This window comes from Triturus cristatus, chromosome 8 (genome assembly GCF_964204655.1).
Source record: "Triturus cristatus chromosome 8, aTriCri1.1, whole genome shotgun sequence".
In the NCBI taxonomy this organism is placed as follows: domain Eukaryota; kingdom Metazoa; phylum Chordata; class Amphibia; order Caudata; family Salamandridae; genus Triturus; species Triturus cristatus.
In genome coordinates, this window is record NC_140591.1 from 331,368,946 (window position 1) to 331,856,532 (window position 487,587).

At 46.9% G+C, this 487,587-nt stretch overlaps 2 protein-coding genes and 1 long non-coding RNA gene across 5 annotated transcripts; 1 reads left to right on the top strand and 2 right to left on the bottom strand.

The window, feature by feature from the left end:
* Positions 1–180,652: 180,652 nt before the first annotated feature.
* CDX2 (caudal type homeobox 2) lies at positions 180,653–369,572 on the bottom strand. Of its 2 annotated transcripts, XM_085621637.1 has the most exons (5): positions 369,431–369,572; positions 327,894–327,941; positions 242,980–243,031; positions 184,777–184,922; positions 180,653–182,032 (listed from the first exon to the last, which is right to left on the bottom strand). In XM_085621637.1, exons 2-5 carry the CDS (start codon positions 327,915–327,917, stop codon positions 181,820–181,822), a joined length of 435 nt encoding a protein of 144 aa, XP_085477763.1. In that variant the 5' UTR covers positions 327,918–327,941; positions 369,431–369,572; the 3' UTR covers positions 180,653–181,819. The 2 variants fall into 2 exon arrangements, with proteins under 2 accessions (XP_085477763.1, XP_085477762.1); XM_085621636.1 differs by lacking the exons at positions 242,980–243,031; positions 327,894–327,941; positions 369,431–369,572 and adding an exon at positions 196,930–197,644.
* LOC146802076 (uncharacterized) lies at positions 367,578–412,613 on the top strand. 2 transcript variants are annotated; one of them, XR_014967694.1, is made up of 7 exons: positions 367,578–369,712; positions 370,907–371,008; positions 380,960–381,245; positions 392,422–392,513; positions 395,849–396,022; positions 412,153–412,234; positions 412,521–412,613. It is a non-coding gene; the product is annotated as an uncharacterized LOC146802076 (long non-coding RNA). The 2 variants fall into 2 exon arrangements; XR_014967693.1 differs by lacking the exon at positions 380,960–381,245.
* Positions 369,925–486,795, bottom strand: URAD (ureidoimidazoline (2-oxo-4-hydroxy-4-carboxy-5-) decarboxylase). Its single transcript, XM_085621638.1, has 2 exons — positions 486,573–486,795; positions 369,925–371,260 (listed from the first exon to the last, which is right to left on the bottom strand). Exons 1-2 carry the CDS (start codon positions 486,745–486,747, stop codon positions 370,911–370,913), a joined length of 525 nt encoding a protein of 174 aa, XP_085477764.1. The 5' UTR covers positions 486,748–486,795; the 3' UTR covers positions 369,925–370,910.
* Positions 486,796–487,587: the final 792 nt, after the last annotated feature.

Below are 487,587 nucleotides of genomic sequence, written 5' to 3' on the forward strand. Positions count from 1 at the left end.
CAGCATGGGCATCCCCAGGGCCCAGTCACCAGGGACGCCAGAACACTTTACTTTAACATCAACACCCTTTCCCAGAGTTCAGGGTCACAGGAAGTGCCAGCTGCTTAAGGGTGATAGTGGAACCCTTCCCCTGTATTTACTCACTGATTTACAAATATTGCAAGCCCTCTGCGACATCATGCAGGGGGCTGGAGTAGCAGGTGCCAGGCGTGCCCTGCTTTCTTTGAGTCGGGCCTCCTCGCAGTCTGAGCGAACACCTCCCTCCTCCACCCAGTCGTACTATCAGTATCAAGAGCGTCACTTCCGATCCCATCTCTGCAGTCTCTCTGCAGTCTCTCCTCTTCATATAGCTCGAGAGATAACTCCTTCATCTGGGGCTCCCTCTTAATGGTTGAAATCTTCAGCTATGACCCATGCTCTATTCTTGCAGGGTCCAAACACTCCCTCTTCTTCCAACTTTTAGGGAAAATAGTTTTCTCTGAATTTTTTGTACTAATTCATCTAAATTTGAATCCAGCACATATCTCACCCGAATTTCAATCACATTAGGATAGAACAACATTCCTTCTCATGCTCTGTGTCATTTAAGGATACTGGGGCTCCGGCCAAGACGTATTTGGTGAACCCCAATTCGGAACAACTGTGAATATTATTACCCATTCTGTGCTAATTCAAGTCCGCAAGTCCACATGCTGCCAGCTAAACAAACTTTTAGAAACGGAGCCACACAAAAACAGCTGAAATATATCTTTCTGGGGGCTCTTAAATCCTTAAAATTACACTGGGCAAAGAGATACAGAGTCAGAGGTGGAGGTAGGCGGATAGAAGGAGAAAGGTTGAAAATAAAAATAGAGGTGAGACAGAGAGAACATTCTATTCGGGGGGGGGGAGGGGGGAGGGCTAAGGATATGCGGGCCTTGGGTACTTGCCCACTTTGCCCATGCCTTAAATGTCTCTGCTCATACTGACGTAGGGGTGGGCATAACAGACAAATATGCAAGCATAAGACAAAGAAGCGCCACCGCTGACGCAGTTATCACCAATGCCATGTTGCCTCTATCTCCCGAGGTATGACGTTTCCCCCTTTTGAACTGTGCGTTTTTAGGGGCATATTATCAAGGACGGCGTTAAAATGATCGCCGGTTTAGCCGGCTTGATAATATGCCGCAGAGAATTCCAATAGAAGCCCATGTTGACACCAGAACATGGGCTTCTTTGAGAATTCTCTGCGGCATATTATCAAGCCCATTATCGCCGCTTTAGCGGCAGTTTTCTGCCGCTAAAGCGGCGATAATTTTAACGCCGTGCTTGATAATATGCCCCATAGTGACTGATGTTTCTGCGTATGGGAGCGGTTGTGGTAACGCGGTGGGGTAATGTGCGTGTGCCGGAGCACAGCAGAATGTGGTAGTAAAGACCCCTCTGTATGCACTAGAACCAGACGCGCAACTACTGTTGGGCTGAGAGGGCTTTAGCCCCTTCCCCTCCCCCCCTCCGTCAGGTTCCCTGGGCTATACTGGCTGGGCTGGGCCTGCGGGCCTGACCTTCAGCCACATGAACAAGGTATTCCTCCGAGGGCAGATGCAACCCTGACAGCCCTGTGTGTGTCTTTATTGTTTTGGCAATCAAAATACAATTCCATATTGGCATTCTATAACGATGGTTTCTTTCCATAATAAAGATTTGTGATTTGTCATTTAAAGTGGACGGGTGAAATGTGTCAAAGCTGCAATTATCGCATCCCACACCCACCAACCAATCACAGCCGGGTACCTGACAACACTTTCACCCTAACCAGAGATCTTGAAAAGGTATCCACCAAATAGCAGTTAAAAGATGGACAATTTTTTCCCAGAAGAATTTTGCCTCCCATAAAAATCTATAAAGTTAGCCTTGTATATTAAAGTATAACCTACATTTTATTAGCTTCTTGCCTCATGTTTTCTTGGTGCTGTGAAGACATCAATATTGCGCAACATTAATTAAGCATAAAGTGACATTAAAGTGCACAAAGGATATATTGCTTATTGACATCAAGAAACAATAATGCTCCATTATGTTTTATGCACATTATAGGAAACTGCACACAGGTAGTAATTTGTACCATTATTGTGCGATCTACGGATATCTACACACAACCTGCAGAAATGTTGAATTCCAGTACGGATGTCTCAAACTTTCATCTTTCTGGGATTGATAACATGACCATGACTTTGTTAAGATCAGCACACGTCATTTGCTGCGAAGCAAAATTGGAGCAGGACCAGGCCCGGCTCCAGGAATTTTTAGTTGGGTGGGCCAAGGGTGCATTTAAGTGGGCCACTGCGGGCCCAATTTGTCGCTTCTTGTGGTAGCCTACAAGCCCTAGATAACATTATATTTACTTGCAAGCAGTCACCATGATACAACGGATCAATTCTGTGTGTATACCGAGCATGTGGAGAGTTATTTGAAAGTAAGAGCAATGTCTGGACTTAAGTGCAAGCACTCAAATTCCAACAAGCCAAGTTTCAACACAAGTACTCTCAGGCCCGATAATCCACTTTTCTACCATCCATTTCCTGTGCACCTTATCTCACAGCTGACCTTGCACCACAGCCCTATATCAGCCACCATCCAGCTCAACTTTTATTATTCCTGTAAAAAACATTAGTAAAATCACCTTCAAACTTAAAACCTTAAATATAGCAGTGAATATAATTAGCACACACTTTAAAATATGTTCCACAGTAGCCCTTGTTAGAAGGGCTAGCCCCAGGGGAGGACAGAATATGTACTTGGCCACCCTGCGCCCACCCTTCCGGGAGAAATAGCCGAGCACCGGTCGGAGACCCCTTCAGGACTGGGGCTCACACCTAGGATCGTACACGCTGATTCAGCACCAGGCAACACAGAGACACCACACCGTAGATTCTGGAATACATACGCTTTATCTAGCAATATCAGGATCTTTATGATCCGCAGGAGTATGTACAAGTAGAGCAAGGGCTCACAAAGTCTCGGTTGGGTAGGGGGAGCGGGACAGTCTTAGGATCGGGGTCCACGCGGGAGCGTATCCGGCGCACAGCTCTCAATCCTCGAGCCGGGGGATACGAGATGATCTTTGGGGTCCAGCCGGACCGGAATGTCTCTTGAGCGAATGTCCACTCTGCAGGACTCGAGTCCGGGTGTCGGAGGTCGGACAATCTTCCAGGAGCCGCGAGTCACTCAGCAGGGCTCAGAGTTCTCTAGGGTGCAAGGTGACCCGCGACCACGTCAGCAGGGCTTGGATGTCGTTAGGCAGAAGTCCGTCTCTGCCAGGTAGAGCCGCGACGCTGTCTGCAGGGCTCACCAAGGTTCCAAGAGTTCCGTCGGATGTTGTGGGGATGATCTTCAGCCGCGACCACGTCAGCAGGGCTCGTTCGTTCCAGGATTCAACTGCCGAGGGTCCCAGGGCACCCCTTGTTATAGGTCGACTCCTCTTTGATGTCCGGAGTCCTCACGGGCAGGGGTCTTAGCGCCTGGTGGTCGTTTTTTGGGGGTTCCTGCCACGCGGCCCTTTGATCCTTTCAAAGCGGGGTCGGGAGGGATCCCAGACACACAGCAGGCATGGAGCCAGCCTTCAGGGTGGCCGGAGGGCCGATCGAAACCATCTCTTGGGAGGAGGCCAGGTGTGAATGAAAACTACTCCTCCCTCTCCTGCTCACCAGGAGCTCTCTCTCCCCCCAGCCGGCATGGCGCGACTAGGCCGGGGTTGTGCTTGGGTCGAGGCGGCCATTGGGGGTGCTGGGCCGGGTACTGGAGGCCGCGAGGCTGATGGAATGGGAAGGGTGCCTGGTGTCGGAAAGATGAAGGGGGGGACAGGGGTAACCCCGGGTTCTGGGTCGGGGAGGCTACGCTAGTCAGTGTAGTGTGGGGTGTAGGGGGTAGCCTGGTGTCGCTACGGGTCTGAATGGGCCACGCCACGAGGCCGGGTCCAACACCCTTTTGACCCGACTGCTAATTAAATAAAAACAGAAAGGCCATGACAGGGCCGGTTTTAGCGCTAGTGCGAAAGTCTTTTTTGGCACCTCACCAATGACCTCTTTTTCCACAGATACCATTACTACCACCCTCCAACAGTGCCCTTCATCTCTCTGTAGCCACCTCTCATATGCATTTCATTTGTTATACAGCGCTACTCATATCAATGTAGGGTGTCACAGTACTTTACATCACACACACATTATACAGACACAATGAATCATACAAGTATGTAAATCAGTCTATAGGGAAAGTCACATGAGCTAATGAGGATTACAAGGTGTCGGAATCACATGTCATCCATACTGGTGGGCAATATATTTTAAGAGGGTTTGTGCTGGGGAAGCACAAACTGAGGATTTAAAGCATACCCCAGTGGTTGGGGGTTGGCTTTACTAATAAAATGTATATCGACAACATTAAAATAATGAAAGACTGGGGAATTTCTAACTATATAGTAAGACAAAAAAAGTGAAGTTCTAACTATACCATTCATGTTTGAGTGCAGCTATTTGATGACAGTTCATAGGTCACTGCTCTGTGTTAGAATTGTAACCTCTGAACTGCAAGTAACACAAGAATCTCAAAGGCAGTAACCCACTGAGCTATCTAAATAAAATACAGTTTATCTGCATTTCAAAACTACCAACAGGCAAAGGACTGCTCTCCAGCAGGATCATTAATCACCAGTTCTCTGGACATTTATTGTTGTCTTGCATCCATGGCCATGATAATGATAAAAACAATTTAAATGAAGCATACACAAAGTATTTGCCTCGCTGGGCCTGTGCAGATTTTAAAAATAAAAACAAATATTAACACATTCTCTGACCTACTCCTTGTGTCACAGTCTGATCTGATAAGCAGCTGCAGGAGTCAGGAAAGGTGAATCGGAATAAACAAACTTCTTTTCTCCAATGCCGAACAGAAATGGAAATATGCAATGCAGCACAGGACGGTAGTAACCTAAATACAGAATGTGTTCCCTTCACCATGCCCCTATTGTACTTGCACAACACAGTCCACCATTCCAAACGAAATTGGGTGATTGGAGATGACTGTGAGACAGAGCCCAGGGCCAATCACGCATCTCCCAGAATAGGAAGAAAAACGACGTTCGGAGGAACGCTTTAAATTAAAGTGATTTCTATTGGCCTTCCTGTCCTCACTGCGAGGGCCAAGGCTGAAGTTTGGGTGGGCCTGGCCCATCCGGCCCACCCTCTAGAACCGGGCCTCAGCAGGACCAGGGCTGATTTGCATATCACTGGTTTCAGTCTGAGGTCACATGGTGGGTAAAAAGCAATTGGCTTGAACGACTCTAAGTAATCAGCAGCGGCTGAGATTCATTCAAGCATTGCATCCACACTGTTTTGCTTTCTTCGGTGTGACATCTTAAGACGATGGGTGTGCCCAGACATGGGCCCTATGTTCTATGTGCTATAGCACTCAAGCTGTACCCTACTGCCGAGGCCCGAATAGGTTGAAGCGTTTTAGGGTTGCTTGTGTTCACATTCATAGTGTTCCTGGCCTGGTAGCTTTGCCGATGCTATTCCTATTTCAGCAGGACCAAGGCTGATATGCATCCTTCTTGTTCTTGTCTGAGATGACATGGTGGACAAAAAAGAAAACCAATGGACTGGAACATGGTCCCAAGTAATTACAAATGACTGATATTATTCAAGCTTCTGCACATCACCTTTTTGTTCTCTGCAAAATCTGCTGTAACCAGCAAGCTTATTATATTTGCGCAATGAAAAAATGGGTCTATGGATGTCTCTGGAGTTTGCACCCTGGCCTGGCTGGTGGTTTTGGAAATGCTGTTTTCACATGTTTGGAGTGTGATATAGGATAAGGTTCCAAAGAATAAATGTTTGTTCTCCTATTTTTAATTTTAGTCCAATCAAGTACCCTACATTTCAAATGTGAAACATCTAATCACATAAGAAATCAGTGTTCATTGTTAAACATTTTATCAGGTTACATCATGCAATGGTGGAGAGCACCAAAATATTTTAAACTATTTAAGATAAGAAGGAGGAACATATCTGAGGTAGAGCTGAAGGAGGAAGTGCGAGTAGGCCAATTGCTAAGGGGAGAAAAAGTGCTAAGTGATTGTAGGATGAGGAGGAGAGGAGGGACTCAGAGGGATGCATTAGGGCTTGCTGCTCTGGGACAAGAGAATGTTGCAATTTGTGGCAGAGAATTTGGGACTGTTTGGTGGAGGATGATAGAGAAAAGGGCAGCGGAGAATGCATATTGATGTTCAAAGTCTCCTGAATCACTCTTGTTTTCTACACTGTCACTATGCACATGCCAGCATCGAGTAGTTAAGAGAGATCTAGGGAAGGAGGCACTGAAAGAAAGTTTGAGAAAAAGAAAGAGAGTGATTGAAAGAAGCCTAAAAACAGAGACCCAGAGAAAGTGACAAAACAAGGGACATTTTAAGTTGATGAGCGAGATACTCAGAGAGACACAAAGAGGAAGGGAGTGAAACATACCAGTGGTTCAAAGTAAATAAACTGTTAACTTATGCTTTTAAAACAGAGGGACTTCAGTTGTCTCTGTCTTAAGATGTTACATTGCTTATTTGTATAGCTTTTTAAGCTGTGAAAATATCATCTAAAAGCACAAAGTGGGAGACAAAAAACATGGGCAAGGCAGAGACAAAAAGGAAGGATACTTGTGAGGGAAGCAAGTATTGCTCAAGACATTGGTATCTCACTGAATAGGCAACGGTGATTTATAGGTAACCAACTTTAGGCATTTTACAGCAGGTAGGGAGTGAAGAAAAGAAGATGCGGTGGGTGACAGGAGGGATGATGGGATGGAAGTAGGTTTTTGGGCTGACAGAGAGAAGAATCAGCTAAGGGCAGTGCTTTGTAAATCATGGTACACTATTAGTGATGCTAAGGTAGGTCAGAAGTGTCCTGTTGAGAGGCAGGAAACTGCTCAGCTGCTTTGCAGAATCTAAAGACTGACCTCTCATGTGCGTCCTCCAAATAGTCACATTTCAGTGTGTGCCGGCTGCTGAAGATGGAGTAAGGTTTTGAGGAATAACTCAGGTCCTAGATGGGCAGGGGTGATATCAAGGTTAGGTCTTAGGTCTTTTTACAATTGTTTAAGGGGTTTGAGCAAATGAGTTAGATTAATTGATGGAGCAGTGATCATTAGTCATGTTTAACCAAAATTGGTAGAAGCCAGACTACCATTGTTCTATGCATCTGTATGCTTCTACTGAACATCCTATTCATGATCCTTCCGCCCCCCCACAAAAGGGTTCCAATCAAATATATATACCATGCTATGTGTAAAACATGAAGATAAAATCCACAGACATAAGATTTTAATTTGAAGCATTTATGTCTCCATGCACTGTTGCTGCATATTTCTAGAAAGTATTATTATTCAAACCTCTCCTGATAATAATATTCACGTGTGTGATACATGCTTGGGTATTGCGTCTGCGCTGCTCTGGCCTTCAAATCACTAAAATACCAAAGTGGAAGAGACATTGAACACATTCACCACAAACAGCTGTCACGGTTGAGGCCTTCACCCACATTGAGTTCCTCACCGGACTCTCATTGACTCCTGTAGTTGGAAGAAAAGAAGTGTGTACCAAAGAACATTTGAACTGGGTTAATTTCCTGTCTTGCCATTGTAATGATGAACCCCAAAACCACAGCTAGCAGGACAGTGCCACATTAGCAAATATCCTAACAAGGTTTGTCGATTGATATGCTAGTTAAGTCTAATTTGTGAGGTTAGAGGCACCATTGATATGTATGCTCAGTTTCTGCACTCCATGTGCTGTAAACGCCAAATTCTTTCCAAATGATAGATGCATTTTAGACAATGGCATTAGCCAAGTGTATCAAAACAATGAATACTTGATGAGAGATGAACTCAAGATTACCAAGCACTACCACTGAATATAGGTTCATTACCTTGTAAGTTAAAAATGTCTGGGCATGCGGCATCCTTCTGAGGGACAGCAAGACAGTTGTTGATTCTAAAAGGGCTTGTATTCTACCATAAACCTATTGTGTGCTGAGAAATGCACTACGAACAGAGCAACGACAAAACAAATGCGTTTAAACTGCACCATTTGCTAAACTTTTGAAAAATCTCCTTTGTGGAAGTACGCCTAAATATCTTGTATTTTTTTTTAAAGTTCCAATAGGTTAAAACAAATTTAAATGACCCAATTTATTTTGTAATGCACTATTTAGAGTTTATTGTTCCTGAAATTGCACATCCTACTTGGTCTACAGGCCAAATGTGCATTTAAATGTCGCTCTCACCGTTCTTTGTGCTGACATGTGTTGATGGAGAGCCCTTAAACCCCACTAAAGGATATTAAATTGAGACCAATATTATTGGCCAAGTATGGTTTAAAATGAAATGCACCAATGCTGTATACTGTCCAGAAAAATACTCCCCCATATTATTCAGCATACAGCAACAGGGAGGAGAGCCCCTACAGGACATTTTGACCCAGACTCCGAATATGGCCCCCTGCCCCATTTTTCAAAGTTGATGTTTGTATGACATACAGCACAACAAGCACATGCCATACTAATGTCACACCCAACGCCAATGCTTGCTTCTACGGCAAAACGAGGAATCGCGGACAGCGAAAAGTATTGGAAAAATGGATTCTACAGAGATAGAGTTACAATAATTTCTGCTACATTCATTTTTCAGGTGCTTTGGCATCTCTCACTCCCCAGTGCTCGCAAGCCTCTCTCAGAATTCTTATAAAAAAAGGTGTCCATCTTGGAACAGTAAAACAATAACAGACTATGGATTACCGTTCTAAAACTGCTCAAAACTCATGCCTTCCAGTGGGAGAAACACACAAACAACCAACAGAAAACCAGTGATAGTGAAATACTCGGATGGGCTGATTCAAGTTGTGATTGGCAACATCTCGTACCAGTGGCTAAAGGTTCAGGAGAGAAATAATCCAATGGCTGCTGGAGGCTTACCAGGAGCCCATTAGTTAGTATAGAATAAAATATGCTCACCATGAATGGGGAAAGCATCATGCACCTCAAACGTGAAAAGAAATGGACGGAGGATTATTTTGCCATAAAAATGTCTCTCCATTTCTCTCCCGCCAGCAAATGCTGGGTACGCACAGCGCTGTTGCACACATATACTGTTTAGATGGACGCCTTCTCATGACAAGGACATGGGTACAGGAATTTTAAACATTTGCTGTTAGCAAGCTGCTGGCAGTGTCACAATTCGTCAGTCATTGGGCATATCATTATATTAACATATTTTTGGACAGATAATAACATATTGGCACCCGGGGGCGCCGTTATCCTCCTCACACTCCTTCGTCTCCTCTGCACACCCACTCTGTCCCACATGGGTGCTATGTTTATTGGTGTTTAAAAGGGGCTTGAACACTAAACATATTTTTCATGTTGCTTCCATTCTTCTTTACAGGGTGGCTTTTAACAGCAAGCTATAGGTATTCACCATGATACCCCACAACCGAATGTGGCTTGGAATATATTGTGTTCATTAATGGATTCTTTTCCTAGTTTGGGGATGGCGGTCCCTTATTGTTGACTAAGGGGCTGATTACGACTATAGTGGTCCTATGGAACGCCGTAGCCGTGGTGGTGGTGTGGGCAGGGCCGCACCGGCGGTCAGACCATTCTATTACAAGTTTGGCAGTCAGACCACCAAAGTACCGCTGCAACCACCAGGGATCCCAGATCCCCGGTGGGGCGCAGCATTTTGAGGCCCGCAATCTGCTTGGCCATGAAGCATATGAATAGTTTCCTCACTGCCCCAGTTTTCATGGTGGTAAGCTCACCATGAAAAGTGTGGCAGTGAGGAAACAAAGGGGGCCCACAGAACCCCCTGTTGCTTCAGGGCTAGAGGATGCTTGCATGGTGTGCCCCCCCTGTATTCATGCACCCCCACTTCTTGCACAGGATGGACTTAAAGGTCTATGCCATGCAGGAACTTACTTTGGCATTCCCCTTGAGGTGCCTTTCTATGGCTCACCGCCTGGGACCACCAAAGCACCACCTGAAAGTCCAAGAGAAAACTCCTAATCTGGTGGGTGGTAGATGAACAAATTTGGCGGTGTGGGAGAGAGGCACTGGCGTGGCGGCCCACTCCCAGGACTTGTATTATAAGAAGAGTATGCTGTTCCCCAAGGATGGACAACAAGCGGGGAGGCCAAAGGAGGGAGGTCCTCCTTTTACAGAACTAGAGTCCTCACACACCCAGCAAGGTAGGTGTCATGCTTCATCATATGGACTCGCTCCTCGTCGGGTCGGCGGTGCAATACCCGACGGGCACCCATAAAGGGGCTCTTTAGCGGAGATATTCTGTTCCTTGCCGTATGGTGCCGTGGGTGTGAGGGCCATAGGGGACTGTGTAGATGTGACGAGAGTAAGTGATGTTTAAAAAAGGTTGGATAATCCCAAAAACATATTTATTGGGGTGGTTATCCAAAATGACTAGAAATAGTGGTCTAGCAAATGAATATTGTCATCCTCACAGCCCCACACAAGTGTCCATCAGGTCAGTGCATTGGGAGTGTGTAATGCACCCATTAGTAAAAAACAAAGCTTAAAAGAGAGAATGACTGAATGAAAACGACATTAAAAAGGGAGAGAATCATTGTATCCATAGTGGTTTCGCTCACCTATCTAGATGATAGCGCTTGCTTCATAAGGTTTTCTCCGCTCCGGACACCTAAATTGGTGGTGTCCTGCAGAGTGGGAGATAAAGCAAAGCGTAGTGACTGTCGTCACCAGAAGACCAGCTATGGTGGAGTAAGGCTAAAACAGGTCCCAAACGGGTAATCAGGCATCCGATAGATTACCCATACTCTAGCGCAACAAACACGTGTGCCTACTGGCCCCTGTGGAGCGACACGTGGCCCATGGTCAAGATGGTGGGCGCACCCCCAGCAGCAACGCTGTAGGGGTGGCCCATCCAGAACCAGCCATTGGTGCTGCCTCCCCACATAGTCATGCAGAGCACGACACTAAATGCGCCAGGAGCCCGGGAAAGTACAGGGCGTGAAAAACCAAGGACTCCCATCATCATTTTCTTGATCATATCATTTACATAGTGCTAACATCCCTTGATTGTATCCAGTCAGTGGTTAAGCCAGCTGGGGAAGATATCAGAATAGGCAAGGTTTTAATGTTTCCCAAAGCAACAGAAACTATCTTTGTTCCAGATGCAAGATTATTCCACAGTCTGGTCTTATCAGCTGGTAAAGATCTGTCTCCCACATGTGCTTGCATTCATTTCAGAATTATGAGGTGATTTTTTTTCCTTTTGATCCTAAAGCATGCACTGCTGTGTAAAGCTTGGCGGCAAATGAACCAGAGCATTACTATGAAATGACTATGGACCACTGTAAGACTTTTGGAATTGTTTTTTGTCCTTAAAGTAGAGCTTTCTCAGCACCAGGGAACCCTGGGGCATATATACAAAAGCGAAGTTGTGGAGTGATGCGTTAGCCTTCCTGGCTTAACGCCTCACTCCGCCACTTCAGAAACGCCGGGCTGCAACATATTTACAAGAATATGGTGCAACCCTGCGTTTTCTCCTGCACTGGCGCTAAACTTAGCAGCCTAGTGTCAATGTAGGCACCCTTGCTATGGTGCAAGGGTATCTGCTTTCAGGGGAAGATTGTTTATGCACAGGAAGGTCCCCCTTCCTGCCCATAAACAATCTTTAAATGCTATTTTGTAACTTCTATGTGTGCTGCTTAATGCAGCACACATAGAAGTTGCAAAACGGCATTTAAAAAAAAATATATTGTTTATGTGCAGGAAGGGAGACGTTCCTATACAGAAACAATCATTGGCCTTTTGCTGTTTTCATGTGTGCTGCACAATGCAGCACACATGAAAACAGCAAAAACGAGGAGAAATTACACATTTCTTGGTGTTGCACCAGGGTAAGATCAGGTTTTTCCTGGTCGTAAGTTTTGCGCTGCCTCTTGTTTACACCACCCTTGTATATAGGTAGGCAGTGTTAAAATCAATGGGTGTTGCGGTGGGACACCAACCGCAACACCCATTGCCCTCCCCTTCTACGCTAAGCCTAGCGTGAAAGGGTGGCTTAATTACAAGGCAGCGTTAAGCCACGTTAAGTGGCTTAATGCTCCCTTGTAAATAAGGCGAGGCCCCTTTTGCCATCACAACGTCACTGAAAGTGACATTGTTGTGGCTATAGGGGCATGACAATATGCCCCCCTGTTTCCTCACTGGTTAGAGGCAGCAGACCCGGAAGCAGAGGACGGCCCGGGACCAGGGTTCAATTCCTGACGCGGCAGGGTCGTGGACCAGGACCAGCGGACTCGATAATTCTCGCCTCGGTGCCTACTCTAACCAGGGATCACACTCGGCAACTCTGGGCATTAGCTTGCCTCATCTCCACAACGGCCCCCCACATTCGCCGGGGATGCCTGGTTTCACCTTGGAGATACCCAGGAGGGACCATCTCACAGGGATAGCCAGGACGGGTTCCCCAGCGGTCTACAGCGCCACAATGCCTCAGGGCAGCAGTGCGCTTTACAAGACTCATACATTTACAGTTACATTTACATTATTTCCTGAACGGTAAAATCTATTGTGACTGGCAGCCCATAGAGACGTCTGTGCAATTCATAGGCAAAGATTTATGATAGTCAGTCTCCGTGTTTATGGTAGCTCTAGATTTACAGGTCTAATATTTCGCCATAACTAATGGATGGATGTGCTGGAGTAATCTATAAGAGTAGTTTGAAGTAGTAAAAATAAGAGTTATATACAATGAGAGACAAAGTGGAATAGAGAACTCATCCAGGCCTTGTAGCTTCTGTTTGTTGAGGGATGAAGCTGCACTCAAATTTAACTCAGGCATTTCATACTAGGATTCTATGGAATATATTTAGGGACAACTAGAAGAAGTTTTAATTTACCATAATTGATGCTCTACCAGTTTCCCACCATGGCAGGTGGGGCATTTGAGTACTAAATGCTCTGCCCTGGACTTTCTACAAATGTCTTCCAAGCAGATTTCACTGAAGGGCACAGGTTGTTATTAATGGCAGTGAACTGATCAGGTGTCGGAGAGCAAAGAAACAATGTATAAGGATGATGAGAATTAACTTATGATGGTTCTGAAACATCCGCCTTCCGCTTTAGATATTATGTCCTGATGACCTGGAGATAACAATAAGGTTCTGAACCCATGCCCTGCACTTTTGCATTCAGCTCCTTGATTATGGTTCTTAGATCACAGTGCTATATTAGACAATTAGCAATTTATGAACTGAAAGTATCAAAAGGATCTCTGAGGCAAGCAGTATCCTACTTACCTATTTACATATAATAAAAATCTGTCAACTGCATGTTACACTATGGGCCTTATTTCGATGTATGTCAGAAAACCTCTGACCTCGGAGGCTTTCCGATTGACATGGAAGATTTAGATTTCAACCGCAGAAATACAGTGTCGGCAATCGGATTGAAAACCAGCCGGGGAAATCAAATCAGTTCCAATGGGCTCAAGCAGCCTGTTGGCCAGTTGGAAATCAATCACAATCCCATAAGGATGGCGTTTCTGCCGTCGGGATTATGATGTCAGTTTCAGAAAGCCTTTCCATGTCAGTCTTTCCGACATGAAAAGGTTTATGGAAAACAACTTTGGGGGCACTCATCAGCGACCCCTTCTCTCCTGGCCCTACAGTTTTGGATCCCATTCACCAAGAGGTGCCTGCCACACGGTGCAGGGATGTGCAAACATTTCCATTGTACAATGGGAGCTTGTGCTGTGGGCGGTTTCGGACTGCTGCACAACCTCCCATTGTAAAATGGAAGTTTGCTTAATTGCAGTGTCGGGACCGCTGACCGGAGGTTGGTCGGTTCGGCATCCTCAGCGATGTTGGTCGGAGGCAACTCCAACTGACATCGTAATGAAGCCCTATGTGCTTAGCAGGAGACACATTCAACCTCTTTGACAGTAGTTCTTAACCTGAGGTCTAGGGACCCCTGGAGCCTGCGAAGCCTACTCAGGGGGTCCTTTACTGCCTAAAAAATCAAATAATATTAACAGATTAATACAATGTATACAATTAAATAAGCAAAATTGAAAACTGAAAATGTTAAACCGTTCTGTAAATATAAAGCAATTTAAAATTGGAGGTTAAAATTAAGTCGATATACTCAGATTGATTCATGGAAGAATTGTAAGTGCATCAAACAGAGTATAGTATGGACGATAAGTGGCATCATTTGAATATAAAAAACCCCATCCTTCCCATTAAAAGTAACATTTAGATTTTTTTTATATTTGTTTCTGAATTATATAAAATATTTCATTGTTTGGCTTTGTTTGAATGCTTTCTTCTGTATTTGTTTGTATTGTTTTGTGGTTTAAATCATCCAAAATGCTCAGGGCGCAGCCCACAGTTTGAATAATGACTCAGAGGGGCCTCCTGGATTCCAATAATGATTCAGTGGGTGGCCCCCAGTTCCAAGAATGATTAAGTGGAGGTGCACAGAAGTCAAAATGTTAAGAACCACTGCTCTATGATATTTTATGAGGCAAACCTGTAACTAGACAAAACAGCTCTAACTAGCAAGCATATTAACCACCAGAGTTGTCTTAACATTATTCCCTGGGCACAAACAGATTTCTGAAGCATGAGCCTTAAGCCCAAAAGATATTTTAAAATGCAGCCTTTACCACCAAATAGCCCAGAACATATTTATTGTTTCTCCTTGTTGCAAATTTCTTTGTGGCATAGTTTAAAAAAGAAATGTGCAAGTTTACTGTCAGACTCAGCTTTTCAAGATTCTGCCCCTTGTGGCTTTACCCCCTTTCAGTTGGCATACCTTGACTCCTAATTTATGGATTCCCAGAGTATTTTATTTCCAATTCCAGCACTGTGCATGAATGATAAAAGTTCCACTTTGCTGCTCTTGTTAATGTCAATGACTGTTTGTCATGGATGTAGTCCTTGCTAAATATTAGCCATATAATCAATCCTGCAGAGTCCCCCCCCCCGTGCGCTACCATCTGCTGTCAGCAAGCTTCCAAGAAAGATAGAGCCACAGCAGAGGCAGGCAGAACCTTATGCATCCCTGTAGGTGAAAGATGTCGCAGTGCTGTGGCAGCGTTGGCATGACAATGGGCATGGAGCAGATAAAGTGACACTGGCGGGCACTGGCACAGCAAGACGTGAGTTTTGGACACCACCTCAGTCATTGAATGGCAGTTTGGTATTTGGACAAAATATCAAGTTTTAAATATCAGGAGACAGAAATATTGAGAAAAAAATATTGTGATACAAAAATATCATGTCATTGTCAAGAAAATCTTTTTTTTAGGCCAGTAATATCCCTGTTAAAAAATCTTTCTTTTTCATATTGTTGTCAAATATATATTTCTATAAAATATCGTTTTTTGATTATTTTAAAGTGTTTTAGTACATATATTAATTTTATGTGTTATAGTTTGTATACTTGTTATTAATTTTTTTAAATATTTGTAATTTCAAGTGATTTAGATTTTTTTCATTTAATTTCTAATAGTAATTCACAGTGTCATAGTGGATTGGTTGGCTTGTATGGGAATAGGGTGTGATGATAATTAATTAATAATTAATTTTGTACATTATGTCATATTGGTTTATTTTAGTTATATTTTAGGTGTGGATTTCTAGGTTTGATGGGGTACAGGGTGGGAAGTTAATCAAGTAATAATGAAATATAACTAGTTAAAAATTGTTTATCAATATTTTAATTGATTACTAATTTTGTATATTGTGTAATAATTATATATGTTTGTTATATTTTAGGTATGGGCTGCTGGGTTTGTAGGGGAATATGGTGTGAAGATTATTAAGTAATATTTAACAATTGATTGTTAATTAATTATTGAATTGTTTTTTCTTTAATTCGGGAATAGTTCGTCTGTAGAATAAATACATACAATAAATAAATAATAAATAAATGCTCCAACATATTAATGCCTATTGCACAATACCGATCGACTAATAAATATAGAAATTCTAAGCCATGATCATCATACTTGTACCCCAAGTCCAACACAAATACTCAGAGTAGGAGAAAAATAATACATAGCCCCTATTTTATACATTCATAATTTAAAACCCAGTAAGAAATGGCACAATAAAAACACCTATTTAATCGAGCAATTCCCATAATGGGGATTGATTCACACAATGGCTATTGCACAATTCCAATCGACTAATAAATATAGAATTTCTAAGCCATGATCATCATACTTGTACCCCAAGTCGAACACAAATACTCAGAGTATGAGAAAAATAATACATAGCCCCCAATTTTAAACATTCACAATTTAACACCCAGGAAGAAATGACACAATAAAAACACCTATTAATCGAGCAATTCCCATAATGGGAATTGATTATTAATAATGTAAATTATGTTATACTTATTTGTTTTAGTTATATTTTAGGTGTGGGATGCTAGGTTTGTAGGATTATAGGGTGGGAAGTTAATTAGGTAATAATGAAATAATCGTTTTTTAATTGATCACTAATTATTAAATGGTTTGTTAATTATGTAAATTGTTGAATTGGTTTTTATTTTTAATCTATATATATTTATGTAAATTAATATTTAGGGGAGAGGATGGGGCCTAATCGCTACAACGGTCAACCTGGAAGCTGGTGAACCAGGTTCGAGTCTCGGCAGAGATGCTCAACATCCTGTGATTCTGGGCAAATCACTTAATCTCCTGGTGCTTAACAAATATTAATGTGCGTGTCTGTAATCTATGGTGCTCATGTAAAGCGCTCTGATACCTTTGGGTCGAGTTTGCGTGATATCAAACTCTGAAAAAAAAATATTATTTATATTAAGAATTTGATATATTTTTAAGATTTATTATTAGGGTTATTCAAATATGTAGTGTGTTTGACGTGAAGTACGTTCCCTACTGTTGCACAGACTGGAAGGGGAATAGTAAATGTAACACTTCCGAAGTCCAACACTTCCCTACTAAGCACGGACAGGAGTGGGAATACAAAATGTTACCCCTCCGAAGTCCCACATTTTCCCTACTGTTGCATAGTCTACGGTGGGAATAGGGAATATCCCCCCCCCCCCCCCCTCCACAGTCCAACACTTTCCCTACTGTTGCACAGACTGGAGAGGGAACAGTAAATCTTTCCTTCGTGTAGTCCAACGCTTTTCCTACTGTTGCATAGACTGGAGTGTGAATAGTAAATTTAACCCTTCCGAAGTCACTTTCCCTACTATTGCACAGACTGGAGTGACAATAGTAAATTTGACCCTTTCTAAGTCCATCACTTTCCCTACTGTAACACAGAATCGAGTGGGAATAGTCAATCTTACTCCTCTGAAGGCCAAAACTTTCCCTACAGTTGCAAAGACTGGCGTGAGAATAGTAAATTTAATCCCTCCAAAGTCCAAAGCTTTCCCTACTCTTTATAGTATTTTAGGAAATGTTTTTTTTTTTAATTTGCAATGTTTAATTTATTGTAGAAATTAATATTTTTTATTATTGAATTGTTTATATTTTTTATGGCTTTATTGTGTATGTATAATATATATATATCTATATATAGATATATCTACATATCTATATATATAGCTATATATTTATATATGTCCACAAATTGCTTTCACATTCATTTATATATGTATGTATATATATATATATATATTCACTGAAAAAACTATAGGTTTCAGGGGCATTATAGTTAGCTGGACATTTCACTTGTACAAAACCATTGAAATTCCCCCGTTAAAGTTAGTTCAGCTAACTATAACTCGCGCACCCACAATGCACTGCTGATGACGTCATATATTACATCACTCATGACATGGTCAGTGACATCACTCATGACATCACTCATGACCCCCAAATTTAAAGACTAAGGGGCAGATTTACTACTTCTGGCGCATCTCTGCTAATCAGCAGGGATGCGCCAGAAGAGTTGCGACGCATCTGCCCACCCGTGCGCCACCACTGATGCTCCGCATTTACAATGCGGCGCACTGTGGCGCACAGATGGGCAGATGCGACGCAGCTCCAGCAAGGCTCGGGGTGCCCCTATCCCTAACATGCTGCGTCAATCCTTACGCCTGATTGAAGCAGGCGCATGGTTTTGACGCAGCATGGCCGTAAAAGTAACTGAGTGAAATCTTGTAGATTTCACTCAGCCATTTTTCAGAGGCATTCCTGTGCCGGAACGCCACCCCCTGTGCAGGAACGCCCACATTTGGCGCAGGGCTTTACAACGTGACACATCTCCCTAGATGCGCCACGTTGTAAATAGCCCACAGCATTGTGCTGGCTTTGCGCCACCGCTGCATCGCAAAATCTGGCGTAAGGGGCTTGTAAATTTGCCCCTTAGTGCCCCGGGGAGGTGGCGGTCCCCGGGGCATGTGGGGGGCTCAAGCCCCTCCCCGAACAGGTTTATTTATAAAAACGAGCACAGGGGGTGGTGGTCCCCTGGGCTTGGATGCCCCCCCACGTTAACATTTAAAGCCCCGGGGGATGGTGGTCCCCGGGGCTGTGGGGGGGGCCGTGAGCCCCCCGCAAATATTTTCTTAAAGCCCCAGGGACTGGCGGTCCCCAGGGCTTCGGGGGGCCTTTGAGCCCCCCCACCCATGTCTTTTTTGTAGCTCTGGGGGGTGGCCGTCCCCGGGGCTGGGGGGGGGGGGTCTGTGAGCCCCCCACATAATTTTTAAAAGCCCCGAGGGTGGCGGTCCCCGGGGCTGTGGGGCCCCTCTGGGCCCCCCAATACATAACAATATTGCCCCCGGGACTTGGCCCCCCCGGGGGCTAAATAGCAATGAAGCGCGGGAGCCCACGCTTCGTTTTTTGAAATATATTATCTATTGGCGGTCGCCAGTAGATAGTTATAGTTAGGACCTATTATCCATAGAAAATCCGCAACATTCTATTTACAATTTGGCGCCGGTTGACGAATTTTTGCAAAATGTTCAAAACTCGTGGGGCGCTCCGGTCCGCTCCTATCCTGAAAGTTTTGGGGTGATTCGTCAAGCGGGGGCCGAGAAAACAGGGGGGGTCCAAAAACGTGTTTTACCCATGCAATTTTTCATAGGAAACTTTAGCCGCGGCTACAGCCCAAACTGCTGAACGGAATTACACCAAATTTGGCAAAGAGGTAGCCCTTGGTTCAGAAAGGTACCTTTTTGCTAAATGGTGCAAATCCGTTCAGTAGTTGCTGAGAAAATCAAAAGTAAAATCACATATACATCTATGGCCGCACAGGATCCGCTCACCCTCCTGTTCACGAGCTGTATGCTAATTGGCTGTCAACACTCCAAATCAGGAAGTGTTGGCAGCCATCTTGTGCCTCGGTAGAACCGAGGCACAAGAAAGCAGAGAAAAAAACGCGGAAAAAAAGGGGGAAGGGTAGAAACACCCTGACACCCTAGGCCTGCTTAGGGGGTCCCACAAGGGTGGACCGCAGGGACCCTCAGGATTGAGGAGGAATTAATTCTCCAACTTAAAACGCGCCACAGGGCGAGTTTGCAGATATGTCACCTCAGGGCATGCGCCCTTCTTTCACCATTGTGCAAAAGCGCCCCGTGCCGAGTTGTAAGTTGGGGAATTAATTCTCTTTCAATACTGAGGGTCTATGAGGGCCAACTAGACCAACAGGTATCTCCAGTATGCACCAGGAAGCTGCGTTGGAGACAGATGTTCAGAGGTCATGCCCCTTTTTACACCTCTCTGCAACGCTGCTCTGTGGCGCTTACTGGAGGAACCTAGTGGGCTAGTTTGACCCTAGGGACCCTTAGGATTCAAGGGCAATTAATCTCTCAACTTAGAACGGCCACAGGGCGCGTTTACACAGTGGTGAAGGGAGAGTGAATTCCCCTTCAATCCAGAGGGACCCTGGGGGCTAACTAGCCCACCAGGTGCTTCCAGTAAGCGCCACTGTGCTGCGTTGCAGAGAGGTGGTGCTGGCCGTGCCCCTCTTTAAACCTATCTGCAATGGCGCTTACTGGAGGTACCTAGAAGGCTAATTTGACCCTATGGACCCTCAGGATTCAAGGGGACTTAATCTCCCAACTTAAAATGGCCACAGGGCGTGTTTACACAGTGGGGAAGGGAGGGGACGGGGCCTGAGGTGACGTGTGCAAACACGCCCTGTGGTGCATTTTAAGTTGGGGAAATAATACCCCTTCAATTTTGAGGGCCCCTGGGGGCCAACTAACCCACCAGGTGCTTCCAGTAAGCACTACTGCGCTGCGTTCCTTCCTGTAGGTGATACTGGGTCTGCCCTTATCTAAGTGTCCGATAACAGGGTCGCTGGTCAAAATATCCCAGTTCTTGGTAAGGATACGTTTGATTTCTTTGGCATTTGTGAGGTAAATAAGAATGATTATGGTTTTGCTGCCCTGCTCCTCTTTTTCTTCTTGGGTAAACAGGGTGTCTTTCCTCTATACCAGTTCTACTTTCCTGATGGCTTCATTGAGTACCCACTGAGGGTACCCTCTTTCTCTGAATCTTGTGGTCATGGTTTCCATTACTTCCTTGAACGCTGGGTCTGTGCTACAGACGCATTTTGCCCTCAACAGTTCCCCATAAGGAATACTCCACTTTAGGGGATCAGGGTGACTACTGAGGGCATGAAGCAAGGTGGTGCCAGCTGGGGCTTTGCGGTACAGTTTGATGGGAATGGTGTCCACACTGACCTTAATCCTAACATCTAGAAAATCTACAGTGCTCTTGCTCACTGTCCGTGTCAGGACAATGTTACGGGTATTATTGTTCAATTGTCAATAAACAAATTGACCTCCTCCTCAAGGCCTTTCCATACAATGAAAATATCATCAATATAGCGGAGCCATAATATGACCCGTTCAATTTCTGGAAAATATGGATTGTCCATAAAGATTTCTTCTTCCCATTGGCCCAAGAATAGGTTAGCAAAGTTTGGGGCAAAGCACGTCCCCATCGCGGTCCCCAAGATCTGCTGATATAGGGTACCATGTAAGAGGAAAATATTGTTGGTTAAACAGTATTCTATCATTTCTAGGATCATGGTTGTGTGTGCTTTGAATCGTATGTGCCTTGTTTGTAGAAAATGTAGACATGCTTGGATACCTTGGTCATGATCCATAATGGTGTAGAGAGAGTTCACATCAAGGGTTACCAAGAGGAACTCTTTTTTCCCAGTGTGTCCCCTCCAATTTGCCCAGGAAGTCTTTGGTGTCCTTTACATGAGAAGGAAGATTAATGACATAATCCCATAAGAAATGGGCGACGTGTTTAGAAATGTTTTTTGTGACACTGCCTCTGGACGCTCATGAAAGGTACACATAGAGAGAAGGGGAGCAAATTAGTTTTGGACATTGTAAAGAAAAAATCATGGTTTTTGCATTTTTAGAGGCATTTTAATATCGTAATAAGTTTCAAATTACAGAGTCATACCGTGTGTATTTATTTATTGACACCTCTTGAACAAAAGTGTATGTATATTTTTCATGTGATTTTAACATGTAGTGTTAGGCGACTTGGGCACAATCTTACGATGTAGACTGTGGATGCTATAGAATATATTGATGAACAGTCTTCAGTATAAATATAAATCGAATATTAACACAACCCTTTGGTAGACAGTGAAGGTGAAATTGTGCCTTAGAGGAGTTATATAAAGGGCAGAGGATGTACTTTGCATTTGGAGCAAAAGGACATATGTTCTGAATGACATTTTGCACTATGCACTTTAGTTTTTGAATTATAATATGCAGATACGTTTTGAAATTAAATTAATTAGCCTCTACATCTGAGAATATAATTTTATGAGGAATGGTTTATGAAATTTTATGTGATAATGTTTATGGACTTTTATGATAATTCTTCATGAAATCATTATAAGATAAAATGTTTTAAACCAGGTATTTATTGATGTATTTATCGAAGTTAAGTAATGCACTTTATTTTGAAGTTGTTTGTACCACTTGAGCAGCGAAGTAAGTTTCTCTTTAATGTCTATGCTTAATGTTGAACACGTAGAACATATTTATGGGTCTTCAAAATGGCGTTATATGTCGTAAACGATGTAATATGTGAGGTCATAAGCAGTGCATTTCAGGGGCGTAAGTTATAGTTAGCTCAGCTATATATATATATATATATATATATATATATATATATATATATATATATATATATATATATATATATATATATATATATATATATATATATATGTATGTATATATATATATATATATATATATATATATATATATATATATATATATATATATATATATATATATATATATCATAAGCATTCCTCCGCCAACTGGAAAAACGGTTCTCCTGAGAGATGGACACGGACCCAAGAAGTAAGTGCAAAAGATCTTTTATTTCTCTGTCGTCGCCATTACGCGTTTCGGCTCGCCTGAGCCTTGATCACATGACAGCGGCTAATGAGAAAAGTGCTGTATTTAAAGTGACAGTGCTGATGCATTTTGTACCACGTGATATAAATGACCTAGTAACTTTGAATAGATATAGACAACATTTTTTGGAATACATACGTAATTTCTGTGTCTACATTAATTACATAAATAAAGTTTCTCAGTGCCATACAATTGCAGACATATTCTGAACACATTGTTGTTTAAAAGACAGTGAATGAAATAACTCGATATTTACAACTCGATAGGGACGCTGACCGCCATTGTTCGTATCGAAATATAAGAGTAAAATTTCCCTTGTAGTTTTTAATTCCCTTGTAAATGAAAGAATTAAATATCGGTAAAATACCACTTGACCTGTTCTATCTCTGGATCAATCCACATTCTCCTGTCCAAAAATTCTCTTTTAAAAAAATCCATGCTTAAAAACAATTTGCCATTGGTATTACTGTCAAAAGTGCAATGTGCAGTGTGCAAATAATGCTTGGTGCAAAATGTATACAAAAATTTGTTTGGATGTGTGAGAGCCTAGTGTATTTGTGAAACAATCCTTGATGACTTTATTTTATCTTATTCTTTTTTAAGATTTTTTTAAATCCCATTATTCATTTCCTTATATTTTTATCGACCTGATTGTCTGGTGGACTTCCGAGTCCACAACGATTTCTTGGTTTGAGGTCCTACAGTTATCATAGCCATATATTTTACGCTTTCAGTGCCACCAATTATATATTTTATAGATGTTGTTACGTTTTTATATTTTTGCAAGAAGGTGTTTAACCATTTAAGACTCATTTGCTCCAAACCCATGAACCACTTGTCCCCTTCCTGTTTGGTGGGTCCCGCGACAAGATCCCTGGTTACCCACCAATTGGATAAATTTGAATGTTTGCTACTTTAAAGCAAATGTCTGTTGGTACAAATGCAATGTGCAAACGTGTGCAATAAAACAGATAAAAGGTAATATGCCCTATAAGTATCTGCCCATCCAATAAATATAGAATATATAAAATATGGATGGGTGCACAAAATCAATTTTCAAATTTAAATACAGTAAAAGTAGTTTTCTGTCTTAAAAACTCATTGTAAAATCACAATAAATATCAGAAATAAATATTATGTTTTTTGAAAAGAGAAGGGTTCATTGATACAAAACATTTCCGTCATAAACAATTCAACACCGTTGAACCTAATTAGAAGAAGAAAATTAGGAGTTGTCATCCCACAGTTAATATATAGTTGAATATTAGATCAGACATGTATATAAATCCTCCGTGGCATTTAGTCCTGTAGGTTGTTTGGAATCCAATTGTAGGATGTAACGAGTTTCTAACTTTCTTAATTTACTTTCTCGGTCACCCCCTCTCCTGCTCGGTGGGACTGTGTCTATTACAAAATATTTCAGGTTGTGATTGTCAGATTTATGATGTTCCCTGAAATGTCTGGCCACTGGATAGGTGTTATCCTGATGGGTAATAGCTCTTAAATGTTGGAGGATGCGTTTGTAGACAGGCAATTTCGTACTGCCTATGTAGCGTAAGCCACAAGGGCATGACAGTACATATACTGCATATTCTGTCTTACATGTCAAAAGCTTAGATATTTTATAGCTTCGATTACTGAATGGCGTTTTGTATGTATTGGTATTTATACCATGAATACAAGCCTTACATGTTTTGCATCTGTAAAATCCTTTACTAGTTTGGATCCAGCTGCTGTTGTCTATGACCTCTGGGCTTGTTTTAACCAGTATGTCCCTCATAGAGGGAGCTTTACTGTAGGTGATGGACACCCTCTGCGGTAGCAGGGGTCCAATCACCGGGTCACTACGTGCTAGAGGCCAATTTTGCTGGATGATTTTATTTAATGCCTTATGTTGTTTGCTGTACTTAATTATTAGACGGAATTCATTGTTGTTTGGGTCTGATTTTTCATTGTTAGCAATGATGTTGTTCCGGTTAATGTATTTTGGATTTTTATCCTTTATAGCTTCCTCCCTACTCCAGGCCATAGATTTCTGAATGGCACTGTCAATCACCTCTGATTGGTAGCCGCGCTGTTTAAATTGCGTTTTGCTTTCGCTTTGTGCTACCTTCAGATCTTCATTATTGCTACAGATGCGCCTGAGATGCAGCATTTCCCCATAGGGTATGCTGTTAATGAGGTGTTTTGGGTGCGAACTCGTCGCATGGAGTGTGGAGTTGCCCGCTGTCTTTTTTCTGAATAAGCGGGTTTCGATTTTATTGTTAAGGATATATACCTGGGTATCCAAAAATTCAACCTTTGATTGACTAATCGTTGCCGTGAAATGTAAATTGATGTTGTTTATGTTAATGTTGTCAAAGAATTCATTTGCTTTTTCTAATGTCCCCTGCCACACCACAAACAAATCATCAATATATCTTAGCCATAAATTGACATTGTTGTTGATATATTCGCCATATTCTTCCATGAGGACCAGCTCCTCCCATCTGCCCATATGTAGACAGACGTAACTCAGAGAGAAGCTGGCCCCCATGGCTACACCTCTGGTTTGTTGATACAGCTGACTGTTAAACATAAAAATGTTATTACATAAACAGAATCTGATCATTTCAATCAACATCATATTGTGGTCCTGGTGTTGTGTTGATCTTTGCAACAGATAATGTTGGATTGCTGTGAGACCGTCGGTGTGCTCAATGCTGGTGTATAAGGCAGTGACATCTAATGCCATTAAGTAAAACCCATCTTGCCATGTGAAATCCGAAATCTTTCTTAGGAAGTCACTGGTATCTTTCACGTATGATGCAGTTTTTGTACAAAACCCTGTAGGTAGTAATCGATGTATTTTGTTGTATGTTCAACTAAACTGTTCCTGGCACTGATTATTGGTCTACCCGGGGGATCAGTGGAGTTTTTGTGTATTTTTGGGATGAAATACATGCTAGGAGTTATTGGATTGTCATTTTTTAGGAATTCGTATTCATCACTGCTGATTAGTTGTGCATTTTTCCATCTGGCAAGTTTGATATAGAATTCTTTGTATGTAGTTTTCAAAATGGCCATAGTAGTTCGTGTGTAGCAAGTTCGGTCGTTTAATTGATTATAAGCTTCCTTGTTGTATAAGCTTGTTGGCCAGATCACTATATTGCCACCCATATCACTATTGCGGATCACAATTTCTTTATTGTTTTGCAGTTTTGATGTTAACATTCTATATTGTTGATTTACTTTTTTAGATTTCATAATCTTTGACTCTGTCGTTTTGTGTAAATCCTTGATTTGCGTGGTTACCGCCTCATGGAAAATGTCAATAGAATCTCTCATCATGATTGAATTAAATGAGGATTTGGTTTTGAAGGGGCTTGGTTTCGGAGTGTCACTTGCTTGTGGTTTTATACCAACTGTGCTGGTTGAATTTAAACTTTGATTGGTCGCAATATTGTTTTCTGCACATAGTTCTTGCATGATCTGTAACAGGGGTGCATCCGATTGGGTTAAAAGTATTCCATCCCTATTTAACTCAGATACTGCAGTTCCATCATTGGCTGATGTATGTGATGGATTGATCAAAAAGTGCTTTTTCAATTTTAGTTTGCGCACTCCTTTATACAGGTCCAGTCTTGTTGCAGCGTAGTCGAAGTTGGTTTGCGGTGCGTACGAGAGACCAAGCCCTAAGATGTTTTCTTCTTGTTTCGTCAACTTGATATTGGATAGATTGATAATAGTATTTTTTGCTTGATCTTCAATTACTGTTTGTTCTTCCAATATCCCCGTCCTCTTCTTCTGGTTTGTTTTTGTTCGTTTGGTATTTGCTTTGCGTCTCTGCCGCAGCTTGTAGTTGGAAGTGCTAGATTTTTTGGAGGCCTTGGACGTAATGTCTGCCTGCGTTCCTGGCATAAAAAATTAAGCTCCTCCCCTGGTGATGGCTTAGATTTGGATCCCATCATTGTTACATTTCGCATTTCCGATTCAGATTCGCTCCCTCCACCTGAACTTGCTTCTGAATGGGAGGTGTTAGCCATGCGATTGTGTGGGCCTTCAGCTGTGGTGGATGAAATTGATACTCCTTCCACACTGCGAAATTTGGATTTCCTCAATGCGTCATAGCGCTTGGCAAAAGTAAATATTTGACCCAATTCGTAATCAGTTCTATCTCTTTGGAATTTAAACGCCTTTCTTGCTTTAATTTTTTCTTCTTCTTTTTGAAGGCGAGTCATCATTTAATTCCTCAGCTTGTTTTGTTCATCTTTTTGTTCCTGTTTTTCTAATGACTCATTGATTTCATCTATTTCACCCAGTAATTTGGCTCTATCAATATCTGCATATTTAATGAGAATGAGTGTTAATCTCCTTGATGACTCTAGATTGCATTTCGCCCATTCCTTCATGAGCTCCGGGTTAGGTTCCTCATAACTTGGTGCCGTTAGTATGCGTAAACCTCTGGGAATTCTGTTTACTTCAATGTAACCTTGTAGTGACTTGGACTCCCACCATTTATGCATCTCAGATCTCATTTTCTTTTCTAATTTCCTAAACAAGTCTCTCACCGAATTGTTTACATTTGGATTTTCTGATATGGGCTCTGTAATTTTACTAGTAGAAGGGAGGGTATATATATATGTATATATTCAGCTCAAAGGTTGTCCACCAGTCGAGCAACACTCGGGTAACAGCAGCAAGACAACAGCCTTTAACTGGTACGGACGGATTACTCCTGCAGTACTTGAAACAGCCGTTCCGTATAGGACTGTCTGACGCGTTTCGAAGTTCCTCAACTTCTCCTCAGAGGCTTTAACGGAACAGATGTGTGCATATGCCAATCCCATTTGAATATTACACGCCCTCGCATGGGCCGCTCTTATGAGACTGTGCATGATGGGGATTGTAGTTTTCGACAATGTTCATGAATGGATGCACACACATAGGTGCCGATTACGATCCGTTAAAAACCGCGTACGAACCGTCGGTCGGAGCGAATTCCCCGTCCGACTCGTACCCGGTTGTAAAACTTTACAAACATGGAATTACGATTCGCACGGAAACACCATTTCCGTACGAATCGTAAAGAACACCGACCGACGAAAATATACATACGAATGTGATCCGGGAATGCTGCGACGTGACGTCGGGACGCTTTCAGGCAGCGTTTCACGAACCAGGAATTACGATTCGAACCGACAGCAGTCCGGACGGCAATATTTTCACGGCACCCAAAAAGTGCCGCAAAAGCGAAGTACGGCGCGAATCGACCAGAGTAGGTGGCCCGGTACGCGCCGACCCCCCCCCAGCCCCCGTAGGTACGCGCCGACCCCCCCCCAGCCCCCGTAGGTACGCGCCGACCCCCCCCCAGCCCCCGTAGGTACGCGCCGACCCCCCCCCAGCCCCCGTAGGTACGCGCCGACCCCCCCCCCAGCCCCCGTAGGTACGCGCCGACCCCCCCCCCCAGCCCCCGTAGGTACGCGCCGACCCCCCCCCCAGCCCCCGTAGGTACGCGCCGACCCCCCCGTGTGTACACCCGTGTACGGTGCGTACCCCCGTGTACGCTCGAGTCGAACCCCCCGTGTACGCTCGAGTCGAACCCCCCCGTGTACGCTCGAGTCGGACCCCCCCGTGTACGCTCGAGTCGAACCCCCCCGTGTACGCTCGAGTCGGACCCCCCCGTGTACGCTCGAGTCGAACCCCCCGTGTACGCTCGAGTCGGACCCCCCCGTGTACGCTCGAGTCGGACCCCCCCGTGTACGCTCGAGTCGGACCCCCCCGTGTACGCTCGAGTCGGACCCCCCCGTGTACGCTCGAGTCGGACCCCCCCGTGTACGCTCGAGTCGGACCCCCCCGTGTACGCTCGAGTCGGACCCCCCCGTGTACGCTCGAGTCGAACCCCCCGTGTACGCTCGAGGGGGTACGCACCGTACATACACGGGTGGGGGTACGACTCGAGCGTACACGGGGGGGTTCGACTCGAGCGTACACGGGGGGGTCTGACTCGAGCGTACACGGGGGGGTTCGACTCGAGCGTACACGGGGGGGTCCGACTCGAGCGTACACGGGGGGGTTCGACTCGAGCGTACACGGGGGGGTCCGACTCGAGCGTACACGGGGGGGTTCGACTCGAGCGTACACGGGGGGGTCCGACTCGAGCGTACACGGGGGGGTCCGACTCGAGCGTACACGGGGGGGTCCGACTCGAACGTACACGGGGGGTACGCACCGTACACGGGTGTACACACAGGGGGGGTCGGCGCGTACCTACGGGGGCTGGGGGGGGGTCGGCCCGTACCTACGGGGGCTGGGGGGGGGGTCGGCGCGTACCTACGGGGGCTGGGGGGGGTCGGCCCGTACCTACGGGGGCTGGGGGGGGTACGGCACGTACCGGGCACCTGTTTGGACGTCTCCATGGTTGTTATGGGAGTTCGGTGCGGACGGTCTTTTCACCATACGGTTGTACATTCGGACGCCCGGGATGGATCGTGATTCCCCGGTCGGAGTTCACCTTTCACGTTCGTACGGTGAATCGTACGAGGACGTGTCGGACACATTTTCCGACCCGAGGACGTGTGGGGAAATATTCCCAGTGCGGTTCGTATGGACTTTTTACCATGCGAATCGTGATTGCCAGTTCGTACGGCACTTGTACGATTCGTACGGTAAAAAGACCCGATACGAGTCGTACGGGGACATTTTTTACCGGATCGTGATCGGCACCATAATATCCTGTTGGATTAAGTCCTCAATGGACCCCACAGATGGGTCCGTCCTAAATCCTCTATTGTTGCCCCACATTTGCGATTCGGTCAATACCAAATCGCGTGGCCCTCTTGAAACGCGGAGTGGTGCTAGCTCCGCGGCCGGACGGCCGCGTTAAAGATTCAGCTCCAAGGTTGTCCACCATTAGAGCTTCCCATTGGTGGGTGTGCAATATGAAAATGGAGAAGTGGGTTCAGCGTTTGCACACACCGTCTCTGTTTAAGCCTCTGAAGAGAAGCATATGGAGCTTCGAAACGCGTCAGGTAATTCCATTACGGAGCGGCTTCTACAAGCAGATCCTCGTAACTGCCTATCATAAATACAGCTGCTGATCGAGTGCTACTCACCAGGTGGACATCCTTTGGAGCGAAATGTAATACGCGGCCGTCCTGCAGCGGAGTGTGCACCACCCCGTAATGTTATTGGGGCCACCTGACATGGTAACTATCATGTCGGTAATGTGGGCCAGCAGCGGCAAACAGGATTGAGGACGAGTCCACTTGCAGGGTCCATACAGGACAAGATTTGTGTGCTATCCGGACCACATTTCCCACAATGCACAGTCTCATTCGAGCTTCCCATTGGGGGGTGTGCAATATGAAAATGGCAAAATGGGTTCAGCGTTTGCACACACCGTCTCCGTTTAAGCCTCTGAAGAGAAGCATATGGAGCTTCGAAACGCGTCAGGCTATTCCATTACAGAGCGGCTTCTACAAGCGGATCCTCGTCCCTGCCTATCATAAATACAGCTGCTGATCGAGTGCTACTCACCAGGTGGACAACCTTTGGAGCAAAGTATATATATATATATATACACACTCAAATATTTTCTGGCACAGATGCGCAAAGTGGGTACTAAGTTATGTTTATTTATCAAATTGAGATAGAAATTTGATATTGAGTAGCATTAAAGCTTGACATGAAATTTAGCTTTTATCACTGCTGCCAAATTCATAGCTGAATGAGCTTAAATGTTTTCCCCTGGGAAGGCATATGCAGGTGCTGTTACTATGTAGTGAATGAATTTCACCATTTAATTAGCTGAAAATCATAAAACTCCGTAGAGATGTCTACACTAGACAATTGTTAAACAAATGAAATTGATATTTGTTATGATTATGTTTTTTTATATTTTCCTTTCTAGGATGCAATTTGGTATGATAGTTTGTTGGTCTGTGTGAAAATTTACTGATGTATAATTTGTGTATCTTCTAAACAGCCCTGAAAAAGTGCAATGTTTGCAAAACACATGTTGGCTGTAAATTACATTTGTTGTACACAACAAGAGACCCAATAAAGAAGAGAAAAAAAGAAATTCTACGAAATGTGTATTGTGTGAATTTTGATAAATCTCAGTATTGTTTTTTTGTATTATTTATCTCTATACTGGTGGGAACCAGTACACTGAGATCCTTGTCGATATTCCTACTACCCAAACATTATATGTATAGATAGATAGTTTGGGGGGTTACCCTTAAAAACAAGATATGTGTTTACACATGCACACACTCATATATGTGTATGTGTGTGATCACACACACTTTAAGGGCGTTGCACAAGGAGGCCTGCATGTATACATAAATACTGCGACAAAGCCTAAGGAATTGGAGTAATGGCTAATACCATTCGTAATCTAAGCATTCAGTTCCATTCATCACTGGGATCACAATCACGTCAGTTTTGTGTACAAGAAAGTGCTCTCCACCAGGGGGGATCAAAGTTTTGTGCATACATTATAAAGAATGTCATTGTATTAGCGTTTCCTGGTACTTTTTCACCTTTCAGTGTTCCCAGAATATACCACTGATCTTATACTGAATTCGGAGTTGCAGAGTGTCATTAAACTTTTACTGTTTTCAGCCCAGAGAAGAGCTTGTTTGGAAAACCATGATTACTTGGCAGGCGTTAGAAATGAGATCTCTAGTTGACTGTGGTTTGCACCCTGTCTAAGTAGGGACCCTCACTCTAGTCAGGGAAAGTAAGTTACACACCAAGAATTACCCTTGCTCACCCCCTTGGTATCTTGGCAAGAGCAGACAGGCCTATCCACAGAGGCAATATGTAAAGTATTTGTAGACACACACACATGCACAATAACACAGTAAAAACATCACAAAAGTACTCCACATCAGTTTAGAAAAATAGGCAATATTTATCTGAGTGAAACAAGACCAAAACAAAACTCCAAAATACACAAGTCAAGATATGAATTTTCAAAGATTAAATAAATTATAGTTCTTTAGAAAACAATGGCTCCAACTGGGCTATCTGGTCGCACTTGACATTGAGGACTCCACAAAGTCAGTTTGACCTTGATGGAGCATGGGCCAGCATTGGGAGTAACACAGACCCCGGTTCAGTGCCTTGTGAGCGTCAGAAATCAAAGACGATGCAGGGGAGGTGAGGGGTCGGGGAGGAAAGTGCCTTGCCTGTGCCTTACTGCTATGCAGGTCATTGGCACATCAGCACTCAAAGACAGTGCATTGCATGCAGAAGGTGAGGCGTCACTGAAGCAAGTGAGACGTTGGTTCCTAGCAGCGGTGCAGAGTCGTGGAGTCGGCTGTGCGGTGTCCATGATGAAGTCAGCGGTCAAGTCACGAGGATTCAGTTTCAAGGGTCGAGGTTGAACCACTGGGCCAAAGCTGTGGTATCGGAGTTGGAGCGGTGCATCATGGATGTAGGAAATTAGGATTTTCTTCTTATGGTAACCCCCACTTTTTGCTTGATGTGATGCTGTTTTTGACCAGTCTGACTGGGATCCTGCTAATCAGGACCCCAGCCTATCTGCTTTCTCCTAAACCTGTTGTGTTATGTACTTAGGTACACTTCAGATTGGATACTGGGATACCCTTGTCAGTCCCTAGCTTATGGTACCCATGTACCCAGGGCATAGGTACCCCAGAGGTCTCCCATGGGCTGCAGCATGTATTATGAAACCCATGAGAGACCATTCAAAATGGAACTACAGGCCTGCCATTGCAGCCTGTGTAAGTTGGTACATCCACCACTTACTAAAGATATAAGTTTACTATATCTAAGGGTCACTGCACTTAAAACCTACAAGTCAAGCCAAAAGCAGGCCTTTACAATCCTGAGGGCAGGGTGCTTGGTTCTAAGTGAGAGGGTGCCTCTGCATGGGCAGGACACCCCTGCAGCCTACGGAGTCCATTCTCCCGGGTTGTCAGGGAAGCAGCCATATACTATATAGAGGAGCACCGCAGAATCGCGCGATGACCATCTCGAAAATGGCTGCAACAAATCCTATCATGTTTGGTATCAAACATGTTGGAATCATACACCCACACCGTAAATGATGTGGGAGGTATGATTCCAAGCACTGGAAGAGCTCTCCGTTAGGCTCTCAGGGTTCCCAGTACCAGTCTTCTACTCCCAGACAGCACAAAATGGTTGCTGCTAACCAGAGACATATTTCTGCCCACCTGCTGCTGAGCCAAGCTTGAGCAGGGGAAGGCAGAACAATAGGCATTCTGTCACAGGGAGGTGTGACCACCTCCTAGACAGGGTTTAGTGTATTAGGGCTGGGTGGGTGCGCTTGCCAGCACCTGAAAGTCTGAACGAGGGGCACATTTTGTGTCCATGTGTACAGTTCAGTTCAAACCAGTCCTAGGAGCCATTGGCTCCTGCTTTGGCGCGAAACTGGACAAGGGAAATGGGTGAAACCTCACCCCTTTCCAGACCCTCCACTGGGAGGGTCCCCTGAATCTTCCCAACCCTCTCCTTAGAGTACTTAAAGGCTTACTTGAGTGTAGGTCCCTAGATTCATGGTGGGATAATATTCAGAACTGAAACCACTATACTTCTACCGTCTGGGCACTCTGGACTTTGCTGGACTTTGTTTGGTTCTGACTTTGTCTCCCTTCCAGTCTGCTGCATTGTCTGTGCCTGTGCATCATACAGTAACCCTTATAGGCCTGTGAAGCATCAAGGACAACCTAAGTAATCTCCCTTGGAGTAAAGGAGTCACTCCCCTGCATTCGCAGGCACAGCAACTAAGTCGACTAGTCTACAGATCCTGATGTCTTCCAGACTCCATGGGCTCTGCAACACAGGTGGTGGTTTTCCTCAGCTCCCAAGGCCTGCTCTACCCTCTTACTAAGTTTGAGGCCAGTAGTTCTTGAGGGGGTTGCAATAACATGAACCCCTGGGTATTGCATTCCCTTTGCAGTTGCAAAGGCTTTTTGACATCTTTGCAAGAAGATCTTTGGGCTCTACCTAGCCCCAATCTCTAGCACCTAGAGTGACCAGAATCTTTGGCCACACCGCATCGTGTGCATCGTGGCCTGCCTCTTTTGTTGAGCTGCTTGAGGTCCTCTTGCGATTCCTGTGCCTCTGGCCTTTGGGTCCATTTGAGGGTCACATTTGCTTTCTTTGGGCTCCCCTGATTGCTTGAGCCTGCCCTGACTCCTCTGCTGGTGGTGAGTCTCCTGGACCTTGCTGGTCTTCTTGACTTCCTGCGTGGGTTGCATTTCCCAAGGCTTGTTGGTGCTCCTGCCAGACACTGACCCCTCAGCACTCGACATCCTTTGCCGGACAGCTCATATATTCAGGTCCTGGTCATCCTCAGCATCGCCTGGTCCTTGCAGCTGCAGAGTCAAAGTCACAATCATCTTACCTGAAGCACTCAACATCGGAGGGCATCCTTCTTCCAAGTTTCCTGGTCACCCCTGAGTGACATAGACACTGCCCCCTCTGCTTTCAGGTACTCTTCTTCAAGAATCCACATTTGTATTCATCCGGACACTTTCTCCTCTTCCAGCAGCGGCACTTTCCTAAAGTCCTCCATTGGGTTTTGCCGGTGGTTTCCTAGGCCACTTCACACCTATGCACTCGGCCTCCCTGGGATAGGTAACTTGGGTACCAGGGTCTCAACGGGTGGGGTGGCTCACCAAACTTCTGTCTTCCACAGGGTTTCCTTGCGGTCCACTGGGAAGGGTCCATAATACTCAAAAATCCAACTGCGACTTACAAATAGACTTGTACGGAGCACGTTGTTGTGTTCTCACACTGCACACGCTCTCCGTGGGGTCCCTATCTACTTAACTTGGGTGGTTCTCTGGGTCCCCAGCAATTCTAAGTCCCCACTGTCTTAGTATACGGTTTGGTCCCCCCCAGGGGCCCACTGTGTATTAGTGCTATTTACTGTGATTTCTTTGCTAAAGTATTGTGTGCTTTGTGTCTATCTCCGTGTGGGAGATACGGTAACGTACTAACCAGTGTTATATAATAAATACATATTTTTATAAATACTTTGTGTGGTTCTTTTTCATTTAATCTTTACGATAAGATTACATTCTGGCAAAACAAGCTGCTTTGCATTCATTCAAGACTATGCCTGAAGGCTGCTCTCCATAGCTACCACTTGGATAGCTTTCTAAGGTTGTCTGAGACCTATTAAATCACCATAAGGGTTGTCTGGACTGGTGCAAGGTGCCCACTTACATTAGTGGACATCATATACCAGGCCAGCTTCTCACAATGGACACTGGTGGCGTGATGCTCAGGTGTCCCACAGTGGCAGTTATTATTCAGAGGCGGTGCAGCATCATCATGGCCTGCATTGCAAGTCGTGGTCATTGCGTCGATCGGGGACCATTTTTTTAGGTGCAGGCAGTGTCACGGCCTCAAAGTTGCAGACAGTTTCTTCTTGTAGTTCTGAAACTCACTTCCAAGGGCCCAAGACCTGGATTTCAGCAGAGGAGCCCATGTGCTACAGGTGAAGTCTTTGATGGCCCTGAGACTTCCAACAGGAGGCAAGCTCAACTCAAGCCATTGGAGAAACTTTAAAAAGCAGGACGTAGAGAGAGCAACGTCCAGTCCTCTCACTCCTAGGACAGAAGCAGCAGGCCAACACAGCAAAGCAAACAGCAAAGTGGCAGTCCCTCCTGTCAGCACAACAGCTCTTCTTCCTGGCAGAATTTCCTCAGTTTTGAAGTGTTCTGAGTATGTGGTGTCAGAGGTCCAGTATTTAAACCCATTTTGGCCTTTGAAGTAAGGAGACTTCAAAGAAAGGTCTTTGAAGTGTACAGAAAGATACACTAATAAGATGTTACAAGGCAGCTCTAATGCCAACCTATGGGAGGGATAGGCCTTGCTGTTGTGAAAAAATAATTTAGCAGTTTTTCACTACCGGGACATGTAAAACACAAAACTACAAGTCCTACATTTTAAATACACTGTACGCAGGGGCGTGGCCGAGCCGTCAACCAAGATGGCCTCACGACATTGAAGCTCAGGCGCCCGGTGCCCCTATTTCATCAAAAACTACATGATCCTGCTGCTCCCATCGTTGGAAATGTCACTCCACGGTCACGCGATGCTGCGGCGTCTCCGCTGAAGGCAACGAAATCAAGCTCAGCTCCCCCAAGCTGCCGCTGAACCCAGCTGTGGCGAGTGGTGACGTATGGAGGTCCAGTCAGCCTCGGAGGCCCTGTGGCGATAAGGGTCGCGGGCGAGCCTGAGGCCGGAGCTGCGGTGCTCTGCTGGGCCCCCTGCCCACCCTGACCGCGCCAGTTGGAGGCGCAGAGAACACCTCGCCGGTGACACTACGGGGAGAAGCCAAAACCACCTGCATCTGGGACCCGGGTGAGTGAACCAGGCCAAGCTGTGGTGTGCGCGGCCAGGCACGAAGGCCTGTGTGGGCCTGATTCCAACCCGCCTTCCTCCCTGGGTCCAGCAACACCCTTCAGGATCCCGCGCTAGCCTCGCCGCCCTGTCGCGGTGCCACACACGCACTCTCTCATCGTGGTGCAGGAAACGTGGGCTCCATGGGCTTTTGGAGAAGAGACCTCAGTACTGGCTGTGGGCACCGGCGGCTAGCACCGGGAGGGAACTCAACATGGCCCGAGCAGCTTGACCGCCCCGTGGGATCCTTTTGTCTGCGGAGGCGCCGTTTGCGGGCTGCCACTCCCCTATGCTCATTGTGCTGGGACAAGCGCGATGTCATTGATCTGGGGGCCCAGAGAGAAGGGCAAATACTTCCTAGGCCGGACATTTGGACCCCACTGGTCCTCACCCCTTTTGCACCTACACAATTTGCTCTTACCGTCTGCTCTCCCCTCATTTATTGCGTGCTTCCCTGCGGGCTTCTCTGGACCAAAGGAGCAACATCTGCAGATTACCCGCCCCCCCCCCCTTTCCCTGCATCAGAGATTGAGTGAGTCGCTGCTGACTGTGGGTAACGAGAGACTTGGGGCCTGGTTAGACTCTATCCCTTTTGTTGTTTTTTCATTTATTTTTTCTTTCTCTTTTGACTCCTACATATCCATCTGCCCAAGCTGAGCCCACATTTGCAAGAAAGTACCAGCTGAGCTCCATAGTCTGCTCCCCTCTGCCTACTAATCACCTGAGCCTAGCTCCTTGGCACCTGGAGTGAGGGCACCTTGACATCCTTCTTCTCCTCTGGGATTCCCCCTCTTCTGGGGGTTCATAGGATTGGCTACTCCCGGCTGTAGAGATCCCCCCTCTTCCCTGCCTTCACGCACCATGGTGATCCCACCACATCTCCCATATTTTGCCTGGCTGCCTCCCTCTCGTTTAAATTAAAAAAATGGGTCGAGGAGATCCTAAACAGAGTAGGCTGACCTTTGACAAACTAGGCACATCGGAGCGCCCTGACCAGAGCCTTGGTGCGGAGGGTAAGTCGGAACAGGACACACAACCTCCTACCCTGGAGAGCACCGTGGCTATAATGGTGGTGCTCTGTACTGGGTTTCGTGCTATTGACTCAAGGTTTGATTACCTCATCTCCCGGCTGGACAGAATGGGAGAACGCCTTGATGGGAACAACATCCGGGTGGATGAAGCTGAGCCAGGTACCTCTGCCCACGAAGATCAGGCCAAAGACACAACGCGCTGGTTGGGGAAGATAGAATGGCTGTTTAAGACCGTAACAATAAAGAATAAAGATTTAGTGTCCCAGTCACGGAGCAATAATATTTGTATCTTGTGGAATCTACAAACACTGGGCGCCCGAGCAATTTGTCGAATCATTGCTCCCCGATCTATTCGGAGCGGATAAATTCTCCAAGACCCTCCCCATGGAGAGGGCGCACAGATCTCTGGGCCCCGCCCTCCCCCGGGTGCCCCTCCGCGGCCTATAATCGTGCGCCTGCTCAACTACAGGGACCGCGACACAGCCCTTTGCCTGGCCGTAGAAAATGCACTGATACAGTATCAAGGCTCCATGCTCTCCTTCTACCTGGACCATAGAGCCGCAGTCCAAGAAGCCCGTTGCAAATTTACGGATGCTAAACTGCAGTTTTGCACGCTTGGTCTAAAATATGCCATGTTGTACCCTGCACGATTGTGGGTGCTAGTGGGCGAAAAACCTCACTTTTTTGACACCCCAGCTGATGTCCTGACCTTTTGCAAACAACAAAAAGACAACAACCGAACTTGCTCCTCTGGACATTCCTCCCTGGATCGACAACTGGCTGCAAGTGGTAAACTCTCCCCTCTTTACTGGCCTTCTCTCATCCTATTGGTGGCCATCCAATTGGTACTGAATGACGGTTATGACGTTTCCAAATACTATAAATGTTTTTGTATTCCTCTTTTGCAAGTTAAGTAGCTTAAAGAATTGGCATCAGGCATCCAAGGCGTTGTCCGCCCCCTAAGGATGACTCTGTGTTGGACAGGCCACACGAAGGGCTTGCTCCCTCCCCGCACGACAGGGCCCGAGCTCCGGCCCACCAGGCATAACCCACGAAAAGCACCTGTACCCCGTCTCCCGACGGGTCTTCTGCCCTCGGACCTCTACTCATCACGGGGCCCAGCCCCACCGGCCCCCGGTCGGTTCAAGCCGCCATCTTGGGCCCTGCACCACGAGGCCGCGTGGCCTCGCCCCGACCCTAACCCCGGGCCTGGCCGGCCCCGACATCCCGGCACCACCATCCACCCAGGAGGTGAGCGGACCACTTGGCAGGTCAATGGGAGGACGAAGTGTCAAGAGCTCTTCCCCCGCCAGGTGCCGATCGCCTCCAGCTCCCCCAGGCGCTGGCTCCACCCCCTGCTGGGTGTCTGGACACCTTCATCCCGGGCCCTCCGACCTCCAAGTGCGAGGGTCCGGACATCAAAGGGCGCCTGCCCTATAACTGGGGCAACTCCGGAGCAGGAAGGCAGTTGTATCCTGGAGTCGAGAGACACCGAGAGAACTCAGCCTTGACGGACTACTGGCGCTGCCGTAGCCCGCTCTTGTGAACCATCGTCCTGCCTGCTGGCGCTGCCGCGGCCTTCTGCAACATCCATCCTCGTCGGGACCTGCTGGCGCTGCCGCGGCCCGTTGTAACGACCATCCTCACCGGGACCTGCTGGCGCTGCCGCGGACCGTACATCGACCATCTTTTCCGGGACCTGCTGGCGCTGCCGCGGACCGTGTCCCGACCATCTCGACCGGGACCTGCTGGCGCTGCCGCGGCCCGTACCAACTAAACCACCAAGCTCGAGGATTGTGAGCTAGTCATCATCTCATCCGAACTACCTGACTGGTAAACAGACTGTCCCGCTCCCCCTTACCCTGCATTGAGAGACTTGAATCGAGGGGACCCCTGAGTCCAGACCTCCTTGTACCATTCAACCGTACCTTAAGAAGTGCTTATAAAGAACACTGAACCTTATCCGTGTGTGGTATCTGTCTGTGGGGGGGAAGTTACTTGTCTGTACGTTCGCTGGAGACGGCTCTCCCCGGAGACCTCTCCTCCCGACCTCGGCCGACCCTCCCGGTCCGTCTACCCTTTCTAACATTGGTGGCCAGCGGCGCGATCCGAATCAACGCATAATCGTACAGAGAGTAGCTCACCCCACGACAAAAACACGATGTCAGCCAAAGATAGCAGCTCCACCGAGAAATTCCAAATGGATAAGTTAGAAGAATACAACCACCGCGAACTGAGACAATTCTGCATAGAACTTGGCATTGCTACCACCGGCCTGAGTACCAAGGATGATCTAAAGCACGCCCTAGAGTCGTGGACAGAAACTAGGGTCGCCGGACCCTCCGACCAAAGCAGCATCACACCAGAGGGGAACGCCACGACTCCCGAGGAGCGGGGAACGGGCCTCTCGCAGGAGGAGATCCGAGAAAGAGAAAGAACCAGATTGCACGAGTTGGAAATGGCACGACTCAAGATGGATGGGGAACTCAAGTTAGCTGAACAGAAACTCAACCTCGAGCATATGCGGCTCCGAGAAGAACGAGAAGAGAAGCAGAGACAGAGAGAGCTGGAGGAGAAAAAAATAACGCTCGAGCACGAGCGACAACTAGCGGAGATAGAACTTTGGAAACAGAATAAAGAACTGGGGGTGCCTGAGCGACCACCCACCCCGGGGCCAATCGAGAAAAAAGTCCACATCCCCAAGGATGTTGTCCGCGAGTATGTCCGAGAAGACGACATACAACAGTGGTTTAAAGCCTACGAGATCGCCATGACCTCCCACCGGATCGACCGGAGTGATTGGGGAGCCGGACTTTGGGGGAGGTTTGTCAACGAGGGTCGCGATGCCCTACTGCAGCTCCCAGATCACCAAATGTCGTCCTACGACCACATGAAGGCTGCCCTCCTCACCCGCTACGGCCTCACACCCGAGATGTACCGCCAGAGGTTCAGAGATTGCACCCGGATCCCAGGTACAACTTGGGTAGAATACGTGAACTATTTCAGCCGTGCCTTCGAGGGTTGGATCAAGGGGAGCCATGTCACCACCTACGAACAACTCTTTAACCTTATGGTATGGGAGCACCTGTCGAACAACTGTTTCGTCGAGCTCAGGCAGCACCTCCTCGACAGTAAGCTGACTGACCCCCGGCAGCTCGCCGCCGAAGCTGACCGATGGGAAAGCACCCGAGTGGGCCGGAGGGGGCCACACGAACAGAACAGAAGCAACCAAGGCCAGCACCGTCCTCGGGGAGGAGGAGGGGGCCAGGGGCGAGGAAGAGACGCCTTGCCAGCAACACCCGTGGCCAGCACCCCGCCTCCGGCCGGCCGGGGCAACCCCCCGTGGCGTCCTGGGTTCCGAGCCAACGTCACGTGCCACCGATGCCAGCGAGTCGGCCACTACGCCAATGACCCGAGCTGCCCGCAGAACCAAACACCCAAGCCCCGCCAGGTAGCTGCCGCCGCCCTGGGGGAAGAGCGATTATCGGAGGAACCAGAAGAGTATGAGCCGGCCCAGCAAGAGTGGGAACCGGCCGCCATGGTCCTGGCGTGCTTAGGGGGAAGAGACATGGTCCCACGGGCTCCCCTACCCGCTAACACCAGGAAATACGGTCAGTGGGTGACCATTAATGGACAGCGAGCCGAGGCCTTGCGTGACACAGGCGCCAGTGTGACGGCCGTCCGCTGTCACCTGGTGAAGCCCGAGCAGATCCTGCCGAACATTCTCTGCCCCGTCCGCTCGGCAGACAACTCTGAGAGTATGTGTCAAATGGCCTGCGTCCCATTCGAATGGGGAGGGGTCTCCGGCCTGTTGAAGGTGACGGTCCGGGACGATGCCCCCGTGGACTGCCTCCTGGGGAATGACCTCGAGAGTTCCCCGTGGGCCACCGTTGAAAGAAGAGAGCACCTGGGGATGCTGGGCCTCCCGGACTGGGCCTGCATAACCACCCGGTCCATGGCCGCCCGTGCCGTCCCCCGATCAGAAGAACCGGAATGGCCAGCACCTCCGCCCCCGGTCGCCCCAGTAGAAGACAACGACGAGGCCAGCCTCCCAGACCCGACGACCGAAGGGGACGCGCAACCCCAGGACCTTCCTGACCTGGCTCAGTGGCGTCAAGAAGGGGGGCCCACCCAAGAGCAGTTCCGCCAGGAACAAAAGACCTGTCCCTCCCTCGAGGGACTCCGCCAACAAGCCAGCGCCCAGAACGCAGGGGACTCCACCGGAACTCACTGGGTCTACTGGGATAACGACCTGCTATACAGCGAGCAAAGAATCGCCGAGCTGGGAGCCGGTCGAGTACTGGTGGTACCTCTCCGCTTCAGAGACTTTCTGCTCAACCTGGCCCACGAGGTCCCCCTGGCTGGACACCTGGGCCAGGACAAAACGTACAGCCGCCTAGTGACCCACTTTTTCTGGCCGAAAATGAGGAACGACGTCCTGAACCACTGCCGATCTTGCCCCACATGCCAAGCCAGCGGGAAGAGTGGTCGGGAGCTGAAAGCCCCTCTGCAACCCTTCCCTGTGGTCACCACCCCGTTCGAGAGGGTGGGGATAGACATTGTGGGGCCTCTGGACCCCCGCACGGCACAAGGACACAGGTTCATCTTAGTACTGGTGGACCATGCCACCCGCTACCCCGAGGCGGTGCCCCTACGGACCGTGACAGCTCCGGTGGTTGGCCGGGCCCTAATGGGGATCTTCTCCCGGGTAGGCTTCCCCCGAGAAGTCGTCAGCGACCGAGGCACGAACTTTATATCCAAATACATGAAGTCCCTCTGGCAACAATGCGGGGTCACCTACAGATTCACGACCCCCTATCACCCCCAAGGGAACGGACTAGTGGAGCGGTTTAACCGCACTCTCAAGGGGATGATTGGGGGATTGGAAGAGCCCCTCCGTCGCCAGTGGGATGTGCTACTCCCGTGCCTCCTCTTCGCCTACCGAGAAGTTCCCCAGAAGTCCCTCGGTTTTAGCCCTTTCGAACTCCTGTACGGGCACCCTGTGCGAGGGCCCCTCAGCCTAGCAAAAGAAGGTTGGGAGATGGCCCCCCTAAAGACCCCTCCAGACGTCTTCAAATACCTCCTGGCCCTACGCAATCAGACCCGGCGCTTCAGAGAGATGGCCAAGGCGAACCTCGAGGCCAGCCAGGAGGACATGAAGAGGTGGTATGATCACAATGCCTCCTCCGTTGAGTTCGAGCCTGGACAACAAGTATGGGTGATGTCCCCCACCGAACCATGTGCCTTGCAAGATAAGTGGACGGGGCCCTTGAAAGTGGTCGAGCGCAAAAGCCCCGTCACTTACCTCATCGACCTGGGGACCTCCCGGAACCCCCTTCGGGTCCTCCACACCAACCGACTCAAACCACACTTTGTGCGCTCAGAACTCAGCCTCCTGATGGCTACGGACAATGGGGCAGAGGAAGACTCCGAACCCCTCCCGGATCTTCTGAAGACTCAGGAGAATGACGGCTCCGTGGACGGGGTCCGGCTCTCTGACGCCCTCACTTCGGAGCAATGCCAGGGCTGCTGGAACCTCCTGCTGCAGTTCGCTACCCTGTTCTCCCTCACCCCCAGGGTCACCCCTTGGTGTTTGCACGACGTGGACACCGGGGACAGTCCCCCTGTCCGCCACCGGGCCTACCGCGTACCAGATCGGGTACGGGCCTGCATACAGGAGGAAGTGGCCAAGATGCTCACAATCGGGGTCATCGAGCCCTCGGACAGTCCCTGGGCCAGTCCGGTTGTATTGGTTCCCAAAGCCGCTGCCCCCGGCACTGCACCTGAACTGAGATTCTGCGTCGACTACCGGGGCTTGAACGCTGTCACCCGGACCGACGCTCATCCGATCCCCCGAGCAGACGAGCTGATCGACCGGCTGGGGGCCGCCCGCTACCTCAGTATCTTTGACCTAACAGCGGGCTACTGGCAGATCGGCCTCACACCCAGGGCTCAGGAACGGTCAGCCTTCTCTACCCCCGATGGCCACTACCAATTCAAGGTCATGCCCTTCGGCATGAAGAATGCCCCCGCCACGTTTCAACGCCTCGTGAACCAGGTCTTGGCGGGGCTCGAAGAGTTCAGCGCTGCCTACCTGGACGATATCGCTGTATACAGCCGCCACTGGCCCGACCACCTCCGTCACCTCCAAGAGGTCCTACAGGCCCTCCAGCGGGCCGGCCTCACAATTAAGGCCGGCAAGTGCCAAATTGGCCAAGGGTCTGTGACCTACCTTGGGCACCAAGTGGGAAGCGGGCTGGTGGCCCCGCTACAACTTAAGATTGCTGCCATCCAGTCCTGGCAGCCCCCCGTCATCCAGACCGAGGTCCGAGCCTTCTTGGGGCTCACCGGCTACTACCGGCGGTTCGTGAAGGACTACGGCAGCATCGTGGGGCCCCTCACGGGTCTCACGTCCAAGAACCAACCGAAGCGGATTAACTGGACCCCCGATTGTCAAGCGGCCTTCGAGAAGCTGAAGGCCGCCCTGTGCACCGCCCCTGTGCTCCAGGCCCCCGATTACAGTCGGGAATTCGTGGTACAGACCGACGCCTCCGACCACGGCATCGGAGCCGTCCTTTCTCAGTTAAGCCCCGAAGGTCATGACCAGCCGGTGGCCTTCATCAGTCGACGTCTCCTGGCCCGAGAACAGCGCTGGAGCACCATCGAGAGGGAGGCCTTCGCAGTGGTGTGGGCCCTCAAAAAGCTCCGGCCCTATCTCTTCGGTACCCACTTCCGGGTACAAACCGACCATCGACCCCTGCAGTGGCTGATGCAGATGCGGGGGGAGAACCCAAAACTCTTGCGCTGGTCCATTTCCCTGCAGGGAATCGACTTCACTGTGGAGCACCGACCAGGCCAAGACCACGCCAACGCGGATGGCCTGTCCCGCTTTTTCCGCCTCGGCGAAGAGAGTCCCCAAGGAGATGGGTGACTCTCCCCGCCTTCAGCTGGGGGGGACGCATGTTGGACAGGCCACACGAAGGGCTTGCTCCCTCCCCGCACGACAGGGCCCGAGCTCCGGCCCACCAGGCATAACCCACGAAAAGCACCTGTACCCCGTCTCCCGACGGGTCTTCTGCCCTCGGACCTCTACTCATCACGGGGCCCAGCCCCACCGGCCCCCGGTCGGTTCAAGCCGCCATCTTGGGCCCTGCACCACGAGGCCGCGTGGCCTCGCCCCGACCCTAACCCCGGGCCTGGCCGGCCCCGACATCCCGGCACCACCATCCACCCAGGAGGTGAGCGGACCACTTGGCAGGTCAATGGGAGGACGAAGTGTCAAGAGCTCTTCCCCCGCCAGGTGCCGATCGCCTCCAGCTCCCCCAGGTGCTGGCTCCACCCCCTGCTGGGTGTCTGGACACCTTCATCCCGGGCCCTCCGACCTCCAAGTGCGAGGGTCCGGACATCAAAGGGCGCCTGCCCTATAACTGGGGCAACTCCGGAGCAGGAAGGCAGTTGTATCCTGGAGTCGAGAGACACCGAGAGAACTCAGCCTTGACGGACTACTGGCGCTGCCGTAGCCCGCTCTTGTGAACCATCGTCCTGCCTGCTGGCGCTGCCGCGGCCTTCTGCAACATCCATCCTCGTCGGGACCTGCTGGCGCTGCCGCGGCCCGTTGTAACGACCATCCTCACCGGGACCTGCTGGCGCTGCCGCGGACCGTACATCGACCATCTTTTCCGGGACCTGCTGGCGCTGCCGCGGACCGTGTCCCGACCATCTCGACCGGGACCTGCTGGCGCTGCCGCGGCCCGTACCAACTAAACCACCAAGCTCGAGGATTGTGAGCTAGTCATCATCTCATCCGAACTACCTGACTGGTAAACAGACTGTCCCGCTCCCCCTTACCCTGCATTGAGAGACTTGAATCGAGGGGACCCCTGAGTCCAGACCTCCTTGTACCATTCAACCGTACCTTAAGAAGTGCTTATAAAGAACACTGAACCTTATCCGTGTGTGGTATCTGTCTGTGGGGGGGAAGTTACTTGTCTGTACGATCGCTGGAGACGGCTCTCCCCGGAGACCTCTCCTCCCGACCTCGGCCGACCCTCCCGGTCCGTCTACCCTTTCTAACACTCTGAATGGTTTGTTTCTGGGACACTTTTTTCTCTTGTAGGGGTATTGGGTACTCACCAGGCCCTTGAGCCCTGGTGTGGGTGTGGGGTGGGGTTTTTTTCTCCTGGTTTTTTCTTCTACATATCCTTCTTTCTAGCTCTCCTTGCTCTTCTTACTCCCTTCCCTTCATGTTTCCCCCCCTCCCTGTACACTCTATACGTAGCACCAGATGTGCCCACACATACACCCTTCCCTATGGCACTGATCTCTGGCACTAGTGTTGAGGCTAAGTTGCTTACCTGGAACGTGCAGGGACTCATCAATCCCAGGTAGTGTAAACTCGTACTAGTCTACGGTGCAGCAGCCAGGGCAGCTGACTTCGGAGCACTGGGTTCACGGTTCGATCCCCAGCGGCAACTCAGCTCAGCACCATGGAACTCTGGTGGGCAATAACACACTTAATTTCCACGACGGCCCCCAGCGCCTTGAGACCTGTAAGGGTGAGTAGTTCGCGTTTTACAAATACGGATTTACATTTTTTTTTATAGGCACAACATCAAGATAGCTTTTCTGCAGGAAACCCACCTTCCCCCACAAATCTTCCCCCATTCACTCCCTTATGGGGCCCCCACAGATATTTCGCATGCTACAGCCCTTATTCCCATAGAATACGTACCCTTATTCACCGCACCCTCCCTTTCACTCACCAGCTCACAGTTGCCGACGCACACGGGCGGTATCTTTTGGTAGCGGGAACGCTGCTGGGTAAGGTAGTCATGTTTCTTAACGTCTACGCTTCCAACACAGACAACCCCACTTTTTTCTCCGATCTCCATACTCTGCTTGACCGATATGAATACGACACAGTGCTCCTTGGCGGGGATCTGAATCTATGGCTTGACTCCTCCAGCCCCGTGCAGAATACAAAACCACAAGCCCACCATACATTCCGGGATCTTTTTCATTCCATTGCCCTGCGCCACATATAGCGCTCATATTACCCAGATACACCAGGGCATACATTCCATTCGGGACCACACTTGACCTGGACACAAATAAATTATTGGCTCACCGACGCACTTGTCTGCCAATGGACCAGTGACATAGAAACGTTACCGCGTACTTTGTCGGACCATGCTCCGGGTTCCTTCATCTAAAAATTCCATACACTACCGGGTGGGAACACAGATGGTCCTTCCCGGCCATGGCTCTATTGGATGTGCTTTTCAAAGCTGAACTACATGACGCGATTTGCGAATATTTCACTCTAAACAACAGCTTGGTGATGAAATATGCAACTTTATGGGATGCCTTTAAGCCTATATCCGTGGTGTTTGCATATCCAAACAGGCCGGGGTCTTACGCTCAATACATGGTAGCCTTACCCACTTGAAGCTGAACTGCCGTATCTGGACAGCTCACCCACCATGCCAGCACTCTCATACTTGAATTTAATGAACATGCTGACAGCGAGACCACCTTATTGGGCAAGTATCACGCGGCATGTAGATACGGAGAGGGGGAGCACCCTGGCAGGACTCTTGCACAACTGGTGCATCCCCCCCCAAGGAAATGGACATATCGCCTCGCTGCAACGGACGGTCTGATGACTCTGTTGATACTGACAATGCCGATATAATGGCAGAGCTAGTCTCATACTATCGGTCCCTATATGCAACCAAACTCCCCACTGATTTACCCAGCATATCGCCTACTTGGAAGAGATCGCAATGGTACGCTAACCACAGGGCAGGCACAATTCCTAAGTGAGACCTTCACTGTCGGGGAGATTGTCCAGACAATAGATGCTCTTGACGGATCGAGGGCCCCCAGCCTTGACAGTCTGTCCAGGATCTTTTACAAAACGTTCAAACAAACACTAGCACTGCACCTTCTCGAAGTGTATGCTAAGGCACTCGAAAATGGCACCCTCCCCCCTTCAATGAGGGAAGCAGCAATATCCTTCCTGTTGAAGCCTGGTAAAGATCCCACCACTTGCACTTCTTATCACCCCCTCTCCTTAATAAACTTTGACAACAAAATACTTGACAAGATGTTATCCAACAGGCTATCACTGCTGTTGGACCAAATTCTTTCTCCGGTACAATCTGGCTTCATAGCTGCATAGATCCACTGCCCTGAATATCCGGATTGTATTCTCAGTAATAAATAGGATATCGACGTCCATCCCAGCAGCAGTGGTTCTTCTCGACGCAGAGAAGGCCTTCGACTCTCTAGAATGGCCGTTTCTCTTTGCCACACTACGTAAGCTTGGTATACCAGTGAGCTTTATTACATTGACTGCTCTTTTGTACTATTCTCCCATGGCCAGGCTTCGAGTGAACGGTTCTCTCTTACCCCTTTGCAAGTCTCCACCGGCACACGCTAGGGCTGCCCTCTTTCCCCACTGCTCTTTATAGTAGCAATGGATCCATTAGTTAGGCACCTACAAGAAAGACATATGCACCATGAGCTCCAATTCCATACAGGACCCTTACTATTATCCATGTACGCAGACGATATCCTGCTCTTCATCAGAGACCCCAGTACAAATTTGCAACCTCTCATAGCCGAGAACTGTCGCTCTGGAGACATTTCCAGTCTGCATATTAATTGGGAGAAATTAGAGCTTTTTCCCGATCACGGACTCGATCAACCGACAGGTGACAAACTTCCCCTCCAATGGGCGGTAGACACTAACAAATACTTAGGTATCACCCTACATAGAAGCAAAGAACAAGGTATCCACCTTAACTATGGACCAGCCATGGAACTGCTTACTTTACAGATTGAGCGATGGATTCAGCTACCGTTATCTATGGCCGGCCACATTGCCCTCATAAAAAATGAATGTCCTTCCTGATTTCTATACCTATTTGTCAGTATACCAATCCCACTAACTAAGGCCTTCTTCACGCAGCTCCGTGGCTTACTTATTCACCTGGTTTGGGCTGTGCGGAGACCGCGGATAGCCTGGGACACTCTAACGCTCCCCTATAAGCTGGAAGGATTTGCGGTTCCTGATCTGCATCTATACTACCTGGTCGTACAGGCCGAATTTGCTCATTACTGGTTTCATCCCGATGCCTGCATACTATATCCCAAACCTGAGCGGGATCTGTCCACTCCTACTCCCCCAGGAGCAATATTCCCCCTGGGCATACGAATTGACCCAAACGATATACAGCCTCTATCCACTACTGGGCTCTGGCGCTCTATATTCGCCTAACTTCCCATTACCGCAGAATCCATTTCTTCCGCTCACTTTCAAGAAAGTGGTTCAGCGTACCCTCAACAAGCTACAATTTCACACCATTGGTCACCTATTCCCTGATGGCCACGTGGTTACAATGGCTGACCTGGCTAAGTGGACCGAGATGTCCTACATGGATACATTTATAGTGACTAGATTACTCGGTGCTCTCCGCTCGGCCATTTTTTCCTTTTCCCTTCTCCCTGAGGAGTTCACACCTCTCACGCTGCTAATAGCCGACCAGGATGGTGCTCATCTGGTCACCCAGCTATATCGAGCATGTATGGTGCTCAAACCAGTGCAGGATAGGGGGGTGCAAAACCACTGGAAGGAGGATTTGGGCCATCCCCTGTCTGACAAAGAGTGGACCTGTAGCCATGAACAAATTAAGAGGGTGTCCCTTAATCACAGACATAAATTGCTTCATTTTAAGTTCATCCAATGAATCTACATCACACCGATACAGCTAGCCAAATACGACCCCACCAAATCACCAAACTGCCCCAAATGCCAAGCCCCCAGTGCTGATTTTGCACACATGACTTGGAATTGTCCACACATATCCACATGTTGGACTGAAGTTTTTCAAGTGCTCTCCGACATAATCTCCATACCGCCCCCCACCCCCCCAAGTTAGTTTTGCTGGGAATAGTCAGTGGTATATCACTCTGCGACCGCAGGTTTATAGCTATAGCACTACTATTAGCAAAAAGGGAAATGGCATCACACTGGGGCACTAGATAATGTCCCAAGAAGGTGACATGGCTCCGCAGTATGACTCACTGCGATATGCAGATGGAAATGTACTCCTCACTTAAACCCCCCACCTCACGACCCAAAGATAGCCGGCATATATATCGCCACTCTCTATGCCAGTCGCACCAGGTCTCTCCTTCACATTTACCTGATCAGGATGGGCCTTTATCCACGAGTCCCCCACGTCCGCATTCGGAATCGACCCCAATCGTTTTTCATGCCTGCATTACACCTGCCGCTTTCCCAACTGCCCACATTATTCCCCTCTTATCAACATCCCCCTTAAAACAGTTTGTCATGATTCTTTCATGGCCTTTATCTCTGCCTATGTAGAGTGCGCATGTGGATCCCCCCATCTTCTTCTTCCTCTCCTTTAACTTCTCTTTTAATATTGACCCACGTCAAGTTCTCAACCTTTTATGTACTTTTTTCTTGGTGAAGACTGTCAATCACCGAGCTACACTAGATTCCCCCTCCTGCTCATTGCACTGGGATTTGTTATGCCTGACTCATTAATGTACATACTTTCCATGTTTTTCTCTTAGTTTTTTTTATCATAAGCGATGTATATGCTGACTCCCATACAGATGCCTCATCCCTCATTTTCTCCTCTTGAGAACAAACAAAGTAATGCTAATGTTTCCTTTTTTCTCCTTTTTTCTCTTTTCACATTTTCTAATTTGTTTGATATCCTCTGTTTGTATGTTTGTGTAATCAAACAATAAAATCAATTTTTAAAAAAACACTGTACCCTGCCCATGGGGCTGCCTTGGGACAACCTTAGAGGTGACGTATATGTAATCAAAGGGAAGGGGTGGGTCTGGCAAGTGAGTGCACTTACCAGGTCGAAACTGCACACACAAACTCTGCAGTGGCAGGCCTGAGACTGCAGGGGTACTCATGTGAGTGGCACAATCAGTGCTGTAGGTCCATTAGTAGCATTTGAATTGCAGGCCCTCGGCACACGTGGGACACTATACTAGGGACTTACTAGTAAATCAAGTATGCCTGTCATGGAGAACCCAATTACTATCGGTTTTAGAGACAGAACACTTGTACGTAAGCACTGGTCAGCAGTGGTAAAGTGCCCAGAGTCCAAAAGCTAACAAAAAGGTCAGAAAAATACAGGAGGACAACAAATGGTTTGGGGATAATCCTGCAAAAAGGGCCAGGTCCAACAGCAGGTTATGGGAAAAATTGATGAAGAGGTTTCATTTACAACTTTGTATGCTATATTTGTGGAAAAGGTAATCTCAAGGCTCATGTCACGAAAATAAGGCTACCTTTGTCGAATTTACTTGCCTTGCAATGTTCTCTTCTACTTTCCAGCATGGTTTATTTGCATTTTTATGGGGCATGAACTTGGCCCGGGGGCATTAGACAGCTTTACATGAGCTCCAAGTTATACTACACAAGTTCAGATTCATTTTGTTTGAGGCACACAAGATTGAGTGATTTGCCCAGAATCACAGGATATTTAGCTGACCCCAGGACACAAACTTGTGTCCACAGTTTCAAAGACAGCAGCTTTGGTTGTTACAGCACATCTCCTCCATCTTTGGCATCAAACATCCTCCACTAGTAGCCAGTCAAAAAAAGAGTACTCTATAAGTCACTTTGGGGAAGATTTCTGTGTTGGCAGTTTTTATACTCCATCGCAACAGAGTATTCACATTACCAAGATGAAGGTCCACCAGCAAAATTTAGGTGGGTCGGACTTTCGGTTTGGCTATGGTGGTGACTACTCCATCACTGCCATAGCCAAACTTCTCCAATGGCCCGCTGGAGTAAGGACCTTCGGAGAAATGGCTACATGTCCGCCCACCCAAAATAAATGGGCAGACATTTTTCTACTGTCCACCAGGCAAACCCTGTTGAGGAAAGACAGTAAAATGTGAATAATGCATGGCCCGCCATGGGTGATGACTCCCATGAGAAGGGAGATTTTTTTTTTTTTTCAAAAAGAAAATCCCAATTGGGGATTTTCATTTTGAAAATAAAAAAATAAACCTGCTTGGTACAGGGTTGTGACATGCTGACACAACCCTTCACCAAACAGCAGTATGCAATGCCAGGAACCACAGTGACGGTACTTCCTCCCATTACTATATGAGTGACTGCCAGCTTGGTGGTCATTTATAAATTTGGCAGGCAGTCCCTCCACCTGGGTGATGGTGTAATCTAATCCATCCCCCCGGCGGAACAACGGCCCATCAGCTGATATATAAATCAGCTCCTTTGTCTGGTCTTTCAGGCATTTCATTGCTTTCGCCCTTAATTTCTCCATCACAAGTTTAATTGTTGGCTTTTTACCCACAAGTTGAGGTCTTCTAAAGTTCACATTCTGATGGTTCCTAAATTCTGTCATTTAAGACTGTGGGTGTGGGGGGGTGCGAGCCTTCTTGTTGACAGAGTCTAAACCTTGGAACTTGTTGCCTCTTGTTCTGTATACCTTCAACCAGTGATCACGCTTTAGAGAAGCCTTATAACCTGGCTTTTCACACATTAACTGGCGATCTGTTACCTAGCGCTAAGTAATGATTTCCCCAGTGCCAGCACATCTTTTAGGTAACAGTGATCTCTATATACGTTTATTCAGTGAGTTCAATATCTTTTTAGACCTCTTGCTTGCTCAAGAGTATGCAATGTGCCTGTTGCTGTAACTCCCAATGTGGGTGGCGGAACCACTCAAAACACACATTTTGGTGCCAATTACGATCCTGTAAAAACCGGGTACGAACCGTCGGACGGAGCATATTCTCCGTCCGACGCGTACCCGGTCGGAACAATATACAAACATGTAAGTACGATTCGCACGGAAATACTATTTCCGTACGAATCGTACAAAACCCCGACTGACGAAAATAAACATAAAAATGTGATCCGGGAAAGCGCCGACGTGACATCGGGACGCACGCAGCCTGCCATTCACGAACCAGGAAGTACGATTCGCACCCTCTTCCCTGCCTTCACGCACCATGGTGATCCCACCACATCTCCCATATTTTGCCTGGCTGCCTCCCTCTCGTTTAAATTAAAAAAATGGGTCGAGGAGATCCTAAACAGAGTAGGCTGACCTTTGACAAACTAGGCACATCGGAGCGCCCTGACCAGAGCCTTGGTGCGGAGGGTAAGTCGGAACAGGACACACAACCTCCTACCCTGGAGAGCACCGTGGCTATAATGGTGGTGCTCTGTACTGGGTTTCGTGCTATTGACTCAAGGTTTGATTCCCTCATCTCCCGGCTGGACAGAATGGGAGAACGCCTTGATGGGAACAACATCCGGGTGGATGAAGCTGAGCCAGGTACCTCTGCCCACGAAGATCAGGCCAAAGACACAACGCGCTGGTTGGGGAAGATAGAATGACTGTTTAAGACCGTAACAATAAAGAATAAAGATTTAGTGTCCCAGTCACGGAGCAATAATATTTGTATCTTGTGGAATCTACAAACACTGGGCGCCCGAGCAATTTGTCGAATCATTGCTCCCCGATCTATTCGGAGCGGATAAATTCTCCAAGACCCTCCCCATGGAGAGGGCGCACAGATCTCTGGGCCCCGCCCTCCCCCGGGTGCCCCTCCGTAGCCTATAATCGTGCGCCTGCTCAACTACAGGGACCGCGACACAGCCCTTTGCCTGGCCGTAGAAAATGCACTGATACAGTATCAAGGCTCCATGCTCTCCTTCTACCTGGACCACAGAGCCGCAGTCCAAGAAGCCCGTTGCAAATTTACGGATGCTAAACTGCAGTTTTGCACGCTTGGTCTAAAATATGCCATGTTGTACCCTGCACGATTGTGGGTGCTAGTGGGCGAAAAACCTCACTTTTTTGACACCCCAGCTGATGTCCTGACCTTTTGCAAACAACAAAAAGACAACAACCGAACTTGCTCCTCTGGACATTCCTCCCTGGATCGACAACTGGCTGCAAGTGGTAAACTCTCCCCTCTTTACTGGCCTTCTCTCATCCTATTGGTGGCCATCCAATTGGTACTGAATGACGGTTATGACGTTTCCAAATACTATAAATGTTTTTGTATTCCTCTTTTGCAAGTTAAGTAGCTTAAAGAATTGGCATCAGGCATCCAAGGCGTTGTCCGCCCCCTAAGGATGACTCTGAATGGTTTGTTTCTGGGACACTTTTTTCTCTTGTAGGGGTATTGGGTACTCACCAGGCCCTTGAGCCCTGGTGTGGGTGTGGGGTGGGGTTTTTTTCTCCTGGTTTTTTCTTCTACATATCCTTCTTTCTAGCTCTCCTTGCTCTTCTTACTCCCTTCCCTTCATGTTTCCCCCCCTCCCTGTACACTCTATACGTAGCACCAGATGTGCCCACACATACACCCTTCCCTATGGCACTGATCTCTGGCACTAGTGTTGAGGCTAAGTTGCTTACCTGGAACGTGCAGGGACTCATCAATCCCAGGTAGTGTAAACTCGTACTAGTCTACGGTGCAGCAGCCAGGGCAGCTGACTTTGGAGCACTGGGTTCACGGTTCGATCCCCAGCGGCAACTCAGCTCAGCACCATGGAACTCTGGTGGGCAATAACACACTTAATTTCCACGACGGCCCCCAGCGCCTTGAGACCCGTAAGGGTGAGTAGTTCGCGTTTTACAAATACGGATTTACATTTTTTTTTATAGGCACAACATCAAGATAGCTTTTCTGCAGGAAACCCACCTTCCCCCACAAATCTTCCCCCATTCACTCCCTTATGGGGCCCCCACAGATATTTCGCATGCTACAGCCCTTATTCCCATAGAATACGTACCCTTATTCACCGCACCCTCCCTTTCACTCACCAGCTCACAGTTGCCGACGCACACGGGCGGTATCTTTTGGTAGCGGGAACGCTGCTGGGTAAGGTAGTCATGTTTCTTAACGTCTACGCTTCCAACACAGACAACCCCACTTTTTTCTCCGATCTCCATACTCTGCTTGACCGATATGAATACGACACAGTGCTCCTTGGCGGGGATCTGAATCTATGGCTTGACTCCTCCAGCCCCGTGCAGAATACAAAACCACAAGCCCACCATACATTCCGGGATCTTTTGCATTCCATTGCCCTGCGCCACATATAGCGCTCATATTACCCAGATACACCAGGGCATACATTCCATTCGGGACCACACTTGACCTGGACACAAATAAATTATTGGCTCACCGACGCACTTGTCTGCCAATGGACCAGTGACATAGAAACGTTACCGCGTACTTTGTCGGACCATGCTCCGGTACTCCTTCATCTAAAAATTCCATACACTACTGGGTGGGAACACAGATGGTCCTTCCCGGCCATGGCTCTATTGGATGTGCTTTTCAAAGCTGAACTACATGACGCGATTTGCGAATATTTCACTCTAAACAACAGCTTGGTGATAAAATATGCAACTTTATGGGATGCCTTTAAGCCTATATCCGTGGTGTTTGCATATCCAAACAGGCCGGGGTCTTACGCTCAATGCATGGTAGCCTTACCCACTTGAAGCTGAACTGCCGTATCTGGACAACTCACCCACCATGCCAGCACTCTCATACTTGAATTTAATGAACATGCTGACAGCGAGACCACCTTATTGGGCAAGTATCACGCGGCATGTAGATACGGAGAGGGGGAGCACCCTGGCAGGACTCTTGCACAACTGGTGCATCCCCCCCCAAGGAAATGGACATATCGCCTCGCTGCAACGGACGGTCTGATGACTCTGTTGATACTGACAATGCCGATATAATGGCAGAGCTAGTCTCATACTATCGGTCCCTATATGCAACCAAACTCCCCACTGATTTACCCAGCATATCGCCTACTTGGAAGAGATCGCAATGGTATGCTAACCACAGGGCAGGCACAATTCCTAAGTGAGACCTTCACTGTCGGGGAGATTGTCCAGACAATAGATGCTCTTGACGGATCGAGGGCCCCCAGCCTTGACAGTCTGTCCAGGATCTTTTACAAAACGTTCAAACAAACACTAGCACTGCACCTTCTCGAAGTGTATGCTAAGGCACTCGAAAATGGCACCCTCCCCCCTTCAATGAGGGAAGCAGCAATATCCTTCCTGTTGAAGCCTGGTAAAGATCCCACCACTTGCACTTCTTATCACCCCCTCTCCTTAATAAACTTTGACAACAAAATACTTGACAAGATGTTATCCAACAGGCTATCACTGCTGTTGGACCAAATTCTTTCTCCGGTACAATCTGGCTTCATAGCTGCATAGATCCACTGCCCTGAATATCCGGATTGTATTCTCAGTAATAAATAGGATATCGACGTCCATCCCAGCAGCAGTGGTTCTTCTCGACGCAGAGAAGGCCTTCGACTCTCTAGAATGGCCGTTTCTCTTTGCCACACTACGTAAGCTTGGTATACCAGTGAGCTTTATTACATTGACTGCTCTTTTGTACTATTCTCCCATGGCCAGGCTTCGAGTGAACGGTTCTCTCTTACCCCTTTGCAAGTCTCCACCGGCACACGCTAGGGCTGCCCTCTTTCCCCACTGCTCTTTATAGTAGCAATGGATCCATTAGTTAGTCACCTACAAGAAAGACATATGCACCATGAGCTCCAATTCCATACAGGACCCTTACTATTATCCATGTACGCAGACGATATCCTGCTCTTCATCAGAGACCCCAGTACAAATTTGCAACCTCTCATAGCCGAGAACTGTCGCTCTGGAGACATTTCCAGTCTGCATATTAATTGGGAGAAGTTAGAGCTTTTTCCCGATCACGGACTCGATCAACCGACAGGTGACAAACTTCCCCTCCAATGGGCGGTAGACACTAACAAATACTTAGGTATCACCCTACATAGAAGCAAAGAACAAGGTATCCACCTTAACTATGGACCAGCCATGGAACTGCTTACTTTACAGATTGAGCGATGGATTCAGCTACCGTTATCTATGGCCGGCCACATTGCCCTCATAAAAAATGAATGTCCTTCCTGATTTCTATACCTATTTGTCAGTATACCAATCCCACTAACTAAGACCTTCTTCACGCAGCTCCGTGGCTTACTTATTCACCTGGTTTGGGCTGTATGGAGACCGCGGATAGCCTGGGACACTCTAACGCTCCCCTATAAGCTGGAAGGATTTGCGGTTCCTGATCTGCATCTATACTACCTGGTCGTACAGGCCGAATTTGCTCATTACTGGTTTCATCCCGATGCCTGCATACTATATCCCAAACCTGAGCGGGATCTGTCCACTCCTACTCCCCCAGGAGCAATATTCCCCCTGGGCATACGAATTGACCCAAACGATATACAGCCTCTATCCACTACTGGGCTCTGGCGCTCTATATTCGCCTAACTTCCCATTACCGCAGAATCCATTTCTTCCGCTCACTTTCAAGAAAGTGGTTCAGCGTACCCTCAACAAGCTACAATTTCACACCATTGGTCACCTATTCCCTGATGGCCACGTGGTTACAATGGCTGACCTGGCTAAGTGGACCGAGATGTCCTACATGGATACATTTATAGTGACTAGATTACTCGGTGCTCTCCGCTCGGCCATTTTTTCCTTTTCCCTTCTCCCTGAGGAGTTCACACCTCTCACGCTGCTAATAGCCGACCAGGATGGTGCTCATCTGGTCACCCAGCTATATCGAGCATGTATGGTGCTCAAACCAGTGCAGGATAGGGGGGTGCAAAACCACTGGAAGGAGGATTTGGGCCATCCCCTGTCTGACAAAGAGTGGACCTGTAGCCATGAACAAATTAAGAGGGTGTCCCTTAATCACAGACATAAATTGCTTCATTTTAAGTTCATCCAATGAATCTACATCACACCGATACAGCTAGCCAAATACGACCCCACCAAATCACCAAACTGCCCCAAATGCCAAGCCCCCAGTGCTGATTTTGCACACATGACTTGGAATTGTCCACACATATCCACATGTTAGACTGAAGTTTTTCAAGTGCTCTCCGACATAATCTCCATACCGCCCCCCACCCCCCAAGTTAGTTTTGCTGGGAATAGTCAGTGGTATATCACTCTGCGACCGCAGGTTTATAGCTATAGCACTATTATTAGCAAAAAGGGAAATGGCATCACACTGGGGCACTAGATAATGTCCCAAGAAGGTGACATGGCTCCGCAGTATGACTCACTGCGATATGCAGATGGAAATGTACTCCTCACTTAAACCCCCCACCTCACGACCCAAAGATAGCCGGCATATATATCGCCACTCTCTATGCCAGTCGCACCAGGTCTCTCCTTCACATTTACCTGATCAGGATGGGCCTTTATCCACGAGTCCCCCACGTCCGCATTCGGAATCGACCCCAATCGTTTTTCATGCCTGCATTACACCTGCCGCTTTCCCAACTGCCCACATTATTCCCCTCTTATCAACATCCCCCTTAAAACAGTTTGTCATGATTCTTTCATGGCCTTTATCTCTGCCTATGTAGAGTGCGCATGTGGATCCCCCCATCTTCTTCTTCCTCTCCTTTAACTTCTCTTTTAATATTGACCCACGTCAAGTTCTCAACCTTTTATGTACTTTTTTCTTGGTGAAGACTGTCAATCACCGAGCTACACTAGATTCCCCCTCCTGCTCATTGCACTGGGATTTGTTATGCCTGACTCATTAATGTACATACTTTCCATGTTTTTCTCTTAGTTTTTTTTATCATAAGCGATGTATATGCTGACTCCCATACAGATGCCTCATCCCTCATTTTCTCCTCTTGAGAACAAACAAAGTAATGCTAATGTTTCCTTTTTTCTCCTTTTTTCTCTTTTCACATTTTCTAATTTGTTTGATATCCTCTGTTTGTATGTTTGTGTAATCAAACAATAAAATCAATTTTTAAAAAAACACTGTACCCTGCCCATGGGGCTGCCTTGGGACAACCTTAGAGGTGACGTATATGTAATCAAAGGGAAGGGGTGGGTCTGGCAAGTGAGTGCACTTACCAGGTCGAAACTGCACACACAAACTCTGCAGTGGCAGGCCTGAGACTGCAGGGGTACTCATGTGAGTGGCACAATCAGTGCTGTAGGTCCATTAGTAGCATTTGAATTGCAGGCCCTCGGCACACGTGGGACACTATACTAGGGACTTACTAGTAAATCAAGTATGCCTGTCATGGAGAACCCAATTACTATCGGTTTTAGAGACAGAACACTTGTACGTAAGCACTGGTCAGCAGTGGTAAAGTGCCCAGAGTCCAAAAGCTAACAAAAAGGTCAGAAAAATACAGGAGGACAACAAAAGGTTTGGGGATAATCCTGCAAAAAGGGCCAGGTCCAACAGCAGGTTATGGGAAAAATTGATGAAGAGGTTTCATTTACAACTTTGTATGCTATATTTGTGGAAAAGGTAATCTCAAGGCTCATGTCACGAAAATAAGGCTACCTTTGTCGAATTTACTTGCCTTGCAATGTTCTCTTCTGCTTTCCAGCATGGTTTATTTGCATTTTTATGTGGCATGAACTTGGCCCGGGGGCATTAGACAGCTTTACATGAGCTCCAAGTTATACTACACAAGTTCAGATTCATTTTGTTTGAGGCACACAAGATTGAGTGATTTGCCCAGAATCACAGGATATTTAGCTGACCCCAGGACACAAACTTGTGTCCACAGTTTCAAAGACAGCAGCTTTGGTTGTTACAGCACATCTCCTCCATCGTTGGCATCAAACATCCTCCACTAGTAGCCAGTCAAAAAAAGAGTACTCTATAAGTCACTTTGGGGAAGATTTCTGTGTTGGCAGTTTTTATACTCCATCGCAACAGAGTATTCACATTACCAAGATGAAGGTCCACCAGCAAAATTTAGGTGGGTCGGACTTTCGGTTTGGCTATGGTGGTGACTACTCCATCACTGCCATAGCCAAACTTCTCCAATGGCCCGCTGGAGTAAGGACCTTCGGAGAAATGGCTACATGTCCGCCCACCCAAAATAAATGGGCAGACATTTTTCTACTGTCCACCAGGCAAACCCTGTTGAGGAAAGACAGTAAAATGTGAATAATGCATGGCCCGCCATGGGTGATGACTCCCATGAGAAGGGAGAATTATTTTTTTTTTTCAAAAAGAAAATCCCAATTGGGGATTTTCATTTTGAAAATAAAAAAATAAACCTGCTTGGTACAGGGTTGTGACATGCTGACACAACCCTTCACCAAACAGCAGTATGCAATGCCAGGAACCACAGTGACGGTACTTCCTCCCATTACTATATAAGTGACTGCCAGCTTGGTGGTCATTTATAAATTTGGCAGGCAGTCCCTCCACCTGGGTGATGGTGTAATCTACTCCATCCCCCCGGCGGAACAACGGCCCATCAGCTGATATATAAATCAGCTCCTTTGTCTGGTCTTTCAGGCATTTCATTGCTTTCGCCCTTAATTTCTCCATCACAAGTTTAATTGTTGGCTTTTTACCCACAAGTTGAGGTCTTCTAAATTCACATTCTGATGGTTCCTAAATTCTGTCATTTAAGACTGTGGGTGTGGGGGGGTGCGAGCCTTCTTGTTGACAGAGTCTAAACCTTGGAACTTGTTGCCTCTTGTTCTGCATACCTTCAACCAGTGATCACGCTTTAGAGAAGCCTTATAACCTGGCTTTTCACACATTAACTGGCGATCTGTTACCTAGCGCTAAGTAATGATTTCCCCAGTGCCAGCACATCTTTTAGGTAACAGTGATCTCTATATACGTTTATTCAGTGAGTTCAATATCTTTTTAGACCTCTTGCTTGCTCAAGAGTATGCAATGTGCCTGTTGCTGTAACTCCCAATGTGGGTGGCGGAACCACTCAAAACACACATTTTGGTGCCAATTACGATCCTGTAAAAACCGGGTACGAACCGTTGGACGGAGCATATTCTCCGTCCGACGCGTACCCGGTCGGAACAATATACAAACATGTAAGTACGATTCGCACGGAAATACTATTTCCGTACGAATCGTACAAAACCCCGACTGACGAAAATAAACATAAAAATGTGATCCGGGAAAGCGCCAACGTGACATCGGGACGCACGCAGCCTGCCATTCACGAACCAGGAAGTACGATTCGCACCGACGTCATCTCGCACAGAGAATATTTTCCGACTGCCAAAAACTGCCGGGAAATCAGGACGACGCGAACAAGGAGTACCTGCACGCGACAGACAGACATGGACCCGAACCTACGTGTCATCCCGGCCCTCATAGCAGTCGACCTCCTCTACAGGTTACGACGCAGACGCCGCAGAAGGTCAGAACAACAAAGGGAGGGGGGAAAGGGGGGGGGCAGGAGCAGGGGCAGGCCACAAAACCCCCACCAAAGTCACACAGCACACATGCCCTGGACATACCTGACCCCCAGGCCCTGGTCACTGCGAGGGGGTGGGGGCGTGTCCAGCAAAGCCAGCGTCCGCCACAACGGAAGTGGTTGACGACGCAAACCGGCAACACAACAATACAGGTACGTCCCGTACCCACGCCTTAAGAGCGTGGGTACGAGTCGTACCACGCCCACACCTACGTCACCCCAACAATGGCGGGACGGCTGTACCCACGTGGCAAAGGCCTGGGTACGGCCCGCACAAGCATTCCACAGCGTGGGTATGGATATGTACGGACCGTACCCCCACCCCCCGTATGCATGGAGCGTACCCCCCACCCCAACAGTGTAAGTACGACCCGTACCCTCACCCGCGTATGTATGGAGCGTGCCCCCACCCCAACCGTGTATGTACAACCCGTCCCCTCACCCGCGTACGTATGGAGCATACCCCCCATGCCAACAGTGTACGTACGGACCGTACCCCCACCCCGTATGCATGGAGCGTACCCCCACCCCAACCGTGTATATACGACCCGTACCCTCAACCACATATGCATGGAGCGTACCTCCACCCCAACCGTGTATGTACGACCCGTACCCTCACCCGCGTACGTATGGAGCGTACCCCCCACCCCAACAGTGTATGTACGACCCGTACCCCCACCCCATATGCATGGAGCGTACCCCCCACCCCAACAGTGTAAGTACGACCCGTACCCTCACCTGCGTATGTATGGAACGTACCCCCACCCCAACCATGTATGTACGACCCGTACCCTCACCCGCGTATGCATGGAGTGTACCCCCACCTCAACCGTGTATGTACGACCCGTACCCTCACCCGCGTATGCATGGAGCGTACCTCCAGCCCAACCGTGTATGTATGACCCGTACCCTCACCCGCGTATGCATGGAGCGTACCCCCACCTCAACCGTGTATGTACAACCCGTACCCTCACCCACGTATGCATGGAGCATACCTCCAGCCCAACCGTGTATGTACGACCCGTACCCTCACCCGCATATGCATGGAGCGTACCTCCAGCCCAACCGTGTATGTACAACCCGTACCTTCACCCGCGTACGTATGGAGCGTACCCCCCACCCCAACAGTGTATGTACGACCCGTACCCTCACCCGCGTATGTATGGAGCGTACCCCCCATGCCAACAGTGTACGTACGGACCGTACCCCCACCCCGTATGCATGGAGCGTACCCCCACCCCAACCGTGTATGTACGACCCGTACCCTCACCCGCGTACGTATGGAGCGTACCCCCATGCCAACAGTGTAAGTACGGACCGTACCCCTACCCCGTATGCATGGAGCGTACCCCCACCCCAATCGTGTATGTACGGACCGTACCCCCACCCCGTATGCATGGAGCGTATCCCCACCCCAATCGTGTATGTACGGACCGTACCCCCACCCCGTATGCATGGAGCGTACCCCCACCCCAATCGTGTATGTACGGACCGTACCCCCACCCGCGTATGCATGGAGCGAACCCACACCCGTGTATGTTCTAAGCGTACATATCCTGAAATAGGAGGGTTGGGTGCAGAGTCCTCCCAGCAGTGCCCAGACACAGGAGGGGTGTGTGCAGAGTCCTCCCAGCAGTGCCCAGACACAGGAGGGGTGTGTGCAGAGTCCTCCCAGCAGTGCCCAGACACAGGAGGGGTGGGTGCAGAGTCCACCCAACAGTGCCCAGACACAGGAGGGGTGTGTGCAGAGTCCTCCCAGCAGTGCCCAGACACAGGAGGGGTGGGTGCCTAACACTCCCAGCAGTGCCCAGACACAGGAAGGGTGTGTGCAGAGTCCTCCCAGCAGTGCCCAGACACAGGAGGGGTGGGTGCCTAACACTCCCAGCAGTGCCCAGACACAGGAGGGGTGTGTGCAGAGTCCTCCCAGCAGTGCCCAGACACAGGAGGGGTGGGTGCAGAGTCCACCCAGCAGTGCCCAGACACAGGAGGGGTGGGTGCAGAGTCCTCCCAGCAGTGCCCAGACACAGGAGGGGTGTGTGCAGAGGCCTCCCAGCAGTGCCCAGACACAGGAGGGGTGGGTGCAGAGTCCTCCCAGCAGTGCCCAGTCACAAGAGGGGTGTGTGCAGAGTCCTCCCAGCAGTGCCCAGACACAGGAGGGGTGTGTGCAGAGTCCTCCCAGCAGTGCCCAGTCACAAGAGGGGTGTGTGCAGAGTCCTCCCAGCAGTGCCCAGACACAGGAGGGGTGGGTGCCTAACACTCCCAGCAGTGCCCAGACACAGGAGGGGTGTGTGCAGAGTCCTCCCAGCAGTGCCCAGACACAGGAGGGGTGGGTGCAGAGTCCACCCAGCAGTGCCCAGACACAGGAGGGGTGTGCAGAGTCCTCCCAGCAGTGCCCAGACACAGGAGGGGTGTGTGCAGAGTCCTCCCAGCAGTGCCCTGAGACAGGAGGGGTGGGTGCAGAGTCCTCCCAGCAGTGCCCAGACACAGGAGGGGTGGGTGCCTATCACTCCCAGCAGTGCCCTGAGACAGGAGGGGTGGGTGCCTATCACTCCCAGCAGTGCCCTGAGACAGGAGGGGTGGGTGCAGAGTCCTCCCAGCAGTGCCCAGACGCAGGAGGGGTGTGTGCAGAGTCCTCCCAGCAGTGCCCTGAGACAGGAGGGGTCGGTGCAGAGTCCTCCCAGCAGTGCCCAGACACAGGAGGGGTGGGTGCCTAACACTCCCAGCAGTGCCCTGAGACAGGAGGGGTGGGTGCAGAGTCCTCCCAGCAGTGCCCAGACACAGGAGGGGTGGGTGCAGAGTCCACCCAGCAGTGCCCAGACACAGGAGGGGTGGGTGCAGAGTCCTCCCAGCAGTGCCCAGACACAGGAGGGGTGTGTGCAGAGGCCGCCCAGCAGTGCCCAGACACAGGAGGGGTGTGTGCAGAGTCCTCCCAGCAGTGCCCACACACAGGAGGGGTGGGTGCAGAGTCCTCCCAGCAGTGCCCAGACACAGGAGGGGTGGGTGCCTAACACTCCCAGCAGTGCCCAGACACAGGAGGGGTGTGTGCAGAGTCCTCCCTGCAGTGCCCAGACACAGGAGGGGTGGGTGCAGAGTCCACCCAGCAGTGCCCAGACACAGTAGGGGTGTGTGCAGAGTCCTCCCAGCAGTGCCAAGACACAGGAGGGGTGGGTGCAGAGTCCTCCCAGCAGTGCCCAGTCACAAGAGGGGTGTGTGCAGAGTCCTCCCAGCAGTGCCCAGACACAGGAGGGGTGTGTGCAGAGTCCTCCCAGCAGTGCCCAGTCACTAGAGGGGTGTGTGCAGAGTCCTCCCAGCAGTGCCCAGACACAGGAGGGGTGGGTGCCTAACACTCCCAGCAGTGCCCAGATACAGGAGGGGTGTCTGCAGAGTCCTCCCAGCAGTGCCCTGACACAGGAGGGGTGGGTGCAGAGTCCACCCAGCAGTGCCCAGACACAGGAGGGGTGGGTGCAGAGTCCTCCCAGCAGTGCCCAGACACAGGAGGGGTGTGTGCAGAGGCCTCCCAGTAGTGCCCAGACACAGGAGGGGTGTGTGCAGAGTCCTCCCAGTAGTGCCCAGTCACAAGAGGGGTGTTTGCAGAGTCCTCCCAGCAGTGCCCAGACACAGGAGGGGTGTGTGCAGAGTCCTCCCAGCAGTGCCCAGACACAGGAGGGGTGGGTGCAGAGTCCCCCCAGCAGTGCCCAGTCACAAGAGGGGTGTGTGCAGAGTCCTCCCAGCAGTGCCCAGACACAGGAGGGGTGTGTGCAGAGTCCTCCCAGCAGTGCCCAGTCACAAGAGGGGTGTGTGCAGAGTCCTCCCAGCAGTGCCCAGACACAGGAGGGGTGGGTGCCTAACACTCCCAGCAGTGCCCAGACACAGGAGGGGTGTGTGCAGAGTCCTCCCAGCAGTGCCCAGATACAGGAGGGGTGGGTGCAGAGTCCACCCAGCAGTGCCCAGACACAGGAGGGGTGGGTGCAGAGTCCTCCCAGCAGTGCCCAGACACAGGAGGGGTGGGTGCAGAGTCCATCCAGCAGTGCCCAGACACAGGAGGGGTGGGTGCAGAGTCCTCCCAGCAGTGCCCAGTCACAAGAGGGGTGTGTGCAGAGTCCTCCCAGCAGTGCCCAGACACAGGAGGGGTGTGTGCAGAGTCCTCCCAGCAGTGCCCAGTCACAAGAGGGGTGTGTGCAGAGTCCTCCCAGCAGTGCCCAGACACAGGAGGGGTGGGTGCAGAGTCCTCCCAGCAGTGCCCAGACGCAGGAGGGGTGTGTGCAGAGTCCTCCCAGCAGTGCCCTGAGACAGGAGGGGTGGGTGCAGAGTCCTCCCAGCAGTGCCCAGACACAGGAGGGGTGGGTGCCTAACACTCCCAGCAGTGCCCAGACACAGGAGGGGTGTGTGCAGAGTCCTCCCAGCAGTGCCCAGACACAGGAGGGGTGGGTGCAGAGTCCACCCAGCAGTGCCCAGACACAGGAGGGGTGGGTGCAGAGTCCTCCCAGCAGTGCCCAGACACAGGAGGGGTGTGTGCAGAGGCCGCCCAGCAGTGCCCAGACACAGGAGGGGTATGTGCAGAGTCCTCCCAGCAGTGCCCACACACAGGAGGGGTGGGTGCAGAGTCCTCCCAGCAGTGCCCAGTCACAAGAGGGGTGTGTGCAGAGTCCTCCCAGCAGTGCCCAGACACAGGAGGGGTGTGTGCAGAGTCCTCCCAGCAGTGCCCAGTCACAAGAGGGGTGTGTGCAGAGTCCTCCCAGCAGTGCCCAGACACAGGAGGGGTGGGTGCCTAACACTCCCAGCAGTGCCCAGACACAGGAGGGGTGTGTGCAGAGTCCTCCCTGCAGTGCCCAGACACAGGAGGGGTGGGTGCAGAGTCCACCCAGCAGTGCCCAGACACAGTACGGGTGTGTGCAGAGTCCTCCCAGCAGTGCCAAGACACAGGAGGGGTGGGTGCAGAGTCCTCCCAGCAGTGCCCAGTCACAAGAGGGGTGTGTGCAGAGTCCTCCCAGCAGTGCCCAGACACAGGAGGGGTGTGTGCAGAGTCCTCCCAGCAGTGCCCAGTCACTAGAGGGGTGTGTGCAGAGTCCTCCCAGCAGTGCCCAGACACAGGAGGGGTGGGTGCCTAACACTCCCAGCAGTGCCCAGATACAGGAGGGGTGTGTGCAGAGTCCTCCCAGCAGTGCCCTGACACAGGAGGGGTGGGTGCAGAGTCCACCCAGCAGTGCCCAGACACAGGAGGGGTGGGTGCAGAGTCCTCCCAGCAGTGCCCAGACACAGGAGGGGTGTGTGCAGAGGCCTCCCAGTAGTGCCCAGACACAGGAGGGGTGTGTGCAGAGTCCTCCCAGTAGTGCCCAGTCACAAGAGGGGTGTTTGCAGAGTCCTCCCAGCAGTGCCCAGACACAGGAGGGGTGTGTGCAGAGTCCTCCCAGCAGTGCCCAGACACAGGAGGGGTGGGTGCAGAGTCCTCCCAGCAGTGCCCAGTCACAAGAGGGGTGTGTGCAGAGTCCTCCCAGCAGTGCCCAGACACAGGAGGGGTGTGTGCAGAGTCCTCCCAGCAGTGCCCAGTCACAAGAGGGGTGTGTGCAGAGTCCTCCCAGCAGTGCCCAGACACAGGAGGGGTGGGTGCCTAACACTCCCAGCAGTGCCCAGACACAGGAGGGGTGTGTGCAGAGTCCTCCCAGCAGTGCCCAGATACAGGAGGGGTGGGTGCAGAGTCCACCCAGCAGTGCCCAGACACAGGAGGGGTGGGTGCAGAGTCCTCCCAGCAGTGCCCAGACACAGGAGGGGTGGGTGCAGAGTCCATCCAGCAGTGCCCAGACACAGGAGGGGTGGGTGCAGAGTCCTCCCAGCAGTGCCCAGTCACTACGGAGAAGAACTCTTGCTTGAAACCACCACGAGCCATGCAGACTGCGTCGCGGCTCCTTCTTGCTGAAACCTTTAAGCCCCCCGGACCATCGGGGCCCTGCTGACGCTGTCGCGGCCCAACCTCGCTGAAACCTCCCTCGGAGCCCTGCTGACGACGTCGCGGCTCGAGCTGAGTAGAAACCATCTTGAGAGCCCCGCTGACCTGGTCGCGGCTCTCCACGAACTGAACGCCAGAGCCCTGCTGACGCAGTCGCGGCTCGACCCCTCTGAGTTCCGGAGGCCCTCCAGCTTGAGGATAAGAACTGGGCCCCAGGTACCCTCGTACCAAGCTCCTGCCAAAGACTGTCCCGCTACCCATTCCCTTCTAAAGAGACACTGAGACTTTTGTGGATCCCGTGATCCCTTTTCGTGTAAATATTGATCCCGTAACCTTTAAGTGCTGATAAAGAATTCCTCGTCTTGAGACAACCTCCTTGAGTCCTGTGTGGTGGTGTTACTGTGCTAGTACATAATAGGAGAAGGATCTCCCAGGAGGCTTCTCTGCAGCGCTCGGCTACTTCGTACAGTGTGGGGGCCCCCCCCTGAGTGGTCTCGCCGACTTCTCGGGGTCCGCCTTCCAACATTTGGTGGCCAGCGACGGGATCCGAGCCGAACGCAGTACGTACAAGCCAGTAACCCACTAGCTACCCATCCAAACAACCGGAAGGCATGAGCAACCAAGAGAACAACACGACCATGGAGTTCCAGCCCGAACGGTTGGAGGAATGCACGCACAAAGAGTTGAAACAGTTCTGCAAAGACAAGGGCATTGCAACCACCGGCCTAGGTACCAAAGAAGAGATGCAGAAAGCCCTGAGGACCTGGCTAGAGGCCGGGGCAGGCCCCTCCCAGGACGAAGGTCCACTGCCCGTGACTGTGGCCACATCAACCGCACCGACTCCGGCAACCGGAGGAAGAAACAGCCTAGAAATCGGCCTCTCCGAAGAGGAGATACGAGAACGGGAGAAGGTCCGGAACCACGAACTAGAGCTCGCACGACTACGGCTGGACGGCGAACTCCAGCTAGCAGAAAAGAAACTGGCCCTAGAGCAGCTACGGCTACAAGAGGAGATAGAAGAGAAGAGACGGCACCGAGAGTTGGAGGAAAAAAGACTGACCCTTGAGCACGAGCGAAGTCTCAAAGAGCTCGAAATCAAGGCAAACAACGGGGGGACCGACACCCCCAGTAATAGAGACACCCTACCGCCTGCCGAAAACAAGGTACATATCCCTAAAGATGTCGTCAAGGAATACTACAAAAATGACGACATCCAACAATGGCTCAAAGCATACGAGGTGGCCATGACCTCCCATCGGGTGCCCCGAAAGGATTGGGGCGCCGGCCTGTGGGGTCGGTTCCTTAGTGAAGGTCGAGACACACTGCTCCAGCTGCCAAAGGAGGTGATGACCTCCTACGACCACATGAAGGAGACCCTGCTCACCCGCTACGGGCTAACCGCGGAAATGTACCGCCAGCGGTTCAGAGACTGTAAGAAGATCCCGGGCACTACCTGGGTGGAATATGTGGACTTTTTCAGCTGGGCCCTAGAAGGATGGATCAAGGGTAGCAAGGTCACCACCTACGGGCAGCTGGTCGACCTCATTGTTTGGGAACATCTCTCCAACAATTGCTTCGTGGAGCTAAGGCAACACCTCCTCGACAGCAAGATGACCGACCCACGTAAACTCGCCGTCGAGGCCGATCGATGGGTCAACACCCGCGTCCCCCGGAACTCGATGGGGGAGTACCAGAGGAACCCCACCGGACCTCCACGCCAACGCGGTGTAGGGGGAGGGCCGAACCGGAATCGGGACCCCCCCGCCGGGGCCCCCAGGAGCCCGCCTCGAGGGCCGCCGCCGCAACACCTCTCCCCGAGCCTAGCCCGAAGAGGGGCGACCTCAGCCAGAACCGGACCACGGCCCCCAGTAACCTGCTACGGCTGTCAACAAACCGAACACTATGCCAGCGATCCGGTATGCCCCCTGAACCGAAGAAGCGGGGCCGGCGGGCCCCCGCCCCGACAGCTGGTGGCCGCCGCCCTGGGGGAAGGAGAGGAAGAAGAAGAAATCCTCGACCGAGGAACCACCGAATGGGAGCCGGCGGCCATGTCCCTGGTCTGCCTGGGCAGCCGAGAAATGGTGCCCCGCACACCAATCCCAAGCAACACCCAGAAATACCGGAAGCAGGTCACCATCAATGGCCGACGGGCCGAAGCCCTTCGTGACACCGGCGCCAGTGTCACCGCTGTCCGCTGCCACCTGGTGACCCCCGAACAAATCCTACCCGATGTGCTGTGCCCCGTCCGGACGGCCGACAACAGCGAAAGCCTGTGCCAGATGGCCCTGGTCCCCTTCGAGTGGGGAGGGGTGACAGGCCTACTGAAAGTGACTGTCCGGGACGACGCACCTGTGGACTGCCTCCTGGGGAACGACCTAGAGAGTTCCCCCTGGGCTCAAGTGGAGCGACGAGAGCACCTCCGAATGCTGGGACTATCCGAATGGGCCTGCGCCATCACCCGGTCCATGGCCGCCCAGGCCCCCCGCTCATCCCAGGCCCCCGGTACCGCCCAGCCCGAGGGGCTCGCACCAACCCCCGCCTGCAGCAAGGGGGAGGCGGACACCGACACTGGACCGACTGAACCCTCCCCCGAAGAGATTGCTTCCCTAGGCGCCCTACCAGAACTTACACAATGGCGCCACGAAGGGGGCCCCTCGTGAGAACAGTTCCAGCAAGAACAGCAGTCCTGTCCCTCTCTCGAAGGGGTCCGACGACAAGCGTCCGCCCAAGCCAACGGTGACCAGACCGGCACCCACTGGGTCTACTGGGCTGAGGGCCTATTGTACAGTGAACAGAAAGTGGCAGAACTCGGGGCCAGCCGCGTGTTGGTGGTCCCTCTCCGCTTCCGAGAGTTCCTTCTCAACCTGGCACATGACGTGCCCCTCGCCGGGCACCTGGGACAAGACAAAACTTACAGCCGTCTGGTGACCCACTTCTACTGGCCCCGGATGCGAAAAGACGTGGACAACCACTGCCGGTCCTGTCAGACCTGCCAAGCCAGCGGGAAGACCGGGGGTCGGGTCAAGGCCCCCCTCCAGCCCTTTCCAGCCATCAGCACCCCGTTCGAACGAGTCGGGATCGACATTGTGGGGCCCCTGGACCCCCGGACCGCCCTGGGCCACCGCTTCATCCTGGTCCTCGTGGACCACGCCACCAGGTACCCGGAGGCTGTCTCGCTAAGAACTGTAACGGCCCCCGTGGTGGGCCGGGCCTTAATGGGAATCTTCTCCCGAGTGGGATTTCCCCGCGAAGTGGTGAGCGACCGGGGCACAAACTTCATCTCCAAATACATGCGGTCCCTGTGGCAGCAGTGCGGGGTCACGTACAAATTCACAACCCCCTATCAACCCCAGGGGAACGGGCTGGTAGAGCGCTTTAACCGAACCCTAAAGGGGATGATCCAGGGCTTGGAAGAGCCCCTCCGGTGGAGATGGGATGTCCTATTGCCATGCCTCCTGTTCGCCTACCGGGAAGTCCCGCAGAAGTCCCTGGGGTTCAGCCCGTTTGAACTATTGTATGGACATCCGGTCCACGGGCCCCTCAGCCTGGTCAAGGAGGGCTGGGAGACGAAGCTCCAGGGCGCCCCTCCTGACGTCTACCGATACCTCCTGACCCTACGTAACCAGACCCGCAAGTTCCGAGCCCTGGCCGAAGCCAACCTCGAAGCCAGCCAGGAGGACATGAAGCGGTGGTACGATCGGAACGCCTCGACAATCGAGTTCGAGCCAGGTCAGCGAGTCTGGGTCATGGCCCCTGTTGAGCCCTGCGCCCTCCAGGACAAGTGGACTGGGCCCTTCAAGGTGGTGGAAAAGAAGAGCCCCGTCACCTACCTAATTGACCTAGAGTCCCCCCGGAACCCCCTCCGGGTTCTACATGCTAACAGGCTCAAACCCTACTTCGCCCGGACTGAACTGAGCCTGCTGCTGGCGACCGACGAGGGGGGCGAGGACGACTCCGAGCCCCTACCCGACCTCTTGCAGAACGACGTCCACGACGGATCCATCAAAGGGGTCCAGCTCGCCTCCTCCCTGACCCCGGAACATCGCCTCGACTGTCAACAACTGCTGCAGGACTACGCAGCCCTCTTCTCCCTCACCCCGGGGGTGACCCACTGGTGCGTCCACGACGTCGACACCGGGGACAGCCCCCCCGTGCGATACCGAGCCTACAGGCTACCCGACCGAGTACGGGCATGCATCCAGGCCGAAGTAGCGAAGATGTTGGCCCTCGGGGTCATCGAGCCCTCTGACAGCCCGTGGGCCAGCCCTGTCGTCCTGGTACCAAAGGCCGCAGCCCCCGGCCATCCCCCGGAGCTGCGATTTTGTGTAGACTACCGGGCCCTGAATGCTGTGACCAAGACGGACGCCCATCCTATACCCCGGGCCGACGAACTCATCGATCGCTTGGGGTCCGCCCGCTACCTGAGCACGCTGGACCTCACCGCCGGGTACTGGCAGATTCAGCGAACCCCCGGCGCCCGAGAAAGATCTGCCTTTTCTACCCCTGATGGGCATTACCACTTTCGGGTGATGCCCTTCGGCATGAAGAATGCCCCGGCCACTTTTCAGAGACTCGTAAACAAGGTCCTGGCCGGGCTCGAGGCCTTCAGCGCGGCCTATTTGGATGACATTGCCGTGTACAGCAACCACTGGGCTGAGCGCCTAGTTCACCTCAAAGCCGTCCTGGCCGCCCTCCAAAGGGCTGGGCTCACAATTAAGGCCAGCAAATGCCAGGTCGGCCAAGGATCGGTGACCTACCTGGGCCATCAGGTGGGAAGCGGTCAGGTGGCCCCCCTCCAACCAAAAGTCGATGCCATCCAGGCATGGGAACCTCCCACTACCCAGACCGCTGTGCGGGCCTTCCTTGGCCTCACCGGATACTACCGGCGGTTCATCCGGGACTATGGGAGCCTTGTGGGGCCTCTCACGGAGCTCACCTCGAAGAAACAGCCCAAGAAGGTGCACTGGACTCCCCGCTGCCAATCAGCTTTCGAGACTCTCAAGGCCGCGATGTGCACTGCCCCTGTGCTCCAGGCCCCTGACTACAGTAAAGAGTTTATCGTACAGACAGACGCCTCCGAATATGGGATCGGGGCCGTCCTGTCTCAGGTTGATGAGAAGGGACTCGACCGCCCGGTGGCCTTCATCAGCCGACGGCTGCTGCCCCGGGAGCAACGATGGAGCACCATCGAGCGCGAGGCCTTCGCTGTAGTGTGGGCCCTTAAGAAGCTCCGGCCCTATCTCTTCGGTACCCACTTTCGGGTCCAGACCGACCACCGGCCTTTGCGGTGGTTAATGCAAATGAGAGGCGAGAATCCAAAGCTGCTGCGATGGTCCATTGCCCTGCAAGGGATAGACTTTTCGGTTGAGCACCGACCCGGCAATGACCACGCCAACGCTGACGGCCTGTCCCGCTTCTTCCGCCTTGACGAGGAGAATCCCCAAGAAGATGGGTGACTCTCCCTGCCTTCGGCTGGGGGGGACGCCTGTTGGACCCGGCCTCGTGGCGTGGTCCTGACTTCCCTGGGGTTGGGCCCGTTCCCCGCCCTGGCCTCCACGGGCCACCCGTTCGAGCCGCACGAGGTCGCATACACCTCGGGGCTCCACCATTTTGTTGCCTGCCAAGTGACCCTGCACACCAGTCCACCTGACCCCGCTCAACCCGGCCTCGGCCCCAGCGAGGCCCAGACATTGAGGCACCAAGAACTGGCCAGGGGGTATCACGTGAACACCTCATCGCCCTGGCGGAGGGCGGTATCGATGGGACCCCCAACCGTCCCCACACACCTCGGTGCGATCGGCCTCCATCTCTCCTGGGCCCGGCGCCTCTCCTGCTGGGCGCCTGGCTGCTCCCACCCCGGCCTCTCCGCCCCTCCGGGCGCAAGGGTCCGGACTTCAAAGGGCTCCAGGCCTATATCTGGGGCGCCCCGCAACAGACCGGCAGTTGTATCCCAGAGTCGAGAGCCCTGCTGAGTGAATCGCGGCCGACCCTACGGAGAAGAACTCTTGCTTGAAACCACCACGAGCCCTGCAGACTGCGTCGCGGCTCCTTCTTGCTGAAACCTTGAAGCCCCCCGGACCATCGGGGCCCTGCTGACGCTGTCGCGGCCCAACCTCGCTGAAACCTCCCTCGGAGCCCTGCTGACGACGTCGCGGCTCGAGCTGAGTAGAAACCATCTTGAGAGCCCCGCTGACCTGGTCGCGGCTCTCCACGAACTGAACGCCAGAGCCCTGCTGACGCCGTCGCGGCTCGACCCCTCCGAGTTCCGGAGGCCCTCCAGCTTGAGGATAAGAACTGGGCCCCAGGTACCCTCTGTTAGACCCGGCCTCGTAGCATGGCTCTTCCTGTCCTCGCACTACCTAACCTGGTACCTGGGACCCCAAGCACACGGCCCCGCCGATCCTCCCCACCAGAACACACACACGCGACCCGGGCATCCCCGTCCATGGCCTCTCTCTTTTCGGCCACCCCGGGCACGCGTGCCCACTTCATGCACCAAGATGGCCGCCCGGCCCCAGCACAACCCGGGCCTAGAGGCGCCACTCCGGCTGGAGGACATCACGCTTCCAGGGGATGAGAGAGGGAGGAGCAGTTTCTATCGCACCTCTGAACTCCCCTGGGACGATGGGTTTCGATCGGCCCTCCGGCCTCCCTGAGAGCTGGCTCCACGCCTGCTGGGTGTCTGGGACTCCTCCCGACCCGGCCCTGAAAGGATCAAAAGACAATGGCAGGAAACCTCGACAAGCGACCCCCAGGTGACAAGACCCCTGCCTGCACAGACTCCGGACATCAAAGAGGGGTCGACCTATAACAAGGGGTGCTCTGGGACTGTCCGGCAGATTCGCCTTGGAACATCTGAGCCCTGCTGAGTGACTCGCGGCTCTCCGAAGATCGTAAGACCTCCGAACTGGTACCTGAGCCTGCTGAGTGACTCGCGGCTCCCTGAAGATCGTAAGACCTCCGAACTTGTGCTTGAGCCCTGCTGAGTGACTCGCGGCTCCCTGAAGATCGTAAGACCTCCGAACTTGTGCTTGAGCCCTGCTGAGTGACTCGCGGCTCCCTGAAGATCGTAAGACCTCCGAACTTGTGCTTGAGCCTGCTGAGTGACTCGCGGCTCCCCCAGACTCTCTTTGGTCCCGCCGGACCCCACGACGACAAGCGTATCCCCCAGCTCGAGGATTGTGAGCTGTGCACCGGGTACGCTCCTGCATTTGATCCATATCCCCCCAAAGACTGTCCCGCTACCTCCTACCCCCGCCAAGACTCGGTGAGCCCACGCTCTGCTTGTAAATATCTGCCTTGCTGATCATAAAGATCCTACCACTTCGATTTGATAAAGCTTGAATCCTAAGAACCCTCGGTGTGGTGTCTCTTTGTCGTGTGGTGCCGAGTGTACGATCCTAGATACGAGATTCCTCCCCTGCGGAATCTCCCGCCAGTGCCCGGCTACGATACTTTGAGGGTGGGTCTCAGGACAGTCAGGGCCCCCTCCGGGCCCCTCTGAGGTCGCCTTCTAACATTGGTGGCAAGCGACGGGATTCGGGCCCATAACCTAGAGATCGTACCGTGAACGACTGACGCACTACCAACAAAGATGGCAGAAGGAAGCACAATGAGCCCCGCAGAAACCAACATCTAGTTGTTCCAGGTGGAACAACTAGAAGAATACACGCACAAAGAACTGAAGCAATTCTGCAAAGAACTTAAAATCGCTACCACCGGTCTCAACACCAAAGAAGATTTGCAGAAAGCACTGAAAGCTTGGGTGGATGCCGGGGCCTCCCGCCCAGAAGGCATGGGGGAGCGACACGACGAAGCAGAACCCCCCCAAGGCGAAAGCAGCAGCAATCAGGTGCGAGGCTTCGTGCCAGACGGGGGCCTTTCCCCGGAAGAACTCGCAGACAGAGAGAGAAGTCGCAATCACGAACTCGAGTTGGCCAAACTCAAAATCGAAGGCGAATTGAAATTAGCGGAAAAAAAGCTAGCAGTAGAACAAATGCGCGTACAAGGCGAATTGGAAGAGAAGAAGCTCCAACGGGAGCACGAAGGAAGGAAGCTCCAACTAGAGCACGAACGCAGCTTGAAGGAGATCGAGCTCAAACGAGGAAGGGAGGCCCCCGGGGAACCGAGAGGCGGCCTCCCCGGCGGAACAGAAGGTCCACATCCCCAAGGACGTGGTCAAAGAATATTATAAAAATGATGACATTCAACAATGGTTCAGGGCCTACGAGGTCGCCATGACCTCTCATCGGGTCCCGCAGAAGGACTGGGGGGCAGGGCTGTGGGGACGGTTTCTGAGCGAAGGAAGGGACACCCTGCTCGACCTACCCCTCTCCCTGCAGACCTCCTACAGCCACATGAAAGAGGCTCTCCTCACTAGGTACGGCCTCACCCCAGAGATGTACCGTCAGCGATTCCGGGACTGCAGGAAGATCCCGGGCACCACCTGGGTGGAGTATGTAAACTTTTTCAGTCGGGCCTTCGATGGGTGGATCAAGGGCAGCAAGGTCACCACCCTCGAGGAACTCACCGACCTCATGTTGTGGGAACACCTGGCTGCGAACTGCTTTGTGGAACTACGCCAGCATCTGCTCGACAGCAAACTCACCGATCCCCGGAAGCTGGCTGTGGAAGCAGACCGCTGGACCAACACCCGGGTCCCCCGGAGCATTGTAGGAGAATACCCCCGAGCCAGTCAGGGACCACCCCGCCAGAGAGGGGGAGGGAACCAGGGAGGGCAGAGAGAGTCCCAGTCGAGTCCCCTGAAGGCCCAACCTCCACCTTTCCCAGCGCCCCCCCCACCAGTCTCCGGACCCCCCGGGAGACGGGGGCACCGGGTAACCATCACTTGTTTCCGTTGTCAGAGGCCCGGGCACTACGCCAATGACCCGGAGTGCCCCATGGCCCCCCAGGTCCCCCCTGCTGCAAACCCTGCTAGACAGATAGCCAACGTAGCCCTATGGGAAGAAGGTTGAGGACACCGGGGAGTGGGAACCCGCAGCTATGGCCCTAGTATCCCTGGGGGATAGAGAGATGGTCCCTGGTAGCCTCCTGCCCTCCAACACGAAGAAGTACGGGCAGCTCGTCAAGATCAATGGCCACCAAATAGAAGCCCTGCGAGACACCGGGGCCAGCATCACCGGTGTCCTCAGGCACTTAGTCCCCGAGGAGCAGATCCTACCCAACGTCTTTTGCCCCGTAATTTCCGCAGACAATAGAGAGAGTATGTGTCAGGTAGCCCTGGTGCCGTTTGAGTGGGGAGGGGTGATAGGTAAACTGAGGGTTGCCGTAAGAACCTCCCAGCCGGTCGACTGCCTCTTAGGGAACGACCTGGAGAGTTCTCCCTGGAAGTACGTCGAGCGCAAGGCCCACCTAGAAATGATGGGACTCCCCGAGTGGGTGTGCGCCACCACCCGATCTATGTCCGCCCGACTCACCCCCCTGGGGGAAGTCGAGGACACCCCGACCGAGGGAGTCAGAGCAGTCCCCGCCGAGGGTCCTCCCGTCCCCCCATCGGGAGGGTCAGTCGCCAGCGACGAACCCTCACCGTCCGACACCACCCCGGTCCCCGAGTTAGGCGATCCGGCCGAATTGGCCCCGTGGCGCCACGAGGGCGGGCCCACCCGGGAGGAGTTCTGCCGGGAGCAAGCCACCTGTCCTTCCCTGGTCGGACTGCGGCACCAGGCCGAGGGCCAAGCCGCAGGAGACCAAACAGGAACGCACCGAGTTTATTGGGAGAATAACCTCTTGTACAGTGAGCAGAAGTCGGTGGAGCTAGGATCCGGCCGGGTGCTGGTGGTACCCCTACGCTTCCGAGACTTCCTCCTGGGCTTGGCCCACGACGTCCCCCTCGCCGGCCACCTGGGTCAAGACAAAATCTACAGCCGTCTCGTGACCCACTTTTACTGGCCTAGGATGAAATCAGCTGTAGAAGCCCACTGCAAGTCCTGTCCCACGTGCCAGGCTAGTGGGAAGAGTGGGGGGAAGCGCAAGGCTCCCCTCCAACCCTTCCCGGTCGTCAGTACCCCATTCGAACGAGTCGGAATCGACATCGTGGGGCCCCTGGATCCCCCCACCTCTCAAGGTCACCGTTTCATCCTGGTCCTAGTGGATCATGCCACCCGATACCCTGAGGCGATCCCCCTACGCACCGTCACGGCTCCCGTGGTGGGCCGAGCCCTGATGGGGATCTTTTCCCGGGTGGGTTTTCCCCGCGAGGTCGTGAGCGATCGCGGCACTAATTTTATCTCAAAATACATGACGTCCCTGTGGCAACAATGTGGAGTGTCCTATAAGTTCACCACCCCGTACCATCCCCAAGGGAACGGCCTAGTAGAAAGGTTTAACCGGACTCTGAAAGGGATGATCAACGGCCTAGAAGAACCCCTCCGGCGTAAGTGGGACGTCCTGCTCCCCTGCCTCCTGTTCGCTTACCGGGAAGTCCCACAGAAGTCCTTGGGGTTCAGCCCGTTTGAATTACTATATGGACACCCCGTCCGAGGTCCCCTCAGCTTGGTTAAGGAAGGGTGGGAGGCAGCACCCCAGACCACCCCACGAGATGTGTTCCAATACGTTCTGGCCCTCCGGAACCAGACCAGGAAGTTCCGAGAGCTGGCCGAGGCCAACCTGGAGGCAAGCCAAGAAGAGATGAAGCGCTGGTACGACCAGAATGCCACTCTGGTCGAGTTCCAGCCGGGCCAGCAGGTATGGGTCATGGCCCCCGTGAAGCCTGGCGCCCTCCAGGACAAGTGGACCGGGCCCTTCAAAGTGATTGAGCGGAAGAGTCCAGTCACGTACTTGGTGGACGTCCAGTCGCCCCGGGATCCCCTGCGGGTCCTACACGTGAACCGCCTCAAGCCTCACTTCGTGCGGACAGAACTGAGCCTCCTGCTGGCCACCGATGACGGGACCGAAGATGAGTCCGATCCCCTCCCGGACCTCCTGTGTGTCAAGGAGAAGGATGGCTCCGTGGAAGGAGTGAACCTCTCCCCATCCCTCACTGACCAGCAACAAGCGGACTGTCTCCAGCTCCTAGGACAATTCTCCGACCTCTTCTCCCCGATCCCCCGAGTAACCGACTGGTGTGTCCATGACGTGGACACCGGGGACAGACCGCCAGTAAGACACCGAGCCTACCGAGTCCCTGACCGGGTCCGGTCCTGCATTCAAGCTGAAGTCTCGAAGATGTTGACCCTGGGGGTGATCGAGCCATCCGATAGTCCCTGGGCCAGCCCCGTGGTCCTAGTTCCGAAGGCAGCGGCCCCCGGTGTCGCCCCCGAGCTCCGATTCTGCGTGGACTACCGGGGGCTCAATGACGTCACCCGGGCCGATGCCCACCCCATCCCCCGAGCCGACGAACTCATTGACCGACTCGGGGCGGCCCGGTTCCTCAGCACATTCGACCTCACCTGCGGATACTGGCAGATTGCGCTCACAGAGGAAGCCAAGGAGCGGTCCGCCTTCTCCACCCCAGATGGGCATTATCGCTTCCGCGTAATGCCCTTCGGAATGAAAAATGCCCCGGCCACCTTCCAGCGACTGGTGAATAGGGTCCTGGCCGGGATGGAACAGTTCAGTGCGGCCTATCTAGACGACATCGCCGTTTTCAGTTCCGGATGGGGTGAGCACCTCCAGCACCTCCGGAGAGTGCTAACCGCCCTGCACCAGGCAAGCCTCACAGTAAAAGCCAGCAAGTGCCATATTGGGCAGGGATTAGTAGTCTACCTGGGGCACCAGGTCGGGAGCGGTCAGGTCGCCCCTCTACAGCCAAAGATCGACGCCATCCTAGCCTGGGAACCCCCCACCACCCAAACGGAGGTCCGAGCCTTCCTGGGCCTCACTGGCTACTACCGAAGATTCATCCGGGGGTATGGCAGCCTGGTTGGCCCCCTCACCGAACTCACATCCAAAAAACAGCCCAAGAGGGTGCAGTGGACGACTGCCTGCCAGGAAGCGTTCGATGCCCTAAAGAAGGCCATGTGCACGGCCCCCGTCCTCCGGGCTCCCGACTACTCCAAGGAGTTTGTAGTCCAGACCGATGCCTCCGAGCATGGCATTGGAGCCGTCCTGTCCCAGGTGAATGACCAAGGCCTAGACCAGCCCATCGCCTTCCTCAGCCGGCGGCTGTTGCCCAGAGAACAGAGGTGGAGCACCATTGAGCGCGAAGCATTTGCCGTAGTCTGGGCCCTCAAGAAGCTGCGCCCTTACCTGTTTGGCACCCATTTCAAAGTCCAAACCGACCATCGGCCCTTGCGATGGCTCATGCAGATGCGAGGAGAAAACCCCAAGCTACTGCGGTTGTCAATCTCCCTCCAGGGGATGGATTTCACCGTAGAACATCGCCCTGGTACGGACCACGCCAACGCTGACGGCCTCTCCCGGTTCTTCCGCCTCAGCGAAGAGAACCCCCCAAGATGATGGGTAGTTCTCTCCGGCTTTCAGCTGGGGGGGACGCGTGTTAGACCCGGCCTCGTAGCATGGCTCTTCCTGTCCTCGCACTACCTAACCTGGTACCTGGGACCCCAAGCACACGGCCCCGCCGATCCTCCCCACCAGAACACACACACGCGACCCGGGCATCCCCGTCCATGGCCTCTCTCCTTTCGGCCACCCCGGGCACGCGTGCCCACTTCATGCACCAAGATGGCCGCCCGGCCCCAGCACAACCCGGGCCTAGAGGCGCCACTCCGGCTGGAGGACATCACGCTTCCAGGGGATGAGAGAGGGAGGAGCAGTTTCTATTGCACCTCTGAACTCCCCTGGGACGATGGGTTTCGATCGGCCCTCCGGCCTCCCTGAGAGCTGGCTCCACGCCTGCTGGGTGTCTGGGACTCCTCCCGACCCGGCCCTGAAAGGATCAAAAGACAATGGCAGGAAACCTCGACAAGCGACCCCCAGGTGACAAGACCCCTGCCTGCACAGACTCCGGACATCAAAGAGGGGTCGACCTATAACAAGGGGTGCTCTGGGACTGTCCAGCAGATTCGCCTTGGAACATCTGAGCCCTGCTGAGTGACTCGCGGCTCCCCGAAGATCGTAAGACCTCCGAACTGGTACCTGAGCCTGCTGAGTGACTCGCGGCTCCCTGAAGATCGTAAGACCTCCGAACTTGTGCTTGAGCCCTGCTGAGTGACTCGCGGTTCCCTGAAGATCGTAAGACCTCCGAACTTGTGCTTGAGCCCTGCTGAGTGACTCGCGGCTCCCTGAAGATCGTAAGACCTCCAAACTTGTGCTTGAGCCTGCTGAGTGACTCGCGGCTCCCCCAGACTCTCTTTGGTCCCGCCGGACCCCACGACGACAAGCGTATCCCCCAGCTCGAGGATTGTGAGCTGTGCGCCGGGTACACTCCTGCATTTGATCCATATCCCCCCAAAGACTGTCCCGCTACCTCCTACCTCCGCCAAGACTCGGTGAGCCCACGCTCTGCTTGTAAATATCTGCCTTGCTGATCATAAAGATCCTACCACTTCGATTTGATAAAGCTTGAATCCTAAGAACCCTCGGTGTGGTGTCTCTTTGTCGTGTGGTGCCGAGTGTACGATCCTAGATACGAGATTCCTCCCCTGCGGAATCTCCCGCCAGTGCCCGGCTACGATACTTTGAGGGTGGGTCTCAGGACAGTCAGGGCCCCCTCCGGGCCCCTCTGAGGTCGCCTTCTAACACCCTCGTACCAAGCTCCTGCCAAAGACTGTCCCGCTACCCCTTCCCTTCTAAAGAGACACTGAGACTTTTGTGGATCCCTTGATCCCTTTTCGTGTAAATATTGATCCCGTAACCTTTAAGTGCTGATAAAGAATTGCTCGTCTTGAGACAACCTCCTTGAGTCCTGTGTGGTGGTGTTACTCTGCTAGTACATAATAGGAGAAGGATCTCCCAGGAGGCTTCTCTGCAGCGCTCGGCTACTTCGTACAGTGTGGGGCCCCCCCCCTGAGTGGTCTCGCCGACTTCTCGGGGTCCGCCTTCCAACAGTACCCATAGTGATACGGACCGTACACGCGTGCGTACGCTCACTATCACTATGGGTACGCATACGGCAGCACAGTGGTGACAGGCAGCACACAGGAAGGAATAGAGCTGACATATTTGTCCATGGATGAACATCAAGGCATTGTCTGGGCAGTACTACATGTGTGGGGCACAGGTGTGAATGGCTGTGATGTGGCACATTACTCCTGAGTCGAGAAGGCAACAGATGTATGATGAGATGTGTGCAGATGTTATGTGTGATGGTGCAATGTGTGCCAGGCATGCCCTTAACTCCTTTGACATGTGTGCATGTCGTACTGCACACTTGGGATGAGCGTCACTGGCATGGCACAGTCAACAACACACGCAAGTGTCCCCTGATGCCCGCTACAGGGGTTACCACACCAGACATGTGACTACCCACGGTGCACGATGTGTCTATGTCATGTATGTGTGGTGTGTTCCCATTAGCTTGATGTTGGTGCTCCCTCAAAAGCATCAGCTGTTGCAGCAACCAACATGTGTCTGTGTGTAGATGGACATGGCACACTGTTACGCACACCAGGCCACATGTGGTATCGGATGTGAGGTGCGTATGTATGCATGGGACACGGAGTAGCGTAACAAGGACATGTCTGCATCCTCTCAATGTATGTGTGGTGAGTCAATACATGTACACCTTATTGGCAAGGTGGGTGGGCTGTCCTAGTGTAATGTCATGTGACCTGTGGCTCTAGTGTTCCGCTACCTGTCTCTGAAATCGACATCCTACTTCTGCTGATGTGTTGATGTATGTCACTCCTGTGTTGCGTCTGGCTGTTCACTTACACTGGGACACAGTTTATCCCATGCCATGGCATGTGGAGGTTCACAATCTCCGTGTGTAGCTGGGTCTTGGTAGGAGTGTCACCTGGCAGCCATACGTGTCCAGGGCATGTGGCACATACCTGACTCCGTATGTAGCATATGTGTATTGACAGATTAACATGTGCTCAGTACAAATCAATTGTTGTTGTAGTGCACTCACTCTTCCTTGTCACTTCCAAATTACTGCAGAGCGCCGCCTCTTCCCCGACCAATTCCGGACTTGGCTGACATGCGGGAGAATGACTGTATACGGTGCTACCGCTTCCCCCAACCGTTGATTGAGGAGTTGACGGCAAGGCTGGCACCACACCTGCAACCGCTGCACAGGTATCCTACGGCACTGACACCCAAGCTGAAGGTAATGGCAGCCCTACATTTTCTTGCCACGGGTACCTTTCAATATACCATAGCTCATGTTGGTGGCATGTCCCAGAGCATGTTCAGCCGTGTGCTGCATGATTTCTTAGAGGCCATGTTGCTTCACCTGGATGAGTTCATCCATTTCCCAACTCCTGAACTGTTGACTGGGGTCAAGCGTGGATTCTATGCCTTGGGAGGGATGCCCGATGTCATTGGGTCCATAGATGGGACACATGTGGCTTTGGTACCACCACAGGCACAGGAGGTAGCGTACAGGAATCGCAAACACTACCACTCCATCAATGCCCTTGTGGTGTGTCTGTCCAACATGGTGATTTCACATGTCTGTGCTCGTTTTCCAGGATCAGCACACGATGCCTACATCATGAGGCGTAGCAGGGTGCCTGAAATCATGACGCAGCTACGCAACGAACGAGCATGTGTTGTTGGTGGGTACACTCTGTCTGTCCTGTATTTTGCGTAGACTTCCAGCACGACCGCTTCTCCTGTCCTACTTATGTCCATGTGGTTTCAATGTAGGGGACGCTGGCTATCCCAACATGCCATGGCTGATCACACCTCTCCGCAACCCCATCACGCCGGCCCAGCTCCGCTACAACACCGCCCAGGGCCGGACATGGCGAGTGATAGAGAGGACATTTGGCCTCCTGAACAGCCAATTCAGATGCCTCCACAAGACCGGCGGCGCCCTCCCATATGCCCCGGTGAAGGTCTGCAAAATCTTCATGGTCTGCTGCATGCTGCACAACATGGCAGTTGAGAAAGCTGTGCCACTCATCCTGGATCAAGATGATCAGGACCATCCACCCGTGGAGGACGAAGGGCTTGGCAATGGGGCTAGTGATGTGGAGGATGTGGTTCCGCAAGAGGAAATCCGGAGTCGGCTCATACGCGACTTCTTTGCTTAGTGGTGAGTACCAGTGTCTGTGTGTGCACGCATTGGTCCCCGTGTGGCATGTGTTGCGATGTGTGTGTCCATCTGCATGTATGCCACGTGAGTCAGAGGTGTGTGTGGATGTGTCACTGGAGTGATGGTGCCAGTGATGAGTGTATTTCCCCAGTCATAATTGTGACCTAGCATGTTGTCATCCTTACATGTTTCGAGTACATGCACATGCAAATGCCTGTGCTTTTTGTGGCTGACTTCTTGTGTGTCTCTCATCCCCAGGTACTTGCGCATGCCGTCTGCTGGGTGCATTGTTGTGGCACTGCTATTCCTCATGGACACGTCATCGTGTGCTGACTCAGCGTTACACGCACGGACAAGTTTGGAAGTCTCCTTAGGGTAAGGGATGCATCAGGGGTGTATTGGGTGTGGCTGTTGTTTACGATGTGTGCACACTGCCCCTGTCGATGTTTGGTTCCTTTGCAGACATGTCGCATCATCATGGGACACATGACATGTAGCTGGGTACACCTGAATAGATGGTCAGACTTGTTGACAGTCATCTGTGATGGGATAGTGGATTGTGATGATGGCATCAATGTGTGTAACACTGCCCTCGGACACATACGGTTTGCATTGGCTTGACATGGTGTGGGACTTCCACATCAGAGGATCAATGGTGTTTAGCTGTTAGCCGACACTTGTGTGCCAGTTCCATGGCTATCACGCATTTGTGCTGCAGAAGGGGGGTTCCAGTGTTGGACCCACATGTTACTCCACATGACCTGTTTATGTGTACTCCGAGTTGCCTCTGCATTCCCGAATATATGACTAATAAAGGTGTCCCTATGCCTCCAAGGTGCCTATTCTCAGTCAATGCTGGTGTGTTGCCACGGTGCATACGGCATGTCTGGCATGGTTTTCCGTGATAGTGGCTATGTGTCTATGTGTCGAGTAGCAAGATGCAAGCAGTTTGTGTGGGATTAGACTGTGTATTGTGCATGATGTCCATGACTGTGTGGGTATTGTGACATGTGCCATCCCCATGCATCCAACGTTGGCCAGGCCACCATTCTCTGCATCCACCTGACTCAAGCTTGCAGGACATGGTTCTGCCACCTGTCCACACATACCTGGGTGCCCCCCAGGACACTCCACATGATCCCTGACCTCTGCGCATGGCTGTCGCTGTACTCAATATGTCTGTCGGCACGGTTGTGCGGCCACCCCCTCAGCTGGTTGGGCCCATCACGGGTGTGTATGGTGCTCCATGTCTGTCTTGCCTAATACATTGTGACCCATGTGTGTCCTGTGCCAGACTCAGGCCCCAGGGTGTGGATGGTTGAATTCATATGAGAACTCAGGCATGGTTAGACTTAACAAGACACATGTAAGGTAATGATGCAAAATGTAATCATCATCTCTTTATCGTGTTACTTTTTATTTTTGTTGGGGTACGTGGGGGGGGATGACATGAGGGGCTTTCCGGGTGTGTGGAATCCAAAGTTCACTATGGGAGTTGGTGTCCTTGCCATTGGAAATCCTCAGAGTCCATTCCACAGTCTTTGTCAACATTGGTCAGACAGTGACCAGCAAGTCCATGTGGCAGAGAATGTCTTTTGCTGATGTGCTGCTGTTGGTCCAGTGGGCCAGGTGCCAGGCCAGGTGTCCTGGGAGATGGTGCTGTTGCGCCGACCCTCACGGTCTTTTCCGTGGACGACCCGCCCTCCTGCGGGAACCCTCAGAAGCAGGCCGTGATGATGTTTGGGATGCTCCGTCGGATGTCTCCTCCTCCTCCTGATCCCTCCCTGTGGGTGGTGATGCTCTACGCCTGATGGCACAGGGAGGGTTGCCCATGTTGTCGGCTATCCGACGGAGTGTACTGTGAATTCCCGTGAACACCGTCAGGAGCTCAGCCTGCCTGTCCTCCATCCGCCCTTGGTGTCACAGTAGACAGGCATGTTGCTCCGCATGTTGCTGGGCCTGCTGGGTCTTGATCTCCTCGAGGATGGACACGACCTTAGCCATGCCCGTGGTGTCCTGCCGGTATGTGTCCAGGATGTTTCTGACATGGGAATATACCGGTTCCGCAGCCAACTGGTCAGGCTCGCGCCTCCGCCGTCCTCCACTCCCACCACCCCAGCCCACTTGCACCTGGCCTGCCCTTGTGGGCACATCGGGTCTCCGGGACCCCTGAGGGGTGGCATTAGCGTTGTCACCTGCCTCCTCCTGGGTGCCCGGTACACCGTGTCCCTCCTGGTGAGCCTGGCTGCATTGTGGTGGTGGGGCAGGGATCCTGGGATGTGGCAGGAGTGGGGATGGTGGTTGGCCCAGTTGTACCTGACGCAGGTGCTGCAAGTGGTTGGACACCAGAGGGGCCAGGTTGGTCGGGGTCGTCCACAGAGTGGTGAGAGTCGTCGATGCCGGTGGGATCGGTATCCCGCAGAGCCGGGTCCTGTGAGTCTTCCCCCCCAGTGTTGGGGGGTGATCCACGACGTTGACCTGTGTGTGAGAGAGACAATGTTATTTATGTTCCATGCAACATCCATGTTTCATTCGTTTCAAAGTTGGCACATTTCCTCTGGGAATTTGGATATGTCTTGCATTCCACTCACAGTGCACTTGTGCATGGGTATGTCCCTTGGCCACAGCTTTTGAGACTTTACCTATGTGTGGCACAGTCTTACTTGCTGCGTCAATTGTGACTGCAGTCAGCAGTGGAGTGAGCAGGTGTGGCGAGCCATGCATTGGCGCCTTCCGTGTTGCACTGTACGTGGGCACATGGAGTTGTTCCACACACTTATATAATGCAGGTAGCTGGCGTTGTGCTCGTGCACAGGTTGAGACATGGCCCTGTGTTTTGCCATGGAGAAGAGAGGGGGATTCAGGCACTGGCCACCCTTGTCTACATGCACGCAGTCCACCTGCTGACGAGCAGACATTCCCACACCCCACAAGGCTGAATTGGTCTCCCTGTGTGTCCCTTTCTCACTCCCTCTCTGTCCCCCTGTCCCTCCCTCCCTGTGTCAGCCTCCTCCCTCTGTCCGTCTCCCTGTGTCTCCCTCCCTCTCCCTCCCCCTCTCCCTCCCTCTGTGTGTCACCCTCTGTCACCTCAGCCCAGCTTCCTAGGCACACACTTTTAGCAGATCTTTGAATGGCCCTTTGCTTGTTGATGTGAGTTTGTTTCTGATCTCCAGGCACCCATTGGGTGTAGTGTCTGTGTCTGCGCTGCTGCTGTGGTGGTGTGTGCTGCCACTCTTTCACAGTGTTGGCTGTTCATTAGCTGCTGTCATGTGCAAAAAGTGCCTTCACCCCCATGTCTTAATGCAAGGCGTCCGCCATTTGCTGGCAAGTCTTTCCTGTGTGGGGACACACTGTTTGTCTGACTGTGACCTAGGCCATATGGGCAGAGGGCATTGTTGTCTGCTTCTGAGTTGCACTATGTGATTTTTGGGGCCCACACTCCCGCCATCCGGCTTACCGTGTCTTGTGTTGGTGTTTTCTGTGGCCTGTGACTTGGCATTGTCCAGCTGGGTGCATGGGGCATGGTGGCGCTAGTGGCATGTGCGTGTTCATGGAGTGTGGTTGAGTCATGCGATGGCTTGGGGTGATTGCGTGACTGATTGTGAGTTTGGTTGTGGATGACGTTCCCTCCATGTGAGGTGAGTTGTTTGTGTACTCACCCGGGTCTCGGAGTCCTTCTAATCCGTCCACTGCCACCACCGGCAGTATGGCCATCACCCTCTCCTCCCAGGGATGGTATTGTACGGGTCTGCGGGGCGGCCCTCCTCCAGTGATGTTGGCCTGGTTGTGGTCGTCGGTCATTTTGGCTCGGACCCTCCTCCGCAGATCGTACCACCTGGCTTGGCATTCATGCCTGGTCCTTCTGATGGACGCAACAGCATTCACGACAATCCTCTGCCACATGGCTGTTTTTTCGGAAATGCTGGTCTGTCTGACCAATGTTCCAAAGAGGTGTGGCTCGACTCTGAGGATTTCGTCGACAAGGACCTCCAACTCTTGGCTAGTGAACTTTGGATTCTTGTTAGTGGGCATGGTGAAGGGTGTGGGTGTGGATGGTTGTGGGGGGTGTGGGTGTGGATGGTTGTGGGTGTGTGGGTGTGGTTGTGCAGGTGTGTGTGTGAATGTGATGAGGGGGTGTTTGTGAAGGTGTGCAAGTGTAAGGTGTAGTAAAGGTTCAAGTATGGTGTTGTAGGTTGTCTGTCGGGTCTGGCAGCAGTGAGTCTGTTGCAAAGGCTCATGGTTTGTGTGTGTGGGCCCTTTTTATTGGTCCATTGGTGGGTGTGGCTGTGTTTGAACTTTGGGTGGGTGTGTTATAAGGAGTAGTTGTGTTTTGGGCCTCTGTTTGGGATTTTGGCAGTTGCAGGTCAGTGAATGTGTTGTATTTGTGCTTGTTGGACATGTTTTGTGGCTTTGTGCCATTCGAATAGTGTATTGTTGTGTTGTTGTGCTTTGTCCTGGTTGTGTACGTGCGTTTTTAGCGTGTGTACGGTGTGTACTTCGGCAATTTTGTTGTACAGTGCTGTCCTTGTGTCTGGCTTGGCACGACTTGTACATGCGCGATGTTGGGTGAAGGTGCTGGTGTTGGGGCCTGGGGTGCGCTCCGTACTTAGAATGTTGGGGTGGGGGTACGCTCCATACGTACGCGGGTGAGGGTACTTGTCGTACATACACGGTTGGGGTGGGGGTACGGGTCGTACATACATGGTTGGGGTGGGGGTACGCTCCATACATACGCGGGTGAGGGTACGGGCCGTACATACATGGTTGGGGTGGGGGTACGGGTCGTACATACACGGTTGGGGTGGGGGTATGGGTCGTACATACACGGTTGGGGTGGGGGTACGCTCCATACATACGCGGGTGAGGGTACGGGTCGTACATACATGGTTGGGGTGGGGGTACGCTCCATACATACGCGGGTGAGAGTACGGGTCGTACATACACGGTTGGGGTGGGGGTACGCTCCATACGTACGTGGGTGTGGGTATGCTCCATGCATACACGGGTGGGGGTACAGTCCGTACATACACGGGTGGGGGTACGGTCCGTACATACACTGTTGGGGTGGGGGTACGCTCCATGCGTACACGGGTGTGGGTATGCTCCATGCATACACGGGTGGAGGTACGGTCCATACATACACGGTTGGGGTGGGGGTACGCCCCATACATACGCGGGTGAGGGTACTGGCCGTACATACACGGTTGGGGTGGGGGTACGGGTCGTACATACACTGTTGAGGTGGGGGTATGGGTCGTACATACACGGTTGGGGTGGGGGTACGGTCCGTACATACACGGTTGGGGTGGGGGTACGCTCCATACATACGCGGGTGAGGGTACGGGTCGTACATACATGGTTGGGGTGGGGGTACGCTCCATACATACGCGGGTGGGGGTACGGTCCGTACATACACTGTTGGGGTGGGGGTACGCTCCATGCATACGCGGGTGTGGGTACGCTCCATGCATGCATGGGTGGGGGTACGGTCCGTACATACACGGTTGGGGTGGGGGTACGCTCCATACATACGCGGGTGAGGGTACGGGCCGTACATACACGGTTGGGGTGGGGGTACGGGTCGTACATACACGGTTGGGGTGGGGGTACGCTCCATACATACGCGGGTGAGGGTACGGGTCGTACATACACGGTTGGGGTGGGGGTACGGGTCGTACATACACGGTTGGGGTGGGGGTACGGTCCGTACATACACGGTTGGGTGGGGGTACGTCTCGTACATACACAGGTGTACATACACGGGTGGGGATTCGACTCGTACATCGGAGGGCTGGGGGGAGTGTTGGGCGCATATGCGGGCACATGTCTCCATGGTTGCTATGGGAGTTTGGCGCGGACAGTGCTTTTTCCATCCGGTTGTAACATCGGACGCACGGGATGTATCGTACTAGCGCGGTCGGACTTCACTTTTCACATTTGTACGGTAAATCGTCCGAGGAAGTGTCGGACACATTTTCCGACCCGAGGACGTGTGGGGAATAATTCCCAATGCGATTCGTATGGACTTTTTCCCATGCGAATCGTACTTGGCAGTTTGTACGGCACTTGTACGATTCGTACGGTAAAAAGACCGGATACGAGTCGTACGGGGAAATTTTTTACAGGATCGTAATCGGCACCATATGTCTTGGATGGATGACCACTAGCCTGATTAATGATGTGTGTCTCTGGGTAAGCTCTCGGGTGCATCTCTTTCTTTCCTGGGGGGAGTTCTAGGCATAAGATTATCTTACAATGCAACTGTTCCTAAGGTGACATATTCGCCTGCCAAGATTATTCTTATTTGTCTCACACTAAGAGGTCACAGAGCCAGCGGGTTAGCAAGCAAAAGTAAATAGAGAATCACAGACCCTTGTAAACTTCACACACCCAAAAGCAAATCCTGGCAGCTCTCCATCCAGTGTTTGGCTCATGTAAATTATCCTTCAGCTAATAGCAATTCAGTACTATATGATGAGCAAGAATCTGAGGCTTGAGCTGCCAGAACCCTTGGCACATGGAGTGGCACCACTGAATAAATATGGCAAATATGTGATGCCCTCCAAGCATCTTGCACTTCCTCTGGAGCACTCCTATAGTTTCATGGCACCTTCAACTCTGAAAATCAGTTACCATCTCCTTTGTGGTGTCAGTAACTTATCAATGGTTTGTCACCGAAACTGCAGTCACAAACCAGTGATATACACTACTACAAATTTCGATTGGAAGGGGACGCATCTTTCATCCCTCTTTCTATTGAAATTTCAAATAGTTTACAAAACCTATTTTGCAAGTTAGGAAGGCTTTTGACTTGCAAAATGGGCTTAGCAAAAAGATAAAGCCATTTTGTGCTTGCAAACTCTGCAATTTTACGGATTTGCAATCACAAAATGGCTTTGAACATTCAACCCTCTGTTATTGACCGCAAAATTGTGTTTTATATTGAGACCAAAAGTCATGTTCAGCACTGGATAGTGTTGGCATTTCAAACAACCATTGTCAAAGCCAAACTGTTTTCCCGCTAAGACCTGTTGGCGTTGCCAATGTTTTTTAGCCAGGTTGTACAGTATTACAGCTATTGTGCAACATGTCTAAAAAAAATTGAAGACTTGGCCACCACATCAATCTGTAGGCACATGCATGTGTTCAACACATATGTACTCGCCCACAAAAGGGCACTTTTTAAAAATGTACTGATCTGAGATGGATTGGTGCATTTAAAATGTAGAATGAAAACACTTTTTAAAACCTCAGTATGAAATCGTTTTTATTTCTTATTTTTACTAAATGGGTGAGTGAGTTGTGAGAGCAGGTTGAGAAGGGGTAGAAGAAGCAACACTGTGGGCAGAGGGAAGCTTTTCGAGGGAGACAAGAAAGAAGAAAAAGAGCAACATTGAGTGAGGGAGGAGAAACATACTGGCTACAGACAGCAACGCAAAAGTAGGTGGGTAGAGGAGCACATGAACAAGAGAGAGAAACGTAGAGGGAAGCACACAGGGGATATAGATGTAAAGCACAACCACTCTCATGGAGTGCTTAAAGAAAAGGAAAACAAAAGAGGGGAATATTATCAAGCACAGAGTTCAAATTATCGCCGCTTTAGCTGCAGTTTGGGCTTGATAATATGCCCTTTAGAATTCCAATAGAAGCCCATGTTGACACCAGAACATGGGCTTCTATTGGAATTCTCAAGGCATATTATCAAGCTCATTATCGCCACTTTAGCGGCAGTTTTCTGCCGCTAAAGCGGCGATAATTTTAACGCCGTTTCTTGATAATATGCCCCATAGTTCCTTAAAAATCTGCAGACGAAGCATAGATGCCAGCCAATCAAAGATATGTTAAAGAGACTTTGCTCCATGGGAGGAATACACACAGGATGGGCAGGCAAAAGCAAGGAAACCCACCCAACAGAAAGCAAGCAAAATAACGTGACAGTGCAGCCAACCAGCCAAAATCAATGGGCTGCAGGCCCCTATATGTTCTTGGTAAGCCCACAATATGTCTTTTGCAACCAAACAGCTTGTGCTGTCTGTGAGGCTAGGCCTAAAACAGTTTGATTAAGAGATGATTAAATATGTCACACATAGCCAAATAAAGGCATGAATCAAAAGATAGCCTAACATTTCTAAAGTGCAGTATGTGAATGTAGTCACCTCTAATCACATGATCTGGTCATACAAAGTTGGATGAGTAAATAAGTGTTTGACCAATTGAGACAACTACTAGTGGTGTAATTCATTGCTATCTTGATGATCAAAGTGGATTACGTTTCACAGTGTTCCTTCCAAAGTAGAATGGTAGTGTTTTGAGCACACTGGTATGAAAACTAATTTGGAAATCTGTGCCTTGTTGTATCAGACCTCTTCTGTTCTGAAATGAAGAGCTGCCACCGAGCCTCATTCCCAGTTATACCTTAGCTAAATAGGTACACAAATACTGCTTTTTGCATCTCAGCAGACAGGTATAGGCTTATAACAGGGAGCAGGGTTAATGGACAAAGCTGTGCCTTCACTGTTTTTCTTGGTTTTGGCATGTCAGAGAAAAGCTACCGTTGTATATTACCACATACCAGGAAGTACCATAAGAAAATCACCACCTACAAAAATGTATGATCTCTGCATCCTACAATGTGGCTCAACAGTGACTTTGCACGCAAACCCCACCACAGAACAAACACATAAATAATAACTACAACAAAATCTCATCTTCTCCTATAAAAACACCCTGAGCAATGCATCGTCATCATACTTCAGCCCCCACCAACACTCAGTTCCTCCCTTAATCAACACACACATTTTGAAATATTACTTTCAAACAAAGCACATCTGCTGCACTTAACCCAACACAATGTACTTTCTCTGCTGCCTTCCACAGATTTTAAACTGCTATTTTAACATATGCACATATTAGCACAACCACGTTAGATGACCAAACGACACGAGATGACACCACCCACTTCCTTCCTTTTCCTCACACAATACAGTGCCTTCCCACTGCACAAATTCAAACTTAGCACACTCACACCGTGTGCTAACTACCCGAAACCCTACAGGCCAACCCTACAGGCCATCTCCTTCTATCCCCTCCACATGTCTCCGAACTCTGCTCGCTCTTTCCACGCTACCTGCACAGGCCTCTCCTTCCACTCCTGTGTTAAAACTCAGTGTTAACTATCAAGGCCAGTTATAGGATTGTTATAAACCTGGGCAGAAACATGGGAGGGGCCTCTAATTTGCATATGACGTGGCATTATATGTAGCAACATGACTTGACTGCTAATCATTAACGGCATTGTTGAAGTGACTTTGCATGACACAGTCCTAATCTAATAGGAAGGGTAGCTGGTTTGTGGACCATTACTGTATCATGATGTAGTAAAGTTCAAAGTGGGTTTGGGGCAGTCCTGATGGATTCAGGGATATTGTTCCAGATGCTAGGGGCACAGATTGGGAAGGATTGTTTTTACTCTTCTTCATCTCCATTCTGAGGGTATCGTGACTGTTGTTCTGGAGATGGTGAGCTTGTCATCCAAGGAGTCATGAATGTCGCAAGTGATGGCTGTGTAGATGATGCAACTGGTTTTAAAGATGGTGGGGGCTGACAAGGGGAGCTGGTGGAGTTCCTTCAGGATGAGAGTCTTCCTTCAAGCCTCTTCGGAGGTGTGCTAGCATGTAGCACCCTTAAGGAGTAGCAATGTGGATTACAATTCCAAGATGGTTTCTCAGAAACCCAGTGCAAGCCAAGGTATGCAGCATAGAAGATCGTTGAGCCAGAATGACATGAAAACAAATAAAACAGTAACAAATACCTTGACTTCGATAATAGGCATCATTCAAGTCACTGTAAAATGAAACAATGGTATCAAGTGAGATTAACTTGAAGTTTACCTTTTATATTTCACCATACCAAATGTAGTCAATTGATCACACTCTTCCTTGCCTACACAAGAACATGGAATAGTCAAACTCTCTCTCGCTCTATCTCTCTCTTGCTTTCACTCACTCACTGTCTACATCCATTCCCATCCGCTCTCAAAGGTGTTTGGCGGTTTCTTGTTGTATGTGGAGAGGAAGTAGAGGAAATGAGAACTAAGGCAAATGATCACACCTGAACACAACACCATTTCATCCTTTACAGTTTCACACCTCACACCATGCACCCAACACTTAACCTATTTACAGCCTACAAATCTGTCTGCCAAAGAGAGCCCACTCAAATCACTCACACATAACAAACATCACTCGCAGCCCTGCACTAAACCACAAATGTACACTTTGTTACACACACTACATATCTCATTCACCGAAAGTGAACACCTTGATATGCCACAGAACAAGACATAAAGACAGCTCATAATTACAGGTGTCCAGCCCAACACCATCTCTTTTACACCTACATTCCATCCACCTGTCCACCATGCATTTTGGCACAACCAAAACCCAGATAAAACCCACTCATACTACCTTCACACTCGTCACTACTCAACAGTTGTGCAACATAATTTCACACAACACACCGCACCACATCTCTAGCTAAAGACATGAAAGAGAACCCCGACCCCACCAGATTACCCAAAGTAACTGAGGCATGGTCTTCGCAGCCTCAGCTGGAGCATCCACAGACCAGGACTGTGCAACAGAACAATGTAGAGAACTGCATTAAAGCAGTATTAAAGAAACATTGGGGTATATGTACAAGCTCCTATCACCACCATAACGTCACTTTCAGTGACGTTGTGATTGCGATAGGGGCCTTGCCTTATTTACAAGGCAGCATTAAGCCATGTAACGTGGATTAACGCTTCCTTGTAACTAAGGCCCCCTTTCACGCTATGCTTAGCCTGAAAGGGGGGGCAATGGGTGTTGCTGTGGGCGTAACACCCATTGATTCTGACTCCTCCTCCTATTTACAAGGGAGGCATAAATAGGAGGCAGCACCAGAATTAGGACCAGGGAAAACCTGGTCTTACACGTCGCGCAATGAGGTGAAATGTTTCATTTCTCCTCGTTTCTGCTGTTTTCATGTGTGCAGCACACATGAAAATAGCAAAACACCATGGATTGTTTATGTACAGGAAGGTCCCCCTTCCTGCACACAATCAATCATTTAAAAAAATGCTGTTTTGCAACTTCAATGTGTGCTGTGTTCAGCAGCACTGATAGAAGTTACAAAACAGCATTTTAAGATTGTTTATGTGCAGGAAGGTACCCCTTCCTGCACGCAGACACCCTTGCCACTTCCCTCGTACATATGCCCCTGTGTTACTTAGAGAGCCTGCTCATGCAACCAAGGACAGGCCACTGCCCACCCTCTCCAAACATTCCTGAGCCTCACACAATATTGCCCATTTTGCCTGAATGTGGAATAGAAAATCGCAACTTTGATAACTAATGACAATGCAACAAAATTAGTAAGAATTCATGGAGCCAAAGCTAGAGGGCAAGTTGAAAAAGCTCAGTGAGTTAGCCCTCACCGCTGATGTGTATAATCTGCTTGTCAGAAGTTGAATGCAGGCAGAGCTGACCCAAAATTCATCCTTCTCGGGTTGATAATACTTGTACTTTAGTTGGGGTAACTGGTATGTACCATAACATAACTAAAACTGCAGTAACAAGCGCTACATCCCTACAAGTTATAACTAATGCTTCCATATAGGCAGGGCCATTAGAATTATGCAAATTTGAGGGTCTGTCACTTACTGCATAAATATGAATTTGCCACATTTGACACATATATAATTACCTGATGTATAATCTATAGATTGTAACAAAAAAAATTATATTTTAAACGGTTCAATTATTGCTAAAAAGCGGCAAAAATGTTACCACGCAGAGGTAGTCCCTTGACAAAGGTTGATTGGTCACCTGCTTTCTGTTGCTTATTGCTGTATTTGGGTGTTAACCTGGTACTAATGAGGTGAAACCTTTTATCAAGTTAGGATGTGTAAACATAACAAAATAACGAAGTAATACTATCATAAAATATGCTGCCTGTTTGTCATTCCTTGCAACATAATTTTGTGAACTCAGCCGCATAATTTGATCCTCCCCTGCCGCATAATGTCAGTGGCCATGTGTATAGATGAAGGAGTAAGTGGATGCAGAGAGTTACAGTGAAGGATCAGCCTGCACCCTCTGGAGGCCCTTCCTTGAGATGTGGGTGTCTGTGAATTAGCAAAGCCGGTCAATGTTCAAGGCCAAAGGTAGTATTTGGTGTCCTCACCTTATCTCTTGCTTTCCTGGCCTTGCGCTGCCTCTGAAAGGGGAATGTTTGAGTTTTGTCTTTCATTAATTATAGTTCTGTCTATTCTTCCCTAAGTGATGTGAAGTCATGTTCTAAACCTGCAGGGAAGCCAAATGTGTGCTCGAATATAATCGATAGATACAGAAAACATGGTTTAAATGTCTGGTACCGCTCTCTGAACATCCACTTACAACCCTCACAAGTTGTTCCCACCATCTTGCACGATGTTGCTGTGCTATTTACTCAGGCACACTGTTTACCTGTAAGATAGAACACGACCTATGAATTCATCGTTAACATTTAACAAAAGGACCCATCAGGTGGTTCAATCCTGGGGCATTTTGCAGACTAACAGCTGCATGAAGTTAATCACCTACAACTCATGAAGTAGTAAAAATATGAAAACAGAATATCCTTCAGTCTGTGGCCAACCAAACAAATACTCAGCAAAAGGGAAGTCCCAAACTTTTTGAAAAGCAGTATTATTGACATCTCCCTCAACCGTCCCTAAGACTTTTCTTTTAATAAACATACCCTAAATATTGGGCGGGGAGGGGGCAGGAACTGGCCAAGAGGAACTTCATATTGAAAACAGTTATGTGTTTTAAAAATATAGTGTCTCTCTGAAGAGGCCCCTCATAACGTCATTTTTCACTCATGACCTGGCTAGGAGTAGCTGTAAACGGGTGAGTGAGGCGCCAAGGGGCATATTAACAAGGGCCGGCGATAAATATCGCAAAGCGTGCTTAGCTCTTGCATATTTATCGCCGGCTATCTCCGGTTAGCGCGTTATCAACAACGCGCATTGCCGAGGCGATATAAATTCCAGAGATAGTGTGGATATCGCCGTTTTCCATGGTGGAAAACGGCGATATCCTAGATGATAGGGCCTGTGGTCTTAGCCACAGAATCCACCCCCCATGTTAAGTATGCCTTAGTCAGGAATTTAACAGATGTTAAATTCCTGCATTAAGGCATACTTAACGCGATTTAAAAAATCGCTACCCTTCCTTGCTAATATCGCGAAGCTGCCTTCGCGATATTTTCCCTGGTTTCTTTCACAGCCACGCCTACTTTGCATCTCATTAGCGATGCAAAGTTAGGCGTCCTGGAAACGGGCGCTAAGTCAGCAAGACACGCTATAGCGTGTCTTTGCTGATAAGGCGAAAACGGACGCAAAAGCGGCGATAATTTCAAATCGCCGCCTTGTTAATATGCCCCCAAATACCTTGAAAGTGTCTATCCTCCACTTCTGGTGAAGGATCGCTCTGTGGACACTTTTACACTTTAGGGAGGCCGGGCTGCTCGTGGCAGGTGGACAGTCATGCATTTTTAAAAGGGAGGAATGAACATAACTGCAATGTTTGAACTATTAAATATGTTTGCAGCTGCCAATTTTACACACTAATTGTGCAACAGTATGTTTGCCATTCTGGGGGCTGGGGGGTATTTAACTTTTTTAATATGAGGGTGACAGTGGCATTTAAAAGTCTGAAGACTGCTAACCTGATGCATAAGTATTTACAGGGCGCAGTGTACGCTACACACTTTCCTACTCCATTGTAAACAGGGCCACAGATCCCACTAGACAAGACATGGCAGAATAGTTGCGATCCCGAGAAGAACCGCAGGACTCCGGTTCGGATATGCAGGTAAGCCGATTGAGTAAAGAAAAAACTGAGCCAGGGAGCCGCCCTGCTCCCACTGCCCATCAGGGCACAGCTGCAACTGACTCAATCTGAACATCAACATTCCAGCATTCTACAGAGAGGAAGCTCTGTCCCTCAACATTCCAGATATCCCCAACACCCCAATACACCACAAAACATTATCTGAGGGAGTGAGCCGGAAAACACTGATATATGTAGCAATCGGTGCAGTAAACACTTATTCCATGTGCAATTCCTAATTTCCACACGGAAATCATGTAAAAGGAGAGAAATACTGAACCTGCTAAATACCCCACCCCAGGGTATTGGTGTTTAATTTCCGGGTACAATAACCACTTCCCTCTATTCCAAGCAGCTGGGATTGAAGCCTCCGGCCTGATTCACAAAAGAAAGGTTTCGAAAGTTCTTCTGTATGATTGCTCCTAAATTAGGCACAGATTTCCGGGTTTTATGGTATTCTTAACGAATCACAGCAAACTTCTTGGACAGCTGAGATACTTGAAATAGGCTGCACAGTGCAGTGCATTAAATGGACAGGCACTGTCCGGTATTGAGTACCTGCACTTCATTATTTTGAAAGGGAGAGTACATGCACTTCTCAGCACTGCTGCAATACATTTAATGGGAAAGTACCGGCACTACTATGGAGCAAACAGGTGCTCTAATTAGTGAGTACCTGCACTTCTATATTTCCATTTAAATGGTAAAATGTATACATGTGGATAACCAACAAGAGAAAAGAAAATATAGAAATCTAAATCAAATATCCATTTGTACATTTAACGGGTTTTTTGGTTGCTCTATGGTGGAACATGGAAGAACCCATTCTCTACCACACCCATTAAACATGAGGCTCTTCCCTCCCTAGTCTCATCCTCAAAACTAACTGACGCCTGCCCTTGGCAGCCATATATAGGCTTCAGGTAGCAGTGTTGAATACTGCAACAGGTTTGTTGATATTCACCTACATGTAGGTGGGATAACAATTAAACACTCACAAATCTGTCCAAACCCTAATTTTGCTCTGTGAAAGTCTGAAAATCATATTTATGAACGGGTTCACTACCCCTATACAGTCCTAAAATGTGGGTGTCTCAATGATCAGTTTACACTATCAGTTCCTTTAACTGTATGGTTCGCTGTGTGACGTGAGCTGCTTGATCTCCTCAGTCATTACCCACCCTGTGCAGAGAAAACGGAGCTCCTAAAATTGAACCATGAGACATCTTGTTAAAGCTGTTAATTTTAATTTTCAGACCGATGGCTAATCTGCAGGTGTATGCTTTGTTATATCAATGCAGTACTTGTACAGGTATGCTGCAGCACATCCGATTTATTGGTCATATTTCGGCTTGGGCGTGTGAAGGTTTGGCACCTAAAATAGCCATTATTAATATTACTTTGATCAATGTAAAATACTATAATCTCTACAAATTACCAATTTTACCAATGACAGAATGGCCTGATTTGCTGCACAGTTTAATTGATAAAAATGTCTTATCTGCGGAAATATTGACTACATTTGACAATTCTCCTGTGATTTCAGCATTCAGTAGCGATAACATCACAATCCATCTATGATGCCCAATACGGTAGCAAGGAAGCCATGTCCCCTGTTGCAAAAAAGGAAAGTTGCCCCTTTGACTGTTGGGTTAGTAAATGCAACAATTATCAGGCTGTAATGGCTCTTGGCCCTGGTGCCACTGCACATGCTGCTCCATTGATAGCCATGACCCTGATGATATAACTGAAAAAAAGGCTCTGATCCTAAGGGTACACCTTCTATACATTTAGGATCTTGGAGGGCAAAGTATTCTTTTTGGAAGTTTATCTTAGTGTTTTAATGCTCTTCTTTTTCTTAATGTGAGTTTTTATATATTATTCTTACAATAGATTTTTTGCCTTCCTATATTCTGTTTTATGAGCTCTTTACAATTAAAGGAAACCTTCCTGCACAAAAACAATCTGAGAGGCATGTTCCTCTAGCTACGTATGCTGCAGAATGTAGTACACATAGAGAGAGAAAGTAACAAGGAGAAATAAAGATATTTCTTCTCCTGACACCTCTCCTAGGGAGGTGTATCTTTTGGGCATATTCCCATTTTTACAAGGTCTTGTAAATTTGTGAATGTATCAAAAACCATGAGAGCTGTGTGGGAACACCCATGCAATGCCCATGGAATGCTTTCCAAGTGCAGAGTAATGCAACGCAGCGATTTGCGCTGTGTTGCATTACTCCAGATTTTTGGAGCCACACAAAGCCATGCAAAGTGGCTTTGCATGGCTTCAAACATCTGACTTGGAGGTTTGTATCACGCATGTACCACGTTGCGTGGTGCAAACGTGATGCAACCCTCTCATAAATATGCCCCTTAGTGTCTGAGTGCATCCAATAAATATACTGAAAACCTATATGTCTAGGATATAAATTGAGTTGTATTGTTACTTATAAAATTCAACAAAATTCCTAAGGAATATTGGTGTTGAACTAAAAACATCATAAAAGAGAAGAAAATATTAAATAAAGTAGATGGATTTTAACAGCCTTCTTCAACATACAATTGGCCTCTATTTTTTGCAGGCCATGATGGAGTGCATTCTAAATATATAACAGCAATAGAGAAAAACATCCATACCTACCCCCCACCCTGCACCCGCCCCTGCAATTGAGTCTTTCTAAATCCAGGGACTGCTAGAAGGAGGGAAGAACCCAAATCTCTGTGTTGCGTGACTCTGCAATCGTTATTTCTCTTGATATAAGGAAGTGACAAATAAATATCTTGATACTTGCCCATATCTTCAGGTGCAATTACATTGTGGAGATAGATACCTTTGAGGGCTTCTGAGTCTGGAGTTCTGCTAACAAATGGGTTATAAAGAGAGGTTGTAAGAGGGTGAAGACAAAGGAAGTGAGGACAATGGACACTGAAATATATATTTTTTTGTGTTTAATGACCCTACACCCGACCTAAGGTAGAGCCTGAAACCACATAATTTCACTTCTGGTGTGGTGAAGGACACTATCCTACCTTCTAAATAGAACACACCTACCACAAGATACTCACAGTCCTCTTTCTTCTTTTGAGCTTCCTGGGGGGCGACCGCCTGACGATATGGGAGCTGAAAAACAAAAGAAGGAAAGCCTGAAGACCCACTACGTTGAGAACAACCAGTGAAGGACTTATAAATCTAGCCTGGGAATAAAACGTGGAAGGAGCCGTGTTCCACATTCTAGACTTACTCTGGAAGCCCTGGCCAATGGTTCTTTTTGTCTGCTTGCAAGTGTGGAGGGCAGAAAATTATCGTTAGCCAATTACACATTACAAATCCAAAGACCCATGACTCCAAAGAATCACAGACTCCCAAATAAGTTTATACGCCAATAGGAAGGTGCACCAGATATAGAGTCAATATTGCCAGTGTCAGTTCATCATCTTCTTTTATTGAAAATTATTGATCATAAAAATCAGCCATCAGCCAACGCGTTTTGTTCCTTTTCACAGTAGGAACTTCGTCAGGGCTCCAAATAATAAATAGTATGATCACGCTTGTAGATAAGAGTCGAGTGGCAGTATCAGGATGATCAACCCAGGGTCAGTGTGTAAGATAAATTCCTGTCCTGGCTCATAATCTGAGTTTGCAAACCTCATCGTGGGTGATCCTGCCTACGCCGTTAATCCCATGGACTCAGATTATGGCTATTGGCTTTGTCAATGGTTGTTAGTTGCATGAGATAAATAAGCATATTTATCAGAAACAAGGGAACCCAGAAAGGTAATTGAGGACCTTGGGTAATCGTTAAGTACAAACAACAGTGATCCTCAAATAGTTGGGATAGTGATTAGATAAATATAGTTCTGAATCGATACTATATTCTGGAAGTCCAGCCGGACAACCGATTTAATTATTCCAATTTTTAGATTTTCATACATATAACAAATTACATGTGGGACACAGTCCTGTGTCCAAATAGAACAATGACATTAACAAAACAAAACAGGGCATTTCAGGCAAGACAAAATTTGAAGCTTTTTCGATTAAAAAGCTTCAAATTTTGTCTTGCCTGAAATGCCCTGTTTTGTTTTGTTAATGTCATTGTTCTATTTGGACACAGGACTGTGTCCCACATGTAATTTGTTATATGTATGAAAATCTAAAAATTGGAATAATTAAATCGGTTGTCCGGCTGGACTTCCAGAATATAGTATCGATTCAGAACTATATTTATCTAATCACTATCCCAACTATTTGAGGATCACTGTTGTTTGAGATAAATAAGCAGCAACTATGGCTTGTATATATTATTGAAAAAGCTCCCACTTAAAGCCCTGGTGACACCACAACAATGTTGCTGCCCCTGAGTTTCAAAGAGAAGGGAAATCCAGAGAGAAAATGACTCTCTTTAAAGGATTTCCCTTCCCCCTACAAAGCTCACCTGGCATGACGTCATGCCGTAACTTCTCCACTAGTGAGAAGTGAGCAGTGTGAGCACGCGTACATTGATGTGCCTGCTGTCACTGCAGGCTGGAAAAAAATGGACCGCCTGTACCAGGTCACAAAACAGAGCCCGATAGAGACCTGTTTCGAGGCCGCCTTAAAAAACTGCTGGTGCTCAGACCCGGTGAGACCTGGCCCACTTAAAGCCCTGAGTAGCACTATTTTATTTCTTTTATAGCACTATGTCATGACGTCATGAGGTCATTTGTATATTGTGTTACTTGGTCAGTTCCCTCACTTCTTTTTATAGGACTTGTGCCATGGAGTAACCTGGCTTTAAACTGTAACTCACGCCCTTTGTCTCCATAGAGAAACTCATAAAGACCACTGTAAGAGGATACTATGTAGTGTGGGCGACCCAATGGACAAGAGATCAGTAAAATAAGGGAGGGGTCGAGGAATGGAGAGGAGAATGGAAAGAAGAATGGATGAATGGATAAAAAATGAAGGGCGAGAAAAGAAAAATAAGGATTGGGAGAAGGGAGGATGGGTGGATATGTGGATGGATCAAAGACAAAAATAAGAAAGGAGCCATGGATGGATGGTTGGGTGGATGATGGATGTATGGTGCAAAAATACAGACAACAGGATGGATGAATGGATGGATAGAAGAAAGCATGAGGGAAAGAAAAAAGTAATGCTGAAAGAAGATTGAAGAGAGGTAAGTAAAGATTGAAAAGACAGGAAGACGAATGAGACAACGAAATAAAGATGAAAAGAGAAAGAAAGTAAAGAAAGAGTAAGAGAAGGATGAAAAGCAGGACACGAAAAATATTGAAGAGAAAGAACAAAGGATGAAACAAAGAAGGAAATAAAGAAGGAATGAATAAAGTAGGAAGGCAAGAGGGAAAGAAATGAAAGATGGAAAGAGTAAAATGTAGATTGGAGGACCCCCGCCCCTCTTAGCATTCCTTAGCAAGTCTTAAAGTTCACATGAGTGGCGCATCACAAATCCCTGTCAAACCTAACGTTTTTTTTTACCAATGAACTTGAAGATAGTCCTGTAAAATGCGCCCCATGGCCACATATTTTCAGAATTTTCTTTGGAAGGAGTGAATTTCTTGAGGAAAATCAGTCACAGTTGACAGCCATTGATGAATTTTCGGCCTAATTATTTCAGGATTGAAGTGTAATATCCACCATTTGGCCACAATGGTTTTAGAATGCCCTCGGGAGGGGCTACTTCCTATTGCGAACAAGTGCCAGGCTTCCTAACCTCTCTTGCTCGCTTACTGCCATTAGGAATATAGGTTAAAGTTGGAGGATATCTCATTTTTCTGGGTGCTCCCTTATTGTACTACCTTGCCTTTGGAGGCACAGGTTGTCTTTTAAAAAAAAAAAAAAAAAAAAAAACATACCTTTGTAAGATAAATCATTTCCCTTTGCTGGCGCATTTGGTTTAGATGTTGGTTTTCTGGAGCAGAGCGCTCAACCACAAGTACAAATATTCTAATGCTCCAGCTGCTATGTTTGGAAAAAGTAACCCACCCTGAGCTGGGTCTTTTCAGGTTATACCTGCAACATTTTTAATACCTTGCAGCTCCAACTGCATTGAGAGGCAAATATATTTTAACAGTGTTTAAACACTGTTATTTAATGAGTCTCACAGATATTGTATCTGAACACGTGGATTTTTTTCCCCTTCAGTATGTAAGCAGGAAATTGTAATTTTTCTAATGAAGGTCAACGGGTGTGATTGTAATTGTGTAAATCAAATCATGAAGCTGGTGGGTGCTTTGTAATGTATAATGCACAATGTGTTTTTTGCTGATTTGATGACTCAAACAATTAATCACTAGATTTGTAGAGCGCTTCCTGTCACCCGTGAGGGTATCCAGGCTCTCTGGGGCATTGTGTGCAGTCATCTAAACTATAATATCTTATGATTATCAACATTGCTAGAATCAGCAAAAAACGATGACGACATATTTGAAGTACAGTGGTCTCAGGCTGTGTGTCTGGTGGAGGTGGATGTGGTAGAGGAGACCAGGGCTGGAAATGTGTTGATGGGGCGACTGTCTGGGCAAGAAGCAGACTACAGACCAGTTCTAGAAGTTGCATCTTGCAGTATTCATGAGAAAGCAAGATGGTCTGCCCCGGCTAATTACTGTCATACCACTTACTTCCTTGTCAATGTTTAATGACGCCGTCTGTTTTGAGGGAGGTAATGGACTTCTCATGCAAGTTTTTTGTGTCTGGCATGCTTTCAGAAACAGGTATTTACACCGAGGCAAGTAAACATGGCGATGTGTAATGCCAGAGCAAGGAATGGGTTGCTATGGTTTGTTATCGCCCTTGTGACTCCACCTCTATGACAAGATGGCGGCAGTGGTGCACTACAATGGGTGATGGGCCATGCTTTCCATTTTGTTGTTTATTTAATGTTTTTCTTATCCGCTACTGTGCTTTTGAGGCATCAGTGCGCTTTATATGGAGCAAAATCACATGAACATTTGGTACTTCCACAAAAGGCTGCTGACAAGGAACAAAAGCAAATAATGACAATATGAGCATGTATGACTGCGAGTGGCATTGTGGTTAACAACATATCTATACAGAGGGGGTGTTACAGAACTGAAGTGAGGGGTCTGTCGGACAGACCAACAGAGACAGACACTGCTGCAGCTCGTGAAGGGTAGGACCTTAGTGCATAGAAGGACATGGACCCCGTGGCCGGTGTTTGAACGGTAAAATACCACAATAATCAAGGCTCAGGGTGCCACTGCACCTGCTGCACCAATAGAAGCCACGCCCATGAGTCAGGATGCAAATAGAGGTCATACGTGCTTTAGAATATGATAATCGCTAAAAAACCTTCCCATATCATTGGGGAAGGGGCGATTTTCAGCAAGTACTAGTTTTTCACCCAACAGCACTAAGCATGTTGTAACTTACAGGTACATATCTATAATTTGGAAAGTGACGCTGTTTAAGTTCCAGCATGCTTAATGATGTTGCTATAGTTCATTGGTTGGAGCTCAAGAAACTCACATAATTTACCATAAACACCTCGAGTTGGCATCAGTCTAAGGCAGTGTTTCCCAATCTAGGGTCTCAACCCAGTGGTGGGTTATGAGCCGATTTCTGGTGAGTCATAAGATTCAAAGCAATACATGAAGATGACTTTAAATTCTGTTTTTATCTTGTCACATTTGCTGCACCTCAAAGACAAGTCAAAAGTCAGCCTAAGTCTTCTCCTACTTATGTTTTTTAACATGATGAATGTGTTTACAAACTCCTCTCACTCTGCAGTCAACGAAAGAAAAATAAAGTGAATTATGTGGCAATCTTCCTTGGGTACATGAAAACTGAAAGGAAAGGCTGTAGGGTGTTATTTGTTCCTAAGATACAACAAAATGTAGATACCTGTAATTGAACTATACGCTTTCAGTAGTTAAGAAAGTAAAAATGAAGCACATTTTTTTGTTATTCTGAAATGCGAAGAAAACAAAAGATTTTAATAGGATCAGAATAAATCAAGACACTTTACTTGGTGATGCAAAAATAATAAATATTCACTGAAACCATTTCTTCTCATATTATCATTAATGTTTAATATAGTCTTATCAGTAAAAATGTATGTCTGTGCAAATTTAGTTAGCATTTCAAAGGAAAACGTGATGGCTATAAATGACAGTGCGTTACCAAACGATGCTTTAGTTACATTAAAAGAATTACACGCCTCGTGTCCATTAAAGCGTGGTATTAAAAAGTGGTTTGCGGCTCTAAAAAGTTTGGGAAGCACTGGTCTAAAGTGTGTTATTCATTTAAGCGGTGTTCATTCAGTTGCATTTTATTTCTTTGAATTCTGTAGCATCTAGAGTTTTTTTCTAGATCATCAAAAAGGAAAGATGTACGTTCAAGCTACTCACCCACACCTACAAGGCTCTCCACAACAGCGGTCCAGCTTACTTCAACCATGCCTCAACTTCTACCACCCACTAGACACCTTCGATCTGATTCTCAGGCAAGAGCACGCTTCCTTCGCATCAAGAAGACCAGAAGTAGAGTATGCTCCTTCTCATACCTCGCAGCCAAGACCTAGAGCGAACCCCTGAAACACCTCAGAACCTCCCCTCCCTCATGGACTTCCAAAGGAACCTCAAGACATGGCTCTTCCAGACGAAACAGATATGATGTCACACTTGCCCTCCTCAGCACCTGGATATCCTCACAAGTGATTAGCCGCGCTCTACAAATTCACATAACATAACAAATTCACATAACATACATGCAGCAATACAATTATCAAAAGGTAAAGAAAAAAAGAGTGGAAGGGTTACTCATATCTGGCATGTGACAACCTAGGCCCTCTGCTTCTTGTGACTAAAAAAGATTCTTGCATGAGACATGTAGCTATTTTAAATTCCTGTCAGGAATCACACTCCTGTATTATATCCCTTGCACATTTGCTTAAATAAATGTTAGACTTAAGTGACAGCAGAATGTACTTTCTTGTTGCTTTCACAGAAGTCCTCAAAATAGTAAGGTGCTTGAAATAGTGACATTGTCAACGTGCCATGGACACTAGTGCAAACAAGGAACATAGATAGGCCCTTACCCCAGACCTATAGCTGAGTAGTGAAACAGCCCCATTATTGGAAGGCAGTGCACATCTTTGGGCCCCAAGAACACAGCATTTTTACACTAGTGACACCTACATTCTTGTGACACCCCTAATCCTAGGTAAGTAGCTAAAGACCAACATATGTTGGGTGCAGTGGATCCCTCACTTCCCTGGCCCTGGACCCAGATGCCACTGTACCTGCTTCACCACTGTTAATCATGCCAAAGACTTCAAATACCAAGCCCTAATAACACACTTATGACATTTAAAGTTGTGACCTGGTCTTAGTCACATTAGTGCAGCTCATGAAAACTCATGAAAACCAGGAAAGCAAATTAACTCAAATGGTGTATCACACACCTCTCACAAACCCCACAAACCCCACAAAGCCACAACATACTTACTTATGTATTATACCGCACTATACAACTTGACACTGGAACGCACTATGACACATAACCAAACCATATCGATTCAGAAAGCCCTTTCTCCATTTATCTCCATATCAAGCATTATACCGGCCTATATCATGCAACATCACAACACTTCCAAATAATGCACCAGTCAATCACTCCACTATATCATAGGACACATCTTCTGATCCCTTACATACCCATCTCGTATCACACTATACTAGGGACACTGCTTCACAACACACCTTTCAAACCACACACCATATCACACTTCCCATTGGGGAAACAGCCTTTACAACAAGGTTTTTACCACATTGTGCCTTTACTTCGCATTTTTTACCATGCATGTTTCTACAAAGTGCATGCCTTTACAACACATGCCTTTACTACTTTAGGGATTGAGGGGTCTCCCCCACAAATACATTGTTTTTATATTTGTGTTCTAAAAAATGAAGGGTAGAAAATGCGATGTAAAGGTATGCAAAGTATTTCCTTGCATTGTTACGCCATACAACCCTCCCATTGTCAAATCATGGGATCACTATAAAAATACTATCTTCCTATGACAGACTTCATAATATACCAAATCTAGAGTCACATACCTTTAATCTTTAAAAAGGAGACTACATAAACTGGGATAGGGAGGTCAACAAGGCACTGCAACATAAAATTCCCACATTACAAGACATCCTTCACAGATGTGGTATGACTGAGCACCCTATGTGGTGATGCTGAATGTTTAGTTTTGCCTAATGAGCCTATTGAGGTGCTTTATGCTTGGTTTCTCTGTTAATGCTAATATCCTTAATATGGTTTCCTCCCACGTTTTTGCCTCCAGACCCCCTGTTTTTGCTGACTTCTTTTTTGTGGTCCTTAGTGCTCTGCACACTGTACCACTGCTAACCAGTGCTAAAGTGCTTGTGTTCTCTTCTTAAAACATGCTAGATTGGCTTATGCCCATTTGGCATATTTAATTTACTTGTATGTGCCAGTAAAGTGGCTCTACCTGTACTATTCGCCTGTAATATATGTTACTTATGGACCTGCAGCACTGATTGTGCCACCGACTTAAGTAGCACTTCAAACATCTCTCAGGCCTGTCATTGTAGATCCTATGTGTGCAGTTGTAAGCTGCCACGTCGACCTCGCAAAGTAAACTCTTTGCCAGGCCCAAACCTCCCTTTTTAATACATATATGTCACCCATAGGGTAGGCCCTGTGCAGACCAGAGAGCAGGGTGCTGTACATTTAAAAAGTTGGACATATACTTTTAAGTTTTACATGTCCTGGTAGCGAAAAACTTTTATATTCGTTCTTCACTACTGCAAGGCCTACCTCTCCCATAGGATAACATCGGAGTTATCTTATTACAGTTTATACATTTTATTTCCAAATAGGACCAGGTAACTATTTTATGTTTGGTTTTCTGGAATTTGAATTTAAAATCCTAACTTGTAGTGAAGTCGGATTTTAAATTACAATTTTGAAAATGCCACCTTTAGAAAGTTAACACAAAGAGATGATGGACAGAGCGCTAAAACTTTTCAGATGATCAACCCGAGTCACAGATCTGGGTTGAATCCATCATCGTTCTTTAGCTCACTTTGCCACCCCAGTTCAGACCCAGCTAAATGCCAACATAGGGTTAACAAACAAACTCATGTCTGGGTCTAAACTGGGGTGACGAAGTGAGCTAAAGAACGATGATGGAGTATACCCAGATCTGTAACTGGGGGTGAGTGTCTGAAAAGTTTCAGCGCACCGTCCATCATCTCCTTGTGTTTGCTTTGTCCGCACTTAGTTTGCACCGTATGCCCAGACATGGGTCTCATGCTCACTTTGCCACTGGATTCAAGCTAGCCTGGGTGATGAGGGGTGAAACCCCAAAACCAGTCCCACGATGTTGGTTTCCGGTCCAGGGAAGACTTGGCCTGGCAGTTCAGGCTGGACTGTTCCCATGAGGAACAGGGTCAAGACTTATTTGCATATGGCTGGGTCTGAACTGGGGTGACAAGTGAGCTAAAGAACAATGATGGATTAAACCCAGATCTGTGACTGGGGGTGAGTGTCTGAAAAGTTTCAGCGCTCCATCCATCATCTCCTTGTGTTTACTTTTGAAAAGTTGGCATTTTCTTGCCTTACTGCTACACAGAAAAGTTTAGGTTGAGGGTCCTAGGGAAAAGTTTAAAGACCTGCACAGGATTACATCCCCAATTCTTTACTGCGTGAGTTTTACGCGATGTCATGCATTCGGGACTGCATTTCGCGACGATACTGGGTGTAATCATACACCTCTTTCCACTTTCATTGTTCAAGATGCCGTATTTAAGGAATTGCCTGGCCCCTCACACTCACCTCCGGTTGCAGCTTCAACCAGGTCTGGGGTATCGATGGAGAGGTGAGTGTTAGGGGAGCAGTAGCGACTCTCTGGGTGTGTAGTAAGGACTGCCTATACATCTAATAACTAGGCTTCACCCCTTCTTTAAAGCTATCACACTGTGCTCAGTTGACAGGTTGGCCTGGGCTCACTGATAATAATAGTAGTGAGGAGAGGGGTTGGTCACCACAGTGTCTGCATGGCCTTTAGTCTGACGATAAATGTGGATGGATTTTTAGTACTGACCAGGGTTCACTTGCTCTGTCTTGTACCGTCTTAAATGGAGATTTTTAAAGTTAGCAGTTTGATTTTAAATACTCTCGGGAGACATGAGGAGTGCTCATACCTAGGGTGTTGTTTTCATGTAACACCACCTTATGTGTTATGTTCATGTAAACATCTATGTTACAAGTGGAACAAGTATGACTTATTCTCTCAGGTATACTGTTTTTTATGATTAGTGTGTGGTAGACTCTCTTGCTACATAGTGTGAAATAAACACTTGCACCTTCCATATTTTTTTATTAGAGTGGTGCCCCCCTTCGTGGAGCCGTTGCCAGATAGAGGGCAGGTAATCTACCCAGAGGTAACGGGTAAGCCAAGTTTGACCTTCCTAATACACTCATTAGGTGTTTATTGAGTGTGGGGAGCCCTTGGGTCCCATATGCATCGTTTGTAAGTAGTTCCATTGTTCAAAGTCACTGACATTGTCATATTTGCTTTTGTATCTGTTCCTATTAGGTACAGTCACTGTTCTTTGAACTGGAACCGGATGCACCAGTGGTTCCGTTTTATTTTTATTCACCAATCACTTGTCTAATAGCAGCAGCATCTTTTAGGTCCTGACGAAAGCCCCGACACCTTGCGGGTCATCATGGCTAAAACAAGTTGACTTCACATTTCGTCTGACACATGCAGTTTAGATCCATACTGCAGGTGCACTGTTTTTAATCCTGACAGCGAGAACACACAAATAAAGCACATTATTGTTCTCTCTAGTTAGTTCTAAATCACTCCCTACACGTTTAGAAAAATCTTTTTGTTGCACTGCACCCTCACCAAAACCCATTCTCTCTCATCTGGTGGATTTAAGAATATCCTTTCAGAGTAGATACCAAAACATCCCTGAGCTCCTCCCTCTCAGAGAGGGTTGTAGCCCTTGGTGGAACTAGGTTTTTCCACTAAAAGGAGAATCCCAGATGATGACGCATGCCACCTTTGGTGGGTGAGGGATTACGTCCTGAAAGGGATTATCCCACAGTTAGGTCTGTGTGATTTTGTCTGTGTCTTTGTTCGTCTGTTTTTTCACGATAGACGCAAGGATTTTCTATGGTGCATTTTCTTGCCTTAGCCATTTGGTGACTGCAGCCTGTCTCTGAGTCACATGGTTGGGTGCAGTTGGCTGTTGGGCTTTATGCATTCACCCTAGACAGCCACACAGAATGGGTAGGTTAGGTGTGACTGTATGGCCCATCACTGGCAGGATGGGAGGGTGGAGCTAGGCCCAGCCCCACATACACTTGAATAGGCTGTGTCCTGTCTCCACACAAAGGGCTGCCTACCCCCTGTAGTTAGTATGGAGCCAGGGCCAGGAAGACAGGGCATCTGTGCACTTCAAAGAAAGGCCTCTAGAAGCTTTCCCCAATTCAAAAGCACAACTGCGTATAAATATTGGTCCTCAGACACCAACTCCTCAGAACACTTCTGGATCTGTGGATACCAGGAAGAAGGACTGCTGTGCTGCTGAAAGGACTGCCACTCTGCTGGACTGCTACTCTGAAAGAACTGCTGCCCGGCAATAGTGACCTGCTGTCTGCTGCTCTCTTGAATGGGAAGGAAGAACCTGACCTGCAACCTCATCTTGAACCCAGGACTCCAAGGGCTAGTCTGTTGGTATCTTGATCTGCGCATCAGGGACATAAAAGGCTACCCATCATCCTGCATGAACCCTTGGACCACGCTGCAGCAAGTTCCTGACACCCAAGTGGTGCCCCTCAGGTCCTCGACCCTTGGTGTGGCTCATGGGAGCTAAATCCCAGCTTATGGGCTCTTTGCAACAGTTCGCATGGAGACCTCACCGCTTGCACTGTAATTCAGCACAAAGCTCCATCCACCAACTCTCTGCACTCTAGCATCAACTGCCGCCATGACCTCCAACGTGAAGCTCCAGCAACGCCTGCCCGCGATGCTTGGCCTGTTCTTTTTGCAGCGCCCTCAGTCAACTGCAACTGTCTCCCTGATCCTTGAGGTCCCTTCAGCAAAAGAGCAACCCTTGGCATGGAGTTTGAGAAGGTAAACTTCCATGGGCCTAACCTGGTGACTGTAGCCAACCTGTGCTCCATCATAGTCGGCCTAAAAGTGTCACTTTGACTAGGTCCAGTTTCACCCCATATGCCTGCTTTTTGGCACTATTTTACACTTTAATCTTTCAAAATTCATAATGGTGTTACTGTTTGAAGTGTTACACAAATACTTTACACATTGCCTCTGAGTTAAGCCTGACTTCTCTGTGCCAACCTGCCAGCACAGGTTAATTTAGGGTTGGCTTGTGCCTCACCCTGACAAGGATTGTGGTTGCTGCTTGACCGGGCTCATAGCCCTATTAACCAGCAACTAAATTTCTCACAACCTCTAAATGTGTAGGATTCTACATTGTGTATCAGGAGGGTGTGCAGTTCCTAGCGGGAGGGGCGGGGAGAGGTAGGTCTTTCTTCGTGATGCCCTCACACACCCTGAAGGATGTCATACTTCATCATTGGGCCAACCTCCTCATCGGGCCGGCGCTGCAATGCTCGACTGGCTCCCGTGAACAGGGCTCTTTGGCTGAGATCTTTTGAAGAAGCCGTAAGGTGTATGCGGGTGAGCGGGCTGGGTGGTGCACAGGGTGGTGGCTTAAATAAGTCTAGAGCATTCCTACTCTTATGTATTTTATTATTGTGTTAGCTCAGGCTTAATTAAAATATGTGTATGCCCTAAATGGATGTAATTTTCCTACAGGGCTGTTGTAGTGTAATGGGTCAACATGTTTCGTGCCTACTTTGCCCCTAACGGGTCAGATGGCACTTCATCAGGACCGAGAAAAGAGTGGTGCACTACCGCCGGTCTGGTTCTCGTAATTTAGTCTGATGGCCAGGCGCAGTAGGATGTACCCTAGTAGACTTATACTGGGGTAAGGAGACCTGGTGGGAAAAAGAGGGAGGGGAGAAAAACAACAAAAAAAACGACCAATGGAGAGTTAAGAAAGGCGAGAATTCTCGACGCAGTGCTCTTATGGCAATTACAGTCAAACAGCTAGATGTGACAGTGCATATGTGATCTTGTCATTACGGTGCCCAGACTACTCTGTTGGGTTCATTGTGTTGAAGGAATTAGTAGCATGAGTGCACTAGTGTGCGCAAAGTGTGCCTGTAATGGCAGATAAGCAAGCAAATAATAGACATTAGGTGGTCAACATTGTTATATCAAGCTTGTAACATATGCTAAAGCAGCAATCAAACACGTATGCGGGTAGGTGCACGTACATGTATGCACGGAATTGCACACACTTTCACTATGCTCATATTTGTGACACAAAAAGATAAATATGTTGCCGTTTGTTAGCCGTTACTTAGCCCAAGTCGCGGCGGAACTGATGCCAACTGTCGCCGTGTGCTGGCGAGGCTTTTGGCAATGGACACACTCTGAGTAATCCCACGCTTGCATCGTGTGCTAAAGCAGCAGTCATACACGAATGTACGGAAGTGCATGTGCACGTTTGTGGTGAAGTGCACATTCTTTCACTATGTTGGTGTTTGTGACACTAAAGGTAAATTTGTAGCCGTTAAATGAGCCCAAGCCGCGGCGTAACTGGTGCCGGATGTCGCCGTGTAATGAGGCCGCAAGCCGAGCAATAGGGCAAAAAACACATGCAAAGTAGTGGTTGTACGTTGGTGACTCTAAAGGTATAATTTGTAGCCTTTAATTAAGCCCAAGTCGCGGTGTAACTGATGCCAAAAGTCGCCGTGAGCTTCGGCGGCAAGTCGAGCGTTAGAGCAAAAAGCACATGCAGAGTACTGGCTGTATGTTGGTGATCAGAGTAAAAGTGAGTGCGTGAAGTCAGGTGATGTGCACTTAACTTAAATTAAATTAAAACGATGCTTGAATAATCATGCATCGTGTTATAACTCACCCCTGGTATAGAAGCCTACAGCTGACGGGGGAGGCAGAGCACGTCGTTGCTCTGTAGCTGTTGAAAAAGTAAGGAGGTCACCAAACAAGCAGTGAAGAGTGGCTTACCGGTGTCCAGGCGGCGTAGGAGTATACTCACAAAGGGTGGCAGCCGACTTTCGTCTATACTACCCTTGCTCTGGGCCCCGTGCCGGCTACTTCCGGGTTTCTATGTTCAGTGATCCTTGTTTTTCCTGGGCAGGTTGTCATGCCTATATACTGAAGATGGCAGGGGCAAGTGATTAAATAGACACAGTTTCGTGTGTTGCAGTTGGTATGTTTGTTTTGCCTCCATGTCCAAGTATTAGTGAGTAAGACGGTTTTGATGGCTTTGGTTAGGGGACAGACTACACATTGTCCGCATGGGTAGTGCCCTGTGACTGGTGGCAGATTCCATAATGTGTTAGGAGGCGATGGTGCACTCCTTTTTGGTCTGGTGTTGATGAGTAAGTCTTTGATGTCTGAAGTCAGTTTAAAAGCAAATCTGGGCTTACTGAAAGACTGTTCTCCTACATGGAGAATTCTTCAGTGTTTCTTGATGACCCTTTTTAGGTCTCGCCTGAGCCAGCGCTCTAGCGCTGCTCTGGCGAGAGTTTTAGTAAGCGGGATTTAGAAGTGCAATCTCTTTCGCGGCCGCTTTGATGTTCTCAGTGAGCCGCGCGGCCACTGAGAACATCAAAGCGGCCGCGAAAGTGCTCACCATTTGCCAGCCTGCGTGCCTCTCTCCCCTTAGTGCGCGCGACATGTATGCACGGAATTGCACACACTTTCACTATGCTCATATTTGTGACACGAAAAGATAAATATGTTGCCGTTTGTTAGCCGTTACTTAGCCCAAGTCGCGGCGGAACTGATGCCAACTGTCGCCGTGTGCTGGCGAGGCTTTTGGTAATGGACACACTCTGAGTAATCCCACGCTTGCATCGTGTGCTAAAGCAGCAGTCATACACGAATGTACGGAAGTGCATGTGCACGTTTGTGGTGAAGTGCACATTCTTTCACTATGTTGGTGTTTGTGACACTAAAGGTAAATTTGTAGCCGTTAAATGAGCCCAAGCCGCGGAGTAACTGGTGCCGGATGTCGCCGTGTAATGAGGCCGCAAGCCGAGCAATAGGGCAAAAAACACATGCAAAGTAGTGGTTGTACGTTGGTGACTCTAAAGGTATAATTTGTAGCCTTTAATTAAGCCCAAGTCACGGTGTAACTGATGCCAAAAGTCGCCGTGAGCTTCGGCGGCAAGTCGAGCGTTAGAGCAAAAAGCACATGCAGAGTACTGGCTGTATGTTGGTGATCAGAGTAAAAGTGAGTGCGTGAAGTCAGGTGATGTGCACTTAAATTAAATTAAATTAAAACGATGCTTGAATAATCATGCATCGTGTTATAACTCACCCCTGGTATAGAAGCCTACAGCTGACGGGGGAGGCAGAGCACGTCGTTGCTCTGTAGCTGTTGAAAAAGTAAGGAGGCCACCAAACAAGCAGTGAAGAGTGGCTTACCGGTGTCCAGGCGGCGTAGGAGTATACTCACAAAGGGTGGCAGCCGACTTTCGTCTATACTACCCTTGCTCTGAGCCCCGTGCCGGCTACTTCCGGGTTTCTATGTTCAGTGATCCTTGTTTTTCCTGGGCAGGTTGTCATGCCTATATACTGAAGATGGCAGGGGCAAGTGATTAAATAGACACAGTTTCGTGTGTTGCAGTTGGTATGTTTGTTTTGCCTCCATGTCCAAGTATTAGTGAGTAAGACGGTTTTGATGGCTTTGGTTAGGGGACAGACTACACATTGTACGCATGGGTAGTGCCCTGTGACTGGTGGCAGATTCCATAATGTGTTAGGAGGCGATGGTGCACTCCTTTTTGGTCTGGTGTTGATGAGTAAGTCTTTGATGTCTGAAGTCAGTTTAAAAGCAAATCTGGGCTTACTGAAAGACTGTTCTCCTACATGGAGAATTCTTCAGTGTTTCTTGATGACCCTTTTTAGGTCTCGCCTGAGCCAGCGCTCTAGCGCTGCTCTGGCGAGAGTTTTAGTAAGCGGGATTTAGAAGTGCAATCTCTTTCGCGGCCGCTTTGATGTTCTCAGTGAGCCGCGCGGCCACTGAGAACATCAAAGCGGCCGCGAAAGTGCTCACCATTTGCCAGCCTGCGTGCCTCTCTCCCCTTAGTGCGCGCGACATGTATGCACGGAATTGCACACACTTTCACTATGCTCATATTTGTGACACGAAAAGATAAATATGTTGCCGTTTGTTAGCCGTTACTTAGCCCAAGTCGTGGCGGAACTGATGCCAACTGTCGCCGTGTGCTGGCGAGGCTTTTGGTAATGGACACACTCTGAGTAATCCCACGCTTGCATCGTGTGCTAAAGCAGCAGTCATACACGAATGTACGGAAGTGCATGTGCACGTTTGTGGTGAAGTGCACATTCTTTCACTATGTTGGTGTTTGTGACACTAAAGGTAAATTTGTAGCCGTTAAATGAGCCCAAGCCGCGGAGTAACTGGTGCCGGATGTCGCCGTGTAATGAGGCCGCAAGCCGAGCAATAGGGCAAAAAACACATGCAAAGTAGTGGTTGTACGTTGGTGACTCTAAAGGTATAATTTGTAGCCTTTAATTAAGCCCAAGTCGCGGTGTAACTGATGCCAAAAGTCGCCGTGAGCTTCGGCGGCAAGTCGAGCGTTAGAGCAAAAAGCACATGCAGAGTACTGGCTGTATGTTGGTGATCAGAGTAAAAGTGAGTGCGTGAAGTCAGGTGATGTGCACTTAAAATTAAATTAAATTAAAACGATGCTTGAATAATCATGCATCGTGTTATAACTCACCCCTGGTATAGAAGCCTACAGCTGACGGGGGAGGCAGAGCACGTCGTTGCTCTGTAGCTGTTGAAAAAGTAAGGAGGCCACCAAACAAGCAGTGAAGAGTGGCTTACCGGTGTCCAGGTGGCGTAGGAGTATACTCACAAAGGGTGGCAGCCGACTTTCGTCTATACTACCCTTGCTCTGAGCCCCGTGCCGGCTACTTCCGGGTTTCTATGTTCAGTGATCCTTGTTTTTCCTGGGCAGGTTGTCATGCCTATATACTGAAGATGGCAGGGGCAAGTGATTAAATAGACACAGTTTCGTGTGTTGCAGTTGGTATGTTTGTTTTGCCTCCATGTCCAAGTATTAGTGAGTAAGACGGTTTTGATGGCTTTGGTTAGGGGACAGACTACACATTGTACGCATGGGTAGTGCCCTGTGACTGGTGGCAGATTCCATAATGTGTTAGGAGGCGATGGTGCACTCCTTTTTGGTCTGGTGTTGATGAGTAAGTCCTTGATGTCTGAAGTCAGTTTAAAAGCAAATCTGGGCTTACTGAAAGACTGTTCTCCTACATGGAGAATTCTCCAGTGTTTCTTGATGACCCTTTTTAGGTCTCGCCTGAGCCAGCGCTCTAGCGCTGCTCTGGCGAGAGTTTTAGTAAGCGGGATTTAGAAGTGCAATCTCTTTCGCGGCCGCTTTGATGTTCTCAGTGAGCCGCGCGGCCACTGAGAACATCAAAGCGGCCGCGAAAGTGCTCACCATTTGCCAGCCTGCGTGCCTCTCTCCCCTTAGTGCGCGCGACGTGCCCTACCCCCTCCCTTATCCCACTTCCTGCTTGTTAAGACGAGGAGTCAAAAGAGTGGTAGGTTTTGTGACCATAAACCAGGCATTCTACCAAAACATTATTTCATCCATTGAGGAAGCGAAACTCCCACCCAGAGATCAGCATTACAAGCCAATGGGGGCACGTGTTAACCACTGAGGCAGGTTCACAGCATAAGGTTACATGACCATCTTTCCCCCAGTATCAAATAAATTGTTCCACCTGGACCCGGTTGCTAAGTCCAAGTAAGGGGCCTTCTCAAGTCACGAGCTGGAAGTGCTTGCTCTCCTCAACAGACATTGCTGCGCTGTCCATCATCTATATTTGTTCAGCTGTATTTGACACTGGCAATACGAATGTCTGCGGTTTGAGCCTATAAGATAAGGTTAACATCCACTCTCTGAACCTGCAAGGTCTCTGCAAATGTTAACTCTGATGTCCTGTCCGTCTCCGTGGTCTTAGGCTACGCGTGTGCGTCAATTACTTTTCAGTCTGCGGGAAGTGGATGCAAAGCTGCATTTTTCACTGATCCCCTTTCACTAGCCACATATGAAATACAATTGCATGAGCAGGTCTGCAGTGATTCTGATTGCTGTGAGCTGACAATCAGGTTGATGGACATTCAGATTGCTTAGCTTTCAACCAATCAAAAGGGGAACCCGTTTCTGTTTTAGGACCATTCATGTTGGATGCTGTCAACAAATCAGATCACCTTTGTTAGCCATCCTTTTCGATGACTGTTTTTATTCCTCAGGAAGCACATTGGTGTTTTTTTGTGTTTGACAGCAAAATGTAACATTTTCTTTAGTTTGCCTAGAAAGCAGATTTTGAAAGTTGTGCTGAACGAATTTCTCGTGAGGGCAGGCAGACAAAACAGTTCACGTTTCACCAATTTTTTGTGTTTAATGAAATATTTCAATGAACATCATTTGCGAGATCTGTATATCATTCAGATTTTCTGCACTTCCAAGTACTTTCTCAGCGATAAAATATGACTGATAATAGCAGGATGGGAAGAAGAAAGGAAGTGAAAGATAGAAGTTAAGAAAATGGCACATACATTTTGAAATTTGATTGGCCACGCCAATTTGCAAGCTCAGATTTATTTCAACTGCCTGTAAACCTTCTGTCTTTTTTTTTTTTAGCAAATGTTTAGCTAAATAATGTAAAACAATTGCTCCACCTATTTGCTACCATTTGTCAATCTTTTATTCTGAAGAGTAAATTCTCAACACCTGTGGGGAGGGCTGGGCATTGTTACAGTGTTCTACCAACATACTGGGAGCCTTATTTACAAGCCCCTTGCGCCACTGGTGCGTCACTTTTTGTGACACACCAGCGGCGCAACCTGCGGCTTAATCTCCCAGCGCCTACCAATCACTATAAAAAAAAGCATTGGCATAGCCATTAGGTATCGCTTTTGGGACCTTATAAGTATTTATTTATGCACCACAAAGTCCTTGGTGCAACAACATTAACTGTTGCATGGTTAAACACTTATAAGGTCCCAAAGGCGAGGCCTATTGGCCATGCCAATGCTTGTTATCATGTTGGATTGTGATGAGTAGGTCGTGACACGTGATAAGGTCAGACTCGGGTTTGGAGTGTGTCTCAAGAAGAGCCAATCTGTTGGTGTTTCGGGTTCTTTTCGGGGCATTTTTTATTTTGCTGATTGGATATTGTCTGTGGACTAGGTGTGTACTCAGTTCAGAAGCTTGTCTTTTGAAATCTTCCACATTACTGCAGTTTCTACGTATACATAAAAACTGTCCGTAAGGAAGGTTCTCCCTTAGAGCTTTAGGATGGAAGCTATGGTAGAGTAATGGACAGTGGCTGTCGGTAGTTTTTTTTTTAAGTGATGGTGTCTAGTCTGTCATGTTTTTTGATGATCAGGAGGTCGAGGAAGGGTAGTTCTTGCTCAGAACTATTGGCTGTGAGTTTGAGATAGGGGTTTAGACTATTGATCCAAGTGAGGAAGGCGGGATGTTGTTAGCGTCCCCCTTCCAGAACACCAGGATGTCGTCTATATAGCTTCGTCCCACTTGGACATTGTCCAAGAAGGGGTTGGAGTCAATGAGCACGTGCTTACCCTCAAAGTCTGTCATGTAAAGACACGCCAGACTTGGGGCAAAGGTGCTGCCCATAGACGTCCCCTGGATCTGGTGGAAGAGACGGTCCTCAAATTGAAAGAACTTTTCTGTTAATGCAATGTGTGCGCATTCCATGATGAAACTTATGGGGGTGGGAGAGGTGCATAAGTTGTTTTGAAGGATTTCCTCTACTACCTCAAGCATGATCTGTTGAGGAATGTTGGTGTAGAGGGCCTCTACGTCTAAAGTTAAAAGGACGTCAGGTTGGGGTTGCTCTAGGTTGGTTGCCTCTATCAACTTAAGGACGTCTCTGGTGTATTGGAGAAATGTGGGTGTGGTTAGGACCAACGGTTGGAAGAAGTTGTCACAGAACTTAGAAAGAGGTTTCAAGACTGACCATATTCCTGAGACAATGGGTCTCCTGGGAGGGTGTTGCCCCCTTGTGGATTTTGGGCAGAGTGTAGAAATAGGGCAGTCTTGGGTTGCGGTTTGTCAGGAAATGTGCCTAGTTTTTGGTGATCCATCCCTGGTTGAGGGCTGACGAGACCAATGAGTTTATGCGGGTTGAGAGGTGCGGTGTGGGGTCCTCTGTAAGGGGGGTGTAGTAGCGGACATCCTGAAGCTGGCGCAGACATTCGGTCCTATAATCAGTTGTGGACATAATCACAATTGCTCTACCATTGTCAGCCTCTTTGATTGTGATGGCAGGGTCGTTTGCCAAAGTCTTGATAGCCTCTGCTTCTAGTTTCGATGTGTTAGAGACACCTGCACTGGTGTGTTTTTCCGCTATTTCTTTCAGGACAGCTCTTTCGAAGGTGAGGACCACAACGGGGGAACCATGCTGGAGTTAGGAGTAAAGATGGATGGTTTTCGTAAGCCCGTGTCGACCGGTTGGGATTCAGGTTGGTTACCAAAATAAGCTTTCAGGCGTATTTTCCTGAACAGATTTTGTAATTCGCAATTGGTGTGAAAGTTGTCAATTTTTGGGGTTGGGACAAATCCCAAACCTCGTTTGAGTACGGTGGTTTCCATGGCCGTAAGTGGTATTTCGGAGAGATTCATGATTAATTTTTGTTCTCCAAGGGGCTTCTCAACTCCATGTGCATTTGTTGCGCTTGGTCCTGCCATTGTACCTGCTTCGGCTGGTTCTGGCTCCCTCTTCTTTTTCTGCCTCGCCCTCTGCCCCAGCCTCTGCCTAAAAAAGGTTGTGGTTGGAAGGGGGCAAACAGTGGTTGGGGCCCATGCTGAAAGTTAGGATATTGCCACATCTGCGGGCCCTGGTAAGGGGGTGGCGGTGGACCCTGGTAGGATGGTGGTCCATATCCATACATCATATTCAAGGGTGTTCTTTGTTGCTGATGAGTTTGGTGGCCACCTCGGCTGTCGGTGCTGGAGTTGCTACTTGAGGAGTAGGTTCTTCTGCGTTGGTTAGAGCTGTTGTCAGAGGAATTGTCTTCTCCTGAAGGGATATAGTCATCTTTGAGGTCAGGTTATATTTTTCCTTGCTGAACCTTCTTATGTCCTTTTGAAGTTTGGCAATTAATTTCTCTGGTGATTTTGGACAGTTTAGCCTTGATAGCTGTGCTGGCAATGGTGGCTTTTAATGCCCCTTCAGCTATGGTGATCTTCATTAGAAGTTCATCCACCAAGCGTTTAGCTGTTTTGATGATCAGAACCAGGAGGTCCCTGGTACATTTCCAGGCCACCAGGGACCATTCTTCCTTGAACTGCTTGTCCTCAAGAAATATTCTTGGTGTGTTGGTGACTATTAGACCATTTGGGGCTATGTTGGTGCGTAGATATTCCGTCATGATGGCCCAATGCATGATGATCTTCATTAGTTGGCGTTTTATATTGGCGATTGTAGTCCTGTCACTGCTAGAGCTGCTCGCAGCTGCTCCTCCATCCTGGTCTAGTATCAATGGTGTTCTCAATATTTCAGAGACCAGGTCATCGCCAAAAGAGAGTCCTTGGTTGTTCTCCATTGTGTTTTAAGAATGTGTGCCACTTCAAAGTTGAGGGCAAAGGAAGGTCCCACGGCTAAACCGCTGTGCTAAATATATCAAAAATAAGGGGGGACCTGGAGCTGTGTTTAAACAGGTCCTGCACACTAGCTACAAAATAAACTGTGTATCAAGAGGGTGTGCAGTTCCTAGCGGGAGGGGCGGGGAAAGGGAGGTCTTTCTTCGTGATGCCCTCACACACCCCGAAGAATGTCATGCTTCATCATTGGGCCAAGCTCCTTGTCGGGCCGGCTCTGCAATGCCCGACAGGCTCCCGTGAACGGGGCTCTTTGGCGAAGATCTTTTGAAGAAGCCGAGCTGAGCTACCACAATGATAAAATACATAAGAGTAGGAATGCTCTAGACTTATTTTAACCCACCACTCTGTGCACTACCCAGCCCTCTCACCCGCACGCACCTTACGGCTTCTTCAAAAGATCACAGACCGCCAAACTCATAATAAGCTGAGTCAAGTTCTATACATTTCAATGTGTCTGTTACATGAATGTATTTTTATATAGCACAGCGCACCCTCTTGATGTTTTCATGCTCAACAGTCAATGTAGGTTTATCTCAAAGAAGTGTGCACTAGTGAGGATCCTGTATGGCATCAAAGCTATGATAGCATATCCAACACTCTATGTGATTTTGTAGTGAGGGCTTCAATTTATATACGTACATTGCAAAGTTAGCATAACCGCGTTAGATGTTAGAAAGCCATCTTGCCACTTTTGCTGCTTTTGCACACGACACGGCAGTTACATGTTATTATTTGAGAAATGCTTGCTCGCCTTTTCTTCACATGAGAACTGATTGCGTGGGATGCTGTTAAATTTCAAATTCATGGAGCCACTGAAGTAATCAATGTGCCAAATGTATTTCGTGTTTCTATGGGTGATGTAGTTAAGCAAAGCATCCACTCAGATGATTGGGATGTTCAAGCCATAGAAGCACTGTTTTCTGATTTGAAATATTATGCTGCGTTTGATGCTGAAGATTTGTATTTAGATACTGCTTATTATGATGAGCAGTTTTTCTATCAACATTATGGCAATCTTTTCCTTCATAAAACCAATACGTTTAGAAATTTTGTAAATTACACGCAATGGGAACACTGTCCAGCGCCTAGGCTGGGCAGCTCCACCACGTTAGTGAACAAATTCACATGTTTTTCTGATTTCAGCGTTACAAATCCAGCCTCCTTTTACTTTAAAGTGGCAGCTGAGACTGCCTCGAAAGTTAGGCTGACACACACGAAATAGTTATATTCCAAATCCTTTATGGATGATTTGGCAATCAGAGGTTATGATCTGTGGAAAGCAACTATTGATCTTAAATCGGTTTGGGGTTCTAAACCGTGGCAGGTACAAGGAAAAGAAGCTTTGCATCGTGCCTGCCTCATCCCGAACCACATGTTGTTTTTGAATTCGTCAATTTTTCTGACCACCTCCTTTGGATTGGCTACTTCTAAAAAATTAAATTCTCCCTAATTGGGATAATCATACAGAACTGTCCCTCGATGCGTTGCAGTCATACCTTTCTAACACATCCTTCAATATTTCCAAATTAAATCCGGAAGGATGGTTAATATGGCAAACGAGCTCAGATTCCTTTCAACATCGTTTTCTGGATTTAAATCTGGGGTATACGCAGGTTCGTGTGGACCCCCGTTTTGAATGATCTCATACTGTAACTACCTACTCTGTAGGGAAGTTATGCCAATCTTGGCTGCAACATTCCACCTTAGCATCTGTTAAACTTCATTTATCACAATTACATGACAAAATAGATTTTAATGATTTTGTTAAGGGTCCTGCGGGTGGCAGGTCCAAAAGATGGGTATATGCTGTTTATAACGAAGTTTGGAAGCTATCACAAATTGAAGCTGCATCTAGATTACGGGCTATTGATCAAGCCAATATGGAGACAGTATTGGCTGTTATAGATAATAGCATTAACACCCTTTCTTCCAGAATTTACACGTTAGATAATATCGTTTCATCTGTTGTTGACATTGTGCAGGATGATATGTCTGTTTTATATCATGGTCAAAATCAATTGCGTTCTATAATGCAATTTGCATGGACATTGCAAACGTTAAAGGCTGGGAAAGTCCCTTGGGACTACATGAATCTTTGTTCTTTCCTTTTAATTTAACTGCAAAACAACAGTTCATGTCCATGAAAGATGCAACATACTCATTGCTGCACATTGAAAAGTTAGAACCTTTGCCTTTCTCTGTAGCCGAATTAAACTCCGCTGTGTGGCCTATCCACGGGTTAATCACATTACCATTTCCCCTGTTTAAGTTCAGTTCTTGCATGAAACATTATGCGCTAGGCAGATATGAACAACTAGGTACTGTCTTCCTGCATGAAGTTTGGTCACTCCCATTCACATACAGGTGTGTGAGAGACGGTAAAAAGGTCTACTTAAAAGGTGAAGAATGCACTTCCACTCCGGATCACTCTGTGGTGTGTCGGCACATTCAATTGCATGGTGCATGCAATGTGCACGCTCCTAATTTAGCGTGCATCCTGAAAGGGATTCCAGTGCCAGCCATTACACCGTCATTTACGCTGCTGGCTAATGGTAGTTATTTGCTCTTAAATAATGATGCTTGCTGTGGGATGTTAGTGGGAATTCCCTACATAGTGACCGTGTCACAGAGAGTAGTCTGCTGTAACAACGTCCTTTTCCCACCCCCGCATGGGCGGCTCGATGTATCCATCTGGCCTTCCATTCCAACCTTGAAAGCAGAGTTCAACAAGATGAGCAGAATAAGGGCTCTATTGTCTCAAAAAGAAGTTGCGTTGACTTCGTCCCGGGAAACATTTGTCCTTCACGTAGCAAACACGCGCACCGAGGTGCAAGCGCTTTTGAATACTGATCTCCCACTTCATTTTGGTGCCCTGATTCAGACTATCTTTAATGCCTCGTCAACAAGTGGCCTGGCACATTTTTTCAAAATTGTGGGCTCCGGCCTCGTGACCTCCTTCCAAACTATTTTTGGTGTGATCCCGGCATTTTTTCATTCTATTTTTTCCAGCGTCTTTGGAGGTCTACCGTTGATTCTCGCCCTCGTGGCTGGGGTGCTGTTGTTGGTCTGCTTACTACGCAATGGCTGCACAGTTTGTGTCACATGAGAGCCTGTCCCGGCTGCTCCATCTTCGTAACCGGATGCTTGAATACTATGCAACACTACCACTGGCAACCTTGAGCTTAGCCTATGGATTGTCCTTCCGGTTTTCCTCCTTTACATGCGTACAACCTGTCTTTCATTGCCTAGAATGTCCGTTCCAGTGGGCTCTGGATTTGTGCTTGTCAAACTCGGTGTCTCCCGCCCCGGATTATGATCGACTAATGAGTCCCTTAGTGGCTCATGAGTTGGACTGTTCTGGTGTCAGGATTATGGCCTGTGGAGCGGCACATGGAGTCCTAGGGAATTGGGACATCGGTACGGCTGCAGATGACTTCCCGGCAAGAATTTATCTTGAAGAACATGCCAGTTGTCCTCTGATGGTACTAGAGGCTCCAGTTGTCGAAGAACATGTGTTCTTTCCCCTTACTGAACTGGATGGCAGACAATTTTGCAGGACGTTCCAATGATTTCCTCCTGGAAGCCGTTGCTACTTACTGTGCTTATACGTTGATGGATTAACTTGGATGTCATCCAACATTCCTTTGCACAAACTTTTACCTTTTTATTCGTCATCCTTTGATAAGTTTTTTTTTTCTCTCTCTTCGAACCTTCACTGCCTTTATATGGATTTACAATTTGTGCTCTTGGTTCCGTTCTATCGAACTTGAACTCTGCGTTCCTAAAATTGTACCCCTATTAGTTAGTTGTCCGATCAAGGGGGGATGTGGTGAGGGCTGCAATTTATATACGTACATTGCTAAGTTAGCATAATCGCGTTCGATGTTAGAAAGCCATCTTGCCACTTTTGCTGCTTTTGCACACGACACTGCAGTTACATGTTATTATTTGAGAAATGCTTGCTCGCCTTTTCTTCACATGAGAACTGTCTGTTGTTCACATCCCTAGCCGCGAGCAGCGACCTTGGTCTGAACATTGTGTAAAGAAACAGTCTGGGTCGCTAGACGGTGCATGTTTTTGGGTTCAGGTTGATCGGCCCACTATTTAGCCATAACACGCACACAGCTGCAAATACCTGAGAGTCGAGCGCTTTTAATATTGCAGGCTGCATGCTTGACACATTCATTCGGAAGAAGAGCTTTCCCAGGAGCAGAGTACACCTGATCCTGTGATGTGATTCCACTAAGCTGATCTTTACGGTATGGGATTCCCCATTCAAGCCTAGAGACCTTCTATTAGTCTAATAATATTAGTTTACTAGCGAAAGGAAGGTGGCTGTATTCCTCTGTCATTATATTATGATTTCTCCTTTCATTTTCTATGGTATTGTAACTATGCTGATGGTTTTGATTTTAATCATTTGTCTGCTTATGTTAGCCAAAGTACTGCATCTTAGGACACAAGGTTTATAAAATAAACTCTTTAAACTTTACCGTGTCTCTGTTTACTCTTGTTGTGGACTGATATGAGAATAAAAATGAACAGGTATTTCTGATTCCCACCATTCCTGAGAATACACTAAGTCGCTTGTTCTGGGTTGTCTATACATTGGGACCGCCGATATAAATACGGATAACGAATGGGACACTGATGCTGGTCGGATAGGGGTTCTGGATACTGAGGTGAGTTTTTGGTACACTACAATTCACTGAGGTCCTGGTTTCCTGTGCATAGTTCTGTGCATGAGCAGAATCCCTGCAACATGGTGCACCTAACGTTTGATCTATTGATTTGAAGCGCCTTAGTAGTGCTTATATTAGTCCACGACTCCCTCACTCTTGTTTCCGGATAACGGGAGTGACGGATTTTGACCTACCTGTTACTCACCTGATAGGTTCTTTCAAGCTTGATCATTAAAAAGGTTTCTTCTATTTCTGAACCCTTGTGCTGCTGATTAAACTCGTTGTTGATCTTTTGTGTGTCCTTATGGCGGTCGAAATTGCTGCACATAGCCGTACACCTCTGCAACGTCATTTGACGACGTATGGGGTGCCGGACGATGGAATGGCCGTTTTTTTTGTGGTGAGTGCTGATGGAACCCATCCTTATGAGTTGTTCTACTCTTGGGTGACACTGCCAGCAGTGAATGCGGATGATAAAACGTTTCACTTGTATACTCACACGCGGGTCCCAGCCAATTATACGCCATATCGGACACTAGAGATCCCCCTTTCAGCCTGGCAGCACAGCATTTGGTTTAATTGCGCCCTTCCCCATACGGTTGCACCGGGTAGAATGGGCCCTTTGTCAATTCCAGGGGCCACATGGCCGGTGCTTGCCGGATTTACGCCTCACCCCCGCTATTTGACTATTGCGGTGGATGAGCTGCCTACGCTCCATACAACCCTTATTTCAGTATATAGGGCTTTGGTGCAATAAGTTTCACGTAATGTGCAAGTGGGTCCTGCTGTTGCGGGACTACTGGCTAGTCACCCGGCGGTTGTTATTAGTGCCGTCATAGTTAATTCGGTAATGGGCAAGCGCCCCCAAAATAAGGATGATTTTCCTTATTGGCTTGCCGAGAAATTTGACCAGCTGGAAGCAGTGTTTCCACACTCTACGGAGGTGGAGAAACACAGAATTCTCACCATTAGTTTGCCGAAAGACATTATCCCTGATGTGTCAGATTGTGACAACTGGGGAAAGATCTTTGCCGCGGTCTACTCGAAGTGCTTCGGCACTCTGCCTATGGCCGTGCTGCCCTCCGTCATTAAACGTGTTCAAGATCAGCACGGACCGGAGGCGGCTGTAGAGTTGGGAATGAGGCTTGTCGGAGTATTCGACGTCGTTGCCCCCCTCGTCCTTGGTAATCTCAAGGGAGATGCGGTACAATTCCAAGTGGCAAATGGCTTAGCCCGCGTCGCTGAACACCGATAAGCCCAAAGAGTTACCTAAACTTATTGCGGAAGCTTATAAAACTATTGGCCGCAGTAGTTTGGGAGTTAAACCAACTGTAATCATTCCTGACTTGATACAACAAACTAAGGTGAGTTCGTCTAGTAAAGACGATCGTCCAGCTTTTCCAAAACAGAGTTGGAGCGCAAAGAAACAGGGAAAGCAGCAACAGAAACAGGGGTCTCATCCTGCGTCTCCCGTGCAGCAGACTAGCGAACGCACTTATGATTTGCGCGATCGTACTAGTATTAAGTCGCCTGATAGATTTCAGGTTACTGAACAACGCTCTCCTCCTTCTTCACAGGAAACATCGGCCTCACAGTCCGGTGGCGGAGACCGTGGCAAAGGTCGGGGTGCACAACAAGCTCGTGAACAACCCCGTCAGGCTGACGGTAAAGGCAAGTAAGACGAGTTTACGCGTCAACGTCCCCCGTTTCAGAAGAAGAAAGTTGCTGCACTGACAGCGAGGTATGCCACAGATAGTGAGAACGCAGCTTCGGAACCTGACATGGGCCCTAACGCTGCTCGACAGCGCGGCGGAGGTTACAGTAGTGCGGCAAGCACTGCGTCCATATCTGGAGGCGACAGCAACTGATACGTTCATTACCGTAGAAACTGCTGACACTAGAGTGGCTCCCCCTGACAGACTATATAACATAGTCCTCCTAGTTGAAGGTGACATACAACGTACAATTCAAGGGATTTTTTGGGATAATCTGACCTCTTCTTATGACATTCTCCTAGCGGAGGCAGACTGGCCCCCGGCTTTCATTTTAGATGCTCCTAGAGGGGAGGAGGTAATCCTCCCGTCCTTTGCGCACACAGTGCCAAAGGACCAAGCTAAAAGGTTCGCTGAGGAGTGGGCTCTGGTGCTAGCACCGGCTTTGTATCGTACTCAGGTGAGCTGGGATAAATTGTCCCTCAGCCATGAGATTCCATTGCGGTCTATGCCCCAGCCACAACCCCAATATCCCATGCGTCACGAAGCCAGACCTCACATTGCGGCAATCCTTGAACAATTGGAATATCAAGGTGTTATTGAAACATGCGTGTCACCAATGAATAATCCTTTATTCACTGTAACGAAGCCTGATGGGTCATACCGCCTGGTTTTGGATTACCGGCATTTAAACTCTCATTGCCAGACGTGCGCGGTAAAAAATACTCACAGTTCGGCTCTCGTCGATAGTCTCGTGCAAAAAAGGTTTAAAACCACACTTGACATTTCCAATGGCTTTTACAGCCATAACCTGTCCTCTATTAGCAGTCAGTGGACAGCGTTTACTTCAGGCGGCAAACAAAAACAGTTTACAAGACTAGCCATGGGCTATAAAAACAGCCCTGGCGTCTTTGCCGCACGTGTAGTCTCTCTTTTAGAGAGCATAGATCCAGATGCGTACTCGTATGTCGATGATATTTATCTCACAGACGACGAGCTGTGGCCGCATCTGAGTCGTGTTGATCGCATTATAGTTATGTTCGCAGACTTCGGTTACAAATTCAAGTTTGCGAAGTCTCACATTGCAGAGTATACAGTGTTGTTCTTGGGCTATGAACTCAACAATGAAGGTCGAGGATTGGCTCCGCACTTCCTGGAGAAGTGCGCATGCCTGCGTGCTCCTACAACACTGAAAATATTACAGTCTTTGCTGGGATTTCTGAATTTCGGTCGTACGTACATTCCTGATTATGCCCAGCGTATCAAGCCGCTTTATGCCTTGGTACAACCTACTTTTTCCAAATCATGCTGGCTGCCGGAGCAGTCAGCTATTTTGCAATTACTGCAAGCTGATCTTCTTGCTTCAAAATACTTACTGACACGTGACAACCGCACTAACCTGGTAATAGGAATTGTGCCGGGCGCAGTTTGTTTCACGTACTTAACGTTCAATGAGGGCGACACCATCCCCATTGCCTACAAATCACACCTGTACACTTCGGCTGAAATGCGTTTTTCCTTTGTCGAAAAAGTTCTTACGGCAGTACAGATGGCGATTCTCAAAGAACGAGCGCTGTCACAAGGAAAACGCATGTTGGTTGTCACACCATATCCTGCCCTTGAGGCAGTGACCAAAGCGAGTGTACCAAATTCTAAAGCTTTGCATCCTCGGTGGATACAATGGGCCACTTCCTTGACATCGCCCGATGTCACCTATATCTTTGACGCCTCATTACAGACTCAGGAGTACTTACAGTATGAATTTGTTCATCTGGCTCCTCTGTCTTTGCGCCCACTCGAAGATTACCATTGTGTCATTTACACTGACGGTTCTGCGCAACCGGCGACTGGATCGAAGCATGCCTATTCAGCGGCCTGCGCAATTGTGGTGGGTACTTTCGTGAATGGTGAATTCCAATCTGATGTCGTGCATACGCAGTCATTGGGTGATTGTACCGCACAGTTGGCAGAGCTCCGTGCTCTGGTGCTTGCACTGGAGTTTGCTGATCCTCGGGTCACTACTCTTATAGTAAGTGACTCGTTTTATTATGTTCAATCTTACAACGACAATCTATATTTTTGGTCTCAAAATGAATACCGTGATTCCAAAGGTAGCACAATTAAGCATAAAATGCTTTGGGTTCAAGTGGCAGAACTTAAAGAACACCTGCCTCTTGTGAATGTTATTCACACTCTCGGTCACCAACGAGTTGGTGTCCACGCTGTCGGCAACAGCTAAGCTGACGAAGCAGCAAAAACAGCAGTGGCGACATATCTAGTAGCAGCAGTTACAAGATCCAAAAGTAAGATTGATTTTGGCAGCTATTGCTGCTACAGAAACGGGAAGTAATTACCCGAGAGGTTTCCCTTCTCGTTACCATTATCACTTAAGTCCTGATAAAGTCCCATTGGTGAGGATTAACGACGTTGGTGACAGATTGATTCCCAACGCGGACTGCAGACCATCCTTGATAACAGCAGCTCACGAAGGCCTGGCCTCGGCCCACGCCGGCGTCGCAGCTACTGTTTCTCTGTTACAACAAAGTTACTGGTGGTATGGTTTATATAAACAAGCTTGCGCTTATGTTCTTGATTGTGACATTTGCCAGCAGATTAAACCTTCAACTGCTGCGCACCCACCACAAACTCAGTTGTACATATCTAATAAACCACTAGGGTGTGTTTATCTAGATCACTACGGTCCTTTCACCTCTGATACTGCGTACAAGTACATCTTGGTTGCAGTGGATTCGTGCACACGTTTTCTGTGGGTATGGCCACAAAGGAGTGCTGATGCCCGTACTGTCATCACGGATTTGCGTGTCTTTGTGGGAAGTTTTGCGTGTGGTACCTTTCATTCTGATCAGGGCCCTGCATTCGCCTCTAAGGCGTACGAAGAAGCCATGAGAAATTTGGGGGTCCAAGTCAAATTTTCGTCTCCCTACCAACCTGAGGGTAATAGTGTGGTGGAGCGAATGAACCGTGACTTAAAGCAATCTTTGACAGCTGGGGTTTTAGGCACTGGCCGGAACTGGCTAGCCCATCTGTATAACGTCCAACGTGCACTCAATAATCTCCCTAGAAGATCTCTGGGTGGGCGGACCCCATACATGATGCTCTTTGGCATACGAATGTTTGTCCCGGACCTTGATGGTCTAGACATGGCGGCGTCATACGCACCCTTTGACGTAGATGACCACTGTGCTGTATTGCAGACTCTACAAGAAGCCAGAGACAGTCTCGCGAAGGAACACGTGCCCTCCACATCTGATGCTGCGCTTCAGATTCCGGTAGTCGGCTGGCTACCTCGAGTTGGTGATCTGGTCCGTGAGAAGGTGGAGAACAAGGAGTTCGGCCCCTCTTATCATGCACCGGTTCCAGTGCTTGGCGTGCAGGGTACACGAACAGTCATTTTACCTCCACTTCCTGGTCGCAAGGATAACAGGTACATCTCTATTGACAATGTCAAGCTGCAGCGAGTGGCCGATTCTTCTCAGTATGACTCCAGTGGTTTCTTGCCCTGCGATGCTGAGAAACTCTGTTTTGACTCCAGCTTCTACCACCTTGTCTGATGTTGCCATCGAGATGCATACAGTTACTGGTCCTTTATTGCTACCACCGGCTGGTGGTCTACCTGAAGATACTGAGTATGCTTATCCTGCATGTAGGACCTGGGGTCTCCAGGCCCTATGGGGCGGTAACGTGACACGAGCGGTCGGGCAACCGAAGGTCTGTGTGTAAAGCAACCATACAACACGTACTGCACATGCGACGGGAAACACACACAATAAGTGACGCCACACTGTAAGAGTTATGTAAATTCTCAAGTTTATCCAAGTAGATCACGTTAGATGCAGTTCATGAGGTAGCAGTACATTTCATAAGCTGATAGTACAATAGCTAGCGATGTACAATTGCCTGTTTTACAATCCACCGCAGTTAACCGGTCACGCTTCTCCTTTGACACTAACTCAATGACTTCCAATGCCCCATCAAAAGTTTCAATTTTTGCTGTCTGGTTTAAAAGACATTTTTTAATTCCCCCTTGGACTTACATTTGGCTGGTGCTCATATCTATTTTTTTGTTCATTTCCATTGGATTTGTGGTGGTATTTTTTCGTCTTGTGAATGGACACTACCTAAAAGAAAGATTTACAATTAGACTAATTGATGGAACTTTGGCCCCCCCACTGCTCATCACATATCATGAAAAGGGACCAGACTTTTGTGAATATTACTGCCGGGCCTGTGTTGGATGGGATTGCGTGGGATGCTGTTAAATTTCAAATTCATGGAGCCACTGAAGTAATCAATGTGCCAAATGTATTTCGTGTTTCTATGGGTGATGTAGTTAAGCAAAGCATCCACTCAGATGATTGGGATGTTCAAGCCATAGAAGCACTGTTTTCTGATTTGAAATATTATGCTGCGTTTGATGCTGAAGATTTGTATTTAGATACTGCTTATTATGATGAGCAGTTTTTCTATCAACATTATGGCAATCTTTTCCTTCATAAAACCAATACGTTTAGAAATTTTGTAAATTACACGCAATGGGAACACTGTCCAGCGCCTAGGCTGGGCAGCTCCACCACGTTAGTGAACAAATTCACATGTTTTTCTGATTTCAGCGTTACAAATCCAGCCTCCTTTTACTTTAAAGTGGCAGCTGAGACTGCCTCGAAAGTTAGGCTGACACACACGAAATAGTTATATTCCAAATCCTTTATGGATGATTTGGCAATCAGAGGTTATGATCTGTGGAAAGCAACTATTGATCTTAAATCGGTTTGGGGTTCTAAACCGTGGCAGGTACAAGGAAAAGAAGCTTTGCATCGTGCCTGCCTCATCCCGAACCACATGTTGTTTTTGAATTCGTCAATTTTTCTGACCACCTCCTTTGGATTGGCTACTTCTAAAAAATTAAATTCTCCCTCTACTCCGGATCTGGGTGCTTATCCTAATTGGGATAATCATACAGAACTGTCCCTCGATGCGTTGCAGTCATACCTTTCTAACACATCCTTCAATATTTCCAAATTAAATCCGGAAGGATGGTTAATATGGCAAACGAGCTCAGATTCCTTTCAACATCGTTTTCTGGATTTAAATCTGGGGTATACGCAGGTTCGTGTGGACCCCCGTTTTGAATGATCTCATACTGTAACTACCTACTCTGTAGGGAAGTTATGCCAATCTTGGCTGCAACATTCCACCTTAGCATCTGTTAAACTTCATTTATCACAATTACATGACAAAATAGATTTTAATGATTTTGTTAAGGGTCCTGCGGGTGGCAGGTCCAAAAGATGGGTATATGCTGTTTATAACGAAGTTTGGAAGCTATCACAAATTGAAGCTGCATCTAGATTACGGGCTATTGATCAAGCCAATATGGAAACAGTATTGGCTGTTATAGATAATAGCATTAACACCCTTTCTTCCAGAATTTACACGTTAGATAATATCGTTTCATCTGTTGTTGACATTGTGCAGGATGATATGTCTGTTTTATATCATGGTCAAAATCAATTGCGTTCTATAATGCAATTTGCATGGACATTGCAAACGTTAAAGGCTGGGAAAGTCCCTTGGGACTACATGAATCTTTGTTCTTTCCTTTTAATTTAACTGCAAAACAACAGTTCATGTCCATGAAAGATGCAACATACTCATTGCTGCACATTGAAAAGTTAGAACCTTTGCCTTTCTCTGTAGCCGAATTAAACTCCGCTGTGTGGCCTATCCACGGGTTAATCACATTACCATTTCCCCTGTTTAAGTTCAGTTCTTGCATGAAACATTATGCGCTAGGCAGATATGAACAACTAGGTACTGTCTTCCTGCATGAAGTTTGGTCACTCCCATTCACATACAGGTGTGTGAGAGACGGTAAAAAGGTCTACTTAAAAGGTGAAGAATGCACTTCCACTCCGGATCACTCTGTGGTGTGTCGGCACATTCAATTGCATGGTGCATGCAATGTGCACGCTCCTAATTTAGCGTGCATCCTGAAAGGGATTCCAGTGCCAGCCATTACACCGTCATTTACGCTGCTGGCTAATGGTAGTTATTTGCTCTTAAATAATGATGCTTGCTGTGGGATGTTAGTGGGAATTCCCTACATAGTGACCGTGTCACAGAGAGTAGTCTGCTGTAACAACGTCCTTTTCCCACCCCCGCATGGGCGGCTCGATGTATCCATCTGGCCTTCCATTCCAACCTTGAAAGCAGAGTTCAACAAGATGAGCAGAATAAGGGCTCTATTGTCTCAAAAAGAAGTCGCGTTGACTTCGTCCCGGGAAACATTTGTCCTTCACGTAGCAAACACGCGCACCGAGGTGCAAGCGCTTTTGAATACTGATCTCCCACTTCATTTTGGTGCCCTGATTCAGACTATCTTTAATGCCTCGTCAACAAGTGGCCTGGCACATTTTTTCAAAATTGTGGGCTCCGGCCTCGTGACCTCCTTCCAAACTATTTTTGGTGTGATCCCGGCATTTTTTCATTCGATTTTTTCCAGCGTCTTTGGAGGTCTACCGTTGATTCTCGCCCTCGTGGCTGGGGTGCTGTTGTTGGTCTGCTTACTACGCAATGGTTGCACAGTTTGTGTCACATGAGAGCCTGTCCCGGCTGCTCCATCTTCGTAACCGGATGCTTGAATACTATGCAACACTACCACTGGCAACCTTGAGCTTAGCCTATGGATTGTCCTTCCGGTTTTCCTCCTTTACATGCGTACAACCTGTCTTTCATTGCCTAGAATGTCCGTTCCAGTGGGCTCTGGATTTGTGCTTGTCAAACTCGGTGTCTCCCGCCCCGGATTATGATCGACTAATGAGTCCCTTAGTGGCTCATGAGTTGGACTGTTCTGGTGTCAGGATTATGGCCTGTGGAGCGGCACATGGAGTCCTAGGGAATTGGGACATCGGTACGGCTGCAGATGACTTCCCGGCAAGAATTTATCTTGAAGAACATGCCAGTTGTCCTCTGATGGTACTAGAGGCTCCAGTTGTCGAAGAACATGTGTTCTTTCCCCTTACTGAACTGGATGGCAGACAATTTTGCAGGACGTTCCAATGATTTCCTCCTGGAAGCCGTTGCTACTTACTGTGCTTATACGTTGATGGATTAACTTGGATGTCATCCAACATTCCTTTGCACAAACTTTTACCTTTTTATTCGTCATCCTTTGATAAGTTTTTTTTTTCTCTCTCTTCGAACCTTCACTGCCTTTATATGGATTTACAATTTGTGCTCTTGGTTCCGTTCTATCGAACTTGAACTCTGCGTTCCTAAAATTGTACCCCTATTAGTTAGTTGTCCGATCAAGGGGGGATGTGGTGAGGGCTGCAATTTATATACGTACATTGCTAAGTTAGCATAATCGCGTTCGATGTTAGAAAGCCATCTTGCCACTTTTGCTGCTTTTGCACACGACACTGCAGTTACATGTTATTATTTGAGAAATGCTTGCTCGCCTTTTCTTCACATGAGAACTGTCTGTTGTTCACATCCCTAGCCGCGAGCAGCGACCTTGGTCTGAACATTGTGTAAAGAAACAGTCTGGGTCGCTAGACGGTGCATGTTTTTGGGTTCAGGTTGATCGGCCCACTATTTAGCCATAACACGCACACAGCTGCAAATACCTGAGAGTCGAGCGCTTTTAATATTGCAGGCTGCATGCTTGACACATTCATTCGGAAGAAGAGCTTTCCCAGGAGCAGAGTACACCTGATCCTGTGATGTGATTCCACTAAGCTGATCTTTACGGTATGGGATTCCCCATTCAAGCCTAGAGACCTTCTATTAGTCTAATAATATTAGTTTACTAGCGAAAGGAAGGTGGCTGTATTCCTCTGTCATTATATTATGATTTCTCCTTTCATTTTCTATGGTATTGTAACCATGCTGATGGTTTTGATTTTAATCATTTGTCTGCTTATGTTAGCCAAAGTACTGCATTTTAGGACACGAGGTTTATAAAATAAACTCTTTAAACTTTACCGTGTCTCTGTTTACTCTTGTTGTGGACTCATATGAGAATAAAAACGAACAGGTATTTCTGATTCCCGCCATTCCTGAGAATACACTAAGTCGCTTGTTCTGGGTTGGGACCGCCGAGATACATACAGATAACAAATGGGACACTGATGCTGGTCGGATAGGGGTTCTGGGTACTGAGGTGAGTTTTTGGTACACTGCAATTCACTGAGGTCCTGGTTTCCTGTGCATAGTTCTGTGCATGAGCAGAATCCCTGCAACAATTTATAGTGGCTGCAAAATTCTATCCTCACTGTATGTGAACTTCCCATAAGCATTATCTACAGATGTTTGGTTTTCCCAGTTGATGTCTCCGCAGGGAGTAGATGTGTTTGGACCTTGCAGCCTTCCACTCAACAGTGTGGATGGGATCAGTGGTTCTTGTATGTGTTTATTATGGTAAGAGTGTCAGTGTCATCTATTTCTGTGAGTGAATACAATGGTTTCTCTTTTCTCATATGTCGATATTTTTCAGGCCATTCTGAAAGGTTTGATCAATCAGTGGTAGAGAGAGGTTATATAAGTGAAGGTCAAAGAGGGTTGAAGGAAGGATGACTGGTGAGTGGGTGATGAGGGGGGAGAGGAGATAAATGACAAAGTGGCTAGCTAGCGAATGGGTAGGGAGAGAGATAGGCTTGTGGTGAGTTCTGGTCTGGAAGCAGGAGATGGCAAAAGTGTTGACTTGTCGTTTCATGGTTAGTTGGCCATCAAAGATGATGCATGTTGCGTGCATGGTCAGCTGGAGTGGGTGTTTGTCTGAGTTCCGCTGGACACCAACTGTAGTCCCGTGCAGAGTAGTCCTTCCTGAAGATCAGTACCTATGTTTTGTTGAGTTGAGTTTGAGGCAGTTGCCTCTCATCCATTTGACTACATCGGTCATGGCGCTGTGTAAGTTGGTTTTGTACCGCTTTGTTTGCCATAAGTTGGCAGGGTATGCTCAGACGTGAGTCCCTTGCTCACTTTGCCACTGGATTCAAGCAAGCCTGGCTGAAGACGGCTGAAATGCCAGAAACCGGTCCTAGGTAGCTTGTTTTCGGTCCAGGGAAGGCATGGCTTGGCAGTTCGGGCTGGACTGTTCCCATGAGGCACAGGGTCAGACTGATTTGCATATGGCCATGTCTGAACTGGGGTGGCAGAGTGGGCTAAAGAACGGTGATGGATCAAACCCAGATCTGTTGACTGGGTGTGAGTGTTTGATTGGTTCTGATGCTCCGTCCATCACCACCCCCTTTTGTACCGCTTTGTTTGCCATAAGTTGGCAGGGTATGCTCAGACGTGAGTCCCTTGCTCACTTTGCCACTGGATTCAAGCAAGCCTGGCTGAAGACGGCTGAAATGCCAGAAACCGGTCCTAGGAAGCTTGTTTTCGGTCCAGGGAAGGCATGGCTTGGCAGTTCGGGCTGGACTGTTCCCATGAGGCACAGGGTCATACTGATTTGCATATGGCCATGTCTGAACTAGGGTGGCAGAGTGGGCTAAAGAACGTGATGGATCAAACCCAGATCTGTTGACTGGGTGTGAGTGTTTGATTGGTTCTGATGCTCCGTCCATCACCACCCCCTTTTGAACCGCTTTGTAAGTTGGTTTGGGTGTTGGCGGAGGTCCTCAATGAGCGAGAGGATGAGTTGAGTACCATCCGCGTAGGAAATTATGTCACCAGACACTCCACGATGGATACTAAAGTCAAACAAATTCTCAATAGTAATTGGCACATTCTTAACAGAAATCCAGATAGTTGTAAATTGACCAAACCTTTATTTTCACATCGGCAAAACAGAAATATCAAAGATTTCATTGTTCGCTCACGGTTCACCAATAAGACCAATAGACCTATGTTCATTCAAAAATCCATTAATAGTAATTTACCCATTAAAGGTACTATGAAATGTTCCTCTTGTAAATCTTGTCCATTATTGAAGGTGAAATTCTGGTCCACAATGGGGTTTGAAGCCACCAAGATGTGGAACTGTAAAACAAACAATACTGTATATTTCATTTGCTGTCCCTGTAACCTGGGCTATGTAGGTGAGACTTCAAGAGCAATTCAAACTCGCATTACTGAACACCGCTCTGCAGTCAGAACAGCCAAAATGACAGCGCCCTTAGTTAAACATTTCATTGACATGAACCATAAACCAGAAGACATCCATTGGAGAATCTTGGAAAGAATCAGGACCCCCGACAATAAAGGGTGTGTCAAAATACATAAAAAACGAGATGTTATTTGGATTTTTACTCTTAACACTTTTAGGAATGACCTGAATAGTGAAATACCCTGGGAGAATGCCATAACCTGAGTGGGGATCGCATCTTATAATAGGATGTTGGATATACTGAATCTAATTCAAGGTGTTTAGGCCACTGCGTTTTTAATCAATATCAACATTTATGGAAATACCAGTCAAATCTGATAGGTTGATACCTTCAAAACATCGTTCGACATTTGATATTATTTTTTCATCTAACTTTCGTTTAGCTGTGTTGATTTTACAACTCGGACCAAGTTTTGGTTACTATCTTCATAATTCTCAATTTATCATATATCACTCATTGTTACATAATATTTATCAGGCCAGTAGGTTTTTGAAATAATACAAGGTTATTATAGTAATTGATATCTACAATACCAAACAGTTTGATATATCTTTGAAATTTTGTCAGACAGAACAATAAAGTTTCCATGGTTTTCAATATAGTCTGTTTTTTCTGACCATCTTCACTCCAGTCTGTCTTCTCTGACCACCACCAACTCGGTCACATGACACTTTTTAGAATCTCATGATTATCATGTGACTAGCCATAGAGTATATAATGTGTAGAATGGCACCAACACATTTGATACTCTTTTTCGAAGGCGTCACCGGCAGCCATCCTTAGTCTGGTCCTACCTGAAGCCGCCTTTTATCAGGTACTTACTAGTTTGTAGCTATAGGGACTGATTTACTCTGAAGCTGTAGTTTTACACGCTCATAGATATATATTGTTACATTCCTTCTTAGATAAGTCCTTTACTGTGTATGCTTATTGAGCTACATATTTGGAACACTATCACATATCCAGTGCTTGTTCCAGTTTCTTCATTGAATTTCTTCTATTGCAAGGTAATTACGGGGTTCATTGTTACTCCGATTTATAATGTATCCTTTTTTCTTTTATAAGGTCTCGTTTTTGACAATAGACTGTGTATTGTTTTTTCAGAGGCTTTCCAGAATATAATTTTACTGATTTTAACATTTAGTAGGACCAGGCCGCTTTTCCAATATACCCATACGAAGCTTGTTCGACAACCAGGTATTGACCTTTAAAATTCTCTTTAGATCAAAAGATAATAGAAACCTACAGTTATTTAATGTTAAGGATATCTCTATCTCTTTGTAATCTAATTACTATTAAAAAATAGTAGTTTTTTATTCTTCTTTCGTAGACATCAGACCTTTTCGTGAAACCGTTGATTTTAATATTAATAAGACACCGTTGCACATCCGATGCATTACATTTTAATAAGGTAATCCCTTTCGTCATTGTGGTTTATCTGTTCTTAATGAACATGCGTAATATCAGTGAATTAACACCAATTGTGATAGATTAATGCTAGATACTTTGATTTTCATAACCAATCTCAGTTTTCCGGTTTGCTAATATCAGTCCGAATTTTGGAGCATGATGATTGCTCACACTGTTACCGAATAGAGTACAGTCCTTATTTATTTGTGATCTTATTGAATTATTAACATTGATTTATTAGTTTTAACAATGAATTATTAACATTGATTTATTAGTTTTAATTGCATATTTTACAAGCATAAATCTGGTTAAATTTCTTTTCCAAAATGAAATCATATAGATAGCGTATACAAACAGCAGCTGCCATGTACATTAATGATGATTAGACCCTATCATACAGGTCTATAATAATGGTGATACATACATTTTTTTCAGCCATTTATTAGAATTAAAGACATCTACCAACTATGGAGTTGCAGGTTTTAATTACTAGAAACTCATCCCATTGAAACAGGATCTGTGAGTGATTGGCTACTTATTTTCTATCTTATTGTTTCTGGATTATATAATGTTATAGGCTTTTACTATTTAATGGACCTCTTTCATTAGACTTAATTTTTGAGCACTCAGATATAGCACCGTAAATAAATACAAAATCACAATGTGTGATATATAGGAAGACCGTCAGATTATGTATATAGATTGTTGCTCTTGATACATATTGTGCTTTTTATTATATATTTTAAAAAAAGATATGTATTGTTTAAATAGATGTTTTTCATGAGAATATATAACAAGATATGGCCAACCACTGATGAAATCTGAGTATATTTTTTCTTTTTTAGATAATTGTGTGGCTTTCCTGAAGAAGGCGTTGTATACGCTGAAACGCGCGTCGAGTTAATAAAGATATTGCCACTTTTTAACCTTTTATTTATACATATTGATTAAATGTAATGTGTTAAATATTGTGTTTCATTTTTTAAATGTTTTGTATAAATATCATTTGTTTAAATAATATGAGTAGAAATTATTTAAATAGTAACAACTTTGAACATGTTTTTTCCGTCTTCCTTGGTCTTCTTATTTTCATAGATATTGTGTAATTTGTTTACTTTATTGACATTGCCTAGGAGTTTTTGTCATTACTATTCAAGTCCCTGTCCTAGGAATTGAACTATCCATTGTTCAGGGGGTCCTTGTTTTTTTTCTCATTTGGAAATTATGTTGAATCCATGGGATCTAATGAAGCATGTGGGGGGGGGGTCATGTAGTTGTTGAACAGAGTGGGGCGAGGGACAATTCTTGGGGTACGCCGCAGATGATGTCTTTGGGTGCAAAAGGGTAAGGAGATAGTTGGGTGCTCTGTATGCGTCCTGTCAAGAAAGAGGCGAAGCACTTGAGGGTGTTTTGTTGCATGCCGACATTGGAGAGTCTGTTGATGAGTGTGTGGTTGGAGACTGTTGAATGCAGCAGAGAGGTCGAGGAGGATCAAGCCCATGGCATCTCTGCAGTCAAGGAGGGTTCTGGTGTCGTCTGTGCTAGCAGTCAGCGAGATCTCCATGCTGTGATCAGCCTGGAATCCTGATTGTGAGGTGCAGAGTAGATGATTTTCTTCCAGGTATTTGGGGGCATATCAACAACAACCGGCGATAATTATCTCTAAGCGCACTTAGCGCTAGGATAATTATCGCCGGCTAGCGTGAATTTTTATCGCTGAGATAGCGTGCTATTAGCAACGCTTATCTCAATAGCGATAAAAATCCTCACGCTAACAGGCTAACGTGAGATTATCGCTGGAAACCCAGCGATAATCTCACGTTAGCTTGTTGATAGAGACAGACAAACTTAGCCATGATATCCTCCTTCCATAGGATATCATGGCTAAGTCTGAAAAATACCAGACGTAAAAATGCAGCGTTAACCGCGGTTAGCGCTGCTTTTTTTGTCTCTAACAGGGTTAGCGACATTCTTGATAATAGGAGAAATGTCGCTTAGCGACATTTCTCCTATTATTTTACTCTAGAACGCCCCCTTTGCATCTCATTAGAGATGCAAGGGGAAGCGTAACGTAAAAGGGTGCTAACATGCAAATTTGCATGTTAGCACCCTGTTGTTGATAGGGCGCTAGTTTTATCTCTCCTTTTTTGGCTTTTAAAGCCAAAAAAGCAGAGATAAAGCCCTTGTTGATATGCCCCTTGGTGAGTTGTTGGTTGATGGCTTTCTCAAGTACTTTGGCTGGGTTGAGGAGCAGGGAGATCAGTTTGTAATTTTTGAGGTCGCTGGGGTCGACTAAGTGTTTCTTTGTGAGAGTCTGCCCTCTGCGTGCTTCCATTTGTCCAGAAAGGTTGCTGTGGTGATGGAGGTGTTGAGGATGCTGCTGAGCTCCATACTGATAGTGTTGTTTCTGAGATTGAAGAGGTGGTGGGGCAGGGGTCGGTGGGTACCCTGGAGTGGATGGATGACATGATGACTGTGGTGGTCTGGGTGAGAGGGGACCAGGTGGTGATCGTTCAGCTGGTGTTTGTATTTGTAGTTTTCATTTGTATTTGTAGAGTTTTATATAGCGCTGTCTATACCTGGAGGTATCAGAGCGCTTTACATAGATGCAGTAGATAAATAGTTGCATTAGTTACACCAGGTAAACAAAAAAACATAAAATACATGAAAACGGTGATCATGGACGCCCAAAGGTATAAATTAAAAGGAAGCATGACCGCTTGGGGTCTTGGCCCGTAATGTATTACTAGTGCGAGTGGGTCCCATTATTGCTGCTCTGCAACTGCGGCCTACCTTCATATTCACTGCGCCCGCACCCCCCGTGCCGATCACCACATTGGCGACGAGGCGGGTCCCACCCACACCTCTGTCAACCTACCGAAGACCTGCCATCCAGCTTGCCACGGCCCGGTGTGGCGCTGGTGAGGATGCAGCACCCCTGTAGCCGTGCCCTGGTCCTGCGGCGCTGAGGATTGATTGATCAAGACTGCGGGTGCCCATCCCACGGGCCCGGAGGCCAACGGAACCTTCCACGCGACGGGACCGAATTTCAGTGTGGCGCGAAGCTCCAGCAGATGGCCTGCGCCCCCGCTTGTGGCCAGATCTGGTGCACGGTCTCAGGGCAGGCTGCTAAGATGCTAGGACGCACGGTGGAAGGCCGCTCCCCTCCCTTCGCCCTGAGGCGCTCGCATGTGCCTGCATCTCCCGGCACTGCCAGAGATTGAACCTCATAGCCCAGCCAGACTGTCCAGTCATCGACTGCGGGAAGCCCAGCCTCCCCTGCAGTGGCAACAAGCATTGGCCACAGCAAGAACTTTAGTGCAAGTGAGGCGGAGAAGCTCAGCCTCCCCTCCAGTGGCAACAAGCATTGGCCACAGCAAGACCTTTGGTGCTAGTGAGGAGGAGGAGTTAGTCTCTACACCTAGGCAGTTGGAAAGGTGCCGGAGGTGACAGGCCCCACACAGTCCATATCAGCGGAGCAGCCACAAGTCATCCATTCCACAAGCCCCTGCGCACGCAATTGTTCTTAGAGGAATGAGACAACAAAATCAGGATGGGCAGGAGCCCCTGCACCGGTGCCACAGCCCCCACTACCTGCTCAGCAAAACGTCCAGCAGCTGCCTGGCCATGCAACAGCAGCCCCTCTGCCTCCCTTCAGCGAGTTGACGGATCCAGCCACGTCCATATCGCGGTGGAAGTCGTGGATTGGCCGGCTAGACCACTACTTCATTGGGATGCGTGAGACGGACGGAAGAGTGAAGAGATCCCTACTCATGTGTTACGGGTGGAGGCGTACTATATGACCTGTTCGAAACTTTACCTAACACTGGGGCTGACGACAACTATGATGCAGTGTTGGTGGCCCAGAACAGGCACTTTGATGCTCAGATCAACCCTGATTTTGAGAGGTTCAAACTCCACCAGGAGAAGCAAAGCGAGATGGAGTCGATTGACGTCTTTTACGTGCGCTTGAAGAAGCTGGTGAGCTCCTGTACCATCCCTGACCAGAGAGAAGAGATAAGAGCAGAGATCATCCAGGGCTGCAAATCGGTGACGCTGCGCCGCCTGATATTCAGGCAACCCGAAATCACGCTGGGCGAGATCCTGGTGCTCGCAAGATCACACGAGCTGTCGAACGCTCGAACAGATGAGATGGAAGCAGCGCTCAACCGCCACCCAAGCACCAGTGGGCCACCGCAGCCGCATGCGATAAAAGAGGAGAGAGTCGACGTCATTCAGAGATGCCCGGCAGCACTCATGGGGCCCGGGAGGCCGCCACGTAGTGGCACGTGTGGTAACTATGGCCTTGAACACACGCCAGCGGGATGTGGAAAGCTAAACCACTTCGCAAAAGTGTGTCGCAGCGGAAGAAACAGACCCAACACCCCTGTTGGGGATGTGGAAAGCTAAACCACTTCGCAAAAGTGTGTCGCAGCGGAAGAAACAGACCCAACACCCCTGCTGCCCTGCAAGGATTTGGATTTGGCGCTGATGATGATGACGTCTTTGTAGTGTCGTTCGTGAGCCACGATGGCCCACGTCACCGACCCCCGCCCATGTGCTCCTTCGAGGTGGCTGGGTCCACAGTCCGAGAGCTTATAGACACCGGAGCCTTAGTAAACGTCATGGACAGTGACCAGTATGAATGATTGTCCCTGCAGCCACTGCTAACACCTTCAAAGGCTAAAATCTACATGTATGGCAGTACCGAACCGCTTCCCCTAAGGGGGGTCATAGAAGTTGTTGGACTTGGCCCTTTTTGCAGGGTCATCACTGAACTTTTTGCCTTCCTCCTAGCCTTTTTTCTGACATGGTGTTGGTGGTTTTAGGACTCTGGGCACTTTAGCACTGCTGTTCATTGTAAAGTGCGTGTGTTCTCTGTGGTAAACATGGTAAGATTGGTCTACACCTGTTTGGCATATTTAATTTACCTGTCAGTCCCTTGTAAAGTAGTATCTCATATACCCGGGGCTGGTAAATTAAATGTTACTGGTGGCCTTCCAGCGCTGATTGCGCCACCCACCAAAGTAGCCTTTCAAACCTATCCCAGGCCTCTGCCATTGCAGGGCCTGTGCGTGCAGTGTTACTGCCACTGTGACGTGGCATCTAAAGTGTGTGCCATGTCTGTGATCCTCCCCCTTTTACTACATGTCAGTCACCCCTAAGGTATGCCCTAGCTAGCCCTATGGGCAGGGTGCATTGTAGGTAGAAGGTAGGACATGTATCTTAAGTGTGTGACATGCCCTGGTAGTGACAAACAGCTATTTTGGTTTCTCACTGCTGTGTGGATTCCTTGATAAGTGTTTCAGTGGTAATTCTTGATATGAGAGGAGCAGCGTGGTCAAGTTTGGTATGGTTGGAAAAGTAATAATAAATGCTGCGCAATGGTGTGCGCAGATTTGTCATCACTATTTTAGAAATGCCACTTTTAGAAGTTGGCATTTCTGTGTGCTATGTGTCTGCCTGCCTGATGTGGATTCCATGTCTGGCTTTGGAGTGACCGGGGCTGGTGAGATGTGTATGGCTCCAGGAATGGCAGGGTGAGTCAGCTCTAGGCTGAATAGGGGATCTGCATTTGGAGTAGTGGGAGGAGTAGTCCCCTAACCCTGAATAGGTCTGTGCCTGCCTGGGTGAATGCTGGCTCTGCCCCCTTGTGATGTGTCTGATCACCGAGCCCCCACCTGACAAAGGGGAAGAGGAGCCTTGTCAACAGTGATCCAAACCCCCTGGGAACCAGTTCAAGCTGGTTCCCCCAAGCCCTGTGCCAGGGCAGACAAAGCGAATGGTGTATAAATATTGGGGCAGTGACCCCATGAAAAGTGTGCTTGTGCTTACTTAGACTTGCTGGGCCCCAGGAGGAACCGCCACGAGGGACTGCCTCCCTGCTGGAGGGCCCTGTGTGCTGACCTGCCTGGGCCCAGCTCTTGACCCTCTGAATTTCCCGGACTCCAGTCCTGTGGAGAGAAGAGGAGCACGTGGGCTCTGCAGGGCTGGGCTGCATCGTGTCCTGAGGGAATCCCGACGTGGGGATTCCCCCGCATTACCAAGAAGACAGCGGGAGCCTACCCTGCATTTTTGTGCCCATCCTGCACTGCCTCTGCTTAGAAAAGTGGGAGCCTACCCCGCACTGGTGGGTGTTTAGAGGCGGGAGCCCACCCCGCCTTTATGCCCAGAGGAATGGAGCCGCCGAGAACGGCGAACCGGAAGTCAGGTGGGCCGCCAACCAAGGGCGGAGCCAGCCCCCAGGAAGCCCTGTGGAGGGTTACCGAGCTCGGCATGAAGGAGGAAGCCGGAGGTCAGGCATCTTGCCTGGTTGTAGGTGGGGATGCCTCCCGTGAAGAGAGCCGCCGGAGACTTCCCTCCATGTCCCGCCCTTCCAGAAGTCGACGTAGCCAGCGAGGGACGCAGCATCCATATGCGGTTCAACGTCACTGAGGGAAAAAGGTGGACACTCCTTAGCTGCCACACAGAGGAGGACCTGGAGTTGGTCTTCTTTGCAACCAAGTACAGGATCTACATGCAAATGACATCCTCAAGGGCTTCCCCATGCTATTCAAGGGTCTGGGATGCCTCAAAGGGAAGCTATTCAAGTTGCACATCAACCCCGCAGGCAAACCAAATGCGCTCCGAAACCGGAGAGTGCCATTTCATCTCCGCCCTCAAGTGGAGGAAGAGCTGCGGAAGCTCGAGCAGCTAGGTGTAATTGAGAAAGTCTCAGGCCCAACCTCGTGGGTGCCGCCTTTGGTGGTAGCTCCCAAACCAAAGCAGCCCGAGGCGATCCTTCTGTGTGTGGACATGAGGCTCCCAACCTGGCAGTAAAGCATGAGCGGCACCTCACGCCTACCATGGATGACACAGTGGCAGAGCTCAATGGGGCCAAGTGGTTCACAAAATTAGACCTCAATGCCGGCTACCATCAATTGGAACTACACCCAGAGAGCAGGAACATCACGATGTTCTCTACGCATGTGGGGCTGCGAAGGTACCGAAGGCTGAGTTTTGGGGTGTCGTCGGCCGCTGGGGTGTTTCAAAACACCATCCGAGAGACACTCTCAGGGCTGCAGGGGGTTATCAACTTGAGTGATGACATCTTGGTGTTCTTGAAGACTCTGGAAGATCACCACGTCCACTTGAGAAACACGCCCCAGCGGCTCACAGACAATGGGCTGCCCCTGCATCGAGCCAAGTGCTCCTTCTACCAGGAGTCTGTGGAATTCCTCGGCTACATCTTCTCAAGGAACGGGCTCCAAATCGACCCCAAGAAAGCTACAGCCATACGCTCCGCTCCCCGGCCGACATTACCCACCGAGGTTTGCTGTTTCTTGGGTATGGCCATGTACTGTGGGCACTTCATTCCCAATTTGGCGTCGCTCTCAGAACCCCTCAGAAGGTTGATGAAGACTGGCACTCTGTGGGAGTGGACCAGAAATAAAGACTCGGCATTCCATGCCATCAAAGAAGCCCTCATGGACAAGGCGATCATGGCGTACTTACAGTCCAGCAGACGCACCGAAGTAATAGTGGAAGCCAGTCCAGTGGGACTAGGAGCTGTCCTTCTCCAAGAGACATCTGCCATAGAGTGGGTCCCAGTAGCCTATGCCAGCAGAGCCTTGACTGACACCGAGACGCTGTATGCCCAAATCGAAAGGGAGGCTCTGGCGATCAAGTGGGCATGCCATCATTTTTATCTGTACCTCTTCGGGCAGAAATTTTGTGTGGTGACAGATCACAAACCGTTGATTCCTCTCTTCGCAGGTACCGCCCAGCTGGCGCCTCCTCAAATCCAGAGATGGGCAGTCCAGTTGCAAGCCTTTCAGTTCGAGGTAGATTTCCGTCCAGGTGTCAACAACCCCGCAGACTTTTTGTCACACCACCCTGTACGGTCTGCACCGGCTGGGCAGTCCGCCGATGAGGAACACCGAGAGGAGTTTGTTCGGCTGGTGTCACAAGAAACGTGCCCGATAGCGCTCACATTGGAGGAGGTCGGAAGAGCCACCATGGATGATGAAATCCTGGCCAAGGTGAAGGAGACGCTGCTTGACCGCAGCTGGCAACATTTCCTGGATGAATCCAGTGGTTTGAGGGATGATGAGAAAATGACGCACCAACACCTATGGAGGGTTTGAAGCGAGTTGAGTGAAGGGTCACACGAAGTGGTTCTGCGAGGGTCCTCGATAGTGGTTCCTCAAAGCTTGCAGAAGAGGGTCGTTGACCTTGCGCACGCAGGGCATCAGGGAATTGCTAAAACAAAGGCTCATCTCAGAAGCAAGGTGTGGTTTCCTGACATGGACACCCTGATAGAAGACACCATTCATACCTGCCACTCATGCAACATCACCAGAAATGACCCAGCCCCTCACCCCATCATCACAGAGGACCCGTGCCACGACCCGTGGGCCCAAGTCAGCATTAACTTTGGATCGTTCCCGGATGGGCGGAGCACACTTGTCCTCACTAATTCACACTCTAAGTTCCCAGTCATGGAAGTAATGGGATCCACCACTTTTCCCCAGGTCAAGAGCACCCTGGACAAGATATTTGCGATGATGGGACTTACGTTGGAAATCAGATTGGACAATGGGCCCCCCTTCCAGGGCAGAGAATTTCAAGAATACCTGATGTCTCAGGGCATCAAGCACAGCAAGATCACGCCGCAGTGGCCCCAGGCCAATGGCGAGGTAAAAAGGTTTATGCGGACTCTGAACCGGGCGCTGCGAATTGGAGTGGAGAGAGGTAAGAATGTGGAACAGTACCTGCATCAGTTCCTGAGCACGTATCGACCAGTGGTCGAAGTGGGCGGGATCGGAAGGGCACGGCGTGCCCCCACTTCTTCAATTCTAAGGATTCCGTTTCCCTACTTTTTTATTTTGAAAATGCGTTCCAGGACGCAAGAAATCACCATTGCCTGTAAATAAAGCTCGGCGTTTCCTGGCGTTCGTTGGAGGATGGGCGGCAGAGAATTAACAGGACTCTGTCTTTTCCTTCTTGCTCAGAGAAGAAAAATACAGTGTCCACTTCTGCTCTGCCACTTCAGCTGCCCCCCCCACTCTTTCATTCTTCCCTCTCTTTCTGTCTAGCAGTTCTTCTCTTACTGAAAACCGTGACTTCAAGATGGGGTTCTCACTCTCTTTCCTCTCCTTTCTTTTATTTGCTCCCCTGTGAAATGTATCCAAAAAAGAAAATCATTTTTGCCAGAAATGTCGTAATTTAATTCCAAAGTGCAGCATCTGGAATAAAAGGTTAAAAATATGAAAAATAACTAAAGTAAGACAGAGTGGTAGCAAACTGGCCAGATTGATTTTATTCACACCTAAACACATTAGCGCTATTTTTGTTTTCTTGTCTTTGTTTTCCCTAGGCTTGCAACTAGTGCACCAATCCTGGAGGTACTGCAAAGTGTGGATTGGAAAAATAAATGTGTACTGCGGCTCTGCGTCCAGGGATGTGGTCTTTTTACCATACTGCTAACGTTTTGTAAGGATATCAGCAATGGGCATTGAAATGGGTCCATTCAAGGCCCTGTAGTCATGTCCTTAACTTTTCAGGCAAAAGCACTCACTGATTTCTGAATAGTGAGTGTAAAAGCATTAAGGTAACCATGTTGTTCCTGCTTACATTTCACATGGTTTGCTAAATTTTGCATTCCCTATGAGTGTTTGCTTTTCCAAGATGTTGTTACTTTTTTTTGTAGGCCGCATATTGCGTTTGTCTATTGCGTCATTTAAATTGAGCCTCATCCAGGTGTTTATAGCCGGCAGCAATTGGTTTGTAGTTGAAGGCAGTGTGAGTTTTTCTCAAGTGGGGCAGTATGGTGTTCAGTGGGGGAGAGGATGTGGCACTATAACCAGAGCTGCTGAATTTGGAACTGGGGAACCAGGTTCAGCCTTAATAACCAGTCTACCAGATGACTCTCCTGAGAGAGCACAATCCCATGCTAGACCTTAGAAGGCTTCACAAGAGCTTAGAAGCCCTGGTGTCTTAGCACCAGCAGGTGGACCCTAGCAGTGGCAAGTGTGGGTTAACCTTCAAGGTTTGTCCACCACAATCTATACTGAAGTTCACCTCCAGTCTTGCGGGCAGGCCTATGAAGCAGCACAGCCAAGAACAACAGTGACAGTCACTGAGGTCACAGGACCCTTGAGAAGGGCCAGCTCTAGGGCAGTGCAACCGGTGTGACCCGGCGCTGACTGGGTGGAGGCATTATGTTTGCAAGTATATTAAGGTTTTAAAAGCGCTTGCTGCCTCCTTCCTGGCCTCTAGCAATTTTCGGCAACAATAAAAATGTCATGATGACTCTGGTGTTTAATGTTCTTCCTAGAGAGAGATCGGAGCTTTGTCTAGTGGAAGTTTTGACTCATGGAAAGGTAGCACAGAGGTTTAATGTGCCTGCTGCAAAGAACATGTACCATGCAGATCACAAAGTGCACATAATGTAAATAGGTCAGTGGGCTACTGCTTTTGTCAGAGAAATCCTTTTGTTGCTTGCAGTTTATAAGTGAAAATCGTAACATAGAACAGTGCGCTATTAACTGTCATCTAAGAGCTGCATCCAAACTGCAAGATATAAATTAGAGCATTGTGTTTTTCCCCCCAGTCTTTGGTTATCCTAATGTTGTAAAAAGTGTTCTTTCGGACAGAAATCAATTCTGATTATTAAAGAGAACCCCCAACCATGGTATTACGTTTTAAATTCTGAGTTTGTGTTTCTCCAGACCAATCACTATTAACCTATATGGCCTACTAGTATGGTTGTCATGTGACTCCTACACCTTGTAGTCCTTAGTCTTATGTAACATTTTCTATACAGTGATTTACACACATATTGATTGTCTCTGAGTAATGTGTGGGATGTAAAGTGCTCTGACACCCTACACTGGTATGAGCGGCGCTGTAAATCAAATTAAATGCATCAGAGAGAGCGTGGTTATGGAGACTTGAGGGGCACTGTTAAAGGGTGGTAGTGAGGGAATCCATGGCAGAGGTGGTCATTGGGAGGCAATAACAAACATTAATGCACAGGGCACCACCAGTACTACGGCCGGACCTGCCCTTGAGGCCAGTCTGCCTCACCCATAGTTAGCTCCATTGGCCTTGTTTCAGAGGTAGTAGCTGCAACTCACCAGTGATTGGCAATGCAGAATTTGCACGCACACCAAATTAAGTTCGCAAACTTCTCAGTCTCTCTGCTTCATTCACAAGCACTTTTAACATGTGCTGCTTGCTGTGGGACCACTGGAATTAATTATGCAACAAGCAAAGGGGGACAACATTATGCTGCAGTGTTGACTAAATTATGCATTAAAAAAAGGCTGCAGAGTAATGCAGTATATTTTCTGATAATTTATTATTTTGACATGTGTACACATGCTAACAGTCTCTAGAAATATTTTGCCTTATTAGTACCAGTGTAACATACAAATGCAACAGTGAGAAAGGTGATCAGTCAACCTTTGCAATAAGCCATCTACTCCGCAGCAAAACAAGTCACATTTTTTATTAACTTTTGATACGTTTGAGCAAAAAACAATTTATTAGTTTAAATGGTCAGATCATGCAGCAGATCTTGCATTATGAGGCAAATATGGCAGAGCCATAATTATATAGAAAACATTTGCAAACTAGGATATTTCGCCATTAATGTTTGAACTGCTGTTGTGGAAAAAGGGAGAAGTGCTGATGACAAACTCCATGGCTCGGCGACAAATAACTTGTGCTTACACATTTTCTCATATTTGGGACGTTCTGTGATTAGAAGCATATCCCACTTTGTGAATGTGTTTTAATGTCAATAACTCATTATAACCTTAAATAATCATGTGTATCCATTGGTTGTTTAAACTGGGCAGTGAAATGCCAAACAAATACTAAAAATTGGGATGTTTGCACATTCTGGCCACACCTCCGGCTCCGCCCACTGATCAAATCCTTGGGTTATTCCCGCCCTCTGATTCTCCGCCCACAGTTCCCCTACTTTTTTTCCCCCACTTCGACCACTGGTATCGACAGACGCCTCACTGCACGACGCGGTGTGGTCCGTCACACCTGCTGTTCCGGAGAGCTCCCAGGGATTCCATTCCCGCCGATCCATCCTGGCGTCCAAAAGAACTTGATTCAGCTGCTGCTCAGGCCCGGAGGGCGATCTCTAATCAGAAGGCGAGTCAGGTGCGAAGAGCACAAGTGGTGGACTTACGAGTTGGGGATACTGTCTTAATGAAGGATCGACATCCTGAGTGGAAATATCGCACTCCATACGAGCTGGAGGTGTGGGAAGTCACAGAGGTGCGGGGAACCATAGTTTCTGCTCGATGTGGGTATTGCACTATTGCAAGATAAGTCTCCTGGTTCAAGAAAGTGGAGAACTAGACTGTGGGCAGAAGTGGAGAAGAAGCAGAAGGAGAAGTGGCATCACCAAGTGCTCCAGAAAGAAATGACAAAGACACCCAAAGGCATTGACTGCAGAAGGCACTGCTGGAACGGGGAACACCAACAACTCCCGGAGCCAGAGGTATGGTCTCCGGCCCAACCCACTCCCAGCCAGAGACTCCGAGACTTTGTGTGTTATGTGCCCGAATAGGTCAAGGAGGACGCTATGCAACATTCAGTCTATACGAAAGGACTGAGCCACCCGACCCGCACTATACATTGTGGCTAGTACAGCCACCCGGAGGGCGGGCACGCCCAAAGGTATAAAATAAAAAGGCACATGACCGCTTGGGGTCTTGGCCCATAATGTATTACTAGTGTGCATGTGTCCCTTTATTGCTGCTCTGCAACTGCGGCCTACCTTCATATTCACTGCGCCGGCACACCCCGTGCCGATCACCACACCGCACTCCTCCGTTGCTTACTCGCCGGTCCTGTTTTTTTTTTGTTTTAGTTTTTACATTTTTTAGGAGGTCTCAACAGATGCAATTTGCTACCGGGCTGCACCTTTCTAAAAACGTGTTCTCACTCCTTTTATTTATTTGTTTTAACGCCTTCAATGGTGTCCACCACCTTGGAATGCTAATTATAAAAAAAATGTAACAGTGTTAGGAATAGGCAGGTGTGGAGAGGCTTTTTCTCAAGGAGAGGAGATGAAGTTCTGCGTGATATGGGGAGGGGAGCAGCAGGGCATTGCTGACTTTTGAACCCTTAAGTAATATACAAACACGCCCCGAGCTCTGCACCACCCGCAACCTGTTTATTGGAGGCTGTTTCGCAGCAACCCATAGCAACCCCTGGTCCGGGATCAATGTGCGAGGCTCCGGGGGAGGCCGGGGGTGAGAAACAGCAATACAGCCCGAGACTCAGGGGCGGAGCCAGGCCTTAGAGAGTCCAACCCCCTGCAGCTAGGCCGAGCGCGCGCTCGAGTCCAGCGCGATGTCATCTCGTCTAGCCACCCTAGACCTCTGTAATAGATGAACTGACCTCTCACGTGTTTCTCTACCTCTCTCAAACCATCACCAGCCATCTTTGCCCGCCTCCGCACACCAGCTCAGGACGCCCCACCCTTACCTTCATGGGGCCCTTTACACTCCCCCCCCCACCCCCTCCGCCTCCCCCTGTGCATGGATGAAGTGTGACGTTTGTGGCACCCAGAGAGATCCTTAGCCCGCTTCCTGTACCGCATCGCGTCATTCATACAGCACGCGGCGGCCTTTAAGCCCACCTCCACCCTATGTCTAAATTATTACTAGAGCTCCTATTGCTTCCGCTCAACTCCCATCTTGGTTGTCTTTAGGCAAACAACATTTATCAAACAGGGCCCCTGCGAGCCCCTCTCCCTCCTTCCTACACAGTATGAACCGGACTTACACCGGAGTTATTGCAGCTCTTAGAAACGGTAGAAGTGTGTGTTTAGGGCTGAATAAAACAGATTAGTTTTAGTTTGGGGGAAAAAGAGGACTCTTTCAGCATAATTTCTCTGATTGTATGCATCTTGTTGTCTTTGTCTTGTGTTTATTTCATTGGCCAAGGAATGACGAAAGACTGAGTCACTGTTTCTGACATGTCTGCTTTGGGTGCTTGGGTAGGCACCCAGCTCTTTTGACCTATCTCACCAAGGTTTATTATTAAATGTCCATCATACAATTAGTGATGTGCAAGCAACCTTCAGGAAGTCCCTCACGCCCGGCGATTAAATGGTAATAGTTGTTTTTACAATTCTTCATTGCAATCTTTTTTTCTCAGTTTCTCGAACATACTTTACTCTTGTTGCATTTTTTAAAAATGTTGGTGTCTTTTTTTATGAATTCCACACATTCTTATGGTTTATAAATGGTAGCGACTGTAGAGCTCAAAATAAGTGATTGGTTTACTACCCAGTCTTGTTTAAACATATCCATTACATTTGCATTATTCCCCAAAATGTTCAAACCAGCAGCAATCTGTCAATAGGGGGGATATAATCAATATGTGATAAAGATCTCTTAGAACTATGCAGATGACAGGCAAATCATTTTAAAAAATGGATAGTCCCAAAAACCTCTACATCTCTACAATTCACAGTTGGAAGGCTGCCTTCGTGCCATAAACACATGGACGATGAATGACCACCTAAAGCTCCATACCACAAAGACAGAGATTATCATATGCAGACAATGGAAAAACTCCCAGCATACTGCGAAATGGCCTAAGGAACTTGAGGCACGACCCGACAACATGAAGACAAGTTAGAAATCTAGGAGTATCCATGGATTCAGACCTATCCTTTATAGCGCGTCATAAAAATGTCACAAATAGTACCTTCTACACAATGAAAACTCTATGCCAGATCTTCCCATGACTTGCATACCATCATAAACTGCAAGCCCTCCTCACACTTGCAATCTCATGCATGGCCATGCCAGAAGCCCATACTTTGCTGCACCTACATTCATTATACACAAAATACAACTGATCCAAAATGCTTCTTCTCCGCCTTCACTCAAGAGAACGCATGACTTCAGTCCTGCAAATAATCCTCTGGTTACCTATAGCTGGAAGGACAATGTTCAAGGCACTCTGCATTGTACACAGAACCTCCCAAGGAAAAGGACCACTATACCTGCAAGCTAAATTCACGCAGAACACTGCGCTCCAAGATTACACCACCTATCATCATCCCACCTTACCATAAGAAATCCATTTGGAGACATTGTTTTATTTATTTATTTAGAAGGTTTTATATAGCGCAAACAAGACCTTTGCGGGTATCAGAGTGCTTTACACATTTTAAAGAACAGAGGCATAATATCAATAATATAATAGTCGAGAAAGAGTACAAGATATGGCAGATCCCCGATGAGGGTGGATCACCTCAATTATAAGACAGATAGATCAAGAACAGTAGTATAACAAGAGACCAGTAATCGTGAGTGAAGTTGACGAATCCTGATAAGCTCAGAGCGAAGCGTTCGAGGATCTAGGGCAGAAATTTGGTCATGATTAGTAGTTTAATTTCTTTCTTGAAGGATGCCATTGAGGGATTCCGTCTGGTGTCAGGGGGGGGTTCCAAATTCTCGGGTTGATGCCAGAGAAGGCCCTATTGTAGATTCTATTTTTAGCAAATCTCTGTGGTTTCAGCAGTAAAGTGCTAGAGCCTCTAGAAAAACTGGAGCCACCAGAAAGTTCAAGCTTCTGAGCAAGGTTATCTGGGGTATTGAAGTGTAGGGCTTTGTGGGTCATGCATGCAATTTTCAGTTCAATTCTTGCTTTGAATGGAACCCAGTTGAGGACTTTTAAATCCAGGGTGATGTAGTTGTTTCTTTTCAATCTGGTGATGAGTCTTACAGTGGAGTTCAGGGAGGCCCTCAAGGGGCCATTTTGGATTTGGGCAAGCCGTCTAGGGTTGCGCTTCCATAGTCCAACCTAGGAATCACTATGGCTTGGACTGCAGAGTTGTAGTCCTTGTGGTAGGAATGGTTGTAATTTTCTTAAGATGTTCATTTGAAGGTTCGCTCCTTTGGTGGCAGCACTAATGTGCTTCTGCATGTTAAGCTTCTTGTCGAGAGTTATTCCCAATGATCCCGCTGAGCCAATGACCTGAGATAGGCAGTTGAAGGCTGTTAGTTGCTTCATCTATTCATTAAGGACAAGTGACTGTTTGGGTGGAGCGATTAGGAGGACTTCAGTTTTGAGAGTGTTTAGTTTGAGGTGGTTGCATGTCAGCCAATTTTGGGGTTTTTGTAGGGTTAAGTTAAGGGCTTAGATGTCTTCAGAGGAGGAGACATTCAGGTATAATTGGGTGTCATCAGCAGACATGTGATAGTGGATGTTGGATGAGCTCAGAATTACCATTGGCGACTCCATGAACAGGTTAAAGAGAGTGGGTGAGAGGGAGAAACCCTCTGGGACCCCTAAGATGCCAGGCGCTGACTTAGACAGAGAATGATTAACCTTGATTTTTTGAGTTCTGTTTTGGAGAAGCTAGGTGAACCAGTTTAGGACGGTCCCTGAGAGTCCCATCCTATATTCCAGTAGGTCTAGTAGGTAGTCATGCTTAACCGTATCGAATGCTGAAGGTAGGTCAAGGAGGATAAGGAGGCATGATTAGCTTTGATCCCACAATTTCAGCATGTCGTCCACTGTATGTGTAAGTACCGAGTCAGTGCTGTGCCCCGGGTGGAAACGCTGGATTGGAATTGGTCAATAAGACAGAATTGATCAATGTGGTTACAGAGTTGGTCGTGTACACATTTTTCAAGAGCTGTGCCAGAGTTGGAATGTTGGAGATGGGGCAGAAGTTATTTAGATCCATATGATCAGCCATTGGATTTTTAAGGATAAGGGTGACCTGCCCAGACTGGAGACAATCAGAGATTGTGCCTTGAAGTAGAAAGGCATTAAAGGGGAGAGAATGTGGCCAAATGGCTAGGGTGGTCGACCTTGGAGCTGGGGAATCGGGTTCGAGTCTTGGCAGGGGCGCTCAACATTCTGTGATTCTGGGCAAATCACATACTCTACCTGGGCCTGCAGGAAGTTGGGCTGGCCTGGTAACCTGCTGGGTAACTGAGTGTTAATCCCAAGAAGAAATTATTTTTGCTTCGCAGCTCCTGATGCACCAGTGGTGGTGCATGGTGCAGGCAATATCAAGCAGATGCTCATGTTAGGAAGAGCAGAAGTTCATAGGAGACAACAGGAATGAAACAGTTCCATGAAGCATTGTTTTTGAGGATGTGCTCCAGTAGACATGAGGGTACAGCAAACCAGGAAGGGAAAGGTCTAGAGTGAGGTGAGAGAGGACAGTGCTGCAATGCCATCTGCAACTGAGATCTAATAGTTTTCATCTTCTCAAGGAGGAAGAAGGCAAATTCTTCACAGTTAGGTAGCGGACTGGCTCCAGCTGGGGAAGGATAGGGTAGGCCAGTTGATTGAAGTTTAAAAAGCTCAAATAGTATTTTTGGTCGGTTTCAAGCTTGATGTAGTTGGTTTTTGAAGAAATTTGCTTTCTAGTTTCTAATGCTTTTATAATATGAGTTCCTCAGTGATCTCAAATGCTTGAGTTGTTCAAGGGAAGGTGAGGATCTCCACTTTTGTTCCGATTGTCGCAGGTTACGTCTTTCAGTATTAAGGCTTCCATGGTACCCTGGTTTAGTGTTTTTAGCCATAAGGGTGCGACAGAGCTTAGAATGTTCTTCATGGAGCTGGTGTGGGGGTTTATGAGATCCTGGACATCTGACATGTGACCAGGGGGCAGAAGGATGTTATTACTGAGGGATGTCAGTTCATTAAGGTCAATGTCATGCATGCTCCTTTTCCATAGTTTGGGTTTTGTTAATTAAGCGGTATTTGTTCTTGCGTATAATGAAATGAAGAATGTGATGTGGTAGTGGTCAGACCAGTCACAGGGGAGGATAGATTACAGTTGTATGAAGTTATCTTTTGCAATGAAAAGATCTATGGTCGCTCCCTTGTGTGTGGGGCTGTCACAGAATATTGTCAGGTTGAGGTCAGCAAGAAAGGACCTAAGGCTGTTAACTATAGGGCCCTTCAAGTAATTTCAGTGGAGGTTAAAGTCTCGTAGGAAAGGTTGGGTGCCATGTTGGCCCACGTTTGTTACGATGATTTCCATGATTTCATCTGTGAAAGAAAGGTTATCCCCAGGCGGGTGGTAGATTGTGTGTAAATTGCATAGTGGTCTGTCATTGCATACAATATCAATGCATAGGTATTCGCATGAGGATATAACAGGGGATTGAGAGTGTTTGACTCAGAGGCTGTTGCCGTGAATGCAGGCAATACCTCCACCTGGTCTACTGGGTCTATAAGATCTGGTGATGTCATTGCTAGGAGGGACTAGTATGTCACGGATAGGTGCAGAGGAAGCATTTAGCCATGTTTTGGTCAAGAAACGGATGTTGAGGTCCTGTACGAGGATAAGGTCAGCAATATGCGCAGCATGTCTTGCAGTCGATCTGCAATTGAGTAGCATACATTTCAGATGGGAATTGGTGCTGGTTGGGGTGGTCTCAGTAAGGGTAACCAGCTTAAGGTTGTATTTGTTTACCACTCTGTGGTTAGGATTTGATTCTCTGTGTGGGTTCGCAGGAATGGGTTGGGTTTGGCCCTGAGTCTCTATGTTATCAAAGTGTGATGACTTGATAGATATGAGGAGGGAGTGGACATCCTTGTCAAATAGTGGATCAAATAGCCTAAAGGGTCGAGTGGAGGCATTAAGGTATGGTAGGGTTCTCCATCTCAAATGTGGGAACTTCGAAGAAGATAAGATCATGTTGGTAGGAAGGTGTGTTGGAGTCATGGAGCGGTGGTTGGTGAGATAGCCATTAATATGGCTATTAGTTCTTGAATTCCTAATTGGCCACAGAGTATTAGTAGAATGTATGGCAACGTGGATAAGGTTTTGAAAGTTTGCATTGAGTTGTTGTAGGTTTTGTGTAATCTCATCCAGTCTGATGCTAGTGAGATGTGGGAACAGGTTTTCGTGTCTTTGGGCAGGAGGAGAGGAGGCAGGAGTGTTTATGCCTGTGGTAGTGGGGTATTGTTAGCCAGGGGGAACCAGCAGAGAAGTTGAGTTGGCAGGGGAAGGAGGCTCGAAGATGTGTAGTGGCGAACTCAAAAGCAGGGTAAGAGGGGGTTCTAGGGACATGTTGCTGAGTGGGATAGAGGGTGTGGACACCGGTGATGTCGTGGGTTGAGTATGGAGGGGGTCAGAGGTCTTGTTGGGGAGATGTAATGGTTTCCATGGCTAGGTAGCTCTGGAGTAACTACTCTGAGTGTGGGATGTGGATGCAGTTCGATGTAGCGATTGATAGAGGGGGGCTGAGACCAACCTGGTGATGTAGATGAGTTAGTGTAGCTGGTGAGTTAGGAAGGAGTTGAGAGGGGGTGGGTACAGACCAGGCTGCAGTATTTTTGAAGAGAGGGAAAATGTCATCAAATTAATCAAGGTTACGATCAGATGACTGGATGAAGATAATCCCTTTGTTGTAACTGGAGATGGTTGCTTCTGCTCGGTAGGCTGATGAGGGGGCTACCAAGAGTTTAAGACCATGGGGAGTTTTTCTGAATGTAGAGATTGAGAGCAATGAGAACAAGGCTTTCCTCAACGGCACTCGTCTTTTCATAAAAAGGATAAGGTCACTTATAACAACTCCTTTATTTACATAGAAGTAGGGCTCCGAAACAAGAGTTTCTGGATGAGTATTGAGGAGTCTGTGGTTTAAGTTTTTGGAATCCTTTTTTGTTAGATTCGGGGGGGGGGGGGTACTTAATTTTGAAAAGCGTAGCGTCCTGATGGCTCCAGCATGGTGTGGAAATGTGGATTTTCCTGATCAGTTATGTCCCCTATCTTGGACCCCAACGGTTCTATATACATGTTACAAGTACATGTATGTTCCCTCCAGTTCCAGTTTCTAAGACGCAAACATATGTGTGTCTACCGTCAACATGTTCTCTGTCAGATCCGCCATCAATGGGCTGGATATTCGATTCCTAGGTATGACAGGCCACCGACTTTATATGGCTAAGTTACTCCATTTTTACAGTTCAGGCGAGTAGGCCCGATTCTGTCCTCAAAGCCTTTCCCTGCTCTCTGTCTCTGACAGCTTCAGCTTGAGCTCGCATCTGTATCCATGAACTTTGTCCTACTCCCTGTGCAGCTAACGGTGCCTGCCTCGGCCAGTTTTCGCCTGTCTGCCAAGAAGCTGTATTTCACCTTCGAATTATCTATTTTGCTCTCCAGCCGATGCATTCCTGTCCAGTGATTTAGGTAAACATTTCCTTTAGCTCACAAGCAAGGGACTCAGCCTTTCCGTCCTCCTGCAAGTGATTCATAGCCCTGTTGCCATGGAAAGTTTTCTATCCCTCGCATCTCATATAGACACTTAGACGCTTGTACACGTACACAGTCAGTATAGAATAGATTCTGTCCGAGAGTCTCTTCCTTGTGGATAACATAGTTCTTTAAACATAGGATGTTAGATATGATTTGGGATTAGGTTGACTTGACCCCCAGACTTCTCGTCTCCACATGTAGAGCTAAATGTCAAGTCCCCTTCACCCCCTAGTTGCACGTCAATTACACGTCATGCTGCCGCGCGCGCATCTATGCCAAGTATTATCTTATAGATCCACCTATGTCTGATAATTCTAACCAATCATGTTTCTTTTATTCCTTATTACGCCTGGTTTCGATTATGTCACTGTTTTGTCACTTTTCTTATCAAATGTTACGCCTTCTACATTCGTTTCATTGTAATGTACTTATTATAAAAATACATGTCTGTTAATAAATTATTGTACTTCACTTCCTGAACCCTCGTGGTGACGGAACCTGAAGGCCGCGACTCGAGTCGGCCATTTTGAATGGAATAAAGCCCATTAGAAAACCTCTTATACCACGGATTCTGCCTCTTGTTATTTTGAGCTATTTACTTTATTTTAAGATTCCGTATGAAATTCAGTCCGGTATTTTTATTTACCACATAATGGCGCCCGAATAGGGACACTTTCTCATCTCACGCGCCGGCGGTGCGTTGCAGGCCCGGTCTCCTGCCACAGCTGGACGGACCATAAACGCGTACCAGCAGGATTTCCTGTAAGCTCCCTCCGGTCAAGCGGGGGCGACTGAGGCTGCGATCAACCCAGACGAGGCGGTGAGAAGTGCGAAGTATCCCGACCAGAGCCTAGCTGAGAGAGCAAGATCCGAGGTATACAGAGGCCCACCAGGTTTTCCGAAATCCCGACGTCCAGAGGGTCCGATGTCCGCAGTTATCGAGTCCTGTCCATTCTCTGAGGCCTTCCGTTTCAAGGAGCTACTCGGTGAGTACCATCGCCGGGGAGGCGTGTTGACGCGCACATAGGTTGTGCCGGTCAAGACGGATTTGGGTACACAAATCCGGTCTGCACTGTTTAGCAGTGTATATGTACTGTTTAGCAGTATATCAAGTATTCCGAAGTATTCAGTTATTGTCAAGAATTCAGCGTGGTGATTAGTTAGGCAGACTGTCATCATTGTCGATCATTGTTATAATGTTTAATGTTTAATGTTTAAAGTATTCAGAAATGTCTTGCATATTGTGGTATGAATGACTGTTCATTGTTCACTGTTCATTTATGGTGTTTTTCGTATTAAGAAAATTCAAGAGTAAGTATCAGATCAGTTGTCAATATGCCGCTCTTCTCGAAGTTAAGACAGATTACTACCAGAAAAGGGGTGCTTGAAGAAGCAGTTCCTATTCCTCCTAGGGACACCCCAGGGCATTTTATGTACCATAAACATGGCTTAGATGCCATATTGTTTCTTGATCTATGGGTAGATTATACCAAAGGATTACCGGAAAGTCAAAGGTGGCCCATAGCGGGAACCTGGGATGCAGAGTGCATCATGAAAGTGGAGGAAGAGTTATGGAAAAGAAAGGTCAGACAGTCACAGAAAGACGCTGTTGAGTTATGGCGTAAAGAATCTCATAGACGAACAGAAAAAGCACGTAGACAAGAAGAGAGGAGTAAAGAAAGTTCAAATAAAGTTCAAGAAAATCTATTAATTGAGGAAGGTATCCGAGTGAAATCAGAACAAGTGAATAGACAAAGAAATGCTCTTATGAATGGTATGTATCCCCTTCTAGCCGAAGGACTACCTAAGGCTGTTACAGAGATGCCAAAAGACTTGCCACCCCCATTATTTCCAATTAAGGTACATCCAAAGGGGCATCCCAGAACCGCAGAAGATGTTTTTCTTTCCTCATATCTAGACGATGCAGCTCCCGAGTATGCTAACGCCACACCACATAGACCGTCTGGCGGAGGGGTTCAACGTCAGGATCAGGTATCTGTCCCCGTGCAACAGCAAGTCCCGATACAAGCTTCGGCAAGCACATCTGTTTCCGCATCTGTCTCCGCAGTCGATCCTATAGGGGTATCGACACCCGTAGTTGCTGTGTCACGTTCAACGAATCCATTCACACCCGACGCCCCAGATGGGGCCACGGGAGGTGCTAGCAGTACCTTTACACCACCCAGAATAAATAAACTTGTTTTTCAAGAGTCAGCGCATTCACGTACACCTAAATTCGTAAGTGAACGTACGCTTAAGGAACTCCTTGTAAATTGTAGATATGACCCAGTGGTTGGTAAAGAGGACGAAATGGTCCTGGCATCATTACGTATCAGGCGAGCCGCAGAGTATTTAGCAAGGTTACCAGGGATGACTACGCATCTAGATAACATATATCATTTTGTTCAAACAGGACGAGATCCAGGATGTATTAACAGAGCTATGGAATTCCAGAAAGTAGAGATACAGGGGGAACTGTTACGTTTCCTCATAAACTGTGTAATCAGAAATCAAGATCGTCCGGGGGTAGACCCGAATGCAATGCTTATTCTTACAAGATGGAGTCAGAATATATCAGAAGGGAGACACGATAAGCAAAATTGTATAATAGCCATGTGCCGAAAAATACGTAAAGAAATAGAGCGTATTCATGAAGAGAGATTGGGAACAGACGAGTTTGAGCAAGATGAAGTGTCCGAATCAGGGAATTCCGCAAGACAGTCAGAGACCATAGCCTATGTAGGCAAAGGAAGATACTGTGAAAATACTAGATGTTTTTCTGATCCCATACACTCTGTATGTCCAAATAATAGCAGAACGTATCCGACGCCTGTAATAAATCTGAAATCTCCTGAACATTCGTTTCAAGCCGCAGATAAAATACTACGAGAACGAAGAGGTTACCACCTCCTCGATTCCATGGATGAGCAAGAATTAGCCAGATCAGCCGTTCACTGGATTGACAGTCCTGAAAAATACGGTGATGAGACCGTAGCACACACGTTTTTTAACCTCAGTACAGATGAACAACGTTTAGCTGGAATATATATGATTCAGCAACTCCTCATATTATATAAGAGCCAACATGCTGACCCTGGTCCTTTACCTGATATATTAACGGAACTACTCACGAACAGATGGAGAGGTTCTAGTAACAAGCTAATTAAAGAGATATTAGTGTCACGTAAGCAGTATGTCCTTTTTGTAAGTCCGGATTCTCTCTCGCTGCCCCACAGAGAAAGAGCGCCGTACTATATGGATAGACAAAATCCCCTACGAGAAGTGCACCCAATAAAAGGCGAAGACAATGAGTTTCACCGTGTATTTGTTTACACACCCATATCAAAAATGGAATTATTAGAAATGAAAAAAGTAGTACCTAGTCATGACAAAGACCCAGCGGGTTTCCACCGAGAAATTAAAGACATGTTACTGATGGGAGAGTACACCTTTCCTGATATTATGACGATATTAAAGGTGCTTTTGCCTGCTGGCATTTATGAAAAACTGAAAGAAAAAGAGTGGGAAGTGGGAGACCAAAAGATAGACTGGACAGCATTAGCAGAGGAAGAAAGGGGCCGAGCTGCAGGTTCAGGGCTCGGGGATAAAGTTAAACTATTACCAGGTTTACTAGTACAGGTACTGCCACGTTTATTAACTACAAAAAAGGAAGATTGGGGTGCAATCACAGCCTGTAAACAAAAGCAAGATGAAGACACAAGCGATTATTATGCTCGATTTGAAAAATGTTTTGGTATAAATAGTGGTATAAAAGCAAGTAGTGACTCATATCCACATTTATTTGTGACAAAATTAGTGGAAAATGCATTGCCTCCAGTGAAGAATAGAATATTGAAATTCGAGAGTACCTGGCAAAGTAACACTCCGTCGCAAATGCTACAAATGTTACAGTATCATCACAATAGAATTAGGGATGAACAAGAACACGAGCATAGACGCATGAAGGATACAAAAATGAAAATGCTAGTTTCTCAGACAGTACCAGCAGATGGTCACAAAAAGGGTGTGACACATTCTGGTGATTCTGCAGTTCCTGTAAAAGGAACCTGCAATTACTGTAAACAACTAGGCCATTATGTACATGATTGTCCAGTCCTGAAACGTAATATAGCTACAGGTATTGCAAAGGAGAGACCACGATTAGTTAGACAAGATCAGAATGAACAAGGAGCTATGCAGCATGGACAGTCCATGCCAGTTCAGCAACAGTCCATGCCAGCCTCACAGCAACCCATACAGTTTGTGCCAGCTGCACCACCGTTGCCTGCTACTGCCACACAAACCACAACACGACAAATGTATCAGACTGCACAGTATGAATACCCTGAGTATCAGCGTTACGCATGAACCAGCCTAGAGAGGGAAGTTGACTTACCGCTTATCGAGATTCCTGTAGATCAAGAAGGACCTTATGTACATAGTGAATTATTAGGTCAAGATAGAAAATTCTTACTCGATACAGGGGCAAGTCGAACAACAATAAAACGTAGTGAAGTTCCAGGGGCACCCCTCTCAGGCTCTCAAAATGTTTCCCTTGGTTTTTCAGGAAAACATATTGTTAATGAAGTATCACAGCCTCTACCACTTACGATAGGACCTTTGACACGAACTACAGATTTATTGCTTACTAAATCATGCCCAGAAAATCTGTTAGGAATTAAGACTCTGAAAGCACTAGGAGCCATAATATGTTGTTCTCCGGAAGGAGTAAGGTTGTTTTTACGTGATTTTAAAGGTCACTATGTGTCCAGAGACATGGATCCCCGACTACAGACTTTACCAGTACATCTATGGGCACAAGGCCCTACGGATGTTGGCTGCATGAACATTACACCCTATCGAGTTACATTGAAAGCAGGAGTGGTACTACCACGAATGCGACAATACAAGTTACCGCATGATGCTGTAGTGGCTTTGATGAAAATGATTGATGAGCTAATTGCCCAGGGAGTAGTTGTAGAAACAGACTCCAATGTATGTAATTCACCGATAATTCCGATTCTTAAACGAACTGATCCTACTGCTCCGCCAGTATACCGATTGGTTATTGATTTGCGTGAACTAAACAAGTGTATTGTACCACAATTCCCTGTGGTCCCTGATATATCATCATTGTTGACAGCAATTGATTCCGAAGCAACATTTTTTACTGTAATTGATCTCAAGAATGCCTTTTTCAGCGTCCCAATAGATCCGGAAAGCCAATACTTGTTCGGATTCAGTTTAAATGGGCGCAGTTTTAAATTCTCACGCGCCCCCCAAGGATTCACAGAAAGCCCCAGCATCTACAGCCAAGCATTGAAACGAGAACTTGACAGTATCCACATGCCAGTCAATACTGCACTGCTTCAATATGTCGATGATCTGCTGATCACCGCGAGAAGCGAGTCAGAATGTGAAAAAGCTTCTCTGACAGTTTTACATTTCCTAGCCGACAAGGGGCACAAGGTGTCCCCTTCTAAGCTGCAATTCTGTGTTCAGCGAGTTATTTATCTTGGTCACTCGCTGTCCAAGGAGGGAAGGCAGCTTACACCAGATCGCATCCAGTTAATTGCTAACATGTCAATACCCCGGACACAAAAGGAGGTGCGAGCTTTCATAGGCCTCACTTCATATTGTAGGCAGTGGATCCCTCAGTACGCATTTCTAGCAAAACCACTCATTCAGTTAACCACACAGGAGGCAGCCACATCGACTGTTCTCCCTTGGACTCAGGAACATACACAAGCTTTTGAAAGCCTAAAGGAAGCTTTATGTCAAGCACCTGTTTTAGCAACACCATGTTACAGCAAACCTTTTACACTCTTTGTTACAGAACGCGAAGGTACTGCCTTGTCAGTACTCACTCAGGATCAAGCAGGATCACGCAAGCCATGTGCTTATTTTTCCAGTACATTAGATCCCGTAGCTCAGGCTTTGCCTGCATGCCTGAAATCAGTGGCAGCGACAGCTTTAGCAATCAGACAAAGCGATGCCATAGTATTAGGACACCCATTGATAGTTCAAGTACCACATGCAGTAGAGGTTCTTGTGAACCGAACACAAACACAACACTTGACCATAGCAAGACTTACCGGTTATGAACTGACATTGTTTCAACCACACATAGAGATCCGACGGTGTAATACATTGAATCCTGCTACACTATTACCTGTAATTGGAACAGACCCACTAGCTCATGATTGTGTTGAAATCATTGAAATAAAGACGAAACCTAGACAAGACTTGACAGACGTTCCATTGTTAGATCCAGACCTGACGTTGTATGTAGACGGATCATGCATGAGAGCAAGTACAGGAGATTTAGTGGCCGCGTATGCAGTCACAACAGACACTGAAGTTATTGAGACACATTGTATAGATACTCTGTCAGCCCAAGCAGCAGAACTTATTGCTCTAACGCAAGCCTGTATTCAAGCCACAAATAAGAAAGTTAATGTATACACTGACTCACGTTATGCATTCGGAGTTGTACACGACTTCGGCGTGCTGTGGCGAGAGAGAGGTTATCTAACGTCCCATGGTGCCCACATTCAGCACGGGCCCCTCATTCATGCTTTGTTAGACGCAATACATCTACCCACTGCTATATCGATTATGAAATGTAAAGCACACACGAAGGTTACTGATACCATTTCTCAAGGCAATGATTTAGCTGACAGAACAGCTAAACAGACTGCTCAGAATCGCACATTAGACATGACAAAGCCAATAGTTCAGACACCAACACAGTGTATGACAATTAAGGATCCCACACTTGACGTAATTGACATACAGACACATGCCACAGCAGAAGAAATAAAGAAGTGGACTGAACTAGGAGGGATCCAGACAGATCAAGGATGGATGACGAAGGAGAAATCTGTATGGTTTCTCCCTGATTCCATGGTTCAAGCCATTATAGCTACAGTTCACAGTCCAGCACATTTAGGAGAGAAGGCTATGCTAGACAGCATTCAGCACATTTGGTTCAACAAACATTTACGAGCAGCAGCTAAACAAAAAGTTCGTACCTGTATGATATGTTGTCAGTTTAATCCAGGAAAGAGTGTTCCCGTAGAGCAGGGTGGATTTCAGCCTCCTGACCATCCTTTTGAAATCCTCCAGATGGATTATATTCAGATGGAACGTTGTCGAGGATTCAAATATGTCCTCGTAGTTGTCTGCGCTCTCTCCCGTTGGACAGAGGCGTATCCCGTATCAGATTACACTGCCCCGACTACTGCCAAGCAGCTAGTTCGAGAATTCTTCCCACGGTACGGTTTACCACGTGTTGTATATTCAGATAACGGTCAGCCTTTCTCATCCGAATTAATGAAACATGTCTCACTCTTGTTGGGATATCAGTGGAAATTCCACTGTGTCCGACACCCCGAGGCAGCAGGTCTCGTAGAAAGACATAACCAGACACTGAAAATCAGACTGTCCAAAATATGTAGAGAGAAAGGTGTCGACTGGATAGTAGCATTACCAGTTGCACTCTTTTACATGAGAATGGTAGCACACTCTAGAACAGGGCTATCCCCGTATGAGGTGATCTTTGGTAGACCACCGAATATGTGGGGGACGCCTATACCACGCAAAATAACTGACATTGACTGTAACATGCTGACAGATTACTTGGCTTCCTTGATGTCTGCACTACAATCTTCTCGTTCACAGGTAGCTGCAGCCTTTCCCGACAACACTGAGGCGAAACCCCATGACGTTGTTCCGGGTAATCTTGTCTTTGTGAGAAATTTCGACAGGAAAAGTCAACTGGAGCCCAGGTGGAAAGCACCCAAGTTGGTCCTGTTGACCACAAGAACAGCCGTGAAGATCGAGGGACGCAAAGGGTGGATTCATTCAAGTCACGTCAAAAAATTTCATGGACTACCTTCAGATATAGACACTGTGCCCTGCACTCCCTCACAGACTGATTCAAAACTTCCTTTTGTTGAACAGAATGACTCTCAGTGCTATAAATTAAAGCTTAGGCCCAAACAGTCGAGCAATTTGATTGTTTAAGTCCTCTCCAAGGTGAAGCGGTTGAATTGTCTCCGACATGTATCCCTTGGACCTGAGTAGAGAAAATACCCGAGAAATGTTGAAACGACAGGCGTATTGTAAATCACTGCGTAGCTACTGTATGAGGACATTATTAATTTTGTTTTTATTGAGTATTTTAGTAATTATTACGAGTGTGATTTTGCACATATATCATCCTATCTCTAGACATGTTTATAATGTTGCTGCAGAACATTCTTTTAGTGACCTACCGCCACATGAATTATCTTATAGACTTGCGCTGCGCAATAACACCTTCATTAGTATGTTACATCATTCCCATCAGACTAGTAATGCCACCAATTGTTGGGTGTGTGGCCGACTTCCTCCCTATCAGAATAACAAAGGAGTTCTGCCTTTCTTTCCACATCCGTTCACACACAATGGCTCCTGTGGAGCATGGTTTAGTTTATTAAATTCCATAGACCCAGACACAGCAGTTTATCAACAACATTGGATATGGGGAAATCTGAATCTAGTTTTATTCAAAGTCTGTCACCCTAATAAGGAGGGTCACCCCAGTAGAACAGGAACTGATTTAGAAAATGAAGTGTATAAATTAGGTAATTTTACGCCTAATCTTATGATTTTGAATGTCAAATCCGAAGTTGAACTAATTCTGCCCACTATGTCAGTATTCCCAGTAAAGGGTGAATTATGTGTAAGAAAAGTTGGTTCCATACACATGGGCCATAGCCAATGCGTTACTACAGTAGAATATAGTGATCAAGGTAAATCTTCATTTAGAGCTTCTCGCCATTCTTACTTCATATGTGGTCAGACGGCATATATGCGTCTGCCTCTAGATTGGGATGGCACCTGTTACATAGCATTCCTTTTGCCACCTGTTTTCCTAGCTCCCCCTGATTATTATCGAAATGTTCATTTAGTACACAATAGAGAGCAAAGAGATCTCCCAGTTGTCGATTATACTGAGACAGCATGGGACAAGTATGTAGATTTCAATAAAGGTATCTTTCCCTATATAGGTACAATATCAAATAGTAAGCTGATACGCAGACTCACCAAGACTCTTGAAGCTGTAGTAAACGAGACTATAGCCGCCCTAGGCAATCTGACAGAGGAACAATCAGTGATGAGAATTGTTGTTCTCCAGAATCGTCTTGTCCTTGACGTCATCCTGGCCGATAGGGGCGGAGCTTGCAGGGTCATCGGATCCAGCTGCTGCATATTCATACCAGAAAATTCGCCATCTGTATATAAAGCTATAACACGCCTTCATAAGATTGTAAGCCAGATACACGAGAATCCAGGCACTTGGACGTGGTCCGGGTGGTTTTGGAGTGTGATATCAGCCTGGGGATGGAGAGTTCTATCCTTCCTAGGTATTGGCCTTCTTATGCTCTTCAGTTGTTGTTTATGCCTACAATGTGGACCAGCGATTTGTGGTCTGTGTGCCACATCATGCATTCCATATCACAGTTCTCGTTCAAAATACCGGAAGAAGAAGGAAGAAGAAATGATGCTCCATGAGCAAATCGATGGAATGATGAAGATTGATATCTCTTGAAGGGCAAGTAGGGGACAAGGAGGGAATGTGGAAATGTGGATTTTCCTGATCAGTTATGTCCCCTATCTTGGACCCCAACGGTTCTATATACATGTTACAAGTACATGTATGTTCCCTCCAGTTCCAGTTTCTAAGACGCAAACATATGTGTGTCTACCGTCAACATGTTCTCTGTCAGATCCGCCATCAATGGGCTGGATATTCGATTCCTAGGTATGACAGGCCACCGACTTTATATGGCTAAGTTACTCCATTTTTACAGTTCAGGCGAGTAGGCCCGATTCTGTCCTCAAAGCCTTTCCCTGCTCTCTGTCTCTGACAGCTTCAGCTTGAGCTCGCATCTGTATCCATGAACTTTGTCCTACTCCCTGTGCAGCTAACGGTGCCTGCCTCGGCCAGTTTTCGCCTGTCTGCCAAGAAGCTGTATTTCACCTTCGAATTATCTATTTTGCTCTCCAGCCGATGCATTCCTGTCCAGTGATTTAGGTAAACATTTCCTTTAGCTCACAAGCAAGGGACTCAGCCTTTCCGTCCTCCTGCAAGTGATTCATAGCCCTGTTGCCATGGAAAGTTTTCTATCCCTCGCATCTCATATAGACACTTAGACGCTTGTACACGTACACAGTCAGTATAGAATAGATTCTGTCCGAGAGTCTCTTCCTTGTGGATAACATAGTTCTTTAAACATAGGATGTTAGATATGATTTGGGATTAGGTTGACTTGACCCCCAGACTTCTCGTCTCCACATGTAGAGCTAAATGTCAAGTCCCCTTCACCCCCTAGTTGCACGTCAATTACACGTCATGCTGCCGCGCGCGCATCTATGCCAAGTATTATCTTATAGATCCACCTATGTCTGATAATTCTAACCAATCATGTTTCTTTTATTCCTTATTACGCCTGGTTTCGATTATGTCACTGTTTTGTCACTTTTCTTATCAAATGTTACGCCTTCTACATTCGTTTCATTGTAATGTACTTATTATAAAAATACATGTCTGTTAATAAATTATTGTACTTCACTTCCTGAACCCTCGTGGTGACGGAACCTGAAGGCCGCGACTCGAGTCGGCCATTTTGAATGGAATAAAGCCCATTAGAAAACCTCTTATACCACGGATTCTGCCTCTTGTTATTTTGAGCTATTTACTTTATTTTAAGATTCCGTATGAAATTCAGTCCGGTATTTTTATTTACCACAATGGTATCAATTATTTTTTGGGGTGGATCCATGTCCGAAACGAGCTGGAAGTGGGCCAGATGGAGAGTGGGGAAAATAAATGGAGTTACAAAACTTGAAAAATGATAGGAGTATGTTGCAGGGTGCAGGAAGTTGGGCTGCGCTGGTAACCTGCTGGTTTACTGAATGATAATCCAAAGAGGAAATACGTTTTGCTTAGTAGTTCCTGGTGCACAGGCGGTGGTTCGTGGCCAAGCAGATGTTCATATCAATTCGGCTGCAAACCTAGTTTCCAAATACTAGTAAAAAACCTGAAAAATTATAGGTGTACATTGCAGGGTGCAGGAAGTTGGGCTGGCCTGGTAACCTGCTGGGTAACTGAGTGTTAATCCCAAGAAGAAATTATTTTTGCTTCGCAGCTCCTGATGCACCAGTGGTGGTGCATGGTACAGGCAATATCAAGCAGATGCTCATGTTAGGAAGAGCCGAAGTTCATAGGAGACAACAGGAATGAAAACCACTACAAGATGGCTGCTGTTGGATGTGCTGGGGTGAAGGGTTCTTCTTCCCTGACCATAAAGCTATTGAGGCTCAGTACTATTTCTCAGTACAAGCCACCAAGCTCTGAAACTCACTGCCAGCCAGCATTGGAAGCACCCAGGAGCATATGCACTACCAAAGACAGTTGCACCCTCAAGCACAATCCCTAGCTTACAAGCCACAAATTGCATACAACTCAACCAACAAACTGATTTCATTATCCAGGTAAGCAAAAAGGGCAGACCTGTGGTCTGCAGTGGAATTATATAGTTATGTACTTCCATATACAACAGTGATGCCCCACAATAATACTAAAACTATAATATGCAGTGGTCAGCAATAATTTGTACCTTATACCTCTTAAATTCACATAAGAGATTTCTGCTATGAGAGTTGTCCATCACCAGCACCATACAGCCAACAAACAAACATCACAAAGTGAACAAGCATGGAATAACTGAAGAGATCTGTCACACATTACTGGACAATTTGAACGACGTTCATATAGCCCAATGCAGGTCCCAAATATCTATTGAATCTGACTGCTTCTTTACATCTCACAAAGACACTCAGATATGGGATGATAGTAAAAATATCCATCCTAACAGATCCCTGCACCTCTCTCTCCATCCAACCATGCCAGCTCAGGACCACATCTATACAGAAAACCTCAGATTGGACAAACCAGTGCAGCAACCAGATTATATCATATGAAATACCTTAAAGGGACCAGCAGAGCTGTCCAAAGCTACCAGCATACTGAAAACCATAAAACTCTGATTTTGTCTCTTACAGTTCATCATCCAACACACTGGTACATGCCTAGCCCCATAACACAATAACCACACCTCGGTGATTATTATGCATTACATGGAAACACTTCCCATGTAGGATTAAAACAAAAACAACATCCTTCCAACCACATACCCTATACAGGGTAGCATGCTACTCATGTAAGCAAGCACTTCAGCACCCCACATAGGGGTAATAATTGCTATATAAATACTGCAATACAATAAAATACAATAAAAGTGCCTTAGTCCCAATGGAATGGTTTCTGCCGGGTGCTCCATTATCCCATGTATGTGATCCACTCAGGTTGGCTTTGTGGTGCTCGTGTTTTCGAGATCTTTGTCCATAAGTAGCACATAAGTTCAAAGGTTTTTTTCTTTGCAAAAGAGTAATAGATTTTGAGAAATAAACAATGATTAAAAAATTAGAAATGCATAGTAAAATACTTTTCTCACAGTGCACATGTTATTTTTTTGTGATACAAGTTCCAAATCAAACTGCACCTCTACAACTCACAGACATATCTAGTTCCTCTTAGCTAATCTTCTCCCAGTTAGTGGTTTTAAGTCTTTGTAAATGGTCAAACAAAGACATTATGGGCTTGTGAATGGTCGGTGTCTGGAACAGCAAAAATGAAATAGTGGACTGGAAAGTGGCCTCAAGCTAATATCAGTGGTTGAGATTAGTTCAAGGAATCCACCCATCACTTTTGTGTTCTTTTAAGTGAGATGCTCTAAGTACAAAGTGTATGCACAAGTTTGTGTTCTTTGCTCACCGCATTCTTAAGGGTAAAGCTGCACCACACTGACAAGGTGCAAAACGGTTGAAACTGGTCTGGCATTGTTTGTTCTGATTAAGCGGTCCCTGGCCTGCCAATTTGAGGTGGGCTCTGACTATTGAGGAAGACCCAGACTGATTTGTATTTGCCTGGGCAGTGTCTGGAGAGCCTAGTGGGCACAAAAACAATGGACTGGAATGCAGCCCAAGTAAATACCAGTGTCTGAGATGATTTCAAGCATTCCATCTAACACTTTTGTGTTTGTAGATGATTTCTTTGTCTTTGAAATATGAGTGAACCTTGACTAAAAAAAGTATCCATAAAAGCTACAGGTGTGCACACAAGCTAGGCTCAAGCCTGGCTCAGCAAAACAACCAGGCTCTGGTATGGCTCCTGTCACATGCTGACTGGCAAGCTAACATAGAGCCAGCATTGTGCCATGTCATGCACTCATGGTAAACCAAAACAGAGTCAGGTCAAGCACCACAGCCTTTTACCCTCTCCAATCTAGTTCTGTTTAGTAACTATTACTTTCAATAAAAGGGACTTAATGCACAATATAATCCAATGGATTATACTGAATCACCTGCACATGTAGAACATATATATATCCTTATGCTATTTTTAGGTCTCGCCTGACCCAGCGCATGCGCTGGTCTGGCGAGACTTTTTGAGAGGGCTCCAAAAAGTGCTACCAGGCCAGCCTAGAGCTACAGTGCATGTGCGCGGGCACGCGCGCCGCGCTTGACCGCGATTACTTTCACTTTCACGGCCGCTTTGATGTTTGATCGCGATTGCGATCACTTTCACTGCCAATAGGTTTCGCTTTTGGGACCTTATAGGTATTTAGTTATGCAACTGTTGCATGGCTAAACACTTATAAGGTCCCAGAGGCGAGACCTATTGGCTATGCCAATGCTTGTTATATTTGTTGTGTGATTTGCCTGCCAAATCTTTTGATGTCTCAGGTTGTACCATGGTTTTATGTCATCATGTGTTCATAAAACTCCCTCCTAAAACTGAGCAGCTTCTATACTCAGCCATGCAGAGTGCCTCTGCAACATGGTAAGCTGGAGCTGTCCTGACCTTTCACTAAAGTGAGGGATGGAAAAGCTAAAAGGTTAAATCAGTCAGAAAAACTGGTAATTGTTCTGGGTACATAACATTCTACAGTTTTTAGCGTATCTGTGCCGTCACAGACAGGGACCAATATTAGGCATATCCAGCTTGACTGTGTCCCAAGGGACTGTCCGAACTACTTGGCTATGTCTTCCATAAATCAGACCTCTTGAAATGCACTTCACAAGGCCAGAACATGTCCTAGGCAGCCTATGAGATGAATGTCTTTGGTGCATTGGGCTCTGTGCACAACAGGAGGCTGGCATAATGACTGTGTTTTGTGAGAGAAACACTTTTAGCTTGAGAAAATATGCAATTTCAGTCATATATACAATTTAGAACATGTAGTTTACCACAGCTCTGGCATTGACCTTCTTCACTAAACTGGCTTATGTTATGTTATACATATTGATATAGAGCCCCATTCACAAAGGTAAACTGAGACGAAAGTCTAACTTTACGAATTTTGTATTTATAAAGGGCATTTACGAGTAGTAAAGTTAGACTTTTGTCTAAGTTTTGGTCTCAGTGAAACTTCAGACCAAAACTTAAGTTTCACTGAGACAAAACTCTAACTTTACTATCCGCAAATGGCCTTTGTGAATACCGAGAGACAAAGTTAGACTTTCGTCTCTGTTTACCTTTGTGAATCGGGCCCATAGTGCCTATCTTGTCACCAGTACCACTTCGTTTTGTCAGTGGTGTCAGGTACCTTCCTGCCCTGGTTTCAAGGACCCAATTGCAGACAAGAGTCTGCTTTTCTCTGTGTGTCTTACTATCCCGCCAGCAATGTGAATATAGTTTTCGTTTTGATACTGATATTTTGATGTCTTGCAAGCTTGACAGGCGTGGCTAAAGGAATTGACCAAATAGTTCCCTGCTATTATGGTCATTTGGCTTGTGCTTTAACTGGCAGGCTTGTATGTGTATATACTCACTGCAGACAGTTTTTGTTGTTATTTAATCCTGATAGCATTCTTTTGTCTTTTGTGGGTCATACTGAATGGATGTTGTGAGATTTGTTTTCTGTTGGAACAAATAATCTCTGCTCATCCTTCTCATTCTGATGTTTCGAACTTTGGTTAATGCAACACGACATTCATGAGGCTTGCTTGCAACAGTCCAACAACTCCATAACACAACATACAAATGGGTTAATAAAAGCCAAGTAGACATACAAAATCAGGTACAATTGCCCTGCGTCAATATAGGGTCATCAATAATGGTAAGTTTGCATGTGTAGATCTACTCACTTTTACATCGACTCCTACACCTTAGTGTAACTTTCCACTTTTCTCTTATTGACCATTTGAGTGGAGACAGACACTTCAGTGTAGACCAAGATTCCCAAACTGTGGGTCCCCGGCTGATTTTTACTGGATCGTTAAAGTTCATCAAACAATGAAAAAGCCTTTAAATTCTGTGGGGCAGATTTACAAGTCCCTTGCGCCACTTTTGCGTCACTTTTAACATGGGAAAAGTGACTCAAAAGTGGCGCAAGGGGCTTGTAAATCTGCCCCTGTTTTTATCTGGTCATATTTGCTGCGCTTCAAAGACAGAAGTAAAATGTCAGGGTATGTCTTTTGACAAATTGTAGCTTAGTTTTTAGGTCTCGCATGAGCCAGCGCATGCGCTGCTCTGGCGAGACATTTAGTGAGTGGGCTTTTAAAAGTCCGACCACAGCTTTGTGTGGCATACAGTGTGCGGTTACACGCACAGGCACAAGCAGAGGCGCCATCTGGCTTTCCTCTCGCTCGGCCAAGCTCGCGCGCCTCAGTTCAATGCCCCTCCCCCACCACAGAGCGCGTCTCGCAACTTGTTTATTTCGTTTTAGCGCGCACGTGCGCACACAGCTCCCGGGCTTGTCTATGCTTTCAGCGTGTTCATTATTGCAGTCGCACCACCCGCTCCGTTGCTTGCTGCCCTCTCCCCTCCTCGTCCCTCAACCCTCCCTCCACGTTACTTTAGCACTGCCTCGGACAGTCGCATGCACGTGATTTTACTTTCTGCGTGTTCATTGCTGTGGCCACACCACTACTCCTTGTGGCAGAAGAACTACTTGCTCGGTATTTCCCTTTCCGGCTACATCAACAATTTGGATAAGAACAACCCAGACCGGCCTCTACGCATCATCAAGGTACTGGCATTGATTTGTAGACTTGAAATATTTGTAACTTTTCATATTAAATGGCCATGTATGAACATTCTGATCTTATAAACAAACCCTCTGTCTCCCTGTGGTTCCTTTCTTATAGGTTGGGTGTTTCACTGCCTAGTTCCTGTGAGCCCTCTGTCGCTCCTCGAAATGTTCTTCATTCTCTTTTTGCCTCTGTTTTCTTTAATCACTGTGCCTCGCTCCCTGTGCCTGTTTCCCTCTCTGTAACCCCCCCTAGGCGAGTCTCTGCAGGCCCCGGGTCTCTCCTTGTACAGAGCCTGTATCTGTCCCTCTTCACGGCCTCTCTAGTACCTCTGTCCACCTTTCCCCCCTCCAGCTTCCCTACATCTCCCTCTCCAGCCACGGATCTTTGGTCCCGCTGTTTCTCCAAGTGTGGTCCCTTTCTTTCTCTGCTAGCTCCTCTGCCTCTCTCTAGCCTCCAACGCCCTTGCAATGCAGACCCCCTCTGTCTCATCCTGTAGTCCCTCGGTCTTTCTCTTTGTTGTGTCTGTGAAACCTCGGCCTTGTCCCTCTCTGCATTGCTCCCAGCTTGAATATCTTGGCGTTCAAGCTTTGATTTTGATTGTAGACTTGAAGTATTTTAACTTTCATATTAAATGGACATGTACGAACATTCTGATCTTGTAAACAAACCATCTGTCTCCCTGTGGTTCCTTTCTTATGGGTCCCCTACGTTCCTCACCCTGTACCCTCTCTACTCCATGCACACCCCCGCTCCACTAGAGTCCCCTCACCTGTGCCATACGCCCCCTCACCAGCACATCTTGTCTACTACACCCGTTTTTCTGCTCCACCCGAACAACCCCCACCACCCGTACCATCCCACTCTTCAACCTGTGCCCTAGCCTCTACTCTGTCTCTCCTCCTAATTCACCTGTTCCCGCCCACTGGCACTCTCCTCTACTCCTGCACACTCCATCCCTCCCACCGCACAGCACAGCTCTCTACCGGTGCACATCCGTACCCCCTCTCTTTATCTACATCACTCCGCCCCACGTACACACACCCTCTCCTGTGCTCTACCTCCGGTCCCATTTTCTTCACGTCATGACCTTTCTCCCCGGCGAGGACACTCCCCCCCACACACGCATATCTCCCTGCCTCTCTGTCACCGCCCCCTGTCACAGTCTCCACATCGCTGGCTCCCTATCGCTTTACTTTCATTTATCTCGCCCTTTGTCCTGCCGTCTGTCCATACTTCCACCCAACCAACCATACGGATACAGCTATCCATCCATCCGTCCATCTGCCTGCCCGTCCGTCTGACAAGCTTTTCTGAATGGGAAAATGTAACTCTTGTGTTTTAATTCCTATCATTAGGATAAGAATTTAATTTAATGACAGTAGGGCTTTCACTTGGACGGGTTCTGTAGGAGCTGAGAACCGGCAGTTCTTAAAACCAGGTGCTGAGACGTGTCCGGATGGGCCCCCCATTTTTACTCTCATCCTCAGTATGAACAAGCATTGGCATAGCCAATAGGTGTCGCCTTTGGGACCTTATGAGTGTTTAGCCATGCAACAGTTGATGCTGTTGCACCAAGGATATTGTGCTACATAACTAAATACTTATACGGTCCCAAAAGCGAGAATTATTGGCTATGCCAATGCTTGTTTAACATGGGGATTGGTGCTTACAAACTCCTCTCACTTTAAAGTCACGGAAAGAAAAGCAAAGTGAATTAAATGACAATTTTGCTGGGATCCAGAGTGCGAAAGGAAGTTATTTTTTGTAACACATAACAAAATGTAAACACCTGCAACTGAACTGTACACATTCAGTACTTAGGAAAGCAAAAATTAAGCATATTTTTGGCAATTTTGAAGTGTGAGGGAAGCAAAGACGTTAATAGGATCAAAACAAATCAAAACACTTAATTTGGTGATGCACAAATGATAAATATTCACTGGACTCAGATTTACACACATCATCATTTGTCTGCAATATAGTAATATCAGCAAAACGGTTTGTTTGTGCCAACTTAGTGGCCATTTAGTTGGAAAATGTGCGGTCTGTAAATTACAGTACACTGCCACAAGATGCTTTAATTACATTTAAAAGAAATTGCCCACTGTGTTCATTAAAGCTAGGTGGGTTGCGAATGTTTCTCATTCTAAAAAGTAGGTCACAGTTCTAAATAGCTTGGGAAGCACTGGTGTAGACTTTGAGGACCCGATTCACGAATTACCTCCACAGTAGTGACTCTGCAATGAGAAACTGCAGTATGGAGATTCCACCCCAAAGTGCAGAGCACCAGTCTCCAACCCTGATTGGAGGAGATTGAGCCACCTACATTTGAATTTATGACTATTAAGTTACTCCAAGTAATTGTACATCCATATTTTACATTCTGCTAATTTGGTGGAGAAGTCCACTAGCAGTGCCACCGAGGAGGACTGCTCCAAATGAAAGGAAATAGGCAAAAACTATACATATGACCAAAAGAGCACCCAGTTAATATCTATTCACCTAAAAATACATAAATACAGCTCATACCCTAGACTGACCTCTTCCATGACCTTGCAGCCAAAAGGACCCATAATCTGCAGACCACAACACTCATGAGGAAGAGATGTTACACTGAAAAGACAGTCCTTTTAGTGAACTTTGTGATCAGACACTCCAAGCACCTACATAGTCTGCCTCCATGCAACATTTATGCAGCTGAGAAGGGAACCTAGTGGCAGGAGATCACCGTCCATGTAAATGCACGGGGGAGGTGGTGCATGGTATAAGGTACATTAAAAAGAAATGGCAAGATGAGAGGAGTCAGTTGAAGGAAAAGTTCTCAAGAATTCAGGTGGCAAAGGCTGGGTGGTATAGGTGATTAGTATAATACTCCACCAGGGGGTGATGTCTATATGTAAGTTTCATCTCTTGGCAATGTTGTGCAACATGCAATAGGCTTCTACTATTACTTCTAACTTGAGCACAACTTCTGGGGGAATACAGCAATACCTCTCCCTTCCCACATATATGGTCTGGGCATCTAAAGCATGATCTAAGGGTACCAGATGTGAATTTACTGATGGCTTGTGTACATGTGTGCCCTATTGTTCCTCTCTTGAGGCTGTGTGGTTAGACATTAAGGGTGTGAGGTGATATGGAGAGTGACCACAGCCAGTGTGACCTGCAACAAAGACTTGTGCGGCTTCTTAAAACGTTGTTCTATTCTAAATGTATTATATCATCTATACATTCATGCAGCGACTATTAGGATAATGTGTGTCCATTGTGCTGTTACGAGTATTGAGTGAGTATGTTTGGGATGCCATCTCCCAGACACAAATGCAGCCCCAGTATGAGATGTTATAACGTACTTATCAGTCACATGTCACTAGAACTCCAGCAAACAACTGACACACAAGGCAACTAACAAAATATATAACTGTCGTATGTGCTTCTAGGAAAGGCAGCAAATATATCAGTGAAGCAGCCCCTGGCAGTGCAAACAGCTTGCAGGTTGATAGAGTGTCAGAAGGGTTTGTTGCGTAAAAGGTATTCTCTGTGGTGAAGTAGCTTAAGTGCCACATTGGTGGATAAATGGCACATAATACACAAGGGAAGTAGAGAAAGAAATAGAATTCCATGCCACCTTTGGGCTTTCTGCCACTGACTGTGGCATGGCAATAAACTGGTGTGGTCTGCTAGTGATGCATCTCAATACCCGGACCGGAGCAAGCATCAAGACTGACCTGCTGCGAAAGGCCTAGATTGTTAGAACTGACCCTCTGGAAAAACCCAGTGATAGTGCAGCCAGTGTTTTGATGTGAGTGAGCTTAACGTTAATACCCCACATAGTTGCTTCGTTGGTTTCATGATCTGTATGGTTGGTGTATCTATACATTTAAAAAATGATGGGCAGGGTCTTTTGTCCCAGAGCGTAATTACACGGCTGAAAATGGAATGCACACGCCAATACTTAGTGATAATCACTCAGTACAATCAATATTCCTTAGAAATAACATTCCCTTCCATAGTTTTTAGATCTAATCATTATTAGAACACAATCATGATCACAATGAAGAACGAACAACAAAGTAATTGCCCTTAACCTATGGAATGAATTATAATTGCTAAGGAATATTATTATTATTTGTGATTTGAGTGATTATCAGCATTATTTAAATATTGGTATTTGCATTCCATTTTCTGCAGCATGTTTACATGGGCAGGGGTAGCCTGGGAGAGGGCTGTGGTGAATCAAGCACTTGCTTCCAATCTGCAACCAATCAATTTAGGTGCGAAGCAGTATCTGGCAATGAATGCCTCCTTGGACATGCCAAAGATGTTGATCATTTGCCTGTAATCCCTCTCTCTCCTCCTCAAATAATTGTTCCTAATAATGAGGTGCAAAGCTATAAAGGCATTCACCAACATAGTAAAACTGAAAAAGTGTGGTGTGTGGCTTAATTTCTGATGTGGTCAGCCTGCATGTGATTGGTTGGTGTTGTAAAGAGTATCACCTGTAGATGGGTGGAGGAGTCCTGGGTCATCACGCCCTGCCCCTTTGAATCAGCAGGTGTGTTCTATTTGTTGTGAGCCTTCTTGTAATGTATATTAGGAAATATAAAAATATTTTAAGGGTTTTTTTCAGATTAGACATATATGTAACAAAATGTATTTCCATATTTCTCTGGTGTTGTTTGATGCCTCCACTGATTTATAGAAGGTGTTTTTCAGTACCAGTACTTGGCCATGGGTGATGCTTGACTTACTCCCAGGCTTATCTGAAGTAAGGGCCTAATTTAGATCTTGGAGGTATTACCGTCATCCCGCCGTGACCGCAGGTCCAAATACTCCGTCGAGGTGACGGCGGTCTGCTCACTGTATTTAGATATTGTAGCAACAGTCAGTGTCCCACAGTGGGCTTCTCTGTTGGCTAACAGTTCTCCGAAGCCATCAGACTTACTTCAAGCCGATTTAGATGTTCCTGTTGTGCTGGTACCAGAGTCCTGATGGAGTAAGACCATGGCAGCGTGGAAACAGGTAAGTTCTACTTATTTTCATCTCAATACATTTATATGTAATGAATCTGTCAATATGTATGTGTAGGTAATGTCTACTCCCTATATTTTTACATTATGGCATTGAACACCAACAACATACACACACTATTGAATGTACACCCACACCCACCACAAAAGTCTACCTAAGATCCCGGTGACAACGGAGTAACTGAGCGTCGTGGTCTAGTAGCAGCAGCACAGGAAGGACCCAGACAGTGGCGTTTAAGACAGGATAGGTCGTGGGACCCAAACAAAAGGTGAGTTTTCACCTCTTTTTCTTCCATTCCGCCAACTCCGGCTTGGAGGTTTACCCACCACAGTTGCCTTGACCAGGGCCGGACTGGGAACCCGAACTGGCCCTCTCAAAGTGCTTGGCCGCCCCCCCCCACCGGGGGATTGGGGGTGCGGCCGAGCTCTTTGCCAGGGCCGGTTTTCGGCCGATTTTGTTACAGAGCCGATTTTGCAGCTATGCTGCAAAAACGACCCTGTAACAAAAACGTCCCCCAGGGGCCCAAAACCGGCCCCCACCCGTGCAGCCCACCGGGGGATTGCCCGGCGCCCGCTGCGGCCAGTCCGGCCCTGGCCTTGACGGAAAGGCACATCGTAATCTGGACAGCGGGAATCTTGGCAGGACTCCCTCCAACAGCAGCTTCTGCTTCTGACGCTGTCGACGCGGGAGAATAATTCTGGCAGAGGCAGCGGGGCTGCGGTGGTCTTCCCTCTAGTGACTAGCCAACATCTAAATCGAGCATGCAAACCGCCAAGGCAGCGGGTGGGAAGACCGCGGAAAAAGATACGGCGGCACTAGTCCTGACAAGATCAAAATCAGGCTCTAAGTTTTGGCTTACTTTTTACTATTAGAGCTGCAGTAGAAACAGGAGTGTATCTTGTGAATAGCAGTTCTATGTTGCAATACCTGTGTGAGTTTGTCTGTGTGGGAAATACCCATCTAATTCAATGCAATTCAATTCCAATTCAATCCTGTGTAATTCAATGTAAAAAAATCCAAGATTTTCAACTTGAAAAAGTATTTCTTAAATAGTCCATGGAATTCAGTTCGGAAAAATACTAGTGTTATTTAATGTGAAAATGACAACATATATCAATGTGAAGGCACCCATAACAATTATGTAACTATATAAAAATGCATGTGCAATCCAATGTGTGAAAACACACGCTTTACTCATTAAGACACACATCACATGCTCACTGGAGCAATGACAACACAAGACATTGGTTAGTGCAAATGTTTTTACGAAGTTCCATGCTCCTTTCTCTGTTGAATTATTACATCTGTACATTAAGATTTACAGTGATAACTTTCTTTGGGAATTACAACATCAGTGTGTTGTTTGTATTTGGGGCAACACTCAAATATCCTTATATTAAAAGAATCTGAAAACATATTTAAACATTATATCATTAGAGTCTGCACATTTCACAAATCTATACATTTTCTCAAAATAATAACAATTTGTGTTTGTAACTATGCTTGTTAGGAGCCACATATACATCATGTATCTTTTATATATCTATACATAGCATATATATTTATAACATATGTACATATAACATATGTTCTGCATATGCATATATACATACGTGCATATGTATATGTCTGTGTACAATTACACAAATATATATGCATATATAAATTCTAAATTCAGATACACATGTGTGCCTATAAATATGGCGCTGTGACAAAGTGTCCAAGCAATATCTTTCTTTGTACTCTGGTGTTGCACAATGTAGCATAAATCTAATATACGCCAGTCAATAGTGTACTATCACATCACTTCTCAAGGAAAGCTGACACAAAAACTACAAAGTAATTGGAGTGTAAAAATATTAAGTTAACCACTGGCCCAGTTCATTACGTTTTGATACTGGTCTGAGTCTTCTTTTTAATGTGTCCACAACCTATTGTATTGCTTTAGACATGACCATTCGCGGCAGAACGTCCATTTTGTCGCCAGGCGGTACTATGTAATAGTTGGGTTTCGCCACATCTCTTTCATTTCAGTCACAGCCTCTTCAGAGCCGGGGCTGTGCCTTTTCAGTGCCTTCAACTTCCTTTTAGGAAAGCATGTCCGTCATCGGCGGCATCTGCAGCCCTATTGGTTGACCTCCTTGAGTCTGCCATCTTGTGGGGATTGGGCAGATCCACAAGAGATTTTTGTTTTTGCCCCTCAAGTGAAAGAAAAAATAAAACCTGCCGCTCTCCAGTCTGGTACAAAAGTAGTCCTCACAGTTCTGGGCGGAGAGATGGAGTGAGTCATTCAATGCGCCTGGAGCTATGACAGCTGATTGGTTATCTAGACCCAGCACCCATGAAGGTCAGGAATCCTTCCATGGGCTCCAGAAGCCTCTTATCAGAACATTGTTCATATCCAGGGCGAGAGTGTCACTGGTTGACGGACTGGCTGAGCGGCGCGGACAGGACCCCCACATGATGGCCCAGTCCCGGCCCATTTTGGACCACCCCTGTCATGACAGGCCCCAGGGAAGACACAGGACTCAAAGGGTCTGTGTCACTCTGTCCTGTCCCGAGCTGCTGAAACCTCTTCTTGTTCAGCTTTCTCTCTTTTGCTCGTCGGTTCTGGAACCAGATTTTAACCTTAAGAGGGAACAAATGACAGCATGAGACTTGGAAAACAGCACACACATCCCACAATGCAGACTCCTGCAGCACTGCTTGATTCCTCCATGCACTATTTACCATTCATGCACGACCAGGAAACTACTGTTGCATTTATCACATTACACGCTGTAGGTCTGGCGTGATTACTCAGCTCTCGGCAAGACATATTGGCACCAGGTTTTTAAGATATTCGTAGTGTGGGCTTTGACCCCACCCAGGAGTATCACCCTCTAACCTCATGTTGTTTGGTGTATCATTCCGCCTTGTAGGAAGTGATGCACTTGGAATGCGTCAGGACGTCTGCAAAGTGCACGTACCTTCACAGTGTTTGTCACCTTCAATTATTTGCCTCCTATATGCATTCTGTACAGAAAGCAACCATGTGTAACTACTTGTGTCACCAGTATTGCCAAATGTTATAAGGGGGGCTTTAATAGAGAGGTCTTTAACCTGTGGGGCGCGCCCTGCTGGGGTACATGGCCCTATATGAATGTGGTGCCCTGCGCAGTGGGAGAATACAAGACCTATGACAAAGAAACACAGAGCTTGTAGGGTCTTTTCTTATTTACTAAGGAAGATCGGGATTACGCATAACTGCCTGTGAAGCAAAGATTCAAAAGAAAATAATCCCACGCAATGACAGGAACCAATTTATTGCCACCCCTATGTGGGAAAAGCATGTTTTAGGCTTCTTATCAAAGTCAGTGGGGCTTGTTCTGGGAAAACTTCTCTCCTGCTTGGCAGATGCTATCAGGAGATGGGTCAAGCAACAGGGTTGAGGAGAGGTGGCATAAAGATGAGTTACAGGTAGGTGTCAAAATGAAAGTATAGTTGGGGCTATTGAAATTATGTGGCAGGAGAGGGCGAAATTATGCTTGAGTAAATGGGTTGAGTAAATTATGCAGCAAGATAAGGCGAATTATACGGCACAATGCGGCACATTTTGTAATAATATTTCTCCATTATCTTGTCATTTTTAAACTTGGTAGCACTCTCTGGGCGTTGGTTGCATCTCATTAGTAACAGTTTTAACACCCAAAAAGAGCAATAAGCAACTGAAAGGTGACCAGTCCAGCTTTGCAAAGGGGCTTCCACTGTGTGGCAACACACGTCATCGCATTTTTAGTAACTTTTGCACTTTTTGAGCTAGAAACAATTTTTTTTTGTTAAAATCTGCACATTATGCTGCAGGTGATGGATTATGTGGCAAACGCGGCGAATCTATAATCATGCAAAAATCGCTGCAGCTGCACAATCGCATAATTGCAGTGACCCTGAGTATAGTAAGATCATATAGTGCAGGCTCATAGTACTAAGGCGGAGTGCATACTTGACCACCTCTTCCCTCAGCACTGTTGGTCTCTCAGAGGCACCAGCTGGTGTGTGGAGATGGGGAAGGGGCAGTATTAGGAAGAAGCAGCAACAAGAATGGTAGTGGTAGAGAGAACTATGAGTGGGGCATTGGCAGATGAGAGTGGTGGTGATAGGGAGGTGGTTGGTGACAGAAGACATGGATGCGTTAGGAGAGACATAGAGTGAATGATAGAAAATGGAACCTGAAATGAGAGAGGATAAAACTGGAAATAGAGAGGTCTTGATGGGAGAGGTGATCATTGAATAGGAGAAGCTCCAGTGACAGGCGGACTTTGGCAGAAAGTGGACATTGACAAGAGACCTGGGCAGTGTAGAAGAGCATGGGCTGTTCTGGGTTCTGGGCATTGATATGAGAGGTGGCCGAGACTAAAGAGGCAGGCAGTCATGGAGGGGTGTGCAGTCACATCAACGGTGGACAGACAGGAGAAGTCGATACTGTCTGCAAAGGGGAGCAGTGACAGCAGAGAGGAGCAGTGACAGGAAAGGTGGACAGAAAGAGGTGAGATGGAGGGCAGTGTCAGGAGAGAGGTGGGCACTAATGGAGGAGGGGCCAGTGTTTGAAAGCGTAGAAAGCTATGGGAGACCTGGATAGTGATGGGAGGGGTGCACATTCATTGAAAATGTGAGCATTACATTTAAAGTGGACACTTAAGGCAGACATGAACAGTGATGAGTACCGTGTGGGATATCTGGGTTCTGATGTAGCCAGTGGCATCACAGATGTGTTATGACTCATGATGGAACTGCCAATGGAGAAAGGGTCATGAGTGCCGTGAACAAGGGAGAAAAGAGGGAATAAAAGGAGAAGGAACAGGAGAAAAGGAATGACTAAGTCTTGTGTCCATAGTGCCCAGGTACAATCCACACTCCGCCAGAGTTGTATACCTTTGTTATCACATCTCCATCTGATCCTCCATCAGCCAAAATTGGAAGGCGACAGATGCCACAACCCTCATATCAGGACATTTCAAGCTGCCCAGCACACATGATGCTTTACTGGGGCTCTTCAGGGGACATTCGGTGACTACCTGCCATATCACTGCTCACTCTTTGCTGCCAAGTGGCCCCATGTTTTGAGAGACACCTTGAGCCAGTCCTGGGTTTTGGTCCAGCATTGCGTTTCTTTCTGGGACATGTAGTTTTGCTTTGAACATTCCTACTGAAAATCCCAGCATGAAGGTCGCACTCCTAACATTGAGGTGTTTGACTACGGTGGCCGCAAGGGATGCAGGAATTCTGGATATCAAATCCATAAATGTGTTGCACCACTGCCCAAGAATGAAGCACCAAATGGGAGAGCAAGAAGGAAAGAGGTGCAAAGAGGCGTGAGGGCCCCGAGTACCCACCTGTCTCTCGGAGAGCCCCAGGGAAGCGGCCAGCTCCGCCTTCCTTCGAATGGTGATGTAGCGACTATAGTGAAACTCCTTCTCCAGCTCCAGCCTCTGGTGGTCGGTGTAAACCACACGGTATTTGTCCTTTGTCCTGGTTTTCACTGTGAGGAAACAAAATGGCAGCGTGAGCCAATATATGGGCATTTTATAGCAGGAGTAGAGCAGCTAGGAACCGGTAATAACCGTCATTTTATCATAGTCTGTAAACGCTGTATACAAATCAGTTTAATGTTTAATTAGTGCCAACATCCAACCACTGACGTGATACAGAATGATGCCCCCACTGCAGAGTATGATGATGGCCGCCTGAATCTCCCACATCTCACAACTTCTCATTGGCCTCAGGCAGAATGGGGGCCCTAGGAGGGTTGGAAGGTCCCTGAATGGTTGGTGAGCCCCCTGCGTTACCCTCATGCATCCAACAAAAGACTCTATAAATGTTTATGTAGTGCTTCATTAGTCACTTTAGATGTGTCTAGGAGCTGTAAATAACAGATGGTGTTATTATCCAATTTGATGGTACCATTTTACCGACCTCAGAAGGCTGAAAGACATGGGGCCTGGTTTAAAGTTTGGCAGAGGGGTTACTTCATCACAAATTCAATACATATGCCGCTCCCTTGATCACAAGTGCCATATATCCAGGACCCCTGGAATTATGTGATTCTGCGGCTATGGGGATTTCACATGATTATGGATTTGCCTCATTTGCCACTTAATCTATAATCTCCTAAATAATCTGCAGATTTTACATTAAAAAATGTTTTTATCTCAGTCGCATCAAAATTTACTAAAAATGGGGCCGCATATATTCCCAGGCAGTGGAAGTCCCTTCGCAAAGATTGAGCGGTCATATTTTAGTTGTTTATCATTGAGGTTCTATGTGCCCAGACAGTGTTACCACATGTACAAATTGACGAAATAATGAAGCAGTTATATCTAGGGGTGGGCGGAATTTGCGAAAGCGACTTTCGCAAATTATCGCGAAAATGTTAAAAATCTCTGCAAACAAGCGAAAATATCGCGAAGATGCGGAAGTTTTTTTCCCGCCCGTTCGCGATATTTTTTGCATGGTTGCGGGTCGCTAACTTACCCCTGCGGTCGCTCGCGGGCGCGGCCATCTTGTTTTCAGTTGTCTCGCGGTGCATGATCGCGAGAAAAAAGACGTGATCGCGCGACGCATGACGTCACTGCGGATGCGAACTGTCACGAGACAGCGCAAATGGCTAAAACAATACAACATCTCATGGAGAACGCGACCGGATAGGGAAAACTTGTCAGCGAACGCGGGGATTCAGGTAAGGCGATCGCGCGCGCGAGAATGTATTATTTTACAGCGCGAGCAAGAACCAAATTATCGCAAAGCTGCGGAATGCGGAAATTTTGACATTTCCGCGCTCTCCACGGAACACGGAAATGCCAAATTATCGCAAATTCCGCGAACGGAACGGAAATTTTGCCCAGACCTAGTTATATCCCAACATTTTCTGCATTAAGTAGCTTGATTTGCCTGTTCTTGCCACATAATTCCGCTATCCCTGCCTCATAATTTGGAAGTCACCAGCCACAGAATGTCAGTGGCTCTCATTATATTCTACGGCACTTGTAACAAGGCGATGATGAGATATTTGGCATAAAAATCAGGTGTAAATTAACTGTACCCTGCTGACATTCACATTGCTTTAGTCCAACAATACCACGAAGATCAGAAATCTGTGTAAGCGATACTGAGGCTCTGTCTACTGCAGTATGTCACACAGTTTCGGATGCGTGTCGCATGTAGACCGTCCAACATGGAGCAGACCTTCTTTTACATGTACCTCGAGCCATTAGCCATACAGGCAAGTCACTCAAACCGACGCGTAATTGTCAATGACGCAGCAGGTGCTATAGCACCGGTGCCGAGGGCGGATGAGGTGGATTTCCTGCCACTCTGATTACACCCGTCCGTATTACCCTACCAAGGGCAGATGGACCCACATTCCATGCCCGCATGAAAGCTCTCGCGCCCTGCTACACCACTGCACAACGCGCAGCCCTACAAATGGACTGCGACACCTTGACAGCGTGTTTCAGGCCCGGTCTGCGATGGTAACGCTGCAGTGGGATGTAAAGATTCCCCACACAACGGGCAGCGCTAAGAGGCCACAATTACGCGGATTGCGCACTATACACCTGGCATTAACATTACGCAAGTGCCTAATGACGTGTCTCACACAGAACGCATATATATATATATATATATATATATATATATATATATATTACTGCTCCCTTCGCACCTTAAGTCCGAGTCACTCACGGTCGGGTGCTGTAAGTGCGGCGGTGCCTGCCGCATAACATTAACGCTCCAAAATTCTCTAATAGTAAAGAATAAAGCACTCACGGGTAGCGTGTCAACGGGACTTTATTCCCAGAACAGACGCGTTTCGGCGATCTGCCTTCCTCGGTGTTCCAAGGAAGGCAGATCGCCGAAACGCGTCTGTTCTGGGAATAAAGTCCCGTTGACACGCTACCCGTGAGTGCTTTATTCTTTACTATTAGAGAATTTTGGAGCGTTAATATATATATATATATATATATATCTGCAGCGTCCACTCGTCAGCAGAAGAAGTAGATTCGGGGACTGACTGACTTCTTTCCTTCGTTTCCTTCTATCCTTTCTGGGTGCAACATTTTATTTTATGGCTGATGGGACTCATTTTGAACAGTGTGATGGCTAACAAAACAGGCAAACTAAAAGCAGCGAATGTATACAATGAATTTCAAATAGAGTTACATGTATTTTTTCGTTTTGGTGATGTATGGTTCCATTGGCGCGTTTAGTGAGTACGACGGCTAGAGCGGTCTACCTGGAAGCTGAGGAACCGGGTGTGAGTCTCGGCATGGACGCTCAACATGCTGTGATTTCGGGCAAATCACTTATCGCTCGTGCATAACAAAATAAATGTGTCCCTCTGTAACGGAACTGGTACCTTCAGGTCGAGTTCGAACTATGTAAAACTCAACAAACATAATAATAAGAGGCTCTGACTAAAATCACACTAAGATGTGACGTGCGAGCGCCAACTTGACCAGCAATAGAACGTGGTTATGTTGCCTCTCTGACATTTTCCTGCGCAGAGAGGCACGGTGTGACCTGGAATTTCAGGAGAAGCCACGAAGATGAAGTAAACGAGGCCTCAATGCGTTTCTCCCGCTGACATCTGCTGTAGGCCGCAGGTCACGAGTTCAAATCCCGGCAAGGCCAGCTCAGCCACCGGCCCTTCCGAGACCGGTCAATGGAGAACAGTTACAGTGGATAATATGGCATCTGTTAAAAGTGCAATATGAAAAATAAATAGAAAATAGCAATTGTTACCTCGTTAGTGTAATGTTTATATTTGTATAGCTAGCGTATGGATGTGGTTATCCAGCAAGTAAGTTTGAAGTATTTTGAGAATGTATAAACACGCACGAATTATATTAATATCTCTTCTCTCTGGAAGGGGCAGGAGGAGGGTGTGATCTGACAATTAAAATAGATACGGTTTGGACTTGTCAATTTAAATGTATTTCCAATGAAACATGTACAAAAGATACAAATCACACTATACTCATGGCCACTGGTGACAAGACAGCACAAAATTATGCGGCAGAGGTGACTAAATAATGCAGCAAGAAAAGGCAAATGATGTGCCATATTGGGGCTCGTTTTTGGATAGTATTACTTCGTTGTTTTGCCATTTTTATACATGGCAATACTGTCTGGGCAAATATTTCACCAGTTTAACAACCAAATGCATAAATAAGGAAATTAGAGTTGACCTTTGCGAAGGGTCTTCCGATGCATGCAAACACATAATGGCCCGGTTTTTGTCATTTTTGATCTGTTTAAACTATAAACAATTTATTTTGTTAAAATCTGCAGATTATGCAGCCGATGATGGATTATGTGGCAAACACAGCACATTTTTAAATATGCTAAAAAGCAGCAGCCACAAAATCGCATAATTCCAGTGCTCCTGACTATGCAATTAAACATTATTCAAGGTAGCAGACAAGAATCTAGCTGGGATGTTGAAAGGCACGAATTCTCTCCAACTGATGGTATTAACCGAACAGGCCCTATATTCAGCATATACATTATTGAAGTTTAAATGCTAAATTAAATCTGATCTATTCATATGTCTGACACAAAAAGACCTAGGACTGTGCAAACGTGGAGTATATCAACCGTAAAAGACTCCCCAGTAATAGTTTTCTATTTTAAAAAGATAACAGTCTTAAATCACTTAGCCAAGTTTGAAGTACTGAATGGCAAAATAGCAACCATTTTTCAACTTAGGGGCATATTTACAAGCCCCTATTGTGACTGTCACTTTTTATGAGGTTACTGTGTTGCTAGCGGCTTCGCCTTATTTACAAGGCAGCGTTAAGACACTTAAAGCAGCCTTGTAAATAAGGCACCCTTTCACGCTATACTTAGCATGAAAGGGGTGGGCAATGGGTGTTGCAGTGGGCGTTCCACCAAAACACCCATTGATTTTGACAATGCTCCCTGTTTGCAAAGGTGGCATTATCAGCAGGCAGCGCCAAAATTGAGACCAAGGAATACCTGGTCTTAATATGGTGAAACAAGGAGAAATGCTTTATTTCACCTCGGTTTTGCTGTTTCTATGTGTAATGCATTGTTCAGCACACACAGAAACAGTAAGTTGCCAAGAATGATTGTTTATGTCTAAGAAGGTATCCCTTCTAGCACATAAACAGTCATTAAGAAAATACTGATTTGCAACTTCTATGTGTGCAGTACAATGCAGCACACATAGGAGTTACAAATCGCCATTCTGGTTTGTGTATGTGCAGGAAGGGACCACTTCCTGCATATAAACAATGATTCCCTCCACGCAGGCACCCTTGAACTATGGTGCAAGGGTGCCTGTGTTGGGTTTAGGCAGCTGAATTTAGCGCCCGCGCATGGAGAAACGAAGGCGTGCACCATATTATTGCAATGATGGTGCATCCGTGTGTTTCTAAAGCCACGGATCGCGGCGTTAGCTATTTTGGAGCTAACCCGTGCTCTGCCACTTTATTGTAAATATGCCCCTTAGTGCAATAGACAGAATTAAGCACCGGCAATTACACTTGCCCATTTTAATTCAGTTTAAAAGAAAGCTTTGTTTCTTAAGGGGTGATTCCCTAGATGGAACTTCAATCACAATTCTTAATTAATAGATATGATATGTAAATTTAGTTGGAATCCATGCCGAGCCAAAATCTATACAGCACCCATTCACATTTTTATACGTACCATATATTTACACCAGCATTTCTATTCACATATGTATGTAAGAGCATGTAAAAGAGTACTTCAATAGCACTCCTTTACGTACTTAGATTGGAAGTCGAATGGGAACATTAAGGGAATATTCATATATAATTAATACAGATAGAAAGGCCTGTGTCCTCCTTGGACTTTTACTTAAAGGGAGTTGAACATTTCAGCTGATTCACAGAGTGCGTAAAAAGTGCCTCTGTAGTAGTACATACAAATTTCTGATCTAGAACCAACAAACTCTGGGGCATATTATCAAGAAACGGCGTTAAAATTATCGCCGCGTAAAGCGGCGAAAATGGGCTTGATAATATGCCCTTGAGAATTCCCATAGAAGCCCATGTTCTGGTGTCAACATGGGCTTCTATTGGAATTCTCTGCGTCATATTATCAAGCCCATTATCGCCGCATTAGCGGCAGTTTTCTGCCGCTAAAGCGGCGATAATTTTAACGCTGTGCTTGATAATATGCCCCCACATTCTTCTGGTCCAGATATGGTGAAATATCTTCACCCATCGTTATTTCTGGCCTAGTATGATCATGTTTATTTGTCGGCTTGGGCCTTCTGTACCATTCTCGATTATTTTATTGTTTGCTCTACCGTTTTCTTCTCTCCTGACCATTTGTAAAGCTCTTCGATACCCGCAAGGGTCATGTTTGTGCTATATAATATTTTATAAATAAATAAATACATACTAATAAAGCTTATTGAATCTGATCCATAACCGCAAATTAGGGCTGAATGATTTTTTTTCAGCTACAATGTTTATTAAATTATTAATTTAGGGTTGTATTAAATTTATGTGATTTCCTTTTTGCAAAATCACGCAATATTTTGGAATAAATTAGGTTAAATTACACAAACTTCACTATATTTTTGCGCAAAATGTAGCCTCTCGACCATTTGGTGCATGAAAATGAATTTCATGCTACAAAATTGAGCAAAAACCACAAGTGCTCCAAACAACAGCCAACAGCTGCTTTTGTACTATGTGTTCAATGTATTCCCATGCTCCAATGATAGATTTTTTAGCAGAACAGACTTGAAATTACAAGACGTGGCGTGATCCAGGGAAGTTCACGTAACAAGTGTAACTCAAAATCCTGAAAATTATACGAGGATACCCAGGCATAATGAAAATGGAGCCTGCCGCCTAGGCCAATTTTTATGGATTCTGAATGATAAAATGTTACCCATTCATTTTTGCCTAGCCAAGCAATACCCATGCTTATAGAACCCAAGCAGGCCTAACACCACCCACCGAGTTGAATTCAGCCTACCTGCATACTTGTGACATAATTACGAGATGGAATGTTAATGCAATTTTTTTCAGTGCAGTATTGCGTTGCAGAGAAAACAAACACCAAGAGATGTTTGTGCAGTATATCTGAACAGACAAACTTTGCAGCAATATGCAACATAAATTGCTGCGCATATCATTATTTTTACATGGATGATTGGAAGGCATAACTTCACTAACTATTCAGAGTTTTCCAGTAACCTTCACGTATGTTGCAACTTTGCACAACAATAGAGACATCCCTTCTAATTATTCAAAAATCTCATAGCATTTCAGAAGACTCTAAAACTAGGCCTTGCGCTAATCCAACCTCACAATTTGTGAACACTCTTTAGAATCCTCAAGTAGTAGGACTCTAGATAATTTATTCATCCATTCAACCCTTAAAATAAGTGTTTAAAAAGACAATTGAAGTATAATTGTCCTTGCCCTGATGAAAGCCATAGTTGCTGATTCACATGACCGAAACTCTTGTAGAAATGTACACCAGAGTAATCTCTTGGTGGTAATAATACACCCAACGAAAAAAGAACTGCATAACCACTTTGGGGCAGATTTATGTTTCCTGGCGCATCCCTGCAAATCAGCAGGGATGCGCCAGGAAAGATGTGTCACGAAAGTGTACCCTTGCGCCACGATAGATGCGCCGCATTTACAATGCAGCGCATCGTGGCGCAAGGATAAACAGATGCATCTGATGGCGGAAGGTTGGCACATTGCTGGAGTTGCGTCGCAAGTGCGACGCAGCTCCAGCAAGGCTCGGGGGTGCCCTATCGTTGCAATGCTGCATCAATCCTTACGCCTGCTTCAAGCAGGTGCAGGGTTTTGACGCAGCATGGCCGGAAAAGTGACTGAGTGAAATCTTGTAGATTTCACTCAGCCACTTTTCGGAGGCGTTCCTGCGCCGGAACGCCCCCCCCCCCCCTGTGCAGGTACGACCACACGTGGCGCAAGCTTTACAACGTGACGCATCTCCCTAGAAGCGTCACGTTGTAAATGGGGCGCAACATGGCGCAGGGTTTACGCCGCCGCTGCGTCACAAAAGTGATGCAACGGCGGCGTAAAAGTGGCGCAAGTCCGATATAAATCTGCCCCTTTATTTTTAGCTGCTGTGCCTTTATATTTCGCAGATATTCCTTTTTCACTTGCTCTGATTCTAATTTGTTTGCGCTTCCGGGATATGCATTCATGGGAAGCGCTGCTAAGGGCTGTGGTTCTCCAAAGGCTTGGCTGCTATCGGTTACTTCACTTTAGCTACCCAGATTAAGCCAAAGCAAATTTACAATGAGCATAAAATTAGGCATTTCAGGGATGTATTAATTGAGACCTCATGACCACATCACCCCTGACCGTCACCAGCTAAACCGGTTGCCAGCTGTCAAGTTTAAAGTCTTTCTTTGGTCTGGCCTAGAAGATCCCAGTTAGCTCGGGATTGGGAGCAGCCACTAATTGTGCTAGACAGGTTTGGGAAAGACTGATCAGGCTAGACCGTGGGCTTGAGAGTGTGGGTGAGTCCATCCGTTGCACTGGGCTTTGGCTCAAGCTCCCTGAAGCATACACTTGGCGCAGTTACAATAGGTGCATCATATAACATAGCATCCCCGCCAACCTGCAAAATTCCTATACATTTCTACATAAACACATGTAAATGTATATAGTTCCTATATGTGTGTGTATACGTGTGTGGAAATACATACTCATATGAAGAAAAATGTAATTGTGTGTGTGTGTGTGTGTGTATATACGTGTGTGAAAATGCATACTCTTGTAAGAAGAAAAATGTAATTTTAGGTATTCACAATTTGACGTTTTCCTCGTAGTTGGCCCAATAAAATAACAGATTCGTTCATGTAAAAAAGCACACTTTCCAAGCGGAGGAAATCCCTATAATTCTGTAGGTAAACACATTTAAAACTATGTATTTTATTTATGTGTGTGTGAAAGTGAATATATATGTATGTGTCAAAATTCATACTCTAAAATGAAGGGGGAAAAATTACGAATTTGCAATTTGACGTTTGCCTCGCAGCCCTAGGTATACGAGGTAGTTGTACAAGTGACCCAATAAGCCGAGAGAATAATAATTATTAGAACAAGATTCTAGGAGAGTTATTGTGATTTGATTATGGTGTTAATGTCCAGCAAGTGTTTGATCTAGTGAGCGTTGCTGTGAACCAAAGAGCTCGGATATTTACATTACGAGACATAAACATCCCACGGCGCGTGTTGCATTAAGAGTGTTATCCTGGGCTGAGGCTTTCTCTGGCCCCACACTAGTGGTGCAGTTTTTGTGAGATGAGTGTGCCTTGTGCCGGGCTGGCTTCCCCCTGGCTCCGGCAGGTGATGTGATCTGCCAGTGGGCGTGTAATAATGTCCAAGCAGGCTGTAAACCTTGTCCAGGTAGCTTCCCAGCAGTCTCACAATAGCAGCCCGCAGGGAGACACAGAGGATCAGAGGGGCTCCTGAATGGAGAACACAGGCGCGGACAATGCACTACAAGGGCGTCTTATCGCAGACAAAGAGCCCCCTCCGGCCAATTGTGTCAGAATTAGCACTACTGAGAAAGCGACCCTGGCGGGGCACATTTACATAAACACGTCCCCCCTGCAGAATGTGAAAGCAGGCCGCACCGGCGGCCTTTGAACTGCCCGTGTCCGGGGCCGGCTGCGTGGGAAGGCAGGGCTGGCTTCTCTGGAAAACATATTCCGTCACAGCGGCCCCTTCAGCAACGGGGTCCGAATCCACCGAGCACCGGAGCCGGAGCTCCCAGTATCCGTGAACCGGCGCCTCCCCGTCAACGCGCCCTACCCGGAAGTACAGCGAGTCCTACCTCCTGACTTCCAGGGCACATCTCCCCCTGCCCCAGCAGGGCCCTTATTGAGTGTAATGGGCAGGCGCGACAGGAAAGTTTGTGTGGAAGTTGGGCCACTCCGCCCACACATTTGCCCAGCCTTCCCTGCGACCCGGGCAGAAGGGGTGGAAGGACCGGAATTCAGTGTTTTCTGTGAAGAGCGCCTCCCTTTTCCGGCCGGCGCAGAGGGTGGTGGGGTCAACAGGTGGAAGTATGTGGAGGACAGTGACAGATGAGGGGATGTCGGACAAGAGGGCAGCCAAGGGCACATTAACATCTTAAACTGCCTGGCACCTGCTCCTTCGCGACCTAGGAGCGGGGCGGCCAAGTTCCAGGGCCCGCTACCAGCACTGCCTACTCCTCCTTTTAACACTAGGCTGGGTCAGGCCAGAAACGTCGCCTGCAGGGCCCTGGCCGTTATCCAAGAGGTCTCAGCAGGGCCCCGGTCAAACCAGAGTAGGGAATCTTGTCACGTTTTTTTCATTTTCTAGTCGGATATGTCTGTTTTTGTTTGTCGGATAACCTCATTATATTGTCTCCAAACTCCACGGGTTTCATGCATCCAGTGATCTTGTGCCGACAGAAAATCTGCCATCATCGCCGAATGCGCCACGTCCACCCTTCTCTAACTCAGTCACCGAGAGGTGTTTACTTGTCTTTTGTTGTGTGGGCGGGAGCCTCTCTCCTCTCAGACTTCTCTTTAAAGATGACATATTACCGAAAAACACACTACATTAATCATGCCGCCTATCGCAGGCACCGCAGCCCCACCTGCCCTTGTATAGGTTTTTCAAACACGTGCAATTTGTATTTAGCTGGGGATAGCTCTGTGTGCTCCTGCACCTGCTGCCGGGAGATCAAGAAGCAGGCCACGGGCAGCAAGAAATCCCGAAGGAGCCCATTCAGAATGTCACCCTTCCAAGATCGATAAAACTCAGAACTTTTGATGTGGGTTGATACTCTGAACCCTGTGCCCTGAAGCTATCTTTGGGCGCTATATGTAACCGTCTGCTGTGCGCTTTTCAATAAGCAACGAAGCTGCCAGCGCTTTACAGCCCCGCAAGGTGTGGAAAGGATTGATTGGTGCTGTCAGAACAAAGCAGGGACTGCTCCTCCTGCGCCCAACGGAAATGCGTTTCTAATGGAAATAGAGGCGCTAGATCGGATACCGAAAAGCGCTAGATCGGATACCGAAAAGCGCTAGATCGGATACCGAAAAACTCCGCTCAAATGGCGCAGACGGCGCTGCCTCGAGAGAGGCCCCTTTTACAGAGCAAGTCGAAAACGCACGGGGCACACGCTAATCCCATAACCCGAACTGTACTACGCCCTCTATACACACCTCCTCAATCAATGAAAACGTACTTAGTTGGATATGGTTGTTGAAAAGATTATGTTGAACAGTGCAGTAAAGTATTCGGTAGAATGTCGCCTTCAGTAAATTGAATGGAAACTAGTGGCGAATCTCTGTGGGTATGTACGCATTATTTTGTGCCAACGTTTTTTGTCTTCAAATAGCCGTTTTAAAAATGCGCTCATCTGCAAGATTGGGGATTTTGAAAAGCGGCTCTTTGTAATGTTTATCTAATAGTCGACAACTGCTGCTATAGGTTGACTTTGTAATATGGCTAGAATTGTGTAATTTCAATCAAATATCCAAGAAACAAATCAAGGGTTTAAAGTGAAAGTAACCGCAAGTAAAATATTGCGCCTAGAATCCTGAATGTCTAATCTATGAGCATCGAGGTCTCGGTTTGCACAGATCGGGCTGTACCCATGTGCGTTCATTCACTTGGCTTAACCTAGAATGAATATTCTTACGCGGCGCAATCGGGAATGGACTGATAGAGATCGTTGTTTTTGCCAAGTAAAGGATGTGCCGCATTTGCCACATAATCCAACATCTGCTGCATGCTTTGCAGATTTTAACAAAAAAAGAATGTGTCACTCTTGCGCTCTCCCCGTCTCCAGACCCAGGGTTGGCCCAGTGCCATGCGTGCAGTGTCGTTCCAGCCACCCCTAGGGTTGACCCAGTGCCAGTTCTGTGGTGTTTCTTCCTGCAGCCCCCAGAGAATACCCTTTCTATGAGTGGGATGTCACTCTTTCAGCCCAAAAAACGTTCCCAATACCAGTGTTTGAAGGTCCCTCTCTTCAGCTGCTATATGGAACCACTTTCCAGGCTTGCATTTCCATTCCCTGTGCCCTGGATGGGCCCAGTGTCGAGCTTGTAGCGCCCATCCCTGCAGCCCAGAGGGTGGCTCATCAGCCACGCTTTTGTGCCCCCCCCCCCCCCCAACTCACAGGGTAGGACCTGTGCTACTTGCACTGCCCTCCCTTCACCCCCAGGCTTGACCCAGTGCCCGACTTCAGCGCCCCCAGCAGTCAGGGCCTGTCACTCCCGCCCCCATCGTAGACAGTGTATTAGACCTATCGAGTCCTTCGCTCAGACCGAAACCTTGCACCCTCTGACAGACGTGCAGCGCTCCATACCCCCTCTAACTCAAGGGACGTTCCCGTGCCAGCCCTACAGCCCCCACCCACTTATCCCCAGAGTTGGACGCCTGCCAGAGTCCAGTGACCCTCTCTACGGTCCTCGCATCAGGGGTGTCAGAACATCCCGGTGCCTCAGGTTTTCTTACCCGTGCATCCCCCTGCTGCCGGCGCCGTGGGCTTCCTCATCCAGTCATAGGCTTGTTGCCCCCGCCTGTGCCCTTCTGGCGAGTCTTGCTGCTGCTGGAGGTGCCCGGGCAGCACCCCCGGACAGGGCGGTCCCGGGTGGTACTCCACTGCGGCGGGACTGTAGCCCAGGCTGCCCCCGGGGGATGGGTTCAGATAGGCCGGGTGACTCCATTCTTCCCTCGGAGGGGCGCTGTAGGGAGACATCCACGCGGAGGGGGATCCCGAGGTTGGTCCACCGGGGCTTTCCAGGTTCAGTCCGTGGTGGTACCCCCCATAGTCCGGATACTGGGGGGCGCCAGGGTAGCCCTGCAGGCCAGGGTGCGGGCGCACGGATCCTGGATACATGCCCACTTCCTTGTCCAGCAGGTAACTCACGTACATGGCGGGGGCTGGTGGGCGCCCGGGGGCATGCTGTACCAGTGCCAGGCTGCCCACAGAACCGCCCTGCCTCCCCCCGGCCGCTGTCTTCCACCTCACAGGTCTCCTCCGTCCTCACTCACGGATCCAGGTCTGCCTCCTCCCCAGATGTCAGTGCACTGCCCTCCCCTGACCCTCCGCTGGTTTAGTAAAGCCCCGGGTGACGTCAGGCCCGGCTACCCCTCAGGAAGATTTGCATGTCAACGAGATAAGGAGGGCAGCGACCTGAGCACACAGCCCAATCCAAGGCGAGCGCTTCCTCCTTCCCTGCGCGGCGCTGCTGCACTTTACCCCCATCAGAGCTTCAAAGAGTGCTGCATATCAAGACACTGGTCAGGGCTGCCACTCCCGGAACCCGGAGAGCACAGCACCGGGGGCGGGGGAGGTGGGGGCCTCCCTAGTGCCTCACAGGCACTGGCCCTTACCTCTCTTCTCCGCCAAATCCCTGCCCTTTGGGGCTCCACAGAGCCAGAATCTCCCCTTTAAGCTTCACCACTCAGCTCTCACTAGATCACTATTGTATTGAAATTGTACTTACATAGCGCTTACTGTCCCTGACGAGGCGCTGACGCGCTTTAGACATGCCTTACCCAAAGCGTCTCTCTTTAAAAAAAAAAAAAAAAAGTGCCAGGGCCATCACTAGGAGGCCCCTGCAGCTTGCACCACCCAATGCCCCTGCCAGCGCTGCCAATGACAGCACCAACACGACTACTAACCCTCACACTCCTAAAAGTGTGACACATCAAACTATTCCAATCCCCCACAGCTATAAGAATGGCTATTAATAGTATGATAGTCGTTTTTACTATATACTGAATTAATAAACTACCTTTTTTGTGCTCATCTCTAAATTGTACACCTAACATCACCATGTGCCAGACTTTCTTAAGTGCCAGTGTTGACAATTTAGTGCCGGTGCCGGGCAGCGGAAACCACCGGCACAAATTAAGTGTCACTTCTAACCTTTATCCTTCCTGCCCACAAGTGTGCATTGCCCTCATTCAGCTCTCTCCATTCACCACTCATCTGCGCCTCCGTATGCGCCTCACAAAGCCCATCCCATACCTCTACCCCTCAAGCCAGATTGCATTACAACACCCCAATCCCACACAACCGATCTCTCACAGCTTCCCCTCTACTACAGAGGCTCTGGTAAGGGCCCAGCCCTCCAATCTTATAGTAGTAAGGATCCACCAGTTCGTTACCGCCATGAGGGTCCTGACAAAGCCCGTCCTTCTACCTTTAACTACCTACCATCTACTTTACGTGTTCTTCACAAAGCCAAGCTCCCGTCCATGAACCTGTTACCAGTCACTAGCTCATTGTTAAACATGAATTCCACAAACCACAACCCTTCACCTCTTGCGCCCTACAGGACACTGCCACGCCAAGCACAGCCTAGCCAAGCCAAGCCCACTTCACTACTTACCCTCTACTGGGCATGTCCTCAAACCCAGCCCCTTCACTACTTACCCACTGCTGGACATGTCTATAAGCTCCGCCCCCTCACTACTTACCCTCTGCTGACCATGTCTTCAACCCCTCCTCTTCACTACTTACCATCAGCTGGACATGTCTTCAAGCCCCGCCTCATCACTGCTTACCCTTTGCTGGTCATGTTTTCAAGCCCCGTCCTTTCACTTACCACCTACTGAACATGTCTTAGTCAAGCCCAGGCCAGCCCCCTCATTCACCACCTTCCCTCTGCTGGACATGTCTTCAGGCCCAGCCCCTTCTTCATTTACTTTCTACTGGACATGTCCTCAAGTCCCGCCCCTTCTTCATTTACTTTCTACTGGACACTTCTTAACCAAGCTCCGCCACTTTACCACTTGCTCTCTGCTGGGCACCTCTTACCTGGCTCTGCCCCTTTACCATGAACCCTCTCCTGGACACTTCCTAACCAAGCCCCGCCCCATCACTACTTACTCTCTGCCTGACATGTCCTCACCAAGCCGGCCCCCTCTCCTTTTACCCTGTGTGGGACGTGTCTTCTTCAACAAGAACAGCCCAGACCCCATCACCACTTCACAAGTTACTGGACTTGTCTTCACAAAGACCAACCCCGTCTTTCACAACCTACCATCTTGTGGACTTGTCTTACCACTGCCAGCCCCCGCCCCTTCACCACTTATGCTCTCCATATCATGTCTGCACCAAGCCCAGGCGAGGCCTCCTTAAACCTCTCACTCGACATGTCTTCACCAAGACCACCTTCACCCTTTACCCTTTACTAGACAAGTGTTGAGACACTGCAACCTTCACCCTTTACCCTCTAATAGACATGTCCTCAAGCCCCGTCCCTTCACTGCTTCCCCTCTATTGGACATGTCCTCAAACTCCGCGTGTGGTCTTTTTGACACCTAGCCCAAACTGACCTCCTCCACCTCTTACTGGACACGTCTTCACCAAGGTCACCCTCTTTCATTGTGTACCCTTTACTGGACTAGGGTAGATATCCCCATCTTAAGTTACCCTCTACTGGACAGCTGTGGATACCCGCCCCCTTTCCAACTTACCCGTTACTGGACAGGTCTTAAAGCCCTACTCCTCCATCACTTGCCCTCTACTGGACTGCCTTTAAGCCTGCCCTCTTTTCCACTATCTCTCTCATATACATCTCACCAAATGTAACCCCCTTTCACCACTTACTCTCTATTGGACATGTCACCGAGCCCAGTACAAGCCCCAGTAGCCATTTACCCTCTACATGTTTGTATTTATTTATTTGAGAGTTTTATACAGCGCCGACTAGATGAGGGGGGGGGGGGGGTAATCAGAGTGCTTTACAAGATTTTGCATTAAAAGAAGGATTCATCATTGACGTAGTATTACAAGAGGGAAAAGAACAGTGCAGCATAATATACCCATCTCCAGGAGTCACAAACAATCCAGCGATGTCCGTCCAAGGCACAGTCCATGAATTGGGTCAGATGACCGTATTAGATGGTTGTTGATGTAACACACTCAAGGGGGCATTTGTATAGCGCCAAGAGCCTGTATGTAGCGCTTGACAAATGCACGGAAATAAATAAACAGCCGAAATCCAGCAGAGAACCGTACCATAGCGCAGGCTGGTCAAAGGGTTTGCTGGAAATGTCTTCCCCCAGCCAAGCCCCCCCCCCCCTCCGCCAACACACACCCGGTATCTCAGCCAGCCACACCTGAACAAGGGCGCGGAATACACAGGTCACCTCTTCCCCTCTCTGAAGCTTTTGTTTTCGTCCCTGGTGCCTGGGAGAGAACAAAGGTTTCTCGAGTGTTTTTGGTTATCTTACAAAAAACAACATGTCCAACGGCAGCAGGTGAGTGTGTCAGATCTCAGAGAAAAACAAACTCCATTGGACAGCGCCATTGCTGCATTTTCCACACAGACAACACCTTTAAATTAGGCCCGCCAAGCCAGTGTATTCAAATACTCTTTCACGAGCAATTTTAAAAGAGATATCATAGTAGCCGGGCATTAACCTGAACATAAAAATACCACTCCTCTAGTTGCCATTCTTTCGCGCGCATCCTCTGACGCACTACGGGGCCCTGCGCGTTGTAAACGCGCTATACAAATGCACAGAAGAACAGAAATACGCAATTTGTGGTGTTTTATTTTAGAAGTAGACTGTAGTTAGAGGAACAGAGACCAAGAAATTTCTGGATGGAGTGAAAATAGGTCGCACAAGAAAACAAGGACTAAAGAGATGCGCGTAAGGCAAACCGCTCGCCAACACAGCGCTGCAGCACCTGGAGGCGTCGTAGCTGTGATTCCATGTGAATATGTAGTTTAAAAACCGGAAAAGAAGGTGACATTTTGAATTTAAGGTAAAATGTCCTTCATTGAATTAAGGTAAAATGTCCTTCATTGAAGTCTACATTATTCTCAATTTTGAAATGCGCTTTTACATTAAAGAAGTAGAATAGTTATTAATAATATTAATAACCATGATAATAACATTACAACCAGCGTGGCACATAAAGATACAACATATATATTTATATATCACAAACTCAGGTGTCATAATGTAATTTGTGAGCAAGCTCTAAAGGTTTTTTAAAAACTTTTTTTTATTAAACTTGTAATGATAAGGTGAAAAATGCAGCTCCGACTCCCTTGTAGCTGTACAAAATAAATGGTTCCTTTATAGTGAGATATGCAACCATACGTCGCCTTGCAGAGGGCGATAAAGGGACATTTTCGTCCTGCTGAGACATTTCTCAGTTCTCGGTGCACCCGAAGGAGCTGCGGCGACCAGTTTGTTTTTGCTTTTTTGTGAATATATTTTGTGTATTACTTAATTATTCTCCGTGTAATAACAGAGGATGTAATTTCCGCCAGATTGTCACCCACTCAAACGCAGTTCATCGCGGACCGTATGTGATTCATTATAACACGGAGGGTCCGTCCAAAAGTTTCGAACTAACTTTGAAGACGAATTTTATCACCGCCGCTCCTTGATTTAAAATAGCGCTTCTTTCTTCTCTAGCTCAAGGACTCGCTGATTTAAAAGAGGGGGCGTGACAGGGACCATATATTAATTGTTCAGGCACCCTCCGTCTAGAGTATTTGTAGAACTTTTAAAACGTATTATTGGATTTCGTTCTCAAAACTAAAATGACACTCTACGATGAAGGCAACGGAAACCATTTCTAAAACAAATAAACACGCGCACATCTCATTGATCCCCACCCCACCCCCCAGTAAAGTCCACAAAGAACACTGCACACAAGGACCAGCCATTCTGAATGGGGGTTTTAAAATACTTTTCCAAACACATATTTATAGTACGAATAATTATGCTCGTGTTCATCTACGGGCTCCAATCATAAGTAAGAGCCCTCGAACCACAGCACGAACGAAAAGAGCAAACCACCCGCATTTTATTTTGAATGGTTTGTGGGACTGTAGAAACACAAGCGTCAGTTCGATGTGTGTGTAGGTGTGTCACACACACGCGCGCATTTAAGGTGTACAAAGTACGTCAAATATGAAATATATTTCACGGTTCTCTGTATAAATAAGAATTTCATCATTACAGAGCAACAACCAAAAAAATGTACCTCTGTCAGGCTGAATTGGATTATGTGGCATCAAGAATTCAAATTATGCAGCAATTTTGTCGAAATTATGTAGCATATTTTCTGAAGGTGATATGTTAACCATTTGAGCTAGAAATATGTGTTTTGTGTGAAATCTGCAAATTTTGTGACAACTGTGGTAAATCCATAGTTATGCGGTAAATCCTGGAGCAGAATCGCATAAATCCACAGGCCGTCATCATTGTCCATGGATATATCAGCGATTTGACCTAAAGAACAAAATCGGGCCCCTGATTATTAGACGTGGAGAGGCAGAAACAGGGGAAATAGAGTCTATTATTTGACAATGGTATAACTCATACTTAATTTTATAAATTGAAAATCACATTAGAGCCTTATATTTCAATAATCCCTTCAAAAACGTGGAAATTCTTTGAAAAATATTAATTTATTCCACAATATATTCCATAGTATATTTCTTTTAATATATTTTTTTATTTAGCATACATAGATGTTATAGTTCACATGTACATATATTCCAACCATATATTTTAAATAATTTCAATACTCAACAGATACAAATATTTACATGAACGACTTCTCTCACACAAATTCAAGCTAACCCCAAGCATACTAAAGTCTGAACAGACACACCATCAGATTCGAATCTTGCTACACTCATTCAAATAATATCACATGCAGTCAAGGCAAGTAAAAACGTCAAAAAAACAAAGACCAACAGCAGCTAATGTATACAAACAGACTTTTTGTTAAATAGTTATTGTACACTAGATCTATACATGAAGATATCTATCTACATATACATAGCTATGTATATATTTTTATGAGTTATACCATTGTCAAATGATAGAGTCAGCAGTTTCCTTTGTTACTAATTATATCTGCAATTTGTTCATGGAAGGTACATAAATTAAACCTAAACACTAATTCCAATCTGTGTTAATTTTTTTATTTCAGAAAATGTTATTGTATTTAGTTCACGAAATAAATAAAATCATGTACTCAGTATGAAGCCTCAAGTCTCAGGTCTGAGATATAAGGCCAGTTATACTAAGTTTGGTTAAACAGTAAAAATATCCATATTCTTTCGGTTTAATAATTATTTCAATCGAGAGAGAAAGAATGAAAGAGAGAAAAAGGCAAGACGTCAAGATAGATAATTTATTATAGAACTTTTCCATAACGTTTCATTTCCTGCACAGTCTCATTGATTGTCATACGAGAAAAGTGTGCTGATTCAACACTTTGACTTTAATGTATGATATTCGGAACCGCCTGGACTAAAAACTTACCATAAATAAATTGTGCTACTGTTGTGCATCAGAAACGCGCGAAACGCATGAGGGATGTTGCTCATTGTCATTGCACAGTGTATCTGAAGAGCTGCAGTCTGATAAATCTCACGTCGTGAAATTTAAACACTTCTATTTTACTGACTTGTGTATTTAGTGAGGCAAAGATGGATAATTTATAACAGCATTATTCCATAATGCTCCATTTCCTGCGCAGTCTTCTTGATGGTCGTATGTTTCCATTTTACAAAGACTAACAACTCCACAATAAACTGCATTCTTCCCTTATAACCAACCTCTGACAAACCTCGTGCCTCTGAAAATGTGGTGAGCGACTTCTTAGCCATTGCAACATCCACAGAGACTTTGTCATTAATGTTGCCGGCTCCATAGTACAAGCATTAGTTTCTTTCTCTACATTTGTCTGATGCCTTGTGTACTCTATGTGATAAGGCTCTACTGTTAACTACGACTCTCTGGCGTTTTCAAGAACAGATGACATCTGCCTGAGTTTACACCTTCTTAGATTGTGATTCCTGCAATTCTACAATTGTCTGAGGAGACCTTACTGCTGAACTGTTACTGATACGGTGAAGCAGTGTTGTTTGGAGTCAGGCTGCCTCTAGCTTCTGCGCGCTTCTATTACGTGCTGCAAATACCTGAGCTACAAATTTCTAAACGGAAGCATACGGTAATGCCTTCTGGTAAAGCAACCGGTAAACCCACAAAACAACCTTCATACTCTGAAGTTCTAAATCAAGGTCGTTCAATTTCAAATACTCTGGACACTCACCTCCCAGCCCAATCATCCAACCCTCTGATGTCTACTGCACCAGACCCTACAATGGAAAAAATACTTCAGGAAATCACTGCGGTTGGACGGCGTTTAGAGGGAATGGAGGCATCCATATCTACCCTTACTACTGAAACAAAATCGATGCGTGTAGCCATCGTTGGATTCCAGAGAAATCTAGATAGTCTTACTGAACTTGTAGTCACAGTCGAAACACGTATTAACATCTTTCCAGATCGAGACCAAGAACTTTTCTTCCTCAGGAGCAAGATGATCGATTTGGAAGATAGAAGTCGTTGGGGCAATGTGCGCTTCTTTGGATTTCCAGAGGGATTGGAAGGATCGGTTGCCAAATCCTTTCTTATAGCAAACCTCTCAAGATGCAAAGAGCACATCGTATTGGTCCTTTTAAAAATGGGAAAACTTGCATCTAGGTACACTTATTGTCTGCTTTCTAAGACATGAGTAGGCTCGTCAATTAATCAATGCAGCCCGAATGCATGGTCCATACCAATTTGAGGGTCATCAAATCCGAATGACAGCAGATTTCTCAAAAGAAACACATGATAAAGCCTTTCTTTATTCAAGACCACGCTTACTTCAGTTGGACCTCAAATATGGCCTATTTGAACCAGCGCGTCTACGGATCACAAAAGATGGCATCTCCAAAGACTTCTTCAACCCAGAGGATCTTCATCTTTTTCTAAATACTCTCCTGCCTCAAAGTATGGAATGCACCACACCTTTTCCTGAGCTTCAACCTTCACTTTCTTCCCTAAAATCTAAGAACTTCTCTGATGAATCTTATCACTACCGAAATGGATCTTAAAGCAGAGTAAGAGATCCAGAACGACATATTCGCTCTTCTGGAGATCGAGCTCAAGCCCTACAAGCAGTAACTGCTCTTACACAAGAAAGAGACAAGTCGCGTTCCCCCTTAAAATCTCTTCCATCATCTGAAGACGATGTTACCTGAACTGTAACCTATTATTTATTTTGATTACCATTGTACAGCAGTTAGAAGGAACTTACTTCAGTATTTGCTGAAACTACGGTCTGATGAAGCAGTCACTCACTTCGTTATCTATTGAAACTTTGATCTGATGATTCTTTTATTCCTATGTTTTTTCCTTTTCTCACTTACCATATAGTACGAATGTTATGAATTAAAGTTCATACAAGATGTTTACTAATGATGGTCTCTTCTTTTCACATTTCTTTTCTTCTACTCTCTTACTCATCGACTCTCCATTCCACTACCTATCTAATATTATCTGGATGTATTAATATTTATTTACTTATTTGTGAACAACATTTAATTGTACGCTGTCTTTGTTGCCTGTTCTTGCTAGATCTATTCATATTTGTCTATTGTCATTTTACACACACTCTCTTTCACCATCTTTGGTTATATAGTATATCTGATGGCACTATCTTTCCTAACTTCTTTTCGTCTTTGATCTTTTTTATTTGTTGTCTACTTTCTCTTCCCAAATGTCACTAATACTTTCTATTTGAACCTTTTAATTCTTCTCAGTTTTTTCTCTTCTAATTTCTTCTATACTTCTTTAATTAATTAATCAATGAATATGTTGTTAATTAATTGTTTCAATGTTTAATATTCAACTGTTCTGCTATTTACTTACGATAAGTTTTTGAATATTTATGATATGCTAGTTCCTTGATATAGTAATATTTAATTATTTTCTTTTTCAGATTCTTCATTATAGATAATAGGATTGTTGCTATATTAATATATGACTATCTTTTTGACACAAGCAAGATACCTTATTATTGATCCATCTACTTATTTACTCCACTGTTTATATATAAGATAATATTATTCTGATCTGTTTCTGACTAAATAAGTTAACCATTTTCCAGTGAAAATTCTACAATACTGTTATATTTTCTCTGGTTTACCTTACTATGTCATTCATATGTCTTATATCTAATTTTCTCCTACACTGTATTCTCATGATATTCGTTTCCTTTTCTTTCTTCATTTCAACATCTAAATTCCAAAAGAATATGTTGGGATGCAATTTATATTATTTCGTAAATGTCTCCCTTATCGTTGATAGTCCCATTGGATGGGGCTCCCCCGGCGCGAGTAGCCCACAAGTATAGACTTGCAGCTAACAGATCCACTTTGTTGACATTGTGTTAATTCTAACCAGTACAATACATCAACCTCCTTTTCTTTTTTTATATTTCTTCTCTCTTATTTCTTCTTTTTACGTTTTGTTTTTGAAGAAGAACTTTGTGTACTATTATATTGTACTTTGTATACTCTTTCTCTGTTTGTTTTCATTAGAATATTCTTCTTCATCATCTAATTAGGCAGTAGATTCTACATTGAATATTGGATATATTAAAACTCATTACATTCTTTACACTATACTACTTACCTAGATTGTTTTTCCCCATTCTTGATTGTTCCTACATACCCACACATTAATGTATTTGTGGTGAGCCAGGGTACCTCTTTTCCATTTCTCCTTTCCTCCTTATAGTCTTTCTAATTTCCTATTCTCTTAACCTAGACAGGGATACTGTGTACTGTATTTTTTTTCCTATTGACATTGCTTTAGCATGACCCGCACCCATCCTCTATGTACAATTACATGGAATGTCCATGGTCTCACCCATTACATTAAAAGGAAAAAAGTGCTTTCCTATCTCCAATCCAAACACGTAGATATGGCCTTGCTACAAAAAAACCATCTAGATTCACTAGAATCTGATAAACTACGCAGAGATTGGGTGGGGAAGGTCATTTATAGTAGTATTCAAAAGGGTGAATCCACAGACGCTGGCCCTATTCGCAAATGTGGAGTTGCAATCCTTATTCGCAAATCACTCCCAGTCACATTCTCCAAAACATGGTCGGATTCTGATGGACGAAATGCGTTTGCTAAATTGCGTATTGGAGATGCTTACATTTGTGTGGGATCAGTCTACGCCCCGACAGGGACAAAAAAATCGTTCTTCCTCCAGTTGAACCGTCTATTAACAGAAATAGATGGCTCACAATACCTCATTGGCGGGAATTGGAATCTGGCACGAGACCCACTTCTAGACAAAACAAGTCCATTGGACAAGGGGAATTCTGCAGACAGATCTCTATTTGATGACGTAATTTCAGATAACGGATTAGTTGACCACTGGCATCTTAGTCACCCAACAGACACAGAATACACCTTGTTCTCTTCCACCCATGGCACATTCTCTCGCCTGGACTATTTTCTGACATCATAAAAAGTGGTTCAATTGGTCACGGAATCTGACATCTTGGAGACACCTTTATCTGACCACGCCCCTGTCCTCTTATCCCTAGAACTAGGACTTTTTAGGCCAGGGCGTAAACCCTGGCACATGAACATTCAACGGCATTGGACTCCAAACGGTAAATCTCAATTACAATCACATCTCCAAGACTATCTTTCTACTAATCAGGATTCTGTAACTTCCGACAGGACTACTTGGGCTGCAGCTAAAGTCACTATCGGGGGTCAGTTAATGCGTGATGCAGTACTTATTAATAAACAGAATGCTGCACGAAAAATAGAAATAGAACGTGACATTCAATCTTACTCTCTCCTGTACACACTAACCCAATCTTGCAGAATAGTAAATCACTAGAGCATTCATGTATGGCATTGAAGCTTTTTACATCTAAAGCCAAATATGCTCTGCAGAGAATGAAGGGGCGACATTACGAGCAGGGGGAAAAGGCAGGGAGATTGTTAGCTGCACAATTGCGCCAAAGAGAGGCAGCTATGGCTATTCCGGCTATTCGAATAGCACAAGGTGACATGCTTACGAGACTTCAACATATTGTCAATGAATTCGCATCTTTCTACCAATCTCTCTATACCCCGGGTGCTCAGATAGATCTGGAAAGATGTCTACTTTTCTTACAAAGGTGGATCTTCCCCATCTCTCAGATGATCGTAGAGCTCTGCTTGAAGGTGAAATTACCAAAGATGAGATTTCCCAAGCCATTGCTAACCTACCTCACCACAAAGCTCCTGGGGAAGATGGATTCCCTGCTGAATTCTATCGATGGGCAGGCCACAATGTTATTGATACACTACTGGCTGCATTCCAAGAGGCGGATCATGTATCTTCATTGGGGCCCCTTTCTAACAGCACTCATCGCTGTGCTACCCAAACCTGGTAAAGCTCCCCTGCTATGCAGTAGTTATCGTTCCATCTCGTTATTAAATTGTGATATTAAAATATTGGCCAGCATCCTAGCGTCCCGCCTTCGTAAAGTATTACCTTCCCTGATACATCACACTCAAGTAGACTTTGTCCCAGGGCGCTCCTCTCGGAATCATCTTCGTACGTTAGCCCATACACTGTGGTCTGCTAAACATCTTCCAGATGGTGCATTAGCTCTTTCACTTGACGCAGAAAAAGCGTTTGATCGCATTGAATTGGACTACCTTTTTACAGTAATGGAACGATTTGGGTTGGGTGATTAATTTATATCCAAGGTACGCTTATTATGTGACCATCCATCTGCTCAAGTGAATTGTGGTGGTTTTCCATCTGACACATTTCCGATTCGGAGAGGAACGCGCCAAGGATGCCCTTTATCCCTCCTTCTTTTCTTCTTAGCTATGGAACCATTAGCTGCTACAATTCCCCAAATGGATGAAATCACAGGTATACCCCTCTCAATTGGGCACTCTAAAATTGGGCATCTCTTCTTCAAATTATCAATGACTTCTCTTCCTTTTCAGGTTATAAAATTAATTGGGATAAGAGTGAGGCATTACCCATCTCTGATGGAACTACAAAAGCAGCTATATACAGTTTCCCTTTTCATTGGCAATCTTCACGCCTTAAATATCTAGGAGTTCTAGTCAATAAAGGTTTGGAAGGCATGGTTATAGACAATTGAACTCAAATGGAAGGCTTTAGGGCTTTCTCTTTGGGGTAGAGTCCATGCAATGAAAATGGTCACCCTTCCGCATTTCCTCTACATCCTGGGCATGCTTCCCATCCTGATTCCTTTATACATTCTTTGATCAATAGACTCCAAGATTAAAACCTTTATATGGGGTTCGGCTAAGCCTAGTCTTGCCGTGACAAAATTGAAAGCTCACCAACTCTATGGAAGAATGGGCCTCCCATCGATTGAACTTTATACCCTCGCATTACACATCTCTCAAATATCTTATTTGTTACCAGGCATCAATGATGCTACACAGTGTGTTCATATAGAACGCCACCTTTTATCCACAGATTCAGGTCTTTCTCTTTTGTATGGAAGCGGCACTAGTCGTTCTGACCCCAAAAATCCGATTTTATCCGCTATGTTTAAATCCTGACAAAGGGGACATCGTTTACTAGATTCAAACCCGCGTATCCACAATAAGGCTCCCCTATGGAATAATTCAGGTATACATATTAACGGTCAAACTCTATCTTGGCCTTTGTAGCAAACAGCAGGCATTCACTCTCCAGGCCAGCTTCTTCATAATGGTGATTTCAAATCATTCTCGCAACTAAGGGAGGAATTTAATCTTCCCGCACAACATTCTTTCAATCAATCAATCAATACATTTATAAAGCGCGCTACTCACCCGTGAGGGTCTCAAGGTGCTGAGGGGAGGTGTGGGGGGGGGGGGGTGCTGCTACTGCTCGAAAAGCCAGGTCTTGAGGTGTTTCCTGAAGGTGAGATGGTCCTGGGTCATTCGTAGGTGTGCGGGGAGGGAGTTCCATGTTTTGGCTGCCAGGTAGGAGATTGATCTTCCTCCGGTGGTGGTTCTGCGAATCCGTGGGACGGTGGCGAGGGCGAGGCTGGCGGAGCGGAGCTGGTGGGTGGGAGTGTAGAACGAGAGGCGGTTGTTGAGGTCTGTGTCGTGGAGCGCTTTGTGTGCAGGGGTGAGGAGCCTGAATGTGATCCTCTTGTTGACGGGGAGCCAGTGCAGGTTTCTCAGGTGGGTGGATATGTGGCTGTGGCGAGGGATGTCGAGGACAAGTCATGCGGAGGCGTTCTGTATGCGTTGCAGTCGTTTCTGAAGTTTGGCGGTGGTTCCTGCGTAAAGGGCGTTTCCGTAGTCCAGTCGGCTGGTGACGAGGGCTTGGGTGACGGTCTTTCTGGTTTCGGTGGGGATCCACCTGAAGATTTTCCGGAGCATGCGCAGGGTGTTGAAGTAAGAAGATGAGACGGCGTTGACTTGCTTGGTCATTGTGAGGGAGGAGTCCAGGATGAAACCCAGGTTGCGTGCGTGGCCTGAGGGTGTCGGCGCGGAGCCAAGTGCTGTGGGCCACCAGGAGTCGTCCCAGGCGGATGGGGATTGTCCGAGGATGAGGACCGCCGTCTTGTCTGAGTTCAGCTTCAGGCGACTGAGTTTCATCCATTCTGCGACGTCTTTTATTCCTTCCTGGAGGTTGGTTTTGGCGGCGGCTGGGTCTTTGGTGAGGGAGAGTATCAGCTGGGTGTCGTCGGCGTAGGAGATGATGTTGATGTTGTGTTTGCGTGCAATGGCGGCGAGGGGGCTCATGTAGATATTGAAGAGGGTTGGGCTGAGCGAGGAGCCTTGGGGTACGCCGCAGTTGATCTCGGTGGCCTCTGAGCGGAAGGGAGGGAGGCGGACTCTCTGGGTTCTGTCGGAGAGGAAAGAGGAGATCTAGTCCAGGGCCTTTCCTTGGATCCCAGTGTTGAAGAGGCGGGTTATTAGGGTGCGATGGCCTACGGTATCGAAGGCTGCTGAGAGGTCCAGGAGGATGAGGGCGGCTGTTTCTCCGTTGTCCATCAGGGTCCTGATGTCGTCGGTGGCTGCGATGAGGGCAGTCTCGGTTTTGTGGTTGGCTCGAAATCCAGACTGGGAAGGGTCGAGCGAGTTGTTTGCCTCGAGGAAGGCTGTCATCTGTTTATTGACGGTTTTCTCGATGACTTTGGCCGGGAAGGGAAGAAGAGAGATGGGGCGGAAGTTCTTAAGGTCTTTGGCGTCCGCTGTGGGTTTCTTCAGAAGGGTGTTGATTTCTGCGTGCTTCCAGCTCTCGGGGAAGGCGGCTGACGCGAACGAGATGTTTATGACGTTCCGGTGATGGGGTGCGATGATGGTGTCGGCTTTGTTGAAGATATGATGGGGGCAAGGGTCGGAGGGGGAGCCGGAGTGGATGGAGTTCATGATGTTGGCCGTGTCTTCAGTGCTGATGGGGGTCCAGGCGCTGAGGGTGGTGGTGGGGGTCACTGGTTCGGTGACTGGAGGCGGAGTCTGGGGTCTGAAGCTGTCATGTATATCTGCGATCTTTCGGTGGAAGAACGTGGCAAGGGAGTTGCAGAGTTCTTGTGACGGTGTGATGTCGTTGTTGCTGGCGCTGGGGTTGGAGAGCTCTTTGACGATGTTGAAGAGTTCCTTGCTGTTGTGGGTGTTGTTGTCTAGATGCTCTTTGAATGATATCCTTTTGGTGGTCCGGATCAGCTGGTGGTGTTCGCGTATGGCGTTCTTGAGGGCTGTCATGTTAACTGTAGTTTGTTCGTGGCGCCAGGTTTTTTCGAGGGTTCGGCAGGATTTCTTGGATTCGTTGAGGGCGTCTGTGAACCATGAGGTTTTCCTGTTGCCGGTCATGCCTGAGGGGTTCTTCAGTGGTGCGAGATCATCGGCGCAGTTGGTGATCCACTGTGCGAGGTTGTGGGCTGCGTCGTTGGTGTCGGTGGTGTAGGCTGGCGGGTTCTGGCTCAGCGATGAGAGGAGCTGGTCTGTGGTGATTTTGCTCCAGCATCTGCGGGGTATTTGTTGCATGCGGTGGTGAGATGTGTTCTTTTTGAAGGTGAAGTGGATGCATCCGTGGTCGGTCCAGTGTAGTTCAGTGGAGTGGCTGAAGGAGACGTGGTTGCTGGCAGAGAAGATGGGGTCGAGCGTGTGGCCAGCGAGGTGGGTGGGGGTGTTCACCAGTTGCTTGAGTCCGAGGTTGGCGAGGTTGTCGAGCAGGGTGGTGGTGTTGTTGTCGCTGTTTTTCTCCAGGTGGAAGTTCAGGTCCCCTAGGATGATGTATTCTGGAGAAGCTAGGGCGTGCGGGCTGATGAAGTCGGCGATGGTTTCGCTGAATTGTGTGCGTGGGCCCGGGGGTCTGTAGATGAGCGTTCCTCTAAGGGTGGTTTTGGGGTCGGTGTGAATCTGGAAGTGTAGGTGTTCGGCGGCAGAGAATGTGTCTTCGCTGACGGTCGTGATGTTGATGGTGCTCCTGTAGACGATGGCGATTCCTCCTCCGGTTTGGTTGACGCGGTCCTTCCGGATGATCTTGTAGCCCTCCGGGATGACTATGGCGATGTCGGGGGCAGAGGAGGCGTTCATCCAGGTTTCCGTGAGGAAGGCGACGTCCGGTGCCGTTGTGTCGAGGAGGTCCCATAGTTCGACGGCGTGCTTGTGGATGGAGCGTGTGTTGAGGAGGATGCACTTGAGGTGGTTGTTGTTGTTGCGAGGTTCGGCGGGTGGTCTGCAGGTTCGGAGGCAGGTGTATTTGCAGGCTTGACAGGTGAAGGGTCCGTGGGTGCGCTTCGGGGTGGCTTGGTAGCAGGCGGGCGGTCGTCCGGTGTTGAGTGCGTTGACTGCGCGGCCTCCATATGAAGGGCTGTGGGAGGGAGGAGCAGCTGGGAGGCGGGAGCGGGGCGGCGAATGGGAAGAGCGGGGGGACGGGGCCACAGGGAAGAAGCGGCGGGAGTGAGAAAGGCACAAAGGTAAACGGGGGAACAGAACAGAGAGGCGAAGACGGGGCAAAAGGGCACAAAAGCAAAACGGGGGAGAGGGGGCACAGAGGCACAGCAGTGGGGGAGATCAAGTACAACGGGCAACAGGTGGATGCAGAAGTAAAAACGGGAGACTGGACACAGAGGCGAAATCGGGGCAGAGGGACACAAAAAGCAAAACGGGGGGGGCACAGAGGCACAGCAGTGGGGGAGAACAAGTACGACGGGCAGCAGGTGACACAGGAGATACAGAACCAGAGGGGCAGGACTTACGTAGTGGCACCGTAAGAAACACAGGCAGCGGGCAGCAGCAGTATCAGCGGGGCAGCGTCGCGGGAGAACCGCGTGGCGGCTGGGGGGGCCACCTGCCTGAAGACAGGGTCAAATACCTTCACCTCCAACAGTGTTTGAAGAAACATTTGGGGTCGCCCCTTGGTCGTTTCAAATCTCACCAATATTATCCTATTTAAATACATGGGGGAAACATAAAGGAGTGACTTCTGGCCTTTATAAAACCTTCACGTTTCACCTCTTTTCACAATCCCTCTCTCATAATCTTCACCTTAAATGGCAATCCCGTTTATCAAACTTTTATACAGATGATGAGTGAGAACAGCTATTGTAGAATATACAAAAAGGAACCCGTGAAGCAAGGCTTAACTTTTGTTTATTTAAAATACTCCATGATTGGCATTGGTCTCCAGTCAAATTGCATAAAGCTGGCCTACTTTCACATACTAATTGTTGGAGATGCTCCAATTCTGGCTGCGAAACAACTCACATTATCTGTGAATGCCCAAATATACAACCTTTTTGGAACTATGGGGCATATTATCAAGCCAGGCGATAAAATTATCGCCACTTTAGCGGCAGAAAACTGCTGCTAAAACGGCGATAATGGGCTTGACAATATGCTCTAAGGAATTCCAATTGAAGCCCATGTTAGACGTCCTTCACATTTAAATGGGCTTCAATTGGAATTCCATAGAGCATATTATCAAGCCCATTATCGCCGTTTTAGCGGCAGTTTTCTGCCGCTAAAGTGGCGATAATTTTATCGCCTGGCTTGATGATATGCCCCTTTGTTGGTAAAATTTTGCACTCCATAATGCCCTTACATTTACCACTTATACCAGCCAATATTCTTTTACATGATCTACGTCATTACCCAAAGTTCTCTAAACCACAACACCGTCTTTTCCACACTGCATTGGCCACAGCTAAAATATGTATTCTACGTCATTGAAATCATCCTCTCCACCCTCACAGGAAGAATGGTTAGTAGCCATGATACAAATGGCTTCACATGAACGAACGATCTATAACTTTCAGGATCAAACTAACATATTTCTCCAAACCTGGTCACCTTTCTTAACAACGAAAGTTGCTGATACTACAAATTCTCCTGTTCCTCTCACTGCATCCAACCGAGGAGACTAATTAATTGTTCTACATCTTCGTTTATTCAGTCTTTCCTATTATTAATTGCTTTTTTTTTCTCTCCCACCTCTCCATACCCTGGCTCCAACTCTCCACATTATCCTTCATATTTTATTCTTCTCTCCTTTTTTCTTACTTACACTATTTTACTATTCTCTCCCAAATCTACTTTGTCCTAAACTTTTTGCAAGGTGAGTTTTTTCCTATGATAACACCTTTCTCTGTCATTATTATGATGATCTCATATACAGTCACTGACTCATATTTATATTTGGTCTATTTATATTTAATCAATTAATAATATATGCTATTTCAATTTCTTATTTATGCCATTTGCATATGTATTAATTATTACCCTTCTTGCATTCTCCTCCCCTCCCCTTACTTTTATCTTCTCCTTCTCTGCTTATTCACAATTTATTACTGCCTCCTTACCATTATTCTCTTGATGTATTTTCATTGTAAAATTCAATAAAAAATTTCAACACAAAAAACATGGCTATAAGACATCGTCAAAGTTAATAGCTCTCACATTGGTGGGACCTATTTGCTTTGCCAATGCTTGGTTACTTAGCTAGTTTGGACTGCATCAGGCCTGGGAATATTTAACCATTCCCTGCCTGGCCTAGCGCAGTGGCTGGAGGGCAATATGGGAGTCCCTAAACACTTTTAGCACATGCCATTAGCTAGCTTTCCAGCCTGGCCAAAGGGTCATAGAAACCTTTATCCAACGGTCCTGCCCAATAATCGCCTGACCCCTGCTTTTATTTGGCAGAGGAGGACACTCATGCTACATCAAACAGATCCTTGTTACTTTACACCATTTAGGAATAGATCATCGCAAAGATCTAGAACGTTCATGGAAAACAGCAGATGTAGCCATTTGCTATATATTTGTATGAAAGTATATATTTTAATCGAGTTTCAAGTGATAACATCTAGAAAATAAAATGGATGGAACTTTGCACCATCATGGACTAACAAATTAACTATCAGTCAACATACATTTAGTCTTAGGAAGCTGTAACACTTTTTTCTTTTTATCTGTATCAACAAGGCAAAAAAAATCAATTTCTTGGCACCGGAGTGTCCCTCAATTTTAAACATTGATTCAGGGTTGAGTCCAGAACCATATTCTTCTCTATATTAACAGACAAAGTTGTATGCATGTGCACTTCTTTATTTAAAGACTCTCTAAGTCTCTGAAAAAAAGTGATAAGTGAAGAGAAGAAAATTAGCATAGTAGAAATACCTAGTCCATGGAAATTAAATTGAATGCCTTGCTGCAGATAGCTATCTCAGCCTCCAAATGTGAGAGTGAGGCTCCGAGCCTAGAAGCTATATCAGAAGATATATTTTGTTAGTGGAACTTGTTATAGTGCAATGACTCACCCTGAGGGGGTATCTCGGCGCTTCGCTGAATCGTACTAAGACAACCAATCAGAATAGCCAGATCTTCAGAATTTTTTTCAAAGATATTGAAGTCTGAGCAAGATCGAATATGAAGGGGAAGCTTGTTCCAGTGGTGAGGGGCAAGGTAGGAAAACGACCGGCTGTCATGTCTCAAAGAGCGAATACGGCGGGGGCACAGCAGCAATTTATCCTTAGAGCTAAGGCTTCTGGTAAGGCAGTTGTAAATTCGTTTCTCCGGTAGGAAAGCCGGATCCTTATCAACCAGAGATTTGTGAAAGAGACAGAGAAATTTGAACAAGGATTGTTTTCGCACTGGAAGCCAGTAAAGAGCTTTGAGTGTGGGGGCCGACGGGGAGCCTGGCGGAATCTTACTAAAGAAGTGCATAGCCGTATTTTGAACGATATTTTGAATACCTGCAATTTGAGAGGAGCCACTCATTGGCCACTACCAGCAAGGCATTCCAGTAATTAAGGCAATTCATTATAAGAGCTTGAATAAGAGTTCTCCTTGACCTTAGCGAGAGCCACTGAAATACTTTTTTAAGCAGGCGCATAGTGCCGAAACAAGCATCACAGATAGACATAACCTGTTCTCTCATAGAAAGGTTCTCATCAACCAGGACACCAAGATTTTGTAACTGCCCTCCTGGGTCAATGGGCTGAACTTAACTCAGAAGACCGCCAATCATTCCACCAGTAGGCCTGTGCCTTACCAAACGCTAAATCTCGGTCTTGTCTCCATTTAGCTGTAGACAGTTCAGATACATCCATGGGGCAATTTTCCTCATGCAGTCTATAAACCTGTTTTTGCCATTTTCTGGATTGTGCCCAAAAAAGATGATTAATTGGATGGCACATGCAACGGATAGTATTTCAAAGCTGCAGGACTCGACTACCTTGGCAAGGGGGCGCGACATAGTTGTTTAAGAGAGTGTGGCTCAAAGATGAGTCTTGGGGGACCCCCTTGTCCAGGAGCTTCGTCCAAGATTTTAAAAAGTCTAGTTTGACCATCTGGGTCCTGTTTTCCAAAAAGTCTTTAAGCCAGTCTAAGGTCTTCCCATGGATGCCTATATCATAGAGTCTATTAACCAAGATGGATAGAGAGATAGCGTCAAGTGCGGCTGACAGGTCAAGTAAGACCAGCATAGCCCAGTGGCGGCTGGTGGAATTTCAAACTGGTGAGGCGTATGCAGAACGAATCAACGTATGCGAGCGAGCGCAGTGAGCAAGCCCGACGGCAATAAGGGGGGTTCTTTAAAAAATGTACATCTTTTTGGTGCTATTTTCAGCACTATTTCTGTGATAAATTGACTAAAAATGCAGTTCTTCTAGGCATGCATAAAAGAAAACTCATACATTATTTCAGAGAATTTCTGGGTTGCCAAGCAGGTCTGACTTCTGAAGAGGGCTAGGGTACTAAGCAAGACTGCTTTGGCTCTTCCCTTTCCCATAGAAAACACTAGCTAGCGATGTGAACAAGTTCAATGGACAAACCTGGGGTCTAGGGAGAGTCCCTCTCCTGAGAAAGAAATTTAAAAAAGATTGGGATATGGTGCATTTTAAAGCAAATGAATGCAGCGATAAAGTAAGGCTTATTAAGCAGTGGGAACGTATAGTCTTGAAATATTAAACTCATTAAAAACTGCCCCTATCTTCTTGCATTAATTTGTTCAACAGTTATAACTGTAATATGTAAATTGTTCTGCATGACAACTTTAGCCCTTTAAAATGTATGCTTGCCCAGTGTCTTGCACTGCATGCAGCATTAACTTTGGAAAAATATGCTCTAAACCAGACTTCGGGAAGCACCCACAGCTGCTGGCTGTAACCAGTCATATAGAAAAACGTGCAAACAGGGCTTTAAGTGACATGAAAAAAGTGGGTGCTCCCTATAAAGGAACATGCCAAATACATTTCTGTGATTCCCATAGTGAGCCATCAGACCGGTATATTAGTTTCTCTCTGAGATGTCATTTTATCCAGAAAAATGGTACAGCAACTGACATACGCCTAAAGCCTGTCAGTATGATTGGCTTTGTCACTGGGTGTTAGCTGTTTAAGATAAATGAGTCCCAACAATGATTTCTTATAAATAATTAACATTGAAAATATTTAAATTCTGAAAGTCTGAAATAGTGAGTTTGTGAATTAAATAGCATTGAGGCCTGTGGAAGTATTTTTGGCCTTCAATTATGTGTGTTTTATGATAGATATATATCCTCTTTTTCTCTGCATATCTTGTCCATCTGCACATCTTCAACCCCCTTCTTTCCCCTTCAGCATCCTCTTTTCACTCTTCCCCGAATGCCCTTCCTCGCATCTCTGTCACTTCACCGTCCCCAACATGCACTGCACTCCCTCAAATATGAGCACTTTAATTTCTCTTACTTTTGCCTTGCAAATATTTTGACATCAGTGTACACCCTTCACACACATTTCCACAGAATTTCAGTTGCAAATGGAATACACAAATATTGTTCTGTGTGCTCTGCAGAGAGGCCAACCCACTGACAAGCACTTACTTTGGCTCTGGTCTTAGCGCCTGCGGGCTCAATCAAGGCCCCTCATAAACACCTGGCATGGCTCAAGCCTCAAAGTATGCACAGAAAACAATACAGATAAACAGCAACATTATAAAATAGCTAACTCGTGGGGAATGCAAGATCAAGTAAAAATGTAAAATAAGAGCGGAACTAAATCGCTGAAATGGATTCCCTCAACGTTTTTAACATTCATTGTTTGCAAGTCAGTCCATGTTTTTGGCATCAGTGTTAACTTAGGGGCATGTACACAGGGCCAGTTTTAATGCCATACACAGGGCCGGACTGGCCGTAGCGGACACCGGGCAATCCCCCGGTGCGCCGCACGGGTGGGGGCCGATTTTGGGCACCTGGGGTCCGTTTTTGTTACAGGGTCGTTTTTGCCCTGTAACAAAATCGGCAGAAAACCGGCCCTGGCAAAGAGCTCAGCGGCACCCCCTGCCTCCCCGGGGGGCGGGGTGGGGGGAGGCCAACGAGCACTTTGCCAGGGCCGGTTGTGGTTCCCAGTCCGGCCCTGGCCATACATCAGAGAACTGGCCACTGTAAGCACATGTTACAACATGTTACACAGTAAGCACATACCTCTCGCTTTGGACCTGACTGATATTTGGATGCATTTCACAAGGGAGCAAATGCCGCAGCTGAGGTGTGACAATGGCATGCCAGTTCAAGTACGAGTCCCTAGCTAAAGGCCCATTCTCTAACTCTTTAGCTACCAATTACAGAAGATCTTGCCTGTAAAGGTCTCGGTGGCTACTCTGGGAGCTACACAAAGATTTTACTCCTGCTGCATCAGCGGTTACATCGTTAATATTTCGGCCAGAGCTATTACATGCCCTTGTGCAATGCTTCTACTGCTCACAGAGCACGAGCCCCGTGAGCGAGGAAGAAAGAACCTGCGTCCTCTTGACTGGTATCCATTAGGTGTATAAGGCCCCATTGCTTCCCCTGCTGTGCACGTTATTGCAATACACTGGCAGAGGTACACTTTCTTTCAATAATGGGTTGCACACTTACCTCTCTGCAACGTGCTATGTCACGAAGTGCAAGAAAAGATGTCTTCATTCCACGTGAGCAGCACCCCTGAACGGTTTGGATGAAGCTGAGCCCATGCCCACAGGCCAAACAGAGATTGTATGGGTTTCTTACTGGCACTCAGGAGCAGTTCGTTTAGCCAGAGGGCACCAACATGCATGTTTTCACTTGAAGTCACCATTATAGAGAGGTAAGCTAATGTGTTGGCACATGCAATGTTGTGCAGTGGTGGGTGTTTGGGTTTTCTGCAGATGCCAGCAGTAGTGTTCAGCAGATTTCAGCTCTGGCTGGGAGACCACTGGTTCATGATCACCATAGATCATGATATGGGTAGTTAAGTGTTCCTGCTACAATACAACTATCCTCTGTAAAGCACTCTTCTACATCAAATACCAAAACAAATTCGACAACGGAAACTGTCCTCCATGTTTCAAGTTACACAAAAGGAAGTTTGGTGACTTTAGAGACTTTCTGGTATAGCACCTTCTACATTTCTTTTGATTCATTTTCTAGTTTAAATTTCTTCTAAAATCCATCTCCTCCTACAAAGCAAAAAAACTCCCCCATTGCCCTTTTTTCAACCCCTTCGGAGCATTATAATTCCACCTAATTTTTGGTTAATAAATACCTCACTAAAAAGTCGGATTGACAACGTGGCCCAGAACTTTAATGATCGCCTAAGGAATCAGAAATGTAACCTCTAAGGATCACGCGTAAGACCTGCTGCTAACTGCGGTTAGCAATATTTAAACAGTGTTCCGATTTCCTTATAAAGCTACTTTTTCTGAGTTCTGCAAGCAGTCCCAGACTTGGCATATGTGTCAAGCAGCAACTCTGGGTTTTTGTTTTCAGAGGGCTGCCACTTGCTGCATGGCTGCCTTTCAAGCATCCAACCTGTGTGGCACAGGCCTCTATCAATCACAAGATGGCAATCACAGGCTTTTTTTTCTCTTTGAAAGAAATGAAATACAGTATTTCTGACATGACTGGATGTTCTCTGGATTTCGGTCTGAAGGAAAGGTGCCAATCCTGGACCCAAATCTTTCCGACACGCACCAGCCGGGTGTGATAGTGAAATTGGATGGAAGGTGGCGCAGCGTTTTTGTTATTGATTGGAAAGATGGTGTAGCATCCAATTTATTTTACTGTCTGCTTTGGACTTTAGCAGTAATGTGCTGCTGTTAACTCTTCCCTTATCATTGTCCTGACTTGTACTGTAGGGATCGTAATTCTGACAAACAAACACAGTGCTTGACTTGAGGCGTGCGCTGTGTGTTTTTTTTAACCTTATAGCTTTGAGGGATTTGTGCATTACCTGTACTGTATGTGTGATGTGACTATCTTGCTTATCCCCATAAGTGGGTTGTAGTGATCCCTGCTCCTATGTGCTACACATCATGTGTGGGTTATGGCCATAGCTACTCCCGACACCTCCTTCCCAACCTGACTTGTGACTGGCTGTTACACAACCGTAACCTTATTGGCTCTCAAACGGTCTATCGTGTATGAAAACATGGAGAGATTTTTCGATAGGCAGATGTCCTTGACAGGCCCGCAGGGCTGGGGCAGAGTCACAATTATTATTTGTCAGGGATGTAAGAAGTTGTGAACGGTGCTCCAAAGAGATCGTGGAGTGCAAGCTTCTGTCATTGAAAACCAGTGCGGACTGTATGACCCAACAGGGAGAAGGGAGTTCAGGACCTGCCCATTCAGTTCTTGGATTCTTAGCTGTACTTGCCGTCACGATTTGGCTCAGACGGTGTTTAAATTCATTTTCTAAAGAATGAACGTCAATAACCTCTGTAATAATAGCACAGGATAATGACTGGCGCTTCCGACGTCACTGCCTGTGTCTAAGTGCATTCCCAGTTTAATTAATCGCTACTACAGGCCAGTGAGTGTTGCAGGCGATTCGGGGGGGCAGACTGCTAGTTTGCATGCTATACAGTGATGCTCCATTTATAGTGTCGCCACTGACAAAAAACATTGAAGCACCATAAGGCAGCGATGCTATAGTTAACCAGCCTGTCTCTCTGACCGCAGCCGGCCAGCTCACAGAGATCTTGGATACAGTACAGGCGCATTAATCAGCAGAGCTATCTTCCTACCATGGACTCATCTGTCACACCTGACAGGAAGAAGGCTACATACATGCCAGAATTTTAGAAGAGGGAAATAAGAGATTTAAAAAAAAACATATTCGAGGTGGAATGTATTTCCCCCTTTTATTTCTATTGAATCAGAAGTCATTTCAGGCGTGAGACAGCCAAAATAAAGCTGTTTTTTGTTTCATAAATAGGGGTTCTCCCTGCTGTGGGTCTAATGGCATGTAAGAGTCACTGGGCCTTGAGTCAGATTTGAAATGGCTCTGAAACAGAGGACGTTTCGCATGTGTTTTAACTACTTCCTAGGCTGAATGAATCCAGGTCTCAGGATCACGGGTTCATCTTGCGAGCACGTGGTAACACAACTAAAGTAGTCACACATATCTCGTGCGCCGTGATGACCAAGGGCAGGTCATGTTCTCAGGATATCTCAAGCAAAAATAGGCTGTTTACAGTGCGTGTAATTAACACGAGAACAGGGTCACTTCTCATGTACGCAGAAATCCTGGAACCTTGGCCTCCCTGTGTCTCTAGAGGGAAAGCGACAAGCATCACTGGGCTACGGTCATGTTTTCAGAGAGACCTCATCAACGTGAAATTCATTAGCGCTGTTGTGCAAACGGCAGTGCAGGTGCCCTCAGAATATCACCATACAGATGTGTAGCGGGCCACCTGGCCCTTACGCGCTCAGGCGTATGCACGCACCCCTCGTGACCGGGTGCGGTCACGGGGTATATAATAAAAGAGCGAAGGTCTCACGTGACCTTACGGCCGGACCATACATCGGAGTGGTCGTGTCTTACTTGTCCGTCCTTAGTGTAGGCCGCTACCCCGTTGCCAGAACCACCACACTGGCGACGAAGGTGTGGAGCGGATCCACGTGACAGCGCCCCTCGTCTCTGTTGCCCGGAGAAGAGCGCGCGCGCGCGCCTGCCCGACATGGCGCGTGGTGGAGGAGCGACGGAGGTCGTAGCGGTCCCGAAGCCGTAAAGGTCCCCTGCTGAGCCCGCATCCCAAGCGGGTCTGCAATAAGCCGCGTGTGCGGCGTCTGAGCCCTCGGAAGCCCGAAGACCCGGTAAGGATGCGCACGCACATGGCGCCGACATCGGCTCTCCGCGTGTGCAGCGCGGGTGTGCTGGGGGCGTGGCGCGATACGCGTGAAAAGGCCAGGACGGCCAGAGGCACCGCGCAAGGTGCAGTGAGGCCCAGCAAGAGCACTGTGACTGCCCGGGCACCAGGGGAGGTGCCCCTGCACGACTGAGAGGCCCATTGTGCACATGCCTGGTGGGGTAAAGGAGTCCTATTGCAAGAGTGGGACTGAAGAGAAAAAAAAACACACAACAATAGATAAAGTGGCCGGCCAGTACGTTCACTGAAGGAGCGGACAAAGGAAGGTGCAAGAGGGCGGAGCACCCAGGGCCAGTGTAGGAAGAGAGGAGAGTGACACCTCGAGCAGCACCAGAGTCCAGCACGCCCACGGTGCTCGGTGGGGCCAGGCAAGGGCAGAAGGTCTTACCTGTAACAGCAGAAGGTCTTACCTGCAACGCCACATCGCGGTGCCTAACAGCGCGAAGCAGAGACTCATAGTGCAGCAGCATGGCGGACGATCAAGCAACCCCACCCGTCTTCTCGCACGCCTCGGTAACGCCCCTACCTTCTTTCAGTCAGCTGGCGGACCCAGCAACCGCGGCGCCGCGGTGGAAGCGCTGGGTGGGCCGCCTCAACCACTATTTCACGGGGACACGTGAAAACGATGGAAAGGTGAAGAGGTCCCTCCTTATGCACTTTGGAGGCGATGAGCTCTACGAGCTGTTCGAGACGTTACCAAACACGGGACAGGAAGACGACTACGACACCGCGATCACAGCCCTCAACAAGCACTTTGATCCCCAAATGAACCCGGACTATGAAAGGTTCAATCTGCGACAAGCCCGCCAAGGGGAGACCGAGTCAATGGACATGTACTACGCGAGGCACCGGAAACTGGCGGCCACGTGTACAGGCATAGATGTAAATGACGAAATCAGGGCGCAGCTGATCGCCGGATGCAAGGCCGTGTCACTGAGGCGCCTTATCCTGCGGCAACCAGGGATATCACTGGATGACATCCTGATCCTAGCACGTTCGCACGAACTCTCGGACAGACGAGCAGAAGAAATGGAAACGGTGAGGCTGAGGAATACGTCGGGGGCCGTGACACCCAAGTCGGTGCGAGTCAAGGAGGAAGTGGTGGAGGCCATACAGAGGCGCCCCGGAGGCACAGCAAGTCGAGGGACTGGGCCACGATCCCAGAACAGGTGCGGGTACTGCGGTTTCGATCTCGGAGACCAGGAGAGATGCCCCGTGAGAGGACAGGCGTGTGCAAAATGCGGAAAGGCCAACCACTATGCGAACGTGTGTCGAGGGCGAGGAGGCCGAGCACGTGGCGGCGCTCCACGAGGGCGCCCAGGGAGCCTGAAGCACCTCACGCTAGAGGATAGGGAGCCACGGGCGGTACCAGACGAAGCCCCAGACACTGCGTATTACGAAGACGACGACGACGCTTTCGTCATCTCATTCACAGGATGCGGAGGCAAGAAGAGGCGCCCGCCACCTATGTGTCACATCCTCGTCAATGGCTCGCCGGTGCAGGCGCTGATAGACACAGGGTCGTCTGTGAATGTCATGGACTCCCACCAATTCGACCGGCTACAGCCGAAACCGAAGCTCTCCCCGAGCAAAACCCGAATCTTTACATACGGAGGAACGGAACCACTTCCCTTGCGGGGAATGATCGAGGTGGAAGTAGCTAGTGGCACAAACAAGTTGACGGTGACGTTCCAAGTCACGGAGGGTGGCACGGGGACGCTCGTAGGGTGCCATACGGCGGAAGACCTCGAGCTAGTGTTCTTCGCCAAACAGGTGCATGAGAGTCACGCGGAGAGCATATTGAAGGACTTTCCCCAGCTATTCAAGGGGTTAGGGAAGCTAAAGAACATGCAGGTGAAGCTACACATAGATAGAAGCATACAACCGAGGGCGCTCCGTCACAGAAGGATACCGCTACACATCCGCCCGCTGGTGGAGCAAGAACTGCAAGCATTGGAGGACTCGGGTGTCATCGAGAAGGTATTGGGGCCCACGCCGTGGGTGTCCCCTCTGGTGGTGGCGCCCAAACCAAAACAGCCCGGCGCGATCCGCCTGTGTGTGGATATGAGACTTCCCAATCTAGCCATCAAGCGGGAGCGGCATGTAACCCCGACGATGGACGACATCGTGGCCGATCTGAACGGAGCGCAATGGTTTTCGAAATTGGACCTCAACTCGGGCTACCACCAACTAGAGTTGGCTCCGGAGAGCAGGTACATTACCACCTTCTCGACGCACGTGGGGTTGAGGAGGTATACCCGGCTCTGCTTTGGAGTGTCGTCGGTGGCAGAGGTTTTTCAGAACGCAATTCAGGAAACCTTGTCAGGGCTCGTCGGAGTGATCAACTTGAGCGACGACATCCTCATCTACTCCAGGAGCCTGGAAGAACACCACGCCAGGCTTCGAGCACCGTTGCAGCGGCTGGTAGACTGTGGCCTCACGCTGCACAGGAAGAAGTGTGCGTTCTACCAGAGCTCGGTTGACTTTTTCGGGTACGTGTTCTCCAAGGAGGGGCTGAAGGTAGACCCGCGAAAAGCGGCAGCAATCCGGAATGCACCCGTGCCACAAAGTCCCACGGCCATAAGGAGATTTCTAGGCATGGCTACTTACTGTGGCCGATTCCTGCCGAACCTAGCCACGCTGGCGGAGCCCCTGATGCAGCTCACAAAGGCCGGGGCGCCATGGTCCTGGACACCACGGGAGGACGCAGCGTTCCAAGAGGTGAAGAAGGCCCTTCTGGATCAGACAACGATGGCGTACTTCCACCCAGGACGGAACACAGAGCTGGTGGTGGACGCCAGCCCGGTAGGGCTCGGCGCGGTGCTGCTACAGGAAGCAAGGCCAGGGGTGTATGCTCCCGTGTCGTACGCCAGCCGTGCGCTGTCGCCAACTGAAACGCGATATGCGCAGATTGAGCGCGAGGCTCTGGCTATTCGCTGGGCCTGCCAGCACTTTCACCTGTACTTATTCGGACACCCGTTCAAAGTCATCACGGACCATAAGCCGTTGATGCCACTCTTCAGCGGATCGAACAGGCTGGCACCTCCACGGATCGAAAGATGGGCGGTGCAGTTGCAGGCCCACTCATTCCAGCTGATCTACCGGCCGGGGGCCGACAACCCGGCTGACTTCCTGTCAAGCCACCCCCACACCCGGGGAAGAGCGAGTCCTGTCAGACGACAGCCTGCGGACAGAGGCGTTCGTGCAGATGGTGGAAGAAGACGCATGCCCGTTGGCAATCACCAAGGCGGAGATGTGCGAGGCCACGGAGCGAGACACCACACTCCTGCGGGTTAAGGACACTCTTGCCACGGGATGCTGGCACAGGTTTCTAGACGGAGTGGCAGGCCTGGTAGAAGAGGAACAGAACACAAGGAAACAGCTGTGGAAGGTGCGACATGAGCTGAGTATCGGCGAGTCGGGCCTAGAACTGAGGGGCCAGAACATTGTAGTCCCACATGATCTCCAGAGGCGTCTGGTATCCATAGCGCATCAAGGCCTCCAAGGTGCCGGGAAGACGAAGGCGAGACTACGGTCCAAAGTATGGTTCCCTGGGATGGATAAGCAAGTCGACGAGGAGGTGCGGACCTGTCTTTCGTGGGCAATAACAGGATCCGATACTGTTCCTGCCCCGGTGATCACCGAGGAGCCCTGTGACACGCCATGGACGAAAGTGAGCATAGATTTCGGGAGATTCCCGGATGGACGGCACACGATGGTCATCATGGATGCGTGCAAGAAGTTCCCGGTGGTGGAACTGGTGTCGTCTACAGGGTTCGCACAGGTGCAGCCTGCCCTGGAGAAGGTGTTTGCGACGTTCGGCCTGCCTTAAGAGATGAAGTCGGACAATGGCCCGCCGTTCCAAGGGCAGGAGTTTCAGAATTTCCTAAGACGCCGAGGGGTCAAACACCGGCGAATCACGCCCCAGTGGCCACAAGCCAATGGAGAAGTGGAGCGTTTCATGAGGACCCTCAACAGGGCAATGCGCATAGGGGTCGACCAACATCAAGATCTGGAAACATGCCTCCACCAGTTCCTATTCGCATACCGGCAGACGCCCCATGCGACTACCGGATGTGCCCCGGCAACGCTCCTCCTGAAGCGCCATCCGCAAGGTCTCATCCCAGAAGCAGGTACATGGATGCCTCCAGACCGGGATCCGGTGCGGACGCAGCAGAAGCGCCAGCAGAACAATGACAAGGCATCGGCGCAACGTGGGGCCAGAGCCCCAGACATTCGGGTAGGGTCGAAAGTGATCCTAAAAGACAGGCATCCCAGCTGGAATTCCGCACACCCTACGAACCGGAAAGCTGGGTAGTAACCCAGGTGCAGGGGACAATGATCACCGCCCAGCGGGGGCGACACACCGTCGTAAGGAATGTGGCCTGGTTTAAGGTGATACCCAGCAACACGTTGGGTGGAACAGGTGGCCCGAGCGATGGCGAAGACCTGGGAGAGGACGATCACCCGTGCAGTCCGGGAGCAAGGGTCTCCGGACCAGAGGCGCCGGCAATAGTGCAGCCAGAATAACGCGCCGAAAATCCGAGGGGCCCCTGCCAGGGAGATGGCGAGGAGGAGCCCAGCCCCGAGGGGTCCCCTAGCAGCGGGAACCCGGCAACCCAAGAGCCGGCGTGTCGGAGCCAAAGGTACCAGCTGAGGCCAAACCCGGCGCCCAGCCAAAAATTGAAGGACTATGCCTGGCGAGTGGAAGTGAGCAAGGGAAAAGCGCTTTGAAGACTACGGACACACATGCAGTCATCTCATTCTACTCTCTCTCTTTCTCTCTCTGTTTCTTTCGTTCTTCTTATCTCTCTCTCCATCTCATTTCATAATGTTTGAAGTTCAGACGGTTTGTTTGGCCGGCTAAATGTTTGGAGGGATGTAGCGGGCCACCCGGCCCTTACGCGCTCAGGTGTATGCACGCACCCCTCGCGACCGGGCGCGGTCACGGGGTATATAATAAAAGGGCGAAGGTCGCACGTGACCTTATGGCCAGACCATACATCGGAGTGGTCGTGTCTTACTAGTCCGTCCTTAGTGTAGGCCGCTATCCCGTTGCCAGAACCACCACAAGATGGGGGCATCCTACACCGAGTAGAGGCTGTGCATGGAAGAGAAAGGTAATGGGGACGAGCAAGGCAAAGCACAGCTTCAAACTGAAGTGAAAGTCGTATAACTGCTATTAAGAAAGAGGCAAATTGGTAAATGGCTGTCAGAGAGCAGCACAGGCAGTCGCTGCACTTTGAAGACATTCTGTGTGCGTAAACAACGGACATACAAACATAAAAAACACATTAACCAAAGCTCAACAGAGGTAAGCAAGGGTTGAATCCAGGGGCTATTAAATAAGGAAAAACTAAGTGGTAACCAAATTGATCAGGCGGTATTGAATTAACCAAAAAAGTAACATGTAAATTCAGATTATGACTCAGTTGAATTAAAAGGATGAACCAGTGACCATTTCTTGTCGGCGCAGATAAATCCGGCGGTGGCCGTAAACAGAATTTACTAAAGTCACGAATGAGATTGCTTTTTTGTTCGGGAGATTTTGCAGAAAGGAGCGTTTCTCAGCCTACGTCGGCCCGGGAAGGGGAAAGTTCCCATTAATAATATCAGTTTATTAAACCCGGTTCCTGTTTGCAGTAACAGCTAAATGGGGGCAATTATAGCCTAGTAATTAGCATCAATCACAGTTTTTTTTTTCAATTAAAATTGATGGGGCTTAATAATATTCCACCATTGGGTGGGAGTGAAAAAAAAGTTCAATTACTGACAGTCGTGTGTCACGCGGGGGGGGGAAGGTTGCGCGGTGGGGCAGTTTTTAATAAAAGTAAAAATCTTACCTTTACCTGACCAGGTCCGCGCCGCCTCGGGTCCATTCGTTGGCGCCTACACTCAGGAACAGCTGCATCACTGCTGGCAAGTGGCAACCCCTCTCAGCCTCGATGGACTTAGGGCACGGTTACTCTCCACCCGCCAGCCCATTAGGAGACCGAGGTTTGAGCCTTTGCTCAACCCTTGCTCTCCTAATGGGCATGCGCCAGTCTGAGCAGACACTAGTACGCATGACTGGGCACGGCGGAAAAATTTGCCGACCTCCACAAGTCATGCGCACTAGTGCTGCTGCCTGCTCCATGTCTGACAATGCCTGTCAGTCAACATGACGCCGAACCGCCCACCCCTTCAGACTCTGAAGGGGGTGTGCGGTCCGACGTCATGCTGACTGACATGATTGTCAGTTCTCCCTCGGCCTCTCTGAACTTGAGTAAACTGAGAGCTTACTTAAGTTCAGAGACGCCGAGGGAGCTGCGGGCACTGGCGGCTTGTGGGGCAACGATTTGGGAAAAAGGGGGTGGTGATGGACAGAGTTTCTGAATGATGCAGAATACTCTTACCAAGTCAAGAGATCATGGTTTTAATCCATCACCGTTTTTTAGCTCACTGCACCATCCCAGCTCAGAACCTGGCTACATGCAAATTAGTCTGTACCTGTCCCAGTGCATGATGGGAACAGGGCAAACCAAAATACCAAGCCAATTCTTATACTGGGAAGGAAACAAGCTTCCGGGGACCGGTTTCTGGCATCACAGCCTTCGTCGGCCCGGCTTGCCTGAATCCTGATGGTGCAATGAGCAAGGGACTCACGTCTGAGCATACCCTCCCACACTGAGTGTGGATGAAAACGATTTGGGAAAAAGGGGGTGGTGATGGACAGAGTTTCTGAATGATGCAGAATACTCTTACCAAGTCAAGAGATCATGGTTTTAATCCATCACCGTTTTTTAGCTCACTGCACCATCCCAGCTCAGAACCTGGCTACATGCAAATTAGTCTGTACCTGTCCCAGTGCATGATGGGAACAGAGCAAACCAAAATACCAAGCCAATTCTTATACTGGGAAGGAAACAAGCTTCCGGCGACCGGTTTCTGGCATCACAGCCTTCATCGGCCCGGCTTGCCTGAATCCTGATGGTGCAATGAGCAAGGGACTCACGTCTGAGCATACCCTCCCACACTGAGTGTGGATGAAATCGATTTGGGAAAAAGGGGGTGGTGATGGACAGAGTTTCTGAATGATGCAGAATACTCTTACCAAGTCAAGAGATCATGGTTTTAATCCATCACCGTTTTTTAGCTCACTGCACCATCCCAGCTCAGAACCTGGCTACATGCAAATTAGTCTGTACCTGTCCCAGTGCATGATGGGAACAGGGCAAACCAAAATACCAAGCCAATTCTTATACTGGGAAGGAAACAAGCTTCCGGGGACCGGTTTCTGGCATCACAGCCTTCGTCGGCCCGGCTTGCCTGAATCCTGATGGTGCAATGAGCAAGGGACTCACGTCTGAGCATACCCTCCCACACTGAGTGTGGATGAAATCGATTTGGGAAAAAGGGGGTGGTGATGGACAGAGTTTCTGAATGATGCAGAATACTCTTACCAAGTCAAGAGATCATGGTTTTAATCCATCACCGTTTTTTAGCTCACTGCACCATCCCAGCTCAGAACCTGGCTACATGCAAATTAGTCTGTACCTGTCCCAGTGCATGATGGGAACAGGGCAAACCAAAATACCAAGCCAATTCTTATACTGGGAAGGAAACAAGCTTCCAGGGACCGGTTTCTGGCATCACAGCCTTCGTCGGCCCGGCTTGCCTGAATCCTGATGGTGCAATGAGCAAGGGACTCACGTCTGAGCATACCCTCCCACACTGAGTGTGGATGAAAACGATTTGGGAAAAAGGGGGTGGTGATGGACAGAGTTTCTGAATGATGCAGAATACTCTTACCAAGTCAAGAGATCATGGTTTTAATCCATCACCGTTTTTTAGCTCACTGCACCATCCCAGCTCAGAACCTGGCTACATGCAAATTAGTCTGTACCTGTCCCAGTGCATGATGGGAACAGGGCAAACCAAAATACCAAGCCAATTCTTATACTGGGAAGGAAACAAGCTTCCGGGGACCGGTTTCTGGCATCACAGCCTTCATCGGCCCGGCTTGCCTGAATCCTGATGGTGCAATGAGCAAGGGACTCACGTCTGAGCATACCCTCCCACACTGAGTGTGGATGAAATCGATTTGGGAAAAAGGGGGTGGTGATGGACAGAGTTTCTGAATGATGCAGAATACTCTTACCAAGTCAAGAGATCATGGTTTTAATCCATCACCGTTTTTTAGCTCACTGCACCATCCCAGCTCAGAACCTGGCTACATGCAAATTTGTCTGTACCTGTCCCAGTGCATGATGGGAACAGGGCAAACCAAAATACCAAGCCAATTCTTATACTGGGAAGGAAACAAGCTTCCGGGGACCGGTTTCTGGCATCACAGCCTTCGTCGGCCCGGCTTGCCTGAATCCTGATGGTGCAATGAGCAAGGGACTCACGTCTGAGCATACCCTCCCACACTGAGTGTGGATGAAATCGATTTGGGAAAAAGGGGGTGGTGATGGACAGAGTTTCTGAATGATGCAGAATACTCTTACCAAGTCAAGAGATCATGGTTTTAATCCATCACCGTTTTTTAGCTCACTGCACCATCCCAGCTCAGAACCTGGCTACATGCAAATTAGTCTGTACCTGTCCCAGTGCATGATGGGAACAGGGCAAACCAAAATACCAAGCCAATTCTTATACTGGGAAGGAAACAAGCTTCCAGGGACTGGTTTCTGGCATCACAGCCTTCGTCGGCCCGGCTTGCCTGAATCCTGATGGTGCAATGAGCAAGGGACTCACGTCTGAGCATACCCTCCCACACTGAGTGTGGATGAAATCGATTTGGGAAAAAGGGGGTGGTGATGGACAGAGTTTCTGAATGATGCAGAATACTCTTACCAAGTCAAGAGATCATGGTTTTAATCCATCACCGTTTTTTAGCTCACTGCACCATCCCAGCTCAGAACCTGGCTACATGCAAATTGTGGGAGGGTATGCTCAGACGTGAGTCCCTTGCTCATTGCACCATCAGGATTCAGGCAAGCCGGGCCGACGAAGGCTGTGATGCCAGAAACCGGTCCCCGGAAGCTTGTTTCCTTCCCAGTATAAGAATTGGCTTGGTACTTTGGTTTGCCCTGTTCCCATCATGCACTGGGACAGGTATAGACTAATTTGCATGTAGCCTGGTTCTGAGCTGGGATGGTGCAGTGAGCTAAAAAACGGTGATGGATTAAAACCATGATCTCTTGACTTGGTAAGAGTATTCTGCATCATTCAGAAACTCTGTCCATCACCACCCCCTTTTTCCCAAATCGATTTTATCCACACTCAGTGTGGGAGGGTATGCTCAGACATGAGTCCCTTGCTCATTGCACCATCAGGATTCAGGCAAGCCGGGCCGACGAAGGCTGTGATGTCAGAAACCGGTCCCCGGAAGCTTGTTTCCTTCCCAGTATAAGAATTGGCTTGGTACTTTGGTTTGCCCTGTTCCCATCATGCACTGGGACAGGTATAGACTAATTTGCATGTAGCCTGGTTCTGAGCTGGGATGGTGCAGTGAGCTAAAAAACGGTGATGGATTAAAACCATGATCTCTTGACTTGGTAAGAGTATTCTGCATCATTCAGAAACTCTGTCCATCACCACCCCCTTTTTCCCGAATCGGCTTGTGGGGCAACGCCCCAGCGCCCTAATGGACGCACCGCCAACGGCATAGCCTGCATGCTGCAATCTAGTGATAGTCTGATGTAATCGACTACAGCCACCAGTGCAGTTTCTATGCTATGAAAAGCTCTAAAGCCAGACTGCGTGTGGTCCAGTAGATGATGTTCATCTAAACAGGAGGAAAGTTATTTATTCACAAGAGCTTCTAGAACCTTGCCTAGAGAGGGGAGGAGATAATTGGGCGCCGGTAATGATGTGATTGGGCTAGGATAACTGTCAGTTGCCTCTCTTCCCTTTAACCCAAAATAAGATATGGGTGGAAGTAGGGAGAGCTTGTTACCGACCAAGATGGTCGTACCCTGCTAGATCTCCCACCTGACACTGGTTCCCGAGCCCCCAGCATAGATAATCCGGGGGCTTTCTGGCTCCTGACCTTTTGGGAGAGGCCATGCCCTGCTGGAGATGCCCCGGGGGAGCATCAGAACCACTGGGGCTGATAGCAAACCCCATCAGTCAGCAGGCAGGGGCTACAGCTTAACAATGCTATTGTGACAGTGACACCTCAACCAGCCTGCCGTTCCTGATGATTGCGGCAGCCACCTTATTCCCTACTGGCTGCGTTGCCTAGATCTGACTGTACTCCTGATGGCTGCACCAGCTGCCTCTTTCACTCCTGTTGGCTATGGGGCTGCATCCTACTTAGCTCTTTCAAGACACTGCAGATTTGACTAGCACAGCCCAGCAGTTCATTGGCTGCTGCCTGACACAGTGACCGAAAGGGGCCCTGCTTCATCACCTGCATACCTACAGGGCTGCACCTCCTGCAGAGATGACTGGGGACCCACTCAGCCTTGTTGGAGGCTGCATACACTTTCTTGTGACCGCACCCGGAATAGGTGTGGCTGGGCCTGCACCCTCATTGCAGCTTTAACTACCTCCTTGGCCCTCTTGCCGCATTGACCACTCCTGGCCCCTCCTTTCCTCCTGCGGTAGCACCTGCAAATCTTTTCTCTGACTGGTGACCAATAGGCCTTATCAGCCTTCGTGGAGCTGGTTTGCGCTCATTGCGACCTTCGTGGAGAACTGGCTGGCAGCCCTCACCCGAGGTGTTAGGTGGTAAATGTTCATGCCCTGCATTGCATGCCACCCACACACCCAGCATCAAGGGTGGCTCCCTGCTGCCTATAGTCCCTTTCTCCATGAATACCAGCTGGGACTCCTGCTAAAGTACCGTCTTGGAGGCTCTTTGGACTCATGTTTGCCTTCTTCTGGCCCCCCTGCTAGAGTTTCGTGCAAACTAAGGCCATCTGCAGATGCAGTGTACACATGAGGGGCTGCCCCATGTGCTATTGTACAGAAGGCCCACATAGTAGATGACGGACATCTGGCTGCCACTCTGGTTTCCGAGTTCACGACCCTAGATTTTCCTGCAGGGAAACCTGGCGCCTGCCACCAGCCTGACGCTTACCCCCTCATCCAGCTGTGGTGTGGGTTTCTTAAGCACTTCTGCCACCCCTCCATGCTGTAACCTAATTCGGCGGCCCGCTGGCTACTATTCTCGGAGGCAGTAGGGCACTCTAAGTCCCATGCCGCCTGCGATTCACCATCAGAGCAACACCCACTTTCCTCAAAGAATATGGATGCCTTGATGAAATAGATCTCTGATATTAGATTCACCCTCTCCACTATGAATGACAAAATGACGGACCTTGCCATGGAGGTAAAGTCACTTCGAACAGAGGTGACTGCCTTTCATGGTCGTTTAAAGTCCTTGGATGCATGGGTAGACCAGATTGGGGCAAGGACATTTATTTTCTCCTCAACAAAGTTACAGACCTGGAAGGTAGGCCCCGAAGGGACAATATCCATATCTTTGGGGTCCCAAAGGAGATGGAGGGGGACCATATGCTGGCCTTTCTGACAGATTTCATACCCAAGTTGCTCGATGTCCACTTATATGAACCCTTGGAGTTTCAAAGGGCACATAGAGTCTTCTCCTGTGCAACAACACAGGAAAAACACCCCTCCGCCCAATTTGTTGCTTGCCTTTTACGCCACCAGCATGCATGAGCTTTCCTTCATCAGCACAGCAAGTGCCAGAACAACTAATCTATGAGAGCGGAAGCATCACCTCGACTTCGATGACTACTCTATGTACACGAGAGCCTCCCAGGATACCACGATGGACGCACAATGCTCAGAGTGTGGCAGGTCTCAGCCGCTCAGGTCAGAAACAACAGCATCTCCAGGGCTCATGGCCCAGGGAGTCGGACCGCCATGACCTCCACCAGTTGGTTGAGGCCCTCAGCAGAGGTTGGGAGTGAGATGAGTCCCATTCACCACTCCAGAAGATAATGACACAGGTCTTTCAGGGTTCACCTTCCACTTGACTGAATTTGATTTCTCCTACCCATCAGGTGAATTCCCCCCCAACTTTCTCCTTGATGTACCTCTACCCCATGTAGCGACTTTGGTGTTGCTGCATCTTTCCTAAGCCCTGAGCCTGGGACAACCATGCTGCTGATCCCCTCTCCCGAGGATGACGGACCTCTTTATGCCCCCTGGGATCTCCCAGCCCCCTGCCTCATCAAGGAGCTCCCCAACTGCTGTACTCCTGAGAGTCGATACCATGCCTTTGCTTCATAGTCACTGTGAGTGTTTGCTACTACCTGCTGTCTAGTTCCCTGCTCCCCAGTTGTGTTCCGTCTTTCCTCGCGTAGGGCACCTCCAACCCCTCTACTGCTCCTAATACACTTACAGTGGGCCCAGGGAAGCGTAGCAGGTTTAGGTTCCAGACACAAAACAGAGTTTCTTCTTCCCTTTCCTTCTCAGTTCGCATCACATCACGTTCGCATTACTGCAGAGGGCCCTGCCCATATCTCATTCATAGCAGAAATCTGAGCTCTCTACTCCTCTGCCCCTTCCATACTTTTATGAACGGATGCCGCTGTGACTCACTGTTGCCTCTCTGAATGCCAATAGCCTTTCCCACTTCATCAAATGAAAGAAAGTCCTCCATTATTTCCACTCAAAGCGAATGAACATTGACCTCCTCCAAGAAACTCACCTGAACCTCACTGAACCCCTGAAGCTTAAAGGTGATTGGGTGGGCGTCATTATTAGTAGTCGTACCCGAACGACAGATGTCCCTCCTGCCCATCTGTTCCAAGAAATGTAGGTTGTCTCCTCATTCAACAGAATCTCCCTTGTGAGGTGTTCCAGTCTTTGGACCGAGAACAAGGTCTGATGGGTTTTTACTAAATTGCGTTTTCCAGACCAGACACTGATCCTGGGCTCCATCTATGCACCCAGTGCTACTAGGACTCACTTTCTAGCTGATCTCTCCCATAGACACCTAGCCTTTGGCAGCACCCATTTACTACAGGGCAGCGACTGGAATTTAGCCACCGACTGACTTTTGGATCGGACAGGACGACCAGATGTCCGCACAGAAGTGGATAGAGCAGTCCTGTATGATCTTGCATTGGACTACGCCCTTATAGATGCATGGCGTCTCCTACATTCTTCGGGTAGGGAATACACTTTCCTCTCTTGTATGGTACACAAACCTGCATCGACTACTTCCTCCTCCGGAGTCAGCTTCTCCCTTTTGTTACTGATTGTACTATCCTTATAACTTGCTATTGATTTGATTACTACATAAATGAATATAATCACTAAATTGCTGCCATTTTGGAACAGTGATTGCAAAACCTTTCGGGGCCTCAAAATATTGACTGTGATCCATGTATATGTTGAAACAGTGCTCAAAAAAATTTAAGGGGCCAAAGAAAAACTAACTTTGGGGAAGGCTTGGCATATCGTCATAAACACGAAATATTTACCTATGGGAACCTTAGTTTATGTTCAATTAAGGTTGTGGAGCAGAACAGTTGGATGACATAGATAGACTGTCATAGTGTCTATGACAAAAAACCTAATGACTCTTGAAATTCACCCACTATCATATCAATATACCTTTTTGTATCTAATTTGCCCAAGAAGGGAATCACTCTAATGTACAATATCCAGTTTTGATCTAAGAGGGGCCCACTGTAATATATTGTTTGCCTCGCTCCCCGCGAGGCAGGGGCCTGCAGCCTTCTCTAGGCAGGCACATGCAGCCTCCTCGGAGACAAACATGTTTCTATTCAATGTGTGTTCCACGCTCCATGGCGGAATGTCAACTATGGATTTCCCAGCAACATTCAGCTGTGCCAGGGATCTACAGCTGTTGGATGTCAACGATCATGCGTTCTGTCGTTTCTCTAAAATAAAGCCTTCAAACTCACCTCTTCTGGCTCGGCATTCATTTACCACACCCACATGCACCCGCTCCTTCCCCAGTGAGGCTGAACTGAGTTTTCCACCTCAGAAAAGCCCTACATATATAAGTCCTTAAGAGATCCATCCATCATAATAACCCCGTCTCAACAGTACCAAGTGGTTGGATATGGTGAGATGGCTCTCTCTGGCATCAGGGCAGAGCAGCACAATTTCCATGTGGATGTAGACCTCTGATTTCTCCATCTTCTGATCTGGACTAGCAATAGCCCTCAATCAACTGGCTATGTCCTCTGTCCCATTTATCTATAATCTGGGGACAGCATTGGTCACTTCCCTCCCTAAGTGGATGGTCAGCATAGTCAGACAAAATAGCTGTCGTAGCAACACTCCTATGTGTCCCACAGAAGACTACCACTAGCATATGATGGAATCCAACATTTTCAGAATCACCAGCTGAGCAATGACACAAAAAATTCATTATGACAAAGAAGGTTCTAGAGGATCTGCTTCTGTAGAGCCAGGGAACTGTAAGCGAGTTGAGAATTGCCCAGCCTACTGGACTTTTACAATGCTGTCCGTTCTGTCGGTCAATGTTGAGTTAGGCTGCCTGGTGTTTGTTGCCTAACATAAAAGAGGTACTTGGAAGGGTTCTTTTGTTGATAACCTGCCTTTTATTAAGAAAAAGCCATGAACAAAGCTGGCAAGAAAGGGAACACTCATGTGTTTAGAATAAGATATACAGTGTTGAGTTGAGCATTTGACAAACCGGTTCTTGGATTTTGTGTTCAGTCTCGCGATACGATTAGAGAAGATATCTAAGTTGGGGGCCATACAATTTGGTAGTATCATTAAGCTTCATAGAGAGTTTGGGATTGATGCTTTGCTTGATTAGGAAGACAGAAAGTCAACTGAGGTCAGTGAGAGACACTCTCAGCCACATCATTCACTTCATATATGCCGATCATGGTGCGAAAGACAGAGGGCATGTTTGTCTCACAGCAGGAAGTCCACTTCTGTCCAAGTTCAAACATGCCTGTTGTTTTGTAGCCTCATGGCCCACTCTGAGTTTAAATGCAATGAGAAAGTCAAAGTGAAGGGGCAAACAATTTCGGAAGGAAATAACATTTAAATGGAGTCTCGGTAAAGAAAAGCTGGAAGGTATAACAACCCATCCCTATTTAGGGACATTTTCTCTTGTAATATCGAAAATGAGTATATACAGCTAGTCAAGAGATATCCCATGGCAGCGGGTTAAGAGCATTCTATAATGCTTTATGACAGAAACATTTTTGCAATTTAGTGCTGGTATATTGTTTGAAAGTCTCCCTGACTCTGTAATATGCCACAGAAATCATAGAAGCTGACAAATGTCATTTATGGATGTATTTGAGGGACAAATACTATGCAAAATGTTCAGTCTGAATACCCTTGCTGCCACTCAGCCTATTAGGCTTGAGCTTGGGTTGAATAGTACTTTTGTTCTGGCTTGAGCTGCAGTATTACTTTGGGGTCATTGCCAATTTAATAGCAAAATAATGCCTTATGCAAGCTAATGTTCTTAAAAATATTTAAACAAAAAAAAGAACATAGAGTTTTTTAATAGAAATTGTATTTATTCACTAAAGTTATTTAGGATCTGGCAAGATGATTTTGAAGCTATGTATATGTTGCGGTTAAATCAGTTTTTATGTACCATTAACGTTGGGCTAGATACTCATTTCTGTTCTAAAAAGAAAAAATTATCGAATTATTTCCATCTACTTTATGAAAAAAACACATCCATATTTAATATGGAACCTTGATCATATAATATGTCATTTGATTCTGCTATTGAGAATGAATATGCTACATTAAAAAGTGTAACAGGTGCTTGACAAAATATGTCTGTCAAAGAAAAGATTTGTGAATTATGTAACAATGGTGTACAAGATCTCAATCATGTAATGTTTGTATGTCCTGCATTACATTTTACACATCAATTTTCAAAGCTTCTTTTTATAAGACTTAATGCCCGGTCTGTTGAAAATCTACATCAACTGTTATTTTTACACAAAAATAAAATGATCTGTTTACATTGTTTTAGATTTTTAAAAAGGTTTTCATATTTGTATTGAAAGGTAATAAGGTTTTTGTTTTGACATATGTTTGTTGACCTCTTTGGAGATCCAAATCTTAAAATAATAATCAATCAATCAAATTGCAAGGCTCCCAGAACTGAAGATGTTCATTTAGGTGTTGGCGATTTTTTGAGCCTGCACGGAACATCTGCAGATTAGTTCGAAAGTGCCCCCTTCCCAGTTTGCATTTTACCATTGGACTATCTGTCTTTATTCTAAAATGTTTTCAGCTAAAGTATTGCTTTATGATTTAAAAGATGACTTTAGGATTCAAACTTTTTGGAGTAGTGGGAAACGCTAGGTATCTAGGGGTTAAAATTAGTGCTAATATAGATGAAATTGTCAATATTAATCTGGAGCCTCTGATACAGAAATCTAAAGTAGAGTTTAATAGGATGAATAATCTTCACCTCACACTATTAGGTAGGTGTAATGTAATAAAAATGTTGTTTTTACCTAAAGTTTTATACTTTTTTAGAGCTATTCCTGTGGAGATTAACAAATCATGGTTTTTGACGATGAATCAAATGATTACTAGATTTTTGTGGGCTGGGCAACGTCCTCGAAGAGCTTTAAAATATATGACTTTATCTAGAGATCCCGGAGGCTGGTCAGTTCCAAATTGCCAATTATATTATTGGGCTGCGGCACTACAGCAGATGTCTGATTTATTGGGAAGACACAGTGGGACAATGAGAGAAACAGCCAATGTCTCCATATATGAGTTAATATTTGGGACAGAGGCCCGCGGCTGTCTCATGCGACATATTGATTTTGCTCACTTTAAGAGAGTCAAATTTAAGGTACTGATTGGAGCATTTAGGGTGTGTACTGCAGTCCGAAAAAAATTGAATATTGGTAGAATTCATAGATATTCCCCTTTAGATAATAATGATTTGCTCCCAGTAATATTTCACGATGGTTATATGAAAATATGGGTGGATAGGGGTGTCAGATACATCGGGGATCTAATGGAAGATAAGGATGTATGTTTATTTGATACTATTAAGGACAAATTTGGGCTAGGGAACAATAATTTTTTTAAATACCTACAATTAAGGGATTTTTTAACCAAGAAGGTAGCTAACTGTAGTAAAATTCCCCTACTGGAAATGTTGCTGGTGGCTTTCCCAACCTTATCTACAATATGTAAATTACTTAATAAAGAAATTGGTGACAATACAAATAAACATATAATCCGCTGGCAGGAGACGCTTCAAGCATATATCAAGGAATGTGAGGATTCCCTTTTGTTAAGCCAGACAGCATTTATCTCGGCCAATCTTCAAGTGCAGTGTTTTAAAACATGGTTTAATTTATATATTACACCAGCACAGATTTATAGAATGGGGCGGGACGTCAGGTATACACTGCTTCCGCTGTGGATTATGAGCTGCTGATAGCGTGCACATGTTCGCCACCTGTCCTAAACTCGATCCCTTGGTAATTGAGATGGGTAATTATCTGAGAAATGTGCTGGGATTCGAGGTAGATATTACACCTCAAGTGATAGTCTTCGGGGTAAGCAAGCAGGAAATGGCAGAACCAAATCAGACTTTGCTATTTACAGCTATGACGGTGTACAGGCTATGTTTGGGTAGTGTCTTTCTTGACAAAGATCCCCCTTCAATCAGTAGCGGTCCCTGGAGGGAGTTCAGTGGGGCAGTGAGGCGGGGCGGGGGAGGGGAAATGTAAACACCGGAATATGGATGAACGGAGGTAAGTACACATTTAAATAAATAAAACGAATTCCTTTACGCGCGCTGCATCACAAAATGCGATGCAGCGCGCGCAACGAAATTTGTTTTATTTATTCAAATGTGTACTTACCTCCGTTCATCCATATTCTGTTTTTTACATTTCCCCACCCTGCCCCTCCCCCACCCCGCCTCACTGCCCCACCGAACTCCCTCCACGGACCGCTACTGCCTTCAATACATGTTTGGCTGGGGAAGCTATTAGCCATATACCGGTGGGAGAGTGCAGTATATAAGCGCAGGGGATTCAGAGCAAAAAAGAAAGGGACTGCTATATGGGCGCCAGTATTTAGATGGCTTAACGAGGACTTGGTCCCTTCGACGTTAGAATAGCTTAATTATTTTGAAATCCTTCAAGGGTAGGGGATACAGAATGTACTCTCATTTATCTTTTTCCTTTCTTTGTCTTTTTCTTCTTTTTTATTTTTAAGTAAATCAAATTTCTTTTTCCTTTCTTCTGGTATATAATATTTGTAGTATATGTGCATAAGTGTACCTCCTTAGGACCTGAGGGAGGGGGGTGGGATGTGTAAGGTGGGGGTAGGAATTGTGGGAAAAAACAAGACATCGAGAGTTTATATATTGTTTAGCATATGCTTTGTTTGTTGTTCTTCTGTTTGCTGTCGAAATAAATATTTTACAAAAAAACTTTTTGGAACAGTATGGCATTTGGTATCTAGGAACATCTCTACATTGTTCTATAATCCTTGGATTGTCAAGAAGAAGACCAATTATTATTCACACTCGGTGCTATAGAAGTCAATTCAAATGTCCTACTTTTCCCAATTTTATTTGCTACCTTTAGAAATCAACCCAAAGAAAAGAACTTGACAGTATAGGCTGATCTAACAGTTTACAGTGGATAACACCATTGACCTCAGCAACTATTTAGTGCACTAAACTGCTCCAGTAGATCGGACATTGAGAAAGCTTGAAGTTTGGGCACTGTTAGCAGAGGTTAATATTAAAACTGCTTTTCACTTTCCGCAGTGATTCCATGGGATTTTCAGTTGTTGAGGATTCAGTTGCATTCTGGTCCCACCCGTGCATGCCCATGTATTGATCTGTGCCACTTACAGCTAAATGCAGTATTACTACTTCTGGGTTCAGGAATGCCAATTTAGAACTTCCATATATGTTATAATCGGGCCCCAAATAGAAATTTAGAGTTTACCTTCTCCTCTCTGGAGCTTCATCCATAAATGGCTTGAAGACTAAGACAGATTATGCCAATGTATGATGGGTGGACATGGTAAAGGAAACATGTTTTTTATATTATGGTTCCTATTAAATGAAGCTGAGAAATGATTGTCTAACACCATTGGTGTTAAGGAACATGTTATGGAGAATAAATTAGGCCTTAAGATTGTGTGAAGACTGTTCAAATATGGGCGCTCAACACATCCAATTACATATGACACCGAAATGCAGTCATTATATGACAGTGCAGTATATTGTGATCTTTTATGTTAATTCAAGAACTGGATTCGTTTTGATGTTTTTCTTAGAAATAATGTAAGCACTGTATCAAAAGTATAACTTTAATATCTGTCTACATATCAGATTATCATCTCACTGTGTAGAGTTGTAATATGATTACATGCAAATTTTACGGACTTTTCAAAATAAATTAAATTGAACTAGACTGTGAGAGTTATGGGCATGGCCACAGGAACTATGCGATTTTGCGGCTGCGGTATTTCCTACATAACTATGGATTAGCCACATTTTCCATTCAATCCATCTTCTGCTGCGTAATCTACAGGTTTTAACAACAGAATTGTTTGTGTCTTAAACAGATCAAAAGTTACTAAAATTACAGCAAAACGTTTTGCTACATAGTGGAAGGCCCTTTGCAAAGGTTGACTGGTCATGTTTCTGTTGCTATTTGCAGTAAGTGGGTGTCAGGGTTCACAGTAGGTTTCCTCCTTCCCATCTCACTCTGGCGACTACTTCCCCCTCACAGACTAAACTGAAGACAGTTTATCCCCTTAGCTGGAGCGCAAGCTGGCACCCGCAGAAATTCTAACTTGGCTGCCATAATTCCAACACTGCTACAGCATATTGCTGTTTAGCAGTCTAGTCTATTGAAATAATGAAGGTCAGGTGAAGTGCGCTTCAACATTCCACAGCGCACTTAACTATACAAAAACTTGTGAAGAACTCTATTACAAATTCAGAAGAGAAGAAGAATTAAAGCAGCCTAATAAGAATTAAACTGATAAGATAAAAAGAGCGTCATGCACAGTGAGTAAAGTAGATAAAGGGCAGAATAAATATAACCAATTCAAAGGAAAGAATAATAAGCAAACACTTACCACAATCTTTCTTGCATAATAGCCACAAGCCAGAATCTGCGGCAGGACGTTCCTGAAATAGAAAAGGAAAATTAACAAGCTAAGAAAAAACTTCTCATCTCAACCAGACAAATAACACGAGAAGTAAAAAGAGTAGCAAGCTTCCCAAGTTTCCCTGGTAAGCTAAGTTATCTAAAATAAAAAGAGAAGTTGGTCACAAGTAAGTGTTGAGTATATGCTAAAGTTGAATTGTGTACAGGTCTGCAAGAAGTAAGAAGAAAAGAAGATCTTGCAGAACAGGCCGAGTGCTGGAAGCAGTCTCTTCTCTGTCCCCAACCCCTTTCCCATCTTAGAACTTACCTGCGATTGAATGCTGATAGGCCTAGCAGGGAAGGTTCTGAAAAGGGCATTGGAACTAACGCCGTTCTGCTCCTGTGCGGTTCAATAGAGGAAGGGCATTGCCCCTTGACAGTGGGTGTCAGTACTAGTACTAATGAGTTAAACCTTTACCCGATAGTCTTGACTTGAATAAAAATGACATAATAATGAGGCAATACTATCACAAAATATGCCGCATTATGGTGGATAATTTGTCTTTTCTTTCTACGTAATTCAGCAAACCCTGCCGCATCATTTGGTCCTTCCTTGATGCATCATTCCTATGCCGCTGGTTATGAGCATACTTTGGCAAAGTTCATGATTATGCACCTCACATAGTGGTTAAACATAGATTCATTCATTTTCTTGCCACTCCCTTACCCTAGATGACAAGGCAAGTTATTTTCACAACTCCAGGTATCTTCTGCCTTGTATGAACTTCAGATGGTGGTGAATAAGAGCTAAGGACCATAAAACCCACTTTTCGGCTAAAGCTAGGCAAGAGGTGCACTATAGGCAATTATTTGAGTGATTTCACAGTCATATAGCCTGCGGTACCAGTGGCTAAAACTGAAATTCATGTGTTTAGTGATGCCACTGGCACTGTTGGTTTTGTAGCTCTTTTGAGTGATGAATTGTGCATATAATTGTTACAGGTTTTGTTAAGAGCAACCCTTCCTTGGAAATGTCACCAATTATGGTCACAGGTTGTTGCCCAAAGTGTTATGTTTTGGTATCATAGAATGCCTTTAACAAGCAGAGAGCAGTGTGGAAGAGGGTCTTGAGTTGGGGAAGAGGATGTTCTTATTTTGCTTAAAGGCAAAGCAGGAACTTGCCTCCTCTTCAACTTTGAAGCACCTAGGATATCTCAACATTGACTGAGGCAATGCATCGTAAAAGCATTACCGAGACTTCAACTGCTTACTCCAGCTTCACAACCTCTCACAAAGCCCGTCCTCTCCAAAACATTCATGGGGCGAAATTGTGGCTTTATTCATAACAACACTCACAGCTAACTCATATCTACCTCTGATCAAGATTGATTGGTCCAGCAATTATGCTATTCCTTTCTGCTACCCTGCAGTCAAGGATGCAGTCCATGAAAGCAAGGAGCAGATCTAGACCCCTTGTTTGAGAAATGTCACTGAATTCAAAAGAGAGGGAACTCATCTAAAAAATGAGCAAGCTAGACCCAGTTAGCAACATGCACAGTTTATTTACCAGCTTCCACGAAGCTATTGAGGACTTTGTCAACATGGCAGCTTCTCTTAAATTAAACCACCCCACAACCAAATTCGGTCAACCTCTGTTCAACTGCTCACTTCTCATATTAACACGTTCCCTCTGAAATCTAGATAATGAATGGATCAGCACAAACATCCTCCCCCATGCAAATCCATACTAAAAGCTGCAAGGAAGAATTACAACCTTTCAATCCAAATATCTAAAGCAAATTACACCCAAAAGCACACCACCATTTCCCAGAGCCCCGCTTGATTGCTGTTCGAATTGACCCACAAGAACATCACCATCCCTGAATAACATATTTAATGCTATGTCTTCAAAAATGCAATTACTTCCTTACATCTTTCACCTAGAAAATCCCAACCAAGAGAGACAAAATAATTTAAATAGTTGTCACCAGTTGTAGGAAGGTGGAATCTGACTATATGGTTGCCCCCAACTTTTTTCCTAGTATTTGGATGGTTTTTGACTAGTCTGGCTGGGATCCTGCTATCCAGGACCCCAGCCTATCTGCTTCCTCCCTAAAACTGATGTGAGTACCCTAGGTACATACCAATTGGATATTGAGGACACCCTGTCAGCCCCTTGTAGATGGTACCCTAGGTACCCAGGGCATGGGTCTCTCAGAGGCCTACCAGGGGCGGCAGCACTTATTGTGCCACCCCTGGGACAGCCATACAAAATGACACCACCAGACCACTACTGTAGTCTGGGTAAGGTGGTGCTTGCACCCCTTACAGGGATATAGGTATCCTGTATCCCACTTAATACAACACATATATCCTCATAGGTCACCCCTAAGGCAGGCCTTGCTAATCCTACAAGGCAGGGTGCTGAGATATGTGTGAGGGGGAACCCCTACCTGAGTAGGGCCCCTCTGCAACCTTCGTAAAACTATTGCTGGGTTGTTTTTAGTGTAGCCATACCATATACTCTTAACCGCATTATAAGTAATCGCGATAGCGTGATAACTTGAGAATGGCTACACAGAACCATATCGTGTTTGGTGTCAAACATGTAGGAATCATACCCCCAATCCAGCCATGTGAGTGAGGGCATGATTCCCCCCTGCTAGAGGGGCGATATGGGAAAAGCGGCAGAATTTAGACACCAATTTAAAAGTGCACTCGTAGTACAAAACTGATGCTACCCACCACCCACACGACTCTGGCTGCCTGTTGCTGGGCAGAACTCCAGCCATGGCAGCTGGACAATAGGGATCTTGTTGCAGGGAGGTGCTCCCACCTCCCCAGACAGACTATGTGGATTGGAACTGGGTGGGTGCACCATAGGATGTCTTTCAGACTTGCACGTAGGCTTCTCCAGTGCCTACTTCTGCATACACCGCCTCAAACCGGTTCAGGGGCATCCTGTCCCCTGCCCAGGCGGGAAACCACACAAAGGGGAGAGGGTGTAGCCACCCTTTCCCGCCTGAACTCTCATTGGTGGGCTCTGATCTGGACACTCCCCTAATCTTTGGATAAAGGTGAATACAGGGTCCCCAGAGCCTCAGATTATTCTTGAACTTCACAGACTTGAACTTCGACTTGCTGCCGCACAGCTGAAAGAAGAAATCTCCCTTGGGGTAAAGGAGTTACCCCACTGCTTGGCAGGCACCTGAAACAGTGCAAGTGACCCAGTTGGAACCTCGCTGCTCCTACGGACATCGATGACTCTTTCCTACCTTGAGGTGGGTTTCCAAGCATCCCAGAGGCCAGTGAGTGTGCACAGCAAAGCTCAGCACCGTGGACCCTGTGGGTGCCAAGATCCCTAATACCCCAGGACACCGGCCACCTCTTGCACAGCACCCGACCCCGACAAGTGGGGAAGTTGTGCCTTGGCCCATTATTGAGCCAACCTCTCAGCATCATCTGTGCCAAAGATCGACGCCCTAGCCTGCACCGGCGACCCATGGGTGCATCTTTATGCACGCCAAATAGCTGCCTCCCGCAGTCCCTTGTCTCTCAACTGGTGGGCCCTAGCAGAGGTCAATCTTCAATTCCAAGAGTTCCTCTGGTTGCGTTAATCCTGTTCTTCAGTCTCCTTGCTGGAGATCTTGCTCAGACCTCGTGGGTCTGCACCAGTAGCAGTTTTGTGTTTCTTGCGTGGGTTGCAGTTGCCAAGGCTTAGTGGATCCAATCCGGACACTAATACTGCAGCAACCCTCATCCTGTATGGGACAGTTGCCCTCCAGAAGCTGGTCTTCCTTGACACCTCCTGGACCCCGTGGCTGACGATCCAAGCTACACCTCTTCTACCTGGAAGCACCCGACATTGAAGGGCTCCTTCTCCTGAGCCCCCTGGTCACTGTGCCGTGACCCAGACTCTGTCCCCTCTGCTTTCAGGTCCTTCCCTTCAAGATCTACATTTTCATTCTTCACGACATCGACGACGCTAGCAGCAGTTCTTCACGTTTTGCCATTGAAAATCAGCCCGCGACCCGACATCGAAAACGACCTATGCACCCGGCTTCCCTGGGGCAGGTAACAGTGGTACCTCGGTACTCTCGTGGGTGTGGGCCCTTCAAAAGCTTAACTCTAAAGTATTCAACTTGAACTCCTGCTAGAAGTGTTTTTAATCTTGTAAAATTCAACCGCGACATTCTCCATTGGCTTTAATAGAGATCCAGACAGTAGCTTTAGCCACTGCACGCGTCTCCCGTGGGTCCCCTTCCTCACTACCTTGGGTGGTTTCACAAGGGGCCAGCGGCCCTAAATGCCCTAGGCATTGTCTGTAGAATTGTCGTGGTTCTTATACCACTTTTCTGATATATGGTTTGGTCCCCCCTGGGGACCTATGATTCCAGTGCTATTCATTGTAACTATCAATGCTTGTTTGAATTGTATCTTTACCTCTAGCCTCATAAAGAGACTAGTGGGATTATTCTTAGAATAAATACATATATTTTATATATATACCTGTGTGGACTACTCTTTCATTTGGTTATTCAAGAGGTTATCTATGGTAAAACAATAAGCTTAACACTCCTTCAAGACTTAGCCTGAAGGCTGCTCTCCACAGCTACCACTAGGATAGCTTTCTTTAAAGGTTGTCTTTAACCTATCACCATAAGAGTCGAATTGGACTGGTGCAAGGTGTCCCCTATAACTAGAGGACAGCATATGCCAGGCCAACTTCTCACACCAGTTAACTACATTCCAAAAACCCAAAAAATATCAAATACTTTTCCATTAGTTACAATGGGTGATCGCCACATAAAAGTAGACCACTTTGGCCAGCCAGCTACAATAAAGACCAAAACAAATTTCAATCTACCAGAACCAGCATTGCAACTTGTGAAGTTTAATTCACTGATGCAGGGAACGTTCGCAAATCATCACAAAAACAGTTCAAATCATCTATGCTGTACGAACATTCTATCCAATTACAGGCCAGTCACCACTTGCCCTGGTATTTTATTACAACTGAGAAATATGTATCCAGCCAGGCAGACTTCTGCTAGAAAACAATTGGTACAGTTTACAAGTAGGCTTCAGCACAGAAACAGGATCACTCTCAGTGCTTGATGATATCCACCATGTTCTAAAACAAGGAGAGACATTCCTACTCACTATATTGCGTCAATTTTACAGTATTCCTCACTGTATATCAACAGAAAATGTTGATACCATACAACATTGAATGGGCTCGTGAAATCAAGTTGCAGGCTCTCCTCGTTTTTATCACACCCCGGCCAAATTGTGAACACCGGCTATCATGCATCTAATTTGGTGTTCAATGCATGTGGAGACCCTCGTGGGTCAAACTTTCCCCACCATTTTTTAACTTACATTTAGAGCCTCTGAGGACTTAAGTATCAGACACAGGAGACAATGTTCAACAATGCAGGGATGTCACACAGCTATACCTGAAGATATGCCTGTGAAAAACTGCAAATCTGGATGCCTTATAACTTTTTGATGTTGAATGTAAATATAACTGAATTCCTCCTCATCTCTCCCAGATCCAAATACAGAATCTATACTAGTCTAATCAAGGAACTAAAGGTAGAAGGCTACTCCCTGCTGTATTATATTTCATATATTATAAAATCAATGGGCCTTTACCCTGGACAATACTCTAATACTACAACACATAGAAATATACTGGCTCAATCTGAAATATGTACTTATATTCACTAAAGTAAATAAAGCAATATCTAAAAATCATCTAATAACAGCAGCACCAACCCTACTAACATCTTGTCTTGAATATGGAAATGCCCTCCTAACAAGAACCCCACTCTCCTATCAGGGTGGTCTTTCATTCCACAGCTTAATTAATCTTGGGCATGTAAAAATATGACCACACATCACCGATCCTCAAGAGCTTCTCAAGCTACCCTAGAAGATAGGGTACATTTCTAAAATGGCTGCCTGATATAGAAAGCCATTCACCTGTACAAACCTCATTATCTGGCCAGCATATGGACTATATTAAAAGAAAGACACAACTCTCCAGATGAGGCCTCCAGAAATAGACCCAACTTGCTGCTGTGGTTTGAAGAACTAAATGTAACAATACAGATGTGATGTCCAGAATGGGGCACAATATTCAGAGGTGACCTCAAGGACTGGACACAACATACCGTAGGCAGCCCCCAGCACTGAAAACATTACTCAAGATGTTTTTTCTGGACCTGAACACAGTATGTCAAATGAGGTCCAAATGAGGTTCATTGTAATTGAACACAACATTTCAGATGTCTTGATGTGGTCTCCAGAACTGAGCACAATAATCCAGATGAGGTTTCCAAAACTGAGGACAATATGGCAAAGTTGTCCTCTAGCACTCCGGAAGAAGCCATTTTAACTGGTCATCACATAGCAATGTTGGCTTAAATATCTGGAAAGACAAGGTGTAGCTCAGCTTCCAGAACTGGACAGAATACTCTACAGGAGACCTCCAAGAATAGCACACCACATTTTAGGTCTAGTGTGACATCGCAGTTGTCTGTAAGACTTATTGATACTGAATAGTAACAAGCATTTGCAATGCAGTAGGTATTGCATTACTGAAAGTTTGAGCTATTGCCGTTGCGTTATTTGTAACAATACCAATACCTCAAACTTTCAGTAATGTGAGACTGATTGCATTGCAAATGCTTGTTTCTTTGACATGGAACATATTACTTGAGTTCAGTCTGCTTCTAAGCACTCAGATAAGGAACTCAAAGGATATTAAGATAAAACACGGTTTCAGAGAATCACCTAATTTTAGTCACGCAGTGAAGCCAGGGCAGGAAGCAAACAGACGCAACCAAATACGAAACCGACCATTTAGTCACAGATTTGTCTGATCCAGGTGAAATTCGTTATATATTTTCAGCAATTTTGTGTGATATTTATTACATTTGTAACATTTATTAATACAATTTGATTTTTTTATACCAATTTTAAGGAGATTTACAGAAAAGCACCGGGCGATTAAGAATCGTTAACGTTTTCAGCCCTCAAGTTCTTGGATATGTGGGTTGTCAGAACGTGAACAGATCATGCAATTTTAACCAGGGGCTGCTGGTATTGATTAGACTGGAAGGGTTCAGTTTTTGCTAAATGTTACCATCAGGTTTGAACATTAGATTCGGTGGGAAAAAAAAGAATCTTCAGTGTTTTTTTCCTATTTATTTTTCTTTTGAAGCAATGGCAGCACCCGCTCTTTAGCTTAAAATGTTTAAAGCTAAAGCACGGGTGCCGCGATTGTAACAAATGTAAAAAAATAGAGAAAAAAAGGCGTGCAGCTGTATTTTTTTCTATTTATTAACGTCTGACGCAATCATGGCTTGCCCTGCATTAGGTTTAAACATCTTAATCTAAAGCACGGGTGCCGAGATTGCTTCAAAAGTAAATAAATAGGAAAAAAAGGCATACAGCTGCATTTTCTTCTATTTATTAACTTCTGAAGCAATCGCAGCACCCACGCTTTTGCTTAAGATGCTTAAAGCTAAAGCGGGCATGCTGCGATTGTACAAAAAGTAAAGAAATAGAAAAAAGGCATGCAGCCGAGTTCGGCGAGCCACAAATAAGAAAAGAAAGGTGCGACCACCATTATTGCAACTGAGGCATACCGCACTAAAAAAATAGAAAGACATTGGGGGGAGAGCTTGTCCTGCCTTTAACAGCAGGCAGGTGAAAAAGCTTTAACAAAATAGGGCTCACAGGCTGAAATTAAAACATGTAGAGTAACAACACATGGAAAAGGGACTGTCCTCATGGGAGGTTACAACTGGAGAAAAGGCGGTACTAAGGAGCGGCTACTAAACCTATTGACAAATCAAAAGCCACCATTTACAAAGCACAGTAACAGGAGCCAATTGAAAAGATGGGTGAAAAATGGGCAGAACTTAAAGTCCATACCTGAATACAGCATGTCTCAAAGAGACAGCGCAAGAGCTGACTAGGCGAGACCTAAAAAGGTGCATAGAGTTGGCTTTGGCTACACTCAGAAGAGTATTTCCCTCTCTTCTCCCTCTTTTCATCCCATTAGCTGTTTGATGTAACATTCTGCCTCCTCAAGAAAACTTGAATTGGAATGTTTATAGGATCAATTTGAATGTCAAAAGTACATTGAATAATATCACACATTGCATTCTTTTGCAACCCTCCTGCCTCCGTCGTGTTCCGGGGAATGTGGTGGAAAAGAGGTGACAAGAAGGGCACAACAGGGCATGCTAGGGGAGGAATATCCGCTCCCCTCCTTGTTGCCGTGGTGAAAGATGGGGGTCAGGCTGCGCCTCTATGGCCTGCAGCCCCTGGCTGGAATCCTCCACAGTTTCCTCAGGTATGGATTTTAAACTGAGAAAACCAGGTCCAGTGTTTCCAGACCAAGGTATACCGTAAATACCGGGCTACTTTTAGTGTTCAGAGCAGTATCTCCTCCATGAACACCACTCGTATGTGTGAGGGAATGTTTTACTGCTGATGCTTGAACTTCGATTGTTGCTTGTGCTTGAGAGTACCTGACACTGTGGCTGTTCATTCAGTGTTCTAATAACTAACGTTCACTATGCAGAAAACAAAGCTATACATTTTGTCAATGCCTGTTCATTTGATGCAGTACTTAATTAATTTATATTATGTTTAACTTTACTTTGCACCCAATGCAAATTTTGCTAGGATAATCTTCTCAGTGTATCAAACAATATAAAAGAGATGTTGTCCTATGGACCTGGACCCACTCACATGGCATTTCAACAGACCAGTACTGCTTGGGCAGATAACGTTTGATTGATCATAAACGTTTAGTGACGGTTGCCTCCATTAATTCTCACCATTAAATGACATTTACAACTATAATTTTTTATAAAAATGTGCAAAATAGTTGAAGATGAAAAACATGAGATTTTCTACTGCATCGTAAAAGCATGCAGAAGTGTTTTGAAAAAGTGAAAATGTAAAAGACGTAAAAAAAGAAAGAGAAAAAGTTATTTGCTTATGCAATGTAGTCACGCATTTAAGAATTCAAAAATAGTTAACCTAGAAAATGTGCTTCTGATGATTACTAAATGTGACAAATGAAACTAATGCTTACATAATGAAACACTTGAAAATGATTAAAATGTTTAGTTTAAAGATGTTTGACAATATGAAGATTCGCAGTTTTACTTTAGCAATGTGTGATACAAACGTGAATAACAAATGTGACACGTATATTAATCTGTTTTGAAACTATAAACGTAAATTTTTTTTTAGTAGTACCTAATATTGACATGTATCTTCTGAAGAAAAGAATAATGAGTGAACTAAGAAAACGGAATTATTCATATTAATGTGTGTTTTATATTAATCATAACGTAATAACGATTCAGTACGTTTTCATGTAGGCCGCAAATGCTCCTTTGTCCTCATTCAAAAGGCAGAATCTAGCTTAAGTAGTCATTTCAGACGTGGGGCGTGGCTACAGCTGCAATGGAGGCAGATGTGTTCGAGTAGAGCTCTGAAGGAGGCTCCCCTGAAAAGGCTGACAACTCCGGACATAGCTGTACATGAAGACACCACTACAGCGGAGCGTACGCGGGGTGTCTTCTTGGTGCAGCGACATCGATTTGGACTCGCCCAAGCCCCACTGTGCACCATCTGACTGGTGAGGCCGCTTGCTGCATGGCCCCGGTGAGGACGGCTTAAACTACGCAAGCCCGGGGTCTGGTTCCACCCACAAGGCCGCGAGGAATGGCGCAGTTGCCAAGAACAGCCGGCAACTGACTCTGACTACGGCTCCTGTCCTGATGCCTGCTGCTGCGTGGTGTGCTGCAGCGGGGGACCCGGCCGTGCTGCCCTCCTGCCTTTGCGGGTGCGGGCCGATACTACTTGCTGCTCGCCTTGCCGCGGGAGTGGGGCTGTGAGAGGCGGCGGGGACTGGACTTCCAGGATGGCCGTCACACTGGCTGCGGAGTAGATATGAGCAACCCCCGGCCCCCGATGTAACATTGTGGACGCTCGCCCCCCTGCTGCCCGGACCTACACTATCGGTGGAGTGCGGGGAGTGGCTGGAGCCCCGGCGGCACTATCTGCGGGATCCCGGACCTTGCCTCTGCCCGGCTAGGCGCCCGACGACTGCGGTGGCTGCAGGGGCGTGAGGTCTGCGGATCCTGTTTGGCCCGGTCGGGCTGCTGCTGTTCGTGCGGCACAACCGGGGGGAGTGCCCCACCCCTCCTCCTGTTGAAGGGCTGAGAGTGGCCGCTGCCTGGATCGGCTTTGCCGTTGCCGCCGCCGGGGCGGGGTCGCAGTGGTTGTGCTCCCCGCTGGCAGGCCGTGAGCTGTGGCGGGCTGCTGCTTCTTGAAATCCCTGCGCATCATTGACGGTGAGAGACGTATTGCGACTGAGGCCCCCGGGAAATTTTTTGGCTTACTATGAGGGTCTGTACAGCTTACTGCCTCCCAGGGAATTACACGCCACTACCCTGGAGCTCTCTTAGCCCACTGTGTTGACGGTGGAGACACCATGAGGCTGCTACCCCTACGGGGTCGTTGCCGCGCAGGAGCTGAGGCGCAGGCTTGGGGCCTGGACTACCGTCGCCTGAAGCGGCGGCGAGCTTCCTGCCATCCTCCTAACGGCCACTGCGCAGCTGAAGTGAGCACGATACCACACGGCCATACCGCACCTGTCGCATCCCGCATGCTCTGCCTGGGTGGTCTCCCGGTGAATGAGTTAGTGGTTGCAACTTGTTCAATCTGCCACCGATCCTGACCCACCTTGACTGTCGGCAGAACAGCGAATTGCTGCACCCACACCTACCAGGATCTAGGTGACTGTGTGCTGTGGTTACTGACTGAGGAGTGGGGGGAGTTCAGGAGAGCGGACAGCGGGACCTCACTGCCTGGACCGAGAACTGTCGAGTATCTGCTGACTGGGGCCTGCTGGCGCAGAAGAAGGGAACATAGTGGCGCACACATCCTGGTGACACTGCGTAGGGCTCTCCCTGGGTGCGAGAACAGTAGAGGCGAACAAAATCTGCACCCGATGTCGGTACTCGAGCACGGACCGGAACGGGTGGAACGCCAGCCATACCAACGCCGTCCAAGTCCAAATCGGACAAAATGGTGAAGCAGGGGTCGGCGGATCAGACCGCAAGCAAGCTAGATGCGGTACTTGCCTCAATGGAACGCCTGGAGGAAACCATCAATCAAACCCGCACCTTCCTGGAATCCAAAATAGATAAGGTGGCTATCGATCTTACACATCTGCACGCAGATCACCGGAAACTAGCAGACCGCACCACCGCTTTGGAATCTACGCTCGCTGACATCAAACCACAGGTGACACAGTCGGATAAACAAGTGCAAGACTTACTGAACCGTGTGGAGTTCCTGGAGGATAGAGCGGAGGATGCCGAAGGGAGGGCGCGACGCAACAATGTCCACATAGTGGGTGTGCCGGAAAAATGGGAAGGAAAAGACCCTGCCTTACACATGGAGACCTGGCGCAGAGATCTACTGCCAGAGGGGTCCCTCTCACCAAACTTTGTCATAGAGCGTGCCCACAGGGTCCCGGCGAGAACCCCCCTACGGGATCGAACCTACGGCCTCTACTTCTTTGGATTCTTAACTAACGGGATCGAGATACCATTTTGCAGGAGACCAGGAAGCTCCAGGATGTACACATAGACAACCACAAAGTAATGTTCTTTCCAGACTACACCATCCAGGTACAGCGCCAGAGATCTTCGTTCATGGTGGTGAAGAGGCGTCTGAGGCAAAATGACTTGAAATATTCCCTGTTGTTCCCTGCGTGACTGCGGGGGGTAGCCAACGATAAAACGCACCTTTCCAATACACCGGAAGAGGCAGAAGGCTGGCTGGATACATTCACTAATGCGGGGCCCGAGATAAAGCTGTAACTGCACCACTGCCTAAGCTGAAAGACCCTTTCCGCCGCCAGCGTAGGGAGCGCAGGTCTATGAGACTGGGGACACCACCCACGCCACCGATGGGCCCACACTCGGAATTGATCCTAAGCGGGCAGAGCAACGCCTTGTAAGAGGTGGCAGAGATCAGCGGGTCACCAAGGACCAAGGAGGCATCCAACGAGACTTGTCCAGTGACAATGAACGGATATATGGCCTGCAGAACTCACAAGACTCGACCGAACAACCAGATGTCACCCCACAGACGGCAGACTTGATCGCATGAATGCTGCAGGTTCCTGTCTTTGTCGGGACTACGGATCGAGGTATTGGGGTACATATGTGGAGACGAACTGCTGTTGGAAAGATAGACATTTGAGACGTGAGTCGTTATGACCCTACACTGTTCATTCATTGCTGGGATTACTGATGTGCTTCGGGAGGGGGGTAGCGGGACCCAGGTATATATTGACACTACCCTATGGGCATCTAGGCACATGACCCCCCTTGGTGTATGCTCCTGAGTCATCGTACGTAGTTTGTCACATCCATATTGCATTTTGCCTGTGAATCGGGAGCCCCTGGGATGCTAGACACGTTGATTGTATACTAACGTAGAGTAGTCCGCAGTGCACCTCCCCGGATTGATCTGACTGTTATCTCCAGTTGGAGGTTTGGACGATTGCTGGTTGCATTCTCGCCCTTTTGGTATTATAAATGATTATGTTTTTATTGGAATTTTATGTTGAGACATCATCTGTTACGAGTGGTTTTATGCAAAGCCATGGGCTGCGAGCCAGAGGGCTAGACAAGACGTATGATGCTCAGTTGTATTCAATGTATATGGCTGTGGGGCTGCTACAGACACAGGTTTGCTTGATGCATTGGGGGGATTATGTCTTTCTTTAAGATAGGTACATGGAATGTGAGGGGTATGCATTCGCCGTCGCGTAGGTATCAGATCTACTCGTACCTCAAGCGACACCATATACAAATTGCCTTGCTGCAAGAGACCCACGTGGCAAAATCAGAGATACAACACTTACACCGTCGCTGGCGTGGCCAGCTATTTGCCACAGGGTACTCAGCATTTGCACGAGGTGCACTAATCTAGGAGAGGGCAGGTGTTCCACTCACGATCACACAGTCACTTGCGGACGCGGAGGGGAGGTATGTAATAGTTAGGGGCACACTGGATGGCCGACAAATAGTGCTTGCATCAATATACGCTCCCAATACAGAACAGGCTGAATTCCTCTACAAGGTAACACACATTCTTGCACCATGGCATGACATCCACATGTTTTTAGGGGGCAACTACAATAGCCTCCTTGATGTGTCACTGGACCGCTCCTTCCCGCCCCTCCCAGGTACAAGCACACACCACGCTATGAAGGCATTGACTAATTGGGCTGTACATTGGCATTTAAAGGATGCCTGGAGGCACCGTCATCCCCAAGACAGGGTATATATTCTTATTATTCAGGAGCCCATGACCTGGACGTGCGACTAGACCGTTATATGCTCTCGGAGGAACTGCTCCCCCATGTATCGGCGGTTTACTACGGACGCACTCTGACCATAACCCGCATGTTTTGGAGGTGTCATGGGAACGCCCCTGCCCGGCGATCCCGACCTGGCGGCTGCAACCAGACCTTTTACTGGATGCGCCCTTCCGAGACCTACTGGCAGCAAATATCCCCCGGTATTTTGAGGACAATACCGGTACGGCCACGACACCTTTGGTGGAGTGGGACACGCTCAAAGTTGTGATAAGGGGCGACTGCCTTGGTGCACAGGCAGGCATGCGGCGACAGTTGGAAGCAGATCTCACGCGCCTCAAAACTGACTTGCTTCGGAGGGAGGGAGTGGCGTTGGAGGGTAACACTGGTCCTTTGGAACATTTTAGAGATGAACATTCTAGATTACTGGATCGTCTCCGAAAATTAAACTATGCAGCACATTCAGCGTGCACCCATCACATGGGAGTCAAACCTGGTAGGTTGCTGTCGTTGCTGAGACATGGCTGCTGCACCCGTGACAGCGATACAAAATACTCAAGGAGTTATAGCACACACCCAAAAAGATATACACCGCGCTTTTGAGTAACACTACTCCACAGTATATAGATCTTGCTTGACAGTACGGATGCAGACATACAGAATTTCTTGTACACACTGACGTTGCCGCAACTTACGGATTGTCAGCAGGGAGAAGTAGGTGCTCATCTGTTGCCGGAGGAAATAAGGGATAGTATATACTCGCTATCGAATAGCAAGGCACCGGGTCCAGATGGACTGCCGGCTGAATTCTACACGGCATACTCAGATGTATTGGTACCAGAGCTGTTGCGAGTATACGCGGCAGCGCTGGAATATTCAACGCTTACCCCCACACAAAATGAGGCAACACTGGTTTCTCTTTTGAAAGCAGGCAGTAACCCTGACCTCCTGGGATCTTATCGCCCATTGGCCCTGCTAAACACAGACTACAAAATTCTTGCCTCGGCCCTAGCTAAACATCTTGCCCCGTTTATGCCAACTCTGGCACATGCCAACCAGAATGAATTTGTACCCACCAGAATCACCTCCCGAAATATTCGACGATTGTTCCGGGACCAGAAATACGCCACGGAGAACTGGCCCAGATCTGGCTGTCTTGTCCTGGACCTGGACCTGGAGAAGGCTTTTGATTCGCTGGAGTGGCCCTAACTCGCAGCGGTCTTACGTAAATATGAGCTGGGGGATGATTATCTACAGCTGGTACAATTGCTGTACCAACCTGTTATTGTATATACAAGATCTTCATGCTGTGCCACCGGAGATATCAGCACTGTTCTGTAGATTTGAGGCGGTATTGGGCCTCAGGGTAAACTGGGCCAAATCAGGTGCATACTCTTTCTGTGAGGACGTAGCTGCAGCCGATATAATCATTAACGGAACTGCACTTCATTGGTATCCGACCATGTTCAGATACCTAGGAATGTATATTTACAGGTCCCAGACAGATATTCTGGAAGGTAATCTGGTTCGAGCCTTCTCCTCAGTCAGAGCACAGATGAAATTCTGGAAGTCCTTGACACTCAATGTGATGAGCCGTGTCACCTTAACCAAAATGATAGTACTACCCAGGTTATTGTATTATTTTGCGAATCTCCCGGTGTATGTCCCAGTGAAGCTGTTCAGGGAATTAGAGGGGATGCTCCGTGGCTTGATCTGGAACGTGGGGGTGACCTAGGATAGCACTGCAGAAACTATATGCACCCCCGGAAAGTGGCGGCTTAGCAGTCCCTCACCTGGAACTATATTATTTAGCGGCACAATTACAGTGGGTGGCGAAGTGGCTCAGTGGCAAGAATCTAGCGGACAGAGCAACCAGAGACACAGTCTGGACGCAGGCCCAGATCTGTGGATTGTTTCACCCACTAGGAAAAACCCCTCGCCCAACACAAATACATGTTGAGCTGGCTCACAGGTGTTTCAGGAGAAGCCTTCACCTCACAAAAGACACGCTCCCATACGCCCCGGTACTACCGCTTCTTGGGACGCCCAAGGGCAGGGACCCTATAACAGACACAACATTGACGCCCTGGGTTGCAGTGGGTGTGGAGACACTTGGAGACCTGTACGTGGATGGTGCCCTACTACCTTTTGCGACACTGACGGCAGAAAATGGATTACCAGCGGGCCAGTTTCTCTTGCTGGCAGCCATTATGCGAACATTCATACAACAGTGGGGTCACATGACCGACGAGCCGCCGACACACCAAATAATACAGTACTTGCATGTAATGGGGGAGGGCTCGCATGTGATACATTGGCTGGTGCAAGCCCTGCTTATCCATGTATTGAAACCATTGCAGAGACTCCGCACATATTGGACAGATGACAGGGGCCGTCCCTGGACGGATAATGAGTGGGAGCGTGTCATAGCTAGTGCCACACACTTACCGCAAAACTCACAATTCAAACTAATACAAACTTACATATTACATAGGGCGTACCTTTCACCAGACAAAATTAATAAATATTTTAACGTCAACACTTCCGAATGCCCGAGGTGTCGTTTCCTAGGCGCTGATCTATTACATATGTTGTGGTCCTGTCCCCTGCACCTACTCCAGTGTCGCGCGATATTGGAAAAACTAGCCAACTGCACGAGCACTGAGATACCCTCCACGTGGGAGGTTTGCCATTCTGGGGCTTTATAAGAGAACCAAGGCCAATAAGGCAGGCTCCACGTCTCGGGACCTGGGCCTCATAACAGCAAAGCACCTCATAACTAAGAGGTGGAAACACAAGGATCCACCAGAGGTATCACACTGGGTGAAATCACTTGAAGTCTAGGCCCGGGCGGAGGGTACCACCCTCCACAGGGAAGAAACGGCAGGGTTGCGAAAGTATCTCATTGCACAGACTTGGGGCGAAATGCTAAGAAATCTCACACGCCCTCAGGCCACGCCATAGATGCCTCCAGCGCACCAAGCAGGACCTGACGCCTAAAGAGCCTCCTGGTCGCCGACACCGCGCTGTCTTTACATGCCACCCTGTTAGAATCCGGGTTCTCTGGTTGGCACAGGTAGGTACTTGTGACAAGCAGGGAACCTTTCCTCTAGTCAGGATGAGGGGTTACACTACTAAAACAACCCCTTGCTCACCCTCTAGGTAGCTTGGCGCGAGCAGACAAGGCTTCTCTCAGAACGTTATAGGTTAAGCATTTGTGAACACATACAGTAACCAAGTGACAACACTACAAATGGACACCACACAGGTATTTATATTAAAAATAAGGATTCTTTATATAGGATTTATCACAAGACCATTAAACGATTAAAAATACACAATACGGTTGCTTAGTTGGTAGAAGATTGCTTAGTTTCTCTTAAGTTCTTAAATGCGACACTTTAAGTCAATGTACCTTAGATGCGACACGTAGGGCAACGAAAGTGTTGCAGCGATGCAGTTGCGTTGAGGTTCTTGGTGCAAAAGAAATAAAGACGGGATCTTCCAGTTGCGTTACGCTTCTCCGATGTTGCGAGAAGGCTCGACTCGATGCGTCAGCTACAGCGGCGTCACCCTTGACGAGATGAGACGACAGCGGCCTTGGCAGCGGCACTCTTCTCCGACGTTGCGAGACGCTTCCGCTCGATGCGATGCTGCAGCGGCGACACCCCTTCTGCGAGATGCGACGACAGCGGCTCCAACGGCAGCACGCTTCTCCGTGGATGCGAGGCGCTTTTCTGGATGCGGTGCAATGCGACAACTACGATGGCTGCGATGGCGACACGCTTCCTCCTCGATGCAAGACTCTTCTCTCAATGCGGTGCAATGCGACAGCTACGATGGCTGCGATGGCGACACGCTTCTTCGGCGTTGCGAGACACTTCCGGAATGATGCGAGATGCTTCCGCTTGATGCGATGCTGCAGCGGCGACACTCTCTGCGAGATGCGACAACAGCGGCTCCGACGGCGGCACGCTTCTCTTCCTTGCGTCGCGCTTCCAGCTCCTTGCGACACGCAGTCCCTCAGAAGGCCCAACAACAGCAGCAGGCACTTCCAAAAGACTCTGGGGAGCTGGGGGTGAAGTCCACTGGTCCTGGGACTTCGTTCAGGGGGCAAGCTCAGTTCAAGCCCTTGGAGATCTTTTCAAAGCACAAGTTGAAGCAAAGTCTTTAGCAGTCTTTCTCCTCTCCTTCAGCAGCAAGGCAACCACTGCAGGCCAATCCCCCAGGTCAGGGACAGTTACTCCTCCTACAGCTTTCCCAGTTCCTTCTCTGGCAGAGGTTCTTCTTGTTTCAGCAGGATCTAATTTCTTGGGAGCAGGGTCCCAATACTTATACCCCTAATTCCTTTGTTCCTCTGGGGTTGAGGGGCCTTTGCCCAGTCCAAACCAGTTCTTGAGCACTCTGTTGACATGACTCTGCCTTTCTATTCAGGGTGCAGGGCAGAGACATCAGCCGCTCCGCAGGAGGTGGAGCCAGCATTGTGGTAGCAGAGCACAACCCTATTTAGAGCCCAGGTGTACTCCTCCCACCCATCTGACTGCCAATCTTCCTATTCACCACCAGGCTGCCTAGCCCTGCCCCTCTGGGTTTCCCCAGCCCTGTCACTCACACAACCAGACGGGCAGATACACATCATAGCAGAGGCGGGCTGAAATGGTCAAGCAAGCAAATACCAACTTTCTAAAAGTGGTATTTGCAAACAAAGAATATTAAAATAAACTTTACTAAAAGATGTATTTTATTATTCTGAGTTCAGGCATACTAAACTCGAAATTCTACCATGTTCCCTGGGTCTGTTAGGATTATAGGATGTAACAATTCTAACAGCCCATTCTGGCCTATGGAGAACAGGTAGCTTTACAATAGTGAAAAACGAAAATGGCTGTAATTCACTATTAGGACATGCCACACACATCAGGGCTTGTCCTACCTTATGCTTACAATGCACCCGGCCCTTGGGCCTACCATAGGGGTGACTGATATGAAGTTAAGGGAAGGTTTAGGGACTGGCAAGTGTGTGCACTTGCCCAGTCAGCATGACAGTGCCAGACTGCACACAGGTTCTGCAATGGCAGACCTTAGATACATTTTACCAGGCCGCTTCTGTGGGTGGCACAACCAATGCTGCAAGCCCACCAGCAGCATTTGTATTTACAAGCCCTGGCACTCCTGGTGCACTTTACTGGGGTCTGACAGTAAACCAAATAAGCCAATCATGGAATCCAACCAACATATACATTTTACAGTAGGGAGAGCATATGCACTTTAGCACTGATCAACAGTGGTAAAGTGCCCAGAGTCATAGAATAGCCAACAACAGGTCAGAAAAAGTACAGGTGGAAGGCGAAAAGTCTAGGGACCATCCGGCCAAAAGGGCCAGGTCCAACACACCCCAATTGTAATCGCTAGACTAGGCAGGAACCTCACATTCCCCCAAAAACACCATGCGAAAGCAGCCCCTGTAGCTCATCACTTCCACAACCACGCCATCATACAGAACATTAAAGTAGCAGCCCACACACCATACTTGCACGCTGGTCCAGTCTCGGCTCCACCCGAAAGATACTCTAGACACTGGAATCATACACCCTCGGTTAACCGATGTCTCTTTTTTGTTTTACATTATTATTTACTGTTGTTGGATGCGGTTGAACTGTTGTTACAAAAAAAAGAAAAAACATAATATCTAATGCACAGACTTGCCGTTGGAACGCCCATTGATCTATTTACTTATGACACGTTATATGATACAATTCCAGAGTTGGATCTCATTGCGAAATGTACTTATCTGTATGCATTGATGTTCTTACGAATTGCCGTCGCTGCCATGGAGAGGCGTACTTAGCACATTCACCTTGGCCCTCCACTGGAGATGACAGAATGTGCGGGCTGTAGGAGCCCGAAGGGACTTGTATACGTAAATGTAACCCCCACGCCCCAGGTATAGCTGACAATGAAGTAAAATGACGGAAATGTTTTGATTTATATGCAAAGAGTTCAGGAACAAGTGATATCGTTGACATATTGATGTGTACAGCTGCTTGTGGACTAATGTACCAGAAAAGATCAAACGCAATAAAGATATTTAAAGAAGAAAAAAAAGTAGTCATTTCAGACGTAGTGAGAACTTTTCCTGAAGTTTCTTTTACGCTTGCGAACAATAGAGTATTTTCTGATTCAGCAACAGATTTGACAGAAATGTATTAATAAAATTACAAACCAAGAGAGAGGGAGTCTGGGAACTGTTATACAGTGAACAAAGTGAATTTTCTTACTTTGAGGAAAGGATGGAATTATAAAGTTGTTGAAATGTTTGAGTTTGCAAAAGGATTACTTGATGCTTGCGGAGTTCTTAGCAAGGTATTGATCACACCATGAGCAACCCACTGAGGACAACCAATAGAAACCATATCGTATGATGGAAAGGATACTTTGTGGGCGTAAACGGAGAACTTTTGAAGGTATAATTGTCCCCTTGGAGGAGGAGTCGGGGCTTGCTATCATTTTAAATTTCCCTGCCGGGCATGCTGTCGGATTGAACTCTGATTTCCTTTTCTATGCCACACCCATTTGAACTGAACTTACAGAACTGACTCTAACCTGTACTTTGCCAGCTGGTAAAGTGTGCAGTAATAGCTCTTCGGCTGAAGAGTTTACAGACTCATTCCTGTGACTCATTACGCTTGAACTTTGCATTCTTGGTTTGTATAACCCAAATGCTGAAAACTTGACTTTTCCCATGTTCTCTCTCTCTTCTTTCCCTAGGTAATCAGCAAATGTTTATTTTATTGAATCTGTATGACATTGTGTGACTAATTGTACTAAACGATTTCTATTAAATTGAATCATAAATGTAATTTATGTTCTAGACCATTCAAATTGAGGCTTAGATAAATGGTTTACATGAGCAAACGTTATCGTATTTGAGTCATTCTTGGTGTGAACCTTCTTGTTGTAAGTCTTATCATTATAGTGTCTATGGAAATGGTTGGTTGTTGTTAGCATGAATTTGGCATTTTCTTATTCTATGCCCTCATAAGGATTTGCCTCACGTTCTCTAAATATCCAAGACCCTGTTAGCTCACAGAAAAGATGAATTGGAAGACCAACGAACGTTGAGTGCTTTGTTATGGGCCCAGGGAGGAAATAGACTAAGATATGATAAATATGATGTAAGTATAAAAGAAAGATGTATGCCCAGCTTTCCGCTGCATCACATTTTAATATGTGTTGATGGATGAATGCACTGGTGATGGGTTAGGGCAGTGTAAAATTGCTACTGACTCTTGTGTAGTTGCAGTTTGGCTGAGTCAAAAGCTGATATATTCACAGAGAGCCCTTCTCTTTGTGGTCTTTACTTTGGATATGGTCTTAGGTTTATTTTATTTTATAGCTTGGACTGGGAACATTATTCCTTTCTGGGTTCTGAAAAGTATGTCACCTGACCCAGGGCTTAATTTGAGCCTGCGGTTACTTATGGGGACCACCAGCACTCATTTTTGGTGAGCTGCACTTATTTTTCACACATTTATCAAGAGCAAGAGAGGGAAAACCAAACATAATGTAAAGACGAAGGAAGAGAAAAATGAAAAAAAGTGATAAAGAGCGAAGGCAGGAAACTGCAAGACAAAGATAAAGGGTCTGGCAGTGTCGAGTAGTGGATCACAGAGGCTCGAGCTGGATTCAAGACTATGTAGCCTTTGTATTGGGAGCACTGACAGCCGTGGGCTTCTGAACAGAGCTTTGGGCACCAGCTCTCATTCTTCTACAAATTAGGCACTGAGTCATGACCAAATGTCCACACACTCCTGTGTTTACTTGCACCTCAATTTTCTTATGTTTCCCAAATGCCAATACTCATAATTCTAAATGTGTTGCAGCGTGTTTGATTCACTTTTTTTTTTCTTTGTCTTGAGGATTTTCCCTCTCATATAGTTCTGTATTCTTTTTCCTGATCACCCACCCCCACAAATATTCCTGGATGAGGTCTTTAAGTGGTTCATACTGTGATACTTGCATTGTGGGGTAGGGACTACTCAGTGTTGTTATTATCGATTATTCAGTGGTTTGTGGGATTGGGCATCGAGATGTACTGAATACTGGTTGGGGTCAGTTTGATGTGGTGAAAAATAGGTAGTCAGGCCCTTAGTAACGAAGTAAAGCAAGCATATCAGGTATACAAGCAGGCAGAGCGAAACATTAGAGGTTTAGAAAACACACTACCCAGAAAGAAGAGATCAGACTGTTTGAGGGGAGAATCAGATGCTCTGTATACCAGGCTTCACTGAAAGCTGGGCTGTCCTATTAGAAAAGCAAAACGTGTGAGAGAGTGCAGTCCCCCAAGTTGTCTTCCACCAGAAGCACACTCATGCACCTTCTCCCCAAAAAGCCCTTGCTTATTACTTCATTCTCCCATCTAGCCTCACACAGACCTTTCTCATTCTCTCTTCTCTCTTAATCCTGCCACTCAAATCTCACAGTCCTCTCTCATATTCCTTTCACTTGATAACATTTCATGAAACATCAGCGCGTCACAGATATTTCTTCGGTAACAGTCCAAGAGTTGGAGACATCTTCCCCCTTCACATCAGACATGCCCCTCCTTTCAAAGGTTCTTATCCCGCTTCAGGAACTTGCTGGCTCCTGTTTGAGGACCTCCTGAACCATGATAAAGCGATTCCTCTGTTCTTTACTGATGTATGTACCTTATTCAATTGATTCTGCTATTCCAATAGTCTACCTCTTCTGCAATGCTTCTCTGTTAAAAAAAACTATTAGGATCCTTTGTTCCACTCGTCCTATGTAGCAACTTCCACCCTCACAAGCCACAATGAGTCATCTGTTGGTTATGTTGCTGACCAACTACCCCTCCTCGGCCAATATGCTACCTGCTGCTTAGCTCTCTATCTATTTATGCATGATGATGCCAAACTCGCTTCTGGGGACTAGCACTTCATTTTTCTTATCAGACTTTGACCCAGAACAACAGAGAAAAAGGAAGAAAGGAGGTGGATACAGACAGAAAAACAGTGACAATGATGGAAGCACGATGAAAAATAACCTGCAAGAGTTAATAAAGAGATCGGGAGGGTCTGGTGGCGTATTAATGAGGCACGAGGTGGAATGAAGACTACACAGCTTTGCTATTTGAGCAACTGATCTTTGATAGCGCCGACCGTGGGCTTCTCAGCAAAACTCTGGGCACCGGGACTAATCATTTTGCAAATTTAGGACTTCCTATACATACGTGCTATGTTTTGTAGTGGTTTCGTCTATGCTCGTCTGTCAAATGATTATATTATACAAAATCTGTTCTACTATGCTATCAGCGAATAGCTGTTTGTTTTTTTGTTTTTTGCATTTTCATAGAACTCGACCCGAAGGTATCATTGCGCTTTACATGAGCACTTGTTGCGTTACAGAGGGCACTTTCATTTTTTGGGGGGGTGAGGGGGAGGGCACGGGGAGATTAAATGATTTGCCCAGAATCCCAGGATGCTTGAGCCTACCGCCAGACTCGAACCTGGTTCACCAACTTGAAATTTGGCATCTTTAGCCTTTAAGCCACATTATTCTCACAAGTCCACTGCACAGCAGTTGCTTTGAGTTTGCGCTATATGAGACAACAAATAAATACATTTACAATCGCCCTCACACACTTCACATTCATCCCTTTTCACTCAAAACCATTGCTCTTACACTCTCTCTCTCCTCTCACTCGGCTGATATTACCAGTTATTCCCCCTCCACCTGCTGTTCCCATGCATAAACTGCGTTAAATATGGCCGCTGTTTTTGTTCAAATGCACTCCATTCTCATCATTTCCAGTCCTTTCGAGGTTGTCCACAGGGACCCGACCAGGCATCACATTGTTTAATGTGGGTAGAGTGTGTCAGATATTGAAAGATCCCCCTCCCCCACCACCTCCCAGTTCACACATGGTAGCTGTTCATCTCTGCAGCTCTTTGGCTATGTGAATTTGATGGCGTTTGATGGCGCCATAAACTTAAACAGGGCCATTAAAATGACAAGCCGCTCTGCTCCAGGCATGAGCTTTACAACTAGGCCTTGTAAATGTAAACCGAAAGAGCCCCACAGAGGGAGCCGCTTCTAACTCAAAGGGTGACAAATTAGACCTCAATGGCAGAGGGGCTGATAACAGGCATTTATTGCTGCAATTGTTTCTGTTTTCCTTATTAAATCTGTTTGATTTTGTTCTCCCCTGAGCAGGTGCCCAATTCGAAAAAAGATACGTAGTTTGAAAATATACTATATAAACACAACTCATTTAGCAGTGAGTAGCTGATATCAACACAGAGGGAAAAAACACTTGTAGGAAATAGAAAAACATGTTGCAATATTTTCTTCTGTTGATGACAAAAGAAACTAGATTATTGCTGCATGTACAAGACAGTCTTCTTTAAGGTAAAAATGTATATTTGCAAAATATATTCTTGATAAGGTGTTGGTTTTTGACAAATAGTGCTGCTGTATATTTAGTACATCCGTGCTATGAACATTATTTTATTTCTACCCGATTCACCCAAAAATCTTTATTTCAAGTAACTATTCTAACTGCCATAACTAAAGAAGCGATTTTTTAAATAAAACGATTAAAAGCAATAGGATCACCTGCAAGCACACTTCCGTGGAACAAAAGTGCAGAATGCATGGGCTTTACATGCAATCTTTGGTAGCTAAGTGGTGAACATTGGCCTGTCTTGGAGAAGAATATCTGCACCATGCATGTGATGTCCAGTACTTAGGGCCTTATTATGAGTTTGGCGGTCCGACTGCCCAAACACTGCGGCCGCCAAGAGACCAATGGTATATGAGTTTACCGTGGTGTGGCTGTGGAGTTGTTGCAGCGGTGGTGATTACTTTTCCATATGGATTTATATAAGCTTTATTTCGACACAGATGTCATAAAAGTTGCGATTACAATAAAAGCACATTGCTATTCTTTGAGAGAGCAAAATACAGATTTGCAGTGTCATTGTTTTGCGTAGATGTTAATACAAGACAATCAATCAAGCTTGTGATACAATGATGCAAATGTCATGTTCAAAGAGTTGAGAAATTAAAAACTTTAAAAAATGATAAACGGTTAATATACACGCGGTTTAGTTCGAATTATCTTGTGCGTATCAACATTAAAAGCTAAGATAAAATCATGTAATACTTCATTGTTACAATGGAATATTAAAAATTCTGAAAGACATTCAATTTTCCTTGGCTAGCAGCAAAGATTTTGGTAAATACAGTGCTTGTGCATATTGGGTCCAGCAGCTTATATAATAGGGATTTGAGGTTCCCGCTAATCTGCTTTCAATTGGAACTATGTCTTTCTTGTGAGCACCTTACACCTTGTGAGCCATGCTTGTCCTAGAAACTTTGCTACACAGCATGCATAAAAAGGCCTGGGATCGGACCAGAGAATGTGTATTGCTGTATAGTAATCTTGTGTGCCCAGATGATTTGTATGCCGAGCAAGCAAACATTAAATGGGCAATGCTTTCAGTCGGGGCCTTGCAACATGGGCAGTTTTTTTCTCCTTGCTTGGCCCCCACTTTGTTGTCACAACACGGACGGGAAGGGTTCCGAGCCTAAAATGAATATAGAGAGTTCTATCGCTTGGTACTTTAATTGTGTCGAGAAAGGGCTCAAAATATCTAGTTTGCTTGTGGGAATAGAATCCTAGTGTTAGTTTGCCCACATTGGGATTAAGGTTTTCTCGCAGGTCCACCCATTCCCAGTATAGGCGTTTGAGTTCCTCTCTCCTCGGTCGTGCCTGATGTGCCCAGTAGCCCTGGAGACCCATAGCTGTCAGTGTTTTTTTAATATTGGCTATCCATCCTATTTTCCCGCCAGTGTCTAACACTAGGGGAGCAAAGGGGGATGTATTTGGGGTATGCTCAGACGTGAGTCCCGTGCTCTCCATTCCACTGGAATCAAGCTATCCTGAAGAGGGGTGAAACCCCGAAACCGGTCCTAGGATGCTTGTTTCCAGTCCAGGGAGGACCTGGCTTGGCAGTTCGGCCTGGACTGTTCCCATGAGGCACAGGGTCAAGACTGATTTGCATATGGCTGGGTTCAAACTGGAATGGCGAGCAAAAAAACGATGGATTTAGGCCCAGATCTCTGTACTGGGGTGAATGTATGACATTGTTCTGCATTCTGTCCATCAATTGTTATTTTTGCATTTGTCACCCCGAGTGGGACGGGTATGCTCAGGCGTGAGTCCCGTGCTCTCCATGCCACTGGAATCAAGCTATCCTGGCTGAAGAGGGGTGAAACCCCACAACCGGTCCTAGGATGCTTGTTTCCAGTCCAGGGTGGACCTGGCTTGGCAGTTCGGGCTGGACTGTTCCCATGAGGCACAGGGTCAAGACTGATTTGCATATGGCTGGGTTCAAACTGGAATGGCATGGTGAGCAAAAAAACGATGGATTCAGGCCCAGATCTCTGTACTGGGGTGAATGTATGACATTGTTCTGCATTCTGTCCATCAATTGTTGTTTTTGCATTTGTCAGCCCGAGTGGGACGGGTATGCTCAGATGTGAGTCCCGTGCTCTCCATACCACTGGAATCAAGCTATCCTGGCTGAAGAGGCGAAACCGGTCCTAGGATGCTTGTTTCCAGTCCAGGGAGGACCTGGCTTGGCAGTTCGGGCTGGACTGTTCCCATGAGGCACAGGGTCAAGACTGATTTGCATATGGCTGGGTTCAAACTGGAATGGCATGGTGAGTAAAAAAAACTATTGATTTAGGCCCAGATCTCTGTACTGGGGTGAATGTATGACATTGTTCTGCATTCTGTCCATCAATTGTTGTTTTTGCATTTGTCACCCCAAGTGGGATGGGTATGCGCAGCCGTGAGTCCCGTGCTCTCCATGCCATTGGAATCAAGCTATCCTGGCTGAAGAGGGGTGAAACCCCGAAACCGGTCCTAGGATGCTTGTTTCCAGTTTAGGGAGGACCTGGCTTGGCAGTTCGGGCCGGACTGTTCCCATGAGGAACAGGGTCAAGGCTGATTTGCATATGGCTGGGTTCAAACTGGAATGGCATGGTGAGCAAAGAAACAATGGATTTAGGCCCAGATCTCTGTACTGGGGTGAATGTATGACATTGTTCTGCATTCTGTCCATCAATTGTTGTTTTTGCATTTGTCACCCCGAGTGGGACGGGTATGCTCAGACATGAGTCTCGTGCTCTCCATGCCACTGGAGTCAAGCTATCCTGGCTGAAGAGGGGTGAAACCCCGAAACCGGTCCTAGGATGCTTGTTTCCAGTCCAGGGAGGACCTGGCTTGGCAGTTCGGGCTGGACTGTTCCCATGAGGCACAGGTTCAAGACTGATTTGCATATGGCTGGATTCAAACTAGAATGGCATGGTGAGCAAAAAAACAATGGATTTAGTCCCACATCTCTGTACTGGGGTGAATGTATGACATTGTTCTGCATTCTGTCCATCAATTGTTGTTTTTGGATGTATTTGGGTGCCATGACCAGGTCTCTCAGAAATTTCTATTCTGACCTGCAGAGCTCATCAAGTTTGTCGAACCCCCAGACTTCTGCTCCATAAAGGGCAGAACTGACTGCTTTTAGGTCGTAAATTTGGAGTGCTGGGGCTACGGACCTGGTGTGTCAAAGGCGATGTTCTTTCCCAATTACTCCAGTTGTTCTTTTATGTCCCAACAACATCTTTTTTTTTTAACTACAAATTTTATTGAGTTTATAACACCAAGTGGGCGAAACCCAGTAAGCAGTATATAGGCAAATGACAGAATGCATGAACATGAGATACTGGAGAGAGCCTCACCAGGAGGTCTGCGAAACATTAGATCCAACATCCAACATCCCACCCCTCCCCCCCCCAAACCCTGCACCAGACATCCCATAAGGAACAATAAATACATGCATGATAAAAAGAATAGGTCCACAGCTACAACCAATTAGCACATTAGATTGGGGAGTCATTGATGACCAGTCGTTCTATAGGGTCTAGGTTTGCTGGCTGTAAAAGAAAGGACAGGTCGATACCCCTGTGTTTAGCCCACCTGGCCCAGATCTTTCCATGTTTCTGCGGGCAACCCCGTGCCTGAAATACCGGTACTTCAGCCGACATACATTTATCTAAGGCTGTTTTCCATGCCGCCACCCAGGGGGGAGAGGAAGACTTTCAATGCTGCGCGATGTCGCGCTTGGCTAAGGTGAGGCCTAGGAACAGGAGGTGTCTCTTATATCTGTTCCCCCCGATGACTTCCGTGCTGTGAAGAAGTGTCAGTCGAGGATCCGCCGGGATGTCCCACCCCAATACTCACCCCAGACAGGACAACACACCCGACCAAAAGTGTTGTACTGCACCGCAACTCCCGACCTTGTGAAAAAACGACCCTTCATCAGAGTTACAGCGGAGACATGTAGGGGACTGAATAGCTCCCATCTTCCAAAGGCGAAGGCGAGTGTATTAAATACTGTGAAGGAATTTGAACTGTATCAACCGGTACCTAGAGGAGACAGCAGCATACCTGGGGCTGGCAAGGGCCTCTGTCCAATCATCATCTGTCACGGCCGGTAAGTCTGCCTCCCACGCCGCCCTGGTCCGACGTATGTTCGTCTTGGAGTGTGTGGTCAAAGTTTGATAACCAACAACATCTTTGCTATGTGGGGTTTCCAGGACATCTTGTCAGAAAAACTTACGCCCCGATAGTCAAAGATGTGCACCTTTTCAAAGGGGGCACCACCTAGCAAAGGGCCGCTTTTGTATGACCTGTGGCAATTAAAGGCCATAAATTTGGTTTTGGCAGAAAAGTTGAAATCTTTTAATAAGGCGCTGTAACCCTGCTGGGGTCTTGGATATCGCGGTACGAAAGGGGGTGGTGATGGACGGAGCATCAGAACCAATCAAACACTCACACCCAGTCAACAGATCCGGGTTTGATCCATCACCGTTCTTTAGCCCACTCTGCCACCCCAGTTCAGACATGGCCATATGCAAATCAGTCTGACCCTGTGCCTCATGGGAACAGTCCAGCCTGAACTGCCAAACCGTGCCTTCCCTGGACCGGAAACAAGCTTCCTAGGACCGGTTTCTGGCTTTTCAGCCGTCTTCAGCCAGGCTTGCTTGAATCCAGTGGCAAAGTGAGCAAGGGACTCACGTCTGAACATACCCTGCCAACTTATGGCGAACAAAGCTGTACAAAAGGGGGTGGTGATGGACGGAGCATCAGAACCAATCAAACACTCACACCCAGTCAACAGATCCGGGTTTGATCCATCACCGTTCTTTAGCCCACTCTGCCACCCCAGTTCAGACATGGCCATATGCAAATCAGTCTGACCCTGTGCCTCATGGGAACAGTCCAGCCCGAACTGCCAAACTGTGCCTTCCCTGGACCGGAAACAAGCTTCCTAGGACCGGTTTCTGGCATTTCAGCCGTCTTCAGCCAGGCTTGCTTGAATCCAGTGGCAAAGTGAGCAAGGGACTCACGTCTGAGCATACCCTGCCAACTTATGGCAAACAAAGCGGTACAAAAGGGGGTGGTGATGGACGGAGCATCACAACCAATCAAACACTGACACCCAGTCAACAGATCCGGGTTTGATCCATCACCGTTCTTTAGCCCACTCTGCCACCCCAGTTCAGACATGGCCATATGCAAATCAGTCTGACCCTGTGCCTCATGGGAACAGTCCAGCCCGAACTGCCAAACCGTGCCTTCCCTGGACCGGAAACAAGCTTTCTAGGACCGGTTTCTGGCATTTCAGCCGTCTTCAGCCAGGCTTGCTTGAATCCAGTGGCAAAGTGAGCAAGGGACTCACGTCTGAGCATACCCTGCCAACTTATGGCGAACAAAGCGGTACAAAAGGGGGTGGTGATGGACGGAGCATCAGAACCAATCAAACACTCACCCCCAGTCAACAGATCCGGGTTTGATCCATCACCGTTCTTTAGCCCACTCTGCCACCCCAGTTCAGACATGGCCATATGCAAATCAGTCTGACCCTGTGCCTCATGGGAACAGTCCAGCCCGAACTGCCAAACCGTGCCTTCCCTGGACCGGAAACAAGCTTCCTAGGACCGGTTTCTGGCATTTCAGCCGTCTTCAGCCAGGCTTGCTTGAATCCAGTGGCAAAGTGAGCAAGGGACTCACGTCTGAGCGTACCCTGCCAACTTATGGCGAACAAAGCGGTACAAAAGGGGGTGGTGATGGACGGAGCATCAGAACCAATCAAACACTCACACCCAGTCAACAGATCCGGGTTTGATCCATCACCGTTCTTTAGCCCACTCTGCCGCCCCAGTTCAGACATGGCCATATGCAAATCAGTCTGACCCTGTGCCTCATGGGAACAGTCCAGCCCGAACTGCCAAACTGTGCCTTCCCTGGACCGGAAACAAGCTTCCTAGGACCGGTTTCTGGCATTTCAGCCGTCTTCAGCCAGGCTTGCTTGAATCCAGTGGCAAAGTGAGCAAGGGACTCACGTCTGAGCATACCCTGCCAACTTATGGCAAACAAAGCGGTACAAAAGGGGGTGGTGATGGACGGAGCATCACAACCAATCAAACACTGACACCCAGTCAACAGATCCGGGTTTGATCCATCACCGTTCTTTAGCCCACTCTGCCACCCCAGTTCAGACATGGCCATATGCAAATCAGTCTGACCCTGTGCCTCATGGGAACAGTCCAGCCCGAACTGCCAAACCGTGCCTTCCCTGGACCGGAAACAAGCTTTCTAAGACCGGTTTCTGGCATTTCAGCCGTCTTCAGCCAGGCTTGCTTGAATCCAGTGGCAAAGTGAGCAAGGGACTCACGTCTGAGCATACCCTGCCAACTTATGGCGAACAAAGCGGTACAAAAGGGGGTGGTGATGGACGGAGCATCAGAACCAATCAAACACTCACCCCCAGTCAACAGATCCGGGTTTGATCCATCACCGTTCTTTAGCCCACTCTGCCACCCCAGTTCAGACATGGCCATATGCAAATCAGTCTGACCCTGTGCCTCATGGGAACAGTCCAGCCCGAACTGCCAAACCGTGCCTTCCCTGGACCGGAAACAAGCTTCCTAGGACCGGTTTCTGGCATTTCAGCCGTCTTCAGCCAGGCTTGCTTGAATCCAGTGGCAAAGTGAGCAAGGGACTCACGTCTGAGCGTACCCTGCCAACTTATGGCGAACAAAGCGGTACAAAAGGGGGTGGTGATGGACGGAGCATCAGAACCAATCAAACACTCACACCCAGTCAACAGATCCGGGTTTGATCCATCACCGTTCTTTAACCCACTCTGCCGCCCCAGTTCAGACATGGCCATATGCAAATCAGTCTGACCCTGTGCCTCATGGGAACAGTCCAGCCCGAACTGCCAAACCGTGCCTTCCCTGGACCGGAAACAAGCTTCCTAGGACCGGTTTCTGGCATTTCAGCCGTCTTCAGCCCGGCTTGCTTGAATCCAGTGGCAAAGTGAGCAAGGGACTCACGTCTGAGCATACCCTGCCAACTTATGGCGAACAAAGCGGTACAAAAGGGGGTGGTGATGGACGGAGCATCAGAACCAATCAAACACTCACACCCAGTCAACAGATCCGGGTTTGATCCATCACCGTTCTTTAGCCCACTCTGCCGCCCCAGTTCAGACATGGCCATATGCAAATCAGTCTGACCCTAAGCCTCATGGGAACAGTCCAGCCCGAACTGCCAAACCGTGCCTTCCCTGGACCGGAAACAAGCTTCCTAGGACCAGTTTCTGGCATTTCAGCCGTCTTCAGCCCGGCTTACTTGAATCCAGTGGCAAAGTGAGCAAGGGACTCATGTCTGAGCATACCCTGCCCACTTATGGCGAACAAAGCGGTACAAAAGGGGGTGGTGATGGACGGAGCATCAGAACCAATCAAACACTCACACCCAGTCAACAGATCCGGGTTTGATCCATCACCGTTCTTTAGCCCACTCTGCCACCCCAGTTCAGACATGGCCATATGCAAATCAGTCTGACCCTGTGCCTCATGGGAACAGTCCAGCCCGAACTGCCAAACCGTGCCTTCCCTGGACCGGAAACAAGCTTCCTAGGACCGGTTTCTGACATTTCAGCTGTCTTCAGCCAGGCTTGCTTGAATCCAGTGGCAAAGTGAGCAAGGGACTCACGTCTGAGCATACCCTGCCAACTTATGGCGAACAAAGCGGTACAAAAGGGGGTGGTGATGGACGGAGCATCAGAACCAATCAAACACTCACACCCAGTCAACAGATCCGGGTTTGATCCATCACCGTTCTTTAGCCCACTCTGCCACCCCAGTTCAGACATGGCCATATGCAAATCAGTCTGACCCTGTGCCTCATGGGAACAGTCCAGCCCGAACTGCCAAACCGTGCCTTCCCTGGACCTGAAACAAGCTTCCTAGGACCGGTTTCTGGCATTTCAGCCGTCTTCAGCCAGGCGTGCTTGAATCCAGTGGCAAAGTGAGCAAGGGACTCACGTCTCAGCATACCCTGCCAACTTATGGCGAAAAAAGCGGTACAAAAGGGGGTGGTGATGAACGGAGCATCAGAACCAATCAAACACTGACACCCAGTCAACAGATCCGGGTTTGATCCATCACCGTTCTTTAGCCCACTCTGCCACCCCAGTTCAAACATGGCCATATGCAAATCAGTCTGACCCTGTGCCTCATGGGATCAGTCCAGCCCGAACTGCCAAACCGTGTCTTCCCTGGACCGGAAACAAGCTTCCTAGGACCGGTTTCTGGCATTTCAGCCGTCTTCAGCCAGGCTTGCTTGAATCCAGTGGCAAAGTGAGCAAGGGACTCACGTCTGAGCATACCCTGCCAACTTATGGCGAACAAAGCGGTACAAAAGGGGGTGGTGATGGACGGAGCATCAGAACCAATCAAACACTCACACCCAGTCAACAGATCCGGGTTTGATCCATCACCGTTCTTTAGCCCACTCTGCTACCCCAGTTCAGGCATGGCCATATGCAAATCAGTGTGACCCTGTGCCTCATGGGAACAGTTCAGCCCGAACTGCCAAACCGTGCCTTCCCTGGACCGGAAACAAGCTTCCTAGGACCGGTTTCTGGCATTTCAGCCGTCTTCAGCCAGGCTTGCTTGAATCCAGTGGCAGAGTGAGCAAGGGACTCACGTCTGAGCATACAGTGCCAACTTATGGCGAACAAAGCGGTACAAAAGGGGGTGGTGATGTACAGAGCATCAGAACCAATCAAACACTCACACCCAGTCAACAGATCCGGGTTTGATCCATCACCGTTCTTTAGCCCACTCTGCCACCCCAGTTCAGACATGGCCATATGCAAATCAGTCTGACCCTGTGCCTCATGGGAACAGTCCAGCCCGAACTGCCAAACCGTGCCTTCCCTGGACCGGAAACAAGCTTCCTAGGACCGGTTTCTGGCATTTCAGCCGTCTTCAGCCAGGCTTGCTTGAATCCAGTGGCAAAGTGAGCAAGGGACTCACGTCTGAGCATACCCTGCCAACTTATGGCGAACAAAGCGGTACAAAAGGGGGTGGTGATGGACGGAGCATCAGAACCAATCAAACACTCACACCCAGTCAACAGATCCGGGTTTGATCCATCACCGTTCTTTAGCCCACTCTGCTACCCCAGTTCAGGCATGGCCATATGCAAATCAGTCTGACCCTGTGCCTCATGGGAACAGTTCAGCCCGAACTGCCAAACCGTGCCTTCCCTGGACCGGAAACAAGCTTCCTAGGACCGGTTTCTGGCATTTCAGCCGTCTTCAGCCAGGCTTGCTTGAATCCAGTGGCAAAGTGAGCAAGGGACTCACGTCTGAGCATACCCTGCCAACTTATGGCGAACAAAGCGGTACAAAAGGGGGTGGTGATGGACGGAGCATCAGAACCAATCAAACACTCACACCCAGTCAACAGATCCGGGTTTGATCCATCACCGTTCTTTAGCCCACTCTGCCACCCCAGTTCAGGCATGGCCATATGCAAATCAGTCTGACCCTGTGCCTCATGGGAACAGTCCAGCCCGAACTGCCAAACCGTGCCTTCCCTGGGCCGGAAACAAGCTTCCTAGGACCGGTTTCTGGCATTTCAGCTGTCTTCAGCCAGGCTTGCTTGAATCCAGTGGCAAAGTGAGCAAGGGACTCACGTCTGAGCATACCCTGCCAACTTATGGCGAACAAAGCGGTACAAAAGGGGGTGGTGATGGACGGAGCATCAGAACCAATCAAACACTCACACCCAGTCAACAGATCCGGGTTTGATCCATCACCGTTCTTTAGCCCACTCTGCCACCCCCGTTCAGACATGGCCATATGCAAATCAGTCTGACCCTGTGCCTCATGGGAACAGTCCAGCCCGAACTGCCAAACCGTGCCTTCCCTGGACCGGAAACAAGCTTCCTAGGACCGGTTTCTGGCATTTCAGCCGTCTTCAGCCAGGCTTGCTTGAATCCAGTGGCAAAGTGAGCAAGGGACTCACGTCTGAGCATACCCTGCCAACTTATGGCGAACAAAGCGGTACAAAAGGGGGTGGTGCTGGACGGAGCATCAGAACCAATCAAACACTCACACCCAGTCAACAGATCCGGGTTTGATCCATCACCGTTCTTGTAGTCCACTCTGCCACCCCAGTTCAGACATGGCCATATGCAAATCAGTCTGACCCTGTGCCTCATGGGAACAGTCCAGCCCGAACTGCCAAACCGTACCTTCCCTGGACCGGAAAAAAGCTTCCTAGGACCGGTTTCTGGCATTTCAGCCGTCTTCAGCCAGGCTTGCTTGAATCCAGTGGCAAAGTGAGCAAGGGACTCACGTCTGAGCATACCCTGCCAACTTATGGCGAACAAAGCGGTACAAAAGGGGGTGGTGATGGACGGAGCATCAGAACCAATCAAACACTCACACCCAGTCAACAGATCCGGGTTTGATCCATCACCGTTCTTTAGCCCACTCTGCCACCCCAGTTCAGACATGGCCATATGCAAATCAGTCTGACCCCGTGCCTCATGGGAACAGTCCAGCCCGAACTGCCAAACCGTGCCTTCCCTGGACCGGAAACAAGCTTCCTAGGACCGGTTTCTGGCATTTCAGCCGTCTTCAGCCAGGCTTGTTTGAATCCAGTGGCAAAGTGAGCAAGGGACTCACGTCTGAGCATACCCTGCCAACTTATGACGAACAAAGCGGTACAAAAGGGGGTGGTGATGGACGGAGCATCAGAACCAATGAAACACTCACACCCAGTCAACAGATCCGGGTTTGATCCATCACCGTTCTTTAGCCCACTCTGCCACCCCAGTTCAGACATGGCCATATGCAAATCAGTCTGACCCTGTGCCTCATGGGAACAGTCCAGCCCGAACTGCCAAACCGTGCCTTCCCTGGACCGGAAACAAGCTTCCTAGGACCGGTTTCTGGCATTTCAGCCGTCTTCAGCCAGGCTTGCTTGAATCCAGTGGCAAAGTGAGCAAGGGACTCACGTCTGAGCATACCCTGCCAACTTATGGCGAACAAAGCGGTACAAAAGGGGGTGGTGATGGACGGAGCATCAGAACCAATCAAACACTCACACCCAGTCAACAGATCCGGGTTTGATCCATCACCGTTCTTTAGCCCACTCTGCCACCCCAGTTCAGACATGGCCATATGCAAATCAGTCTGACCGTGTGCCTCATGGGAACAGTCCAGCCCGAACTGCCAAACTGTGCCTTCCCTGGACCGGAAACAAGCTTCCTAGGACCGGTTTCTGGCATTTCAGCCGTCTTCAGCCAGGCTTGCTTGAATCCAGTGGCAAAGTGAGCAAGGGACTCACGTCTGAGCATACCCTGCCAACTTATGGCAAACAAAGCGGTACAAAAGGGGGTGGTGATGGACGGAGCATCAGAACCAATCAAACACTGACACCCAGTCAACAGATCCGGGTTTGATCCATCACCGTTCTTTAGCCCACTCTGCCACCCCAGTTCAGACATGGCCATATGCAAATCAGTCTGACCCTGTGCCTCATGGGAACGGTCCAGCCCGAACTGCCAAACCGTGCCTTCCCTGGACCGGAAACAAGCTTTCTAGGACCGGTTTCTGGCATTTCAGCCGTCTTCAGCCAGGCTTGCTTGAATCCAGTGGCAAAGTGAGCAAGGGACTCACGTCTGAGCATACCCTGCCAACTTATGGCGAACAAAGCGGTACAAAAGGGGGTGGTGATGGACGGAGCATCAGAACCAATCAAACACTCACACCCAGTCAACAGATCCGGGTTTGATCCATCACCGTTCTTTAGCCCACTCTGCCACCCCAGTTCAGACATGGCCATATGCAAATCAGTCTGACCCTGTGCCTCATGGGAACAGTCCAGCCCGAACTGCCAAACCGTGCCTTCCCTGGACCTGAAACAAGCTTCCTAGGACCGGTTTCTGGCATTTCAGCCGTCTTCAGCCAGGCGTGCTTGAATCCAGTGGCAAAGTGAGCAAGGGACTCACGTCTCAGCATACCCTGCCAACTTATGGCGAAAAAAGCGGTACAAAAGGGGGTGGTGATGAACGGAGCATCAGAACCAATCAAACACTGACACCCAGTCAACAGATCCGGGTTTGATCCATCACCGTTCTTTAGCCCACTCTGCCACCCCAGTTCAAACATGGCCATATGCAAATCAGTCTGACCCTGTGCCTCATGGGAACAGTCCAGCCCGAACTGCCAAACCGTGTCTTCCCTGGACCGGAAACAAGCTTCCTAGGACCGGTTTCTGGCATTTCAGCCGTCTTCAGCCAGGCTTGCTTGAATCCAGTGGCAAAGTGAGCAAGGGACTCACGTCTGAGCATACCCTGCCAACTTATGGCGAACAAAGCGGTACAAAAGGGGGTGGTGATGGACGGAGCATCAGAACCAATCAAACACTCACACCCAGTCAACAGATCCGGGTTTGATCCATCACCGTTCTTTAGCCCACTCTGCTACCCCAGTTCAGGCATGGCCATATGCAAATCAGTGTGACCCTGTGCCTCATGGGAACAGTTCAGCCCGAACTGCCAAACCGTGCCTTCCCTGGACCGGAAACAAGCTTCCTAGGACCGGTTTCTGGCATTTCAGCCGTCTTCAGCCAGGCTTGCTTGAATCCAGTGGCAAAGTGAGCAAGGGACTCACGTCTGAGCATACAGTGCCAACTTATGGCGAACAAAGCGGTACAAAAGGGGGTGGTGCTGGACGGAGCATCAGAACCAATCAAACACTCACACCCAGTCAACAGATCCGGGTTTGATCCATCACCGTTCTTGTAGTCCACTCTGCCACCCCAGTTCAGACATGGCCATATGCAAATCAGTCTGACCGTGTGCCTCATGGGAACAGTCCAGCCCGAACTGCCAAACTGTGCCTTCCCTGGACCGGAAACAAGCTTCCTAGGACCGGTTTCTGGCATTTCAGCCGTCTTCAGCCAGGCTTGCTTGAATCCAGTGGCAAAGTGAGCAAGGGACTCACGTCTGAGCATACCCTGCCAACTTATGGCAAACAAAGCGGTACAAAAGGGGGTGGTGATGGACGGAGCATCAGAACCAATCAAACACTGACACCCAGTCAACAGATCCGGGTTTGATCCATCACCGTTCTTTAGCCCACTCTGCCACCCCAGTTCAGACATGGCCATATGCAAATCAGTCTGACCCTGTGCCTCATGGGAACGGTCCAGCCCGAACTGCCAAACCGTGCCTTCCCTGGACCGGAAACAAGCTTTCTAGGACCGGTTTCTGGCATTTCAGCCGTCTTCAGCCAGGCTTGCTTGAATCCAGTGGCAAAGTGAGCAAGGGACTCACGTCTGAGCATACCCTGCCAACTTATGGCGAACAAAGCGGTACAAAAGGGGGTGGTGATGGACGGAGCATCAGAACCAATCAAACACTCACACCCAGTCAACAGATCCGGGTTTGATCCATCACCGTTCTTTAGCCCACTCTGCCACCCCAGTTCAGACATGGCCATATGCAAATCAGTCTGACCCTGTGCCTCATGGGAACAGTCCAGCCCGAACTGCCAAACCGTGCCTTCCCTGGACCTGAAACAAGCTTCCTAGGACCGGTTTCTGGCATTTCAGCCGTCTTCAGCCAGGCGCGCTTGAATCCAGTGGCAAAGTGAGCAAGGGACTCACGTCTCAGCATACCCTGCCAACTTATGGCGAAAAAAGCGGTACAAAAGGGGGTGGTGATGAACGGAGCATCAGAACCAATCAAACACTGACACCCAGTCAACAGATCCGGGTTTGATCCATCACCGTTCTTTAGCCCACTCTGCCACCCCAGTTCAAACATGGCCATATGCAAATCAGTCTGACCCTGTGCCTCATGGGAACAGTCCAGCCCGAACTGCCAAACCGTGTCTTCCCTGGACCGGAAACAAGCTTCCTAGGACCGGTTTCTGGCATTTCAGCCGTCTTCAGCCAGGCTTGCTTGAATCCAGTGGCAAAGTGAGCAAGGGACTCACGTCTGAGCATACCCTGCCAACTTATGGCGAACAAAGCGGTACAAAAGGGGGTGGTGATGGACGGAGCATCAGAACCAATCAAACACTCACACCCAGTCAACAGATCCGGGTTTGATCCATCACCGTTCTTTAGCCCACTCTGCTACCCCAGTTCAGGCATGGCCATATGCAAATCAGTGTGACCCTGTGCCTCATGGGAACAGTTCAGCCCGAACTGCCAAACCGTGCCTTCCCTGGACCGGAAACAAGCTTCCTAGGACCGGTTTCTGGCATTTCAGCCGTCTTCAGCCAGGCTTGCTTGAATCCAGTGGCAAAGTGAGCAAGGGACTCACGTCTGAGCATACAGTGCCAACTTATGGCGAACAAAGCGGTACAAAAGGGGGTGGTGATGTACAGAGCATCAGAACCAATCAAACACTCACACCCAGTCAACAGATCCGGGTTTGATCCATCACCGTTCTTTAGCCCACTCTGCCACCCCAGTTCAGACATGGCCATATGCAAATCAGTCTGACCCTGTGCCTCATGGGAACAGTCCAGCCCGAACTGCCAAACCGTGCCTTCCCTGGACCGGAAACAAGCTTCCTAGGACCGGTTTCTGGCATTTCAGCCGTCTTCAGCCAGGCTTGCTTGAATCCAGTGGCAAAGTGAGCAAGGGACTCACGTCTGAGCATACCCTGCCAACTTATGGCGAACAAAGCGGTACAAAAGGGGGTGGTGATGGACGGAGCATCAGAACCAATCAAACACTCACACCCAGTCAACAGATCCGGGTTTGATCCATCACCGTTCTTTAGCCCACTCTGCTACCCCAGTTCAGGCATGGCCATATGCAAATCAGTCTGACCCTGTGCCTCATGGGAACAGTTCAGCCCGAACTGCCAAACCGTGCCTTCCCTGGACCGGAAACAAGCTTCCTAGGACCGGTTTCTGGCATTTCAGCCGTCTTCAGCCAGGCTTGCTTGAATCCAGTGGCAAAGTGAGCAAGGGACTCACGTCTGAGCATACCCTGCCAACTTATGGCGAACAAAGCGGTACAAAAGGGGGTGGTGATGGACGGAGCATCAGAACCAATCAAACACTCACACCCAGTCAACAGATCCGGGTTTGATCCATCACCGTTCTTTAGCCCACTCTGCCACCCCAGTTCAGGCATGGCTATATGCAAATCAGTCTGACCCTGTGCCTCATGGGAACAGTCCAGCCCGAACTGCCAAACCGTGCCTTCCCTGGGCCGGAAACAAGCTTCCTAGGACCGGTTTCTGGCATTTCGGCTGTCTTCAGCCAGGCTTGCTTGAATCCAGTGGCAAAGTGAGCAAGGGACTCACGTCTGAGCATACCCTGCCAACTTATGGCGAACAAAGCGGTACAAAAGGGGGTGGTGATGGACGGAGCATCAGAACCAATCAAACACTCACACCCAGTCAACAGATCCGGGTTTGATCCATCACCGTTCTTTAGCCCACTCTGCCACCCCCGTTCAGACATGGCCATATGCAAATCAGTCTGACCCTGTGCCTCATGGGAACAGTCCAGCCCGAACTGCCAAACCGTGCCTTACCTGGACCGGAAACAAGGTTCCTAGGACCGGTTTCTGGCATTTCAGCCGTCTTCAGCCAGGCTTGCTTGAATCCAGTGGCAAAGTGAGCAAGGGACTCACGTCTGAGCATACCCTGCCAACTTATGGCGAACAAAGCGGTACAAAAGGGGGTGGTGCTGGACGGAGCATCAGAACCAATCAAACACTCACACCCAGTCAACAGATCCGGGTTTGATCCATCACCGTTCTTGTAGTCCACTCTGCCACCCCAGTTCAGACATGGCCATATGCAAATCAGTCTGACCCTGTGCCTCATGGGAACAGTCCAGCCCGAACTGCCAAACCGTACCTTCCCTGGACCGGAAACAAGCTTCCTAGGACCGGTTTCTGGCATTTCAGCCGTCTTCAGCCAGGCTTGCTTGAATCCAGTGGCAAAGTGAGCAAGGGACTCACGTCTGAGCATACCCTGCCAACTTATGGCGAACAAAGCGGTACAAAAGGGGGTGGTGATGGACGGAGCATCAGAACCAATCAAACACTCACACCCAGTCAACAGATCCGGGTTTGATCCATCACCGTTCTTTAGCCCACTCTGCCACCCCAGTTCAGACATGGCCATATGCAAATCAGTCTGACCCCGTGCCTCATGGGAACAGTCCAGCCCGAACTGCCAAACCGTGCCTTCCCTGGACCGGAAACAAGCTTCCTAGGACCGGTTTCTGGCATTTCAGCCGTCTTCAGCCAGGCTTGCTTGAATCCAGTGGCAAAGTGAGCAAGGGACTCACGTCTGAGCATACCCTGCCAACTTATGACGAACAAAGCGGTACAAAAGGGGGTGGTGATGGACGGAGCATCAGAACCAATCAAACACTCACACCCAGTCAACAGATCCGGGTTTGATCCATCACCGTTCTTTAGCCCACTCTGCCACCCCAGTTCAGACATGGCCATATGCAAATCAGTCTGACCCTGTGCCTCATGGGAACAGTCCAGCCCGAACTGCCAAACCGTGCCTTCCCTGGACCGGAAACAAGCTTCCTAGGACCGGTTTCTGGCATTTCAGCCGTCTTCAGCCAGGCTTGCTTGAATCCAGTGGCAAAGTGAGCAAGGGACTCACGTCTGAGCATACCCTGCCAACTTATGGCGAACAAAGCGGTACAAAAGGGGGTGGTGATGGACGGAGCATCAGAACCAATCAAACACTCACACCCAGTCAACAGATCCGGGTTTGATCCATCACCGTTCTTTAGCCCACTCTGCCACCCCAGTTCAGACATGGCCATATGCAAATCAGTCTGACCGTGTGCCTCATGGGAACAGTCCAGCCCGAACTGCCAAACTGTGCCTTCCCTGGACCGGAAACAAGCTTCCTAGGACCGGTTTCTGGCATTTCAGCCGTCTTCAGCCAGGCTTGCTTGAATCCAGTGGCAAAGTGAGCAAGGGACTCACGTCTGAGCATACCCTGCCAACTTATGGCAAACAAAGCGGTACAAAAGGGGGTGGTGATGGACGGAGCATCAGAACCAATCAAACACTGACACCCAGTCAACAGATCCGGGTTTGATCCATCACCGTTCTTTAGCCCACTCTGCCACCCCAGTTCAGACATGGCCATATGCAAATCAGTCTGACCCTGTGCCTCATGGGAACGGTCCAGCCCGAACTGCCAAACCGTGCCTTCCCTGGACCGGAAACAAGCTTTCTAGGACCGGTTTCTGGCATTTCAGCCGTCTTCAGCCAGGCTTGCTTGAATCCAGTGGCAAAGTGAGCAAGGGACTCACGTCTGAGCATACCCTGCCAACTTATGGCGAACAAAGCGGTACAAAAGGGGGTGGTGATGGACGGAGCATCAGAACCAATCAAACACTCACACCCAGTCAACAGATCCGGGTTTGATCCATCACCGTTCTTTAGCCCACTCTGCCGCCCCAGTTCAGACATGGCCATATGCAAATCAGTCTGACCCTGTGCCTCATGGGAACAGTCCAGCCCGAACTGCCAAATCGTGCCTTCACTGGACCGGAAACAAGCTTCCTAGGACCGGTTTCTGGCATTTCAGCCGTCTTCAGCCCGGCTTGCTTGAATCCAGTGGCAAAGTGAGCAAGGGACTCACGTCTGAGCATACCCTGCCAACTTATGGCGAAAAAAGCGTTACAAAAGGGGGTGGTGATGAACGGAGCATCAGAACCAATCAAACACTGACACCCAGTCAACAGATCCAGGTTTGATCCATCACCGTTCTTTAGCCCACTCTGCCACCCCAGTTCAGACATGGCCATATGCAAATCAGTCTGACCCTGTGCCTTATGGGAACAGTCCAGCCCAAACTGCCAAACCGTGCCTTCCCTGGACCGGAAACAAGCTTCCTAGGACCGGTTTCTGGCATTTCAGCCGTCTTCAGCCAGGCTTGCTTGAATCCAGTGGCAAAGTGAGCAAGGGACTCACGTCTGAGCATGCCCTGCCAACTTATGGCGAACAAAGCGGTACAAAAGGGGGTGGTGATGGACGGAGCATCAGAACCAATCAAACACTCACACCCAGTCAACAGATCCGGGTTTGATCCATCACCGTTCTTTAGCCCACTCTGCTACCCCAGTTCAGGCATGGCCATATGCAAATCAGTCTGACCCTGTGCCTCATGGGAACAGTTCAGCCCGAACTGCCAAACCGTGCCTTCCCTGGACCGGAAACAAGCTTCCTAGGACCGGTTTCTGGCATTTCAGCCGTCTTCAGCCAGGCTTGCTTGAATCCAGTGGCAAAGTGAGCAAGGGACTCACGTCTGAGCATACCCTGCCAACTTATGGCGAACAAAGCGGTACAAAAGGGGGAGGTGATGGACGGAGCATCAGAACCAATCAAACACTCACACCCAGTCAACAGATCCGGGTTTGATTCATCACCGTTCTTTAGCCCACTCTGCCACCCCAGTTCAGACATGGCCATATGCAAATCAGTCTGACCCTGTGCCTCATGGGAACAGTCCAGCCCGAACTGCCAAACCGTGCCTTCCCTGGACCGGAAACAAGCTTCCTAGGACCGGTTTCTGGCATTTCAGCCGTCTTCAGCCAGGCTTGCTTGAATCCAGTGGCAAAGTGAGCAAGGGACTCACGTCTGAGCATACCCTGCCAACTTATGGCGAACAAAGCGGTACAAAAGGGGGTGGTGATGGACGGAGCATCAGAACCAATCAAACACTCACACCCAGTCAACAGATCCGGGTTTGATCCATCACCGTTCTTTAGCCCACTCTGCCACCCCAGTTCAGGCATGGCCATATGCAAATCAGTCTGACCCTGTGCCTCATGGGAACAGTCCAGCCCGAACAGCCAAACCGTGCCTTCCCTGGGCCGGAAACAAGCTTCCTAGGACCGGTTTCTGGCATTTCAGCTGTCTTCAGCCAGGCTTGCTTGAATCCAGTGGCAAAGTGAGCAAGGGACTCACGTCTGAGCATACCCTGCCAACTTATGGCGAACAAAGCGGTACAAAAGGGGGTGGTGATGGACAGAGCATCAGAACCAATCAAACACTCACACCCAGTCAACAGATCTGGGTTTGATCCATCACCGTTCTTTAGCCCACTCTGCCACCCCAGTTCAGACATGGCCATATGCAAATCAGTCTGACCCTGTGCCTCATGGGAACAGTCCAGCCCGAACTGCCAAACCGTGCCTTCCGTGGACCGGAAACAAGCTTCCTAGGACCGGTTTCTGGCATTTCAGCATTCTTCAGCCAGGCTTGCTTGAATCCAGTGGCAAAGTGAGCAAGGGACTCACGTCTGAGCATACCCTGCCAACTTATGGCGAACAAAGCGGTACAAAAGGGTGTGGTGCTGGACGGAGCATCAGAACCAATCAAACACTCACACCCAGTCAACAGATCCGGGTTTGATCCATCACCGTTCTTTTAGCCCACTCTGCCACCCCAGTTCAGACATGGCCATATGCAAATCAGTCTGACCCTGTGCCTCATGGGAACAGTCCAGCCCGAACTGCCAAACCGTACCTTCCCTGGACCGGAAACAAGCTTCCTAGGACCGGTTTCTGGCATTTCAGCCGTCTTCAGCCAGGCTTGCTTGATTCCAGTGGCAAAGTGAGCAAGGGACTCACGTCTGAGCGTACCCTGCCAACTTATGGCGAACAAAGCGGTACAAAAGGGGGTGGTGATGGACGGAGCATCAGAACCAATCAAACACTCACACCCAGTCAACAGATCCGGGTTTGATCCATCACCGTTCTTTAGCCCACTCTGCCACCCCAGTTCAGACATGGCCATATGCAAATCAGTCTGACCCCGTGCCTCATGAGAACAGTCCAGCCCGAACTGCCAAACCGTGCCTTCCCTGGACCGGAAACAAGCTTCCTAGGACCGGTTTCTGGCATTTCAGCCGTCTTCAGCCAGGCTTGCTTGAATCCAGTGGCAAAGTGAGCAAGGGACTCACGTCTGAGCATACCCTGCCAACTTATGACGAACAAAGCGGTACAAAAGGGGGTGGTGATGGACGGAGCATCAGAACCAATGAAACACTCACACCCAGTCAACAGATCCGGGTTTGATCCATCACCATTCTTTAGCCCACTCTGCCACCCCAGTTCAGACATGGCCATATGCAAATCAGTCTGACCCTGTGCCTCATGGGAACAGTCCAGCCCGAACTGCCAAACCGTGCCTTCCCTTGTCCGGCAACAAGCTTCCTAGGACCGGTTTCTGGCATTTCAGGCGTCTTCAGCCAGGCTTGCTTGAATCCAGTGGCAAAGTGAGCAAGGGACTCACGTCTGAGCATACCCTGCCAACTTATGGCGAACAAAGCGGTACAAAAGGGGTGGTGATGGACGGAGCATCAGAACCAATCAAACACTCACACCCAGTCAACAGATCCGGGTTTGATCCATCACCGTTCTTTAGCCCACTCTGCCACCCCAGTTCAGACATGGCCATATGCAAATCAGTCTGACCCTGTGCCTCATGGGAACAGTCCAGCCCGAACTGCCAAACCGTGCCTTCCCTGGACCGGAAACAAGCTTCCTAGGACCGGTTTCTGGCATTTCAGCCGTCTTCAGCCAGGCTTGCTTGAATCCAGTGGCAAAGTGAGCAAGGGACTCACGTCTGAGCATACCCTGCCAACTTATGGCGAACAAAGCGGTACAAAAGGGGGTGGTGATGGACGGAGCATCAGAACCAATCAAACACTCACACCCAGTCAACAGATCCGGGTTTGGATATCAGCAGGGTATCGTTTGCGAATAACAGGGTTGGTATCTTGTTGTCTCCCAAAGTGGGCGAGTTGGCAGGCTCCTCCATATGTATTGATGCCTGTGTGAGCATTTCGACTGCATATGTGACGAATGCACACATATGCATGATAGATGTGCAAAAATACCACCTACCCATTGCCCAAGTCTGGCCAAAATGTGGCCAGTCCAGGCAATGGGTATATGGTACATACAGGACTCACCTGTACATCAGCACAAACAGGGTTGTAATCCGCGGGGTGAAGTTTCTGCTGTGAAGGGGAGTCCTGAAGAAAGGGATCCACGTTAAACTCTGATGGGAGAACAAGTAAGGGGTGAGCATGCACCCCAAATCCTTTGCTCACAGCGTTTGGGACACGGGTATGGCAGTTCACGCACCGCAAAACTTATAATAAGGCCCCTTATTGTCACAGGCAAAGGAAAATATTGGATGTGTAAATGTGATTAGAGAAAATGCTGCCACTCACAGTGGAGTTAGTCAATGACTAAAGTGAGTTGACCCACTTCCCTATGCTGAATGCTGCAGTGAGCGTAGGAAAGATGTGAATGGCTGTTTAACAGATAGATGGATGAAGAGGGTGGACTCCGAGCGTCTCTAAATAAATAAGTATATATGTAGGTATTGTTTATTTATGCTATTTTTATTACACGTGGAAGGCGAAAACAGCGAAAGCAGAGTCGAGGCCAGGCCTAACTATCGCCAACCAGGGAAGACTCAAAATGTTCTCCTTTATTGAAACTCATATAAAAAGGAGGGGATTCGTTTTAAAGGGGAAGTAAGAGAGGTGAGGCCAGGAGTAAGCTACTGAATAAAGTGGCAGGGAAAAAATATATCATACTTGGAGCAGTTTCTGTTTCAGCACAATGGCATCAGAAAGTTATACGAAAAGGTGACAACTACAGAGAGAACATGCTTTTAGTTTCTTTTGGAGACTGAAGAAAGCAGTGAGGTAAAGGTCCAGGTATGGATGTTTGAGTTTTTTGACGGAATTAGGACAATGTTTGCTGTTTCTTGAAATCTCTCATAGTTTGCAGGGTGGGGTCAATGAGCCCTTTACTCTTTTTTAGATCTTGACTAAAGACAGCTGTTGTCAAAGACCCATTGTTAATAATAAATTTAAAAAATATATACATATAGTTGGTTATGGATCATCCCATGGCTCTTGATTTGAAGCCTTTCTTGTCTATCTCCACGCCATATTTTTCATCCGATGGCTTTCCTCCCTTTTCTTTGTTTGTCGTGCCTCTGGAACAATTCTTTTTGACAGATTTCTGATTTTCTGGTTTGATGACTTGTGCACTTCCACTGCATGTATCATTTAGGGAACTACTTTTTTCTTCTCCTTCTAACATTGCATGGGAGTGCATGTGTTTTCTTGCTCTCTACCTCATGTACTACTTATGACCTCAAATTCCTCCATGTTCTTTATGTCTACCCCAGCTATTAAAAAAACACATTAAACCAGGGAAGCTGCAAATTGCTGGTGGACCATTCCTTTGTTAATGTGCATGTTTGCCCACATTTTATTTATTTTTACTTACAACTCCAAGACAGGTGTCTGTCATTTTGGAATGGTAAATAAAAAAAATAAAGAAAATGGCAGTTACGTCATGCTGTATGCACACACATGCACATGCATGATGAAGCATGTGTACATCTATATCATCATGGTGAGCCACCGTAGCATTTTGATGCATATGTGTGCATATGTCATAATGCATGTGTATGTTCGCATATCATCGTGCTTTTTTAATTTGTTTGCCAATGTTGTCAGCATTGGCAAACAAACATTTTATTTCTTTTCGCCTACCCAAAAATGCATCACTGAAAATATATCGGGGAGGCCAATAGGTCCCCATTTATTTTAAAAAGTGATAAATATTGGTTTGTACATACTTGTTTCATAAATTAGAATGAGATATGGGATATATGTTTTATAAGTGTAATTCAGTATCGTAGATTAAAACTAGGTACTGGTAGGCTACCAATATGGATTGCTGTCTGTCTATCATCAGAAGAAAAGCAAAGGACTAGTGCTCTATCAGGAACCTTGTAAACTTGGATGGGTCAGTCATCAGATTTAACAAGTTTCCACCCAATCAGGCCAGCATCAAATTCTGGAGCATTCATCAGGACTCGGGACACCAGGCCACCTACACTCTATTGGTTAAATATCATTCTAAGGATCAGAACACTTGTGGTATAAAGCACATGTAACCTGTTTCCCACTTAAACTGGAACTCCTTGGTGGATAGCTCACATAGGAGTTCACCTTAATCCACAGATATCTGTTATCTAAATCTGGCATATTAATAAAAGCTTTAAAGAGCCAAAATACATTAGGAGGGTCAGATTTAGTGACATATTTACAAGCCTCACCGCAACCGGAGCATCACTTATTTTTATGCTCTGGAGGTGCAGCACCATTTTCCACATTTACAAGATGGAGCTAAGCCACTTTTCATGACTGAACACCACCTTGTAAATATGCCCCTTTCTGCTGCAGTCCTCTGCGGCAAAGGGACGTGCAATGGGTGTTGTTGTGGACATTCCACCACAACACCCATAGTTTTTTGACACTGCCCCAGATTTACAAGGCTGAGGCAGCGCCAAAAAGTACCTCCATGGAATAGCAGGCGTTAAAATGGCAAAACGAGGAGAAATTATTAATTTCATCTAATTTTTTCCTTTTTTCAGATATGCTGAATTCAGCAGCGCACATGGAAGGCGCAAATTGCCATTATTGATTGTTTATGTGTAGGAAGGTGTCACTTTCTGACATAAACAATCATCCCTGCAGCACAGGCACCCTTGCTACATGGTGGCAGGGTGTCTGCGATGGTGCTAGCCAGCTTTTTTTGCGCCAGTGCTAGGGGAAACACAGGGGTGCGCCATATTCTTTTGAATATGGCCCATCCCTGCATTTTTTTAAATGTCAGAGTGCGGCGCTGACAAATTTGGTGCAGCACTGCGCTCTGACATTTTATTGTAAATAATCTCCTTAATTTACTTATTTAAGATTAACAATCTGGACAGTGCTTACATAAGAATGTGAGATTAACCCTGCTAACCCAAGTTGAATAATCACTGAGGAAAAATACAAACCCCAGTCGAATGAACTCTGCTACAATTGTATACATTGGGGGGCAGAGCAGATTTAGTATTCTAACTTATATCCAAAAACCATTAGGCAAAATGCATGCATTGGGGTGCTGATTAACTATTCTAACATCAATCGAATAAACATTGGGGAAAGTGCTTGCATGGAATAGCGAACATTACTGTCTTAACTTTAGTTTAAAAATATTAGGGGAAGTGTATATATATTACATGGGGCGGTTAGATATACTATCCAAACTTTAGAACAACAAACATTGGAGAAGGGGAGTACCCTGCAAGGGGTCAAATTACAGGTTAACAAACAATGGGAAAAGTGCATATTTCGTAGGTGGGTTACATTTTCTATTGTAACACCAAGCCAACAAACTTTGAGAAAAGTTCTTAAATTCAAATTTACTATTCTAACTCCAGTCTAGCAAACATTGAGAAACGTGCACATATTTGTGAGATCACATTCACTCCACCCAAATAAAACAATAACTCATTAAAAAATAAAATCTATTCTAAAAAATACAAAGAATATAGAATATAATTTGCATAAAATGTACCTTTGTATAAAAACATTTATATTTAACTAAAACATTGTTGATGGTTTTTTAAGACAGTATCCTACAAAAGCAAACACACCCATAAATGAAATGAAGACCTTAAAAATGTTAAACATAGAATAAGTATAACATTTATAAAATATAAATGCTTAATTTTGTTTTTAAAAAACTCAAAAACTCACAATATACCTTTAAAAATACGCTTTATATTCTATATTAGGAAAGATTTTTACATTTAAATATTAATTAAAATGCAATTAATTGTCAGTCTAAAAATATGTGTAATTAATGCAATAACCAGTTAATTTAATGTTATTCATATTTTTTATTAAAAACTATTTATTTTAAACCCAAATAAACCTCACAGCTCAAATTTAAAACTAAAAACATGTTTTAAAATTGTTACATTTAAACAAATAAATAGCAATAAAAATATATATTTAAATATCAGTTAATGTTAATTAATATGTATTTGAAAAAACACTACCAACCCTATACCCCAATAAAACCAACAACCTGAAATTAAAATACTTTACATAATTTAAATGTGTATTAAATAATTAATCAAGTATTTGCTTATAAAAATATATAACATAATTAACATGTTAATGAATTAACTTTAACTAAAACGTAATTAAAAAGCACTATAATGTAATACAAATTTTTTTTTTTAAACATTTAAACAAATAAGCAACAGATAAGAGAGAAAGCAGAAATTACAAAATAGTTAACATTATATAAATTAAAACCAAATACCCCAAAAACCAACAACTCGAAAACAATAAATATTTTAATAATATTTGTAAAACAAAAATAAATGTAACAGTTGCACTTAAAAAAAATACAATACAATAAAATACCATAATAAAAACAATTTTAAATAAATGATAGTTGAAACTTTAATATTATAGTAAAACACCTAAAAATATATAATTGTTCATGCATTCACATGAACAATTCAGGAAAGTAAAACACGTGTATACTTTCTAAAATATATGTCATTTTATGATGTGTTATAATAAGTGTGTATACAAGGCTGAACATATTTATTTTGGTGTAATGTCGAAGTGGGAGCTGTAGAAAGTAGAGTAGAGAAAGTAGTGCTCATTTAATCACTGTTTATTTTCTGTTGCTGGCACTACTTTTGCCACCTGTGAGGCCAGGGGTTGCAAGAGCAGCGCTAGGGATCTCCAGCGCCAAGATACAGGTAGCAGTTGCTAGCCCTGGCGACCCCTAAATGAGGGCCATGTTTGACACTGCCTTTAAATTAGTGACCACCAAGCCATGTATTATATTACGAATATGTCATACCCAACCTGCAGAATATCGTAATACGGTGCTTTTCCATCTACAAATTCCCACATGTACCAGTCTCTGTATTTATCCAATTATCCAAACTTGCAGATGTTGGTATGGTAAGCACTAATATCTCCATGTTATTCCCCAAAAACGTATAATAAATTTTACTTATTGTACCTGGTAAATTTCGACCCACCATACAAAGTCAGATTTTATCGGATGCAAAAATATACCCCCAAACACAGTTCGCTCGTCATGAAGCCTTTCATCGATAAAGGGAGAATGAAACCCCTTTCGGCCAACAAGGGGGCATGTAATTAGTTTCCCATGACTTGCAAGAGTATGTGAAATCCAGCCGTGCAAGGATACAAATGGGGAAGGGAGGTGATTCCATGCCAGTCAGTCGAACAGACTTCACAATGAGGCCCTGTGTTCCCTTATCAAACTGGGAACTAGTTTTCTAGGTTACTATGCAGCAGTAATTCCCTAAAACATCTCCTGCACAACAAACAAACAATCTTGAGGGTAGCACTTATGTGCTGCAGTCCTTGAGGGAAATAAAAATGGAGACTGGCTCCAGGCAGACCATAACTCTTCACCTCAACAATGCTGTAAAATCTGATCACTCAATGTCTTCTTGTCCCATTCCATCAAAACTCAAATGTATCTGCTGGTGCCAACAATGATCTGCCAGTCAGGCTTGCACCTATGTCAAAAAGTCAGTACATAGGTCTTCCGCAAAGCCACTGCCTAATTACTCAGCTCTCAATTATAGGATTGCTCCAGTTATAAAAAATGTATTACTGTCTTTGGGATGGCATGTAGTTTTCAATTGCTTCTTGCTGAATCTGCCTAGGATTTTAAAATTGGGTGTTTGTTATGGAGATATATGCTCTTTGTAGGTAGTTCTGGGTCTAATGATAGAGAGTAGAGACTAGCATTCACTACCAGCCGCGGTCGGTAGTAGGAATAACTGCAGGGCAGTGACGTGGGGAGGGGGAGGGGCAGGGTGGGGGGTAGTAAACTATGGATTACTGAGTTTTACATGTAAATCAACATATAAATTAATAAAACGAATTTCGTTGCGTGCACTGCATCGCATTTGGGGATGCAGTGCACGCAACGAAATTCGTTTGATTAATTTATATGTTAACTTACCTGTAAACCTCCGTAATCCATAGTTTACTACCCCCCACCCTGCCCCTCCCCCTCCCCACGTCACCGCCCTGCAGTTACTCCTACTACCGACCGCGGCTGTTCACTACTTTATTTCCCATCTGAGTTTGGAGGAGGACCATGAGTGTGATCTACTCATTTGTTTTATCTTTGTTTTTAGTCAGCTGGAACACTTATGATATCAGACATTGCTTCACTCTAGGGGAAGCTTACAGTAGTGGCCCATGGAGGGAGTGCTGCGGGGTGGTGGGGCGGGGTGGGGGAGGGGCAGTATGGGGGGTAGTAAACACCGGAATATGGATGAACGGAGGTAAGTAAACAATTAAATAAATAAAACGAATGTTGTTGCACGCGCTGCCCCGCAGCACTCCCTCCACGGGCAGCTACTGGAAGGTTAATACATTTAGGATTAGGAGTGGCAGTGCTCAAAGCTATGTTCAGAAGCCTGTAGCTCTGTGGTACTCATAGTACGGCCCGTGGGCCGCCAACGGCCGGGCAGGACTTCCTTGGTGGCCGGCGGACCTTGCAGGTAATGTACCTATGGCCCCCCAGGGAGAGAGAGAGAGAAAGTGGAGAGAGAGAAAGTGGGGTGAGAGAGGGGGGAGAGAAAGACAGTGGAGAGAGAGAGACAGTGGAAAGTGAGAGACAGTGGAGAGAGACAGACAGTAGAGAGAGAGCGAGTGGAGACAGTAGAGATAGAGAGACTGACTGACTCAGAGACTGATTGACAGTGAGAGACTAAGAGAGAGACTGACTGAGAGAGAGAGAGACAAACAGAGAGAGTGACTGTCAGACTGACTGAGAGAGAGAGACTGACTGACAGAGAGAGACTGACTGACAGTGGGAGAGAGGCTGACTGAGAAAGAGAATATAAACAATGGGGTGACCCTGTGTCCCTCAGAACCTGGGTAGGATTATTATAAGAAAACAGTGGTTCTGTCGGGTATAGGTAAAACAATTGCTTTATCAAAAGGACGAGTCAAGGAGAAAAGGGAAATCAATCAAGTTGACCACACAATCTTAGAATGTAAATCAAAGATCAGGCTTGTTTCGAAGAATATAATGTCATTTTTTATATATAAATTACATCATTTATATAGCAGAGCACAAATGACATTAGAAATGCAGGATTACCAAGGTAATAAACTCTAAAGTGAGTCAGTGAATTTGTGACAGAGTGACATAGGTGACCAAATTGTGCATAATATATACAGTGAACAAATGCAGAACTTTGTTATATATACAGTATGTAAAGGATGGGCCAGTATCGAGGGCAAACAATGACACTGTTTCATGGATAAATCAGAAATTATATGAAAAGCAGGTCTCGCACTGGTCCTAGCATTTTCCGTCGACGTTTCAACCCAAAAAGTGCGACTTTGAATCGTCACGCAGGGTCTTCATCAGGACATTAAAATACAGATAGGTAACCTGCAAGAGCAAGTAAAGCGTGTGTCAGATATATGTTATGATTGTGTGGTTATGTGATCCCGAAAGATACGGGACACCACTCACCTAGCCAGCGGTCTAGGAGGGCCTGGTAAGGAATTGTTCAAAGGCGCAGAGCTCCTCATCAAATGTGGTCTCTGTAAGGCAAAGTACGTGTTGCTATAACTGAACAACATAAGGTCTACGCCTGTATCGTCGTGAGGCAAAGAGACATTGTATTGACCAATTAATACTTATGATATCAGACATTGCTTCACTCTAGGGGAAGCTTACAGTAGTGGCCCATGGAGGGAGTGCTGCGGGGTGGTGGGGCGGGGTGGGGGAGGGGCAGTATGGGGGGTAGTAAACACCGGATTACTTGCTCTTGCAGGTTACCTATCTGTATTTTAATGTCCTGATGAAGACCCTGCGTGACGATTCAAAGTCGCACTTTTTGGGTTGAAACGTCGACGGAAAATGCTAGGACCAGTGCGAGACCTGCTTTTCATATAATTTCTGATTTATCCATGAAACAGTGTCATTGTTTGCCCTCGATACTGGCCCATCCTTTACATACTGTATATATAACAAAGTTCTGCATTTGTTCACTGTATATATTATGCACAATTTGGTCACCTATGTCACTCTGTCACAAATTCACTGACTCACTTTAGAGTTTATTACCTTGGTAATCCTGCATTTCTAATGTCATTTGTGCTCTGCTATATAAATGATGTAATTTATATATAAAAAATGACATTATATTCTTCGAAACAAGCCTGATCTTTGATTTACATTCTAAGATTGTGTGGTCAACTTGATTGATTTCCCTTTTCTCCTTGACTGAGAAAGAGAGACTGACTGACAGTGAGAGACTGACTGACTAAGAGAGAGACTGACTGACAGAGAGAGAGAGACTGACTGACAGAGAGAGAGACTGACTGACAGAGAGAGACTGACTGACAGAGACTGACTGACTGACTGACAGAGAGAGAGACTGACTGACTGACAGAGAGAGAGAGAGAGTGACAGAGAGAGACTGACTGACAGGGAGACTGACTGACTGAGAGAGAGAGAGATGACTGACTGACAGAGAGACTGACTGACTGACCGAGAGAGAGACTGACTGATTGAGACTGACTGACTGACAGAGACTGACTGACTGACAGAGAGAGAGAGACTGACTGACTGACAGAGAGAGAGAGTGACAGAGAGAGACTGACTGAGAGTGAGACTGACTGACTGACAGAGAGAGAGACTGACTGACAGAGAGAGTGACTGACAGAGAGAGAGAAGACTGACTGACAGAGAGACTGACTGACTGAACGAGAGAGAGACTGACTGATTGAGACTGACTGACTGACAGAGACTGACTGACTGACAGAGAGAGAGAGACTGACTGACAAAGAGAGACTGAATGACAAAGAGAGAGAGACTGTGATGGAATTGGTGTCAAAGTGTGTATGAAGCTATGCAATGCCTCTTAAGATTGCTAATGTCTGCTAATAAAAATGTATTATCAAAATGTGCTTTTTGTAGTTACATCTGCTTTTGAAATACAGCATTGTCGCATTGTCTAATGTTTTGAAATGGGTTTGATTTTTTTTACTCTAGCCTCCGCCCCCTCCACTGACCCGACCCCAAATGACCCCACCCCTACCGGTGCGGCCATCGGCCACAAACCACACTGTAATTTTGGCTCCCAACAGAGAGTTTGTGAGTACCCATGCTGTAACTGGTGAAATTAAAGGTCCACGTACACAGTACAAAAGCTAATAGTCTTAGATCCACCACATGCCTCTCCCCAAAAATGTGTCAGTGGCTCCAACCAGCTCAAATTAAGCACTGCTAGTGAGTTAAATGAACTCATCAATGAGGGTTATTGTAGCACCAGCAAAATGGGATCAGGCATAGGGCCTTTGATATAAGTGGGTTTAGAGCACTGATGTTCATGTTGATTTTCTTTGAGGAAGGAGGTGAACTAAGAGACCATGTTGTCGGCACAGTCTCTCTATTGAAAAGCTAAAACCTCACAGAAGGATGTTGTTGGAAGACTGGGTTAATTGGAAGGTCATGCCCTGTTGAGTACATTTTTTATTGTTCCCCCAGGAATGATTAATGAAACCAGGGGTCTTATTACAAATATATCAGATGGAAGGGGCTGTTTATCACACCTGATAAAATCCGATACTCCAGGGATCAGACTTTATTGGTTATGGTGAGAGTTTTTGTGGAATATCATACAGATTTTGGTGCTTACCAGACAAAAATCTGCATATTTTGGAAAATACTGGGTTGCTTTCCCCTGTTAAATTCTGGCAGGTTTGACCTGTGAAAAATTAATGCAGGGTATTAAACACACCTGGTAATTACTGGGTGTTGTAAATACCACTTTTTTCGGAATTCCAACCCTGTGCAAAAAAGTGCTTGCACAGGGATCAGAAAGCACCAACCCTTCCATAATCTAGGCCTTATTCTTGCAGTGTATGAAGGAATCAACTTAATTTCAAGCATCAAATATTGAAAACTTGGGAACATGCATCTTCAAGTAATGGTGTTTTTGAAAATGAGGGCAGATCCACTATCATTTGACTGATGGACAAGTTTTGATATTGTAATGTTATACCCACTTGATAAATTACTGCGACTCATATCTGAAGATATATCTCGGTGCTCGGCCAACACAGAAACACATCCAGAGCCTAGAACAGCCAGGTCTTCAAACGTTTTTTGAACTGGGCAAATCAGAGTAGCGGCAGAGATGGAGCGAAAGTTGATTCTCTCAGTGTAGAAAACATTGAAAGAGCTTAGCCTTCTCTTTCAATTCCAAGCCATTGTGCCAGTAAAAGAAAAAGATCTGCCGCCATATCTGGCATCGCAGATACGTAGGTCAGCCAGGAGCACTTTATCGCTAGATCTTGAACTTTCACAGAACAATAGTAATGCAATCTGTACTTTAGGTACATTAGAGCTTTGCCCATCAAGGACTTGTGGGTAATGCAGGATATCTTAAAAATAGTGCATTTTCTGACCAGAAGCCAGTGAAATGCTCCGAGAATAGGCACAGAGGAGGAGGAGGAGGGCAGCCTGAGATGGTGGTAGAAGTCATATCTGCACTTGAAGTTTCCAATCATTTTGAGATAGGCTGAACTGAGAATATAGAAAAGGGGATGGCCACCTTGAAATTAATCACTTCAATAAAGAAGAAATCAATAAAGTTAAACGTAGATTTGTGACAAAATCCACTAAAAAGAGTGTTATATCAGAAAGTAAGAAATTGCTGCAAGGGAGCAGTATCGTATTCCAGCCATTAGTGGCAGGGTACATGAAATACAAGTATCCATCTATAGACCAAGTCAGATTAGGAAAAGATCACTCAAGGGGTGGAGACATCAAGGACCCGTTTGTCATGTGAGGCAGCACATCTTCCAGACACCTCCAAAAATGTATTGTATTTTATTGGAGAATTTATATAGTGTTTACTACCCCTATGTGGGGCACTGAAGCACTTGCCTACATGACTAGCATGCTACACTATTGTAGGATGTGTGGTTGGAAGAATGTTGTTTTTGATCCTATGTGGGAAGTATTTCCATGTCATGAGTGATGACCAATGAAGCATCGTGTTTTGGGATGCTTGCAATGCAGCACCTAGCAGTGTGTTTGATGATGAAGTGTGAGAGACAGATGTTCAGTTTTATGGTTTTCAGTATTCTGATCGCTTTGAACAGGTCTGCAGGTTCCTTTGTGGTATTTCAAATGATATAGTCTGCTAATCAGGGTACTGCACTTTCAGTCAGTCAGTCAAGATCATGTTTATTTAGACCTGTGGCCTTTTAAACAACACAAAACAATCGATTTATATACACATTAATATCATAAATAATTTCATTAACCAATACAATTAAAATTGGACCAGATTAATTTACATAACACTTCGCTGCACGACCTCATAATATGTATACAATATAATCACTCCACCTCTTGATACACACAATAATTAAAAGGATACATAATTTTAAAAACCCAATAAAGCAATTATCCTATTTAAAATTCCTCTGCCCAAATCGAGCTGAAGTCTTTTCCCTTCACATTATTCCTTACTTCCCCATGGTTTCTTTGTTCGTCTCATTTCACCAAGTAAAACTTTTTTACGGCGGCCATATACCCTCTGATAGCTATTTCAATATCAAGGTTACACATATCAATGAGAAGTTCTATGGCTTGGATGCGACAAATAATTCCGTATTTTCAAAAGATGGGGCGAAGATACACTTTTCGCAGTGGTAAAACATTTAAGCAATCCACTAGTGTGTGCATGATATCACATTTTGTGCCCACTTTACACGTACATTTCCCATCAGGTTGTATCAATTCCTTTTTAGGTCTCGCCTGACCCAGCGCATGCGCTGGTCTGGCGAGACTTATTGAGAGGGCTCCAAAAAGTGCTTCCAGGCCAGCCTAGAGCTGCAGTGCATGTGCGTGGGTGCGCGCGCCGCGCTTTACCGCGATTACTTTCACTTTCGCGGTCGCATGGCCGCTGTGATGTTTGATCGTGATCACTTTCGCGGCCGCTTTGCATAGCCAATAGGTCTCGCTTTTGGGACCTTTATAAGTATTTAGTTATGCAACTGTTGCATAGTTAAACACTTATAAGGTCCCAAAGGCGAGACCTATTGGCTATGCCAATGCTTGTTTATACTCTCATTTATCATCCAGGGATTAATGCCAATTCTTAGTTTTAGTATTTCTCATCTGAGTCAACAATTGGGTAATCTATCTAAATATAGGAACCAGGTTTCCTTCTGCCAGCTTCTCAACATAAATTGTACCATTTTCTTCTCTCTCAGGTACTTCTTCCTGAGAGCATTCTTTCCCTTAAATCCTTAATTAATTATTAGAAACTTCTGGTTGTAAAGTCTGCTGGCAAAGACTCACCTTCAAATTTCCACATATTGATTCCAATTTTTCCCTAACTTCTTCTTACATCACTGATAAACTTTCTAATCCTCGTCCTGACCCAGTCTTTTCAAAATCTTAATAATGCCACTTGGGCCTGTATATTCCATTAAGTCATCCCCTGCTCCATTCTTATTGCCTGTATCATGGCTGAACCTGGTCGGGACTTTAAGGTTTTTAAGCACGTCCCTTCCTCAATATCCCATGCACTTTTGCCACTTAGGCATAGCAATTCTACTCCATATTTTAATTGAGGTGGTATCATGGCACTATAGGCTTTCATCAGAGGTCTGTGGGACATCTCTTCATAAGCTTGATTAAATTTTTTCAACCCACACACCAATACGTGGGCTTTAACTTTTTGTGCCTCCATCTGGGTATGCCATTTCAGAGACCTTTCAAACCAGACCCCTCAGCATATATATTCGTTTACTACTTCAAATTTTTTGGGGCCCAGGTACCAATTAAATGTATGTACCAAAACATAAAACTTTAGTCTTATCTATGTGGCGGTTAAATGTTTTCACCTGCAGTAGTCGTTGAACGCATTCAACTTCCTTTGAAGACCCAGCTCTGTGTGGTCTAAAATTACTAAGTCGTCTGCGTACAGCAAGCAAGATATTTGTTTTCCATTCATTCTTGAACTCGCACTTCTATCCACCTCTAAAGCAGCAGGTAAATCTGCTAGAAATGTGGCAAAGAGTTGGGGGACCAGCACACATCCCTGTCTCAAGCCATTATTAATACCTATTTTCTGAGTTTTCATGTTTTATGACCCGGAAATAAACATTGAGCTCAATAGGATGAGCCGGAAATAACTATTGAGCTCAATAGGTTGACCCGGAAATAAACATTGAGCTCAATAGGTCGAATACCGGCATCATATACGCCTTATTTAATTGTGAGTGCGGAGATTTACAGCCACGCCATAGGTCGATTCAAGTTTAAGGTATGTAATTTCAATTTAGCAGAGTTACTCACGCTGTACGCATAACGCATTTTCAGATGAGAAAGTTTTGCACTCCGGCATCCTACCTTTCCGCAGAGTGACGGTTCTGAAAAACTAAAGCCCTTCTTCATCTTTTTTCATTCTAGTGAACTTACATACATTACCAAGATGTCTTGATTGGGTGCCATTGTTGGAAAGGAGTTTGTAATTTCAAGTGAGTGTGTTTTTTACATTTTACTTGTGTATGCTTCTAGAACAATAAAAATAGGATTTGGCTCTTCTTTTGTTTTTCATTGTCGTTTTCCAGAGTTTTGGCTAAGTGGTGAAGCGGTTGCAATTTTCAGAAGGCTGTAGAGAATAAGCAGTTGAGACTAATCAAGGCTAGGTAAATATAGTATGTATGGTGTATGTGAGGCATGGTGTATGTTAGTATGTGGGTGTTAGCTAATAGAAACTTTTTTCATTATTTTTTCAGCTCTATGCGTGTTTTGAGTCCTGTGGAGAACCCTGTGAGATATGAAATAGGGTTCGAAACACCTTGACTATTGTTTTCCCAAACAAGTGTGTTTTTGCAAGCATCCATCATGGAGGCTCATAATACGAATTTATATATGGTGTAACTAAGAAGCAGCATATTGAGCCCTATTAGTACACTGTTTGGATTTTGCCCTTGTTAAAGGATTACAAAAACAGGGTGTTGTAACACCAGCTACAAGGGCCGTGTTTTGCTTTAGAGTAAAAGAGAAATTACAGAACTAGGGCTAATAAGATTTCTGTACTATGTGTCTCAAATTAGTGTCAAGTCCCAAATTTTTTGTTTGTTTAATTTTCTGTTTGGTTTTGTGTTCAATGAATGTCATTTAATGTTGTAATGTAATTTGTGTCTCGATGTGATGTTATGTTCTGTTAAATTGATGTTACACTGGATGAGTAATATATTTTGATAATTTCGACCAAAAAATATATGAAATAATAATATGAAATAAATTAAAAATAAAATATGTGGTCAAATTGAGTGAACAGTGTGATCATGTTGTGAGCTATTTAATTGGTATTAGCATTGGCATGCATGTTGTTGTGAGATTATTAAGCAGGCCTAGCCTTACTGATTAAGGGCCTAACCCTTTCTAGTTGACAAAAAAAAACTATTATCTGAGTCCAACAGGCAAACTCTACAAACCAATAACCATTTGCAATTTACAGATATAGGCATCACCTTTTTCGCAATCTCTGTTGATATTAGGGTCATAATCCGCCCGTGGGACACCCATAATGTTTTTTCTTTGCGGGCATACTTAATGGCACAAATTTGTCAATTGTGGGGGTTTTGTCACACAGCCATGTTTCTTGCAAACACATTATTTCCAAACCTTTGGCTAGTATTAAGGCTTTCCAGTTTTGCATTTCTTCCCAGCCCATTTATATTTCATGAAACAATCCCAAGGCTGTGTGACGACCCATTATCCTAATCAATTTCACTTAAACAATCCCTCTCCTCCTGAACTGGCGAGGGAGGGCATAACAAATTATTTTCATAGCTCCAGTTACCCCAGTGATTGCTAGGCTCTACGTTGCCTACAGTAACTTCAACATTTACCTTTTCCTTACTCTCTAGCTTTATCATCCTAACCTGTCTTTCTCCTAGGTCCGCATGATACCTCATAAATGCTTTTCCATGATGGCTAATCTCGGCCAACACTAATTCTGACGTTAACTTGACCCCTTTCTTCAATAACTCTCTCTCTGCTTTTACAATGGCAACCTTAATCAGCCTTGAGTAAATTTTAATCTTCTTGATTTAATTCCCTACGTTGTTCAGAATAAAACCCATTTGTCTAAGGTCATTGGTTCCAAATTCCCTTAAACAGATAAAAGCTGGGACAGATTGAGGGACCGATTGAGGGGTCGGAGCTTTCTTATGTTCTTCCTACCCTTGTCTACTTTGGACGGCTCAAAATACAACCACATGTTTTCTGTATCATTTTTTACTGTATTGTGGGCATTCTCTCTTTCCTGCCCCTGCTGCTTACTGAGGGTTGAGTTAGAGTCCCTTCCTCTTACCACTTGCTCCATGTTGAAATGACGACCTCCAAAACCCTTTTCCTGTGGATTATTCCTACTTCCCTCCCTTTTACTTTTTAATTGGAATTTTAATTGATCTTTCTATCCCTTTTCTGAGACTTTATTCTCCTTTTCCACTGAGCTCCCCTCCCATATCTTCTTTAATTCCCTTAGTTCTCCCCTTCAGCTTATTCCAACAAAGTTTCTTTCCCTTCCCCCTTGCCAGGGGATCTGCCTTTGCCCTACTTTTATCCAAGGGATATTTTGCCTATACCTTACGGGCTCCCCCAGTCTCTTTATCAACATTGAGCGTCTAGAAATATACACACTCTGTGACTCTTCAGGCTGTAAAACTTCTTCAATGCTTCCCATGTTTTGTTTTTCATCAGTAGGTCTTACTAAAGATGGCATAAGACCTCTAATACTTTTTAATTCTCCCACAATGCTCTGCAGGTAATCTTTTGGGGTTTTTAAGATATCATTATTTATCATTGTTACTTCAAGTACCCCATGCAAAGTTTTTTGCAACATCAACATTATGTCTAGCATTGAGGCCGAGGGGGTTGCCGAAATATCTAATCCTAGCGTGCTATTTTGGACTGACCCTTCAGTATTTTTTATCCTACAGCCTACAAACTACCCCATACTCTTCTCATTCTCAGATCTAGCAGCTATAGCATACTCAGCCCTCTGGTCACCCCTCCCCCACCAATATCATTCTACTCCTCCTGATGTAACTCTTCTTTATCTTCTTTATCTTGAGGGGAGAAAAGGTGATGAGGACAGTCTTGGTTCTAAAATAGATTCATTTGATCATTTGGTAATTTACAATCGATATGTCTAAATCTGATACACCTTGAATGACATTCTCGACCTCTGTTTGTTGCATTCCTTCTGTATCCAACGTATTTAATGGAGTTAAATTTGTCTTGAAATGTTTGCCAACCAAAGGGCATATTATCAAGAAACGGCGTTAAAATTATCGCCGCTTTAGTGGCAGAAAACTGCCGCTAAAGCGGCGATAATGGGCTTGATAATATGCCGCAGAGAATTCCCATAGAAGCCCATGTTCTGGTGTCAACATGGGCTTCTATGTACAAGTTTACAGGTCAGAATAATTGCCACCTTTTCAGACAGAGAACATACCGGGTTTAGAACTCAAAGGTCAGGATTACTGCAGTGCGTTGTCCAATTTGAAATTTTGGGTATAGTTGTGGTCCTGAACTGGTGTGGTTAGAGTGAGAGAGGAGTGGACGGATCTGTCGGATGGGCATTCTTATTATCACTCCATATTTGACTGTCTATGTGAGGTATTTAGAAGCAATCATATTGTATAGATATTTGGGATGTGCAGTAAATGAACTGTATTAAAGTCCACCAAACTCTCCAGTAATGTGTGACAGATCTCTTCAGTTATTCCATGCCTGTGCATTTGGTGATGTTTGGTTTTTGGCTGTACAGTGCTGGTGATTGACAACTCTCATTACAGATATGTATCATGTGAATTTAATAGGTGTAAGTTACAATGTGTTGCTGAACCACTGCGTAGTATGGGTTTGGTATTATTGTGGACCATAAAAGTTAAATATGGAAGTACATAATTATATGATGTCACAGCAAACTATAGATCAGCCCTTTTTTTTGCATATCTGCGTAATGAAAGCAATTTGCTGGTTGAGTTGCAATTTGTGAGTTGTTAGCTGAAGATGGTGCTTCAGGGTGTGAGGAACTTTTGCCTGTCTTTGGTTGGTGCATTTTTCTAGGACATAGCCAGGTTTTCAACTGTCTTCTAGAGTGTATATGCTCCAGATGCTTTTAATACTGGTTGAGTTCCAGAGCTTGGCAGCTTATGCTGAGAAAGCGGTGCCTCCTGTGGATGTCTTAAGGTAACGTGGTATGATGATAAGTGGTACAAGCCTTGAGTGCATTGTTCCATTTCATTTGTATTGCTTTAATTTCACTTGTAGGTATAGTGGTCCTTTTCCTTTTTATGCTAGCCTGCTGTCCTTGACCTCTCTGCCCTACATTGATGTGAGGGGTAACTGGACTACAGTGGACTACAGTGGACTACATAATCTAGATTTCCTCATTGTGGCCCAACACTGATTGGCCTTACTCTAACAAATGATGTAGCGCTTAAAAGTTTGAAAATTGTAGGGGTGCATTATACTCACTGTTAGTCGGCACCCGCATATAATCAAATGTGTACTCAGGTATTTTGTGTGCAATGTATTACGAATTGTATAACCTATATCGATTTTAATAGAAGTGCCAGCTATGTACAAGCACATTGTAAAGGTATTAGAGAAATGTATAGAGTTTAGCCTACATGAAAAGTAATGTGGTGTTAGAAATGTGTAACTTAGACTTCGTGTCTGTGGACTGTTTAGTTTGACCACACATGAAAGAAAGACGTAAATGTCAATACTGTGATTTAAACCTGCTTGTGTAACCGAAGTAGTGGCCAGAATTCGCATATATCGTTGAGGCGAAAGGCCTGGTATTTTCTTATGTTAGCCAAGGGCAATAGGCCAAAAGGGATTTATTCCAGTAGAGGTTTTAGGCTGTAGTAAATTGCAACTTAAAAGATGTGAAGAATGTCTGCTTTGCATGATCTCACCCCAGGTGCAAGGACAGTTGCTCGTTAGTAGAGAAGCTCTTTGTTCACAAATTGACTTATGTAGTAAAAGCCAGACATGGGAGTGTATTGGAATGTGCCAATCGTAACTCCTAGTGCGGATGGCGTCTGGGACTCAAGGCCAAGCGATGGACGATGGAACTGGACAGCGCTCTGTGGAAAATTTACTGAAAGACGACCCCGCAGAAGAGGAGGCGCAAAGGGGCGTGTTCTGGGATTTGGGGTTCTGTATTAGGGACAGCGCCCCGAGGGTGGAGGCAGACCAGAGCAGCCCAGAGCAGAGGAAGGCTAGGCGAAGAGATAGAGGGGGCAACTTAGACCAAGCTCTCTAAGTGAAGTCTTCTTATGAAGTTTCACTCTGACACCTTTTATTCGATGAGGGTCTCAAGGGATTGCTAAGTAGGGATGTCATCTAGTGCAGAGTAGGGACAGAGATGGTATGGTTCAGTGTCCCTAGTATCGACATTTGCTTGGTGGTGTTCTACCTCATGCTTTTAGAGATTGTACTTTTAGTTATTTTTAGCCGTATGCGGATTCTCCGTAGAGTAGCTTTTGTGTTAGTGCCTATGTACTTGTTGTGCCTCGTATTGAGGACTTTGTATCTGCAAATCTTCATGCTGATAATAAAAACCAGAGAGCCAAGAGATTAAGTCTCGAGTCCTTGATTATGGCAAATTGCGGACAGTAATTTTGATAATTGTGTTTTTCCCTCCACGCTATTGGGCAAGTAAAAAGTTCCATCTGACCAGAGTGGGTTCCAGTAGATAATTGCGAGATACTAAAATAGGCCGGAGCAGTTGGTAGCAAACGAGGATGGTTTCTTACTGATAGCGAGGGAAGATTAGATAAGGATAAGTGACCCTTGAGGCCCAAGAGACGATAAGTGATGCTGAATCATCAGATGGCGAGCAGCAGACGGCAGCAGATGAGCATCGACGGCGAGTAGCGGTGCGGCAGAAAGCAGCAGTTCCAGGAGTGAGTATGAACATAATGCGATGTTGTAGATTGCGGTGTTGATTTGTTGTGTGATGTCTTGCGGAGTTGTTGTGTATGTCGTGTGATTGTGAGATCAGGCTGTGAGCGCGCGCAGCCCGGGAATTGTGGTGTAGAAGACACCTGAGATAGATTTTGTTGACCACCCAAAGGAGATCGTGAGGTACCATCGATCACCTGGACCGAGATAGGGGGAGCGAATGCGTGTGTGTATGGCAACTTAACGCTGGTCGTGGGTTGTGGTGTGCAGATCGGAGTGTTGGTAACCTATCAGAGGCGATTTGTCTGGCCGGACGGGGGCAGACGGGCGCCAATTGAGGTCAACAAGGTCGAGAGACTGTGGACGAACAGTCAGAGGCTGTGGACGGACAGCCAGAGAAGTAACTTAATCGGTTATTTCAGTGTATGAATGGGACGAGAGTAAGCGGGAAACGAGTTTGGGGAAGGGAACTGCTGCGAACGAAGGAAGGCGACGTCAGAGGGTGTCGCGCTGTGATAGGCCGGTTGGTGTGAGTCGCGCTGTTATTGGAGGATTGGAGAACCAGAAGTAAATAGAGCGCGAGATCGAATTTGCTCATCATGAAGTGCCTTAGGGCTTTGCGAGAGTTGTGTAGAGGCGATAAGCATGTGGTTGTTCGTGGGGGAGAAGAAGCCCCTCCCGAGGATACCCCAGCACATTACATGGCACAGAATGTGGGGTTACATACTATAGTTTGGATCGAGAATTGGCACAAGGTTACACAAGGTGAAGGGGAATTAGCTTTCCCGAGGTATGGCTCATTTAGACTAGCAGTGCTGTACCAACTGAAGACGGTGATGGGGTCCTTAAAACCCTTGCCAAGACCAGCACAGTTTGAAGCATTACATGCGTGGATTAGAGCAGCGCATGATAAGGAAAAGGGAAGAAGTCAGGAGAGGATGAGGAAGTCGATTAGGGCATTTCAGGATGCCAAGTGGGACGCAGCGGAGAAAAGATGGAGGGTGCAGACAATTGAGGAAGCGAAACTGTATCCCACGCTAATGGAGGAGACGGGGATAAGGCATAGGAAAGCACAGGAAGAGGATAGTGATTCTGATGATGGGGTATTGCAAAGATTGCTAGACGAGAGACCACCCCCTTATAATCCGGATGAAGCGGATGATAGGTGGGGTGAGAGGGGAGAAACTAGGAGGGTAACAATCCAGCCTGAGACCCGAGTGGAAGGGTTGGTCTCGTTTGAGACAGCGAGTTCACAGGGTCAGTCTGAGGCTAGTGGGAGGATTGAAAGAGAGATGAGGTTACCGGATGCCTTGAGGGTACCGGTCACCATTGGACCGATTGTGTCGATATACAGTCCGGAATCAGAGGAAAGAGAGAGGTCAGAACGAGTGGCAGAAAGAACGAGGAGAGAAAGCGGGGAAAGTGAGTTGGAAGGGGCAACGGCCCGACCTCCAAGCCCTGTACAATGGAGTACACCATTAGCAGCGGTGTCAGACTCATCTAGGGGCGAAGAGGACGAGAGACCGGGGAGGCCGAGGACTCTGATGGAGTCGAGATCAGATTCAGGGTCATGGGTACCGCCAAAGAAGCAAATGAGCTGGAATATGGGCCGAGCGGGGACAACCCCAGTTGCCTTTACGAGCCATTCTGCTCCCATAGACCTACCAGAAGAAAGGAGAGAGCAGGAGCCGGAATGCGAGTATGATGAGGGACGTGGAGCAAGTTGTCAGGTGTTGAAAGGGGCCTTGAAGGCAGGAATGATAGATGTAGTAAGACTTAAAGCAGAGGCGGATGAAATAATATATGGGAACCTACCTCTTGAGAGAGTAGTGACATATACTCCAGATGAATTGCTTTTTGTAGCAAAAGATGTGACTCGTAAAGCACGAGCGGCACATGAGAAACTGGCGGGTTTGGCTAGAGAATATGGGGTGGATCTATCCAAGACTAGAGCATTACAAGGGAACCATAGGATGCATTGTACCGAGCGGGAATTGGAAGAGAAAAGAGTTGTTGGTCTAAGGTCACATACTAAGGAACTGATTGTAGCTATGAGAATATGGTTGATGCTTGACAAATGGCAAGAGAAATGGGCTAGGAAAAAGAATTCTAGGGGAGCGAAAGGAGGGAGCTCTGAAGGAGATTTGCAGGAGGTAAAGATCCTTCCCTTGAGAGAGGTGGCGAATGGAGGATATGTGCATGTACCATGGAGCAGGGGGGATTTGGCATCATTTACGAATGATTTTCCCAGGCTCAGGGAGAAGCCTGCAGAGTGGTACAAGCAAGTTGAGCATTTTGTTAAGATTTCGAAGGTGTTGTGGATAGACCTGAACACCTTATTTGATATCGTGGTTCCGGGAGATCTGTGGAACGCATGTAAAATTGCTGTTGATTGGCCGTACTATGAGCCTGATAGGAACATGGTTACGAATGGTCCGTCGCCCGTGGTAATGAGGCTGTACGATAAGGTAATTACCTGGTTGAAATCGAAGGTTTCACCCCAAGACATCGATTGGGTGAAGATAGACAGGACAGTGCAGGAGCCAAAGGAGACAGTACATGAATTTTATGAGAGACTTTTGAAGGCTTTTAAGCAGTACAGTGGTTTAGATGAGCTGGAAACGAAGGACATGGGACAGTTCGTGTCTAAGTTCGTGCTGGGTTTGAAGCCCGAGGTCAGTCTCATGATACAGCAGCATTTGATCTGTTGGCAGAATAAGCCCGTAGATGAGATCTTGCGGTATGCCAGGTACTGCACGGATGAGATTGAGTCCAAGCACAAGAAGATGAAGGACAACCTATTGCTCATTCAGATGCAAGCTGCTCAGGGACCGCCGAATGGGGGTCCGGTGGTGCGGAGACAGGGAAACTATCAGACAGGGAATCAGAACGCGCAGGGTCAGGGAAGGCCGAGGCCCGTTGACCCTAGGACAGGCATAGATGTAGCGATCTTGAAGAAGACGACTGCTTGTCACCAGTGTCACCAGGTGGGACATTGGAGGCGCGAGTGTCCCTTGAACCCCTATAATCAACCGCAGATGGAGGGAGGAATGGGTCAGGTCCCTGGGGCAGAACAGGTACAGACGGTGACTGTACCGAGAATGATGCAAGGGGGGACCGGCGTCTCGCAGGTGCAGGTTCCCCAGCCACCCAGGATGCAGAACATACAGCAGGGAGCTCGGACTTATTTGCAGATGCCTATGTTCGAAGTGGGAGAGGAGAGGGATGCAGATTTGCTGGCGCAGCTAAGTTTAGGTCAGGATGATGATTGCATACTTAGGGCCATTCTAGAGGTAGATCAGAGAGGACCCTTTGTGGAAGCAGAACTCGATGGACACCCTACTACCTTTTTGGTAGATACGGGGGCTACCAGGTCAACTATAAGATCAGCAGTAATTCCGGGGGTAGCCCTTTCGGGGGAATGCATACAAGTGGTTGGAGTGGCGAACAAGAGGCTAGTGAGCCCCTTAACGGAACCGATTCCAGTCAGGATAGGAAACTTTAGGGATCGTCATCAGTTCGTGGTGTGCGACTCTAGTCCTGTTTGTTTGTTGGGAAGAGACTTATTGTGTAAGCTCAATTGCACAATCTACTGTACCCCGAAGGGAGTAGAGGTACAGACAAGAGATGATGACGCGACCTTTAAGGTTGCAAATCAGCGGGTGTGCGTGGAAATGTACCCGGCTTTGACAGTGGAGGAGCTTCCACAGGATTTGAGGGAGTCTGTATCGACCGATGTGTGGGATCTAAGCGGAGAGGAGATCGGCTTAGTCAGGGGAGTGGAACCAGTGAGAATACAGGTTAAACCGAATGCAGAATTCCCGAGAACACCTCAGTATAAACTGTCGCCTGAAACAATTGCAGGGATTAAACCTGTGATCGAGTCTATGATTAGGCAGGGAATTCTGGTGGAGATCATGGGTAGTCCATGTAATTCACCCATTATGGGACTGCAGAAACCAAGTGGGAAGTTCAGGATAGTGCAAGACCTGCGGAAAATAAACGACATAGTTGTTCCATGTTGTCCAGTGGTACCGAATCCATCTGTGATACTGTTCCAGATCCCATGCGAAGCTGGATGGTTCACAGTGATTGACTTGTGTCAGGCATTCTTTTCGATTCCCCTACATGAAGAGAGTAGATTTCTTTTTGCATTTAGGCTAGAGAATCGTATATTAACGTGGTGTCGTATCCCACAGGGGTATACGGAGAGCCCGTCGATTTTTAATCAGCTCCTAAAGAAGAATCTTGAAAGTCTTGTGTTGCCAAAAAACTCTGTTTTGGTGCAATACATTGACGACCTGCTTGTCGCATCAGAGACAGAAGACGCTTGCAGGGTCGATACCATTGCGTTGTTGAATTTCCTGGGAGAGAACGGTCACAAGGTGTCTCCAAACAAGCTGCAATACTGTTTACCTGAGGTACAGTATTTGGGGCACAGAATTGAGAAGGGTAAAAGGAAAGTGTCTCCAGATCGCATTGATGCGATTCTGAGGATGCCAGTTCCCTCGACACAGAGGGAAGTTAGAATGTTTTTGGGAATGGTGGGCTATTGCCGCCAGTGGATCCCAAACTTTTCCTTTGAAGCGAAGCCTTTACAGCGGCTGACGCGAAAGGATGTAAGTGATCCGGTACCATGGGACGACGACTGTTTGAAATCATTTCTGAGGCTGAGAGAAGCCTTATGTAGCGCTCCTGCGTTGGGAATGCCGGATTACAACAAGGCATTTGCATTGTTCTGCTGCGAAAGAGAAGGTTGCGCATTAGCAGTGTTAACCCAGAATCATGGAGGTGTCCGTAGACCAGTTGCTTATTTCTCAGCTACTTTAGATCCAGTAGCTTCTGCGTTGCCCGGATGTCTCAGATCCGTTGCGGCAACAGGTGTCAGCATCGAGAGATGTGAGAGCATTGTGATGGGGCATCCTCTTACTGTACATGTGCCACACTCTGTTGAATTGTTGATGACTAGGACTAAAACACAGCACCTCACGAATAATAGGCTGACTCGTTATGAGCAAGTTATCCTTGCAGCCGATAATGTGACATTGAAGAGGTGTGCTGTTTTAAATCCTGCTACCTTGTTACCTGTTCCAATTATAGATGATAATGAAGATTGTGAGGACCATGATTGTCTTGACGTTACGGAACTATGCACCAAACCGAGGCCTGACATTGTCGATGAACCACTCCCAGTGTCAGATGAGATTTTCTTTGTGGACGGTTCATGTTTAAGAGACAGTGTCGGTCGATTGAGAGCAGCGTTTGCTGTATGCACCATCACGGGTGTGGTTGAAGCCGCTTGTTTAGAAGGAGTACACTCCGCGCAGGTGGCTGAGCTCATTGCTTTGACTCGTGCCTGTTTGGCAGCCGACAAGATCCGTGTAACTATTTACACGGACAGCCAGTATGGGTTTGGTGTGGTTCATGACTTCGGACAGCTATGGTCCCAGAGAGGGTTTATGACGTCTTCAGGTTCACCCATAAGAAATGGTGAACATGTACGGAAACTGTTAAAAGCATTGCAAGGTCCTGATGAAATTGCTGTTGTTAAATGTGCTGCACACACAAAGGGGAATGATTTTGTTTCGTTGGGAAATAACTATGCTGATGAAGTAGCCCGATTTTGTGCAGAACAGGGATGCAACTTTACTGAGACCTACATGGAAGAAAATGGGGAGGAAGTGGTGTATGGTCAGATGTTAGCTATGGCAGACTCATGGGAGGAACTGAAACAGCTTCAGGAAGGGGTCTCGGAACAGGAACGTGGCAGCTGGATACGAGCTGGATGTGAGAAGGGAGATGTGGATATATGGGTTTCGAATGATGGACGAGCAGTGTTGCCGGAAAGTTTGTTGAATCCCATGGCGAGGTTGATACATGGTGCTGTACATCTGGGTAGGGATGCCATGATGAGAGTGTTTCGTCAGACTTGGTACAATCCGAAGTTTCGTGCAGTGGCTGAAACTGTGTGCCAAAGGTGTGTCACTTGTCAACAGATGAATGTGGGGAAAAGAACCGCTGTGACGTTGAGCCACATAGGGAGGTCAGGGGGACCTTTCAATAGGATGCAGTTGGATTTTGTCGAAATGCCGAAGTGTAATGGGTTGAGGTACATATTAGTGATAGTATGTGTCTTTTCCAGGTGGGTGGAGGCGTACCCTACACGCAGATGCGACACACTCACAGTAGCAAAACTATTATTGAGAGAACTCATTCCAAGGTACGGGTTCCCGACGTCCTTTGAATCGGACAGAGGAACTCATTTCCACAGCGAAGTTATGAAGTTGCTTTGTGCTGCTTTGAATATAGACCAGAAGTTACACTGTAGCTATAGACCAGAAGCTTCAGGGATAGTGGAGCAGGTGAATGGAACTCTGAAGGCTCGGATGGCGAAAGTGTGTTCGTCTACGTCTCTGAAATGGCCTGACGCATTACCTTTGGTCCTTATGAGCCTCCGAAGTGTGCCTGATAGAAGGACTGGGTTGTCTCCCCATGAAATCCTCATGGGAAGAGCGATGCGTTTGCCTGCAATACCTGCTACTGCTCTGATAAATATCACTGATGATATGATCCTGGACTATTGTAAAGGCCTTGCTGACGTGGTCCGTTCTGTGTCTCAGCAGGTGCAGACAGCAACGGTTCCAGCTGCGAGTGACCGGTGCCACGACTTGGACCCAGGCGATTGGGTCCTAGTCCGAAAGCACGTGAGGAAGAGTTGTTTGGATGCTAGGTGGCGCGGCCCTTTCCAAGTGATTCTTGTCACGAACACAGCCGTCAAGTGTGGAGGTTTACCGAACTGGGTGCATGCTTCTCATACCCGTAGAGTTCCAGCACCCTTGGAAGATACAGCCCCTCTCGAGAACAAAGATCCCAGTGAGCCGACAGAGCCTCCTGAGAGGGCCAGTCAAGCTGTAAGGGTTGCTGAAGCGGCTGATGGTGCACTGAATCGAGCTGGGGAAGAACGTGAAAGAAGTACTGACCCAGAAACCGGCGAAGGAGCAAGAGGTGCAGTGGGTAGCACAGAATCAAGTTCGGCCGAAGAAGAGGAGGTCAGTGCACAGGGTATCGAAGGGAAGACCGGAGGTGTTACCGAAGCAGAAAGGGTTTGGCCCGCAAGACAGAACCGGGTAAACCTGAGGTTGGCTCCAGACACAGACCTTGCACCAGTTTCGGAGGAACCAGAAGAAGAATCAGGAGACGAGGAGAATCCTCAAGGTGGTGTGAGAAGGTCCAAGAGAACTCGAGTGCCAAGTCGGAAGTACGCTTCACCGGAGTGGGCATATCAAGTGACTGATGCCAGGGTTACCGAGCACGGGAAGGTTGAGGTCGATGACATTGGTCAACAGTGTCCCGCTCCAGAGGGTGGAAGTGTTGCTGAAGGTTCCGGGATTGGAGATCGAAGGAATTTTGACGATTCATATTCCGAGTCCGCCATTCCTAAGTGTCATTCGAGGTATGATCTTGGACAATTTAGAGTTCCCGACGTTCACGACTGTGCCAGACCCACAAGAACTGATCATTCTTAAGCTCGAAATATTGCAGGGAGTCTTGGAGCTGTTGGGACCAGCGCTTATGTTAGATTGATTTGAGAAGGTTGCAAGCAGAGAAGAAGATAACCTAGATCCGAGCGGAAGAAGAACAAAATTAGGGATTTTTCCGTTATAGAACGAAGAAAAGTTAGGGAGGTTTGCCTAAAGTTCACGAAAGAGACACTGATGAGAAAGAGACTTACCCTTTCAGAGACTGTATTGGACACTGAGTACATTCCGAAGATGGCAGATCCTGCAAACCCACATCGTAGGGCTAAACTGATAATAGGCACATTGATAGGAGTTGTGGTAGTCACCATATTTGCGGTAGTGATAAGTTCATACATGGTGGCTCACAGGCAAGAGGGGAAGGTTCAGGGAGCACCCACACCTATTACCCCAGGGCAGAGTGGTGTCAGTATTAGAGAACAGGAAATATCGAAGTTGAGGGATGATCGCAGACTCCACAGGGATTTGTCGAAGGGTGATTTCAAGCTTAACGCGTATGCAAGGTTGCTGTATGAGTATGTTGATGCGATGGATGTGAAGGATTGCTATGTGTGCATGCAGTTGCCTGCTTCAGTGGATGAGGGTATCAAGTATCATCATCTCCCATTGACATATGGGATTTCTTGTAGTTTATTACTCAGTTTATTTTATGACAGGAGACAGTTCGAGTATTTCTTTTCAAATTTTGACACGGTACTTCCTGAAGTTCCAGCAATCAAGCATTTGAACAAATATGATTCTAGCAAGAAAGAGGACAGACTCCTAAAGTATTTTAGACCGACTATGAAGTTGGATACGGCGCATGCTCACAGGAATAACCTGACATGTGCGTTATCTGAGATAGAGAAGAAATTCATAGACCAGGTAGAGGACAGATACAGACAGTTGACCCAGACACGACACACCGGAGATAGTCCAGTAGATTGGACAGACGAGGAGAGGGCTCACAGATCCAAGGGAAGTTATGGACCAATAGCGTTAGATGAGGTGCAGAGAGGGAATTTGTGTATTGGACGGCCTCAATCCGATACGGATAAGATCGCAGTAGGACATAGCACTTGTTCTCAGACTTTCACAGTGGAAGCCTCTGCTAAGAATTTTATGCAAGGTCCAGTAGAGGTAATTCCGACAGTATATTATGTATGTGGGAAGAATGCTTATGTCAGGCTACCTGCGAATTGGTATGGCATATGCTATTTGGCTATTATATTCCCGAAGATCTATCACACCGAGGACTTGGAGTTGTTAGAGACGAAGCGACAGTCTAGGAAACGTAGGGCTACGAACGCCGGTGCAGTGATTGGGGACATATACGGAGCAATGATACCTAGTATGGGTGTGGTGTTGAATGATGTGAAGATTAGGAGGTTGGCGACTGTGGTTGATGAGTTGTCTATGAACACGGCGAGATCTTTGTTGTTGGTGGCTGGAGAGATGTTGTCGATACGGAATATGGTTATGCAGAATCGCCTTGCTTTAGATGTATTATTAGCAAAAGAAGGCGGAGTCTGCAAATTATTGAAGGTTCAGGAATGCTGCACATATATTCCAGACAACACGAAGGAGATAGGGAAGTACATAGACAACATCACGACTATTCACAAGGAGATTATGGATTTGACGGAGGAGAATGTGTGGGAGAAGATTGGATTAGGATTTGGAAGAGTGGGAACTTGGTTTGCGAATTTGGGAAGAGGATTTCTGGGATCAGTGTTGAAGCCGATTATCATTGCTGTGGTTTGTGTGATTTGTTTGTGGGGATGCGTGAAGGCATGGAAGTGGTATCAAGGAGGCAAGGTTGAAAGGGCTCTTAAGGCAAATGAGAAAAGGATGGCGAAACTCCAGGAGCAGCAATATGAGAGTCTTAAGAAACTGGAGGGAGTTCGACATGGCAAGGTTATGACTAGCGCGGTCTAAATCAGTTCTAAAGAAGAGAAATGTAATGGTGTGATGACGGATGTCATCAAAGGGGGGAACTGATGTAGCGCTTAAAAGTTTGAAAATTGTAGGGGTGCATTATACTCACTGTTAGTCGGCACCCGCATATAATCAAATGTGTACTCAGGTATTTTGTGTGCAATGTATTACGAATTGTATAACCTATATCGATTTTAATAGAAGTGCCAGCTATGTACAAGCACATTGTAAAGGTATTAGAGAAATGTATAGAGTTTAGCCTACATGAAAAGTAATGTGGTGTTAGAAATGTGTAACTTAGACTTCGTGTCTGTGGACTGTTTAGTTTGACCACACATGAAAGAAAGACGTAAATGTCAATACTGTGATTTAAACCTGCTTGTGTAACCGAAGTAGTGGCCAGAATTCGCATATATCGTTGAGGCGAAAGGCCTGGTATTTTCTTATGTTAGCCAAGGGCAATAGGCCAAAAGGGATTTATTCCAGTAGAGGTTTTAGGCTGTAGTAAATTGCAACTTAAAAGATGTGAAGAATGTCTGCTTTGCATGATCTCACCCCAGGTGCAAGGACAGTTGCTCGTTAGTAGAGAAGCTCTTTGTTCACAAATTGACTTATGTAGTAAAAGCCAGACATGGGAGTGTATTGGAATGTGCCAATCGTAACTCCTAGTGCGGATGGCGTCTGGGACTCAAGGCCAAGCGATGGACGATGGAACTGGACAGCGCTCTGTGGAAAATTTACTGAAAGACGACCCCGCAGAAGAGGAGGCGCAAAGGGGCGTGTTCTGGGATTTGGGGTTCTGTATTAGGGACAGCGCCCCGAGGGTGGAGGCAGACCAGAGCAGCCCAGAGCAGAGGAAGGCTAGGCGAAGAGATAGAGGGGGCAACTTAGACCAAGCTCTCTAAGTGAAGTCTTCTTATGAAGTTTCACTCTGACACCTTTTATTCGATGAGGGTCTCAAGGGATTGCTAAGTAGGGATGTCATCTAGTGCAGAGTAGGGACAGAGATGGTATGGTTCAGTGTCCCTAGTATCGACATTTGCTTGGTGGTGTTCTACCTCATGCTTTTAGAGATTGTACTTTTAGTTATTTTTAGCCGTATGCGGATTCTCCGTAGAGTAGCTTTTGTGTTAGTGCCTATGTACTTGTTGTGCCTCGTATTGAGGACTTTGTATCTGCAAATCTTCATGCTGATAATAAAAACCAGAGAGCCAAGAGATTAAGTCTCGAGTCCTTGATTATGGCAAATTGCGGACAGTAATTTTGATAATTGTGTTTTTCCCTCCACGCTATTGGGCAAGTAAAAAGTTCCATCTGACCAGAGTGGGTTCCAGTAGATAATTGCGAGATACTAAAATAGGCCGGAGCACAAATAACTGAAAATTAGCACCCCTAACCCTATCTATTGCCATCGTCCAGTGCCACCACCCCGCCCTATCCTTCATTTGATACTCTTTATTTTGGCCATGAGCTATAAAAGAAAAAAATACATTAAAAGACATCAGTCATAGTGACCACATAAGCTTTACAAGAGGAATATAAATGGGCCCACAAGCACCATATAAATACGTTAAAAGTAGTAAAGAAAATCAATAAAAACATTATCCATCATCATATAAATACAAAAGTAGCTTTTTACGGTTAGAACGGGAGCATTGATTTTCAGAGGTCAAGTTGTAAGTCCATCAGGTTAATAAAAGACACCAATGCTCTCAGCAAGTTAATACATTAGTAATATGATTTGTTGCGGTGTCAGCCTGGCTGTCCTTCACACATATGAGGTTCACATAATGGCCTTTCAATGACAGCATCCTTTCAAGTAGCTATTAGAAAGACATTTTTCCTCCTCATTCGCCACACAACAAATAGATTCCTAGAGATGGCAAAAACAATGTGCTTGCTAGTGTCTGATTGTAGAATTCTACAGGCTTCAAACAAAGTTCTTGCAAATTTGGATTACCCATTTGGTTCTGGCCCTACTAGACTCAAAACCAAAAAACAGGGCATGAGCCACTGTTTCTTGGCCATGGTCACAGGATGGGCATGCCGTCTCATCTGAACTCCTCCAGAGTGGTAATGACCCATGCCTAAACGGAACATACAGCGTCCTTGCCAGGTTTGGTTTGACTTCATCTAGGAACTGATCAGTTTTGTAAAAGTCATTTACCCTTAGAAAGGAGTTGGTCAGAGTGCCCAGGGCCAGGCTTGACAGGAGCATGCCATGTTTAAAGTTCCTGAAACACCTTTTGAGCTCGGATTTTTGTTAGTAAACCAGGCCCCCGGGATCTTCCCATAGGTTAACTAACCTGATGCTTATTAGTGTGTCCCTTACATATTTAATCCAGGGTAGAATACCTACCCCTGGGCTCAGGACAGTCAGAGCGCTGAAGGTCTTCCTTGTTGGCAGGTCACCCTGCCCTATCCTTTTTAGTTAGGTACACCTCGTTGCTTGTTGGGAAATCTCAGCCTCATACGGCACTAACATTATTGAGTTATCTAGACCCCAAGGCTACACTTCTGAAGAACGCAAGCAGGTGAACTACTGTCAACAATGGCGTTCTCGTGAGTGTATCAATAACTAAAATCTTCTGTCAGGGAAGATTGCTGTCATTTTTAGAACCAGGAAAGAACCCCAAGGACTGTGGTTCGTACTACACAATCACATTTTTGAATATTGATTATAAACTTTTTATGAAGATACTATTGGAGTTGGAGGTTCTAATCCCTTATCTAATGAACCCATAGCAAAATGTTTGGCATACAATACACACATATGTAATAACGAATTAATACCTCCAGCGTATCTGTAGCTTTTGGTATTGGAATTAACTTTTTGTCATAGTTCACCAGGTTGGCTTTGTCTTTATATCATAAGGTCACCTTGGAGATATTTTTTAATGGTGGATGAATGGGATCAGTGAGAATTGAGGAGGAAACTCATCAAGTTTATCATCTTTCTCATTTATAATACTTCTCCGTTCATGATCGAGGTAACATCTGTATCAGACCTTGTATACCAGGTGCTTCTAAAATTCCACTGTATGCTGATGACATAGCCTGGTTTTTGCTTCCCAGGCAGCGACTAGAGAGCAATTTTTAAAGCAGATAGATGACTTTTTGGATATTTCTAATTGTCATAGAAAGATAGAAAGACTATACGTTCAACCTACAGAGGAAACACAACCTGTCGAACTTCGAGACAGAAACCATTCATTGCAATTAGATATCTGGGTATGAGAATCACATGGAGGAGGAAAGAACTATGACAAATGTTTTTCCAAGCATAAGCAGGATTTTCTGGTGTGGGGGCACATCTCACTCCCGCTAGTTGGGTGTATTAATATTAGAAAAGCAATGAGGCTCTGTAAGAGTCTCTTCCTTTTGTATTCCATACCATGCAAAAAAATAACAAATTAGTTACAGTATTCATATTGGCTGATAGGCTCCCCTCATAACAAGGTTCAGGCAGTGTGCCAAACTAAAGGGAGGGTATTGGAACCTGCCCAATGTAACACCTACCTGGCAGAAGTGTCTAAGACTATTTGGTGACTGATGTTACAGGTGAAAATCATCAGTTTACTGTGTCAATCCTTACTGAAATGATGGGCCTTTAAGGTACAGCTTTGTTCCCATAGTTCACAGCAGGGGCTAGGTAGGCAGCTTAAATTTATTACACCCCAGATGCTGTGCCAAAACTATGACTTTTGGCTTAGGACGTTACGCCATATTGAGAAAGCTGGATCCCTCCATTGTGGAGGAACTCCAAATTCCCCAGAGCCCTCACTCAATTTGCTCTGGAATGTAAAGCCACAGGATTAGAGAGGTATCATGACAATGCTATTTAGAGGTAGTGAAACCACTTGCTGAACAGGGTTTCACTTTCAAGGGATTTTTTATAAATATATCCAGTGGCCGAATTTGGTTCTACTATGATTGATAAAGGAACACCATTGTTACTGTATGAATTCGGAATTTCAGAAGCACTCCAACAAAGGTCATATCGCTTAGGTTAATGAACAACTTAACACACCCACCAAAATTGGTCATGAGAAAATTCAAGTAGGATGAGTGTAGGCTTTTGGTATAGAATTTACTAAAACAATTTGGGTGTAAAGTTCCAAAACAATTATGTACTTGCCGTTAGCTATGACATAAGAAGGAAACTGTTTGTTTTCAATACATATCAATTATATTGCACACTGGTGCCCTTATGTACATTTTGAGCTAGGTTTGCTGACAGATGCACTCAATGTTGTATTAAGTCAGGTGACTGAAAACATATCTTATAGTCATGCCCAAAGCTGGAGAAATTTTGTAAGTCACTTTTTGTCAAGTAAGCAAACACTCAGTAATCCTTGCATAGCTTTGATGGCACACTTTCATGGTTTTACATCTTACCCTAGGGCCAGTGAAAACTTAATGTTTTCTGGGTCATCAATTGTGATGGTAGTTTTGGCTCAAGTAATGGTGGTCTGTAGAGGATGCCACATTGAAATCTCTTATGCAATGAAAGTTGATATACTACAAACAGAATGAGCAGATAACGATGTTCAAGCTTTTCGGCCTGTTAATGGAAGCTCTGGTGGTAAAGAATTGTAAGAATAAAGATAGGAACCTATATTCATGTATATGATCAGGGACTATCGGATGGATTTTAAACTGTTGTTAAACCCATTTATCGAATATGTGCTATAACACTGATGCTCACTGATATTTGTATTCCTAACTTTTATATTTTGATACATTCCTTTACATAACTGAACGTAAAACGGGCACAAAATGACTTTGTCCACTCCTCCATTCTAGAACTTATAAACATAGACCTTACACAACAGTAAGAAAATCACTCTGCTGATGTGATCAACATTAAAATCTGCTCTTAACCCATAAGGGCCTGATTTAAAAGGTAAACCTACACTTTAGTGTTTAGGACTGGCCTATCTTTTTATGTGCGAAATCTCTGCCATTAGTGTGGAGACTTCACAGTCGTAAAGTACCTCAAATAGCAAATTTGTGCACATATTACCACTTTGAATCTTAGAAATAAAGATAGTAAACTATTCAAAGCCCTTCTCAACAAGAACATCTCCAAAGATGGTAAAGCCTTCAATCTCCAAGGTCCTAACATATTGAAGTTGCAGTCCATGGAGCTTTGCCAATCTCAAATCCTGTCAATTTTATAAGACATCTCTCGAGAATTACTTGTTATAAGATAAAAATTATGGATTTTTTAGATTCACAGCAATAGACCACATTTGTAGTGTGCCTATATAAATGCAATTATCCAGTCAGTCCGTTATCATATGTGCAGTTATCCAGTCAGTCAGTTATCATATGTGCCAAAATATATGTAAATTAGTATGTAACACTTGTGAGTTTCTTTGTACAACAAGATCACTTTGGGCATGGTGTTATTGTCTCACTAAATAGCGTATCTACACTTGCTAATTCTCACATGTTAACAGGGTTTTCTTGAAAGTCTTCAACAAGCAATGCATGCATGTTTTAATGCCAACTCTATTACCTTCTATTACCCAAAAGAGTCCCTGCTTAGCCAATCTATGAATGTGTTTCAGTTTTTGTCATGCATTGAAATGTTTTTCTTCCTATGCATCATACTGACATCCCTCATGATCTGCTCCACAAAGTTCTGATGAGTAAAACAAATAGCAGACCCTAGAACACAATCCTTTTACTTATATGTCACATCACATCACGTAAAACAAAACAAAATGCAACATCTTAAACCGTATCCCTTGCATCCCATTCACCAAGTTCCATACACTTAACTATTGGACCAGTTTTCAAGCAACTGTTTTCCTATAGATTTGCACCAATGTTTGGTGTACTTTATATAATTTTGGAATTCTCAAAAAAAAACTCCAGGAGTACTCCTAGGAAGCTATCGTAGCTATCCAGGAGTATTCACAAGCATAACTGGATAAGCATGCCTATTTGTACATGGTGTACATACTTGCATGTGTAAATGCTTACCTAAAGTGCATTTGCACTTGCCTCCTTTTTTTAATTCCTCCACTGTGAAAATATTTATTTCCCATGCAGAAACCCCTGCACTTCCACAAGTTGAGGGGGTATTTTCTTCCCAGTCCTCCCCTCCACAGGGACTTACTTTTGTCCCATAGGCAAAAAAGTCTCCATGTTCAGGGTAGGAATGGATCATGCAAAAAAGACTGTAATTATCCTATTTGGAAGATAACTCCAACTTCAACTTTAGGTTGCGTCTGAAAAGTACTTATTGCAAAAAACTGCTAATCACAAGCAAAACCACAAGAGGATCCTATTATGAAGTGCAACTTAGACAAGATTCAAAAGGTAAGGCAGAACAAACATATGAGCCCCATTGCAGACGTTTCTAGTGTTGACAGGGCGTTAAGTGAGGTAGAACTGCTGCCACCGCCGGTGCGAAGCAGATATTGAAACGGGTCTCTACCAAGCCCTATATACATGTACCTTTTACTATTATAACAAAACATAACATAACACGTGGAGCATAGATTCTTTACAATCCTTTTGACTGGGTGACATATATTTCCACGGCACACATCAGTGAACCTCTCTTTTCTTTGAGCACTCCACGGGCGTGCATGTGTTTTCTTGCACTCTCCCCTATGCACTGGTTCCCCACACATGCCTGCCCCTGCGTTCTCCGTGTTATTCTTTACTCTTCCCAGCGTGTTCCAGAAGCACTGCACTGACTTTAAGCTGGATTTTACTAAAGACCAAACTTGGGGGCATATTATCAAGAAACGGCGTTAAAATTATCGACCGCTTTAGCGGCAGAAAACTGCCGCTAAAGCGGCGATAATGGGCTTGATAATATGCCCTTGAGAATTCCCAATGAAGCCCATGTTCTGGTGTCAACATGGGCTTCTATTGGAATTCTCTGCGGTATATTATCAAGCTCATTAGCGCCACTTTAGCTGCAGTTTTCTGCCGCTAAAGCAGCGATAATTTTAACGCCGTGCTTGATAATATGCCCCCTTATTGGGTTGATTTTGTTTTATCTGTTGCGTTTCACACGTTGCATGAGAGCTTCTGTACTGTCACACAAAGGCAGCATTTATGGTGTTGGGCGAAGGATGGGCGGCACCACTTACTCAGCTGACCCAAAGGAGATGTCTCTTCTCCTGGAGGCCCATAAATGTGCTGCATGGGCCGCCGCAGTGCATTAAATGGGCAATTTATTTGTTTCAGTTCTGAGTCCTGAGGAAAGTCAATTAGTCCTTAGCAATGCCTTTCCTTTACATTCTGATCCTTCAAACAGCTGCCATGGTCTCCACCATGGGGCGGAGTAATTTACTATGTCCCCTTGGTGGACCCACGGGCCGTTGCCTATATCTAAATGAGGTCCTAAGTGGCAGCTACATGACTAGATTTGTGGATGGGTGAGACCATGGCAGAGGGTGCAAATGGCACTTGACCAGTAAAACCATTAGTACAGTTTCAGCCGAGCAAGTTGAATTCTAAAACCTTCCTTGGGTGCCAAAGCGCTCGCTTCACATATTACCTCAGAGACGGCTACATCCGATAAACATAGTTACCATGAGCCAACAACATGGCGGTAACGAGCTCCCAGTCTGAAGCTTTTTACAACATAATGTGTTTAATGACCAACCACAAACTCATACGTTTTTTTTTTAAATTTCAAATCATTTTTATTGAAAAAGAAAATAAAATAAAAGACAAATACATACAATAAAGAACCAAGGAGTCCTAATAAACAAAATAAACATAATCATACATAAACAACCATCAACCTATAAGTGGCTCATACATATCACAATACAAATACAGTACAACGATACGTACAAATCATAATAGTTGAATAATTTAGATCAGATCAACAAGTCAAATTAAATAAAATAAGATCCAATAAAGCAAGACAATATGAAATCATGAAACACACGAAGCATACCATAGGATCCGAGTGTGCCATACTGAATGGGCACCATTACTGTCAGCACGATAATACATACGAGTCGCCATCGTTAAGACCTATATTGAAACCTGTAGCGCTCTTCATTAATTCCGTGTGAATACGCCCAAGCTCGGATGATCGTAGGAAATCATGGAGAGTCATGGCGGGTAATAATAAGTCATAAGTTTAACTCACAAGTTTGTGGATATTTTTCCAAATGTCTGTGATGGTTTTGCCACCTCTGGAAGTCCCACTGCCCAACTCTACTGGCAGATTTACTGCTATATATTATTATATGTGAGTAAATCAATTCACCAGTAAATATATGTGTTTGGTGAATTGCAGTTGCAAATCAACCCAGTCATTTGCACACCTAATTTAAACGTAATTGTGCAAACAAAGGTGTGAATCAGTGCACAGTACATAAATAAAAAATGACTGAACGCATTCAGTCAATGAAACTAGTCAAGGCCAGGAAGGTGGGGGGGGGGGGGGGGGGGGGGTGGGCACTGTATGCATAGCTAGCCACGTCTCAGCACAGAAAACGTAGCCAACCTATTGGGTTAACAATTTAACAATTGCAAAACGCGTGTGCACAAGCAGGAATTTAAATAGTATTCAACCCTTAACTTAGGAGTGCATTTATTCCTCAAATTCTGACCTTGCAGATGCACACAAAAATCTCTCACTCCATGTGTCAACACCAAGATGAGGAATTGCAGTTGTGAATATAGAGCTATAAAAATGTTGGTGCTATTAATGTGTCCCCATCCCCTGGTGCCTCGCCATCCTCACTTAAAAAATGAATGATGTAGCAAATGAGTGTTTTTTGGAGAGCATTAGCTGGGGTCATGAAATGTATTTGCAGGAGGCCGCAACGTACCGCATACCTCTGCAGCTAGGAGTCCAAGAGTGCAGATTGGTGGCCCACAAGACTTTAACCTGCAAATACATATAACGTAACCCACAGAGCTTCCTCATCCGCCATTTTACTTGCACAGGGCAGTAACATAATGGCTCGAATTTCGAATTACAGATTTCCTACTTTTACCTCCAGAAATATAACTGGACTTGCTGTCTTTCCCACTCCGTGTTTTCAGTATTCTTCACTTTTCATGATAAGAAAGCGTATGTTTTAGTTTTCGCTCATGTTGCTAGAGGGGGTGATGCCAGTCCTGGCTCTGTGTAGTCTGTTTGTTTGTAAATGTCGCCACGTTGATTTAATGAATGCTTGGAAGTGGCCCTAATGTGTTTACTCCCAGAAAATGGAATCCTAAATATTGTTCTGCAAATATATAGACAACACAGATCTAGTAAAGGTAAGTATCTATAGGTAGGTATAGATTTCCTCTACCTAATTCCACACACACACACTCACACGCATATATATATATATAACTGGTGAATTTCAGTGGTTTTACATGTTTCAGTCTGAAACATAACTCGTTTTTTTAACTGAGTTTTTTTCCAGTGAATTTCATTGGTTTTATAATGATTCACTTAATTTTCAACTAGGCACTGCACACAACCCACCGAGCTGACCACCCTTTCTACTGCACACAACTTTCAGTGGGCGCATGCAGTGTGTGCTTCTCAGCGGCCTGTGCCCAAGACTTGTGGCCCTTATCCTGCCTTCCAAGCAAAGCCAGGCACTAATTTTAGTATTTGGCTTTTTTTTTTTATTGTTTTTTACAGTGTATGAAACTCGCAATTTGGAAGCAGCTTGCGAGTCAGGCACAAAATGGCGATCAAATCGAGCACCTAATATTGCCTCTGTTGAACTTGCAAGTAGGCACCAAGTTGTGATTCATGCGTTAAAAATTGTATTTTTTTCTCAGGATTACCCTATATTTTCTACACATCTGTGACCACTTGACCACTGCCCTGCATTCAGCCATCTTTGGGGTTGGCCATCCATAGCTGTTGAATTTTGTGTTCACAGAGCAAAACTTGCAAGTCAGTGCTGCCTCAAGGTGGCAAAAAACGATTTCAGCCCTAGTCCAGGTAAACACATTTGAGCTGATTACGATATCGGGCAGAAAGCCTCCGTCCAACAGTCGGAATCTTCCCGAGCGCCGGAGCCCTTCCGACCGAATCGGTTAGTTTACAATCCGCCCGCCCGATTATGATGTTCGCGGTCGGAAAGTAAACCGACCGGTCATTCTGACTCGGTTCCAACCAACTCGCGGAGTATTCCTGTCAGTCCGAACCGCACCATAACCCCTATGGATGGTGTTTCCGCCGTCGGGATTACGATGTCAATTTCCAACAGCCTTTCCACACTGGCCTTTCCACATTGAAAGGATGTCGGAAAGTGACTATGGGTGCCCCTGCCGGGGTTCCCTAGCCCCCGCGGCCTACCCTACGGTTAGTGGTACCCCTCTTGTAAAACCCTGCACTGTGTAGCAGGCACCAAGGGGTGCCTGCGACAGGGTGCAGGGTACCCTGAGAAATACAAAATTGTTAGCCCTTTAAATAATCAGCAAGTTTAAAAATAATTAAACAATTCAAAATTCAGGAGAAGGGTACACACATACCTCCCCCCTCCTTAAACCTGTAAAGGCCCTTGGGACCCCATCCCTCAGGACTGACATATAATTATAGGGGATGGGCTCGCTATAAAGGGACCTCTAATGGCCCCGGGAACTGCACCTGGCTCTGCTGTGGTGCCCCGGGGAACCCACCCCCTGAGACACCATTTCTACGCCTGCAAGAGCGCGGGCAGGAAAATTTGTCTGCTCTCACTAGGCAGGAGCTTTGAAAATATGCTCTTACGGGCAGGTAAAATCAGATTGCTCCAGCATGGCAGGAGCAAGCAGAAACAGCTGCTCCCACTGGGTAGGAGCAATGCCAGCTCCCGCAGCACCCAGTGGGGGCATGGGGCTCTCCTCGCAGCCCCCAGCATAGTTTGCACTGGGGCACCCACTGTCAGGGCAACTCAGACTTCCAAAAGGAAAAGGTTTTCAGTTAATGTAATCAGCCTTAGAAACACCACGGAGGCAAGAAAGCGTCAATTTTGGAGAAGATATTGGGCGAAGTGGAAACCTAAGATGGCCGCCAAGAGACTCACTACCGAACAGCATGCTAGTTGTTATCCTGCTATTGGCAGTTTGGAATTTCCAGGTGAAGCGCCCGCATTAGCGCGCACTTCACCTGAAGAATTCGAGCAGTAGGACGTTCATGTAGTCTTCGGTGCGAAAGTTAGTCAGGAAAAACTCTCTTCGCACAAAACATTTTGACGCTTACCTCGTCGCGTCTTAGAACTCAGCCGGAGCCAGCAGTGTCATCCGAAGTGCATGTCAGTAAGCTTGAATATGTTCTTTTGGGAATCTTGAGCATGCGTGCTGAGAGACAGAGGTTTACCGTTCCCCTCAGCAGCGCATGAGCATAGGAGTAATAGAGCTTACCACACCCTGGAGAATTAGTGTTTCAAAGTTTGTGGGAGAGTCAGCACAAGTCGTTCAGCCGTTTGGGGCTCTCGTGAATTATCGTAGCTAATCGGATTCAGAAAATTCACAGAGAGTTTCTGTTGTGTGCAGCAGCTTGGGCATAAGATTCCCTCTCTTGTAAATACTACTGTTTGAGTTTAATAAGGTGAACAAGTCAGAAAAAATAAACTTTAATTCCACACAAAATATAAATCCTATAAATTAAGAGTAGAGCTATACTTACCTGAGACCAAGAAGGAATCAGCATCTGTACAGAAATAGGAGAGGACGTCTAAAAGAGGAAAAGACAAAAGAAGTGTTAGAGGAAAAAAGAGTCGATTACATAAAATAAGATAGCCGCTACTGCCGTGGATATCTCACGTCGATTTCACGGTAAATCGCGCTTGCGCGTGGTGACAGGAATGCTGTGATTGGCTGGGCTCAACCTGAACAAAAAGTTGCGGCCTCCATTTTATTGATCGGGAACAGTTCCCGGGGCTGAAAATTTCTGTGGAAGCTAACATAAGGGGTCAGCGTGGAGATACTCTGACCCCATGTTTTAGAAATGGCGGTGTTAGTGACACAAGTTATGTGTCCAAAGTTGTTTTTTTTCATCATGCGCGATATTTGCACCGACGACGTAACTGCCAGTGCAGCCCCCGTGTACCGTTGCGGGGAAGTTGCGACTATCACAGCGACACCACGAAAATTGGTGGAAATATAAAACAAAAAACATCTATATCTATATATAAGCCTTCACTGGTCACAGTCACAGACTTATGTACCTACTCACATATCCACTCTGACACTCATACACCCCCGTCACATACCCACTCAGACACTAATGCAGCCACTGACAGACTCACTCAGAGACCCATGTCTGTACTCATATAAGCATTTAGAGGCTCATGCACCCACTCACAGATGCACTCATAGACTCATGCACCCACTCACATACACAGTCAGCGACCTAGACACCCAGTCACAGACCGACTCAAAGACTCACATACCCACTCACAGACCCACTCAAGGATCGTTATAAAGAAAATTAACAATATTTCAGGTACTAGGGTGGTTTTGTGTTGATTGTGTGTATATGATAGCTACACATAAGAATGAATGCAGAGTTTAGGTAACTTAGAAACACCCTGTTGCCTTCATTTGTAAAGTAAACTTCATCACTTCTATAAACTCCATGCATGTCAAAACGCACATTGTTGTTATAGATAAAGCTCAACTTTATTGTAAGGTGTGTTAGATTAATTTTGAAGAATAACATCTTCTTGTTCAAGCATGAGAATTTCAAGCAGCTGAAGGGGACCAGCATGGGGGCCACTTGTGCCCCCAGTCTGGCCTGCCTGTATGTAGGGCAGTTCGAAGCCAAACACATCTACAATGAGGTGGCCCCTTTCTACGAGAATGTAGCGTGCTGGTACCACTACATTGATGACATCTTCTTCATCTGGGAAGGAGCCACGGAAGAATTAGAGGAATTCCTTATTTGGTTGAATTTAGGCGACCCTAATCTTAGATTTACATCACACTACAGTAAAACCTAGGTTGATTTTCTTGATATTTCGATTAAGGATGTGAATGGAGTTCTGGAAGCGGAGTTGTTTACAAAGCCTATGGCTAAAAACACTCTTCTCCACTTTTCAAGTTTTCATCCTAAATCACAGAGGGATAGTATTCCCTTTAGCTAATTTCTTCGGTTAATGAGGAATTGCTCTGATCTGCAAGATTTCTACAAACATGCTGAGGAATTGAAGTGTAAATTTAGAGACAGAGGCTACCCTAAAAAACTCCTATCACATTCCTTAAAGCGTGCCAGGTTTTATGACCGTAATGTGTTGGTTAATAAACCTGTCTGCAAGAAAGAATCACCTAACAAGGTGGTGTTTGTGAGTAAATTCTCTAATCTCAGCAATCAGATTAAAAATATAGTTAATAGGAATTGGCAAATATTGAACTATGATGAAGACGTTAAATTAGAGAGACCATTGTATGCATTCAAAAAGAATAAAAATTTAAGAGTTATGCTAGTGCATACGTATCGTGAGGATAATTTGGACACTCAGAGGACAATTGTGAACACCCCAGCAAATGGTAATGTCAGATGTGGTACATGCAACATATGTCTCCAATGCCTACAAACAAAAGAAATCACACACAATGGTTGCACTATTAGATCAAGGACTCTCAATAACTGTAGGAGCAAGAATGCCATTTATCTCTTATTGTGCCCTTGGGGTTTGGGCTATGTGGGGGAGACTGGCAGAGAGGTACACACTAGATTCCAAGAAAATAGGTCTGCTATAAAAACAAAAAGACTTACTGCACCTCTCGTGCCTCATGTTTTGGAATTTGGCCATGAGGAAAATGATTTCCTCTGGTTCATTCTGGAGAGGGTCAAGCTAGACAAGAGAGGTGGAAATATCCATTCTAAACGCAAGGCGCGTGAACAATGGTATATCTCCGACCTCAACACTGCACGAAAAGGGTTAAACTCGAGGGAGGAATGGGAACGCCTCCTAGGGGCTAGATAGCTGATAAGGTTTTTGCCCTTGTTATGTCTCTGTTATCTGTACACAGCAGTGAATGAGAATAGACTCAAGATGTTAGAGGCTGGTGGGTTCTGAGCTTTATTTGCGTGGGTGGTAGGACCCTTTTAAGGAATATATGGGGCTTAGTAGTGATACAATGTAGGCATCATGTCAGTAAACCAAGGAAAGCCATACTCATTTTCATTTATATGTTTGTAATAGTAAGTGGCATCGCCTTTAAGATCTTTACTTATTAGGAGTAGGGATAGTGTTCCTCCCTGTTTTGTCACATGCTCTCCTTTGAGCAAAGCAGTGATGCAAGAAGGGTCCGTTTTTGACCTTTGTGTACGGTGGGTAGTAGCCTGTATATTTAGCTCAGTGAGGGGTTCTTTGAATATATCTTATGGCCGCAATATATGTGCATACTATAAAAAAAAAATTTAGCATGCTTTTTGATATTCCCAATGTAGCGCATTGAACAAATGTATTTAGCATAAAATGTATATTCTCTAAATACACCAGCTGAAGGAATGAAAGTGCACCTATAGACTCATAAGTATACTCCTAAGATTACGGATAGTTTACCCCATCTGGGTTCAGCAAGAATGTCCTGCCTTCACCGGAAGTGGTTTTTAGCTTCCGGGTGATGGGCGGCGTGTCGGTGCCTATTTAAGGTTTAGCGCATTTATGATGGGGTTTGATACCGACCGGAGGAAGATACCCCGTGGGTTACCATAAGCTGGATACAGGTACGTGTGTTCGCACCGCCCCGGGGCCTGGAGAGCACCGTTACAGTTGGTTGAATATACTTATGGCAGATATAATTAAGTCGCCTTCTTTTCTGTTATTCCACAGATCTTGGTTTTTGGGACTGTTTTAAATTCTACTTTGCAGGTGTAAATCGGACCGCTTTAATAAAGTTATTTCAAAATTTAAGGTAATTTGGGACCCCCTTGCCCGGGTATATGTATTTAGGTACTGAATGGGAGGCGAGTCTAGCGACGGGTGTAGCTGAGTGGTATGTTTTGAATCCCCGGCCCATACATGCTGTTAGGTTCATAGGACTGGACCTGTTTGCATGTCCACTTCCCATGGCAGTGCTGTTTTTCACTCTTTAGAGGAAAGCTGTATCCTAGGTATTTGATGTGGGGGCGGCGTGTAACTCGAGCTACGCTTGCTTCATGCAGAGGCATGAGTTGATTGCAACACATGTTTGATTGTGAGCCTGGTTAATGTAGGCTCTAGTAAGTACTAACTCCTTTCAGATTCCATTCCATCCATTATCCTTGGAGGATCACATTTAAGTGTGTTGACGGCCCTATATATAGCAGGGATCTGCATATAATACCTGCTTAAGGTAACTACAGGCGGGTTTACAATCAAGAAACTGAGTGCATTCGTATATATGGCTATTTTGGGTAATCCACTTTTTCTCACATGCAGGCACATATTTGTTCGAGTTCAGTATTTGGGAAGACCGTACTTAAGTAGACTGACGGCCTAACGTGTAGTGATACATTGCGCATCGCACTTGTCTAAGGTAATTACAAGTGGCCAAAATTTAGGCAAGAGACTGGATGTAAACCCATAAAAGGTTTAGTGGGGTAATGTTATTTCCCTTATATGCAGGCACTCGTTGTCTCGAACACGAGGTGGCAGCTCTTGTCCGGATACATGTGTCTGTACTGGATAAACAGGTAGATGGACCAGCCCGGTCTGACTGTTATTTTAATATACAATCTAGATAGTTGCCTGTCACTGAGCTACAATAGGGAGGCTTGTTGGCCCACTTATTACTTGATGATGGGACTCTTTTAGCCCTCCATTAATTTCAAGGAATACGTGCTTTGTATGGATGTTCTTTGGTAAAAGGATATATAAGTAGAGACTAATTTCTTGATAGCCAAGACGTTTTCAACTGGCTTTTAGGTTTTTAAGCTGTGCTGTATATGATCAGTATAAGGTTTGTGTGTGTGAGCCTCATTTTTATCACCAGTGTGTTGAGCCTTGGACACTAGGATGTTGTATCAAATATGATTGGGATTTGTTGGATTTTATCAACTAGGTATGGTTTTTAAAAAAAATATTTTCCACGTGTTCATTTACTTTTTATTTTTTACAGATTGTTAACATTGTGATTGGGACTTTATGTAATTTTCCTGAAGAAGGTGATGGCTGTGTATTAGTGCCCACCAAAACGCGTCGATGCTCATTGAAGAGGAAACTGCATAAAATCTGTGATGACAATTGTTTCTGATAAAGGCACTTGGATAAATACCCATTGTGGTCACAATTGATCAAGTCTTGATTAAGTGGTTTCCTCTCTGTGTTCCCAATTTTTTAATATTTTGAATTGCACTGTGTATTAATGCACTTGGTTTTAATGTCCTGTATGTTTCTCTGATGTTTTTAAACCTTTTTGCACAGTTCCTGAGATTGTTAGCCTTTTTATGAAATTTTCTGTGTTCTGTGATTTATGTGGTACCTATGATTCATGAATAAATTTGAAAACACATTTTAGATTGTTTTTTGATCATATCATTTCTGTCCATTCTCACTCTACTGGTGTGAGCCTGCTTGTGTATAAATGGTGTGTGAAGTATGAATTTATCCAAGGGGGTTCTCTTTGTGACTAAGGTGTTATAGATAAAGGCCATGCGATGGTCTCTGAGGAATGCAGAAACAGTTTTATTAACATGTTTCCTGGCTTTGTCAATCTGTGGACATAATTGATTTGACCACTTACATTTCTGTCTTTGGCATATATCAGAGTACACTAATACAGTGTGAGGGAAAAGGTACATCAGTTCTGCAAAGATATTTTTCATTAGGATTTCCTACCCCAGTTAGTGTACCTAGGATTTTTCCACCACAGTGCACAATTATGAGGTTATGAGCTCAGCAATCCACAATGGTTTTAACCAAAGCCAGCAAAATATGAAACTTTAACCATCTCTGGTCAAACAAACCAGTCTCCACATTTGGCAAACCCAAGTGTCTGCCAATACCTCTCTTTTTTACCTCTTTAGCCAATAGACTTAGCTGTGGCCAATAATCCACACTCTAAGCATTTTGAAGTGAAGGAGCAATAGCAGTCCGGAGAAGGCTGGAGCAGAATGGGGTGGTTTTCTAAATGAAAAGCAGTCAAAATTGAGGTGTTTTCTTTAAAAACAAAAAAGTATTATATTTTATTTGATGCTGTTAGCATATAAGTGAATAAAATGAGGTAGTGTGTTGGATGCATTAGCAAGAAGTCCTATTACTGGCTGTTTAAATAAACGAGATGTAATACAGATATGGATATTCTTTTGAATCTGTGGAGTAAACCACACCTGCTGTTTCTGATTTGGAAGTAGCATGTTCCTTCTAGAATGTGTTGTGAACTTGTGGCCTACTGGTTCCACTGGGTTGCTAGATACACTGAGCTAAGTGTATTGGGGGTGAAGGGTGTTAAAAAGACAGAACTTTTTTTTAAAGTTGAGGAGTTATGGCACAATTTAAGTAATGGTAAACTTTAATTTCCAACTAAGGACTATGCAATAAACTGTTGTGCAGTATTTAAATTTAAAAAAACTGAAGCTAAATATAGGTTTGGACTCCTATTTTTTTCTGCGATGTCGCTGCGATGATTGCAAAAACATCGGTAAAACACATAGACAGGGACCTCTTTTTGAAAGAGAGGGAAAGGGTTAACAGATGCTAACCATTCACAAGTGGATATACAGTAGGTTAAATTGAAAGACATGATTTCATTTGCTGCCTTTCTCATAATCATAGAGTGAAACGTTGAAGAGGTTGCCGTTTTATAGTTGCTTTGTATGAGTGGGGTACTATTCTTGTGTTTAGTTTTTACAAATCCTAACAGTGTCAAAATTACCCAGAAAGAGCTAAAACAACAATAAAATCTACAAACTCAATTCACTGGTTTGTATATAACTTTTTAATTATTTAAAATATTTACATTAGAAATGAAGATGTATATGGGAGTTTGATTAAAAAAGAGTATCACGGTGATATGAAAAAATATATCAGATGAACTGTATCTGGCAGAGGGTGTGTGTTGAAAATTACAATGGGCAATGCCTTTAAAAATGACAATGTTTTAAACGTATAAGCAACATATACAGTACAGACAGATCCATGTTATTTGCAATCTGGGAATTGTAGTACTTTTATCACATTATTAAAGGAGTATTGAAGTCACGAATAAAAGATAAGAAAATGTGCTGCACCTGTATATGAATTATAAAGTAGTAATACGTATGTATCAGGAAGTGTTTCTCAAGGTGGCTTTTAACTTATATGACCGGTTTTCATATGTTTAGATGGTGGGATATGTTTTTTCTGGTTGCAGATAGTTATATGTACGATGAGACTCTTGAGTTTACTTAAAGATGTGGAGAGAAATAACTTTTTGGAAAGATGGCCTGAAGGTGTATATCAATTCTGAAATCACACATATGTTTACATAGTGATCTATGTTCTCAAAGGCTGTTGGAAATGTCATGTATATGCTGAGGGCGGTGTATTTCTTTAAACACGCTGTGTTTAAAATTGAGGAGAGTTAATAGTGCAGAATGTCTGTTGAGAGTTCTTCTGCTAGCTTCACTTGGTGTGTAACTTATCTTTGAGAAATGCTGAATATATGTTTTAAAGGCACAAGAAATATTTGAGAAATTATGAAGGTATGCCATTAAAAAAGTTCTTTGCTTTGAAAAAGTGAGAATTGTTGTTTTCAGTTTTAGAAAGTTACTGATGCAAGTGCACACTGAGTAATAGAGCAATGTATGCTCCTAGACAGCCATGTATCCAATAATATATCAAGTGTGATATCTATACCACTCACACATAGCTCATTAGAAAAGGATAAATACACTAAAATAGGTAGTGTGATACTAACAGAAGGACTTATACAATAAATCAAAGAATTAGTCACAACTGTTATGAATTTAACAGCAATGGAGGTGCTTTCACAGTCAGCCAGGCACTACTCACGCACTCATCCAATCACCCAGCCTCTACTCAGGCTGTCATCAAATCCCTCTTCGCACTATCCATGCACTTATTCACCCAGGCACTACACATGTGCTATTCCAATCATGTAGGCACTAATTATGTACTCATTAAACCATGCAGGCACTACCCATGCATTCATCAAATCACCCAAGCACTAACCATTCACTTATACAATCACCCAGGCTGCCGTCATTCAAACACCCAGGCACGACCCATGCACTAATCCAAACACCCACTTACAACCCATACACTCATCAAGCGGCAACTTGCACTCGCCAACTTACAGTTCGCAAGCGCAAGCAGGGAAAAAACTCTATTGCACTACGCGGAGCTGAATTTTCTGCACTCTGCGAGCTGAGCGGAGTGCAGAAAGCTCTGCGAACGGAGCAGGGTTCACCTCCCAGGCCTAATTGGTGCAGCTGTGTTGTAAGAGAGTGTGCTATAATGCTAAAAGGTAACTAATAAATACAGTTTTGTGTTTTGCTTTGAGTTTGGCATATTGAAGTAAGTGCATGTGTTATATAGCTAGGTTCATCTGTAGATTTAAAACTGCAACGTTGTAAAGTAGTTGGCACGTTGGCTACAGTAAAAATTCAAATATACTTACTTGTTTTTACAGAACAATAGCAACCTAACCACAGACAGTTAGAATGCCTACAAAAGCTTGGAGGAAAAAGCAACAGAACCAACTACAGTATCTCTGCAGAACCGAGACACAAAAGGGGCAAAATCCAGAATTAGTGGTGAAAGAAAAAAGAGCTACTGGTAAGAGGACAAAGTCATTTCTTAAAAATATATGTGGACACCTGCAAAGATGACAAAATATTTAAAAATAAAATGCAAACTATGAGAAAGAATAAAAGCGGACAATATCTATATTACAAGAACAGGAAAGAATGTAACAAAGATGGACGCACCATAACCATGAGACAGAAACAGTTTAAGGAAATCAGAGCCAGGATGCTTCATAGTAGAGTGGTTGTATATCTACTGAGAAATATGAAGAAGTATAGAAAAAGGAAAAAGGCACTGAAACAGAACAAGTTGAGGGAGTAATTGATAAGGCCTTTGCTTTGAAGAGGTAGCTTTTGATTTTGATTATATATAGAATGAAGACTTTTCACAAAATGGTGTTGTACATGAGACAAAACCAGAAGAAAAGATTAGTAAATAGAAGTACCTTTTGTACAGTTATAGTGGAAAATGGATACATACTTCTACTACAGAGCCTTTCTTTAATGAAGAAAGCTATCTCCACATTAGTTTGCGCTATTGATGAAAGAGGACAATGTTATGAAATGAAAAATGGCACTCCTATAGCGAAAGAGGTGATGGTATCTAGAAATGTTGAACAAGTTATTGCAAAAGAGGTACAGGGAAGGGGGAGTCAGGCCCTGTGTACAAATGGAATTGTAGTAGTGTTTGTAGTATTCAACATCAAACATTTCTACATATCTTTCCAAGGCAAAGACTAAAACACAAAATAAGTACTTTACACAAGGATTAGATCCTTGCAAGGTTAGAAAACATACAAATGTGGAGGGGCACTCACTAACTTGTTTATCAAAGAAATTGTGTAAAAGCACCTGTCATCTTTTCAGGATGTAAGCTGTATACCTCTCAACAATGCAAACTTTATTTAGGAGGCTGTACTATCTGAACACCCCTGCTTTATGTTCTGGAGAAATGAATAGAGCACTTTTGCATGCTACTGTGGCAGAGGTAGAAAAGGTTTGTGATGATGAGCAGTTTTTTTTGTCCAGAACAGGACTCTTTGGAAAATGAAGAGTTGATAACAGGAGGAGTTGCAGAACAGGACAAAGGTATTATAGTTGATAGCAGATTACAAAAGTTAACACAGTGTGCTCTGAAAAACAAGAGTATGTTTGTATATGTTGTCGACTTACTCACTACAAGATTCAAACATGGGCTGTTGACTTGTATTTAAAAAGGGAAAAAAAGAAAATAATGATAACTGGCAAAAGGTTTGCTGTGTACTTATTTGTAGAGTAACGCTTTGTCTTGTCCAAACAGCAAGTTATTTGTAAATACTGTTACAATAAATTAAAGGATCATAAAATGCCTGCTATAGCTATGCATAACAAGTTATTACTGGTTCCCAATCCAAAACCACTTCAAGGTTTAAATGTTTATGAATCAATTCTTATCCAAAGCATACCTCCATTTCAGGCAATATTCCGTATGGAGCCAAAGACAGGCAAGTTACCACCAACAGAGCTGCAGGAATGTCTAAAAGGTATAGTAGTGTTCTGGATTAATAGTGTTTTCTCAAAATGTTCAGCAGGATGCTCAATAATTTTTAATGGTAATGCTAGGACTATTAGAGGAAGAGGATGTGAATATTAATGACCATTAAAAACATTAAAAACCAAGTATATGGTTTTTAATCCCAGCAAAACATCTCCCCCAAACCCCTTCCTAACTGGTATCCAGCTAGGGAGGGCAGCTGTCTTTGACTACCTGGGTGTCATGTTGACGGAAACTTTTGGATGGGGCCCACAACAAGAAAAGGCAAGTTTAAGGCTAACACAGATGGCCGGGGGAATAGTGAAACTACACAGGAATTCATTGTCTAGACAACCGGGTCCGCTGACTGAGATTTACAAAGTCCAAATCTGGAGCGCTATAATGTATGGGGCTGAACTCTGGGGTCATCTTCCTGCAGGTGGACTGGTTAAATCAGAGAACAAGTTTATGAGGCAGCTCTTGGGCTTACTGCTAAGCACCCCTCACACCCCCTTACGTATGGACCTTGGGATCAGACCCAAAGAGGAGGAGATTGGACTGCACCCCCTGCCCCTTTGGCGTAGACTATGGGCGACCCCCGAACTATCAGCCTACCAGTCTGAACTCAAGGCGATTTTGGGGCTCCCAGGGTGGGAAAACTATCCTGGATTGTACACATAAAAGAACTGTGCTTTAGACTAGGTAGGCCAAACCTATGAACCCATCCTGAGGAAGTATCCCCGACAATATCGCGGCTTGAACTAGTCTAAGCTTATAGACTGTTTAGATTGGCTGAAACCCAAGGGAGTACAAAGTTAGGCCATCTAACCTCTGACTTCCTCAATTTTAAAGATCAGTATTTATTTGAGGCCTTCCTTGATGTTGTTCATCCCCTCATGGCTAGGAAACTTTATACTCAGTTCAGATGGAATGGAATATTAAGGAATTATTTGGTTTAACTTATAAATGGAACCATAACTGTGAACATTATGAATTCACCTCTAGCACTGGAATTAATTCAGAACGATTCCATTACTTGACGTTACCCGATTGTAAATTTAACCAAAAACGCCCAAGTAGATATGACCTGTCCAAACTGCATATCAGAACTTAGGTCTATATTGAACCTACAAAGGTATGGGAAATATGACATTGTCATGCCACAACGATGCAGATTTGATGGTGCTAAATCAGAAACTGAAATTACAAACTTTGTAGCTGGACAAATGTAAATTTAAAAAAGAAGTTTGAAAACTATAGCAATCATATTTCATGAAGGAGTTAATATAACCACTACACACTACAAAATATATTTAACTGAAGTTCTAAGGACAATTTAGGATTAAAAAATGTGGTATTGTGTTGACATGAATATGAATTATGAGTTTATGAGACATTATTCGGCCTATTAGTGGTATTGTCTACGGCAAGTTGTTAGAAATAAAAGACTCTTTTTAACTGGAGGAAAGGAATTTATAAAACATTTCAGGAGTACATTCTGTTACTACAGACAAAAACTCAATGGAGGTACTATAATACCAGCAGCCTTAAGTTGCATCTAAGGAATCTCTTTTCCACTTCACCATTGTATCTTGTTTTGGTTGCCTGATGTTCAAAATTAAATCCTAATACATTTTTCTTTGTTTATATTTTTTCACAGTGCTTGAACTAATGCCATAAAAAAGGGGAAAAAATCAACATGTATGGTTTTTCACATTCTTCAAAATTACATCCACAGACTAATCCCCGGCTGGTATGATGGTGTTATTGTTCATGCAGAAGGTAGCAAAATGCTTTAGCTCTGGTGACATTTCACTGCATCTTCTCTCCACTGGCCTGGAGGTCTGGTGACTGAGATCCCTCTCCTTTTTTTCCACTATGCAATTTTAAGTTGCCTCTTGTGGTATGTTTTCAAGTGGAACAACATGCTTGTTGTACCACATGAATATTTATTTGCTGTGCCCTGAGATAATGTCTTCTCACATATGCTGCACATCACCAATTTAGTTGTGGTTTTCCATTTACCAGATGGAATAGTGAAAACATCCCAAGATATGCTTTGTTTCTTCATTGCTGGTTCTTCATCAGAAGACTATTCCTCCTGGTGTTCAACAACTTCAGACGTAACAAAAAGAGAGCGAGGAAAACAAGGTAACTTGTCCTTTTCCCCAATGAATTTTCAGAAACAAAATGGACAAGTACTTAGGAAGGTAACTTGGAGCAAACGTTTTTCGCCGTCACCTGTTGTAAATTAAAGAAGGAGAATACACAACTGTTGTAAGAAACCCCTCACCCACCTACCTAGTAGGTGGCATGCTTCATCATCGGGGCCCAACTGGATTGCCTAATGCAACCCAGCTGTGCTACGACGCCTGAGTTACAGTGGAGCAGGTTGTTGAGTGAAAAGAGAGTGACTTATTATGTGAAGTGAAACTATGAGTTAAAAATGTCTCTGAGAGATGCCCTTTTGACAACGATTATTTATTAAGAGGGTCCCAGGACATGAGTTAAAAATATATTCGGGATCTCTACTAAGGTGTGTTATTTGCCTTGGTATCCCTTATAAATGACGTCTACTAGTTTCAGCCTTCTAGATGGTTCTTGAGGCTTTCTTCAGGACCAAAAATTAGTGAGTGGCCTAAAAATAGGAGAGGCCACGTGAAGTGTAAATATCAGCACACACCCTAAAGTGTGCTGTGAGTGTAGTGGTTAACGATGATTACTCACCAAACCTTTGTTGGGAGTACCTGTAAATGAAATAATTAATCAGTACATATAAACAGTTGTTTTTTCATGCATCTATTTCTTTAAATGCATGCTCCTATGTATTTGTAGCAAGTGGTATCATGCATGTGGCATGGTGGGCATGCATGTCCAATAGAAAAGGCTTGCATGTCTACAATGTGCCCCAGTGGTGTGGATATACACAGGGAATCCATAAGAGTGTAATAGTCAGTGAAAAAGATACGCGCACAAAGTAGGGCACTTGGTGCTCATAAACAGTATCAGCTATAGATGATGTATACGTGTTTTTATGCAATTTATCTCTAAATGCGAGACATTCTGCTACCTTGTGGCGTATGGTGACATACACAAAGACTGAGAAACAAACTTGAGACATACGAGTTGACAGTATAAAACATGAATTACATTGTGGCGCGTAGTACCGTGCTATAAAAATCACGTGAAGACTGACATGAGACCAACAACAATATTTAAGACCAACAACATGGAAGACTGATATACGGGCTCACTTAGAATCTGAGGTGGTTGTGCCTCTGGTATCCAATCGGTAACTACCGTCCCCTCTGGACCCTATCAAAATGGAGAGGCAGTGGGGATCGGAAAACTGGTGTAGAGCTATGTCGTATATGCAGCAGGTGGTGGCTTCATGAAATTCAAAACTATGCGAGTCTAGCGGCAATAGCCGTATTAGAGCCTCGTACTGACGATTATCAAGGGCTTAATGAAAGTAGAAGCTAAGCGTATATAGCGGCGTTAGTCTCGTACTCACGTATATCTAGGGCTTCTTATAAGTCTAGAATTGTGCGTGTGCAGCGGCGTTAGCCGTATCGCAGCATCCTACTCACGTTTGTCCGGGGGAATAGGTCCGATATACCTATACACAACCGATCGGATCCGCTTGATTGGCCCCATACTGGTGGATAGGTTGGTGCTAAATAGGAAGCGGAAGGCGGAAGGTCACGTGTGGGAACGTAAAACACTAGAGCGTATTGAATCTTAGTGAAGAATTGCTGCGCATGCGTGAGCGCGATGAGGAATACTTAGCGAACACGGAGAAAAGGGAAAAGAGCTAAGAATGTTACAAGCTGCATTTAAAATTAAGCTCACAGTATACAAACATGGTGGTTCGTTGAGAGGCTGTTCAGCCTAGCATGATGGAGCAGGCGAACAATGATCTACCCTGAGGCTAGATATCTGTGTGTGCATTTGGTGTCTCAATAAAGTTAGTGGCAATAGCGCTGGGCTATATGGAATTGTCTGGATGTTAGCCTTGTCCAGGTAGTCATATGCAAAATTGAAGTGTCTCGATGTGGCGCTATGCAAAGGAATGTTTGTGTGTTCACCATTGAGGGGAAGAGTTTCACATTTGATAATATTACAGTGCATTGTCAAGCTTTCACAAATTGTAATTCCTGCAATGTCATCTACCTTATCCAATGTCCCTGTTTGAAGATATACATTGGACAGACTACACAAAGAGTCAAGACCAGAATATGTCAGCACAGAAGCCGTATCCGATGCAAGACACAGAACGCCCCCCTGGTTGAACATTTCAATGAAGCGAATCATAGCGAGGATGACTTGCGATGGACTGTCCTCAAATCACTGAAGTTGCCCCAACGCGGTGGCAATATGGTTCAACTTTTAAACAGAGAGGAACTAAAGACAATCATTCGTTTTGATTCCATCAACACCGGACTCAATAGAACAGAAGATTGGACATCGTTACTGTAACTAAGTTTAATCTATAATTACCTGTGTTCCATACTAACAGTCACTCATAGATAGCTTTACTATCAATGTTGGAACTCCATGCTTTAACCCAAAATGTAATTATGTGAACACCAGGCTCTGGTGTCATTTTTTCCCCCCTTTTCTCCCCTCGTTTTCCGTGCATCTCATTGATGACATGTGTAATACCCACTTCTAGATCTACTGTGATCACCAACTCTATGTTCCTCTTCCCATGGCCTGTCTTGCAATTCTCTAATGTGGTTATATGTAGCTGACAATTCGTTATTTCACAGAGCATGCTCACAAAGCCCTTCACCACTTAGTGCTCCCCGTTACAAGATGTCTGCCATCGTCCTTTCCCATTCCATCATGGCCACTGCGGGTACTGTTGCGTTCCCGACCTTAGTCCTTCCTCCATTTCACCCACTTCACTCCTTCTTCCATTTCACTCACCCACTCGGCCCTTCTTAATGCAGCCACCGTCCCGTAGCTCTTTGCTATTACGCCCTACGGAAACAGCAGATTCTTGCTCCCTCCGGTCCCCAGCGACTCCTCGAGAGGTAAGCCTAGCTCCACTAGTCTTCCACGAGAGCGCCCTCTGGGCACGGCCCCATTTTGAATGATCTAATCATTTTTCACGGTCCTTTCAGCTCCGGTCCCGCGCCCTTTGACAGCCCTCTGGGCTGCTCGTATTCACGATCCCAGGACCCGCGAACATCCTGTTCCGGCCTCTTACGCACCCTCAAGGTAAGCCCGATCCCCATGACGGCCCCGTCACCTGGTTCTGTCACTTCTTTCAGGTTCCCGTCAATAATTCTCTTGCCTCCCTTAGCACCAGTACTGCACATTGCCCGCTGAAACCTCCGTAACGAGTTCATCATCCTCAGCTCCTAGTCCGACTCCTTTCGGACCACGCCTAAGGTAAATACTTGTCCCGGTTCGATCCCCAATTGAATCACTTCATCTACCAGACTCACTTCATCCCTTTTTCCCCCCCTTTTTCCCTTCATTCTGATCCCCCTGCGTGACCTTCACGTACCTTCCACGAGCTCCAGGCTCCCATCGAGTTGCTTGTCAGGTCAGCGCACCCCGTCATAATCTCATCACTGCGCCTTGTTCATTGACGTTCACACTGTTCTCCTTCCTTAAGCACTGTTTGGAATCGTACTCCTTCTCGGTCTTACCGCCTCACCCCCTGTCATCCCACCTCGCGTGTTGCTACCCTCGGACCAACTCATTATGCCACACATGATTATTCTGGCACACTATTGTTCTTCACCCGCTCACGCCTTCCTACCACCTGTTTCACTGACGACAATGGGCACAATCCACGATCTTTTGTTGCCCCCTCACTGTCTATGGCCTGCTCGGTATTGTTTTCACAAATGTGCGCCACTGCACACAGCAACATTGGCACTCCTCGCCGCATGCTCAACCTTACGTTTTAGATTCACATGGCGAATTGTTCCACATCATACAAACGGTGCTTTTAATAGAGATGCTTTAAGTAAGGTGGATCATTTTTTGGTTTATTTATTATTTCCTTGTTGTTTCTTTGTTTCCTGTCTTATAACCTTACAGGCTCCTTGACACTTCCTATCAGGCAACAGTACATACTATAGTCCTGATGATGATCCCGTAATATTGAGAGCTAGGGATCGAAACGTCGACCTTTGTATCAAACAGCACAAGTTAACCACTGTGTAAAAACTAGTGTGTTGTTTGTTGGTATGAGCTTACGTAGTATTGCCATGTAATTGTAAGCCTCCTCTTGCTCTTGTTCCAACCACTCTCCTTGCCTGTTTTTCTTGTGTCTATACTCTCTAGTCTTTTACCTTTACGCTCGGTACAGGACTGTGCCGTTTGCTACCCCTGTTGTGCTCTGTATTCCGTCCATCATTGTTTACCTCGATTAAATAAATATTCCTCTGTCCGGCTGGACATTGGACAACCATCCATAGCGCTCACTGTAGTCTATGTTGAAATATTTACACTATTTCCTCCTATGCCAAGGACCTTTGTTATTTAAAATATGCAAAGGAGTCAGGACATCGATTGTAAAAATGTCATGCAGAGCACCATCTAATGCTGTAGTCTTACACAAGTGGGCATTAACCTATACTGTATCTCATTTGAAACAACAAGGACAATATAATATCTGAGAATATGTACTAGGGAATGCAAAAGCTAACCAATGAGACGTATGTGGGAAAGTTAGGTCATATGTAATTTAGAGATCTATTGCCCTACAACGGCTCACAAATACTAAAAAGCCAAATACCAAGAATATGAATAGGGGGTATATAGCTGAGTGTCAATCTGGTTCTGAGATGTCATCATGGGCAGTGTATGCTGTTCCAAGGGACGTTGTCATTCAGCCCTGAAATGTGGGTTGAGAGTCTGTATACCCACCGTTGTTCTTTTTCAAACAACCGTTCCTGGATATTGATCTGGTTTAACTCCAGTTGTTCAATTACAACCCAGGACATGTCGTTAGTAGTGTGTCCCTTAGCCAAGTAGTGTTCTGTGAGTTTTGTGGTACTGCGTTTACACCGGATGTTGCTGCGATGTTCACATATTCTTGTTTTGATTTTTCTACTGGTCATACCGATGTAGCGTAATTTGCAAGGGCATGTTATCAGATAGATTACGTTTGCAGAGTTACAGTTTGTGTGTTTTTTGATGGCCCAGATTTTGCCTTCTTCTAGATGTAGGGTTTTAGTTGCCTGTGTGAGATGGCAGATGCTGCAGTTTCCACATGGAAAATGGCCGGTCACTTCTGGTAGACCCCATGCATTTCGTACAGTATTAGGGGCGTTTGTAGCTTTTTTCGGTCTGGTAGATACGAGGCTATCTCTAAGATTGTGAGATCTTTTGTAGGAGAACAGTGGTTTTTCCCATTGGAATTTTCCAGAGGTTACCATTTTCCAATAGGTTTGGATTAGTCTGGCCACTTTATTTGAGATGGAGTTGAAAGTGGTCACACAGGTAAGTGGTATGGGTGTAGTCATGTTGACTTTGGGTTCTAATAGACTGTCTCGGTTTTGGTTCCTTGCTCTTTTTTTGGCTTTTTGGATGACTTTATTTGGGTAGCCTCGGTTCTTCAATTTTTCTGTCAGTTCTTCTGATTGAACTTTGAATTCTTTTATTTCACTACAATTCTGGCGCAGTCTCAAGTATTGGCCAAACGGTAAATTGTCCCTCAATGGTCTTGGGTGAAAACTCTGGAAATGTAGGAGGGAATTCTTAGCCGTTGGTTTAAAATGTGTTTTTGTCATTAGTACCCCATTTCGTGCTTCAATTTCTAGGTCCAGAAAAGTGATGTTTGTACGACTTGTGGTATGTGTGAATCGTAAGTTAGGATCTTTTTTTTTTTTTTTTTTTGAAACCGTTTATTGCAATCTCAAGTATATACAAGTATGGGCCTACAACCTTCCGGCCGGCCGCTAGAGTGACAGGAGCACCTGACAAACGTACAAAAAGGCACTTGGCGTTGCAGAGAAGTAAATCAGGAGGTATCAACGACGTGGGCCACATGACTCTAAGCCCACAATACGGTTTCATTTTATACAAACACAACAACACAAAAAAAAACCACACCCGCAAGGCAACCCGCGATCGAAAGTAACCGCACGTGCTCCTCAAATGAGGGACCCCGACCCTCCACAGGAATCTAAAGAGGGGGAAGGGAAACGAATCCAGGACTGGGGGAACTCTGTGCCCGGGGCTGGGGGAGGGAGTCAACTAGGGGGACGGAGCCGGTGAGGCAGCAGGCAGCAGTGGTGGCTCGCAGATACCCCCGCGGTAGGCGTTCCAGGGGCCCCATACTTTCACCCACGCCCCAGGCTTACCCCTCGCCACATACACCACCTTTTCTCGGAACATGCACCAATCCATGTGTTCTTTCCAGGCCGACACCGCCGGGGGCCGCTGGGATCCCCACAGTTGAGCGATGTCACGCTTAGCTATCATATATCCCAGAGTCACCCATCGCGTCTGCGGAACCGAGTAATCAGTTGGTTCCCACACATTCAGCAAGCATCTCCTCGCTTCAGGCAACAGCGCGACATGCGTAACCAGTCGCAGGACCTCATGCACACCACGCCAGAATCGCTCCACCTTCGGGCATTCCCACAAAATATGCAAAAAAGTCGCCAAAGCACCACACCCACGCTTACATAACCCATCCTCAGCATAACCCATACGCAGAAGCCTCGGCCCCGTCATGTAAACCCGGTGGAGTATCTTAAGCTGGACGAAGCGAAGGCGAGCCGGTATGGCCACCTCCTTCGGAGAGGCCACCGCGGAAATCCAGTCTTCGTCGTCCAACTCCAGCCCGTCGGCAACCCAAGCCTCACGAAGGCCGGTCAGCAGGCCCGAGCGGTCATTAATCAATTTTTTGTAAATAAGGGAGATCGTGCTGTCCGGAACGTGGCCATCCAGCACTCTATCCTCCAGGGGGGAAGACTCCGGGATGGAGGCGACGTCTGGGAAGACGGAGCCCAGCGCGTGACGGACCTGCAAGTACCGGAAGTATTCACTGCCCTGCAGCTGAAACTCCGTCTGCAGCGTCTCAAATGTTTTGAATCCCCCTCTCGTCCAGAGGTCCCCCACTTTACTGATACCAATCGTGTCCCACTTCTCGAAGCCCTTCGAGGTCCACAGGGAGCCCAACCGCTGAGGCGCATACAACGGCGACGCCCGGGTCAAACGGTCCTTCCACCCCATAGCTGCATTGGCCGCGTGCCACACCCGCACCATGACACGCGTGGGCCCCGTCAAGCGGGGATCCGGCGCGCCAGAGTAGAGCGCTCGATTGTAGTCGCCACCGGGCAGGAGCATCTTGTCCATTTCAAATGCCGGGTTCAAGGCGGGCCCATAGAGGCCGTGATTAATTGCAGCTAGCTGGGAGGCCCAGTAATACCGCTTAATGTCCGGGAGGGCAATCCCCCCGTCATACCACGGGAGCGTCAACTTCGCCAGGGCTATACGCGGCCTCCCGTCCCAGAACAGGCGGCGCTGTAGACTCTCCACCTCACGGAAGTAGCGCGCCGGGACTAGGTCCATAGTGTTCTGGAGAGCGTACAGGAAGCGCGGCAACGACCTCATCTTAAACAATGCCGCCCGGCCGAGCGGCGAAAGCGGCAGGCGCCGCCAGCGCGCGACGTCCTCCTTCAAGCGCTGGAGGGGGGGAAGCAAATTTCGCTCGTAGCGGGCCTCCGGGTCCAGCGTGATATAGACACCCAGGTACCGAAACCCCTGCGAGGCAATCTGGATCGGACAGCCCCGCGGGAGGACGGGAGCCTCCCCGGAAAGCACATAGACACATGATTTAGCCCAGTTGATGACGAGGCCTGAGTTACGGCCAAAGGAGCGCAGGACATCAACCAGGACAATCAGTGATTTGCGCGGGGAGGCTAGGTACAAAAGGATATCGTCAGCGTAGAGGGACACGCGGTCCTCATACTCGGGGGTCCAACGGAGACCACGGATGGAAGGGTGCCACCGCAGCCACTCCGCCAGGGGTTCCAAGGCCAATGCAAACAGGAGCGGCGACAAGGGGCAACCCTGTCGCGTGCCCCGTCCCAGCGCGAATGGGGCCGAGACTCGTCCATTCACTACCACCTGCGCTAATGGGCCCGAGTACAACAATTTGACCCAGCTGATGAATCCCGGTCCAAATCCAAATTTCGCCAGCATCGCCCAAATGTATGGCCATTCGAGCGTGTCAAACGCCATGGTGGCGTCTAAGGACGCCAAGATGGCCGGCTCCCGCACAAACGGAACACGCGCGAGCACCCCGTGCAAGCGCCGCAGATCGAGGGCCGTGTTGCGATGGGGAATAAAGCCAGACTGGTCTTGGTGGACCAAATCGCCCACCACGCCGACCAGCCGGTTGGCGAGCACCTTGGCAAGGATTTTGGGCTCCGCATTCAAGAGCGAGATAGGCCGATAGGAGGTAACCCGGTCTCGGGGTCTCCCCTCCTTGTGGATCACCACGATTGTAGCCAGACGTTGGTCCGGTGGGAGGGAGCCCCGCGAGTGGGCCGCCAGGAACATTGCGCGGAGGTGAGGTGCCAGTACGTCCGGTCGCAGCTTATACAACTCGATAGGGATGCCGTTCGGGCCCATGGCCTTGCCAGATGCGACCGAGCGTATGGCGAGGGCAATTTCGTCCGAGGTAGGAGCAGCATCCAACGACTCCCTGTCCTCCCCCGAAAGGGAGGGCAGCGCGATATCTCGAAGCAGGGCATGGGAATCCGCCTCCGAGCAGGGAGAGACCGGGGAATACACCTCGCGGAAATAATCCGCGAAGCAAGAGACAATGTCTTCTGGCTCGGTGACACGTACACCATCCATCCTCTCAATCAGCGGGACCACACGACTCGCTCTCTCCTTTTTATCCAACCACGCAATCAATTTACCAGCCTTATCACCCACATCATACAGTCGCCCCTGTTGCTCTCTACTGAGGCCCCTGGCTGCCTCCGTGACGAGGGCCCTATAGGCCGCTTGCTTAAGGTGTAGAACATGCAGTGCAGCATCCGTCACCCCACTCCCCAGATCACCCTCTAATTCAGTAATTTCGGCCTCCACCCGGGTCACCTCCTCCTGCTCGCGCCTCTGGGCATGGGATATGAAGGAGAGGGCCTCCCCCCTAATAACTGTCTTGAAGGCCTCCCAAAGGGAGATAGCCGAAGGGACAGACCCCACATTCTCCTCAAAATACCGCTGCAAGGATTTAATCAAGTCAGCCGTAAGTTAGGATCTAATGTGTTGATCCAGTTTAAAAATTCACTAAGTCTTTGGTTTTCATTTGTCCATATCAAGAATACATCATCAATGTACCTCTTGTAGAAGTAATGTCCTTGTTGTATGGTGATTGAGGATTGAGGATGTGTAGGCCTTCGAAATTAGACACATACAGACCCGCTACGCTGGGAGCAAAGGTGCTCCCCATAGATGTACCGTATTGCTGCAGAAAGAGGGTGCCTTCATACTCAAAGAAGTTATCTTTTAGAGCTAGTTCTGCACATTCCATTATGAAGGATTTAGGTGTATTGTAATCCCAAGTTATTTTGTCCAGGGAGGTACGAATGACCTCGAGGGTGTCATCTTGAGGCAAGCTGGTAGAAAGGCTTTCTATGTCTAGACTTACTAGGGTGGCTGTAGTTGGATTGAACTCAAGATTGTTAATTTGGTTCAGTCAGTCTTTGGTGTCTTTTAAGTATGCAGGTGTTGATTGGACCAGGGGTTGTAAGAAAAAATCGCAAAAACGGGATAAAGGTTCGAGTAGTGAGCCTATTCCAGAGACTATCGGTCTACCGGGAGGTGGTATTTTGTTCTTATGGATTTTTGGAATTGTGTAAAAACATGGCGTTGAGATACCACCTGAGGTAAGAAAGGATGCTTCTTGTTTACTAATGTAGCCATTAGATTCTGCCTCATGTACCAAGATGTTAATTTTGGTCTTCAGTTTGTCTGTTGGATCTTCTTCCAGGATTTTATAATTTTTTGGATCATCTAGGAGGCGTGTGCATTCCAAGTGGCATGCATTCTGGTTTGTTGTTTTTGAGACTTTTTATGGCGGTAAACTGCATGGTAGTGGTGTTGTTAAACACCTGATCCTCATGGATATTTTCTATACCTTTATATATTGCTTGTTCAAAGGCAATACGTTCTGCTGGTGTTGTGTGGGGTGGTGGAATGAATGAAGATTTTAATTTGAGGGTAGTGTCGCCCGTTTCATCATTTTGTGTATCTTTTGGTGGCTGATTCTCAAAAAAGGCTTTTAATTTAAGTTTGCGGAAGAATTCTGATAGTTCACAATGAAGTTTGAATTTGTCAAGTCTTGCTGTCGGTGAGAAGCCTAGTCCTCTGTTCAGTACCTCTTCTTCTGCTTTAGTGAGAATGTGGTCTGAAAGGTTCGTTATTAGACTCTGCTCGCGCTTGTTCCCGGTTGCGGTTCCTTTGTCCTACTGCGTGTGTTGGCACTTGGGTTCTCGTTGTCTTCCCAATGTACTTGTCCTCTCCGTGGTCGTCTCCCACGTCCTCTCTGGCCTGATCCTAAAAAAGGAAATCGTTGATTTGGGTTGCCAAATTGAGGCGGCGGTTGTTGGAATTGTGGGTTCCAGCCATAGAACATAGGTGGAGTCATGGGGGGAAAGGTCCTTGATAGTTGGGTTGTACTCCTGAATATATATTGGACCATGGTTGTTGCCAGTGTGTGTTTCTTCCTCTCCCTCTGCCACGTTGTCTATTTCTATAATTACTTTTGTTAGATCCGAAACTGTCAGTGCTTGTGCCGCTGCTCACCGAGGAGCCCTCATCCGATGATATGGAATGGGTTGATCTTGTCGGTGCTTTGTAGTCTGCGTCTGAATATGGGTATGTTTTTACAAATGAGAATTTCTTTAGATCTTTTTTAAATTGGTGGATTTTAGACTGAGTGAGTTCTTCTTTATAGTCAGCTATTTCTTTGTTGACCTCCTTTAGTCTTTTTTTATATGAGGTAAGCGTCGTCTTGAAATGTTGTTCCGTTGCTTGGATGTCTATCAGGATGGCATCCGAAAGTCTTTTGGCTGTTTGGATTATTAAAATAATCCAATCTCTGGTGCAATGCCATGCGATTTGGGCCCAGTCTCTGCGGAATGCTGCGTCATCCAAGAATATACGTGGCGCGTTTGTTACTATGAAGCCCTTAGGGGCTGTGTTGGATCGTAGATATTCTGTTAATATTACCCCATGTAGTATTGTTCTAATTTGTGTTCTTTTCTTCTCAGATAGATTTTCCCAATCGGCACTTTGTGAGATGGTTTGTGCCACGTTAAAGTCTGCTAGTAGTGGTGATGCTGCTAGGATGTTATTGACATCCTCGTCCGTGAAAGTGAGTCCTGCGTTTTCAGCCATTGTGTCTCGATTGCTGTTAGTGGACCGTGTCACATGAAAACACTAGTACAGAACTAGAAGAAGCGCCTGATATGAATTAAAAGTTTTTAAGCTCTCACAGCTGTGCGCTGTAATAACAAACGTAAACAAAAAGAGAGCGAGGAAAACAAGGTATAAGGCCATCTTCTTTGAGACGCCTCGGGCCGCCTGGACTTGGTTGACGGAGAAACATCCGCTGCATTGATCCGGTCAGGGCTCACCGTCAAGTGGCCGCAGGGGAACGACGACATCCAGGCCGTCCAGGACCCGTCGTAGGAGGCGCACCGTGCCCCGGGGACGTGCTGAGGGGGAGGTGGTGACGGCCGCGTCGGGCCTCTGGAGCCTCTCCTGCCTCTTCGATCGCCCCCACCAGCCCTGTTGTTGCGGTCAGCCGGACCGGGTCCCCGGGGCAGTCGGGATCTGTGGCCCCGCCTGCTGGACAAGTGGACACCTCGGACCTCTCCTGCAGTCCTGTTATTTGACTCTTCTTGATGCGGGTGGTTTATTTGGCTGCTGGGGGACTGGGGATGGCTTACTGGGCCGCCAATGTTAGTACTTGGACTTCCGTGCTTTATCTTAGAGATAGCTCTCGGCCAGGGCGGGGTATTGGGTCAGTATCCTGTCAATTGGGGGTCCCGGCGCATGCGTCCCCCCCGACCTCCTTGTTGGGATCCCGCTCCGGGGACGTCCCCCCTCTGCGTACACTAGATGCTCCAACATGGGGTGATGGCTGACACTACTCTTCCTAAGGCCGCCATGCGCATTCTGTCCTGGAATGTCAATGGTCTTCTTGACCGCTTTAAGCGCATGGCAGTCCTTAAATACGCGCAGCGTCTGGGGATTGATGTCCTTCTTTTGCAGGAGACCCATCTTCTTGGCAACAACTGTTCCTTTCTTGCTTGTTACGGGTATGACAGGGTGTGGCACTCGGGCTTCGTTAGGGGTTCCCGGGGAGTGGCTATCCTGCTTCGGCTGACTTTTCCCTTCGTTCTTGCCCAGGTGCATTTCGACTCCCAGGGCACAGCGGTTGCGGTTTCTGGTGCCCTTGAGGGGCGTCCCTTAGCCTTTGTCTCTCTGTATGCGGTCCCAGTTGCAGCCCGTCCTCTAGTACACTGCCAATTTACTTCCCACACTCCCGGCGGGCGCGCTTGTCTTGGGGGGGGATTTCAACGCGGTGTGTACACCCAGCATGGATGCGACGGGCCCGGTCTCCCTTGCCAGGGCTACCCGCTCGAAGTTGCTGTCGGGCTGGGCCGAGGCCCAGGGTTTGTGTGATGTGTGGAGGGTCTGGCACCCGCAGGCCCGCCAGTACACCCACACCACTTGCATGCCCGGATTGATTTAATCTTTGTCCCCTCCACTGAATGCGCGGGGGTACAAGATGTCCGCATTCTTCCCAGGGGCCTCTCGGACCACTCTCCGCTGCTTTTGGCCCTCGGCCCGCCTCCCTTCTCCGCCCGCCCTGTGTGGCGCCTGAACGCTTGGTTCTTTCAGGATGGGGACTTCCGGAAGTCGGTAGGAACTGAGATCTCTAACTACTACCGCCATAATGTGGGATCAGTCTCCTCCGCGGCCGTAATCTGGGAGGCTGGGAAGGCGACTATTAGGGGAGCGGCTAAGGGTCCTGTGCAGCAGCAGCGCCGGAAGCATCTCCAGCGTCTTACTGAGTGTGAGGCGCAGGCCCTGGAGCTTGAGTGTGACCCGGGGACTTTGGATGACGCCGGGCGGGCGCGACGACTGGCCTTCCTGCGGGACGAAATTTGCTTGCACTCCATGGAGGCGGCGAAGACTTTATGACGCTCCTCGGTGGCGCGGGTGTACGGCTGGGGGGACAAGAACGGGGCTCTTCTCCACCGGCTGGCCACCTACCCCCGGTTGAGCAGGATTATCCCCGCTATTGTGGGCCCCGCGGGGGAGACTCACACGGCCTCTGCGGCGGTGGCTCAATCCTTCGCCGATTATTACTCCACGCTGTACCGTGCCTCGGGGAGCTGTTGGGATCAGGTGGCGCGGAGCTGCAGTGCCTGGGGCGTGAGGCTAGGGAGACCCTTGACTCGCCTGTTACTCTGCAAGAAATTGATGACGCCATCAGCCACCTGGCTCCCGGAAAAACCCCAGGTCCGGATGGCTTCCCACAAGAGTACTATGCCCACTACCGTGAGACCATCGCTCCGCAGCTTTTGGGCCTTTATGCAGAAGTGGTGGAGAAGAGCTCGTTCCCGCCGGAGACGGACGTGGCTACGATAGTCGTTCTCCCTAGGACGCATCCTCCGTCGCAGTCATGCTCGGACTACCGACCGATATCTCTTATCAACACGGAGATCAAAATCTACGCCACCATTTTGGTGCAGAGGCTGCGCCCTTACCTCGACTCGCTGATCCACCCGGACCAGTGTGGGTTTATGCCGAACCGGGGAACTCGACACTGCTTGCGGCGCCTGCATCTCGCCATGGCTCACGAGAGCGACTCTCTCCGTATCTGGCTTTGTTGTTAGTCGACTTTGAAAAAGCCTTCGACTCGGTGGGGTGGGTCTACCTGGACGAAGTCCTGGAGAGGATGGAGTTTGGTCCTCAGTTCCGCGCCATGGATCGGATCTTGTACGCGGCTCCACGGGCCAGGGTGTTGGTGAATGGGGCTCTATCTCACCCGTTTTCTATCGGGAGAGGGACGCGTCAGGGCTGCCCGCTCTCGCCCCTCCTCTTTGCCTTGGCAATGGAACCTTTGGCTGTCCTGGTCCGCTCCGACCCTGCTCTTCGTGGGTGGGACTGGCCGGGCATGGTCCCCCACAAAATAGCTCTGTATGCTGACGATGTCCTCCTTTACCTCTCTGACCCTGCTACTTCTGGCCCTATTGTGCGTGGAATTCTTCGCCGGTTTGGTCGGGCGTCGGGTCTCCGCCTCAACCCCAAGAAATCGGTCTTGGTCCCGCTGCACCCGGCTAGGGATTGCTTCGATTGGCAGTCCGATATTTCCCTCCGGAGGCTATCTTTTAAGTATCTGGGTATTTGGGTCACCCTTTTGCCGGAGCTCTGTTGGGCCCTCAATGTGGCTCCTGTGGTCAACAAGGCCAGATCAGACCTGGCGAGATGGCAATCGCTCCCATTGAATCCGTTGGGGAGGATTGCCCTCTATAAGATGATGATCCTTCCCAAATTCCTGTACATGCTGCAAAACACGCCCTGTTCTTTCTCTTGTCCGTGGTTCCGGGACTTGGACAGTATGGCGACCAAGTTTCTGTGGGGTGGCGGTAGGGCACTCTTGGCCCTCGGCCGGTGCCGGATTCCATCGCACGACGGAGGTATGAGCATGACCGACCTATACTTAAATTACCTTGCGACTCGGCTCCTGGTGGTCCATGACTGGTTCTCAGGCGGCTGGGACGATCCGGCCTACAGGCTGGAGGTACAGATGCTGGGGTTCCCCTCTATTCAAAATATGCTCTACGGGGCGACTCTTCCTCGGTCGCTTCCAGATGTTGTCCGGGCCCCCTTTTTGGCTTGGCGTGTGGCTCTGCGGCATACCCGGTGGTCGGGGAAATTGACCCGCGTTACACCACTCTGGCATGGCACTTGGCTGCGGGAGGTCATGGGCTTGGAAGGATTTCGGGCGTGGGACCTCCTTGGGATCTCCTGCTTAGGCGACTTGTGGCGGGGGAGTCGTATGTGCTCCTTCCGGGAGCTTCAGGCTCGCTTCTCGTTGCGCCCCTCACAGTTTTACAAATATCTCCAGCTGCGCCACGCGGTTCGGTCCCACGTCCCTCTAGATTCGCGGATCCCTGACCATAGCCCACCGGAGGCGCAGGTGATGATGGGGTTTCTGGGTAGGGGGGGTATCTCCCGTATTTACCAAGCCCTGGTCAATAACACCCCCATGGACTGGGAGGACACGAAGCTGCGCTGGGAGGCCTGGGTGGGACCACTGGATGAGGCCGATTGGAGGGACGCCCTTATGGCACCTAGGACGATCACCTCCTCGGCCAGGCTGCGGCTCATCCAACTGTACTACTTGCACACCACCTACCTGACCCCGGAGCGCCTTCACCGCGCGGGTCTCTCCCCAGATGCTTCATGCGCTCGTTGTGGGGAGGACCCGGCGGACTTCTTCCATATTGTGTGGACCTGCCCGCGTCTGGGACCCTATTGGGGCGGGATTGAGGCCGAACTAACTGAGACACTGGGGTGGGAAGTTCCCCATGATCCCAGAATGGCCCTGCTGGGGATAACAGACGGTCTGGATGGTTCCCGTCATGAGAAATGTTTCCTCACTACCGCTTTGGTGGTGGCGAAGCGAGATATTGCTGCCGCCTGGAAGCGGCCGGACCCCCCCAGATGTGCTGCGTGGAGGAGGGGGGTGGATTGGTGCGCAACGCAGGAGCGCATGATGTATTCGGCACGGGGCTGCCCTAAGAAGTTTTGTAAAGTGTGGGGGAAGTGGCTAGGGGGTATTATTTAGGGGTGTCAACACGGGTGGAGGGAGTGGGGTGGTCGGGGAGGGGGCGGGAGGTTGTGCTGATGAAGGTCAATGAATGTACAAAATATCTTTTGATGCCAGTTCGCTTGGACGGTTGTCCATGTACTTTTGTATGTTTCGTTGGAAAAATAAAAATTTGCTTATCAAAAAAAAAATTCACTGCAAAAAGTTAGGAAATAGAATTTAAAAAGCCTTAGAAAACAGGGACTTTATAGTTAGGCAGACATTTTACTCGTACAAAACCAGAGAAATTCAGCAATTATAGTTAGCTGAGCTAACTGTAACTCATGCCCCCGCAATGCACTGCTTATGAGCTCACATATTACATCACTCATGACATTGTCAGTGACATCACCGATGACATCACTGAAGACATCTCAAATGACCTCACTGATGACATCATCCAGTGATTGTGAGTGTTTTATTAAAGTTACTGAGTGTTAAATATAGAAACTAAGGTAACTCGCTGTGGAAGTGCCTGTATGGGTACAGAAGAGTGACAGGGTATATAAGAGACTGTATACATGAGATAGTGGGTATGTGAGTTTTTGTATCAGTGAGCGAGTGGGTGGGTCAGTGCGTGTATGAGTAAGTGAGTGACTGTGAGTATCTGTATAGTTGACTGAGTTGGTGTATCAGTGGTTGTAAATGGTGAATCAAAGGGTGCATGAGTGGCTGAGCAGATACATAATTTTCTTTATAGGAGAGTGGCAGGGTACATGAGTGGCTGTCTCGGTGCATCAATGGATGTGTAAGTGGGTGTATGGGTGCGTGAATGGCTATATGTGTGGGTGAATGGGTGTTTGAGTGGCTGTCTGGTTGAGTAAGTGACTGTGACAGAGGTTGTAGGGGAAAGTATGTGGTTCTCTCTGACAATATATATGTGAGTGGGTATATGTATTAGTATATGTATAAGTAACTGGATGACTGTGTTAGTAATTGTATGGGTATACATACATATATACCATGCATGCTTATTTGGAGCTTCATGTAAATCATATCGCTGATTACAAGTGATTTAATTTGAAGTTTGCAATTGAAAATATCCAATGGGGATCTGCATTATACAGCAAACACAAGGAGATGCATGGACGGAGCGCTGAAACTTTTCAGACACTCACCCCCATTCACAGATCTGGGTTGAATCCATCATCGTTCTTTAGCTCACTTCGCCACCTCAGTTCAGACCCAACTATATGCAAATCAGTCTTGACCCTGTGCCTCATGGGAACAGTCCAGCCCGAACTGCCAAGCCAGGTCTTCCCTGAACAGGAAACAAGCATCCTGGGACCGGCTTTGGGGTAACACCCCTCTTCAGCCAGATTAGCTTGAATCCAGTGGCAAAGTGAGCAAGGGACCCACGTCTGGGCATACCCTGCCAACTTAGGGCAAACAAGGCAAACACAAGGAGATAATGGATTGAGCACTGAAACTTTTCAGACACTCACCCCCAGTCACAGATCTGGGTTGAATTTATCATTGTTCTTTAGCTCACTGCGCCACCTCAGTTCAGACGCAACTATATGCAAATCAGTCTTGACCCTCTACCTCATGGGAACAGTCCAGCCTGAACTGCCAAGCCAGGTCTTCCCTGAACAGGAAACAAGCATCCTGGGGCCGGTTTCAGGGTAACACCCCTTATCAGCCAGGCTAGCATGAATCCAGTGGCAAAGTGAGCAAGGGACCGACGTCTGTGCATACCCTGCCAACTTAAGGTGAACAAAGCAAACACAAGGAGATGATGGACGGAGCGTTGAAACTTTTCAGACACACATCCCCAGTCACAGATCTGGGTTGAATCCATCATCATTCTTTAGCTCACTTCAACACCTCAGTTCAGACCCAATTATATGTAAATCCGTCTTGACCCTGTGCCTCAAGGGGACAGTCCAACCCGAACTGCCAAGCCAGGTTTTCCCTGAACTGGAAACAAGCATCTTGGGACCATTTTCAGGGTAACACCCCTCATCAGTCAGTCCAGCTTAAATCAAGTGAGCAAGGGACCCACGTCTGTGCATACCCTGCCAACTTAGGGCAACACAGACTTTGAAGTGGTGTAACTCTTTTGGTCCACATTTGAAAGACTGTGTTGTATAAAAGCAAAATGAATAACACAAAAAAAACAGTACAAGCTCGCTGCTGTGTGTTTCTTCACGGCCTGCAGAATTAAATTTGGGCTAGCTGGAAATGCTCTAATCCTCATACCTAGATAAATGTGCTTCAGTTTAAAATATTTATCTCTTTCCTGGTTCTTGTAAAATTCTGCGGGTGTGATTCATTCACTTCATAATTAGAACAAGCATTGTCATAACCAATAGGTCTCGCCTTTGGGAACTTATAAGTATTTAGTTTTGCAGCACAATATCCTTGGTGCAACAACATCAACTGTTGCATGGGTAAACACTTATAAGGTCCCAAAGGCGAGACCTATTGGCTATGCAAATGCTTGTTTACTATATTGTGAATTGCGCCTGGAAACAGTTCAACTGGTAGCTGTACAATACACCTAAATGGCACAGGAAGAGAAATGAGACATAAATTCATGTATCCGGATGGATGTGGGGAGGAGGGACAGTCTAGTGAGAGATGACCGACACTCCCCAACATTCATGGCTCGAGCACCTGCCAGCCAGGCCCGGTTGTCAAGGGCCCTTGTCCAACCCACTCGCCAATGTGTGACTTTAGTTAACTTTTCAAGACGGTTTTACGTATAGTACAAGATTCTGTCACGTTCCCGCTATACGCCCTGACATGTGAAATGTTGGAGAGCGTTAAAGCGTTTGAATTAGTGTGGTGCATGCATACCGGGTGTTGAAAAGGAGGCAACAATTACCAGGTTTCCCTGGATTTACTTCAGTCAACGGAAACAAATTGAGATTTCTAAATATTATCGAAATATCCTATCAGTTGTAGGAGTATCTACGTGTGGTGAGCAGCCGTTGAGTTGGGTGTGGAAATGTCAACGAATGGACCCGTCTTTAAATAGCACTTAACCCATTTGGCTATTCGGGTTTCTATGATCTTCCAATACCTACAGATAATGGAACTGTTGTACAAGATCACACAACGAGCCCAAGCGGCGGAGCCGGGATTCCGTGCATAAACACAGTAAGACCTGAAATTAGTATTAGTAGCGCCCACAGCGCTTCGAAACTGGCAGGAAGCTGTTTTTTTAAACCACCATTAGGATGTGGAGGTTAGACACGTGATTTCACATACTCTGCTTTTAAAACCTCTGTCGAAATGCACACATTATAATACATACAGCGCCAGTTATCGTAGTTTGTCAGTTTCTAAGCGCTGTAAACTACGGGCATTAATATTACCCAATTTAACGGTATTAATTGTATCGACCGCTGAAGGATGAACGGCTCAGATGGTCTTGTGATCTGTGTGAGAAGTTGGCCTGATATATGATGTCACTAATTCTAGTGTACACCTTGTATCAGTCCAAACAACCCTTATGGTGATTGGTTGTAAAGTCAACCTTATAGACCAGCTATCCTTGTGGTAGCATGGACAAGAGCAGTCTTAGGCTAAACTCTGAATGGCATGTGAAGCCAGCTGTTATTCCATTTGTAATCCCTTGAATACCAAATGAAAGGACACCACAACAGATGTATATAAAAATAGAATGTATTTATTCTAGTCAAAATACCCTCAGCACTCTTTATGAGATTCGAGGTAAGTACAACACAGTCTTATTTATGCATACATTAAGTCACACAGGTAAGTAATACAGTTAGGCCCTAGGGGCCACACAAACCATATACTAAGTAAGTGGTATAAGAACCACTGTCACGAACACAGGATAGGCCTAGGCCTAGGGAATCGCTGGGGCTACACTATACTACCAAAGGTTAGGAAGTGGGAGGCCCACGGGATTCAGGTGCAGAGTGGAAACACTCACGCGTAATGCGTAAAAGTCGATAGAAATAGTAGTTATTAGAATTTAAGAGTTTTAGGACACTTCTGGAGTAACTAGGAGGTCGAGACTTGGAAACTAGACCCTAGGATAGTCAATACCCTTGTGAGCACCGGAGTACTCAAGTTACCTATCCTACGGGCTGCGGGTGCATAGGTGTGAACTTGCGTCGGGTTTCGTCGTTGACTCCTATGGATGCCGGAAGGAAAGTTGCTGACAGGCAGTCAGTGAAGAGTGTCCGGTGGATCCCAAGGATGGAATCAAGAAGGAAGGATACCCGCAAGCAGAAGGGACAGAGTCTAGGTCACCAGCCAGGAGCCAGGAAGGAACCAGGAAGGAACCAGGCGATGTTGTGAAGATGCAGGTGAAGAGGTGTAGCTTGTCGCAGCAGCCACGGGTACCAGGAGGCGTCGAGGACGACCCGGACCAGGAGATGAGCTGTCCCACGAAGGCTCTTGCTGTCGGCGGCGTCGATGTTGAGCAAGGACCCAACAAGCCTTGGCAAGCGGAACCCACGCAGAATGGAGGACTTGTTTCTGGTGCAGACCAGGAAGGTCTGGGGTGCTTCTCTTTCACAGAGGAGCGAGTGCCAGTTTGGAGGAGCCGGACCAGAAAGATAAAATCAGAGGTTCGTCGTCGCAGAGGTTACTAGCCAACGGGCCAGCAACCGGACAACATGACGAAGAACTCAAGTGCAGAAGGGCCCCACGTAGAACACGTGAAGTGTGGGGAGCTGATCTTCTTTGCAGATGGTGCTCGGGATTGGGGCTTCTCAATTCCCCAAGCACAGCCTCGAGGAAGCCTCAGAAGTTGCGCTAGTCAGTTACTAGCCACTTTTCCCAAGTCGCCGGTCCCACGTCCTTCGTCGCCTCCACGGGTCTCAGCTTTGCTGTCGATGTGGATCTGGTTCAGAGGTCTCTGGAAGTCATGGCGCTGGTCAGTCTCTGCAGTCGTCCCTCGCAGGATTCAGTCGCAAAGCAAGCAGCGGTCGCTGGATGGTGCCTGGTTGCCCAGGGTGGTCACTCCTTGGCCACAAGGGAGATTCTTCAGTCTTCTTCCTGAGGTCGAATGTCGAAGGTCCAGAGTTTCTGTTCAAGTTGCAGATTCAGGATAATCTAATGCTGCAGGGCTCAGCTACCTACTGATATACTGGGCTAGTGGGCTGGGCTACCTGCAAGGTCCCTCCTATGGGTGGGACCAGGAAGGGGAGTGGTTACACCCCCTTTCCTTTGTCCAGTTTCATGCCAGAGCTGGGGCTGGAGTGCCCCAGCGCCGGTTTGAACTGGACTATGCATGGGACACCTTGTGTGCCCCGGCAGTGTCTAGTTTCTTTCATCCCTCCCTGCCCCAATACACTAAGGCCTGTCTGGGGTGGTGCTAGCACCTCCCAAGGCAGGAAACCTATTGTCCAAGCCTCCCTCGCTAGAAGGACACCCAGCAGCAGGAGGTCAGACTTGTGTCTGTGGCAGCAGCATCCATTTTGTGAGAGAGAACAGCTGGGCTGTGGGTCTGATTAGCAGGCCCACAGCCACATCTAAGTCGAAAACCAGTGAAGCAAAAGCAAAAAGTGGGGGTGAACATAGAAAGCAGACCCTACTCTCCTACACAACCCCCCCCCCAAACTTAGGGACATTAAACTAACCTTGACCAGTTGAGTCTTCATGTTCTAAGTGGAAATATCTGGAGAGTCCATCTGCATTGGCATGGTCAGTCCCAGGTCTATGTTCCACTGTGAAGTCCATCCCCTGTAGGGAAATGGACCACCTAAGAAGTTTGGGATGTTCACCCTTCATCTGATTTAGCCACAAGAGGGGCTTATGGTCTGTCTGAATCTTGAAGTGAGTGCCAAACAGGTATGGCCTCAGCTTCTTCAGGGCCCAAACCACAGCAAAGGCCTCCCTCTCAATAGCTGACCAACGTTTCTCTCTAGGGGTCAGCCTTCTACTAATAAAAGCAATGGGCTGGTCTTGACCATCTATATTCAGTTGTGAAAGAACAGCTCCCACACTCAACTCAGAAGCATCTGTCTGGACAATAAACTCTTTGGAGTAGTCTGGACTTTTCAGAATAGGTGCACTGCACATGGCCTGCTTCAGGTCATCAAATGCTTTTTGACAGCTTACTGTCCACTGAACATTCTTTGGCATTTTCTTAGAGGTCAAGTCGTTAAGTGGTGTCACAATGGACCCATAGTTCTTAACAAACTTTCTGTAGTACCCAGTCAGGCCCAAGAAAGCTCTGACCTGAGTCTGGGTAGTTGGAGGAGTCCAGTCCTTTATGGTCTGGATCTTGCTCTCCAGTGGTTGAACCTGACCCCCACCAACTAGGTGGCCCAGGTATACAACCTTGCTCTGCCCTATCTGGCACTTAGTGGCCTTGATAGTGAGGCCTGCCTTTTGCAGGGCCTCTAAAACATTCCTCAGGTGGACCAGGTGATCCTCCCAGGTGGAGCTAAAGACAGCAATATCATCAAGATAAGCTGCACAGTAGTCATCCAGGCCTGTAAGGACTTGATTCAGCAACCTTTGGAAAGTGGCAGGTGCATTCTTCAAACCAAAGGGCATTACCACAAATTGATAATGTCCTCCTGGGGTCGAGAAAGCAGTTTTGGCTTTTGCACTTTCAGCTAGCCTGATTTGCCAGTAGCCAGCTGTGGGGTCAAATGTGCTAAAAAACTTGGCAGCTGCCAATCTGTCAATGAGCTCATCTGCCCTAGGTATTGGGTGGGCATCTGTCCTAGTGACAGCATTGAGACCTCTGTAATCCACGCAAAACCTCATCTCTCTCTTACCATCTTGGGTGTGAGGTTTTGGCACAAGAACTACAGGACTAGCCCAAGGGCTCTCTGAAGGTTCAATGACTCCCAGCTCCAACATCTTTTGTACCTCAACTTTTATGCAGTCCCTGACATGGTCAGGTTGCCTGTAGATTTTACTCTTCACAGGCAGACTGTCACCAGTGTCCACCTCATGGGTGCACCAGTTTGTCTGACTTGGGGTCAGAGAGAACATATGTCTATAGGCCTGCAGAACTTGTCTGCAGTCCTGTTGCTGATGATCAGTGAGGCTGTCAGAAAAGACCACACCATCAACTGAACCATCATCAGGGTTCTGAGTCAACAGGTCTGGGAGAGGGTCACTCTCTTCCTCCTGCCCCTCATCTGTAGCCATGAGTAAGCCCATGTCTGCCCTGTCAACATATGCCTTCAATCTGTTGACATGAAGCACCCTGTGGGGGTTTATGGGAGTCCCAAGGTCCACCAAGTAGGTGACTTCTCCCTTATGTTCAACAATAGTGTGGGGTCCAGACCATTTGTCTTGGAGTGCTGCTGGGGCCAATGGCTCCAACACCCACACGTTCTACCCTGGCTGGTATACAGTCAGCACAGCCTTTTGGTCATGCCAAGCTTTTTGGAGTTCTTGGCTTGCCTCAAGGTTTTTTGAAGCCTTCTTCATGTACTGGAGCGGAGACCAAGTACATAATCCACTATATCAAGTTTGGGTTGTCTGAGAGGTCTCTCCCATCCTTCCCTTACTAAAAATAGCGGTCCCCTTACAGGATGCCCAAACAAAAGCTCAAAAGGGCTGTAGCCAAACCCTCTTTTGTGGGACCTCTCTGTAAGCAAACAGAAGGCAGGGTAAAAGGATGTCCCATCTTCGCCTAAGCTTGTCTGGTAAACCTTTTATCATCCCTTTTTGCTGTGGATGCCACCACTTCCAATCCTGACGCACTTTCTGTGTTCCATCCGCCCATCCTTCCTGCTATAAGTACCAGCCACCAATGAGGAAAGCCATAGGAAGAACTCTTAGGTTAGGTACAACCAAAAAGGGCCACCTAAATAGTACATGCACTGGGATTGCTGTTTAACGAGAAAAGCTGAGAGGATTTATATTCAGAACATTGAGGAAAACACAAACATGAGAGTTGTGATACAGACATTAACATAGTTTTTTTTTTCTTTCTTTTTTTTTGTATTCCTCATATTCCAAAACGGACATTCTAGACGGGGAAACCCACCCCTTCTCCTCAGACCTAATGATTCCGATCCCAGTGTTTAAAGTCCGAGGAGAGGTGGGGAGGGGACACCCCTCTAGTGGCAACTGTTTTCTTATTCAACTCCATTCCATTCGATCCGTTTAACCATTTATGGTTTGGAGACAAAGAACCAGCAGTGTCCAAGTGAAAATCATTGGAATACTCTCATCTATTCCGCCATGCCACAAGGGCCGCCCAGATCTTATCATGGCTTGTGCTATCACAGGCCATATCTGATTCGCTTATATATATGAGGTACTTCAGACATTCTGCGAAATTAGGGGCGTTTTCACTTTTCCATGCCTTGCATATTTCTCGTCGTGCCAGGATGATAACATAGAAAATAAATTTAGAAGCCAATTCATATAGTTCAAGATACGGTGTTAGTCCGAACATAATCATCCCAGTAGTGACTACTAATTGTCTATCTAGTACGTCAGACAGGAATCCTTGTATTTTGAACCAATAGCTCTTTAACATGGGGCATTCTACAAACATATGCAAATAATCTGCAGCTGGCAATTTACATCTCGGACAGTAGTGGTCCAAACTTGTGATTTTAACTAATTTTTTTGGTGAAATATACACTCTATACATTGTGAAAAGATGATTTCTTTTTAGGGGGCAGGCTTAACCACCGCATGAAGCAGTGAAAAGGAATCCGCCCATACATCCCCTAAGGTGTTAGCATCTAAATCTACAACATTGCCCCAGAGTCTTTGAAGTTCGGACTCCGTCACCCCCTCCACCTCGATCAAAGCCCAATACCAATAGGATAACTCTTTTTTCCATCTACCCTTCTTATTTACTAGATCAAACTTTGGGTTTGGGATGTTAATGTTCCATGGGATAGTGGCCCACCAACCCGATAGCTGGTAATATTTAAATCTAGTAAGTGTTCCCCTGGTCATATTCGAGAGGGATTCCCAATCTAAGAGCTCTGAATCTTTCTGTAAGTGACTCCAGTATATTAACCCTGCAGTTTTGAGGGGAGATGAAAGCCTATCCTTGAGACAATCTGGTGTCCCCGGTGAATCCCATATAGGGGCTTTAGGGGCGTAATAGGGGATGTTCAATCTTTTTCTGATATACATCCAATTTTCCAGTGCCGTACATAAAAATTTTAATCTGACCTTTTTGTAATATTTAGAGTCTCCAAATTTAAACAGAAAGTATTCCTGCCCTTGTGGGATACCATGGAGGAGCGCCTGGAACAATAAACCTAAAGAGGAGGTATCTGTCTTATCTGCCAGAAGTCTGAAGTTTTTAAAATGGAAGGAGTGGCAGTATATTAATAGGTCAGGTAAAGCTAATCCTCCCATTTTCAAGGTTCTCCTCATTTTCTTCCAGGAGATTCTCGATGTCCTTGTGTTCCAAATAAAAGAACCTATTTTCCCCTGGAGTTTAGCTATGTCTAATGGGCTAAACATTAAAGGAATGGAGTTAAACAAAAAAGTGATTTTGGGTAATATAATCATTTTGATTAAGTTCACTCTCCCAAAGATATTTAGCGGGAGACCTGACCACCGTTGTAGGAGGCTACATACGTCCTTATGTATTCTATTTAAATTAACTTTTGATATTTCTGAGATATTCTGAACTAAATGGATTCCAAGGTATCTCATGCGTAGTTTTACTTCTGGGGCTGCCACCTCCTGATTCCATTGCATAATCTCTGTCTTTTCCTTATTGATCTTATATCCAGAGATCATCCCAAAGGACTGATCAAATAACCTGGGGATGGCTTCTTCCGGGTTGGAAGTAAACAGTAATAGGTCGTCAGCATATAGGGCAAGTTTTAAAGTGAGATGCGCTATATTGAAGGGTTTAATTGCCGGGTCAGCTCTCAGCTGACAGACAAAGGGCTCAATATAAAGGTTAAACAATAGGGGAGAGAGAGGACATCCCTGTCTTGTTCCACGCGAAATATAGACCCAGTCAGTAAGTAAACCATTTATCAAGATTTTTGCCTTAGGAGATAAATAGAGTGATCTGACTGCTGTTATAAATTTTTCTGGAAATCCAAACCTGGCCAGAGCCGACCATAAATATGCCCAGTTAACTTGGTCAAAGGCCTTGGCTGCATCAATGGCTACAATAGTCAAAGGAAGTTTTTTGTCAGTAGCAACATCTATGGCAGCAATAGCCTGGAAGGTTAATTGATTTTGCTGCCGGCCTGGGATGAAGCCTCTCTGATCTCCATGAACTATAGATTTATTGACTTTAGCCAGTCTCACCGCCAAAACCCCCGCAAAGATCTTGTAATCTACGTTCAGTAGTGAGATTGGCCTATACGACTCAATTTTTGCGGGGTCCTTGTCAGGTTTCAAGATCAGAGTGACAGTCGCTTCTGACCAGGTTTGTGGAATTATCTCCCCTAATAGCAGTATTTTATTAAACAGGGACGCAAGAACCGGGGCAACTTTATCTAGACCTATTTGATATATTTTTACAGGGAGTCCATCGGGACCGGCTGCCTTCCCTTTTGCCATTTTCTTAATCTGATTATACACTTCCCCCTCTTGTATTTCCGAGCTCAGATATCCCCTATCAGCCTCTGAAAGTTGTGGTAAGTCAAGCTGATTTAGCCAATCTTCTGCATCATGAGTTGTGGGACCGCTCTCTTCTGCATACAGATCCTGCATAAACCGTCTTGCCTCCCCAGATATAAGATCGTTGTCGTGGGAGATAACCCCGGTGCCACATAAAACTAGACCTTTGATCATATTTCTGGCCCTATCAGACCTGGCCTTCCAGGCAAGCAGTCGTCCACATTTTTCCCCATACGAGAAGTTTTGCAGTTTGCTGGCATCCCACTTATCCTTGACTATTTTGTCTATGGTGGCCTGATATTCAGCTCTCAGGGACTCCAATTCCTTCTGTATGATGGCTACATTTGTCTGATGATCTAATGAGGCCATCTGCAACTGTTGTTCCTTCAGTTTAATTTTAGCAAGGCGGTCATCTTCCTCTCTCCTTCGTATTTTATTTCTACTAATCATTAGGGAGGTTAAATATCCTCTCAACCATGCCTTAAACGTATCCCAGACCAATTGATCTGTCGTAGTGCCGCTGTTTATCTTAAAGAACTCAACAAGCTCCACCTCCAAATCCACTCTCATTTCCTCTTTCAAAAGTATTGACCTGTCTAAAGTCCACCTCCTTACCTGATCTTCTTGCTTAAACCTAAGCTTTAGTTCCACCATAGAATGATCTGAAAGTATGGCTTGGCTATAGGATACGGTGTCTACCCCAGATAGTAATATTTGATCTAACAAGAAAAAATCAATTCTGGAGTGGTGTCTATGTCTGTGGCTATAAAAAGAGTACTCCCTACTACTACCGTTTCTGACCCTCCAAATATCAAGTAGATTAAAATCTTTGATGATATTTTTAAACTATGTTTGTGTTTTACGTGGAGGGGTATATCTTACTCTTGAAGTCCGGTCCAGATCTTCATTAAGGACCAGATTGAAATCCCCTCCTAGAATAATCGGTGCTTCATAATTTAAAAGAATCATTCTTAAACTAGAAAGAGCCCCTGGGGAATCACTATTAGGTCCGTAATAAGCTGCACATGTGAATCGTAAGCTATCGAGCGCAAGGGATGCAGTCAGCCATCTACCTGAACAGTAGGTCTCAACCTTCTCTACCTTAATCCTACTATTGGCTCGGACTATAATTGCCACTCCCCTAGTGTTTCCGCTCTGGTTGGAGCAGAGGAGATCCTGAATCCACCTTTGGCCCCTGAACGCTATCCTACACTCTTGTTGCTCCAAATGAGTTTCTTCCAAAAGACATATGTCAGCCTTTGATTTATTCAGGAACTCACAAATCCTCAAGAGCTTCCTCCTTTCCCTTAACCCGTTAACATTCCAGTTTACTATCTTCATTATTTTTTTAGCTGTACCTATCATGTAATAGGAGATTCTGGAATAGGAAGCTCAAAGATCCCCCAAATCTTTTTATTTTTTTTTCTACAGAAGAATTGCTTCAAGTTGCTCTCAAATGTTATGGTTACATGAGGAATATTTTTTTCTTTTTTTACACCCACCCCCCCCCCCCTGCTTCACCCCCCACCCTTGAGGAACCCTCCCTTAGAAACCTTGGCGATCATATCGCCGTTTAGGTGCCCCAATCCCTTAACATGAGATCTGCCCCTGAGTTCAAAGTGAGAATGTGAGAATGAAAATTAAGAATTAAGCTACCTACATCTACCTGCAACTCCCATCATTATATATATATATATATATTTTTTTTTTTTTTTTTTTTTTTTTCTATCCCTTTTCGCCCCTTAAATCTTTGTTTGTTTATTTATTTGTTTATTTCCTTTTTTTTTCTTTTCCCTTCATTTTTCCTCCCCCTTTTCCCACTCTCTTCACCTTGTCCTTTTTCTCTCTTTGCCTTTCATAGGCTTTAGCTATCCCATTCTAAAAAAAAATATATAGCCATAGGATAGAATAGCCCTAGAACGGCATCTTAACACAAAACATAGAACGGGAAAAGAAGGACTAGCGCTGGGACTCCTTCATTTCGGTCAGGAATGTATCCACTTCTTGGGGTGAGGTAAAGTTATAGGTTTTATTTCGCCAAACCACCCTCAGTGAGGCAGGAAATTTCATTAGTACCTGACCCCCTAGGCTTCTTATTTCTGCCATACGTGACCCCAGCTCCCACTGCCTCTGAGCTGTTACTCTACCTACATCTGAACGAATAAGGTATTTGGTGGACTCTATCTGTAGAGACGTATCTACCAGAGCCCTACTCAATATCAACTCTTTTACGGCATAAGTATGGAAGTTCACCAATATCCTTATCGGCGCTTTCCTGTTGGGGTGCTGTCTGAAGGGATCTCTATGGGCCCGCTGTATTTCACTCTCGATGTCTAAGTCGGGCTTATCTTTTAGCACTCCCTCTCTCAATAGCTTACACACCAGGGACTTTACATCACAGTGTTCGGCCCCCTCGGGTATTTTTAAGAATTTTCAGTTGTTCCTTCTAGCATGGATCTCCAGTCTTTCCATGTCCATCTGAAGTGACCTGTTCTGAGCTTTTAGCTCCAATATATCTTTTATTTGAGCCTGTGAGACTTGGGCGAGAGTGGCAACTTCCCCTTCCAGAGCCTCTGTTCGGGAGCAAATGTCGTCTAGTTTAGTCTCCAAGTTGGTACACTTCTCATTAATCTCCTTCTGGTTGCCCTCCGATATTTCGAATTTAGGCAATAGTTTTGAAAGAAGATCTTCGCGCAAAGACTGGAGAAGCAGCTCAAGCTGAGATTGGCTAGTTCCTTGTTCTTCTGCGTAAGTCTCCCGGGGCGCTGGTGGAGAAATATCAAAAGTAGAGCTGGCTTCTGGCATAGCATTTTGCCCCAGCGATGTCTGCCGTCTTAAGCCTTCCTTTGCCGCTAACATAGGCTCCAGATCTTCAGCACCAAGGTCTGTCTCTGGGTCTGAGAGCAGAGGGGAATATCTATTGACCTGAGTGACCTGGGTGGACGAAGCCTGTGGGGTAGTGGGGGGAAGAGGTTGCTTGCCCGTCTTAGCTACCTTGCTTCTGCAGACAGCTGCAGTGGAGTTAGTGTTTATAGGCGTCTTTTGAGCCGTCATTTTTTCCATTATCCTGAAATAGGATTTTAGAGAAGGTGTGGGCTTGACTATGCTTGAGCAAGTTTTAGGTCTCTTTACTTCGCCTATCCTGCTTTTCTCTCTCTTTTTCTGTCTGGGTATAATGGGGATGGGTTTCCCAGCTTCGCTGGTGTTGGAAAGGAGCTGCTCCCCCTCTGGCTGGGAGCGAAGTAAATATCTATTTCTCACCTCTAGTGGAGCTGGTTGAATTTGATTTTGAGGGAACTGTGCCTGCAAACTACCTATCTTACCCGTTTCTCCTTCCCTAAACTCGTCTGGATTCCCTCCTTTGTGGGGTAATTGCTCCGCAAGGCACTCCTTAGGGAAGGTTGATTGGGGCTGATCTATCGCCCAGTCCATCCCTCTGCTTCTTCTGTATCCCTCCCGCCTGTGTCCAGGATTGACAGAGGACTCAGGCCGTCCCTGGGGGCCCTTAATGGCATATACACTATCCCTTCGAGTGTCCACCCCCCCAGACTAAATATGATTTCTCCCCGACCCCCCAGCACCGACCTCGCTTCTGGAGGCTGTATTCCAAATCGACTTGCTGTGCCGGACTGGAGTCGGAAGTCGAGCCGTATGACTGCTGCTCGGACTCTACGCCAGAGCCTTGCACCTCGTCCGCTGCAGGCTCCAACTCCTCCACGCCAGTCCTCTTTCGCTGGCACCCACGACTCCACACCCATTGACAACTCCTCCTGCTCCTCGATCCTCCCGGGTCCTACCGGGAGGAGGCCGTCGGAGACGCCACGGAAATGCCACAAAAGTTTGCGGGGAGAGAAGAAAAGACGAAAAGTAGGGTAAAATTTCGTATAATTTTCTATTTACTATGGGAAGGTCTCTACGTTCTCACCGCTTCGGTTTGGTTATGCATCTCGGCAGTAACGCTCAGTCAGGGACGGAGCTCCTGCAGCCGGCGTCAGCCCGCCGCCATGTTCCTCCCGATGCAGCCAGCAGACATTAACATAGTTGAGGTTTTTTCACATACTAGGAGTGTAAAGTATATGGAAATTATAGGGATTTATTTATTTGAAATGTTTTGTAAAGCGCGAACACAGCCCGTCCAGGTATCAGAGCGCTGTACACAAAAGCAGCAATATGAACACAAAGTATAGCAATTTTAACAAATAAGCAGACAGTTTAATAATACCATGAACGAAAAGTAACCTGGAAATAGGAGATATAAACCAAAACAAATGCAACATTGATCGATTAACAGTACTGAAGAACCTGACAAATTAGTTCGGATGGTTTCATGTCGATTGTTGCAAGTAGCTGTTCAGCGATGTCGTACATAATTCTAGGATGGCTTCATCTATGCCACATATTTTGGTTAACAACCATATAAGTGAGTTCTATTCAGTTTCATTATGTAAATTTTCTGTGTGGCTATCTTGATAATCAGACAGGGATTCGGTTCAAACAGAGATCTTCTGGATCACCCTTGTTTACTGTATAACAATATGGGTGTTGCTCTGAACGAAGAATGTGATGACAAGGTGGCTTTGGAGTACATTGGACAGCGAAGTACATTCATTGATCTGTCTATCAATGTGTGTGATAGAGAAAATACAAAAACAGATTATAAAAGCCTGCGGCCAGATGAAGGGAATGGAATTCTGTGAAAATAAAGGTAAACCTGGAGATATCGTGCTGTATTGAATAGACATAGCACCCCAATAATGGCATTGATTTCTACACATATTTTTGTAGCACAGTGGCCTCTAATTTTCAGATCCACCAGTGTAAATTAGTTACATTACGAATCACTGTATGCAATTTTATTTTATTCGCGAATCTCTAAAATATGTCATGTACTCAGCATTCCTGGACCTGCTTTGGACACTCATGGTAAATTGGGTCCCCCCTTTTGGTCAATTCATCCATGTCACAATATAATCAACAATTAAAAAAATTACACTACTTTTATCTCTATGCATTAATAATCAGATTTGTTTTTTCAATATATTCTCTTTATTGTGGTTTTAGGTCCTCACAATTTTGTTGGCATGACTGGGGCACATATATCCTGTAATCTGAGGTGGCAGATCTTCTTCACTTCCTCAATGCCATTCTGCAGTTCCTCCTGGGGTGAGTTCTCAAACCGCTCGCTCAACTCCTGGAGGATCCTGGCCTTGTCGTTCAGCTTTGCACAGATAACGAAGGGGAAGCCGAACTTCTCCTTGTAGCAGGCGTTGAGCTGGTCCAGTTTTTGTCTCTCTTCTGGTCGAAGGGATGTCAGACCGGACTGGAGCTGCTCCTTCTTCGACTCTGCAGTCAGTGTCCCACTCATGAGCTCTCTCCCTGCAAGGTCAGGGTGGCATCTCAAGACCCCTTGCTTTCCTGGAATAAAAAACAGACAATGTGTTATTAAGACTACATGGTTTTTAACCAACTTATATGTACCTTATGCTAGCTAATCTGCTATCTGCTGAGATTCGAATGTACATCACAGGAGACCTTTCTCAATAGAATGAAAGCTCGGTAACTGCTGGCAAAAGGTCTAGTGGACATTGACACACATTGCCTGCAAATAGGTAACACAAAATAAGGGGTTGGCTTTTTTTTGGTAAATAGTTGCCATGGCTTTCAAATGGGGTAGCATCTGCTTTGCAAGTATTTGTAGGTTGTGTAGCCTGTTTAAAGGGATTTACTGAGCTCTGGTTCTTCTAATGTATCCTATGACATTCATTACATCTTTATATGAGCATCTTATGGGCAACATAGATGATTTCGGGAAGTAACATGATGCTGTTCTAAAATAGAAACCATTTTATTTAACAATAGGAGAGAAGGACCCATAAAACTGATAACAACCCGGTAACCTTCCATTTGTTCGTGTGTCTAGCCTTTTCCCTTAGATCTCTTTCTCCATGAGGACACAAATGCCCACGCACCTTTTTACCCGGGTTTGGTAAATTGCACATCAAATAAATTTGCAGCTTGCTGAAGAACACTCAGTTAATCCGCAGCTGCAGCTCCCAGGATGACCTGTGAGGTCTATTCTACCCAGCACCCTATAGCTTGCTTCAGTTCACACCCTTCAAATATCACAGAGTATCAAGGAAGAATGGGGATCTAAGTCCTGCGGTGCTGGCAGTTTTCATTGTGGGGATGCTACCATCACTCAAGTCACAGGGATTTTGTGAATATCACAAGCGTCGCACAAAGAATGCACATGAGCCACGCCCATTCAGCAGACTGGTAACAGGGTAGCACGTAGCCGGTGGTGCACTTTGAAGCACACTGTCACAAATACAGTGGCGAAGCAAAGAGGGTGTGGGAGGGGTCGGTCTGCCCCATGCGGCACGAGTTTTGAGGGCGGTGGCTCACCACCACCCCCTCCCCACCACCACCCTGCTCTCACATGAGTTTGCTCTTTAGCGCAGCCGCAGGGCGGGAAAGGCAGAAGGCAGTAGGCAGAGACTGCCACAGGCAGCAAAGTGCCTAGCTACGCCACTGCAGAAAAATGGGGCATATTTACAAGGCGGCGATGGGAAAATATCGCCGCTTTTGCGGCCATTTTCAGCTGAAAAGCGGCGATAATTTTATCGCCTAATCAGCAAGGTCACGCTAACGCGTGAAACCTTGCATTAGCGCAAGAATTCTTAACGACCAGCTTTGCATCTCTAATGAGATGCAAAGTGGGCGTTCCTGACCTGACATGACAGGAGAAATGTCGCTATGCGACATTTCTCCTATCATCAAGCCCCACGCTATGAAGCATAGCAGCAAGAAAAGTAGCGATAACTCCTGTTATCGCTACTTTCCTTACGCCTGCTTCAGGACTGACTTAGCCATGATATCCTATGGAAGCTGGATATCATGGCTAAGTTTGTGGGGCCCTATCAACAAGCTAACCCCAAATTTCGTGACATTATCGCTGGGTTTCCAGCGATAATCTCACGTTAGGCAGTTAGCGCTAGGATTTTTATCGCTTTTGAGATAAGCGTTGCTAATAGCACGCTATCTCAGCGATAAAAATCCACGCTAGCCAGCGATAATTATCCTAGCGCTAAGTGTGCTTAGCGATAATTATCACCGGTTGTTGCTGATATGCCCCTTTATTACTTAAAGCATGGTGTTGTAGTGCACCGTCAAATACAGAAAGCAACTATGTAGAGCACAAACGATAATATGTGGAAACAGGCTTTCAGCAAATATGTACCGTTTGCACATCACCCAGTAGAGTATCTTGATTTGCTCTGATCCTATTAAAATCTTTGTTTCATCACCCTTCCTAATTATACATAAATATGCTTGTTTTGTGCTTTCCTAACTGCTGGTATAATGTCAAATATGTGTACAGTTATTTTATAGGCATTTAAATGTTTTTGTGTGTTAGAGAAAAACTGACATCCTACAGCCTTTCCTTTCACACTCCCTGTACATCGGCAAGATTGTCAGATGGTTCACTTTACAAATTCCTCTAACTTTGCAGTCAGATTAAGAAAAGTAAACACCAATATCCATGTTAAAAGTATAAGCAGCAATTTGTCAGCAGCCATAGCATGACGTTTGACCTCTGTGTTTGAACGCACAGCAAACGTGACAAGATAAAAAGCAAAATGTAAAGGTATCTTTAGTTCTCATTTGCCTTCTGAACTCAAGCATGGTTATTTTGGGGGTGCCCCTCCCCCCCACACCTATACTTCCAGCACCTAGGTCCCAGTATCACTATAGATGAGCTGTGACACAGAAGAAATACTTCATTCATTCCGAGTGACACAGTAATCAGGAGCTCAACGCAAATGGGAGTTTGCACTCAAATAGAATTACAAGTAGTGCACAAACTTTTAGCCACACACACACATTTCACTAAGTAATATCTGGAGATGTTGTTAGGAAAAGACTTGCAACTTAGAACACTGGGAAGCGTGTGTCATGTTTGTGTGAGCTGCCATTACTATCTGCGTACTGGGATGGTAATAGAGCAGAGGAAAAAAATGCCACCAGTGATATCTATGCTTTGGCGAGCACAATTATCCCATTGCCAGCATTGCTCCACAAGGCGAAGTGACCCCATAGGAATCTTCCTCATCTCTTTGTCTGGCTGAAATACAAGTTGCTACCATAGACGATCTCTCAGTTTAGACTTTGGTCCCACAATGGTAAGCTTAAGTTGTGTATGGTGTCCTTGATAGTATCTTCACAGCCTTGGAGTATGCACAATCCCTCATCCCTCTGGCATGAAACAATCATTTGCTCAGAAAAGGGAGAAACATAAGCTACCTAAGGTACATCCAACATTTTCATCGATGGGTCTGGGATATCGTTCTAACTTCTACTCAGGGCGTGCAGTAAAAGTATTTAATCTTTCTCATAGGTTCACAAAGCTCATGGGGAAGGTAGCATGAAGGGAACAAGAGAATCTGCCTTACAGTCCTACAATAGTGAAAGAGGCAAGAGTTTCATTCTGATGCCAGCACATTAAGTGAGGGTATCTTAAGATACTGGTATTTATGGACAGCAACAGGCCTTACCCTTTCTGTATCGGTTGTCTCTGGTATTCACAGCTAACATTCTGGAGAAACAGTTTAAGACATTTTGTAGTTTTGATGTTTTACTTGACGTCAGCTCCCTGAGATCACTGGTCACCATGGAGGCCTTTCTTTCCATGATTGAGTTGTATCTGGCCCTAAGGGTCAACCTTTGGCTGTTTACAGCTGGGGGTTGGGTCCCTTTGGTTGGAACACTGAGGGGCCATGGTAGGTTTGGAACCTTTTGGTCCCAGGTTTGCCTTTCCCCGACAGAGTCCATCTGGGGGAGGTTCCTACCCAAAGGTAAGTGGGATCCCTCAGTGTGTTGAGGAATTTTTACCTGGCTATGGCTACTAGACTGGGTGCCCCTAATCTGATGTTGGGAGTGTTCCTCTGGACAGGGGGCCCTGTGGGGTCCACTGACCTCCCTGACCTCTGCAGCTCTGGACTGACCGAGGCAGGGTAGAGAGGGGCAGGTTACCTGCTCCAGACTGGGTACCACCTTGGAAGGGTCCCCTGCCATCAAAGGTGTTGCCAGGGCAGGCCTGACTACCTCTGGGGCAGTTCCTTCACTAGGGGTAGGATCAGTTCCCTGAGGATGCTGACCCTTACCTATAGTCTGGGGGAAAGAAGACTTTTCTTCAACCCTTGTGCTCTCTTGTGGAGGAGAGTGGGCCATTCTTTCAGGCTCCATCACTCCAAAATTGCTCTGGGGTTGGGCTGTGGCCATCACAGCCCCACCAACTCTCTCAGGGAGGCCTAACATTCTTAAATGGGCCTGGTATTCAACTTCATCCCAGGCTGAAATTTCCAGATCATTGCCCAACAGGCAATCTACAGGCAAGTTTGGGGACACTGCTACTCTCTTTGGGCCAGTGACTCCTCCCCAGCTGAGATTGACTATGGCCATGGGATGATCTGTTCCGATACCATCAATTTTGGTCACCTGGTACTTGATCTCGGGTAAAAGCTGTTGAGGGGGGACTAGTTTCCCTGTCACCATGGTGACACTAGCCCCTGTGTCCCTGAATGCCAAAGCGTTTTGACCATTGATTAAGGGCTCCTGTCTGTACTTGCCAAGTATTGGGACTCATAGTAAAAGTGGCAAATCCCATGCCACCATCACATACTGAGGATGCCTGTGAGGGAGACCTCTCTAAATTAGGGCCCACCTCTGTTCCCCATGAGAATGCACCTAACATTTTGGGTGCACTACCACTACCTGGGTGATTACTACTAGTAGTACCAGGAGGGGTGGTAGTAGTGGTAGGAGGAACATTTTCTTTATTGCCAACCCTAGGGCACCTGGGATCATTTTTCCAGTGACCAGGCTTTTTGCAAACATGGTAAAAGGGTTTCTTTTCAGGGGAGGAAGGAATTTGGGGCCCATCCCCCAGAAGAGTACTTTTGGGGGGCTGTAGTGGACATATCTTTAGATTTTTTCCCACCTTTCTCTTGGGTCGTGGAAGAATCTTTCCTTTGGTCACCACCCTGTGTTTTTAGCTCTGGTTCTGACCCATTTGTCTGCCTTCTTTCCCAATTCTTGGGGAGAGGTCAGATCAGAGTCCACCAGGTACTGGTGTAAAAGCTGTTTTTGACAGTTATTAAGGATCTGCTCCCTCATAATTAAATTGTACAATCCTAAAAAGTCATGCACCTTGTTGCCATGTATCCAACCTTCCAGAGCCTTAGTAGCACAATCTACAAAGTCAACCCAGTCTTGAGTCTGAGCCTTTTGGGTATTTCTGAACTTCAACCTCTACTGTTCAGTGGTTAGGCCAAACCCAACTATCAGTGCACTCTTCAAGACTGTGTAATTGTCAGCATCCTTTTCTCTAACAGTGAGGAGCTTGTCTCTACCTTTGTCTGCAAAGGAGAGCCACAAGATTGCTGCCCACTGCTCCTGAGGGACCCTCTGTACTTTACAGGCCCTTTCCAGTTGAGTTATCCATTTGTAGATGTCATCCCCACTCTGGTAGAAAGGGAAAATCTTGTTCAGGTTCCTATGGTCATAAGTATGATCTCTACCTCTAGGGACACTGTTACTGCCACCATGGGGCTCTAGCCCACATCTATGTGAAGCTCTCTGGAGCTCCAGGGATTCCTTGTCCAATGCTAACTGTTCACTCTTTATCCTAAGCTTAGCTTCCTCAAACTGGATCAGTCTGTATTTTCTCTCATGAGAGGACTCCCTCTTCTGGGGGAAAATGCTCCTATGAGAGACAGAGGTCCCTCCAGATGCACCAGAATGATTAGACTCCAGTGAAGGAGATCTTGATCTTCTTGGCGCACCACCAACCCTTCTAGGTGGGGTATAGAGAGGGCCACTGAGGACTTCTCCCTCACCTTCAGGATGGATTGGATGTTCAAGGTTAGAATCATCTTGATCCTCCTGGTCAGCTTCAGAGTCCTGGTCATAGGTGTTGTCACCTCTTGGCCTCTCCTCTTCTGCTGCCCCACCAACTTGCCTACCTCATCAGACCCTGGGGTCTTTGTGAGTTACTCATCTAACAGCAGTGCCTCCATGAGGCGTTGAGTGTTTGCACTCCACCCTGTCTTCAACTTCCTAGCTGTACACAAGTTTTCTCAATTCCACGAATGTGAGATGGTCATACTTGGAAGTCAAGGAGCCACTGGCTTCAGGCCTTGAAGACATACTAGTATAGTGAGGTGTTGCACCTACCTAACCTAGTGGGAGCTACTAGACTCTCTTGAGCTGGGTAAAAGGGGTGTGCTGATCCCTTTGCTAACCCAACTCCAAGTTCAGTAGAACTTACTTTATTGTAGACTTGATTTATATGTACCTATGTACCTACAGTGGTTTTCAGTTAGTCACTCAAAGAGATTATCTGGTAAAGCAATAGCAAGCTTGAATCCAACCGCTGCACACCAATGTGAGAAGTTGGCCTGGCATATGATGTCAACTAGTTATAGTGGACACCTTGCACCAGTCCAAACAATCCTTATTGATGAAAGGTTTAAAGACAACAATTATTGAAAGCTATCCTAGTGGTAGCTATGGAGAGCTGCCTTCAGGCTAAGTCTTGAAGGAGTGTAAACCAGCTTGGTTTACCAGATTATAACCTCTCACTACTAATCTCTTTATGAGATTAGAGTCCAAAATACACAATAATACAGTTCTAAAATGACAGTAAATAGCACAATATACAATGGGCCCTAGGGGCGGACCAAACCATATATTAAGAAAGTGGTATAAGAACCATGACTTGACTAGACACAGTGCCTAGAGCACGTAGAATCGCTGGAACCCCAAGGAACCACCCAAGGTAGTGACACAGGAGACCCAAGGGGGACGTGTGCAGTGTGAGAACACAGCCGCGAGCCCCTCCTATTCTATGGGAAAGGAGCGGTTGGAATTTTAGAAGTTAAGGACACTTAGGAGAGGACTTTTAGCAAACCCCTTTAGATTTAGGGGGTTCTAGGGCCAGCACCCACGGGAGCACTGGAGTACTCATGTTACCTCACCCAGGGAAGCCAGGTGTATAGGTGTCAAATGGTGTCGGGAATCGTCGTTGATTTCAATGGCGACCTGCTGCAAAGTGCTGCTGCAGTCTGAACTGGGGTGGCAGAATGGGCTAAAGGGGGGAAAATGCTCCTATGAGAGACAGAGGTCCCTCCAGATGCACCAGAATGATTAGACTCCAGTGAAGGAGATCTTGATCTTCTTGGCGCACCACCAACCCTTCTAGGTGGGGTATAGAGAGGGCCACTGAGGACTTCTCCCTCACCTTCAGGATGGATTGGATGTTCAAGGTTAGAATCATCTTGATCCTCCTGGTCAGCTTCAGAGTCCTGGTCATAGGTGTTGTCACCTCTTGGCCTCTCCTCTTCTGCTGCCCCACCAACTTGCCTACCTCATCAGACCCTGGGGTCTTTGTGAGTTACTCATCTAACAGCAGTGCTTCCATGAGGCGTTGAGTGTTTGCACTCCTCCCTGTCTTCAACTTCCTAGCTGTACACAAGTTTTCTCAATTCCACGAATGTGAGATGGTCATACTTGGAAGTCAAGGAGCCACTGGCTTCAGGCCTTGAAGACATACTAGTATAGTGAGGTGTTGCACCTACCTAACCTAGTGGGAGCTACTAGACTCTCTTGAGCTGGGTAAAAGGGGTGTGCTGATCTCTTTGCTAACCCAACTCCAAGTTCAGTAGAACTTACTTTATTGTAGACTTGATTTATATGTACCTATGTACCTACAGTGGTTTTCAGTTAGTCACTCAAAGAGATTATCTGGTAAAGCAATAGCAAGCTTGAATCCAACCGCTGCACACCAATGTGAGAAGTTGGCCTGGCATATGATGTCAACTAGTTATAGTGGGCACCTTGCATCAGTCCAAACAATCCTTATTGATGAAAGGTTTAAAGACAACAATTATTGAAAGCTATCCTAGTGGTAGCTATGGAGAGCTGCCTTCAGGCTAAGTCTTGAAGGAGTGTAAACCAGCTTGGTTTACCAGATTATAACCTCTCACTACTAATCTCTTTATGAGATTAGAGTCCAAAATACAGTTCTAAAATGACAGTAAATAGCACAATATACAATGGGCCCTAGGGGCGGACCAAACCATATATTAAGAAAGTGGTATAAGAACCATGACTTGACTAGACACAGTGCCTAGAGCACGTAGAATCGCTGGAACCCCAAGGAACCACCCAAGGTAGTGACACAGGAGACCCAAGGGGGACGTGTGCAGTGTGAGAACACAGCCGCGAGCCCCTCCTATTCTATGGGAAAGGAGCGGTTGGAATTTTAGAAGTTAAGGACACTTAGGAGAGGACTTTTAGCAAACCCCTTTAGATTTAGGGGGTTCTAGGGCCAGCACCCACGGGAGCACTGGAGTACTCGTGTTACCTCACCCAGGGAAGCCAGGTGTATAGGTGTCAAATGGTGTCGGGAATCGTCGTTGATTTCAATGGCGACCTGCTGCAAAGTGCTGCTGCAGTCTGAACTGGGGTGGCAGAATGGGCTAAAGAACGGTGATGGATTAAACCCAGATCAGTTGACTGGGGGTGAGTGCTTGCAATGTTCAACACTCCGTCCATCATTTCCTTTGGTTTTTGCTTTGTTCGCCATAAGTTGGCAGGGTATGCTCAGACGTGAGTCCCTTGCTCACTTTGCCACTGGATTCAAGCAAGCCTGGCTGAAGACGGCTGAAATGCCAGAAACCGGTCCTAGGAAGCTTGTTTCCGGTCCAGGGAAGACATGGCTTGGCAGTTCGGGCTGGACTGTTCCCATGAGGCACAGGGTCAGACTGATTTGCATATGGCCATGTCTGAACTGGGGTGGCAGAGTGGGCTAAAGAATGGTGATGGATTAAACACAGATCAGTTGACTGGGGGTGAGTGCTTGCAATGTTCAACACTCCGTCCATCATTTCCTTTGGTTTTTGCTAGACTTCTAGAGAGTGCTAGGGTGTCCGGTTGGGGGGAAGTTGCTGTATATGGTTGCAATTGTGCTGCAAAAGACGTTTGAGAGGTCTTGTGATGAGTTGATGTTTCCTGTGACAGCTGTGAGTGTGGTGAAGCCTTTGACGATTGAGAAAATATGAAACAGATATGGAACTCATACAGCACACTATGTTCTATACCTTGGTAAGCTAAGATGGACTGATCAATGGTTACTCTGAGTAATATACAGTAATGTGAACTCACAAATATCCTCTCTGATGCACACTAATACAAATCCCATTATACTCAGCGGTAGGCAGCCAACTGTATCTTAATTCTCTTACACTCACATAAGACATATCTGCTATGGTTCTCGTCTACCACCCAGTACTGTACCAGCCAATAAACCATCCATCACCAACTGAACATGCATGGAATAACTGAAGAGGTCTGTTACATGGAAGAACTAAAGAGATCTGTTATGTTCTGCTGGCCAATCAGAAGATTCTAATCTAGTCCGCCACGGCAGGTCCCAACCAGTTACACACTATGACCACTTTCTTACATCTCACAATGACATTCAAGATATGTATAATAGTAACAAAGCACATTACAGAAGATCTCTCGTCACCAGCTCTTTTCAGACATGCCTTCTCAAGACCAAAAAAAACTTTAAATAAAATATCAGGATGGACAACCCCTTGAAGTAGCCAGCTAAATTAATTATGTTCAGAATAAATACATGAAAAGGGCCTGCAGAACTGTTTAAACTAAAAACCATTAACTGTGCACGTATATCCCACCCATCTTCATCCCCCGCACTGCTTTGCTTTGTGTCTCATAACACAATAACTGCACCTAGGTGATCATCACGCGCAACTTGGAAGCACTTCCCACATAGGATCCAAAAACAAACAGGACATCCTCCCAACCACACACTCTACAAGGAGTAACGTGCTACGCGTGTAGGTGAGCACTTCTGTGGCCCACATAGGAGAAGCAAGCACTATATAAATGCTGCAACGAGGCACACTACATGTAAAATGCTTTAGCATTTGTTTAAAAGTGGGTAAAATGTGCGTTAATAACTCCTGGGGCGGCGATTGTCTGTTTCTGGTACTCTATACTAAAGGTCTCTTTGCATTCACACAGACCGAATGCGAGGGCAAACATGATACAGAAGAGCAGTCGGCAATAGCAGAAACAGCAGACAACCAAGAAAAGGAAGCACCAGTGACAACAAAGAAATACAACAAAGTGCCCGATTGCTCGGCCCAGCGCCCCGGAGACTGCGCGGCAAAGGCGCCCCCAGCACCCCCGCTGGCTAATCAGGGAGAGAAAGGCCGGGCAGGGAAGACAATGGCATCAAAGGGACGGGGGAAACATGAAACAACACATATTTACATCGTGTAACTTGGGAGGGACGCGGAAGGCAAAGGTGAGTGAAAGTTTAGGGCAGTGCGACACGGAGCACGCGGCGGGACTGTACACGCAAATAACTGGTTATATCCCGGCCATACTCTTGGAATTTGCTTGGATTTCTGGTCTTCTTGCTTTGGCGGCGCTGTCTTTAAAAATGAAAAGGGTAACATCTCACAGTAACGCTGTGTGTAAAGAAATAAACGGCCCGGTAGTAAAATACCGTGGGAATCCGTGAGAAGGAAGGCCCGGGGTGCAATGCGGTATCTTCCAGTTCTTCCTGATCTAAAAACATAGCAGAGTAAACAAGAACAATATACATGCCATGACCCAGGGGTGTGGATATCGCAGGTGCGGCGGGTGCAGTGGCACCGGTGGCCCCACTGTATTCTAATTAGGCTGTTTTTTTTTCTACCACAGCGGTGGATATGGGGCACGTTTTCCTTCCTGGCATTAGCGCCCATGGTCCCTTTGCAGCACCAATGTCATGAGCGAATATAGCGCCTAATCTACAAAAAAATGGTGCAGCGCCGCAAGCCATTTAGCTGTGCTGTGCTGATTCATTTTCAAAGCACAGGGATGCGTCGTATTAACAACAATACAACACATCACTGTGCTTTCCCCTGCGCTGGCACACAATTGACTGCCATGCGCCAGTGCAGGCATCCTTGCGCCATTCTGCAAAGGTGCCTGCGCTGCGGGGAGGATTGTTTTTGTGCAGGAAGGGACACCTTCCTGCACATGCACAAAAACGATAATTAATGGCATTTTCCTCTGCAGCATGCATAGAAAGAGGACACAAGCATTGGCGTAGCCAGTAGGTCTCGGCTTTTGAACCTTATAAGTATTTAGCCATGCAGCACATTATCCTGAGTGTGAAAAAAACATCTACTGTTCTTTAACGTGTAAGCTTTGACACTAATAAGTACATTATTTCACTGCTTATTTCCCTTTCTTGTCTTTATTGTCTGGTTTTGTAGGAAGGACTTCTGACAAAGTAAGGAAACCAAATAATCCCAGATACATAGAAACTGGACCACTTCCCCTCACATGTAGGCAGCACGCACATATTTAGTATTTTCTGTATAGATTTAGTATGTATGCGTTTTTAAGCACCCCAAGCGGAGATGCTGTACAGAGGTCACATGTAGCGGTGAGGAGGCCGTGGAATGGTTGGGAAGCAAGAACGAGTGTGCGCGCGTTTGGGGAATCGTGATCTAACGTGACTTGGCGGATGTTGGAGTACAACGGGGTCTCCTGGCGAGGGGAAGGGGCTGTGGAAGGCGGGCTCTGTGGTATCACGCAGGTGAAGTGCTGCTTTTGGGGCTGGTACCGGCTGCGTAAATTGGGCTTCACAGGCTCCCATCCGGCACGCAGCTTATTCTTCTGATGTCTAAAATGGGTACTATTTATTCGGGTAATAACTCATATCATCGGTGGGGCGTATGCTGTGCATCGATCGAACGTGTACACAATGTTGCCAGATTGGGCTATTTCCCGCACAATTGGGCGACATTTTTCCCAATTGTGCGGGAAAAACACATAGCTGGCGGGGGGCTACTTTTTGGGCTTATTTCCAACAGTTGTGCGCAATTTTTTCGCTGTGGCGGCGCCGACAATAAACCAACTAAGCAAACCAGTGGTGAGCAGTGGCATTGTCAGCAGCCAATGAACACAAAGCGCGCTGAGACATCATTGGAGGAGGAGGCGAAGCATGCTAGACCTCTGCTGAAGGCAGCAGTGCGTGTGTGTCTGTGTGTGCAGGTGCAAGCGCACCTGCTGCTATTGCTAACTTGCTGGACACAGTCTCTTTGGGTAAGCGTGTTGTCAATCTAGTAGCACGGGAAAGCGCTACTAATGACGGCCCTGGAAATACTGGATGCCCGTCCCCCACGCGCTTTATTAAAAAAGTGACGCTCGGTCGCCGCTCTCTTCATCGGAATCGGCGGCGCGTAAGGCCTGATTCCTAGCAGTTTACCGGCAGCTATGTGCAGAACGAAGAGACCGACCAGCTGTCCTGTTCTCCAGCCTCAGTGAGTACCTGTCAAGCTGGAGGTTAGGTGGGGTGAGGGACTTTCAGTGAATATTAGAGCAATTTAGGTGTGGTCAGGGACTTCCAGGGTTTGTTACACCGCTTAGAAGCGTTAGGAGTCAGTAGGATCAGGTGATTTGCCTCAGTTTCATTTTCTTTTCATAGCTTGTCCTTGCTTAAATGAGTGTAATTTCTTAGGTTCATCTGTTTATATGAACTTAATTTCTTGATTTTGCTCGCAAAAAATTGTCACTCTTAGTGTCATACATTTAACAGTTGAATGTCATTCATAAGTACTCTGAAACCTTGAAAATGTCACACCTAAGCACTCTTAACGTGGCAACTACGCAGTCTGTTTTCATGTTGAATAGTGCCCTTCCATTTCTGGTGCTTTACAATAGTTTTAAGATCTTTGTAGAGTTTCTCGTTGCTGAAATGGCTGTAATTTGTTATATATGTTTCCCTCATCTTCGTTGCTTGATTTTTGCTTGCAAGAAAGTGTCACTCATAGTCATTGAATGTCACTCATAATTACACTGAAATTATGAAAATATCACACATAAGCAATCTGAAACCTTGGCAGCTATGCACTGTGCCACTTTTCTCTCGGGTCTCAGACTGTCGGACCTGGCCTGGTGGTGCAGCCCTGTGCTGCTGTGGCCGTCGACTCGTGGGGCCTGGACGCAGCATGTAGAAGCAAGCACAAATTGAAGTAAGTTCATTTAAAGTAAGAGTAGGAATGAGTGCTATATAATAAGTAAAGCACTCTGAATCAGATGTGCTGTGTAGATCTAGTTATCTTTTATGTGAACATTTGCTGTTGTAAAGTGTTCTGATAACTTTGGATCTAGCTATTGCTATATAATAATCTCAAATAAGTGGTTTCTGATGAATATTTCTGCATAATTTGAGAGTTGTGAGTTTGGGCTGGTTTTTGGGCTGAAACTGGTCTGGTTGGGCTTATTTTGGGCTTATATTTGAGTGGCTTTGGGCTTGGGACGGGTCTAAAAATCTGGCAACACTGCGTGTACATACATAGCAGTGCGGAGGGGGCAGGGGCGGGGAGGGTATATGTGTGAATACTAGAGGCAGGAAGCGGTGCCCTGAATGTTTGGCTCGGGGTGCAGTGGGGGAAGCCAGCACCTCACCCATCTGTTTACAATTGTGCATTTTCGCCCTCCTCAGCAGAACCGTGGCCTTTAGCAGAATACACTAAAGTGCAGCTCCGGTGGCATTCACCCCACCCCACTTGCGTATTCTGCTGAACTCGTATATATTTTTTTTTACACATTTATCTAATGAAGTCTTATGTCTTTGGATGAATTAATTTGAAACGCCCCCCTTTTTACTCAAGCAAGTCCCTACTCCCTTCCACGCAAACACACGATCTTGAGGAAATGTGCAGCCACTTTGCAATAATCAAGCTCTTTGCTAGGAAGTGGGTTCATAGTCATTTCGGGTTGGCTAGTCGTGCCAGCGGGAGGAACATTGTGGTTGAGATTAACATTTTTAGCATTGCAATAGGTTTAAGTTTTTTAGATGGTTTGTCCCATGAGTTTGTGTTGTAGCCATTATAAGGGCAAGCCCAGTACTTGCTTCACATGCAGATAGGGTTAATAAGAGCATTGGTGTTAAAAAGTGGTATCCCATGCTTATTTGTGTTGTTCATACGGAGATTGCAATAAATATTGCAAGTATCATTCCTTCTAGGCAGAGAATGGTGGATAGAAAATGTATTTGATGAAGCATCAGTCCAGTAGTGCCTAGTGTAAATGCTGATATAATTGTAAATAATGTTGATGACATAAAGTATTTTTGGGGTTGAACCAAAATGTACTGAGTCAAAATCAGTATTTTTGTTTAGAATAAATACTTATTCGGCTCATTCTAAGCTGCCTTGTGTTTATTCACATACTAGTCCTAGTGTAAGAAGAAGTAAGATAATTGTCATTCAAAGTAGTGTGTTTGTTGGGGATATTTGTGATGCTCATGGGTTTGGTAATAGAAGGGCCATTTCAAGGTCAAAGAGCAGGAAAAGAATAGCAATCAAAAAGAATCGGATTGAAAACGGCAGTCGAGCTGAGCCAAGGGGGTCAAAGCTGAAATAGCCACCCACCCTCGATTCATGCGTGCACTCCACCTCCTCGAAGAGGTATTTCAGCAGCCTCGGGCACTCCTTGGATGCCCCACCCACCTGGCACGTGCCTAGAGAGGCTTCTCCCGAGGTATAAAAAACGCACACCCGTATACTTCGTGTTTTCACTTAAAGCCCGCGAGTGGTGCGCGCGAGCTGTGTGAAACTAACACAAGAGCCCCTGTAAACACAGGTCCCCGGAGGCTCTATGGGCTATGTGTGTGGTGGCTCCAGGAAGCACCCTGTGCCATGATAAAAACAAAACAGGCCCACGAGTGGTCCGTGTGCGCTGCAAGGAATTTAAGGAATGCAGCTGCCATTCTGCGCGCCGATGCTCACTCTCACAAGCGAAACGCTGTGGGAGTGAACATTTGCAAAAGATGTGGGACATGCGCCTGCCTTTACCCATTTGTATCCTCCTATTTCAAATTGACACAGCCAACAGCCAACCAAATGCGTGGGGGGAGTCAGACCCACACAGAAAAGTTTAGAGTGATTATATGAAGCCTCCCATAGGGCAACGCATGTGCGCTGCGCTAGGCTCAACCTAAAAACTAGGAGAAATAAAAGTATTTCTACTATTTGCACCACTCCTACCTAGGATTCTGACACATTCCCAGTTTTACAAAATGTTGTAAACATGGGAATGCGTCAAGTTCTAAGGATATTGCGTAATGCGTGAAAGGGGCCCATATCTGCACGGCCATGAAAAGTCACACAGGATGACTTCACGTGGCCTTGTAAATATGGGCAAACCCATTGCGCCGCCGGTGCATCAAAAGAAGTGACGCACCGGCCGTGCAATGGGCTTATAAAAAAGCCCCACAGTCTGTAACTGAGCTGCACTCGTGAACCAATCTAAATGGCATCTTTTACTATGATCTGGCACAGGCCTATAACACGCAAGAACAACTGGAAAAAGCAGGGACACAATGTAAATTCAAAGCAATAGTGCAAGTTAACCAGAGTACATACACAATGAAAACGAACCGCAAGGACACATGTGGGAGTTAGCAAAGAATAACACATGTAAGGAAAAATATGCATGGGTGGAGGTTTTAATTTAGTTGGCGGAATTTTAGTAATTCCGGGTTAGTCTTGTATCGCAGAATTACTTGATTAATTAAATTCTGCCGCTCCATCGGTGGGATTAAAGTATGCAGTGGTTCCTAAAGTTTAGAACCCACTGCATACTTCTCGGCGCCCTTGAATACTCTGCAGTAATTAACTTTTAATCACTGCAGAGTATTGTAAGGGTGCTGAGTGATATGCAGTGGACATGCACCCTTGCATCCATTTTTGGACACGTGGGTGCATTTAGCACTATGAAACTAGCACTTAATGCCCAGTTGGCCATGCAGTGCAATTTTGCAGAAATGTAATGTCATTCTACGTGATTCCACAGAATGAAACTCTGCCAATTCTGGCCATCTTTAAGGGAAAATTCATAATGCTCTGGGCACAAAACTGTAATTTGCTCACAGCTATGTTTATGCATGTTGATAGGACAGACTTTATTGTTAACTCATGTGCGTGAGAGTAAGTTCCACTTGTATTGCATGGGAGCTGTGCGCACACATGGTCGGATTGGCCTACTATAAACAGGGCTAATGGAATAATGCGATTCTGCATCCGCACTGTTTTTCACATAATTAGGGATTTGCTGCTTTTGCCACATAATCCATCATCTGCTGCATAATTTGAAGATTTCAACATAAAAAAATTGTTTCTACCTCTAACGGATCAAAAGTTACAAAAAAAGCAGCAATGTGTGTTACTGAGCAGCAGAAGGTACTTCACAAAGGTGGACTGTTCACCTTTCAGTTGCATATTGCTATATTTGGGTGTTATACTAATACTACTTGGTGAAACCTTGGTCCAGACAGTATTAACGTGTGAAAATGACAAAATAGTGACCTTACACTATTGCAAAATGAGACGCATTATGTCCCATACATGATTTTCAATTTCTTGCTGCATAATTTTATACACACTGCTGTATAATTTAGTCCTCCCTTGCTGCATAATTCCTGTGACCCAGCCAATAAGGAGATAAGGCAGTGACAGAAGGGCTGGCTTTACAACTCAGTCTATGGACCTGTTTTTGGGGCTGTTTTTATGCCTTAATTTCCCTGATATTAAAACAAACAATGCAGTCTTCCATACATTGCAAAACAATTATGCAGTGTGTCTTTAAAAGTTAAAAACTGCCACAACTTGAAAACAAGGCCCACTTTTTTAGCTATCAAATTCGCTGAAGGAGGCCACATTTATTTTGGTGCCCCAGCCTTTTTCAATCCCAGCATAACCCTGCGTTTGCAGTTAAGACAGTGCTGGTTAGGACAGAGATGCACATATTTCCATGACTGGTGATTTTGCTTGCACACCTGTACCACACAGTTGCTTTTATTAAACAGGCTTTCCTGTGAATAATGTCAAAATATGTCTCAAAACCTAAGCAAACGTCATCAAGCAAACTAACATTCTAGAGTTCTTATTGCTGTTGATTGTTAGAGCTTCAGAACTGGGTAAAGACCATCATTTTTTTTTAGGTCGAGCCTGAGCAGCGCATGTGCTGCTCTGCGAGGCATGCTGTATTCGAGAATGGACTTGAAGCCCCACCCACTGTCCGCCCATATTTGTAATTGGCTTGTGTCATTGTCCTTCCTAAATGCTAGCTTCTGATTCGTTAATAGCCTTGTTAGTCCCTCCTTCGTACCACCTTGTCTTAATTTGCAACCTTCCATGAGTACTGGCCATTTTACTTCGTTTGTTACATGGTACATCTTATTTAGTCTGTGAGCGCTAATTTCTTTAATGAGTTTCACCTACTGCAGGCACGACATGCTTTCCTGCAACACGCTTTCACTTTGCAAGCAGCTCGGGCCAATGGCGGCCGCTTCTTTGAAATACAATAGGTCTCACGTTTACACAGTGATGGCTCCTCCACTATGGCGTAGGCGCATCACCTCACTGCTTTTAAGCAGTGTACTGCCAAGTAGAAACATAAAAGGATAGTAACTTAGAGTTATTACCATATTATGCTTCGTGTCCTGCTGCTTTGTGGGCTGGCGGAGTGAACTTGATCCCAACAAAATATACATTAGTCATTTGTGGCCTCTTGCATCGCCAGATAAAAGTTTAATAAATAATGTATAGGGAACACCATGACATAGGGGTGTCACCATAGGTAAAGGAAAAAGAGAAAAGGAAATCACGTCATGGTAAACAAAGGGGACAAAACTGAGAGAGGGAAAAACAGAAAAAGTGTGCATGAGACAAAGATAACAAAGCAAAAAGCATGAGAAAAAATATAGGTAAAAAGTAAAGAATAAACAGGAGAAAAAAAGGAAGGGTGAAAAGAAGAAGAGTGAAACCAAAAAAGGTGGAAATTAGGATAAATGGGAGTAGCAATGAATGAATGGAAGAGTAAAATAATAGAGTGAAGGGGTGAAAGGATGGGGTGAAACAGGGAAACATTGGATAGGTGTAAGGGAAAAGAGATGTATGTTATTGATGTTTTATAGCTCGCCAATCAGCTGTTAAGGTATTAGCATGTGAAGGGATGAAAGAATGAAAAGATTCAGAGATTAAAGGATGGATGAGTGGAAAGATATGGAATTGACAGATAGTACATGTAAAAAAGAATGTATAAAAGGGTGGATCGATGGATGTTGGTTGGATGAAAAGGTGAAGGGATTGACAGATGAATGGATGATAGATAGAAGGGTGAAAGGATTGATAAACAGATGGACGGAAGAAGTATGAAAGGGTAGAGGAGAATGAATGGATAAAGGTCAGGTTTGCTCACTTTGCGTGCTCGTAGTAGAGGTATGGTTCAAGTGGGGGGTCTTTTAATTTTCTAGCTACTCCCTTGAGACAGATCATACCAATCATTGGGGATGTAGCCTCAGAAAACATACCATCTCTCCCACAACAAACGTTAAGAATCTACCTAGGCTAATACAATAATAGCACAAAGTCTTTAAGAGAAGTATTTAGGCTTATGAGTGGATGGAGAACATGCTGGGACTGGGAACAACTCTCATGGATTAGAAGGTCAATTCTAATTTGCCCACAGAGAGTGCAGACTTAGGCTGGGCTTGAGGGGGGCATGAGCAACTTATTCCAAAATGTCCCCAGTCTGTCAGCTAGATGTGAATTCGAGCTTCCACTTTCACAGACATGTTGGTCATATTGTCTGATGCAAGGGTCTCTAACCTTTTCTACAATAAGAGCTACTTCTGCTCAACAAAAACCATCTTGAGCGACTAACAAAATTTAGCACTGTATATTAGTGACGACATATGTTGTTAACGCTACAATAGTAAAAACCCAAATAATTCATGCAGGGTTACCAGCAAAAGTGTTGTCAATATGTACTGCCTCCACATAACTAATGAAATAGCACCTGATGCAGCACAAAAGACATAGCCACTGCAATAAGCCTCCCCAGCTCACCTTGATGTACCATTCAACCATCTGTTTAAAATATGTTTTGGAAATGCAACCATTTTGTCTATCAATTTCTGAAAGTATTTTCTGTTCAATAAACTACCTCTTCCATTTTTGGCAAACAGACTCAATTTTCCAAATTGTTTTCTGAAAGAAACATACTTTTGCCTTCAAAATACCAGTTTTCATTTTTATTAACTAAAAGATCCGCAAACATCAGCTTGTCATTTTCAAGTACTCACATGTCCAAATGCTTCACATGGATATAATCTGCTTCAAATGTCCTGGCGTAATGATCACATGCCATGGATGCTCACCATACGCCAAGCATGCCTATAATATGCCAACAATGCTCACAATTATATCAGAGGCACCACCGTGCCAAGGTTGGACACCATAACAGCCAGGATTCTCACAATATGTCAGTCATGGCTATTACTAAGCAAGGAACGGCCAGCAATATATCAGGGTTAGCCAAATTAGGTCAGCCATGCTCAGAATTCATCACAGATGGCTGTCAGCATTAACAACTAGAGTAAGAATGTCCAAAATATGTTAAGAATGACAAGTATTATGCCAGGACTGCAGGACCAGACACAACTGTGCAAGGATTGAATCCGGCATAATGGGAAGCCACATGTACATTTGGTGGTCCTTGCCACCAGGCATAGCTTTTAGGAAGCAACATTGTTTATCATGAAGAAACACAATACCAAAAACACACACATACAAGTGTGCACACATGCAAGTACACATAAAGATGCATGCACAGTAAGACTTGGAAGTGAATTTCAGCTCTGGATCTAGTCCCTGTTGTCTTCAGCTACCGCACTGATCTTGCACCCAACTCACACACTTTCTTTCTGGCTCTTGACGACTCACACTTTGGTGACTCTGCTATGCCTCCAGCTCTCGCTTCTGCTGGGACTCTTCTTTCCTGGCCCATTGTTCATAAACATAGTGTGAGTGACACAGTGAGGCCTACAACATCTCCAATCTCCATATGACTTTACTAGATTGAGAGTGTATATATACGGTCATGCTGCAGGCGTGTTTGCATTTTAACTTGAGGCCATTCCATTGGTTTGACTGACTACCACTGGTCTTGAGATGAGCAGTTCTGTAATTTTTAATTCACATAAATCTTCTGAATGATGCACTGGACTAAGCTTCACTTTGGAGAGTGACTTTAAGGGCGTGGGAAACAAGCATCCAGTAGCTCCTGAGCTACTTGTTGGAAAGCCTGCTGATGCTTCACTTCTTTGGGTGTTATTTGGTCCCTTTGATGCCTCCTCCATAAGAGGAATGAAGAGTTATTTTTATGACCACTATCTTCCAGGGATGCATTTTAAAAGGAAGCCTGCATTTTCTTCCTGGATGTCAATCTCTTATACAGGCCAGGTCACCAATTTGGAAGCAGTGATGCTGGAAGAGTGCCATGTGCTCTAATGCGAGCACAGGAAATGATCCCTTGTGTTGCAGGGATTCTGCTCATGCACAGAACTATGCGCAGGAAACCAGGACCTCAGTGAATTGTGGTGTACCAAAAACTCACCTCAGTGCCCAGAACCGCTATCCGACCAGCATCAGTGTGCCATTTGTTATCCGTATTTTCTCGGAGGTCCCAATGTATAGACAACCCAGAACAAGCGACTTAGAGTACTCTCAGGAATGGTGGGAATCAGATATACCTGTTCGCTATTATTCTCATATCAGTCCACAACAAGAGTAATCAGAGACACAGTAAAGTTTAAAAGGTTTATTTTATAAACTACGTATCCTAAGACGCAGTACTTTGGCTAACATAAGCAGACAAATGATTATAATTAAAACCATCAGTATTGTTACAATACCATAGAAAATGAAGGGAGAAATCATATTACAAATGACAGTGGAATACAGCCACCTTCCCTTCGCTAGTAGGCTAGTATTATTATACTAATAGAAGGTCTCTAGGATTGAATGGGGAACCCCATACCGTAAAGATCAGCTTAGGTGAATCACATCACAGGATCAGCTTTGCTCTGCGCCTGGAAATGTTCTTCTCCAGAATGTGTTTCTAACGCAGGCAAACAGTAATATTAAAGGCTCTCGACACCTAGGTATTTGCAGCTGTGTGCGTATTATGGCTAGAGAGTGGGCCGATCAACCTGAACTCAAAAACATACATTGTCTGGTGGCTCAGAGTGTTTTGCACACAATGTTCAGACCAAGGTCGCAGTGCACGTCTAGGGATGTGAACAACAGACAGTTCTCATGTGAAGAAAAGGCAAGCAAGCAGTTTTCAAATAATAACATGTCTCTGCAGTGTCGTGTACAAAAGCAGCAAAAGTGACAAGATGGCTTTTCTAACATCTAACGCGCTTATGCTAACATAGCAATGTATGCATCTAAATTGCTGCCTTCACTACACTTGGTTGTGTATTGGAAACTGGGGTCCAGTCAAATCCCACAGTCAAATCCCTTCTGCCACTGCAATTGTTGCACCATTGATTGCTACATCCCTGCTTGGGCATTGCTCGGGTTTGTTCTTTGTGGGTGCTTACATCAGATTTGTTTCTGTTCATTTTGCAGGGATTGCTTACATCTAAGGGGCCATAAGACTTCAAGATGAATGAGCAGAGAGTGAGTCTGCCACGTGCACTATATATACGCACAAGACAATGGTGAGCAATTGGGAGTTGACTGATTGTATTTTGTTATCCTCACACGAAAGCGTTGATTGCTTGTTCAACTCTTCTCTGGGTTGCACAATTCATATCAGTCAGCTTAAAATGCACATGAAACATTCTACTTTTAATGTGTCTAAAGATAGAGCAGAGTGTTTTTGATATGCTTAATAGCTAGTTAACCCAGGTATTTTGCAATTTCTCCTCCTTGAAATATGGGTTCATTGTGTGCTGTGCCTCTTTGATGAGTTAATCTGTGGTTAGGAACTTTGAAAGAATATGAACTCTGAATACACAGGAGCAGCCCACCTGAGGATATTGACAGTTCTTCTTATACACTGTGGAAAGCTATTAGAATTGTGCATGCTTTAGATGTGCTTCTTTAGGTAGTCTTTTGTCACCTTTAATCAAGAATATTTACATATCCTGCAATGTGGACCCTTCATGAATTTACCAATACTCCAAACACCACACCACAACCAATAACACTCCCCACTGATACCAAGCCATGACCAATATGACCCCCAACAATAAAACCTCCAATACTAGCTTTATTAATACTGCCGCCAATAAAACCTGACAAATACGGTACAAATAGTGTCAAGACCATCAATACTAATACCACACCCAACACCACCCACAAAAATAAATCCATGACCAAAAACACCTTTACCACCAATATTATCACCATCAATATCACCACCACCAATATCACCAACACTGATAAAACTACTACCACCACCGAAACGAACAATATTATATCACCAGCAGCACCATCTCCAGTACCACCAATACTACCAGTACTGCCAGTACCACCAACATCACCACCAATACTACTACTACCAATATCCCCACCCCAATACCACATCACCATTGCCAATAACACCAATATCAATACCACCATTACTATTATAATACCAATAACACCAATTCCACAACAACTCAACATAGACACCACCACCAATATAACCACCATATTTTCTGGCTTGAAGGGCTCAGCATACTTTCATCTTCCATTTTCAATAAAGGTATATTGTGGGTTATATTGGTGCAGTGGTTCAGCAGGAAGGGACCAAATACCCAGGAGTAAGCAAGCTTAGTCTGAGACATTGCAACTACTCATAAAATGTTTGGGAGTATTTAGATTTTTCGTGGCTGGTAGAGCTCAGCACACTTTCACCTTCTAATACTGATAAAGATAGATTGCAGGTTATAGGCTTGCAATGGGAATAGTGATCAGGATTGGTCCAAATGCACAGGAATCGGCAAGAATAGCCCAAAACTTTGCGGCCAGCGTTAAAGTAGCGAAGGGTAGTTTGACTTTCCCTAAAATTTGCCTACAGGGCCCAAGAGCAGAGTTCTTAGATGGATAAGATAGAGAAGGGCTCTGTTCTTCCAGGGCAGACTTGCACTATCCATCAAACTCAATCAACTAACTGTCAGCTGAAGCTTCCACTTAGAGTTGAATCAAAATTTGTCTAGGACAAGAAACTACACCTATTGGTTGCTATTGTTTTAGATCAAAGGCCTCTTTGTAGAGGTGATAGCAGAATTAATATGTTGCAGGGGGAGACTTAGAAGGGACCAGACAGAGGATATCAGAAGAAAAGTTAATGTTCACGGGACAGCTCAAGTTAAGCACAGAGGCAGCTTAATTAAGCCTTGGTTCCAGTCTTCGGTATGGGTGTTTTTTAGACACCTATTGTATTCTTAAAACCATACTCTAGCTACCAGCAATGCTGTAATTTAAAACAACTGATTTCCAAGGGTTTGCTCTATTTGAGTTGTCACGGTGTGGCTTGGTAAGTGTTTCCTGATTGTCACATCTTAGCATATTATCAATGCTATCTAATTGTAAAAAAGATACCCAAGACTTAACCACTAGCATTATGAACTTTAGGACATATCTCATGTGCTTGCTAACTAGCTGTGGGAGAGCCCTTGAATGCTGGAGCCAGGCTCGAGTCAGATGCTTGGCTCTGGCTCATCTTGAGATCCTCTTAGAACCTTGAGTCCAAAAAAAGCCGAGCTTTCAAAGGAGGCGATGTGGACTCACAACTATAGCTGCCAACCATGTGTCTTGGTGAACTGGTCGGAGTTCAGCATCCTGTGAATCCAGGCCTCTTTCTTCCCTAATTGCATCGTCATCAGGGCATGGGATGGAATGTTTCTCAGTGCATATTTAAAAATTCTCTTTTAATAAATGATTTTCAAATATTTCATGTCTACAGTGTAAAACGTCCATGTGTTAAAGAAGTACACTTTATTGAATTTGGGAGTCACCATATCCTATTCCAAAATTATGTTTGTCACACGAATTACATGGCACCTAATTTAGAACTGGGCTTGTGGGGGGTTGGGGGGGGAATTAAGACAAGCCAGACCCTTTTCTCGGCTGTGGCTCAGCTCTACCTCTTAATTTGTTAGCTCACCAACCTCTATGCTTTATCAATCATTGGCCTCTATTATATGGGTTAACAAAAAAGTGCATTGGAATTCTTACACGCAATGATTGATACTGCAGGCATTGGTAATTTTGAGACACGCAATTACCATGGAATTTTGAATATTCCTCCAAGGATACTGATAGAAATGGTAAATTCACCTGGGAATCAGGTATACACACCTAATTCCAATGTAATTCTTCATTTGTCACCCCAGAGGGTTCACAAGCTTTTAGTCTGTGTAATGATCAGGGAAAAAACTAGGAATGTGGTATAACTGCATTCATGTAAATCCCACATCAGTCAAAAACAACACTGTTTCGAGCCAAATAAAGCATTTATGGGGTGTCACAATGGAGTTATTGGGAGGGCCAATTTCTTCACATCTGGGTATAGCTCATTGTCACTCTAATGCATCCAGACGGCCTTATCCTCTATTTCCGATGTAATCTATTGTGTAAAATAACTACGTTTAATTTATAAGCAGAACTCAGTAATCCAAAACCCCATCTGATAGTCTTAATTTCATTATTGCCAACTTTCAGGCTCCAAATTAAATGTAGAAAATACTGAAATTTTTTCGATTGCCAGGACTTGTTGGATTCATATTACAATTAAATCGAGGTTTAAATGCTCATAGAAATGTATGAAGTGGTTGGAATTTAATATTACTAGGAGCTCTTCCAGAATACAAACAGATGATTTAAATGAGAAACCGTCTAACATTAACATGGATTGTGATAAATGATCTCCACTAAATTTGAGCATAGGTGCTAAAATGCAGGTTCTCTTATAGAACATTCAAAATAAATGACCATTTTCAGAAAGCTCCTATTCCTACTGGTTGCTGGGCAGGGTCAGCCTTCACCAGCTGTTACACTTTTACAGGTCTAGAGCTGCACCCGAGCTTGAGAAGAAATATACAAAGAAGTTGATGTCATATCTGAGAAATTTACATTTTTGTCGCTGGAGCATGAATCTCTGGAAGCATTCTGGATACTGCCTGAGCCTGCCAGGCTATTATGAAAATTGATGGAGGTGGCTTGAACTTGTGTCATCGTGGTAAGATAAAGTTTATTTTAAAAAATGAATCAAAACCAGAACTAATTACCATACGTATGGGATAATACATTATTAAGACATTTGACATTTGTGACTTCAACAAGCTCTAAGAGAACCTTTTGGACACCATTTTCAAAGACTTATGCAGAATATGCAATCATTTTAGTGGCCTCTTCAGGATGCCTGTACACATCAAAAGCCTGAAGTGGTGTAGTGCAGCCCTTAATTCATATTGGTGCGGTGTAGCAATGGTGTCTTGTAATCACATTCACACTGATGACGCACCACACTGCTTAGCCTGCGTGGGACAGGGGCAGATTTCAGGCTGTCCTCCTGTAGTCACCTTGTATCTAAAGTCCATCAGCAATTGCTGGTGAAACACATTGACTTGTTAGAGAAAAGGTGAGAGAATATAGGAATAGTGGGTGACGCCTGTTAAATGTGGATGAATTGAAAGATATACATTTCCACATATGGGAATGTGAAGCTAAGGTTAATTTTCGCTTACAAGCTGTTTTTGGTTACTCCATTTGGAAATAGTTTTTCCCCAGGAAGATACTTGTGTATTCATTCTCCCTTCCCACCTTGATAAATCAATCCTCAGGGTGCCTTCTGTGGCATTCTAAGCTTCTGTACTGACTAGACTTGCAGTGACCAGATCACATTGTGACTAGTTTGCAGAAAGAGGATGTTTCTTAGTTAGTGGAGTTTCTGATAGCTTTACTTGGAGGACCTGTGTGTGGTCCTCTTGTTTCAGAATTGGGCGGAATCTTTGCGATTTTTGTTCGGCATCCCTGTTTATCATTGTTTGCAGGTGTTACTACAGTCAGCCCAGGATTCTCCACTTTCCTATGTTCTTGTAGTGTGTTATGCATGCTGTCTCGAAGTGGATGGTGGTGAATCCCTTTATGACCATCGAAACATACGCCAATGCATTTTAGTGTAGCTACCGATCTCTTGAAAACAGTGCATGTCACTGGAAATAAGAACTGTGCATTGTATAAAAATGAAATAGACTTTGTTTTACAAAGAAGTATAAATGTGAGGGTGAATGAATATGGTTTATGAAATTCCTAGCATACTGGTGAATATTTTGTATACTGAAATTGTATTCAGAGCATTAATCAAATTCTATAGTTTGTGTATAATAATGAGAAATGTTTCTAATTACTGATTTCATTAATTAATGTTTGATATAGAAAATAATTATTTCTATAACATTAGATAAATATATTTCCTCATTTCTGCTGACTGTTAATCATGTCAGTCCCTAGAAAGGTTTCAGACTATTGATGGTCTAATGATCAATAGAGTCAGCATTGTTCGGAACTGTATTGAACACGTGCGTGAGAGAGCAGCAAATACCCCCCACCCTTGTTGTACAGTGGTAGTGTAAACCTCTGGAAGGCAATACGTGGGGGCAGGGTAAAAGAGAAGAAAATAAACAAATAAAAACAAAATTAATTCGCGTGGGACTTATTTATGCTGCCCTGAACGTGATTTGATGCACCCAGACTGTGTTTTGAGGGTAGTGCTCATGTTAATATTTTGCAGTTCATCTAAAACGCTTTGTTCTCCAGTTTTGTTCCTGTTTTCGGTGATACCAGCCTCTCGATCGATACGTTCAGCAGAGTTCTCCGTCCAGAGCCTGGGGGAGGGGTAATCACCATACCCTAGCCTCAGGAAGGGAGACACATCAAAGGATCACTTAACCACGCCCACAGGAAGGGGCGGAGGCCCCAGGCCGGGCCCTGCTGCTGCTGCGAGGCAGACAGGAGGCCACGTGCCCATAGGCTGTGGATGAACATATGCTACCTGTGGAGCAAGGAGAACTCTGGGAAACACACAACACGGTTAGGCCTAATGCCATGTGACGAGAGGAAGTGCTGTGTAAAAGATGTGTGTGACAGGGCCGTGGGCCTCATACTGTGGGGAGCGGTGCGATTACTCACCAGTGATCTACAGTACTCGATTACAGGCCTTCCTCGACACAGTCTTTAATGATTTGGGACTGGTGTATGCAAGGCCTCCGGTGAAGAAGAGGTGGTCATGTAGCATCACTGGACTGAGGGTTTGTGTTATGGTATGTACATTTGCAGAGTGTAATATTACCTGCAGAGGTATCCTGCCGCTGAGCAGGTGTGTGCGCCAGATCTCTGTACTGGGGTGAATGTATGACATTGTTCTGTATTCTGTCCATCAATTGCTCTTTTTACATTTAGCACTTCCTGGGGCAGGGATAATTGAAAAGCCAGGTCTGGTGACAGAGGGCCACGAGGTTAGGGTGTTTTTTGGCTGTGATGGGAAGATGGGTGGTGAGGGAGACCCAGGTCAGTGACCAGCGGAAGCATTTAATTTCTGATATCTATACATTGAGGCAGAATAGTGTCTTCATCATATGCGTTTCTGTGCTCAGCCATTTGCCCAGAAGATACAGTCAATGGTTTTCAAAACTTGCGCCACTTGTATGATTTCTGCTGTTGGGAGGCGGGTAAAGGGACCGAACAAGATGGATGCTATCGGCTTATGGACCATCTGCTAAAGAATCAAACTCTATTGTGACCGTGCTGCAAGTGACCAATAGCTACATGCACTAAGCTCGGTTACCCAAAGGCAAAACAATAGCCTGCTGCAAAGCTTAAAGGCAACAAATTGTGTTAAGAGAGGAGCCATCTTGGATTGTTTCATGCTCAAGGCTTTAAAGCCCCTGGCAACTGAGCAATTGTCTATTTTAAAGCATTAACCCCACCCAACCCCCACGCTTTAGATTTGGAAACATCAATGCATAAATATAAAATGGGATATTTGCTCAAACTTTAAAAAGCACTCTAACCAGTCTCCCCATCCCAGGAAAAGATGAACAGCTGGCAGCTTTCTCTGGATACAACAGCACCTCGGTAAACCTCAAAACAACCTGCTGACGAATCCTAGAATGCTTTAGGTGAAGACAACCACCCTGACTATACCCATAAGTTTTCGGAAAGCCAAGTGTATACAATTGCAACTTTATTGCTTGTCATTCTATGTCCATTTGCTGAGATCCATGTACGTGCTGTTATTTTCTTATATAAAAACGATGTGTATATTGTATGTTTTGTTAAGTGCTTCATGCCACACCTTTGCATCCTCTGACTCATTGCCAGTGGTGGGATTTGAGCAGTGGGTAGAAAGAAGACGTTCAGTTACTTGGAACATTAGGTAATTCCAGCAGCGGCTGGTATGTGGGCAAAGTGGCGGGTGGGAGGAGAGGAGGGAGACCGGGGACGACAGACAAACAAACAACAAGCATTGGCATAGCCAATAGGTCCCGCTTTTGGGACCTTATAAGTGTTTAGCCATGCAACAGTTGCATAACTAAATACTTATAAGGTCCCAAAAGCGAGACCTATTGGCTATGCAAAGCGGCCGTGCTGCCCCGAAAGTGAAAGTGATCGCGATCACGATCAAACATCAAAGCGGCCATGCGGCTGCGAAAGTGAAAGTAATTGCGGTAAAGCGCGGCGCGCGTGCCCGCGCACATGCACTGTAGCTCTAGGCTGGCCTGGTAGCACTTTTTGGAGCCCTCTCAATAAGTCTTGCCAGACCAGCGCATGCGCTGAGTCAGGCGAGACCTAAAAAAAAATGACCGCCGCATCGCCGGTCTTCCTCTTCTCTCTGGCTCCAGTGTACTGCAGGCACAGGCTCCCAGACTCCCCTGTGGCCTATCCTGATACTGCTCTCATGCCGCTGGCTGCATGGGAGCAGCATCAGGACTGGCCTGAGCGCCCTCAATTTGCGCTCCTGGTGAGACTGGGAGCCTGTTCCTGCTGTCCCCAACGCAGCTCAGGTTGAAGACAGCTTCAGTGTGTATGTCAAACCCATGTGCGCATTGAAGGTAGACTGTGCAACCACTCCCCTCAGTGACTGTCATCCCCCCTGGCCTCGCCCCCAAAGACTCGACCAGGAAATAAAATAAAATGATAATAATCCCACAGTGGTGTAATGAAACTTCAGGGGGCCCACCTGCAAGGTACATGGAGAGGGGCACTTCTGGACGCAATCATGAGCCCTCAGGCCAGGGTACCTCGCTGAGGGGGCCCCCTGAAGCTCGGGGGCCCCTACACTGGGGGTGGTGCGGGGGCCCATATTACACCACAGTAAACCCGGGTTTATTATCGCTTTATTTTTCATTTTTTCGAGGCTGCTGGCAGGGGGGGCGACGTTCCCTCGCCATAGCGGAGAGCCGCCGCTGGGTAATTCAGATATGTTGTTGACTGAGTCAGAAAGGGTGTTCATGGTGTTTCAATGTAGATTCTCCTTAAAACAAGTAATTGTACTGCAGCATTTCAACTGGGATGGAAGAGCCTTAAATTCCTGAGTTGGGGAGTAGGCAGGTGTAGATTGTTCATCTCAAGCACCTGTAAATTGAGTTATCGATGTATAAACCATTAAGGTCTCGACTGTCACAATGTGTTCACTTGTGGCGGCCATATTTGCAGAAGTATAAGGACAGTTAAGAGCCATTGACCCTCAATACCAGTTGACTGGATTTAGGTCTGAGGATACTGGGGCACAGTACAGAATATATAATTCCGGCTGGTAGGCTCACTCCTAAATCCACCCATTACCAGATGTAGTCTTCGGAATGGGGAATAACTATGCAGATTTGGAAATTCTGGTTGAAAAGATACACCTGCTCTTCGAGCCAGGTGAATATCCTGCTGACATTCAACTTCTGCTCTGAGCAGCTGGTATATATCAGTGGGTAGCATGGGTGTGGGTTAGATGGGGTATTGCCGTAGTTGGAGGGGGTCTAATATAAGGGAGGCTGTGGCCTCACTGGGTGAAGTGTTGTCTGCTTCCCCATGGTGCTAAAGGTGGTAGTGCAGGGCTGAGTTCTGTCCGTTCCTACAGCTCCACCCGTCTTCACCTATGTTTCTCTTTACTTTGTAAATCTGAACCCAGTAAAACTAGATCTGGAATGCTTGTGGTTGTCAGGAGCAGAGATGCCCTTCTGGGCAACACGTACTGAGGGCATTACAGACAATCCTGCAAGGATGATACAAAGTCCGCATTGGGAGCCCGATGAAAAAGATATTCAAGGACTTAGGCTAGACCCCTGCGACTGGCACTCATCATCAACTACCTTGATTGGCAGGTTCTACTGCATGAGACTTTCATCTCATCAAGTCTTTAAACTCCAAGGCTTATTTCCTGAGCAGTCTTGGGAATATCCATTGTCTCTTCACCTGGCTCTCGTTGGACCTTCCCATACAGAGGTCACACTCCCTCTCATATCGCACACACAAGAAGGTCCGGAAGGACACCACCTACCTTTACTTTGACTATACATGCACCTGCCACATTCCAGTGTACATAGACTCATGCCACCTCTTTATCAACCACTCCAGTAAAGCTATTATTAATTTGTTTAATATTTTGCTTTAATATAGTGCTTACACAGTCATACTCCATGTCTCATCCTATACCTCTCTCAATATATCCTCTGCCTCCACTCTCATCCAAAACCTCATTCTACTACTATCATCTCCTCAATAAGCCTTTCTAGACTCTTACCTCCTCTATTCCTCCTTGGGTCACCCCAAACCTCATTTTACAAATATGATCTCTCAAATAACCCTTTCTAGATTCTCCCCTCGAGTATCCCTCCTTTGACGCATCCCAAGCCTCATTTTGCTAATATGATCTCCCAAATAAACGTTTCTAGATTCTTTCCTCGTGTATCCCTCATTTGACTCATCCCAAACCTCATTGTACTTCTATGATCTACCTAATCCCTTTCTAGACTCTTCTCTCCTCTATTCCTCCTTTGACTCATCCCAAATCTCATCTTACTTGTGATGACAAATAACACTTTCTAGGCTCTTCCCTCCTCTATCCCTCCACTATCCTATTCACTCAAACCAAAAGACTCACATGTCCACCGCTCAAATTAGCAACATAGTTCCCTATACAAATCCGCCACTAATACGTTTTTGGGTACCGAAGTAGCGTGCTATTCCCCAAAAACTGCTTCAACACCTCATCTGGGGCAGTAAGCGCGATACAAATACAATTATAAAACAATAGTGTACACACAATAAAGGCAGCGTGCACGTAGGCAGCGATTTTGATTAGAATATATAAATATACATCTTGCATTAACTCAGCATCTTTGAGGCAACAGTCAGACATTGAATGGAGTAATTAAGATTTAAAGTTGGTTAAATGTACAGCATATCGAGGCAGAATTGGTGGCATTTAATTTTAGGGATTGTGGGGTCACATAAATTCTAGATGGTTACAAATGTAAAAATAAGGTGTTGGTTTGCATCTTTGGTATTTTAGCTTACAAAATGTATAAAGTAGGAATGTTTAATGCGATTGGAATTACAGGGGAAAAAGTGAAAGCTGTTAGCGTGTGAAGTGTTTTAGAAACCCTGGAATAAAATTAAGAAATCTGAAATAAGAGAGAGAAAGGAGGCTGGAATTATGCACCTGAATACCTACGAAAATTATATTTCAGTAGATGCACCTTACTGAAATTAGGGACCGTGGACTATGAGGTATCAAGAGGGGCTGGTGGAGAAACACACTATAGCTCAGCTCTACACTGAAAACGATTGCACGCGGCAACTATCTTCCAGCAGAAGAGACGAGGTTGGGGAGTAGGGGGACGGAGGGACACGGAGGTGGGGCGGGACACAAAAAAGACTGGGATAGAGAGAGAGAGTGAGCAGGGAATAATAGGCGGCGAGATCAAAGGCAGAGCTGGAAGGTTAGGGAGGAACCGAGATTTTACAGCAGACAGAGGCGAAGGCAGACTGGACGGCAGAGGCGGGCCTTATCTGCCATTAATATCTGCCTATCTACAGCAGCGGCAGCGTGTGCTCGAAGAATTGCTTTGACCTTTTATCAGCTTTTACAAGGATAATTTGTAGTGCTGGGAACTTCACAGGCTCCAGGAGCCCTTGAATAGGCCCCCTTCTGCTTCCTCCTTTCTTACACATTTGCGAGGGGGAGGCCAGGCCTAAGGAGGCATTGTGCCGGTTTGAAATGCGAGGGGGCTACGGTAGCCCGGTAGGCTCCTGCGCGTGTGTATTTTCGACATTTTTTTTTACCGAGGAAACAAAAATGATGTTAATAATTTCTACATTTCGAGTAAAAATAAATCTTTTGGCATTTTTCTGTATGTCTTGCAATGTATTGTTTTGTGGTGTAATTGCCTTTAAATAGCGTTTACTGCCCCTGACTAGGCTTTGAAGCGTTTTAATCTGGGCAGCACTCCCAAGGTTAGCCATTGGACAAGTGTTTACTGGTTACGGTTGGTTATTGGAGTTAATATTGTGTTCTCAAGGAACCCGTTTCGTGTATTTAGCACAGTTTTCGTGGTAGATTAATTGAATATGAGTTAGATGCGATTATTGGTAGAGAGTATGTGAGTTCACGCAGATGGTTGGTGGTGTTGCGTATTAATTCATAAAAAAAGTTTCTTCACGTTGTAAACAAAAATATCCAAAAATGTGACATTAGGTTAATGAATGTCTCAGTCAATTAATGATGAAATGTTCTAGTATAGCGCAGTTTCGCAAATGGCATTGTCTCGAGGCACTTAATGCCAGGATGGATGAGCGCACAGAAAAGTACCAGGCACTGAACTATTCAACACGTAATTTGGAAAAACACGAGGCCAGGTGAGAAAGTCGAATAGGGGACAGACCTTGCACAGCTGGACTCTAACTGCCCCGGTTTAAGTGTCGTTGTGGGTTTAAGTGTCGCTGTAAAGGGATCACCAGGTTTCACTTTCTGAGCAGTGCACACACTGTTACTTCTCCCAAAGCTTCCCCGCACCTTTCACTCCACATATTACTTGGCACCTGATGGACCCCAGGCAACCAAAACATTGTGTTGAGTGGATTATCATACAATAATGTCTGTTCTCGGGGCTTTAAGAGGGATGAACAAACTGGAGGGGAGGGGGTCTCTCAAAGGGCGTTTCTTAAAATACTAAGCTAAAAATCTGTGCTTAGCAGAGTGTGCCGCCCGACTGGTGCTTTGCTGCTTCTGTCATTGCATCTGGATATATAATACAAGTAACATCACGCCTACACCGAGCCAGGACTATTGGCTTCGTCAATGGTTGTTAGTTGCATAAGATAAATAAGCAACAACTACGGCTTCGTTGTATATAATATTGGAAATGCTTCAGTTCTGACATGATTAGACTGTGAAAGAACTATAAGGAGTCTCTTTGAAGTTACATAAAAGACAGTGAAGAGAGGCACTGCTGCAGAGTTAAGAGTTTTTTTCACCCGAGGGCAAAAATGGAGAGCCCGATAGGGACCTTGTCTCAGCACCTTCTTTTTAGAACTGCCAGTGCTCAGCACCGGGAGGACCCGGCCCACTTAAAGTCCTGCCTGTTATGCATGGCAGTCACTAGCTCCCAAAAGTGAACATCGCATCCGGTGCAAAAACAGCGGGGGCTAATAACGCTACTATGCAGTAAAAGTTTTTGCCCCCAATCGATCTGCCGTACTCAATGAGTCCAAATGTACTAAGGCACTATACACCTTTCTCTACTCCTGCACAACTAGGCGTTGTCCTGCCTGCAGTGAACGGGCAGGACAGTGACACTGCAGGCATAATGCAAATCTCCTAAACATAATATAGAGGAGTCAGAAAAGTTACTCTTGGAGTATCGTGTCTGAGAACTGTGTCTGACTGTGGAATACTATGGCCAGGGTGGTTGTTGGAGGTGTCCCACAGTGGCTGTTCTCAAGAGCTCAAATGGTCGGCCTGCTCTCCACCTGCTGCATGTGCAGGGTACTAGGGGTTGGGATGGGTTAGAAATGAAGGGGCAGAATAGGAATATAGGGGGAATAGAGGAGCACTGTGAGTATATAGGGTGTATTGGAGGAGATTGTATGATGGAACCACGGATTCCCTAACCCTGCATGCCTAAACAATGCAGTCTTAACAACAACCGCGTCTTAACCATGCATTCCTTTACTACACATGCCTTTACCATGAATGAGAAAGGGGTTTGCGTTGCTAAGGTCGCCACCCCCCTTCCCACCACCCTAAATTACAAACTCCCCTTCCCGCCCAGTTGTGCAAATACCCCTACCCCCTCCCAACCCCCACGCTGTGCCTTTCCCCTGCCCTGATGCCTAAAACCCTGTCCCTTAACATGACCCAGCCCAGCCCTGACCCAGCCCTAAAAACTGCCTGCCATCCCCTAAGCCCTAAAAACGACCCCAACTACCCATTCCCCTCCCCTGCCCTGAGGCCTAATACCCTAACACCTAATAAAACAAGCATTGGCATAGCCAATAGGTCTCGCTTTTGGGACCTTATAAGTGTTTAGCCATGCAACAGTTGCATAACTAAATACTTTTAAGGTCCCAAAAGCGAGACCTATTGGCTATGCCAATGCTTGTTTCGGTTTATTACTGCTCTGTAGTAATGGCGGCGCACGGGTGCCACCATTACTACATAGAAGTAATAAACAGGAAAAAAAAACCTGGGTCACGGAGAACATCAAAGCGGCCGCGAAAGTGAAAGTGATCGCGATCAAACATCAAAGCGGCCGTGCGGCCGCGAAAGTGAGGCGCGCGCACCCGCGCACATGCACTGTAGCTCTAGGCTACAGTGGTAGCACTTTTTTGAGACCTCACAAAAAGTCTTGCCAGACCAGCACATGCGCTGGGTCAGGCGAGACCTAAAAAACTACCCCAACACTCCCCCAGCCCTAAAAACTACTCTGACCCCCACAGATCTGAAAACTACCCCTGACCCCCCCAGCCCAGAAAACTACCCCAAGCCTCCAGCCCTGAAAACTAGGCCCCAGCCCAGAAAACTAGTTCCAATCCCCCCAGCCCTGAAAACTATCTCCAACCCCCCAGCCCTGAAGACCAGCCCAGAACCCCCCCAGCCCAGAAAACTAAGCCCGACCCAGCCTAGAAAACTACCCCGACCAAACCCCCAGCCCAGAAAACTACCCCGACCCACCCTCCAGCCCAGAAAACTATCCCAGACCAAACCCCAGCCTACAAAACAACCCAACCCACCCCCCAGCCCACAAAGCAACCCGACCCACCCCCAGCCCACAAAACAATACTGATCCAGCCCCAGCCCACAAAGCAACCCGACCCACCCCACAAAACAACTCATGACCCACCCCCAGCCCACAAGCCAACCCCGACTCCAGCCCAAAAAAGTACCCAACCCACCCCATCCCATCCCACAAAACTACCCCAACCCAATCCCCCCAGCCCCACTTACCTCACCACAGATCTCTCCTTGTTTCCTGCTTCTGTCAAATGCAGTCCGCAGCTAGACCGTGAATTGCCTTAACCACGCACATGCATGGTTAAGGCATATGTGTGGTAAGTGTGGTTAAGCTTGCGGAGTCGGATCACTCGTGGTTTAGACCACAGTTCGGACTGTTTCCCAATAGAGGAGCACTGTCAATCTACAGGGTGTAATGGAGGAGCACTGTGCAAATACAGGGTACAATGGAGGAAGACTGTGAGAAAATAGGGTGTATTGGGGGAGCACTGTGAGCATACAGGGTATAATGAAGGCACACTGTGTGCATACAGGGTACAATGGAGGAAGACTGTGAGAAAATAGGGTGTTTTGGGGGAGCACTGTGAGCATACAGGGTATAATGAAGATACACTGTGTGCATACAGGGTACAATGGAGGAGCATGGTGAGCATATAGGGTGTAATGGAGGAGCACTGCCAATCTACAGGGTGTAATGGAGGAGCACTGTGGACATACAGGGTGTAATGGAGGAGCACTGTCAATCTATGGAGGAGCACTGTGGACATACAGGGTGTAATGGAGGAGCACTGTGCACATACAGGGTGTAATGGAGGAGCACTGTCAATCTATGGAGGAGCACTCTGGACATACAAGGTACAATGGAGGAGCACTGTGCAATGCAGGGTCTAATGGAGGAGCACTGTCAATCTACAGGGTGTAATGGAGGAGCACTGTGAACATACAGGGTACAATGGAGGAGCACTGTGGACATACAGGGTACAATGGAGGAGCACTGTCAATCTACAGGGTGTAATGGAGGAGCACTGTGGACATACAGGGTACAATGGAGGAAGACTGTGAGAAAATAGGGTGTTTGGGGGAGCACTGTGAGCATACAGGGTATAATGAAGATGCACTGTGTGCATACAGGGTACAATGGAGGAGCATGGTGAACATATAGAGTGTAATGGAGGAGCACTGTCAATCTACAGGGTGTAATGGAGGAACACTGTGGACATACAGGGTGTAATGGAGGAGCACTGTGCACATACAGGATGTAATGGAGGAGCATTGTCAATCTACAGGGTGTAATGGAGGAGGACTGTGCACATACAGGGTGTAATGGAGGAGCACTGTGGACATACAGAGTATAATGGAGGAGCACTGTCAATATACAAGGTGTCATGGTGGAGAACTGTGCCCATGCAGGGAAAAATGGAGGAGCACTGTCCGAGGGGAAGAAGCAACACAACGGGTGGGGAAGGGAAGCAGCAATGGGCGAAGGATAGATAAATATAAAACATTGCATCAGATAATATAAATCGAAATGCTCCAAACGTCATTTACCTCCTTCTGACACACAAGACGATTAATGACAATATGAATTTTCTGAGGTTACATGACATCTACGTTTGTCAATTTCTGCAAAGGACCGATTAAATGAAAAGGGAATTTGGAACTTTGTACTTTGTAATGCAATCACCCAAAATGAGCATTTGTTCCTACTCAATCTTTAGGAGCTATATTGTCCGACCCATGGTTTCTGTTGTGAGCAGCCCTTCTTGGGGAATCCTTTGTGTGGAGGCACTCACGTCACCTGCCCCTCAATGGATCTTGGAAGCAAGAAACATACGCTCACACAGCAGTATCTGCTTCCTCCTACATGTGTTGAAACATACCCCTACCTGAATGGCCGGAATTTAGAAGTTCTGAAATGCCTTAACTGTGACTACCAGTCAGTCAGCGTCTGCCCCTGAACATGAAAGATTCAACCACACTCCAAACTTGCTGAGGAGTTATATTTCATGTGTGGTATTCTTGATTTGATGGACTATTACCAGTGGCAGCTAGCATGTATGGAGGGTGGTGAGCCAGATGGAACAAAAACGTTCTAAAACAATCTACTCCGCTCTATGCCACTCAACTCCACAACACTCTTCTCCATTCTACACAACACCCTCTACACCACTCCACTCCACTCTGCGTAACACCACTCCATGACACTCTATGCCACTCCATTCTATGCCACTCTACTACACTCTGTGCCACTCAACCAGTAGTGTAACTGGGGGGGTGGTCCACCCCGGGTGGCACTGTTTTTGGGGGCGGCAGAAGTGAGGAAGTCGTATCTGTAGACTACCACTTTTCCCTCTGCCCCCCAAGCACAAGTCGTCCATTGGCCGCCAACATCCCCCCGCTTTGACCTGTACCGGGCAGCAAACTTATGGTCCGCGCCGGGCAGCAAACTTACCCCTTAATACACTAAGGGGTATATTCACAAGAACCTGTGATAACTACCGCAAGAGTAGCGTAACACAACTTTCAATATCGCAGCCCATCGCGGAAAAATAACCCTGTGACAACGTGGGATTCACAACAAGGCGGTATCACGCGATAGTCTGCCGAAACCACGGACAATGTTTGCGATAAAACCACCTTGGAGATAAAAACACAAATCACAACACCAAAAACCTGAGATGGGCCAAAGCGCGATGAGGAAATCAGTGATAAGCAGTGCCAGGCCTGCAGCACACACCTGGCAGGTGGAAAAAATATCCATAAAAGCCGAAAAAACACCCACGCACAAACTAACCTACACTGAAGCACCATGGAGGCAGCCGGAGCAGGCGCAGAGGATGAGTGCAACCCCACAAGCACCCCGGACGAGCAGCCTGGGACCACGGGGACAGGGAAGGGTAAGGACAAGAAGACAAGGAAGACGAAGTTCAGTCCACAGGTGAACAGGATCATAGTCACAGAGGTGATGGAACACCATCAGCAACTCTTCATCACCCCCAACGTATCACTGGGCACCAAAACTGCAATATGGCAGGACATCGTCGACAAGTGAATGCCGTTGAAGAGCACAAGCGGACAATGGACGAGATCAAGAGGCGATGGAATGACATCAAGCGGAGGACCAAGGAGAAACTCTCTGCCAACCAGAAGGCAGCAATGCAGACTGGAGGTGGGGGTCCAGCACCACAGCTGGAGCTGGATGACATGGAGGAGCTGGTGTCGACAGTCATCAGCGTGGAGACAGTGGCCGGAGTCGGGGGACTGAACACTGCTCGACAGGACACAACACAACCGCAACAGGGTGAGTGACCACCAGGTACTGGGGGGACGGGTGGAGATGGGCACAATGGCACACATGCACAATCAAGCACAGCACACTGCACACCCACAATGACTCTGGGTCATCGCCCAGATCTACAGACTGTCACAATGTACAATGCCATGCTGTCTGAATATCAACCTGTATCATGCGTCTACACACATGTGGACACATAGTAATACACCATCTCCCCTTCACATCGCAGGGGCATCGTCAACACCTCCTGCAGAGCAGTCCCAGCCACTCTTCACGGATGACGAGGAGGACAACGCCAGCATCGACACCCAAACCATCCAAGACATCATTGCCCTCATCCGCCACTCACCTTCAGGCTCAGGGCAGCCCAGTTACATCGAGGAGACCCCACCCACCACCTAAACTACCCAGCAGGAGGCACCCACAGCCCCGGCGCCCTCCCAAGACCTCCAGCAACAATACATGGTCTTCCAACGCCGTGTGCTGGAGTGCCAGATGGAGACGGCTGAGCAGGTGTGGGTGGGCTTCGGCATCATGGCTGCCAAACTGGACGCCATCCTTGGGTGTCTATGTCCACCCCATGGTATCCAACGAGCCCTGATTTACATCGCTGGAGTCATGATGCGGAGAGTAGAACAGCGGTCCGCTCAGAGTGGCTCCAGCGATACCAGCCGTGAGCTGGCACACATACAGAGGCTCATGGAGGACATTCTGCGGATGGAGGCGGAAAGGATGGCAGCCACTGCTGCACATCATCGAAATGTAGCTGGGATCTGTCATGCCCTACTGACCTCCACCATGGCATTGTAGCCACAAGGCGTAGCGCTGATGAATGCTGCTGCCCACACACCATCCACATCCCCGCCCCCTGGTGTGACAGTGCCTCCCAGTGCGGCAGCCGTATCCACTCAGGCCCCTGATGTGTCAGTGGCACACAGTGCTGCAGGCGTATCCACTCAGGCCCCTGATGTGTCCGTGGCACACAGTGGGGCAGCCGGTTCTGCAACACCCACAGGTGGGGCAGGGCACACACCCGAGGACGAGGACGTGGATGGGACTGTGGTCAGAAGGACCAGGCACTAGCATGCATTACCGCCACCTGGCCTGTGTCTGCTTGGTACCGCACATGGCCTCAGGACCTTCCACTGACCCACGATACACTCCGCTGCACTCACCTTGGACAGCGACATGGACTGCCACTTCCGGATTGGTGACCAATGACACGGCATTGCCCTGAACCGCTCCGGCTGCATAACTGCACTGGATGTGCAATAAACATCCATTGACGCACTGCTGTGTCATGTCCATCATCAGTCATGTATGCATGTGTGGATGAATGTAGGGACAGTGATTTCCCTTGCGTCAATGATGGTCATCCTGTGGGATGCCAGTCAGAGGGTGCTACATTGCATTTTGTGTACCGGGTCCCGTGGACACTACAACTGGGACACACGCATCACTCACTTCCTTGTCCGGACATGGACTGAACCACACCCAGAGCCCATGTGTAATTGTGGCAAGCCCTACGCTAGTCCAGCGTACGGCAGGCCAGACCACTCCGCTTACGCTCCGAGGGGGGCCCTTATTGCTATCCATCGCAGGCAAACTCGCTTGTGGTGTGCAGGTCACTGGTCTAGTTGTCAGCATGTCACAAACACTCCCTGAGGGCAGATTTGCATGCACACCACACCCATCCGGCACAGGCGTCACAGGCCATGTGACTCCGCCAACATAAGGGGCCGACGACATCACATTCTGCTCTGCCCGTGGTGATTTGATGACGGACGCCACGGTTCCCAATCATAAAGGGCACAAGAGTTTTGTTCCACACAGGGTTAGTGGCAACCCAGGTCTGCGTACGGCATGGGCCAACCACCACGTGGCGCTGACTGGGGTTGCCCAGGGTTAGTGGCAAACCAGAACTGCGTACGGCATGGGCCGACCACCACGTGGCGCTGACTGGGGTTGCACAGGGTTAGTGGCAATCCAGGCCTGCGTACGGCAGGGGCCGACCACCACGTGGTGCTGACTAGGGTTGCACAGGGTTAGTGGCTACCCAGGCATGCATACGTCAAGGGCCAACCACCATGTGGCACTGACTGGGGTTGCACAGGGTTAGTCGCACCCGGCGCATTGCGGCAGGCACAGGCACCCCGCCACGGGATGGTGGCTTTAGGTGCACTGAGCCAGTGGCACCCTAAGCTGCTGAGCGGGTGGGCAGCCTGCGATGATGCCCCGTCCCGGAGGTCCGGGCAACTCAGCTTTCGTGTGCCCTGCTGGACCGCAGTGTAGGCCAGAGCCAGCGGGCAGTGCGGGCCTACAGCCACGTGGCCTTGCTTCCGGGTAACAGACTTAGTGGCACCCATTGGGTTGATTGGGTGTGCAAAAGACACACAATTGATGTACGTAATGCTAAACAAATCAAAACTGAGCGGGTGTGCAGCCTGCGATGTTGTCGGGTGCACTGGTATGTTCTCAGCCATGGAGTATTAGACCCAGCCACACACGTGAGACCTGATGGCCTACGGAGCGTGGCTGCATGGTGTGGAGGGTGCCATGTCTGCGGGCCCCGGGCTTGTGGCTTGCAGCGGCATGTGGTGGGACATCCAGTTTACACGCCGGTGGTGGAAGGTGAGCAGTGAGGCCTGGGTGTGCATGGGCGGGCGCTCCGTGGGCGGCGGGTGCCTATGTGATGCCTCTGTCTGTGTGTGCATGGGCGAGCAGGCACTGTTGTCGTGTGCGAGTGTGTGTACTGTGCCAGTCATGTATCTGGACTCTGTTTCAGATGACGGCTCTGACTCAGATGTGTGACCTAATGGACTGCACTACATGCGGGCAAGTGGTTGGAAACACACCGGTGGCAGCAGGTGAGCAGTGTGGCCTGGGTGCGCAGGGGCAGCTCTCTCTCTTCTTCTCTCTCTCTCTCTCCCCCTCTATTATTCTTCTCTCTCCCCCTCTCTTCTTCTCTCTCTCTCTCTCTCTCTCCCTCTCTTCTTCTTCTCTCTCTCTCTCCCCCTCTCTTATTCTCTCTCTCTGTCTCCCCCTCTCTTCTTCTCTCTCTCTCCCTCTCTTCCTCTCTCTCTCTCATTCGCTCTCGCTCTGTCCTATGATGTGCGCAGGACACACCTTCTCATCATGTTTTTTGTCTTGCAGGCTGTGACCTATGGACATTCCCGCGGGGAGGCGCCATGTGTCTTCATTTGATTTTGGTGTTCATTTTAATAAAGTTTTATTTGTTGCTTCGAAAGTGAATGTGTGATGCTCATTTCTGTGACGACACATGCATTTCAACTGTTGTGATTGTGCGACATCATGCAGAATATTTTGTACATGTTTTTGTGTCGCTGATGTGGCATGTCTTTGGGGGGGGGGGGGTGCCAGGGAGTGGTGGCCGGGGGGGTTTGTGTCAGTGGGTATTGTGGCCCTCTTGGGTGTCCGGGCCGCATGATGTGTGGCTCCATGGCATCTGTTGCCCTTCTGATGTGGCTGGTTTTGTGATCTGTCTGGTCGTTGAGAATGGTAAGGAGTGGTGTGGTCGTGGCTTTTGGCACGGGAACGCCCACTCTGCATCTCATTAGCAATAGTTGCGGGGATCCTCTGTGGCGATGTTTTTTGCGGCTGCTATCACAGGAAAACTGGTGCTGTGGGCTGTTAGCACCAGCTTGTGAATGGGGAGGTAAATTTATCACAACTTTGGCTGCGATAAAGTGCCGTTAATTCGGCAATACCTCCTTGCGAATATGACCCTAATGGCATTGTTGTCAGAGCAGGGACAGGCAACAGCAATTTTTAAAAAATATCACTTTTAATAAATGCCCCTCAATTCAGAATTATAATCAGACATACGAAGGTAAAACGCTTCCGGGTGTTAAAGAAACACACTTATTTAAATTCGGAAGAAACGTTAACATATTTTTACTTGATGTTTGTTGTATGATTTACATGGCAATTACAGTCCTGACAAGTGCCGCGCATGTCAAGTTAGGGTAAAGCAGTTTAAATTGGTTCTTGCATTACCGCATGATTGATAATTTGTCACAGAAAGCTAAGCAGGCTATCTCTTTTTCCCCCCCCGCTGTCTTGCTGTGGATGGCTCTACCCTTTTAATTAGCTGTCAGACAGTGACACCTAGTGGCAGCCAGCTCCATGGATCAAAACAGCCAAAGAGCTCTCCTGACACATGGGCAAGCCTACACCAGGCCTTAAAGTGTTCCAGAACTATGTTGCAGCTGCTGGTAAGAGAGAGAATTGGAGTAGATGGGGTGGTTTAACAGATGCTGACTGTAGTGCGCGGGTAGCAAAATAAATCTAATATATTAATGTTTGCTGGTCCACTTTAAGTAAATGGAAAAAATGTGCATATCTGAAACTCCTGCAGGTGGGAAATGCCACTGAATGAGAAACACTATTTATATTTTGCAGCGTTTGTGTTTCTAGGTGAGGCAGTGATTGCGAAGGGGCTTTCTCTAATGTAATTTACGCTTTCTGCCAATTCTGACTTTGCAGTCCGATTGCTTACCTATTAACTGTATCAGGCTAAAGCCCTTTCAGATGGCTCCATTGAAAGCTCTTTTAGAACGTCCTCACTGCATTAGATCACATGCCATATTAGTGTCAATGAATATAAAAATGGTTTAAAACACCCTTGTGAATTGCATTTATGTGCGGGAGCTGGTACATCCCACACTACAGTCAATGCATTTTGGCCCATCATAGGCATCTACACAGCTTAGCTGAGCTTACATTCAGTGTGTGTACAGGGTGGCACTAGGGACATGCCATGGACAAAACGGCTTGACTGCACTCACCATAAAAAATCTCTGAAAGTGTCACACATATGGCAATCAAACGTCACACATAATGAAGATACAGCAATGTCACACTTATGGAATCAGAAGGCTTGGCAGCTATGCCATGCTACTACTGGATTCCACTTGCGAGAAAATGTCACTCATAGTTGTTAAACGTCACTCAAAAATACACTGATTATGAAAATGTCACACATGAGCAATCTGAAAACTTGGCAGCTATGCAAATATGTTTAGGGCTCGGCTGGTGCAGGTGCTGGAAGAGTCCAGCCAGGCCCCTGACTCAGCTCTGGCTCGGCTCTCCATGTTGATCTGTTGGCTCAGCCCCTCTACTCAAAAGTATCAAAGTATTTTGAAAAACGTATTTTTTATTAGAATGGTTGATTTAATTGTATTCTTTAGTGAGGCTGTGGAAGATGGGGTCACAGTTCTATTAGTGGGAACAGAATAAGGTAAAGATAGGTAGCGTTTGTGATGCAGGATGGGCACTTGGAGTGTGTCTACATCATTTTTAATATTATTTCTTTAGGAAACTTGGATGCATAAGTATTTTATTAACTGTTCAATGATTACCAATAAATTAGAATGTATTTTGGGATATTATCTATCAATTTGTTTTCTTTTGTAGATAACAATTACCGTTGACCGAATGGGAGGAAAATTTGTACAATGGTTTATTTAACATGATGAATACTTTGATAAAAAAAATAGGAAGGTTATGATAACAAAAGAACAGATAGAAAAATTTGAGTTAGAATTAAGAGAGATGAATTTAAAGGAGCTAACAGAGAAAAAACGGTGTAATTTTGAATAAAATCATCAAAACACACCAAGAGGAACTAAAGGAAGTTAGGAAAAATCAGGATGGATGAACAGGACTATTGGCAGGGTCTTTACATTCGCAAAGCGATTTGATGACGTCCCGACTGGGAAAGATAAAGTAAGGATGGTCTGGGTCTGTTTTAAGCGTGATGGAATTGGATACTTTAAGGAAAAAGACACCAACATCTGGTAATTAATTGAAAAACGAAATATGGAAAGTAATCGAAAACAAAAGAGTGATTACAGATACATGCAATTCGAATAGAAAAGTTCAAAGTGAACAAGGAAATTAGGTTGCCCTCCTAATATTGTGAAAGCATATATAACAATTATCACCTGCTCCCACAGTAGGAGTCTTTGCGCGGCAATACCTCATGAGGAATTACTTGCCATACAACTCATAATTAAAGTTTGCACATCTTTCCCATTCATAAATATGAATGCTTAAAAATTGCATGCGGTAAATTTGTAATCGTGTGGATTAAAATAAATGCATGGAACCCGTGCGTTATTTTCGCTCCGCACAATTAATAATAATGGCCTTGTCTTGCGTTGTCTTCATATTATATGGTCTTTGATAAGTTTATCCAAGGTAATCATGGACACAAGAATTAAAGACATCAGATAGCAGTGGTGCCAGTCATGACCGGAGACGCTGCAGTTGAGTGTGGTCTCACCTGAGCTAAAAAGCTACAACAGTTTATTTTTACTAACCCTGGGCGTAGTTTGCGAAGTAGCGCTACGCGGAGCTACGCGAAGTGCACTTTGCACTACGCGAGCTACGCGTAGCTTCGCAAACTGCGTAGTGCACTGTGCAAGATGCTGTTCGCACTGATTGCACAGTGCCGGATGCCTGTCCGCACTGTGCAATTAGTGCAAACTGCATCTTGCACAGTGCAAGCGGTCGTTTTCTGCCGCTCGAGTAGATTTCTACTCGAGCGGCAGCTTTCTCAACGCGGACTGGTAGTTTCTCATCGCGAGCATACGCGACCACTCACAATGAGAAACCTGACCTCCCCGCGTTGAGAAGCTCGCCGGGAGGTTTATTTTCCCCGCTCGCGATCAGCAACTTGATGTTGCTGATCAGGAACGAGGAAAAAGTCTCGCCGGGATGTCATTTTGCTTGCTCGCGGTTGCCAACTCAACGTTGAGGACCGCGAGCAAGCAAAAAATGACCGCTGTATTACGTTACGCGTGTTTGCACTGTGCTATGTGCAATTCGCATAGTGCGAAGTAGCGCAAACTCCGCAAACTACACAAGCGTAGCATAGAGCTTTGTCCAAGCTTAATTTTTACACCTTGAGTTCCGATGATAAGTAAGACTTGGACCATTTCAGGACATTTCCTTCAAGGCCCGTTCTTTCATTCAAAGTTTTAAGCGGATGTTATGGTTAACTGTGCCTGTGAGGATGATGACAAGTCCGGTAGCACCAGGAGACAGTTTGTCATGTGAAAGCTTTAGTATGGCTGGTTCTATAAGTACAAATCATATAATATGGTACACAGAAGCACATTCAGGTTCCTATAGTATTAACTCTTTCTATTATCTGTCCTTGTCATTATCACAACACCCAGCAGTATCTCTCCTGTTGATCTGCTTAGGTTAACAATCCCACAAAGCTTTTTCGGTATGACCGACCCCGTTTAACGGATAATTGCCTTTAAATCAACGATTAATGATAAACCTGATATAATCTCTGAAATGGTTACTTCCCCATACGTGTACGCTTACAGTAATATAAGCACTGCCATTTTGCACTAAGGTTTCTTAGGTTTAACACCTGAACTTGCAATTCTCAAGCTGGGACTTAAAGATTGGTCTTAGAGTGCCACCTAGCGTCCACATTAACAAGCATTGTTTTGATATTTTGCTCTCCATATTTAGGACGATTCTGCGTCATAGAATGATATCGCAAATATATTCTGTTCTTTGCTGCTACAAAATGTAAAATAGCACACCCGAGAAATGCGTAAATTGTCGTGTCATATAGTTCCTTTCTGAAGGTTAGCAGCACCAAAGTCGGGGATATAAAACTGTCCTAGTGATAGTGGAGTGTCACAAATGGGACAAGAAGATTCAAGGGACCGAAAAGAGAACGAAAACCGAAAATAAAAAAAGAAAGGTGGGAACAAGAGAGAGAAGAATGGGATGAACAGGATAGATTAAGGATACGAAGAGAGCGGAGGATGGGGATAGAGAATGCAAGTCACAAGGAAGAGATAGACAGAGCTGTGTTGAGGAATAAGTTGCATGGGGGTTGGGAATTAACCGTTTCCTGTTGGCTGGCAGATCGTTTGTCTGAAAACGGTCCAGTCAACAATCGCCCAAAATGCAAACCTGTTTCTAAATTCAGAATTGTGCAAGTGAGACGTGTATTCATGTAATAGTAACTTGTATTTATATAGCGCTTACTACCCATGTGTAGTATCCGGCTGGATACATTCTAGTGTTTCCCCCTGCTGTACCACACACTGAACACCCACCCACCACAGGCGTCACCAGTCAGGTGACCCTGATAATAAAAGGGGCCGAGCGCTCGTGCTCTGGGCCAGTTATCCACCCCAACTATATGTGTCTGTGTATCCTTTATCACGAGTATGTGGGCCTAGCGCCCGCCAACTCTACATTGGCGACGAGGGGGCTGTGCCCGTGCGTGCAGCAGCCCAGCAGATGGAAGAAAGGGGGAGAGAGCTGCCCGTGTGACGGGCACCCCCTGCGAGGAGGCGCGCCGCCCCCCTAATAGGCCCGCGGGGCATCTGAAGAGCCCCAGGCCTGCATGAAGTGAAGAAGGCGATCGGGATCCCACCCCGATCCTGCAGAGCCAGCATCGACTGTGCCCCCCCCCCGCGCCGAAGTGCGGGACACGCCTGCGAGTCCAAGGACTGAGAAAGAGCCCCGGGGGTGCAAGAAGCAGGGCGGGAGCTCACCCCGCATCGGATGGACCGGCTGCCCATGACTCTGGAAATGTAAAGCTCAGGGAGGGCAGAAGACAAGGCGGGCGGGGCCGGACTGCTGAGACGCCGGCCGCCGCCACAGATCGCCGCCGCAGACTGCTGTGAGGCCGAGTCACACCCGACGAGTGGGTAGAAGGTGAGCAATGGCAGGGCGTGGAAAGGGAGTCCTGGCATGCATCTGCCACTGTCCTGCTAAAGCCACAACGGAAGCGGAGCCCACCCGCATTAAATGGGGACAGCGTCCCGTAGCCACGCTACACAGTGTCCAGAGACAGCTCCTGCCCCCCCACCACACGAGTCTGTGTGCCGCGAAAGGGCTGTGGTGTTCCCAGGAGCTGCGCGAGTTGATGGCAAGGACCGCGCGCATCCCCTGCAGCAAAACTGCCGAGAACACACAACCCCCACGAGAAAGTGAATAAGCCATCAGAACCTACAGGGCCGTAGAGAGAGCCTTCCTGTGGCGGCCGGTCACCCGTGTGTATCGGGGATACACAGCGACAGTGAGCTGTGCTCTGCAGCGTGTGGGGTGAGACTGAGGCTAGCCGGAGCAACTAGTACCAGGAGTGAGGCCGCGTGAGGGAAAAGACAGCAAGGGGAGGCTCGCAAGGCAGCGAGAGAGGTGTCCCGCCTACCGAAGGAAAAGCGGAGAATGAGGCGGCACTAGCAGTGCAAGAGGGCCCGCTGTTACTGCAAACACGGCCAAAACACACCATTAGTTTTTTAATGAATAACAGAAGAAAAGAGCACTTACCCGGCGGAGGTGCTGCGTGGACTCAAGCGGCATGCAGGAAGCCTCAGGGGCATCAAGGGAAGCGCGTTCACGGTAGGATTGCCCCCCTGTGAGAAAGTGGCTCTGTATATACTGTTCCCAAATAGGTACAGGGTGTACAGAGTCCACAGTCCCCAGAGGTTTGGCAGAGGCTAAAGTTAGATATAACCTTACTTTCTAAAGTGGTAGCTTGGTCGAGCAGTAAGGCAGTATCAGAGGACAGTGTAAAGCATTTGTTGTACACACTCAGCCAGCAAATGGTCTCACACACTCAATAACTGAACTCTAGGCCTATGGTTTAAATATAAAAAATATATGCTTGTTTTATTTTAGAACCAACAATAGGTATTAAAATATACTTTCTCAGAATGAGATGCTTTATATAAATACTTTTGCAATATGCAATTAACATTTGTAGAAAGTTACAAGTGGTTGCAATAGGCAACACAATTCTAAACAAAATAATGAATTGAGTTCAATGGAAGTTTCAAGTTGCCACAGATTACTTTTAGGATTACTTTTAGAATTCCAGGACTGGATCCTAGATTCAGTCCTGGGTCAGTACTTGGAATCAAGTGATAAAAGTCGACTTAATTACTGTGATGATTTTAAGACAATATTTTGCTATTTTAAAATTAGACACTATTTCATAGAAAACAGTCAATGATTCCCTATGGCAGAAAATTCAAGTTGCAGGTATAGTATGTTCTTGTTACTTTTGTAATCCAGTACTGGGTGCCTAGACTAAGTACTGGGACCTTTATCCAAAACAGGTAAGTAATTCCGTTTTCAGATATTATACGATTTTTAAAGAATATTTAACATTTGCAGAAATTGACAGAAGAAATTTCACAGAAAAACAGTCAATGGTTTCCTATGGGAGAAAATTGGGTTACTGGTAAGTAGGGGTGGGCGGAATTTGAGAAATTCACTTTTGCAAATTATCGCGAAAATGTTAAAAATCTCCGCAAACACGCGGAAATATCGCGAAGATGCGGAAGTTTTTTTCCCGCCCATTTGCGTTATGTTCTGCGTGGTCGCGGCTCGCCAACTTACCCATGCGGTTGCTCGCGGGCGCGGCCATCTTGTTTTCACTTGTCTCGCGGTGCATGATCGCGAGAAGAAAGACGTGATCGCGTGACGAATGATGTTACTGCGGGCGCGAACTGTCGGGAGACAGCGCAAATGGCTACCAACAATCCAACATCTCGTGGAGAACGCGACCGGATTGGGAAAACTAGTCGGCGAACGCGGGGATTCAGGTAAGGCGATCGCGCGCACGCAAGAATGTATTATTTTACAGTGCGAGCAAGCAAAAAATTTCCGGTAAAATACGGATTGCGGAAATTTTGACATTTTCGCGCTCTCCGCGGAACGCGAAAATGTCAAATTATCGCAATTTCTGCGAGCGGAACGGATTTTTAGCCCAGGCCTACTGGTAAGTACAGTTGTAAGTATTTTTCAGAGTCAGTGCTGGGCACCAAGATCCAGCACTGGGAGCTCACCTAAGAGCAGGTGGGGAAGTAGATAGGTGTAGAGGTTGCACTGCCAGGGCCACTCCGGCGGCTGGGTGCAGGGTGCTTTTGAGCCTTCGAGCGCTCAATTGATTTCAATGGAAAATCTCCGGTTTAGATAAAGACTGCAAGCTCGGGGACGAAGATTCTTCAGGTGCCACCACCCCTTCGAGAGGTAAGTTGGGTAGATGGAGGATAGGTAGGTACCCCGGGATTGGGCACAGGGGGCTGCGGGGCACCGGGTTCAGGGGTGCCTTTTGGTGTCGGGAAATCTTACCCTGTGTTGATCGTGGTTGGGGGGGCACCTGGTTCTGAGGCTGCAGGCTTCTTCAGGAGTGTCGAGGTGTCGAGGGAGGTCCTTGGGTGCTGGACTCGGGGTCACAGTCACCATAGGGTCGTCCTCGAGGTCTTTGTTCACTCCGGCACAGGCCAGGCTTGGCTGGTGCAGAGTGTGCTGGGTTCGCGGTTCCTGGCTGCTGCCAGGGATTAGAAGTAGGTTTTGAGTAGAGCCTCTACTCATGGGAGTCCCAGTGGGCTTAGAGTCAAAGGGTAGCCAGGTCCTCCGGGGTTTGTGAGGTTGCTGGCCACAAGAGATGCCGGGTTGGAGCAGGAGCAGGTTCGAGGGTCGACAGGCCAGTAGGGCTGGGGCCAAAGCAGTTGGTGTCTTCCTCTTCTTAGCAGCTGCAGGGCAGGTCTTCTTTCTTCTAGCTCATCTTCGGATTTTGGCATCTGGAATCTGGGGAAGGAAGGTTCAGGGTGCCCCTAAATACTAGATTTAGGGGCGTTATAGGTAGGTGAAGGGCAGGGACCAATGGGTCCCTGTCCTGGGGTGGGTACACCCCCTATCCTCCCTCTCTCCTGTGGGAGGGGGGCAGTAGCCTAGTCCTGATTAGGCAGGGCTCCCCATCTTCAAGATGGCGAGAGCCCGGAGATGTGCTTCACCTCGCCTCCCCCACCTGAGGGGTGGGGTTGGCAGGCTGGCACATCCCCTGTCCTTATTTGGGGTTTCCGGCCAAGCTTCCCGCCAGAGTGGGGGGTTGCAGTGGCCTGGGGAAGCTCACAGAGGCGGAATGCCTTTGAAGCTTCCCCCTGCCCATCCTGATGGAGGAGATTTAGCACCTCGCCCAGGATGTGTATTGTTGCAGACCCAGGAGAGCAGGGCTCTCCTACCCAGGGGTCCAGCAACATGTCTGCTGTGTGGCAGCCTAGGCTGCCTCAGAACAGACGTGGATTGTAGGTTAGGTTTCAGGGGGCCTCTCTAAGATGCCCTCTGTGGTGCTTGGTACATTAAATCCCACATTAAATCCCACACTGGCATCAGTGTGGGTTTAATGTGCTGAGCAGTTTGATACCAAACTTCTCAGTCCTCAGTGCTGCCTTTATGGTGCTGTGGAGTTCGTGTTTGACAAGCTCCCAGCACCATGTACTCTTAGATGGCAGCACTGCACTTACAGGACCCAGGAATGGACCTGGGTATTGTAGGGAGACAGGGCTCCTGCCTCTGTGCCCACACCACTGGCATAGGGCACCCAGCTAGAGGGGTGGCTGATGTATGCCAGGGCAGTGTAGGTTGTGGGCATGGCACACAGAGATGTGTGCCATGTCGTCTCTCTGTTTTGTCTTGTACCAAGACACTCAGCCTGCAAGAGCAGTGTGTGTGTGTTAGGGTACAGGGCCTCTAAGGGTGGCACAATGAGTGCTGCAGCCCTTAGAGGCCTTCCCTGGTCACAAGGCCCTGGGTACCTAGGGTACCATTTACAAGGGGCTGACATGTGGCCAGGGTTTGCCAATTTGGGTTTTGGCTGTTAGGCAGTTTTTAGGGAAGGAACACAGGCCCTGGGCACCTGATTGGCAGGAGCCCAGGGCACAACAAGGAAAAGTGCATCAGCTATTAGGCAAAAAAGGGGGGGGTTACTGTAACAGAAACCCACTTTCTTACACCCCCCCACCAAGAGACAGAGTCATGTGCGGAGAGAAGGTTCACCGGGGAGGAAAGCAGCAAGGCCCCTGAAAGCTTGAAGGCAAGGCACGAGGCGCCTGTGGGCGTCTGTAACTCACAACCGGCAGAGACAGGGGGAGAACAGCATGATCTGACCAGCCGGTGCACTCATTCAGTAACTGCACACGAGGCCCGCAGCGTTGGGAAGCTGCTAGGGCCTTAAATACATAGACAACGGTAGTGCGAACAGTGCCATCTAGTGGCAATTCTGCAGTACTGACCAGCAGATGCAATGGGGTGACAAGAGGAGGACAGAATGACTGTGACTAGGGTGAGGCAGATCCCAGCTGCTGAAGTGAAGGAAAACTAAGGAAGGCAACAGTGCCAGATGCAAGGCACAACAGCATCTGGAAAAAAATAAAACCATGGCATAGTAAAGCAAAGTGGACAAACTGGGCAACTGCCTACACTGAGGTGGCAGACACCACAAGCCGACCTGCCAGTTGGTCGCAAGGAGGAATAAGCCGGCCTGTCAGATGGTCGCAAGGAGGAAGAAGCCAACCTGTCAGTTGGTCGCAAGGAGGAAGAAGCCGACCTGCCAGATGGTCGCAAGGAGGAATAAGCTGACCCGCCAGATGGTCGCAAGGATGACGCTAACCTACAAGAGGTCAGAGAGGGAAGAGGTCTGACATGAGGTCTGACAAGAAGAAGGAAGAGATCTGACAAGAGGTCCGTGAAGTGAATGACCGAGGAGAGGTCCGCGAAGAGGACCAGGAAGTGACAGAAGAGAAGTTTAAAGACATCAACTAGAAGTCAGAAGTAATGGAGCGAGAGAAGGTCGTGACTACAGGTCCAGTCACAGATCGAAGTGAAGATAGTGTCCTAGGGGAGGACAAGACCAGGGAGACACGTGTAAAGTGCACGCTACACGGAGAGGCCTGGTTAGGGCAGACCAGCAAGATAGAAGACCAGACCACTTCACGAAGGAAGGAAAGAGAAGACAGATCGTGAGTGGCAAGACGCCATGGCGAAGGAAGAAAACAGGAGAAGAGTAAAGAGGTGTGCGGGACAAGTCAACTCACACACCAGAAGGGAAAACACCCAAAGGGAAAAGTGCAAAGGATCATAAACATCGGAACACAGTGCCTGGAGAACATAAGTATCGCTGGGAGTACACATTCACGTGCGAATCCTTAGATCACCTGGTGATGACAGAGGCGAGCAGGCCGGACCATTGGTAACAACTACCTCTGGGATGGAACGGACACAGGACCGTGGATATCCAAGGGGCAGAGTCCTCTGGGACACCAGTGGCAGCGGGTCCCGACACGAGAGATGGACTGTTGAAGCTCGCTCTGGAAATCCTGGGAGGACAAAGGTAGCATGCAAAGGAGCAAGTGCCAGCAACACCCTTTCAGGTGGAACTTAGGACACGCAGAGGTGACCCGTAGCGACTCCTCCAACCTGATTGGAGCGAGAAGGTGGAAGTCCACCAGTCCAGTGGAAGCCTGGCAGCAAAGGGCCTCCCGGTCGTCAGGTGAGAGGGGACACCCACGAGGGAGGGGCATCCGTGAGATGGACGTTCTGCAACTGCAAATCCCGTCGGAGGTAAAGAATCACCAGATGGAGAAAGTACTTCACCCAGGACTGTACAGTGGAAAACAACACATAACTGATCCACCATCATTCCATCTGCACTTTTACTGGATGTGGAATAGGAAGAGAGAGACAGTAGATCACACTTCCACGTTGCAAGTCCAAGAAAGACTACATCTACAGGGCACCCCTGACATCGTGCCAAGGAGAACTAGTGGTCCTGGCTGCAAGGATACTGATGGAGCGGGTAGTACAAAATTTTGTATACCTCCCCCATTTCTGCATCTTCATACTAATTAGAATAATCTATTAAATTGTAATAATATTAAGTGTTTTGAGTGATACCTAACCAACCTTACTAATGTATGATTTATACGTGGGATTTGCATTTTGCATGGCTAAAATAATTTGTAAACTAATATACGAATGCATACTAATACTAGAAAAATAGAATATTGTATGATATATGCTTTTGTGACGTAATTGTAAGTTGCACCAGATGACATCATTGGGTGAGTATAAACGCTTTAAATATCACCATTATGCTAGATAATTACATACACATAGGGTAATTAGTGAGGGTTAAACATTTTATTCGTTATTTCCATGTTTTAATTACTTTTTTGTGTTTGTTTCGCTTAAGTTGACCATTTGGCCTATGACAAGATGGCTGACTAACGTACTCGACGAGACAGCTACCATTCCACGAGGTTTCAGACCAAGTGCGCATGTACCAGGCTCCTGAATAAGTGGCCTCAAGATGACCTACACAGCCTGTACCCGAATAAGGTCACGACTGGACTTTTGCCAAGAGCTTTAACAAAGGACAATTTTCGACAAACCGGATGGATCATGTCTGACGGAGTGACATCATAGACTTTGGGAAACCAAAATGGATGATCTTAACCAACCAATCAGAAGTGCCCAAAACTGACTTTCGTTACATTTTGTCATTACTTTTATTATAAAAGACGGTAGAATAGTGAGTTAGTGTGTGCGTAGCGGACATTTTCTTTTCCTGACGTTATGCTGACGGAGAGGACGGTGACACTGCAGGACAGCTGTTTCCCTGAATCTTTGACAGACTAAATCGCTGCCCATTTGCTGATGAACTGAGGACTCTCAAATTGATGGGCATTGATCGATGTGTACACGCTTATGGTCCAGACTCAATCTTTGAGACTGTAGCGTGCTGCAAGACGACTTGATTGACTTAGAGGACGACTAATAGCCAGATTAGGTAAATATGGTGTTCTGTGATTTGATTAACGTTTTATTGAATTTGCATTAATTAGATAAACAATATTATTGATTAACAAACAAATGTGTTGGGTTATTATTGATAAGAAATCGGTTAAGATTTGAATATGAATGAAAGATTAAAATCACCTCTCCAACTCAGCTAATTTGATCCATCGGCTAAGTGGAAGGAATATCACGAGGTTTAAGATTAAGAGGTGTTGGAGTAAGGATATTAGTGTATGACTATTTAAATAAAATTCCTTTAGGTTATAAGGTATTCTTTTCACGTCAGCGTTTGGAACACTTATCTCTCCCGTAAGAGCAGACTAATGAAGTGTGAGTGTTGGTGTTATGGGCCCCACCAATGAATGTATTGAGTGAAATCGTTAGTGTGATATTTGGTCTGTGATGAAGCGAGGATTTGAAATTCCACGCTGCAACAGTTTTTCTGGTAGCAGAGGATGGTTTTTACTGTTTTGGTTTAGGTGATCATTGCTTGTACATTGCTTATTGATATTGATTATTGATTGGTATTGGTTTATGTATTAACACTATGTTGAGTCGCGTCAAGTTTTATGTTGTCTGCACGGCTTCTGGGATATAGGAAGTCGGAAGTTTGTAACAGTTCCGTAGTAGAGCAGAGGTAAGCGCTGCTCTCGGGAAAGACGGAATTCTTGTTGCTCTGTAGGTACACAGGGAAAACGTGTAACGATTGAAGTTGCACAACGCATTGTCTGGGTTCGATTCGGTGACATTGTCGTGTGTTTCCATTAGAAATATCTCCTGTATGAAAGAAGTGTATGGTAGCGAAGGTCATCTGTGAAATTTTGGTCTTAGGTACCAGGGGGCAGATCTATGTTGGAGTTGCACCACTTTTACGCCGCTGTTGCGTCACTTTTGTGACGCGGCAGCGGCGTAAACCCTGCGCCACGTTGCGCCCTATTTACATCGTGACGCATCTATGGAGATGCGTCACGGTGTATAGCCCTGTGCCACATGAAACCTGCGTCAGGTTTCACATGGGCGTTTCCACGCAGGGGGGGGCGTTCCGTCGCAGGAACGCCCCTGAAAAGTGACTCAGATTTCACTGAGTCACTTTCCCAACGCTGATGCGTCAAAACCCTGCGCTTGCTTGAAGCAGACGTAAGGCTTGACGCACCATGTTAGGTATGGGGTAGGTTGGAACAGTGCTGAAGTTGAGTCGCGCTTGCGACACAACTTCAGCAATGCGCCAACCTTATGCCGGCAGATACGTCACGCATCTGCTTGTCCTTGCGCCACGATGCACCGCATTGTAAATGCGGCGCATCTGCGCTGGCGCAAGGGCAAACTTGCGTGATGCATCTTCCCTGGCACATCCATGCTGATTTGCAGGAATGCGCCAGGGAACATAAATCTGCCCCCAGGAGTCCAGAAGATACTCTGATAACGCTTATCACTGGAAAGGTATTAGGTGTTTCCTAAGCTTGCTAGAAGGATAAAGTAGAGGGAAGTGCTACTTTGTTAACGAATGTCATAATTCTGTAGTAGGACAGATTGTTCGCTGTTCTCGGGAAAGACAGAATTCTGTGTGAGTGTACTACATTTTTCCGTGTGAAAGTGCGTGAATGAAAAAGCATTCAGGTTAATTGTGAAACTCTGGGTTTATTTCTCAGGAGCATTGGGTCTCCAACTAGGTGTCTTAATCCTGGAGAAACGGTTAGCTGATGCTTGTTAGAAGGGTAAGGTAGAGGGATGTGCTACTTTATCAACGGAAGTGACGATTCCGTAGTAGGGCAGAGGTAAGCGCTGCTCTCGGAAAAGACGGAATTCTTGTGAAAAAGGTCTCTTTGCTATTCTTTGGTTAGCGAAGCAGACAATGGTGGCATTTTTATGGTGCTACTAACGGATTTGTGAATTGAAAGAACGTAAAAAGTTTACCGGAAGAATTTTGTAAAGGAGGGGTCAATAGAAGCAGGAGCTGCGGCAGCGGATGCTGACGTCAGAAAGACCGCGCTGGGATTGGCCAGTCAGTTAGAAACGTAGACGCTCCTGATTGGTGCGTTAGTACACGCCGCGCTAGGATTGGAGAATTGTAGAAGTGATGTAGACGCTCCGGATTGGTGCGTTAGTGTGAGTCGCGCTAGGAAAGGTCAGAATAACAGTTATAAGGAGAAACTAGCGATACACGGAAGACAGAAAAGATGCATTACGATCCCCCAGAAAAGGAGAAAAAGTCTTGGTTTGGAAAAAGTAAGAAGTGGTTCAAAAAGGACAAACCGATTATGACTAGGGAAGTACAATTACTTCCTCCACCGAAAACCCCTGCATCCTTTATGGTTGCGAAATACGGATATCATACTTGTATTTGGTTAGACAATTGGGTAAAATATACTAAAGATGACGGAGTCTTGGCTTTTCCAGAGCATGGTTCATTTAATTTAGCAGTTTTGAGAAATTTGAGAGAAAAGATGATGAATTTAGAACCAAGACCAAGACCGACACAATTTGAAGCATTGACAGAATGAGAAGATGAGATGCATGACAGAGAGAGACAGAGGTGTGGCGGAAGATATAAGTATATGTTTGGTAGATATGGGCATGACACTCATGATGAGAGAATGAGAAGGTGGCGGAATGCGAGTATGACTGAAGGTCTATTTCCCGTAAGAACTGCTGAAGAAATTGGAGGTAGAAAATGCACAGAGAAAAGACATAATGTTGAATCAAGAGGGTATGGAGTGAATGAGTCGGAGGATGATGTTCTGGATGACATGTTTTATAAAAATCCACCTCCGTATCAACCAGAATCAGAAATGTTAACACCAAGTGCCCCAATGAGAGAAACTTTATGAATCATTAAGTCAGAACCAATGTCCCAAGAATAAGAGAAAAGTAATTCCAATAGAGAGGTAGAGAGAAAATCAGAGAGTAGGGTAAATGGTGAAAGTTCGGCAGAATTAACAAAAACAACTTTAGAATTAACTGAAAAGATTCAAAAATTGACTAAAAATCCAGAAGCTATGACTGTTCCAGTGACGATAGGCCCTGTGATGCCTATTTTTGATAAACAGAAAGATAGTGAACATTGTTTAATAGTTCCTTATAATAACAATAAACAGGCTGAGAAGCCAAAGCAGAGCCAGAATGAGAATCCATGGAGACAGACAATGAGTATGATCGAACCAAATGTTTCGAGTAACCCTTTTATAGGCCAAAATTTAGAGGAAAGACATGTAATGACAGTGGAATCAATATTAGAAACATAAAAGGATTCAGAGCGAGGTGATGTAGAAAAACCAGTAGGTCCATCTACGGAAGAATTAAGTGAATGGTTGAGAAGCTTACAGAGAAAAGTCAAAGAATCCCAATCAATAGATGTGGCCAAACTACGAATGGTACTGGAAGAGTTAATAGTAGGAACTATCCCCACAGAGAAATTAAAAACTTATCAAGATGAGGAATTACTATTTTTGTGCAAAAGTGTAACCTGGAGAGCGAAAAATATGCACGAAAGACTAGAAGAAGTAGCAAATGAAATGGGTATAGATATTGAAAAGGTAAAGGCCTTACAAAAACCATATTGAATAGATTTCACTGAAAAGGATATTGAAAATTTGAACACCACAGGACGGATAAGTCAGATTAAGGAAATAATTATCTTGCTGAGAAAATGGGGAGATGTGGATAAATGGAGAAGCAGGGGGTATCTAAAACGAGATGATGCCCCAGATAAAACGTTTGCAGCATTCCTTGTAAGAGAAAAAGAAAAAGTAGTAACAGAATGCCCCATGAGTGAAATTCCAGGAGGAGGATATGTACATGTTCCATGGACAAGACAGGATATTTTGTCTTTTACAAATGATTTCCCTCGACTACGTGAAAAGCCTGTCGAGTGGTATAGGCAAGTAGACAGATTTGTAAAGTTGTCTAAAGTACAATGGATTGATCTGAATAGTCTATTTGACATAATAGTACCAGCAGATTTATGGACAGAGTGCAAATTAATGATAAATTGGCCAACTCAGGAATGCCCTAGAGATCCAAAAACTGGAGCTCCTGATCCTGAGGTAATGAAGAAATATGAACAGGTAACTGCCTTTCTGAAAAACAAAGTACCTCCTAAAGAGACAGATTGGGTGAAAATTGAACACATCAGGAAAGCAAAGAGTCAGTACATGCATATTACGAAAGGCTGATTCTGGCCTTCAAACAGTTTAGTGGTGATGAAAATTTGAGTGAAAAGGATTTAAGTCATTTTGTGTATAGATTTTTATATGGTTTACGACCAGAGATTAGTGAAATGATAAAACAACATACTGTAGATTGGCAAAATAAGAAAATAGACGAAGTATTGAGGCATGCAAAATATTTCAGTGATGAGATTGAAGTAAAACAGCGAAAATTAAAAGAAAAGGCTATGTGGGCACAAGTAAAGGTAGCAGAGATACAAGAAGCTCAATTAGCGGCACAAGCGAATAATATAGGCCCCAGAAAATTCACTCCTGGGAAAGGTAAGGGAAATTTTAACATAGAAGAAGCCAAAAAGAAATTCCCATCTCATAATTGCGGTAGAGTAGGGCATTGGAAATCCGAGTGTAAATTTCCCCCAAGTACTAATAATGAAAATGCATCATTGAATCCACAGGCGCAGAATGAGGTGAGTGGTCAATCGCAGCGACAGCAGCAGGTTGTAACCCAACAGAATCAGATGCCAAAACCGCCTTTTCCACAGAGCATAAACTCCCAGAAATATAGTAACGAAACAGGATTATACAACGAAGAACAGGTAAATAAGCTGCCGCACGCTAGCGCTGTTTCGCAGTATTGGCTACAACGCGATGAGAGTGATTCAGAAGAGGGTTATTGACGGTGCCGAAGGGAGGAAGAAGAGTGCGTACTTCGCGCAACTATAGAAGTGGACCAGACAGGCCCATTTGTAGATGGGAAGATAAATAATGAAAATATGACTTTCCTAGTTGATACTGGTGCTACTCGATCAACTGTCAGGTCAGCTGATGTTAAGACCCTTCCTCTCTCGGATGAAACGATCCAAGAAGTTGGTGTATCCAACAGACAGATTAAAACTTATCTTACAGAGCCAGTGAAAGTTAGGATGGGGAAATTTTCCGAAATGCACTTCTTTGTTATATGCGATACCAGTCCTGTGAATTTATTAGGTAGGGATTTGTTGTGTAAGATGAATTGCACTATATTCTGTACACCTGATGGGATAGCCTTTGAGACCCCAGATAAAGATGTGTTGTATAAAATGACAATGGCAAACAGGGAAAATTAGGTTACTGAAACCTATGTTGTATTTAACCCTGATGAACTACCAGAAGAATTGAAACAGTCTGTAAAAGCAGAAGTTTGGGATTTCACAGGAGATGATGTGGGACTAATGAGAAATGTAGATCCAGTAAAAATAACAGTGAAGGAAGGAGTAAGCTATCCGAATGTCCCTCAATATAAATTGACACCTGAAATAATTGAAGGAGTAACTCCTGTGATTGAATAAATGATAAAACAAGGCATTCTGAGAGAAATAATGAGTAGTCCATGTAATTCACCAATTATGGGACTGAAAAAGCCTAATGGGAAGTTCAGGATAGTACAAGATCTGAGGAAAATAAACAAAATTGTTGTGTCTTGCTGTCCTATTGTACCCAATCCATCCGTAATTTTGTATCAGATTCCCCATGATGCAGAATGGTATACTGTGATTGATTTATGCCATGCTTTCTTTTCCATCCCATTGCATCATGACAGCCAGCAAATTTTTGCTTTCCGTTTCGGCAAGCGTATTTTGGCTTGGTGTCGAATTCCACAGGGGTATACAGAAAGCCCCTCAATATTTTATCAGCTATTGAAGAAGGATGGAGGAGCTGGTGTCGACAGTCATCAGCGTGAAGACTGTGGCCGGAGTCGGGGGCCCGAACACTGCTCGACAGGACACAACACAACCGCAACAGGGTGAGTGACCACCAGGTACTGGAGGGACGGGTGGAGATGGGCACAATGGCACAAATGCACAATCAAGCACAGCACACTGCACACCCACAATGACTCTGGGTCATCGCCCAGATCTACAGACTGTCACAATGTACAATGCCATGCTGTCTGAATGTCAACCTGTATCATGCGTCTACACACATGTGGACACATAGTAATACACCATCTCCCCTTCACATCGCAGAGGCATCGTCAACACCTCCTGCAGAGCAGTCCCAGCCACTCTTCACGGATGACGAGGAGGACAACGCCAGCATCGACACCCAAACCATCCAAGATATCATTGCCCTCATCCGCCACTCACCTTCAGGCTCAGGGCAGCCCAGCTACATCGAGGAGACTCCACCCACCACCTAAACTACCCAGCAGGAGGCACCCACAGCCCCGGCGCCCTCCCAAGACCTCCAGCAACAATACATGGCCTTCCAACACCGTGTGCTGGAGTGCCAGATGGAGACGGCTGAGCAGGTGCGGGTGGGCTTCGGCATCATGGCTGCCAAACTGGACGCCATCCTTGGGTGTCTATGTCCACCCCATGATATCCAACGAGCCCTGACTTACATCGCTGGAGTCATAATGCGGAGAGTAGAACAGCTGTCCGCTCAGAGTGGCTCCAGCGATACCAGCCGTGAGCTGGCACACATACAGAGGCTCATGGAGGACATTGTGCGGATGGAGGCGGAAAGGATGGCAGCCACTGCTGCACATCATCGAAATGTAGCTGGGATCTGTCATGCCCTACTGACCTTCACCATGGCATTGTAGCCACAAGGCGTAGCGCTGATGAATGCTGCTGCCCACACACCATCCACATCCCCGCCCCCTGGTGTGACAGTGCCTCCCAGTGCGGCAGCCGGATCCACTCAGGCCCCTGATGTGTCAGTGGCACACAGTGCTGCAGGCGTATCCACTCAGGCCCCTGATGTGTCCGTGGCACACAGTGCGGCAGCCGGTTCTGCAACACCCACAGGTGGGGCAGGGCACACACCCGGGGACGAGGACGTGGATGGGACTGTGGTCAGAAGGACCAGGCACTAGCATGCATTACCGCCACCCGGCCTGTGTCTGCTTGGTACCGCACATGGCCTCAGGACCTCCCACTGACCCACGATACACTCCGCTGCACTCACCTTGGACAGCGACATGGACTGCCACTTCTGGATTGGTGACCAATGACACGGCGACCAGGCTGCGGACTGTACCCTTCCCTTCAGCAGGACTGGACTCTGGCTGGCCCTACACGGGCCCATATTGTGTAGTATGCTGGGCATTGCCCTGAACCGCTCCGGCTGCATAACTGCACTGGATGTGCAATAAACATCCATAGACGCACTGCTGTGTCATGTCCATCATCAGTCATGTATGCATGTGTGGATGAATGTAGGGACAGTGATTTCCCTTGCGTCAATTATGGTCATCCTGTGGGATGCCAGTCAGAGGGTGCTACATTGCATTTTGTGTACCGGGTCCCGTGGACACTACAACTGGGACACACGCATCACTCACTTCCTTGTCCGGACATGGACTGAACCACACCCAGAGCCCATGTGTCATTGTGGCAAGCCCTACGCTGATCCAGCGTACGGCAGGCCAGACCACTTCGCTTATGCTCCGAGGGGGGCCCTCATTGCTATGCATCGCAGGCAAACTCGCTTGTGGTGTGCAGGTCACTGGTCTAGTTGTCAGCATGTCACAGCCACTCCCTGAGGGCAGATTTGCATGCACACCACACCCATCCGGCACAGGCGTCACAGGCCATGTGACTCCGCCAACATAAGGGGCCGACGACATCACATTCTGCTCTGCCCGTGGTGATTTGATGACGGACGCCACGGTTCCCAATCATGAAGGGCACAAGAGTTTTGTTCCACACAGGGTTAGTGGCAACCCAGGTCTGCGTACGGCATGGGCCGACCACCACGTGGCGCTGACTGGGGTTGCACAGGGTTAGTGGCAAACCAGAACTGAGTACGGCATGGGCCGACCACCACGTGGTGCTGACTGGGGTTGCACAGGGTTAGTGGCAACCCAGGCCTGCGTACGGCACGGGCCGACCACCACGTGGTGCTGACTAGGGTTGCACAGGGTTAGTGGCAACCCAGGCATGCATACGGCAAGGGCCAACCACCATGTGGCGCTGACTGGGGTTGCACAGGGTTAGTCGCACCTGGCACATTGCGGCACGCACAGGCACCCCGCCACGGGACGGTGGCTTTAGGTGCACTGAGTCAGTGGCACCCTAAGCTGCTGAGCGGGTGGGTAGCCTGTGATGATGCCCCGTCCCGGAGGTCCGGGCAACTCAGCTTTCGTGTGCCCTGCTGGACCGCAGTGTAGGCCAGAGCCAGCGGGAAGTGCGGGCCTACAGCCACGTGGCCTTGCTTCCGGGTCACAGACTTAGTGGCACCCATTGGGTTGATCGGGTGTGCAAAAGACACACAATTGATGTATGTAATGCTAAACAAATCAAAACTGAGCGGGTGTGCAGCCTGCGATGTTGTCGGGTGCACTGGTATGTCCTCAGCCATGGAGTATTAGACCCAGCCACACACGTGAGACCTGGTGGCCTACGGAGCGTGGCTGCATTGTGTGGAGGGTGCCATGTCTGCGGGCACCGGGCTTGTGGCTTGCAGCGGCATGTGGTGGGACATCCAGTCTACACGCCGGTGGTGGAAGGTGAGCAGTGAGGCCTGGGTGTGCATGGGCGGGCACTCCGTGTGCGGCGGGTGCCTATGTGATGCCTCTGTCTGTGTGTGCATGGGCGAGCAGGCACTGTTGTCTTGTGCAAGTGTGTGTACTGTGCCAGTCATGTATCTGGACTCTGTTTCAGATGACGGCTCTGACTCAGATGTGTGACCTAATGGACTGCACTACATGCGGGCAAGCGGTTGGAAACACACCGGTGGCAGCAGGTGAGCAGTGTGGCCTGGGTGCGCAGGGGCAGCTCTCTCTCTTCTTCTCTCTCTCTCTTCTTCTCTCTCTCTCTCCCCCTCTCTTATTCTTCTCTCTCCCCCTCTCTTCTTCTCTCTCTCTCTCTCTCTCTCTCTCTCTCTCTCTCTCTCTCCCTCTCTTCTTCTTCTCTCTCTCTCTCCCCCTCTCTTATTCTCTCTCTCTCTCTCTCTCCCTCTCTTCTTCTCTCTCTCTCCCTCTCTTCCTCTCTCTCTCTCATTCGCTCTCGCTCTGTCCTTTGATGTGCGCAGGACACACCTTCTCATCATGTTTTTTGTCTTGCAGGCTGTGACCTATGGACTTTCCCGCGGGGAGGAGCCATGTGTCTTCATTTGATTTCGGTGTCCATTTTAATAAAGTTTTATTTGTTGCTTCGAAAGTGAATGTGTGATGCTCATTTCTGTGACGACACATGCATTTTAACTGTTGTGATTGTGCGACATCATGCAGAATATTTTGTACATGTTTTTGTGTCGCTGATGTGGCATGTCTTTGGGGGGGGTGCCAGGGAGTGGTGGCCGGGGGGGGTGGTGTCAGTGGGTGTTGTGGCCCTCTTGGGTGTCTGGGCCGCATGATGTGTGGCTCCATGGCATCTGTTGCCCTTCTGATGTGGCCCTGGGCTGGTCTCCCTTTTGTGGTGCTGGCTGGCATCGGACTTAACACCAGCTCAGAGCAGGTGTAGATCTCCTGGTGCTAACACGCCTTATCGCCGGTTTTGTGATCTGTCTGGTCGTTGAGAATGGTGAGGAGTGGTGTGGTCGTGGCTTTTGGCACGGGAACGCCCACTCTGCATCTCATTAGCGATAGTTGCGGGGATCCTCTGTGGCGATGTTTTTTGCGGCTGCTATCACGGGAAAACTGGTGCTGTGGGCTGTTAGCACCAGCTTGTGAATGGGGAGGTAAATTTATCACAACTTTGGCTGCGATAAAGTGCCGTTAATTCGGCAATACCTCCTTGCGAATATGACCCTAATGGCATTGTTGTCAGAGCGGGGACAGGCAACAGCAATTTTTAAAAAATATCACTTTTAATAAATGCCCCTCAATTCAGAGTTATAATCAGATATACGAAGGTAAAACGCTTCCAGGTGTTAAAGAAACACACTTATTTAAATTCGGAAGAAACGTTAACATATTTTAACTTGATGTTTGTTGTATGATTTACATGGCAATTACAGTCCTGACAAGTGCCGCGCATGTCAAGTTAGGGTACAGCAGTTTAAGTTGGTTCTTGCATTACCGCATGATTGATAATTTGGCACAGAAAGCTAAGCAGGCTATCTCTTTTTCCCCCGCTGCCTTGCTGTGGATGGCTCTACTCTTTTAATTAGCTGTCAGACAGTGACACCTAGTGGCAGCCAGCTCCATGGATCAAAACAGCCATAAGAGCTCTGCTGACACATGAGCAAGCTTACATAAGCACTTGAGAAGAGGCGCTCTTACCCAACCAGGCCTTAAAGTGTTCCAGGACTATGTTGCAGATGCTGGTAAGAGAGAGAATTGGGGCCAAGTAGATGGGGTGGTGTAACAGATGCTGACTGTAGTGCGCGGGTGGCAAAATAAATCTAATAAATTAATGTTTGCCGGTCCAATTTAAGTACATGAAAAAAATGTGCATATCTGAAACTCCTGCAGGTGGGAAATGCCACTGAATGAGAAACACTAATTATATTTTGCAGCGTTTGTGTTTCTAGGTGAGGCAGTGATTGCAAAGTGGCTTTCTCTAATGTAATTTACACTTTCTGCCAATTCTGACTTTGCAGTCCGATTGCTTACCTATTAACTGTATCAGGCCAAAGCCCTTTCAGATGGCTCCATTAAATGCTCTTTTAGAACGTCCTCACTGTATTAGATCACATGCCATATTAGTGTCAATGAATATAACAATAGTTTAAAACACCCTTGTGAATTGCATTTATGTGCGGGAGCTGGTACATCCCACACTACAGTCAATGCATTTTGGCCCATCATAGGCATCTACACAGCTTAGCTGAGCTTACATTCAGTGTGTGTACAGGGTGGCACTAGGGACATGCCATGGACAAAACGGCTTGACTGCACTCACCACAAAACATCTCTGAAAGTGTCACACATATGGCAATCAAACGTCACACATAATGAAGATACAGCAATGTCACACTTATGGAATCAGAAGGCTTGGCAGCTATGCCATGCTACTACTGGATTCCACTGACATTATACAATTTGCGAGAAAATGCCACTCATAGTTGTTAAACGTCACTCAAAAATACACTGTTTATGAAAATGTCACACATGAGCAATCTGAAAACTTGGCAGCTATGCAAATATGTTTAGGGCTCGGCTGGTGCAGGTGCTGGAAGAGTCCAGCCAGGCCTCTGACTCAGCTCTGGCTCGGCTCTCCATGTTGATCTGTTGGCTCAGCCCCTCTACTCAAAAGTATCAAAGTATTTTGAAAAACGTATTTTTTATTAGAATGGTTGATTTAATTGTATTCTTTAGTGAGGCTGTGGAAGATGGGGTCACAGTTCTATTAGTGGGAACAGAATAAGGTAAAGATAGGTAGCGTTTGTGATGCAGGATGGGCACTTGGAGTGTGTCTACATCATTTTTAATATTATTTCTTTAGGAAATTTGGATGCATAAGTATTTTATTAACTGTTCAATGATTACCAATAAATTAGAATGTATTTTGGGATATTATCTATCAATTTGTTTTCTTTTGTAGATAACAATTACCGTTGACCGAATGGGAGGAAAATTTGTACAATGGTTTATTTAACATGATGAATACTTTGATAAAAAAAATAGGAATGTTATGATAACAAAAGAACAGATAGAAAAATTTGAGTTAGAATTAAGAGAGATGAATTTAAAGGAGCTAACAGAGAAAAAACGGTGTAATTTTGAATAAAATCATCAAAACACACTAAGAGGAACTAAAGGAAAGGAAGTTAGGAAAAATCAGGATGGATGAACAGGACTATTGGCAGGGTCTTTACATTCGCAAAGCGATTTGATGACGTCCCGACTGGGAAAGATAAAGTAAGGATGGGCTGGGTCTGTTTTAAGCGCGATGGAATTGGATACTTTATAAAAAGAACTTTAAGGAAAAAGACACCAACATCTGGAAATTAATTGAAAAACGAAATATGGAAAGTAATCGAAAACAAAAGAGTGATTACAGATACATGCAATTCGAATAGAAAAGTTCAAAGTGAACAAGGAAATTAGGTTGCCCTCCTAATATTGTGAAAGCATATATAACAATTATCACCTGCTCCCACAGTAGGAGTCTTTGCGCGGCAATACCTCATGAGGAATTACTTGCCATACAACTCATAATTAAAGTTTGCACATCTTTCTCATTCATAAATATGAATGCTTAAAAATTGCATGCGGTAAATTTGTAATCGTGTGGATTAAAATAATTGCATGGAACCCGTGCGTTATTTTCGCTCCGCACGATTAATAATAAGGGCCTTGTCTTGCGTTGTCTTCATATTATATGGTCTTTGATAAGTTTATCCAAGGTAATCATGGACACAAGAATTAAAGACATCAGATAGCAGTGGTGCCAGTCATGACCGGAGACGCTGCAGTTTAGTGGGGTCTCACCTGAGCTACAAAGCTACAACTGTTTATTTTTACTAACCCTGGGCGTAGTTTGCGAAGTAGCGCTACGCGTAGCTACGCGAAGTGCACTTTGCACTACGCGAGCTACGCATAGCTTCGCAAACTGCGTAGTGACTGTGCAAGATGCTATTCGCACTGATTGCACAGTGCCGGATGCTTGTCCGCACTGTGCAATCAGTGCAAACTGCATCTTGCACAGTGCAAGCGGTCGTTTTCTGCCGCTCGAGTAGATTTCTACTCGAGCTGCAGCTTTCTCAACGCGGACTGGTAGTTTCTCATCGCGAGCATACGCGACCACTCACAATGAGAAACCTGACCTCCCCGCGTTGAGAAGCTCGCCGGGAGGTTTATTTTCCCCGCTCACGATCAGCAACTTGATGTTGCTGATCAGGAACGAGGAAAAAGTCTCGCCGGGATGTCATTTTGCTTGCTCGCGGTTGCCAACTCAACGTTGAGGACCGCGAGCAAGCAAAAAATGACCGTTGTACTACGTTACGCGTGTTTGCACTGTGCTACGTGCAATTTGCGTAGTGCGAAGTAGCGCAAACTCCGCAAACTCCATAAGCGTAGCATAGAGCTTTGCCCAAGCTTAATTTTTACACCTTGAGTTCCGATGATAAGTAAGACTTGGACCATTTCAGGACATTTCCTTCAAGGCCCGTTCTTTCATTCAAAGTTTTAAGCGGATGTTATGGTTAACTGTGCCTGTGAGGATGATGACAAGTCCGGTAGCACCAGGAGACAGTTTGTCATGTGAAAGCTTTAGTATGGCTGGTTCTATAAGTACAAATCATATAATATGGTACACAGAATCACATTCAGGTTCCTATAGTATTAACTCTTTCTATTATCTGTCCTTGTCATTATCTCAACACCTCAGCAGTATCTCTCCTGTTGATCTGCTTAGGTTAACAATCCCACAAAGCTTTTTCGGTATGACCGACCCCGTTTAACAGATAATTGCCTTTATATCAACGATTAATGATAAATCTGATATAATATCTGAAATGGTTACTTCCCCATACGTGTACGCGTACAGTAATTTAAGCACTGCCATTTTGCACTAAGGTTTCTTAGGTTTAACTCCTGAACTTGCAATTCTCAAGCTGGGACTTAAAGATTGGTCTTAGAGTGCCACCTAGCGTCCATATTAACAAGCATTGTTTTGATATTTTGCTCTCCATATTTAGGACGAATTCTACGTCATAGAATGATATCGCAAATATATTCTGTTTTTTGCTGCTACAAAATGTAAAATAGCACACCCGCGAAATGCGTAAATTGTCGTGTCATAAAGTTCCTTTCTGAAGGTTAGCAGCACCAAAGTCGGGGATATAAAACTGTCCTAGTGATAGTGGAGTGTCACAAATGGTATAAGAAGATTCAAGGGACCGAAAAGAGAACGAAAACCGTAAATAAAAAAAGAAAGGTGGGAACAAGAGAGAGAAGAATGGGATGAACGGGAGAGATTAAGGATACGAAGAGAGCGGAGGATGGGGATAGAGAATGCAAGTCACAAGGAAGAGATAGACAGAGCTGTGTTGAGGAATATGTTGCATGGGGTTTGGGAACTAACCGTTTCCTGTTGGCTGGCAGATCGTTTGTCTAAAAACGGTCCAGTCAACAATCACCCAAAATGCAAACCTGTTTCTAAATTCAGAATTGTGCAAGTGAGACGTGTATTCATGTAATAGTAACTTGTATCTATATAGCGCTTACTACCCATGTGTAGTATCCGGCTGGATACATTCTAGTGTTTCCCCGTGCTGTACCACACACTGAACACCCACCCACCACAGGCGTCACCAGTCAGGTGACCCTGATAATGAAAGGGGCCGAGCGCTCGTGCTCTGGGCCAGTTATCCACCCCAACTATATGTGTCTGTGTATCCTTTTTCGAGTATGTGGGCCTAGCGCCCGCCAACTCTACATTGGTGTCGAGGGGGCTGTGCCCGTGCATGCAGCAGCCCAGCAGATGGAGGAAAGGGGGAGAGAGCTGCCCGTGTGACGGGCACCCCCTGCGAGGAGGCGCGCCGCCCCCCTAAAAGGCCCGTGGGGCATCTGAAGAGCCCCAGGCCTGCATGAAGTGAAGAAGGCGATCGGGAGCCCGCCCCGATCCTGCAGAGCCAGTATCGACTGTGCCCCCCATGCGCTGAAGTGCGGGATGCACCTGGAGTCCAAGGGCTGAGAAAGAGCCCCGGGGGTGCAAGAAGCCGAGCGGGAGCTCACCCCGCATCGGATGGACCGGCTGCCTATGACTCTGGCAATGTAAAGCCCAGGGAGAGCAGAAGACAAGGCGGGCGGGGCCGGACTGCTGAGACGCCGGCCGCCGCCACAGATCGCCGCCGCAGACTGCTGTGAGGCTGAGTCACACCAGATGAGTGGGTAGAAGGTGAGCAATGGCAGGGCGTGGAAAGGGAGCCCTGGCATGCATCTGCCACCGTCCTGCTAAAGCCACAACGGAAGCGGAGCCCACTCGCATTAAATGGGGACAGTGTCCCGGAGCCACGTTACACAGTGTCCAGAGACAGCTCCTGCCCCCCCACCACGCGAGTCTGTGTGCAGCGAAAGGGCTGCGGTGTTCCCAGGAGCTGCGCGAGTTGATGGCAAGGACCGCGCGCACCCCCTGTAGCAAAACTGCCGAGAACACACGACCCCTACGAGAAAGTGAATAAGCCATCAGAACCTACGGGGCCGTAGAGAGAGTCTTCCTGTGGTGGCCAGTCACCCTGTGTATCGGGGATACACAGCGACAGTGAGCTGTGCTCCGCAGCGTGTGGGGTGAGACTGAGGCTAGCCGGAGCAACTAGTACCAGGAGTGAGGCCGCATGAGGGAAAAGACAGCAAGGGGAGGCCCGCAAGGCAGCGAGAGAGGTGTCCCGCCTACCGAAGGAAAAGCGGAGACTGAGGCAGCACAAGCAGTGCAAGAGGGCCCGCGGTTACTGCAAACACGGCCAAAACACACCATTTTATTTTTAATGAATAACAGAAGAAAAGAGCACTTACCCGGCGGAGGCGCTGCGTGGACTCAAGCGGCATGCAGGAAGCCTCAGCGGCATCAAGGGAAGCACGTTCACGGTAGGATTGCCCCCCTGTGAGAAAGTGGCTCTGTATATACTGTTCCCAAATAGGTACAGGGTGTACATAGTCCACAGTCCCCAGAGGTTTGGCAGAGGCTAAAGTTAGATATAACCTTACTCTCTAAAGTGGTAGCTTGGTCGAGCAGTAAGGCAGTATCAGAGGACAGTGTAAAGCATTTGTTGTACACACTCAGCCAGCAAATGGTCTCACACACTCAATAACTGAATTCTAGGCCTATGGTTTATCTATAAAAAATATATGCTTGTTTTATTTTAGAACCAACAATAGGTATTAAAATATACTTTCTCAGAATGAGATGCTTTATATAAATACTTTTGCAATATGCAATTGACTTTTGTAGAAAGTTACAAGTGGTTGCAATAGGCAACACAATTCTAAACACAATAATGCATTGAGTTCAATGGAAGTTTCAAGTTGCCACAGGTTACTTTTAGGATTACTTTTGGAATTCCAGGACTGGATCCTAGATTCAGTCCTGGGTCAGTACTTGGAATCAAGTGATAAAAGTCGACTTAATTACTGTGATGATTTTTAGACAATATTTTGCTATTTTAAAATTTGACACTTAGAAAATATTTCATAGAAAACAGTCAATGATTCCCTATGGCAGAAAATTCAAGTTGCAGGTATAGTATGTTCTTGTTACTTTTGTAATCCAGTACTGGGTGCCTAGACTCAGTACTGGGACCTTTATCCAAAACAGGTAAGTAATTAAGTTATCAGATATTATACGATTTTTAAAGAATATTTAACTTTTTCAGAAATTGACACAGAAGAAATTACACAGAAAAACAGTTAATGGTTTCCTATGGGAGAAAATTGGGTTACTGGTAAGTACAGTTGTAAGTATTTTTCAGAGTCAGTGCTGGGCACCAAGATCCAGCACTGGGAGCTCACCTAAGAGCAGGTGAGTATTTTCGTTTTCGTTACTCGGCTCATTTTAGGTGAATATTTTAAGTTTTGAAAAGTCCACACTTAAGAGAAATTTCAGGAAAGACAGTCAATGTTACCCTATGGAGAAAATTGAGTTATCGGTTTAAAGGTAAGTACTCGACTGGCAGAGTTAAGGTTCTGGGCATAGACTCGGGTCTCCCAGGGTCAGGTAGGTACAGTTGGTTCACCCTCAGCGGCACAAGGGCGGCCGGGTGCAGAGAGAGTTAGGCCCAATGTTACCCTATGAGAGGTAGGGGGGCCTTGGTTGGTGGCTGCTGACTAGCAGGCCACGCGGCTGTGGGAGCTGGGCTCCTGGTCCCTTACTCAGGGCAAGTGGGGAAGTAGATAGGTGTAGAGGTTGCACTGCCAGGGCCCCTCGGGCGTCTGGGTGCATGGTGCTTTTGAGCCTTCGGGCACTCAATTGATTTCAATGGGAAATCTCCGGTTTAGAAAAAGACTGCAAGCTCGGGGACGAAGATTCTTCAGGTGCCACCACCCCTTCGAGAGGTAAGTTGGGTAGTTGGAGGATAGGTAGGTACCCCGGGATTGGACACAGGGGGCCGTGGGGCGCCGGGTGCAGGGGTGCCTTTTGGTGTCGGGAAATCTTACCCTGTGTTGATCGTGGTTGGGGGGGCACCTGGTTCTGAGGCTGCAGGCTTCTTCAGGAGTGTCGAGGGAGGTCCTTGGGTGCCGTACTTGGGGTCACAGTCGCCGTAGGGTCGTCCTTGAGGTCTTTGTTCACTCCGGTACAGGCTACGCTTGGCTGGTGCAGAGTGTGCTGGGTTCGCGGTTCCGGGCTGCTGCCAGAGATTAGAAGTAGGTTTTGAGTAGAGCCTCTACTCATGGGAGTCCCAGTGGGCTTAGAGTCAAAGGGTAGCCAGGTCCTCCGGGGTTTGTGAGGTTGCTGGCCACAAGAGATGCCGGGTTGGAGCAGAAGCAGGTTCGAGGGTCGACAGGCCGGTAGGGCTGGGGCCAAAGCAGTTGGTGTCTTCCTCTTCTTAGCAGCTGCAGGGCAGGTCTTCTTTCTTCTAGCTCTTCTTCGGATTTCGGCATCTGGAATCTGGGGAAGGAAGGTTCAGGGTGCCCCTAAATATTAGATTTAGGGGCGTTACAGGTAGGTGAAGGGCAGGGACCAATGGGTCCCTGTACTGGGGTGGGTACACCCCCTATCCTCCCTCTCTCCTGTGGGAGGGGGGCTGTAGCCTAGTCCTGATTGGGCAGGGCTACCCATCTTCAAGATGGTGAGAGCCCGGAGATGTGCTTCACCTCGCCTCCCCACCTGAGGGGTGGGGTTGGCAGGCTGGCACATCCCCTGTCCTTATTTGGGGTTTCCGGCCAAGCTTCCCGCCCGAGTGGGGGGTTGCAGTGGCCTGGGGAAGCTCACAGAGGCGGCATGCCTTTGAAGCTTCCCCCTGCCCATCCTGATGGAGGAGATTTAGCACCTCGCCCAGGATGTGCATTGTTGCAGACCCAGGAGAGCAGGGGCTCTCCTACCCAGGGGTCCAGCAACATGTCTGCTGTGTGGAAGCCTAGGCAGCCTCAGAACAGACGTGGATTGTAGGTTAGGTTTCAGGGGGCCTCTCTAAGATGCCCTCTGTGGTGCTTGGTACATTAAATCCCACACTGGCATCAGTGTGGGTTTAATGTGCTGAGCAGTTTGATACCAAACTTCTCAGTCTTCAGTGCTGCCTTTATGGTGCTGTGGAGTTCGTGTTTGACATGCTCCCAGCACCATGTACTCTTAGATGGCAGCACTGCACTTACAGGACCCAGGAATGGACCTGGGTACTGTAGGGACACAGGGCTTCTGCCTCTGTGCCCACACCACTGGCATAGGGCACCCACCTAGAGGGGTGGCTGATGTATGTGAGGGCAGTGTAGGTTGTGGGCATGGCACAGAGATGTGTGCCATGTCGTCTCTGTTTTGTCTTGTACCCAGACACTCAGCCTGCAAGAGCAGTGTGTGTGTGTTAGGGTACAGGGCCTCTAAGGGTGGCACAATGAGTGCTGCAGCCCCTAGAGGCCTTCCCTGGTCACAAGGCCCTGGGTACCTAGGGTACCATTTACCAGGGGCTGACATGTGGCCAGGGTTTGCCAATTTGGGTTTTGGCTGTTAGGCAGTTTTTAGGGAAGGAACACAGGCCCTGGGCACCTGATTGGCAGGAGCCCAGGGCACAACAAGGAAAAGTGCATCAGCTATTAGGCAAAAAAGTGGGGGGGGGGTTACTGTAACAGAAACCCACTTTCTTACACCCCCCACCAAGAGACAGAGTCAAGCGCGGTGAGAAGGTTCACCGGGGAGGAAAGTAGCAAGGTCCCTGAAAGCTTGAAGGCAAGCCACGAGGCGCCTCTGGGCGTCTGTAACTCCCAACCGGCAGAGACAGGGGGAGCACAGCATGATCTGACCATCATTCAGTAACTGCACACAAGGCCCGCAGCGTTGGGAAGCTGCTAGGGCCTTAAATACATAGACAACGGTAGTGCGAACAGTGCCATCTAGTGGCAATTCTGCAGTACTGACCAGCAGATGCAATGGGGTGACAAGAGGAGGACAGAATGACTGTGACTAGGGTGAGGCAGATCCAAGCTGCTGAAGTGAAGGAAAACTAAGGAAGGCAACAGTGCCAGATGCAAGGCACAACAGCTTCTGGAAAAAAATAAAACCATGGCATAGTAAAGCAAAGTGGACAAACTGGGCAACTGCCTACACTGAGGTGGCAGACACCACAAGTGCACCTGTAAGGACATCGCAGAAAGGACCTACTGCCAAGGTTGCGCAAGAACGCAGTGACGCCTACTGACTAGAGATGATCACTGCAGCAGTAAGGAGGACAGTAAAGCACTGCACGCGGACACTGGGCAGAAGCCAAGACAACTGACCAAAGCAGCACGTCACTGAAGGGACAGAAGGGCGCAGTCAGAAGCGCGCCGAAGCAGTGCGACTGCGGAGAGAAGAAGTGGTTGCGCAGACCACCAGAAGCACGAAGACCCGCAAGGAGGAAGAAGCCGACCTACCAGATGGTCGCAAGGAGGAAGAAGCTGACCTACCAGATGGTCGCAAGGAGGAAGAAGCCGACCTGCCAGTTGGTTGCAAGGGGGAAGAAGCCGGCCTACCAGATGGTAACAAGGAGGAAGAAGCCGGCCTACCAGATGGTCGCAAGGAGGAAGAAGCCGACCTGCCAGTTGGTCGCAAGGAGGAATAAGCCGGCCTGTCAGATGGTCGCAAGGAGGAAGAAGCCGACCTGTCAGTTGGTCGCAAGGAGGAAGAAACCAACCTGCCAGATGATCGCAAGGAGGAACAAGCTGACCCGCCAGATGGTCGCAAGGATGACGCTGACCTACAAGAGGTCAGAGAGGAAAGAGATCTGACAAAAGGTCTGACAAGAAGAAGGAAGAGATCTGACAAGAGGTCCGTGAAGTGAATGACCGAGGAGAGGTCCGCGAAGAGGACCAGGAAGTGACAGAAGAGAAGTTTAAAGACATCAACTAGAAGTCAGAAGTAATGGAGCGAGAGAAGGTCGCGACTACAGGTCCAGTCACAGATCGAGGTGAAGATAGTGTCCTAGGGGAGGAAAAGACCAGGGAGACACATGTAAAGTGCACGCTACACAGAGAGGCCTGGTTAGGGCAGACCAGCAAGACAGAAGACCAGACCACATCGCGAAGGAAGGAAAGAGAAGACAGATCGTGAGTGGCAAGACGCCATGGCGAAGGAAGAAAACAGAGGAGAAGAGTAAAGAGGTGTGCGGGACAAGTCAACTCACACACCAGAAGGGAAAACACCCGAAGGGAAAAGTGCAAAGGATCATAAACATCGGAACACAGTGCCTGGAGAACATAAGTATCACTGGGAGTACACATTCACGTGCAAATCCTTAGATTACCTGGTGATGACAGAGGCGAGCAGGCCGGACCATTGGTAACAACTACCTCTGGGATGGAACGGACACAGGACCGTGGATATCCAAGGGGCAGAGGGCTCTGGGACACCGGTGGCAGCGGGTCCCGACACGAGAGATGGACTGTTGAAGCTCGTTCTGGAAATCCTGAGAGGACAAAGGTAGCATGCAAAGGAGCAAGTGCCAACAACACCCTTTCAGGTGGAACTTAGGACACGCAGAGGTGACCCGTAGCGACTCCTCCAACCTGATTGGAGCGACAAGGCGGAATTCCACCGGTCCAGTGGAAGCCTGGCAGCAAAGGGCCTCTGGGTCGTCAGGTGAGTGGGGACACCCACGAGGGAGGGGCATCTGTGAGAGGGACGTCCTGCAACTGCAAATCCCGTCGGAGGTAAAGAATCATTAGATGGAGAAAGTACTTCACCCAGGACTGTACAGTGGAAAACAACACATAACTGATCCACCATCATTCCATCTGCACTTTCACTGGATGTGGAATAGGAAGAGAGAGACTGTAGATCACACTTCCACGTTGCAAGTCCAAGAAAGACTACAGCTACAGGGCACCCCTGACATCGTGCCAAGGAGAACTAGTGGTCCTAGCAGCAAGGATACTGATGGAGCGGGTAGTACAACATTTTGTATTCCTCCCCCATTTCTGCATCTTCATACTGATTAGAATAATCTATTAAATTGTAATAATATTAAAGTGTTTTGAGTGATACCTAACCAACCTTTCTAATGTACGATTTATACGTGGGATTTGCATTTTGCATGGCTAAAATAATTTGTAAACTAATATACGAATGCATACTAATACTAGAAAAATAGAATATTGTATGATATATGCTTTTGTGACATAATTGTAAGTTGCACCAGATGACATCATTGGGTGAGTATAAACGCTTTAAATGTCGCCATTATGCTAGATAATTACATACGCATAGGGTAATTAGTGAGGGTTAAACATTTTATTCGTTATTTCCATGTTTTAATTACTTTTTTGTGTTTGTTTCGCTTAAGTTGACCATTTGGCCTATGACAAGATGGCTGACTAACGTACTCGACAAGACAGCTACCATTACACGAGGTTTCAGACCAAGTGTGCATGTACCAGGCTCCTGAATAAGTGGCCTCAAGATGACCTACACAGCCTGTACCTGAACAAGGTCACGACTGGACTTTTGCCAAGAGCTTTAACAAAGGCCAATTTTCGACAAACCGGATGGATCATGTCTGACGGAGTGACATCATAGACTTTGGGAAACCAAAACGGATGATCTTAACCAACCAATCAGAAGGGCCCAAAACTGACTTTCGTTACATTTTGTCATTACTTTTATTATAAAAGACGGTAGAATAGTGAGTTAGTGTGTGCGTAGCGGACATTTTCTTTTCCTGACGTTATGCTGACGGAGAGGACGGTGACACTGCAGGACAGCTGTTTCCCTGAATGTTTGACAGACTAAATTGCTGCCCATTTCCTAATGAACTGAGGACTCTCAAATTGATGGGCATTGATCGATGTGTACACGCTTATGGTCCAGACTCAATCTTTGAGACTGTAGCGTGCTGCAAGACGACTTGATTGACTTAGAGGACGACTAATAGCCAGATTAGGTAAATATGGTGTTCTGTGGTTTGATTAACGTTTTATTGAATTTGCATTAATTAGATAAACAATATTATTGATTAACAAACAAATGTGTTGGGTTATTATTGAGAAGAAATAGGTTAAGATTTGAATATAAATGAAAGATTAAAATCACCTCTCCAACTCAGCTAATTTGATCCATCTGCTAAGTGGAAGGAATATCACGAGGTTTAGGACTAAGATGTGTTGGAGTAATGATATTAGTGTATGACTATGTAAATAAAATTCCTTTAGGTTATAAGATATTCTTTTCACGTCAGCATTTGGAACACTTATCTCTCCCGTAAGATCAGACTAATGAAGTGTGAGTGTTGGTGTTATGGGCCCCACCAATGAAGGTATTGAGTGAAATCGTTAGTGTGATATTTGGTCTCTGATGAAGGGAGGATTTGAAATTCCACGCTGCAACAGTTTTTCTGGTGGCAGAGGATGGTTTTTACTGTTTTGGTTTAGGTGATCATTGCTTGTACATTGCTTATTGATATTAATTATTGATTGGTATTGGTTTATGTATTAACACTCTATGTTGAGTCGCGTCAAGTTTTATGTTGTCTGCGCGGCTTCTGGGATGTAGGAAGTCGGAAGTTTGTAACAGTTCTGTAGTAAAGCAGAGGTAAGCGCTTCTCTCGGGAAAGACGGAATTGTTGTTGCCCTGTAGGTACACAGGGAAAACGTGTAACGATTGAAGTTGCACAACGCATTGTCTGGGTTCGATTCGGTGACATCATCGTGTGTTGCCATTAGAAATATCTCCTGTATGAAAGAAGTGTATGGTAGCGAAGGTCATCTGTGAAATTTTGGTCTTAGGTACCAGGAGTCCAGAAGGTATTCTGATAACGCTTATCACTGGAAAGGTAATAGGTGTTCCCTAAGCTTGCTAGAAGGATAAAGTAGAGTGAAGTGCTACTTTGTTAACGAATGTCATAATTCTGTAGTAGGACAGATTGTTCGCTGTTCTCGGGAAAGACAGAATTCTGTGTGAGTGTACTACATTTTTCCGTGTGAAAGTGCGTGAATGAAAATGCATTCGGGTTAATTGTGAAACTCTGGGTTTATTTCTCAGGAGCATTGGGTCTCCAACTAGGTGTCTTAATCCCGGAGAAACGGTTAGCTGATGCTTGTTAGAAGGGTAAGGTAGAGGGATGTGCTACTTTATCAACGGAAGTGACGATTCCCTAGTAGGGCAGAGGTAATGTTGCTACTAACGGATTTGTGAATTGAAAGAACGTAAAAAGTTTACCGAAAGAATTTTGTAAAGGAGGGGTCAATAGAAGCAGGAGCTGCGGCAGCGGATGCTGACGTCGGAAAGACTGCGCTGGGATTGGCCAGTCAGTTAGAAACGTAGACGCTCCTGATTGGTGCGTTAGTACACGCCGCGCTAGGATTGGAGAATTGTAGAAGTGACGTAGACGCTCCGGATTGGTGCGTTAGTGTGAGTCGCGTTAGGAAAGGTCAGAATAGCGGTACAGTTGTAAGGAGAAACTAGCGATACATGGAAGACAGAAAAGATGTATTACGATCCCCCAGAAAAGGAGAAAAAGTCTTGGTTTGGAAAAATTAAGGAGTGGTTCAAAAAGGACAAACCGATTGTGACTAGGGAAGGACAATTACTTCCTCCACCGAAAACCCCTGCATCCTTTATGGTTGCGAAATACGGATATCATACTTGTATTTGGTTAGACAATTGGGTAAAATATACTAAAGATGACGGAGTCTTGGCTTTTCCAGAGCATGGTTCATTTAATTTAGCAGTTTTGAGAAATTTGAGAGAAAAGATGATCAATTTAGAAGCAAGACCAAGACCGACACAATTTGAAGCATTGACAGAATGGGAAGATGAGATGCATGACAGAGAGAGAGACAGAGGTGTGGCGGAAGATATAAGTATATGTTTGGTAGATATGGGCATGACACTCATGATGAGAGAATGAGAAGGTGGCGGAATGCGAGTATGACTGAAGGTCTGTTTCCCGTAAGAACTGCTGAAGAAATTGGAGGTAGAAAATGCACAGAGAAAAGATATAATGTTGAATCAAGAGGGTATGGAGTGAATGAGTCGGAGGATGATGTTCTGGATGACATGTTTTATAAAAATCCACCTCCGTATGAACCAGAATCAGAAATGTTAACACCAAGTGCCCCAATGAGAGAAGTTTTATGAATCATTAAGTCAGAACCAATGTCCCAAGATTTAGAGAAAAGTAATTTCAATAGAGAGGTAGAGAGAAAATCAGAGAGTAGGGTAAATGGTGAAAGTTCGGCAGAATTAACAAAAACAACTTTAGAATTAACTGAAAAGATACAAAAATTGACTAAAAATCTAGAAGCTATGACTGTTCCAGTGACGATAGGCCATGTGATGCCTATTTTTGATAAACAGAAAGATAGTGAACATTGTTTAATAGTTCCTTATAATAACAATAAACAGGCTGAGAAGCCAAAGCAGAGCCAGCATGAAAATCCATGGAGACAGACAATGAGTATGATCGAACCAAATGTTTTGAGTAACCCTTTTATAGGACAAAATTTAGCGGAAAGACATGCAATGACAGTGGAATCAATATTAGAAACGCAAAAGGATTCAGAGCGAGGTGATGTAGAAAAACCAGTAGGTCCATCTACGGAAGAATTAAGTGAATGGTTGAGAAGCTTACAGAGAAAAGACAAAGAATCCCAATCAATAGATGTGGCCAAAGTACGAATTGGTACTGGAAGAGTTAATAGTAGGAACTATCCCCACAGAGAAATTAAAAACTTATCAAGATGAGGAATTACTATTTTTGTGCAAAAGTGTAACCTGGAGAGCGAAAAATCTGCACGAAAGACTAGAAGTAGCAAATGAAATGGGTATAGATATTGAAAAGGCAAAGGCCTTACAAAAAACCATATCGAATAGATTTCACTGAAAAGGATATTGAAAATTTGAACACCACAGGACGGATAAGTCAGATTAAGGAAATAATTATCTTGCTGAGAAAATGGGGAGATGTGGATAAATGGAGAAGCAGGTGGTATCGAAAACGAGATGATGCCCCAGATAAAACGTTTGCAGCATTCCCTGTAAGACAAAAAGAAAAAGTAGTAACAGAATGCCCCATGAGAGAAATTCCAGGAGGAGGATATGTACATGTTCCATGGACAAGACAGGATATTTTGTCTTTTACAAATGATTTCCCTCGATTACGCGAAAAGCCTGTCGAGTGGTATAGGCAAGTAGACAGATTTGTAAAGTTGTCTAAAGTACAATGGATTGATCTGAATAGTCTATTTGACATAATAGTACCAGCAGATTTATGGACAGAGTGCAAATTAATGATAAATTGGCCAACTCAGGAATACCCTAGAGATCCAAAAACGGGAGCTCCTGATCCTGAGGTAATGAAGAAATATGAACAGGTAATTGCCTTTCTGAAAAACAAAGTACCTCCTAAAGAGACAGATTGGGTGAAAATTGACAGAACACATCAGGAAAGCAAAGAGTCAGTACATGCATATTAGGAAAGGCTGATTCTGGCCTTCAAACAGTTTAGTGGTGATGAAAATTTGAGTGAAAAGGATTTAAGTCATTTTGTGTATAGATTTGTATATGGTTTACGACCAGAGATTAGTGAAATGAAAAAACAACATACTGTAGATTGGCAAAATAAGAAAATAGATGAAGTATTGAGGCAAGCAAAATATTTCAGTGATGAGATTGAAGAAAAACAGCGAAAATTAAAAGAAAAGGCTATGTGGGCACAAGTAAAGGTAGCAGAGGGACAAATAGCTCAATTAGCGGAACAAGCGAATAATATAGGCCCCAGAAAATTCACTCCTGGGAAAGGTAAGGGAAATTTTAACATAGAAGAAGCCAAAAAGAAATTCCCATGTCATAATTGCGGTAGAGTAGGGTATTGGGAATCCGAGTGTAACTTTCCCCAAAGTACTAATAATTAAAATGCATCATTGAATCCACAGGTGCAGAATGAGGTGAGTGGTCAACCGCAGCGACAGCAGCAGGTTGTAACCCAAAAGAATCAGATGCCAAAACAGCATTTTCCACAGAGCATAAACTCCCAGAAATATAGTAGCGAAACAAGATTCTACAACGAAGAACAGGTAAATAAGCTGCCGCATGCTAGCGCTGTTTCGCAGTATTGGCTACAACGCGATGAGAGTGATTCAGAAGAGGGTTATTGACGGTGCCGAAGGGAGGAAGAAGAATGCGTACTTGGCGCAACTATAGAAGTAGACCAGACAGGCCCATTTGTAGATGGGAAGATAAATAATGAAAATATGACTTTCCTAGTTGATACTGGTGCTACTCGATCAACTGTCAGGTCAGCTGATGTTAAGAACCTTCCTCTCTCGGACGAAACGATCCAAGTAATTGGTGTATCCAACAGGCAGATTAAAACTTATCTTATAGAGCCAGTTAGCATAGGGAAATTTTCCGAAATGCACCGCTTTGTTGTGTGCGATACCAGTCCTGTGAATTTATTAGGTAGGGATTTGTTGTGTAAGATGAATTGCACTATATTATGTACACCTGATGGGATAGCCTTTGATGCCCCAGATGAAGATGTGTTGTATAAAATGACAATGGCAAACAGGGAAAATGAGGTTACTGAAACCCATGTTGTATTTAACCTTGATGAACTACCAGAAGAATTGAAACAGTCTGTAAAAGCAGAAGTTTGGGATTTCACAGGATATGATGTGGGACTAATGAGAAATGTAGATCCAGTAAAAATAACAGTGAAGGAAGGAGTAAGCTATCCGAATGTCCCTCAATATAAATTGACACCTGAAATAATTGAAGGAGTTACTCCTGTGATTGAAAAAATGATAAAACAAGGCATTCTGAGAGAAATAATGAGTAGTCCATGTAATTCACCAATTATGGGACTGAAAAAGCCTAATGGGAAGTTCAGGATAGTACAAGATCTGAGGAAAATAAACAAACTTGTTGTGTCTTGCTGTCCTATTGTACCCAATCCATCCGTAATTTTGTATCAGATTCCCCATGATGCAGAATGGTATACTGTGATTGATTTATGCCATGCTTTCTTTTCCATCCCATTGCACCATGACAGCCAGCAAATTTTTGCTTTCCGTTTCGGCGAGCGTATTTTGGCTTGGTGTTGAATTCCACAGGGGTATACAGAAAGCCCCTCAATATTTAATCAGCTATTGAAGAAGTCTCTGGAAAGTCTAGAAATGCCTGAAAATTCAGTGTTAGTTCAATATATCGATGACCTTCTTGTGGCGTCGAAAACCCGTGAAGCTTGTGAGATAGACACAATAGCATTGCTGAATCATCTGGCAGATGGAGGACTTAAAGTGTCACCATCAAAATTACAATTTTGCAAGAAAGAAGTACAATATTTAGGCCACAACATCGAAAAGGGACTGAGAAAGATAACAATAGACAGAATCAGGATCATAAAAGGAATGAAAGCACCCATGACCCAAAGAGAGGTGAGAATGTTTCTTAGAATGGTTGGATACTGTCGTCAATGGATCAGCAATTTTTCGTTGATTGCAAAACCCTTGGTACGATTGACAAGAAGTGATGTGAGATGAGAGATCCCATTGATTTGAACAAAGAAGAATTAGCAGCTTTTAAACGATTGAGAGATGGGCTGTGCAAAGCACCTGCATTAGGTAGCCTGATTATGAGAAAGAGTTTGAGTTGTACTGCAGTGAGAGGAATGGATGTGCACTCACTGTTCTAATACAGAAGCATGGAAAACTGAGAAGACCAATTGCATATTTCTCATCAATGCTGGACCCAGTAGCCCTACCTGGGTGTTTGAAAGCAGTGGCTGCTACCTGCCGGAGTTTGGAACAGAGTGAAGGAATTGTAATGGGATATCCTGTGAAAGTGTTTGTACCTCATGATGTGGCAATCCTTTTGACAAGGAGTCGCACTCAGTATATGACACATAGTCGGCTGACTAAGTATGAAAAAGTCATATTAGGTGCAACAAATGTAAGTCTTGTGAGATGTTTGAATGTGAATCCTTCAACATTGTTGCCTGATGCTGAAAATGTAGAAGTCAGAGATGAAGCAGATCATGACTGTCTGGATGTACTCGATTTCTGTACAAAACCACGACCTGACATAAAAGATGTACCTTTGTCAGAAAGTGATTTTGTCATGTTTGTAGATGGGTCTTGTTTGAGAACAGATGATGGAGTGTTGAGTGCAGCATATGCGGTATGCACAGGTGCAGCAGTGATGGAAGCGTCCTACCTAAAAGGAGTAAAATCGGCCCAGGTAGCTTAACTTGTCGCTTTGACTAGAGCATGCAAGATTGGGAAAAGTGTGAGAGTGACTGTGATATCTGACAGCCAGTATGGCTTCGGAGTCGTACATGACTTCGGTCAAATATGGCTGCAGAGAGGGTTTTTGACATCAAGTGGAACTCCCATTAAGAATGCTGAAGTGGTGGGAAAATTGCTTGAGGCGATACAGCTGCCTAGGCAATTGGCTGTTGTGAAGTGTGCTGCCCATAGTCAAAGTGGTGATTACATCGCCAATGGCAATAAATATGCCAACAACATGGCTCAATACTGTGCACGTAATCAGAATTCCATTAACAGGGCCAAGGAGAAAGAGGTGATTTGTTATTCTTTGATGTTTACTAACATTGTGGGTACCTGGGAAGAAGTGAGACAATTACAGGAAGAAGCAGGAGATGAGGAAATGAAGCAGTGGGTAAAAGCAGGATGTGCACCAAGAGAGAAGGATCATGTGTGGGTCTATCGGGATGGAAGATCAGTTATGCCTGATAGCATGCTGTCTGCCATGGCACAGATGTATCATGGTCAGGGACACATAGGGAGAGATGCTATGATCAGGTCATTTAAGCAGACCTGGTACAATGCAAAATTCAGACTTGTAGCAGAAAGTCTTTGTCAGAGATGCCTAATATGTCAGCAATACAATCCTGGAAGAAAGACAGTAGTGAGCCTAGGAACAATAGGTCGAGAAGGAGGGCCTTTTACCAGAATGCAAGTGGATTTCATTGAAATGCCTCCCTGTAACAGGTTGAGGTATGTTCTAGTTATGGTCTGTCTGTTTTCTAGATGGGTAGAAGCATTCCCAACAAGAAGAAATGATGGAATGACAGTGGCAAAATTACTTTTGAGAGAATTTATCCCTAGATTTGGATTCCCAATAACAATTGAATCAGACCGAGGAGGACATTTCCATAATGAGATCATAAAGTTGATTTGTGAAGCATTGAATGTACAACAAAAACTACATTGTGCCTATCGCCCAGAGGCTTCTGGTGTGGTAGAACAGATGAATGGTACTATTAAAAACAGAATAGGGAAAATGTGTTTAGCCACTGGTATGAAATTTCCTGATGTCTTACCTCTGGTACTCATGACTATTAGATCAATTCCAGAGAGAACCACAGGATTAAGCCCCCATGAGATCATCATGGGAAGGGCGATGGGGCATGTGTTCATACCAGTCAACAAGCTGTTGCCTATAACTGATGACATGGTGTTGGATTACTGTAAAAGCCTGGCTGACGCAGTTCATTCTGTGTTTCATCAGGTTGGAGCGGATGTCACCACCCTTGAAAAGAAGCAAGCCCATGATCTGAGCCCAGGAGACTGGGTGAGAATAAAAGTACACAGAAGAAGAAACTGTTTGGTTCCAAGGTGGGGAAAACCACGACAAGTCATCTTGACCACAACAACAGCTGTGAAGTGTGCTGGACTGAAAAACTGGATTCATGCAAGTCATACATTCAGAATTCCAAATCCAGTGGATAGCACAAAAAAGGAGTATTTTGACGAATCAGAATCCAGTACTGAATCAGATGACGGAGAGCCAAAAACAAAAGAAAACCCTGAAAGGGGGGAATCAGAACCAAGTCTAACATTTGTCCCCAGAAGTATTTCCCTGAGAAGAAGGTTACAGATTAATGATACTATCACAAAGAAGAGATATAAGGGAGAGCTTTAGCCTTCTCTGACTCCCCTAACTCACGTTTAGAACTCACTCTACAGAGAAGAACTACCTAAACTTTTTGATAACAGGTAACCATGATAGTGGGAAAGACACATATTGTTATCCCTTACTATCGGAACCTAAAATGATTGTGAAAAGGAAAAAGCTATATTTTTATAATACTGCCCTCACACACTTTGCAGTGTCATGCTTCATCATTGGGCCGCGTCAAACGCCCCCGTGCAGACCAACACAGAGGGCGGAGCGCAATGTTTTTTCAGAGATGAAGAAAGTAGTGGTGAGGTCACAGAAAGATGAAAGGTGATAACAAATACAGATAATGACAACAAACAAAATAAGGAAAAATATTCCCTTAGGAAGGGACCAAAAGGGTGCAGACATATATACTAAAACTACCTAGGAGGAGACTGTATGCAATTTTATTCCTGTCACCTCCTGGCAGAATTTAAAAGTCAAAAGTTGGGATTCTTTGGGGAGGTATAGGCCCCTAAATCCCAGCTGCTTGTACCAACATGTTTCTGCCAACTCAAACGCTCACAAGAGTCGCACTGGCATTCATCAGGGTGTTGGTCCCTAAGGTTTTTTAGTCTAACCCCTATTTGAGGATTTGTTACATTCAGACGACAGGCAGCCGCTTGTCGTTTTTTGTACTGTACTCTGAACAGTTTCCAAGAGTGAACAGTTTCTGAAAAAGAGTAGAGCATATATATTGTCGTTCTTCTTCTATCATATACCTTTCATAAAAATACCAGCTTTCTCCTAAGTTAAAATGCCACCGAGTATCGTGTCTCCCATAAGAAAAACACCTCACTCCACCGCTAAGGTTCAACTCACAAGGTGCGTAGTGAAATGGTATCCATAATTCCCCCTAATGCGAGGAAAACACACATATTATCACCAAGCCTGAAGTTGGAACACAACTCTGTGAAAAAGCCACGTTGTTACCCACTTATCGCCCCAAAGTACGTGCGACTACCACAAGATGAGTGAGAGGTTACAACACCGGACTTACAAGGGTTTATTAGAAAATCTCCAAACCCGGGACCGGCGAGGGACCGTGGTCCTGTAGTCACACTCTAATGAAAAACGAGATGGAAGGGGAAACACCGCCATCAGTTAAACTTCTCTCGTACTTTCTCATCACCATTAGTCACTCGCTTTCCATCTACTAGTATTACTTACTACTCCAAGGACCCACGGGACTAATCGCCCTCACCTCGGTCCTCCGTCGATGGGGACAACAGCAAATGCCTCTCGTTTAAATATCTGCATGTTCACTGCCTCGACCGGAAAGCGCTATCCTCACGCGCGTCATTCCGATCAGGTGCTAGGCAAAATGGAAGGCGGACTGCTCTCGGATGAGAGTCTGTTCGTATGCGGTAACTATCGCGGCCATCTTAGCAGTCCTAGCATAACCCTGATTTGCGTGGACTAGCCCCAAAAGATCTTAGTACCAAAGTGCAGATTCGCTTATATTTTTTCAAAGAGGCACAACTCCTTATATGATAACAATACAGGTAATAGTCTAACCTTTATTGAATTGGTAAATCTCACGTTGTTAACTGTTACAATTCCAGTGATCAATGTGCATAATATAAATGCAAATTCCAACATCTAAACTGTTAAAAAGCAACATATTGACGGCACAAGAACTCTCATTGTATTGGATTTACCATGACTACTCTCTGCTACAAAACCAAACAACTAGTATTGTGTAGATCTTAATACTAGGAATCCCAAGAGGTATTCGCTGTTCGCATCTTATGGCAGTATTATAAAAATATAGCTTTTTCCTTTTCACAATCATTTTAGGTTCCGATAGTAAGGGATAACAATATGTGTCTTTCCCACTATCATGGTTACCTGTTATCAAAAAGTTTAGGTAGTTCTTCTCTGTAGAGTGAGTTCTCTACAGATTAATGATACCAGCTCAGACTCAGAGACTGAACAAGGAACTCAATGTTCTAAGAGAAGACAAGGAAAAGACAAAGAAAAAGACAGTGAAGAAACAATAAAAGAAATTACTGAAAGAGAAGTTCCAGATGAAAGATTGAGAGAGATTCCACCTGAAATAACACATTTAGATGGACAGGTGCCAGATACAGAGAGAGAGGGAAAGATTTCTGCGGAAGACCCCCGAGGAGGTGTAGGGAACTCCAACATTCAGTCAGAAGTAGGGACAAGTAGTCAGCAGGAAGATTGCGTGCCGGAGATACGAGGAGGGTCAGAAGTAGGGAAAACAAAAGAAGTGGTGGAAAAAGAAGCTGTTGAAAGTAAAAGACAAGTTGAAACAGATTCAGAGGAAAGGGAAGATGAAGTACCTGAAGGTCGAGTTCTAAGCAAGAGAGCTTGGAGAACTGAAAAGAATGATAAAGGAAGTAAATTGAAAGGAGCAGCAAAAGACGACGTTTGGCTGAATAAAATAAAAAGACTGAGATATCGACTGACATTAGTAAATTCACCAAGGGCTGAACAGGTGAATGAAGTGACAAGTCAGGAGAAATTAAAAGACGGAGAAACCATTGTAATCAAAGAAAGCAAAATAATACGAAAACCCAACCAGAAGTGTAAGTCACCAGAATGGACGTATGTGGCCCTGCCTGAAGTGAAAGAAGAGGCGGATAGCCAAGGAAATTCAGAGGTGACAGTACCGGAAGTGGTTGAGGAGGACGAAGAATCGGAAATCCTGAGAGTTATTTTGTCTGATATTGGAGAAGAAGCGGATGTTCAGGACATTCTGTATTCAGATCACGAAGGAAAGGTGAAAGATGATGAGATGCCAAACTGAATGAGACAAGAAAGCTGCTAATGGAAAGACAATAAAATACGAGAAAAAGACAAAAACTGGTATGACCAAGTAGGTGCTTAGAGCCTTGGGTTAGACAAACTAGTTGTGAAGTAGAAGAGGCTAAGTCAAAAGACACTGTTCATTTTTAACGAAAATGGCAAACACAGATAGTAGAAAAGATAGATGTATATTTTTGAAAAGATGGTGTAAAATGTGTTGTTGTTGTACAGGAATACTAATGCTTTTGTGGAGTATACTTGCTCTACTGATCTCATTTAAAGTTAATATAGATACAATAGAAGGACATAGTGAAAATAAAACTAATATAGAAAAGATTCAAAGGGTAGTTCCAACTAGAATAGATAGAAACTATTTGCATAAAGACAGATCAATAACAGATTTTTCTAACAATGTATTTTCGAAATTACTGTATGAATATGTAAAGACAATGGACGTAAGAGACTGTTATGTCTGCATGCAGTTACCTGCATCTGTATCGGAGGGAATGACTTATCACCACCTTCCTGTAACATATGGAATAACATGTAGTGTAATAGCTAGTTTATTTTATCAAACAGGGAAATTAGAATATTATTTTTCAGATGTAGATAACATATTTTCACAAGTACCATCAATTAACAAGCTAAACAAGGTAAATCCTGCAAATGTATTAGGTGAATTTTTCCTAGAAACTCAAGAACTAACATTAGAATATATATATTAAGAACAATTTGACTTGCAGTTTAAAGAAAGAAGAAAATACATTTTTGGATATGGTTGAAGAAAGGAGATTGAAAATGCAAAGGAAGGCATCTGAAGGAAAGGTAGAGAAGACAGTCTGGGATGTAGAAATGGAAAAACACTTGAAAGAAGAAGCTAATCCAACTATGGCTCTAGATTGGCCTCAGAAAGAAAAATTGTGTATTAGAAGGAATCAAACTGCATATGATAATTACTTTGTAGGTAATAGTGAGTGCCATGATACATACCGAATCATGGGTGGATGGGGATTTAAAGGAGGAACAGATCCAATTTTTCCTGGATTATACTTTATTTGCAGGAACAAGGCGTATTATCGTTTGCCAGACCATTGGTATGGCACATGTTATGTAGGTCTGGTTTTCCCGAAGATTTTTCATATGGATAGAGGAGAAGATGGTGTACATAGTTTAGGTAGTTATTTAGCACGTAGTAAGAGAGAATCTTGGTCAGAAATTGTGGGTGACATCTTTGGAGCATTTATACCAGCAGTGGGAACATCTCTGAATGCAAACAAAATTAGAAGACTTTCAACAGTAGTGGATCGCTTGTCAACAAGCACCGATGGAGGATTTTTATTGGTGAACACTGAAATGGTTGCCATGCGTGCCATGGTAATGCAAAATCGACTTGCCCTTGATATATTATTGGCAAAGGAGGGTGGAGTCTGTGGAATGCTGAAAGTTCAACATTGTTGTACTTACATTCCAGATAAAAGTAAAGATTTGAATATTTATATTAAAAATATAACTGCACTGCATGACGAAATTGCACCACTGAAGGTTGAAGGTGTTTGGGAAAAGATTGGAAATAAAATATTATCTATTAAAGATTTCTTAGTAAACTTAGGTAGTACCTTTTTAGGTAAAATCTTATTTCCATTAACCTGTGTGATTTTCATAGTATTAATAATAAGATTAGGGTGTATTTGTCATAAAGGAATAAAAGTCAGAAAAAGAGAAAAAGAGAAAATTTAAGGAGAAAGGGTAAGAAACAGGAGAGAGAATTTGAAGAAATAGAATTAGAGGAAGTTAAGGAGAGTATGTATAAGTCAGCGAAAAGAGAAGAGACAGGAGAAACTGAATTATGAATAAAAATAAAAAATCACCTTGAAACTCCATAAAAGAAATACAAAATTTTGATGGTTTGGTGATATAATCACCAAAGGGGGGATTGATGGAGCGGGCAGTACAACATTTTGTATACCTCCCCCATTTCTGCATCTTCATACTAATTAGAATAATCTATTAAATTGTAATAATATTAAAGTGTTTTGAGTGATACCTAACCAACCTTACTAATGTATGATTTATACGTGGGATTTGCATTTTGCATGGCTAAAATAATTTGTAAACTAATATACGAATGCATACTAATACTAGAAACATAGAATATTGTATGATATATGTTGCTTTTGTGACGTAATTGTAAGTTGCACCCGATGACATCATTGGGTGAGTATAAAGGCTTTAAATGTCGCCATTATGCTAGATAATTACATACACATGGGTAATTGGTGAGGGTTAAACATTTTATTCGTTATTTCCATGTTTTGATTACTTTTTTGTGTTTGTTTCGCTTAAGTTGACCATTTGACCTATGACAAGATGGCTGACTAACGTACTCGACGAGACAGCTACCATTCCACGAGGTTTCAGACCAAGTGCGCATGTACCAGGCTCCTGAATAAGTGGCCTCAAGATGACCTACACAGCCTGTACCCGAACAAGGTCACGACTGGACTTTTGCCAAGAGCTTTAACAAAGGACAATTTTCGACAAACCGGATGGATCATGTCTGACGGAGTGACACCATAGACTTTGGGAAACCAAAACGGATGATCTTAACCAACCAATCAGAAGTGCCCAAAACTGACTTTCGTTACATTTTGTCATTACTTTTATTATAAAAGACGGTAGAATAGTGAGTTAGTGTGTGCATAGCGGACATTTTCTTTTCCTGACGTTATGCTGACTGAGAGGATGGTGACACTGCAGGACAGCTGTTTCCCTGAATCTTTGACAGACGAAATTGCTGCCCATTTGCTGATGAACTGAGGACTCTCAAATTGATGGGCATTGATCGATGTGTACACGTTTATGGTCCAGACTCAATCTTTGAGACTGTAGCATGCTGCAAGACGACTTGATTGGCTTAGAGGACGACTAATAGCCAGATTAGGTAAATATGGTGTTCTATGATTTGATTAACGTTTTATTGAATTTGCATTAATTAGATAAACAATATTATTGATTAACAAACAAATGTGTTGGGTTATTATTGATAAGAAATCGGTTAAGATTTGAATATAAATGAAAGATTAAAATCACCTCTCCAACTCAGCTAATTTGATCCATCGGCTAAGTGGAAGGAATATCACGAAGTTTACAATTAAGAGGTGTTGGAGTAAGGATATTAGTGTATGACTACGTAAATAAAATTCCTTTAGGTTATAACATATTCTTTTCACGTCAGCGTTTGGAACACTTATCTCTCCCGTAAGAGCAGACTAATGAAGTGTGAGTGTTGGTGTTATGGGCCCCACCAATGAATGTATTGAGTGAAATCGTTAGTGTGATATTTGGTCTGTGATGAAGGGAGGATTTTAAATTCCACGCTGCAACAATACCATCATCGCGGTTGGCCAGCAGCGGAAGAGATAAGTGGAAGTCATTGTTATTGTGTTGCATTTTGTTTACAAATTATATTCTCTCCCACAGGTTCGGACTTCATTGTTTTGACCTTTATTAAAGTTTGGGAGGGATGTAGTATCCGGCTGGATACATTCTAGTGTTTCCCCCTGCTGTACCACACACTGAACACCCACCCACCACAGGCGTCACCAGTCAGGTGACCCTGATAATAAAAGGGGCCGAGCGCAAGTGCTCTGGGCCAGTTATCCACCCCAACTATATGTGTCTGTGTATCTTTTATCACGAGTATGTGGGCCTAGCGCCCGCCAACTCTACACCATGAACACTTATACTTCAGAAATGTAAACAGAAAAAGAAAAGACTCAAACGGTAAGTAACAAAAGCGAGCATGTTCGTTCCTTAAAGCTCTATCAGGCTCGAACATCCGCAGGGGGTGCTTTGTTTAAGACTCTTGTAGTCTGAGTACGTGCACTTTAAAGGATCACACACAAAGATGTGTCGAAGATTTCCTCATACAGATCTTTCACCTCATAGAATTTACAAACCTTTTTTCTGTGAATAGTAAGTTCAGTTCAACTTTATTAATGTTTAGACACTTGTCTTTAAAACATACATTTTAAAACAGAATAACATTTTAATTTAAATGACCCCGGCCTCTTACCCTCCTTGCTTGTAAACCAGTTAGTACCCAATTACACCTCCATTTAATACATGAAATCTCCACTCACGTAACACCCCAGCACTAAGATAACTAACTGGACATTAAGTAATGACAATTTGCTACTTCAATGTGTGCTGCATTCTGAAGCTCACATTGAAGTAACAAATCGCCATTAGTCTTTGTTTATGTGCAGTAACTGACACCTTCCTGCACATAAACAATCATTCCCAGCTTCACTCACAGCCCTGCACTATGATCCAAGGGTGCCTGCATTGGCGCTAAGCAGCTAAATTTAGCACCATCTCTAGGGAAAACACAGGGGTGCACCGTATTCCTGTGCATATGGTGCATCCCTGAAGTTTGAGAATGTTAGAGCGCTGCGCTGCCAAATTTGATGCAGCTCCAAGTTCCGACATTTTCTCTGAAATATGCCCCTTGGTCTAGCATGCTGTCAGTGTTAATGTCAATGGTGGCTAGATATTTTAGATATGGAGGGCGGACCTCTTGTGCCTAAAGGCTGCACAGATGATCATCTGAGTTGCACCCTCAACTTTGGTGTGCAAGCCCAATGTGCAGAGACTTACTCGTATGTCAGAGCACAGGCCTATTCAAATTTAGGGCCAGGATATGCGGCTCGTGGACCTTAACGTATGACATTTCAGACAGAAACCTACACACTCAATAGGCACAACAATGTATCTTGAACATGGAAAGAAATACCCTGGCCTCTGAGATATTATGGGATATTTCCTTCAGTGTCTTCATGTGTCAGCTTGGAATGTCAGCACACTAACTACACAAGTTTAAGGTCCATGAAGCATTTAGAGCTATCATCTGTGGCAATGTGATTTCCAGTTTGTGTCTCCACGTCCCACACGCTTTCCTAGTTGCCAACCATCAAGTCCAAGATGAGAGATGCAAAAACAACAATTGATGGACAGTATGCAGAACAATGTCTTTCATTCTCCCCAGTACAGAGATCTGGGCCTAAATCCATCGTTTTTTTGCTCACCATGCCATTCCAGTTTGAACCCAGCCATATGCAAATCAGTCTTGACCCTGTGCCCAATGGGAACAGTCCAGTCCAAACTGCCAGGCCAGGTCCTCACAGGACTGGAAACAAGCATCCAAGGACTGGTTTCAGGGTGAGCAAAAGAGTGATGGATTTAAACCAGATCTCTTGACTGTGGGATGTCATGGTGAGCAAAAGAATGATGGATTTAAAACAGATCTCTTGACTGGGGGTGAATGTTTTGATTTTTTCTGCCTTCCGTCCATCAATTGTGTTTCTTTTGCTTTCTCGCCCTAAGTGCGCCGGGTATGCCCAGACGTGGGACCCGGGCTCACTGTGCCACTGGATTCAAGCTATCCTGGCTGATGAGGGGTCATAACCCGAAACCGGTCCTAGGATGCTTGTTTCCGGTCCAGGGAGGATCTGGCTTGGCAGTTCGGTCTGAACTGTTACCATGAGGCACAGGGTCAAGACTTATTTGCATATGGCCGGGCCTAAACTGGGGTGGCATGGTGAGTAAAAGAATGATGGATTTAAACCAGATCTCTTGACTAGGGGTGAATGTTTTGATTTGTTCGGCATTCCGTCCATCAATTGTGTTTCTTTTGCTTTCTCGCCCCAAGATGAGAGATGCACAAATAAAATACAACTTTATTTTATCTACATCATTGTTTCCTCTCTGCTACTGGTTATTCTACAGCTGAGGGCAGTTTCCATCAGCTAGACTGCCTCACATAGCTGATGGAGAATGCATTTTTCATGTCCTAAGTCACATCCATGTAGTATACTGTAAGGCCTCGATTACGAGTGCAGTGCTAAATTACAACAATCCGTGCAAACCCCTGTTTGCAATTGTGAGGGGGTGGAGCTTCCACTAGTATTTACAGGGCGAAAAGCCTGGTAAATGCCGAGACATGATTTTTAGTATGATAGCACCTCATTGCATGTCATTCTGTATTGTGTGGGGGAAACTTCGAAAAATGTGCTATTAATTAGACCCTTTAAATTCCAAACCCCAGGGTATTGATAGTAAATTAGTTCAATAAATAGCAACTACACTTTTAATCGAGGCCTAAACGGAGTCTAGGATCCAAAGCAAGGCCAAATGCAGGCTCACCAGTATCAGAGGGTATGGAGAGAAGTAACAATATTGCCACTGATTGGGATGTGAAAATTGTTGTTTGTAGGGAAAGTGCATTTTATCTCAAAGCAATATTAGGGGTTTTATAATGTTTGATATTTGTTGATTATATACTACAAACTCTAGTCTGAACAGAAATACCCAGTGTTGAAATTAGTTTGGCAATGAATGACTGGTTTAACTTTATAAATAACCAATATTTATTTATTTGTTTATTATATTATAACTTTGTGAAGCATCAGGAGTCCAAACATCTACAGGTCATGACCTCTAGCAAACATTCCTTCCTCAATACCATTAAGTCTTAGACCTATTCAAAAGCTATTTTGAATTTTGTTCAGGACTTATTAGTTTCGAAGATCATAGGTGTGTGGGATTTGGCCTCAAGGTTGGATTCAATGCACTCATCAGCTTTGGCCTTTCTACTACTAGGACTCTCCTTCCATCTTTTTTTCCTCCTGATGTTTCTGTGCCTACATTGTTCTGTGGATAAGGATGTCAAATTAAATCAGCACATGTGTAAAGTTTGAACCTGGGTGGTTATCCGTTCGCCAGATTATTGATTCCCACTAAGCTCTGGTAATTTTGACAAAGGACACTTCTGTAGTACCCTTCCCTTCAAGGTGCAGCCTTTGTGTTTTATACAGTACAGCCAGCAGCAGTCAGCACAGGAGCACAAGCTCAAGCTGGTTCTTCTTTTCCGAGACAGCAGTGGTCATGCTTACATGACCAGGTTCATCAAACGGCAGATTCCTATTTGGAAATGCTTACCATAATACCTTATTAATACCTTCATTTAAGCTAGCACTCTATATAGCACTAAAAAGAAGTACACTGTGAAGCGTCCAGTGAGCTTCCAATTGGCTGACAGAGGCAAAAGTAGATAATACTAATGCTGTATTTGTGGTAGTGTGGGCGAGTAGTTAGGCTTATTAGAGGGTAGTGCTAAGCATTTGTGTACTCACAGAGACAATAAATGAGACACACAGTCAAAGAATAGATCCATGACCAATTTAGAAAAAGAACAATTCTATTTATATATGTATTTCGAACCAAGACCTACGTTCAGAGGGAAGTACTGTATTTCTTATGAATTTCTCAAAGTTAACAAATAGTTCAAAGTTGTGCACAATTACGTACCATACAGTTCTATGGGAAGAAAAAGCAGGTAGGTAAAGCACACAGCACAGACAGTTGAAGGGGTTCAACTTCCGGGTTTAGGGTAGCAGGAAGCCAAGGTTCAGTGTTCTACCAACAGGTCGTCGGGTGTGTCCCGAATTCGACCGGGAGCAGGGTGTTGATCTAGTTGGTAGCTGGTGCGCTACGGGGATCAGGGACCCTTTAAAAACAGGCCGTACAAGGCGACTTGCAAGCAATTCCAAGAGCTCCCAAATGGAGCTAGGGTAACAAGGGCCTTAGAGACAAGGAATCACAGCCAGTTCGTCATTACCCAGGATGGGCGGGCTGGGTGCAGAGCAGGTAGGATGTCCGGCCCCGGTGAGTAAAGGTGCCTCTTGCTGCCAGGGGCCAACAGCTGGCAGGGACAGATTCAGAACTGCTGGGCCACTCTCAACATGGGTCTCAGGGGTTTTCATGTCCATCTGTGGCTGCTGGGCTCTGTTGGAGTCCCAACTAGACTCTTTGTTGTTGGGCTTGGATGCAGGTCATCTGGTGCCCCAGGGATAGGTACTGCACAGCTCCGGTCAGTCCTGGTGCCTCCACACTCAGAGGGGAGACAGATCTGACCTTCCAGAGCATGGGTATCTCTTCCTGGTCACTTGCTGCGCCATTCGAGCTGGGGAGCTGCAAGTCGGGGGACCGGACTCTGCGGTTTCGGTTCCTGCGGTCTGTAGGGGAGTAGCGCATTCACTCCAAGGGAGTTCTTGGCAATTTGGCAAAAACTGGTGGTCCTCTGGGGTTCTTAGAGACCACACAGCAGCAGGACGAGACAGTTCATCTTGATTGTCGCGTCTTGAAGCGGCAGGCAGGGGTTCGCGCCAAACTTTTGTGGCAGGGTCTCAGTTCTCGTGTTCAGAAGCTTTTCTTTGTCCTCTTCTATATGGACTATTTACCTATTAAAGGCTGCATGTTGGTTAGTTCAAATCAAGCACCACAGCAACAGAAGTACAAAATTGATGGATGTTGGAAGGCGGACCCCGAGGAGTCGGTGCGACCGCCAAGGGGGGGCCCTCACACTGCACGAAGTAGCCGAGCGCTGCCGAGAAGTCTCCTGAGAGATCCTTCTCCTATCACGTCCTAGCACAGTAACACCACCACACAGGACTCAAGGAGGTTGTCTTGTGACAAGCAATTCTTTATCAGCAATAAAAAGGTTACGAGGTCAATATTTACACGAAGGGATCGAGGGATCCACCAAAAGTCTCAGTGTCTCTTTGGAAGGGTCGGGGTAGCGGGACAGTCTTTGGCAGGAATGCGGTACGAGGGTACCTGGGGCCCAGTTCTTATCCTCACGCTGGAGGACCTCCGGATCTCGGAGGGGTTGAGCCGCGACGGCGTCAGCAGGGCTCTGGCGTACAGTTCGTGGAGAGCCGCGATTCAATCAGCAGGGCTCTCAAGATGGTTTCTGCTCAGCTCGAGCCGCGACGTCGTCAGCAGGGCTCCGAGGGAGGTTTCAGCGAGGTTGGACCGCGACGGCGTCAGCAGGGCTCCGATGTTCCAGGTGGTTCAGAAAGGGTTCACAGGAAGGAGCCGCGACGCAGTCAGCAGGGCTCGTGATGGTTCCGACAAGAGTTCTTCTCCGTAGGGTCAGCCGCGATTCAATCAGCAGGGCTCTCGACTCCGGGATACAACTGCCGAGCTGTGGTGGGGTCGCCCCAGATATAGGTCTGGAGCCCTTTGATGTCCGGACCTATGCGCCCGAGGGGGCGGAGTGGCCGGGTGGAGGTGGCCAGACGCCCAGCAGGAGAGGCGCCAGGCCCATGGGAGTTGCAGGGCGATCACACCTCGAGAGGGGAGGACAGTTGGGGGTCCCATCGATACTGTCCTCCGCCGGGGGCGATGAATGGTTCCTGCGGCACCCCCTGGCTAGTTCGTGGTGCCTCGATGTCGGGGCTTCGCTGGGGTCGAGGCCGGGTTGAGCGGGGTCGCGCCGGCTGGTGCACGGTGTGACGTGGATGCCAACAAGATGGCGGAGCCACGAGGAGTATGCGTCCACGTGCAGCTCCGGGTGAAGGGCCTTGGTGCAGTTCAGACGGGTGGCCCGTGACGGCCGGGGCGGGGAACGGGCACAATCCAGGGGGTTAAGGACCACGCCACGAGGCCGGGTCCAACAGGCGTCCCCCCCAGCCGAAGGCATGGAGAGTCACCCATCTCCTTGGGGATTCTCCTCGTCAAGGCGGAAGAAGCGGGACAGGCCGTCGGCGTTGGCGTGGTCATTGCCGGGCCGGTGTTCGACGTCAAAGTCCATCCCTTGTAGCGAGATGGACCACCGCAGCAGCTTGGGGTTCTCGCCCCGCATTTGCATTAGCCATTGCAAGGGCCGGTGGTCGGTCTGGACCCGGAAGTGGGTGCCAAAGAGGTAGGGCCGGAGCTTCTTGAGGGCCCACACCACAGCGAAGGCCTCACGCTCAATAGTGCTCCAGCGTTGCTCTCGGGGCAGTAGTCGTCGGCTGATGAAGGCCACTGGTCGGTCGAGCCCCTTTTCGTCGGCTTGGGATAGGACGGCCCCGATCCCATACTCGGAGGCGTCCGTCTGTACCACGAACTCCTTCTGGTAGTCCGGGGCCTGCAGCACCGGAGCAGTACACATGGCTGTCTTTAGGGTGTCGAAGGCTGTTTGGCAGCGGGGTGTCCAGTGTACCCTCTTGGGCTGCTTTTTGGACGTTAACTCTGTGAGGGGGCCAACAATGCTCCCATAGTCCCGGATAAACCGCCGGTAGTATCCGGTGAGGCCCAGGAAGGCCCGGACAGCGGTCTGGGTAGTGGGGGGTTCCCAGGTCTGGATGGCATCTATCTTTGCTTGGAGGGGGGCCACCTGCCCGCTTCCCACTTGATGGCCCAGGTAGGTCACGGATCCGTGGCCGATTTGGCATTTGCTGGCCTTGATTGTGAGCCCGGCCCGCTGAAGGGCGGCCAGGACGGCCTTCAGGTGGAGAAGGTGCTCGGCCCAGTGGTTGCTGTACACGGCAATGTCATCTAAGTAGGCCGCGCTGAAGGCCTCAAGCCCGGCCAAAACCTTGTTCACCAGTCTTTGGAAGGTGGCCGGGGCGTTCTTCATTCCGAAGGGCATCACCCGAAAGTGGTAATGCCCATCCGGGGTCGAAAAGGCGGATCTTTCTTGGGCGCCGGGGGTGAGCTGGATTTGCCAGTACCCGGCGGTGAGGTCCAGCGTGCTCAAGTAGCGAGCGGCCCCTAGGCGGTCGATGAGTTCGTCGGCCCGGGGTATCGGGTGTGCGTCTGTCTTGGTTACTGCATTCAGGGCTCGGTAGTCCACGCAGAATCGCAACTCCGGGGGGTGACCGGGAGCTGCGGCCTTGGGCACCAGGACGACAGGGCTGGCCCACGGGCTGTCGGAAGGCTCGATGACCCCCAGGGCCAGCATCTTCGCTACTTCGGCCTGGATGCAGGCCCGCACTCGGTCAGGCACCCGGTAGGCTCTGTGTCGTATGGGGGGGCTCTCCCCGGTGTCGACATCGTGGACGCACCAGTGGGTCACCCCCGGGGTGAGAGAGAAGAGGGCTGCGTAGTCCCGCAGTAATTGCTGGCAGTCGTTGCGCTGTTCCGGGGTCAGGGACGAGGCGAGTTGGACCCCTTCGATCGATCCATCGTGAAGGTCGGATTGCAAGAGGTCGGGCAAGGGCTCGGAGTCGTCTTCGCCCCCTTCGTCAGTCGCCAGCAGCAGGCTCAGTTCGGTCCGGGCGAAGTGGGGTTTTAGCCTGTTAGCATGTAGGACCCGGAGGGGGTTCCGGGGGGACTCCAGATCGACCAGGTAGGTGACGGGACTTTTCTTCTCCACCACCTTGAAGGGCCCGGTCCACTTGTCCTGGAGGGCGCCGGGTTCGACCGGGGCCATGACCCATACTTTCTGTCCTGGCTCGAATTCTATAGTAGAGGTGTTGCGATCGTACCACCGCTTCATGTCCTCCTGGCTGGCCTCGAGGTTGGCTTCGGCCATGGCTCGGAACCTGCGGGTCTGGTTTCGGAGGGTCAGGAGGTATCGGTAGACGTCAGGAGGGGCTCCTCGGGGCTTCATCTCCCAGCCCTCCTTGACCAGGCTGAGCGGTCCGCGGACCGGGTGTCCATACAATAGTTCAAACGGGCTGAACCCCAGGGACTTCTGCGGGACCTCCCGATAGGCAAACAGGAGGCAGGGCAGCAGGACATCCCATTTCCGCCTGAGGGGTTCTTCCAGGCCCTGGATCATCCCTTTTAATGTTCGGTTGAACCGCTCAACCAGTCCGTTCCCCTGAGGGTGATAGGGGGTCGTGAACTTGTATGTGACCCCGCACTGTTGCCACAGAGCCCGCATGTACCTGGAGATAAAGTTCGTGCCGCGGTCGCTCACCACTTCGCTGGGGAATCCCACTCGGGAGAAGATCCCCATCAAGGCCCGGCCTACCACAGGGGCCGTTATAGTTCTTAGCGGGACCGCCTCCGGGTACCTGGTGGCGTGGTCCACGAGGACCAGGATGAAGCGGTGGCCCAGGGCGGTTTGGGGGTCCAGGGGTCCCACAATATCGATTCCGACCCGTTCGAACGGGGTGCTGACGGCTGGAAAGGGCTGGAGGGGGGCCTTGACCCGACCCCCCGTCTTTCCGCTGGCTTGGCAGGTCTGGCAGGACCGGCAGTGGTTGTCCACATCTCTCCGCATCCGGGGCCAGTAGAAGTGGGTCACCAGACGACTGTACGTTTTGTCTTGCCCCAAGTGTCCGGCGAGGGGCACATCATGGGCCAGGTGGAGAAGGAACTCCCGGAAGCGGAGGGGGACCACCAACACGCGGCTGGCCCCGAGTTCTGCTACTTTCTGTTCACTGTACAACAGGCCCTCGGTCCAGTAGATCCAGTGGGTGCCGGTCTGGTCACCGTTGGCTTGCGCGGTCGCCTGTTGTCGGACCCCTTCGAGAGAGGGACAGGACTGTTGTTCTTGCTGGAACTGCTCTCGGGTGGGGCCCCCTTCGTGTCGCCATTGTGTCAGCTCTGGGAGGGCGCTCGGAGAAGCCATCTCTTCGGGGGAGGATTCGCTGGGTCCAGGGTCGGTGTCCGCCTCCTCCTCGCTGCTGGTGGGAGGGGGTGTGAGCCCCTCGGGCTGGGCGGTCCCGGAGGTCGAGGATGAGCGGGGGGCCTGGGCGGTCATGGACCGGGTGATGGCGCAGGCCCAATCAGCCAGTCCCAACATTCGGAGGTGCTCTCGTCGCTCTACTTGAGCCCAGGGGGAACTTTCCAAGTCGTTCCCCAGGAGGCAGTCGACCGGGGCGTCGTCGCGCACTGTCACCTTCAGCAGGCCCGTCACCCCTCCCCACTCGAAGGGGACCAGGGCCATCTGGCATAGGCTTTCACTGTTGTCGGCCGTCCGTACGGGGCACAGCACATTCGGTAGAATCTGCCCAGGGGTCACCAGGTGGCAGCGGACAGCGGTGATACTGGCGCCTGTGTCACGAAGGGCTTCGGCCCGTTGTCCATTGACCGTGACCTGCTGCCGGTACTTCTGGGTGTTGGTTGGGATGGGGGTGCAGGGTACCATCTCTCGGCTACCCAGGCAGACCAGGGACATGGCTGCCGGCTCCCACTCAGTGTTCTCTCGGTCGAGGGCCTCCTCTTCCTCTTCTCCTCCCCCCAAGGCGGCGGCTGTCAGCTGCCGGGGCGGGTGCCCGCCGGCCCCGTTTCTTCGGTTCAGAGGGCAGGCCGGATCGCTGGCAAAGTGTCCTGTTTGTTGGCAGCCGTAGCAGGTCACTGGCGGCCGTGGTCCGGGTCGGGCCGGGCCCACCTTTCGGGCTAGGCTCGGGGAGAGATGTGGCTGCGGTGGCCCTCGAGGGGGGCTCCTGGGGGCCCCGGCGGGAGGGTCTCGGTTCCTGTTCGGCCCTCCCCCCCCACCGCGCTGGCGGGGGGGTCCGTTGGGGTTCCTCTGGTACTCCCCCATTGAGTTCCGGGGGACCCGGGAGTTGACCCATCGATCGGCCTCGACGGCAAGTTTTCGCGGGTCGGTCATTTTGCTGTCGAGGAGGTGCTGTCTCAGTTCCACGAAGCAATTGTTGGAAAGGTGTTCCCACACGATGAGGTCGACCAGCTGCCCGTAGGTGGTTACTTTGCTCCCTTTGATCCACCCTTCTAGGGCCCGACTGAAAAAGTCCACATATTCCACCCATGTGGTACCCGGGATTTTCTTGCAGTCTCTGAACCGCTGGTGGTACATTTCCGCTGTTAGCCCGTAGCGGGTGAGCAGGGCCTCCTTCATGTGATCGTAGGAGGTCATCACCTCCTCCGGTAGCTGGAGCAGCGTGTCCCGCCCCTCACTCAGGAACCGCCCCCACAGGCCCGCGCCCCAGTCCTTTCGGGGCACCCGATGAGAGGTCATGGCCACCTCGTAGGCCTTGAACCATTGTTGGATGTCGTCATTCTTGTAATACTCCTTGACGACTTCTTTCGGGATATGTACCTTGGCCTCGGAAGGCGGTAGAGTGTCTCTAGTACTGGGGGTGTCAGTCCCTCCGTTCTTGGCCTTGATCTCGAGCTCCTTGAGACTGCGCTCGTGCTCAAGAGTTAGTTTCTTTTCCTCCAACTCCCGGTGTCGTCTCTTCTCCTCTATCTCTTCTTGAAGGCGCAGCTGCTCTAGGGCCAGTTTCTTTTCTGCCAGCTGGAGTTCACCGTCCAGCCGCAGTCGGGCGAGCTCTAGCTCGTGGCTCCGGACCTTTTCCCGCTCTCGTATTTCTTCTTCGGAGAGGCCGGTTTCTAGGCTCTTTCTTCCTCCGGTTGCCGGAGTCCGTGCGGTTGCTGCGGTCTCAGTCAGGGGCAAGGGCCCTTCTTCCTGGGAGGGGCCTGCCCCGGCCTCCAACCATGCCCTCAGAGCTTTCTGCATCTCCTCTTTGGTACCTAGGCTGGTGGTTGCAATGCCCTTGTCTTTGCAGAACTGTTTCAATTCTTTGTGCGTATATTCTTCCAGCCGTTCGGGCTGGAACTCCATTGTCGCGTTGTTTTCCTGGCTGCTCATGATGCTGTTCGTTTGGATGGGTAGCTAGTGGGTACTGGCTGGTACGTACTGCGTTCGGCTCGGATCCCGTCGCTGGCCACCAAATGTTGGAAGGCGGACCCCGAGGAGTCGGTGCGACCACCAAGGGGGGGCCCTCACACTGCACGAAGTAGCCGAGCGCTGCCGAGAAGTCTCCTGAGAGATCCTTCTCCTATCACGTCCTAGCACAGTAACACCACCACACAGGACTCAAGGAGGTTGTCTTGTGACAAGCAATTCTTTATCAGCAATAAAAAGGTTACGAGGTCAATATTTACACGAAGGGATCGAGGGATCCACCAAAAGTCTCAGTGTCTCTTTGGAAGGGTCGGGGTAGCGGGACAGTCTTTGGCAGGAATGCGGTACGAGGGTACCTGGGGCCCAGTTCTTATCCTCACGCTGGAGGACCTCCGGATCTCGGAGGGGTTGAGCCGCGACGGCGTCAGCAGGGCTCTGGCGTACAGTTCGTGGAGAGCCGCGATCCAATCAGCAGGGCTCTCAAGATGGTTTCTGCTCAGCTCGAGCCGCGACGTCGTCAGCAGGGCTCCGAGGGAGGTTTCAGCGAGGTTGGGCCGCGACGGCGTCAGCAGGGCTCCGATGTTCCAGGTGGTTCAGAAAGGGTTCACAGGAAGGAGCCGCGACGCAGTCAGCAGGGCTCGTGATGGTTCCGACAAGAGTTCTTCTCCGTAGGGTCAGCCGCGATTCAATCAGCAGGGCTCTCGACTCCGGGATACAACTGCCGAGCTGTGGTGGGGTCGCCCCAGATATAGGTCTGGAGCCCTTTGATGTCCGGACCTATGCGCCCGAGGGGGCGGAGTGGCCGGGTGGAGGTGGCCAGACGCCCAGCAGGAGAGGCGCCAGGCCCATGGGAGTTGCAGGGCGATCACACCTCGAGAGGGGAGGACAGTTGGGGGTCCCATCGATACTGTCCTCCGCCGGGGGCGATGAATGGTTCCTGCGGCACCCCCTGGCTAGTTCGTGGTGCCTCGATGTCGGGGCTTCGCTGGGGTCGAGGCCGGGTTGAGCGGGGTCGCGCCGGCTGGTGCACGGTGTGACGTGGATGCCAACAAGATGGCGGAGCCACGAGGAGTATGCGTCCACGTGCAGCTCCGGGTGAAGGGCCTTGGTGCAGTTCAGACGGGTGGCCCGTGACGGCCGGGGCGGGGAACGGGCACAATCCAGGGGGTTAAGGACCACGCCACGAGGCCGGGTCCAACAATGGAATTCTCTGCGTACTCCATCCCTAACTCTTGGTGCAAAATGAACGTGGAATAGGTAGGTGGGACACCCAAAAGTCTCCTTGTTACTTCATTTTGCACCCAGTGGAGAGACTTGGGGTTACATTAGTCCCATATGCCTGCACAATAGATCCGGATGGGGAGGTGTTGGAAGGCGGACCCCGAGGAGTCGGCGAGACCACTCAGGGGGGGCCCCCACACTGTACGAAGTAGCCGAGCGCTGCAGAGAAGCCTCCTGGGAGATCCTTCTCTTATTCTGTACTAGCATAGCAACACCACCACACCGGACTCAAGGAGGTTGTCTCAAGATGAGCAATTCTTTATCAGCACGTTAAAAGGTTACGGGTTCAATATTACACAACAGGGGATCAAGGGATCCGCAAAAAGTCTCAGTGTCTCTTTTAGGAGGGAAGGGGTAGCGGGACAGTCTTAGGCAGGATCTTGGTACGAGGGTACCTGGGGCCCAGTTCTTATCCTCAAGCTGGAGGACCTCCGGGTCTCGGAGGTGTCGAGCCGCGACGGTGTCAGCAGGGCTCTGGCGTTCAGTTCGTGGGGAGCCGCGACCAGGTCAGCGGGACTCTCAAGATGGTTTCTGCTCAGCTCGAGCCGCGACGTCGTCAGCAGGGCTCCGAGGGAGGCTTCAGCGAGGTTGGGCCGCGACAGCGTCAGCAGGGCCCCGATGTTCCGGGGGGCTTCAAGGTTTCAGCAAGAAGGAGCCGCGACGCAGTCTGCAGGGCTCGTGGTAGAGTTTCAAGCAAGAGTTCTTCTCCGCTGGGTCGGCCGCGATTCAATCAGCAGGGCTCTCGACTCCGGGATACAACTGCCGGTCTGTGGCGGGGTCGCCCCAGATATAGGTCTGGAGCCCTTTGATGTCCGGACCCTTGCGCCCGGGGGGGCGGAGAGGCTGGGTTGGGAGCGGCCAGACGCCCAGCAGGAGAGGCGCCCGGCCCAGGAGAGATGGAGGCCGATCGCACCTCGGTGTGTGGGGACGGTGGGGGGTACCATCGATACTGCCCTCCACCAGGGCGATGAGGTGTTCACGTGACACCCCCTGGCCAGTTCTTGGTGCCTCGATGTCTGGGCCTTGCTAGGGCCGAGGCCGGGTTGAGCGGAGTCATGAGGACTGGTGTGCAGGGTCACGTGGCAGGTGACAACATGGCGGAGACCCGAGGTGTAGGTGACCTCGTGCGGCCCGGACGGGTAGCTCGTGGAGGCTAGGGCGGGGAACGGGCCCAACCCCCGGGAGGTCAGGACCACGCCACGAGGCCGGGTCCAACAGGCGTCCCCCCCAGCCGAAGGCAGGGAGAGTCACCCATCTTCTTGGGGATTCTCCTCGTCAAGGCGGAAGAAGCGGGACAGGCCGTCCGCGTTGGCGTGGTCATTGCCGGGTCGGCGCTCAACCGAAAAGTCCATCCCTTGCAGGGCAATGGACCACCGCAGCAGCTTGGGATTCTCGCCTCTCATTTGCATTAACCACCGCAAGGGCCGGTGGTCGGTCTGGACCCGAAAGTGGGTCCCGAAGAGATAGGGCCGGAGCTTCTTAAGGGCCCACACTACGGCGAAGGCCTCGCGCTCGATGGTGCTCCATCGTTGCTCCCGGGGCAGCAGCCGCCGGCTGATGAAGGCCACCGGGCGGTCGAGTCCCTTCTCATTAACCTGAGACAGGACGGCCCCGATCCCATATTCGGAGGCGTCTGTCTGCACGATGAACTCCTTACTGTAGTCAGGGGCCTGGAGCACAGGGGCAGTGCACATCGCTGCCTTGAGAGTCTCGAAAGCTGATTGGCAGCGGGGAGTCCAGTGCACCTTCTTGGGCTGTTTCTTCGAGGTGAGCTCTGTGAGGGGCCCAACAATGCTCCCATAGTCCCGGATGAACCGCCGGTAGTATCCAGTGAGGCCCAGGAAGGCCCGCACAGCGGTCTGGGTAGTGGGGGGTTCCCATGCCTGGATGGCATCAACTTTTGGCTGGAGAGGGGCCACCTGACCGCTTCCCACCTGATGGCCCAGGTAGGTCACCGATCCTTGGCCGATCTGGCATTTGCTGGCCTTGATCGTGAGCCCGGCCCTTTGGAGGGCGGCCAGGACGGCTTTGAGGTGAATTAGGTGCTCGGCCCAGTGGTTGCTGTACACGGCAATGTCATCCAAATAGGCCGCGCTGAAGGCCTCGAGCCCGGCCAGAACCTTGTTTACCAGTCTCTGAAAAGTGGCCGGGGCGTTCTTCAGGCCGAAGGGCATCACCCGAAAGTGGTAATGCCCATCAGGGGTAGAAAAGGCGGATCTTTCTCGGGCGCCGGGGGTGAGCTGGATCTGCCAGTACCCGGCGGTGAGGTCCAGCGTGCTCAAGTAGCGGGCGGACCCCAAGCGGTCGATGAGTTCGTCGGCCCGGGGTATAGGATGGGCGTCCGTCTTGGTCACAGCATTCAGAGCTCGGTAGTCTACACAAAATCGTAACTCCGGGGGATGGCCGGGGGCTGCGGCCTTTGGTACCAGGACGACAGGGCTGGCCCACGGGCTTTCGGAGGGCTCGATGACCCCCAGGGCCAACATCTTCGCTACTTCGGCCTGGATGCATGCCCGTACTCGGTCGGGTACCCGGTAGGCTCGGTGTCGCACGGGGGGGCTGTCCCCGGTGTCGACGTCGTGGACGCACCAGTGGGTCACCCCCAGGGTGAGGGAGAAGAGGGCTGCGTAGTCCTGCAGCAGCTGTTGACCGTCGATACGCTGTTCCGGGGTCAGGGAAGAGGCGAGTTGGACACCTTTGATGGATCCGTCGTGGACGTTGTTCTGCAAGAGGTCGGGTAGGGGCTCGGAGTCGTCCTCGCCCCCCTCGTCGGTCGCCAGTAGCAGGCTCAGTTCGGTCCGGGCAAAGTGGGGTTTGAGCCTGTTAGCATGTAGAACCCGGAGGGGGTTCCGGGGGGACTCTAGGTCGACTAGGTAGGTGACGGGGCTTTTCTTCTCCACCACCTTGAAGGGCCCGGTCCACTTGTCCTGGAGGGCGCAGGGCTCAACAGGGGCCATGACCCAGACTCTCTGGCCTGGCTCGAACTCGATTGTAGAGGTGTTCCGATCGTACCACCGCTTCATGTCCTCCTGGCTGGCCTCAAGGTTGGCTTCGGCCATGGCTCGGAACTTGCGGGTCTGGTTTCGTAGGGTCAGGAGGTATCGGTAGACGTCAGGAGGGGCGCCTGGGAGCTTCGTCTCCCAGCCCTCCTTGACCAGGCTGAGCGGTCCGCGGACCGGGTGTCCGTACAATAGTTCAAACGGGCTGAACCCCAGGGACTTCTGCGGGACCTCCCGATAGGCGAACAGGAGGCATGGTAGTAGGACATCCCATCTCCGCCGGAGGGGCTCTTCCAAGCCCTGAATCATCCCCTTCAGGGTTCTGTGAAAGCGCTCGACCAGCCCGTTCCCCTGAGGGTGATAGGGGGTTGTGAATTTGTACGTGACCCCGCACTGCTGCCACAGGGACCGCATGTACTTGGAAATGAAGTTTGTGCCCCTGTCGCTCACCACTTCGCGGGGAAATCCCACTCGGGAGAAGATCCCCATCAAGGCCCGGCCTGCCGGGTCTCGGAGGTCTCGAGCCGCGACGGTGTCAGCAGGGCTCTGGCGTTCAGTTCGTGGGGAGCCGCGACCAGGTCAGCGGGACTCTCAAGATGGTTTCTGCTCAGCTCGAGCCGCGACGTCGTCAGCAGGGCTCCGAGGGAGGCTTCAGCGAGGTTGGGCCGCGACAGCGTCAGCAGGGCCCCGTGTTCCGGGGGGCTTCAAGGTTTCAGCAAGAAGGAGCCGCGACGCAGTCTGCAGGGCTCGTGGTAGAGTTTCAAGCAAGAGTTCTTCTCCGTTGGGTCGGCCGCGATTCAATCAGCAGGGCTCTCGACTCCGGGATACAACTGCCGGTCTGTGGCGGGGTCGCCCCAGATATAGGTCTGGAGCCCTTTGATGTCCGGACCCTTGCGCCCGGGGGGGCGGAGAGGCCGGGTTGGGAGCGGCCAGACACCCAGCAGGAGAGGCGCCCGGCCCAGGAGAGATGGAGGCCGATCGCACCTCGGTGTGTGGGGACGGTGGGGGGTACCATCGATACTGCCCTCCGCCAGGGCGATGAGGTGCTCACGTGACACCCCCAGGCCAGTTCTTGGTGCCTCGATGTCTGGGCCTTGCTAGGGCCGAGGCCGGGTTGAGCGGAGTCATGAGGACTGGTGTGCAGGGTCACGTGGCAGGTGACAACATGGCGGAGCCCCGAGGTGTAGGTGACCTCGTGCGGCCCGGACGGGTAGCTCGTGGAGGCTAGGGCGGGGAACGGGCCCAACCCCCGGGAGGTCAGGACCACGCCACGAGGCCGGGTCCAACAGGAGGCATTTCCTCCTATTCACCTCCAAAAATTTGCACCGAACTGCAGAGGTACAGGTCCCTCAGTATTCCTTGGAATCAAAAACTACACCCCAGTAAGAAAAATCCAGAGTGAGTGCCAATAGGTGACCTTGCAGCTCAATACCCTGCATCTTGATCTGCTTTAAATTACATGCAATTGTAATTGCAATTATGTAGCGCTTACTACCCCTGAAGCGTTGAAGTGCTTTTTGGTGAGTATCACGCTACTCTGGAACCTAAAAAGGTTTAGTGGTAAATTAGTATAGGGAAATATGAAATTAATTTGAGCAGGGGACATGTAAGTTATTTGGGTTGAAAAAGATAGTGGCGGGATAGAAGAGGGGGGTTTGCATTTATATAGCGCTTGGTACCACTGATAAGGTGTCAAAGTGCTTTTCGGCGCGTAGCACGCTACTCCAGAACCCAAACAGGATTAGTGGTCATGATAAAGGTTTTGAACCGGTTGGTGGCCAAACCCAGGTATCCCTTAAAATTAAAATATTCCTAGAATAGTGTATTTAATCCATTAGGGGTTCTAGATATCAAAACTGCATCATCCGCATATAATAATACAGGGACCTTTTTGCCTCCTAAAGAGGGGGCTTCGGAAACGTTGGTGGACAGGGCCGGATCAAGCACATTTATATATAGCAAAAACAGCATGGGGCTATAACACACACCTATCCTACCCTCGTCCAATTTTAAAACTCTGTCCTCTCACCTGAGGGGCCAAACCGGACTGAGGCAGGAGGGCAAAGTGAAGCATTCTCAGGAACTGAACTAAGTCGCCATCAATCCCCATGTCGGTCAACAGTTCCCAGAGCTTGGACCTTACCACACTATTGAAGGTGCAGGACAAATCCATGAAACCCAAGCAAATGGAACCCTGCTTTGCAATGGTATGTTTGCTTATCAGCAAATGCAGGCTTAAACATTGCTCCGATGTGCCTAGCCCCTCATGGAATCCATACTGCACCTCTGACAAAGTGCCAGTAGCCCCAATCCAGTCCAGGAGGCATGCCAAAACCAATCTGCCCACCAGTTTGACTGCAAGGTCCAGATACAAAATTGGGCAGTAACAATTCAGGGACTGGGGGTTGCCCTTTTTGAAGACGGGTACAATAATGGCAGAATGCCTAGACTGCGGTAACCCCGTCCTGCAGAGTGTGTTAAAACTGTTACAAAGTAATGGGGCCCAGAGTTCTGGCGGTTTTATACAAGTCCACAGGGACCCCATCTGGACCAGGAGCCTTCTACTTTGGCTTTTAACAATTACATCCCTTACTACATCAACAGATAACTCAACTGATAAAGGGTAGATTACCTCTTCCTCAATAGCTCCAGTGACACTTGCAGAGCCACAGACTTTCTAAAATTGCTCAAGCGAGACTTCCTGATTTAGGGTGGTAACAACGGAGTTTGAATTTACCCCCACTGTCTTGATGTTTCTCATGCTCACCCAAAAACCTCTGGTGTCATCCAACCTGAAAGCCTCTACCAAGTCTCCCCAGAACTCATCCTGTAGTTCCTTCCGCCTGGCCCTTATCACTTCCCTACATGCCTATTTGCAATTAGGTACTTTCAGCTCGGCCCTTGGGTTGACTTTTAAGGCCTCGTGCAGGTACTTTGAGGCCTTTCTGCAAGCCTGTTCGAACAATTTAAACTCAGCAGACCTTGTTCTACTAGGTTTAGTTAATATGCTGCTCACCACAAGACCTAGTTCTACAAAATGGGTAGACACTACCTGAAAACAATCGGGAGGCTTGAGGCAGGCAAGAACCAGGGGAAGATGGTTAGCGCATAATTTCTCTAAAATGGTCGCCATGAATGAATGAATACTTTCTTGTATAGCGCATGGCTACCCTAGAGCATCCCAGCGCTGTAAGACCTAAAGGACATTAGAGGACATTATAGAACAAAAATGTCTTTAATTGCTTCCTGAAAGCGATATGATTTGATTCATGCCTGATGTTGTCAGGGAGTTTATTCCATCCTTTAGCCGCTTGGACAGAGAGTCGGCGGCCGCCCATCCGGGCCAGCTTCACCCTGGGAACCACACGCAGATTTCGTTGGTTGGATCTAAGAGATCTAACCGATTGATGGCGGTGAAACAGGGGATCCAAAATGGAAGGGCCCATATTGTGGATGGACTTATGTGCCAGACACATAGTCTTAAACACAATCCTTTCCTGAATTGGTAGCCAATGGAGCAATCGAATTGAGGCCTTCGCTGAACATCGTTTGGGAACTTTCATAAGCAAGCGAGCTGCGCAGTTCTGCAGAGCTTGCAGAGTTTTTATAGTAGCTGCTAGGGTCCCCAGATAGATAGCATTTGCATAATCCAGTCGCGAAAGAATCAGCGACTGGACCAATACACGTCTAGCTTCAAAAGGGAGGAGGTCTAGAACTTTTCTAAGAACTCTCATCAACCCATAGCAGGTTGCAGCCACCTTGTTGGCCTGATGTTGGAAGTTCAGGGCGGAATCCATCCAGACCCCCAGGCTTTTTATTTTGGCCTTGGGCTTCGGAGGAGATCCCAGACAGTCCAAGTCCAAGTTAATTGGGGCTTTATAGCCCAACAACATAATGTCCGTTTTGGCTCCATTCAGCTTTAAACAAGACGAGGTCATCCATTCAAGGACTTTGGTAAAACACGGGGTCAGATTGTTGATCCCCTGATGTAAAGCATCGTCCTTCACCAAAGAGACAACCAGCTGCGTGTCATCGGCGTAGGTGACAAGCTGAATTCCCCAAGGAAGCACCACATCAGCCAGCGGTCTCATATAAATGTTAAACAGCATGGGGCTGAGAGATGATCCCTGGGGAACGCCGTGACTCAGTTGCAGCTGGCTCGATGACACCTCATCCTCAAAAACGGAGAAGTATCTATCCGATAAAAAGGAATGAAGCCATTTAAGAGCCAATCCGGAAACCCCTGCTAGACGAAGCCGATGCAACAAGAGAGAGTGGTTTACAGTGTTGAAGGCTGCGCTGAGGTCCAATAGGACCACCGTAGCGCAGCCTCCCGCATCCACAATACTCCTAGTCGCCTCCACTACCGCCACCAGCGCAGTTTCTGTTCCTTGCTTGGCTCTGAATCCAGTCTGGGTTGAGTGTAATGAGCCATGGCCACATTCCTCCACACCAAACGCTGCCCTTGCGTCTTGGTTTCTTGGGACTGTGAGTTCCAAACCGTAAGGTCACCCTCTCTCTTTGGGATCCGTAATTCCACAAGCAGGGGATTGTGAGGTCTTTCATCTGTTTCGGCTCCCATAACCCAAGCACCCAGCTCCTGATTAGCGAAGATGCAATCTATCACAGTGGAACACTTCCCCCTCTCAAATGTTGCCTTGGTCAGATATAGAGGGTCATGGATATCAGTGACATTCAGGAGGTTGTGCAGTTTAATGAGTTAGTAGAGAGCCAGGTTACCCTCATCATTAGGTTGTCTGTCGCTCCCAATAGAAAGGCTATGAAACATAGTTTGTACATTCTGCAATTGAGTAGAACCCAATTTCACATTAAAGTCACCCCAAAGAATGCTATTGTAGCCATATGCAGGGGTGCTAAGGTTTCCTCCAGACCTTATATAAAATCAGACAGTACTTTAAGGTTAGTAGTGTGAACAGCCTCGAAAAATCCTTTGTTAAAATGTATTAGGATGATACACAAACCGTTGGGCCATGTGGTTAGAAGGTTTTGTATTAAAGGGCTCTCAGAGGGGATTTGGGTGACTTTGCAATATGCAGTCAATTTGATCCAGCAGGTTAAGCCGAACGAGCTGGGGGAATTAATAGGAATGATAACCATCTAAAACAACGTCCTCAATAGCCCAGGTTTCCTGAAAAAGAGCTATATCGTGCGTAAGTACATAAAGCACCCAATCATCATAGGCTAATTTGCTGGCTAGATCTCCCACATTCCAAAAGAGAATGTTCAAACATCATCCTTCGGGGTCCCCTCGGGGTTTGAGTGTACTCATTGGATGGCATGATCCAAGCTAATTTGGGTGCTGATTGTGATCGATTGGGTGAGGTATTAATAAGGATCCCGGGCTCCTTGAGGTGGGGGAGGGTTTACAAGTTATAGGGGCTGAGTCAATCATTCTCAGACAGGTCACTCAGAGGAGAGAAGCGGTTTAAGACCAGCGCAGCATAGTGTGACATCTGCATGGGAGTAAGATGCGGACTACTTGCTATGTCTCTATAGAAAAAGCCCAGGGGCGGGACCCTGATCTTACTTTGATGGCCAACCCTGGGGCTCCGATCAGGTGCATAGCTGTACAGGGATCCTTGAAGGTGATAATGACACTGTCACCCTCAAATTCGTTTGCATTTTCCCAACCCAACCCACATGTTTTGCCATAATTATTTCCGGGTATGGGCAACCCTGAAACCTAGAGTTCCCCATAGCCCAGTGGGTTGCTTTGTTTATTAACTCTATCGTGGACTCACTGGTTCCAGGGAGCAGTTTAGGAACATCCACTAGTATGGCACACAAGGAGAAGCGGCGGGGGAAGGTCATATCTAGAAGAGTTAGCATGTGTTGACCCTGCCGCCTTAACTGGGAGGGGTGGAGGATTTCTGCATGGGGTATACCCAACGTATGTATACTCTGAGCTGATGTCATCAGTGGACCATTCCAGCTTACCCCTGTGCATTGGAGACTATTGGGGCAGGCTGTGGGGCACTTTACTTAGCATAGATTAACATCCCCTTTTAGGGGTAAAAATGCATTTAAAAAAGCTTCTAAAAAATCACAAACACTGAGCAGGCCCGTCTACTTTGCTGCTTCTTTGCCCAGGCTGGTATGGCAGCCGTGGAGTGATTTCCATTAGTGAATGAGCTTCACTCTAGCCCCCATCCCTGGGTCTGCACAAGAAAAAGGCGATTTTAAAAAGTACTGCAATAGTGGGCCTGGGGTAAAATAATGAAATTCTACTTGGGCTTGTCGTAGGACTTGGGAGGAATGTCTGAATTGCGTCCAACTCCACACCACAGTCTTATAAATGGACAAGGGTGTGTTGTAGCTATCCTTCCCCCAAAAAAGAATATCTTCCCCTGCCTCGGGGTGGGTTGGTTATGTTCCACTCTGACCCAGCACCTGGTCCGATGAGGTGCTAGGAGCTGTCTCCCCCACCCTATTCAGGGCTAGGGGAGAAAGTTCAAGAACATCTCCGACCTTTCCCAAAACGATCGGAAGGGAAGTGTGTCCCTTGCCTTCCTGCTCATCATCCCCCTTGTCTTGACTTATCTCCCCAAAACTTGGCTTGAGATAGGACTGAGGACTAAACATTTTCCCACCTTTCCTTCCACCTCGCCCTTTCTAGCTCCCTCTCCCCCACCTGCACACACGCAAATTCACCTCAGCAGTGCAGAAAGGAGAATATCTGAAATGCCACATGACGTGGGAATTTCAAAAGTGGAGAAGCTCAGTGATTTATATTAGGGGTGGGCAGAGTTGGCAGAATTGGATTCCACAGAATGTCATTAAAATGCTGTGAGACTCCGCGGAATTCCGCGATTGTGAGGAGTGGACATTTGGTGCTATTTTCTTAGCACAAAAGGCACCCAGGAGTCAAACAATGGATGTGAGGATGCATTTTGTGCTAAGATATAGCTCTGCCAAATACAAAATGCACAGTAGTCCATACCCCGCTGCGCCCTTAAATGATCTGCAGTGATTACTGCAGCGTATGTACGGGCAGTGATTACTGCAGAGTATGTAAGGACGTTGAGGCATATGCACTACTGTGCATACCCCTCGGGCCCTTACATACTCTACAGTAATCACTGCAGAGTATGTAAGGGCGCCGAGGGCTGTGCTCTGCTGTGCATACCTCTTGGGGCCCTTACATACTCGGAGTATATAAGCTTTATATACTCTGAGTATAAGCCTTTTATACTATGAGTATATAAGGGCGCCGATGGGTATGCACAGCAGTCAGTCGGTGGTTTTTAAACAGGCCCGGAAGAAAGAGCTGTCCCGCTATGTTTAAAAATCACTGCAGATTAAAGTTTAATCTGAAATGTTTTTTAAGCATAGAGGGACTGCTTCCTCTCTCAGCCCTGTTTAAAAAACAGACTCTGCAGATTAATACCGTTGACAGAGCGGCGGAATTTAATGGAAATTCCTTGTTACAAGAGTGATGCAGAATCACCAAATTCCCCCAATTCTGCCAGCGGAATTAAAAATGCTGCCCACCCCTAATTTATATATTTTGTACCACATTCAGAGCCCTAAAACATTGTCAATAAAATAGGATTTTTGCTGGAGGTAGAAGTGTGCTGTGATACATTAAAATGAAGTACTGGCCTCATATTATTCCTCGCTCCCTCTGAAAGTTCCATCATTCTGAATTTTGGATATACAAAATAAAATAAAAATCACATATTTTGTAAAATAATTCTTCATTCAGTACAAGTGTGAAAATTTAGGCAACCTTTTAGCATAGACTGTGTTATTTTTGTGTGAATGTGTTTAAGTGAACAATAAACCATTTGGAGTGCTTTGAGGCTGTGTCAGGACTAGTAAGCGCTATAGAAATTGAGCGATCCAAATCCCTCTGGATGATGCTTGTTTAACCCTCTGTGTATTGCCTAAGACTTCTTCATTATATTCACAAAGACGTGCTGTGCAGCTGTAAATTTTCAGGCGCTCGATCACTCATAGAATTCTTAGCTGCAGCTGGTGTAGTACGATGGACTGTACATTGCATAAACGTACAGAAGCAATTGGAATCAGCGCAGCTTTAAGGCGGTGCCACCATTGCAGCCGCACCTGGCGCTCAATTGGGGGGTTTAATGCTGCATATAGAAATAATTCATGGGTTTAAAAGCACCTGCTGCAGAGTTCCTTGTGTGTCCAGCAGTTTTCAGGCAACAACATACTGTCAAGATAACTGGTGATTAATGTTCCTGCGTGACAGGGATTGAGTTTTGCCTAGTGGAAGTTTAGACTCATCATATAGTAGTGCAGAGGGTTAATATGCCTGCTGCAAAGAACATGTACATGCAGATCACAGAATTGTATTTTATGCAGATAACTCAGTGGGTTACTGCTTTTGTCACAGAGATCCTTTTGGTACTTGCAGTTCATAATCTACAATCCTAACATAGCAAAGAGAATTAGGAACTGTCAACAAAGAGATGCATGCAAACTACAGCAAGCGTTATGTTTTTCCCCCAGTCTTTCATCATCTATTCCTAATTTTGCTAAAAAAGGGTTAATAGAAATTCATTCTTATTAGTAAAGCCAACTCCAACCACTGTGTTACGTTTCAAATCCTGAGTTTGTGCCACTCCAGACCAAAAACTCAAAATAAAACACACTGACTAGTAGTATGGATGGCATTTGACTCCTACATCTTTTAATCCTTATTGTCTTTTGGTACATCTCATATATGTACACATGTATCACTCGTTACATCTGTATGATGCGTGTGTGATGGAAAGTGCTCTGACCCCCTAGAATGGTATGAGTAGAGCTTTAAAATAAATGAAGTGCGTGTGGGAGAGGTGCTCCAGAAAGATGAGATGCACCATCGGAGGGTGGCAGTGAAGGAATCCTTGCAGAAGGTCATGGGGGGTGGAGCGAGGGAATCCATGCAGAAGCAGGACATGTGGGGAGGGTTGGCACCAAAAAAGATAGTCGCACAGGGTGTCAATTGTTGGAATAAGGAGTCAAACATGTTTCTCTATGCTGGGGATAACTGAAGATGAGGATTTTATTAAGGGTCAGAGATGTGGAAGTGAAGAGATACAGGGGAAAAAGAATTGGGTCAACAAATTCTGTGGGTACAAAGGTATGAGAATGTCTTACATGAGACATGGCCTGAAATCCAGGCAAACAAGTCCGACAGGAACACCACTTAACAACCAACAGCGCTCCTACCACATAATTCAGGAAGCAACGAGGCGTTTCGGTTGCATGTCTTTTTACTTATGCTGCCTTAACTTTGGTAAACTAATGATTCTTATCTTCTTCATAATTCATATGTTGTTCCACCTTAATCATCTGCCCTACATATAGGATGGGCTCACATCTATATAGTGAGCAGGGAGGCCTCAAAACATAGCAAATTCCTGAAACTTAACCATGGAGAACTGTACACCTCAACTGTGCGAAACAAACGTCAGTGTCACATCCTTGAGCATAATGGTACAAACAGACCCACAACAGGATTTAGGAAGACGCCACTATCAAACAATTAAACTCGGCCAACTGCAGCCTACTGCATCGTGTTCCCAAATCGGCACTCCAAAGACCCCGATATCTTTCCGAAGACTTGCACTTCTGTATTTATTAAATAGATTTTTGCATGTTAACTTTTAATTCTATACCACTCTTTGTACAGCACTCGCCCACGCTGTGCGCAGGGTGTCCTGATGCGGGACATCACGGCCCTAAATAAATCAGTATTAATGTATTTAATCTAACCGGGATCATTTCCAACAAAGCTTTCATTTCGATCCATCGAACATTTTCAAAAGATATGTCAATATGTAGTTTTCGTAGAGAACGGTGGTGTAAAAAATGTGCACCTTGTAGTGAATGTTATCCACACACGTCATGGGTGTACTATGCTGCGTTCACACGTGCCATTTCCTTGGCTGCATAAACGAGTCTAGAGAACTTACCGGATGTAGACAGCGAGTCAACGAACTCAAAGACACTGCTTTCCAAGTCAACAAAATTAGCGAACGGACGTTTGGACCACACGGCAGCCGTAATGAGAGGGCATTTCTCCACAATGTTGCCGAAAACGTCCATAAATTCCTCGTACGTCATGGAGTTGGCTGTTGCTATATCCATGGCTCTGACTTTGCAAGGGAAATGACGTGCCGTCCCTGGGGCGATTTTACACATGGCTTGTTTAAACTTGCTGCTGAACTTTGGATTGCGGGCTCGTTTTGGTGAAATCCTGATTCAGCAGGCTTTGAATCAACATAAAACGAGGACAGATCCGTGAGTAGAGATCCTTCGCAGACATCATAACACATACCGCTCGATCACTGCTGGGAAGCGTGGAATACATTACAAATATTTCACCGTCCGGTGTGTTATTCGTCTTGAATTCTGTCTGCCAAGATTAAGTCTCAAGATACAACATGAACTGTTTAAATGTAGCTGTGGATGATATTCTGCTGCCCAATTCAAATGTATGTTTAAAAAAATAGAGAAACAAAGGGCATATCAACAACAACTGGCGATAATTATCGCTAAGCGCACTTAGCGCTAGGATAATTATCGCCGGCCAGCGTTGGTTTTTATCGCTGAGATAGCGTGCTATTAGCAACGCTTATCTCAATAGCGATAAATATCTTCACGCTAAGTGGCTAACATGAGATTATCGCTGGAAACCCAGCGATAATCTCACGTTAGCTTGTTGATAGGGACAGACAAACTTAGCCATGATATCCTCCTTCCATAGGATATCATGGCTAAGTCAGAAAAATACCAGACGTAAAAAAGCAGCGTTAACCGCGGTTAGCGCTGCTTTTTAGGTCTCGGGACTATCCGGTCGGCAGACCGGAAGTCCGGAGATTTAATGACTTGGGAGAAGAGGGGCTTGAACCTGCCCCTCTTCTGCCCTGTTCTCCATTGGCTGGCCTCGTAAATGCTGGCCAGCCACTGGAGAAGAGGTCCCGTCAC

Coding starts and splice junctions, on each gene's coding strand:
- CDX2 (XM_085621636.1), bottom strand. CDS start 197,350: ATGTACGTGAGTTACCTGCTGGACAAGGAAGTGGGCATGTATCCAGGA. Junction 184,923..196,929: donor GGCAGCAGGGGGATGCACGG/GTAAGAAAACCT, acceptor GTTTCCTCACAG/TGAAAACCAGGACAAAGGAC. Junction 182,033..184,776: donor TGGGGCTCTCCGAGAGACAG/GTGGGTACTCGG, acceptor TTCCCTCTTAAG/GTTAAAATCTGGTTCCAGAA.
- URAD (XM_085621638.1), bottom strand. CDS start 486,747: ATGGATATAGCAACAGCCAACTCCATGACGTACGAGGAATTTATGGAC. Junction 371,261..486,572: donor TGACTCGCTGTCTACATCCG/GTAAGTTCTCTA, acceptor TTTTTATTCCAG/GAAAGCAAGGGGTCTTGAGA.